Source organism: Anguilla anguilla, chromosome 6 (genome assembly GCF_013347855.1).
Source record: "Anguilla anguilla isolate fAngAng1 chromosome 6, fAngAng1.pri, whole genome shotgun sequence".
Lineage (NCBI taxonomy): Eukaryota > Metazoa > Chordata > Actinopteri > Anguilliformes > Anguillidae > Anguilla > Anguilla anguilla.
Window position 1 is genome coordinate 15,387,717 of NC_049206.1, and position 446,397 is coordinate 15,834,113.

General features: G+C 42.4%; 20 protein-coding genes and 3 long non-coding RNA genes across 47 annotated transcripts; 20 read left to right on the forward strand and 3 right to left on the reverse strand.

Annotated features, from left to right (window-relative positions):
* The first annotated feature begins 25,725 nt into the window (after positions 1–25,725).
* On the forward strand, positions 25,726–98,839 carry LOC118229504 (low-density lipoprotein receptor-related protein 8-like). Of its 2 annotated transcripts, none has more exons than XM_035421492.1 (18): positions 25,726–26,060; positions 26,911–27,030; positions 53,208–53,330; positions 64,725–64,853; positions 75,015–75,401; positions 77,603–77,725; positions 78,333–78,455; positions 79,901–80,020; positions 80,122–80,247; positions 86,888–87,059; positions 88,701–88,928; positions 89,769–89,887; positions 90,400–90,539; positions 92,569–92,710; positions 93,726–93,878; positions 93,979–94,203; positions 96,141–96,209; positions 97,849–98,839. In XM_035421492.1, the coding sequence occupies exons 1-18, from the start codon at positions 25,994–25,996 to the stop codon at positions 98,148–98,150; spliced, it is 2,868 nt and encodes a 955-aa protein (XP_035277383.1). In that variant the 5' UTR covers positions 25,726–25,993; the 3' UTR covers positions 98,151–98,839. The 2 variants fall into 2 exon arrangements, with proteins under 2 accessions (XP_035277383.1, XP_035277384.1); XM_035421493.1 differs by having other exon boundaries at positions 97,867–98,839.
* An 8,337-nt stretch (positions 98,840–107,176) lies between these two features.
* On the reverse strand, positions 107,177–132,796 carry LOC118229505 (KN motif and ankyrin repeat domain-containing protein 1-like). Its single transcript, XM_035421494.1, has 10 exons — positions 132,659–132,796; positions 117,640–117,705; positions 115,578–117,266; positions 114,365–114,458; positions 113,287–113,433; positions 112,640–112,724; positions 110,772–110,991; positions 110,337–110,479; positions 109,407–109,607; positions 107,177–108,920 (listed from the first exon to the last, which is right to left on the reverse strand). Exons 2-10 carry the CDS (start codon positions 117,656–117,658, stop codon positions 108,810–108,812), a joined length of 2,709 nt encoding a protein of 902 aa, XP_035277385.1. The 5' UTR covers positions 117,659–117,705; positions 132,659–132,796; the 3' UTR covers positions 107,177–108,809.
* Positions 132,797–140,317: 7,521 nt separating this feature from the next.
* Positions 140,318–142,540, forward strand: LOC118229173 (zona pellucida sperm-binding protein 4-like). Its single transcript, XM_035420892.1, has 9 exons — positions 140,318–140,579; positions 140,670–140,857; positions 140,932–141,029; positions 141,107–141,264; positions 141,413–141,602; positions 141,671–141,818; positions 142,018–142,093; positions 142,182–142,304; positions 142,387–142,540. Exons 1-9 carry the CDS (start codon positions 140,345–140,347, stop codon positions 142,509–142,511), a joined length of 1,341 nt encoding a protein of 446 aa, XP_035276783.1. The 5' UTR covers positions 140,318–140,344; the 3' UTR covers positions 142,512–142,540.
* Positions 142,541–145,218: 2,678 nt separating this feature from the next.
* Positions 145,219–147,456, forward strand: LOC118229182 (zona pellucida sperm-binding protein 4-like). The gene is made up of 9 exons (XM_035420908.1): positions 145,219–145,478; positions 145,569–145,756; positions 145,830–145,927; positions 146,005–146,162; positions 146,313–146,502; positions 146,571–146,718; positions 146,916–146,991; positions 147,097–147,219; positions 147,304–147,456. The coding sequence occupies exons 1-9, from the start codon at positions 145,244–145,246 to the stop codon at positions 147,426–147,428; spliced, it is 1,341 nt and encodes a 446-aa protein (XP_035276799.1). The 5' UTR covers positions 145,219–145,243; the 3' UTR covers positions 147,429–147,456.
* A 2,240-nt stretch (positions 147,457–149,696) lies between these two features.
* LOC118230744 (angiopoietin-related protein 3-like) lies at positions 149,697–154,933 on the forward strand. Its single transcript, XM_035424024.1, has 7 exons — positions 149,697–150,280; positions 150,663–150,773; positions 150,972–151,086; positions 151,731–151,844; positions 152,316–152,411; positions 153,085–153,348; positions 153,928–154,933. Exons 1-7 carry the CDS (start codon positions 149,771–149,773, stop codon positions 154,110–154,112), a joined length of 1,395 nt encoding a protein of 464 aa, XP_035279915.1. The 5' UTR covers positions 149,697–149,770; the 3' UTR covers positions 154,113–154,933.
* Positions 154,934–155,144: 211 nt separating this feature from the next.
* Positions 155,145–168,254, forward strand: LOC118230745 (androgen-induced gene 1 protein). Of its 3 annotated transcripts, none has more exons than XM_035424028.1 (7): positions 155,145–155,930; positions 164,188–164,259; positions 165,567–165,698; positions 166,313–166,414; positions 166,811–166,926; positions 167,431–167,582; positions 168,049–168,254. In XM_035424028.1, the coding sequence occupies exons 2-7, from the start codon at positions 164,218–164,220 to the stop codon at positions 168,108–168,110; spliced, it is 606 nt and encodes a 201-aa protein (XP_035279919.1). In that variant the 5' UTR covers positions 155,145–155,930; positions 164,188–164,217; the 3' UTR covers positions 168,111–168,254. The 3 variants fall into 3 exon arrangements, with proteins under 3 accessions (XP_035279919.1, XP_035279917.1, XP_035279916.1); XM_035424026.1 differs by lacking the exon at positions 155,145–155,930 and adding an exon at positions 156,506–156,731; XM_035424025.1 differs by lacking the exon at positions 155,145–155,930 and having other exon boundaries at positions 163,611–164,259.
* Positions 168,255–174,716: 6,462 nt separating this feature from the next.
* On the forward strand, positions 174,717–200,764 carry LOC118230357 (phosphoglucomutase-1-like). 4 transcript variants are annotated; one of them, XM_035423290.1, is made up of 12 exons: positions 174,717–174,741; positions 193,141–193,358; positions 194,335–194,497; positions 194,667–194,813; positions 195,049–195,174; positions 196,457–196,647; positions 197,053–197,207; positions 198,102–198,217; positions 198,858–198,993; positions 199,271–199,454; positions 200,080–200,214; positions 200,568–200,764. In XM_035423290.1, exons 1-12 carry the CDS (start codon positions 174,726–174,728, stop codon positions 200,655–200,657), a joined length of 1,677 nt encoding a protein of 558 aa, XP_035279181.1. In that variant the 5' UTR covers positions 174,717–174,725; the 3' UTR covers positions 200,658–200,764. The 4 variants fall into 4 exon arrangements, with proteins under 4 accessions (XP_035279181.1, XP_035279182.1, XP_035279180.1 ...); XM_035423291.1 differs by lacking the exons at positions 174,717–174,741; positions 193,141–193,358 and adding an exon at positions 191,658–192,937; XM_035423289.1 differs by lacking the exon at positions 174,717–174,741 and having other exon boundaries at positions 193,062–193,358.
* Positions 182,491–184,011, forward strand: LOC118230358 (forkhead box protein D3-like). The gene has a single exon (XM_035423294.1). The coding sequence runs from the start codon at positions 182,802–182,804 to the stop codon at positions 183,876–183,878; it is 1,077 nt and encodes a 358-aa protein (XP_035279185.1). The 5' UTR covers positions 182,491–182,801; the 3' UTR covers positions 183,879–184,011.
* Positions 200,765–200,881: 117 nt separating the features above from the next.
* On the forward strand, positions 200,882–291,919 carry LOC118230352 (inactive tyrosine-protein kinase transmembrane receptor ROR1-like). The gene is given in 16 exon segments (XM_035423283.1): positions 200,882–202,065; positions 233,864–233,929; positions 237,247–237,534; positions 237,777–237,813; positions 243,686–243,813; positions 244,203–244,520; positions 245,374–245,619; positions 245,998–246,209; positions 253,700–253,865; positions 261,842–262,087; positions 262,379–262,590; positions 274,562–274,727; positions 279,318–279,563; positions 280,490–280,701; positions 289,675–290,479; positions 290,482–291,919. Coding segments are annotated over 16 exon segments (4,050 nt in total). The 5' UTR covers positions 200,882–201,965; the 3' UTR covers positions 291,084–291,919.
* Positions 247,092–250,171, forward strand: LOC118230356 (toll-like receptor 13). The gene has a single exon (XM_035423288.1). It carries the CDS (start codon positions 247,142–247,144, stop codon positions 249,935–249,937), a length of 2,796 nt encoding a protein of 931 aa, XP_035279179.1. The 5' UTR covers positions 247,092–247,141; the 3' UTR covers positions 249,938–250,171.
* LOC118230353 (toll-like receptor 13) lies at positions 268,510–271,728 on the forward strand. The gene has a single exon (XM_035423285.1). The coding sequence runs from the start codon at positions 268,677–268,679 to the stop codon at positions 271,491–271,493; it is 2,817 nt and encodes a 938-aa protein (XP_035279176.1). The 5' UTR covers positions 268,510–268,676; the 3' UTR covers positions 271,494–271,728.
* On the forward strand, positions 282,700–285,922 carry LOC118230355 (toll-like receptor 12). The gene has a single exon (XM_035423287.1). The coding sequence runs from the start codon at positions 282,916–282,918 to the stop codon at positions 285,718–285,720; it is 2,805 nt and encodes a 934-aa protein (XP_035279178.1). The 5' UTR covers positions 282,700–282,915; the 3' UTR covers positions 285,721–285,922.
* Positions 291,920–293,431: 1,512 nt separating the features above from the next.
* LOC118230359 lies at positions 293,432–309,427 on the forward strand. Of its 8 annotated transcripts, XM_035423298.1 has the most exons (8): positions 306,171–306,423; positions 306,798–306,887; positions 307,057–307,153; positions 307,416–307,449; positions 308,003–308,091; positions 308,448–308,538; positions 308,746–308,864; positions 309,094–309,427. In XM_035423298.1, exons 3-8 carry the CDS (start codon positions 307,060–307,062, stop codon positions 309,258–309,260), a joined length of 594 nt encoding a protein of 197 aa, XP_035279189.1. In that variant the 5' UTR covers positions 306,171–306,423; positions 306,798–306,887; positions 307,057–307,059; the 3' UTR covers positions 309,261–309,427. The 8 variants fall into 8 exon arrangements, 6 of the variants coding, with proteins under 6 accessions (XP_035279186.1, XP_035279189.1, XP_035279188.1 ...); XR_004765834.1 differs by lacking the exon at positions 306,798–306,887 and having other exon boundaries at positions 306,166–306,423; positions 307,057–307,177; XM_035423297.1 differs by having other exon boundaries at positions 306,171–306,887.
* Positions 294,485–305,932, forward strand: LOC118230360 (inactive tyrosine-protein kinase transmembrane receptor ROR1-like). 2 transcript variants are annotated; one of them, XM_035423302.1, is made up of 3 exons: positions 294,485–294,666; positions 295,593–295,804; positions 304,710–305,932. In XM_035423302.1, the coding sequence occupies exons 2-3, from the start codon at positions 295,767–295,769 to the stop codon at positions 305,305–305,307; spliced, it is 636 nt and encodes a 211-aa protein (XP_035279193.1). In that variant the 5' UTR covers positions 294,485–294,666; positions 295,593–295,766; the 3' UTR covers positions 305,308–305,932. The 2 variants fall into 2 exon arrangements, with proteins under 2 accessions (XP_035279193.1, XP_035279194.1); XM_035423303.1 differs by having other exon boundaries at positions 304,715–305,932.
* Positions 297,689–301,020, forward strand: LOC118230354 (toll-like receptor 12). Its single transcript, XM_035423286.1, has one exon. It carries the CDS (start codon positions 298,015–298,017, stop codon positions 300,817–300,819), a length of 2,805 nt encoding a protein of 934 aa, XP_035279177.1. The 5' UTR covers positions 297,689–298,014; the 3' UTR covers positions 300,820–301,020.
* A 573-nt stretch (positions 309,428–310,000) lies between the features above and the next one.
* LOC118230401 (ribonucleoprotein PTB-binding 2-like) lies at positions 310,001–339,369 on the forward strand. 7 transcript variants are annotated; one of them, XR_004765838.1, is made up of 23 exons: positions 310,001–311,665; positions 311,885–312,177; positions 313,059–313,205; positions 313,324–313,417; positions 313,503–313,684; positions 314,760–314,826; positions 315,453–315,500; positions 316,806–317,065; positions 321,576–321,642; positions 326,375–326,844; positions 330,763–330,954; positions 332,572–332,692; positions 333,237–333,319; positions 333,838–333,936; positions 334,491–334,602; positions 334,778–335,055; positions 335,487–335,598; positions 336,048–336,166; positions 336,296–336,394; positions 336,652–336,771; positions 336,888–337,085; positions 337,787–337,980; positions 338,311–339,369. XR_004765838.1 is itself a non-coding variant. In XM_035423398.1 (22 exons), the coding sequence occupies exons 1-22, from the start codon at positions 311,569–311,571 to the stop codon at positions 337,913–337,915; spliced, it is 3,387 nt and encodes a 1,128-aa protein (XP_035279289.1). In that variant the 5' UTR covers positions 310,001–311,568; the 3' UTR covers positions 337,916–339,369. The 7 variants fall into 7 exon arrangements, 2 of the variants coding, with proteins under 2 accessions (XP_035279289.1, XP_035279290.1); XR_004765839.1 differs by having other exon boundaries at positions 333,838–333,927; XR_004765840.1 differs by having other exon boundaries at positions 332,572–332,680.
* A 1,158-nt stretch (positions 339,370–340,527) lies between these two features.
* LOC118229660 (tyrosine-protein kinase JAK1-like) lies at positions 340,528–365,663 on the reverse strand. 2 transcript variants are annotated; one of them, XM_035421821.1, is made up of 24 exons: positions 365,457–365,663; positions 357,447–357,652; positions 357,117–357,240; positions 355,629–355,776; positions 355,103–355,266; positions 354,493–354,832; positions 353,747–353,926; positions 351,558–351,715; positions 351,305–351,419; positions 350,372–350,570; positions 348,899–349,005; positions 348,617–348,763; positions 348,398–348,485; positions 347,858–347,985; positions 347,608–347,743; positions 347,105–347,256; positions 346,568–346,718; positions 346,112–346,206; positions 345,664–345,856; positions 345,383–345,507; positions 344,027–344,199; positions 343,228–343,345; positions 342,673–342,783; positions 340,528–342,074 (listed from the first exon to the last, which is right to left on the reverse strand). In XM_035421821.1, the coding sequence occupies exons 1-24, from the start codon at positions 365,474–365,476 to the stop codon at positions 341,970–341,972; spliced, it is 3,483 nt and encodes a 1,160-aa protein (XP_035277712.1). In that variant the 5' UTR covers positions 365,477–365,663; the 3' UTR covers positions 340,528–341,969. The 2 variants fall into 2 exon arrangements, with proteins under 2 accessions (XP_035277712.1, XP_035277713.1); XM_035421822.1 differs by having other exon boundaries at positions 365,453–365,663.
* A 1,447-nt stretch (positions 365,664–367,110) lies between these two features.
* Positions 367,111–369,915, forward strand: LOC118229132. The gene is made up of 2 exons (XR_004765615.1): positions 367,111–367,660; positions 368,987–369,915. It is a non-coding gene; the product is annotated as an uncharacterized LOC118229132 (long non-coding RNA).
* LOC118229130 lies at positions 369,660–371,969 on the reverse strand. The gene is made up of 3 exons (XR_004765613.1): positions 371,662–371,969; positions 370,847–371,053; positions 369,660–370,172 (listed from the first exon to the last, which is right to left on the reverse strand). It is a non-coding gene; the product is annotated as an uncharacterized LOC118229130 (long non-coding RNA).
* On the forward strand, positions 371,885–373,625 carry LOC118229131. Its single transcript, XR_004765614.1, has 2 exons — positions 371,885–371,976; positions 372,277–373,625. It is a non-coding gene; the product is annotated as an uncharacterized LOC118229131 (long non-coding RNA).
* A 3,347-nt stretch (positions 373,626–376,972) lies between these two features.
* Positions 376,973–402,856, forward strand: LOC118230651 (putative tyrosine-protein phosphatase auxilin). 2 transcript variants are annotated; one of them, XM_035423855.1, is made up of 19 exons: positions 376,973–377,462; positions 381,542–381,677; positions 385,153–385,288; positions 389,277–389,326; positions 389,490–389,638; positions 390,775–390,897; positions 391,167–391,303; positions 391,492–391,686; positions 392,253–392,370; positions 392,630–392,709; positions 393,382–393,575; positions 394,010–394,393; positions 394,506–394,568; positions 395,148–395,243; positions 395,718–395,837; positions 396,261–396,539; positions 396,816–396,964; positions 398,160–398,336; positions 398,977–402,856. In XM_035423855.1, the coding sequence occupies exons 2-19, from the start codon at positions 381,665–381,667 to the stop codon at positions 399,076–399,078; spliced, it is 2,565 nt and encodes an 854-aa protein (XP_035279746.1). In that variant the 5' UTR covers positions 376,973–377,462; positions 381,542–381,664; the 3' UTR covers positions 399,079–402,856. The 2 variants fall into 2 exon arrangements, with proteins under 2 accessions (XP_035279746.1, XP_035279745.1); XM_035423854.1 differs by lacking the exon at positions 376,973–377,462 and having other exon boundaries at positions 381,308–381,677.
* Positions 402,857–404,047: 1,191 nt separating this feature from the next.
* Positions 404,048–408,498, forward strand: LOC118230634 (leptin receptor gene-related protein). The gene is made up of 4 exons (XM_035423806.1): positions 404,048–404,189; positions 405,962–406,037; positions 406,118–406,304; positions 406,757–408,498. The coding sequence occupies exons 1-4, from the start codon at positions 404,174–404,176 to the stop codon at positions 406,871–406,873; spliced, it is 396 nt and encodes a 131-aa protein (XP_035279697.1). The 5' UTR covers positions 404,048–404,173; the 3' UTR covers positions 406,874–408,498.
* A 7,015-nt stretch (positions 408,499–415,513) lies between these two features.
* LOC118229135 (leptin receptor-like) lies at positions 415,514–437,786 on the forward strand. 3 transcript variants are annotated; one of them, XM_035420835.1, is made up of 19 exons: positions 415,514–415,751; positions 418,749–418,904; positions 420,217–420,471; positions 421,311–421,434; positions 421,888–422,093; positions 422,899–423,044; positions 424,054–424,198; positions 427,691–427,978; positions 428,323–428,416; positions 428,757–428,959; positions 429,162–429,307; positions 429,808–429,961; positions 431,325–431,407; positions 431,580–431,796; positions 432,752–432,955; positions 433,833–433,916; positions 434,055–434,157; positions 435,043–435,118; positions 436,281–437,786. In XM_035420835.1, the coding sequence occupies exons 2-19, from the start codon at positions 418,823–418,825 to the stop codon at positions 436,968–436,970; spliced, it is 3,300 nt and encodes a 1,099-aa protein (XP_035276726.1). In that variant the 5' UTR covers positions 415,514–415,751; positions 418,749–418,822; the 3' UTR covers positions 436,971–437,786. The 3 variants fall into 3 exon arrangements, with proteins under 3 accessions (XP_035276726.1, XP_035276725.1, XP_035276727.1); XM_035420834.1 differs by having other exon boundaries at positions 415,515–415,751; positions 434,052–434,157; XM_035420836.1 differs by having other exon boundaries at positions 415,517–415,751; positions 420,217–420,459; positions 434,052–434,157.
* The last annotated feature ends 8,611 nt before the right edge of the window (positions 437,787–446,397 follow it).

Below are 446,397 nucleotides of genomic sequence, written 5' to 3' on the forward strand. Positions count from 1 at the left end.
GTAGTCATGTACTAACAAGACACTGAGAAAAACAAACATACAAAAAAAGCAGTCAGCTACACATTCTGCATTTTTATGGAAACACTTCAGACCAATAAGTGGAGTCAATATCAAGGTTGTTTTGATAATCTGATGATTGGACTGGGGTATACACAGTGTGTGTGTTGACTCATGATATTGATTGGACATATGTTGGTAGTAGTGAGAAGGGTAAGTTCTTGTTATTTCCAGGCTTTATAAATGGATGTGAGGTAATTTCTTGCATATTGTTTTCACGTTCACGTTTAGCCATTTTTTCCTCAATTCTGTTTAAATACCTATTCGCAATGGTTGTTTTCTGGTATATAGTCTTTGTGCCATCTTCTGACTTTTTCAAACAGGGCCTTGCTAAACATATTTGGCATATCATGCTATATTTATGTGCCTTAATCTGTATTACACATTTGTCTCATATAGGTTTACAGTGAACAGATGCAACATTTCTGTGGCATCTTATTTTATTGGCGTGCACTTACTTATTTAGTTCTCTTTCTGCGGAAATTCCCGGATTAGCGAGTGCTCTGTGTGAAAGCCTCTGCTGAATGGGCATCCTTCAAAGAACTGGCCTCTGCTCTGAAGCGAATTTCTCCTCTGGAGCGGAGGCCAGTTCTTTGTGGGGTGCCCATTCTCTTGCCCTGCGCTGAAGGGCACCGTTGGAGAGTGAGAGAAATGTGATTTATGAATCTGTCACTCAGATCCCACCACTGTGTCAGTGCTCCACAGTGCCCTATTCCAACCCCGCTCCACAGCATTCACTTTAAATCTGTCAATCATTTTCTTTTTCTTTTTTACTTTTGAACAATACTGCTGCAGAGTTCTTTGTTCAAATCGGAGAAAACGTTATACAAATAAAAGATTACTGAACTCAGAAAATAACTATATAATCTAGACATAAAATACTTAAGACACTGCAAATTTCCCCAACCAGAATAGTTAAAAAGTGTGGTGATTAGTGAATTGTAATAACAGAATTATAGAAATAGAAAAAATACTGATTTAAGAATGGCAACATTCAGAAAACTGCTTATTTCAAATGAAGCAAAGCATATGAATAAAACCACATATTTATACAGAAATGTTTTCCCTATGATTTATCTAAATACATTTTTGCCAGTGGTAGACTCAGTTCTTTTCAGCTTCCAGTTAGAATATACAAAGTGGAGGTTAGGAGGTTAGGTCAGGTTAACCTCAACATCTTTACCTTGCCACCACATCACACACCGTTTCACCTTTGAAGGGAGGTCGAAAATGTATTCATAAAACATTTCCCTCGGTCGTCTTGATGTGTCAAAACTAATTTCCCTTACTGCAGCCCCGTAAAAGGAGGTTGAAGACTGTAGTGCTGACCCTTCCATTTTAATCTGTCGGAGGGAATTGATTTAGACAGTTTTGTGTCTTGCGCTCATTTGTCCTTTGTGTTCAGCTTTAGTCCTGCTTTTAAATGAACGCCACTCCTCCATTGCTGCGTAGAACTTCTGAGGTAGGTGGAAAGAGGATAGAGACGCTCAGAAATCACACACCAGGGGTGAAGCTGAGCTCTGCCTTTACACCTCTTCTACTTAAATCGTGATCATTTCCTACATTTCAATGGAATGCTCAGAACAGTACATTATTCCACGTGTACATTTTGGACAAAGTGAGCATCACCCTGACAAGTGTTATCATTAGGCCTGATCCCTTATTTAGGTCAATATCAGTAAAGTGCATATATCGCCCCCTTAACAATAGTGTACTTCTCACAATAGTGTACAGTGTAGAAGTATGATCTACAGAGTGCACTACTCATGCCCCCTCAATTAACTGTCAGGTTACTTCAGTCCTGTGGCATGGCAATATGTTGTTATGTAATCATTGAAATAAGAGTGAATAAGAGGTGAATTATCATATAAACCCAACACTGAATGAAGTGTATGTTGCAAGGTAGAAAAGTTAACACAATTTGCTGTTACTAGCTGGTCTACATGTACAGGTCATCTGACGAAAACATTTAAAGCCATTCATGATGAATGTGTAAACAAACTCCATTTCCTATAAATCAAATGTGTCAAATCATCAGCTATGTTTTATTATGGTTATTTTAGAAAGGCATCAGAAAGCCAGCGGGGGATTGTGAGTGATTAATATAATGTGGCTTTAAAGTTGGCGTATACGGTAACAGTTATATCTGTAGCGGCACTATATTTCACATTTTAAAAAGTAAAAACAGCACTGCTTCCATACATCAGCTGTGGACAAGCATGATCACAGGCTATGGAGGAGGCATTGAAATAGAGTCGACAGCTGGACAGAGAAGTCGCCGGAGGTGCAATGTATATGTTTGTCATGCTTCACGGTTTCTTCCATTAAATCTACTCATGAATTAAATTATGCTTCGCAACACAAACGTGCGTACCCAAATAAATCTATGTTGGATAGAACAGGATGAAAAAATGAATTGATTATGCAGTCTATACATAAATACATTAATAAATCAAGGTTGTGGTTGTGCCAGTTGTGTGGTGACAGGAAATGTACTTAAATAGAATGTGCATTTCCACTTTATTGGAATTCCTTTTTCTTACCACCCAGGCAGCCTTTATTATTAATACTACCAATCTCAACACGCCCCAAGAAATCTGCAGCAAGCAGCCAGAGTTCACTGTGATTCACCTGTGCTCAAATTATTCTCAGGATGAGCTGTCTACTGGTCTAGGATCAGTTTAGCCTTTTAGGCCATAATGGTCAAGGGTAGGATATGGACACAGGAAACCTGATCCTAGATTTGTACTTCTGCTCTGAGTTTCTCTCCGAATACAAATCTCCTTTAATAACACCTGGCTGCTCTTTATCACAACCACAGATTAATTACTTAGTGTTTCCTCTGGGCTGAGAACTGTTGAGACAGCTTCCCAAAAAAGACAGAATAATTCATTGCGGTTGATAGTTTATATCCACAGATTATATCCTTCACACTTCCCCGGTGAACAACACCTCTCATTCCAAAATAAATCTAATCAGCTCATTCATAATGGAAGGAAGTGGAAAAACACTGTCTGTGGCATCATTCCACAATATCAATTGCTGTGGTGGGTTCAGATTTGATGATGGAGAAAGCTATGACACATAGATAACACATGGATAATATTAATGTCATGCTTCTCGAACCACTGGGAAAATACTTGTGTTAGGGGGGACAGGGGCATTATCTTGAATGACACCCATCTCTACAGGAAAGAAACTGACATGGGGTGAAAATAATCATTCAGTAAGTACGCCATTCACTACTAATTGCCATTGACATTGTCTTCTGAGGGCATGTGTGCAGCAAATCTATTACATTAAAATGTGTTGTTATGGAACCACCAAAACCCTTCCCTACTGGAACACTGCTATGTTTCCCATTATTCATAGCATACAACTTCTGCTCAAAATGGCAGATTTTAGAAAGTGAGACATCGACACTACTTACAAGGGCCGGAGTGAGTATTAAACAGCTGGGTCAGGGAGTTATCTGTTAAAAATTCTCTCGGTTATCTGGACATTTTAAACATTCCTTTCTCTCATCGTGGCGCTCATGAATAATGAATGGGCAGTTCTGAGCTTCTGTGGGTGATATGGAACAGCTCTAAAGCAAAGATCATACAGGCTGTACTCACAGTAGTGAGTTTTTTTTCCCACAATAAAATGTCAAACTTTCAACGTTTTCATTAGGTTGGGCAGTGCAGAGGAGCCCCAAGTGACTGCGTTTCTAGCTGCTATTATCTTTCTGCCCCGCTGTTCCTACTTTTTTTGGCGCAGTAAAGGAGAAAACCTTGAGCTCTCATCTCACGTTTAGCTGTCGATTCTGCTCCCTTTCAATCGGACTTTCATCTTGCTGAGGACACCTTTCAAAAGAACTGCCTGGCTGTCTGTAACCTCGGACATCAGTGTGAGAAGACTGCTCAGGAACCACGATCAACCCTGCCGTACTCTCTCCTTGAGCAGAGAAGTTCATCATTAAAAAGAATTTGCTGTGGCCCGGTAGTAGGAAATGCTAAAGAACATTTGCATGTGCCTTCAGGGAATTAGGAAACAGTTTTTTTTCATGGCCTGGCATTACCTGGGAAATTAAGAGCAGATGTTTAACAGTGTCTTATCCTCAGATTTTATGCAGATCAGATACTTCTGGTGAGACTGTCCTTGGTTGCTCCTGCGTTCATTCGTCCTTGGGGAAGAAATTACCCCTTGTTTTGAAATGTTCTAAGCATCTCCCTCTGCTCAATGTCATATATAAACTAAGAGAACCAGTCCAGCTAGTGCTCTCACAGGATGCCCATTTTGACCAGGGCATACATCAAAGCAGAGTGTTTTTCACATTGTGGTCTGTGCAACCGACAACAACATAATGTTGTAAAGATGTAATGGGACTGAAACAGTCAAGGGAGGTGGCAGGGAAACAAGCTGTATGGTATCAGGCATGTGTCTATTTGCACTGCAAAACTGGTGGTGAAGTGGGGGTACCGGGGGAAAAATCGATCTAATCTCCCCAATTAGGCCCAATTAGAAATGCGGACATAGTTGATAAATACTATGGTACAACAAAAAATATTTTCACAGCTAGTACATCTTCATTAGAACAATTGTACTGTCCTGGGGGTTTCAGTAATATCTCCTTGGGGGAACAAAAATGTCTTGTAGACTGGTTAAATGAAGGGTTGCCCTTAGCCCCACAAATCAAACCACTATCCCACTATACACTCACAGGCATTGCTGGAGGCAATCCCACAGCTGCCATCGAATGCTTATTGTTTCACACAATGTAGTTTGGCTAGCCAGGATGCATTGTTTTTGATCAATTTGTTATGTTCACTTAACAGTTGTTAGTATGAGTGATTTCTTGTTTCGAAGACATTTCAATGCATTAAATGGCTGACTGGAAACTGCTGAACGATTATCACAGGGGTTCTCCTAAAGAGAGGCAAAGGCTGACAGGAACAACAAGCAAATTGGATTTCTTGGGCCGTGTTAGCACTTCGGATTTCCCCTATGTAAGCCGAATCTTTTGGCGGTGCTTGATTGGCCCAGGTCGGCCTAATTGAAAGCAGTCTAAGAAAATCATATTTGCAGATTTGCGCTGCTGATGAAATTCCACCTGAGATAATGACAAGATTCAGCAAAGCAGAACACTTCAGAAATGAGCTGTAGGTTCACAGGCGTGTCTGACTTTACAAAGATAGATTGAGTTGAACAGTATCATTTTGCTTAGAAAGCTGCAGCTTCTTAAAGGCAATTATTGATGATAATGATAAACGTTTGATTCTGCCACCCATGTCCCTCCTGTCTTTTTCTCATGTTTCAGATGGGAAGCGACACTGAATTGGATTTTTTTTTTAATTGGCTGAAATGGAAATCAAAAATGGGATCCTTTCTGGAGGAAGTATGCCGAATAACTGTGTGTGTGTGTGTGTTTTTTGCATGTGTCTGGGGTTTGTCAGATTGAGAGCCTGTGATTGTTGGGTAGGGGTGGAATGGAGTAATCCTCACAAACATATCCACACTGTTTATATGTATTTGAAAACTGTTTTTGTTGCTTGTTAGCTTTGATTTCACATTTTACATTGTGTGATTGCAGGAGTAGTCAGTTGTTTGTTTGCCAAGGCTGTTGAGATGGGATGGCAATAGCTTTTTTCTGGTGAGAAACAGTAGACTGTACAATTTGTGTCAGCGGAGATGACAATGTAAGACTTATAGAATAAAACCATGAAGGTTTGTATGGTATTATCCCAATCAGCTCCAAAATACCAGATTTCAAGATTACTGATGAAAATCATACTTGCCTCTCAACAGAACGGTAAGGCCTTTCTGTATGAAATGTGTCATATTGAAATGAACCGTACATATATCACCATGTGATGGAGTTCAGTGAACCCACATCTAGCTTTTGCATGCAGCTTGATTCCATTTTAGGGTGAATTGAACGTGTGAAATGAAAGTAACGCATACATAATGTATAAAGTTAATAGCTTTCAGGACAGCGCTTTCCGAACACACCATGTGGACAGTTGTAAATACACTTTTTGTGGGATTGCAGTAGGCAATATGCAATTCATTTTCATTAATTAGATGTTTCTAGGTCATGTTTGACATGTGGGTTAGTCTGTTTACAGTTAGAATTGACATTCCAGCTCATCTGCTGGCATGTTTAACATTCTCGTCACAACTTCTTGCGGGTAGTATGCGATCACTGGATTGTAGTGCTGAGTATGTGACATTAGCTAAACTTTGAGCAACCTGGAGAGAAAGCAGTTTTCATTCTGAATTGATTAAATGTACATTTTCTGTGATGTAGCATAGTAATTTAAGTCTTCTCACAAAGGTCAGGACTGTATACAACCTTCTTCGCAACCCATCAGATACCTGCCTCAGAGATTCTGCCTGTAGTGGATCCACATGCAGTACAGTACCAGTGAAACTGTGCATACTGACTTAGCTGGTAAAATTGGGTCTTGTAAAACTATCTTTTAAATATCATCTTTTCCTGCTTTTGTTGGCTCCTTTATGTTTGCATGAAGCATAATTATTTGTGTTTAATTTAACTGAGACAAGCAGAGGGGAGTTTGGAACAGTCCTTTAATGCTGAGCCCAGGGAACTGCTCTGATAAACAAACCACGTCTTATCAGTTCTCTCTATAGCGCTCCTGCTCTCTGTAGGATTCCTACAGAGTCCTGCACTTTCAGTACATCGATCAAAGTCAACCAAAATCCAGCTCTCCAACTTAAATAATGCTCCTCTTTAATAAAATGCACTTTTCTTGTAACCTCTATAGATTAAGCTAACTCATTAAGTGTTTTTTTGGATATGAGACGGTTGGGCGAAGATGAGCTACTGTGTGTTTTCATGTGCTGAGGTTCTTCAGTAGGCCTAGTGTAAGTTATTCTCACATTTTTGAAGGGGAACATTTATCACTCTTTCATCTTTCTGAAAGTTCCCTCGCGCTCTGTTCTCTTGGGTGCGCGCGCAGGCTTTTACTTCTCGCTCTCCAGTATTGCCCGTGAGCGCGGGTAATGGAGCCCGCCGATTGGGGGAAACACGCTACCCCTGCCGACGTGATGCGTGGAGGCATTTACCAGTCCCCCTCCCAATCCATTATTAAGCGCACTACAGCTGTAATACTGGTTACGGACGGAGCCATTCCACAGATATGGGAAGCAGAGCGGCTCGACTCTTACGAAATGGCTGGCTGATGTGATGCCTGCCACGCCGTGAGGTCGTGCGTGGTTTGACCCCGTTCATGTAGGCCAGAGAAGAGAGATTGGATGGGACCAGCTGTGACTGACTGAATGTCAAAGTGCCGTGGTCAACATGCAGCTGCAGTCCCGTCTAACCTTTTACTGTCCGTGTCTTTACAGACACCCGTGTACACAGCATTTACCCCTGCTATTGGCCTTTCAGAAGCCAGGGTACAGAGTGACGGAAAAAGAGATTATGTGTCATGGTTATTATTGTTGTTTTTAGTGTCCCTGTTTTATGTTATTGATTAAATATAAAAGTTCAAAATGGTAGAAATTCTGCAGAATCACATGGGGAGACATTTTGTTGAGTCACATGGGGAGACAGCATGTTCCTCTATTTAAAATGAAAATCCCCCGTTATCATTTATTCCCTGTGATTCATTGTGCTGCTGTCAGCTCTTGCGACACAGTGCCTAGTGTCACACCAGTAAAATGCATTTATGATTTGAGGGAGGGCAGGAAAGGGGAAGGAAGACAGTGCTTCATCTTTTTGTTTATGGCACAAAGGTTTGGCTCTGTTTATTAACACCCCACCAATACTGCTCTGGCTGGTTGATATTGTTTTTTTCAAGATTGGATTAAGCGGTTTCTTTGTGGCTTTATTCTCTCATTGATTGTATTTTTTCCTTTGGCAATATTTACCTGTGGTGTGCCAGGTTCAATAAAGCACTTTAATCGAAAGGGGGGGGGGGGGGGATGAGTGAGAAAGAGAGTGAGATGGGGGAGAAGGAGATTAAGAAACAGAGCAAGAGTGAGATTGGGGAAGAGAGAGTGAGGAGGAGAGAGGGAAGGAGGCAAGAAGGGAGGGAGGGAGAGAGAGTCAGTTGGGGGACAGTGAGAGAGTGCCTAATGTGTTGCTTCTGTGGGTGGCTCTGTAGGTGAAAAGGGCATTCCCTTTATACCGGACTTTCACACATTGTCAGGCACTTTAGATATTGCTGGCAGCAACTGACCCAGATGTGTCTGGAGCCCGCAGAGTTGTTGCCATCGCCCGATTGACAGCAAGAAAAAGAGGAGGGAGATCAAATTCACATTATGCCCACCCTCAGTTTTTTTTATTTTTTTATGTCAGCTTCAGCTGAAATTGAAACTGAAAAATACGTACTCCACATGAAGTGCTGCCCAGTGATTCAGCGGGGAGAAAGGGAGCAGAGGCCGAAGCTCGGCTGTTATTGTTGTCAGAAAGCGAAAGGACAGCACTGATGTCAGCGAGCCTTCGGCTCGGCTCGGTCCATGTCACGCAGACCCACACTGCCCCGCCAGCGACCTTCTGTGTCCCATCCTTTGTGAGTCATCCAGAATTTTGATATGACCTGCAGATATTGGAACCCCTGAAGCCCCTGTCACAAACTTGCGCTTTTTTTAAGCCACAGGGGAGGATTATAGCCTCCTCCGCACCGTATCTGCTACTACCACCAGCCCCAGCCCTGCCAGAAGCACAGAGCCTAGCCATGGCTCACTCCTTTTCTTGGAAAGGCCCCCCTATTGCCTGTTCTGCGCAGTCATATTTGCAGCCTAATTGCAACAGCGTCCTCCGTAAAAAGTCAGGGGAGCGCAGGCCACCCAGCCAGCGTGTTCAGCCAGCCGACATTTTTTTCCTGAGCGGTTCACCAGCTGAGCCGCTCGCCGCAGTCACGGTGGGCAAAGGCACACCACAGGCGCCCAATCGACCAGAGGAGTCGCTTTGCTCGATGAGGCGGGCAGAGCCTCGCCAGTTGAAACCCTCCTTCCTTGGGAGAGGTGATGGCCGGGTTTCTTTCATGCTTGTCAGAGCTGTCCCGAATTGACAGACGGACCACCTGACAGCCCCTTGACTTTTCAACACGTCTCCCCTGTCGCTGCCCAAAACCATTTCGCAATGCAGTGCAGTAGTCCCAGCCAAATATGGGCACGGCACACTGTCAAATAATTTTTTCCTTGAGCTTTTCTTGAGATACACCTGTCCACTTTCGTATATTAAATGTGGCCGTGCGCAGATTTAGCTCTTGGTTCATGATAAACTGCAGCCTCAATAGGATGGCTGTGTGCAGTAGACATCCCCCCCCCCCCCCCCCCCCCCCCCCCCCCCCCCCCCCCCCGCCCACCCACCCCCACTAGACCACACAAGAACAGGATGCAGCAGAAGTAAATAACAAGGCCCATAAGCCAGACTTCACCAGGTATTGACCACGCCGAGGCAGAACGTGACTTCATTTCACAGCGCTCACTGTAAGAAAACAATGAAATGAAAAAGAAATGGCCTCTGCAGAAGTTTAACACTAAACATTTTTTAAATTGTTTCTTTAAAGCAGCACGCCTGCTGGTTCTGCAGTTTGCTCCTACGGTGCAGTGAGGCTTGACATTTTCCTTGACGGGTGAATGATTGAGTTCTGCTCTGTGGGTAAACGCTGGGCAAAGACCTGGTCGCACGATGGCATTTGTTATATTGTAAAATACCACCTGTGTCATGGAGGGCTTCCCACACTTCTAAGTGGAGAGCAGAGGGTTCAACATAATCATTTTTATATTGTCCCTCTAATTAGCTGCCCATTTTTTCTCTTGGAAAGATGCACTGTCTGTTGTTAATACACTGGTAGCATCTGGTTTCCAACAGATAACCGTGTGAGCACCATACCGCTTATCCCAAATCCAGTTTTCCAGTTTGTTTTATAAGTTTTGCTATAATTTTTAAATAGATTAAAGAATTTATCTGTGACATTCAGAATATGAAGAGAGACACGGCAGTCTAACAGTTTGAAATTATTTGTTACCAAAAGGCTAGCCCATTAGCGATGAGTGTTTGATATACAAACTGTAATTGCACTATAAGCAGCTTCAGGGATGCATATATTTTCAATGCAAGTAAGACTGATATCTCCCAGAGGGATAGTACAGTTTTCAGGGGGGAAAGGGTAGGATGTTAGGCTGACAGTAACATTGTGAACAAGTAAATTGTCTCAAATGCCAAAGCACTCCTTTCCACGCACAGACAGTAGACTTGTAGTTTCCCCTAAAGCAGAACCAGTAGACCCGCAGTAATTTGCTGATGACTTTTAAAGATGAAACTGTATGGAGCCTCAGCTCCCCTGAGCCAGCACTGTGGACCTCTGGCTTCAACCAATTAAGAGCTACAGGCTGTTGTCCTGTGGGGCTCAAAGGAATACATTGCTATCTCAGGCAGCCTGTACATGTGAACTAACTTTATAATGTTAGCAGTTCAACGGCTATTTTGCACATATCATATGGGCCTTGTCATCGTCATAACCGGAGGGTATAATGAAACCTGTCCCTCACAAGTTCCATACAGGACCAGATATTTGTTCAAGTGTTTGAAAAATATTGAATCCATTACTCAGATTAGTATTAATGCACATGTTAATTAACCAAATAAATGAAGAGAAATCCCAAGTTGGACTCCTTCTCATCAATATTCATGGAGAGCCTAAGTGCGTAAAGTAATGTGCAGTAATTCAGTGATGATATTCATTTACATTGCCTGAGAGTATGAATGAATACAAGTCCCAATGCAGGGAGTCATCATTGCACTGAAAGCTCTGAAGTTTCATTACAGTGCACAGGGAAATAAACTAAGCGGGTGCCCCTTTTCAAATTTTAAACTTAAGGAATTGTACAATCCTCAAATATGATATTGCCGGAAATGTAAAGTAGGTCACTGTTATGACTTGCACACTATTAGCAGAAGCCTAAAATTTATTTTACTTGGTTCATGCCCTTTTATTATTATTATTATTATTATTATTATTATTATTATTATTATTATTATTATCATTATTGCAGATTAAAGCCTATTATGATAGAGGCTGTATAAGTCGATTGGATTCTGGCTAATCCTTTGAAACTCATTTTAAACTCACTGCTGCCATGTGAGGAAGGCTGAGGAGGGAGGTATGTGATGAGGACTGAATGACTCACTGAAGAGGCATTTGAGATGTTGATGTGTTCCTCTAGGCCAGATGAGCACAGCAGCTATGGCCCAAATGTGTTTTCACCAGCACAGAGTCCGTGATAAATCCGCAGACTCTGTGTGAGGACCAGTGTGTGATCATCACAACAGCAGGAACTGGTGCACACAGCACATTCATATTAATAAGCAGCCTTCTGGGGACGAAGCACAAGCATCTTGAATAATATGCTTGTATTCTGTCCTTGGTCTGATCGTAGGGGGCAATCACATACAAACTGCGGGGACCCTGAGCACTCACAATTTGTGCAAAGTTTTCCACTGCAGAAATATCTTCATGTTCATAATTTACAGCAAAAGTTGTGCAGAATAGTTTAGAGGTTTAATTTTTGAGAGGGTTTTTGCCACCTTATGCTGACAAGGACGAGGGAAATATGAAGTAACACATCTATGTAATATACTTTCATTGGCATGTCATAATATCATTATAAATCATTCATAAACAAATGCAGTATTTCATGAAAGATGTCACAGGATGTGCTATGTAATTCTTTGAACAGCACTAGTGTTTCAGGCAGTGCCACTGCGACCTTGTAAAAACACATTTAAAGCTTGTTAAGCGAATCATTTATATAATAAAGTATAACATGTGCCCCTGTTCCATCCACTTGGTATCATGTTAAGTGTAACTTTACTGCGGAGCAGAATGTCCATTTCATATCATATGACCTCAGTTGAGATGGAAGTGGGTTAACAGTCCTTTGGAAAAAGGAAGCAGCCAGACTGTCCACACAGATACAAGATTTGTGGAAGATCTGCCACAACATGCCAGAAATCAGGCGGAAGGTACCACAGGACTCTAAAATGAAAGTGAAATATGACAGTTTCTAGAAAGTCTACAAATCTTTCAAAGTCCAGGAAACTGTTCCTCAGTAAGGTGTTAATGCAGGTGGACGGTGCGTGTGCTTCAGCCTGTGTTTGAGCTGGTAGTCATGAGGCCGAGGAGTTGTCTGTGTGAGGAGTTGCTTTTCCATAGATGTTTAAGTGGGTTACAAACAGTCATGTACAGAATGCACCAGTGAGCTTTGATGCATAAGGTCAGATGTCACAATTAATTGTTCTTAATGTCTGAATCCAAAAACATGATTTTCAGCTGAAATATGCTGGACAAGTTTTAGAGCTGTTTCTTCCCATTAAAAATATGGAAAATTTAAACATTTGCACCTTCCAGTAATTGTAAAAGTACTGGCTTGCAGTGATCAGTGAGATTTTAGGATTGCACTCATATGTTTCTTCTATGGATAGCAGCCAATAAAAACTATTTTGTAGTTTTTAGAAAATCATTCCTAATTTTGTTGCTTGTGTTTGGTTCCTATAAAACTGCTGTGACAGCAGTCTTCAAATTCCTGCATAACACACCCTTCATGTTCCCCACAGCAGGTCGGTTCAAGCTGCATAACCCATCTGGGACAGTGTCCCCTAGTAGAACATAATCTTAACCTTGTTGCTTTTTTAAACAGGCTCAATGTTTATGTATGAGGATGGAGGAGCTGGATACTGGAATGCATTTCAGTCAGACAACGTCCCGCTTCTGAAGAGTATTTCAGTCAGACAAGGTCCAGCTTGTGAAGAGTATTTCAGTAAGAGCAGGTCCCGCTTCTGAAGAGTATTTCAGTCAGAGCAGATCCAGCTTGTGTAGAGTATTTCAGTCAGAACAGGTCCAGCTTGTGCAGAGTATTTCAGTCAGAGCAGGTCCAGCTTGTGAAGAGTATTTCAGTCAGAGCAGGTCCAGCTTATAAAGAGTATTTCAGTCAGATCAGGTCCATCTTGTGAAGAGTATTTCAGTCACAGCAGGTTCAGTCCACACAGTGCAAGCAATGCAGCAGGGTCATTCACCCTGACATTAAGTCCTACGGGCAAAGCAGCAGACTTGTCCTCATTCTCATGTTGGGGCCCAACAGCAGTCTGCACCCTGAAATGTAATGAGTTTATTGTTATGTCTTTTAAATAGACGGCCAGCCTGGGGGGGGGAGTCAATTACGCCCTGGTGCAGTCTGCTGCGTGATGTAAATTATGAATGGATTTATTATTGCAATTGAAAATTGATTTACTTACAATTGCTGCTGCTATAGAAAACTTTCCGTATTTCTCCTTCCAGTTGATAATTGGGTTTTTTAATATCTTTTTTTGTATATTTTATATTTTTGAGTTGGAAGACTTGTGGAATTTGATATACAGCACTGCATAGAATATCCTGAGGAAATTCCTGTTTAGGTGAAATTAGGATGCCACTCAGATATATTAGAGGCACACCAAAGTAGATAGACATGAATGCGGCAGTATTATGACATTAATTATTCAAAAGAAGAAACTGCATGAATGTTTATTTTATTTTAGTTTGGGGGGGCATGGTTTACTGAATAGCATGCTGAAACCTGGCATAGTTTATTGTATAGTTCCCCCTGAGATTTTTTTAAAGTATTTTCATTTTTTTGACATAATACAAGTGTCTCAGATGTTGCAGCGAAAATATTTTCATGTATATATATATATATATATATATATATATATATAATATTATTTTTGAGTGTCCCTTGTAGTGTAGGTTTCAGCATAGTAGAATATGGTTCTGTAGATTAAGGCCAGAGATTAATGTCCACTGCGGGGGACAAAATGAATTGACAGGTCCTAGGAGGATATCCAAACCTGACATTACTGCCATGCTATCTATGCCTTTCCTTGCATAAATAAATATGTACTCTCATATATACCAAATAATAACTGCAGTCTATGGATTGGAAACACCTAGGATATCATCTCTGGTGCAATATAAGGGCCGAGGGCAGAAACAGCAAACACACAGCCTGCTTCAGCTCAAACTAAATTTCATTTTAATGCTGCAACCATACATTGCATGTTTTCTTGGTGTGTTGTATCGGCAAATTTAAAAGCTGAAACTTTAAAGTTACAATCAAAATGGCACCACAGGCAGTGGGCCTTCAGTGTCCACACCATGGTATCCCATCATCCATTACTGCAGTGTGTGTTAGGCAGAACCAGTCTCTGGGAATACAAACAGACTTGAAAGTTGTGGAGCAGTTGGACTAGCTCTTTCCAAGGTTAACAGTTAGTGCCTATTCCTATTACGAATAGGTGAGCCTAAAAATAAGACAACACAACCTGAAGCCGTTACACTATCTGAAGCCAACTGAAGTATCAGCCCCAATATACTGGCCATGTTTACATGTGCGCTTAATTTTTCTGTGTAAAAATAAACCTGACCTTGGTTTTCTTCTACAGTGTTCGCTTTGGGTTTTTGCCTTCTACAACGTATGCTGTATTTTCTACTAAAGGTGCAGTATGTAAGTTTATTTTAGAACACTTCATATTTGGTTAAATTCCCGTAACATCCTGACACATGTCAATAAATTAAAAGGGTCTAAGAAACAAAATCCAGTCTATTTGACTGCCCCAGGCTCCGAAACCAGCCCCCCAAATTTCATAGGGCCGGAATCCCTGCCTGCTAAAGCTAGACCTCCAAACAACATGTACCTCCAAACCTTTAAAAGTATGTTTTTACTCTGAATTTGACACAAAGACATGCAGATCATGAAAGAAAATACATTTTTCGAGTAAAATCAGATGAAACCCATTAGCTTGTAAAAGCACCTGAGGTGATTGTGTGATTGGTGACAATAAGCTAGCTCTCTCTTTCTCCGAACTTACATATTGCATCTTTAAGACAGAAGCTATGATCTTGCTTTATTGTTTGTAAGCAATCTTTTATTCCCCATGTTCCCCCCAGTCTGTCATTTCCAGTCATAACTGAATGCCCATCGCCACCACAGCAAGCGTTCCCCAAAGTCAATTCAGGAGATGCGCTTCCATCAAAATGAGTGCAGCTGCACCTGGCTTCGTTCCTGCAGTTCTCCGGTGGAGCTGCCCAGCTTAGCTGGAGGTCTTCAGAATTGACGCAGGCAGACTGAAGGTGCCCTATGAAATCAGCAAAGAGACAGGGTCTCCTGACTGAGGTCCTCCATCCCCTGCTGACACTCAGTCCCGTTACCCTGCTAGACTCACTGGAACGGTCCACATTGTGGAGCAACGAGCTGTCTCTTCTGATTGTATCCAGGCCCCCTCATCCAGACCCTCTTTCCTAGCACTTCATTTTTCAATCTCTGTATTTAATGCTGGATTTTTGCCAGGTTAGAGAAATATATTTCACAGGATAAGTGACTATGCTAACAGTGCAGTTGATTCTAGCACGTCTTGGTAAACATATTGCCTCTAAGAGTATTTTCCTTTTCTGTAGTTACTGATTGCCTTATTTACCTCTCTGAGTGCACTTACAGTGTCCACTTTGTTTTGTAAGTAGGTCTGGATATTTTGTATGAGTTATGTAATGTAATGGATTTGAAAATGCAGGGATTATCACTGCATTATACACATTTACAGATACAGTGAATGTATTCATACTCATAAATGGGTTTTGTGCAAATGCAAAAAGGTAGCAGTAAACAGTTTATAGCCCATCTGCAGCTCCCAATTACTGTAGCATGTGAGGAGCTTGGTGAAATGCTAACGGCACTCAGAAGAGGCAATTTCTTGGGTTAATTGTTCCTCTGTACCTACCGGAGCCTTCTGCTGTGCCGTATGGGGCACACAGCCCTGCAAGATAGATTGGTTTTGAAGAGCCCTTCCATTGGACACAAAGATTTATCAACATTCTAAGGCCTTTACCCTACTTGACAATATGTCACTGTTACTTTTTTAAATTATTATTATCTTTTTAAAACCTTCCTCCAGTTTATACAGGGGAAACCTTTGCATTGAATCAGTATAATTCTCAGCCATCACAGTATCAAGTTGATTTTAGGCCACTCCTGACAACTCTAGGACCAGCTAGTTGGGGAAAGAACTCAAGGAAAGTGGGGATTTTCCACCCAAGTTCCCTAATTCTGGCCCTTATTCTGTTTTGAATGTATCGGGCAATGGCTTTCTAGTGTGAAATAATCATCTCCAAACTTGGCCATCTCCATTTTACAGATTCAGAACAGAAGTGCTGATTTGGTGTTTCTTTCACCGAGGTCATAAAACTGATTAATTACACAAACACCACATTTACATTTCAGCATTTAGCAGATGCTGTTATCCAGAGCGACTTACACACAATCCATTCATGCAGCTGGATATTTTACTGAAGCAATTCAGGTTAAGCACCTCACTCAGGGGTACAATAGCAGCACCCCAGATGAGAATTAAACCCACAGCCTTTGAGTTACAAGCCCAGTTCCTTCACCATAATGCTACACTACCGCCCCATGACCATAGCCATAAAACCGCACAAATTATTTCCCTGTTTCGTTATGTGCAAACCATTCCTTGTAGTCTTGAAAGCATGTTTTCCTTATTCTCTCTATTAAGACACAGCGCAGTCTGTCAGGGTGATGATTGTCCTCAAAGATGCAGCTGTCCTCATTCTTCGTCTTCAAAGGATGACACCAATTCTGGAGGATGTTGGTTTATTTGAGGATCATTAGTCTGCTGGCTTCTTTCACAGTACTCCTGCACTCAGTGTTCTCTTATTTATGACTGAGAGTGTTAATTATCCTTTTTCTGCAAATCCTGCTTCTCTTATTAACTTGTTTGGAAGCACTTATGAGCCTTCATTTGTAAGGAGCTCAGGATAAGAGTGTCTGATGAAACGAGGTAACGTAATTTAATTACAATTTGTTACATTCATTTTTGCTTTTTCATTTACTTTTTACTTTGGAGTGACCTATTATTAATAGTGCTAATGTTTTCTTTTTTATTTTTCTACCATGTTTTGACAACTGTACAAAAGCAGGAACTTACTAATGCCTCTGTTCTCTGAGGGGCAGATTTTTCTGGCACATTACTACCTGTACATGGGTAAGACCTAATAGTCTCTCTCACTGCAACTCAGTTGATGTGTTGTGATTGTTTTTGCGCAAAATGGCCACTGAAGGGCTGCTGCACATTGGTGGTGGTTGACTCTACCCCTTTGCCCCTTCACTGGCACGTGCACGTGCATGCACTGCTTCACAGATTTGTCTCATCTGAGCAAATTAGTCAATGTCAAATAGTAGCACTACCCTCTGGCAAGAGCCTCAACTCAGAAGTGAGGGAACTTAATTAACCACCCTGCTTTCTGGGCCAGAATGTACGAGCCATATGTTCTGAGAGTGTCTATATTTACTTTTTAATGAGATATTTTCAAGAATCGCAGCTAACAGATTAGCTGCCATTTGATGTGATTTGAGTATCGTATATGAAACACTTGAAGGTGCATCATTAAATGTTTTCTGATGCACGGAGGTATTTCTTGGTTGTTTTAGCTGAAGTAACACGGAGGTATTTCTTGGTTGTTTTAGCTGAAGTGGACATATCAATGGCTATTTTAGCCATAATGAAGACTTAATTCAGATCTGATGTCTTGAATGTCAAGTGTTCACCGGCTGGGGATCTAAATTGGCTTTCTATGGGGTTCTCAGAGAATATTTAACCCAGTTTCCGGGGTGTATTTTAGAATGATTATCAATAAGCAGCGTTGCTGGAAAAATATCAATACCCAATAAAATAAAATAAACAAATAAGCACCTTAAAGGCAGACATACATAAAAAACAAAAAAACAGGGTAAAGACAATGCAGCACTGAATGCATTTGTGAATGATGTCATTTCCTGAGAGTGATTCGTATGTGAAAGGGAAATGCGGAGACAAAATGTTGATTTGCGCTCAGTATGAGGCGGTGAGATGAGGTGGGGGAGATAAAGCACATCGTGGTGATGTGTTGTATTTATTAGCAGATAAGCCATTTGACGTTAACAGATGCAATTATGGGCAGGGGCATAATCTTGGCTCACAGACTCTCCACACTCTGATGGACGGAGTTCCCCCAACACCAAAAGGCTCTTTTCTGTGACTTCGACCAATGACACTAAATTCAGCCAGATTCATCACAATTTCAGTATACCCAGAAAAACAGAGGATGTCTCAAAGTAAACAACAGAAATAAATAGAAAATGTCCTTGGGGGAGGAAGCATTGGAGTGCTGCTTTGCTTCAGGCGTAACATGAGTTCAGCATTTTAAAAATTTTCTTTTTTGACAAAAGATGTATTTTGGACTAAAATAGAATGAAAATTTTTTTTATGATGCCAATTATGGTTTAAGACATTGGTTGAGGACTGCAAGCATGACAACAAAACAAAATAAAATGGATTTCAAACATGTACAGTTGCTCATGCGTAAATTGAACTTTGAATACATCATAAGAACACAGAAAGTCTTTTATATAGGCCTACAGAAAATAATATAAATGTTATTAAACATCAAATATATGCATCACCTGGTTCTGTCTTTAATTTGAATAGCTTGTAAATACCCATGAGTTCATCACATAAATCTGGACTTTTAGATGGCTCGAGGTGTGGCCATTGGCAACATACTGAGGCAGGAGATCATCTGACCTCTGAAGTAGGGAGACACATTCATAGAGAGGTCATTTCTGATGTACCTTCCTCTTTTTTCCCAGATGGAATTGCCAATTATACGATGCTCTCGTGTCACCGCCATCTTGCCAACATCCACTGAAGCATTTGCACTCGGCCTTTGATGCACTTGCCCAGGAGCCGGTAGCTGCTCTCAGCAGTACAAGCCACACAGACTGCTGCAGCTCAGGGCAAACAGTCTGTTGAAACAGGAGCCAAGAGCTGCTGTGGTGAAAAATATCGTAATGGTGCCAGCGTAGAAGGATCTCTGCAAGTAGCATATGGCAGCCATTCCAGGGGAAGCAATGTGGAATAAAACCCCCTACACTCAACTGCGTGTGAAGATGTTATCATGTTACTTTGAGAAATTGTTAAAAATGTACAATTAGAATGTTATCATAGTGTTAAAAATTATTATTATAATTTGAAGGGATACTAAAAGCTGCACATGGTTAAAATACATATTGAACACATTCAGTTTTCATATTCAGTTTTCAGTAAACACATCATACTCACATACATGGATCACTCAGGTCTTTGACTGTAATCCATGTATGATATGGTGAGAATGATATGTTTATTATTCGACAGTGCTAGACATGGCAAAACAACTGGACAATACCCATTCTATACAGGCAGACAGTAAAAAACAAAGATGGCTATCGCTACTTGCACTCGGTAGTTTGCAGCTATGTGTCTCCTAGATCTAGTCTTGTTTAGGTTGACGATGATTCAACCAGATCGATAGAAATGCGCTGTTACAAATTAGTGCAAGTAGTTATTGTTGTTTGTTCACTGTCCACCCGCATAGAGCACTTACCGTGTAGTCACTGCTTTATCACGGTTATACCTTTGTGCCGGTTCACAAAACATCCTATGACTACCATTTTTATTGTTTTTAGCTTTATAATAGACACCTGTGTATTGGACAGTGGCCCTCCATCCCCCAGGTCACACAGTCCCTGCCAATCTTTTCATGACCTACTTTATTTTGCACCGGTATCCCTGTGACCGGCTGTTAGGAGCAGTCAAGATCAGGATCTGCCCTTGTGACATGTTGCAATAGCCATCTGCTCCTCAACAAGTGATATCCCTGAGCCACTGCTGACCCCTAGTCCCACCCCCCCCACGCACACACACACACACACACACACACACACACACCGTTAGGAGTGATGACATAAAGTCATTCACACACAAGTGCAAAAGAAGTATTTGCAGTTCCCTTTTATAATGAATTGCTGAGCAAACAGCACGTAATTTTTATTTAGACATCCTTAAAAACTTTTACTTCTCCAGACGAGAAGACTAGAGGCTCTGTGTGTGAGTGTGTATGTTTCTGTGTGTGTGCAGTTTTCTTTTGGCAAGCTCAATATAGGCTTTATTTAAATTTAATATAATTGACGAACATTAATATGGATAAACAGAAAATCATATCTCAAACAATATTCTGTATAAACTCTACGGTACGCATCTAGAATGAGGCTTCACAACACTCCTTCTGTCTGTGACAAATAAACCGTCTTTGAAAGTCTCTGACAAACCTGTAATCAGCTGTGACCCATTTGAAGGTTCTTTTGTGAATGTGTTTTTCTGAATGCAGTTTTGATTCAAGGCAATTCTGAAATTCTAAAAATGGAATTTGTTTGATGTTACAGTTCCCATAGATTCCAAAAACATTGCCAGGTCTCATTTTCCTTTTTTTCCACCAAATCCTGCATCCATGACAACACGCACAATGTGCGTGAACATGACATTTTTTTCACCAGCCCTGTGTTCTGATTGGCTGTTTGGCTTGGCAGATTACTGTGCAACAGAGATTATGCTCCACCCAAGCTTAAAGCTATTAAACTGTCAGATTATGTTTGAAGAATGGCTATGTCCTGGATTTAACCAACAGCATAATAATAATTTGAGCTGAAAGTAAAATACATTTCATATGGGGATCCATTAGTTTGCGAAAAATCACATTAAACAGGAAAAGGTAAACATCACCATGGGTAATAAAGAATATTTTCATTCATCTGATCTGGTCCGTTTCAGGAAAAAAGTGTGAAGTAATTTAGGATTTACATTTAGATGAGTGTAATGCCATTTTTTGTGTTGTGGATGTGAGCGGCCTGCTAAGAGCGAGGCAGTGGGGAGAAGGTGACAGACTCGGCACGGTAATGTCACTCAGACTGGCAGCTCCGGTGAGACTCGGATCTGGGTTACGGTGGAGGTTGTGTTCGGGGGTCCTCTGAGAATCCTCCACTGCCGTTTGGCACGGATTCGGCTCCCGCCACGCCTGCCGAAAGGTCAAATGCGGCTTTGACCTTGACATCGCAGGCGGTGTGCACCCCCGAGCCGCACACACTTCATTATCATATCAATGAGCTGTTCTCCGGGGCGCCATGGTTAGGCGTGGGGGGTGGGACGTTTGGAAAGCATTCTCTGTGTTTCTCTGTCTCCTGCTTGTACCGCCTGGATGTGCCCTCTGACCAGCAGGGGTCCGTGATCACAGAGCGGGGGAGGGGGATTCTATTTAAATACCCCCTGCTTTCCCTCTCAACGAGTGCATAATATAGTAGATCCATATGACTAAGACAAATGCACAGCGAACACACACACACACACACACACACACAGATTCTGCCTTTCATCATTTCTGATGATGTTTCATAACAAATTATGTTTGTTTGTGTGGGGGTGGGTGGGGATTGAGTTTACTTAGACTGGAGTTGGTCTATGACTATATGCTGTTACCTCTTGAAAACCAAGTAATCAAATTCTGGAAGAAAAATAATGATATCCCAACTGCTTATTTTATGGTGAAATGCACCATTTGACAAGCAAACTAGTTAAATCTGTTCATTATTGTATTTTAAAGGCTATTGAATTTGGTAGCTGGAGATAAATCACAATAAACAATATTTCATTCTTTTTTATGAAGTCACCACTGCAGCATGCAAGCCAAAAAACATTCTGTGCTCAATTCAACAATTCACTTCTCGGGGAGTACTGAGATTAATTTTATAACAAGATGTCATTATTAGTTCATGTAAACTGCAGCTGCTGGTTGGTTTTTGCTGTAAGCATTTGTGCTTTAAATCACTATTAAATATTTTTGGACTTATGTAAAATCACCATATTTCAACGTCATAAATTGAACTTACCATCAGCTGCCAATAGAGCACATGTATAACCATGGTCCACCTACAATCCACATAAAATACAAATAACATGTAAACCAGCTCAAGTAGATCTCAGCAAATAAAAAACAAGTTGGATTAATATAGAGCTGATATACAGTGCATCAAATCTTCTGCTCATCCAACCTTTCAGCTATTATAGCTTTCTATCATTATACAACTCTAGTCATTGCTCTAAAAACATCTGCTCAGGTTTTTTTAAATATGTGTTTTCTGTTGGTACAAATGAATGTCAAAGTTGCTGACTGAAATCGCCCCTGAGGTCTGACTACAGTGGCATTTCCCTGTTTCTTTTGTTATTACACTGTTTAGTCATCTCTTCCAGTGACCCTAGTGTTATACCAAAATGTGAATGAAAATGAATTACAATGTTCCCATTTATCCTGGTTTATGTTCTTGTTCCATTCCATTTCCTTAGAGTGGGAAGAGAAGCGCCTTCCTTTTTGCCTTTTCATTGGTTATCCCTTTACTTTTATTGCACTGTATTTATTTTCATGACCCAATATGCATTTTGTAAACATGTAGGTGCATTTGGCTTGAAAATAGAAAGGCATCGGGGTGTAGTGGGTTTTGAATGGGGACTGATTGTCGATGTAATTGTTTTGTGCTGGTGATACCAGTGTATCCTTTTTAAGAAACAAGTACCCAAAGCCCAATAATACATGCCAGTCAATATCCACTATTAACAGTGAACTGTAAATCAATAATTACGTTCTATGCCATGTTATATGTTCTGCCCCTGGACAAGGAATTTAAGCATGAAGCATATTTGAAAATTAAACATGAAGACATTTATGAAGACATTATGTGTCCTGAATTGGGGGGGGGGGGGGTGTATAAATAGTGCTGTAATTTCTACATGGTTATATATTATTATGCTTTGATTTGAAAGATATTGTCTGTTATTATGAGAATACAAATATTGATAAGTCTATGTTATTTCTTACAAACCTGTTCATTTTGTTAGGCAAACAGTTCATTCATAAATGCGAATGGTTCAATATTAACCCAGTTCCCGCCCCCCCCACCCCACTTCTTTACAAAATTGTAAAAACGTTATCAAGACACTTCAATAAATATTTAAATATGTTTATCTGACTTAATAATGTAGCCTCAGTCTCAGATTTTAAATTGTACATAGCTGTGGAGGTTTTTGTGTAATTTTGTTTGATGAATTATTTTCACTCAAAAATGTGTGTTTAATGGCTGTTTTCACTGGAAAGTAAATAAAAGAAATGCTGGTCTCTGACGTCTGCAGAGTACTGTATCTGTAGGCATAAATATGTATGCAAAAGGATTTGAATATATTATATGTATAAAATTATTTGAGCTGTAATACAGCAAAGGCTTGATACAAATATTCAGTCTTAATCAGGCTGACTGGTCCTGTCCTTGTATTACACTGTGCATGTAGTTACAGACTGGCTCGTAGGTGATTCATCACCATGCATGACACAGCTTCCAGCCAAGGTGCTTCGGAAAACTCCCCAGCCAGTGCTGATGAGGATACAGTGGAATGGAGAATCTTCTGCTCTAGTTCATGCACCCCCCTCCCCTCCCCTCCCCTCCCCTCCCCTCCCCCAGTTCAGCACAGCACAAAAAACCCCTCAAACTCATATATATTTGTACTCCTGTAGTGTACTCTGAATATACTCAATTATATTACACTGTACTGACATTATCCCCTTAGGGCGGAATCCAGATCTGGAATCCAGTGTATTTTCTGTGTAAGTCTCACACACCAGGTCTGGATTTGGCCCTTATAATGTTATAATTAGGGTCACCACTTTGTCTCCACTATGTGGCCTGCAGGGATTTAAACTTGTATTTCAATGGTTATCCTCCACGGGTCCCCATAGGCACTCCAACTGCAGAGTCAAGTGACTAATCGTACAATTGAGTTTCTAATCAAAACATTTCTAAAAACAATTATTGATCTACTATGGACAGAGTCAGGAAGGAAAGTGAACACGGAGGGAAGTTTAAGTGCTACGAAAAACATGTCTTTAAGCCAGAGGTCCTCACTCCAGGTCCTGGAGAACCACAAGGTCTGCTGGCTTCCGTCGATACTCAGCACTGGAATGGCATAGTAATTGATCAGTTAAAGCAGGTGATTACATACTTAACTCAAGTCACCTGGTTTCTTGAGTCTGAAATGGTCATTGATCGTAAGGAAAAAATAAATACCAGCAGACTTTGTGGCTCTCCTGGACCATGATTGAGTATTGCTGCAGTAAAAAGAAAAATTGAACCACATAAAGCAGGGCTTGTCCAATATTATCTGAAAAGGGCTGATGTGGGTGCAGGTTTTTCACTTAGCTCAGGACTAAGACACCTGATTCTACTTGAAGCCTTGATTGACGGCCATGATTAGTAAATTTGTCGAATCATTAATTAATTTTTTATTTAACTTTTTTGTGCAAGCTAAATGTAACTATACATAACTGTTCTTATTTTTAATATGGGCGTTTCCCACTGCTTTTAAGAAAAGCTATCATGCCGCAGTACAACATTTAAAAACACTGCAGCATGTCCATGGTAGAAAGTCATCAAACTGAATTTAACACACAAGTGCCACTCGTGCACATTTTTGTCAATCATAATCAGTGCTTAATATGTGACAGTTACTTAATGTGGATTATTGAGGAGGAGCAAACAGAATAATTATTTGAGAAGGGGCTTGGCATGATAAAGAGGCTATTGTGACCTCTAGTTGACGGAGGACTGAAGTACCATGTTAGAAAACAAGGGGAAACAAACTGGTGTCCCTAGTTATAATAATTGTATAATAAAATATATTTAATAATATAATTGATGGATACACTCTATATTTTAAACACTTATTCACGTTAGCAATTCATGAAGAAATTTACATCCACTGAAAAATTGCACACAAGATTCCTCATTGGATTCCTATTCATTTTTATTATGATGTCTATCAAAACGCAATTCAGATTCAAAGGCGACCTTGGAAACTGCTTGTAGCAAACACGACAGGGGGGTTGATTAAATGAGGACCTGGGTGTATGCCCCTAGCAGTGAATCGTGTGCACTAGGTATACTATTTCAGTTCAGTTCAATTATTGCGTGCAGTATCCACGCAATAATTGAACTGAAATAGCTTATAACTAGTTACATTGAATAGTACACGTACTGGCGGCTGGTTTCGCATTCAGTTGCAAGTGCACTGAATTTAGATTGCAATGAATGTTATAAAGCCAAGGTCAAGGATGGACTCAAGTAGGACTGTCCTTTAACCTAGACCAAAAATGTCATGCATATGCAGGACCTAGAGTTCACATTAGAAATTGTAGCGCTCATATTTTTCAGGCTAATTGTCAGACATGTTTCATTATTTTATTGAACAACTGAAGCCGTACGCTATTTGCATTTTCATTGCATTTCTGAGACAAAACAACCTTTTGCTTTGTTTTCATTCTGACAACGGCACGCTGTGAACGAATATAAATTGTAGGTATGGTGTTGTAAACGAAATATCACCTAACTTGCTTGAATGATTGAAAGCCGTGTATTTGCTACAGTGCAGCGTTCAGACTGCTTGAAAACACGAGGTGGTAGTCTTTATTTATTTATTATTGCCTGTTTGGTTGGTTTGGCGCACTATGTGCGTACTTTGCACACAGACGAAATCAGGAATCTATTAGAGAGCAAGACCTGCGCGGCAGAGGCAATGCTCTTCTGCTCCACTCGCGTGTAAACACTGACCGCGTGGAACCTTAAGAAACGCCGCAGTTTGTTACGCTGCACCTTTATATTTCTAAACCGTTTTTTTTTTTTTTTTTTTTTTTTTTTTTTTTTTTAATTGTTTTTTTTTATAATCAATATTCATCAAATTATTACTACTCTCGTGGTCGCAAAAACGTGGGGGTGATGTCATCCTGCCCGCTGCGTGGGCGAATTTAAACTACTCCACTGCAGGCATGATCCCGCCCATAAACGTCGTCACTGATTCAAACTGCAAGTAGAGCAGAGGAGAGAGATAGCGGAGGTAGCCAACACAATCACATCGCACGGGGTGAGGACGCGAAGTGTGGATTTGGCTTTGTTTGTGCATGAACACGGATCGCCTCTTCGAGAGATGTGGGGAGAAATTGGGAAGCTAATGCTGGTACATTTGTTACTGATGGAGCTTCGTTCGTCAGAAGGTCAGTTGTATTTACATTTGAATTTCACATAATTGCCGTTGAACTGTGTGGATAAGGCATTGCATGGCATACAGTAGAAGATGCTCACTGCTGTGTCTTTGTAGTGATTAACCATTTGAAGAGTAGGTTTTATGGGATGTTCATTCAAAAGTCAGTGTTCTAGAACTCCATTGTTTATAATTACCAGTAGTGATTGTTACATCAGGTTTAGAATGTAAGTTAAGAACATTCTAATCACATATTTGTTATCTTACACCTTAAAGGGTTAATTTATCGCCGTCTGCATCGTCTGATTATAAAATACTTACAAATCGTTATTTTTACTTATAGCTATGCAAGTTGTTGGTCATATCAGTTATAGTTTTTTTTTTAATTATTTATTTATTTTATTTTTTTTAAGAAAGAAATATTATGTGTGTCTTAGCGTAGGCTACATGTGGGTACCTGACAGCTTCTATAGAAACAGAAGCCTGTGTGTAATTGCAGTGCAAGTGTGTACAGAGGGCAGTGTTTTGGCTGGTAGGCTATATGTTATAATGAAAATTATAACAAGTACGCGTAGACGCAAATGTTTCTTGCCGCCAGAGTTCGGAGTCCCTTGAAAAAGATACAAACATACTGTGTTAATATTGAAACATTACTCGTTTCTGTGTGTCTGCCCCTGAACACTGAAGAATAGCCCCATTAATTTACCTGGCTGTGTCATGAGTAGCCTATTCATGCATCCTCCAGATCAATGGAGTAATGCAAAATTACAATTAGGCGAAAATGGTCACATATAGATGTGGTTGCGCGTGAGTGGGTGGTTTAAGTATTTGTATTCATTTTAGTCTTTATTTCTCCAATCCAGGGACTAAAACGGAATGTGAGACCGGCCAGTTTCAATGCAGGAACGAAAGATGTATTCCTACCATCTGGCGGTGTGATGACGACGACGACTGCTCCGACAACAGCGACGAAGAAAACTGTCGTAAGTGGTTAACAAGTCAAACTTGTTGTTATCAAAGTTTAATTCAGCTGGGTTATTTGTATATAATAAACATTACTCGAGTCGAAGCTCTTTCATATTGTATTTCTGCTGGCTAACCGCTACAAAATAATTTTTATATCTTCCACTCTGATACAGACTATCGATAAGATTGTTAACGTCAGGAGATACACTTTCAGAAGCCGGAAAAGAGGTGTGGTCAGACACTCGCCTTCCCCCCCCCCCCCCCCCCCCCCCCCCCCCAAACACCTGTTGCTGCATGTTGGAACGAACGTGTTGTGCTTCAACTGGACCAGAGTACGGCTGAAAGAAAAGGGTTTAAATGCAAAGTTTATTCATGTTTATTGAACTCGGAATAGCTAAATCGCCTGAATTCTCACTGATTCTGCTGACTTGCTTGTTTGGAAAGCCAGTATATTTAATGCTTTCATTTTATCATCTGGAAAAAAACGTTTTAAAATAGAACAGGAAAATGGAATTGTTAAGCAAAAATATTCATTTTATATTTCCTTTGTGAATGTTTTGGTGTAAGAAGGAGTTGGCAGTGTGGTCTTTATGTTGTTGAAGACTCCTCATATTTAGGGTTTTATTTTGCTGTGTAGTGTCATTGTTTTAGCTTCTTTGGGTGAAAGGTGGTGATACTACATTAGCTTGGGATTCAGCAATCAACTTGGCAACCTCAAATATTGCATTTTAGTTACAGTGTTGTCTGCATGGGTTCACCACAATGTGACTATGTTTGCTCGGACTCTCGCTTTAAACTTAATACTGTAATTAAAATTGAATTTTGCATTTCTGAAACTGTCGCTGTAAAAGTGTTTTTTCAGAATACTAATTAGCAAAGTGTCATGAATGTGGTTCAGTGATTATGGTCTGAAGCCCAGAGGCTGCTGAAATGATTTGGAGGAGCTGGGTGCCTCTGTGTGACTTGGCAGGACTCAGCAGGCTAATCGAATGGCGAGGATTTAAGAACCTTTTCCTTTCCCTTATATGATTGAGCTGTCTTAAAAAATGAATACATCAAGTAGCCATGTTTTATTTAGAACTCCTTTGTTTGGCATCGGTCCTGCACAGAAAAATCATACTGCTGACAATGCTGTAGCGCGATTATACATCTCTGGATCTGTCTTTGTTTTATTACTCCCTCGTGGTAAAATCAGCTTGAGTGAGGCCACCTTCACACAAACAAGCCTTGAGTATATTTGTTTGCCAGCGCTCCTTAGTGAAAGATTGCTTGTTTTGTTGAAACAGTGCTGTATTGTTGGTGTGCTCTCGGACGCTCTGGCGGGTGGCCGCACGAGGGGCCGGCCATCTCATGGCCTGACCTTTTAATGTGGTCAGCAGCACAATAACACAGAAATGGCTGGAGGAGAGGATGCATTTTCCTGGGCGTCCGTCAGCGAGGTCTCGGATACATCGCTTCACACCACACTGGCTCGGGGCAGAGGAGTCTAAATGGCCCTCAGCTATTTTACTGTCCCAGGCACTAGACCAGGCACGTTCCTGAACGGAGCTCAAGGGTGTGAAAAAGGATCACGCTAGTCGTCTTACTCTCGCAAAGGGGTAATGACTTGGCGGGTGCTGGGCTGCCAGAGTCGCTGCCAGTCATGGGCCGTGCCCCTGCTGCTCCCTGGCTGGTGCCAAAGCTCCGAGTCGGCCTGGCCCCGCATTCGCCAGGAGGGAGAGAACACAAAGAGCCGGAGCGCGCCAGCCGCCGTGCCTCAGCGCATGCCGACTCGGCTGCTCGGTCGTCGGTCGCTTAGTGACGGTGCCCGTGCCTCCCTTCCCCCATGCTCCTGTGTCCTACAGCCACGCGAGCTGCCTTCCGACACGGATCTGGGTCAGCTCTGAAATGAGCAGCAGCATTCCCGGGGGGGCTGTTCCCCGTGCCGCTGTCTGCCATTCCCTCCCCACCCGCTGCCTGGAATGGCCTTGAATAACCCTGCCAAGACTGAACACCATTACAGATAGTCTGTTTAATGACCAGACGGTCAACTTCTCCTTCCTATGTCCTGTCAAAGCACATTTGGGTGGGGCCAGAAAACTTCTGATGAGAAACGGAATACTATTCTTTTAGGGGTTCAAAATATGGATTAAAGCAAAATACCACAGATGTTCAGTATGCTGACCAGATAAGACCTTTTCCAGTCCACAGCTGTTTGAATAAATTCACAAGACTCACTTTGAACTGTAAAGTGATTTATTGAATTTGATTGGCATAAGTAGCAAATTGACTGCAGACTGCTTTTACAATTATAAGCTGGCAGCTGTAAGATAACTGTCCTGATTATATTTTTATACTAAAGTCAACACATGCCCATTATCGAATCAAGCCAATGAACAGGAAAACAATAACATTTGCATCATTGTTTAGTACAACAAATCCTAAATTACCAACACAATAGACACAGAGCGATACTCATAATCTACCGAATTACCTCACCATTTATACCTGAGAAAAGGCAAGACTTCCTTCCAAAGATAATGTGTTTTTGTTATCCACCACAGGGAAGCCAGCATGTCTGGTATGATTATAACAATGACTGACCAAATTCAAAACAGTAAGGATTCCCAGGCATAAAAAGAATAACACCCACCTAGCGGTCCTTGAGATACCAGATACCTCATGAATTTTCTCAGAAAAACACTTATTTCAACCTTCAGTAAATAGTCAGCACAAGATCCATAAACACTGTAAACCAACCCCCCCTGAAAGTATAGCTTGTTTTATTGCCCAAATTCTTCCATTTTCAGCTGTGTATTTTTAACAGTTGTTGTTGTGTCCTTGCCATTGTCAAAGCTGAAAATGTGCTGTTATAATTCAATACTTGTCACCAACTGGACCCTCCTTAAATGACCAAATTCAGAGGATGGAGGATGTAAGGAGCACAGGACCTGCATATCTGGTTCATGCATAGAGTGTCTGTAGTACCATCTCTTGTTTCCCTATGGAGGCTGTAAGGCTGCCTGCACCATGTGCATAAAACCAGTGCATGGAGAACATATGTAGAGAGCGTACAGGCCAGGGATGTCCTCCTCTATAATGTGACTGAAAGACAGGGTCTGGAATTTGGCCATAAGGACAGAGTGTATGGAGACATGCCATCCCTAACATAGTCCTCCTTCTGAAATCACCAGATTATAACTCCAGGCATCTAGCAGAAAGCAGGTCTCTCAGGGCTTTGTCCCCCCTCAATTATTCATGTGTCACATCCTCATTCCCTTATCATGATATTGCTGAGAAAATTGTTAAAAATTCCCATGCACCAAAAAACAAAAGGCATTGTACTGACAATGACTTCACTCATCAACCACATATTAGTATGCATGCATGGTCAGGGCATTATTTGAGTCACTGGTTAGAGCACAGGCCCCAGGCCTCAGTGAATTGGGTATTAATGGTGGATGGAACTCTGTGGTTCAACCTCTGGGCTCAGTTCCGTATCGCACGTACATCAGTAAACCTATCTCCCTTTTATAATTGAGTCTGAGAACATTTTGCGCACAAGATGTCAAATTCTAAGCAGTTTTTGTCACTTTGCATAATTGTCTCTGGCACCTGTGTAACAAGTGTGTTATAAGGGTTCCTTGTGTAACAGCAGCATTCTGCTAGGTTTCTCAGTTGTCTTATATCCAAGTGTCAGCATTTAGTGGTTTTTCATGTGTTCGTAGTTTCTATAAATTAACCAGATTGTCAGCTTCTGCATTACTTCTAATGTCTGCACATTTTAACGACAGGAGCATCCAGTTTGGTGACTGGCGTTTCCAATGTGATATTAGAGGTTATTAATATTCCTTAAGAGGTGTGTCCAAGGAGAGATCATCAATATGCTACCATTTTATCATTGGGAATGTTGAGAGAAGGAATTTAAATTAGATTTCTGATATTCTCTAGAATCTGTGGTATGGCACTGTAGGACATGTTCTGCAATCTGACCTTTGGCGTTCCAAATGTGAGTTCTGACATATTCCAGTGACTTGAGGATTAGTTTTTTTTTTTTTTAATCATTAAAAATTATGTGCAGTGAGTTCTGCTAGGCAGGATCATTTATGATGGGAGTCCACTGTGATGTACAGACCAAGTGACTCCCTGACCTGAATATCATGTAGAGATACCGTGAGCTCCATAATGTTTGGGACAAAGTCAGTTTTTCTTAATTTGGCTCTGGACTTTGCAGTTTTAAATTTTGTTACATAGGCCTAATTCACACGTGGTTAAAGGGCAGATTCTCAACTTTTATTAAAGGGTATTTTTTTATACATTTTGGATTCACCATGGAGAAATTACAGCACTTTTACATAGTCCCCATATTTATCCTAGGCCCTTAGCGATTACTGAGCACACCATTGCTCTCTTTCCTCTTGATCATGTTCCAAACTGTTGATTTTAGCTAGCCTAAGTGTTTGACCTATGTTTTTTGTCCTTATTTCTCAGCCTCATAATGACTTCCTTGACTTTCATTGGCACAACTCTGGTCCTCATGTTGACAAATGCCAATAACAGACTCCGAAGGTAATCAAAAGCCTAAAATCAAGACCTGCACTAAAGAAGCAACAAAACATGCCTGATTAATCAGAAACATCTGTGAAGCCATTTGTCGCAAACATTATGGTGCCCTGAAATATGGGGAGTATGTATAAGCAGTGTCGTAGTTTCTACTTGGTGAAACCACAATGTTTAAACATACCCTTAAATAAAAGGTGAAAATGAGCACTTTAACCACATGAGCCCACCTCCCCTTCCCTTAAGTGGCTTTTGTCGCTTGCCAGGCCGCCATTGTAAATAAGAATTTGTTCTTAATGACTTGCCTGGTGAAATAAAGGTGAAATAAATAAAAAATTTTAAAAAAGTAAATAGTTTGATTACAAATCTAATATTGTGGAGTACAGAGCCGAATCAAGAAAGAAAGAAAAATGTCTTTGTCTCAAAAATTGTGCAGCTCACTGTAAGTAAATGTACTGACTCATTTCCTATGGCTCATAACTATCTACTGCAAAGCCATGGCTGTGGATAGACCAGTTTAATGTATGCACAGCATTGATCTTAGGATGGTCAGCATATGCTTTGTTCAGACATTTCAAATTCTGATAGCATTAGCTTTAGCACTGGCGTTCAAGTGTTGTGTGACGCATATTTGTATTCACTCCATGCTTTTTATCTGTTTTGCTTTGCTGTTCCTGCATGTTTTGCTGCTGGTGTGGTGCAACACAGTAAATGTGAAGATAGTTCCTTTAAATATTTTTGTTTACCTTGACTGCTTGTGCCAGAGACTTTAAATGGTTGTAGACAATGATTGAGTGAAAGGGGACAGGAGAGACTCTTCAGGAATTTTACACAGCTGAACGCTTCTCTCAGTAGAAAATGGCATATGTCTTTTTTCAGATAGAGAAAGAGCATGAATGAGGAAGAGAGAAATGTGTTTTCTACAGAACTGAGAGTGAGACACAGAGATAGCAATGGTCAAAGAGGAGGAGGAGAGTGAGTGAGTGAAAGTAAGGAGCAGGTGCAGTCTGCCATTAACGCAAGAGTTTTTGGCAGAAAGATGGAGTGGGTTAGGCAGGTGGAGGTGCAGGGAATTAGACAGGTGGAGGGGTGGTGACTTAGGCACTGATGGAGAGCAGATAAGAGGAAAGACAGCTCTCTGGAGAGGTGAGTGAGTGGATCTTCAGCTTCATACCACAGATTGCCCATGCAAAACCTAGATAATCAGCTTCATGTCCATAACATTGGGAAATTTTGTCTCAGCCATGGGCTTCCTCATTATGAATATTCATGAGCAGGGCATCATTGAAGAAAAACCAGCCAGTGGTAGCTTAGCAACACAGATGGCGCTTGAATCTCTTCTAAGCATCTGAAACCTCCTCGAATAAGGAAGTACAGTTGACCGTCTGGCTTGTGTATAGAATAGTACTCAACTGTAAATAACGGTGTCACAGGTTGTGGGGTAGAAATACAGGTTAATTGCAGAATTGTCACGGTTTGTCTAAGCCAAGGGCTGAAGTGTAGAGTTTATTAGCTGTGTTCCGTCAGTATTTTTGTAATGCTTACAATGAGCGTGTTTAGCTGGCTTCTTTATGGAGGCAATACTGCATGCTGTATGACTACAGCATGTTTGAGTTGGCAGTCTAACGCGCTGCTCTGCATTCATCTGAATAATAATCAGCCTTCAGTTGAGTTCCTGCAGCTGAGCTCAAGAATGACAGCTGAGGTGACCCACGTGGCCAGCCGCAATCAAACACGACCAGCCTGCATGCCCGACCACCGCTGATCACAGCTGGCCTTTGCAGGTTACATCTGATTACTGTAGAGAGTCTGTACTGACCCTGTTATAACAAGGGAGGACAGAGGCTAGAAGGAATGCAGGAGCAGAACATCTGGTTAATGTATCAAATATCTGTGCTGAAAGTGGTTGTGGGCTTTTATCTGTCAATAATGAGATGAGCTTCTCTGCTCAGTTCTGCAAAAATTGCGTCTAGTAACACAACCAGAAGTAGCCCCACAATGACAGTTGAACGTTTAGTCTTCATAGCCTTTACATGGACAAGTAGGTAATTCCTTCACAAATTAGAAACAACCTCTGTATCCAAGCTTAATTGCATTTTTGTGAAGCTTTTTTCTTTTAAATGTTAAATCTTCACTGTCATTCAGATAGATGACTCTCTAATAAGAACCTTCATGAATTCACAACATGTCTTTGCTACTTTAAGAGGGATTATTTCAGTTGCTTTTCAAATGTGCTAATTTCATTGTAAGTGAGGCGACCAGCTCAAATCGAGCGACGACATTTAATATCTTTCATTATCATTTTTAGATTCCTTTGCTTAGTAAATGCTCTTATCCAGAGTGACCTTTACTGTTTCAGTTTAACATGCTATTCCTTTATACAGCTGGCAATATAATGAAACAGTTCAAGTGAATGGATAAATCTGCTCTCATTAAATTTTGTACTACGTTGTGCTATATAGTTATTGTAGTATGAATGCAGCGGTCTTTCTCCCCACGGTTTTATCTTTATTTTCCCTGAACTGCATTAAAGATTTATAAGCAATGTTATGATCCTGTTCTGTATCCCTCCCCCTTGTCTGGGATCACTCCAGGTTCATGCTTATCCAGGTAACTGGGCCATTAAAGGCAGTAGAATGAGCACTGTAGAGTAAATGGCTGTAAATCTCTGCTGGAACCCTGCTGTGGTCAGGATTAGATTGAACACCGTGAAGCGCGTCACCGCTTTGAGACACAGGGCTTCAGCTGGACGCACGGGGCAAGGCACTACACTGAGACGCAGCACCACGAAGATGACTCTGATGCAGCTAATCAGTCTTTTGAGAGGGTTGCACAGCATCTAGTGGTAAGGATTTACCCATTGTTTGTGGCGATCAGTTATTCTATGGGTGGAAACTTCCTCTCCGTTTACTGTCTGCGGTCATATTACACTGTAGGATGTAGAAAAGGATCCTCGATAATTAAAATTCTCGGCAATTGCTGTGATTTCATCTTTTTTTCAAGGGATCACTGTCCAGAATATTAAATGTTGCATAATGGCACTGTGTAATGGAATTCGTTTTGTCATAAGCTACTTACTGTAATGAATTTACACAAATCTGTATTCGCGGTGCCGTCATTTTTTAAGTGAATCACAACACTTGAGCACATCTCCAGAGCTTTCAATGGGCTGTGCGTTCTCGTTTCAGTTTTTCATTAAACATCTCCCGCGCTTGCTGGGTTGTGAAATCAAACACGGCCGGGCGTGTCACATCTCGGCAATCAGAAATCCTCCCCGGAGGTAGGCGAGCGCGTGCGAGGCGGCTCGCGCTCCTTCCGGTCACCACGGAGAGGGAGCCGAGAGAGATCATCGGCTGCAGAGATGCACACTAACGCAAGGTAACACCAAAACTCCAGAGAGGCTCAGCCAGCGAATGAGCTCACAGCGAGCTTCCGCATGTACGAACCTCAGGCTCTGTCATCAGATGGGGAGTCTGCAGCAGCGGAACCACTGAACTGCAGAACACGCTGGCCTCCTCCCCACAGCGGGTGGGATGCGCAGAAACAAACAAGGAAACAATCCCAAAAATAAGAAAAGATGAAAGAGCTGCAAGCGAAGTGAAGGCAGCAGCCTAATAAACGCCCGTCCCCGTTCGACTGCCTCAAGACGGCAGAAACGTTTTCTTATCGCCGCCGTCCGTCTCCTTGGTGACTGCGGGTTACCGCCGGGTGGCTTATTAAATTACCTGACTGCGGGGGAAGCCGAAGCCGCGGCCGGCCGCCGCGCCGGCTGAGCTGGCTGCCCGCCTCTAATGGGATCGACGCATTCTCCCCTGACTCTCAGACTGCCCTGGGCTGCCGCACGCGGGGGAAAGGAGAGGCCGTCGCAGACATTTGTTCGCCCTTCATTTTTACACAACTGCGATTAACTACGCAGCACTGTGTCTCACATCGTGAGGCGGTGGAAGATTCCGGCGGAGTCTTGAAAAGCCCATATGATTACAGGCTGTTTAGCTAATTGGAGCCTCGCGGCGCAGTATGCGCTAGGATACAATTATTGCTTTACTTATGCCGTTCTGCCTTGATGCATGTAGAGCAGAGCACGCGCATGGGCTTAAGGGTGTGTGTAAATATCGATAACATAAAAAATGTAACCCTACCCATAAGGTCCTTTAACGACAACGAACATTGCGGTCTAGTTTCCTCAAGCAGTCTAGTTGATTCTGAATGACCCCTGAAACACAGCGCCTGTGTTAAAAGGTTATATTTTTACTTTGGGGTCTATGTATTACAGTGCATGGTTTTCTCTGATTGTTTGAGTAGGTTGTATGTGAGCACAGTCCTTTCTCCTGCTTACTGTGGATGAGGAAGTCCGAGGAGGCTCACTGTCCAAGGACAAAGGGACATTCTTCATTTTTTGTTGTGTAAGGCAGTCCATCTTGCTCCTGCTATTAGCTGTATATGAGGACAGTGAGATCTTCCTTCTGTTCACTGTTCACACGGACAGAAACAGCTTCCTCCTGTTTGCTGTGTGTGGGGTTGGAGAGACCTTCCTCTGTTCACTGTGTAAAAGCCTCTGCAAGGTTCATGCGAAATATAGAGGTGTTGTGAGCCACTGCTAGTCACGGAAGGAAAAAAAAAAAATGTTTATACCGCTGCCAGGTATCAGCATGGATTGTTCGCAAGGAGATTTTTCTGGGTGCGAATGAATTAAGGATCAGACTATCGGCAGTGCTGCCGAGCGGCATCCTCTCTGATCTTTCAGTCGAGTCTAATCTTCCTGACGCGCTCCCTCCTGCGTGACCGCAACATCTGCGTCGCTCGCAGCCTCTCCGCGCCGCGACTGCCAGCGCTTATCCTCTGGAATGATCTGGGCTTACCGGCAGGCTCTCCCCTTAACATTCATTTCTCTTAATGCAGGTCCCAGTACGCCGGTGTGCGCCTGGAACACCGAAACCCCCTTATCGACCGGCCGGCCGCATTGTACCCATAAGCATTTCACCACGAGGCGGCCCAGCGAGAGCGTGAGGTGGGGGGGGGGGGTGTTGAGCCGCCCCAGACTGAGCGCCGCGAGCGGATACCGCGTCCACTCTCCCTGAGGAGCGGCGGTGGGCAGCCTTCTCTGCTCCGCCTCCGCCGCGCTGCTTCCTGTAGCGCCGGGCTTTGGAGCGCGCCCGGTTTTAATGCAGAGAGAACCCAGAGGCCGGCCTACTGTTGGCCGCGGTGGCCGAGTCCTGCTTAAATGGATGTTGGCAGGGGGCTGCAGGCACCCCAGTCAGCCCCTATTGCGCCATAAGACTTGGGCAAATTAGCCGACTGCAGCCCTCCCTTCCTGAGTAATACCTTTCTCTAAAGCCGGAAAGTTCTGTCTATCTCTGCCGACCTCTCACAAAACGTGTTTTCCACAGTGCCTGGAAGTGAACAATGGGGACAAGTGAGGCTGGCACTCGGCTTTAAATGCGGAAGAGCCCCAGAGAGCAATTTTACCTCCAGTCTTTGTGTGACCATCTCCAGTGGGTCAGTCAGTTATTACATACCTTCTGATTGTTTCAGTAGAGAGGCTATATTTTACAGTTGCTCTTCTTCTCATAGACCTGATGGCTTCAGCTGCTGAAAGGTCACTAAAGGCTGGTCCATTTCTCCCACTGTTTTACACTCAGAGCTTTGTTAGCCATTACACAGTGGGGTCCACAGCTCATTATTTCCGTGGGATTACAACGTCTAACACTCTCGTAATTATATTTAAAAAGTGCCATTTAGCGCTCCATTGAAAACTAAATGGCGCGTTGCGTGAAAGCGACTGCGGGAACGCAAATTGGCCACCTATCTGTGCTTTAGTTCTGTGTTCTTTTTAAATGAACTCTTTTAAAGAAACTTTTTTTAAAGAAACTTAATTTTAAAAAAACAAGTCCTCGTAAGTTTCTTCAGTTTCTTTCTTCTTCATTTTGGTGTTGGGTTGCTGAAATTAGTGGGAAAGATTCTCCTGCTCCAGGCTTTTTTTTGAAAAGAAGACCCGAGATTAACCCCTCCTCCATGGTCAACCTCGGGTCCTCATTAGGTGGTGGAAACCGGCTAGCGATTCCTTTGCAGTCTGTATCATGCTGGACACCTGAATTAAAGGCTAACCTGGTCAGAGGGATAAAAAAAGTGAACTAAGCGCTTTAGTCATACTCACTGGACTGAGTCTCAAATGAGAAGCTGGACGGAGGCTTTTATTGACTCTTATTTTCTGCTTAGTCTGGATGTTTTGCTTTACGCTGTTTGTAAACAGTGCTGAGAACAGCTTTGTGTGAAAATGAAGTTGTTAAAAGTTCGGATTGGTAGGTTTGTCTGTACAAAGTGATTATACTTGAGCGTGCTTAATATGTTTGTATGAGCCCTTTACGCATTTGTACACTTGGTTTCTCTGTTTGGGTGTATGTGTGAGCAGTATAAAGTGTTCAGCTGCTCAGCATTTAAAGCCCCTTCGCTATTAGCAGCAAATCGAGCGGCTTGGGCCCTTGCTGGTCCCAGCTTTCTGTGGTTTGAGGTAACGGCGGTTGTGCATTTAGCAGTGCTAATGTCTGCTGCGGTCAGAGCACCAGCAAAATTGGGTGGAAAGCTGCAATTCCTGGCAGAGTAGGATAAGAAAATGTCCGGCCACTCTCGGAATTTCCGTAAATGCTTTGAATTCCCGGCTTCTGTCAGGGGGAAAAAAAACAGAATTTCACAAAATCATTAAATGGGAAAATCCGACTCGGATTAAAAAGGCAGTGTAGCCAGTGTGGGTCTGGTGTGGGGCTGGGATACTGGCTATGACTAACAGTATACAGCTGGTGTACTGAGTTATCACTGGCAGTATGGGGCTGGTGTACTGAGTTATCACTGGCAGTATGGGGCTGGTGTACTGAGTTATCACTGGCAGTATGGGGCTGGTGTACAGAGTTGTCACTGGCAGTATGGGGCTGGTGTACTGAGTTATCACTGGCAGTATGGGGCTGGTGTACAGAGTTGTCACTGGCAGTATGGGGCTGGTGTACTGAGTTGTTACTGGCAGGCTGGAATAGTTATCTGTAGCACTAGGAGGCTAGCATATGAAGGTACCACTGGCAGCACAAGGCTGACATTATCAGTGATAGGGTAAGACTGAGATGTACGTTGTCAGGGAGATTTTTATGTCACACTGCAACAGTGATCTGGTGCCATAAAGGAAAACAATGAGTCTTGGCTTAGATGGTCGTTTGAAACATCCCTGTTCTGTCCTCTGTTTTCACGTAGGGCTGTAGAAATCTCCCTACCCTCCCCCCCCCCGATTCTGCACTTACAGATCTGTGCCGATCTGACTTGACCTCACCCTCTCCATCTTCCGTCTCTCCTGAGCCACACTGACACGACACACAGCTGAGAATGCTTTAATATGGAAACAGAAGGGCGGGGCTTGTTTGACATACAGTACAGATCTCTGACCTCACAGTCTCAGACAATAACCTCGCAGGGGCAGTGTATTATACTCTGTGTGGTTTCACGGTAGGCTATGTAACACATTTTATATTGTGCTTTTCATCAGCAAAATCAGAGTGCCTCACATACTAAAAACTAAGTGACCGATGGATGTGAACGGGATTAAAATAATAATGGCCAAGGTGCACAGTTGTCAACTTTCACCACTCAACCAATATAAAAATGAAGTAATTTTCCCCACTGGAAATAAGTTGAAATGATTTGTGGCATGTCACCGAGGGGATTGCAACCAAAATTTAATAGAGGATAGAGCAGGAAAGTTAAGCAATGTCCCGTTCATGTCACGTCTTACACTTCCAAGCCAGCAGTGCTTTCCTAAATGATATCTTACCACACCTGACCTGGTTACAGGTGGCATGCTGGCATCGCTGTTCAGCAGGTCAGCGGGTGGGTTGCTAAAGTACCATTTGCAGGAGTGCATGCTGGGAAGTGTTATCACAACACGGGTCAAGCAGCGACCCTGCATGAGCTGACCTTCTTTCCCACGGAGCTCCCGTACCGTTTGTTTTGATCAAACTGCTGTTTGGAATGCTCCGTGTGACATATGAAGTATAAAGTCTGTATTGCCTTTCTCTGTGTAATCTGCTATAAGAGTGTTTATGCAAAAGAAATTAACACAAAGTTCAAAATTCAAGATTAATTTCTGCATTTCTGGTACATGAAACAGCTGTCTCAAAAAATATCATTTTTTTGTTTTTATATTCCCTTCGTTTTTATGCCCCCTTGCATTAAAGCCCATAATCGTGCAAGCTGCAATTGTGTTTATGAAGTGAATTATTTATTTTGTGCAAAGGTCCAAGTCAATATGAGCATCGTGGGATTAGCGAGAACCAGCATGGGAAGCACAGTTTCGTATTTCATATTCCAGCATATTACTGCAGTTCAAATGACTTCTTTTCTCAAGGAGGAGAGGGTACTAGACTAGCAAGTAAACATGGGAAGAACTAGTCAGTCGGTTCTGAGCTGATTAGGGTTGAACGAGCTGCAAGGTAACGGCGGGTACTTGCTACCTGATCTAAAATTCAGATCCATTAACAGCTCTATCAGGCCGCAGTAATTGAGATTGTCCTGGAAGAGGGAGGCAGAGATACAGCACATCCCCCGAGGTACCTGGCACCGGGAATCAATGATGTAGGTCATTAGGTTAAGTGTGTTGTGGTCTCTTACTAAAAATTTCTTTCTTGGATCTATCCACTTAAAAGCAACTGAAACTTGCAAACCTGCTTGCTTGAGAAAGAGCTTCACCTTGCGCCATGGCAGAAGAAACACGGAAAGATGGCACACAAGGAAGATGGTTTCTTTTTACCGTGTTTAAATATTTTTAGTTTTTTTTTTTTTTACCTGTGACTGGATGAGGCTAAGTTTATGAAAGTTGAAATTCTCACTGCAGTATTAAGACAGGCATTGTGGATTGTTTTCATTTCCCGCCACAGAGAAACTTTGGCCAGGTATCTCCGGAGTGGGACGGCAATGGCTGAAGCGGCACGTCTTGCCCGTGAGTCCCTGTGTGTTGTCTGCTTTTTCCCGTTGCTGTTTGCAGCTAGATTCTCCCTTGCAGCTGTTTCTCTGTGAAACCATTTCCTTTTTTTTTTTTTTTTTTCCTCCCAGAATCTAATATTTTGAAGCGGTTCTCAGAGCCGGCTTTTCATTAGCTCTGCCGGGTCTCCTGGGGGAGGGGCTTTGACAGCCATCCGCTGCACATCTCCTCATATTGGCGGTTAACCCTCTGAGGCCCGCCTCTAAGCCAGGCTGGGCGGCACCTGGCGGGGTGGGGTGGGGTGGGGGCTAACCGGTGATCCCTGCATCGACGTTTGCTGGCGTGCGGGCGGGCGGTCAGAGAGCCCCGCGGGCATTCCGGAATATAGGAAGCGGGCTCTTTTGAAATGTGGGCCAATAAAACCCTTTGTCAGGTGGACTTTTGTGTGTTAAAATGTGTCCCTTTAATAAAAGCGGGATTAGCCGGCGCGGCTGACGCTGGCCTGTAAAAGAGTCTCAGATGAGACGTGCTTGAGATTGGTGAGCTGACAGCGCAGGCAGGACAGTCGAGATTGGGGAGCGGCGTGGGATCATATTGAATCAGTGCTCTGCATGATATATGCTAATGCCATCTACAGATATAAACCTGACAGAACAAATCCTTAAACAGTTAATAATCTGTCTGCACTCCTGTGGAATTTATCTGACTCAAGATAAATATCACCAGATATGCAAGATAAATGTTTCCTTATATGCATTTCATTGAGAGAAGGCTGATTATTTATTTTAGCAAAACCGAAAGTCTGAAGGCTGCTTTTTGGTGTGTGTACTATGTATGTTTATTGTAAATATGAACATTTTGTTGGGATTAATGAACGCTACATGGTGAGGAGAGGAGTGGGCAAACAGGTGCACAAATTTAATACGCACAGGAAAGGCTTGATTCAATAAATAGGACAGACATTCTGAGTTATGGCTGATTTCATTTCCGATTCCATTTCTAAGTCAGTTCAGTTCAGCTCATTGTAAATTCCACACAGAACTTGCATGGGCATTTTCAATTCATGAATTGAATTTAAATCTATTTCCTGAATTGATTGAGTTGAAATGGACTTGACCCCAAACCTGCAGACATTTTAAGGCTAGCCAGTGGGTTTTGCGAAGGTCAGGCCCATGGTGGTGGGTTGCCGTTCCCACTCTCCTTATCTGAGGTTTACAGCCGTTTGCGGACACGTCTTGCTCTCTTTGTGTTTAAGCGAAGCGATGTGCCTGTGTTCTCACTTCATTGCACAAGAGCAACTTGTGTCCTCCAACAGGCGCCTGCAGCGCTGCCAGTGTCTCAGATGAAATCGGTCTGACTTGTCATACCTGGAAGGGGCCATTTTCCTTCAGTGAAAAGAATGGTCAGTGTGACCAGTGATGTCTCCTTTTATCTGAAGATTCTCTGGGTGTTGTGTTACCGCAGGGCTGACTGTCTGAGCTCCGGCTGAAAAGGAAGGGTTCAGATTAGTCCACACACATGCTTCACACGGGCATGCACGCACGGCCATACCACACAGACACGTGTACACTGAGGCGCGTGCACACGCAGGCCGGTGTGTACACATAAACACACATACAAACACACACGTGCATGCACACACACACACACACATGCATGCATGTACACACACACATACAGACACACGTGCATACACACACACACACACTCTCGCAGTGAGGATGGCTGGAGGCTAGCATGCCAAAAAGCCTCTGGTGCAGCTTGGTATCCTCTTACACACAGTACTGAAGCTGTGGAGCCCCTGACAGGCTTCTGAGGGGGAAAAACACCCATTATGTCTTGCTGTGGGCTCTGTGTCTCCTCTCACACGAGACCACATTACATGCAGGAGGGACGTAACACGCAGCGGATTTTCTGCCTGGCGTACGCACTATTCCCCAGCGAGGCTCCCACGAGTGTCCAATCAGATTTACTGGCCCCGGATCCTGTGAAGCAGAGAGAGCTGGTGCCGTCATCGGGCTTGCATTTTGGGATCACTGAGAATCCTGTTCCTCTAGCAGCACGCTGCATGTTCGTTTCAGTCGGAATGTCTTCTTTTCTCAGTATAAAATACATTTTTGCAGTATCGCTGCTCCCCAAAGATCCCCTGAGGCTTACAGATGCTTACGGCCTGTTCTCTTGGCTGCGTCCACTGGGTTTGGCAGGAGGTGTCTGTAGCCCATCAAGCGTTGTGTTTGGCAATTGGATTGGACAGGCAGGGCTGACTCTTGCACAGCATTGTCTGTCAGTTGGAGCTCACTGTTACAGAAGCACAATGATTAGCTTAATGGAAATGGAATCATATATAAATGCACTGCTGTTTTTGTAGCTACTGACCATTCCATACGCTATTAACATCTGTGAAGAGCTGGCTTTCTCCTGCTGTTGCGTATCCTCATGGATAATGTGTTTATAATAATGCTTTTTAAAAAGACTGCTTTTGTTTTTCTGCTTTTATCCTATTTGCTCTACTGAGTTTTGAATGCTTTATCATATGAGCAGTACCCCTGTATAACGGCAACATCCATCGATTTGGGACAGCGCTGACAAGCACGTCCTTTCCTACAAAGCGCGGGCTGCCAGATGCTACTTCTGTGCAGTGTTCTGTGCTCCAGCTAATTATGCGCTAGCCTGCAGGAGCCGCGTTCACTGCCTCGGCCCTTAATCTTAATCCTTTGACCTGCAGTGCGCCTGCACAGAAGCTAACTGAGTCCGCTAGCGCTGCGGCTGCGCAGCTTGTCGCGTGGGCTGTAGGGTGGAAAGAGGCGGGGCCTGGCCGAGGGAGCTTCTTTGGGCATGGGCGCCAGCGTGCGTCCCCCTCCCCCCTCTGAATAGGTGGAGGGTGTCGTAGCTTTGGGACGGGATTATATTTCCCACGGTGCATCCTGAACCGAGAAAAGAACATAGGGAATTTTTTAAAATATAATTTCACCTCTCCCTGTGGCCACGGGGCATTGCTGACATCAAAGGCTCGACTGTCAGTCTTGAAGTGAGAGTTACTGTGAAAGCCTTCCACATCTCCCTCAAAGATATTACCAGCAATTAAATGCAAAGAGTGGAGGCGTGCGTGCCTGCGTGTGTGTGTGCTTGTGTGTGTGCGCGCGTGTGTGTGTTTCCAGTGTTTTGTGCATTGACAGTGTTCTCTATGATGACTGGAAAAGCTTGTAGCTTACAGAAGCATTTTTAGGATTATGCTGATAGTTATTCATAGCTATGAAACTTATATGGGTTATGGGTATCCAGCATATGCAGGAAGAGATTTATAATGTGATGGACAGGAGAGTGATCAGGTGTGTGAGTGGCACATTGCCTGGATCCTTTTTAGTTTGCCAAGTTCGCTGTGGAAAGAAGTTTATTTTGCGTCTGTTTTGTTAACTCGTTGCAAACTTAAAGCATTGTTCTCTTTCTCAGTACATTTTTGTAAATTTGTAATTTTGTATAATTTGGAAATTATATAACTTTCATTTAGTGCTAAAATATTAGCTGGAGTATCTTCATTCATGTGAATAGCCTAACCTGCTTTGGGGTGAAATTTGCTGTTCGTTTAGTGAATGCTAGCCATAGGGACTAGGCTAACTGGATGTATCGGAACCATTCCCAACAGTTTGGTTCCGGTCGAAACATGAAGTGAGAATATAAGCAAAGCATCAGTCCAGTGTATACTGGCCCTGGCCCCTGCGTTTAGCATTTTATAATATTAACATTTTAGCAATTAACAATTCAGACCTACATTGCACCTGTTCACAGTTTGGAGTATAAATATGTTGAGTCGGTTAAATTTAAGCTTAGGCCTGCTTTTCCCGGCTGAAGCATTGATTGTGTAAATGAGAAACAGATGAAGACAATTTATTTCATTGATTAATTTATTTTCTATATAGATTTTGTATAAAAATTAATTATAATGTAATGAATGAATATTTCATGGACCTGGAGCTTGAAATGGTTTGCATGACCAGGAAGGGAATTACAACAACAGATACAAGGCTGCCGCTAATGAAGAAAAGCACTTAAAAACGTGTGCTGTGTTCACATTGAGCCCTCTGGGAAAGACCCCGCTGACTGTGTTTTCCCCTGAAGAAAGGGAACATGGGATACAGGTGACTCGTTTTTAGCTTCAGTCTGCGTTTTTTAAGATTTAATCACTCTGTCTGTCGGTTACGAGGCCTTCAATGATTTAATGACAAAAAACGTACCGTATTCCAGTTAAGATGAAAAATGGGAGATTCAAGACTATTTAAGCAGATGACATTGATAATAAACCTCTCGAGCTAAATCGTTTTTAGGAGTTACATTCCTCCAGAGAAAGCTTCCCTCTTCCTGTAGACTTCGATGAAATTCCTTGACATTCTGATTCTCTGTCTGCATTGTTTGCCTCTTCCCTTAGACCCTGCTCTTTGATATTCTTTGTTTTTTATTGTGTATCATCAATTTCTGCAATTGTATAATTATTTAATTATTAATGAATGGCACTACCCTCTTGATCATGTCTCCCTTGTGAACGAGATTTTATATCTCAATAAGATTTTTTCAGTTAAATGAAGTTTAAATAAAATAAAGAAAATGAAGCTCTGAGTCGGCATGGAGAGAGCGAGGAGGCCAACGCTCGTCCCCTCTGTGCTCAGTGAAAACGGCAGACGGGTGAGGCCGCGTCGCTGCGTCTCTTTGAGCGAATGTGTCGCGCAGTCACGCAGTCACGCTGTCATTGTCTCTGTAACATCTCTTGTGAAACGAACCCCGGTGTGGGATTGAGTTTTTGGAGCCCTGTGAAACCCTTCAGAGGGGTTTTGAAAATGCTACGATCCAGATAGGCTGCCCTGTTCAGCGTGTGGATTTTCACTGCAACTGCTGTCAAAATGAGTTTATTAATGAGGGGAAAACATTTCAGTGCAGCTGTGAGTTCGTCTCGCTCTGTAGCATTCTGGGAATTGAACCATTTAGTACTGTATGCACTCTCAGTAAAACTCAATTCACAAACACACATCCATCAATCTAAGAGGAGCTCCACTCTTGTCTTGTTTGTAAAACGGGTTGTATTATGTTCTGAGTGTAAACTGCACTGTTTCAATTTAAATGAAGAGTAATGAGATCATTTGTCTTCCTGTGCTAAAGAGACTCATGCTTATCTCTGTGTGGGCTCTTGACCTGCTTATTACATCTAATGGCATTCATTATCATTCATACCTTTCGCTGCAAAGTTTTCATCTAGCGGTTTAGCATTTTCTCATTTGCGATTCAGGGGAGAGTCCCCTGTACCTGTTCTAATGCCTTTCAGTAATATTAAAAATGTGGATGAACACATGCGAAACAGGAGCGACTCCATTTCAGCGCTGCAGTGGACACAAGCTGTTAGTCAGAGCGGTGTCAAACCTGGGGTCAAACCTGGTGCGATCCTGTGTGTCTGTGATTATGCTTTCCTGTAAAAGAATGATGAGGTTCTGAGACAGACAGGAAAGAGCGCTGGACCACGAGCGCCAGAGAAGCGCTATCTCTGATAGCTCCTCACAGCCCACAGACGAGTAGCCTTGCAGTAGCTGAAGCAGCAGCGTGAGGAAGACATGGAAACATTGCAAGTTGTTTTCCATTCTGTTAACTTATTTTCATGCCTTATCATCTGAGATGTCAAATTTTCGTCTGCCTGCATTTTTTCCCACAAACCCCCAATGCACAGGCTTTGAGCTCCCTGCTAAAAGCCCAGTGAGTGTAGATGACAATTGAAGTCATGCATATTAAAAAGCAGAGCCCAATTGGATTCAATTATTCGGCATGCCTCTCCCTACAGTATATGCTTCCTATATGATTTTCCCAATCGGGCTACTCCTGTTTATGCAGATTTGCACAAACTCCCCAGTCAATGTGTAATCTCATCAAATGTTCTGTTAATAACATGCACAAAAGAGATTTTCCAAATGGCAGATTATCCATTATAGTTATGGTACTAAATTGTTTATTCTGTGGGGTTTCTAGAGAATTCTGCTGTATGAATCTGCCATGTTTTCACTTCAAATGAATGATATATGAAAATAACAATGTAAAAATAGTTTATAAATACACACACGAGCGCGCACATACACACACACACACACACACGCTTGTATTGAAAATACATCTCCTGTTCTTTTATGCTTTTTCCCTCTTCTTTTTCTCCCCAGTTTGGAAAGCCGAATTGTGTGTATATACAGTATATCTGGGCTCATTGCTCCTACACTGTCGATTCGGGAGAGAGCAGACAAGCGTGAGGGCCTCTGGGAGGCACGCTACGTCGGTCATGCTTCTTATCACGCCGCCTTCCGTGTGCTGCCCAACAGGCAGACAGAGGAGTTAGCGGGTTCGTGATGAAATGCCGTCATCCCAGTCATCGGAACCCCTCCCATCCCTCTGTGATACCAGAGCCAGCTGTGCATTGCCCTGTGGCCACACTCATCGGTGGAACATTCTGGATTCATTACTAATCTGTGGAGCCCATCCATGCACTAGAGCAGGACTTTAGCAGATTGAGCCACCCAGAACTTTTTAATGTAGGCTATGTTTTGTCACTGCACAAGAAGTTACCTTGAGGAAGGAAATAATGTTTTATTTATTTATTTATTTATTTGTTTGTTTGTTTGTTTGTTTCATATTTTTTATTGGAATGTTTTACCAACAAACAAGTATTGTGAGCAGCATTTTAATAATGTTTTCAGCATTTGACTGAATTGAGACAGTTGGGTATGCAAATACCCAAACCAAGATCAGTTTTTCTAGAATTCTAACAATGCTAAGCCTGTTCAGCAAAGCTTTGTGGAAATGCGCCTAGCATGTTTAGTCCATCTCCTTTGGTGGGTGGTTAAATGTCTTCCACCTGACGCAAAAAAAGCTGGAAGTGTGCCAAAATGTAGACTAAGTTAGTCTGCCATTTCAATGTTAGTAGCTATATGTCATTATAATGTGGTAGTTGGCTGGACTGGAAGAACAAACCATAAATCTGCTCTTGAAGATCTAGGTTACATTAATGGTAGTCTATCACTAATTCTATGACACTGACTGCTGAACACCCTGACCAGTCTCCTTGATGAGCCTACCTACTGCCGGGAGCACACATTTGTTTTAACCAAAAAGTGTTATATGGAAATATACAAAGAAAATATGCCTAGTCAAAATGTGTAGGCTGAACTATATAGCATGATTGTGCTGTTAAGCACGTATAATGTACTGTTGAGTGTATGCTGTCAGGTACAGGATGCACCTTATTATGGTGAGGTATTAAAACAAGTGGAGAGAATGCAATCTAGCTCTTCCTATTAAAAAAATGCATCCAAGCAGAAGCGAGCTGACGGCGTGGGCATTTTGCGATAATTGTAATGATTGCGGTGTTGCCAATATCGGCGACGGCGATGATTGCTCCACAAACGGCCTTTCAGCGGAACTTCGCTTGGATACGGACGGAGGCAACGGGAGCGTGTCTGCTCATGAAACCCCTGCTAGCGGTACGGCAGAGCGGCGCAGCGGCGCAGCTGCGCTCCGTCCTGCGGGCCTGCTGCTGCGTGGACGTGCGCCCAGACGCGTTTCCCCTTTACGGAGCGCAGCGTGCGGGGTTGACGGGCAGCCCGGTTTAACTGCTCTTTCACGTCGGTCACCAGGCCTTTTGGCCTTTTAATATCTCCCTGGCTGCGTGTGAGGGGGACAGAGGGCTCCCCCGGGGGAGGGGTTAATGGGCCGGCATTAACAGTAACGGTATTCTCATTACTGTCCCGACCGCAGAGGGCTGGCCTCGTGAGAGGGGGGTATCGGAGCTGCTGGCTACGACGCAGTCTGTCAGCGGTGTCGCACACAAACAAGCGAACACTGACGGCATCCTTACCGCAGAATCGCTTAGACTTTTTTGATGTCCATTTTTTTTTTTTTAAACGTTACGATTCAAATCCAAATTCAAATCCATGATTTGTAAATCTGACAAATCATGGATTCCATAATAATTTCACATTTAATATTTTTCTATAGTGGTGAAAGCGATTTATGGTTCTATTATAGTTCAGAAACAGACCCACTGACTTGCTGAGTAGTGAGCACATTCTGCCTGAAATCATGCCACATATATTGCAGTACCGTTTTAAAAGGAATGATGACATAAGTCAAGGTAAGTATGCTTTGGCACTCTCATTTGAATTGCCACCATTTTTCAAAACGTGTCGGACATTTTAAGGAAAAAGCCGTTTTTTTCATTTGGGATTTAATAAGGCTGGCTCCTCTGAATTCACAGTGCTTTTCTGACGACGTGCCCGCTGCTGGCCTGGGCCGTGTTCAACCTTTCGTTTCCTGGCGAACAAAGGACGTCTCCCGTCCTCGAATACTCAGCGCTGATATTTCCTCTGTCAAAGGTTTTTGTGCTTAGTTTCAGATGGAAGCGAGAGGCAGTGCAAGCGAGGCGTTTTGAGAGGGCGAAGAAAGATATTCGGATGTTCCGCCGGGTCAGTGTGTATTGATTGGTTTCTGAGAGAAACTCTGCGCTCGTCGGAAAGGCCTGGCAGAGCGGGAGAGAAGACAGGAGGCCGTCGCTTCGGCGGCGATGCAATAATGGCCGATTGCGGCAGTCTGATGGAATTAGCGGAGCGCCGATAGCCGGAGGGTGATTTCTCCGGGAGCCGGGCCTCCTGCGCTCGAGAAGGAAGACGGCGAGGTTAAAAAAAAGAGGAAGGGTAAAAAAAAAAAGAAATGAAGCGCGTTAGCTCCGTCTTCTGTGTCTTGCGAGTCTCGCACTTTCCCTGTTCTGTTTTTTTTTTCCCTCCGCGTTTAATTGGCAGACGCTGTCGCCGAGAGAGGCTTACGGGGGCCGATTGCATCAGGCCAATTACCCGGCGTGATTGCGAGAAGGCCGTGTGACATTGATAAGGGCGAGATAGCATCGCGCCATTAAAGCGCTCCATCAGGGAACCTTTTTTTTAAGGAGAGCGGGACATCCCAGCGTCCTTCGGTAGTTTTTGCTTTATTTAGATCGATGGAAAGCAGCGAGGGTAACTAACAGAACGCGGATTGCGGCTGAGAAAGTTCCAATGGCGGGGATCGAACTCCCATCACCATCATTACGACTGAGGTTCGGCTGTCCTATGGAATTTTGCATTTCCGTCCAAAGCTCGTTATGGAGTTTTCAAACTGCGTGTTTTAGAATTGCGTCAGGAACATTTTTAGAACGGGGTTTCAGAAATTTCTTTTCCGCAGACTGCTCTCCTCCCCCACACAGAGCCTCCAACGCACGAGAGACAAACGAAAAAACCGAGGAAAGGAGCTTTTCTTACTCAACCGCATTCTGAAATGCGAGGTCATGAGATCAGCCTGTACGAGGCGCCAGATCTGCCTGGGCACAGCAGTGGATATTTATAGAGGAGTTTGGACGAGCGTGCGTTGCTGTGTGGGAGTGAATCTGCTGGGAGCTCCAAGATGAACTCTTACCGCCAGTGTGCGTTTCCAGGCCTGCTGTTGTGTTAAACCTGGGCTGTGTCTTCTGCCCGGATGACAGCCCTGCTCTGGGATAAGCGCGCAGCCAGACGGTGGGTGGAGTCAGTTGACGGACGATGCCAGCGTCTCTCCTTCGCTGTGTCACCCCAGATAGCTTGGCAAAAGGATCCAGCAGGTATGAGCGTGGCTTCCTGACAGCCGTTCCCTGCTGTTTCCTCTTGCCGTGAAGCGTTTCCCTGTGCCATCATGGTGTCATTTCTACTTTGTTCCTCAAGGTGACCCACTTTGTTCAGAGGCCAATTCAACAGCACTGGAAGTACAATCTTGTTCCTACTCCTGTTCTGCCTGGGAGGCCATGTGTGGCAATACTGTACAGATTAGGGCTAGATACCAGATGTATTATATATATATATACTGTAAAACAAACCTGCACTGCGATACAATTTACCTACAAAAAAAAATAAAAAACGGTATACTGAGGCACAGGAAAATGAGTGAGTCTTCTGGCAAGTAACTTCCCTACTATCTATCTGAAAAGGCGTTTAAAAAAAAACAAAGAAAAGAAACTGCCTGACCACTTGCAACTTACATCAAGGAAACATGCTGACAGGAAACTTAGACTACAGACAAACCAGCAGCAAACACTCTGGCAGAAATGCGGTACAGAAACACTGAGAAGAGCCGAAGGACAAACGAGATCTGCAGGCCCTTTGGGCTTTGGTTCTCTTGGCCGTTAGCTGGACACAGGTGCGCCTCATCAGCAATCAGGAGCTCAGCTTCACCTGCAGGACCCTCAAACAGGCATGCAGGCAGACTCTACACACATCTAACATCTATCTAAAATGCCAGTGCAGTCGTCCGTCGCGTGCCAGTCCTGCTGCGGGCCGGTGAGGCTGCTGTGGATGCATACCCGTGTATGGTCTTGCTGCCGAAGACTGGAGCGAGGCTACTTTCACATGCGGCTACAGGGAGCCGAAAGCTTTCCTGGCCTCTGTAACAACCTCCGAAGGGTCTGTGTTGCCTACGTAATAACCTCTGAGGCACCAGCCCACACAGTAGCGCTTTTGGATCCGTGTGACAGTCCTGCGTGCACACAGCTCACTGCTCTGATACAGAGTTAGGTTCTCCTGACGTTACCGTGGGTTGGCGGAAGTCTGAATGACCTCAGTCTGCGCATTCACACTCCACTGAGCACTTGTTTCGGCTGCGGCTTGACGGTGCCTCGGCGCGCAGTCGGAACGGGCCCCTGGACCGCCTTGCGCTCTAAATGTCACTGCCTCTCCTCTCCCAAAGCCTGTTCCCCCCCCCTCCTCCCCCCCCCCCCCCCCCGCGGAGCAGCCTCGCCGACGTGCCCCACGCGGCTCATTTGTATTCTCGTCGAAGCGGAGAGGGGCAGGTTGTAAGCGGAGAGGAATTCGGCGGCGTCCGCCGGGGCTGCAGCCGGGGCGCGCGCCAGGCGGCTGTCAGGGATCTTAACGCATTAAGGCTTCATCGGCGTCCGGCGGGGGGGGGGGGGGAATTAACAATGCATTTGCGTTAGCGTTTTACAACGCAACAAAAAGGCCGTTAACAAGAACAATGGCCGAGTCGCGAGAGCAAAAAAAAAAAACCCAAAACAAAAAAAACTGGCGAAGTCTAGTTTTAGAGTGCTTGGGATAATTAGAAGTATTTTATAGTTTGTTTGGCATTCCAACAACACCCCCGGTTCTAAGAGGAGGGGAAAACATCTCTCCAGTACTGCTGAACTCTGGCTCCATGCCCTTTGTTTCCTCGCTGTTCTGGAGGCAGAGACTGTAATGAAGCATTGTGGGTAATTGGTGGAGGATCTGGTGTGGAAGGTTTTTTTCGTTCTGTGGAAATGCCTCACGGCCATTTTCTCACCTTCATCTCCGCCTTAACACATCCTGCGCATGCCAGGGGAAGAGCTGTATTCTGTCCTCTGGGATTTAGATGGTAGTCCAGGGGATTTGTTATCCAGATGTTGGCCCTCATGTTATACAGAAGAGAGATTATATCGTGGTACCAAGATCAATGTGGGATCTTAGGCTTTGTCCGGTCTCTTATGAACTGTCAGCCTAGGTAGTAATCAGTAATCCTTTGCTCTGAGAATACTAGATCCTCATAAAAAATACCAGGCTGTAGGTAACTGGCTGTATACTATATATTGAAAAATATGCAAGATGTTGCAAGACTGCTGAATCAAAAGTTTAACGTAATCTGGGTCGTACTATCATTGATGTTGCACATTGCACAGTGAAGGATGGGTCTTTATTCTTCATGCTCTGTAAAGCATGAACATATAAAGGAGTTAATAGGCAAATCAGCTTCAGCTACCTTTATTCGTGCCTGTATATGAGTCTGCCGCTGTCCGTGGTGCTGAAGAGACCTACAGCTTTGTGAGTCAGTAGGAGGCTCTGGTAAATAGGAGGAGCAGCCATCTCCGCTCCTCCTCATCACCTCCAGGCAGCACATAGGAGTTGAAGGTTACCCTTTAGAAACAGGCATCCAACCATTCAGAGTATTCTGTTGTCCTGACTGTGTGACGTATGCAGTGAGTCAGCTCTCCTTTGATGTATGGGTGCGGAGAAAATGGGGAATTATTTCTGGTGCCGTTTTTTTCCCCCCAGTGTTTTTCCATGCCACCGACATCTAGACACAACTTCAGCTCAGTGGCTGTCAGTCTCAAGTGCTGCAGTTTTTTTTTGCATTGAATTTGCTGTCCCAGAGAACTACAGGAGGCCTTAAAGCCTTACGTCGGGTGGAACAGAGCGCACATCTGTCTCGCAGGAGAATATGAGGTGCCAGATCGAGCAGAATTATTGGCCCTCATATTTTCCCGGTCCGCACCGAGCACGGACTACAGTGCCTTGACATACTGCACCCCTCTGCGGCTCAGAGTACTGCTGACACTGACAAATCTGCCCATTGATCTGAGCACCCTGTAGCGAAAAACCCGCCATGTCTTCCCTCTCTTCTGTCTCTCCGTTCTCTCTCCCGCACTCTTTTGCTTTGTCTCTTTCCTCTTCCTGTTTGCTCTCACCGTGTCTCATTTCTCCAACCTCAGGGATATGCTTGTCAAAATATCAGGGATTTTATATCGCGGTACAGCCTATTTGAATCCAGCGTGTGAAATGGGGTGAAAGAGTCGCGTTAAAAAAATGGTAGACGTGCGAAATGAAGTGGTTTCTTAGCGCGCCCTCTCTCTCTGTCTCCCTGTCTGTGTGTGAGCAGCGAAGAAGACGTGCGCCACGACGGACTTTGCGTGTAAGAACGGCCAGTGCGTGCCGGCCCGGTGGCGCTGCGACGGAGAGCCCGAGTGTCCCGACGGCTCCGACGAGGCTGACTCCACCTGCAGTGAGTTACACCTGTAGCCTTACACTGTTTACACGCCTGACCGTACACACCGTAGCTTATGCACCTGACCTTGCACACCTGAGCTTACACACATTAGCTCACGCACCTGACCTTACACACCTGAGTTTATGCACCTGACCTTGCACACCTGAGCTTACACGCCCGACCTCACACGCCTGACCTTACACACCGTAGCTTACGCACCTGACCTTGCACACCTGAGCTTACACGCCCCACCTGACCTTACACACCTGAGCTTACACACATTAGCTTATGCACCTGACCTTACACACTTTAGCTTACGCACCTGACCTTACACACCTGACCTTACACACTTTAGCTTACGCACCTGACCTTACATACCTGAGCTTATGCATCTGACCTTACACACCTGACCTTACACACTTTAGCTTACACATCTGACCTTACACACCTGAGCTTACATTCCTGAGCTTACGCACCTGACCTTACACACCTTAGCTTACGCACTTAATGTAGCTTATGTTTATACGATCACAGTTTATAATGACCCCAGGGGTTTGGAGCTGTTATCGAGTAATGGAAGAGTCTAGGCTGGTTCTAATGCACTCATCATTCCTTCCATTTCCTTGTTAAGGGCTTGGCTGGGCCAGTACTTGGCCGGTCTTCTCTGTTGTGAGGGAGACCGTTATTAATAGAAAGCCGTATATCATTGTCAGGTGGGACTCCCTGACTAAAACCCCTTTTTTCAGACCACTAATAGCTCTCCTCAGTGTTGAGCCAAAATCTTCTTCGCAACCCAGCCCCCAGAGAGAGTCCCCTTGGAGAGTCCAGAGGGGGATTTACAGCACAGGGATCACCTTGTGTTCAAAGGTGGTTACAGAAGTGCGGTATCGACCACTCTGCAGTTATCAAATTAGTGTTGACAGCAGGAGAGTGTGTGGAGGCCTCCTTAAGAGAACCGTGCCTGCTTCAGACCGTGCCGCATGAGACATCCCACCAGCCTTTGGGGCCGGAAGGGGCTGAGCCAGGGTTGGGAGGGAACAGTGTTCTTTACTAGCCGAGAAACGGATTGCAGTCAGATTTGCAGTTGTAAGTATCAGTTAGTATGCTGCTGCTTTCATTGGCTTGTCCGTGGCTCTGTTTTAAACCTGTTTCGGTCCAAAAGGGCGTCCTGTCACTAGATTACGTTATAATTATAAATATAAAGATTCACCCAATATAAAGTTTTAGCTTCACTGCAAAACCCAAAAATAAGTCTATCTTAGCAAGTATTTTAGTCCTATACTTAGACTTTCAGAGAGAGAAGAAGAGAAAGGAGAAATATTGAGAATCATCAAACAAGTGTAAGGGAAACACAGACGCTTATCTCACAGTTCCGATGAGTCCAAAGACTAGAATTAGACGTAGGAGTGCATTTTCTATGAAACATGTCAAGGCAAATTTCAGCCATTGTATTTTTTCATTCCTGAAGAAAGATAAGACTAGTTAAATGGTAGGATAGAAATCATGGGACATGAGAAATTAATTAGGCAGTTAAGAGTGAGGATGTGCACTAGGATTATGCTCAATCAGCTACACTTCAGGTAGGCTATGTTTTAATTTAGATGAGCTTCCTTCAGCTGGGGAAGGACAGATTTTCTTTTCTGGTGCCCTTCCTCTGAGAATTCCTTGTTCATAAAGGGCTCTGTGCTTGGAGTCTAGCTTGAGATGGTCAGTGAACAGCTTCTTGACTTTGGACTCGGAATGACTTCATAACTTCGATTTGGTGTCAGGGATGGCATCAATCAAAATATTGTAACAATTGATTTTTCAGATTGTTTTTGATACTGCAGAGTCAATTGTGCCTTGCATTCTCGCCGAGTCGATGTCAATTTTGCCGAGATGTCCGTAGGGATGGCACTGCTAGTTTTCAGATCCTCTCTGTCCACCTGAGAGAAGCCCAGGCGCTGTTTAATTTCTTCCTGCTCACGCACCACAGTCAATTTATTTATTAGTGTTTTCAAGAATTATCGGCACAAGGTCTCTGTAGGATTTCTCCTGTTGTTTGAGTAAATCTTTGCATTATGGAAATAGAAATTAACTGCTCTGCAATTTGACTGGTGTAACACTTTTTTTGGACCCATAGTTTAAATGTCAATAGATCTTTGTAGAAAATTGTTAATTTGCACAACCCAAGTCCTAAGCCAAATCATCGAATGAATAGTCAAAAAAGTCAGTGTATTCTGGCCTTACGTATCTGAGTGAAATAATCCAGAAGCTCTGGGCTTGGTAATCCTTTCCTTCAACGTGTGCCTTTGGCGCATTGTTTCAAAAAGTTCAAAAGTAATCTCACTGTCCTGACTTAAAAGTATTTCAATTACTTTTTTGCTGAATACAGCAGAAAGATGAGGTGAGACAGTTACTCATTTCAAGATTTGCCAATGGAGCAAAACTATTTTCTTGTCTTGTTAAGACACTCTTTTTGCAGTGGTAGGGGATGGGGAGAGTGGTGGAGTTTAGGGTTTGGTGGAGTGTTGGGCCACAGGGAAGTTTGTTCCCGGTGATCCCTGCTACGGATCACAGGGAAGTTTATTCCAGGTGATCCCTGCTACGGATCACAGGGAAGTTTATTCCAGGTGATCCTTGTTACGGATCACAGGGAAGTACATTTCAGGTGATCCTTGTTACGGATCACAGGGAAGTTGTTCTAGATGATCACTGCTGCAGTACGAAAAGCTTCTGTTTTTCATTCTTTCTGCTCTGTGTTTCTTTTACCCATTTCCTCCATGGCCAAGCTTAAAATGGGCCCTTCACCCAAATTCAATGCTCCAAGGTAACCCACAACACACAATACTTTGCAGCTTCTCAAGCGGAAAAAAGTTCCTCCAGACTTTGTGCTGGGATTTTTCAGATTGTTCAGGACTTTTTTCCTTTGGTAAAGTTCCAACACAAACTAATATAACACAAGTCAAGGTGGGAAGATCTGAGAATGCTTTGCCGGTTCACCCGTGTCTGAGCTAGTGACAGGAAATGTGCCTCGTGAAGCAGCATCTAAGCATCTCTTTAGACAGGATTTTACTATCTCCAGCTTATTGCTGGATCTAGGGATGAGAGAAAAGCCAATATTATCCTGAACCATATGCAAGTTAATTAACTTGGATTTACGTACGGCAAATTTGAATGTGAATGAATGTTCCAGTCAGATGCACAGGATGCGTGTTTTGCTTGATGATGTCGGTCCTACTTTAATTTCCCATGAGGCTTTGAGGTATTCCACGCACACACACGCTCCCCCCCCCTCCATCTCCCCACCCACATACCCACACCGCTTCTCAGAGTGGAGCCCGGTTGTCACTGCTTCCTGTTCACTGCTTGGCCACGCTGGTGGAGTTGGCGCTTGAATTTAGCTCCTCCAAAAGCCGTTCCCACTCCTGTCCTGACACCCCAAGAGAGCCGCTCAGCTCCTCGTGACCGTGGGTGCTGCCGCAGGAACTCCAGCGCTCTCAGAAGGGAACTCTTCCGTGCCTGCTGCTCGTCTGCCCCTGGAAGAGACCCAGAATAATTGGAGGCCGTCTCGCTGATAGAATATCTCAGTGCTTAGGCAAAGTAGAAGGGCAGTGAGACAAACAGAGTAGGGGATTATGTACTCTGTTAAATCATTTTCGCCCAGAGCTTTGCACCACATATTTGGCATCGTCATTAATATTCCCCAGAATCAAATGTCTATGGTAATGTCACTCTGAAATGGTTTATTTACCTAAGGGTTTAAAGAAATTTTCCACCAGCCAGTGGTCAGTGTTCACGCATGCGGTGCTTAACACATTCATTCTGTGGTAAGTTGTGTTTTAAGCTTGGATTAGCCTTGTTGTTTTGCTTGCTCTGGCCTGGGTTTAAATGAGCTTTCGCTAGCAGCCGCTGGCCATGACGGAGCACAACCGAACGGTGAATTCCCTCCGGGGTGAAGGTAATCGATGGATCCCAACAATCGCAAACAAATGTTGCGCCTGTCTCGGCTGCGGCAGGCCTGGGGTTGGGCCCTGTGCCGTCCGACACCGCCGAGGAGGAGCCGCTGGGTCCACGCCGTGGCACCAAATCGATCCCGTGAATTACTTAACCGCTAAATCTTTAATGTCACCTCCAGATGTTCAGTTTAAAAAAGAGAAGAGAGTCGTGCCGTTGTTTGAATCGGGCTGTTTCTGGAAAGGATTTCAAGGATGGATGAGCCAATTCTCCTGGCCGCAAAAAGACATCGAAGACATGATATTTTATAAATGTGATTAAGCCTTAGCAGTGATTCACTTACACAGTGACATGGACACACAGTCACCTCCATGCCCTCACACCTTTGTCTCTCGCAGATACCTCCACTCTGGGTCTCGAAAGCAGAGGAGCCGGAGTCGTCCGCCTGCACTTTCCATATTTTTGAACGCTGTTCCGAGGCTTAATTGCTTTCTTATAGTCACTGTAGCTTTTTCCCTGCGACTCTTAATATCGTAATTGCAAGCCACCTGTCTACCCCTGGCATTCTGCTCCAGTTCCTGTGGAGAAAGACACACTGGCCCGCTTCTGCACAGTAATGACATTCACACGTCCAAGGCAAACACTGGTAAAATGGACTGGGGTGTGCTGCAATTAAACATTAAAGGCAATTTGGAGCCCCTTCATGAAATAATGATGCTCTCCGTTTCAGTTATGAGTATTTCCATAGTAATAACGAACGAGAGCGCCGTGGAATTTCTGCCCCGTTTGGATTCATAACTGCAATAATCCCAGAGCCTGCGCACTGCCAGCTACGTAAAGATCTGTGTGGTTTTTTTTTTTCAACCAGCCTTGGCAAGAAACGTCAAACAGATTAAGGAATTGCCGTCGTTCACAGCGGCGCGTTTGCTTGGACAGCCATTTGACGACCCGTGAAGGATCAAAATTCAAATGTGAAGAACGTCAGCCGTGTGTGATCTATGTCGAGTGTGGCTGTAAATTCTGCGAGCGGGCACGTGCCCTGAATATTGTGTTTTTATGAGCGCGTGCTTTCTAGCCTGTAGGCCCTTGACTCTGTCTCCTGCTCCTTTCATATAAATGATCCAGTGTCTGTGTCCTGGATATGTCTGGGCTCACTCATAGACTCGCTGACCCTAGAGTGGATCCTCCTTGCCAAGTGGGCCGAGGCACCGTGTTTCCTGGGGGCCGTGCTTGTAGGAGCGGGGCCTAACAAAGCAGAAAATATGCCACTGTTTTCCAAACCTTGTGTGCTGTAAAGATTTACAGTTGTCTCTTCTACTATTGCTTTCAGTGAAATTCGTTCATTTGATCTCAGCTTCAGCACAGGCTTAATTAATGCATGACTCTAGATGACCCTAGATTGTCATGCAGTTAGTTGTTGCTGCATTTGTAATATTAGGATATCAGTGAAGAGTAGCTGGTGTTTGATTTTTGGGATTGAGACCTGGGTCTCAGGAATTATTGCTCTTTACAACGACTTACAATTGACCTACAATAAATGTAAGTGAAACTTAATTTAAAAAAAATAGTCTTTTTTCAGTATGGTAATTAATGAACTCTTGTTTGAGAATGAAAAATAACACTGGCATTTAATTGTGACTCATATATAAGGGCTAAGATTAGCTGAATGCAGTTCTTGTCCTTGTCTCAAATTTCCCATTTGTGGCCTTTGTATTATTTGACTATTTGTCCAGGTTTGTTGTGTGGTCTCTTTATATTAAGTGCAGTCTGTGATTAAGTGCTACTTGAGTGCCATTTAATTGTTTTAAATTGCATAGCTGCTGGTGTGCACTTTAACCTTCATTCATCATGTTTAAAGTGCTAATAATAGTCTTTACATTACCACAAGCTATCATTTTTATTCAGAGTGCGTCTGAAACTTTCATTGATAGTGGTTATATGACTGTTGCACTTTGCATTCCAAAGTTACAGGAATTGCTTTCTCACACACACACACATTTATGATAATTATATTTTTATTATTAAAAATAAGTGCGTGTTAAATTATAATTTAATAAAAATCAGAAGGCTTACATATATACCTGTATATAAAATATATAGGAAAAATGTTTTCCTTTTTATGTAACCAGAATATGATTTCATAATGTAATTTAATGTCCTTTTATCAATTAAGACTCACTTTACAGTTTATGCTATGCAATGTTTATTGTATGATTTCTGGTCACACACAAAAGTCCAAATTTGAACTGAAATCTCTGCATGCTGAAACTGTATTTGAACCATTATATTTCATTAAAATATATCTTCCTAGTCTGAACAGTTTCCTCTGCTGTGCCAGTCTTGGCACTGGCATCGGAGAAGTCCTAACAAGGAGTTACTGTGTTTAATTACTGTCACGAAATGCAGACCACAATAACAGAATGATTTCCTTTTCATGCGGTAATGTTCATGAGGTAACGGACAAAGTTACATGCATAACTCTGCCATCGTCCATAGTAATGGCCACTTGCTGCCTGTGTGAATGGTAATTAAGAAGGCCGTCAGTCATAAGGACAGAATGACTAGCGATGTCTTTTCTTGCATAGTCCTGTAGTCCTTTCTTGCAGTAGCTGGCCTGTTGATGGACAGGGGTGGGTCCCCACGCTGACTCCTTAGTCTAGGTGGGTAGTGACTGGTCTGGCAAAGTGTGCATATATTTTGTTATCCCAAGTGTATTGAAATAAAACATTTGGATGTTTTACTTAACATTCTCATGCCATTCTGTGATTTTCATTTGCATGTTGTGCAAAGAAAGGTGTCTGGTAAAATTTCCAAGTGTCTGGTAAATATTTTAATATACTAGACAGTAGCTGGTTCAACATAAAGTTTGCTTCAGACCCTGTTTAGAATAAAACTGTGGAGCTTGGATTAAATTGAATTGGAACTCACATTCTTGAATAGGGTGAGTTACTGATCCAATTTCATTTCCCTTCTATTCAGATTGTCTTCACTGTTCTAAAATTCCACTCAATTCTTTCCACACGCTGTACAGCTAACCCTCTGAAAGATAAAGTGGGTGTAAACGAGCAGAAATGACCTTTGCCGTCATGTGTGCCCACTTCACGTCCCCACAAAGCATACACCATCACGTGCAGTCTTACAAGCTGGAACAAGCTGTGAACAAGTGTAATACAAGCAATGTTTCATCCTGGTCAAGCGTCATGTATAACATACTATTATGCGGGTGTAGGGAAGCACTTGATTCTTATACGCGCCTCCGTTAACAGACTAAATTGATTCAGTAAGCTCTTGATGGCCTGTATGGAGTGCCAGCTCTTTTCACCACCAGTTTATAGTGATCTTGTTTGTGTGCAGGTCTTGATCTGGTCAAAAAATTGACTAGTTTTAACCAAAAGAATATATATGTAGCCTAATAAACGATATTATGAGAATATTACGAGTTACTAAATAGTTTTTTTTTTCTTCTTCTTTGTATTTTTATGTATTGCTGTGTTTAACTGAATAGTTTTTTTTTAAAACTTGAGTGTTTACTGCTGCCTTTTTGGCCAGGTCTCTTTTGAAATAATAGATTTTGAACAAAGGATAAGTAAATAAATAAATAAATGCGTTTGTTCGCCAGAGATCCGATAAGAAAGTGTGGTCAGTAGTCAGAGGGAGAGAGTAAAGGGACACAAACAGAGATACGTGCGTTTTTCTCTCCATCTTCTTACCCTGCAGTGAAGCGCTTCACTCGAAACACTTATGTCCTCAGTTACCTGAGCTGGCTGCCTGCATTCCATTATAAGTAAAGAGTCATCCACTTCTCGCTTGTTTCTTGCCTCTGAAGCGTAAAGGTCTTATGTTTTATTCACTTTTAATTTTCCGAGAGAACAATATGTTGTGCCAGTCGCAAATGGCGAGGAACAGTGTGTACTACAGGACGTCTGGTTCACAAACAACAGCCAGGCAGTGTCTCCTATTTGTCATGCAAGTTTTATGTACTGTCTGACTGGTGTAGTCGGTCTTACAAGATGAAGGTGATGCGGGTGGTAGGCAGCTGATGAAAGGAAATAGCATTCTCACTATTTTTATTGATGTGGCATTCACAACACCACAGACAGGTCCCTCTGTTTTATTCTGTTCCTGAATCTGACACATCACACTTTGATATTAATGTTCCATTGATAACCAGTCATTGGCATCCAGTTGTGAACTGGATATGAAATCGTGGTTAACATACTTTAAATTCTGTTCAAGCATGGGTATTCAGTTGTGGTTACCAGTGCAACATGTGACTTTGGTTTGACATTGTATTGTTTAAATGAAGTTCTAAGCGCTGCCTGCAAGTTTTGCCCGTTTGTAGATGCCATATGCATACAGTGACTAGTGTTTTGTTGGCATATGTGCTGTTCACGGTCAAATAACAGTAAGGCTGTAAGACCTTACTGTAGGCCTACTCTCCGGGCTAACCACACAGCCAATCAGCTCTCCCATCCAAAGGAATGAATGCTTTTCGCCCTACTTGTAAACAGATTTAAAGGTTTTTTACAAGAGCATGACCAATGTAAGATAATGGTCGATACTTAAATGGTTAATTTTATTGACATTGTAGCATAGAGCTTGACTTGTTTACAGCTGCACCGATTTTGCCTGTAAGTGTAACCAAGCCAATTCTAGTCATCAGTTGACTAGATGTGTTGACATGACATGATGAGTGATATTAGATGTTTAAGACCAATCACTGTTGTTTATATGGGAATTACGGTTTAAAATCTTCTCCGAAAATGTACTATTTTGAATAGTGGGTATAAACCACATGAAATCCCTGGAATGTTTTCTCTAAGTAATCCAGAAGTCTTATTTCAATGTGCTGTTTTATGGTGAGATGTGTGGGGAAATCGAACATGGCAATTTGTAAATTGAATATGGGCACAAACCCATTTAAACCTATTTGTTTTCTCACAATCCATAATGTAATAAGCTAATGCACTCACTCAAATATCAACATAAAAATGGGTCTTTATTGCAACATTTATACCCAAGCCTGCAAACAGCTATGCTACTGATAGCCCAAAAAATGCATTTACTGAGTAAACAGAATTATTTTCTGTGTGTAATGATTTAGTGATAAACAAAATGCTAGACCTCAGCCCCTGTAGCCGGATTCAATAGCAAAAATTCTGGTTTCTTGTGCTTCTATTTTTTAGGAAACGAGTTTTTAAAATATGACATGACCTCCCAGGATCCCAGTTCCTTTCTTAAAACCTAATGGAGATACATGTAAAAGTGGAGTTTATGATGAACTACCATTTGCTGGTTCAGGGGAGGGTACCAGCTAGCAGATAGACGTGAAGGATATGGCCAAGGTTATTCTAAAATGCGTGTCATGGCCAAATATTTTTGGCAGATCGTGACAATCTTTTGCCCAGTGTGCTTTTTAATCTCAAATCCCAGTTGCATCTTTCAATCTCAGTATTTTTGTAGTTATCTGTAAGCTTATTGTGACGAACCGCTCATCTGTCGGCCTGTTCAAATCTTTGTCGGTTTGCTCTTAGCAGGTGCTGTTAATCAGAGATGAGTGGTTCATAAGTGCAAATTGGCTACACCTGTGGGTGTGGCAGACATGAGGTTAAAGATGGCTGGTTTTTTGGTCCCATTTTAATTCTTGCTTTTGGCCTGCTTTCCAAGCAGTCCATTTTGTTTTTGCTTTTTGCCCTTAGTGTCCCTACACCACACTTAACACTCATCCGTGCATGGCTTTACACCCCTGATATATCCTACTTACACACCCTGTGTTTATGTATTATACTTGTATTGTTTAGACTTAGTTTAATAAATTTCTTTTCCTCCTTTGATTTTGTGCATGGTCTCTCCTTCTTGTTATGAATGAGTTATTCTGTAACATTATGGTTGTGGTTTTAGTGCTGCATCGATCAGTCAGAAGGCTCTTCGCCCAGATTCTTCTGATACCTTCGGAAGGTTGTGTTTGTAAGTCTTCTCAGCCGTGTGAACTTATGCAATGATAGTGCAATTAAGCATACACGTTGGAGCCAGCTGTGCTTTAAGTGGAAATTAGGCTTCTGAGAAGGCAGGCTTGCAGAAAAGAGGACTACTCATTGAAGGAAAATGTCACTGATTACAGAACAGGAATGAGGAAGGAACGGGGAATTTCACATACTCTTGCCTACTATGCCTATCCTAAAATACAAAATGAAAAAATAAATTGTTTGCGTGTTTGTTGCAAATAAATAAAATACAGACATATTGAGGATCATACCAAGGTCTTCCATCGTAAGGGGATGTGTTTTCTAGGTTGTGTGTTAAAGCTTCCTGCCTGGATCCGCTGTGTTTCCTGTTATTTTCTGTTTCCTTCGGAGTGTTGTCCCAGTTCACTGTTTTTCTGGGAAATGGTAATCACAGAAGATGTAGCTGGACCGCCCTGAAATACAGACCTACATAAAGGTGCTGTTTGATACGGCGCTACTAGCTAAAAACAGGCAGCAGTGTGGTTTTGGCACATAGCCAGTTGCCAGTGCACTACTGGCTCTACTCCTGAGTGCCAAGCAGCTCATTTAAATGATACTTCATTTGCAGCTGTAAATAACTTCCAGTATGCATACATATTATATGGAACGGGCCAAAATAAGGCTGTCGTCTCCGCTAAGCATGTAAACACAATTATAATAATAACAATAATAATGATAATAGGATTATCATTAATACCATTGATGATGATGATAATAATAATACTACCAGTGTAATGTAATAACATTTTATTATTATTATTATTATTATCATTATTATTATTATTATTATTATGAGCTTAAAGGTAAAATTGCATCTCTCTGAAGGCCAGACAAAGGATCGAACAGCATTGCTGAGGCTGCAGCAGTATTTGTGTCCATTTTGAAAAGGCGTCTGAGTTTTTCTCCCCGCCGTGGGAGATGAATTTACGAGAATGAGGCTGACAGCGAGTCCTGAAACGAGACCCTAAGTGCTGACACAATCCAAGCCAAGAAGACCCGCCCGATTTCCAGACAGCTGAGAGGAACAGAGGCCGAGGCTGGCTTTGGCAGCTCCCTCCCATGGAAATGAGACAGTATTCATCAGGGTTACAACCCCTTATAATGCAGCTTCAAAGACACTTTCTATTTAGCGGCACCTTTCCTGGATGTTTAATTTGTATCATCAGTGTGCTGGCCACCAGAAGCAGTTTCATCTCACATAAAATTTCAGTGCCAGCTGCATCGGGTTTCCAATGTGTGTGGTGATGGAGTCTGATTTTTCACTGAGTGCTCCGGTGATTGACAGGAGTGTATTGCCTCTTCGCATAGGGAAATCAAGAGAGAGAGCCGCGGAGAGGCATTGTCAGGACATGCAGCCTTGTGTTTAATTGGGGTCATTGTGATGCGAGCTGATTGGTTCGTTGCTCTGTGACAGTGCTGTAGCACAAGACCCTCATCGTTTTATGTATTCCTCTCTTCTTCCCGACAGGCCGACAGACGTGTCCGCCAGAGAAGTTTGACTGCGGGGGCACCACTCACAAGTGCGTCTCATTGTCGTGGCGATGCGACGGGGAGCGGGACTGCGAGAACGGCGCGGACGAGGAGGAGTGCGCTGCAGGTAGATCTGCCCTTATTCAGGGCCCTTCATTAGGGAGCCTCGTAACTAGGTCCATAGACGCCGGCAGCACTGCAAGCTCCGCCTCCATGGAGCTCCTGAGTAGCTCAGCCGGTTAAGGCACTCGCTTCAAACGCAGGCTGAGTCTTATAGCAAAGACATTGCGAGTTAAAGCCCCTGCCTGGGCATTTTTCCTGTTAAACTGATTACGGCAAAGAGTCTGCAGCTGTGGGACTAATTTGGCTTCGTTCAACCAGGAGTGGGGCGTTTAAGGCGGCCAAGGTTCAACTGGTTTACGCTGCTCTAGATTATAATCGCGTACCAAGGGTACCAACAGGTTACCAGTCGTCATTAATAAGTGATATATCTCTTCTCCAGTCACGCAAGGTAACGCTCTCCTGTTATTCTTTGAACATTGTATGGCGTAAAATATTCACTGGATCGCAGCCAATCGGATCATTGGAGTGCACGTGCTGTCACTGCAGTGGCTCTTTCATGGTTGTAAGTGGCTCAGCAGTAGCTTGAGAGGTGATTCCGAATTGAGAACGAAAAGAAAACTTCCACACAACGCCCCCTGTGGTGACATCACAATAATCAATTCTCTAGTCTGTGGGAAAGAGGGAAAAGTTCTTAAGTGCGCAAGTAGGGGGAAATTGCCAGTAATTGGTCATGTGCAGTGATATTGTGTGGTCTTCCACTCAGGCGTGTGTGTTTCTGTCCCTCTCTTCAGTCACAGGCCTTATGAGGACACAATCTGCAGTCTGGAGCTAGTCTCCTCAATAAGTATATAAAAAATCATAAGCGCAATCACCTCTTTCCCTTAGATCTGTGACCTATATTGTTATTGATTTCACACATCCCTGGAGATGTTATGTCTCATGTTTGCCCTTTGTGGGGACTTCTCTGGCTTCGGTAAATAAAACGGAATGCCCATCATGCCTTGCAGAAAGCAATGCTTCCAATAACACTTCAGGATTATGATGTCATTAAGGTACTCTTTTCCATTCCAGTTCACATCATTGAGCGGCTACTGCCGGAATCACAGCCAGCTGTGTGGAACTGATGCTGCCCTATGTTATAAAACAATTACCATAACTGCAGGGTCCACCATCCCATCAAGCTCCCAGCCATTTCTGTCTTATTTATCATGCTTCCATTGTTTTCTGTAGCCGCCCTGGTCTATGGACAGATGATTTAGCCCGCGGGATCTTGCCATCGAGTGCATATTTCCTACGCCATTATCTCACAGGTCACAAGCTGATTTTTGCATTTTGGCGCATTACGGTATTGAATGGTTGTTTTTCATTGTCTCCTTCTTTGAATGTCCCTGTCTGCTCATGAAGTCTTAGACTGAACAGGAGTCAGGGTAAAATTCTGAACTGTTAAATGACCACTTGCAGCTTGTTAGGTGTTTGCAAGAGCAGTTCTAGATACAGAAACGTTGTGAGTATTGTGCTTGCTTTAATCGCACTGCTTCTCTGAATTAAATTTGACGAACATCAGTGTTCCCCATAGGGAGAGGGAAGGGCGGCAGGGATGTGGAAACAGCTGTGGAAGTTGATGTCACATACTGAGCCGGTAGCCCGTACAAGGGTATTATCTGTCCAATCAAACGCTTGCCCTAGGTTTTTATTTTCGTTTTCATTTTAACTTTGCAGTGCCTTGCTTGCTGTGCGGTGGATGGTTGTGTGCGTTTTGCTGTCACGGCGAATGTGCGGTTAGTCTGCAGGCCCTGAGCTACAGAGTCACTTTTCCCCCTGTGAAATTAAGCTGAACTGATAAGGCTTTCGCTCCGAAGTAGATCGGGCCTTTCAGAGCTAGATTAATCTCCTCTTGCAGCCTCTCCTCCTGCATTCGTATGCGCATACGTGACTTTCTGCAGAGAGCCCGACAAACGCTGTCCTGCTGTACACCCAGGGAAGGTTCTCAGCCGTCTCCCCTGGTGCTGGTGTCTGTGGACAAAAGGAAGACCTCCTACGCCTGGCGCATGTCTTAAGGGCAGAGTCCCTAACCTTGACCTCTCCTCTCCTCTCCTTCCCACTCGCTCACGTCCCCATAGCCCAGAGCACAGGCTGTCTGCAGTACCATTTCTCAATTTCACTATTTTTTTTTTTTTTTACATTTTGCAAATTTGACCTCAATATTTTGAGGGCCGTACATCTTAAAAGTATATGACACTCTCTCTTTTCATTTTGAAATATGAGCAGGCCGCAGGGCTTTAATAAGAAAAATGGAGTGATTTTGACAGGCTGCTATCCTTTGCAAACTGATGCCAATTTTTATTTGTCTCCAAGAAGACGAGTGATTATTTTCTGGAGAATTCAAGAACTGACATTCCTAACTAATTAAAATAAGGAAAGAAAAATAGAATTGTAATTTGATTCTCAGCTGAATTAAATAGGCGAGACTCGTTAGGGTTTTAGCTGAGTGTCAGCATACACACTCTTCCTTGTTGATTAGTTTGTGCTTAGGGAATGATGTGTGTATCAGAGACAAAGGAACTGAATGGGAGGTTTTCTCTGTGCAGTCTTCTAATAACTCAACTCATCTGCCTTTTTTCCGGTCATTACAGGACCGTTCAGCCTGGGCTTTATGGAAAGTGGAAAAATCTGTTTGGTTTTTTAAAATGTTTTTATTTTTGCATTAATACGACTCACCTTTTACCTAAACATTTGACCTTTTTTACATTTTATAATTGGATTTTTTTTAACAACATGTTATCTAATAGCTCTTTTCTCCAGTTGGTTAGGCCATCAAGCCACTGTGCTGTTGCAATAACCTAATTTACGGATTTTTTCCCCCCATGTTGACATAATAAATATTACATTTAATCCTCTGAACCCCAGCTGATGAAGCCGCACAGAAGTGGGAAATTGAGAGGTTAATATTATAGCAGCATTTCACTAGGGTCTGGAAGATGATAGATTTTTTGCCTCTTGGTACCAACGCTGGTATCCGTTATTCTCTGTGCTGTACTGCTTTAATTATCTCCAGACACAATACATTCTGCCTATAAAGTAACATCAGAAGGTCTGTGGAGTGAAATTAAAATTTCTTCTTTTGTCTTAACAAATCCAATATCGGGGTCTGCAGAAGAACTGTGCTTCGGAAGTATTTTCGAATGCTTTCATTTTTATTATTTTTTTCATCTGCCTTAGACAAATGTATTTCCATGAACTTCTGAACCCAATTTGTAAACATCGCAAAATGCGCTTTTACAAAACGCAAATGTTTGAGAGACGTGCGATGGCCTCCATTCGCAGTGAAGAGCTCTGGGTGCAGCAGAGACAGGAAACGGCTTATTCTCTGCTGAGAGAGGCCGGGAGGCACAACGCACACCTGAAGGTGATTACTGTGCAGTTGATTTGACCTTGCAGTGCGGCTCTATGGATTTCCCATAGTAGCCATGGTTAAATGTTTTTTTTTTTTCTAAAGATAGACCATTGTAAAGAAAAAAACATTGTTGGTTAGATACGTTGAATGGTGTGGAGCCATTTGTGCTTTTCTGTGAGGACAAGTGAATGTGTTGCCAGGCTGCCTGACAGCATGTGGGATGGAGAGGTTGGTTTTAGCAGGTTTTTCGGTCAGGAATGTGAGTTTGAGCCCTTCACAGCTCGCCTCCCTCACCCCCATCCCTCGCTTTCACGCATTCTTCAGTTCCTTATCCCTGCCTTAGACGCAGTGGCCTATGTTCCCCGGGTTCCTGAGCTGAAGACAGCAGGGTAAATTCTGCAGTTCCCCTCCTGAATGGAGCGGCAGCACTTCCTCTTTCCTGTCTGACCCAGAGGCGGCCCTGTGCCTGAGCGTGTAGCTATTAAATCCATTCCTGTTTTTTAACTGACTTATCCACACAATGAATAATGCATGCAGAATATAGCCACAGAGTGCATGATGAGCCTTAAATAGCCCCCTGCAGTAAGTTTACCTCTTCATTTGCAGTCAGGCCAAATTCGCTCTCCAATGTTCCACCCATTTTTCTGGTTTTATATTTCTTGTTATCCTTACAGTGACAGTCTGACTACTTAACTTAATGAACATGATCACAATACAGATTATCTCATTGTGTGCACGCGTGTGTGCGAGTGTGTGCGAGTGCGTGTGTGTGTGTGTGAGAGTGCACTAAACGGCAACATAGGACACATTTATGCATAACCATCTCTCTAGATCCATACTTGATTATTTCATCTTATTCAGCAGTTTATTTGTCTAGAGGAGGGAGGAGATGAGTGGATTCTGCTGACTGTTAGGCAAGACTCTGAATGAAAAATACTGAGCTGCCATTACAATAAGCTTCATAAAAGAAGTATTTTGGATTCAACTTGTGCTTCTGGGTCTATATTTATGAACTGTCTCGGGGAAAGAGAGCTGAGCTTGGATCAGGTTTCCTCCTGTCCATATCCTACCTTATCCATTATTAAAAATGTTAAAGGCAAAATGCAAAACTGATCCTAAGTCAGCACTCCTACTCTGAGATGCTGAATAAATGCAGGCCAGGGGATGCTTTGAGTGGGGACCTCATTAACATGCGCCGTAATTACTGTGTCATTCATTTTGTTAAAGGTTACTACGACAACACAGTATACATTGAGATCCTGATTGCTGGTCAGAACCCGGCCTTTCTGCACAATGGGTGATGGATAACGTTATAATTTACTGTAGTCCTTGTTTAAGCAATTCCTTTTAATGAATACCTCAGTGATTTGAGAACAAGAGCGCATGGAGCCTTTCACAAAACAAACAGTAGTTTGAGGGTTCCTCTGTTCATTTTTGTAAGTTAACTGACTTTCATTTACATTCTTCGATTTATCAGGCAGATGCCTTTGTCAGCTGCTCTCCATTTCCATCCCTTCTGTCCAATGATAGCAGAGATATTTATATTTTTTTACAGGCACTCACATTTGTTGCTTGCTTTTCTGGTTGGAGAAAGGATACACGAGTACATCCTCAGAAAGGATGGTGGAATTTAGAGCTTATTCAACAAATGAAATGAAATAATTTCCCCAGAAGACATTCTTTAATTACCCAAGAGGCAGTTCCACTCGCAGAGATTTGCTGCTTCATTGAGAGGCTGAGAAATGACCCCCTGATTGCTCATGATGTGAAGGCCCACAGCTAAATGCTAACTGTGATGTGAAGGTCCATGAAAAAAATCTAACTGCCTTTTTGCTGGTAATAAAGGGCTAGTGAGATGGATGGTAGATTTTTATTTGTGCATGTGAGTGTGTGTGTGTGTGTGTGTGTGTGTGTGGGTGGGTGGGTGGGTGTGTATGAGTGTGATTTATTTGACTTTTTCCTTTTTTTTAATGTGACGCAGTTGCTTTCTGCTCATGGAACGGCTGGTGAGCAGACTGGTCATTAATTCTGGGAGAAAACATTGTGGTCGATCCATTCGTCTTAATTTCTTCGTGAAAGCACCATGTGCCCAAAGTCAAACCTAACTCCCTTTCAAACACTAAACTTGCTTTCTTTGGCTTAATTAGGCCCCAGCACGCTTCTGTCTTGGCTGAGGGCTTGTTTATTGGTCTTCATCATTGGACTCCCCTCCTGCCCTTCCTCCCTACCACAGGTCACTGGGAGGGAATGGTCATGGCTGACGCATGTTCAGCCTACAGTGGGAGAAACACTCTTAATTATGCTGGACTCGCAAATAACAAATCAATTTTGCCGGATGACGCTCTGTTTAGTCCTTGTTGTTTAATTGCCTTGTATGCTGGCTCAGTCGGAACTGACACTCAAAATGTAAGGCCGAGCAGGATGATGTAAGGCCAAGTGAGTCTTCTTGACACAACGGCCTTCACTCTAATTGTTGCCTGTGATGGGCTCAAAACTCTCATCAATTTTCTGTTCAGAGACGAAAGGCTTAATATTTATCTCACTGCTTTGGTAGTCATTATTATGATGATGGAGACAGCTAAACCTGCTAAAAGAGATTCCAGTTGGCCCCAGCTGTACAGCAGACTCAGTTTAATCAGTTACTTTTCCGGTAGCACTGCTGTATGCGTCGGTGTAAGTGTAATTGGCAGTCATGCTGCTTGCTTCAAGGGCAAAGCAGCCAGAGAGGACTGTTTTCGTCACGTTCCGATTGGTGGAAGTTGCTGAGAAGCGTTAAGAAGGAGATCAAGTGCTTGTTGCCATGGGTGATACAGACAACAGAGCCTGCTACTGTCCTCTGCCCAACAAAGCCGAGTCTGATCCTGCAGTATTCTATGAAACAGGGATCATTTGTGCAATAGCTGTCTCTAGAGCATAAAAGGAAGATTTCTGCTAAAAGTCTTGCAATCTGATTGGTTCTAGCCATACACGTTTAAGCAAGCCAGAGTGAAGATGGATGAAATCTGAAAGCAAAATATATGTTTGTTTGCTGGTTTGTTTAATGTTTGCTTTGAAGGCCTTGCAAACTTCCGATGGTGAATGTTTCAATTGAACCATCTCGAGGATGTGGCACTTGATTTGTTTTTCAGTTAGCTTGGAACAGACACTTCTCAGCGATACTGAGAAACTAAAGGATGGGGTCGGTGAGATCACTGTTAAGGCAGGTGCTGTGAATCATCTGGAATTCTTGGACAAAACTACCTGAGAGAACGTTCCAGAATTTATCGACTGCCAGATTGGTACATCTCAGATTCCTGAGTACACAGTCATCCAGTTATCTTGAGAGCCAGTGAGCCAGTTAACCAGGGATCTTGTGATCCTGTGAGCCAGTTACTCAGTGATCTTGTGAGCCAGCGTGCCAGTTACTCTGTGATTTTGAGAGCCAATAAGCCAGTTACCCAATGATCTCGTGATCCAGTGAGCCAGTTACCCAGTGATCCTGTACTCAGTTACCCAGTGATCCTGTGATCTGATGAGCCAGTTACCCAGTGATCCTGTGATCCAGTGAGCCAGTTACCCAGTAATCCTGTGATCCAGTGTGCATGCTCTCAGATGACTGGTTCCTTTTATCTTCAGCGGGAGATGGAAACACTCTCAGTCAGCCAGTCCTGGGACCTAGACCCCTACACCCCACAGTGAGCAGGTTCTGTACTCCACCCCCATCCCACAATAAGCAGATGTCCCTGATCTCCTGACAGGGAGAAGAGAAGCCTCGCCATCTGCAAGCGTTTACTCTGACAGCTACTGTATAAATACTGAAAGAACCGGGCGTGTTTTAGATCTGTTACCTTGCGCAGAGGTCGTATATCATAAATAAAATGTATTGCCCACGAGCCATTTATCAGCATGACGCAAGGAAAGGACAGTGATGAATGGGGCGGTGGAGAAATGAAAGGAGGCGGCGTGGGGTTTTCACTGAGCCCAAGTGGGCGGGAGCCAGGGCTGTGGGCGGGGCACAGAACGGATCCCCTAAATCTCAGGCTGTCTGCCTCCCCCCTGGGTGAGAATGTCAGTAAGAGCCCTTACAGAGAGGCTCTGGTGCTGAGCTGGAGGAGGAGACCCAAGGCTGGTAGGCATATGATAAGCCTGTCCTTTGAGGTGCCAGTGCCATGGGGAGGGACTGCAAAACAGAGGGCGTGGCACCATTTATCAGAGTCACCTGTCACAGAGGACTGGAAGGTGGCGGGAATTGTTGTGACCTTTGACCTTTGGGATCACAGATGCCCGTGCTCAGCTCAAGACTGTTGTTCTCAGTCCTTCTCATTCTTCTTTTAGGGATGCTTTGTTGACCCCCAAAGTTGTAGGTCTTTTAGGGTCACCTTTCAAAGCACTGGATAGCTGGGTTCTTCCCCCCCAAATTAAGAGCTCTGCTTTTTCTGCTAGTGTAGCCTGTCAGACCCCAGTCACACAGGCTAATCTCGACTCCATTTTAAGAATCCAGCAGCCCTATTGCTCAGCAGCACATCTCTTAAAGTTCATCTCTAGCCCCAGTCACCCGTTTCTTTTAGGGTGTTTACACTCCCTATGGCTCCCCCCATTACTATGAAATCATGATCTGATGCCATGATTGTCCCTCTGCTGTTTGGGGCAGATTATATCATCCTGTGGGTAGCATGCAGGGGGAAAGCCCCTGGTCCTCAGCGCTTTAATGGCGTGAAGCGTAATTGTGTCTGTTAGACAGACAGCGGCTCACGCTACATTAGTTTTGATTTCCTGCACGGAGGGATGGGGGCATTGTTTGACTGCTTGCGTGTTCGTTTTGAGACATGATCTGATTTCTGCTGACATTTTGCCTTTAAAAGTATACAGCACGAGTAGTACTCTGTGTGTGTGTGTGTGTGTGAGAGTGTGTGTGTTTGTGCGTACGCAGAGGCGATTCTTGGGACTTGCGGGGGCCCTAGGCCCTTTCTGATTGACTTCTACTATCATCATGCCACCCAAAACTCATAAAACACGGCCCTTGGGCTACCCCGATTCTCGGGGCTCCAGGCAGTTTCCTGCCTCAGCGTGTGTGGGGGTGTGTGTGTATGATATGCAGTAACCTCCAAATGCACACTACATTATGGCCAGTAACCCAGTACTACTGACCTTCTTGATAATGGATATGACAGTGGAAACCAGAGGGTTCAGCATCTTCTGACATTTTAATGGCCAGTTTCTTTGTTGCCATCATGCTTTCTGCGCAGTTCTCTGACCATAACTGGAGAACTTAAATCTGTATATGGTTAGGTTCCTCTCGCTGAACCTCCTTATTTCTGTTGGTAATGCAGGTTTTTGAAGCTTTTGTGATGTTCAGAACCTTGTACTTAAATGCTATAAATATATATTCAATGTCTGTATCAAATAACAAGGTAAGTATAATTGATATTAAACTACTGCATATTTAGCTTGATATGGTGATAATTTGGTTGTACAAGTCCTTCACAGTATGTTATAAAGCACACCTAGCTGAGATTACTGTTGTCAGCCTCACTTCAAGGCCACCTCTTTATTGTCCTCTGATATCGATGAATGAGTATCCAATAAAAGATTTTAATGGGCTAGAACCTTCTCAGTGAATCGGAAGGGGATTCCTGTGATTAATGTATTTTTGGATTTGCTTTGACTTATTTCCCTGATAGTATATTTCGATTAACTTTATGTTAAAAAAGGAAATACAGTGAGGTTCTAAAGCTGGAGGTGTTCTATTCCCAATTCTCTTCCAGTTACTTAGACCTTTGATTATATATGTTATCATATGTACATATACTGTAGATTGATCTCTGGGACAGGTTGTGATTGTCTCTGGATTCATGTTGCCCTGGCTTAGTGTTTATCACTGGATTAGCTTGCTTGTTTTCATTGTTCATCATATGTGAGGTCATGCACAGTGTTTGACTTCCTAGCTAGCCATTGCTGTCACACTTTATTCTTCTCTCTTTCTGACCCACTGAAAGCAGCACCAGTTACAATATTCTCTGGTGCTTGTGCATAGCAATATTTTTCTTTTTAATATCAACTGCAGTTTGGACGTTAGTTATATCTTCCTTCCACTTTAAGGCTTCTGAGCATCGGGGAAGCCAGACAGTGGTAAAATGATTGTGTTTATAGCTCTTCTGGAAGTTAGCCCTTAGGTTAATATGACTCTATTAAAGCAGTGTCAGAGCATTACTGTGGTGTCTGAAAGGCTTTAGCATCTGGCACTCCTACAGCAAGGCTTGCAGGGCATCCTGGCTTCAATCCATAAGAAATTCTCCTCAACTTTTACTTTGACATTAAAAAATGCAAGGGCTTGTTTTTTTTAATGGCAGCTTTATGAAGGCCCCTATGTGGTGGAGGTAGTGTTGCAAATGTTGGCAGCATGGCAGGCGTAGGAGGTGATGCAGATGTAGGTCGTATAGAAGGTAGAGGTTGTAGGCAGTATGGCAGGTGGATGCTGTGAGGTAGAATTTGGTAGTATGGCAGGTGGAGATTGTGAGGTAGATGTAGGCAGTATGGCAGGTGGATGCTGTGAAGAAGAGGTAGGCAGTATGGCAGATGGATGCTGTGAGGTAGATGTAGGCAGAATGGCAGGTGGATGCTGTGAAGAAGAGGTAGGCAGTATGGCATGTGGAGTTTTGTGAGGTTAACTGTAGGCAGTATGGCAGGTGGATGCTGTGAGGTAGATGTAGGCAGTATGGCAGGTGGAGGTTGTGGGGTAGATGTAGGCAGTATGCCAGGTGGAGGTTGTGAGGTAGATGTATGTGGAGGCAGTATGGCAGGTGGAGGCAGTAGCTGGGGGCTGACTTCGGTTTTCCGTTCTCCCCGCTCCAGACAGCAAAGCCTGCGCCCACAATGAGTTCCAGTGCCGCAACCGCCAATGCCTGGCGCCCGTCTTCCTGTGCGACGGCGACGACGACTGTGGGGACGCCAGCGACGAGGACAAGTGCTCGGCGCCCACCTGCGGCCCGCACGAGTTCCGCTGCAACAGCTCCGAGTGCGTCCCCCAGCTGTGGAGCTGCGACGGGGACCCCGACTGCCCCGACCTGTCGGACGAGTCCCCCGAGCGCTGCGGCGGCCGCCGCGCCCCGCCCCTGCCCCGCCCGCGCCCCCGCTGCGACCCCGGCGAGTTCCAGTGCGGCAGCGGCGAGTGCCTGCGGCTCCACTGGAAGTGCGACGGGGACGCCGACTGCAAAGACAAGTCCGACGAAGCCAACTGCCGTGAGTCACCGCAGCCCGCAACTGTTTGAGAGGAATTCATTTTTGCCCCCTAATCTCAAGAACCATATATTCTACTATGCTGAAACCTACATTGCAAAAATGTCATTTTATTATATATATATTTATATATATATATATATATATATATATATATAACAGGTTTTTGTCATCCTAGAAACTTGTGTTATACTTTCTTCTGCTTGGTCTCAGGAGGTTTTGAGGGTTTTTAAAAATTATTATTATCATTATTTTTAACTTGACATAGTTTTTTTTATTTAATTGGCTGTCATTCTTGCATGTGTCCTATTTATCCATCTAGAACTTTAACAATGTTCCTTGAACACAAATGTTACAAATACAAGTCGTACATTCATGTTGCATGTGATACAAATACGTCCATCTTCGCTCTTGCTTTTTAACGTTTAGTTAAAGAAAAATAGCTGAAGAGTGTATGTCTCCTTTGTTGTGTAACTGTTATACACACATTGGGAGAGCACTCCACCACAAATACGTACGTGCAGCCCATTTTCATGTAAATCCAGACTTTTAATTAATTTCAATTAGACTATTGTCAAGAAGGATAATTAGCCGTGTGTGTCTGTGTTCCGCTAGCATTACCTGCAGAGCTGCACGACGTGTTGGCGTCTGCACAGATCGCGGTGACACTGGCAGAGGGCGGGCTCACAGGAGCGCACGACTGTCCCTGGGTTACTAAGCAACGGGCTGACATCCTCAAGCGTTATCCAAGTTCCCTGGGATAAGCGTGTGGCTCAGGATGAGGAGGAAAGCTAGCCCGCAGGGGCTCCAGTGGACGCATTCTAAATCTCATCTGCGCAGCTCGCCGATTAGCATCTGTAATATGCAAATATTTAGTGCACGCTCTCGGCTAAAAGGTGTGCTTTCATCCAATAAAGGAGATGACGCTAGTAATTAGATAGTGGAAATATGACACAGCAAGAGACCCCATGCATTTACACAGAAGGTAATGTTTCATTTTAATGCAGCATCGGTCCTGTGTGTTCAAACGTAGGTAATGTTGAATAAATCATCATAAATTTTGCCTGAAAATTAACTGATTTGTGCCAGATTGTAAATTCGAAAAGAATGCGCAAACAAGTTTAGTAATGTAGTCCGGGAGTGAAATGGGTTGCGTTTGAGAATGGACACATCTAATGAGTTTATCCCGTTCTAATCAGTGCTCTACAGTTCTCCCATTTTAGGAGCATTTGCACAAAAAATTGATGTGCGCTAAGTGGGAAAATATAATTTAGGAGCGCATCTACTAATTGGGATGCGTTAGTGTGCCCCTTGGAAAAAATGTTAGCGTAGAGCCCTGCTAATAACAGATATGGGAAACTTCATATTGTGGCTTTGGACGAGCTTCTCCTTTTCAGACTGCCTTGCCTCTGCAGGTGCTTTACGGACTATATCATTGCTTTTCTCCGTATTTTAGACAGTACCCCGTCCCCAACGGTTGCGCATTCCCTCGATTTGCATCGGAGTTGTTTTTCATTAGATTTTTTGCGTGAGCGTTCGCCGCGGGACGACAATGGCCAGCGTTTCTGCCGCGTCTTTAAGAAGAATAATCCCCTCCTTACCCCAGTACCGCGCAACAACAATCAAACGATAGTCGGAAAGATCCATAAATCACGCAAACAAACAAACGAAAAGAAAAAGAATACATTAAAGAGATAAATGAGTAAGAGCTTCATCTCTCGGGGAGCAGCAGGAACGGGCAGAGATGGCGTTGTTTACCCTCGCGCGTCAGCCTCAGGATGAGTAAACGCGTCAGTATACTTTACATCTCCACTCCTGTGGACTTGAGCTGCCCAATGGAGCCGCACTACAAATAAAATCCACGCTTACGCGCTCATGTCTGCTCTTCCCTCACTGAGGAGAGGGTGTCTGTGGAGTCTTGTGCTAAAAAGCTGGATTTTGTCCTCACAGTAAATACATTTTATTTCCCTTTCTAAGGAATGTGTGCTAGACATACTGCCCACACGTAGACAATGATGGCTGAAACCAAGATGGTTGACACTGAATTTTCTGTGTAACTAAATTCACAACTATAGGTACATGTATACACTGCTGTGCAATTTATACACAGTAAACACAAAAAAAAGAGTGGAAGAATGCCCAGCGTAGAGGTTTTAGTTTATTTGCATTGACTCCACCCATTCCTGTGACCTCGTTTCTTGCAGCCTTGCTGACGTGCCGACCAGATGAGTTCCAGTGCGGCGACGGCTCGTGTATCCACGGCACCAAGCAGTGCAACAAGGTGTACGACTGCCCGGACAACAGCGACGAGGCCGGCTGCGTCAACAGTGGGTGTAGCGCCTGGGCCCGCCGTCACGCTGATCCCTCCCAAAACTCCGCCCAGTGCTCCCTTTGAAAAGCACTCTGGGATTCAATGACACGCCCATAAAAGCATTAAATCCTTGTAGTCTTCCTGCCGGTGTCCTTCCTGTGAAGTCTATGAAACTGGAGAAGAGAAGCATTCCGCTGTCATGACAAATAGCTCATTACAGCCTGGTTGTTAGATGGCTCAGACTGAAAGCCTGGCTCTTAGCAGTCCAGAGGGATCAAACAGGCTGGATTCGGGCCTGCATGTGAAGCTCTGATCCAGGGGCTTTGTACCACTCACAGGGATGTTGATGTTTTTATCAGCCTCCCTGGTGGACTCGCTGAGCCAGGGCACTTAATACTGACTCACAGGAAACATATGCAAAGAAATACAGAAAATTTGAGGTATTTTATAGTGCGTATGCTTAACATCGAATAATTGTGAGGTCTTGTGTCATCTGCGTGCATTACATCAAAAGGTTTTGAGGTCTTGTATTGGCGTCCACAATCCCAAATTATTGTATTACATGACTTTGCATGTAAAGGTAAAGTCTCCATCTCCTTTTTGTTGTCCCGTGTCTCCTGTAGCAACCAGGTGCGAGGGGCCGCTGAGGTTCATGTGCAAAAACGGCGAGTGCATCGAGGCCAGCAAGCTGTGCGACTCCATCAAGGACTGCAAGGATTGGTCAGACGAGCCAATCAAAGAGTGCGGTGAGAGCGCTGTAGCCAATACGTCGTTAACGCGCTGTCCATCTCGCCCTCAGAGCCTAGCAGCCGGTCCTAAGATAACAAGTGATTACAATTGATCAAAAGCAGAAGAGAGCTTGACAAATCAGTTCACTCCATGTGATCAAATGGCGTAAAACCCTGAACTTCTCCATTCAGTGCGAGCTCCTACACCGAATTTGTGTACTGCCTTTGGGCGACCATGCCGTACGCAGTTAACAAACCACTCTTATTGCTGGTTTTGTATCATTTATCCTACTGACCCAGGCTACCTCGGTTCAGGTGCTTTTGTTTAGCTCTGATCCAGCTGCGGTGTCTTTTGTTAACTCTGTGAGAGATATATTGGGCACATGTGTATATAAAGTGAATCATTTAGATAGGACAAGGTTCTGGTACTCTAACTCGCTGACAAAAAAGGTCAGATTTTACCTGAAATGTTAATGGCGTTAAATCACTTATGCTGAATTATTGCTGTTGTACAGTATGGATTTCCCATATGAGCTCACGGTGGCATGCAGCCTGTTCCTGACAGGCTGGATCAGAGAGGAGGGTATGCAGCTCAGTCTAGGGCTGTCTGGCATCGGCCATGAATTCTCCAGACAACATGCTACCGAGGCAGGGGGAGTGGGGGAGGGGGTTAGGAGAACACACAGGTTTTTTACTGCAGCAATTACTGCCCTTCAACCTTCCCCTAACCACGTGACTCTCTCTCCTACATACAGAACACAAAGGCCTTTAGCTTGTACTGTAAGCTCAGCCTCTTCTCTGTCTCAGTAGTCCACATATTCAGGCTCCTGCTCTGTCCATGACTGGTACTCCCATCGCCACCAGCCTGTCCAACTGTGAATCCCAATAGCGCTGCTCTCCAGCCGAGACCGTATGCACTGTCACTTGGCAGAATGTTCCAGTGCTGTGGTATTGTATTAGCTAGCAGGCTAAATGCAAAACAAGGACACGCTAATCTAGCTAGCCAGTTGAGTTTCTGAATATTACTTCACCCTAGTCCATTTTCAGCAAGCTTCGACAGGCAAACAGATGGTATAATAAAGAACCCATTATAAAAAAATTTCCACAGCAGCACAAATAATTAATCAGATTTTTCTATCTTCATTTCATATTTGCTTAACACCAAACAGCTGCCAAACAGAGGGGTAGGACTATGAAATGGCTGAAACTGCAATGGTTCTGGATGAGTTTTGTAGAATAGTGTGACAAGTCTATGATTTATTCTCTCATTGGTTCCTAACTAGAAGCTAAGCAGTCAATTTGTTTCCGTTTGGTACAGAATAGCAGATAAGCCACAGTCTGTATTAATCTTTTTTTTTCCCCAGCCCTGGTTTTTGGTGGCTGTAAGGTCGGTAAGTTCATCACACCCCAAGCCCAGTGCTGTTGTGCATAAGTTATTTTTGACTCCTCCTCCCCTTACGCAGGCCTAAATGAGTGCAAGGACAACAACGGAGGCTGCTCGCACATATGCATCGATCGGCCCATCGGATATCAATGCCAGTGCCCCCCGGGATACAAGCTGCTGGACAAGAAGACCTGCGGAGGTAGCAGCCGCCGTGACCTTTGACCTCTCTCCACCAAACCCTGCACCCCTCCCCCACCCTTCCCCGGCTGTTGTTGATGCGTCTCCAACGTTCCTCCGCAGACATCGACGAGTGCGAGAATTCTGACGCCTGCAGCCAGATCTGCATCAACTACAAAGGCGACTACAAGTGCGAGTGTTACGAGGGTTACCAGATGGACCCGGTCACCAAGACCTGCAAGGCTGAGGGTAAGAGCGCACAGGCACCACAACGACCTGGTACTGGCACTGACAACATGACCACACCCCATGCACAAAGGGTCTTGATGATCATGGTCTAGGTACACTTTTCTAGAAGCCTTTCCCCTCTAAATCCATTGAAAGAAATAAGTTGAACATAGTATAAAAAAATCTAATTGCATTTTATTTTATTGTCTGACAGGCAAATGAGGTAACTGAGGGGGGAGGGTTTCATGTCTGTTGTGTAAATGCTCAATCCTCCAGTGCCAGCATAACTTTATTAAATTAGCTTGCTAATTTAAGGCCATGTAGCTAGCAGTGGAGATTAAGTGTGACTTCTGGTAAGCTGTTCTTTAAAATTTGGTGCTAATCATATTTTAACGTTGAATATTGTTTTACCTTATTCATATTCCATAACACTCCTTCAGTTAACCCTGCCTCCGAACTGCATAACTTACGCCTTTCCTGCTTATAGACAGAGGAAAATGGCATTTATTAACAACTGGGCCAGGTACTGTGTCTGTGACAGATACATGTCTGTGCTGTCAGTCCACAGCAACAGGAAAACATTCCCCATTATAACCGCCATCCCTCAAACCGCACTCCATTAAGGCCTGACACGAGCAAGCTTTCGGATCGTTATTCTCAGGTAAAATCATTAGCTGGAGATATACATAATGAGGGAGTTTTAGGGAAGATCTCTCCGCCTGCTGAAAAATTGTATTTGTTTAGCGGGAATAAATAAGACGGCATCGAGCTGGAAGGCTTTTAATGGCGCGCGGAGTGAGTCTCCAGCCCTGCGGGGTTTGATGGAAGATCATTGTCTGGAACGGCGGTATTGTGTTGCGCGAGCGACTCTCTGAGCGGTGTGATGAGATTATTATTTATTTAGCCTCCTGTTTAGTTTTGCGCCGCTCATGAATATCTCGGTGTTTGCACTGTTCTGTCGTCGAAATGTGGACTTAATGAAGCTCGGTGAGTTTGTCCCGCACATCATACATCTTTCCTGACTGCTGACAGAGCCCTTCCTCCGTGCTAAAAATAATAATTGACGGAAACCTGATTATCAAATACATCACACTAGGACTGGAAGCTTCAAACTCATTTGAAGATGAAGGCCCACTGGCAACTTGATATTCTGGGAAGGAGATTATTACTTATTCCTCTGTACTGCACCTCACCAGACGTTTCATTTTGTGAGCAGTAATTGGATATTGTATTATATAGAATTGCTTTTTTTTCAGTTCGCACAATCATGTTATTTTTAGGGTGTTCTCTACATTCATTTAGCCTGTTGTTCTTCAGGCACAGATGCATCTACCAGTCAGAAGGTTGGCTACAGTATTAAAAAACTTCTGCTCCTGGTAGACTCCTGGTCAATCATTAAACTGCACAGGGCCTGTGATTTTTCATCTAACTGACCATTTCTGACAGAGCCCCTCACGATCCCTCATTCCGCCTTTTTTAAGCCAATAAAAGCCAGGTGAGGTGAGCCAATTAGGACACAGCATATAACTTGCAAAAGTGCACACAGATTGCTGTTACATTGGGGTTTCTGTGTTTATATATCTGCTTTTGTGTGGTGTTCTGAATATTTGAGAAGACAAATGTTCTCCTTTAACATGTACATACGGCTAGCTTAGTTAACTGGGATTTCGGTAAATAAACAATGTACTGGTGATTGTTGTTTAAATTACTGAATTTCTGAAAAGTGCAGATGATAGAGGAATGAAAGATGAGGCTGTGGGTTGCCCGGAGCATCACCATGTGTGTGGAAAAGGAAAATGCAGGTGTGAGAAAGAAGTTCATTTATAGCCCACTGACCTTTCAGTCTGAGGTAATGTTATATTTTACAAATCTGAATGTGTCATTAATCGGTGGATTATGGTGCTAGACAGTCCATGAGAACTGCTGTAACGTCAGTGAATTATCCGGTGGAGTACCCTTAGTTATCTATTTGAACCACTGAGGAAAAATGAAATAACTGTAATGAATCTGGAATGCTCTCCCCCGAGAAAAGCCTTAAATAGCCACATATGACAGATATCCTTCGCCAGTTGTCAGTGATTACCCTCGGGCGGTGCGGGGAATCTTCCAGAACACTGAGTGAAGAGGTTCAGTATGTCTTCCACGCCCCAGCTGCACACATTGATGCTTGATGGGTCTGACAGCAAAGATTTGGGTTTAGTACAGAAAGCAGGGTGTTGTTTTCAAGGACGTTTTTAGCAGAACCTTGGTCTGCCACCGAGGTGTGAATGTCCTCATTTAAATATTTTTTTCTTCTTTTCTTGTGTACGGGCAATGATACATCTCAATGTGCAAAAGGGATTGTCAGCTCAGCTTGGGGGCTTCATCGCCTTCCTTTGTGTTTTCTCGTAACGCCGGTGTGTCTGCGCAGATAAGACATCCCTCTGGAAATGAAACCGAGTGCGCTGGCTTCAGCTTCTAAAAATAAATTACAGACGCGATTCTTATAGCTAACCAGTTCTGCTCTGTATTCAGGAAAATAATGATGTCAGGTGTGAATGTGGGCCTACACAGAGAGAGCCGATTGGAGAATTGTGAGGAAATGGCCACTCTGCGTGATGGGTTCTATCTGTAGTCGATCACCGGTTGTTACTGTTGTGTCAGTAGAAAGCACTTTCTCCATGTCAATGCATGGGGCGTGTTGTGGCACTTGATAACACGGCACCTCTTAAAGATGAAGAACGGGCATGAAATCCCATTTCCTCTGCGCTGGGTTCTGAAAGAGGTGGACGTAGCGAAACAGTCTCTTAATTACGGCCCTCGTCGTTAGTGTGCTGGAGAGATAAGGCAGCTAGAGAGACGGCTCGTTAAATGGTCGAATTAATCCCACTGCGACAGCCAGAGGGCAACACCTGCAACGGTGCACAGATAGCCGCAGGTGAGTATACTGAGAGATATACTCCCACTCATGTTTAAGCCCGCTGTAGGCAGCCAGCGATACACAACCGCTGGGCTTTAAAGCTTCCCTACTGAGACAGATAAGCTTCTTTATAGTATGACTTATCAGTCCGCTGTATTGCTGAATCAAGTATGTTTATGTGTGCCGTGAGAATGTGCCTGTACTGGAGAAGTGGAGCAGGGTAGTGTGGGGGAAAATGGACACCACCGGCCTTGTAATGTTAGACTACATAATCGTTCAAAATAAACAGAACTGATACTTTGAATCGGTTTTTATTTAGTGAGGCTTTTAGTGAGTAGAATATATTTACAGTATTTCTGGCTGCCGTGCCTCTCCAAATTCACTTGATTTGTTACTCCACAGGAGTACCAAAACATGGTTGTTTTGAGTGATGTGGCAGTTACATGGAATTCTGCTGGTTTGCAGTGACGGTGCTGGTAGAATTCTTTGTGTTTATCATAAAATATTCAGCCATATCTCAGCTAGGAAACAGATGAGCACAAAACACTTTCACGATCCACCAGCTAGCTACCCGTGGCATGTGTATACCTCAAGAACAACAGTCTAGTTGTAATTTTTTCTTGCATTATAAAATGCCTGGGGAGTCGCAGAAGGCAGTAGTATAACATGGTCGATGGAATGGCCCATTAGTTCTTATCGGGTGTAAGGTATGGCCGGATAAAGCAAAACCCTGCAATAGCTGTCTGAAACCAACAGCACAATATCATTTAAGGTGAAGAAAACCCTGCACCAAGCAGAAACTTTGGGTCTTGTGTTGGGTGAGCACGAGGGTTTTTCACTATACGTGTTCACCGGCTACCATTTAGTATTGCTGTCATTATGGTATATTCAGTAGTTATAACAATTATTGCAGTCTAAGAAATGTATTACGTGGAGTTAATAAGCCACTTTTGAAGAACTCTGTACAGACCTCATGCAGTTAGTGGTGACACAGATTTTTACGAGAATATTTTTAGAAGTTTTATTTTTTAATGCCACTATGGTAAGGACCTTTTAATTTAGCCTCAGCCCGGAACATTAGATACATTAAGAATTCCATTATTCTAACGTTTAAAACACAGAGGAGGCAGACTAGGGTAATTATAGATTAAAAGCCATCTGATCTTGGGAGAGATTTTTTTTTTCTCGAGCGATGCGTGTGATCTGAGGACAGTGGGAGCCCTGGGAGATGGGCTGGTGCCATTAAAGTTGCGGTGGTCTGGAGGAGTGATTGGACGAGCAGTGGGACACATTATTCGTCTCCGCCCCCTTCCCTGGGGCTCCGGGGCTGAAGCACAGCCCAGTGCGGCTCTGCTGACACAAGCGTACAACTCAACCTGGCTGGGCTGAAAAATAAGTTTTGCTTTACATGAAGGGTCTGTATGGGAAAGCAACAGCTAGAGGAAATAGTCCTCAGCTGTGTTTAGAGCAGTCGCCCTCAGTGGTATTCAGGTGGCTAAGACTACAGTGTTCCGGTTGTATTCCATGATGCATGCCCAATATCATATTTATGGTCTCACTGGGTGTTAAATTAGATTTTTCTACCAGAGTAGCGATGCAGGTTCATCTACAGTTAAATAAGACAGGTTTCACTGGATTGGAGTCAGGTTGTTTCTGAGTAAGGTAAGATACTCATCTGTAGCATTGAGCACAGCTAGATGTTTATACAGTTAAAATTCAGTGAAGGCTGAAAACAGGCTTAGCTTATGGAGAATAACAGAGGGTAACACAATAATGACTGGGTTTTATTGTCTATTTCTAGAACGGCAGGAGAGATGGGTCACTGCCTTTAATGTGGTTGTGTCAGGTGCGCAGTGAAGGCCAGTGACCTGGATGAAGGCAGTGGATCAGACAGAGCTTTTATGCAGAAAAATAACCGGCAGTGCTGTTAAAATCAAAGGACTGGATAAACAGTGCGGTTAAATTCAAAGACCCGAACAAACAGGGCGCTGTTAAAATCAGAGGCCACAGGGGACCGGAAAGAATACAACATCGCTGTGGAGGCGGAGGCAATGGTAAAGTTTCCCCTCCGCAAGTCAGTTTGCAGTGGAACTGTCCTCCCTCAGAGAAGGAGGAGGTAGTGTAGGTCTCAGTCAGGACAGATTGCATCATCACACAGGTGCAGAGAAGTGACCAGCCTGAGCCGTGTCACGCAGGGGATTGCTGTAGCCAGGCAAGCGGAGGAATTCATTGGGCTGGGTCACCTTCTCCTGCAGTCTCATTTACTCTAGTTGATGAGGGACATGTCAGCTACGTAAGGTCCTCAGTCCCACGGGGCAAGGCCTGCTCAGTTCAGCAGCTGGGCTGTAAAGTGAGAAGAAGCGCGATTGGTTGGCAGGCTTTTCATGGAGGCTCTCCTCCAATTGGATGGAGATGATGTATGCTGTAGGGATTGGAGAGGCCTGGGGCTATGATTGTACATTCCTAATGGTGGAATAATGCAAAACACCTATTTAAAGAAATGCAATTATTTTCACCCTTTGGCAGTGGATTGGGTGACAGTAACGGTCATTAGGTCATTGGTAATTTAGGTGCATGTAAGCGTGTGCTACATCGCTGTACCACCCGTCCCTCTCTGTCGCGTCTCCCCGAAAGCATCAAACACAGTCAGACACGAAGGCATCATGGCCTGTACGCAGAGAGAGCCACCACCTGAAACTGTTGTGGGAGAGAAGCTGAAAAAGGAAAAAGCTTCAAATAATTTCTCCATCTTGTGAGCTGTACCTGGAGACCACTGTCTCTGGGTCTTCCAATTTTCATTGTGTTTAAAGGGGAGATGTGAAAGGAGGTCATTTTTCTCGCCGTGGCAATAAGATTGGAATTGGAAGTAAAAATCTGCTAATCACAGACTATTTGCCGGAAATCAAAAGCCTGGTTTGCCTGACAGGTTAGGGTGACAAAAGAAATGCATAATTTTTACAGGAAAACATTCAGATATATTGTAGGTGGTGTTATGTTTGTGGATTTATTCTTAAGCAGGAGATGTTTTGCTAACAGTGAGTAATGTTGTCTCTTGTGAACTGCTTAAAAATTAGCACTGTAAACATGTGCAGTAGTGTAGCTGCAAGCATACTAATTAAAAGCAAAGTTTTTTGTGAGTATGCTAATCACCGGTTTTGCTTTCCTTTGACAAACGATCCAATGCAAAACTCTCTCTCTTTATCAACTACTGCAAGCACAAATATGATAATATGATTCTTTTTAATTATTTCAGGACTCCCTGGACTGTATTTGTGAAAAAATGAGCGCCTACATTTAATTAAATCTATTTAATATTGTCCCCAATTAAGATCAAATGCTGATTGAGTGCAGCATCCACTGTAAGCGTAATACCCATTGGAAACCGGGCGTGCGTTGTTAACAACACAGTAAAAAAAGATTTTTAATCTTGCAATACCTTTTAAACAGAGCTTGAAATACATTCAAGCAATGAAAGAAAAACTAATCGGTAAACACATTGAGATGTCAATAAATGTCTGACCTTCTTTGAGTAATTCTTAATAATTCTTGTTTGTTTTTAGAATTTCAGTGGGGATTTTAATACTGAAATTCAATAACTGCAAGTTCTACCTATTGCTATCCTGCCTGGGTTTTCCAAAGGACAAATGTGTTTATGGATGTTGGTCATTTTGCATGAGATCAAAAACGAACACTCATGAAATGTCCCTGAAGGAGACCCTGTTTATTGACCCCTCTCCTTTGCATCCATTGGTCCCCCTGCAGGTAAGAGCCCTTACCTGATGTTCACCAACCGCCATGAAATCCGCCGCATCGACCTGATGAAGAGGGACTACACGTTGGTCGTCCCCATGCTGAAGAATGCAGTGGCGCTGGATGTGGATGTCAGCACCAACAAGATTTACTGGACTGACCTCTTCCACCGCAAGATCTACAGGTGCCCGGCTACTGTCTGTAGTCATCACCCTTTCAGCTCCACACTGTTCTTCACTCTCTCAGTATTACTGTCAGCGCCATACTGTTCACTCTCTCTGTCAGCCCTGAATATATTCTAAATCCAAATAGAAATCTATTTTGACAGGAAAGTATCTGTCAGTTACAGTACTTGCCACCTGTAGGTTTGCTGAGGCATCCTTTCCTCCTGCTCGCCAATCTTAGGCGGTTTTGTCCATCAGCAGAATGGCGCCAGATTGATGGGTAATGCCTGTAAGGTGTGGCAGCTCTAAAGGCCGGGGTCAGGTCTGTTGTCGTGAAGAAGTGTAGCTCTCACATATAAAAAAATATGCTAATAAATAAATAAATAAGTGAATATGCTGAATCAATCGTGCGTCAGGGGTGAAATGTATTCGTTGACCTTTGAAGTGTCTGTTGTGTTTGTGTCCCTGAGAGGACCAGTCTCTTTTTCTTTGAATTATTCATCAGAATTAGAGTTTATATCCACCTCCAATGCACGCACACGCGCACGCGCACACACACAATCACGCACGCACACACAAACGCATGCGCGCACGCACGCACACACAAACACACACACACACGAACACACGCACAGGTCTCTGAAATTGTTCTCTCTACCCTCACAGATCCAGCCATATTAAACTTTGAAAGATGATGACAGTGACATTAGCATTTCCCTGCACTGGCTTCCCTCCTCAGCTCAGGATCCCAAGTCTGATTTTCTCACCATTAAATTTATTTGATTTACAGCGGGAAATCTTTAGTAAATTACGTGCTTTGCGGGCTCCCACTTTTCTGGTAATTAATGTGGATTACCACCACTCAAGTCGATGGGATTTTAAACTGTGTATGTAATTAAGACGTATAAGGGAAACAGTACCACAGGCAATCAGAGCCCGGTGTCCAATCCTTTGTTTATCCAGTCGGTCCGTCTAATCTCTGTCCGAGCACCTTTGCTTTCACGGGCACCGAAACCCCTTGTGGCTGAAACGGCAGTGCCCCCCTCCCGCTCCCCTACCTCGTGGCTCTTCTTGTTTGGACTCTTATCAGCGAGAGTAAACCGGAACAGCTGCCTCCTCTTCATTGCAGGGAGCTCAGCGGATCAGTATAACGCGAGGACGTTCCTTTCTCCTGTCTCAAGTGCTTTTCCAAAAAGTGCGATTCCCTTCACCCTGTGATAAGAGGTGATAATGGGTTGTGGAAGATAGAGATCAGCTCCTGTGAAAGAGAGTTGTGAGAATACCCATGCATTACCCACGGGGCTTCGGTGGAGCATAGCTGAGGACACGTCCGTTTATATTCCACGTAACTCAATCAGACCAAATATCAGCTGTCAACGGCACATCGTTCTGTCATATTATTCCAGTTTTCAGCACAACCGATATTTCTAAAATAAATATTGGACTTCTGTGTTGAGTACTGTAAGCTTACATCTGCACTGCTACATTTGTGTGTGTGTGTGTGTGTGTGTGTGTGAGAGAGAGAGAGAGAGCGAGCATGACATTGAGTAGATACAAAGTCGAAGAACATCTCTGACATCTAGAACATGGGATCCATGATTGTTATGTTCGACTGTGGTTTCAAATGAAGAATTAAAATGTGTACTCCGTTCTCTCCACAGTGCGTTCATTAGCAAGGCCAGTGACTCCTCCCAGCACACCACCCTGATTGGCTCCTCCCTGCAGTCCCCTCAGGGCCTGGCAGTGGACTGGGTCCATAAGAACCTGTACTGGACCGATTCTGCGCGCAAGTCCATTTCTGTGGCCTCGGCCGACGGCAAGAAGAGCCGAGTCCTGATCAGCACGGAGCCGAGCGAGCCGCGCGCCATCGCCGTCGACCCCGCGCAAGGGTGAGAGGGCAAGGGGCGGAGCCTGGAGGCCAGGGCGGAGCCAGCGCAAAGGGGCCGGGCAATTGCACATAACCAGGGCGAACAGAAAGCGGTAGGGGTAAGGAGTCTGGGTGGAGCCAGTGAAAAGGGGCGGAGCAAAGGAAGTCAGTGCTTGGATGGTGAGGACCGCAAGAGCGATGTGACAGAGTGACATCTGGGAGGATTGGAGCATTAGGAGCAGCATAGTGAGAGGATGTGTGATTGAGTTGGAAGGGGATGGAGCCAGTGGGAAGGGACATCTGGGAGGATGGGTGCATTAGGAGGGGCGTAGTGAGCGGATGTATGATGGAGTTGGAAGGGGGTAGAGCAGAGCTGCCGTAGTGAGTGATATTGTTCCGCCGATTTGTCTCACCCACAAGCCCACTGCACTGCATGTCACTGAGGGTTTAATGTGCGCCTCTGAATGTCTTCAGTCATCAGTGTACAGCAGCAGACTGGACTGAGCTCTCTGTCGCTCTCTCTTTCCCTGTCTCTCTCGCTCTGTCTCTGTCGCTCTCTCTCTATCACTCGCTCTAATGGCGCTTTCTGTCTCTCTTGCTCTTTTTCTTCTCCCTCCCTCCCCATCTCCCCAGCCCCCCCCCCCCCCCCCCACGGGCCTCATCTCCTCTCTACGAAGCGCAAAGTCATAAGAGCATGGGAAACAGGGAGAGCTACAGGAGCACAGTTTTCTGCAGTGACGGAGATACTGTCGCCCGAGGACTGTGCTCAACCACTTAATTAGCTCTGAACCGTTTAACCCGCTGCCTACTGCTGTCTGCTGTACAAAAGATGGCTCCTGCTACTGTTTCCTCTCTTCTCTAGGTTCATGTACTGGTCAGACTGGGGGGTGCAGGCCAAGATTGAGCGGGCAGGGATGAATGGGGTGGACCGGCAAGTTCTGGTGTCGGACAGCATTGAGTGGCCCAATGGGATCACGCTGGGTAAGGGTCTTTCTGAAGGTTGGGGGGGGGGGGGGGGGTGTTGATATTTATATTCTCACTCTTCTCTAAGGACATGAGCCTGTGATATTTTCTCTCCACTCAATACGACTCCAACAACAGCAACAGTATTTTTATGTACTGTAAATATTGTAATGACTAATAGGAGCAACACTGTGGCTGTATGCCAACATGTGACTTCCCTAACATGCTTATGCAGAGTGTGTGTGTTTTTGGGGTGTTGCAGACTGCCCTAATGTTGCTATGCTGGGTGTGTGTGTTTTGGGGTGGGGAAGACCTCTTTAGTATGTGGCTGTGCTGGTTGTGTGTGTTTTGGAGTGTTGAAGACCTCTTTAACATGTGGGTGTGCTGGGTGTGTGGGTTTTGGGGGTGTTGCAGACCTCTATAACATGTTTCTGTGCTGGGTGTGTGTTTGTGTTTTTGGGGTGTTGCAGACCTCTATAACATGTTTCTGTGCTGGTTGTGTGTGTGTGTGTGTTTTTGGGGCGTTGCAGACCTCCCTAACAGGCGGCTGTACTGGGTGGACTCTAAATTGCACCTCATCTCCAGTGTGGACTTCAGTGGAGCCCACAGGAGGGTGCTACTGTCTTCCCCCCTGCAGCTGGGACACCCCTTCGCCCTCTCCGTCTTTGAGGTAACATCCAGGGCCCAGTTAAATGATTCAGCCGAAATTCTTGAATAAGCCGTTTAATAATAAGTTATTCTGAAATATGCTAAACACGGGAGGCTAAAGGGAGACTAAATACGGGAGGATTTCCCGTAGGCTAAAAAGTTTTTTTGTTTGAAATAGGGTACGTTCCAAAAAAATGTTGGCACACCTAAGCATCACACTCACTGTGTTTAAGGTAGCACACACACGTGGGGGGGGGGGGGGATGCTGTGTCAGGTTTGAGCAGCCAGGCCACCCCAGGTGGAAGGTAATGCAGCTCACTTGATTAATGACCCCTAAGCCCACAGCGGCAGCCGCGACAGCAGCCAGATTGAAAGGCCCTCACGGCGGGATTAAACCGGCCGCCACCCCACTCCACGATACGGCGGCCGCGCCGCTAAATTGTCCCTGCGGGGGTAAAAAAAAAAATCATGTAATCGTAGCTACGGTTTAGTACGGTCTAATATAACGCAAATACGGAATAATATCACCTCCGGCGCTCTGCTGATGTGTGTTATGAGCTCGTGTGGGTTACAGCCGCGCGCCGCGGTTATCGCTGAGGGAGCCGGGGCTTTTCGCGGCGCGCGGCGACTGTAATTACCAGGGGAGGGAGCCTCCTTCCGCGGTTAGCCATCCGCGCTGACGCCGACACGCAGCTAATGCCATTTACGTTCTGTCCCCCTCAGCGCGTCGCGTTTAATAGGCTCACTCGCTGCGTTCGCTACTGTGTCTGTGCCGAGCATCGAGTACGGGTTAGGGAAGGTTTCGTTTTATTGAGGGTAAGTGCAGGACAGGTAAGTGTCTTAGTCCAGGTGCTGTCTGAAGAGACGCTGGAAAATGGCGTCCGACTCTGTTGCTGTTCTGGCTGCCACGGGGGAGGTCGTCCCACCGCTGAAACACCAGGACAGAAATCAGTCACGATCTTTCGAATCCCCTGGAGCGCTGCAGAGATGGAATCGTGTGTGTGACCTGTGTTGGCTGAACATGGGTTTAGAGCTTCACCAAAGCCGTACTCCCTCTGTCACTACCCCGTGTTCACTTCAAGCGGTTACTGTATCACTGCATTTTGCTTGTTGCTGGTCGTTAGCCATCACGGTGACTGGTGATTCAGCACAGACCGCCGTGATTTGTATTTCTTTTCTTTTTTTCATATAGACTGTGTCTGGGGCAATTCTGGCACGAGCCGGCTTTTCTGTTTCTACCGCGGGTTTGGCAGCGGCATGTAAATCTCTGGCTGCCAAGGCCCAGAGAGAAACGGTTCTGTCCGAATCGGCAGCGTTATCTGTGGAAGGCAATGAGGAGCCTTTTGTAAGTGCACTGTGTCCAGGCCTGACTCATCCAAAACCCCGGTGGCTGGCCTGTGAGAAACGCCATTAGCTGAAACACAGCAGTAATTGGGCCCTGCTACAGAGAGGATCCTTCCTGTGCTGTGATTTAGAAGATCCTGTTCCTCTGTACTGGGTCAGGAACAGGACCGCCACTGTGATTCAGTAGATCCTGTTCCTCTGTACATGGCCCGGAACATGGTCTCCACTCTGATTTAGAGTTCCCCTTCTTCTTTATGTGGAAAGTAACAGAGCTCTCTCTGTTTGATGGTTGAGGACCTGCGATTTAGGACGAGGGCTGCCAAACTTTTATGCCTGAAGGTACCTTAAAATGACCACCTAGCAGTTGAGGACCTGCACCTCAGTAAAATGGATAATCTTTGGCACGTTCTGCAGGCGGCAGCTCAGTTTTGCACACACTAGCACATGGAAGCATGTTTAAAACATGATGGCATTATTTTATGGATCTATATAAGATGTGGGCCTCCCAGGCAGTGATTTAAGAGATCTTCTTTCTTTGTAAATGTTCTGGAGCAGTCCTCCAGCTGTGTGATGGGAGAGGGCCGGTGATTTAAGAGACCCAGCTTGTGATTTAGAGGACCCAGCTGGTGATTTAGGGAACCCTTTCGGCTAGGAGCAGAGGCAGCGCTGGCAGAGCCATGTTTAAGGTGCCTGGCGTGTTTCGGCAGGACCGGCTGTACTGGACAGACCTGGAGAAGGAGGCAGTCTACAGCGCTAACCGGCTAACGGGGCAGGAGGTGACCGCGCTGGCCGAGCACCTCAACAACCCCCACGACATTCTGGTCTTCCACGAGCTCCGGCAGCCCAAAGGTGAGTCGCCCACGGCAACCGCCCCCCGTCACCTGAGAGAGGAACACGGGCAGCGTATGTGCGTGTGGCTGTGTAGCGTGTGTGTGTGTGAGAGAGTGAAATGTGCGGGCGCCTCTCTGTTTGAATGTCTGATCCTCCCCTGGCCGGCCAAGCAGAGAGTAATTATTCCCTCAGTCTGTGGTCTAGCCCCTGATTACACATTGTGCATTAATAAGTAAAGCGCGCTGCGCAAAGATGAATAGGCATTGAGTGAGCTGTCCTGAAAATGCCATGGCACATCCAGAGAGGAAGATAAGCAGCATACTGTACTGCATGAATGTTCTTTAACTGTGTACGGCTTTATGATGGCCAGAGCTTAAATATGTCACCACGCAAGGCTCTCGCCAGCTGAGCACCTCAGTAATGCAATCTAGTGATGAGATTGGGTTTTCCTCTGAAAGGTAAAAAAAAGAACAGAATAAATTACATTTTAATTAAGAACAGCCCGGGAACTGTGTGTGATTTAGATTTCCTTTCTCCACTCTTCCATCACACAGGAAGAATTAAAAGCCCTTCATTGCTTGTTTCAGCACATACTTCAGGGCAGAAATTTTCAGATTTTTTTTTCCCGTTATTGTGTTTGATCTTTGAAATCAATGATCCTTGGAGGAAGGACATTGGACTGTTCCAGGATTCTTCAGCATATCTGAGAAATTTGCAATGTTGTATACGTTTTAGCCTGCAGTAGTTCTACTCCGCCAATATTAATGGAGATTTAACCACCTCAACTCCAGATGTGAAGTGGTTCAAAGTATAAATTATTTGTAAAAATATGTGTATGTTGCAAGAATGTAGGAACAGCACTTCACTGTGCATGGAAATTGAAATGATTTATCATGACATTGATGGCTGGAAGAAAATTATCCTGTGGAAGGATGGTTTTCTGTCTGTTGTGCAGTAGCCATTTTGTTGAGCCGTGTTGCTTTTTTGTGCAGTCGTGATGTGTTTTTTTTGTTAATATGCTCCTGTCACTCAGCTCCAGACAGCTGCAACATGGGGGGTATGGTCAATGGGGGCTGCGAGTACCTGTGTCTGAAGGCCCCACAGATCACAGACAACTCCCCGAAGTACACCTGTGCCTGCCCTGACGGCCACCAGCTGGGCGATGACATGCGCCACTGCGTCATAGGTAAGGGGCGGAGCCGCGTCACCTGACCCATATCACAGCGTGCTACTTGTGCCTCCGCTAATGAGCATCTCCATATTATGTATGTTTTTCTCTTCTGCAGCTGTTACAGCAGCCAGTCCTAAAGAATCAATGGCCAGCAGCACCATTGTTACAGACGTAACCACAGCAACGGCCCGCACTACGATCGCTCCGACCAATCCTCTGTCAGCGTTTTCTAGCTCCTCTGTCGTGTCAAACCCATCTAACTCCACCCCCCAACCGGCCCTTGGGACCCTGCCCCCTGCTTCCAGCTCGATGGAAGAGAACAGCAGCCCCTCTCACAGGGGTAAGTGTGTGCGTCCGTGTGTGTGTGTGTGTGTGTGTGTGTGCATGTACGTCTGTGTGCGTGTGTGTGTGGTTTTCTGCATCAGAGTGTATAATTGAGAACATATACGAGGCACAGCTGGTAAATGACTCGTTATCTTTGTAGCAATTAGATAAGTGCGTGTTGATAAACGCTGCAGAACTACGTGAAGTGGTCAGTGTTTCTGAAGACTCCAGTAATCACATGGGGAACGCACAGCAGTGAGCAGTGGCAGTGAGACCACAGTAATCAGGAGGTGAATTAGCAGCCGTGTCTAATGAAGAGGAGAAAACAGGTCCCTTCAGCCCTGTGTGTGTCCTGCGTGTGAACTCTGTTTCCTTCTCCCTCTCTCCAGTCAGAGTATATGGGATGAGACTCTCAGCTCTGAAAGACGCAGACAGCTGTCGAGCTCTCAAAGTGAGACTCTGGGCCGTGCAATTAATGGCAAAGGGGATATAGGACAAAAAAAACAGGAAATATGGGTGGATTTCGAACCACGTCCCTGAAAATGCCCTCATCAGAGAAGGCACTGCAGTGGAAGCCGCAGAAAACGCTGATAGCGGGAAACCGAAACGAACATTGAACAGGCGAGCGGGCGGCTCTGATAACAGACTTCCCTAAATTGATAGCGAGCGTCGCGAGCCGAAATGGCTCCATGATAAATGGTGGCAGTTTCAAAATGAGAGCGAGATTATGGTTAAAATGAAAGGGCTGTAGAATTGAGATTTGTTTGACCTGCGCACAGAGCTTCGCTGGAGATTGGGGAAAGGGAAAGAGGATGTTTGAACGCACTGGCGCTCTGGAGCTAAGCGGGACTGGGCTGCGCGCGAGTGAGCGACGAGCTTTAGCGGACGCTAACGGTGTGGCGCTCGGGGCGCCCGGTCCTGTGATTTCACCCACGCCGAACATGAGCTCTCCGGCGCACCAGAATTTTAATTCTCTCTCCGTCCGCTGCGGAACCCTCCGAGCTCCAGAAGCGAAGCCATTAATTCCTGCAAAACTGTCATAAAATAATGATATAATAAGAAAGGAATGGAGCGACGGCCCAGAGGCACAAATGGAACGAGAAACTACGGCACCTCCAGGGCCTTGTTTTGAACCTTAATGTCCATCATTGAATCGCATGTCACTGCAGTACTGAGACCAGTTAGCGATGTTCTAAGAGCACAGTCAACAGATGAGCGGTCCCACTCTGTCACAGACCCAGAGTCACGTGACTGGGTCAAGCCAGTGTATGTAAGGGGAATTCCTTAACACCGTTATGCCCTTCTGAGATTATTTTGTTAATTTATTTATTTATTTGTTTAGGATCCCCATTAGCAATACGCAGTGTGCAGCTAATCTTCCTGGGGTCCGAACATAAAATACATACCATACATACAAGATTATAGTGAGTCATAAAATCAAACAAACAGACAGAATAATATGAAACAGTAACATTAGAAAAAATAAAATAACAATAGTAATAATGTTAATGAAGCTAAGCTTGCTTTTAAAAACACTGGTCATTGGTTTCATTAATCTTAGTTCGTGACTTACATAGCAGACTATATTGTCGCACTGTCTGGTGTTGAAATCCTGGCCATGTCAGTGTCAACTGTGGCTAGTATTCCAAAATGGTTGAAAAAAATAAAAAAATTAACATAAACTGGGACTTGAAACTTTCACTCCAAAACCCCTGCAATGTGTGGTCGAAGCGTTTGATTGGACTCCTTATGGGAAAGAGGAAGGGGGATGTAAACCCCTCCCATAGAGAACATGGCAGAGGCGTGAAGGTGTTGGTGCTTCTATGGAGAAATGATTTCTCTTGTAGTGCCAAGTTGAGGGGGCTAGTCAAAGCAGCAATGGACCCTCCACTGGAGAGGATCACATGAACGAATAGGGTCCTTCTGTCCTTACACTTCCTGTCTGTCTTCCAGCGGGACATGGGCTCCAGCTCCTGGGGAGCAACATCACAGTGGCGGTGCTGGGCGTCGTCATCCCCATAGGTAGGTACCCCACCTGAGCCATACCCACCCCCATCATGCCTGCTCACCCCTGAAATGTGAATTATGAATTATGTTTTCTACTGCGTAAAACCATGGTTCCCAAAATTTCTGAGCTCCCATTCCGCTTAATAAGCAAATACATTTCCTGTATCCACCCCTTATTAAAACTATATAGTTCAGATATGATATGTTTTTTTTATACATATCAGCTCAACTGCATGTATGTTCTCTTTATTATGCAAAAAATGCCATGTTTGAATTGATTGGTGTGCGCATCAGTGGCAAGCGCGTATTGCGTATCCCCTTTGTGAACCAATGGCATGAAAGACAACCACGTAACAGTACTGCTGGGCATTACCAGTCTTAACTCCGGTTCACTCCAGTCCCAGCCAGCTGAACTGGGACCAGTTCAGTTCAGCTGGCATGTGCCTGCAATTAAGCAAACGGAGCCTGTAATGAGATCAGAGGATCCAGTGCAATATTTTAGTAATGGAGTGGCAGACGTCCAACGTGTTCAGAGTCTATGCTATGCGTTGAGCAGGAAGTGCAGCGCTGGCTTGCCGTCCCTTTGGCGTTGAGCTCCTTCCCAGTCTGGGCACATCAAACGAAATGGCGGAAGAGCGTTCAGCACGTCCTCTGCTTTGAGATCCTGAAGATTTGAGTCGGCTTTACGTCTGTTTCTCAGCATAGGCTTGTGTACCGGCACAGTCGCTGTAGAGCTTAAGAGAAGCATTTCAGTGAACAAAGAGGATCTCCTTTCAAAGCCCTGGAATCAAAGCTTTCGCCCTTACTGAGGGCTGGGGCTCTCTTCCACTTGTGTCAGATAGTTGCTCAATTAGCTGACATTGTTTGCTAGCTCAATTTAAAGCATTGTAGGATGAGATGTTTAAGTATAAATTTAAATTGTGAAAACAGGTCCATCGCTTAACCTTGTTAATGTGAATAGAAATTGACATTTAGACAAACTGAATGGCAAATTGAATGCTTTGCACCATACAGTGATTTTATTATCTTTTTAACTTCTAGATTATAGGAGATCTGTTATTCTTTTTTAATAATATGAGAACCAGCATGTCCAATTCCTACTAATGCATTTTGAAATATGAGCCTGGTTTAAAAATATGGCATGGTTTAAAAACCCTTGTGTACAATCGGCGTTCACTGCTGTCCTCCCTGCTAAACAGAATCAGGCGTAAGCCTCGATTTTCGTATGTGCTAGTAAGCATATCAACACGGATGGTAGATCGAGATGTTAAATAGTACAGTTTTGGAAACAGTGTGAGCGCCACCACCTCACCATCGTCTGTGTTGGGGAGCTCCATTGCATGTGCTTGGCTTAGCTTGTTTGCTTTGCACTGTGTTAGCCCGCTTAGCTGTCTGTGTAACTGTGCATCTGGGCTACGCTGATTGTGTTGACATTTTTGGCTGTGTTCAATCTGAGCAGCTAAATCTGAGCAGCTGTGCTGTGCTGCTTTGTCTGTTGACAAGCTTGGCTGCGTCTACGTCTTTAGCTGGTACGCACTGCGCTGCTCTGGTTATTAATGCTCTTGGCTGTGTCTGTGTAACTGAAGCTGTGCTGGCTTGCTCTGACTGTGTTAACGCACCGCTGTGTCTGCGGCTGTGTGTTAAACGCATGCAGTTCCTGTCGTTGCCACAGTGATGGTGGGCCTGCTGTGCACCACCGCCTACCTGGTTTGGCGCAACTGGCGAAGGAAGAACACCAAGAGCATGAACTTCGACAACCCCGTCTACCGCAAGACCACCGGCGAGGAGGAGGACGAGATCCACATCGGCCGGACGTCCGAGCCCCTGGGCCACGCCTACCCGGCTGTGGGTGGTGGCGCCTGCCCCGCCTTTATCGCCCTGCCACTGGGGGGCAGTGTGCCGGATACGGCGACCCACTGGTACTCAGGCCAGCCCATGCTGTCTGGCGCAAAATGAGGACGGGCTATAGGGGCCGGGCCAGGCCCCTGTGGAGGACAGAAGAGCCACATGGATGACGCACAGAGCCCCTCCCCCTCCCCGCCAGGCTCCGCCCACTGGCCAGGATGGGCATCCTGTTCAGCCTCAGTCCCTCATGTTACCGCTCCTCCCTTTATAGACAGTGCAGCTGCTGCCACCGTGTGTTTAGAGGAAGGGCCAAAGGACCGTGCTCCAGTGCTGTGTGTCCTTTTTTTATCTTAAAAATGTCATCCATGTTTTGGAGGAACTGAAGAGGAGAGCTGTTCCTTTGCTTGAGGCTACCTCTCTTTGGAGGGAAGAGCAGGGCTGCTTCGGCAAGCAGGCTTTAGGAAGGAACACCGCAATAGCAGCACCTTAATTGACGGGACAATCCAGTGCTTTATTTTGTCCTATGATTTATCAGGCGGTTTATTTGACCACATTATCTTTAGTGTTTCTGATGCGTTTTACATGTTGTTTTAATCATTGTTTTTCTGCCAACCTTTCTGCCTCGTACGATGTGCCCTTCAGCAGAATGAGAGACAGCCAGGGATGCCGCTGTGGATAAGTCCATCAGTCAGTCTGTCAGTCACTAGTCACTGACTCGCTCACTCACTCACTCGCTCAGTCATTCTGTCTCAAACACCCTCAATCAGTCGGTCAGTAAATTTGTTTTATTTCTTTATATTTTCCATGTCAGTGAGTCTGGTCTATAGAGAAAATTTGATTTACCGTTTCACTTTTGTTCTATTAATTGTGCTCTTTTGAGCACTGCTCATTGGGGACTAATTGCACTGCTCATCAGTGTGTTTTTGAGCTTTTACCCTTGCATGACCTGATACAACTGCCATCAAGGAGCATCTTTATGGAGTTCTTTGTTGAGTTCATTTTTCGTTTTGTAGCTTAATTACAGCAGTGCTCACAGTCCTAATGAGGCATTGTGTGTGACATAGAGGGAGCATTTGCAGGGGGCTAGGGGTGTGTTGCTCGATACTCACATTTTGCCATGGCGTCCACCTTTTAAAATCCCTGATGTTTTACTGCCTCGTGGCTTGCTTCAAATCATGTGATCACAGAAACCAACGCTTTGTTACATCGCAGCGCACCTGCCATGTTGGGTTATGTCTGGAACCATGCCTGCTCAACCAATACCTGTTGAGGTATCAGCTATGACAGATCTGAGATCAGTGGTTCTTCCACTCACATATTCCTCGATTCGGGTGTGTATGGAAAAACACAGGATTCCTGTGTATTTGTGCTAAACCTCTGATTTCAGATCAGTTCCTTTCCTTCCCACCCACAAACTTTCAAAATGTGTGAAAATGCTTTGGGCACCCTACAATTTGTGGATTTTCATCAGAAGAGAGAGACATTTGAGAGTGCATTTGAGATTTTCTATAGAGATATTCTTAATAATGGAAGATTCTCATAGGAAGTCTTTGGTATCGGATCATTTCTCACAAGAGACCCCATTGAAGGTGTCTTTCAATATTTGCACCTGGCACCTGTCAAATTCAAATAACACTTCTGCAATACTTTGCTACTTGCAGTCAGCGCATCCCGATGTTACAGTAGCTCCATTGATTCCTGCTGTAACTCAAGCTCAGCCATTTAAATGAGGTATAATACAGTGCCAAAAATGTATCTCAATGTTTATAAGTGTAAGATGAAAACATTTATGAAGTTAGAAGCTCCCCACATGCTTAAGTGCATAATGCTATTTCTATTAAGTCAAGGCACTAAATCTCTTATGCCAGATAGCCCTGAAAACATAAAAACTCTATAATTATACTCATAGTATGAGTACTAATAATATGGACAGCATAAATAAAAATGTGACTACCTATCTGTGTGCTATTGAATAGATATTTCCTTTCCACAATACTACAATGTGCTGGGGGAAAGGATGAATGATACTCTTTGCAAGTAGATGAAGTATTGGTAAATATGATAGCATTATGCTCATGGTACACACATTTTCAGTTCACTTCAGTAATGATAGTAATCATAATCTCATCATCATTTTGACAATATGTTTACTTTTATGAATAGACTGAGTTGAAGAGGCCTTTGAGAATACATTGCAATAGCATTAATATTCAGAAACTGAATTTTACAGTCAAGAGGTAGTGTTCTACTAATTCAAATTCATTACTGCCGTAATGACTGGCATACTGATTGACCAGGAGATATCACTAGAGAGGCAGGTGTCAAATGCTTCATGACACAGATTTTTCAGCCTACACAGTTGCTTAATCTGTGTCATTGCTTCAGAAAGCTTTGCTTTGCCCTTCGCTCCCTGGAGCTGAAAGCAGAGAGAATGGGGTCTATTGAGAGCTGGGCTGCTTGTCTGCAGCTGGAACTCCAGCAGGGGGCAGCAGACTCACTGCTTGGTCCAGTAAGGACAATTTAATAAATATAGTATAATGCTATTTAGAGTTAATTGGATCAGTGTCATTTTGGCCAAGTTTCAATATTCTGCAACTAAACATAACTTTTTTTCATATTCTTTGATAGGTCAGATTCTTTGTTGGTCAGATGCACTTTTTTTGTCTTTGGATAGTTTACCTATTCCCTATTACCAATTACCTGTTCTCTGTTACCAATTTCTGAGATAAGGTCTTCACTTAAAATGGAGATAAAGGAAATAATTCAATTCATACTCATTACAAGCAGTCTGTTGAGTGTGTCTGAGGTACCCGGTTATTTGAATATTTCACAGTGAGATCACTAATAAGGTCAGAATTTAAATACATGTTAGATTAATTCACATTTTTTAAACAAAGATCCAGTCTTAGTCTTCATTATTACTGATCATGGAAAGCAATCAGATAAGCAAGTAATTTATGTTAATCTTTTCTCTGCCTGAAAATGTGAGTGAAAGCCATTTTGTAACACTTTCATACTGAAATACAGCCATGATTACTTTTTGCAGTTGTACAGTTTTTCCTCCTTGTCTTATTTTCTGCTGGAAACAGGCAAGTACAGGGAGCGTATCTTACTGCATGTGAACCTCTGCAGTCAGGCTGGAGTGATTTAGAGCCCAGGGCGTGTGCGTGTGTGAGTGCGAGTGCGTGTGCAGTCTACGTGTTTGCTCAGTGTAGATGTATTTATCACTTTAATGAGCCGCTCATAATTCTTTAGTTCAGCTGTCATTTCTGCATGCCGAATGCAGAGTCGGTGTTCTGTCACGGCTTCTTAAGAACGAGGGCTCTGTCTGGGCTTCTTGGGAGTGAACACTCCGGCAGGACCACAACAGAGTTAGGGCCTCTTAAGAGTGAGGGCTCTGTCAGGGCCTGTTGAGAGCCAGGGGCTCCTAAGAGTGAGCGCTCTATCAGGACCTCTAAAGTCAGGGCCTCACGCTCTTTCAGAGCCACTTACGTTTAAGGGTCTCATCAGGGGGAACTGTCTGTCAAAGCCTCTTCAGAGTAGTCTGTCACCTCTTCAGAGTGAACGCCCCGATTCTCCTCTGACGCCCTTTAGGGATCAGGACACCGCATGCTGCCATGCTTTCCGATGCCATTATCCATTTTTTTATTTTTCTTGTGGAGAGGGTTCCTTCCTGTTACACTGACAGCTACTCATCTCTCAGTCACAGGTTCTTCAGTGGCCCTAGCAATGCACAGTCAAACCCGTGACTCAGAGAAATCTCATTACAAGTTGTAACATCCAGAAAAGGTTTATATATCTCACCCAAGCAATATAAAGCCTGTAATATGATGTGAATATGATTACAATGTGAAGAGCAGTGGCAGGGCAGTCTATTGAGTAGTGTTCCACCATCAGAAAAATATCTGGAAGTTTTTGGCACAGCAGTTAGAGCATGGGGCTCTCTATCAGAAGGCCCGTACAAAGTCCATTTGTGGCTCTTCTTTGCTGTGGTCTTAGGCTAAGTACTTATCCTGAATCAGCTATATTAACAGGTCTGTTAACTACTAAGTACATACAGCTTTGTAATAGTAAGAATGAAGGAATTTCGCACATTTCATATTATAATAGGTGCTGTGCCTGCCGGCGGCGCTGGTTGTGCTTTTCAGTTTTTATTCTATGCATTTATAAATGGCTGCCCCTACTCATGTCCTGCAGGAATGCAGCTGACCTCCTCTCTCAGTGCCCGTCCTGTCACTCCCATGCCCTCGTTCTTGTATCGCTCGGAAAGGGCTGTCTTCTCAGAGAGCAGTGACTGAACGTGTTCAGGCAGACTGCGCCACTGGTCCGTGCTTTTCCAGTCCCGCCATTCGCTCACAGGGTCTCTCTCCGCAGAGCCCGAGTTCATTGTTTTTGCTTTAAAGAACCCTGGTGATCGTGCACGACTGCGCCAACATCAGTGCGTTTGGTGAGTGCGGGCAACCCTTCGCCCTCCTAACAGTTTCCTGTTTAGTTGCTGTGTATTACTTGAAAAACCGAGATCAGGTTCCGACTTTGCTCTTGTCAGTATTGGGGTGTATGAGGGTAAAGGTGTGCTTGTGTGTGCGTGTGTGTGTGTGTGTGTGTGTGTGTGTGTATGCATGTACAGTGGGATTTTTACACAGGTCTATCAAGTCTTCTGGATTTTTTTCATCCCACAGTTAAACTGGAAAGGTTTTTGTACACTGTTTGTTGCACAAAGTTGTCAAAATGCCTTCTGCACTGTGTAAATTGGAACTAAGGAGAGAAGGTTGACAATTCTCTTTTCGAATTTGTTTTGAATCATAATTTGTAAATACATTTTCATACTGCAGACTTTTGATAAGCTTTTCTGTAAACAAAGTAAAAAAAGAATGAATATAAAGATTCTAGATAAGAGTTGGCCATATATGAATTTATTTGTATTCAAGACCACTGGATTTCTGTACTACTTGATTGTAACAAAGTTAATAATCTGCCAAAGTGTTTATATTTAATTTCATTTTGTGTTTATGTTGCATTTTTGAACAGTCAAGCATTGCAGAAAGTGGAGGGGCCTACTGTATTTTGTTCTCTTACATTGTTTAGGTTACATGTTTAGATGGTCTACCATATAATTTATTGGTGCCTTGTCTGAGTTATGCATTTTTTAGAATATTTTATTTAGGAACCTATATATTTATGTTATGTCTCTCCTGTATGCCAAAATGGTCTCACTTATGTTTCTATGAAAATAAACTGTTCATAAATATCTATATTGATACATAAACTGTATTTTAGAATTTATTCATTCTTTTTTCCCCTCTCAAGTTAATAATCATAAACTGAAAGAAATCCATGGTTATTTTGAAAATAAAATAGGTCTCCCTTTTTCTTTAAAGAAGAGTCTATGCATCTTCAATTTGGAATACCTTTAATGATCTCTCTCTATCTATCTATCTCTCTTTCTTTCTCATTCTCTCTCATATAGGAAAGCACCTACTCACAGGCAGAGCAGCTGCTGTATATTACGTTACATTACAGTTATTTGGCAGACGCTTGTATCCAAAGTGGTTAATAAGTGCATACTGAAGGTCACTGGAACAATTACAAAACACCGGTCTGATAAGGAACAATACTCATTATGTAACAGTTATTCATAGCCATGAACATGTTACAGTAAGTCCAGTTCGTACAGTAAGCATAGGCTAGGTCAGAGAGCAATGTTATGTCAAACTAGGAGGCATGAAAACAAGCTACAACATCAAGATAACGATACAAGTTCAATGTAAGTGCTGGATGGAGGTACATGTAATATGAAAGTGGTACAGGAGATACATATGTAACATGAAAGTGCTACAGGAATAAAGTGGACGCATAGAAGTGATAAGAGTGATCCTAGATTGGGAGTGTCCTGCAGAGTGGTGATAGTCCAGGTGTAGTCTGAAGAGATGCATCTTCAGATGACGGAGGAAGATGGTGAATGACTGAGTGGTAGCAGAGGAATGACGTAGAGGAACAGGGAAATAGCTGTAGCCTATTTAAATTATCACAGCTGCTCCCCATTGTTTTCAGTACCTGGATTAATAAAGTTGGTAATACTAATCATTTCTGAATTGATTCTGCCTGTTCACCATGTGATGCAGCGGCCACCTCCAGCACTGCGTCACAACTGGTGGACGATAGACACAACATGTCTATCCACACCCTGGTGGATAGAAATATTTTCAGAATCTCTTGCAATCAAATTCTCTTGTTTATTTCAGTGGAATGTGTGGTGCATCAATGGTCTGAAGGTGCAGTACATAGTGGTATATTGATTAAGTGGTTTAAATTACAGGTGTGTGCGCTCATTGCTAGGACTGAAGGTTATTCATGATACATGAGAAAACAAGTTATATGAACAAGATGGTGTGAGAGTGAGAACATAAGTGTGACAGTTAGAGGACTGAGAAAACTCTCTCCTGGTTTTTGCAGTAATTTTAGTCTGGGCTTTTACCTTCTCAAGAGGAAGGTGTTGAGACTCCGCAGGTGAATGTCAGCTTTTTCTACTTGCAGATTAAAATAAATTAAACCGTCACTAAACCGATTAATGAAGTAGTGGAGAAAATCTGTCAATATCAGGGCTGAGGGGCTGATTTAAAAATCTTTAGACAGCATGAAATCATCCCTGTACCTGAGGGAGACCACAAACCAGACACGGCCAGGGTGCCAGCAGCACATTATGCACATAATTTCAGCGCTCATAAACACAGAAATAATCCTAAATAAGGTCCTGTGTGGTGATCAAAACACTGATCAGATGCCATTGTCACAGGTCAGGAAATATTTAACTTAAACACACTTTTTGTAATATTTATGGTAACCATTCACAACAAAACTAGACACTTTTTGTTGTTGTGAAGAAAAAATATATATATTGAAGTGGCGTTTCAGTAGGCCTGTTTATACAGTTATTGATATTCGTTTATGCAGGTATTTATATTCGAAAGGCAGTACAGGCAACTTCGGCTGAGGTTAGAAACAGTTTCAATGTTTTAGGCACACACTGATATGTGAAATTAGATGGTCTCTTAGTGTATTGAATAGTGGCTTTATATTTCCCATGCAATTTATGTTTATATGTTAATGACTAAGCAAATTGTAAAATGTTTTTTTCAAGCTGTGTATCCTTATTAATTCCATGTTTCTTCCTGGCTAATTGCAAGTTGGAGCCATACAGAGATGGTCAAACTGATCTGGGATAACAGTGCCACCTGCTGCCCATTTGTATTAAATACAAATACAGTACAATACAGTACAGATCACAAAGCCAAGCAGAATCAAGAAAAGTAGGTCCACTGTCAAGTGAGCTGATAATAGGGGTTATTACCTTACTTTTACACCAATCATTAATCCTGATTCTTTTTACTTTCTGATGTTGACAATCAAAGGTTCTTACATTGTTCACTAATAATAGGAACAGTGATTAGGCCTACTTATTTTATTTTGTCATACCTGCAGCATTTTTGTTTTACTTCAGTAGCATACGCAGCAATTTCTTACATCCACAGATTATGTGAATGCATGTAAAATAATGAATTAAGAATGGGAATTATGAAGAGCTACAATATGACATTGTTTGTTTACAATATGACATTGTTAGCAAAGATGGCTGTTCTATGGGTAATCAATCACGCCTAGCAAACAAGCACCAGAAAATCTGTTGGCTCTCATCCATTCAGTACTCCATGTAATATACCATTCAGTACTTAGTGACTGAAAATAATCAAAATAGAAATCCCTAGCTGTCACCACAGTGCAAAATAGAAAAATAAATGCAATGAACAATTGTCTTTATACTTTCCCTAACTTTACTTATGTTGGTCACTTCAGATGAGCAACATCCACTGTACATGCTGCCACCATTCAGGACCCACTATCCAGGTTTTGCAGAGGTTCATTAAAATGTATAAAAAAAGGGCTTCCCAACCTTACTTCAATCAGACTGAAAACACCACTCAGCTCCTCCATGTTTAAAAAAAGTCTCCCTCTCAAATCTTGTCAATGAATTCCTTTCAACGCGTTTCATTTTCAGGAAATCCATTCAAAGAAATGAGAGATTATAATAGGCTTTTCTCTCGCTTGAAGAGCACTCAGTCCATGCCTCATTTGAATGAGGTCACACTGCTATTGTAATACTCAGACATGAGGGACAACATTACGTTGACATTTAGCTCCGCCCCCCTCGGTTAAGAGGCACACAAGGTCTGTACACTCAGAGAGAGTGGGAATTCTGGGAAGGCAGGAGATGCTGACAGGTGATAGAGACAGGTGATTTCATTTTCACTGCAGGAGGTCAGAAGAGGGCAAATGTTCTGACATATCTCATTATGCGTGGTGTGTGGTGTGACTAGGAAATATAGTGATAATGCACTTGATTTCCAGCAGTCAGGTTGTACATTAGGAAGCAATCTTCCTTTCAAGAAAATAATTTTAAAAAATCTGTTATTTACACAGCAATTGCATTTCTGAATAATGAACTCGTGGATATGCAGCATTATTATGACTATCCCTGAGTTCCTATTGTTTTTTTGTAGCTGCTTCTCTGAATGCTGGCAGCCATTCCATGAATGGAGTACTTGAATTCATTTGTTTGTAAATCTATTTAAAGTGTAAGTGAGGATAATTTTGAAGTAGAAAATTTTGAAATAGAGAATATGACATTTCTTTGATTACTAAACATGACTACTTTTATTTACATAACATTAATATGTCCCAAATATCATGGTGCTCCATAATGGGGTCAGTGTATAGTAAGTGCTCTAACTTATCGATGATGAAGCTGAAATATAAAAATACTCTAACAAATAATCTGGGAATGTGCACTTTAACTATGTATGAATTGTTTGATCAAAAATCTAAAATTGCACAGAAAAAAAACACTAAAAAAGGTGCAGAAATTGTCAAGTCAATAAAAAATATGTTTTTGTCCCAAACATTATGAAGCTAATTCTATATTCTATGTAAAGCCTTCATGAGGTACACTTCATGTGAACCTGACCTGACCTGACTTTTGTTTTCAGTCACAAATCTGAGAACTGTTTGAAGCTTTGTTAATATATAAATTCACAGAGAGACACACATACTCCAAGTTATATAAATACATACAGACATTCATAAAAAGTCTATCATGTTTTTATTTAGTAGTGGTTTTGCATTGTGTTAAAAAAGGACTGTTTGACAATATAAGGGTAATATTTCCTATCAAGTTGCACTGATGTGGTAGAAGGTCATAGATACTCTTTGCAGGAAATGCATGAGTTCAGTCCTGCACGCGCTCAGTTCTGAGAGTGCGACAGACACACCGCAGGAAAAGGGGCTGGAAATCGATAAGAATGTCAGGAAATACCCAATTCAGGCCAGCACTCTGCTGTCCTCGGAAACAGTAACCGGGGAACTGTGCCTGAACAATGCAGGCACGGTTTCCAAGTGTCAAGCAGTGTCAAATACCATGGAAACACAAACGGATTTGGATTAAATCCCACTCATCAAATGGCCTGCGTTTTGAGGTCATGTGTCAAGATGAGACGGACAAGGAAAATATACTAGTTTTTTAAAAAGGGTGTCATTTTAAATTTTTGTACAATCTTTACAATATTCTGTGTGTATTGCACAGATACATTTAAATATATGAATTAAATGCCAATATAATTTAAGACGTAAAATAATACTTGGTTTTCAGTGTACATGATTGTATAATGGAGTACATGGTTTGTCTGTATATCATAGTGATATAATCAGGACACTGAAACAAAGCAGATAGTGTAAATATGTATCAATGATAAATCAGAATAACATTAGTCTATATAACTATCCAACAGAACAACCATTATATTCAACATAACCATCAATCAGGGTAACATTCATCTGAATAACCAACATTCTAGGCAACCATTCATTTGTATTATAACTCACTCAGGAAAGCCAATAATCTGTATCACATCTGTCTTTTACGATAGGCATCAATCTATCTCATAACCATCATCAGAATGACCACAACCTGTTACAGGAGGCCTCAAGTAAAACTTTAAATTTATGCTGTAGTTATAAAAGCTTAATAAATTCTGACTGACTCACTTATTGTACGTTGCTTTGGATAAACGTGTCTGCCAAATAAATGCAATGCATACGTAATGCATAAATAATACACTGGTGTTGAGATGGAGTGAACTGGAGAGGCACAATTGGTTCTTTGATTGGTTTTAAATATTTTGGAGAAGTGTATGAAATTCAGCTTCCTTGATGGACACTGTTTAGATGCACAGTTTCCTGCTGGAGGGTCAGATTAAACAGCCTGACCAGGAGCAGTGGGTACGAGGAAAACAATTGCACATTAAAAAGAAGCACGCATCTAAACCCTCCAGTCCGTATCCATACAAAAGGACATTCTGTAAAACAGTGGCAAAGTCGAGAAAGCTAGTGCTTATGGCTAAATCTGATTTGTGTGATGTCATCAGGTAAAAAAAAAAAAAAAGAATACTGAACGGTGCCCATTGCAATGATAGCAGATCCATGTTAACCGTGTCACTCCCACACAGCGCCCTCACACCCTCCTCCTTTCCCTTCCCACTGATGTAAAGCAGTTGTTGTTTCATTACTGGGCCATAGCCAGATGCTAATTAGTCTGACTGTAGATCTGGAAATATTTGAAATATGTATTCTGTGGGAGAAAGAGAAAGCTGGCCGCGAGCATGTGAGGGAATGGCCATCCAGTGAAAGAAGGCCTTGTGTTTGGGACGGGGGCCGAGGGGCTCACTGAGGGCTTGTGCTGCCGGAGGGCCCGGAGTCACTGTAGGCACGCAGAAGGTCAGCTATCTCTGAGTGGGAGGAGCTTAGGGCCACTGAGAGAGCGGTGCGACCTTCCTGGGGGACAGAACGAGAGAGAGAGAGAGTCAGAGATGACACAGGGGGCACATTTTAGGATGTACAGTAAATGAGGATTTGCATTGCCATGTTATCTTTTTTGCTGGTGATGCCAGGAGACTAGCTACAGACTACAGAGTGGTATTAGCTAATGTACATCTCTATTCTAATTTGGTCAGCGTAAATTAGTCAGAGTGAATAAGAATAGTTGATTTTTCATGCAGTACATTTTCAGTCCTAATGTTTCCATTTACCTTAATTTGAATTTGGTCCAGTTACCACTTCCCTAACAGTAATAAAAACACTTAGGGACTATTATTTTTATAAAGCCAGCTAATGTTTATGCACACAATGTTCACAAAATCTTATCTTTCTGAAATCCTGTTTTGCATATGAACTTTGTAATCCAGAAGGGGGTGCCTTGGAGTACTTGGGAAAATGTGCACACTGTAGACCTGTGTGAGTGTTTTTTTGTGTGTGACTCACTTTGTCAGCGAGGCTGATGTCACAGCCTCCGTGTTCCAGCAGCAGGCGGGCGATCTGGGCGTGGCCGTGTTCGCAGGCGCACATCAGCGGCGTGGAGCCGTGCCGGTCCTGCACGTTAACGTCAGCCCTCGCCGCCAACAGGAGGCCCACCATCGGCGTACGACCGTGACTCACCGCCAGCATCAACGCCGTCTGCCCTGCCTGGAGGGGGAAGAAGACGAGAGTGAAAAGGTACGAGGGTGAAAAGGAGGAAGAATGGTAGGATAAGGAGGACGTGAGGGAGATGAGGCAGAGTGTGATAGGAAAGAAAGGTGGAAAGGAGATTATAATCTCCCTCATGTCCCTTGAGATGTGAGGTTCATTGGGTGCACACGACTTCAGCAGCTGCCCATCACTGCATTCAAGCCTGTTTTCTCCACAGATGCTGTACGTTCTCAAATATCTTACAGCAGAGTATATAAATAGAACATACATATTTATATTGTCCTGCTTTGGAAAAGCCATAAATGTTTTTTCTGATGCACAAGGGAACTACATCTAAACTACTACTACATCTTTGTATTAAACACAAGTGGTTACAGAAAAAAATATACTGTTCAAATAACCAAATCAATGCTCAGAATACTGTACATCATGCATCATCCCTTTCCCTTGGAAAGCACTGAAATTCTACTAAAGATCCTTTCAAATAATTCTGAAGTAAATTGTTTTGCAATGGTGTGCCACACTTTTTCCAGAACCTTCCAAAGACAATGTTTCTGGAACTTTTAATGCATTCAAAAAGTTACAATAACTTCAGTGTCATGTAAATTTGAAAGTAACATCAATACTGACTGGATTTAGCATTAGCGTTAGCCGTAGAGTATCCAGTTGGCTATAGCATTATTGTTACCTGACTAATTTTAGCATTAGCATTAGCTAATAGAATACCTGGCTTGCTTGGGCGTTGATGTCCGCCTGCTCCATAAGTTGCCGGGCAACTACCATGTCCTCTGGGGCATCGGCCGCAGTGAGGGAGGCCAGCATGACGGCAGTGTAGCCGGCTTTGTTGCGGTGGTTCACGTCACACAGGCCTGCCCATAGCAAACACACCGTCCATAAAAATACTGTCTCAAATGCACAGGAACATCCAGCTCAACTGTCCCCACAAACACACAGGAACATCCAGTATGACAGTGTCCCCCCCAAAGAAATAAGAATATTTGAGAAAACACATCTTCCCTCCAAAAAAACATGTGGTTTCTAAAAACACAGGAGTATTTAGCTCAACATGACCCTCAGATGTAGCCATATTAAGCAGGGCATTTCCATAGCACTAGGCTGCAGTGTTGAGGTATGGCGGGTTGCGTAGGGCAGTAGGGGTACCTGTGTCTAAGAGCAGCTTGACGATGGCAAAGTTGGAGTGAGACACGCTGTAGTGCAGCGCCATGTTGTCGTTGCCATCTGCCAGGTTGACCAGGAAGCGGAGAATTGCGGGGCCGGATAACTGGGCCTGCTTCAGGCACAGGGCCACCGCTTCAGCCGAAGAGTCCTTCTGACTGGACACGTGGAACCACACGTGGTACAGCACTGTCAGCACCTGCCTCTGGATGGGGTGACAGAGAAGAACTGAGCATGTTCACAGGGGTGTGTATAACACATTCCCTTTAACTGAGCAGGGCAGTCAGTGGCAGAGCTTCCATGAGGAATGTTTTTTTGGCAACTGCATCAACACAGAAAGCTGCCTCCATCAATCTGCGGCATTACTTTCAGCTCAGTTCCATTCGAGCAGAGTTCCTTAATGCGCAAATTTATGTGCTTTTTGTATTTGTGCTTTTCTTTGCACAGAAAGTATGCGCAGACGACGTGGTGGTTGACTGTAAATCGCCTGAGGAGCTGAACCCTGTTAAAATATAGAGTAAACAGGCCTGATCTGTACCAGCTGAGGTATTTGGAGCCCCTAACTCACGGGGGTCATTTGAGCTGGATTCACTTTGGCCTGGCGTTTTTTGAGCAAAAATATTCCCTTTTGAAACTAGAAAGCACCTCAGTCAACTCTGCCTCCAGCCAAAAAATACAAAACTGCAAGTAGTCATGCCATTTTGCAGGCCAGCTTAATTGCAGTCTTATGTACACCCTATTTAAGGTAGTTTATTGTATTGGGATTTATGTCAAATGAAATGATTACATTGAACCCTGGTAATTACCCTCTATCATGGAGAGCTGCATTGGCAAGATTAACTTGCAACTTTGGTACATGGCTCCTAGTAGTATAGCCCTGAGGAGAGCAGTCTCAAAGAGCAAGGCCTTTTATTTTAAACTGACATGATTCAGTTATAGTGCTTTAAAATGTAAGCGAGTAGGCCTTGCAGTTATTTTTCTGTATTTTTGAATGCTGTTACTGTCTTACTTTATTTGATTTTAACAGATGATATTGTAGGATAGTGCTGTATTATCCATGTTGATTTACTGAGATGTTTTCAGCAGGCAACCTTTTACCCTTTCCTGTTGTCAGTGGAAGTCTCCGCAGCTTTACAGCACTATATTTCATATGCCTGACGGATCTGTATAGTTCTTTCTGTAATCATCAATACCGAAATAGAGCAGAAAATGTTATGACTCGCACTTTATGCGAAATGTGAAAGAATTATGATATTTTGGCGAGAATTTGGAACTTTTACCATTTATATTCTACAGTCAGTAAGCTCAGATTTATGATTTTAAAAACTTGCGGCATAATTCATATATGTAGCTGGTTACACATAATGGATTTTTTAAATGTGTGTTTCTGTATTTGTTATCTTAATTACCACCTATTTAGGCTCCATTTCATGATGTACAAGTTGACAGAGGAATAGGCTACTTGCATAGTAGTTTTCATACATGTACATCCACTCTTATCAGAGATGATATTGATATTACACAAACAAAAGCGACACCATTCAACATTGCATCCTCTTCATCCTGGAAACTGCACCCTGCAAAACTATATAATTCAAATCCATATCCTACAAATTTATACTCTAGTTTTTACCTACAAAGGGGACTCAGCAGTGAATCCTTCAATAGTGAGATCAGTTTAATTTCTATTCTTATTATCATTGGTTTTTAAAAATCAGACTAATAATTCAAATTTAACATATTGAAATTAGATCATTTTTTGATAATGTTGCATTATTCTGTTTCATATTTGTAAAAATGCACACATGCTCTCACACACTGTCTCTACATTTATATATTCATGCAGTATTTACCATTTTGTTGTCGGGGCAGGCCACCTCTTCCAGGCGGTCTTTAAGGTAACAGCAGGCTGCTGTGAAGTCCTCATCTACCAGCTCCCTGAGGGAAAACGCCATGAACATCAACATGCATTATATTTCCCACACATCACAAACATAATGTCACCATGCTACAAAAACAACACACACACACACATCTTTCAGACTTCCGTCTGCTATACTGACCTAAAAACTGCTAACCACTGTACCCTGTGCCTTGTCCAACTACAGTACATTTATATTAAATTCATGCCAGAATGTAGGAATGTACGACAAAATTATCCAGTGTGATGTGAGTTTTGATGACAGATGTTTAGGCGTTACGTGTGCAAATCATGCATAGTTACATGAGATAAGGCAAGACACACTGAGTCTGGCTCTGATCTCCTATATTAACATGTCAGTCACTCTTTCTATCATACAGGCTTTGAGGAAACAGCTGGTGTAGTCGGAGAATAGAAGTACATTCACCATGTTCTATACTTTAGATGAAAGGGACATTCCATGCCGTGGTGCTGAAATAGTGTGCTTGTTTTAGGAGTATACTCTAAACGGCCTGGCAGTGAAGTCTTTGTTTCAGGCTCATACTTGTGTCTTTCTGGAAATTTGACGTGTGAGCTCACCTGCCCGGCTGCTCCTCCTCGGGTCCAGCGTCAGACTCCTCCACATCCCCTCCTCTCTCCTCCACAGCATCCTTCTCTCTGCCCTCACACCTCTGTTCCTCCATACTTTCCTCGCTGCTTGAGTCCTCGCTAGATGTGGTCTCATAGCTGGACACAGAGGGCGCTATTAGAGCTCACCTCATGGGCTTCTGTTTACCTTCTGTTACTGAAACAGCCCATGAATTGCATCACAAATACAAAAAGTAAAGCTTGTCTAAAAGCATATGACGGCTGCCAGTGCAAACTTATGCAGCTTTAGAATAACAAAATAACAGAATTGCATGATGGACATGTCCACTCCGTGTATAAAAATAAAGGCTGTCTTCATTAAAAACAGGAGAGCTTAGCATGTAAATGCACAAGAAAATCACATGATATCTTATCAGTGGTGTGCATGTGTCCATTTGTGAGAGATGTGGATGCATCGGTGTAACATGGAGCAGGTATGTGTCAGGGTGTATTTGAGCATGCCTGCATGTTCCTGTGTGTGATAATGATGTGATAAATAACGTTGGTGCTTAGAACACAGGCCACTGCAAATCTCCACGCTTTCCAGTGTTCAGTCATCCCATGGTCAAAGATCATACATTGTTGTGAATGCTATCCCACCAAACACTACAGAATGAGATAATGAGACTGGCAACAGGAAACAGCAGTCTCAATATTCATATCTCTGTTCATCATGATATCGACCATTTCACCTGACGGCCTGTTACTTATGATAAGGGCAGATAGAATTTCTATCTCCAGGATAGCAATCTCCATGGTAGCGCAGTAATACCAGGAATAGTTTGACCTTCAAGCTTGACAAAACATGGGGCGTAACACCTGGGGACATCACGCGTGATATTTGCCTCACTCACAAACAGCAAGAGCTCTGCTTCCAGCCTTGTTTGGCCAACTGTGATAACACTCATAATGTCTTTTGCCCTTCACCTTTCAACAAGCATTTGACTAACGCCTCTTTGGGTAACAGGCCTGAACTGGAGTTGGAGGTAGAACACACCGCTGGTGGTCACATGACCATATATGCTCTTACCCGCCATTTACGCCCACGAACTTGAGGTTCTTCTTGGTTGCGCCGACCCCCAGCCCCTCAGTACTGGCACTTTTCTTCATTATGGACTTCAGTGCTAAAGAAGGAGAGGTAAGTCGCAGCCGGTAATTGACACATGATATTAAAGACACCCCGCCTAGCACACACAACTGCACCACCAAATATGACCTGCCTGCTCCTGACATGAGGCTAGCCCCAGATCTTCACCGATCCTGAGAGCAGACCTTGCAGTAAACATGAAAAAACCCAGTAATAAGCACTCATATTTCCTTGCTATTTTAGGTAGGAGAGATAAGGTGAGGTTGTCCTTGTGGTTGTTGCTCGCCCTGTCAAATGCATTTGTGAATCACATTGGCTGAACGCATTTATATATTGTAATGCTGTGACACGAGGGACAACTGGTCAGGTGTTGTTTTCTTTGTCATCAACAATCTTTTTGAGGTTTAGTAGGGCTGTTTTAATTTGAGTCCTTGCTTCTTTATTGTTGTTGGTCTTATTGTCATTTCTGTTTGAAAAAATTGCAAGCCACTACATAATTGCTTCTAAATGGAAGCAAGAATGAATTTTTTTAAATTGTGTTTACAGCTAATTTCCTTTTCGTATCCCTGTTTCTCTCTCCACTAAATTTTCTTATTTTATCCTGCTGAGATGAATATACCCTGTGATTTTTGGACAGCAATGCTGAAGTTTGGTATTTGTGGAGCCCCTGGATGTAATTACAGCAGCAGAACTATAATCATCAAGCTGTTTGGAACAAAAACCTTCCACTAGACCAGTCAGCCTCTTGGAGAGCAATTCAGCTTGAAGGACATAATGGAAAAAACAGAAAACAGAAAAATAGTGGATGTACACTACATTAGTTCTTTTATTGAGTACATAACCACTAAATGTAAAATCACTGGTAAATGTAAAACTGTTGATAAATCCTCAGTGACCTGACAACAATAAAACAAAGTGGACTTGTTAAACTATTTTTACATTGACCAGAAATATCTGACATTTACCGACAAGTATGTTTTTATGGTATTGTGCATTCTGAGGCATAGTAGGGTTGTCATATAAGCCCAAATCAAAACCTTGTTATTTGAATTTTTTTTCCTTGTTTTTAGTATTCCTCTCAGAATGTAATTTTGATGTATGTGAATGTGTCTGCTCTTTTTCTAAAGAAGTCTGGATAAAGACTGTTGCGTGCTACCTGCTTGGTGTGCTGCCCCTGCGGTCTGTGCAGGGGATGTACACAGGGTGGAGAGGGTGTGGATGGAGCTGAGCAGCTCGGCTTGGATGGAGCTGATTTTGGAGCCTGGCTGCTGGAGGGTGTTATCGGGGTCCCCTCTGCTCATGCACTCCCACTGCTCCTGCAGTAGCACCTGTATCCTAGCAATACAGAGCCCTACAGCAGCGGTTGTAGCAGGTCTGTTTGGCTCTGCAGGTGAACCGGCTTCTGGGGAACCATCTGCAGGGTTCTCTTCAGCGGCGCCACTCCTTGATAGTTCCAGGGGATTTCCCTCAACGATTTGGTTGCATGTGGTGAGAGAAGCTTCCGGAAGCTTTGCGGCTATAAGAGAGCTCGCCTTCACTGCGGCATAAAGTGCTATCGCAGCATCCGTCTGGGTGCTCGAGGTTGCCTGGTCTCTTCGCTGTGCGTCTAACCCAGATGGCACTGCTTCCCGATTGGCTCCTGGTTCCACACTTCTCCTTCTTGTCAGCTGTTTGATCCTGTCCTCCTTCAGCTTGTTCTCCTGAGTCAATGCTTTCAGGAGAGAGCTGGATTCCTCCCGCTCTATGTTGCATCTGCAGAGCTTCTGCTCGAGGTCTGCGATCCTCTCCTGCAGGGCAATGCTGGAGAGAGGAATGATGTCACCGCTGGTTGGTCTTGAGCCCTGGTCTCCTCTGTCTGTTTCTCTCACAACCAATACTGCCTGTCCTCCCGGTAACAGTGAAGTCTCCACTGTTCTGTCTGGAAGCCTTGATTTCCGATGCTCACATTCTGTCTCCTGGTCAGGTACAGGTGAGGGTAACCTTTGACGATCCACGTTTGAATGTGTCTCTGAGTTCCTGGGCGCACCTGAACTTCCCGGAGTCTGTAGTCGAGGATTCGAGCCTTGGCCTTCTGTGCACACATCCCCCTGTCCAGCAGCATTTGTGGGGGAGGGGCGGAGCCTGAGAAGGAGGCGCTCCTTGTCCTCCCGCAGGGTGGAGATCTGTGCTTTCATCTCTCTGACGGTCCGGGCCTGCTCCTCCAGCTCCCCAATCCTCCGCAGGGCAGAGGCCAGCTGCAGGCGTAGGCTGGGGTCGCTGGAGGGTGAACCGCCCCTCCTCTCCCCAAACACGTCCTCAGCGGAGCCGTTCTCAGACAGACCCCCGAAGGCAGGAGCGGTCCGATCATCCGAGGCCTCTGAGCTGGTCCTCTGCAGGGTGGTGACTGGCATGCTGGTGGCCCTCAGCAGGTACGGCCGCACGTGGACGCCAGGTGGCTGCTCATCAAACGCCCTGATGCTGGCATCCTCCATTGCCCTCAGAGTCATGTAGCTCACCCGAGGTGACCCAGAGGCACCCGAAGGCCCATCCTCACAGGCCCCAAACTCCAAGACCTGCTGGGCATCCGTGAGGCGGGATTTGGCATTGGGCCCGAGGGCGGGGGTGGAGGCCCAGGGTGGCCTGTAGCTGTAGCCGGGGAGGCTGAAGTTTCGGTGCAGCACGCTGAGCTTGGGGCCTCTGCTTCTCCGCTGGATGTGGACCCTCTTGATGGTGTTGCCCTTCTCAATATCATCTACATACTTGAGGAAGTCCAGATCCAAGCGGAAGCCATAGGGGGTCTCCACTGAATATGGCACCTGCCTTCTCTGGTGTCCGTTCACCGAGACCTTGGGATGGAAGCCATTCACTGCAACACAAAATGCTAATTTAGGCGCTGGGGAATTTTGGTCATTTTAAATTCATCACACTTGTTGAAAAACATATTTTCCATGTGGAACTCTCTGATCAGTTAAATATGTAGAATCACATAGAAAATCTTTACTTGTCAAAATAAATGTGGGTTTAAACATGATGATTTAATTTGTTCAGAAATTTAATAAAACTTTTAACACAAGTCATACTCTAGTGAAAGGATTTCAGAGGTTTCAATTTAATGAATCGTTCTGTCTGGTTAGTAAGAGTGGCTAGGCGCGTCAGATTCTAGACTTACAGTCCAGTGTAAACATATCTTTATGAGTCCCAACTGAAAATATGAACTTGATGACAAAACCTTACAGTACCGTTTTGTTTGTCCATCATTGATGTTTTTCAGAGTCATGGACGTTGTCTGTGATGGTCTCTGCAACCTGACAGTAAAGATAGGACACACAAGATGGTTATCTATCCATTCACAATGATTTCACTTGCCATCAGTTAGCGGCTCTTCATGGTTCAAATTTTCTTTTCTTTCTTAATTTCATTTCACGTGGAAATTTGTAATGGAGCAGCAATTCAAGTGATGGATGCCTTAATTAATCTCTCGACCCTTAATCAATCTTTCAGCCTGTACAGCTGTTCCACTGTGTTTCAACAAAAATTTGGCAAGATCTTAAAAACTGAGAAGCAACTCGGTTACACCCACTCTTAAAAAAACACTCATAGTACTGGCTGAATTGCAGTAACATCCCAGAACTTTCCATTCTGGTGTTCCAGCAAAAGAAGTTCCTGCCAGGGATGCAAAGCCTGTAGTTAACTAGTGGTGAAAATGGGAAACAATCCTGTTGTTGTAGTCATTTTAATTAATACAAACAGCAGAGTCAATTAGTGCATGGTTCATGCAAGATTCAGTGTAAACAATTTCTGGAAAAATAATGTGCTGTGAAGGGGAGAGCTCAAGGCACATGTCTTCATGCCAGAAACAATTTTTATGCAAACAAAATAGGACTTTCATAATTATGGAACAGTTGGGACATTTCTGTTAATATGCAAAATCTCTTTTTTAGCAGTTCTCTTATTGTAAGCACTTCATTTGGTACTGGATATGCAAAGTTAGTTGAATATCATTTTTTAGATGGTCTGTGCTAATAGTACAGTTGGCAGCACAACTAATATTAGTATGTTGTGTTCAAAGTAGATTCTATAACAGAAATAAGGCGTTGTGCTTGACTTCTGAAAGGGGGCTTAAAACATGATCTTTTTAAATACATCATCTTTTTTCAGTACTCACAGACATATGTGTAACTGAGCACCTTTTGACTGGAGACACCCTTGCAATACTGAGAAATCCCTGACTTGTCCCCTCCAGTAGTCAATGAAGACCTGAACATACAAACTTCAGAGGCCACGTGAAACGTTTCCGGGAGAAAACATGACCACTGATTTATGTTTGGTGTTGATAAGACAGCCAATCAGCAGCAAGGCCTTGCAGCTTCCGTGTGATTGCCAGAAACAAGTCGTATGATCATTGGATGCTGTAGGACCTTGCTGTTGATCAACTGTCTCATCACTGTCTAATAGATATAAATGGTGATGTTTTTTTTCCTGAAAGCATTTGACATGGCTCTGAAGTTTTGATGTTTACTACCTCAGAAGGTATGATTGAAAAAAAGACGAAAGAAAGCCAATATACCACCTGGCAGCAATGATTGTTATTACGCTTAAGAAATAATTTGATAACCATCAATATAGTTTATTACTCAGCCCTACATTCAGTTAATATCCCCCTGGGAGCAAACAGCAGTCTCCTTAGTGAGGCAATTTCCTGTGAAACGGGATTGGATTGGAGAGGTGATGTACTGAATTACAACACAAAGAGAACCAAATCTGACTGCTCAGTCTCTGTGCCCTTGAAATGTCCATGGCCTCTGTTGGATGTTTGTCACACACAGTGGCATATTGTGCTATGATTACAACTGTCAATAAACATGCACATGCATCAGGCACATGAACCAGTTTACATCACACATGTACAAGACAATGCACAATGCGTGTTGAGGGTGATTTAATACATTGTCATAATACCGCATAGTTCTCAAATGCAGCCTGACTGAGTTGAACTGGCCTCCTCTGATCTCTCCATGCTATTTGATTTAACCCAGAAAGTCAGCCATGTTGGTGTGAGTTATGGCTGTTTGAAGTACAGAAATTGGATTAATTTGGACTGCGAGAGACAAGTGATGCCGAGAATATGTGATTATGAGAGGGGAAGGCTGGGGGCAGCAGGCATGTGAGAGTGAGAATGAGTATGAATTCAGAGGGGACTTATTTCTATTTGTCTGGAAGATCCAGTGTTGAGTTTGCACATTCCTTTACAGGTTCTCAGTCACTTCGAGTCCTCAGAGTTATTTGATGACTGGGGGTGATAGCGAAAATGCTGATTAGATCTTGGAGGTATTTTCAGTTGCTACAGATTTAATTTGAAACACTGCATTTGAACATCGGCACACTTCCATATTGAAAGTTGTGCAATGGTGCAACCGTGGTGATTTGGGGTTTGATGCAGAACTGAATTAAGCATAATGACTGTTGCATGATAATAAATCAACTTCTGCACTATTAGTATGCCTGGCCCTAAAGCTCCCCCAAATGAAGTCATTTCAGGATAATGGCAATAAAATTAAAAACTGTTTGCTTTTGCCACTGAATTGCAGTGTGTAAGCAGAAGTAATCTACCTCAATAGTGCAACATACCAATGCTTATTTCACTGCTGACTATACTCATTGTGAATAAAACCAGCACTGAAGTCCACAGAACCAAAGGGTAATTCCAGCCAAGCCGTCCTCAGTTGTTCCATCCACGATGCCAAGATTGTGTTTTTTGTCTGAATCAGGGTTTCATTTCATAGTGTATTCACCATGGTGCTGGTAGTTAGCTCAGTTCCTCTGATAACCTTTGTATATCTCAGTCATTTGCCACACAAGCAGGCTTTTTCACAGCTACAGCCAGCTGATTAAATGCACAGCAATGAATATTACTAAATCAATATGTTTTTGTTGAAGTTATGGTTGAATACACTACTAAGAGATGCCAATGCTCTAGTAATCGATGTTGGTCATGGAATCAGTTTTCTTAAATGACTGCCAAATTTAAAGAAGATGGATGTACAGTCTGTAATGAGAAGGCTTGAAATGACATTCTCCCAAGCTTCCTTGTGCATATGCTTCTCATTGACATATTGCATTGACTAGGAACTAAAATAAAAAGTCACTTCCTGGGTAATACATGTTAATTACATGAAAATAGACAACTGATGCCTATGGAGCTGGCTTGCAAGTGGAGCTGGCCTTCATTTAAGGCTGCAATGTACAGGATATGATGGCTATCAGCAGCTTGCAGCCAAATAGTCTGTTTGTAGATTGTGAAGTGTAGAAGTGTGAAACTTGTTTATGGAGAAAACCTACAATCTTTCTTGAGACCTAGTAAAAACCGGACACCCACACTTTTCTCTAACTTTGCAAACAAGTATAACTGCACCATGTATTGAATGAACTTTTCAGAACCACAGCATAGATTGTTACTGGTGAAGCCACATTAATCCTGAAGGTGATAAACAGTGACTGTGGCTAAAAGGTTGAATGAGGTGAGGGAAAAGTTTTAGCTGGGCAAAGGAATTATAGCAGCCTGGTACTTCTACTGAGGCAATAGTTTCTCAGCTGCCTCTCTGTGAGACTGAAGGAAACATACAACTGGGCAGGCACATTTTATTCCCTTACATCTAAAAAATATTTCACAGCATTTCTGATAGGTAACAGCAAACATGAGTTTCCATATCTGAGCATTTCAGACTAAGGAAGGAAGCATTCATAGCCCCTCCCTGCTGTTTGTACAGTAACTCAGTTCAAACCATACAAAGCTAGGTGGGAGGAAAGCACGACTATCCTGAGGAGTCTCTGTCTCAAAGAGGAAACGAGTGAGATGGGACTTCCCTGCACATTTGTCAAAACATAGTAATACAAAGGTGGCGCTAGCAACATAAGGTTCAGAGAGCGTGGATAAGCACAATGTCCCTTCTGAGACATACTTTCAGCTGCTGTCGAGTTAGCATAGACCAGTGGTCTCCAACCCTGGTCCTGAAGAGCTACAGGGTCTGCTGGTTTTTGTTTTCACCTTAAAATCAGCACCCAATTGAGATCCAAGACACCAGGTGAGTTGAGTTAACTGTGTAATCAACTGCTCTAATTGATTCATGAAGTGCAGAGTCACTATGAAAACCAGCAGACCCTGTAGCTCTCCAGGACCAGGGTTGGAGACCACTGGCATAGACATTGAGTCAGTGGAGGACATTTTATGTGTAGCTTGTGCAGGGAGACTGTGAGCTCATGATTGACCTGAAAAAGTTGTTGGCACATCACGAGACAGTCATCCCACCTATTCTCTCCCTGGGTGGCACTACAGCCAATAATGCCCTACCCTGTGATCTACTGCTCACATTAACCACTTGCATAAACTGATACTGGATACCTGGAGTCCATTCATCCACTTGTGATACCAGTACATTTTCAACAGAATGACCTGCCTAAATATTCAATATATACCTAAATATTTACCTCATACGTTAGTAATTTACTTCACAGGGGCTCTGAGCCAGTGGGAAAGTAATTAAGGATGGCAGAGAACTAGTAAATCTGGGACAGTAAGCCAAGGATGTGTCTCAGTGTTCTGGGAACATAGTCACAAGCTTCCCCAAATCTATTCCACAGGATAAGCTTCGGAAAATGTTTTTTGTCCTCATTCAGTCATATGGAACGCAACAAGAAAGTTCATAAACCTCCACACTAGAACGGATGATAGTCAGATTGTTCAGTTTAGTATACGATTTACAGGAGCACAGAGAAAATGTAATCAATTTGTGATTGCTGTCTTTTAAAATAAATCGTTATTATATGTACTGTACTTTCTGACTCTCCAAAATCAGTGTCTGGACTGTTTCATTCAATTGCTGAACAATATTTTTTAAAATATATCAAAAATTATTGAGATTTTTCTTCATCAACTTAGTGATTTAATGACCTCTTTAGACAACTGTTTAAATGAGCTGACTTCTTACATTTCCTGTAGAGTGTGCCTAAGTTGTTCTGTAATTATAACATACTATGCTTCAAATAATCTGGATGTGTGGTTGGATTTTTGGGATGGCTGCAATCAGTGAAACAAACAGCTCCTGGCTTAGTGGGAGCACAAACTGCAAAAAAGACTGCCTTTAAGTCTTGTAATGAGACTTAAAATCTTTATTTTTTCTCTCAAGTAGAAAATATTATCTTGCTTTAAGTCACATTTTACTTAACAAGTAAAATTGTCTCATTCCACTGGCAAATCTTGAAGTGAGTCAATCTGTCTTACTTCATTGGCCGTCTTGTCTTATTTAGCAAAAAACTAATAGAAATAAGATTTTGAGTCCAAATATAAAACTAAAATACTTGTTAAGATTGATTTATCTTTTAGTTTTTGTAGTGCAGGGCTTATTCTGTTGTAATGTAGTCAAAGAGCTTAATTTCTGCTAGAGGCTAAATTTCTCAATTGGAAATTGCTATGCTGAATAATGTAGCCATTTAATGTTAATGTATTTTGAATCTGAAAGCATGCAGATTCTGTTGCTATAATGGCCTCAATTTTATGGCCAACTCTGGTGCTGTAAAACATGACAACAAATGTTATGTCTATTCAATCCGTTTGTGGAATACAAAGGTACTGATTTTGACCGCAGTTGTTCACATTGCAAAATGATATAAAATTAAAATAAAATAATAAAAGAAATAAAATAATGTGTAAATATAATTGTTTGTCAAAGCTATTGACAAATTTTGATTCAGTCCCAGTCTATGTGCACTGTATGTTAAAACATCTCGGCTGGACAGCTATAATTATTGTGTCAAAGTGCATGACAAATAAATGTTAACTTTCAAATGAAAAAGGAGATGAGCAAAATGGAGGATTACTCATCTATAGACCAAACATAATCTGCAGTTAGGTTAGGCTGTTCCACTGTTTTAACGCCAGCCAAGGAAGCACATTAGCGATTCTGTTTACAGTGATGAATGGCATAAGCCGTTTTGCAACTCAGACTTGCAGCTTACACTTGCAACCTAAACATCTGTCACAGATCCAGGAGCGCACAGTTACTTTAAACACCAGTCTGACTCCATGCCCTGCCGTGTGCTGAGCTGTTAAATGCGCACATTAATATAACTGGGAAAGAGGCAAGAATTTGCTCTGACAGCCTGTTTAAGTTGATCCTCGCAGAGGCCTGTATATGGTTCCAAAGTAAATACCGCACAGAGACTCCGGGATAAGCCTGGACTGTGAGTCCAAGATTGTTTCTATCATTACTCTCTTTCTAAATGCCGCTGTATGGGCGTAGAAGGTATTGTGCCAGAGTTAGTGAAACGCTGAACGGTCAGCCTGCAACATGAAGCTCCGCGCACGTGTACGACAGCATGAGCACACACACGCACGCGCACATAAACACACACACTTGCACGCCTGTGGCAAATCACCTGTGTCAACCACGTGCACATCCCAGAGAAGGAAGTATGAAGTCCGCTGGCCCTTTTGCAGCCAGATGTGGACAATGAGTTGAGAAAGGGTCATGGAACAGGCTTGCCATAGAGGGCGTGTGCAGCTAACACACAACAGAAAGACTCATTCCATCAGCTGGATAAAGAAAAGCTGTGTAATTCGTATAACTGTAGAACATGAGTTAAAGTATTTTTGATTATAAATGCGAAAGTCTGCCCCCTCCCCTCTTCACACCTTCCAGGAGATCCCTGGATGCCTCTGAAATGTGAGCTGGAATGGATTGGTTGCTTTGGGCTTAACTCGTAAAGAGCCTGAGTGATTGCTCATGCCTCATCCATGTATGGTCAGAAATATTCTCCCCCAGCTCAATTTGCACAATCTGCTCAAATCTTGTGGATATTGCAAAGGATGTTTCTGTGTGACATATGGAGAGCAAGTAGTAACATTGAAACGCAATTTAACCTCCAACATGTTTGAATGAACGACTTCATTTAGTGGCATCCTTAGTATTTAGAGTTTGTCTGCTTCAGATTTTGGTGGAAAGATATATTTTTTCATTTTACAGGTTGTGTTTTGTCAGCTGGGTTGAGCTATGGGGGTCCCCCTCTTTTGGTCCAGCAGTAATTGTACTGACTATAAAGCTCTCCCTGGTTGATTTGCTCCAGTCTGACTGGGGGTCTGCACTGTGCTGATCCACATCATCAGTTGCTGTCCTCTGGTGGTAATCTCTCCTAGACATTAAGGATGGTTGCAACAGTTGACTCTGATTAACCCACTAATGAATGTTGTTAATTAAAAGCCAAAGGTCTATCTCATGAAGCCTATATTATGTTGGAGGTAAATAAAGAATTGTGTTATGTTACCTCTGGATTCTGGTTCCCAGAATATCAAGCCACTTAAAGGGGAAAGGGTTCCTCTTGTTTTCAAATAAGATTTGGGCTCTTTGTGTGAATTTATGGAATAAACATTTGGTACAGCTAAGTGGAACTGCAGGATAATTATAGCCCATCTGTCCTGTCCTCAGCCTCTAATTTCACCAACCTAGGTATACCACATTATGGTTATGATTAACACTCAGAAAATATTTTATTCTTGTCATACAGCATGGTTTGTCTTTGTTTGTATGGTAAACGCAAGTGTATTTTTAACACGAACAATTTAGTGTGTGCATACAAAATAATTCAGACAACATGGTCATACCTGTGTATTGATAGCTGACAAAAATACATAACATATAGCCTATTTTATTCTAAGGGATGTCTGCCTTTTAAAATGCAGTATGAGTACATGAAATGTCATCTTTAGGGTTATCAAAAATCCATACCTGTTCTACTGGGCTGTGAACCTGACATGTAAAGTAGCTTCCAGCAGAGGGCAGCAGTGAGGCACACAAAGTGCCTGTTCTCTGACCAGTTCACTCCGCTGGAGTTTTGATCTTTGTTTTCAACCTCCTCCCTCCTCCTCTGTCTCCTTTCGTCCGCCTGCAGCATCGCTCTGCTCAAAAAACCCATGTCAGCAAAACTCTTTTTAAATCTCCGAACAACAGATGGTCTGACTTATTAAGTAGGAAGCTAGGAAGTTAGCGTGTCGTGCAATAAGGTGCCATGATCCAGAATGAAAGGTGTTTTGCTCGAGATAGAAATGAGTAAAGCAAACCAATGAGACAAAGTCACAATAATTCTCCACCCACTTCTGTTTTTTCTCTCTGTAGTTTTGATTCTGGTACCCAGATATGCCAGGGACTGCTGTGGTTTGGCTGGTCTGTCTGTGTGCGGTGAGGTACAGACTGCTGACTCCTTTTCTATATAAATACAAATGCACCCTTTGTTGTAAGCTTCCCAGTGACGGCAAAGAAAAGTGGCAACAGTCCAACATCAGGAGGCAGAGCCAGCCGCAGACCCAAACAATGTCAGCTATGCAGTAAACAGACAAACACTAACCTGCCATGGAAACAAATGCTTTCACACAGGCACATACATGCTCACACACACTCACACATGCAAGCACACATAATTCATACACATCAACACATTCTTCCAACAACACGTCTCCGCAGTTATTATGTTGTTCTATTAATTAATGACAACCAGCGTATTTGGCTGTAGGAACATACAGGGATACTTCCTTCTTATGTAGGTAAGGTTGCTTATGAGGACCCATTTTCTTTAGTATTTAGATTCACGGCTTGTGGTTTGCAGCCAACCACAGCCAAAATGTATTTGTGGCATCCATATTAGACCAGTTACACTAGAATACACGGCAGTTATAAAGGTTATATAACACATTAATAGGGCCTCTCAAGTAGCTGTGTCCAGTAATGTGCTACACAGTCCAGAACTGAATCCTGATCTTGCCAGTGCCAACTATGACCTAAGTCCCACACTGCAAAGCATAATTGATCATAGTTTTCCACAATGTTGAAAAAGACTAAAAGCTGTTTATTTCCATAAAATAGTGTTCTTATTATTTTATCAATAATAAACATAAGTAAATATATTTAGAAGAAGAATTGGGTTTTCAAGTCAGAGAAATTCCACATAAAGTGAGTATATGCACTGTTGCTGTGCTACACTGCATATACTCCCACCTCTCAGCAGAGCATATTGTAACCTTTTAAGGAGGTTTCTCAGCTTGTCCACTTTGGCCCCCATACTGTAATAACACTGGATTTACTTTCCAACAGTTTTTACTGTGTGCTGCCTATCAAGATCTAAAGGACAGATATAACTTGCACATTTTTCTCCTGAAGATGACTTAGATTTTCACCTGTCTGCAGTCACCCTAATAATACTGCAGTGGAGTGTCTGGAGTGTTGGGGGGTACCACAGGGGAACATCTCTTCAGATTTGGAAGGATCTCCACGAGGACTCAGGAAGGAAGACTAATACAAATCAAGAAAAGAGCACATGCTGTTCTGGAAAGCAGATACCCAAACACACCCTGGTCTGGCTCACAGTTCGGTGGAATCACACACGCACGCATGCACACACACACAGCTCCTAAAAGTCATGCTTTAAGGTTTTCCACTGGACTCGGCTCTGACCCAAGCTACATTTTCAATTCACATGTTTGACTCTCCAACTCCTTTTTTACTTGGACATCTCCTGTTTTGCTTTCTCTTGCAAACATATGTCCCTGCACACATGCACACGGACACGCTTGCAAACGCATTCTTGCACAAGTGCCGTGCACACACATAAGCGTGAACACATGAATCAAACACACATTAGCTCACATTTACACACAAACACACGCAAACATAAAGACAGAGAAATCCTTTGTGAAATAGAGGTCAGCAAATCAACAGAACATTGCATAAGACGGCGAGCGCGATCCGTAATGGTTTTTCCAGCTGTTTTCCACACAGGACTGTGGCTTTTGTAACGGTGGCCATTAGAGACATTTTTTTCGTTGCTCATGTCAGTCCGTTCCTTCCCTGTCACAGTTCTAATGCAGCTCTCAATATTCTGCATAACTTCTCCCTCTCACTGTGCCCCTCCCCAAAGTCTTCCCTTTTTACCTGTGCCCCTCCCGCTCCCACATTCCATATATCTACTCATATTTTGCTTGTTTTTGTATTCCAGGAGCTCCTTCTGAGTGTCTTCTCCTGGGGTCAAGGGGAAAAAATCTAGTTTTTTTCCCTCCAGGGAAAGTATTCAGTCATGTACTGTTATGCAATCATATAATGCATTCTTTAAAATGGACCATATCAGCTACATTTTGTCTGATTGCACAACACTTAAAAAAGAGAAGGTACTAGTAACACTGACATATATCAGGGAGGCTGGACGAAGAAGAGACCAACATCAGTCTGAAGAGGTGCCCAGAGAAAGGGTTGAACAGGAAGCTGAGCAGTCTTATACAGTAACATCACAGGTAAACAACGCACTGATAGCCATTGTCCTCTCCAGGAAGCTAGGATGCAGGCCTACAATGGGTAACAGTGTTGAGCGGTGTCTTATGCAGGAGGCAAGCAAGGCCAAACTTAAAGAGCTCTCTGTGCCGTGGCCAAAGGCCAAACAACAGGAAGTGCGGGGGGCCTGGGAGTCTGCGTGGCGGCGGGGCCTCTTCCCCTCCACAAAGAGCCAAAGAGAGGGTGCCCCACCCCTGCTCGTCTCAATCCACGTTTCCTCCTCTTCCTCTCGTCCCACCGCTGCCATTTCACAGGGAAACTTTCTGCTCTGCACGTCCCTTTAAAGTCCTTTCTCCCCTAACTCTTAAAATGTGTTTGCATAAAAACCCGCTCTGCATTTGAAAAAAAAAAACTTCATGTGTTCCCTGAAAAAAAACTGTCCTTGCATTCTTTAACTTGTTTCCTGTTCAAACAGCATACTCTGGGAACACCATTTGGGGGTTTTAGCTTCGTAGCATACAGACAGAAATACCCGTGGCTAGTCAAACACGAACAACGCCAAACATTCTGAAGCGTTTCCTGGACAAAAGTTTTGATCGAGCATATACAGGTTTAGGAATGAGAGCCAACATGGCTACAGCATTCCATTCTAAGTCCTTTTGTGTGTGTGTGTGTGTGTGTGTGTGTGTAGGAGTGCAGTGCATGCTTGTATGCCACTTAGGTAGCTGTGACAGGTGGGGGAACATTTGTATTGAAAGACTTTGTCAGAAAAGGTGTGATCAGATCATTCTTCCAAAGGTCAACTCTCATGATAATTAATTCCACACAGAGCCTCATTTTCTGCTCATACACAGGGTGAGACGCATGGAGACGGCAAAGAGACTTTTCAGAGGGTTTATTTTGTTAATTGGTAGAACTTGATAAACTTTGTGTGACCCAAATTATTTCATTGCTGAGATTTTGTCCGAAGATTTTTTCCTGAGAAACGATCGACCTGGAGGACTGTAACTCTCTTCCAACTTGACCAATTCCATAGAGGAAGAGTTGGGACTCAGCCCCTTTCCTGAATGCCAGTCAGAAGCCCAGGGAACTCAGGGGGACTGGAGAAGTGCTAGCCAATAGCATCTGAGCTGCACTAATTGAAGAAACACAATGCCACACTCTGCTCTGTTTTCTGTACTTTTGTGTTTAATGCTTCTGAGGAGCAACACAGTACAGGTGTTACCACCCAAATTCCACTGTTATTAACTGTGTTCACACTGCAATATTTAAGAGTTATTAAAAGTTGAATTAACTATGTCAGAGATGATTTAGCAATTAACCTTTGACAGAGGAGATGGGTGCATGATGGGAACAGTTGGAAAGAGGAAAGTGGACTGAGCTGCTGCAAGAAGATGTATCAATATGTGTAGTATGTGTACACATATGGCTTTTTTGCTAAAATATTCTTTGACATTATTGGAAAGGTAGAGTACAGTTTCAGAACTCTTTTCTGGTATGTACCCCCACATACACACACTCCTGACTGCACACTTCCCTCTCTTACTCCAGGGATATGGTGTTGACTTTGGAACCACGGTTAAATCTATTGGGCAGAACTGCTCCATCACTGGATGCAGGCAAAGCAGGAGAAATGGCTGATTTTGGCAATGAATGACAAGAATTAAGGCAGGTAGGAAATCTCTGTGCGCCAAAGAATAAACAAAATTTAAGGAAGAAAGAAAGAAAGAAAGAAATACCCTTGGGGGAGTGCTCTTCAGACCAGATACAGGCATTTGTGGATTGATTCAACTGTTCAATAAACATTTTTGACTCGCTACTAGAGCCTGTATTTAGTGGACAGAAGAAGTATAGGGACTGTTTCTATAAAGATGGCTTTAGCAGACTGGAGATATATAAAGTAATAAGAATCCCAGTGACTCAGACCTTCAGACTCTGACCTGGTTAAGCAGCTGTGGTGGGAGAAAATTACAAAGGCCATCCTGGAACAGGGGCAGAACCACTGAATTAGTGGTGTGCAGCTCATGAACGACGCATACTTTTTAAACACATCATTTCAAGAAGCCCAGGGCACTGACTCAGTGTTCTAGAAAAGTCTGCTCATCTGAGTCATTGACAGTACTTGGAGTGGCGAATATACCAGCCTATAGAAACCGACAAATTGTGGCCATCCTGCCAGCCAATCAAAACTGCAAAGGTTATAGAATACATAGCTTGTACACTTGGCTCTCTGAACTCTTCTGTACGCTTTGCTTTCTGAACACTCAGCTGTAGTACCCAGCCCTTTTTACAATTGAGCATATTTTCATTTTGACACACCTATAGAGTAGTCCTGTCCTAAATTGTTCTTTTCCACATGTAGACTTATACTGCAGTGTGAATGAACCAAGGCAAATGAACCAATCAGCACACCAGGTAAGTGAACTGAATGAAACTGCAACAGCTCAGTGAATAGAGCCAGGCTGCCCACCGCTATACTGTAGCTTCCATTTGTAAACACATAAAACAGCTACAGCCACTGTAAAGCTCTGGGTCACTGTAAAAGCGCTGGTCATATCAGTCTGCATCAGCCGACAGGGGCATGAGACGCACCAGCTGCCGTGACCAGCCCCCTCAGATTCCGGGCTTTGATGAAAGTGTGCGATTTGAACAGGGCAGCAGATGGGGGGGAGGGGGCAAACAGGCCAGGAATGTGCCCAGACACCATCTATCACACCTTATCTCTCTCTGCTTTTCCACAAAACTGTGCCTTCGAATAATTGCAACACAAATGGGAACACAGTACAATAGTACAGTATGTGTGCATGACTAAGTTTATAGCCCAGTGCATGTGCATGACTTAGTTTGTAGCCCAATGTGATGGAATGTTTTAAGTTTACAGCCAAGTGCATGTCCATGACTAAGTTTACAGCCAAGTTCATGTGCATAACTAAATTTACAGCACAGTTAAATCTACTGCACAGTGTGGGCCTGGCTAAATCTAAAACATTGTGGGCCTGACTAAATGCTGCTGTGTGTGCATATAAACAGTGAATGCAAAAGGCTTTGAAATGACACATTTAGATAAAACACTGACGATCTTCAAAAGCCCTCAAAAGAGCTTCAGTGGCCCAAAAGATGAGTTGAGTCAGAAATCTGGGCCCATTAAAAACCCATAGCCTGTGGAATTTTAGAGAAAACTGAGACACACTAACACACGTGCACACATACACACACACACACTCACTCACTCACACACGCATATACAGATATGATCGTTCCCACCTCCACAGACTGGTTTACCTGCATGCTGGTATTTTCCTCTAGGATATACAGAAAAGCAGAAAAGCACATGCGCATGTTCTGGACGGGAGCCAATGTTGTTCTCACAGCTGGAAACACCATGTGATGTGGGGAGACAGTGTTTTCCACCACTGTCAATGCTGGACTCATGCCTGCATGTTAAGGGCTCCAGCAAACACATCTGGGAGGCATTATAGAACAGAACAGGCATCTGCCAGACGCCAATGTATCTATGTATCACAGTTATTACCTTGGTACTCTGTATGGCACAGCTGATATGTTGATGTATCTTTTCCATGTACTACTGAGCCCTTTTCTGACCCATTTCTCTTTAAAACTGAAATATGACGGTCAGAACTGATTCCAGTGAAACTCAACACATCCTCTCCAGTCCTATCTGTGTCATCCCACCACATCACACACAATTAGCAGACCACAGTCCTGAATCATTGTAGCTGTGTGGTCTGAGAATTGTGTGTGCCTGTTCCCTTTCAAACTGCCCCATCGTACACCACTGTCACCTGCCAAACTACCCCCATCATGCACCACTGTGCCCTCTCAAATTTCTTCAATCATGTACTACTGTCTCATTTCAATCTGTTCCCATCATGCACTGTTGTCTACTGTCTAACAGTTCCATTTATGCAGGCAATGGTATCTTACAGTGCAGTGGCCATTTGTGCAGTTGCCCTTACCTCTGCAGATCAATTAGTAGTATCTTGTACCACTGGCTGCTGATGAGGTTCTAGTTGCCTAAGAAATGTCCTAATATGTGCCATCATATGTACCACACAGGGCTGATTCCCGGGAATTCAAACCATCTTGATCAAACTGGCCCTCGCAACACAAACTTGTCACAGCTCTACCATGGGGCCCTTACAACACAAACCTATCACACATGGGGCCCTCACAACACACTAGCTCCTGTCTTGTAGGTTAATATTCGGCAATGTGTAAAAAAAAAATGTTGATACTATGCATACATTGTGCATGTGCACATCTAAGAGTGGGCATTAATGACCAAGTGTTTGAGATACTGAGCCATTAGTTTGCCTCACCCCCTACAGGACATTCTGTGTAGAGAGAGCTGAATTGGACAGAATGCAGCTTGCTCCAACCATACCATTTACCAAACCATTCTTTTTTCATCACAACACTGGCTGGACAAGGCAAGCACAGAAAATAACTAAATGCTGCTTTTATTTACACTGTACACAATGGCTACCCAGAGCAATGCGAGAAAGCACTTATTCAGAGAGTACAGAGAGAAAGCTGCAAATATTCATGCAACCCTCCCTGTCCAACTCTCAGCAGAGCAACAAGGCACACCCAGCTGAGTGACACGTACAAGTTCAGTTCTGTGGCTGCAATGCCCTTGTACACCAGTGTAACAGATGTTCAGTTTCTCTCACACAGACCAACCTGAGCCCCAGCAGCAGAATGTTCAGGCCCGTGTTCGTTATCGCCTACCTTTGTCAGGTTTCCAGCAAAACTGCAGCAGTTAAAAACAACAGGACCAGAACTAAGGCAGTAAGCAAGATCTAAGATGGGGTTCCTCACCCTCAGCAGGGGTACAGAGGAGAGAAGACCCGCACCTGGAGTACGGGGTCCACCCAGCTGTGACTCCCTCACGGGGCCCATAAATCCCCCAGGCTCCTGGGTCTCTTACCTCCGCCCCCGTCCTGAGTGAGCCTGTGCTGGAAATCCTCCCCCTCTGCTCCTGCGCTCCTGAGGCAGAGTCTGGAAGCAGGACCCGCTCGGTGTGCAAGAGCAGTGCTGAGCGCAGGCAGAGCTGTGCAGCTGCCACAGCGGACACGCCCCCCGCCCCCAGCGCCCGGCAAATCACAGCCTGGGCGGGCGGAGTCTCCAGAAGAGCCCCCACAAGCGGAACTTTTTCAAAATAAACCTTCCCATGTGAGGGGGGGACAAGAGGGGGCGTTACAGCAGTGCACTGGATTTCCTGTACAAGAACGGACTGTAACAGGATCTGGGATTGTGTGGAGCTTCCCTGCCTGTAATGTGGAGCAGAGAAGATACTCTGAAACACCAGAGAGGGGTAAAAAAAATCTCAGGAGGTGCTTCTTATTTCTCTAATCTAATTCCTCACATTTTTCTGTCTGTGAACTTCTAACACAGACAGCTTGCTGCTTCAAGCCAATCACTGCAGGTGGTAAACTGCCCCTCCGACATACACACACACACACAAAAGAGTAAATAGTGTCAGCCCGGTTAGATTCATACAAGAGATTAACAAGTGTCTTTTCAGGCCGTGCAGAACCAAGGAGCAAAGGCTGAAATTCGTTTCGGAAAAGGCACATTCCATACCGATATCGGGCATTGCTGTTATTTACATAGAGAGCTGTCAATGCAAGGAACAACTTGCCAAGTCATGTAGCCGAAACAGAGACCCTTCAAGTCCTGGCCTGACACGGTGCTCGATACTCTGCAGACCGCAGGTAAGTGGGAAGCCTAGATGGGCTGTTACTGTGACCATGCATTGTTTGTATGTTCCTTATGTTTTAATTGGATCGCTGCAACACACAACCAGAACCTATAGCACCAGAGAGGACGTTTAAATTTCCCATTCAAATGCCACTTTTCACCATTAAGTGAACCAGGGAGGGAAAAGGAACAAAGCTTCAAACCTGCAGGATGTGGTACAAGGCAAAGCCTGGCTCTGGGTCACATCCCTCAAAGCCTCAGAGTATCATTAATATGCCCATAAAGCATATTCATTCTGATGGACTCCCGTGCACATCTGAAAGTGCTTTACCTCTCTATTAATACTATGAAGGTAGCATCAATGCTTCTTGTGTATGGCTGTCAAAATGCATAGAGCTAGCCTAAAAGTTACATATCATAGCAGTGCTAGGGGCATGTCCTTTATGTACTTACCACACAACTACACAATTGATTCTTTTGTATTATTTTGCTTAATGTGTTTTCTAGAGTTAAATATAATTATATGACCATCACTGCAATGAGCACTGTAGACCTACATTGGCATACTGTATTCACTTTCTGTGTGCAGGTATGACCAGACAAATTGCGAACTAGTTATTGTATGGATTTCCTTTTACTGTTTTACACTGATCCATATTTTGCTTGAGTTTGCATAAGAAATCGATGCAGGCCTCTGATGGCTATTCAAGGTTATACTTGTTTAAAATTAATTAAAAAACAATATGACAATGTTCATTATATTCATATCACAGAATCAGTACTTCTCTGGGATAAAACAATAGTGTAAGTTTCTTCTATCCCACCCCTCAGGCCTTTAGTCAACATTGCCATCTGGTGGTCAAAAGTACACATTGTAGATCAATTAGTCGATGTTTTGTACCATATATGGGCCCCCACAGAAAATAAAATAAGCCTTTCTTTTGTTAATTTTTCCCTTTTAAAAAAAAGGTACAGATAAAAACTAATTATATATTAGCATAGCAGCAATAGCATGCTGTGTAACAATGGCTTGCATTTACTGCCTGAAGATGCACTACACCGTAAACTAGCCAGTCAAATTTAATTTACTTGCTAGCCAAACAGATGTTGCTGAGCAGATTGAATGCTGACGCAGTAGTACAACTTCCTCAGTAGGCCAAGGTATGTCACAAGTCAACTGCAGAACTTTCTTGAGGTTTTAGATTATATTAAAGTAAAAATGTATTTTGCTTTCAAGAAACTAGCAGTGTGAATAAATCATTTTCAGTGCTTCCAAAGTTCGCTGATTTGTGAATGTGTTAGCATTACCAACTTTCGTCCATGAAGGAAAATAAATGTGGCCAACAGCCCTATAGGGTAGTTTGTCTCCTCAGTCAGGTGGCTGTGCTTAGTGCAGTCCTCCAGGGCACTGGTTGCGCAGTTTGGCTCATGCACTGCACAGTTAAAAGAAGGGAATGAGCGCTTAAAGTCATTAAGTCATTAGCGGGCATTAGACATTGGAATGGGTAATAAAAAGAATGTTGAAGACGTGGCTTTGTTGTGGCAAAGTAATTAAGGCCCTGCTCCCCTGGCACACTTCAACCCATTAATACACCTCCAGAATGGAGTGGAGGATGCAGAAATGAGAAATGTATTGCTCTGCTGAAAAGGACTGTGGGAGATGATAAGTACTTCTGTGAGCCTTGTCAGCACTACACTGAGGAGGAAAGGAATCTTTCATTCCACAAAACCCCACAAGTATCCGACCCCAGAACCCCCCCCCCCCCCCCCCCCCCCCCCCCCTTACCCGGTAGGCTCTCGCTGAAAAGAGTGTCCCATTGACTTCCGAGTTACACAAATCCTGCTTTGAGATTTCTATGCCATTTATCCAGACGTATCAAAGCAGCCTTTGCTTGCACAAAAAGGTACAATAAAAGGGCAAACCAATAAATCAACATATTACAGCTCAATGTCGTTTTCCCAAATGGCCAGCTCTGGTTGCATATACAATTAGAAATTTTTATTTATTAGTATAAATTTATACAGTAGCACTCTTTAAGCATTCTCTTAAATAAATCTGGGCAGAAGTATGTATATATGCAAAATGTCAGCCAGTTGAATGATTTAAAAAATGTTTTTATCAATAAGCTAGATTTTTAAAATTATCCTAAGATTCAGGTGGATGGGTCAGACAAAAGAAAAAAGCACAAACAGGAAAGTGGGTCATGTTTGAACAAGCTGATGTAAATGATTACACAGATTGATCAAGCAAAACATATAGGTTAGTGGATGGACAGGAAAAGTGTTGCAGGATGATTACATAATATGCTTGACCACCTCAAAGTACGAAGGATTTCACAATTTGTGACTTGTAAGTAGAAGAGTAATTACATTAATCATTAATCAATTTCAATGAAATCATTTAATGACAAATAACACCAACATACAGAGCAAGTTCTAGGCATGGGTACCATAGGCAATCGCCTAGAGCCCCATCAGAGCCTCCTAGTCCACAATCCTAACACCTCCTATGTCTGGGTAACAACTGTTTTTTTACATAATGTTTCTAATAGTTTATCCGGAACTGCAGCTTTTAAGACTGCATCTACACAGCTTTCAAATAGCTTTAAAATAACCATTAGCACTCAAGGTCATGTCAGCTATTGTCTGTATCACTGATGTCTTATGTAACAGGGGACTACTGGAGGTCAGCAGCTGTGAGTTTGATCGCTGGTTTGGGGCCTTTACACCCTCATGTGTGTCTCACGGTAGCTGAGGGGATGATATGCAATTTAAGAAGTAAGGATTTGGTATAGTATTTCACAAAAAATTTTAGAAAAACAAAACAGGAGTGACTGCTGAGCAGAATTAATCTGAGTGTGATCTGAAGACACCACTTAATTGCTCATGCAATTAATGTAAACATAAATTAAAATGTAATTGAATTTACAGCCAGCAAATTTCAAAGTTGTGAAACTGTTGTCACACTCAAAGAATAACCTCTGTCTGAAATTAAATGTTTTTTGTCGTTCAAGATTTTTATTTTTTTTGCAGGAGAAGTAGCCAACCATTTACCTAATGCATGGGTGCCACAGTGTTGTTATTTAACTACTCCTGTGTGTGTGTGTGTGTGTGGGTGTGTGTGTGTGTTTGTGTATGTGGTAACATGTAGGACATTGGCCAATGTGTCCCCGCTAATGTTAATATCAAACCTATGACCTTGACACATCCCCTCTTTGTGCAGTTATCTAAGAGTTATGGAGGAAGTCCAGGAGGGATTTCTGGGAACTCTGTGTTCAGAGTTGTGAGGGACCCATTATCAGTGTTTCAGGGACTCCTCCAGGTGGCGTATGGTCACCTGCATCATCACCTGTAGTTTATAGCACTTTCTAATAGGGCAGGCTACAGCAGCTTGAACAGCAAGGACAGAAAGCCTTTGCTGAAACTCACAAATTGTCATCGTTGAACTTGATGAACAGTAGCATCATTAATGTTTAAAACATCCTGTTGGCTGAAAGCTCAATTAATAATTTAAAAGGTGAGATTAACACTTGTATGTATTGGCCACTTCAGAAAGTGCTTCCCAAAAAAAATGACAAAAGCTTTAATTGTGTGTTAAAGAGGGAGGGGCTGGAGTGCTGGCATGGCCATATGTGTGGGCAGTGCCAGTGTTGCAATGCCCACACTGCAGGAAAAACAGCCATTGGTTGACACACTCCTCTATCTCAATCCTCAATCCACTACACACACTACACTTTACTCTTCCATTGGCTTGGCGGACCAGAAACAGCATAACTCAAAATTGATAGAGGATTGATTTATTTCCCAAGATTATTCAATGATGGAACAGGCCAGCAAATACAATTTGGACATATTCCAAATTGTAAGAAAGAAAGTGTAATTCTGGATGAAAAGATTTGAAGAAAAAATGTAAATGAGTAAATTATCTCTCTAGACTCTGGTACAGATTGAGAACTCTATTTAGTTGCCCAACTCCCTCTCATCCTAGATCTTAACTTATTCCATAGGCATTATTCTTTCAGATTCTATTTATGAATCTAGACTTGGTTGACCCTGAGAGTGGTGTGGCTGTGCCCTCACTGAAGTGCCTACACCTGCTAAGTGCTACAGGTAGAGGGCGCTGTAGCCGAATAATCATGTTGAACTAATCTGCAATGTTCTATTTTAACTGTAGGCTCCCTTTTTGGATCAGTGCTGTACATTCTTGGATGGTCTGTGCAATTCATGGAACCAAATATATCAGCCGATTAATCAGTTTGTGAAAAATGTATTTGTTCTGCATATGTGAGAAATAAGCAATACTTCACAGTGTTAATCACCTTTGAATTATGTACAAATTTAAAATCACAATGTACATATGCACCAACATCACATAACAATGGTTTATCTATTCCACATCAAAGGCTTTCATTTTAAGGCTACAAAATTCATGAATTCATCTGAGTCAGTTCAATCAATTTTTTTAACTAGGAAAGTCTTAGATTGTTAAATGTGAGACATAAAAAAATCACCCTGGGAAGAAAGAATGCACTGCAGGGCAAAATACTAAATTAATATGATCTAGCTAGCACTACCCAGAAAATGTAAACTGTTCAGTTGTTCAAATTAATCCTGCTTTAAAACTGGGAACTATCTGAATGGTAGAAAATCCATTATGTATTGAAATATAATGCATAATATTAAGTTTGAAAATCATCAACTTTATGTTACTGGATTTGATTTTAGTCCACCCAAAAACTTTTATTTCAGCCTTGAAAAAATAATTTTAATCTTTCATTATTAGCCTTCATGTGATAAAGTATCAATGCTAAACCACATGTAAAATCTTCCATTTTTTATTTTTTATTTTTGTGTAATTGGAAATCAATTTCCATAATGTCAGCCTAATGTCTGCTAATGGTAGGTTATTACGTCTGTCAAACCAACACAACCAGCAGGGAACCATAAACGGGTATAAATATTATCTATAAATAATGATGATACCATTAGGACAACCATTAGCTGAAACTAGAACTAGGAATTTACAACATAGATGCTCAAAATTGGCCCTGGAGACCAGAGGTGCATTCCTTCCCTCTATTCAGGGACAAACTTAAAGGAGGAATACCAGGTGAGTGGGATCTGTGGCCAATCAGTGACATTAATCACTCAATTAATATTCATTATCCAGTGTAAAAAAAGAAGAAGTACTGCTTGCTTCAAGAGTCAATTTCAGTATTTAGGCTTTACAAGAACTTATATACCGAGAGTGTCAACTCCCAGTGTGTCCCAGTTTTTTATGGTTTCCTTTCAATCAGCTGACAAGCAAGGCCTTGAGAACGAGGTTTGCTGATTCTTCAGCCAATTAATGACGTAAATGAACCACTAGTGCCAAGACACTCCAAAACCAGTGGACACTATGGCCCTCCATGGAGTCTGACACCTCTGTTCTATACCAGCAGTTCCCAGAATCAATCCTGGGTAACACCTGTGTATGCTGGTTTTCATTCCAACCACAGTTGTGATTTTAATAAACTGTTCATTTTTTTTTAATTATGTGCTTTTCGTGTCTAGAGGGATTATTTTCCCTCTTAAGCCACATTATGTCAGAAAAAGCTGAGCATTCAATATAGAATAACAGTCTGATGTTGATGTTGTGCTTATTATGCTATGTTGCACAAAATTAATCAAATTAAATTAAAGACTGATGTGAGTCAATAGATTCCTAATTGGTGAAAGGTGATAGATAATAAAGGTTTCAAAGGCAAAGCAAATGATAATGAGCCAAGCCTGGCTTTTCTTCCAAGCATTATTATAATAACTTTAAGGGGAAATGGACAAACTGAAAGACGTGTTAAACAACATAAGGAGGGGCCTTTTTACTTAATTTTATCAGTTGAAACATTTTGTTTCCTTTTAATGCAATTGTTTGAAATAGAGCACAATAAGCACAATATGAACACAAAATCTTTATTCTTTGTGCCATGTATAGCTATTTACAATGTAATATAGCTTAGGACGGTAAATAATTTATTTAAATATGAAAGCCACCTAATTAAGAAAAAATATCAGCTTGTTAAAATTGTGGGATTGCAACTCTGGTTGTAACAAAAACCAGCATACACAGGGGGTCCCCAGGACCAAGGTTGTGAACTACTGGCCCAAATAATTCGTTCTGAAGGTTGTTACATTTAACTGATTCAATTATAGATTGTCAGGGGAAATTAGATGGGTCTTAACCATTGAAAGGGTGGACACCTGGTCATGGGACCTAAACCATTTCTGGAATATTACTGTAAGAGTTAAAAGACCATTAAAGCCAAAGAAAACATACCAAATATGCATTGTCTTAAATTAAAGAAAAACAATTAGCGGAAGAGCTTATACATGTTTCCCACAACCTTAACTGATCCATTAAAAACAGAATACATAGTGCACCTCAAGGACCAAGTTTGGAAATCACTAGCAAATAGCACCTTTAGTAATTTAGGTTCAGTTTTTGGTTTAGATTTTGAATATGGCGACTTTGAGAAAAGTTAAACTTCAAATGTCACTATATTTGAACGTCCTATGTGATGAGAATAACATATACAACATAATGTAGCACAGTAAACAACTTTATCAATATTACCTGTTTGAAATAGATATAACAAATAATACTGAATATGCTAAAAATGTTACATTTTATTTACATGTCAGAACCTGTATACAATGAACAAATCACTACAGCACTACCTCAAGAGCACTGATTGAAAACTATTTAAATAATTCGAAGAAAACCTAATAAAATTGAGCAAGCACTAATCATTGCACATAACTGCTGAAACTGATCCCCATGTGGAATTCTCATTATCCAATTACCCAGCTGAAAAAATCAAGGCTTGTCATATATAAGCTTTCAAGGTAAACTTTCTCCACATTGTGTTGTTTCACCATGGACCATCTTCAGTGTAGTGTGCAGGTTTTGGTTTGGCTTGGCATGTTGGTTGCTGCTTTGGCACAGCACCAAGATGATCATTTTAAAGGCCAAACCAAAGATATTCCTTTTCATAGATGCCAGGTCAGTGACTTTGACAGGGTGCCATGTGGAGACCCTGATATTGATAGCACTGGCTGTGAAGCCATCAACTGCTGCTTTGACCAAGCACAATGCTTCTATGCCAGGGAAGGTGGGTGGTTAATACTGAAGTAACTGATTTATGGTTCTAGCTACAAATTATTAGCATGCTTTGCTCACTATTTTTATATTTTCGTCGCAGTGACTGTCCAGTGTCTTCGAGATGGTCAGTTCAGGGTAGTAGTGTCTCGGGACACCACAGTACCTCGGCTGATCCTGGAGTCCGTGAGTCTGCTGGAAGGAAACGAGGCACACTGTGGCCCTGTTGCAACCTCGGTGTCCTTTGTCGTTTTCCAGTTCCCAGTCAGCACCTGTGGCACAACTGTGACGGTGGGTTATTTGTGCTGGAGGACTAGCTTTTTAGTGTGGCTGCTCCTAAATGCTGGATTTTTTTTTTTTTGCAGGAGGAAAATGGTTATGTGGTCTATGAGAACAAGCTGTCCTCTTCGTATGAAGTGGCGACTGGACCCCTTGGCTCCATAACCAGGGACAGTGTCCATGAGTAAGCGAAGGCATGGTCGTCCTCGTCATCCATGTCCTGTGTATTCCTAGCTGCACTGATGTCCCCTCTATTTGCAGGTTGTCCTTCCTGTGTAGATATTTTGGCAGTGAGGTGGTCGCCCTGGTGGCTGAGGTGAACACTGTTCCACCTCCCCTTCCAGTGGCTGCCCAAGGCCCTTTGCGTGTGGAGCTCAGACTAGCCAATGGCCAGTGTGAAGAAAAAGGATGCTCAGATGGTAAAGCGTTGCATTTAATTCCCTTGAGGGTAGTCCTTAAGGTGTGGTGGTTCAATCCAGTGTAGTTTTGATTTCCCTGGTTTCAACAGCAGCCCTGCAAGTCTGCTAGCCATGCGATTTATATTAACCTGGTCTCTCTGGTCTACAGCTAATGTGTACAGCTCCTACTATGGAGACTCGGACTACCCCGTCACTAAGGTGCTGCGAGATCCTGTGTATGTGGAAGTTCGGATCCTGGACCGGACCGATCCCAACATTGTCTTGACATTGGAGCACTGCTGGGCCACTTCCACCTCCAGCCCCCTCAGCATGCCCCAGTGGAATCTGCTGGTTGATGGGTATGTCCTGGTATTAGTTGGCCCCCAGGGTTTCTTTCCCTCCCTTTCCTAACTTTGGGTCTCTGCAGGTGCCCCTTCCATGATGACCGGTACCTTACCACCTTGGTTCCTGTGGATCATGCTTCTGGGCTCCCAAACCCCACCCACTACAAGCGATTTGTGGTCAAGATGTTCACCTTCGTTGATTCTGCCACTCTGGTGCCCCTGAAGGAAACGGTATGTTTGGTGTGTAGATTGGAACGTTCTCTATCAATGCAGTAAATTGTTTTCCATTCAGTGCAAATGCTCCCCGTTGGACTTCCATTTGCTCTAAGTTAAATTGACTTGATATTAGGACCTTGTGTCTAGGACTTGGTGTTTATGCATAGAATTTGGTCTTGATGTTTACAGTGCATTTGGGTCTTTGTTCTTGCAGGTGTTCATCCACTGTAGTACTGCGGTGTGCTATCCCTCTGCTGGTAATACCTGTGAACATGGATGTGGCAGGCAGAGTGAGTGGGGGAAACATGGTTTAGTTGAGGGGGGTGCAGGATTGAATTCCTTGCCTGGGTATATAGGTACTGACATTCCTCTCTTCAGGGAGACATGCTGCTAAAATGGTCCAGTCCAGGGAAGAGGCTGGCATTGTTTCCAGTGAAGCTGTGATCTTTGAGCCACAGTTCGCAAATCTGGCCAGGACGACATCAGATGGTGATCATGAAGGTGAGGAACAATCCTTTTTGGTTTCTCTGCAGTGCAACCATTCAAAGAACTTTGCTAATGTTTCTTCTCTTCCTTACCCTAGTGCCCCAGTCCCTTGCCTTTGGTCTGCTGGGAGTGGCTGCTGCAGTTGTGCTTGCTGTCTTTGCCCTGGTGCTCTCAGTGGTGTGGAGATCCAGACAATGTCAAGTGGCAGCTATAAAGCTGTGAGCTAAATAAAGCTGCTTGTGGAAATTCAATGTGCATTGGTCTCTTTGTGCTAGACATTAAGTTTTGTTGCAAAACTACAAAAAGTAGCTTCCCCATTTTTAAAAGCAATTTCTCTGTTCAGGAAATTCAGGCTGGCAACAACTTTGTTAGGCTTGTATGAGCTATAACTGTATTTGGGTGCTATGAAATGCTTTTCTCTACCAGGCCTTTATTTAAAAGCTTGAACCAAGGTACCACATGTGACTCCTATGGAGTTCCATATTGATTCTGCTTTTTGGCTGGAGTTTGAGGAACTGTCTTCATATGGGCAACTGACAACAACTTGCAGAATTAAGAATTGACTGCATGCTCCATAGCCTGGATAAATTCTGTTGCTTCAGCAAAATTCAGAGCTATATGAATAGAATAGCTTTTTTTTTTTTGTGCATTCAACTGGGACACTTCAGAGCGGGAGTGTTTAAATCCCATATGGGAGGGCTGCAATCTCTGCAGGCCTAGATGCTTTCCTTACTCTAGCCAATTTGGGCTTTCAGAATATGCTTTGAGGACACTAGCCAATCAATGACTTCGATCTTTCATGAGCTGTTGCAAAATCCAGAAATTAGCCCTCCAGGACTAGCATTTGACATGCCTGTCTTGGGTCAGGGATAGTCTTCTTTGCTCCTGTCCAAAAAGTCCAGAAGAGGCAGTCCTCTTACAGCATGCCTGAGTTTACATCCCTCAGTTACTTAATTTAGCATTCAAAACTTACTTGCAATGTGGTTTTCCACTTAACAAACCATTTCAGCAGAAGCATGTTAAACTGTACAGCAATTTTTTTCAAATTTGGGTCCAGGTGATCCACTGTATACTGCTTTTCATCCCAACCATTATTTTACTTGTAAGACATTTTTCTTAATTTGGCACTTCATGTCTTCTGAGGGATGATTTACCCTCTTGCAGCCATATTGTGTCCACAATGTTCAATATACCAACCCAGTAGTTGGGCGAATGAATGATGGGTACATTAAAATCTGGTTCTCAGCATCAGCAGTGCTGCTGCTGTTCTCTACTCCCTGATAGTCCAATGTCACTGATTGGCCAGAGGTTACACTTGTGCTTCAGGTATAAATCATGGCAGGAAATAAAACCAGCAGTAATACTCAAGCTGATGGCCAGGTTAGAATATCTCTGATGCATGATTTTATTTAATGTGCTATATGCACTATAATTTAGTACCTGAATGATTCATTTTAAAGGTTGTTACATGTAATTGATTCAATTATAGATTGTCCATGAAATTAGTTTTGTCTTAACAGCTGAAAGGGTGGACACCTGGTCAAGGAACCTAAACCAGTGGTTCTCAACCTCGATCCTGGGGGCCCACTGTGTATGCTGGTTTTCGGTCCAACCACAATTGCAATCCTAGAATTGTAACAAGCTATTATTTTTCCTTAATTAGGTGCTTCTCATGTCAGAGGGATTATTTGCCCACTTAAGTGACCTTGTGTAAGAAATAGCTATACAGGCCATAAAGAATAAAAGTCCCATATTCATATTGTGCTATATTGTAGATGATTACGTAAAGAGGTTAAAAAAACTTTAATCAAAATGAAGACTGAAGCAAATCAACAGGTTCCTAATTTGGGAATGTGTGGACACCTGGCCACTAAATCTAATCATTTGATAGATAAAGAATTCAAAAACCAGAAAATGATGTCATACCTGTATTGTGCTAATTAGTTTAAGGGAAATATTATGCACTTAAAGCACTTAAACACGTGCTCAGCAACCTAATTGGGAGCCTAGTAATTCCCCTCCTTAATTTGACCTGTTAAAAATGTTACCTCTTTTTAAGTGATTGTTTGCAATCACTTAAAAAGCAACAAAACACAATGGGATTTAATTTTTCATGCCATGCATAGCAATTTCTGACATAATGTGGCTTAAGAGGGTAAATAATTCCTCTTAACATGAAAAACACCTAATTAAGAAAAATGAACAGCTTGTTAAAATTTTGAGATTGCAATTGTGGTTGGAACGAAAACTAGCATACACAGTGGGCCCCCAGGACCGAGGTTGAGAACCACTGACCTAAACCATTTCTAGAATATTAAGAGTACAAAAACTGTTAATTCCAAATGAATCAAACTAAACCTGCATTGTGTTAAACTAAAGGGGGAAAAACAGATTAAGAGCGTAAACATAATTTCAACGACCTTAATTGATCAAAATATTGGTTGTGACTCAAAACCAGCTCGGACATTGGGTCCCAAGTACCAAGTTTGGGAACCACTAGCAAATAGCATCAAAAGTAATTTAGGTTCAGTTTTTGGTTTAGATTTTGAATGTGGTGAGCAAGGTAACCTTGAGGAAAATTTAACCTCAGATGTCACTTTATTTGTACCTGCCACATAATGGTTGCAATATAAATAACATTACCATTATTACCCGTTTAACATGGGTATAACAAATAATACTGAATATGCAGAAAATGTTGAATTTTATTTACATGTCAGAGCCTGTTCTCAATGAACAGGTTACTAGTGCACTACCTCAAGAACCCTGACTGAAAACTATTTAAATAATTTTTTAAAAACCTAATTAAATTGAGCAAGCACTAATCATTGCACACAACTGCTGAAACTGATCCCCATGTGGAATTCTCATTATCCAATTACCCAGCTAAGATAATCAAAGCATGTCCTATATAAGCTTCGAGGAAACCTTTCTCCACATTGTGTTGTTTCACCATGGACCATCTTCAGTGTAGTGTGCAGGTTTTGGTTTGGCTTGGCATGTTGGTTGCTGCTTTGGCACAGCACCAAGATGATCATTTTAAAGGCCAAACCAAAGATATTCCTTTTCATAGATGCCAGGTCAGTGACTTTGACAGGGTGCCATGTGGAGACCCTGATATTGATAGCACTGGCTGTGAAGCCATCAACTGCTGCTTTGACCAAGCACAATGCTTCTATGCCAGGGAAGGTGGGTGGTTAATACTGAAGTAACTGATTTATGGTTCTAGCTACAAAAATTATTAGCATGCTTTGCTCACTATTTATATTTTCATCGCAGTGACTGTCCAGTGTCTTCGAGATGGTCAGTTCAGGGTAGTAGTGTCACGGGACACCACAGTACCTCGGCTGATCCTGGAGTCCGTGAGTCTGCTGGAAGGAAACGAGGCACACTGTGGCCCTGTTGCAACCTCGGTGTCCTTTGTCGTTTTCCAGTTCCCAGTCAGCACCTGTGGCACAACTGTGACGGTGGGTTATTTGTGCTGGAGGACTAGCTTTTTAGTGTGGCTGCTTCTAAATGCTGGATTTTTTTTTTTTGCAGGAGGAAAATGGTTATGTGGTCTATGAGAACAAGCTGTCCTCTTCGTATGAAGTGGCGACTGGACCCCTTGGCTCCATAACCAGGGACAGTGTCCATGAGTAAGCGAAGGCATGGTCGTCCTCGTCATCCATGTCCTGTGTATTCCTAGCTGCACTGATGTCCCCTCTATTTGCAGGTTGTCCTTCCTGTGTAGATATTTTGGCAGTGAGGTGGTCGCCCTGGTGGCTGAGGTGAACACTGTTCCACCTCCCCTTCCAGTGGCTGCCCAAGGCCCTTTGCGTGTGGAGCTCAGACTAGCCAATGGCCAGTGTGAAGAAAAAGGATGCTCAGATGGTAAAGCGTTGCATTTAATTCCCTTGAGGGTAGTCCTTAAGGTGTGGTGGTTCAATCCAGTGTAGTTTTGATTTCCCTGGTTTCAACAGCAGCCCTGCAAGTCTGTGCTAGCCATGCGATTTATATTAACCTGGTCTCTCTGGTCTACAGCTAATGTGTACAGCTCCTACTATGGAGACTCGGACTACCCCGTCACTAAGGTGCTGCGAGATCCTGTGTATGTGGAAGTTCGGATCCTGGACCGGACCGATCCCAACATTGTCTTGACATTGGAGCACTGCTGGGCCACTTCCACCTCCAGCCCCCTCAGCATGCCCCAGTGGAATCTGCTGGTTGATGGGTATGTCCTGGTATTAGTTGGCCCCCAGGGTTTCTTTCCCTCCCTTTCCTAACTTTGGGTCTCTGCAGGTGCCCCTTCCATGATGACCGGTACCTTACCACCTTGGTTCCTGTGGATCATGCTTCTGGGCTCCCAAACCCCACCCACTACAAGCGATTTGTGGTCAAGATGTTCACCTTCGTTGATTCTGCCACTCTGGTGCCCCTGAAGGAAACGGTATGTTTGGTGTATAGATTGGAGCTTTCTCTATCAATGCAGTAAATTGTTCATTCGGCATGCAAAGACTCGGTTTGGCTTTGATCTGCTTTAGGTCAAAATGACTGCCTATTTCTGAGACCTTGTGTCTAGAATTGTTTATGCATAGATTTGTCTATGGTTCTACTCCCAGTGCATTTGGGTCTTTGTTCTTGCAGGTGTTCATCCACTGTAGTACTGCGGTGTGCTATCCCTCTGCTGGTAATACCTGTGAACATGGATGTGGCAGGCAGAGTGAGTGGGGAAATGTGGTTTAGTTTAGGGAAGGGGGGGGGGGGGGGGGGGTGCAGGATTGAATTCCTTGCCTGGGTATATAGGTACTGACATTCCTCTCTTCAGGGAGACATGCTGCTAAAATGGTCCGGTCCAGGGAAGAGGCTGGCATTGTTTCCAGTGAAGCTGTGATCTTTGAGCCACAGTTCGCAAATCTGGCCAGGACGACATCAGATGGTGATCATGAAGGTGAGGAACTAAATCCTTTTTGGTTTCTCTGCAGTGCAACCATTCAAAGGACTTTGCTAATGTGTCTTCTCTTCCTTACCCTAGTGCCCCAGTCCCTTGCCTTTGGTCTGCTGGGAGTGGCTGCTGCAGTTGTGCTTGCTGTCTTTGCCCTGGTGCTCTCAGTGGTGTGGAGATCCAGACAATGTCAAGTGGCAGCTATAAAGCTGTGAGCTAAATAAAGCTGCTTGTGGAAATTCAGTGTGCTGATTGATTTTTGCCAATCTGCATCGTGCAGCAGAACTGTAGGATTAATAGTTTTCTGAACAATCTTTTTTTTAAAAAAATAAACTGCACATTATCTAAATTTAAACTTGCTGCAGCTTAGTTGATCTTGCTTGACGCAATCACACTTCTTGACTTCATGAATGAACTTATTTGAACACAAATCTCCCTCCCCTCCTATCAGAACTTCTCCTCAGACAGCAGACTGAAATTGTCAGTCTACAATCAACCCAGACTGGGTGATCTGTGCAGTACAGGTTACCATGGTAATATACCCTGATGCCTGCTTTGGGGGGGAAGAAAGAAACCCAGGGTTAAAGCTGAACTTTGCTTGCTAACCTAACAATCTCTCTGTTGTACTACAACAGTATGTCCATACATATAGTAAAACCAGGAAAGTGTTTTGAATGTTCCAAGTATACAAGGGGCAGCAAATGGTTTTTATACAGGGTTGGTCAATTGCAGCCTGCTTATTTGGAGCTTAAACCTCTACACCACACGTGCATTACAACTAGAAGTGACTCCATATTTCACAAATTTAGATTTTGTAGTTTAAACAGCAGCTAAGCACACCATATTTGACCCAGTGCTTTCAGCCAAGCACTTCAGATGTTGCTTCCTCTGGAACAACCTTTTGTTTATCAGACACTCTTGCAGGAAAAGGTGTGTGCATCAACAGGAAGTGAGTTCTGGCAAAGGGGGTAGGTGAAAAGGTCAGAGTGATCCTGTGCACTGCAGGCAAGTTGCTCTACCCTCCTATGACCACTCCTAGGCTCACACAAGGGGGATTAGTCCATGGCTTTTCTTCAGTCAACATTTGTTTTTAACCCAAATCTATAACTCTGAATTTCACAAGCCAGCTATTGAGTCCATTAAAACATTATGGAAACCATGAGCCTAGCAGTCAAGTAGCCTGGATATGTGTGATATAAGCTATTACAATGGAAGTTTGCGACTTGTCTGCATGCTATTTAAGTTTGGAATGCCTGAGTAATTTTTATATTTTTGAAAAATTGATACTTTCTCCAAGGTAGCATTAAATTGACTTTTTTTTTTAATACAGTGAAGACATTGACAATATTACAAATCAATTACTGTTTGAAATAACATTTTAAATTTTAGCTTTACATATTAGTTGCATTTTCAGCAGCCAGTACTTCAGTGTACTGACGGCACACTGTTCCCTCATCACTTTTAAAGCTAATGTGCTAATTTGGTACTAGAAAAAGCACTCCCATTACAGTAAGCACAGCTGAAAACAATTGTGCTGTTTAAGCTAAAACATCTTTCTACAAGGTGCTACATTATCTAGTACAGTGGCATTTCTGAAGTTCAATTTTAGTTTAAAAAATGGAACTACTTTTGAAAAGAGAAGTAATCCATCATCCATCCATTATCTATATTCCTGGTCAGGCTCGGGGGGGCGGGTGCAGGAGCCTATCCCAGCGTGCATTGGGCAAGAGGCAGGAATACTCCTTGGACAGGTCGCCAATCCATCGCAGGGCACACACACCATTCACTTACACACTCAAACCTATGGGCAATTTAGTCTCCAATTAGCATGCCTGCATGCCTTTAGACTGTGGGAGAAAACCGGAGTATCTGGAGGAAACCCACGTGGACATGGGGAGAACATGCAAATTCCACACACAAAGGCCCAGGCCCAGGACCTCCTTGCTGTGAGGCAAAAGTACTACCCATTGCACCACCATTGCAGCACCACCCATTGTAAAATGATTTTTTTTTTTTTAAGTCATTTTCAGTACAGCTGAATTTAAGATTTATCTTGTGAAAAGCTTTATTTCCTTAGACAAACTTAAAAAGAAAAATACATATTTTCTTTGCACAGGCCTGCTTGACAGAACAGGCCAGTGAATCAAAGTTAGACGCCTAAATTGCTTGCTGTATTATTAATAGCTGTGAAGACTCAGGAGGGTGGTGACCTCACTCACACATTTTAAAGCATTACTTAGCTGCCCCCATGGGCCATCTAAGAGCAGTAAAGGGGACTCGGGGGGGAGTGGTATGTGTACACTTCTGTGATTTGTTTGTTCTGCCAGTGACTCCCAGGAGACGTAAGGGGGTTACGTAGGATCGGACAAAGCCGGCTTAATGATCAACCCCTGGGCGGTGGGTGTGTGGGGGGGGCAGCAGTGCAGGGGGCGGAATAAGGGGGGAGGGATTAGGGAGACGGTATATATAGGAGGCTTTGTTGCTGCTTCGCTGTCCTTTCTACAGACACAGGCAAAGGATCCTGCAGACGGTCGCTGCCCTTGCCCTGCAGAAAAAGATGAAACTCGCTCTCCTCTTTGTCCTCCTGGCGCTGGCTTCAGCATTCCCCGCCAAGGATGGTACGCCAGAGGACCTGGATGCCCAGACGGTGACGGAGCTGCCCGCCCAAAACAGGTCTCGCTTCGCCATGCTGGATGACGTGCGGCTTCTGGCAAACGGGCTGCTGCAGCTGGGGCACAGCCTGCGGGACTTTGTGCACAAGACCAAGGGCCAGATCAAGGACATCTTCCAGAAGCTCAGCATCTTTGACAGGTCCTTCAGCCAGCTGTCCGAGGTCACCAGTGAGATCCGGGAAAAGGAGGAGGAGCTGAAGAAAACCACCACCTTTCTGAAGGCCAACAACCAGGAGATCAAGAGCCTGTCTCTGGAGATCAGCTCTAAGATGAACAACATCCTGCAGGAGCGCACCCAGCTGCAGAGCAAGGTGGGCAGTCTGGAGGAGAAGCTCAGTGGCCTGACAGAGAGTCTCCCCAATGCCCAGCAGCTGGGAGACATTGCACAGCTTAAGGTAAAGCCTGTGGCATACTTACCACATTCCTACAGCACACCTTCTGCACAGCTACAATAGCTCTACTGGACACCTGTAGCACACTCAAAGCCACAAGCCTGCATTTCTGGCACCTACTGTATGACTGCTACACAGTTGTGGTTTTGTGGAGGGATGGTGAAGGGTGGGGTTGGTTGCATTAGTGTAAAAAATGCTCATATTAATATTTCACCAAAAAGCTCAGGCCATCAGATTTGTTTCAATAATTTCCGTCGTATATGCCTATTTCTCTGGGATTTGTAAATTGGTGCTGCTTTATATTGTCATAACTTCAGTTTTGCTGAGTCAAATGTACAGCAGTACTGGATGAGGAGTATGCTTAAAAGAAGATTGTGTGTTTTAGGAAGTGATTTCTACCCAAGAAAAGAGTATAACAGCTTTGGTGAAGGAGGTGAAGGGCCAGCATGAGCAGCTCAACTTCCAAAGGAACAAGATCAAACTTCTGGAAGAGCGGGTATGGCATCTGATTCTCACTACAGTCTGGGCCGGGAGGTGGGGGGGGCAGGTTTAAGTACCTCCAAAGCATAATTGGAGATGGAAAACAAGGCTTTTTTCAACTGAATAATTCACTAATTAAATGTTTATATACCAGTACATTTGACTGAGAATTGTCCTGTCGCCCAATGCATGATGGCATTTTTTACATTTTCAGCTCAACTCAGAAACTTTCCAAGAGACAGTGGATAAAATATCTAACTCTACTCCTGAGGCTCCAGGCCTTGAATATATAGCAAATAACTCAACCAACAGCAGCATAGACATAAACGGTGAGTGCATTCAGATGTATAAAAAAGCCATGGCACCTCACGAATGATGTATTGCTGCTGACATAAGACGAGAACAGGCCATTCAGCCCAACACTGCTTGTCTATTCCACACCACTAAACTGTACTTAATGCTTAGTTTCCCTAAAAGCTAGATAGTATCTAACACTGTATCAAGCCGGGCCTTGAATACCCCCAGTGTTTCTGCCTCCACTACATGTCCTACTGACAAATCATATCATCGCTGCGGACAGGGGAGGACCTACATGGAGGGACCTTTTCTGGTCTCTCTAATCCCATCAGGGGACCTGAATGACCTGTGAATGAGTGGTGCTAATGGGCAGCTAACAATGTTGAAAAGGAACTGTGTTGGTCGGAGAGGAAGTGGTGCCCTGTGGCTCGTGCTTTGCTCCACTTCTAGTATTTATCTTAACAATGCACGGCTTGACATCATTTGCTTTAAAATAATCCCTTTTCAGTGCATTCCTGTTACACATTGCATCAGGGAAAATGTGAGGGAGCTATCCATTGACCCTTGGTATTCTGATGCTGCTTTGGCCAAGCTGGCAATAGAGTAACCTGACAGATTACGCCCATAGTCAGTATTACAGATCAACTGATCATAACCATGCCTGACTGCATTACAGATCTTCCTGTGGATTGTAGCCATGCTTTCAACAGGGGAGAGAGGAACAGTGGCATATACCCTATCAAGCCCAATCAGTCAGAGCCTTTCTATGTGTACTGCCAGATGACTGCAGGTGAGAAGTACCGATACACTCACTAACTCACTTAAGATTAAATTAAAAGCCCATATATATATATCCCATATATATATATATATATATATATATATATATAAATTGTATGATAAAGATGTCAAATTATAAAACGCAACCTTAAACAGAAATTTGGCTTTTGCTTAGATATTTTAATATGAATTACGAGATCCACGCATTACAATAACTATTATAATAAATGGAAACAGAAAAGGCAACAGATGTCAGTGAACACATAATCATGTAATCAGAATGTATCAGCTAACTGAAACAGTGGCAATCAAGGAGCCTGTGTTATTATTTTTTGAACGAGCACTGAAAGCAAGCTAAATGATATCACACACAGGAGCCAATCCTTCTTTATTTGCCATCGGAAGCAATGGCAGCTTTCATGAAGACTGAGTTTGCAGTCATAACCCGGTCAATCAATTTCCTAACTACTCCCCACTGCAGATGGAGGATCCACCGTTATCCAGAGCAGACAGGATGGCTCTGTGGATTTTGACCAAATGTGGGCAAAGTATGAAAACGGATTTGGCAACCTTGAGAGTAAGTATTCAGGCAACAGGAAAGGATGGCAATGCACAATTTGACAAAATCTGAATATGCTGAATAGTTGAATTTGTTAAATATGCTGAACCAGTTTGAGAGTCACCAGGCAGCAAGTGAAGTGCCAGAAGTTCAAGGGATGCTTTAAGATGGGCTTCTTCTCTGTGTTCCACTGTGATCAGTGTAAACACACGAGCAATCTGGCTCACCCAGCCACAGGGAGGAAGCTCCTATGATTGAACCTGCAGGCTTTCCCTGTTTTAAAAGTTAAATCTGTATTGACAGCCACTCTGAGCACTGGTGCATTTTTTTATCCAACTACACCTAGCCTAAAAATACTACTACGCCCAACCCAAATCTCATAGTGGACAATCGAACCTTTGTGATCTTCATCACTTCTGCATGTGTGACTATAAGGTCTTGGTGACTACATTGCTGCTAGAATGGATTGTCCCCAACAACTAGAACAGTGGTAACACATGAGCCCAAAGTGTTGCAATCAGCTGCAAGGTAATTAATTCTACACACAAGACAATTTCTTCAATGCAGCCACTTTGTAAAGTTTTTCCATTTTAAATTAATATGCATTTAGACTATATAAACATTTTAAAATTTCTGGTGTAATTCAGTGTTTTTTCATAAGAATTCTGGCTGTGTGTGTGTGTGTTTGTAGAAGAGTTCTGGCTTGGCCTGAAGAAGATATACGCCATTGCCAGGCAAGGCAGCTCCATTCTGCAGATTGAGCTGGAGGACTGGAAGCAGGGAAGGCATTCATTTGAGTACAATTTCACCCTGGAGGGACCCGGCTCCCACTATGTCCTCCACCTAACTCAGGTGTCAGGAGACCTGCCCGATGCCATGGCCAACTACACTGCCAGCTTCTCCACCAAGGACCGCAATAACAAGGAGGACTCCAGCTGTGCCCACAATTACACAGGTACAGCTGCTTGCCAACAAATTTGCAATCCCATGGGAACTAGTCACAAAGCAGAAACATACTGCTCAAAATTGGTTGAACTACAAAACTGTTCCAAGCTCAGAGTAAGTTATAATTTAACAAAAATAAAGGTTAGGTAAGAATTACAATCTAACCATTGTTGTCCACTTCAGGCATAATGTCTCCTTCATTGGCAGGCTGGGTTTCTTCTAAAAAGTATAATCATGAAGTTCTGGGTAGAACCTGCTGTTCTTCTCAAATCAGCTTGAGTTCTTTATTTTCATGATATATTCATTTTGGAGAGGTCAACTGCTATGTTTGCCAAGCACAATGCTCTTTGCAAGTCACTTTGGATGGTGCATCTGCCAAATGATTAAATGTCAGAGGTGATGGTTTAAATAGCTGGCCAGACACTGTGCGCTTCCTTCTCTACCTTATTTGTAAAGTTTCATTTAAGATTTATTTCTTAGTGCCCCATGGTTCTTGGTCCCCAATAAGGCAGACTTCATCTGAAGATGAAGTAGAACTGTAACTTAAATTCTCGTATGTTGTGTAACCATGTTGTGCGCTCACCTGCAGGTGGCTGGTGGTTCAATGCCTGCGAAGGCACAAATCTGAATGGGAGGTACTCCCACATCCGGCCGAGGGGGCGCACCGAGCGGAGAAGGGGGATTTACTGGAGGCCCGGTGGAGGGAACGCCTTCTCCCTCAAATCTTCCAAGATCTTGATTCGTTCTCTGTCCAACGATGGCAGCTTCCTCTAACTGCCTCACTCATATTTGCCCAGATCAATAACACAGTGACCTCTACAGAAAGGGAAATAGGCTTAGAAAAATAACAATTATTGCATACTTTAAAATTAAGAGCCAAATATGAAATATCACCAGAATTGATAGTCATGCTGAACTATACTAGCTATGCTGCATGCATGTTTGTGTTATGCTTGTACACTATCATTTTTTATAGTACTTGTGCAAAAGGCCCTTTTGATATGGCTTATGGTTTTTCTGGTGCATTGATAACCTGAGGTTGTACATGTTTTTATATAGTTACATGCTGTGGAAAAGGGAAGTTTGATGAGGACATTCAAACAACATTGAAGGTTCTCTCTATGGTTGTTGGGGTTCTCTATTTGGGCATTAACATACAGTGTTCTCTGTATGGGCATTAGCACATAAAGTTCTCTTTATTGACATTAGCATACAGCCTGGGTTTTCAACAGGTAGTTAGTAGGGGTCTGCGATCATTCTCTCTAAACCACCCCCTCTGCAATCAGTATGAAACCTCTTGTATTAAATACAGTCCTTTTTACATTATGATGGGGGCCATCGGGATGCTTTTGAGCCTGAGATAAGGGTCCCTGAATTAAACTGATTGAAAACCCATGGTATATAGAGTTCTCTGTATGGTCATTAACATGTAGAGGTTTCGATATGATCATTACCACATTTCCTGCTTTACTGAGTCACATTGACTCTCTGCACCAGTATCTGGCTACACATCTGTACTGTACATATTTTGTTCCAAAACTGTTACATCCATGTTTACAAATCCCAAGAATAAATCCTATTGTTTTTGAAACCCCTCCCTTCTCCAGCCATTTAGACATTGTTTGTTCATTCAGAGTACACCTTTATTCCTGAGGCGAATGGATGCATAGACAGATACCTCCATGTGCAGTTCAAGTTTAGCACATTACCTGCTTATATGTGAAATATTGTCTCCAGTTTCCAGATCAACTGACTCCTGGATGCCATTTTGTGACACAGGGGAGGTAATTAATGATTAATGGGAAAGTGGATAAATATAGATATATTAGAGCTGTATCAGGGCTGAGGCACAGGAAAGTCCTTTCAATGTCAACAAACATGGCCTGAGAGGAGGAGTTATGTCAATATGTCCATCGGGTAACAGCTGCTGTTTAAACTTGACCAAAAAACTTCAGGGCAAACTGTCGGATTGGGTCACTGCAGGCTGTGTGCTGCCAATGATAACAGCCGGCCATTCAGTCACGGTCCAAACTTTACCACTCCAGAGTACTCCGAAAAAACTACTATGTGCTTAATTTGTATAGTTTTCGCAAGGTTCTCCTAACTATAACCCCACTTAAACCAGCCTCTCAGTATTTTAGTTATTTAATTTCATGCTTAAAAAGTGATGAAATCTCATATAAAATAATGTTAGGCCCTGTAGTATTTGTAGTGTGTGTCTTTAGCCAGTGGTGTTATCACATACTGCATTCTATAGTTTCATACCATATAACAGGGTCATGGTAAGTTCACATTAGCAAGTGTTGACTGTGACTAATTTTCAGTGGAGTGCATGCATCATTTCACATGTGGTAGTTATACCAGTCATGCTAGGGGGTGGTTGTAATGGAGTATACTTCTATTATGTAATCATCACAGACATATCTGGGAATATGGCTCTGGTGATTATGTAAACTACTATGGCTGTTGCTGCATATATATAGGTTGGAGACATAGAAATATCTGCCACTCTCTCTTTTGTTTGTGCAGGTGCAGTGCAGTGCAGTATAAAGTGCAGGAAAGTGGAAAGCAGATTATGAAGGTGCTCTGAAGGTACATTCCCATAAATGTGCACATAAGTGGTGTATACAGTTCCAGAGGCTCCCATGCAGCAGTGCGTGCAGGCACACTAATGGTTTTTCCATCTTGAAAATACAGTAATGAGGTTTGTATCTATAAGTGCCTTAACAATGTGCTATTCACTGCCATGACTGCTACTAAGCCAGTGGTCTGATGCTTGGTCCTGGAAGCTTAGAAGGTATGCAGGTTTTTGTTTTAAGGTGAAACCCAGCAATCAATCAAAACCAGATTGAACTGCTTCAATCAATTAAGGGCTAATAGGAAGATTTCCCCACATTTCAAAGTGAATGAAAAATATGTGTGGGGGATTTCACAACCTATTTATTGCTTGCAACATCCATAGTAGTTTACATAATCTCGGAGACCTGTGCCCTGATAGGTCTGTGGCGTTTATGTAATGAAGCAGACCCCCCCCCCCCCCCCCCCCCCACCCCCCCCCCGCAACTGACTGGTTTCAGAATAGCAACTGCTCCCTCCCACTGCTTGGTCAAAATGAAAAAAGATCCCATTGTTGCTCACTGCTTCCTCTGCACAGTCAGAATGGAAAAAGCTCCCATTGTTACTTAATGCAGCTGCATTGGGGAGGGGGTTTCTGTGAAGTGGCATGCGCTACCCATTTTAAATAGTTCCAGCCATTTGTTTATGAAGCACTTGCGGAAACTTGCAGTTTCAGAATAGTCATCACACCTTCCCACCTTACTGCACACTCATCTATCTGCTGTTACGCATTCGGCCTTGTGCATTGTAGTCTGACGTGTAGCAGTGGCTGTGCTGGTGTGTCGTGTTTGCTGTTGTAATATTCCGGTTTCAGTGCTCTCCATAGATGTGTGCTGCTAGAGACATAATAATGAAGCATATCCATTTTTCTAACCTAACATAATGTGCAGCACTGTTCGTTTAAATATAATGTTCGTTATTGCAGTACAGTTATTACTAATGGAGACAGTGTAATCTTCTGCGAACTACTGACCTTATATCCATAAACTTTAAAGGTCCCGGCAACTGGATTCAAATTGTGGTTATATTCCCCAGAAGTGACAACTGATTCTCTTCTTAATAGTTCTTTCAAGTTTTTAACCCACTTAGAATTAAATTGTAAAAACACTATTAGATTATTGTGACCTGTTCAGCAGACGAGGACAGGGTAGGCGTGAATCGTACGCTCATTAACATTCGTAAGGCACGTCATATGTAATTAATTCCTCATCGCTAGCTTGATTAGAGCCGGTTAGAGCACTAACATTACACGACCAGACATAACGAAAGAAAACAGCATGAACTAGGCTTTACCGAGTTAGTTAAACCAGAAGATCATTCAGTATGGAATAGCGTTGTAACACTGAGCATCTGTACACTAAAATTTGACTCTATAGCAGTCTCAAACTCATTGATTCCACATGTCTACGCTTCACAGCTATTTAATTACTGATAGCCAACGGTAGCCCTACTTACCGATCCACAGTGTTCTGCGAAAATGGGCACTGTAAATAATAACCGTACGGATTATTTGAATATGACAGTGCCCGTGGCCTGGCGAAATAAACACCATTTATTGTAGGTCTCTTCATATTTGTGAAAAGAAAAAAGCGTATGGCTTTCTACACATCCAAAGAAGGCATTAGACATTTCAATTTAGCTTGTCTTATGACCCCAACAAAAGTGGCAAAAGCTTCATTTACATATTACATGTAGAAAAGATTTCAGCGGATTTAAGGCTTTTTTACGTTACTAAAACCCAGTTAACCCCGCCCGTTTGTCCAGTTTCGGCACAGGCTTTCATATTTTTTTTCTTGGCCGTTTGTGAATGCAAAAAAATATTAATACATTAGCAAAGATTTCACAGATTCCTGGACCTTTAACGACAGTATTGTGGCGTTTTCGCGAGGAAGCAGAGACGGAGACTGGCTTGGCTGTTTTCGAATCGCTCCCGGGGAGCTTCGCTTTATTTGTGACATCTCCTCAAAACAGTAATTCGTAGACTGACCATCATAGCTGGGCGAAGCCTGCTTTTGTCAAACCCCGTTTGCCGTGATTGGCTGCCCCGGCGCAACGGAACTAACCAATCACACAGCCTTAACGGCACATCACTCAAAGGTCGGATTTACATACAGCGGGAAACAGCAGCACGAGACACGCAAAACAGAGACAGGCAGGGAATACAACAACAGTATTGGCTAATTGACTAATGACAGAAACATGACGGTGAAAATCATAAACCCGAGGGCTGCTAGCGCTACGGAAGCGATTCCTAGCAGGCTACACACATTCAAAATAACGAGTATTTACACGATCGCGGAGCGGGACAAGTTAACCGCTAACAAGCTAACAATTATTTAATTACACACAGGCAAGATCGCCACACAGCCCCCACCTAAAGGGTCGCTAGTCCCCGACGACCCACAATTTCTAGGCGATTTACCTCGTAGTCGATTAAATAATTCGGTAGCCGTCGCTTCCGAGTAGGTCGGCCCGCGGTGGGCTGTGCCATTTCCTCTGCTGCCGGTGGTGTAGAGGGGACAGGGCTGCTACCTTGTCCGCCAGCTGCGTCTTCGGTGGCGAGTGGTTGGTAAGGTGCGAGTCGGTCTTGGTGGAGCACCACCAGGCGCCCTCGATTTGGCATGCGCAGGCGATACGTCACCTCACTCAGCCGCTCCAAGATCTCGCCAGGCCCACGCCAATGTGACTGCAGCTTAGGAGACAGGCCCTTCTTGCGCACTGGGCAGTGGACCCACACTTTATCACCTGGCTTGAAGGCCTGCCCCTTGCAGTGCTGATCGTAGGCGCGCTTCTGCCGCAGTCCCGCAGTGTCCTGGGCCTGGCGAGAGAAGTCGTGTGCCACCCGCAGTCGTTCCAGCAGCTGGCGGAAGTAGCAGGCCTCTGTACGGGCTGGTTCCCTGCTTTCAGGCGGGGCCCCGAACACCAAATCCACGGGCGTCCGGAGCTCCCGTCCGAACATCAGGGCGGCGGGCGTGCAGAGGCTGGACTCCTGTACGGCAGTTCGGTAGGACCACAGGACCAGGGGCAGGTGGCGGTCCCAGTCTCGTTGGTGCTGGCTGGCGAGGATAGCGAGTTGTGCAGTCAGGGTCTTGTTGAACCGTTCAACCAGTCCGTCGCTCTGGGGATGGAGTGGAGTTGTGCGGGTCTTCGCTACCCCGAGCCGACTGCAGACCTCAGCCAGCACCCGCGATTCAAAATTTCGCCCCTGGTCGCTGTGGAGTTGGGCGGGGACCCCGAAACGGGCAAACATCTCCTCGACTAGCTTCCCTGCTGTTGTTGCAGCACTTTGGTCCGGCACCGCGTACGCCTCGGGCCACTTCGTAAAGTAGTCCATAGCCACAAGCACATAGCGGTTACCGGCCTCAGTGACAGGGAAGGGGCCGAGGACGTCCACCCCCACTCGCTCCATCGGGGCCCCCACCACGTAGCGTTGTAGAGGGGCGCGGGAGCGCCTGGTAGGCCCCTTGCATGCCGTACAGGAGTCGCAGCAGTGGACGTGCAGCTCCACGTCCCGGCGGCACCCAGGCCAGTAGAAGCGCCCCCTCAATCGTCGCAGGGTCTTGCTGTTCCCGAAATGGCCCGCCCCCACCGAGCCATGCACCAACCCGAGGACTTGGGGCCGGAGCGCTCGGGGAACGAGGAGTTGGAGGAGGTCGCTTCCAAGCCCGGGTGCCTGCCACCGCCGATACAGCAGCCCGTCCCGCAGCTCAAGGCTCCTCCTTTGCCCGTAGTAGGTCTTGAGCTCGGGCCCCTCAGCCGAGACCTCAGCCCACTGCGGCGGTGTTTCTGCCTCCAGCCAGCCCCTCACCTTTCTTAGCGTGCTGTCAGCCTCCTGGCCTTCCCGCAGCTGCTCCTGCGACACTGGCAGCCACCCCGCCTCGCTGATGTTAGCGGTAGCCACCGCTAGCTCCACCTGGCTCTTATCTTCCTGTCGCTGGCAGTGTTGACAATCCAGCTCAGCACAGGGACGGCGGGACAAAGCGTCGGCGTTGGTGTGGTGCCGCCCCGCCCTGTGCTCGATCTGGAAATCGCACTCCTGTAGCTCTTCTAACCACCGTGCGACTTGGCCCTCCGGGTGCTTGAAGTTTAGGAGCCAGGTGAGCGAAGCGTGGTCAGTGCGGAGGCGGAAGTGGCTACCTTGGAGATAGGGTCGGAAGTGCCTCAGTGCCTTGACTACGGCCAGCAGCTCTCGGCGGGTCACGCAGTAGTTCCGCTCTGCCCGGCTCAGGGCACCGCTGTAGTAGGCGACAGCTCTCTCTCCGTCGCTGTCCTCCTGAGAGAGGACGGCTCCCACCCCCACGTTACTGGCGTCGGTGTCGACAATGAATGGGCGGTTCACATCGGGATACGCCAGTACGGGGGCCTCCGTGAGAGCCGTTCTGAGCCGGGCAAAGGCTTCTGCGCATGCAGTGGTCCAGATGAACGGCTGGTACTTGTCAGTGAGGCGATGGAGGGGACTGGCAATGGAGGCGAAACCCCGCACGAACCGCCGATAGTAGCTCGCCAACCCCAGGAAGCTGCGCAGCTCGCCTACATTTGCTGGGGTCGGCCAATCCCGCACAGCAGTCACCTTAGCTGGGTCGGTGGCTACCCCTCGCTCACTCACAACGTGCCCCAGGAAGGCCGTCTCCCTCCGGAGCAGCTGGCACTTCCGGGGATTCAACCGTAGCCCAGCCCGGCGAATCGCCGCAAGCACGTTGTGGAGGTTAGCGAGGGCGTGCTCGAAGCTACTGGCATGTACTAGGAGGTCGTCCAGGTACACTACGCAGCAGCTTCGGGGGACGGCCGACAGCACCCTTTCCATCAGCCGCTCGAACGTGGCAGGGGCATTGCACAGTCCGAACGGCATCACGCGGAACTGCCACAACCCTTGCCCGATGGTGAAGGCGGTCTTAGGCTTCGCATCCTCGGCCATTTTGACCTGCCAGTAGCCACTCCGGAGGTCCAGCGAGCAGAACCAGCTGGACCCCGCGATGTGGTCTAGCGCCTCGTCGATGCGGGGGAGAGGGTAGGCATCTTTGCGCGTTACGGCGTTGAGGCGCCGATAATCCACGCAAAAACGCCACTCTCCGTTCTTCTTCCGCACTAGGACAGCAGGGGCCGCCCACGGGCTGTTGGAGGGCTCAATGACGCCTGCAGCGGCCATCTCTCTAACCTTCTCCTCTGCCCCCAGCCGCTTTGCTAGTGACAACCGGTGAGGGCGCAGACGAACCGGTGCAGCGTCACCAGTGTCAATGGCGTGCTGCACTAGCTCGGTCTGCGTGCATTCCTCATCGCGGGCAGCGAAGAGGTCTGCATTGTCCTTCAGCAAGCGTTCAAGCTGTTGGCATTGGTGAGGGTTGAGGCCGCTGCAGCTGCGTCGCCACAGCTCGCGGACAGCACTCACCGTCTCGACAGAGGGGGGCGCAGGTTGTGACAGTGGGGCAGGCGAGCCACGCTCTGTGTTGGTTAGCTGGGGCGGCGGCTGGTGAGGGTGGGCTGAGGCTGGCGGCGGCTGGTGAGGGTGGGCTGAGGCTGCTCGGCGACGGGTCCTCCTGGACCTGCGTTTCCTCTTGGGGGTGGCGTGGAGGGCGAGGGTGGTGGCACCGATGGAGAGCCTGGCGTTGGCGATGTCCACCGTAGCACCCCAGTGGACCAGCAGATCCAGGCCGATTATGCACGTGTCGCTGATGTCGGCCAGCCAGAACTCGTGCGTCACCACCTCTCTGTTTCCGACCTCCACGCTCACCATCTTCTTGCCCCGCATGGTGAGCCTCTGTCCCGTCACTGACTGTAGCTGAGTGGTTGTTGAGGACCAGGCAGTGTTGGGGAGCGTTCCCGGTCGCACCAGGGAGATGGTGGCCCCCGTGTCGACCAGTGCCCAGCAGGCTTGCCCATCCAGCCTACAATGCAGGTATAGCCCGCCCGCCTCTCCCAGTCGGCCCACTCGCTGTTGGATGGATTGCTCTTCCGCCCTCAAAAGGGCAGGCTGCTCTCCTGCCCTGAAAAGGGCGGGCTGGAATTTGCTTTCAGCTCTCATAATAGGACTTTGCTCAGTTCCCGCCTTCACAAAGGCAGATGAAACATTTGCTTCTGCGAGTGGGACCGAACTGGTTTCAGGCGCAGCAGGCTGCTCCTGGTTGAGGATGGGTTCTTGGGGCAGCGGTTTCCTCACAGCGCCGCCCCCGCGTCGTTTCCCGCCGGCCGTGGCGATCGGGGCTTGGGCGCTGGTGCTGGGCAGTCGCGGGCCAGGTGCCCTGGCTCGTCGCAGCGATAGCAGCGACCGCGTCGTGCTGGTGGTGGGCGCTGTCGCCGCTGTTGTGGGGGTGAGCGTGCCCAACGGACTTCCTCCTCCTCCTCGTAGCAGTCGATTTCGCGGACGTGGGGCCGGGTTGTCTGCCCTGGAACCAAGCAGAGAACGTCTTCCGCCCTCTCTACTTCCTTCAGAGCGTCGTCTAGGGAGCAGGGCGTGGTCAGGATGACGTGCTGGCGCAACCGTTCCGGGGAGAGAGTCTGGAGGAAGGCGTGCAACGCGAGCTCGTCCTGCCCTGCCGAGTCGAGGGACGGGTAGCCCTGCCGAGCGTGGAGCCGCACGTCTGCAGCCACGGTCCCCCAGCTCTCTTTTCCTTCGCGGCGGCGGCTGTTGAGCTTCTCCCGACTGCTCTGCATTGACCGCCTCTGGCCGAAACGCCTTGCCAAGGCCGTCGTCAGTGCCTTCAGATCGCCCTGTTCGGCAGCATCGAGGTCTAGCAGGACCTGCAGCGCTGGACCCTCCAGAGCGAGTGCTAGATGCGTCGCCGTCTGGCTCTCGCTCCAGCCGCAGTGACGGGCAGCCAGCTGCAGCTGGGCTAGGTACGTCTCCCACTGTGCTGCTCCACTGAACCGGGCTAGCTTCGGCTGTGCGCTAGCTGCCGTGGTGGTTGTCATGCTGGCGCTGGCTGGCGTGCTAACGTTAGCTTCCCTCTGGTGCGTTGGTCGAACAGCACTGGCTCCGTCTGGTTGTCTGGGGGCCCTCTGTCGTTGCGCCACCGAGCTCTGCAGATCGGCGCCCGTCGCCGTCTCTGCTGCCTCGGTCTTCCGCCGCCTCGGTACCCCCAGTCTGTCTTCCAGCTCTCGGATCGCCTTCTCCACTTCAGCTAGCTGAATCCCACTTCCGGACACCAATGTGGCGTTTTCGCGAGGAAGCAGAGACGGAGACTGGCTTGGCTGTTTTCGAATCGCTCCCGGGGAGCTTCGCTTTATTTGTGACATCTCCTCAAAACAGTAATTCGTAGACTGACCATCATAGCTGGGCGAAGCCTGCTTTTGTCAAACCCCGTTTGCCGTGATTGGCTGCCCCGGCGCAACGGAACTAACCAATCACACAGCCTTAACGGCACATCACTCAAAGGTCGGATTTACATACAGCGGGAAACAGCAGCACGAGACACGCAAAACAGAGACAGGCAGGGAATACAACAACAGTATTGGCTAATTGACTAATGACAGAAACATGACGGTGAAAATCATAAACCCGAGGGCTGCTAGCGCTACGGAAGCGATTCCTAGCAGGCTACACACATTCAAAATAACGAGTATTTACACGATCGCGGAGCGGGACAAGTTAACCGCTAACAAGCTAACAATTATTTAATTACACACAGGCAAGATCGCCACAGTATGGTCCATGCTGTGTCAGTTTCTAACAGACCGAAGTTATCGATACCTACCTGTAAAGTGTAAATAACTAAAATAAGATCAGCAGTAAGTTTGTTACTGCTGCAGTCTCTTTACAGGTGGTTGTATCCTTGAGTCACTTAAGTCAAAATATTTTGTTCCAAAATGATATTGGTGCTTACAATATCTACTCTCTGGAACAAATTAATACACACCAGATGAAGAGGTTTACCCTGCCTTTTCCTTGTCTCATTCCGATAAAGCAGATTATGGAAGAAAAATACCTCACTTACGTCATCATAAACCCTTGTGTGAGTGAGCTTTCATAACTTGAGATTAGATTTGTCAGTTTGCTTGCTTAATGTTTAAAGTCCTTTCTTTTCAGTTCTAGGGCTCAGTCTGTAGTATGTACACCTATTGTATAGTATCCATACATGCATAGTGCTTTGTCAAAATTGTATTTGTGTTCAGGGGCTCTATTCTGTCACAAAACCAACTGGGAGTTCATGGAAGAAGTATGACTGACACTCAAATGAAAATCTTTCACATTTTGGCTTTTGTTTGGTATGCCTTTGTCATCCTTTCAATGGCTGCTAAGGATGGTGAGCCACTACCGCCTGGGATCTTTATGTACGGCGGACCCTGGAAATACCTCACTTTCCTGAATCTGGTAAGGTTATTTCCTACGCATTCCTTATATCACTAAGGAGTAACGCATACGGACAGGGATCCTGTTTCTAAAAGGATTTAAAGGCAGCCTTTGGTAATAGTTTTTTAATTTTTATCAAACACAGGATTTGATTGGCAGCATAGAAAATCATCATATTGGCAAGACAAATTGTCAATTCTTATTCCATAAATGGGTCACACGTATAGAATTGATTATATTCGACCTAGACTCACTGTCACTTGCAGTTTCAGAAGTTCCCATACTTCTCAAGGTTTAAGTTTGATCTGGAACATTACATTACCAAGCTCCTTATCAGCAGTAATTAAGGGACAAAAACAGGTCTATCTTTGAACTAGATGCAAAATTCAGCATTTTGAATTGTTGTTGCCTTTTTTGGAGTACAGATAATACAATAGGATTCTAAATTTGTATGAATGAAAATATTTGAAAATGTTTATGAAATATGAAAACATTTCTATCTTAATTCAAGCCATTAAGTGAGTTCATTGTTTCCAGCATTGAAAGGTCAAATATGCTATTAAGCTCCTTAAGTGTGTGTGTGTGTGTGTGTGTGTGTGTGCGTGTGTGCGTGCGTGTGTGCGTGCGTGCGTGCGTGTGTGTGCGTGTTTGGGGGCCTGAGGGTGGTTGTGTGAGTACTTTCGTACTTGTAACTGAATGTAACGCTTATGTGACCCATACCACTGTTACATGATTCCTGGACAACAATAAGCACAAAGGTACCATTGAATGTTAGAAATCATTACTTGAGCAGTACACTGAGAAGTCCTAATATAAATCCTAGCATTCTTCTAAAACAGTGGGGCTCTGAGTGCTTATTTATGTGCAAAAATTACCTCGAAAGTTCATTTCATGATATGCTTGTATAATGTACAATAGAGTTATCCTTTTAGGAGCCTAGTGGTCTAGATACCAGCACCTTGTTTGCTGAGAAACAAACAAAATTATACATCTCGCATGCATAAAAACTGTGTCCAGGTCTGAATCTAGATGTCCGCAAAATGCATTGGTGCATTTTGGTGAATAAATATAACCATATTTTGGACATGTTGTCATTGTTTAGGTAATTGTAACTGATTTTGAACATAGAATATAAGCACTTTTCTATATTGGTTTATTTTTTATTATTGTTTTAGAAGCACCTACATGTTCTAAAAGGATAATGAAAATGCATGATATTCAAATAAAGGGTAATAATGACTCCTCCACAATGCATGTAGGTATTTGAGCTGATTTGGTTCATGTTATCGGAACAGACAGCATGGTCTTTTTGACCAATGATATTTCAGGTGCTGCAGATGGTGTTTTTCGGGCTGGCAGCAGCGTGTGACTTTCAGTCCTCTTTGGGGAAAGGCATGGCCAAACAGCGGAACCTGTGCAAGGACCTGCTCTTCTCAGTCTTTGCTTTCCCAGTGGGAATGGTAAGGACCTGCTCTACCCTGTAGCCACAGTGAGCATGTGCCTAAACTCTATTGATGTTAACTGGAGGAAAGCATGGTAAAAATAAATAAATAAATAAATAATATTTTCTCTTCTATGGTCTAAGGCAGATAGGATAGAGCCACATTTTCATGGAAATGTCAAATAGTGTTGTTGCACAATTGGGTTAAAGAATTTATAGTTGCAGTTCTTAGTGTATTGAAGTGTGCAAGCTTAGGACAGATCATTTATTTTTCAGGATAGACATTATGACATTGTGCTTGCTAATTGTATATTTCAATAATGTCACTGCAATGAACCTGTGTTAAAATGCAGAGGATATACAGTTTCTGCTTCTACAATACAGTAAGTTATGTGGAAGATAATTTCAACTTCCTTTGAGTTTCAGAAGTTATGATTCTCACAATTCATTGGCAGTCATTGTGGTATAGGCTACATTTCGTACCTCTCAAAAAGGCTTGGAATATTGAAACTGTCTTTTTCAGTTTCTAATACACAAACTGCTTTTAAAACATGGTCATTGTAATTGGAAGTTACTATGTTTAGTTTGATATCAGCTCCAGGAAATATGCTTCATTTTATTTTTCATTTGCAGTTCGTGGTGCTACTTTTCTGGGTGATCTTTACTTATGACCGGGAGCTGGTCTACCCTGTCTCAATGGATGACTTCTTTCCTCCTTGGATGAACCATGCAATGGTCAGTATATGAATCTGTTACCCTTCTCTGTTGGATTGCCTTTGCTAAAGTAAGGTTTTCATATATAATAAGGACAAATATGGTGAAAGAAGTCACATTCGCAGAGCTCTCACATTGGAACGGGAAGTGAAACCATGATTATAACTGCCATGTCTTAATATTGCACTTGAACTGAGCTTAGCTTGCTGCCTGCATTGTTGCTTTAGTGTTGACTGGATAGTGCTTCCTGGGAGGCACAATTCACATTATTTTACCTGTTAAATTCTGTTGCATTTATAAATACATTTCCTCATCATCACATATCCTCTAGCACCTGTGGTAGGCTTGTCTTTCAGTCCATCTATCCTGCCTTTCATCTTAGGGAATGTGTCTATCCTGCATTTGTGTCTGTTCTAGCACACCTTGGTCCTGCCTTTCTTATTGGGTGAGATTCTGATTCAGCCACACAAGTATCCCAAAACCAAGAATGGCCTGGCTGCTCTGGGCATTGTGGGAATTGCTTATTTGAGCTGGTGAGAGCTGGTTGGGTCATGTTCTAAAAGGGGCTTATCTGTTAATGAAAATTATACTAGGGATTATGAACACCTGTCAACTGAACTTGGGAAGAAAAACACTTCACAGTGAAAGGTGAAATGTTAATTTAACCATTTAACTCCAACAGAGTGCATATGGTCTTACTCTGTAAGATCAGCATTTTAGATGTAACATTTTACTGTGCTCTCTTCAAGAAAAGGACACAGAAATTTCCTTTTTTTTAAATTAAATAATATTTACCATTTTACTATTGTCCACACTATTTGAGTGAAACTGTGGTCTGCTATATCATCATCTGAACCTGAACAACAGAACATAATTTATTTTTTGTTAAACATGTAGCCATCTATGACTGTCTTTCACACAAATGTGAATTCTGTTTCAACAATTTTCCTTAGTAGCGTGTCATTACAAATTCAAGGCTTCCCCAAATCACTTACAGTAAAGTACCTAAGGTCAGGTTTCTGGATGCACCCCTGCAGGGTAGTTTGGATTTACCTGGCTGTTGGAATCTGGGTGTACCCTCTGCTTGGCCTCTTCAGCACCCCAGGAATTGCGGGGCTCTTCTTCTGCAACATGACCATTGTCACCCTCCTCTACCTGCTGGGACAGACTCTGAACGAGCAGGTCTGGGGTGAGTCACCTCTTTGAGTCAATCCTATTTAAATTATGTACAGCCATACATTCTACATTTTGACATTCTGAGTATGTATAGGATATAGCTTGCAGTATGTCTGCAGTGTGTACAGCATGTTTGGAGCAAGTGTAATATGTTTAGAGTGTAAATAGTGCGTTTGGAGTTTATACAGTGATACAGTGATAATTCTTTATATTTTCATCCTGGCATTCCATGACCCATGGAATTATCCATGGCACAAATGTTGATCCTAAATTTGAGAGGAAAAAAGAATGATATTCTGAAATATTTTTAAGGGAAGAGGCCTACATAAGAGAAATGTTTCACAATCTTTTATTTTTAACTTGATTATATTATCCAGGTCAGCCATTTCACTTTGACTGCAAGAGAGTGATCTGCATAAGTCCTTCCCAAATATTGAGCCTTGTGTGAAATGTACGGAATACCCTTGTCTTTTCTGTAGGATATAGGGCAGTGAATTCTACCTCATCCAGTGGAAAAAGGAAAACCAGAGTGGCAGACTGATAATGGACCCATCAGTCTGAACACATAAGACGGGACTGGTCTATCAGGCTTCAATATGCTCGGACACAACACAGTGTCAATTGGAAAAAGTTTTAAACTGCTAAAAATAAAGTTTCAACTGTTTTGAGGCTTGTACTTCCTTTAGACCTGTGGCTGATTTCTTAACTTTTATGTCAATAATATGTTGACCATCATCACCACTAATTAATTTACTTAAGGTAAAGTATCTTGGTATATTTAGCATCATCCATGAACTGTAACGTATTTAATGATCTGTAAATAAATCAATAATGCAGGTTAATTCCATTGACCATCAATTTGCATACTCATTGTGCTGTATCACATTAAAAAAATCTAAGCATAAGCCTGATAATTTCAGATAATATCAAATGTAAAAGTTCCATCCAATCCATGGTATATATCCCCATACAAAAATAATAATGATAATAATACCTGTAGGAATTGCATCAAATGTTGCGAAGTATTCTTGAAAACAGAACTTGTTTACCTAATCTAGCCAGTTTAATTGTAACCTTAATGACATCAAATAACTTTACATTTTAAACTCATTATCACTTTTCAAAAAGTACATTATGGATCAATTTCCACCCCTTATCTTTGTATAAATGATACTCTAGCACGTGTAAACCATCATCTTACATAACATTTTTACATAATATGGTTTATTCCTTCAGGTGTATTGTTTGGGGACCTGATTGCCAAGTCATTTTGAAGGAAACTGGTCCGATTAGTAATGATCATGACTAATTATGATCATACATGCATAACAGACATCTTCTTTGAATTTATGTTTGCATGAATGTGGAAAGTACATGAGAGGAAGAGAGGTCCCTACAGGAAGGGGGTCCAGATGTGCTGGGGCAGAGCAGAGATGTGAAATGAAGGCTGATAAAAGGCCAACTGTAAATGCACCAGGCCAAAAATGTGGACCAACCACACGAGGGTGCTCTTGCCCACATTTCCACAGTAGGGCCGTGCACTTTGTCTAATGTAGTTCCTTGATACGTGTACCAGAGCATTGTGGCACCAGGAGAAATCAGGTAAAACTGTTATCACCCAGTCCTGTGGGACAAATCTCACATTCCATCACCCCTGTCAAGTCAATGAATGGTTTGCAACCCACCTACATGTGATGGAGCAATTTCTTCCTCCCATACTTTCCATTTCACAATCCTATTGAGGAATTCTTCTCTTCGTGGACATATGAGATATATGACCACTGTCCACATGACCAGATGTCCCACCTTGATTAAATGAATGCTGGGTGTCTGTGAGTCAGGGCTGATGATTGTCAAGGGTGTATGCACCACTGCAGGAGATTTATTCCTGATTGCAGTGCTGGGGAAAATATCCCATGTCGATGAGAACATGTGGCCTGATAAACTAAAAAGTATTGACTGAAAGAGTGGTGTACAGTAATCTTTTTTTTTTTTAATTAATTTTTCTGATTTAATCTTTCATTGTTTTCACAGAAATGTGGACTTTTCCCATAATCAGCTTGGTATATTTTATCTTGTTCTGTGTATTTACAGCATTATTTTCCATTGCAACAACTCACCTCTAGGGGGCGCTATATGACAGCATGGGATCAGCGGACTCGTATGGAGAGAGTAAAGCACATACACATGAGTTCAAATTAAAGTTAATTTGAGATTTATAAATAACAGGTGCATTAGACGCAGACACGCTACTTTAATCCAATTTAAGAAACTTCTTCAGACTCTTTTTTTATTTTTATAAATTAAGCATAACCACAACTTTGGAAATTATTTTAAGATTACATTTAAGTTTAAATCAAGAACATTTTTTGTCAGTGTTAATGGTTTGAACCGGACCTACCTCTCTTTCAGAAAATTCAGTTCTTTTTTACAGTGATGACCTGGGGAATCAGTGAGGGAAGGGAATGCAAAGCACTATGTAATCTATCAGATGTAGAGAATGATGAAGTGGCCAGATGTAGAGAGCCTGTTTTTGTGGGAATTTGGCCAGGATACTGGGGTTAACACCCCTACTCTTTCTTAAAAGGCTCATGGGCTCATGTTATTGATCACGGTGAGTCAGGACCTTCATTTAGCATCTCATCCAAAGGACAGAGGAGATCTGTCTGATTTGAATAATAAATACAATGTTATTGTATAATCACAAAGCTTAGCACCACTTTTTTCAGTGATGTGAGAATTTTCTGTTTTCATGATTGATTGGGACTCTTTTTGCTCAGCTGGGTCACGTCAGTTGGTGACTGATATGGCTTCCACGAGGACTCTCACCCATCAGCTCCTGGTCAGATGTTCAATGCACTCTTAACACACCAAGCACACTGTCCATATTGTGCTGTGTTTGAGCTCCAGGGGGATCTGCCCTCAAGGCCCAACATACACCAGGAATCAGTGGCTTTCTCTTCGTCCATAGCTGCCATGCCCATTGACCTTTCATCTGAGAGAGACCAAGCAACCTCTTTCTCTGTTAATATACTATTAGCATTATGAAAAGCAGCTAGATTTATTCAAGTCTCTTGTGTTTAAATCCTTTTGTTTCTCTTATTTGTAAACTACATTTACTTTATGTGTTTCTGTGTGTTCAAATAAGACAACATCGGTAGAATTAAATGAAAATGTTACGCATTCTAAATTTGAGTTGTGAACATATTGTTCTCTTATTGTAGTGTGAATGCAATGTATACATTTTAGCAGATGTAAGAACTGTGGGATGCAACTTGAAAATGGGTAGTGGTGACATTTATTATCGAGAAATGTTGCATGGTTTAATGATGTTTCACTGACACGCGTGCAGACGGGCATCCTTATGTATATATTTTCCCCCAACCTCTTTTATTGCATGTTGGTCTCACTGAATGGTTTCAGATTTTTAGACAAAATGTAATATTAGACAAAGGGAATTTGATTTGTTTTAAAAGTTCAAAGTGATTTGTTCAAACACCCACATCAGCCATGCAGAAATGTAATAGAAGCCACATTGTTAAAGCCAAGTGCATAACATGTGATAGAACATAGTTTGAGAAATCAGGTTTGGTAGTCAGATGTGTCACCCTGGTGTGATTCCACTATGAAGCATGCTGTTGTTTAACCTTGTTGAGGCTCAGAGGTAAATGGTTTGGCTAACGTGTTTGCGGCCCTGCACACAGAATGAAAACAGCCAAAGAGAATATGTAATGTATTTTCCAGTTGTTATATGCAATAAGCACTGTTGCTACAAATATAAACAAGACTGCTGTGTGCTGTTAATCTTTAATTGAGAAATTCCTGGGTAAACTAAAGGATTGTCTAAAACATGAGAGTCCTAACAAAGCCTTTTTTGAGTCCCTGGGCATATTGCGTACACTGTTTTCATCAGGAGTCACCAGCTGTTCTGTCCTATTCCCTTTGATCCCTGTCGGTAAGAAGCGAGTTGACACTGCCTGCATTGTGTATAGGCTGATACACACACAGACACAAATTGAAGGCCTCAAGTGCTTCCTCAGGGTAAATCATGCTGGTCCCCCTAAAAGGAAATAGAGAGCTCAGACCTTCCGGTCAGAGAGGCCAAAGGTCACAGCTTTCCATTTGCAAGACTCAAGTTTTCACAGAGGCGCTTCTGCTGTGGGACCAGAGGGTACAGGCAAGACTAAACTCAGCAGCGCTGGACAACCACGTGACAGACCGGAACATTGCACACCTTCAGATATCTCTTTTGTTCTCATCCTAACTATGGTCAGACATCAGTCAGGCAATGCAAAAGACAGACCAGGTTGATACTGTTGACCATTAAATTTAGAACTTTGCATGCCACTGGATGTGTTCTTTTAAGTAATGCAAGGTCTCATTTCAAGAAACACTACAAGATGAGGATTCCATCTATAAACAATGCACTTTTTCCTTCTGTTTCCTTGTATTGCTTCTAATATATTGCTTTTAGAATCAGTTCAGAATCTTTTTTAAAAAAAAAGATTCTTTTTAAAAAAATATATGCCCAGTGTGGGACTGGGAATTCCCAGCCCAATTTGGAATGCTCAAACCCCACTGCCGATTTGGTGTAGACATCGATGGTTATCTGAAACACAGAACCTCTCTTTTTTTGGTTTGCATTTGAACCCTCCTACAGGATTTTTTTGGGAAATATGAATGTGAAACTATGTGCAGGAAGGCATACAACAATATTGAAATTCATTGTTCACAGATTGTAATTATTTTCAGTTTCCATAGATTTTGTGACTATCCCTACTTCACTGTACATGCCTTAAATAAGCAGGATGTTCAACATATTCCTGATTCATAACCATGTATGTCACCAACCTTATTACAGAACCCTAAATCTCTTTCTATGGATACTGGAAAGTATGGTAAGAAATGTTTGAAAAAATGATTTCCATCTAGAGAGGGTTCCACATTCCCATACTGAGCACAGCTGTCTAGCACACACTGGGCCTATTGTGGCATTCCCAAAAACTGAGTAGGCGTGCATACATTAACCCCTCCAAAACAGAAGTGTCCCTTTCTTTGTGCTTTTGACATATACTCTGTCTTATTTGGCCAGTTTTGGGCTCGTTTGGGTCACATCCGGCTTGAACCGCAATGACAAAGAATGAACATCATTGATCCAGTAATTATATTAGACTTGCAAGCGGGAGGGATAGAGCCATTGGAAAATGGTGCTAAAATGTGTTTTTGGGGGGCCTTGACAAAGAGCTTTTTGAAAATACTAATGGGAATTTCTAATATCTGAGTCATGTCTGAAGGTTCTCCCTGAGGCCTGTAAATCATCAGCTTTGTTGTTTATCCATTTTAATTCAATCTAACGGCAAACTTTTGGTTTGAGGTCATCGAAGAATGAATGGCTTTTGCGCTGAAAGAACTATGGAATGGGGTTTTTCCCTTTTCCCCAGCACAGACAGCGCTGTGATATCACGGACCTATTCTACTGTATGCCATTATTAAAAGGCCATCTTTTAAAGATTCTGGCTGTGTGATTTGAAAGACAGAGCCCATTTCACATAAAGACCAACAGATGAATTAAAACCACAGTGCATGTCTTGTTGAAAGACCCAAACTTGTTCCTGTTGCATGTTTACATATCCTGCCTACAAGAGACCAAACCATCTACAAGCCTGCAGAACCTTTGAAATGCAAAGCCTTTTGTGTGAGACATAATATAATGGGATAAAGGGTGGTTTTATAGGAAAATCATGCTCTTGGTTTTCATATAAATTTCTCGGATTGACTGCAGTCCACCACTTGGTTTGGTGCAAACACAGGGACCAGTAAGATTCAATAGCAGTGACATCTTCTGCCATGGCTCCACCTCTTAGTTTTAATTATATTTCACATTTATTTTTAAAGTGAAATGACTAGAGGAATGCATAGTGCATTCAAAGGCCTAAAAACCACAGTCAGGCTGTAATCAACACTACTGATGGTGTAATCAGTGTCCAAGAAAGTGTTGGGCTAAAGCAAAAACATGCACCCACATCAGCCCTTTTCAGATAACATTGGGCATCCGGACAGTACCTCTAGAACAATGGTTCCCAAACAGGGTCCCCCTGTGTCCACCCATTATCTACACCTGCTTATTCCTCATTAGGGTTGCGAGAGGTGCTGAAGCCTATCCCAGCATGCATTGGGCTAGAGGCAGGAATACACCCTGGAAAGGTCGCCAGTCCATTGCAGGGCACACACACCATTCACTCTCATACTCATACCTAGGTCAATTTAGACTCTTAACCTAATTTTCATGTCTTTGGACTGTGGAAGGAAACCAGAGTACCCAGAGGAAACCCACACAGGCATAGAGAGAAGATGCAAACTCCACTCAGAAAGGAGTTTGAGCCAAGGACCTTCTTGCTGTGAGGCAACAGTGCTACCCACTGCACCACTGTCACCCATCCCCCCGTGCATGTTGGTTTTTGTTCCAACAACAATTGTAATCCCATAATTTTAAAAAAGATGTTCGCTTTTCTTAATTCCATGTTTTCAGCAATTATTTACCCTCTTAAACCACATCATGTCAAAATAGATATGCATGCCATGAAGAATAAAAATGGTATATTCATTGTACTATACTCCAAAGATGACATAAAAAGAGGTATTTTATTTAACTGATCAAATTTAAGATGAGGTGAATCAGTAGGCCCCTAATTGGTGAAAGCATGGACACCTGGCCACTACTCAAAGACATAGCAAATGATAACGAGCCAAATCTGCATTATGTTAATCAGTTTAAGGGGGGAAATTATGAAAAAACTTAAACACATGTTCCACAAGCTAATTAAGAGGCAATTGATTTTGTCTTAACTGGATCAGTTAAAAAGTTGTTACTTCTTTTTATGTAATTGTTTTCGATAAAGCAGAATAAGCACAATGTGAACATTCCCACACCTCTCCTTGGGTAACTCCTGCCAGATCCAGGTATTTGATATATCCCACCTCAAGCACACCTGATACAACTAATTACTCCCTTGACTAGCATCAGAGGTGATTAAGAATGACCACATGCCAGGATCTAGCTAAGGGATATGTTCTGTAAGGAGTAGTTTGGGATTCGTTGCTCTAGAAGAACCTGAATACTCTTTCATTGCAGTGGTAATCGTGTTCAAGTCCAGGTATGGGAATGGATATGGGTAAGTGCTTTCGTCTTTCTATGCTGGTTAGGAACCATCAACATCTGCACTAATTGGGAAATGTCTGCACATGTGCACCCTCACTTGGCTGTTGAGAGTCTATATATTCGTCCCATCTCACCTGAAGTTAGCTGTTGAGAGTCTATATATTCATCTCATCTCACCTTAAGTTAGCTGTTGTCCACATCACATTGATGATGTAGTTGTAAAGTGTGGTAGGGTCCCCAGCATTTTTTTTGCATGTTTGCTTTAGTTTGTTGTTTGCAGGCAGATGGGGGACATTTCTGCCTTCCGATTGAGGAGAGATTGCAGAGCCATTTCAGTCCCTTTACTTTGGGTAGGAAAGTATTATATGTGACAGGTTAAGTCTTCACAGCATTGATATTACTTGACTTTGAAACCTGGCTCTTGTATGTCCCTATGTCAGGTCTGTTATTCAGAGACTGAGAAATGTGCTTGACTTCAGAGCCACATATGATCTAAGCTGTGGCTGGCATTTAATTTGAAGATTTTGAGTGTCTTATAGAACATGTCATGTTGCACAGGTCATGTGACTGGATGGAGTATGTAGCTTGACTGCTTTGATTTTTAGATGAATTTGAGGTGTGATGTGCAGCCTAAGTTAAGAATTTAAATGACTGTTCCAAAAATGCCACAAAATCAGCACACTCCCTGTCCTATGTTGGTTCCCATGAAACCTTTCTCAAACATTCCAGAATGATCAATCCTGATTTGGTTGTTAGTGTTGGAGCCTTTTGAAAATGCTGAAAATGGCAATTCTGTTGGTTTGATTTCCTGTTCATATTTGATTGTCCCTGAAATCTGAGCATGGTAATATTGTTCAATATTCAGTAGGGTATTTTGAGAATCAAGTCTGCACTTCTTGGATGAATAAAATGCATTGTTTAAAAAGTTTAGTCAAACATTCAACAGGTCATACATTTGCTGGTCACATTAGAATTATTTTTCCTGTTAAAATTGAAAGACCATGCATTCTTTAATAATGACATAATTATTTTGAACTGAAATAATTAACATTTGAAATGAGACCTTCCCCTCAGTCTTCTGTGACTTAAAATTATATCTGAGGGAAATGTGGGACAGCAAACAAATTTAGTCTTTTGGAAAGTTTGGCCTAAAGTACAGAACCAAAATAGGCTGGACTGTTATCAGCTCCACAAGGCTGATATTGGGTCCTTAATACAGCCCTTTGATGTCAGAAGCCCCTTGCCAAACTGCTTTCCTCCCAAATTGTTCACTGACTGGCACAGTTACTCTGCTGTGTCTCCACAATCACTCCTTATCTATTCTGTTTCTGGAGCATGCTACATCACCACTGTTACCATGGGCAGCAGGCCTGCGAGGTTATGAACTTCCTATTTGACCACACTGAGTTTGTGCAAATTAGTCTTCTTCATCCACCAATTTAGCTGCCGGTGGTGGGTGGAGGGGTCAAGGGTCAAACAGGACAGCATTTGATGTCCCCTCTGTCTCAACGACCTCTATGCAGCACCCCGTTGAGGGAGGAACTGGCCACCATAGTGGTTCCTCTGCCAAATGCTTGCTCATTTCTAAAAGAATGGTGCCATTGATGTTGTTCTTATAGCCAGCACTGTACATGTTTTGCCAGGAGGGGCAAACTTTTCATTTGAAGAGAACCTTCATGCTCCTTTCCCTTTTTTATTAAAGGGGTGGGCAGTATCCTGGAGTGAGCCAGCGAGAATATCAAAGGAGGAGTGATAGAGTCATGTGATGCGGTGCCAGTTTTATTGTCGAGTTGTCTTTTGAAAATACATTTTCTCTTCTGAGTGCCACCCACAGTGCTGAGCCTGGAAGTGTTCTATATTTGAGGAGGAAATAAAAATAAATGATCAAGAGCCAGTTGTATAATGTTAAAAATTAGTCACCTGTTTGCTGGGAAGAACTCATACCCATATAAATCTCCCCCTTCACTTTTAGGCAGTCTATAAAACCACACTGTACACTTCCTACTTTCCCCTGCCCACTTTAGCACTGAGGTCACATCACAATTACTCTTGCTTTCAGGCCTTTAAGTAATGTATCACTTTTAAAAATCAGGCTTCAATTCATTCAAGAATTCATTAAGTCATTGGATCAGGAATACATGCAAATAAAATCAGTTTGTTAAACTTTTAAACTTGATTTTATGGATTTTTTTTTGTGATGAACAATCATGAACAGTTAAATATTTTAGTGTCACAAATATTACATAAGCCAACAAAGAGCTTGTCTTCTAACATTACAGCTTTCAGCCCCATGTTTTCATCTCTGTTCATTTGCGTCTTCCTCGGTTTCTCTGTCCATCAAAACAAAACCCCAAAAAGGTCAGCTGCCACAGTGGTACTATGTATCACTGCAACTATATCAACTTTTGTCCTTAACTTTGATTTATAATCAAAAGGTTTCATTCCCAAATATATGTTTTTACTTCTTTTTTTTACATTTTCATGCTCTAGCAAAAATGAACAAAGTAAGAACATTGTCAGTGTGGAAATGTTAATAGCATGCAGGTCTAGCATAACAATACATATAAAATATCATTTGCCTTCTACTAAGGAAGGTATTTGAAAAGCAAAGTAATGGTGGTCACTATGTGTGAGGTTGAAAATCATATGGGTCTCAAGAATAGGCACAGGAAGAGAAAAAGCAAAACAAATTCACAATGGCTTTACATTCTTGTTTCTGAAATGGATATGAAATATGCTTTGCAGCAGGGTGGCTGACTGTCATCAAGCACATGGGTGAATTGGAGTGGAATTGAATTGCTAAATCAGTTGTATAACCTGTATAATCTTGGATGTAAATGTTTACAGCAAGAGCCTGCAGTGTATATACAGGAACTAGTTGTGCCTTTTCACAATACCATTTTATAATTAGAAACAGTTTGGGGAGGGGGAGAAACACATACCCAGCATATTTGATTTGTAAATTAAAATGCCACCAGCATAAATATTATTTCATTCTTTCGATTTCAGAGTCACATGACATTTGAGTTGCAAGGGAAGCCCAAAGAATATCAGAAGTTCAGCCTTGGTTGTGCAATATGAATGATTTATGTCTACATTTCAAATTGTTTCTTTATCTTCAGCTCTGAGAACAGAGGAAAAACATACAAGGAACAAAAGAAAGTTTTATCAAAGCTGAAAGCATTTAAACTGCTGTTTCAGAACATAATGTTCACCCCCCAGTGATTCAATATTTTGGTTAGTCAGAGTATTTTTGAAAAAGCAGTTGGTGATTGCAGCGCAAATATTGAACAAGAGGTTTTGCTGACAGTTCATATATTCTGCTACCATATAACAGGAACTGAACTGAGTGGCTCGTGAACCTCTGGAATATTGGAGTACCCTCATGTAGAGTTCACGTAAACACCTAAACGTGCTACACAGAACAAAATGTTGTCCTAGATAGTAAATTCTGTGTGTGCATGCATGCAAGCTGTCCATCTACATTATGTAATTACACATTTGGCAGATGCTGTTATCCAGGGGGACTTTCTAAAGTGCATGCACACAGGGTTATGCAAGAAGCCAAACTGGTGCCTAGTCATCAGTGTCAAAACAAATCATAGTAAAAAATATATAAACCTACAAAATAAAGTTGAGTACCATAGTCCTCAACTATTCCCATTCAAGAGAATTCTGTGTTTCAAAATATATATATTCACATTTTTCAGCAAATACTTTATTTTTGCCTCTGCTGAATTATCCTCCTGAGTCCTGCCAGAACACATAACCATGCTGTTTATAGATTGTGCATTCTGTGACTGTTTCATGTTTTGTCTGAGCAGAAAGTCCAGAAGCCCTGTTTTGCTTGTATATGTGACTTGGCACTGCTGGGCACGTGTGTTTTATATGTGATCACAGTACCCACTGATGGCTAAAATACTTAACTTACCATCTTCTGCATTAAATTACATTACTGGCATTTAGCAGAGTCATTACAAAAAGTTGATCCAGCAACCGCTAACGTATAAGACCACTCCTCTATCTGTTATGCTACACTGTTATGCATTTGCACACTGCCACATTTCTCAACATATAATGATGCATAGGTGTAAAAAGTTACAGATGCCACTGCTGTGATGGTGACAAGCAGCACTCAGCAACTGAGGTACTCGAGGCTTGCATACAGTTCCCTGGTATTCAGATCCTTTGGTTGACCCTCAGTAAAATGAGCCTGCAGAATGAACGTCTGTGTCACCTGGGTCCTGATGCCAGCAATGGCACACAATCACCAGCAGAATTGTTAATTACATTTGGCACATTAAACACTTTCAAAATATTTACAAACTTTCAAAGAAGGACTTAAGGACTTTAAATGATATTATTGTAATGCGAGTCAACTGACAGGAATAATCTTAATCTTTGGTGTAGATTGTTTTCGCGCAGGATATCTAATATGTTAATTTAATTTGTCTGTGAGCTTTCAAGTTGGGTCACATGGCCCAAATATCTATCTGCTTAGAGTTTTTTGGTTTGCCTTTAGGTGAATTACATGAGGTAGTTTGTGCTGTTAATTCTGCAGCAAGATGATGTTACGTGTTCAAACACGACAAACGGGCTTGTTCTCAGTGAGGTCTATGCCTTAGTGGTAAAGAACACAGAATGCAAGTATATGTCTTTTCATGAGTAATCTATGAAAATCAGCAATTCATTCCAGAGAGTGATCAGTTATTATACCATGATTTTTAAAGCAACCATTATCGTGGCCTCTTTTTACCAGCAGGTGGCAGATATAAATGACGTCGTGCAAACCGACCTCTGTCTCTGCTGCGATCAGCACTGCCTCTCGTACCGCATTGCTTAAATAGGATTACCATTAGAATTCTTAACTTGGCTATCCTTCAGATTTTCTGGAGCCAGCAGTAGTTTACAGCCTACCGTTTTCTAATGACCTGAGCTGAATTGAATAATTACTTTATAAGATGCTATTTTGCAAACTACCAGACATTTTCTTTTATTTAATTTTAAAGTAATATGAATAACAAAAATGTTTCCCATATTATTATAAATATGATATGTATATAATTATAAAGTAACACTGTTTGTTATGGAAACGCGCAGCCAAAGCTCTGTTTGAATTGGCTAATTGAAATGACTGATTTTCACTGTACATCGTGTAGAGAGATATCAGCTAGTACTATTCATCCAAAAACATTGTACGTACTGTATGTATCAGACTGCATAAAAGGTATGTATGTACTGTACCCCATTTCCGTAAGGACTTATAATCCTTCGATTGGTTTGCCTCGTGGGAAATGTCAGACACCATGAATGAGTGTACCAGCAAAACCTAATTAAGTGGCGAGATGTCATTAGTAGGCTATTTACAGCCAGGCGCCATTTGTAAAAGAAGAGGACGCTGAAATAGTCTGAAATGGACTGGGGAGAAGTTTTCGTCAATGGCATAGACCAAACCAAAGACATACTGTATATGCCTACAAGTGATCTAAGAGTAAAACACATCCATTCCCTCTTTACAAGGGTATCTCAAGGTTTATTGGTTTGTTAATTCCTCATGACGCTTTGGGGTTTTCCCCCTCCCCCTTTAAAGAATCTGTAAAATAATATTTTTGGTGCTACCATCGGATATTTTAGACAACTTCAAAGAACTGATCATGCAAAAAATGGGAGAAAAAAACTAAAACTAAAAAAATAGGCTAACAGCAGTCAGCTTGCGTTCCTGGTTAATTTCTATTTTATGGATACCTTTTCTACTGTATGTTCCTCCAGTTTTCCTTCTGTTTAATGTGTGAATATTTGTAATATGCCTAGTTAATTTCGGCAAATAAAAAAACTGACTATGCGTACTTGCGCATAAGAACGATGCTTAATTGACCAAGGTGTCGCCTTTTTAGCAGCTATTTCAAAATTAGTCACATGGAAATATTGTTACCAAATTGAATCAAGATGTTATGTACAACTTGATATTGGAGTCATAATCTTATAGGCCATTTAAAGCAACTGAAAGCGAGCATGTGTTACATATATTTTTCGTACCAGTCCACAGTCTGACCAAACAAACAATTTCGTTTCCCCTAGCATAATTAATTGATGGAATATGGTAGGCTACATTATATCCTATGGTATTTTATTCCGCCTTACGCTATTTTATTGATATTAATAGGCTAAACTTATTTCTTGATTTTTATATCGTGATTTGATAATTAAGCATCTTCTGAGACAGACTGTATTGTAACAAAAATAAAAAAATAAAAAATGTACTTCATAAAATTTGAATTAGAATGACACATTTTTATAATTATTTTAGTTGCTTTGAGTGAGAGCTGGACGTAAACTTAAAAAAAACAGTGCTTAAAGTAAAACGATTTAATTGTGAATCATAACATTCTAATTAAATCTAGTTTATGCTGACGTTTAATTTATTTGTCAACGTTCAGTAGCCTACAAACAGTGCACGGGATTTGTGATATTTGTGAGAGGGGAAACGAACAGGGAAAGCTTTTTCTTTTTATTGCATATTCTGTCTGTTTCCCAAAAACACAAAGGAATTGCGTTCTCTTGAAAAGTTAGAGACATTTCGGACGAAGCGAATACCTGGATGCTATTGTTAAATTAAAAGTGAATTATACTAATAGGAATAATAGGCGACTTTAACTACTACACATAAATAATAATCACATTAATGTTTCATGAATAAATAGTATTATCATTCTTATTTGAATTAGAGGTTCAAAAGAATGATGCTACATTCGCGGTTTTTTAAATGATCCTACCGGAGTATCTCAAGAGGTTTATTGGTTTGTTAATTCCTCAGGATGTGCTGGCGTCCCCCCTTACAGAATCTGCAAAATCAACGAATGATGCGATATTTGGGTTTTTAAATGATCACTGAATTCTGTTATGAATGCAGACCCATTTCAATGTGTAAAAAATCGCCTGCCTGTATTATTACTGATAATTTATTATTTATCATCAGGGGTTCCAGAGGTCTTCAATAGTATTGATGAATTGAATTCGGAAATTGTATTCCAAATAATAATCACAAAAAATACACAATACAGAACCATATATTTTTGTTTTGTGCTGCCCTTCATAACTCTTAGGTGATTTAATAGATTTTTAGATAATCTGTTTTCAAATTGGGAGATCATTTATTTCGTTGATTATTTATGTGTGTGTGTGTGTGTGTGTGTATTCTTCCTCCAAGAACTGGTAAAACAGACTACAACCAAGACATTTTCATTGTGCATATAATTTATCTTAATAAACAAAATTATATTACCCCTTTACCTTCAAAGTTGTCAATACTTTCCCGTACACGTTATAGTGCCTGCAATTTCAGATACCGTGTGAAAATTGTTTCATAAATTGCATTTGCAACTGCCCTCGCTTTTTATTTATCCACAAGTATACAATTTAAGCAGAAGAGTTAAAACACACCTGAAGATGAGACATGTGCACGCGACTGGGTGATTGTACATTTCTGTTTTATGTAGGCTCAATGTTTGTTTTTCCCTACCCACCCTTTATTGTGGAGCGCTTTAGATTATACGATCTTCATTTTGCGCTCTATAAAATTAAGATTAGTAGTAGTAGTAATAGTTGTTGTTGTTGTAGTTGCTGTTGTGGTAGTAGCAAGCAGAAGGCTAGCCCAATACCGCAATTAGCACTGTAGACCAGAGGACGTCATTGCGCCACGTGACTGTACTGATAGTATATTTTGAGCCGAAAATAAAGCAGCGCTTAAACTGGGCGTGCGGCACGTTATCTTGACTATCCAGCTGTGCTTTGAGGGAACTGTGACGAATAGACGTGAGGCATAGCAGACAGGTTAAAATGTTTACTAACTTATAAAGAGGCTAAAGTTTAACAGGTTTATAGACCTAAATTAAAACTTATATAGTCTAAAGTTGAACAAATATACTCCCTAAGTTTAACATACAGATTTGACCTACCTAAACACTTCCATATAGCCTATATTATAGGCATATTGTCATTATTTGCAGCAAATCGAGGGTCAACGCAGTGGTCAACGCAACCTACATTTGGTTTATTCTATAGAATAAAGTGGTGATGACCCTGTCTGGGGCCAGTAGTGATAACGACATGTATGGGCAGACTGTCCTCGCAGCTGAAGACATTGACATCGACGTGGTTGGAGAAAGTGATGACGAGGAGCTGGAACGGGACAGCGACTGCGATAGACAGGCACCCCGCCAGGAGACGGGTGCGACCAGGACTAGGGAACAGGCAGGGATTCCCTTGGAAAATTCGGCTATCCAATGCAGCGGAGTGACCAGGGGGGACGGGGAAGATAATTCGTCGAAGAGCAGCCAAATAAAGCCACCGTACTCATACATAGCACTCATCACGATGTCTATTCTCCAGAGTCCACAGAAGAAATTAACCCTTAGCGGCATCTGCGAGTTCATCAGCAGCCGCTTCCCGTACTACAGAGAGAAGTTCCCCGCTTGGCAAAACTCTATCAGACACAATCTTTCTCTGAACGACTGCTTCGTCAAAATCCCACGTGAACCTGGAAATCCTGGAAAGGGAAACTACTGGACGCTGGACCCGCAATCGGAGGGCATGTTTGACAACGGAAGCTTTCTCCGGAGACGGAAAAGATTCAAGAGGCACCAGCCAGACATTCTCAGGGACCAGACCGCCCTCATTATGCAGACTTTTGGAACATTTGGCATTGGGAATCCTTACAGCCGTCACTTTGGAATTCACCCCTCAGCGTACCCCCATCCGGCGGTTTTGCACCCTTACGGCCCTCCACTGGGTCCGGTGCTTCCCGCAGCCGTGCCACTCCTGGCTACGGCTGAACTGAACAGGAAGTCTTTCAATTCCCAACTTTGCCCTAATCTTCAAATGCAGCTCAGCAGTCGATACCCCGCATCCGCGGTAAAGTCTGAAGCTGCAAACAAACCTTCTTTTAGTATAGAAAATATTATTGGGTTAACCAGCACGTCACCCAGCATACAGACATTTCGACAGTCACCTGTGACAGTCCGGTCAGCTGTACAGACCGTGCAGCCTCGGGCACATACCGCAATGTTGCCTATCCTCAGCGCGTCAACGCATGTCATCTCCGCACAGTTTCTTCCCGCTATGACTATGTCAAAATATTCTTCTGCTTCTTAAAACCAATCTTGTACAGCATGATAGGCTACCCAGCACTGGACTTTTAAATCTGTATGCACTGCCAATAGCAATAGGAACCAACTACTGTACAGGTAAAATATGTAACCTAAATATATTTGTATGATGAAACCGATTCACTTTGTGTTTTTCATTCATGCACTTATTCTACGTCGCTTTGGTAAAAGCGTCTGCCAAATACATGTAATGTGTGTAATGTTTTTAAATTAGCTTTCGTTTAGTTTTTTATTAAAATCATATCAGTAGATTACATTGTTCTAAACATACATACAAGTAGATTCGATTATTTGAAACATACTTTTAAATATATGTTTCTATCGTACATATTTCGTACATATTTCTGTTTTTATTTGAACGTTTAGGACTGTCGAGATTTTGGTTGACTATGTCTCATTGGTTGACCAAGACAGGCCATAGACATACATACATTTTAATTTTATCTTAACACCAGTGAAAATACAGTGGTCAGGCTGAAAGAGCAAACTAAGTTTCATGAGGGAAGATGAATTCTTCTCTATACTTATGCGCTTGTTGTCTAAGGGTGACAACTTCCAGAAGCAATAATTACAACACAGCACAGATAAGTAATCAAAAGCCTACCCGACAAAATAAGTTTAATGGCTTCATTGCTGATCTGCTTCCGCAGTTGTGCTTAAATTATAATTAATAATTATGTCCGCCTGGTTTCACTTAACTTAAGTATGCCGCTGAGAATCAACGTGTTCTCTGGCAAAACATAGCACATTTATTTTTGCGAACACAGTACAATAGGTTGTATAAGGTAATGAACCAATTGCACATCGAATAGAACAGTTTGTAGTCTTATAAGTTGCCAGCGTTAAGCCGAAGTAATTTATTTTCTACGGTTTCACTGTGACATGCAGCATATTTTAGTTTCTTGCTTCTAACAAGTCAGTTACACGTGCAAATATGCCCACCCACACATAAACGACAATTGGTATCCCTAGAGACAGTGTGTGACAGACAGGGGTCACGGACTATATGTGATACTCTTCGGAAAAGGGAGAGGACACGTCTTTTAAATTCACTTTCAGTGTATTGAAACTGCTGTGCTTCAAAGTGACGGTGGGCCCAAATGTTTCACTGGGAAGCCTACAAGTAAGGGCACTGATGTTGTGTCTTCGTTTAACGTCACCGGCAGGTATACGGGTTGAAATTAAACAAACAAAAAAAAAAAGTTTAAAACCTTTCCATACGCGTAATTGACTCTTCGTAATCCTAATAGACATATACATGCGATTATTCAAATGAAAGCAGGGGAGACGGGGTTGGGTAGCAGAGGGGCCAGGTGCACAACATATGACTTTTTAATCATCAATCACTTAATCGTGGAAAACATTTGTGGACATTAAAATATATTTATTTATAGCTGAGACCTTAAGATTTCATTTGTTACTGGTTAGAATATTCTGACATAAATTATGCCAGAGAAATACAGAAAAGAGAGAAAAGTGTGCCAACCATCCCCGGTCTCCCCTACTTATAATCTCTCTTAATCGATAAACTAATCATTAACTACTTCATATAAACAGTCTATGTGTCTGAACCATTTGGTAATAGTCAAGCCAATATAAACAGTCAAGAAAGGTCTTAACTGGTGGCCCTGCTGCACTACAAGTGTGTTGCACCAGGCGGTGACCTTTACTATGCCACCTGTTCTATGGCAGGGCACAGGTGGGGTGGGACTGAGAGAGCTGCCTGTTCCCACGGTCTCTAGGAAGATACTTTATTGCAGACAGTAGCCTGCTCCCTCAGACCATAAATGGGGTTCATTTAAACATTTAAAAATACATAGCCCCTGTTCAATGTGATATGAAGTGTCTTCGTTGCACTAATTTACCCAACGTCAGCATTTTAACAAACTGAGGCCTGGGGACCAGTATGGCATTTTCTCCCCAGCTTTGTTCTCAGCTCCTTTTTTTTTTTTTAGGTCTGACACAGTTGAAATGAATACTGGTTTGGATCTCATGCAATGCAATGCAATATTATACATTACAGCCATTATTATCCAGTCATGGTTGGAAAATTATTTCCCCTTGAGGCTAAAATAACATGGCAAAGTGAAGAGAATCGTGTTTTGCTGGCAATGAACGCTGCACATGTTGCTTCTAAATAGTCGTGGTAATGCTGTGTTTATGGTGCATTTTCTCCATGCTTTCAGCATAGTTACTGTAAAATTGATGTGGCACTTGATGGGACATGATTTGAAAGGTCACAGAGAACATAAACCTTAACCATCTACTAACCATCAACTTTTGGTTGAAGAGACCAAAAATGTTCCTTTTAAAAAATTCCACTGACATTAAAAAAAACCTAGTCCTAAAACAATGTACTGTACATGTGAAATACTGTAGTATATGCTATTATGGCCTAGATTCAATCAAACATATGTCCTTAATTTTGACTTCCAAGTAAGTGCAAGTGTTAGTTTGTCTCTTCAAAAACACAGTTTGGTGCTCAGATAGTGTCTAAATTAATGAGGAGCGTGGGATAGCATGGCACCAGCCATTTCAAAGGATGCTGTCTGTTGCCCTCCCACATGCTGCCTGTGAGAGTCATACCTGAGCTTGTGATAACCTTTCTTAACCAGAAAACCAAAAAGAGCTTTGTTGGAAAAATATGTGCTCACTATGTAGTTATATCAACTGAAAAACTTTAAATAAGAAAAGGCCTGAACCACCAAAAAATGTGAAGAACAAATTATGCATGCATGTGATTTGTTTTGTGTGACTGACCACATCACATTTTTTTCTATGTACATTTAGAGAAAGTACAGCCAGATGGAGCTGGTTAAATCAATAGAAATGTACAGTCATATATACAATAACTTAACACAGGGCCAAAAGTGATCACAGCTTCATTAAGCCATGAGGTATTGCTAAGAATTCTACTGCACTTACAGTTTTCAAGTGGCTAGTGACAACTCACTACTGTGAAGGTAATCAATCCAGGCCAAAACAACTCGCCTCAGTAGTGGATTAGCTGTCCAGTCCAATCTAGTCTGAATGAAAAACAGAATCATATTGGAAGTATCATTTGTAGAGTATGTTTGTTTGACCATTGGAATCCGCAGCAAAATCAGTTATATTATTATTAGAGTTGGGAGCACATTTCAGATCTACAGTTTTGCCCTTGGAACTACCAATGTGTGCCATCTTGATTTACAAGCATTTTGCTTTATATGCAGGACTGTTTTTTCTCTTAGGTTTTTAAAAATTATTATTATTGGTCCCATTTGCATCAAAGTTGGTTTACAACTTCAGGAGGCTGAGATACACAAACATACTATAAACCAATCAAATTTGCTTGATTTATTATATAAACTCGCATTATAATGGACTTTTTTCTTGAAAAGATTTCAATAAAATGTGCTGCTTCTATGCAGAATCGAAGGAGCCAGTGACAACTCATGACTAAATGTTTCAAAGAACATAAAGTGTTCAAGTGAAAAGCATAACTGTTTCAATTATTTATGTTATGCTCCTTAGAAAATACGCGAGGAAGCTCAATGTTTAGATACCTTGACTTTAGAATGAGTACTCACAAAAAATTACTGGTTAAGATTAAATGACCAACCTCCTTCATGAAAAACGACAAGCCTGTTGATTGTTGTTTTCATAATTCTTATACTTCTCATTGATTTAACAAATGAGGTTCCTGCTTCCAGTATGGTTGCAATCAACCGTTTTTGCTGTGTGAGCAAATCTGTGTCTAACATGACCGATCTGGATTTAGATTACATGTCCAATTTCATGACTTTAACCACAAATTGACTGTCTTGGAACACTTACATGGCCTTAAATAACAGCTTGTTTACTTTAAATCATATTCACAAAGCAGTGATTACCACATTCTGCCTCCATGTACTATGAAAAAATGATAAACAGATCTGTTAATAATCCAAACTATGTACTTGAAAATGTTCTGGACTTTTTGAAGAAACTGATTCATGTGAAATAAATTTAACATGCTGCCATGTGAGAGCAATGTGATATGCTGTCTGGGGCAAGCCACAAATGTATATTTTACAGTTGCTTACTGTGACAAATGAAGACACTTTTTGGTGACCTAAAGACAACCTTACCTGACCTTATGAAAAAATGTTTTCAGCTGAACAATTGGTCTATTCACCTCATACACATCTCAAGACTTCAGCTGAATCACATGAATAGTTTTGCTAAAGGCAGAATGTGTGCATGCAATGATTATAGTAATTCATTTTCCCCAGCAAGTAGTACAGAGGGTCTCTAATACAGAGAAAACTAAATGTTGTTTTTTCTTAAGGGGATGATTTGTTTGCAGAAACACAAATCCAAAACATATGCTCACACGCTGCACACACAAAAGTATCACTGTCTCCAGAATCCCTGTGGCCACTGCATGTACTGTAACACTCTGTCAACCAATGTGACTAAAACTTTAACTAAATGTTTTCTTTCTTTCGCTTTAAGGAAGTAAACCAAAAACACAATAAAACAAGTCTTCTCTTTATTACAAATTAACCCCATTTCACTGCTTATGAGTTCATAGAGGTGACATGCCATGAGTGAACTGTATACAAAAATAACCTGGCCGAAGGTTAGATCCAAAGCACAGAATAAGCACATAGCATAATTAAATTTAACAATATTTATAATGACTTGTAGGTGTAAGAGCACAATTCCTTTTGCTGCCTCATAGGCTACGTCTAGCAATTTGTATCTTTTTCTACAGAGGTCTTTGTGGCAAACACGCCTGCCACAGGCCACCGAAGTGGCTTTCCTTGGGGCCCTCCAGCACAGAGACACAGGGAGAAGATGTTAAAACCGTCCACGTTTATTTGCAAGGGTCGGCAAGATGTTATAGCCGAGGAGCAGATGTTAACACACTGTCATGACAGAGAGGCTCCCCTGTGTGGGTGGGGATGGCAGATTTAACCTGTGCGCAGTGATTACCTCACTACGCACAGGTGCAGCCACTCCTGTTCCTGGGTCCAATTAGCCTGGCCAATTATCTAATTATTAACCAATTATCCAATTGGCCAGGTCTAATTAGCTTGACCCAGGCAGGTGTGGCTGCTTAAACCAGCCATCCCCACACCACATACCCCCAACGCCAAACTGAGGCCAGGGAGAATCCCTGGCCGAAGCCTACTCCCCCCCCCAGCACTCCAACCAAGCGAGAAAAAAAAAACCAAGCGCCCTTAACACTTTAAGGGCCCCAGAACAGTCCAGTGCACAGCCGTGACCCTCCCCCGGATGATGAGGCAGCCCTCCCCCCTCCTCCCTCTCGGAGCGCGGGGATTCCTGGGCTGCTCAGCTGGTTGGTGGGGATGTCACCGGCTTGGGCTGTTCCAGGGGCTGTGGTGGGGTGGCTGGGCTGGTGGGCTGGCTGGGCTGGCTTCCTTGTGGCGCTGGGGACCAGGAACCCTTGCAGGTGTGGTGGCCGCCAGTCGGCTCTGCTGGAAGGCTGGTGCAGGCTTTCCCCTTCACGGGCTCCGGGCAACCCAACCAGGCCAAAACGACGAACTAAAACAACCAACAGACAAGAAAGGAAGCAATACGGCGCGGCCACTGCTTGTGCGCCGCCCGTAGCTGACCCGCCTTCCCGGCCAAGTCCAGCTCACGGCGCGACCACCTCTCGTGCACCGCCCGTAGCTGACCTGCCTTCACGGCCAGGTCCAGCTCCCCAGCGTCCCAGCTGAGGATCGCTTCCTTCCCCTCCGTGGTCATCTCCCGCTCGCCGCTCTTGGCCTGGAGGATCCGCCCAAAGCCCTGTCAGGAACACCGCAGCTGTTCCTCCTCCAGTGTGCTTCCTGGCTGGCCCTCCTGTGCCTCTTTCTTGTGCCGGAGAAGCCCCACGTTGGGCGCCACTGTGGCAAACACGCCTGCCACAGGCCACCGAAGTGGCTTTCCTTGGGGCCCTCCAGCACAGAGACACAGGGAGAAGATGTTAAAACCGTCCACGTTTATTTGCAAGGGTCGGCAAGATGTTATAGCCGAGGAGCAGATGTTAACACACTGTCATGACAGAGAGGCTCCCCTGTGTGGGTGGGGATGGCAGATTTAACCTGTGCGCAGTGATTACCTCACTACGCACAGGTGCAGCCACTCCTGTTCCTGGGTCCAATTAGCCTGGCCAATTATCTAATTATTAACCAATTATCCAATTGGCCAGGTCTAATTAGCTTGACCCAGGCAGGTGTGGCTGCTTAAACCAGCCATCCCCACACCACAGTCTTATTTAAGGCACAGTGTTTGTATGATTTCCCATGACAGACAATAAAGCACAAATGTAGGTTTCAGGGACCAAAGTATGTTGTGGTCTGGTGACTTCATCCTCGTGCTGTGAGCTAACCTGTGCACCAAAAGAAACAGTGAATTCAACAATATTCATTAGAAAACATCCACAAGCATCATTAATATCTTAATTTTAGTTCAGGTTGTATGTTTCCTCTCATTTAAGTATCTCATTTAAGTAATTTTATCATTTTCCCTTTTAAAAAGGTTTGATTATATAAGCATCTGAAATGCATTTACTTATCTTGTGATTGTTATTGTGCCGTTTTGAAAATGTTTCCTAGTATGGGACATTAACTTAGTCTCAAGTTCACTCCCTCCCCTAAAACCTGCAACTCCCTGGTTTCATGTTTCAAATTCTGTGGGGAAAAGGTAGCCATAGACCAACATTCAGACACTGATTATTGAGCATACCGTGAACAGATGAGTCCTCTCAATGTGAAATAATATGTTCAGAAATATTGCTATTACACAGCACTGACGCTGCTGTACAAAAGCACTCTTATAGGAACCAGTCACCCACATTATATTTGAACACTATGTGTATTGATAGGACTGCCACTCCAACAAGACTTAGCAGCATTACAGACCCTGGAACTAGCTACTGGCTAGAAAGCCAGCACTAATAACCAAGTATTTGGAGCATAGCCAGCTTCCCGGTAATAATAATTTACAGATATAAAAAATTCGAAGGACTTAAGCCAAGAATCCTACTTTTCCCTACGGACCCGTCTCTCTTTATTATTTAGCTAGGTATCACTGATCTACTTCATACAGATCGCACTTGACGCATTATAACTCATTAAGTCACACATCGGCAGTGCTGTCACCCAACTTGCAACAGTGTGCTACCCCCTCGTGGAACACCAAGTGTATTTCAATTCTCTGAAATGCGGCAAATTTAGCATAGTAGCCCGCGGTTGCAAAACACAATCACGCAATGACGACGAGTAAAACAAAAAAATCGGTTTCCTATTTTTGATTAGCTATTTGGTGCTTGCATTTTTCATAATTTCATTTTAGTTTCCATTGGTTTTTGATTGCTGCTTCAAATTGGCTGTGTGTACCACCTCAGAAAGCAACCACTACACGGACATTCTAGTCTACATAAAACCAACTTTTATATCAAATCAATATAACTAAAATTATAATACCCAAGTATACTAACTTAAATATGTTTGGTATAGGTTGCAGCGATCTGTTTTTTTTTTTCTTTCTTTTAGCTATGGATATGAAAAGGTGAGTCAGGGACATACCACATCAGATGATGTGCAGCCTGTGCAATTCATATAGAATAATACGAACCTTATCTGACAATGGGCTATAGGTATTTACAAAGCAAAACAGCGAGTAATTCTGATAACAAGAATTCCTTTACGTTGAAGGAACCAACTCCTCTGCGCCTTTAAATGTTGAAGTGGGAGTCACCGTCTGGAAAATCAGTCGACTTGGTTAGCGTCAGATGCTGTTGTGTGACTGAAGATGACGAAAATAATAACTGTCAAAACAAACAGTACTACGTTGAAAATTTCATCCAAAGCATACTTGCAACTAACTATAAAAGACAGGACGGCACGATTGTAGCTGGTGGCGACTGAAGATATTTCATTAAGGATGCAATACAGTTGATCATTCAAATTACTCCTGCAAATGGGGTAAACGTAGGCTATTCATTTTACTCTAACGTAGCCTACAAGATAGGCTACATACCTGGACCTCCTGCAGCGGCCAGACCACGACAAGTACCGTAGTTTTCCTGATGATTCACTGTTCATGTCTGCCACTGTGTCAAACAACGCCTTAATTTATTGAATAAATCAAGCATTTTAATGCTGGACTTGATCAATGCCTGCATCTGCTCGGACCTTTTTTTGAAAAAATTGGACACCTCTGTCCTAAACGCTATATGAATCTCTGGTTGCCTCTGTGTAGCTAGTGACTTGATTTACAAGAAAGTCATTATTGTAGTAATTGTGTTTTGTATATCTTTGTTGTAATATGTTAATTGCTTCATTCCATACTGTTAATGTTCAGGGTTCCTTTTCACCAGTAATGAGAATTGTAAAAATAATGTTATTTTATCTGGTCTTTCTTTATTGACTAGACTAAAGAATGCTAGAGCTAGCCTCACTTCTAAACAGCATTTAAGTGAATTTTTTGTTTCCTTTATTCATTTATTTATTTTTGAATGTTACTAGTGTAACTGTTTCAATCTACAGGGGATTTTAAAAACTCCCAACTGGATAATTCACCAGCCCAGAAAAGTCAGGTTCATTGCTACAGCCAGACCTTCTTTCTGTCAGTGTGAACTGTGTAGGCAGTAGATGGTCTCCACTAAGTGGCAGGTTGTTGTTGGCAACTGATTGTGAGGCAGTGTTGGCAACTGGTTGCTAGGCAGTTTTGGCAGGCAGGGGGTTGTGCCTGGTGTAGTGTGCTACAGATAGTGTTGCCGTCCTACCATTTGTCTGGAAGTCAGTGTCAGCCTGTGCTGTGAGGGTAGGGCTGGGCTATTCTTGGGCAGGGTATTCCTTATGTCAGAGATCAGACGAGGGGAAACTCCGGAAACCTCCGAAGGTTTTCAAAAAAGTATCCACACTGATAGGACAGGGTGATTGCAGGGGTGTAGAGGAGCAAGGGCAACCCCCGCCCACCCTTCAGCTTCTGGAGGGCGCCTCAGCCCTGACAGTGATCACCCCAGACATGTGCAGGAGAGCGTCTTCAGTTACAGCCTGCCTCTGTGAGGTGAGATCCTGGGGTTATTTCTGGGGCTGTCACCCCCCCCCCCCCCACCCACCCACCCCAAACACACACACACACACACACTGTCCTCTTCTCCATCCCCCCCACCCTCCCCCCAAACTGGAGGCTTTCAAACACTCCCGTCATTTGGGATTCTTGTACCACAATGGACGACAGTCCCCTCCAGCTTGTTACCCTGCCGACAGTTCCCTACCCTGACCAGAAACCAGGAACCAGTGGCCTGAGGAAGAGGGTGTCTGTTTTTGAGACCAGTCGGGACTACCTCCAGAACTTTGTCCAGAGCATATTTTTCTCCATCGACCTGCGAGACCGTCAGGGATCCACCCTGGTTGTAGGAGGAGATGGCCGCTATTTTAATAAAAGTGCCATTGGAGTCATAGTGAAAATGGCTGCAGCCAACGGGGTCAGTGCTGACTGTGCAAATCTTGTTACTGGTCTGAGTGAATGTCTAACCCATGTGAGTGTCTACTAGTCTGAATGTGTGTACAGTACTTTGCGGTTCCTATGTTTTATGTCTGAAGGCCTGCCTTGTGTAGCTTTTCTGTTGCTTTATTGAAGGCGTGTGTTCTTCAACTAACAATTCATGGAAGCAAAAGCTACTTAAAAGATAATTTCTAATAACCTTGTTTGTGATGTTGAAAAGTAAATACCTTATTTTTTTCAATGTTATTCTAAATGCATGAAATATTTGTGTTTTTCCTCATTAGGAATGCAATAATTAAGCCTTTCTGTGACTATCTGTGTGTTTACTTTTACATTTTTTTAAATTTGAAATGGATTTTTGAAGGTTTTTATTGGATATCGGAGGCTGCAAAGACACAGCAAAGGCTCAATATTGTTATTGGCGGGCTCTTAATTATGTGCTTAGGGAATAAAAGCAACCAGGTAATTCAAATGAGCGGTTGACACACTTCAGAGGAGTCCTGGAGAAGTTAGTCAATACAGCAACTGTCAGTATAATGTGCATTATTCTCAGCATTCACCCTTGCCCAGCTTATATTTTGTACATATTATCCATTAATACCACTGAATATTTTCTACTGAATTAAGGCAGGTTAAATACGATGGCAGTTTCCCACCTGGGATTTTATCCAGCAACTTCTCCCCACAGGACTGTACTATACTTCCCTGAATACCAGCATTGTTCTGCGTTCCAATGTGAATGGGGTGTAAATGTTTATTCAGTAGAACAACAGTAGACACGTTTAATTGTGGTAGCTGTAAATATGCCAATACCAGCGGTATTCCATCAACAGAGCTGGCTGGATGTTTGTCCCACTAAATACTCTTCAGTGCTTTGTTTGAATATGGTTGAATAAAAATGCATTTCTGACACAGAAGCATTTGATTGACCTGCCTCCCTGTGTGTTTTGCTGTAGTTCGGGCGGTTGGTGATTGGCCAGAATGGGATCATGTCCACACCGGCGGTGTCTTGCATGATCCGGAAGATCAAAGCCATCGGGGGCATCATCCTTACCGCAAGCCACAATCCTGGAGGACCTAACGGGGACTTTGGCATCAAGTTCAATACTTCCAATGGAGGTGAGCTGGGGGCAACAGCAGGGAAGGTTTAATAATCACAGCAGCTACTCTATGCCAAATCTCCCATTCCCAGTCCTCGTTAAGGCCTGTTTTTCCCCAAGCTGAAATGAGCCGTTGTTGTGTGATGAGTCTCTGACACGTGAGCCCTCTGTCATGTGACCTGCTGCAGGCCCAGCACCTGAAGCCGTCACAGACAAAATCTTCCAGATCAGTAAGACCATCGAAGAGTACGCCATCTGCCCAGACCTCCAAGTTGACCTGTCAACCATCGGCAAGCAGACCTTCGACCTGGAGAACAAGTTTAAGCCATTCAAAGGTCAGCTAGAAGCCTGGGGGTGGGGCGAAGTGGGGGGTTCAGTCTGTCAATGACTATTTCCACCAGAGAATATTCTGTATTTTCGAAGATTTTGAACAAGTGCATTAAATATTGATATTCTGAAGTTGAGTTAAGAAGGATCTATACCTAGACTACACAGAAACACCTGTAATTAAATAGGGTGAACGTCCATCCTTTATTAATAATAACCAAGGCCCATTATTATTGCTCACAGTGGAGATTGTGGACTCAGTGGAGTCTTATGCCAACATGCTGAGGAACATCTTTGACTTTGCTGCCCTGAAGGAGCTGCTGTCTGGAGAGAACCACCTCCGCATACGGCTGGATGCCATGCATGGGGGTAAGGGGTGGGAATACATTCTCCTTTGACCTTTACTCATCCCAAATTTCGGTTTCTACCCCCTCAGAACACTTGAATTGTCACTGTCTCACTGCAATGCAATTTTGTGAAAACCTATTCAATATAAATCTAAGTCATCTTCTCAAGGATCTCTAAAGGTGCAGTAACTTTATATGTTTTAAAATGTAATATTTTTCAATAGCTCCAGTTTATGACATGAATAATAAATAATGTATTAATTCATTTAAAAAGTAAATAGTACCATTATCCCCAGAAAACTGCCATAGGAATAATATATTGAGTCACTGTTAAGATATTGTATGGTGAAGTAGCTCTTCCGTGTTTACTGCTGCCATAGCTTTAGGGACTTATTCAAGTTTTGTTTGGTTGCATTTAGTTCTATTAATATTAGTGTGCTGTTAGCCAGAAGGAAGCAACTGTAATTCATTAAAGTATACTTCATGCTTCAAGTCATTTCAAATTCATATTACCAAACAGCAGGTACACCGTACATTGTTTCAAGGTTTGTCTGGAATCTTAGAATTGAAAGAAAAGTCAGTGTAGTAATGCTGAAGAGCTGTATGTTCACCGCACTGTTTCTTTGAGAGCCCCATGGCACTGAATGTGCGCATTATGTGCTTTCTGTGGAGATTTCCATGCAGTCAAACCAGCAGCCGGTAGCTGTGGTGATCACATGGTGCTGTCGTTCAGGGATTGGGAGGCCTGCTGTAATGATGCACCTGCTTGGGGTTGGGTTTCCTTCAGGGGCTACTGGCCTGGCTGCTAAGAGGACCACCTTGGGACAACACTGAAACCAAAAACCAAAACCAAACGCAGGGTTTGTTTGGAGGAGGAACGGGCTGTCCCCACATTGCTGGCAATCTGTGACTGTTGGGCGTGTTTACTAGGCTCTCATCCCCCCTCCATTCGAAAGCCTCCAAATGCTTTGAATGCTTTGAGTTTTGTTGGTGTCATGTGAGAAATTAAAATCTGACATTTTATCTTTAGAGAAAGTCCTGACAACTGCACTCTTGTCATTGCACTTTGTGTGCAATCATTTAATCAGTAAACAATTTTTCAACAAACAAATGAATTATGCTTGCTTCTATATAAAGATGGTGTATTTTGGTAGTTGAGTGCATGGGACTGACAGACGTTGGATTAGATAGAGTTCTTTAAAGATGCTCCATTATGTAGGGTTTGGATGCGTTGCAGATTGGCATTTCCTGAGTCACTCTTCCTCTCTCCGTCTCTTTCCGTGTCCCTCTGTGTGTCCTGACAGTGGTAGGACCATATGTGAAGAGGATCATCTGTGAGGAGCTGGGCTCTCCTGCCAACTCTGCCATCAACTGCACCCCCAAGGAGGACTTTGGGGGCCACCACCCTGATCCCAACCTCACCTATGCTGCAGACCTGGTGGAGACCATGAAGGGCGGGGAGTATGATTTTGGAGCCGCCTTTGATGGTGATGGTGTATGTTTGGCGTCACTAAATTCCTAATTCAGTAGTTTAGAGTTATCATCTATTAAACAGAATTACATAATGCAGTGGTGGCTTTGCACACGTAATCAAAAAAGCTTTCATTATGAACAAAGGTGACCAGAGAAAATCAGGGCAAGGCATTCTGGGTTGGGAATTTATTCCTGCATTTCTATGTCAGCTCTATTTATTCGGTTCCATTTAGAAGTTTTTTTTTTTAAATTGCAGTTTTGAATGCAGATTTCTTTCTTCCAGTGAAAAGTCCATTTTAAGTTTGCACATCTTAGCCTTGTAATGTACTATATTCATGGAATTCAGTTTGGTGTAAAAGTCCTAAATCAGGTGAAGCTTGTGTGTTTTTCATGCACACAAGCCTTATTCCTGCCCTCATGTCCTTAGGATCGCAACATGGTGCTGGGGAGGCAGGGTTTCTTCGTGAACCCCTCAGACTCAGTGGCGGTCATAGCCGCCAACCTCTTCAGCATCCCTTACTTCCAGCACACGGGGATCAGAGGTCTGGCCCGGAGCATGCCCACCAGCGCCGCTCTCGACAAGTAAGTCCACCGAGCTGGTTGTTCCCGGTCCACCCTGCCAGACTGCCTGATCTGCCTGACTTGCCTGATTCATTTGATCTCATATTGCTATTGGGTCATGAAACATTATGCATTTGATCTTGAAAGGCTTCTGTGAACAATAGCTGAGACTCAGGTCAGAAATGTTCAATTTTAACATTGTGTGTGTGTGTGTTTGCGTGCCCTCTTGACAAAATATACAAATTGACAAGCCTCGATGGACTGAGTGGATTGTTCTCATCCAATCATGTGTTCTGTTCTTGTTTTTTTCTTTTTAACATTTTTAATATGTGTCATGCGATCTCGAACAAATGTCAGCCACAACATGCTTCGGTGCAGCAGATCTGCTCATGACACATGCGCACAGTTCAGCTATCTTGGAATGCCCAAAGTCTCTGTGGATTAGAGCATCTGCTCAGTGAATGTAAAGTGATATAATGTGTGCATACTTGAGCATGTGGCATTTTACAAGTGAACTTTCTCAGCATGGGGTGCCCATTGGGAAAAGTGGTTGACAAGGGGGTAAGTGTCCAGACCGAGAGTGCCTCCACCCCTACCCCCACCCTACCTCCCATCCCCCGCAGAGGGCTAAAATGTGCCATGTGCCATCACTGACCTCTATATAAGAGTGTGAAGTATAACTGAGATACAAAATGTATAATAATGCTAAACTGATTAGCACAGGTATGCATGAATTTAGTTATGAAAGACAAAGTTGAAAAAGGAATGATGTTGAACCCTTTCTACTGCACATCAGAGGAAATTCAGAGGATAAAGATGATGATGATGATTATTATTATTACTATTATTATTATATTTTTTATAGGGTTCTGTAACAATTATGGTTCATGAACTGCTTTCTTTATTTTGGCTCAGTGTAGCTAAAGCCACCCAGATCCAGCTGTTTGAGACACCCACAGGATGGAAGTTCTTTGGGAACCTGATGGATGCAGGGAAGCTGTCCCTGTGTGGGGAGGAGAGCTTTGGCACAGGTGAGAGAAAAAAAGTTAGTAAGAGGGAATAAAAGAACTGCATGATTAGAGAGACATAGAGTGAGCTTCATATTGTTTGGGAGAAAGAATTTCTTTCTTTTTTAAATTTAGTTCTGTACTCCACTCTGCATTCTAAATTGAGAGAAAAATGAGGGAGGAGGTCTGTGTATAAAACCTGCTGTAATTTCTACATGGTAAAAACCCAAGGGTATAGATATCCTTTAATCTTTTAATAAAAGGTGAGAATCTGCATTTTGACCACTTGTGAATTGTTTGATTACAAATGTAAAATTGTGGTTTGCAGAGCCAAATCAAGAAAGAAAATGTGTCTTTGTCCCTAGCATTATAAAACTCATACATATATCTATAATAATAATAATAATAATAATGAATATATTAAATATATTTATATAATATAAAATATATTATTACTGTCACAGAGAGCGAGTGAAATTATGTAGGGGTGCTTATGTTTTCTAACCGACCACTGTTGTATGTTAAATTCTTTCGTATACTTGTCAGCTGCGTTTTTGCATACTGAGACCTAAATCCAAGAGGAGTACTACTTTCCAAGGCACATGTTGGTTGATGTTCTTATTAGACGTGTCAGGTACCTCACCACATTGCCTTCTTCTGACAGGCTCTGACCACATTCGTGAGAAAGATGGGTTGTGGGCGGTGCTGGCCTGGCTGTCAATCATTGCTGTGAGGAAGCAGAGTGTGGAGGACATCATGAAGGACCACTGGCAGAAGTTTGGCAGAAATTTCTTCACAAGGTGACTACTACTGTCCTCTAGTGGTTGAACTAAAACAATTCTGAAATAAGCTTGGTGTTTATTTTTCACATCTCTCTACTATGCAAATGAACTTGGCACCTAATAGCTTACTGTCAGCACTGACTTTGATGTTTTCAAGAATTATTTTGTTATATGGCTTACTGAACTTAGAAACCTGGACATTTAGTTGGGAATTGTGCTTTTCCATGACAGGGACAGACAGACATTGTTCTGGTATAGGACTGCCCAGCACAATTCGTCTGTGCACCTTTGACAGGTACGACTATGAGGAAGTGGACTCAGATGCTGCCAATGAGATGATCAAGGACCTGGAGGCACTGATTCTCGACAAGGTATTCATTGGGCAGAAGTTCTCAGCTGGAGACAAGATTTATGAAGTGGAGAAAGTTGACAACTTTGAGTATAGTGACCCTGTGGATGGAAGTATCTCAAGGAATCAGGTTAGTGTCTACACTAAAGTATGTGATATAGTGTTTGAGTGAGTTCATTTTGTTTCAAACTTTAAATATGGTTCTCCCACTATACTTCCCCTCTTTGACCACCAGCAATTTCTCAGGTACAAATATCCACCCTTAGAAACACATTGCATTTCTACCCATAAACATAAAAATTCTCTGTAGTATCTCACAGTACCAAAACCTGTCAACAAGACATTCTGTGGATGAGAGATAAGTAACTTAACTTAAATTCAGTCTACCAGCTAAGTCACTTAGATAAGGGAAGCAGTCGTTTAAAGTGGCAAAAATGTGGAACAATTATAATCTTTTCATGTTTTATAAAGATATAGTATGCAGTTTGTGAACAATATAAACAGTAAACAGTTTAATTGCATCATATGTACACATGCAAGTTTTTTCCACTCTCGATGCTTTCTCATATTGTCTACATCGGTTTTTAAACTTGTGTTGTAACATTGGGGCACCATACTAGAATGAATAGTGATTATATGCAAATTTGGTTGTTTGAACACTTGAATAAATGTTGATTAACTGGAACTGGTAATATTTATTTTATCACTGACAGCATTTTAAATCATGGGTCTCACTTTTGTGTCTTTGTTTTCAGGGTCTTAGGATCATTTTCTCAGATGGTTCTCGCATCATTTTCCGCCTCAGTGGGACAGGCAGTGCTGGGGCCACAATCAGGCTCTACATAGACAGCTATGAGAAAGACCCTCAGATGATATATGAAGACCCACAGGTCAGTAGAGGCAAATCATTATTAAATCACTTGACTTGTGCCCTTCTGAATTAAAACCCAATATTGCTTCTGACTGAGCAGTTGATAATGAATGGAGCTTTTCTGACCAGCATGGTTTAAAAATCTGTAGAACATTCAGAGAAGTTCTAAGTTAGATTGGTTTTCAACATAGCAAGGCAAGTATTGTGCAAAACCATGACAAAGTTCAGTTTAAAATTTTAAAAAATATATTTATTCATACATACTTCATGACATCATGCATGTTCAGAAATCATCTTGGCTTTAGTGTTGGCAAAGATGGAAACGTTCTCTAAAAAACTAACGGGTTCTTTCCTGTACTATGTCTGGAGCAGGCCATGCTGGCTCCCCTGGTGACTATCGCTCTGAAGATCTCGCAGATTCACGAGAGGACTGGTCTAAACGGCCCCACAGTGATCACGTGATGCCCCCATTCTGTTGCACAGCCCCACTAAAACTCACCAAATTACACTACTCAAATCTGTACAGTAATGTTCAACCCAAGACATGATCCATTAAACCCTACATTCATAAGTCTTTTCCCCCACTGTTGTTTGTGAAGTGTATACATGTGATTGAATATTATGGGGGTGGTCAATGAGAAAATGTTATCCACTTTGTGGTAAAACAATCCCATATTGTGGTACAAATTGCCTATTGGTTGTTTTGTAGAGTATTTCATAACTGGTGGCCGGTAGCACACACTTCATGGTCGAGTGTGTGCTTGTCTGTGAGTGAGTTGTGCACTCCTGCTGTAATGACAAGAATGTGAAAGAAGGCAACGAAGAGATGTAAGCCTATGTCTTTTTAGGGTTTCTATTTTTGGTAAACTTTTTGTGCAGTTTATCAGCCAGCTTTAATATACATGGTCGGATCAATGCCTCAAGTCATATTTGGTATTTATTTTTGCCACAAAGAAGAAACAAATTGGAAGACTACAGCGAACATCTCCGAAATGACCGCAGCTGTGGTGGATTTGGAAAATTGGGAAAGGTAATTCTGGGAAATGGACGCGCGTGCGAGTGCGAGTGCGCGCGCCAGTGTTGCCAAATTTCACAAAATAAATGAACTACTCGTAGTCAGAGCGATTGAGAGGCAAGTCGGGGGGATAGCAAATAAGCGGCTATTAAAAATAACTCCAAAAACAGCAACCAGCGACTTGATGGTTTTTTAAATCGACTTCAGAAAAAATAAGCCCGAAGTCGTTTTACAAGGCAGCTATGGCGCGCGCGAGAGAGTGAGGGGAAACAATTGCAGAACATCTCTCTTCCGTATCTGTGCCGTTAGTTAATTGTTATTGCACTAGAAAGGTCGTCGCCATTCCTTTGCTCCCAATGAGATTGTCTTTATTTAAACTTCGGAATGAACAGGGAAAGAAATAATTCGCACTCGTTTATTCTAACAGAAACTGGAATATTTGACCACCAAGTGGCGCCACGTGAACACAATCTTGTACGAATGCTTGCCTGGTTGATGGTTTTTCGAAGAGTATCCTAAAGGGTGGAAAGCACAGCAGCACCACTTCGAGGAGGGATACACGGGAAGAGGACACCGTAGCTTACACGCCAGTCAGTGGAGCGCGCTCTTTCGAAAGGAACAGACAGCAAAGTGGTTAGGGGGAACAGAAGCAAACCCGCGAGCGTGTGCAGTTCTCTACTAATGCACGTGAGCAAACGGCATAGTGGATGAAGAAATAGGCTACTTTCTTACGCTTGCTTCACAGCTACGGAGGAATGTATCAAATGCGACGGACTGCAAATTGGAGGTATCAGCTCGATTTTCTTCGTGGTATCCTGGTTCTGCACGTTGGCTTCGGGATGTGTGTTACGACTGGTAAGAAAGTTGTTTATCTCATTAGTATTCGGCCAACATGTTTTGACCTGTTAAGTTTTTAAAGAAACTTAAAGCGTAAAGATGGTCGAATCAACCTTGATTGAATATTAATGATTAGAATAATTTATGTTTAAACTTTCCATTGTAAGTACACTTAGTAGGAAAGTTTTTGCATATGCTACTATATTTATTAAATTGCCTAATGCTGGAACTGTGTGGAAAGTGATCCCTACGATGAATCTTGGTTTAGTTAGATTAACGTTGGCTACTATAACCTGTGCAAACTGGTTCTTTATATTGTTATGGCCCTTCGAAATCTATTCTAATTACAGAAAGATTTTGGTTTGCCCCATTAAGTACATTGGGTCGTACCTTAAGCATATAGAGTTTAAGTGGCCTAGTACGGAACTAGAGTCACTTAACTGACAGCGCGACACCTTGAAATAAACGATGTAGATGCTTGCTGCGTCACCTCTTGGAAACCGCTGAGGATGGGGTTGGTTGTTGCAGAACTCATGACTGCCACAAGAGGGCGATATCATGCGATAAGCCTTCAAATGCAATATTTTACATATTTTTGAGTTCTAAGAATTGGCCTTTCACATGAATGTTAATTGGCAGATTTCACTCCATACCAAAGGTGCTTGAGTGTGTATGCAGGAATCAGATTTCACTTTATCTTTGTGTTTCAAGTTATTGCATCCTACTTCACAAACCCAGGTATGAAATGTGCATGAATATAAAATGTGAGCGAACAAAATGATCACAAGGAAAAGAACCAAAAAATGCAACAAATTCCTAAAAATGGGTAATGAAATGAAAAGTTTTTCTAACATTCAAATATCATAATGAGTCCATTTGTCAAGAAGTGGTCGTACCAGTAAAATCTGCATAATTTCACTGAATGTCTGCCCCCAATTAGTTTGCCATATCTTTTCTTTAACAATGATCACATCAGATTAATGTCATCTGTTTCAGGGGGTTTAAGCTATAACAACATTCACCTGATATATTAAAATAATTTCACAAATTGAAATCATCATGGAAATTTAAACTTTAAGAGCACCCTTTCTCTTGCACCAATTTCAGGTTTAAATAAATTATGTCTTGTGAGTTTTACCTCTTGGAGGACTTTACAGAACTTCCGTTGGTAAAGGACTAGGGTTAAGTAAAGATAAAAAGCCATACACATCCCAGTTAAGCCTTGCTTCACAAAGGTTTTGCAAATGTTCTCCATTACTAGAAGCCTTGCATCACGGCTCTTCCTGTAATTACCTCAATCAAGAGAAGCCAGTACGGGAATCAATAGCAGGGAGATACTGTACGAAAGTAGTATTTTACAGAAATAGTTTTCACATATTCCCACCATTTACTTCTGATTAATTTAATTTGTGCTATAAAATACACTACACCCCGATGTAGATTATCTGCGTAGTTAGACAACTGGATGTAAATATGATGTTAATTATTGAATTAAATTTCAGTATGAAGTAGTTTCATGTGTACAGTTGAGTTTTTTCTCTTTCTGAGACAAGTTTCATTACACTGAATAAACTTGTTAACAGTGTGGTTTTTTCCACTGAATAATGAGTTGTGGGGTGTAATAGGCAGCTATACTAAGCACGCATTGTTACAGACTCTAGGTTGTTTTGAGTTCATTTAAGAAAGTGATGTTCATTTGTGATTTATTGGAACTGACATTTTAAAACACCCCATCAACTACATCAAAAAGATATTTTAAGATGCTTAATTAAATCATTTCTACATCTACACTTTCCACATTACAAAGAAACATTCCTCAATAAACATGTCATTCCAAATCTTTAAAGGGGGTTTGGATTTATATTAGACATAAAAAATAAAAACCTTATTGCAAATCCTTCACAGGATGCAATTACGTAGCCTTTTCATTTTTATTGAATGCCACGCTTCATGGGAGTTAATAAATACCAGGCATCAAGAGTGTTCAGCCAAGATGAATCATGTTTTTTGTTCATGGTGATAAGGCAACTTGAAAGTACATTTATGTAGACTTTAAGGTATTTGTGCATGAGTGTGCGTTTCTGCTTGCTGTTGCATGTGTGTGCGCGCGCGCATGTGTGTGTTTGCACATACAGTATTATACACATGCATGTATCTGTTTTGGCATGCTTGTGCTCATGAGTTTGAATGAGTGCATGTGCTTGCACATGTTTGTTGTGTCTCGTGTAGGCACTGATCTGGTGAAAGTACTGAATAATTTGATCCAGGTTCTCTGGGTTTAACCTGTTCACACTTATTACACATTACGCATACCTTTTCTGATGTCATTTAGAATGTTGATTTAGCTGTGTGCAGTTTATGTATGCAGCCACAGCCAGCTAAGGTAATGGTTCTATGACAAGGTACAGCTTCATGAACAATAAGAGAATACTTTGGATCGCCTTCCTTGATAATTTGAAGAATCATTGTGATTGTCTTCATATTTCTCTTAAGTCTTAGCAATCTTACTCTGATTGGCTGGTGATTGTGAGTGCATGCACTACTTGACCAAAAGTATCTGGACACACCTTGGTCTGGGGCTGTTTTTCATGGTTTGGGCTTAGGCCCCTTGGCTCCAGTGAGGGTGAATCTTAATGTTACAGTATTCAATCCCATTCTAGACAATTCTGCATTTCATCAGTTTGGGGAAAGCCCTTTCCTGTTTCAGCATGACAAAGTCCCCAGGCGCACAGCAAGGTCCATATAGAAAAGGTCAAGAATAACGTGGAAGAACTTGACTGGCCTGCACAGAGCCCTCTCCTCAACCCCATCCAACACCTTTTGGATGAATTGGAAGGCCAACTGCGAGCCAGGCCTGATTGCCCAATTGGTGGCTGACCTCACTAATGCTCTTCTGGCTGAATGGAAGCAAATCCCTGCAGCAATGCCCCAACATTTATTATAAAAACCTTTCTAGACGCGTGAAGGTTGTTATAGTAGCAATGGGTGGACCAACTCCATTAATCCCAATTACATAAACCAATTAATCCCCATAATTTTGGATGAGATGTTGGATGTCAGGTGTCCACATACTTTTGTCCATATTGTGTGGCTATACATATGGTACTGTATGTCCTTATAATTTCTCAGAAGGTCTATATTTAACCGTAAAAGCATAAGCCTACATGACAGAGCCTTGGCTTTGGCCTTGGGTGAAATAGCCACTCCCCTGCATGCATGTAGAGAGAATATAAAGTTTGTGGAAGTACATTAGGAGGAGGGTTTGGGGGTAGCAATTACAGATGGGGGTTTTGCCTAGTTTGGTTCCTCTCAGCCTGTGGATGCCATCTCTGCTTGGAAAAATGAGTGCTTTGGCTGAACCGGCTGCAGCATTGGGAATTGCACATATTTTTTCATGCCGGGAAATGGAGTTTGGGAAGTGTGAGGGGTGTTGACCATTAAAAATGCAATAAACTAGCCTATATCACAGCACACTTTTGATTATACTCTGTGGGAAGGTTAAGTTGCTGTGGATGCATACATGTACAAGCTCTTCTCCAGATGAAATCATAAACATTCTCCATTCATTGTCCCTAATTTCTCATTAACCTGGCACAAAAGCAAAGTCATTTAAATTGCAGGTATTTTTTATGTTGTCTAATGATTTGTTTATAGTACAGCTAAATATTGGATTGGCTTATTGTTGGGACAGGGAAAGCGGAATTGGGAGAATGGGACAATATTGGTTGCAGCTTTGGGCGGGAGTGTGGTGTTTTCCTATTATTTTGGTAGATTTAAGATAAATGGAGACCAGAGTGGGGAATCCAAACCCTAAACATTAGCATGCAGATGTTGTATGTGTGTGATTAGTCCAGGGGTTCCCAAACCTTAATCTCAAAACCCAAAAAGCTGGCCACCCCCTGGCTGAGGACCACCACCACTACTATGAAGCACTGTTCTCCAACATCAACTACAGGCTACAAGTCAGTGGGTAACACATTGACATGTGGAAGAAGTTTAAGTCATGATGTCATTACATCATGGATCAATCTAAGGCAGGTATTCATTTGTTTAAATATAAATATTTAATAATTGCAGTAGAAATAGTGCCTGATTCAGGATGTGTAATCCAGAGGTTTATTTTACCACAGGTCTACAATGTGTGTTATGAGAAATGTGAAAATAAAGATATCTGAGAGGAAAAATATATTTTGCCTTCTGCTTTGGACCCCTCACAAACCCTAGATTGGGCAGCCCCATTTCACTCTCCTGTCTGACATGGGTGCCTCCTGTAGTTTGTGCTGAAGTTCAGATTTTTTCTAAATCAAAGCGTGCTGGTCTCTTCTTGGAGCTTGAATGTGTTAGAGTGCGCACAAAGTTATGACATTTGCACCAACTCTTTCAGGGTTCAATTATTAATGAGGTAAACTGCTCTTACATTAACGTTTGGTTTATGAACTATCCTAAGCACTTTTAGATGGCAGGACGATTGAACTGGACACTAATGAATTGCTAAATTGAGCTGAGTGAGTTTCATTTAGAAAAAACTTTGAATGTTATACCCCAAAGTAGATTGCAAATAAAGTGGACTTTATTTTATGGTTTTGTTTTTAAGGGCTGACTTTTAATGGATCAGTGTTTTAAAAACACAAACGCCAGTAGTCAGGCTTTATTCTGTATTATAGGGCACTTGGGAGATGTGCTCGGAGAATCCCCATTAGTTTATAAGTTCCAGCCGACTTAATTTAGACAAATCTTTGTGTGCAGTTATAAACCGTCTGTGGCTTATATACTGACTCACTAAACTTGGTAAAAATTAATAACTCAATTGCTAGCTCAGCCTGGCTCTGTGGTCTGTTCGGGCCACACTGACCTTGGAATTCCAGATTTGCATTGGAGTTCAAGTGGCATTTCCCCAATGCTTTTTGTGACTGTTGGCCAAACACCAGCAAGCAGCAGCCAGTACTAGGGGGGGGGAAGCATGCTGAAACCACTCTGTGCCAGACCCACAATTTCCTCTCTGAAAACTGCAGCGTGGGCAAGGGAGAAAGGGCAGAAGGGAGGGTGAGACAGGGAAGGAGAGGGAGTGGTTGAGGGAGTAATGGATGAGGAATAAAGAATGTAAAGAAAAGAGGGATTTACAGAGGGAGAAATGGTGAGAGAGGCACCTCTGTAACTTTGGCGGCATCTTTTGGCAAAACTAATTTTAAACCTCTGTCCTGTACGAATGTTCAAACAACACATGCTACTGCAGCACAGCCTTGATTTATGAGTCTTTACTATGTATCATAAGTTTGGTTCCTCTCAGCCTGTGGATACCATCTCTGCTTGGAAAAATGAGTGCATTTTCTAGTGATATGCCATTGCCCTTTGGGGGAACCTTCTGTTTTTGAAGTACCTATGTACATCAGAAACATAATTTTCTGCTTCACTAGTTTATTATAAAGGTTTTTGAAAGCATGGCCTCACACATCAAATCTGGAGTTTGAGGTGCATATGTGAACTACCAAAACTTGCCTATTTGTGTTCTTTTAGATAAGTGAGGCCAGCCAGTTTTGATCACATGAGGTAGCTGCATGCATGATTTATTTTGGTTTTTGGTTATTCATCATTGGTAGGACCGCAACCTTGCCTCAAGCCCACAATCCCCTCTCCATATCCCACACTTCCCACATTCTGTCTATACCCCTCACCTCCCTTGTCATCCCTCTGCTGCCCCTCAGTCTTCATCTGTCTATACTCTAACCTACACCTTCTATACCGCACTGCATCTATACAACACTCATCTATACCGCACACCATCTCTCATTGCCCTACCACAGCCCTTCAACTGACCTCCCTGTGGCTAAGGACCCCCACCTAAATAAAAAGTTAACATTTGCACCTGTATAGAATACTTGTTACAGTGGCTATTTAAGATTTGTATCATGCTACATGGAAACATGTCTGAATAATGTCATAAATCATAAATCTATACAAGATGTGTAGATATTACTGCACCATACATGTGCAATAAACAATGATCTTAATATTAGCAAGGATATGTAAACCAGGCACATTTATTTGTATGAACATCTAAAATATTGAAAAAATTCTGCTCCACCATATGTTACAACAGACCTCCCACCCCATCTATCCATACTTTACAATTCATAAGCTGATTTTAATTATATGCTCTTTCACTGGGTTTGGGGGTTTAGGTTACTAAAAGAAACCTAAAGAAAGCATGGAACATGAACCCCATCATACTGGACTCTGCACAGCTTACAGCCATACATAAACATATGGATGACAATTGAGCACAGTTGTAGGATTTTGTTTTCCACATGGCAAAAAGATAAAGTATGAAAAAAGTGTCACCCTGTTTTTACTGGTTTATAATGGCTAAAATAGACTTGGTGTGACTGAGACCCACAGATATTACAGAATCTAATAATGTGTAATATAGGCAATGCACTGCATGCAGTGTAAATATGTTCTGATACACAGACCAGTATGTTATCTATATATTTTGGCCTGAAGCACAGCTGTATTGCCAGAGAATTATGCCTATTATGGTCATTTTGCATGATTTTTCCCACCATGCACCGTTTCACAGAGATTTGAAATTGTTGCCCTCATAAGGAACATGTCAATATGATTCATTGCTGTTTTAAGGCAAGCTTAAAAGTTGACCCTAATGTAGGAAACCATTTTTTCTTTCCTCTTATTGCGTGCCATGTGTAATCTGCACATTCCAATAATGTGTAGAGCCAGCTGTTTATTTTATACTTACTGCTACCTTTCTTTGCCTGGATTCCAACTTTTTTACAGATTGTATCAGGATTATTTTTGCTTGCATATGGTTGTAAGAAAAATGTTGCTTTTTAAAAGGTTTCCTCTCTGTTTTTGTATCCTGTTTAGTTCTTTTAGTTTTTTTTAGGTGGGTGTATTACACTGTTGAAGAGTTTCTGGGCAGCATTCTCATAAATGTGTGATATACTGTATGTGCAGTAGCATTCCGTTATTACAGATAAAACTAATAGTTATAAATGCTATAAAAGTTATGTGTTCAAGTTAACACAGAAGGGCATATACATAAGTGTTGCACATTATTGTATGCTGCTTTTTGCTGCTATAAATGCTAAAATTGCTTCTGATACTGAGAAGATTTATGTAACCTGGCCACACTAGTGTGATGAGGCTAGTTGTGTCCTGCAGGTGAGGTCTCCTGGTCAGAGATGACTGATGACATGGCAGGGGTTGGGGCTTGTCCAATCAGGAGCTCTGTCAGGGACACAGAAGAGAGCTTAAAAACTCTACATGACTGCCCCCTGCTGTGCTGAAAAATGTATAACACCCCCTAAAGTTGATTTCCTCCTCAAACTAATTACAAGGCAATTGGGGGAAACGGCTTGTTGTTAAAACATCTCTTCAGCGGCGTTAAAAGGGTAATTCCTGCTTTCACGGCAGAACGTTGACCCTGAGCGTCGGTGCTGGGATCAGGAGCTGGATTGCCGGCCTTTGACATGAAAGAGGGGAAGCTTGCTGATAGGGATCACATCCAGACTACAGCTGTCATCCAGACAGTATAGCTTAGTATTGGCAGGACAGAGGGATTATGGGCCTTTAGAGCTTTAAAGCCGTGATCATTATCGTGTCTCAGTTTGATTTCAAGGGTCATGGTGAGGCCTTGGCTCATTTTCTTGTCAATTGTGAAGACTGGGTGTCTCCTAGGGGTGTGCAGAGACGTCATTATCTGTATCTGTTCCTGTTCAACCAACAAAAGCACTTTTAGATGGCAGGACAATTGAACTGGATGAATTGCTAAATTGAGCTGAGTGAGTTTCATTTAGAAAAAACTTTGAATGTTATACCCCAAAGTAGATTGCAAATAAAGTGACTTTATTTTATGGTTTTGTTTTTAAGGGCTGACTTTTAATGGATCAGTGTTTTAAAAACACAAACGCCAGTAGTCAGGCTTTATTCTGTATTATAGGGAACTTGGGAGATGTGCTTGGAGAGTCCCCATTAGTTTATAAGTTCCAGCCGACTTAATTTAGACTAATCTTTGTGTGCAGTTATAAACCATCTGTGGCTTATATACTGACTCACTAAACTTGGTAAAATTAAGGACTGGAAGAAGAAAAAAACCTGAACTGGAAGAAAAAAAAAACTGGATTGAAAAAAAAAAAACCTAGACTGGATGAAAAAAATACGAAGCCCCCTAAGGGTCATGGTGGGGATTTTTTATTTTTTATTTATTTATTTATTTATTTATTTATTTATTTTGAGCTACTTTTGCTTTCCCTCGCAGTGCTTTTGCATTACCTCGCAACGTTTGACATTCACAACAGTTACACGCAGGCTACCTTTTCGTGCAACTCTGGTAATTCATCTTACCCTGGCTCTACATTTTGGACGGTGCAGTGGCATGCGCCCTTTTGTAATGTCTAATGTTGATAAAAACGGAATGTCATTGCTTGCATTGATTTGTTAACGTCGTTTTGTTACCGGTGTTATGTAAGGAATAAACACAACGGGCTGTCCTATTATTGGAAATTATACAACGGCTTGGCTGAATACTCGATTCTGATTGGTACAAGGGTGGGCATTATTTCTCAGTAAAGGGACACCTCGGCCTTTTAACAGTTCTAAAATCAATGTGCTACAAAATCCAGCATTCTAAAGCAGTTTAAACGGCAACATTATTCTTTCGCTTTTGAATTGTTGTTACATCCCCTCCCCTTTTCAATATCCAATATCACAATTGATGGCAACGTTGAATCACATTCTCGTTTTATACCATGCAATTAGTTTATACCATGTACCATACATTTTTTGTCATTCCATTATTTAATAAAACTGCATGAAACCATAAGTCAATCATATTAGTCTCCCTAGCACTGTCTTGCTTTTTAAATGGTGTGGTCGCGCGGTATAGACATAACGTCTTTCTAAGACCCTCTGAAACGGGTTATGAATGCCAGCTAGCTTTATGATAGGTTCGCCATCACGAGGCATCTGCTGTGTGCCGGAGTTCCAGATAGCTACTCTTTCTCTCTGCCCGTGTAACGTTAGATAGAGGCTATGAGAACTCGACATGGAGCTGACTTTTTTTCCCCCGAATCCCAATAATAACGAGCAACTTCGGGTAGAAGAAATATGTTTCCATCGCATTATTTGTGCTTTCCTGAATACAGTATTCGGATTCGGATACATTCCTAGTGTCTCCCACTCAGGTTTTTCTTTTTTTCATATTTTTCCTCGTATAATAATATAATTTTGTTAACAACCAATTAAAACTGAGTAGTACTTTTCAAATGAGAAATACTGGCCTTGTACATGCAGTTTAACAGTACTGTTGAGAAATTCCAGACATGTATTAGTGTATGTATGCAAAAATAAGCAGCTGTCCAATCAGACTTTATTAATGAATGAATGGAAGGTGATCAGTGTCCTACACTACATGTATGTGTAGGACAATCCATGAGAAAATGGCTTCTCATTAGCTTCACTCACTCCACAGCTGAATGGTTCCTGCTGTTTGAATGTGCAATGATTTAACGACTCTGTGTTCTATGGCTTCCCTTATGTGCATAATATGAAAAGAAGTAAAAATCCTATTTTTAAAAAGGAGGGAATGGCATTCGTGGCCACCAAATCAGAAAATCTTGTCTTGAAGGTGGTCTTGGCGATCGACCAAGATGAGAGCCTGCCTCAGTGCTTTGTAATGTGAAAGTAATTAGCTGTGGTTTCACAGAGCGTGGCAGCATGTGAAATAACACTGAGGATGCCGTGCAGTGGGGGCCCGACGCCGGCGTGGGTATAACTCCCCTCACCTTCTTCAAACATAGGTAAACAGCAGTGCCTTCAATTTAGCAAATGTGCAGAGGGCCTTTAGAGGGGCCCTCACAACCTCTCTAACGGCAATGTTTTTTCATGTGAAAAACAGCCGGACTGCTTTTCCTTTGGTAACTTCCAACACGTTTTTGTGCTCAGCACAATGGGAAAAATGTGTGGTTCTCCGTGTAGAGTGGGCAGTGTCTCCAGGTGCGGATGTGTCCTTTTCCCCGTCTGAGCTCCTGCTTCATAAGACACTCATTCAGATGTGCAGATAAGACAGCCTGCTCTGAAGAATGAAAAAAACTTTGATTACCCCTCTGGCAGTAATATGCTAGATTGAGGCTCCCCTGTGTACTGTTTGGATGCATCTGTAGTTCTGTGAAACACAGGAGACCAGGGTGTACAATTTTTATCACTGACTTCATTTTTTTCCTCCCAGTATATGCACAATCATGCATGTACATAAGTTTATTGCTCTCTGTCCCAGCTACCCCTCTTCAGCGCACACGTAAGCTGGTATCACAAGGTTTAAATAACACCCAGTGAAAAAAAACCCAGACCCAGTGCACATGCTACTGGTCACACATGGTTAAATGATGGTGCGCCTTCCCATCTCCTCACTCAGCATTTTTCTGGCCTTCCCATCTCCACACTCTGCATGTTTGCATATTGTGTAGCAGTGTCCATTTTGTTCTCTGGCTTCAGTCAGTATCAACTCAAAGGTCTTCTTTTTTTTTTTTTTTTTGAAAAGACAGAGAGCCTGACTAATGGCACTTACCATCCGAGTGAATGGTTCTCACTCGTCCCATCCTTGGAGCTTCTCCAACCTAGCTTCCCAGTGGTATAACAAACTTCCTCTACAAACAACTCAGTCACTGCCCATTTTCCGCTGTGGTCTGAAGATGCATCTCTACAGACTGTACCTTGACTAACCCTACACGACTACTCCACAGAGTTACTTTCAATCTAGTATCACTCTCTTGTATCACTTGTACCTGGATCTTATAGAGCTTTCATGTTACACTTGTATCTTCATCTAGTACTTCATCATATCTCCTGTAATCATGCCTCACTTCTAGTTTGACTTCCCATAACTGTACTAGGCTTACTGTGTGAACTAGACTTGATGTTTATGGGGATGGATAACTGATACTTAAAGAGAATTTGTACCTTATCGGACCTGTGTTCTGTAGCTGTTCCAATGACCTTCAGTATGCAGTTATTGTACATCACTTAGGATGAAAGCATCTGCCAGACAAAATGGAACGTGATTTAATGAATTCTGTTTGTTACACAACAGCATGTACTATTATTCTGTACTTGTGTGCAGCCATGAGTGTAGGGGGAGCATTGGGAGGAGACAATTGATGTGTCCATCTGAAATGTATGTCAGCCTCTGCCTGAGAGCTTTTCGTATACAGCAGAAAATGACCCATTTGAAACACATGAATGAAAGCAGGAATGAAAATAAAAGCAAAAAAGACCGGCACCAAGCCAATTGGGCACTGAAAGAACTATTAGATGAAAAAGATTAAATTTAAGATTGAATGAATGAATGAATGAATTAATTATTGCATTTAGCACTTTTCCGAACGCTCAAAGTGCTTTACAGTGATGAGTGGGAATTCACCTCACCCATTACTGAGCTACTTCTAAAATTATGAAGTTAAGTTTGTGCTCTAACAGTAAACTAGTTGCTTAAAATGTGAATATTTTCACATTTTAAGGGTTGGCCATTAACCCCATCCCAGCACCAGAGCCCATTGATTGATCCCACAGATACAGTTCTAAATGTCTTCCATGTGTAATGTGCTAGCCAGTTCTGTTAGCCAAATTTTATTTTTAAAATAAAATTAACTAGATCATCATAATTCAGACCATATATTTTTTAGGAAATTTTTTTTTTTAATGAAAAAAATAAAAATGGAAAAACACCAAGCAACACCCATTAATATTTTGGTACAGGGTTACTTTTACATCTAAGCATTTAGCAGAACCTCTCATCCAGTACAGCTCACATAAGTGCATACATACAGGTCTAGCCAGCATACCACGTTAATGCCAAGTCGTCAGGATCACAACCGATAGTAGTAGTCAATACATAATCTTACAACATTAACCTAGGTGCCAGAGAAAAATGGAGGAACTAATATTGGGAAGAAATTGGGTTGGGAGGATATGCTTTTAAATTTAGCATAAGCATGACTTATAAACACTACAAAATGTTCTGCATGAACCTAAATTTGGGCTATGGAATAGATGACACAAATTCTGCAAAAATAATTGGAAAATATTGTGAAAAATTTGGGGAAATGGAAATTAGCCTCCTGTTTAAATCTGAAATGATTTAGGTCTGAAAGGATTTTGGAAATCTGAAAAACAGCCTTGTAAACACCTCGACCTTGTGCTGGACCATATACTTGGATGAAATATGTTTCCATTCCATCGTATTTCAGGCTGACTAAAAGAGTCGGAGCATTCTCCCACAGGTAGCAGTAAAATTCTGCCCTGACAATGGCCATAAATAGCCTTAGCTGAGTATTTTCATAAATCCTGTATTAATTTAAATTTATCTGCATTAAGCTGCAGAACAAAGTGTCATTGATTGACAGTGTTTTCATTGATGTCCATTGCCCAAAGCTTTAGAAAGAGGTGTTTATAAGAGAAAGTCAGACTTAACAATACTGAAAGCTTTTCTTGTATGTATTCTTTACTGTCAATGACCTTTTGCTCACATAAACATTAAAATGGCAGTCAAAACAAAAACCCAGTAAACTGTAAACAAAACAAGATTCAATTTGAAAATTTTTTGCTCCTGCAGCTTGTTTGCCCAGATAAGAGTCAACTCATTCAAATCCCTGCTGATGTGTTGTTAATGTTGTGAAACCACTTAATTTGGTTAAATATGATACCATGATACTGTTTTTCCAAAGTGTTCAGGAGCACAGGAAATCATCTAGCCCCGTGTTCAATTCTTCAAATGTGGAATATTTAATTTTGCTGTCATAGATTTTACTACATAACCTTTACGTGCCCAGTGTGTGCTGTTGGGTGATTTTATGATGGAAAAATAGTTGTTTTTAAAGGTTTCCCAAAAGTGCATGCTACCATATGGTGGTCATGGAATCATATACCAAAGAAAAATGGGGGAAGGGGGTGGAGGGACTGTGAGCTAGAATTGCTCTGGTTCAAATGCTTTGGCTTTTACTGTACTTGCAATGATTTAGGCTAGGCTATGTTTTGCATGATCGCTAGTTCATTTACCATAAATCCCATATTTCACTAATTTGCAGTTCTTATTTCATATGTAAATGTTAATATTTATGCTGGCAGGAAAAAGAGTTGATTTTCTGAGATATATTATTATTATTAATTTAGTAAGATAAGAATAATCTGGCTGATCCAGACTGAAACCTGTGAACCATGTGGGGTAACAAGTGTAGTAAAAATTACATGTAAAATAATTGTATGTTTTCTTTTTAAGTAAGAAATGTAAAACTGTTTAGAATAAATATTTCCTTGACCATGGTGCTTTTTAGACTAAAGCTATTCATAGAATTCATTTGCAGCCCCCCCCCCCCCCCCCCCCATCCACAACTTGCAAGCTGCATCCAAAAACTAGTAATGTGTTTCTTGGCAAGGTATAGATGTTTCACTGAGGTAAAGTGAAGTGTTCCATAGCATTTCGACTGCATCTGTAATAAGCCAAGTTTTATATTTGTGTGAACAGGGTTAGTGAGGACAGGAAAAGACAGAAGGTAAAGAGTTCAGAGTTTGCTCTCAATTACCATGGCCATGACTGTGGGCATTGGAAAGCCTGTAATCCAAGTTTGTACTCTGTTTACATTGAAGCTGAAACCTGCAGCTTAGGGCACCTAGATTTCCCATGATTAAAACGGCCCTTTGTGCAAACTGCAGTCTCCATAGAAGGCTCCTAATAAACCCTGCAGGGGAGATCGTTTGGTTTCATTATGTGAATAAACGCATGAACTTAAGTCAGTTGGCATTGGTGTGGTTAGTATTCCATTCCACACTATGGGACAGATCAATGCTTGAAGGACTTAGGCTTTAGCAGGATGTGCCACCCTGGAGATCCATGGCAAGGCACTTTCATTGGTTATAGTATACCTTTTTGGTGCTGCATAGTATTTCAAACTTATGCTTTTGTGTACCCAATCTTGCATGACATTATCGGTGTTAATTACCAGGGACTGATGCATGTTAAGCTTTCGTCTCTTTGACCCCCCTCCCCCCATCCACATCCTTTCTTCTTGTCTGCCCTGCTTCCTTTCTTGTCTCTGGTACTGCCATAGTGCTAGAAAGCAGTGAGTGAACTGCCAGGGTATATTTGATATGGTATAACTCCAGTGAGCTTTCATTCGTCATTCGATCCAGCGCAGTCCAGGAAATGTCCCGTCTGCATTTATTACTGTGTATACAACATTTTGCAGGCTTGTGCCTTTTAAATGGATGACCTAATTTATAATTGAATTTTATTCAAAAAGACAAAACTTTCCTCACACCCTTATTTTCTCATTCCTGTGTTTGCTGTGCAGTGTCAAAATTTACCTCCTCAGTCTAACACTTCTGTCTTCTAAATCTTTCTTCAAGTCAAAGACATTGCAGAGTCAAATTAGCCTATTTTAAATGTATCAGAGAAAAGCTGTTTGCAGAAAGTTTGAAGGTTTACCCAGATTTTGAGTGGCCTTCTGGCCAGGACAATACCTGGAAAAGATTCATCAGTCTGCATCAGTCCAAGCAGTAATAAAGGTATGGAGACAGGAGAGAGCTTTACAGCCCTGGTCTTCCAAGAGATTAATTTTGAAGCACTCGTTGAATTGATTTGTTATTGTATTGTTTCCGTGTTGTGCCTAGAAACAGGAGATTCTAAGGCTAAATGGAATTTTGGTGTCCTCATCGGGTGTCTATATACAAACCAGATGGCCAGCTCTGTATTTTCAGGATTGAAACTTGTTTCTGCTATTGCTGAAGCTCCATAGAATGTCTGTACAGTTGCTAACATAGCAATGTGGAGAGAATGAAAACCTGTGGATGTTGGGAAAATTAGCAGTGACTAATCCTTTGTGAATTGTCAACAATCCCTGTAAATTTGGCTTGGGGCCTAAAGAGTGTTCATGGATGTGTGAGAATTGGAGTGCACCCTCAGCAGAGTAATGGGGTGTGGAAACTGACTGAGAGTAAACTCTGCTGGTGTACGGAGTCGATTAGTTCACTGAAAAAAATAATAGCGAATAAGAACCAATGGCAGTGAGCTAATGTAATATAAAACGAATGACCTTTCAAGCTGCATAAGGGCGTTTACTTGGGAAGTACACATTTTAGTAATAATGATGAATTGGTGTTACTGAGTAGTTAGAGATGCTGGAGTTAAACAATAGTATAGCTCTAAATCCTAACTTAACATAATACAATCAATGCATTCCTCTTTTTTTAAACTTGAGTGAAGACCGAAAGGTACATTATATGGTGATGAACTGGGCCCAGCGTCTGTGTCTGAAATCACGTAATAATTGAATTCAGTCTCTCGTATTTTGGGAAAAGTGATTTGCATTAGTCAGGCCATCAGGCTCAGAGATGTTGAACCCAAATTGTTTGGGGGTGGAATCATCTTATTAAAACATATTAAAACATTAGGACATACACTCTTAAATAACTGATTAATACAAGTCAATTTAGATGTAGTTTAGAGATGCTGTGATGCCATTTGGACCAGTGGGATACCGGATGCATGGGCACTTATCCAACCCAAAGCTAGCTGCATCATCTCTGTCAGCATCAGAGATTTATGGGGGTTGGGACTCCAGAAGGAGAGTCTTCTCTGTGAGGGAAAGATGAGAAGGGGGACACTAAAGCCCACGGAAGTGTTGTTGGTGGATAGCAGCTCAAACTGACAAGGGTCCTGACCTCTGACCCATAGGAAGCATAAAAATTATGCAAAACATCAGGCTTGAATCTATAAATAAATAAACCCTTTAATAAATGACTGAATTATGCACTAGTGTACATACTCTTTGAGTGTAGAACATACAGCACAAAACTACAAGTGCAAAACACACAAGGCCCCATGTGAAGATGATGTAAGCTGTCATGCCTTCACTTTCCTGTCTTTGTCTTTGTCTTTAAGCACAATTAAAACCACTGGAAACAGGCCAGGCTGAGCAGAGTGGTTTTTAGTTGAACTCATCTATGCTGTCTTTTCCCTTCATGGCGAGATTCTCTAAGCACAGCCTGCTTTTACATGCTCTGGCTCTGGCCCAAAGTCAATAATCTTGCCCTGAGAGGGAGATGTAGGCTATGCTACATCGTGCATTACGTGTTAACAGACTACGTGTAGATGGGGCTGATGAGAACAGCACAGGAAACTTCTGTCCCCTGAGCCAAAACCATAACAGGTTGATTCTAATTTGAACAGGACCCAACCTCTGAGAACTGTGATTATAAATGAAGGCAGAACTCAATCCTGACATTTGTATTATGTACAAACTATTATGGCCCAGTTACCATAAATCCAGCCTCTATGATAAGGAATATCTCTCACACGCGCGCACACATGCACATGCGCGCGCACACACACACACACACACACACAGATATGTTCCAGCAGTACACAGGCCATGTATACGCAGTCCAATTCAGACCCTCTCACATGTACAAACATTCAGGGTGGAGGTATTGCAGGAAATGAGACAACCTGCTCTGTGCAGTGAGGGGAATTGTAAGTTGCTCTGCTTTTTCTCAGCCTCACCCTGCACACTCCGTAGCACTGCCTGAGTAAGTGGTATTTTTATGACAATCCAATCTCCTGCCATTCAAAGTGTAATGGTCCTCATGCTTAAGTCTTCACAATTTTGTCTTACCCTTGACCATAAACTATCATGTTGCCTTACTGTTGTGTCAGTTTATTTGTAGGGAGATAAGAGGTTACGTAATGTTTTAAAATACAGGGTCAAACTGGGGGACAAAAACTTCTTTATTTCTTCTTTCTTGTCCTTCATCTGATTATCTGAATAGGGTACCAAAGGTTTGTAGATATATTGTAAGTTTGTATTCTTTAAATGTTTAAGCATGTTTTAATTACACATGCATTTGCTGCTTCAGAGATGTGTTGTTGTCCAACAGACATATAGTGACGCTATTAGGTCACCACTATGATCATGTTCATGTATCAAGATGGTAGGTGTGGCATCTGCCAAATTACAGGTTGACTGGGGTACACCATATCTATACAGTGATGAAGAGACTCTTCTAAATGTTGAGTTTTGGAGGTTAAGAAATTAGTTACTGCTATGCGTTACCAAACATCTCCGCATGACTCCTGAAAATCCAGTATCTGCAGCTGGTCAGTACATGAGGTATTCAGACAAGTATATTCTGACCAGATATGTCTGCTCACCAGATGCCTTACCTACAGTGTAGTTTCTCAGGAGTCTGTGTTTTATAAATTTTAGAGTCAACCTGTAAATCAGTTTGCTTTCCTAAATAGCATGAGCGTTGTTCTTAAAAAAAGGATAACTAAAGAAGATGATAAAGAAGAGGTCAGGTCATACTGACAGCAGTCTACCAGAAGCTACACCTGTATGAGTCTGCTTGCTTTCTTTCTCCATCTTAAATTGCTGTTTCTTTTTTCCTGTTTGTTTAGATCCCACGTCATTACATGCTGTCCATTTTTGATTCGCTTTTCTTGCTATTTTTCAGGAGTTCAGCTCAACTCAACAGTTAAATGATCAGGAACATGTTGTCAGTTTTATCCACATTGGCTTGGATCCAAAGTTTTTTTTGTTCCATCAAAAAGTATCAAAAGGTATGATGATATAATGGTACGTGACACTGAATGCTGGTTGATAGGTCAGTTTGTTTATAGCTTGATGCATTGATTGATCTAAATTCATACAATGGAGGTCAAGTGCTGTTGTTCAAGGTCAGTCTCCCACCTGCAACTCAAACTCAGAATCTCTAGTTCCTCAGTTCAGTGCTGTGAGCAGTTCAAAGCTGTTTGACACAGTATGAGAGTAGGTGAGGTAGGCATTGGGGAAAATAATGTATAAATTGCTGTTGGTCAGTCAAAAACCTTTTTCTGTTTGTTGAATTAATTGATATGTTGGTTTTTAGCATTACATGGTCTGGTATCCATTTCTTCTAAATACTTAAATTTAACATGGAATCATGCGATTTTGTTGCTTAGCGCATGGCACCATTTTGTTGGATATAAATTTTTTCAGGTAGTCCACTAGCAATGGCTTGTGATTACATGATTGTTTAGCTAGCTTAGAATTGTAAAAATAATTAAGTTACATTTATGCAAGAGACATAAAACATATCTGTCAGCATTTTAGCCTGAACTGAAGAGGAAGACAGCCTTTTACAGAAAAATGGGATGGTTTCTTTGCTGGTTGAGATACTGTGGGGCTTGAGGTTCTGCTTTAACTATGGAAAAAGTGCTGGTCAGAAAATGTGAAGTGCTGATTACTGGTTTAATGAGTCATGAAGTCTAGTAATAGGCTAACCTATTGTTGCTAAACTTCATGATTCATTACGCCAGTAAGGTGTCTGATATAGTCAGGCATAACTCTTTTCTTTCACTTCATGATACAGGGAGTATAGACCATTGTGTTAACAGATGGTTTATAAAATCACCTGCGTTTCACTTCATAAGACACCCACGTAAAAATGAGTTCTTTATTGGCTTCAAGCATGTAACTACCTGGGCGGTTCAGTTGTAAAACATGCACGGATTTGTTTGTTCTTTTGAGGCTGCTGTCAGGGGTTAAGCTGAGGAATTGGAGCAGATCTGAGGCTGTAGAGGTGGTAGATGGAGACGGCTGAGCTCTCACAGAGAGGACAAAGGGGGGAGGGTACTGAAATGGGGTTTAGTTGGAGTCAAAGGGGACCGACGATTGTTGTCATTAGGATGGCATTGTCAGAGTAGATCACAAAGGTAAAGGACAGAGACAGATAAAATAGTATTCATTTTGAGCGCTGGCTTTACAGGTTTGCAACCCTCTATTTTGTAGTGTACTACGAACTGCTATTGGAGGGTTTTCATATTACTGGGGCTTAGAGCATTATTTACAGATTCTGAATGTTGAGTAAGCTGTCAGTCTTAAATCTTCTTCCAAATTTGGAACTGAAAACCATGTTTTTGTAGTATTGTACCCATAGAATGTAGTAAAATGTTTAAAATATTTTCAAGAACATCTGAATTAACAACCGATGGGCAATATAAAGGCTATAAACTTTAGAATGTGCAGGGAGCGTGATTGTGTTTTCTGTATGTATGGTGCTAATTTCCGTGATTTCTTATCCTATCTCATTTAAAGGAACCCGAATCCCTTTTGCTTATGGTGACACTGTTCAGGTACACTTTACTGGGCACACTTCAGTGCTGCAACCCAATACCTGGCAGCCAGTTCTTATTAGCAGGTTGGTTTGTGTGGTGGATGTGGTGTGTCAAATCAGTTACTGAGCATGTCTGGAAAGATCTCAGACTCAGTCTTGAAAAATGATGCTGTCCTCCCCCCAACCTTCCTCTTCCACTCCTGGTCTGGCATGAAGTTCTCCATCATGTTTTCAGCAGATTTGCAAGCTTTTACTTTGCCCCTGAAATATTAGCACAATTTTACTGTGTCCCACAACAAGCCTCCATTGCACTGTGCTCTTCAAAGAATTTCACATTTTCACTCTGCCTTTAATGAACCACACAGGTTTTACTGTGCACCTCAAAGAACGCCACAGTCAGTCGGTACACCATGTGCACACTGACACATTCCCTGAAGCACAGAAAAAGAGAATGCAATTATCATGTGTTTAGTGTCCCAGCAGAGTAGGGTACAGTATATGGCTATGAGTGGTTTAGGGACCTCTGCAGGACCCATTATGCGAAATCCGGGGGTGGTCAGTGCTGTGATGGGATTAGTCCGGCAACTTGGGTTGAGTTGGCTTTTCGTCTACTTGTGCGCACTCGGCCCGCAACAGCCAGGGCTTAAAGTGTGGACAGATTTAAGAGGAGGTGACACCCGGTGCAATCATCAGCAAGGTTTGGTGACTATCATTTATAGTCCCTGCTGGGGTTTTTTGTGTTTGTGTGTGTGTGCGTCAGGGGGGTGGGGAGGTGTGTTTTATTGCATAACAACCTGTGTTCACATTCCACAGTCATGGCTGCTGGCTGGTCTGAAGATTCAATTAAGCACTTCTGAGATATTAGAGAATTTGCTGCAGATGGAATAAAATTAACCTTTGTGGCATGTTGATTTCGCTGTTTTGCACATGGAAAGAGCACCATGCCCTTTAGTGAAAGGCTGTAGGTGAGAGCTGTGTTCTCATTACAAGCGATTCTGGTTATACTCTCTGCTCTCTGCATGGAGGGTTCCAGTTTTTATTTTCTTGCAGGATGCCAGGCAAAGGCTCCGAACTGTATCTCAGACCTTCCTGTTATCTCTACAACCAGCAAAATTTGCACTGCAAGATGACTCTCCCATGCTGTAATGAAGGCTAGCTACAGTCTTCTCCAGTGTCTTTGTCTGGTGTCCTAACAGAAGACTCCACCCACATAACTGAGAAACTCACCTGACCTTTATTCTTCTAGCATGGGCACAATATTCAGCATTACTTTTGCATTCCTTGACCGTGAAGGTAAGAAATGTGATGGTATTGTTTCTATTAGATTTACGGCATATTCAAGTCATACTAGAATCTGTTCTGCATGCAATTATGTGCGTTTGGATTTCCACTCCTGCAATCCCCTTGATCATACTAAACTTTAACCATCCGCTTACTTTGTTTTCAGACTCATCCACAGCCTTCCCACTAGGCCTGCTGGCATTCTGCCATGCTGTCGTTCTGGTTATTTCACTCCATGCTGTTAGTTTATGTCCCCCCCCCCCCCCCCCCCCCCGAGGTAGCGAAGGGAAAAATAAACTGTTCTGCCGAGCCGTGCTACGTTTGATCAAAGGTTTTGTAAATAATCTGGGCATTTGCAGAGGAGTCACCTGCATCACAGACATGAGAAATCCAGACAGTCTTGGCTGAGCGTCAGGAAGAGAATGGATTTGAATGGCTTTAATAGCACAGTGCTCTTTATGGACAATTGTTTTATGTGCCTTTATGGCACAGACACTGGCTGCGCAGCATGACCACGGTGAGAGTTCCTGTGCAGCCCATAAGACTGTGGCTGGGCTGTCTGCTTAGCCGGCCCCTCCAGGTCGTTAGCTTTTCCTGCAGTGCTGACATCTCTGCCCTGATTGATCAAACTCTGAACAAACTCCAGGCATGGAGCCCGGGGGCCAGCTTGGATCATTTTACCCATGCCAGCCAGCACTCCATTCTTCCTGGACATCCCCGTCGCTCCCCCTCTCGCGGGTATTTTTTGGAGGAGGGCATCTACACTTTCCAGCCCCGGGACCTGGGCTCTGTCACCACCAAGCTATTTTGGATGAAGGCGACAGTGAATGAGCAATGTTAAGAGAACGGTGTGATTAAAGACGTCTACCCTGATGGGAAAACAGAAAAGCCTGGCTGCATGAGGTCTGCCACATGTCTGCATGTCAACCAGATGGTCAGATCCAAATTCCTAAGCATCGTCATTCCAAAAGTTCAGTCTCTGCTGTTGTTGAAACTAGAAGTGCTCTGTTCTTCTAGGCTTCATGAATTTTCATGAAGGGGTGTGGTTGAAGACTGAATTTATAATGTTTCAATATAGAAATTCCTTGAACCTCCTGTCTCCAACCAAAATTAGGAATACCCAAGCTGGATGGACACAATGAGGTAGTGACAACCAAGCATTCTATATGCAGAGCTTAAAATGTGCATAGAGAGGACAGCTTAAATGCAGAATAAATAAACATATGGATTCCAGAACTGGTCAGACACCTGGTAAATTAAAACTGGCATTGCCAAATTTAAAGTTTTGCATGTGGAGAATAACAACGTAAGGCAGGAATATTTTATGAGCTGTGCTAAATTAGACTGTGTGTGTGTGTGTCATATGAAAAGACCCGGGTTTAGCTGTTGACCTAAGTATTTTTTTAATCTAGACATTGTTCCAAAGCAGTAAAAAGGCAGGATGCCTTGGAGCCAGACCACATGTTACATTACATATCTAAGTACCTTCGAGGTCTGGTATTACTTTTTTGTTCTTTTTGAAACAGATTGTAACTGCCAATATTACAAGTGGTCAGGCATGCTGATTTTTTTTCCTGCAAAGAACATACAAGTTCAAAGGACATTCTGTAGCAGTATTCATGAGAGTCTGGGTGCTGGGGTATTATGCCAGGGACGTAAAGCAAAAATGTAATGTAGAGTATGTATCAATGGCATAGTTGTAGTGCAATGCCGTTGTCACACTACAAACAAGATAAAGGGTGGTGTGATTTGGAAAGGAAGGAGGAGGGAAGACATGACTGGGCAGGAGAGGGAGGAATGTTTAATTGAGAAATACAGGTGTCATTGGACAGGAGAGAAGGGAGAGTTCCATGTGATTGGACAAGAGAAAGGAGTGACTGCCACCTTCAAGATGTTTGCAGGTACTGTAGTCATAACTGCAGTGCTGAATGTGAGGACACAGAATTAAATTTATTACACTTCAGCAAAGTTATGGGCCCAGTGTGTGCGCTGTGTGAAGCTACAGAGCAACAGCATTCTGCCAAAGACATTGGATTTGTATTTGCTTCTAGTGAAGCTGGTCTGGGCTTAAGAGCAGGCACTAAACAATCCATACTAAGTGCTGAATGTTTATGGTATAGCTCTATGTCAGTATTATCTTTCTGTTGTTTTAAAGCTTGCTCAAAGTTCTGATTTTGGTTATGAACATTTGAAAATATATTGCTGAAGGTCCATCTGTTAGCAAAGATCACTGAAGATCATTAATTGTCAGAAATACATAATGCATGTTAAGCAATGAAGGCTGAACACATTGAGTGTGCTCTTAACAGTAATGTTGTGTACACTGGAATGTGGAGGAAAAACTGAGAAAGTCAGTTATATTTTTGTTATTGCCCTGGCACAATCCCGATCCAAAAACATAAGTCAAATAAAATAAATATGACCTGAGTACTAATGTAGTTGCTAAAGAAGTACGGTGGGTAAACTCAGGTTAATTGACTGTACTGGTGCAGTTTAATACAGTTAGAGTAATACCATACGTCTTCCTTTTCAGGGGTTCCCAAACTTTTGTGTGGAAGGGTCTCCAAAATATCCACCCCCCATATCAGTAAAATGGTTAATATTAAGCAGCTTTATATAGGCTACAGCATGGCTTGCTACTGGCTTAAATGCAATGATCGTTAAACACTAGGGGATGCGCACATATCTATATAAGATATGTTGCAATTTACAATAATTTACAATGGTGACAGTACTAGGATGTCCAAACACTATTTAGAATCGTAATCCTCTGATGCCCCCTTCTCCCTCTCCCTCCGTTCTGGGCCATGAGAGGGTAAATGTGCACCCACAACATCTGTCCCTAATTACCCAGATGTCATAGCGGGGCAGCCCAGTGAAACGGCGCAGGTTTAGGGGCGCGCTGCCGGCCCATGGACGGGGCTGTGCCCCTTAATCAGCCCCAGATTTCCAGCCCAGTCTGTTTCCTCTCACCAAACTCAAGCACTGGTTACCTGCATGTCACAAACCAATCAAAACGCCGCCACCTAGAATTACCCAAGCCTCGATGTACTGGTGAAGACTTCAGAATGGGAACGGCATGTGTGTTGCTGCTCGCCTGCGTAATATTGCGTGTGGAATGGTGTTTGATATCACGAGCTGAGAGATTTTGCTTGGAGCCCTAATGGGAAATTCAATAATACAGCGGAAGAACTATGCATGCTCTCTCTCTCTCTCTCTCTCTCTGTCTCCACTCTCTTGTTCTCTGTCTTTGGTTCTCCTTCTTGTCTGGGAAGGACGCGAGATGCAGTGCATTTAAAGAGTATTGGTGTCATTCAGTGAGAGCATGCTAACGTAGCCCATGATCATGTATAAAGAATCCTCCCATCTGGCAGATGATGATGGGCATGCAGTGATGCTGAAACATTTAGGGTGTAGTCAGGATCTGTCACTGAGCAATGTGGGAGAAGCGCGGCCTGCCGTCTTTCTTCATAAAAAATTTTTCCATCCCAAACCGTGAAATCCAAGACATTGTGGTCCTGCACTCATTTCACTCTCAGTGTATGCAAAGCTTTGGCTGAATATCCTTTACTGAAGATATGCACAAGCTTGGCCAAATATCTGAGACCAAAAATATGCATAGCCTTGGGTTATTATCCATTACCGAAGATATGCATGGACTTGGCTGAGTATCCATTACCAAAGAACCCCCACGCCCTCCATTCCTTTAGTGTGTTATACTTCTGCCTTCTACTCGATCAGTAATGAGGCCGTCAGCTAATTGGCTGCACTCACAGCACGTGACTCACAGCATTTTATTGATATGGCGTAAAAGGCATACATTTCAAGAGCTTTAGTGTGAATAAGGATATGTGTCATGATATTACTATTTAATTATATTCAATTTTGTTTAGTGTGTGCCAATGTGAGTCATTCAGACCCTATTGGTGCTGTCTTTACTGTGAGCTGCACAACAGCACACCAATTGTAAGAACAGCTGAGCCAAGCAAAATGGATCAAATACATGGGTAATAGTGGACATTATTAATGTGCTGCCCACATTTTAGATATGATCTGACTATGTGACAATATGTGCAGGAACCTTAAATTATGTGATGGATAAAGACTGAACTGACCTATTGAGTAAAGGCCATATAGCATCCCCTTGCAGGCCTCTACATCTTTAATGCAGACTATAAACCAGACAGCTCCCACCCTCAGTTGAAGCCCACTGGTGAGCCATTTTGAGACCCTCCCTGTAATGTGACTCACCTGCTTTTCACGGTCTCCTGTACTGCGGTACAATGTAAACTCTGTGAACACTCAGTACCTGTGTATCATTTTCCTGGAAAGGCTAAAAAAGGCCACTGTGCTAAATGATTGCTTCCCAGGTAATTAGGCCTGTCAGGCCAGATGGTTTTCATAAATTTGAAGCTGATTTGCAACTTGGTCTAGCTGCACAATGTTCTGTTCTTGCAGCACAAGTAACTGAGGGGTTGCAGGTTCAATTCCCAGATGAGGCAGGGCCATTTTGCCCAAGAAAATTAACTGAGTTTGTGCCACTAAATATTCAGCTGTATAATCAAAAAAATCTTACTCTGTAAGTCACTCTGGGTGAGGGTATCTTCTGGACAAGACACCCTTACTTAAATTACATTTACCATTTAGGCATTTACCAGCCTCTCACATCTCATATGAGTTCAGAAATGTATAATATTTCACAGTGAAAAAGAATAATTGAAGGAGATGTTTCTTAGCGTATGGTATTCCAAGGCTCAGTATGAATACAATGTAAATGTGTTCACTCGTATCCAATGTAAAATTCATGTATGAATTGTTCCCATTACTCAAGGAAACCAAGTTCTTGATCAAAGTAATGTTTTTATCTTCCTTTTTTTGTTGTTTTGTTTTACAAACACATGGTTTTCATGTTTACTGCAGCTAATGTTGTGCAAGAGCAATTTTCTCTAAATTTTCTACCCTACTGTGTTCGCCATTTTAAAGACCTGCATTGATGTGGCAATCTTGTAGTTTTTGAGAAGAATAGTGCGCTGTTGTCCAAGTTTATGTAATATTGTCATTTTCAATACAGTACATAAATCAAACTGCTGTGTCATGCATCTCCAAAATATTTCTTTTAGATTAGTTATTTTGAGTTATTTTTACTGGGCCTGGTCCTTCCCATGGTTTCTGTAGAACCTTCTACCATCTAATTCATTATGGCCCAGAAATGACCTCGGCCCAGATGTTGTTCTTCTACCCAGCAGTCAGTTCAAAAGACAGAAATTAATCTGTGTGATGGACAGGGGAGAGTTTAGCAAGTTCCCAAGGAGAATGGTAGTCTGCCATATGGACAAATAAAGTGTACGAAAAAATATCAGCAGGATTAAAAATATGCTGTCTTTATTTTTATGTTGAAGATTCCTGGTTTCTGACGTACCCCTCCCCATCTCCCTTACCCCCCATATAGATTAAACAAATTCCACTGAAGCAATTTTTAATCTAATGCCTTCGAAAGGAACTTCAGTGGAAAAATAAACTTTTTTTTTTTAGCTGAAAACTTGTATTCAGAGTTTGGTTATTGGACAGTACATCAGTGCTAGTTCTAAAAGGCACTTACGTAAAACCCACTGATATTACAGTGCATTAATTTTGGCTTAATAACAAAAATTCCAGTCCTTAGCTGAATCCAAACTTCCCACCCTTCTGGAACACAGCGACATCCTAAGATTCTCAGAGTACGGGTTGACTTGGCTTGCCTGGCAATAATAATGCACCACCATATAAATGATTAATCTTTGTCACAAAATTAAAATATAGCCTTCAAACATGGTTAGCCGTCAAACTCAAGTACCCATTTGGACCCGTTTGAAAACGCAATTCTGCAACAATTAAAAAATGCATTATGGGCCGTCTGGGTAGTGTAGAGGTATAAGCACTCGCCTACCTCATCTGCTGCCGGGTTCAATCCCCGGCAGCGGTACTTCCTGCTTGGTCAGACGTTCCTACGAACACAATTGGCAGTGATCGCGGGTGGGAAGCCGGTGAGGGTATGGTCCTGATTGTTACATTAGCGACTCCTACTGGTTGGTCGAGGTGCCTGTCCAGAGGGGAGGGGATCCGGGGGAGATAGCATGAACCTCTGCGCACGTTATGCTCTCCCAGTGTAACTCCTCGCTGTCAGGTGAAAAGAAGCGGCTGGCGACTCCACATGTATCGGAGGAGGCATGTCGTAGTCTACACCCTCCCCAGATCAACAGAAGGATAGCACATCGACCAGGACTGTGTGATACACACTGGGAATTGGTATAATGACTAAATTGGGGAGAAAATGGCGCAAAAAAAAAAAAATGCATTGTGAAGCCAAACTGAAGAATCTCAGTTTTTCTCCGGTCATTCTTTTTTCTCCTCAGAAACGAGATGAGGTGGCTGTTGATGAAATTAGGGCCCGCGCTGCTTTTCCCAGCCTACAATGCTCCGATGCCCGCCTGTGCTCTCTTCATGAGAGGGAAGTGAGGGACTCTGTGATGTTTTCAACAGCCATCTCGCCAAAACTTTGCTGTGAAGAGAGAAACTGTTTCCAATATGGTGAGGGGGGGGGGGGGGTGCACAAGCAACAGTTGGGGTCCCTGTGAGAAGCAGATGTGCAGCTCTGTTGCTAAAGCAGGAGCCCCCCCCCCCCCCCCAGAGTGGGACTGCAGAGGCTATAATTAGACCCAATCACAGAGCTGGAGCTCCCAGTTCAGATCTAGGATGATTCCCATGTGCTTCTTGTGTGGACGTGGAGGTTGGTATGCTTCTTCCATTGAAAGCTTAAATAGCAAGCTTTGTTTTATGTAGCTCATTTTTTGCATTTGGAAATATAATTGGGAACAATTGTAGACAGCTGAACAGATTTGGAACCAATCTTGTATCTTGAGTGAATAAAGCTGAACAAGTGAATCTGGATTCACGTCTAATAATTATTTGTCACCAGTGGAATCTTTGATCCAGCTCTGTAGACTTGGATCAGCTTCACTGCTTCCTCTCTTACCTACTACTCGTCCCCAGATCAGCAATGTACAAGACATGCTGCATGAGCACTGGCCCAAGATCAGTGAGATCTGGTCTGTTTTATATTTGATTGCTGATCTTCGTCCAGCATTTTCCAATCAGCTGTTTGTTCATGTATGTGACATACTGACGGGCTGATCCCAAGCCAGCAATGAGAGAGGTGCTGTAACCAGACTTGGGTGAATACATTGGATTGGGTGAGTGAGGTACATACCAGAAACTGAGAATGTGGACCATCTGAGACTCAATGGAACATAAGCTCTCCCTCTGTCACTGCTTTCAAATGTGTTAACTGTAATAGCCATGGGGGACATCAGGTCTCAGTGAGATTCTGCTTCACCTAATGAGAAGTTTAAATCAAACCCATAGCTCAGAGAAAAGATTTTGTATCTACTTATGTTAATGTTCACAAATGTCAGTATAGTTCTAGAATTTGCTTTCCCATTCACATACTGCACTTTCAATACAGTCATCCTACCTGTATGCTTATTGACAGAGCAGAATACCTGCTGATAGCCCCTTTCACACCAGGTTGTAGGAACTAAAAGCAGGCAGAAATTATCCCCAACAGGGACTAAAATGGTTCCCGGAGCATGTTTGTGTTTCTCTCACACCCCTCACCCCATGTAGTACAGCCTGGAAAATGGCCGATTCCTCTTGCAGTAATAGCCTTTGTCCATTTTTCCACATTACATTTTCATTATTTTTATGACCAAAATCTGACAGTTTAAAAGTGATCTTGAAGTGAGATCCCTCAGTGAGACCGCTCTGTTTCTGAAAAATACTGTAATCCTTTTTTCTGTGATGTCACTCCCAGGATACGTCCAAAAAGTGCTGTTTTGCTGGGCTACAGGCTTTTTCCTGTGCATAAGCTATAACTTATCTTGTTGATGTCCTGGAAAACAAATTTATAATATCCAGAAAACATTGCGAGAATTTTCCATACGTGTATTTTTTGGTAGGCTATCTAGGGCAGAGGGAGAGAGAGAGCAAGAGTGAGCAAAAGAAAAAGATACTGAAATGGAGAGAGGTGCTTTAAGATCAACTTCATCAGAAAATGCTTTACTCTGAAAAAACACTTTCCCTTGTTTGAGAGCTCATTTTCCACTTGCATCCAAGGGTACAGTGTTGTTACACTAATTCATGAAGGCAGCTCCTATAGTAAGCTGGAAGCTGCTGAATGCAATTTCCCTTTCCTGGAGCAGGAGGCTTTTTTGATCAAGAACACCAAACCCTCATTTGTGTCTCCTGTTAACCCCAAGCACTTAAAAAGACTATTTTTGCTCTGCCCTCGCTTTAAGCCTCATCATTTTCTGGCAACACACAGCAGAGACATGGTTGATGTTCCAGTCCTGGGCAGATAAGTAGATATTCTTGGTAATTTAAATTAATTTAGACTGTGTTATGAACCCCTACTGCAAGTTATTAGAAAAGGCTAATGAGCTGGATTCTCTCAGCACTGGTCCTTGTCATTCATAAGTAAATGTAATTTTTTCTGTAGCAGTGATCACAAAATGTATCTCCTCCCTCAAGCCCAAATCAGTGACTTCCTTTTGCCCCATCCCTGGAAGTCCATGGGCTGCCACCTTAGATGTCCTGTTTCTCATGCCGTCATTAACTATTCAGATTCGTAAAGCAGACCTTTGTAGCTGGGAAACATTAGAATGCTGATCTCTAAATTGGCCCGCAATTTCCCAGATATTTCTTGATTGTGTAATAGCAGGTTGGGTTGCACATGTACGATAGATGAGGGGAAGAATTTTTCCTTTTTTTTTTCTCTGCAATTTGAGGCGTGTTTCCATCCCATCCCACTGCCTCTTGTGTGTGGAATGATTATCTGAATTCGCCAAGCCATTGTAGTGTAAGGAAGGCCAAGCTCGTGCCAGGGTACCAAAATTCATTATGTTAAACAAAAGGAGACACAAATCCAGTCCTACAGCATTCTAAACCAGTATGAGCTAAACTGTGTAAATTATTGCATATTTCCCAGTAAACAGGGATAATCCTCTAAATGGGATAATCCCTCCATTAGAATGGGGAAAAAGTCCTTTCTCTGGGAATCATAGTTAGTTATGGATATTAACAGTCATTGATTTGTATAAAGAGAGCATGTGCTATTCATTTCAAGACCTTAGGGAGCACTTTAATTTAGCAGATAAGTCAGTCTTCTGGAAATATTTGCGGTTGAAGTGCTGTACAGATGCCCTGGGAGTCCCAACGAAGGGGGATGAGAATAAGGTACTAGCCTATCTTAGCCTGTCAGCCTCAGTCCTTTATAAAATGATGGCAAATAATTTGTATGGCAAATGTAATAATCTAAGGCGAACATGGGGAAAAAATCTGGACTCGGACATTGGGGAGGATAGATGGGAAAGTATTGTGGCTAATGCTGGGTGGTCAGCGAGGGATGCATTAAGTAAACTTACGCACTAAAAAAAATTCACAGTTATTATTACACCCCAGTTAAGCTCCACAAAATGGGGCTAGTGGATAATGATAAATGCTGGAAGTGTAAGGATGAGGTAGGCACCTTCCTTCATGTAATATGGGAATGTCCCTATGCCTTTCCTTTTTGGAAGCACATCATTAAATCTATTGAGGAATGGTTGGAAACGTCTTTTCCAGAATCTCAACAACTCTGTCTACTGGGAGATAGGTCTCTTCTACACCACGTATATCCAAAACAGAATATGGACTAGCATTGGCTGCATTTATCATTACTGCTAGGATTACCCTCCACCACTGTAAAAGTCAGGTCAAACCTGAATTCTCTGAATGGTTAAAGCTAATGACATATACTGCCTCTTTTGAATGGCTGGTTGCAAGAAGGAATTATTATCAAGGGAAATTCCATCAGGTCTGGCTCCACTTCCTAAACTGTGTGAAAGATGAGAGTAATATCCCGTAGGGAAGGGGTAAAGCCTAGTGATCCTTGTAACATTTGATTATCCCCACCAGACACGGTCATGCACAGTAGTGCTTCCATGTCCCATGTCCTAATGTTTGTTATTATTATTATTATCATCATATAATATGGGTCCTGATTTGTTGTGTTGTTATGATGATGATGTCATTGTCATGTTGCGTGATTTGGTAATGTAAAATATGTTTGAAATCTGGATGACAAAATGCATTACATTATTAATTAAATTGAAAATAAGTACACTTGTTATATTCATCATCTGGCTATGTCTACCGTTCCATTTGTGCGCAACTATCATAGCAGCCCTGGAACATTTAGTTTGGTGTATAATGTTTTACTTACAGCCACTATTAAAAAATCAGATAATCATATTAAAACGTATTTGTTTTTTGAAAGCTCTCTGATATTTTAATATTTCATTATTTTGTGCGAAGTGACGTTGGAGCAATTTACGATGGAGAGATAAAACACCCAGGAATTAACATTTTTGACAACGTCTGCCACTAGGTAACTTCGATTCCCCGGTGGAACAATTCCATTGTAGCCTTCTTTTCAGCAAGGACTTGACTATAATTGATTCAGTAAATATCCAGCTGTGTAAGTGTATAGTATGTAAAAGAATGTATGCTGAGCTAAGTTGGTCTGGATAATGGCATCTGTTAAAATGCCTAAATTTGTGATTTTCTTTTAATTATTCCTAAAAAGCCCATTTGTCTGATTTGGCGGCCTTTAGCAACAGGCATTAATGTTAGTCAAATCACTGGCGCACGCGATTGCTCCTGGGATTGCACGCGACTCGTTCCTTCACAGATGTGTAAAGCTGGCGGCAGCAGCTAGCAGGCGAGCAGCCGCGCGCGCACACCCCGTGCCAGAAAAACTGTAGGCGCCCTCAGCTCAGCCACAATTTGTACTCTCAGCGAGGTGATCCTGCCGTGAATCAGGGTGATGAATCGCTGCTGGAACTTCTGCACGCGGATTGCAAGGGAGAGGGAGAGAGAGCAGGGAACAGATTAAAAAGGCAGGCTTTGTGTCAGCCAAAGTTTAAACATCACATTGTGTCAGCTGTGATGTCACTATCAACAACATCCCCATGTTCTCAGCACAGACCCGCTGCCAGGTACAGTCTGACAAATATTTAACTCACTTTGAAACCGAAGGCTTCCAGGAGCCTGCTCACTATTTACCATCTATTGATGTGATATTGCTTTTGGCTTAAGGTTCAAGACACCATTTTAAGTGATTTTCCTCTGGTGTCATTCCATTGGGGAGGTTGCTCTAAATGTGAACAGATGGTAATAAAAGATCCTGAACATATTTTCAATGATTATATCTCATAATCTAATAGGTTTCTGAACATTTATTTGCTGAGCAGAATGAAAAGATGCACTGATTTCCTCTGTGTCTTTGTCTTTGGGCCAGAACCCCACTCTGATCCTAGTGCAGTGACCACTGCTTTGTGGAATGTCTCCAGAGGAACAGAAGAAGGTGAGAGTTTACACTCCTCTCTTGTTTTGTTTATTTCCATGTAGTTAAACAGTGGTCCTTATACTCTGCAATGTAATCTATTGGATGCATTTGCATTTTTATCAGGTATGGTGCCAAATTAAGTGTCCAGCTAAAGAAGTGTTCCTCAGTGTATGGTTTATTTTATTTCAATATGGTTTAGAGTGGGAGGGAGAGGGAGAGTTAGACAGATTGTCAGCAGATTGTCTCCATTTTGCACTGGCACACCTGGATCAACCTCCTCTGACTGGACAAGGTGCCTGCAATCTACCTGTGCCAGCTGCATTTGGAGTTCATTCCTCCATGGCCAAAACTGCACAGCTCAGCTGGAATTAAACAAACCAACGACTGTCACGTTGCCATTTGGAGGAGAATACATACTTGTCTGCACTCTCCTGAATTGGCAGATGGCTCTTCTGTGATTGAATTGGATCCAAATAATATTGGACATCCAAAAAAATAGCTACAGAAAGATACAAGCAGTGTATTAAGTGGCATAAATAATTGAGAGATTCAGACTGTCAATATAAAACTACAGAGGGAGAAGAGGGACCTATTTTTTATTATAGTGTATTTCTACAATATGAGTACAAATGCACACACACACTCGTGCACACACACGTGCACACATCATGTACTTTTTTGAGGGTTGTTAAGAGTTGAAATCCACAGTTTTAGCTTTTCCTGTGCAGACTCCAGCAAGGCACCAGGAGTGTTCTCCTTTTCTTTTATTGACTGTGAAAGTGATATCGGTTTCCCTTGCCTTGTCATGAGGTTTTGAAGGCCGCATAATTTATTAGGTGACTTCTTATCCCAGCTGTTTCACATATAATACAGGTGTGAATTCTGAAGCACATACATTTGTTTAGGTTTGATGGATTACATCAACACATGAAGTGTTTGTCAGCCAGAATATTATGTGTGTTTATATCCTCTTGTCTGTCTGGCATACCTTGTCCAGTGGTTAAAAAAAAATTGTAAGGGATGAAACAAGTAATTTACTGAATAGTAAATTATAGCTAGATAATATTATATTCATTCACTATGCATGTTGGTAAAATGTAAATACAGTATGTTGCTCAACAAGCAAGTGGTATGAACTGTGCATGCATCAATGCAGTTACTGTTGTATTCTTATTGCAACACTTTTTTTGGCTTCAAGCTGAAGAATATAGGGACTGCGGGAGACCATATCTGCCTCATATGGAGTGTGAAGGAAGTTGCTGTTAAAAGCAAATCTGGCTTCCACAAGAGTGCACTCTTGTTTAATTTATGCCTTTGGCCCTACATCAGTAAATTTAACATTTTTTTTGTGGCAATAAAATTTTTTTATAAAAGGAAGAATAATTAATTTCTCAGTATTTATGTTTTTAACTCTGCTCTCTCTTAGGCTCTGTACACTCTCACTCCAAATCTTTCTTGCCTACCTTTGTTGTCAGAAAATACACAAAGGTAGGACGAATATTTTTTATTTTTTGGTGTTAAATTTCACCACCCTATAAATCAATACTATACAAAAACAATATAGCCATGCGCTCAGTTAAATCCACCATGGACTCATTCCTGAGCAGAAATATCCATATTTGTCTTTCCCCTTTCCTTTTTGTAGTCTATGTAATGCTATAGTTTTGCCTTTTTTGCTGACAGATGATTTTTACTTCAGCTTTGATTTTTCAATCCGGCTTTCAACCAAAAGAGCAGCCACAACACAGGTTCTCAAGGCTCTGTTTAAGTTGCTAATGTCAGTGACCAGAAAACGCTTGAGTACAATTGTATAAATCCATTAGAAATCTTCCATTATTTATTTTCACAGCAAAGTGCATTTAAGTATCATCATTTTTACTAAGGCCATAAAGCATAATTGAATTAAAAAGCATCACATTGCTACTAGAATATTGCTATCTAAAATTGTACAAAAAATGCTAGCTGTAAGCCGATGCAAATAAAACTGTTGCATTAAACTGTTTCTGACAGCTGTTGCATGTGTTAATAGCCCCATTTAATGAACCAGAAAAGTTTAGTTTTTTTAAGCTTGCCATGTGTGTATATAGTTTTGGGCTTAAAGGACATTTTTAAATGTATTTTTTAAATCCTTTCACTGAATGTAACTACCGGAACAACTGCATTGATAATTGTGTATTTTATTGTGTGTGAGGAAAGCAGTTGTACTGTATTTGTTAAAGAAAATGACCTATTTGTGACCTGACATAAATCAAGTTCATATTTGGAGATGAAGGCAGAGTTTGTTTATGAGAGACTTGCCTTGCCCTCCAACCCAGCTTAAGGGAGTCTAGACGCGGAGGTCAATTCCACACATTTTTGTAGCCCGGTTGGGAATTATAAGAGCGGGACCAACAGTGCCTTCCAGCAGTGATTTATGCTTCTGACACCTGGACCTCACCAAAAAGTGGTTGAAAAAGTTACAGTTCATTTTTATGTCGCTATGACATCCATCATGGATAGTCCATTGTAGTTTCACAGCCTTTCCCTTTTATGAGACAGCAGTGGTTTCATGAAGCATTCCTCTTTACACCCCAGTAATCCAACTTGACTGTCATATGCAATGGTGGTTTATCATGTGACTTTGCGAGGGAAAAATGGAATCAGGTTATTGTTACACATCATCCCATTCCACCCAGCCCTTAAATAAACATTTGGAAGGCAAGGTGAAAGGTCACCATTTCCTTATTTTGAGAGGGAAATCCAGTTTATTATCTGTCTAACGGCTTGAATGTTCGGCAAATTAAAATTTCCGCTCTTCCTCCTTTCTAATTTGAATAGCTTTTTTGTTTGTTGTTTTAATGTTGTGGGTCAATGTTTTGGGAGGATTGAAGTCTCAGAGATGAGCAGCTTAATTGGACGAGCAGGGGGGTCCCCTTTCCCAGAATCTATTTTAATAGTCTCAATATCAGTGAATGCAAAATATATAATTTATGTAATATCAAAAGACCTGCATGGAATTAGCCTTGTTCCATGGCAACCTCGCAGCTTTGCCATTCAACACCTGAGTTATTTATTAGGACCCGTCTCAAAATTCAGCCACAAGCACTTCAGAGTTCAGTGGGACACAGTCTATACTGCAGCTGGCTCATTCAGCCCTTAGGACAGGACCACTTCTTCACATTGTACAGCTGTGATTGGATAAACAGATTTAACGCTTATTACTTGCAGTACATTACTGAATGAGAGAAAGTGGGAGGTAGGAGAAAATTAATGCGTTACACAGTTGCACAGATCACTAGTTGTACACTGATTATACGCTAGTTAGTCCTATCAGCCATGTCTGTTGTCTCGCCTAGGCTACTTCCTGAAGCTGGAGGCACCAATGAATAACATCACCACATCCCTGGGCCAGGTGGCGGAGCTGCACTGCCGGGTGTCGGGGAACCCGGCCCCCACCGTGCGCTGGCTGAAGAACGACGCGCCCGTGGTGCAGGAGCCTCGCCGCGTGTCCTACCGGCCCACCGTCTACGGCTCGCGGCTGCGCATCCGTGACCTGGACACCACAGACACCGGGTACTTCCAGTGCGTGGCCACCAATGGCTTCAGCACTGTGTCCACCACCGGCATCCTTTTCGTCAAGTTCGGTGAGCCCCGCTTGAGTTATCTAGCACCCCTTCCATATGAGATCATCACACCTCCCCTTTGCTTCTTACATATTGTGCATAATGGCAATAGCGACTTTCATATGCTAGTTTTTGCATAGTCCCACCTTAGTGCAGTGTTTTGTCATGTTAAACAACAGCTAAACTCTGGATTCAATCTAACCAAAATGTGCTCAGATTGTGAGTGGTCAGCCCCTGCCTTTAAACTGCTTTTCTTTTTTTAGATCCTCAGCCCACCCCCATGGCAGGAAGGCCTTCACCGTAAGTTCCCCTTTTTTAGTTCATGAATTTATTTACTTATTTACTTAAAAAAATAACCCTATGAGTAAATCGGGGTTGTGTTATCTGGTTGCATTAAGTTGTCTAGGTAGTCTAGTGATATGTGGAATTAGTTTGTGAAACTTTCCAAAAATAGAGGGACAAAATAATGGAATCTGACAGTACTTTGGTACTTATATTTAGTCTCAATTTTTATGCTACCGACTGTTAGTCTAGCCAGATGCACGATGAACATCAAGTCCAATCAGATCTAGGGCCTGTGTGGTTTATTGTGCCAAGAAGACCTGGGACATCTGCCCAGCTAGAGTGATTGAGAAGCAAAAAGCGTGAGGGAAGGAGAAGGAGGGAAAATATTTGGAAGTGAAAGAAGAGAGAATTAAGACTGATCAATTCAAAAAAGGTCTCTTGGGATCTTCTGGGTTTTATTTCTACAATGACTGCTTTGTATGTAAACATTTTCACCACGTTATGATTCATTTTCTTTTGGATATTTGGTAACCGTAGTGGCCGAGCTGTGTGTTTAGTTAAACTTTATTTTAGGAGAGCTGAGTGTAGAAGCAGTTGTAGTACGTCAAGTGGAACAGTGCTGCTCATCAGAGCAAGATGTCAGTCTGTTATTCCCAAGGATGGAGCACTTTGGCTAACACTTCTTTCTGCGTCGAACATACACCCCTGTTACTTACACTGTGGGGTAAAGGAGTTTCACTTGCCAGAACAAACTTTCACATGGTTAAAATGTTTCAAAAATAGCACTTTGAACTGCCAGAAAGAAAAGCCAGAAGTAATTGAATAAATCTGCTGAAGGGGAGGATACCATTACAGGACCATATCCTTTTGCTGTAAATTAGGGATTCTCAGAGTGTGAGGCATGTACAGCAGAGGGCGATTTGAAGGCTGTGATATTATTGCCAACGTGTTACCTTGCTCTGTGTGTGTATTCATCTCTATATGTTTGTGTTCTGACCCTGGTTTGTGTTTGCAACAGAAGGGCCTTGATTTGCAGAACAGCCCTGGGCCAGAAGCACCATAAAAACAATATGTATTAAATCACTTCAGCATTCAGATATGTCAAATGATCTCAAGTCATAATTAACTTAGTAATTAAGTGTGAAATGTCAGGTATTTCCTACCTAGGGATTGTCCACATATTTCCACAAACAAAAACTTGATATAATGTACTATGAATGCAAAAGTTTGGCAGAGAAAATCTAACAGTGCAGTTAGTCCTAATTGAGAGAATCAACACTATTTTTTCCAGTAGTGTGATTTTTTTTTTTTTTTTTTTTTTTTTTCCATTTGGAGAAAAGATTAATATTATTGTAGTTGCCCTGTCAAAGCTGTTTAATTTTCCCATGACTTTCTTGAAAAACAAACTTCGTTCAGCGGACAAAGGGCAATTACAAAAATATTTGTACTCGTTCCACATCCCTGCTCTAAGCATTCCAGCAGGACACTTGTGGTTAAAGAAGACCAGGCTCTAGCTATGGAATCACTGATGACAGCTGTCCCCATGCACCATACACCCGAGTCACCAAGTATATCTGTGAGCTCTGATGGCCTTTGTAGAAGACTGAGAAAGACCAAACCCATGTATAGAAAATATAAGATAATTAAAGAAAATAATAAAAGAATCTGTCACAAAACAGTTACTAATTGTTACAAAATTCTCATGAACGTGTAAAAATATCACGGTTTATATATTCTGAAAGTCTAAAATGAGTCATCCATGAATTATGGAAGTAATCATATGCTCAAAAGGGAAGAATATTTTTTTGCCTTTTAATCCAGGGCTAGCAGTGAGTGCAGTGTTTGTAACCCGATAGTTGTCAGTTCCTACTCATATGGGGATCCCATGAGGAAAAATAGTACACTTGAGCACACAAAGTATAATTATAAACTTATTATACTTAATGTGTGATAAAGTAAAAAATAGTATGGCTCAAGTATACTTTTTATACGTGGGACAATGCTGGCATATCCTTAATAAATGCACATGAATTCCTTCAGTAAATACCCAGCTGTCTGAGATTTACATCTGTATCCAGCTGTGTAAGACTCTGGGAAAACGCATCTGGAAAGCAAATAATGTCTGTTATTTTATACATTCGCAGTGGCAGCTTGCCTAACTTTTGAGTGATGAGGAGATGATTCTATCAGCCATCGGGTGGTAGATCACATTGTAGTTTTCAGGTGTTATTTTTCATGCTGACACTATTTTAATACTTTGGTTGCACCCACAGTGTCCACGAAAGCGGTTCTGTTCTCACCAAAAACACAACAGTGTTTGCTCATATTCACACCGAAATGCCCTCTGCAGATGAAGTGCATTTCCAAGAGATTATGGTGGCCCATTCTTACTGCAGATGTAACTTCAACCTTTTATGTTTCACTTCCTGATTCCCCAACCAAACCCCCCCCACTCCCCTTCCTGAAACATGGCAGGAAATTAGATACGAGAAAGCAGGAAGTGAAATGGCACAGCAGTGCCCAAAAGGGACACAGTTCTGCAGTGCATCTAACGTACTTTGTCCTGCACAGACCAGTAATTTACACAGGTGACACATTATGTAGAAACCAGAGAACTGACAGAGGCTGAGCTTGAGGCTTTTATATGTGTGTGGGCTCAGAGGCCATAAACACATCACCACAAATCAGCAGTTTTACTGAGAAGTTTGGCCATGTGATCATCCGTGCCTGTTGGTGAGCTTTTAGTGAGAGTCTAGGTCAAAAGTTTGTTCTGGCGTTTGTGTGAAGGAGAGTGCTGGTGTAGAAAGCAGGCAGGGTGACTCGCCACATGTCGGTCCTATAAGAAATGGCAGAGACATTAAGAGCCGAGCGGGCGAAGAGGTAGAACGCCAGGGCAATGTCACTCCCAGCGTTCTGCAGTGAGTCAGTTGTTCGTGTTTATCACTCGAAGCAGAGAATGGAGAGCATCCCTTCCTCTCACAGAACGCACATGCTCCTGCTATTGTTTGCTTCTCTATCCTAAGGGTTTTTTCCATGAGCGGACTGCTTCCCAAAACTTTAAACAAGATGATGAATGTAGAAATGCGGGGTGAGGATCAGCCGCCCAGCAGACCGTTTTTTGTTATGTTTTGTTTTTTGATTTTTAAAGGAGATTGGGACAGCTGACCCTCTCATATATATTTTGTACTTTATTCAAGCAGGCATAATACACATGAATGAAAACTTCCAAAAAAAAATGAATGGCTAATAAATTACCAAAGTCCATAAATATCCTCAGTACATTAAAGCCTGCTGGGTTTTAAGTGCTCACAGCTGCTTCATAGAAACCTCCCAAGCCAGAGTCCACCAGGAGACGATGTCAGGGTCAGGGGAGGTCAGGCTGGTTAAGAAGGGGTCGATGCCTCCTCATCCACCATGAAAAATGGGGAGCCTTTAAGGCCTCTACACCTAATTCTTTTGGTGGAAGAACATCGTGGTCTGTTCAGGAGTTTCAGGTTGATGGGGATCACCTCACACATTGAAAGGCTTGTTTACCCCCACCACATTAAAATGAGTTCAACTAGAAAATTGTATTGAGTATTACATTTTAATTATTTGCACAACATAAATGTGTATGTTACTCCATAAGAAAAGTTTTAAAATGTGTTTCAAATAATTAAAATTGCAATTTCCTAATTCCACAGGTCATACAATATACTGCAGTTGACCTTCGTGTAAATAGCATGGCCAGTCTGAGGTGAAAGGAAAGTAATGCAAACATGTTGAGCTCTGGACTAATATAAGCATGATGTTCATGATCTGCAATGATGAACAGAATTAGACATTTTTGCCTATGCTTATGTACAGTTTTAGGAAATTTTGTTTTTTATTTCTAAACAGCAAGAAAGCTGAAAACATATTCTGGTCATGCCTACTTCATCATGCATCAATGTGTGTGTGTGTGTGTGTGTGTGTTCAGTGTCAGTGCCCAAGCTTCATGTTTCATTGAAAATGGAAACAGTTAAATGATGACTGCCATCTGAACAGTTAGCAGTGCAACAGCAGGTTATGTCTTCCGTAATGGCCTTAGTATGGCAGCAATCAAAGATTCAAACCTCACAAACGCTCTAATAAGTATCTGCGGACAGTTGTGTGGCAGACACTGTTACATCGATTCAACATTGCTGGAAACCACTGGTTTATATGATGGTTATTTTCGATGGCTGTGGTATGTATGATTTGCAGAAATAATCACAAGTTTACCCCCAATACACATTTACACACGCACACATGTACACGCACGTGCACACAAACACACTGCATGGCCAAAAGTATGGTGACACCTGACATCCAACATCTCATCCAAAATTATGGGCACTAATATGGAGTTGTTCCAGCCGTTGCTGTTATAACAACCTTTGCTCTTCTGGGAAGGCTTTATACTAGTTGTTGGGGCATTGCTGCATGAATTTGTTTCCATTCAGCTAGAAGAGCTTTACTGAGGTCGGGCACCAATTGGGCGATTAGGCCTGTCTCACAGTTTGGCTTTTCTATTGATCCCAAAGGTATTGGAGTATAAGTTCTTCCACACCAATCCCAGCAAAACCATTTCTGTATGGACCTCGCTATGTGGCTGGGTGCATTGTCATGCTGAAACAGGAAACGGCCTTCCCTTGCCACAACTGTTGCCACAAAGTTGGAAGCACAGAATTGTCTAGAATGTCATTGAATTAAGATTTTCCTACACTGGAACTAAGAGGCCTAGCCCAAACCATGAAAAATAGCCCCAGACCACAGGATGTGTATACTGGATGTGTTATGTGTATGTGTGTGTGTATAATCTATGCATCTGTGTTTGTACTGTGTGTATGTGTGTGTGTGTGTGTGTGCGCATGTGTGCACTGTATGTATGTATTATACATGTCTTATTCCAGTTCCAGAACATTCCGTACTTTTCCCTCTAAAATCCTTCACAGAAGGTGGTTATGATTATTAAGCATTTAACATAATTCTCAGCAGAGCACTAGCCAAATGTAAAAAATGTGATGCAGCTAAATTAAGCTTCTAAATTTAAAAAATGATCCTGTAATTGGTGACTACGGTGAAATAATTACACAATTCCTGGCTGGGGTCTGTGGCACTGTTTTGTGAGATGAAGGCTTGAAGCGATGGTGCTATTTTCCTACAGAGAGACCGCAGGCTGTCTAACCGACAGGAATTCCTCCAGCGGGTGAGCTTTCCTGCTGGTCTTCACTCTCTCTAACTTATTATCACTTGTCCTCCTCTTTCTGCAGTCTTGAGTTCAGTGCTAACGTCTGTGCTCTTGAAATGTACATGTCATTGGCGCTCTACAGAAACATTGACTAACCATAGATATACATATTTTTACAGGTAAATATTTTTCTTAGTGGTAGCCTACCTCAACTCTTGTCTAAACAAGACTGAAAGATGTCCACTTAATGACTATGGGAGTAGAGTTGGTGCTCCTTAATGAGGTCATGGGCTTACGGCATAATGTGAGCGTGTGTGTGTACCTGAATAAAATGGACTGGGTGCTTATGTCTGTGTGCAGGAGAAGTGTCAGAGTGAGGGTGGCTCAGTTTGTGTGCAGTGCCCTTCATTCAGGGTCAATACCCCAAAGGAAGGGTGTTTTTCGGTATGGGGTGTAGATAATGCTTATGTTAAAGTGAGATCATTGTTCTTGTACTACATTGTGGTTATTTTGTCTGCAAATCGGGCCTCACGGTTGTGCACACTGGGCCACAGAGGGAGAACCGCTGGTATGAAATGACTCGTAACCAGACGTCTGTGCAGGGAAGGGAGTTCATGTGCACCTGACACAGCTCCCCACGCTGCCCCGCAGTGAACACCCTGAGAACTACCGTGCATGCGCTCTCCCCTGTCTCAGGGATGTGTACGAGGAGGAGGGCTTCTGCCAGCCTTACAGAGGCATCGCCTGCGCCCGCTTCATTGGCAACCGGAGCATCTTTGTGGACTCCCTGCAGATGCAGGGCGAGATAGAGACCCAGATTACAGGTATTTTCACACCGGCTTTCTCTTAAGACCCAGGTCACAGGTACATTCACACCAGGGGGGTATTTCACAAAGCAGCATTACTGAGTTAGCTGGATAACTGCTCTGAGTAAAACTCAGAACTCTCCCAAATCTGGAACATGGACTGGAGTAAAAAGATCTGTTCTGGCTTTTATTCATGCAGTTATCCAGCTAACTCGGTAATCCTGCTCTGGACCCACATTACAGGTATTGACACCTCCAGCTTTCTGCAAAGACCCAGATAACAGGTGTTATTGTTTATCAGAAATGATATTTCTGACCTGCAGCGTTGAGTCTTCTGTAGATATTATGTTAAGCTTGTGTTGAGTCTGTGTCAGGTTTGTGCTTGAGGTGTAACTGCCTTCTTTCAGCGGCCTTCACCATGATCGGCACGTCGGCCCAGCTGTCAGACCGATGCTCACAGTTTGCCATCCCGTCACTCTGTCACTTTGCCTTCCCGGGGTGTGACCAGAGCTCGGGCAGCGAGCGGCCGCGGGACCTGTGCCGGGACGAGTGCGAGGTTCTGGAGAACGACCTGTGCCGGACCGAGTACATCATTGCCCGCTCGAACCCCGCCATCCTAAAACGCCTAAAACTGCCCAACTGCCACCAGCTGGCAGCAGCCCACACTCCTGAAGCCTCCACCTGCATGAGGATTGGCATCCCCCTGGCCACACACATTGACAAGGGTAAGGGTGCGTCTTCCTTGGCATGCTCATCAACTAGAGTACTTTCACCTGGCCATGCCCATTGAGGACTAAAATAAAATTGAGAACAGGAATTTTTCGACTTTCCCTAAACAAGCTGAGACTTTTTTTTCCCACGAGTGAAAATCCCACGTAAGTACCTGCTTTAGAAATACCCATATTCAGGGACCAAATTGTTTCCCAGTTTTTCTCCTCACTCTACTGTTCAGTGATGCCACATGCAAACATTGCCTGAACTGTTTGTCTGTAAAGCTAGTTCTGTCCCTGAAATGTCTTTCCATGGATTCATAATTGCTAATGATCTATGTTCAAGCTCAGTTAAGAGTACAACTCTCCAGTCTTTCTGTCTTAACGTGTCTCATATTAATATCCTTTGGCTAAACCCCTTAACAAGAACTAGAACACCCTGCAATACTGACCAGCTGTCTATTTCTCTATCTAGCCTAACATCCAGTTGGTGGACCTATCAACATTACCAGGTGCTTCCTGCATGTCTGTCTCTGTCTTATCTTCAACTGTATTATTAGGAGTCATTAGTAGGCCAATAACAAGTCCTAGAGCCCACTGTTCTGTCTGTCTGCAGTCATTAAATGGTCTGGATTTAATATATATATAAGTTCTTTGTTCTTAATTTTACTTACATTTTTTTTTTTTCTTCAAACATTGTCACTAATTTGCTAAACTTTTTTTGAATGAAATAATATTGGCATTTCAGGCAATTTGATTGAAGCTAAGCAGGTGGCTGATTATGTCACTCACGTGCCTGTAGGGTAATGGCTATCTTGCAAGTTTAGCTTATAATAATCAGTTCTTCTCTTGTTCTCTCTGTTCACAGATCATCACTGTTACAACGGCAGTGGGGTGGACTACCGAGGCACAGTCAGCATGACCAGGTCAGGATTACAGTGCCAGCCCTGGAACTCACAGTACCCCCACAGTCACGACTACCTGGCACTGCGGTACCCAGAACTCAGTGGAGGCCACTCCTACTGCCGTAACCCAGGGAACCAGCAGCAGGCGCCCTGGTGCCTGACCCTGAATGAGGCTGTACGCATGGAGCTGTGTCACATTGCTCTGTGTGGTGAGAAAACGTCGCAGATGCTCTACTTCCTATTCACATCCACGACTATCTACTGACACAGCATTACTGACACTAGTCTAGTCTGCTGATGTATACTACTGATACGCACTACTGACAGAGTATATATACTGCTGACTACTGTCTACTGATACGCATTACTGACACAGTATGTATACTACTGACTACTGTCTACTGATACACACTACTGACACAGTACATACATTACTCCGTCCTGTTGCGCAGTACCATGTGGTTTGTGTGATGAACAGACACAGTGTGCTGTGACTTGTGTGATGAACATATAGAGCCTATGTGCCGTGTGTGTGCGTACAGTATGTGTGGTGACCAGACAGAGTGCGGTGTCTTCCTGTTGCACAGACACCCAGAAGCAGCCCGGTCGCAGCGGTGTGGAGACGCTGTCCATTCTGGTCCCCTGCGTGATCCTTCCCCTGGCCATCGCCCTGCTGTTCTTCTTCATCTGCACCTGCCGCAACGCCCAGAAGGCCCAACGGTCGCCTGTCCCACGCCAGCCCAAACCTGTCAGGGGCCAGAATGTGGAGATGTCCATGCTCAGTGCTTGCAAGCCCAAGGTAACGGCAGCAGACAGACACACATGCCTAATGTTTCAGAATTGGATGCGATGAGATGAGAACAGTCTGTCTATTTAGTATGTGAACCTGGACCCACATGGAGCGCATTCAACACAAAACACAGTTATGTTGTAAAGATGTGAAAATCAGGATCGGGTATTATTGCAAACACATTTCCTACAGCAGGGACAGTTGTGTTCTGGAGATGTGTTCTAAAGCAGCAGCAAGTGAATTCTAAAGAAGTGCTCTTTAGTTCAGAGTAAAAAAAGGGGGATGGTGTTTGTTGGGCTCAAGGGGGTGGAGAGAGAAAGAAACTCTAGAGGGTTTGGGGGAATGGTCCCCCAGGAGAGACATTTTTCAAAAATATGATATGGTTTGTTCTGATAACTTCTGAGAGTAGAAAATTACTCTATTCAACAATTTCAAAACCAAGGATGGATGCATTTTGCCAGCCTTGAAATAAAACGTGTCAGTGATTGAAAATATGTACACTAATATGTTTTTAAAAATGAACAAAGACAGGACTGGAATTATACATCTAACATCTAATTATACATTTAACACAGAATTATACATTTAACAGCCATCTTTTTAATGATAACTTAAAATTATTCTCTGATGCTCATGATTTCAATTCAGAGGGAAGTCTATTGAAAGCATCAGAGAATAATTTTAATGAAACTGCTGGATACAGAAAATTAAACACATTTTACTTCATCCTCACTTCCCCAACAGGACACTGGTGGTTTAGGGAGCCAGGTAGTCTCTCACAGCTGCCACGGTTCACCCTGTACGGCATCCTCACTGGCTTTCTGTTATTTATTTTAAGAATAAACCACATCCTTTGAAAGCACAGCAATTTCCTGACTCAATGACATTCTGCACAAACCAGTGATAACATCTAAACGTATGCGGAAGTTCACTCAGGAAAGATGGGGTTCATCAGCTCTTGGTTTGAAGTCGTGCTTCTGTGGAGCCTTTGTTCCAGCGTTTGGAGTACTGAGAAATGTGCTATCATAGAAAGAATTCCTAATATAACAAGGAACGAGGCAAAATGTGATGGTGTCACAGATTTGAAGAAGGATTTGGCTGGGCTTCCAACGGATCTATGGTCTCTCCGCATTACGTACGGAACAACAGGTGTCAGTCTGCTCTTACCCAACACATTTTCTGCATTTCACAATTTGGAGCGTCTCTCTATTTCTGGATGCCTCACTCAGATTCTTCCAGCAGCATTTCAAGGGCTCAGGAACCTGCAGATTCTGACCTTAAAGTCATGTACAGGCCAAGATTGTTTCAAAACATCTATCAAGTCAGGTACATTTTCTGACCTGCCCAAACTGGAATCATTGCAACTAACTGGATATAGAATTTCTGAAATAATGCCTGAAGTCTTCAGTGAAATTCCACAACTGAAATCTCTTGGAATAGATCATTGTTGTATCCAGGAAATAACAGATGTAATCTGTAGAGTAATCAATGTCACATCACTGAGGAAGCTTTATATTGCAGAGAAGAACATACAAACCCTAAAATACCAAAACTGTTCATCAATGAACATGACAGTTGGTAAGCTACCTACTTTTGACGGTGTTTCTTTAGATTTTCGTAATATAAGCTATATAGAGAAAGATGCACTTAAATACTTCAGAGATGTATCATCCCTTGTTTTAACTGAAAGCAAATTGTTAAGTCAGCTTCCGTTGTCTGGTATGAAGAATGTCGACGACTTTTCTTACAACTTTCCTGCAGAAGTTGATTTTGAAAGCATTTGTAAAACAGTGTCTATGTTCTCAGTTAAAAGTCTGTATTTGACGTATTACAATATCAGTAACTACACAGACTCTACAGTTAAACCCTGTCAAGGACTGAAAGGAATGTCATTAATTGGTACTCCAGGATCAGGTGTCAGTTTGGCTTTAAACTTTATTCACGAATTGAAAAATCTCACCAAATTAGTGGTTACATATAATGCCTTCAATGCTTCAAAATTCTGTTTACTTTGTAAACTGCCGGGCCAAGTCACATGGTTAACTTCCCTAGTATTAACAAGTAGTAAAATAAACTTTATTCCTGCAAGACAGTTCTTTTGCTTGGTGAGTTTAGAATATTTTGATTTGTCAAGTAACTTAATTGACAGTATTGAAAATTATGCTTTTCAAGGATTGGTTCAGTTGCAATTTTTAAGACTTACACAAAATAAGATTTCCTTTATTGCAACACACGTTTTTTCTGATTTGCACAACTTAACATCCCTCATAATTGATCAGAATCCTTTGAAACACATTGAGGAGAACACTTTCAGAAATCTAGCCTCTCTTCAGTTGCTTTCTATAGGATACCTTCAACCTCAAGATTCTGGTTCAACAGTAAAACTGAACATGACTTATATATTTAACAACATTCCAACGGGATTAACAAATTTAAACATTAGTTCTGGGAGATGGCCTATACATGTAATTATTGGCAGTAACAGCAAACCTAAAGCAAGGCTTGGATTCCATATAACTGGGAAGGTAGTTTCCTTTGATGACTGCAAGAGACCATTTTTTGAATCCATCATAAATGTTTATGCCGAGACAGACCAGTTACTCTGTGGTTCTCAATTCATGGGGAAGTACTTTCCATTTGTTGAAGACTTTGAATATGTTTCCAGCTTAACAGCTAATTTTCTTGATTTAACTGAACTGAATAGCCTAGTCCATTTAAGGAGATTGGTCATTTATAACGTTGACTTTAATCTTCAGCATAACCTTGATGTCATGTTTCACAACCTAAGTAAGCTAGAAAAATTAACTTTGTTTGACTGTCGAATTGATTCCTTGGAGGGCAGCCTGACCAGAGACCTCAGATCGTTGACAGTGGTATTTTTAAAAATTAGTAATACTTTCAGTATAATGGAAAGCTTTACTGAACACTCAAAGCATCTAAAGTATCTATACATTTATCTATCCAAACTTTACTGCCATTGTGACAATGCTTGGCTCATTCTATGGGCAAAACAACAGAGGCAAACTGAAGTCATAATGGGTCCTTCAAAGGAGACCATGAGTTGTGAAGGAGAACATAGCAACTTGAACTTTGTGAAATATGTGGAGGATAACTGCACTACAGAGGTGGGGTTTGTGCTGTTTGTGTCAACGGCCTTAGGGTTGGTCTTTTTCATTCTGGTTGTCATGGTTCACAGCCTGGCTAGTGCATACCTCATTGCTCTCTTCCACATTGCTCATGGTTGGCTGGATGAGGCTCTCCATCCTAGAGCTGGGAGACACTATCGCTTTGATGCTTTTGTGTCTTACTGTGGGAAGGATGAGCGTTGGGTATTTGAGGAGCTGCTGCCCAACCTTGAGGAGCGAGGCCCCCCTTTCCTGCGCCTCTGCCTGCACAATCGAGACTTTCAGCTGGGGAAAGACATCGTGGACAATATCACAGACAGCCTGTACAGCAGCCGCAGGACCCTCTGCCTGGTCAGCCAAAACTATCTCCACAGCAACTGGTGCTCCCTGGAGCTGAAACTGGCCACACATCGCCTGCTGGTTGAACGCAAGGATGTTCTGATCCTCATCTTCCTGGAAAAAATATCCCCTTTCCAGCTGTCAGCCCACCACAGGCTGGCCAGACTGGTGAAGACCAGGACCTACCTTGACTGGCCACAGGACCCAAATCAGCAAGCAGTTTTCTGGGACAGGCTAAGGGCTAAACTTGTACCTACTAGTGGAGGAGCATGAGATTTCAATTTACAGGAGTGGAAAAGTGAGGTCAAATTGCAGTCTTATCCTGGAACTATTTTTATTATTATTCATCAGCATTGTACATAACATTTACTACTTTCACTCAGGTATTTTTTTCTATGAACATAGGATGTACTCCTGTTAATTTCTCAACATAATAAAGAGAAAAAGAAAATAAATGGCTTAATACACTCATAATTTTGTAAATTTGTTCTTTTCTGGGAATAAATACATATGTATAAAAAGGGTTGTCTCGATCCTGAATGCTGATTGGCTGAGATCGTGTTATACAGTAAGTGGAAATTTGGAACAGTAATAGTTTATTCAAACAGGCTGTTTAAGAAATCTTTTTTCTTACTTATTGGTGCTTTCTAAATTTATTATCAGTCAAATTTACGTTCATAAATGGTTATTCATTTATCTTTGTGGGTAGACTACAAAACTTAGAAAATAACTATTTTCAGGTTTTTTGTTTTTTTTAAACTTCATTTTTTTTAATTTTCCATAAAGAGTTATAAGTACAGTGAACATAAACAAGTTGTCACGAAGAGTAATACAGTGTATATAATACATTTCACAATACATTATATTATAGATTCATATTTAATGTTTACCGGTCCAAACTATGTCAGGGGTTACCATAAAGTTCTCAAAACAGACATACGGTATATTAAAGTTTCTGTTGTATATGTCTGCTATCACATAAACATTCCATAATGTGCGAGCCAGGTCACTTTCGCCATCACAAGTTCATTCAACAAAATATGTATTGATACCACTGATCATTTAGTATGTCCCAGTAACTATTTTCAGGTTTGACCACAGTCTGTAATATCATCCCATGTTAGTTTCACTTAGGATATTTGTCTGAAATAATTTCACAGTAAAATTTTCAATTAATTCAAGAGAAATTGCCCATGAGTGTCATTAAATATAAATCACAGCCTCATACTCATTCATGGAGAGTATGGAGAGTAATTGGAGAGTAATTGATTCAGTGTAAAAATATTTTAGTTTAGAAGTTTAAAAGTACTGTCCAAAATCATTTCATTTTACCAGGGTAAATTCATAGTTTAGAATGGACAGGAAAATAGCTTTTTGGCACCAGAGGCTTACTAAACTTCAATACCTCGAGTAACAGGTCCCCTGCTGTAATCATTCTCTTGTCGGACGAATGCGCATCATCGTCTGTGCTACTTATAGGGTGGGGTTAACTTTTTCTCCCCAAGAGTATGAACCAATATTTAGTGGTATTATTACAGCAAAATGAAAATGCTGTGCGCATTTACTCCTATATTCAGTATTGTTATGGAATGTGACATTTCGTGAAATATGTCCTGCCACTGCTGCAATAAACCACTGACTAAAATTTGCTCTACTAGGGGGACTTTGAGGTAGACATATGGGCTTTGTAGTTTTGTGGAGTGTCTTTTGTAGTCCATGGTACCGACATCCTCGCTTGAAAGAACATTTTAAATCAAGATTATGTATTAAGCCTGTCTTAACTTAAATGGTCTTAGGACAGAAGTGAAGTTATTAAACTGAAATGACTGGAGATTCATATCTTGATTTGTGTTTTTTAATAGCTGCAATGCTAAAATGCTCTTTTCAGTTCATAGCAAGAAGACATTGAATGGCACTGAAAGAAAAAAAATTTCCACACTTTTTTTGTATCTATGCTGCAGGATCAGCTTTGTCTACATATATATATTAACTTGAGTCTTTTGGCTAACTGCATGAATACAGAGAGCCCATCACTTCTTAAAAGGGGGACTTCAGGAGGAGGAAGTGAAAGATGCCCCATGTTTAAAATTTGCATACCTTTTCACATGGGTGATTGAGGAACTGAAACCATCCATGCTATACATACACGTGTTAATGTATTTCTCTTACCGCTATTAAGACGCAGACAGAGCTGCAATGTGATTCTAAACTGGAGTAGTGCAATGACCCCATATAATGTAGTCTGAAGCCATGTAAGGATTTACCTTTTGTTACGTCCCCATTGTGGTCTAGGAGTACAGGAGAGTAACAAAATGAATGATCATTAAAGATTAAATTTTATTTGCACAATTAATTTACTATACAATGAACAAACAGGAGGGGAAACACGGGGCTGTACCAAACAAAAGAAGATAACCAAAACAGAAATATATAAGCTACTAACAATTCTAGAAATGAAAGAAACTAACTAACTGAAACCCGAAAATCTTCCGAACCTGACTATTCTAAACTGAACAAAAACATACAAGGGTGGTACACGCCCGTATCTATATATATATATATACACAAGTGAAACTAACAGTGACAGTTAAGAAAACAAACACCTACCTAAATCCCACTCCTTATATACACAAGTGAAACTAACAGTGACAGTTAAGAAAACAAACACCTACTTAAATCCCACTCCTAACACAACACAAAACCAGCAACCAAACCAGAGACGCAAACCCAAACTAGAACCCTTTTCAGAAATTACGATCGATACACAGAAGTCAAAATAGCACAAAGTCACAATAGCAATGCAGGAGTGAACTAACATTCAAATCCAAGTCACTGGGGTGCAACTGACAATATTCGCTATATATAGGTGTGGGTCTGTTCCTCATTGGCCGCCAGGCAGGTCCGCAGAAGAGGATTGGGGGGAAAACAACGCACTCTTCCTCTTCTTCACCAATTGCGGAGTGACCCGTAGCAGACTTGACGGAATAATGAGACCAGAAGAAAAAAACAAACCTGGCACGTAACACCTTTGCAGTCAGTTTAACATATGTGCCAGGTATATACCGTCAACAGATTTGCAATAATCTAGCCTATATAGTGCTGAAAGTATGGTGGTCTAACGATCTTGGATGATGTTCTGGCCATCGCAGTGCACAGTAGTGGTGCTCCCTCGATACCAAATGTGACAAAATTAAATACGTTGATAATGAAATGAATAAATAAGCAATTCAATAATGAGCAATGTAATTAATATATATTAATTTTGTCTCTTCGTGAACAGCTACGCTGCACAAATTCATCTGCAAAGAGAATACGTCTTGCAAATGAGTTGGACACACCAACTTCACCCATCCAGGAAGCATTTTTTTAAATTGCGTAGTAGGTGGAGAACAGGCTCACACACTGTTACTGTATAACTGTAGTTCGTATTTTATCTCCAGTGCCTTTTAGCTACCTTCCTAGTCAGCTAGTTTAGTTAGCCTGTAGCTACTGCTCTCTATGGCTCTTGTACTCAATGCCTGGATGGGCTGCCAAAAATGAGGGTGACTGATGTCCATCTTTATGCCAAAGCGAGCAGTAAATATCTACCAGTAATATATGTTCAGAGACTGCTCAGTTATGTTGGATTTATACATTATTTTACCTTTCTGAGAGGCACTAGTTGTGAAAGGGGCGTGGAAGTTCACATGGGAAGTGATGTGAAGGTGCTCAGTCATAACCCTGCCCTCAAATCGCCAGCTGAAGCCGGTCAGCAGGATATGCTCCGCATCAGCACTCAACAGCAACTCTTCTGATTGATCAAGCACCTACAGTCTGCCTGTGTCAGTCCAGACAACATCAAAGGAAGAAACTGCACAGTTCAGCTGCAGCATTGCAGAGTGAAGATGAGCTGAGGCTGGCTAACCTTAGTGTGTGCCCTGCCAAAACTGAATGGTGGAATGAAAAAATGTATCATTTAAAAATGTGTTAATTTTATCATGTTAAAATACATGTTGACTTTTTTAAATCCCTGGTTGATTGCTCTCTTTCTCCCAGAGCAAAGCTAAGGAGCTTCCGCTGTCGGCTGTGCGCTTCATGGAGGAGCTGGGTGAGTGCACCTTTGGCAGGGTGTACAGAGGCCACCTGTACCTGCCAGGGATGGAGCAGGCCCAGCTGGTAGCCATCAAGACCCTGAAGAACCCCTCCAGCCCGCAAATGTGGGGTGAGTTCCAGCAGGAAGTGTCGCTGCTGGCTGAGCTGCACCACCACAATGTGGCGTCCCTGCTGGGCGTGGTCACGCAGGACATGCCCGTCTGCATGCTGCTGGAGTTCCTGAGCCAAGGCGACCTGCGGCAGTTCCTCATCTCGCGCTCGCCGCACTCGGACGTGGGCGGGGCCAGCAGCAGCGAGGAGGACGGCACGGCGCACTCCGGCCTGGACCACGGCGACCTCCTGCGCCTGTCCGCGCAGGTGGCGGCCGGCATGGAGTACCTGTCCGGCCGCTCGTTCGTGCACAAGGACCTGGCCGCCCGCAACGTCCTGGTGGGCGAGCGCATGCACCTCAAGATCTCAGACCTGGGCCTGTCCCGGGACGCCTACACCTCCGACTACCTCTACGCCCCCAACAGGCGCCCGCTGCCGGTCCGCTGGATGTCCCCGGAAGCCATTGCCTGCGGCACCTTCACCACCGACTCTGACATCTGGGCGTTCGGCGTGGTGCTGTGGGAGATCTTCAGCTTCGGCCTGCAGCCCTACTGCGGCTTCAGCAGCCAGGAGGTGGTGGACGTGGTACACCAGCGGCAGCTGCTGGCCTGCCCGCCGTCCTGCCCAGCCTGCCTGTACGGCCTGATGGTGGAGTGCTGGCGGGAGGGCCCAGCCCAGCGGCCTCGCTTCAGGGACATCCACTCGCGCCTGAGGGCCTGGGGAGCACTCTCGTCCCACACCAGCTCGACCACGCCCTCAGGGGGCAACGCCACCACCCAAACCACCTCCCTGAGCGCCAGTCCCATCAGCAGCACTGGGAGCCCCCGCTACGCCGGCTACACCTACCCGGCGCACGGCCAAGCCCTGCCCCCACCCCATATCGCAGGCTTCGTGGCGGCTCCTTTGCCCCTAAGCCAGAGATTTATCCCCGTCAATGGCTATGTGGTATCCCCCGGCTACGCCCCTTTCCCTACGGCCGACCTCCTGCCGCCGGGTCCCACCCGCTCCCCTGCGCACTGCCCGCCCCCCAAAAGCCGCTCCCCCAGCTCCGCCAGCAGCTCTGCCAGCACGGGCCCAACTGGGACCAGTGCGCCCTCCATCTGCTCCAGCCATGACACTGCCGTGCCGCTGGTGCCCCATTGCTTTCCCCGACCCGCAGTCACACACCAAAAGGCTCTGCAGAGTCAAAAGGCCCTACAGGCCAGCCCCACACACGCCACTCTGCACCTCACTGACCCTAGCCGGCACAGCTTTGATGAATCCAGCATAACTGCCCACTTGTAGCCCAGTATTTTTGTACATTTCCTTAATTATTTGTAAAAAATAAAATAAAAAATAATTTAACTTTTTTAGGAGGGGTGGGGGGTTATTGGGGCTGTACATATGAAAGCCTTGAATGGCATTCACAGATTTATAAGTTTTTTTATAATTAAAATGTACAAAAAAATGTATTTAAAAACAACTATTAGACTGCATTGTACTGCAACTGTACTAGTTTGCTTCCGATGCTATCGTGTGTCAGTTTCCTATTTTGCCACAGAAACTGTTGCTAGCCAGCCAATTAGAGGCAGCACATTTCTACTCACTATAAGTTTTATTTTTTGTAGAAAGGAGCAAAGACCACGGAGTGTAGCACAGTGGGTAAGGAACTGGGCTTGTAACCGAAAGGTCGCAGGTTCGATTCCCGGGTAAGGACACAGCCGTTGTACCCTTGAGCAATGTACTTAACCGTAATTGCTTCAGTATATATCCAGCTGTATAAATGGATACAATGTAAAATGCTATGCAAAAGTTGTGTAAGTCGCTCTGGATAAGAGCGTCTGCTAAATGCCTGTAATGTAATATTTAAAAGCATTAGATCCAATTTGTAGATGTGGAAGCTGTTAAAAAAAATACTGTGAGGAACTTTGAGAGCTTGTACTTTTGTTGCCAACGGCAAAGATCAAACCACATTACTTGCTGGTGAAGTATAATCTTCAGCCAGACCAGTCAGTTCCTTCACTTTATATTGAGTAGAAGCAGCCTGTTAATGTGTATTATCTTTTAGCGAATTCTTTAAGTCATGCAAAGCAGGATGAGCAGGCTATGATATACTGTACAGTTTATGTAATATGTTGGCATTTGTTGCTGCCTAGTGACTTTGCTACAGATTTTCTTATTTCAGAATGGTCTCTTATGTTCTTTTCTTTATGGTAGTTCCCTGTAAAGACCAGAGAAACTTTATACCGAAGGGTCAATCTTAGTTTGATTCGTTTTCTATTTTTAGCGAATGTACTCACCTCTTGTTTAATTAAAAATGAGTTGGAACATTTTCATGTGTTTACAAATGAAATGTCAAGTGGTCCTGTTTTTGCTTTGTACAAAAATAGATAATTGAGTCGTGTATTTTTGCTGCTTCAGATCACTCTGCTTCATATAAATTGACAGAGATTGGTAGGGAGTTTTAAATCAAAGTTATAGTTTCAACCAAGCTTTTTGTCAAATGACAGGAGCCATACATTTCAGACTCGTTTTTGCATTGTATTTTCATATATTTCTGAATTATACAATCGGTGGTGTCCTATTATTATGCCTTTTCAATGATTTCTTAATAATGACATCTTTGTCTGTGCAGTGAATTTAATTAATCCAAAAACCTGCCTGAGGCACACTTTTTAATGTACTATTTACAGATACTCCCCTTTATTTCATTATGGGGTGGTGCTGGGGTGGCTTTCACGATATATGATAGGCCTACTACTTGAATAACCAGTTTTAGGCAGAAGGGAACTTTGACAAAAGTGTACTTAGCTCAAAAGTGAACCGTCATAGTAGTAAGCCACTAGTGTACAATGGATGTTTGTTACATTTGAGTTTTATGAACTACAAGTAAGCCAGTTTCTCAATGGCAGACTAGTGGATCTATATTTAAACTAAATGTGTAAGGCTTTTTTTTCTTTCTTTTTTTGATGCATGGTAGGTTTTATCTAAATGCAGTGACGGCATATAGCCTTATTTCCATTTTGGAATTTTTCGATACAATTGTGTCGCCATAGTAACACATTACCTACTCCTGCAGGTCAGGCACTTTTCACAGTAAGAAAAAATATTATGACAGTGCTTCTGATATTGCTTGCGTCGAAAGCGCTGCGATGAAAACAGATTTTTTTACAGACAGATTTTTTACACACCTGTCCAGAATGTAAACAAGTCATGGATTCTTCGTGATGACAAGAAATTTGACAACACTAAGCCTATTGTTTCTCTTCTTCTTTTTTAAGATTGGCACTTTGCATTCACTGTACCTAATCTTTTATTCTTGGAAAATTATTTGTTTTTGGCTGTAGGCTAGTAATGATAGATACGCTCCACAAGATGGCAGTAAATGTTTAAACTTGTTGCTGCTGAATTTTCATCAAAAGGTAAGTGACTTTAATTAAATCCAGTTCATAACTACAATCTCATTAGCGCTCCAAAAGGCTTCCCTGAGTCTCCATAGAGGAACCCTATCTAGTTCAGTGGTTCATTTTTGGGCAAAATGGTTAAATATTGGAGTTTTCACACTTTTCAAACCAACCATAGAGTTCTAGTAAGAAAAAGGTTTCCCATATGAAGTCTTTTTTTTCCTGAGTGTATAGGTTTACAATCAAAGTTGAGGTTGATGTAAACTTGGATCCTGTGCAAGAGTTCTGTTTTGTAGTAAATATTGTGGCATATTATTAAACCTTTATTTAACCAGGAAAACCTCATTGAGATTAAAAAATCTTTTTTTCACGACTGTCCCGGCCAAGGCAGGCAGCAGCACATGGTTGCGGACTGACAATAAGGATTACAGAAGACGAGGTTCAAAAAAACCTGAAAAAGACAATCACAGAATGGATTGTCTCCACTATATTTGTATTATCCAATGCTGCAGAATACACAAGGCAGTTTACTGTTGCACAGCTCTTGTTCTGAAAATAGCCTAATGATAATCTGAGAAACGGATGTTTTTCTCTTATATTTTTGTGTGCCGTGTCCCTCTCTTTTGCATTCTCAGACCATGTCAAACCCGGTCGTGGAGGGTGCAGGTGAACTGCTGGGTGAGAACCTGTCTGCCCTTCCACAAGCGACGCCGAATGGTGGCCTTGACGAAAGTGAGAATCTGTGATACCAGGCCGGTGAGGTAGAGGGCGAAGAGAGAGATTCATACATTACTGCTTGAATACTGGCATGTCCGCAGGGGGTTTCCCTTGCTGTCCACACAGGACCGTTAAAAACCTATGATTACCTTGTGCGGTTAAAGGCTAAGGTCCCAAGGACAAAGTACAGTTTGAACATAATTTAATTTATTAAATGCACTTTGTGCTTTGTTTTGTAAATCACTCAGTACAATTCAATAGAATTTATTGTATAGCACTTTAAAACAAAAAACAATTCTATAAGAGTATAAGCCCCTCTTCCTCAAATCACGGTCCTCGTGGGCCGGGAACTGCCGGTTTTCCACCCTCCCTTTACCTAGGAGTCAGGTGTGATGCAGTTCGGCCAATCGGTATCACCAATTGTCCAGTTAATTACCTGGCAGGAAAGAAATCCTGGGCCGGATTTGGATTCAAGGGCCAGATTTGAGTATCCCTGGTAAGCTATTCATATCTCTGAACTCCACTGCATTGGGCTTTTGTTAGCAATGGCTGTGGGAGCTGATATGCTGGCCTTCAGTCAGTGTATTATTGTCCGCTGTGAAGTAAACACGCCACCTGGGACCTGGACCTGTCCTTGAATCTAGATTTAGGACATAAGTTCACCCTTTTTCCCCCTGTAGGAGCAAGGCCAGGAGAGAAAGTGCAGTGTGACAGGTCAGTACAGCATTATCTGAAGTCCCTGGATTCTGTGTTAAGATTTACCTTTCACCAATTGCCCCTCTCCTCAAAGGTACTAGATGCATTGGCTGATCCGATAAAACTATTTCACATAACTGTAAAGTTTCAACAGTGTGCCAGACTGTGCAGGGGGCAGCCTGATCTGAAATATGTTGAGGTTAATGAAAACAAGTGAGATCAATCTAGAAAGAGTAAAACTGCAACAAACGAACCTGATAAAATTAATGTTGGTAACAGTGAAAGTTCAAAGAAAGTGCATTTCAAACTAGGTTTACAATGAAAAAAAAACCCAAAACTAACTCAAATCTTGCAGTCGTGCTGTAATGTCAGAGAAGTCTTCAAGCACATATTTCAGTTTTTACCATTTTATAGTGCATTTGAGCTACATTCTCCATGTTGAAATGCCTTGCAGGGCCAGTTTTTTTATTTGTAAAAACAAGGCAAGCATAAAGATATTTCTTTGCCATTGGTTTCAGGGCTGTCAGGAGAATATGCTTTGAGGAATACTTGGAAGCATGGATGAAGCTGGCTACAACAGGGACAAGAATTCACATGAGGAATCTGAGTGCGTCTGAGCATTAGAACTGCCCAATGATTACAGATGTTTTTATAGCATCATTTGTCCTAATAGCATCTCTAAATACAGCTGCAATGTATGTGTTTAATAAACTAAATGCAATTCACATTGAGGAGTTTTATTACTCAGTTTATTAAACATTGAAGACATTAGCTGGGAGATTGCTTACTTTCATACACCCAACCCCCACTGGACATTTTAAAATAACTAACAAAGCAATGGTCACAAAAAATCCATATTAAAGAACTGCAACTTGTGGTATAGTGTACAGCCAATGTTCGTCAAATTTACTAAACTTTTTACTAAAGCAGCACTAGTGACTTCTGTTCTCCTCTTGTTTCAGCTTTGGAGGAGCTAATCAAGTATGAGGAGGCATTTGCCATGCATAGTGGGACACAAAACTTGTCTTTAGAGAGGACTCTGCACCAATCCAGGTTCCATTTTACAGTATTCTGATATTACTATATTGTGTGTTGTTGTATTGTATCTATAAAGTTGAAATGCACTTGTACGTGAGGGAACGATCCATAACATGCCTTACCTTCAGTTGGCCATCTTGTGGCCGGCATAAAAGGGCATGACTAATAATTATACTGCAGCGCATAGGAGTACAAAATTGACAATGTTTGATTCATATGAGTCCTGAGTCCTGCTTTTGTCAGCACTGAAGGCAGCTTGCACAAGCAGCCAGACAAACTGAAGAAAGCCTGCACCAAAAAAGACCATAAACTTGAGAGACTTAGCCAAATGAAAAGAATTTACCTGCTGTATAGAGCTCCAGGTGAGCATCACTGTGACACTCCAAAACTGAACATGTATTAGATCCCCAAAAACAATGGGCAAATATCAAAGGGTTAAAATTGTTTAGAACGTACCTATCGCCTGTAAACATGGATTTAGATGTGTTTTCTGTCTTGGATGCTGTGTGTGTGTGCATCTGTGTGTGCATCTGTGTGTGTGTGTGTGTGTGTCTGCAGACCAACAAGCATCAGCGTGGAGGGAACTCCCAGCCAGTAGGGATTGCCCTGCTGGCCCTGACACACAGGAGCACTGGGAGACTGAGGTCAACACCCTTGTAGCCTGGACACACACCCTGTCAGTCAAGAAAATGGAGGAGGAATTACTTCAAGAAGCAGTTGGTTAAATGAGTTGTGCACTTTCTGGAGAGTTTTGATGTTCTTTGAATTTTCGCAAGTCTTCAAATGGCTCAGACATTTTTTTACAAGAATATGTTTTGATATTTAGAGTGCCCCCTTCCTGATTTCCTCTGGTAATGCACATTTATCACACTGAATGTTTTCAGATCCTTAGACAAAATATAGTATTAGACAAAGGGAACCAGAGTAAACATAAAACACATTTAAAAAAAAGAAAAAAAATTTCATTTAATGAAAAAAGTTAACATACACCCATATCACCCATTGCCCCTTCAACTTGTTGCACCACCTTTTGCAGCACCACTATAATTTGATATCAGTCTTTCGCATTGCTGGGGAGGAAATTCAGCCCACTCCTTTTTGTTTCTTTTTTACCATTCAGATGTGGACTTGCTTTTGTGTTGTGGATCATTGTCTTGCTGCGTAACCTAATTGCGCTTCAGCACACGGACGGATGACCTGATATTCTCCTTAAGAATTTTCTAGTACAGAGCAGAATGGTTTGCAGTGGTTTCCGCCTTGCTACTCTCCCATGAATCCAGTTTTTGCCCAGTCTCTTTTCTTATTGTGGAGTCATGAACACTGAACCTAGCTCTTTTGTGATTCCTTGGATGAGTTGTCGCTGCGCCCATGGAGAAATTTTGGCGGGCCGGGCACTCCTGGGTAGATTCACCAGTGCTCCAAGTGTTCTCCATTTGGAGGTATGGCTCTCACTGGTTTGAGTCCCAGAGCCTTAGAAATGGCTTTGTAGCCTGTTACTGATCTCTTTCAACAATTTTTCGATTAAAAAAAATTCGAAATAATTCGAAAAATTCGATAATGGCATAGTGTGCTTGTAGAAACTTTGTGGTGTATAGTTCACTCTGATGGTAAGGTTCAGCATCGGTGAGGTTTACATTACATTACAGGCATTTAGCAGACGCTCTTATCCAGAGCGAATGACACAACATTCTACATAGCTTTTACATTGCATCCATTTATACAGCTGGATCTGAAGCAATGCAGGTTAAGTACCTTGATCAAGGGTACAACGGCAGTATCTATTTGACAGACCCCGCCTACTTAGTACTGCCCCTAAAATGGACAGTTAGGGGGTCCTGGTATCCCACACATCTTCGCCAGACATAAAAAAAATTTTTTTTTTTTTTTTTTTTGACTGACAATAGTGCATATGCATTGGGAATTTCTCATTAAGGGGGCAAATTTTATAAGGGCGCCTTTTTTGTTTCATTGTATATTGTAAATAAACCAGATGAACCACACAAACTGCTATGCTTTTAAAATAATAATATTGGCATTTGAGTCAATTTGATTGAAGCTAAGCAGGTGGCTGATTATGTCACTCACGTGCCTGTAGGGTAATGGCTATCTTGCAAGTTTAGCTTATAATAATCAGTTCTTCTCTTGTTCTCTCTGTTCACAGATCGTCACTGTTACAACGGCAGTGGGGTGGACTACCGAGGCACAGTCAGCGTGACCAGGTCAGGATTACAGTGCCAGCCCTGGAACTCACAGTACCCCCACAGTCACGACTACCTGGCACTGCGGTACCCAGAACTCAGTGGAGGCCACTCCTACTGCCGTAACCCAGGGAACCAGCAGCAGGCGCCCTGGTGCCTGACACTGAATGAGGCTGTACGCATGGAGCTGTGTCACATTGCTCTGTGTGGTGAGAAAACGTCGCAGATGCTCTACTTCCTATTCACATCCACGACTATCTACTGACACAGCATTACTGACACTAGTCTAGTCTGCTGATGTATACTACTGACTACTGATACACACTACTGACACAGTACATACATTACTCCGTCCTGTTGCGCAGTACCATGTGGTTTGTGTGATGAACAGACACAGTGTGCTGTGACTTGTGTGATGAACATATAGAGCCTATGTGCCGTGTGTGTGCGTACAGTATGTGTGATAACCAGACAGAGTGCGGTGTCTTCCTGTTGCACAGACACACAGGAGCAGCCCAGTCGCAGCGGTGTGGAGACACTGTCCATTCTGGTCCCCTGCGTGATCCTTCCCCTGGCCATCGCCCTGCTGTTCTTCTTCATCTGCACCTGCCACAACGCCCAGAAGGCCCAACGGTCGCCTGTCCCACGCCAGCCCAAACCTGTCAGGGGCCAGAATGTGGAGATGTCCATGCTCAGTGCTTGCAAGCCCAAGGTAACGGCAGCAGACAGACACACGTGCCTAACGTTTCAGAATTGGATGAGATGAGAACAGTCTGTCTATTTAGTATGTGAACCTGGACCCACATGGAGCGCATTCAACACAAAACACAGTTATATTGTATAGATGTGAAAATCAGGATCGGGTATTATTCCAAACACATTTCCTACAGCAGGGACAGTTGTGTTCTGGAGATGTGTTCTAAAGCAGCAGCATTTTTCACAAATACGATATGGTTCGTTCTGATAACTTCTGAGAGTAGAAAATTTCTTTATTCAACAATTACAAAACCAAGGATGGATGCATTTTGCCAGCCTTGAAATAAAACGTGTCAGTGATTGAAGATATATACACTAATATGTTAATATGTTAAAAAATGAACAGACAGGCCTGGAATTATGCATCTAACATCTAATTATACATTTAACAGCTGTCTTTTTAATGATAACTTAAAATTATTCTCTGATGCTCATGATTTCAATTCACAGAGAAGTCTGTTGAAATCATGTGCACCAGAGAATCATTTTAACCCATTTAGACCTGAGGTGCCCTCTAAAAAAACATTCTAAAACCCAAGGCATTGTTGTAAACAACCTCCTAAATCCTGAGGGTTTTTTGAAAAACAGAATTGTCAACGTTCACTAAAACCTTTATTTCTCAGCCTCTTTGGCTTTAATTGGAAATTATTGTGTCACGGTACGGGTAGGGGGGACCCAAACGCAGAGGGGAAAAAAAACACAAACTCAAAAGGGAAAATTAACAAAGATTTTACTAACAAAAAGGGCAAACAACCAGGGAACAGACAAGGGCACGAAGGCCAAAACAAACTCAAAAAATCTAAATAAAACAGAAAACAAGAGGAACTCACAAACACAAGCAGGGCAGAACACGGGAAGGCAGAGCACAAGGGAAGGTCAAACAAAACACAAGTCAGGAACAAGGTACAGGCAGGTACATACGGTTTTCAACAGACAGAACTCGGGAACAAACACAGGCAGGTACATACGGTTTGCAAACAGACATCGGAAACAAACACAAGTCAGAACAAACGTAAAGAACCAGCACCCGAGTCAAGGGAACAGATAACTTAAATAGACAGGGGTAACAAGACACAGGTGAACTCAAAAAACAATCAAACCAGAAGGAGGGGATAAGACACAGGTGGGAACAATGATGGGATAACGAGACAATTGAAACAATCATACAATTAACGGGGGGGAGCAGGAAACAAAACAGAAGTGCCGCCATCTGGCGGCCCAACAAGGGAAACACAGACAGGAAAACAGGACCATGACAGTACCCTCCCCCCCAAGGGACGGCTCCTGACGTCCCAGGAGGCCGACTCGGGGAGGGAGTCAACAGAGGGTGGGGGCTGGAGACAGGACTCAGACAGGAACAGGGACTGGACACAGAGCAGGAACAGGACTGACTGGACAGGACAGGAACAAGACTCAGGGCTGGACTGGGCAGGACAGGAACAAAACAAGAACAAGACTCGGGGCTGGGCAGGACAGGAACAAGACAACAAGACTCGGGGCTGGGCTGGGCAGGACAGGAACAAGACAACAAGACTCGGGGCTGGGCTGGGCAGGACAGGAACAAGACAACAACAAGACTCGGGGCTGGACTGAGCAGGACAGGAACAAGACAACAACAAGACTCGGGGCTGGACTGGGCAGGACAGGAACAAGACAACAACAAGACTCGGGGCTGGACTGGGCAGGACAGGAACAAGACAACAACAAGACTCGGGGCTGGACTGGGCAGGACAGGAACAAGACAACAACAAGACTCGGGGCTGGACTGGGCAGGACAGGAACAAGACAACAACAAGACTCGGGGCTGGACTGGGCAGGACAGGAACAAGACAACAACAAGACTCGGGGCTGGACTGGGCAGGACAGGAACAAGACAACAAGACTCGGGGCTGGACTGGGCAGGACAGGAACAAGACAACAACAAGACTCGGGGCTGGACTGGGCAGGACAGGAACAAGACAACAAGGCTCGGGGCTGGACTGGGCAGGACAGGAACAAAACAAGAACAAGACTCGGGGCTGGAATGGACAGGAACGGAACTCGGGGCTGGAGAGGAACTCGGGGCTGGAGAGGGACTCAGGGCTGGACAGGGACTCGGGGCTGGACAGGGACTCGGGGCTGGACAGGGACTCGGGGCTGGACAGGGACTCAGACTGGGGCGAGGCAGACGCACAGGACTGGACTGGGGCGAGGCAGACGCACAGGACTGGACTGGGGCGTGACTAGACAGAAACAACGCGACAAACACCGGACTAGTACATGACGAGACCAGACAGAACACTGGACTAGGTAAAAGACAAACACGGAGCGGAACAAAACACTACAAGGACTAGACGGGCAAGGACACTACACAGGGGTGGACCAGGACTGACAAAACGGACTGACAGACACAGGAACAACACCAGGAGATCTACACGGACAGACAAAGGGACAAGCAGGCGGGGAGACACATGGCAAGACCAACAGACACACTAAGGGACAGACAGAGAGGGAAGGAGAGGGGTGAACTATGACACACAGACTGACAAATGGGCAGACATGACAAAAAACATGTAGACTGACACGCAGATAGACAGGCAGACAGGCGGGAGAACACATTGGCCGTCGAGCTGACGGCCTGGGGAGCAGACAGACAGGCCAACATACTGGCTGACAAACAGGTGGGTAGACAGGCAGACAAACAGGCGGGCAGACAAATAGACACGGTTGGGAACACTGGGTGGCGTGGGAACATTAGGTGGAGTGCGGACTCTGGGGGGAGGACGGACACTGGGGGGAGGGCGAACACTAGGGGGAAAACGGACACTGGGGGGCGTGAGAACACTAGGGGAAGCACGAACGCCAGGGGAAGCACGAACGCCAGGGGGTGCACGAACGCCAGGGGGAGCACGAACGCCAGGGGGAGCACGAACGCCAGGGGAAGCACGAACGCTAGGGGGAGCGTGAACACCAGGGGGAGCGCGAGCGCCAGGGGGAGCGCGAACACTAGGGGGCAAGGCAGGTGGCTTAGCCTGCGGGGCGGACAGAGCAGTCCGCGGCGGCCCCTGCGGGACAACAGATGGAACAGTTGTCCTCTCCGGGGCTCTGGACGGCTCTGGAGGCCTCTCCGGGGCTCGAGGCGGCGCTGGAGGCCTCTCCGGGGCTCGAGGCGGCGCTGGAGGCCTCTCCGGGGCTCGAGGCGGCGCTGGAGGCCTCTCCGGGGCTCGAGGCGGCGCTGGAGGCCTCTCCGGGGCTCGAGGCGGCTCTGGGACTCGGGGCGGAGTAGGCCGTGAAGGCCTCTCCGGGGCTCGAGGCTGCTCTGGGACTCGGGGCGTAGCAGGCCGTGAAGGCCCCTCCTGGACCTGGGGCGTAGCAGGCCGTGAAGGCCCCTCCGGAACTCGGGGCAGGGCAGGCCGTGAAGGCCCCTCCGGGACTTGGGGCAGAGCAGGCCGTGAAGGCCCCTCCGGGACTTGGGGCAGAGCAGGCCGTGAAGGCCCCTCCGGGAATTGGGGCAGAGCAGGCCGTGAAGGCCCTTCCTGGACTTGGGGTGGAGCAGGCCGAGGGCCCTGCCGTCTGGGCTGGGCAGGGGACAGGAACACAGACCACAGCTGTAGGGAACCCGGCTGGGCAGCCGGACGGGACCGGCGGGACCCCCGCGGGCCGGACCCTGGAAAGATCGCCAGTCGAGACCCTTCAAATGACGCAGGGCCGGGAACCGCTGGCTGGGCAGCTGGAGGTCTGGCCGACCGGGAGGCAGCCCGACCACGGCGCCTCCGTGACCGCCCGCCCCGGGCGCTGGGAAGCTCAAGGGTGAGGGACTCCCGGTCACTCCACCACCCCGGTGGCATGATAAACAAAAAACAAACAACAACCAACCAAAAAAAAAAAAAAAAAAAAAAACAACCTCTGCTGGGTCCCGCACTGGCTGGTTCCTTCTGTCACGGTACGGGTAGGGGGGACCCAAACGCAGAGGGGAAAAAAAACACAAACTCAAAAGGGAAAATTAACAAAGATTTTACCAACAAAAAGGGCAAACAACCAGGGAACACAAGGGCACGAAGGCCAAAACAAACTCAAAAAATCTAAATCAAACGGAAAACAAGAGGAACTCACAAACACAAGCAGGGCAGAACACGGGAAGGCAGAGCACAAGGGAAGGTCAAACAAAACACAAGTCAGGAACAAGATACAGGCAGGTACATACGGTTTGCAACAGACAGAACTCGGGAACAAACACAGGCAGGTACATACAGTTTGCAAACAGACATCGGAAACAAACACAAGTCAGAACAAACGTAAGGAACCAGCACCCGAGTCAAGGGAACAGAGAACTTAAATAGACAGGGGTAACAAGACACAGGTGAACTCAAAAAACAATCAAACCAGAAGGAGGGGATAAGACACAGGTGGGAACAATGATGGGATAACGAGACAATTGAAACAATCATACAATTAACGGGGGGGAGCAGGACACAAAACAGAAGTGCCGCCATCTGGCGGCCCAACAAGGGAAACACAGACAGGAAAACAGGACCATGACATATTGCCTTTGCCCTAATGTTCATTATCATTTTTTTTTAAATCAATAAAACTGAAAATGTTGACATGTGCTTGTTGTTTGCAGCCATATTTTCAATAAAACAAACATACTGGCGTTGGTAGGGCAATAACTATATCACAGTTTGTTCACACTCTTCACGGGCTCTCTGTAGTGTTCACTTAACTTCAGGCACTGCGTTTCTGTCTGTAGTGTCTGTACTTGGATGATTCCATTCTTCACCACCAGAGGGTGTAAGCTTTTAAAAAATACTCTGCGCTCTCGCTGCATTGATGTATAATCGCCTGCCGAACGTGTATTTCAGCAATTCACGATGCATTTAATCGGTCACGTGTCTTGAAAACGATGACAGCATCTAAAACGCGCTCACTTAGCATACGGCTCTAAAGGGAGAAGCATGCAAACGTCGCACCCATCTTAAACGGATATACACGCAAATGTTGTATCCGGTCTTAACAGGTTAATGAAACTGCTGGATATAGAAAATTAAACACATTTTACTTCATCCTCACTTCCCCAACAGGACACTGGTGGAGTAGGGAGCCAGGTAGTCTCTCACAGCTGCCACGGTTCACCCTGTCCAGCACCCTCACTGTCCCCTTGGACCCCGATTTGGCCCAGCATGGTTTGAATGTGCAGGAGGGGATGCTTCTCTTGGGGTTTAGCTCCAGAGGTGGGCTGCTTTATCCTGCTCCAGGACAGCAGGTTGGTGAGGGCAGCAAGTCCCAAAACGCTCCATTGCACATTCATACCAACCCTGACATATATGTCACATTTCATTCTGTTTCGGAGAAGTGATGATATGACGATAAACACAGTTATAATAATTTAAAAATACCACCAATACTAACCGGCTTTGTCATGGTTCTGTGTTTTCCTGTCTGTGTTTCCCTTGTTGGGCCGCCAGATGGCGGCACTTCTGTTTTGTGTCCTGCTCCCCCCTGTTAATTGTATTATTGTTGTCTCGTTATTCTATCATTGTTCCCACCTGTGTCTTGTTATCCCCTCCTTTTCTGGGTTGATTGTTTTTTGAGTTCACCTGTGTCTTGTTACCCCCTGTCTATTTAAGTTCTTTGTTCCCTTGACTCGGGTGCTGGTTCCTTGTGTTTGTTTCCGACTTGTGTTTCAGATCGTACGTACCTGCCTGTGTTTTTGACCTGTTTGTGTTTCTGACTTTGTTTCTGCCGTTTGTTTTCTGTACTGGTGTAGTTCTGTTTTCTTGTATTTTTTTTTAGTTTTCGTTTTATGCCCCTCGTGGCTCTTTGTTTGTTCTGCTTTTTTTTTTTTTTATAAAGTCTTGTTTGTATCAACTTTTTTGAGTTCCGTGTTTTTTCCCATTCTGCGCCTGGGTCCCACCCCCCGTGACAGGCTTTCTGTTATTTATTTTAAGAATAAACCACATCCTTTGAAAGCACAGCAATTTCCTGTCTTAAAAGCAAGCTCAAAGACATTCTGCACAAACCAGTGATAACATCTAAACGTACGCGGCAGTTTACTCAGTGGAGATGGGGTTCATCAGCTCTTGGTTTGAGGTACTGCTTCTGTGGAGCCTTTGTTCCAGTACTGAGTACTGGAGTACTGAGAAATGCTATGTCAAAGAAAAAAATGATATTACAAGGAATTCCACACAAAGGCAACCAGAGGCACTATGTTATGGTGTCACAGATATGAAGAAGGATTTGGCTGGGCTTCCAACGGATCTATGGTCTCTCCAAATTACATACGAAACAACAGTTGTCAGTCTGCTCTTACCCAACACATTTTCTGCATTTCACAATTTGGAGCGTCTCTCTATTTCTGGATGCCTCACTCAGATTCTTCCAGCAGCATTTCAAGGGCTCAGGAACCTGCAGATGCTGACCTTAAAGTCATGTACAGGCCAAGATTGTTTCAAAACATCTATCAAGTCAGGTACATTTTCTGACCTGCCCAAACTGGAATCATTGCAACTAACTGGATATAGAATTTCTGAAATAATGCCTGAAGTCTTCAGTGAAATTCCACAACTGAAATCTCTTGGAATAGATCATTGTTGTATCCAGGAAATAACAGATGTAATCTGTAGAGTAATCAATGTCACATCACTGAGGAAGCTTTATATTGCAGAAAAGAACATACAAACCCTAAAATACCAAAACTGTTCATCAATGAACATGACAGTTGGTAAGCTACCTACTTTTCACAGTGTTTATTTAAATTTTCGTAATATAAGCTATATAGAGAAAGATGCACTTAAATACTTCAGAGATGTATCATCCCTTGCTTTAACTGAAAGCAAATTGTTAAGTCAGCTTCCATTGTCTGGTATGAAGAATGTCGATGACTTTTCTTACAACTTTCCTGCAGAAGTTGATTTTGAAAGCATTTGTAAAACAGTGTCTATGTTCTCAGTTAAAAGTCTGTTTTTGACGTATTACAATATCAGTAACTACACAGACTCTACATTTAAACCCTGTCAAGGACTGAAAGAAATGTCAGTAATTGGTAATCCAGAATCAGGTTTCAGTTTGGATATAAACTTTATTCACGAATTGAAAAATCTCACCAAATTAGTGGTTTCATATAATGCCTTCAATGCTTCAAAATTCTGTTTACTTTGTAAACTGCCGGGCCAAGTCACATGGTTAACTTCCCTAGTATTAACAATTAGTAAAATAAACTTTATTCCTGCAAGACAGTTCTTTTGCTTGGTGAGTTTAGAATATTTTGATTTGTCAAGTAACTTAATTGACAGGATTGCAAATTATGCTTTTCAAGGATTGGTTCAATTGCAATTTTTAAGACTTACACAAAATAAGATTTCCTTTATTGCAACACACGTTTTTTCTGATTTGCACAACTTAAAATCCCTCATAATTGATCTGAATCCTTTGAAACACATTGAGGAGAACGCTTTCAGAAATCTAGCCTCTCTTCAGTTGCTTTCTATAGGATACCTTCAACCTCAAGATTCTGGGTCAACAGTAAAACTGAACATGACTTATATATTTAACAACATTCCAACGGGATTAACAAATTTAAACATTAGTTCTGGGAGATGGCCTATACATGTAATTATTGGCAGTAACAGCAAACCTAAAGCAAGGCTTGGATTCCATATAACTGGGAAGGTAGTTTCCTTTGATGACTGCAAGAGACCATTTTTTGAATCCATCATAAATGTTTATGCCGAGACAGACCAGTTACTCTGTGGTTCTCAATTCATGGGGAAGTACTTTCCATTTGTTGAAGACTTTGAATATGTTTCCAGCTTAACAGCTAATTTTCTTGATTTAACTGAACTGAATAGCCTAGTCCATTTAAGGAGATTGGTCATTTATAACGTAGACTTTAATCTTCAGCATAACCTTGATGTCATGTTTCACAACCTAAGTAAGCTAGAAAAATTAGCTTTGTTTGACTGTCGAATTGATTCCTTGGAGGGCAGCCTGACCAGAGACCTCAGATCATTGACAGTGGTATTTTTAAAAATTAGTAATACTTTCAGTATAATGGAAAGCTTTACTGAACACTCAAAGCATCTAAAGTATCTATACATTTATCTATCCAAACTTTACTGCCATTGTGACAATGCTTGGCTCATTCTATGGGCAAAACAACAGAGGCAAACTGAAGTCATAATGGATCCTTCAAAGGAGACCATGAGTTGTGAAGGAGAACATAGCAACTTGAACTTTGTGAAATATGTGGAGGATAACTGCACTACAGAGGTGGAGTTTGTGCTGTTTGTGTCAACGGCCTTAGGGTTGGTCTTTTTCATTCTGGTTGTCATGGTTCACAGCCTGGCTAGTGCATACCTCATTGCTCTCTTCCACATTGCCCATGGTTGGCTGGATGAGGCTCTCCATCCTAGAGCTGGGAGACACTATCGCTTTGATGCTTTTGTGTCTTACTGTGGGAAGGATGAGCGTTGGGTATTTGAGGAGCTGCTGCCCAACCTTGAGGAGCGAGGCCCCCCTTTCCTGCGCCTCTGCCTGCACAATCGAGACTTTCAGCTGGGGAAAGACATCGTGGACAATATCACAGACAGCCTGTACAGCAGCCGCAGGACCCTCTGCCTGGTCAGCCAAAACTATCTCCACAGCAACTGGTGCTCCCTGGAGCTGAAACTGGCCACACATCGCCTGCTGGTTGAACGCAAGGATGTTCTGATCCTCATCTTCCTGGAAAAAATATCCCCTTTCCAGCTGTCAGCCCACCACAGGCTGGCCAGACTGGTGAAGACCAGGACCTACCTAGACTGGCCACAGGACCCAAATCAGCGAGCAGTTTTCTGGGACAGGCTAAGGGCTAAACTTGTACCTACTAGTGGAGGAGCATGAGATTTCAATTTACATGAGCTGGAAAAGTGAGGTCAAATTGCAGTCTTATCCTGGAACTATTTTTATTATTATTCATCAGCATTGTACATAACATTTACTACTTTCACTCAGGTATTTTTTTCTATGAACATAGGATGTACTCCTGTTAATTTCTCAACATAATAAAGAGAAAAAGAAAATAAATGGCTTAATACACTCATAATTTTGTAAATTTGTTCTTTTCTGGGAATAAATACATATGTATAAAAGGGGTTGTCTCGATCCTGAATGCTGATTGGCTGAGATCGTGTTATACAGTAAGTGGAAATTTGGAACAATAATAGTTTATTCAAACAGGCTGTTTAAGAATTGCGGCCTTAGTACTATGCGGTAAACTAGTCTTTTTGTGGTCCAAAGATTTCTTTTTTCTTACTTATTGGTGCTTTCTAAATTTATTATCAGTCAAATTTACGTTCATAAATGGTTATTCATTTATCTTTGTGGGTAGACTACAAAACTTAGAAAATAACTATTTTCAGGTTTTTTTTTTTTTAAACTTTTCCATACAGAGTTATAAGTACAGTGAACATAAACAAGTTGTCACCAAGAGTAATACAGTGTATATAATACATTTCACAATACATTATATTATAGATTCATATTTAATGTTTACCGGTCCAAACTATGTCAGGGGTTACCATAAAGTTCTCAAAACAGACATACGGTATATTAAAGTTTCTGTTGTATAAGTCTGCTATTACATAAACATTCCACAATGTGCGAGCCAGGTCACTTTTGCCATCACAAGTTCATTCTTCAAAATATGTATTGATACCACTGATCATTTAGTATGTCCCAGTAACTATTTTCAGGTTTGACCACAGTCTGTAATATCATCCCATGTTAGTTTCACTTAGGATATTTGTCTGAAATAATTTCACAGTAAAATTTTCAATTAATTCAAGAGAAATTGCCCACGAGTGTCATTAAATATAAATCACAGCCTCATACTCATTCATGGAGAGTATGGAGAGTAATTGGAGAGTAATTGATTCAGTGTTAAAATATTTTAGTTTAGAAGTTTAAAAGTACTGTCCAAAATCATTTCATTTTACCAGGGTAAATTCATAGTTTAGAATGGACAGGAAAATAGCTTTTTGGCACCAGAGGCTTACTAAACTTCAATACCTCGAGTAACAGGTCCCCTGCTGTAATCATTCTCTTGTCGGACGAATGCGCATCATCGTCTGTGCTACTTATAGGGTGGGGTTAACTTTTTCTCCCCAAGAGTATGAACCAATATTTAGTGGTATTATTACAGCAAAATGAAAATGCTGTGCGCATTTACTCCTATATTCAGTATTGTTATGGAATGTGACATTTCATGAAATATGTCCTGCCACTGCTGCAATAAACCACTGACTAAAATTTGCTCTACTAGGGGGACTTTGAGGTAGACATATGGGCTTTGTAGTTTTGTGGAGTGTCTTTTGTAGTCCATGGTACCGACATCCTCGCTTGAAAGAACATTTTAAATCAAGATTATGTATTAAGCCTGTCTTAACTTAAATGGTCTTAGGACAGAAGTGAAGTTATTAAACTGAAATGACTGGAAAGTTCATCTCAAGCCTGAGAATGTGATTCATATCTTGATTTGTGTTTTTTAATAGCTGCAATGCTCTTTTCAATTCATAGCAAGACGACATTGAATGGCACTGAAAGAAAAAAAATTTCCACACTTTTTTGTATCTGTGCTGCAGGATCAGCTTTGTCTACATATATATATTAACTTGAGTCTATTGGCTAACTGCATGAATACAAAGAGCCCTTCACTTCTTAAAAGGGGGACTTCAGGAGGAGGAAGTGAAATTTGCCCCATGTTTAAAATCTGCATACACAACACTATGTTGTTTTCACACCTTTTCACATGGGTGATTGAGGAACTGAAACCACCCATGCTATACATACATGTGTTAATGTATTTCTCTTACCGCTATTAAGACGCAGACAGAGCTGCAATGTGATTCTAAACTGGAGTAGTGCAATGACCCCATATAATGTAGTCTGAAGCCATGTAAGGATTTACCTTTGCAGTCAGTTTAACAGATGTGCCAGGTATATACCGTCAACAGATTTGCAATAATCTAGCCTATATAGTGCTGAAAGTATGGTGGTCTAACGATCTTGGATGATGTTCTGGCCCTCGCAGTGAACAGTACTGGTGCTCCCTCAATACCAAATGTGACAAAATTAAATACGTTGATAATGAAATGAATAAATAAGCAATTAAATAATGAGCAGTGTAATTAATATATATTAATTTTTTGTCTCTTCGTGAACAGCTACGCTGCACAAATTCATCTGCAAAGAGAATACATCTTGCAAATGAGTTGGACACACCAACTTCACCCATCCAGGAAGCATTTTTTTAAAATTGCGTAGTAGGTGGAGACAGGCTCAAACACTGTTACTGTATAACTGTAGTTCGTATTTTATCGGTGCGTTTTAGCTACCTTCCTAGTCAGCTAGTTTAGTTAGCCTGTAGCTACTGCTCTCTATGGCTCTTGTACTCAATGCCTGGATGGGCTGCCAAAAATGAGGGTGACTGATGTCCATCTTTATGCTAAAGCGAGCAGTAAATATCTACCAGTAATATATGTTCAGAGACTGCTCAGTTATGTTGGTATGGATTTATACATTATTTTAGCTTTCTGAGAGGCACTAGTTGTGAAAGGGGCGTGGAAGTTCACATGGGAAGTGATGTGAAGGTGCTCAGTCATAACCCTGCCCTCAAATCGCCAGCTGAAGCCGGTCAGCAGGATATGCTCCGCAACAGCAGCTCTTCTGATTGATCAAGCACCTACAGTCTGCCTGTGTCAGTCCAGACAACATCAAAGGAAGAAACTGCACAGTTCAGCTGCAACACTGCAGAGTGCAGATGAGCTGAGGCTGGCTAACCTTAGTGTGTGCCCTGCCAAAACTGAATGGTGGAATGAAAAAATGTATCATTTAAAAATGTGTTAATTTTATCATGTTAAAATACATGTTGACTTTTTTAAATCCCTGGTTGATTGCTCTCTTTCTCCCAGAGCAAAGCTAAGGAGCTTCCGCTGTCGGCTGTACGCTTCATGGAGGAGCTGGGTGAGTGCACCTTTGGCAGGGTGTACAGAGGCCACCTGTACCTGCCAGGGATGGAGCAGGCCCAGCTGGTAGCCATCAAGACCCTGAAGAACCCCTCCAGCCCGCAAATGTGGGGTGAGTTCCAGCAGGAAGTGTCGCTGCTGGCTGAGCTGCACCACCACAATGTGGTGTCCCTGCTGGGCGTGGTCACGCAGGACATGCCCGTCTGCATGCTGCTGGAGTTCCTGAGCCAAGGCGACCTGCGGCAGTTCCTCATCTCGCGCTCGCCGCACTCGGACGTGGGCGGGGCCAGCAGCAGCGAGGAGGACGGCACGGCGCACTCCGGCCTGGACCACGGCGACCTCCTGCGCCTGTCCGCGCAGGTGGCGGCCGGCATGGAGTACCTGTCCGGCCGCTCGTTCGTGCACAAGGACCTGGCCGCCCGCAACGTCCTGGTGGGCGAGCGCATGCACCTCAAGATCTCGGACCTGGGCCTGTCCTGGGACGCCTACACCTCCGACTACCTCTACGCCCCCAACAGGCGCCCGCTGCCGGTCCGCTGGATGTCCCCGGAAGCCATCGCCTGCGGCACCTTCACCACCGACTCTGACATCTGGGCGTTCGGCGTGGTGCTGTGGGAGATCTTCAGCTTCGGCCTGCAGCCCTACTGCGGCTTCAGCAGCCAGGAGGTGGTGGACGTGGTACACCAGCGGCAGCTGCTGGCCTGCCCGCCGTCCTGCCCGGCCTGCCTGTACGGCCTGATGGTGGAGTGCTGGCGGGAGGGCCCCGCCCAGCGGCCTCGCTTCAGGGACATCCACTCGCGCCTGAGGGCCTGGGGAGCACTCTCGTCCCACACCAGCTCGACCACGCCCTCAGGGGGCAACGCCACCACCCAAACCACCTCCCTGAGCGCCAGTCCCATCAGCAGCACTGGGAGCCCCCGCTACGCCGGCTACACCTACCCGGCGCACGGCCAAGCCCTGCCCCCACCCCATATCGCAGGCTTCGTGGCGGCTCCTTTGCCCCTAAGCCAGAGATTTATCCCCGTCAATGGCTATGTGGTATCCCCCGGCTACGCCCCTTTCCCTACGGCCGACCTCCTGCCGCCGGGTCCCACCCGCTCCCCTGCGCACTGCCCGCCCCCCAAAAGCCGCTCCCCCAGCTCCGCCAGCAGCTCTGCCAGCACGGGCCCAACTGGGACCAGTGCGCCCTCCATCTGCTCCAGCCATGACACTGCCGTGCCGCTGGTGCCCCATTGCTTTCCCCGACCCGCAGTCACACACCAAAAGGCTCTGCAGAGTCAAAAGGCCCTACAGGCCAGCCCCACACACGCCACTCTGCACCTCACTGACCCTAGCCGGCACAGCTTTGATGAATCCAGCATAACTGCCCACTTGTAGCCCAGTATTTTTGTACATTTCCTTTTTTTTAATTTTATTTTTTACAAATAATTATTTAACTTTTTTAGGAGGGGTGGGGGGTTATTGGGGCTGTACATATGAAAGCCTTGAATGGCATTCACAGATTTATAAGTTTTTTTATAATTAAAATGTACAAAAAAATGTATTTAAAAACAACTATTAGACTGCGTTGTACTGCAACTGTACTAGTTTGCTTCCGATGCTATTGTGTGTCAGTTTCCTATTTTGCCACAGAAACTGTTGCTAGCCAGCCAATTAGAGGCAGCACATTTCTACTCACTATAAGTTTTATTTTTTGTAGAAAGGAGCAAAGACCATCATATTTAAAAGCATTAGATCCCATTTGTAGATGTGGAAGCTGTTAAAAAAAATACTGCGAGGAACTTTGAGAGCTTGTACTTTTGTTGCCAACGGCAAAGATCAAACCACATTACTTGCTGGTGAAGTATAATCTTCAGCCAGACCAGTCAGTTCCTTCACTTTATATTGAGTAGAAGCAGCCTGTTAATGTGTGTTATCTTTTAGCGAATTCTTTAAGTCATGCAAAGCAGGATGAGCAGGCTATGATATACTGTACAGTTTATGTAATATGTTGGCAGTTGTTGCTGCCTTGTGACTTTGCTACAGATTTTCTTATTTCAGAATGGTCTCTTATGTTCTTTTCTTTATGGTAGTTCCCTGTAAAGACCAGAGAAACTTTATACCGAAGGGTCAATCTTAGTTTGATTCGTTTTCTATTTTTAGCGAATGTACTCACCTCTTGTTTAATTAAAAATGAGTTGGAACATTTTCATGTGTTTACAAATGAAATGTCAAGTGGTCCTGTTTTTGCTTTGTACAAAAATAGATAATTGAGTCGTGTATTTTTGTTGCTTCAGATCACTCTGCTTCATATAAATTGACAGAGATTGGTAGGGAGTTTTAAATCATAGTTATAGTTTCAACCAAGGTTTTTGTCAAATGACAGGAGCCATACATTTCAGACTCGTTTTTGCATTGTATTTTCATATATTTCAGAAATATACAATCGGTGGTGTCCTATTATTGTGCCTTTTCAATGATTTCTTAATAATGACATCTTTGTCTGTGCAGTGAATTTAATTAATCCAAAAACCTGCCTGAGGCGCACTTTTTTATGTACTATTTACAGATACTCCCCTGAATTTCATTATGAGGTGGTGCTGGGGTGTCTTTCACGATATATGATAGGCCTACTACTTGAATAACCAGATTTAGGCAGAAGGGAACTTTGACAAAAGTGTACTTGGTTCACTTTTGAGCTGTCATAGTAGTAAGCCACTAGTGCACAATGGATGTTTGTTACATTTGAGTTTTATGAACTACAAGTAAGCCAGTTTCTCAATGGCAGACTAGTGGATCTATATTTAAACTAAATGTGTAAGGCTTTTTTTTCTTTCTTTTTTTGGTAGGTTTTATCTAAATGCAGTGACAGCATATAGCCTTATTTCCATTTTGGAATTTTTCGATACAATTGTGTCGCCATAGTAACACATTACCTACTCCTGCAGGTCAGGCACTTTTCACAGTAAGAAAAAATATTATGACAGTGCTTCTGATATTGCTTGCGTCGAAAGCGCTGCGATGAAAACAGATTTTTTTACAGACAGATTTTTTACAAACCTGGCCAGAATGTAAACAAGTCATGGATTCTTCGTGATGACAAGAAATTTGACAACACTAAGCCTATTGTTTCTCTTCTTTTTTTTAGATTGGCACTTTGCATTCACTGTACCTAATCTTTTATTCTTGGAAAATTATTTGTTTTTGGCTGTAGGCTAGTAATGATAGATACGCTCCACAAGATGGCAGTAAATGTTTAAACTTGTTGCTGCTGAATTTTCATCAAAAGGTAAGTGACTTATAAATACTTTAATTAAATCCAGTTCATAACTACAATCTCATTAGCGCTCCAAAAGGCTTCCCTGAGTCTCCATAGAGGAACCCTATCTAGTTCAGTGGTTCATTTTTGGGCAAAATGGTTAAATATTGGAGTTTTCACACTTTTCAAACCAACCATAGAGTTCTAGTAAGAAAAAGGTTTCCCATATGAAGTCTTTTTTTTCCTGAGTGTATAGGTTTACAATCAAAGTTGAGGTTGATGTAAACTTGGATCCTGTGCAAGAGTTCTGTTTTGTAGTAAATATTGTGGCATATTATTAAACCTTTATTTAACCAGGAAAACCTCATTGAGATTAAAAATCTTTTTTTCACGACTGTCCCGGCCAAGGCAGGCAGCAGCACATGGTTGCGGACTGACAATAAGGATTACAGAAGACGAGGTTAAAAAAACCTGAAAAAGACAATCACAGAATGGATTGTCTCCACTATATTTGTATTATCCAATGCTGCAGAATACACAAGGCAGTTTACTGTTGCACAGCTCTTGTTCTGAAAATAGCCTAATGATAATCTGAGAAACGGATGTTTTTCTCTTATATTTTTGTGTGCCGTGTCCCTCTCTTTTGCATTCTCAGACCATGTCAAACCCGGTCGTGGAGGGTGCAGGTGAACTGCTGGGTGAGAACCTGTCTGCCCTTCCACAAGCGACGCCGAATGGTGGCCTTGACGAAAGTGAGAATCTGTGATACCAGGCCGGTGAGGTAGAGGGCGAAGAGAGAGATTCATACATTACTGCTTGAATACTGGCATGTCCGCAGGGGGTTTCCCTGGATAATGGCATAGTGTGCTTGTAGAAACTTTGTGGTGTATAGTTCACTCTGATGGTAAGGTTCAGCATCGGTGAGGTTTACATTACATTACAGGCATTTAGCAGACGCTCTTATCCAGAGCGAATGACACAACATTCTACATAGCTTTTACATTGCATCCATTTATACAGCTGGATCTGAAGCAATGCAGGTTAAGTACCTTGATCAAGGGTACAACGGCAGTATCTATTTGACAGACCCCGCCTACTTAGTACTGCCCCTAAAATGGACAGTTAGGGGGTCCTGGTATCCCACACATCTTCGCCAGACATAAAATTTTTTTTTTTTTTTTTTTTTTTTTTTTTTGACTGACAATAGTGCATATGCATTGGGAATTTCTCATTAAGGGGGCAAATTTTATAAGGGCGCCTTTTTTGTTTCATTGTATATTGTAAATAAACCAGATGAACCACACAAACTGCTATGCTTTTAAAATAATAATATTGGCATTTGAGTCAATTTGATTGAAGCTAAGCAGGTGGCTGATTATGTCACTCACGTGCCTGTAGGGTAATGGCTATCTTGCAAGTTTAGCATATAATAATCAGTTCCTCTCTTGTTCTCTCTGTTCACAGATCGTCACTGTTACAACGGCAGTGGGGTGGACTACCGAGGCACAGTCAGCGTGACCAGGTCAGGATTACAGTGCCAGCCCTCGAACTCACAGTACCCCCACAGTCACGACTACCTGGCACTGCGGTACCCAGAACTCAGTGGAGGCCACTCCTACTGCCGTAACCCAGGGAACCAGCAGCAGGCGCCCTGGTGCCTGACACTGAATGAGGCTGTACGCATGGAGCTGTGTCACATTGCTCTGTGTGGTGAGAAAACGTCGCAGATGCTCTACTTCCTATTCACATCCACGACTATCTACTGACACAGCATTACTGACACTAGTCTAGTCTGCTGATGTATACTACTGACTACTGATACACACTACTGACACAGCATGTATACTACTGACTACTGATACGCACTGCTGACACAGTATATACACTCATCGGCCACTTCATTAGGTACTTGCTAGTACCGGGTGCAGTCTTCTGCTGCTGTAGCCCATTTGCTTGAAGGTTTGACGTGTTGTGCATTCAGAGATGCTCTTCTGCACACCTCGGTTGTAACGAGTGGTTATTTGAGTTACTGTTGCCTTTCTATCAGCTCAAACCAGTCTGGCCATTCTCCTCTGACCTCTGCCACCAACAAGGCATTTTCGCCCAGAGAACTGCTGCTCACTGGATATTTTCTCTCTTTCGGACCATTCTCTGTAAACCCTAGAGATGGTTGTGCGTGACAATCCCAGTAGATCAGCAGTTTCTGAAATACTCAAACCAGCCCGTCTGGCACCAACAAACATGCCACGTTCAAAGTCACTAAAATCACTTTTCTTCCCCATTCTGATGCTTGGGTTGAACTTCAGCAGATCGTCTTGACCACATCTACATGCCTAAATGCATTGAGTTGCTGCCTCGTGATTGGCTGATTAGATATTTGTGTTAATAAGCAGTTGAACAGTTGTACCTAATGAAGTGGCCGGTGAGTGTATACTACTGACTACTGTCTATTGATACACACTACTGACACAGTACATACATTACTTCGTCCTGTTGCGCAGTACCATGTGGTTTGTGTGATGAACAGACACAGTGTGCTGTGACTTGTGTGATGAACATATAGAGCCTATGTGCCGTGTGTGTGCGTACAGTGTGTGTGGTGACCAGACAGAGTGCGGTGTCTTCCTGTTGCACAGACACACAGGAGCAGCCCAGTCGCAGCGGTGTGGAGACACTGTCCATTCTGGTCCCCTGCGTGATCCTTCCCCTGGCCATCGCCCTGCTGTTCTTCTTCATCTGCACCTGCCACAACGCCCAGAAGGCCCAACGGTCGCCTGTCCCACGCCAGCCCAAACCTGTCAGGGGCCAGAATGTGGAGATGTCCATGCTCAGTGCTTGCAAGCCCAAGGTAACGGCAGCAGACAGACACACGTGCCTAACGTTTCAGAATTGGATGCAATGAGATGAGAACAGTCTGTCTATTTAGTATGTGAACCTGGACCCACATGGAGCGCATTCAACACAAAACACAGTTATATTGTATAGATGTGAAAATCAGGATCGGGTATTATTCCAAACACATTTCCTACCGCAGGGACAGTTGTGTTCTGGAGATGTGTTCTAAAGCAGCAGCATTTTTCACAAATATGATATGGTTCGTTCTGATAACTTCTGAGAGTAGAAAATTTCTTTATTCAACAATTACAAAACCAAGGATGGATGCATTTTGCCAGCCTTGAAATAAAACGTGTCAGTGATTGAAGATATATACACTAATATGTTAATATGTTAAAAAATGAACAGACAGGCCTGGAATTATGCATCTAACATCTAATTATACATTTAACAGCTAGCTGTCTTTTTAATGATAACTTAAAATTATTCTCTGATGCTCATGATTTCAATTCAGAGAGAAGTCTGTTGAAATCATGTGCATCAGAGAATCATTTTAACCCATTTAGACCTGAGGTGCCCTCTAAAAAAACATTCTAAAACCCAAGGCATTGTTGTAAACAACCTCCTAAATCCTGAGGGTTTTCTGAAAAACTTAACAGAATTGTCAACGTTCACTAAAACATTTATTTCTCAGCCTCTTTGGCTTTAATTGGAAATTATTGCCTTTGCCCTAATGTTCATTAACATTTTTTTTAAAAATCAATAAAACTGAAAATGTTGACACATGTGCTTGTTGTTTCCAGCCATATTTTCAATAAAACACAGTTTGTTCACACTCTTGTGACAGAAACGGGCTCTCTGTTCACTGTTAACTTCAGGCACTGCGTTTCTGTCTGTAGTGTCTGTACTTGGATGATTCCATTCTTCACCACCAGAGGGTGTAAGCTTTTAAAAAATACTCTGCGCTCTCGCTGCATTGATGTATAATCGCCTGCCGAACGTGTATTTCAGCAATTCACGATGCATTTAATCGGTCACGTGTCTTGAAAACGATGACAGCATCTAAAACGCGCTCACTTAGCATACGGCTCTAAAGGGAGAAGCATGCAAACGTCGCACCCATCTTAAACGGATATACACGCAAATGTATCCGGTCTTAACAGGTTAATGAAACTGCTGGATATAGAAAATTAAACACATTTTACTTCATCCTCACTTCCCCAACAGGACACTGGTGGAGTAGGGAGCTAGGTAGTCTCTCACAGCTGCCACGGTTCACCCTGTCCAGCACCCTCACTGTCCCCTTGGAGCCCGATTTGGCCCAGCATGGTTTGAATGTGCAGGAGGGGATGCTTCTCTTGGGGTTTAGCTCCAGAGGTGGGCTGCTTTATCCTGCTCCAGGACAGCAGGTTGGTGAGGGCAGCAAGTCCCAAAACGCTCCATTGCACATTCATACCAACCCTGACATATATGTCACATTTCATTCTGTTTCGGAGAAGTGATGATATGACGATAAACACAGTTATAATAATTTAAAAATACCACCAATACTAACCGGCTTTGTCATGGTTCTGTGTTTTCCTGTCTGTGTTTCCCTTGTTGGGCCGCCAGATGGCGGCACTTCTGTTTTGTGTCCTGCTCCCCCCTGTTAATTGTATTATTGTTGTCTCGTTATTCTATCATTGTTCCCACCTGTGTCTTGTTATCCCCTCCTTTTCTGGGTTGATTTTTTTTTTAGTTCACCTGTGTCTTGTTACCCCCTGTCTATTTAAGTTCTTTGTTCCCTTGACTCGGGTGCTGGTTCCTTTTGTTTATTTCCGACTTGTGTTTCAGACCGTACGTACCTGCCTGTGTTTTTGACCTGTTTGTGTTTCTGACTTTGTTTCCGCCTGTGTGTTTCTGCCGTTTGTTTTCTGTACTGGTGTAGTCCTGTTTTCTTGTATTTTTTTTTTGTTTTCGTTTTATGCCCCTCGTGGCTCTTTGTTTGTTCTGCTTTTTTTTTTTTTATAAAGTCTTGTTTGTATCAACTTTTTTGAGTTCCGTGTTTTTTCCCATTCTGCGCCTGGGTCCCACCCCCCGTACCGTGACAGGCTTTCTGTTATTTATTTTAAGAATAAACCACATCCTTTGAAAGCACAGCAATTTCCTGTCTTAAAAGCAAGCTCAAAGACATTCTGCACAAACCAGTGATAACATCTAAACGTATGCGGCAGTTTACTCAGTGGAGATGGGGTTCATCAGCTCTTGGTTTGAGGTACTGCTTCTGTGGAGCCTTTGTTCCAGCGTTTGGAGTACTGAGAAATGCGATGTCAAAGAAAGAAATTCTATTACAAGGAATTCCGCACAAAGGCAACCAGAGGCACAATGTGATGGTGTCACAGATTTGAAGAAGGATTTGGCTGGGCTTCCAACGGATCTATGGTCTCTCCAAATTACATACGGAACAGGTGTCAGTCTGCTCTTACCCAACACATTTTCTGCATTTCACAATTTGGAGCGTCTCTCTATTTCTGGATGCCTCACTCAGATTCTTCCAGCAGCATTTCAAGGGCTCAGGAACCTGCAGATGCTGACCTTAAAGTCATGTACAGGCCAAGATTGTTTCAAAACATCTATCAAGTCAGGTACATTTTCTGACCTGCCCAAACTGGAATCATTGCAACTAACTGGGTATAGAATTTCTGAAATAATGCCTGAAGTCTTCAGTGAAATTCCACAACTGAAATCTCTTGGAATAGATTATTGTTGTATCCAGGAAGTAACAGATGTAATCTGTAGAGTAATCAATGTCACATCACTGAGGAAGCTTCATATTGCAGAGAAGAACATACAAACCCTAAAATACCAAAACTGTTCATCACTGAACATGACAGTTGGTAAGATACCTACTTTTGACAGTGTTTCTTTAGATTTTTGGAATATAAGCTATATAGAGAAAGATGCCCTTAAATACTTCAGAGATGTATCATCCCTTGTTTTAACTGATAGCAAATTGTTAAGTCAGCTTCCATTGTCTGGTATGAAGAATGTCGACGACTTTTCTTACCACTTTGCAGAAGTTGATTTTGAAAGCATTTGTAAAACAGTGTCTATGTTCTCAGTTAAAAGTCTGTTTTTGACGTATTACAGTATCAGTAACTACACAGACTCTACAGTTAAACCCTGTCAAGGACTGAATGCAATGTCAGTAATTGCTAGTCCAGGATCAGGTTTCAGTTTGGATATAAACTTTATTCACGAATTGAAAAATCTCACCAAATTAGTGGTTTCAGGTAATGCCGTCAATGCTTCAAAATTCTGTTTACTTTGTAAACTGCCGGGCCAAGTCACATGGTTAACTTCCCTAGTATTAACAAGTAGTAAAATTTACTTTATTCCTGCAAGACAGTTCTTTTGTTTGGTGAGTTTAGAATATTTTGCTTTGTCAAATAACTTAATTGACAGGATTGCAAATTATGCTTTTCAAGGATTGGTTCAGTTGCAATTTTTAATACTTACACAAAATAAGATTTCCTTTATTGCAACACACGTTTTTTCTGATTTGCACAACTTAAAATCCCTCATAATTGATCAGAATCCTTTGAAACACATTGAGGAGAACACTTTCAGAAATCTAGCCTCTCTTCAGTTGCTTTCTATAGGACACCTTCAACCTCAAGATTCTGAGTCAACAGTAAAACTGAACATGACTTATATATTTAACAACATTCCAAGGGGATTAACAAATTTAACTATTAGTTCTGGGAGATGGCCTATACATGTAATTATTGGCAGTAACAGCAAACCTAAAGCAAGGCTTGGATTCCATATAACTGGGAAGGTAGTTTCCTTTGATGACTGCAAAAGACCATTTTTTGAATCCATCATAAATGTTTATGCCGAGACAGACCAGTTACTCTGTGGTTCTCAATTCATGGGAAAGTACTTTCCATTTGTTGAAGACTTTGAATATGTTTCCAGCTTAACAGCTAATTTTCTTGATTTAACTGAACTGAATAGCCTAGTCCATTTAAGGAGATTGGTCATTTGCAAGGTAGACTTTAATCTTCAACATAACCTTGATGTCATGTTTCACAACCTAAGTAAGCTAGAAATATTAACTTTGTTTGACTGCCGAATTGATTCCTTGGAGGGAGGCCTGACCAGAGACCTCAGATCGTTGACAGTGGTATTTTTAAAAATTAGTAATACTTTCAGTATAATGGAAAGTTTTACTGAACACTCAAAGCATCTAAAGTATCTATACATTTATCAATCCAAACTTTACTGCCATTGTGACAATGCTTGGCTCATTCTATGGGCAAAACAACAGAGGCAAACTGAAGTCATAATGGGTCCTTCAAAGGAGAACATGAGTTGTGAAGGAGAACATAGCAACTTGAACTTTGTGAAATATGTGGAGGATAACTGCACTACAGAGGTGGAGTTTGTGCTGTTTCTGTCAACGGCCTTAGGGTTGGTCTTTTTCATTCTGGTTGTCATGGTTCACAGCCTGGCTAGTGCATACCTCATTGCTCTCTTCCACATTGCCCGTGGTTGGCTGGATGAGGCTCTCCATCCTAGAGCTGGGAGACACTATCGCTTTGATGCTTTTGTGTCTTACTGTGGGAAGGATGAGCGTTGGGTATTTGAGGAGCTGCTGCCCAACCTTGAGGAGCGAGGCCCCCCTTTCCTGCGCCTCTGCCTGCACAATCGAGACTTTCAGCTGGGGAAAGACATCGTGGACAATATTACAGACAGCCTGTACAGCAGCCGCAGGACCCTCTGCCTGGTCAGCCAAAACTATCTCCACAGCAACTGGTGCTCCCTGGAGCTGAAACTGGCCACACATCGCCTGCTGGTTGAACGCAAGGATGTTCTGATCCTCATCTTCCTGGAAAAAATATCCCCTTTCCAGCTGTCAGCCCACCACAGGCTGGCCAGACTGGTGAAGACCAGGACCTACCTAGACTGGCCACAGGACCCAAATCAGCGAGCAGTTTTCTGGGACAGGCTAAGGGCTAAACTTGTACCTACTAGTGGAGGAGCATGAGATTTCAATTTACATAAGCTGGAAAAGTGAGGTCAAATTGCGGTTTTATCCTGGAACTATTTTTATTATTATTCATCAGCGTTGTACATAACATTTATTACTTTCACTCAGGTATTTTTTTCTATGAACATAGGATGTACTCCTGTTAATTTCTCAACATAATAAAGAGAAAAAGAAAATAAATGGCTTAATACACTCATAATTTTGTAATTTTTTTATTTTCTGGGAGTAAATACATATGTATAAAAAGGTTGTCTCAATCCTGAATGCTGATTGTGAGGCTGATCGTGTTATTGTAAATTTGAAACAGTAACAGTTATTCAAACAGGCTGTTTAAGAATTGCAGCCTCAGCACTTTGTGGTAAACTAGTCTTTTTGTGGTCCAAAGATTTCTTTTTTCTTCATAAATTTAGAAAGTGCCAATAAGTATAATTCAAATTTACGTTCATAAAGGGTTATTCATTTAACATCGTGGGTAGACTGCAAAACTTTTTTTTTTTTAAACTTTTTTTAAAAATTTTCCATACGGAGTTATAAGTACAGTGAACATAAACAAGTTGTCACCAATAGTAATACAGTGTATATAATACATTTCACAGTACATTATATTATAGATTCATATATAATGTTTACCAGTCCAAAGTCCAAACTATGTCAGGGGTTACCATAAAGTTCTCAAAACAGACATACGGTATATTAAAGTTTCTGTTGTATATGTCTGCTATTACATAAACATTCCATAATGTGCGAGCCAGGTCACTTTCGCCATCACAAGTTCATTCAACAAAATATGTATTGATACCACTGATCATTTAGTATGTCCCAGTAACTATTTTCAGGTTTGACCACAGTCTGTAATATCATCCCATGTTAGTGTTGCACACTCATAAAGATGACTCTTCAAGCGCGCATGTTGTTGAGGGTTCTTTATCAAAACTCTGCAATATACAATACAATGCACAAAAGAATGATCACTTCGTAGTAGCATGTTTCATTTTCACTGCTTTGGCGGACATAGAACTCTGCGCACCAAAATAATAACGCAGTTATTATATTATCATCACATTAACATTACTAACTTCGCTTGATAATTTGCCCCCTTCATCGCAAACAGAAGAAAAAATTAAAACTTTGGCAGCTGCTATTACCATAGCCCTGCAACACATAACCTACTAGCTAACGTTAGTACCATTTACTGTATACGTTATAAGGGCTAGTACTCGGTCGGTAGCTAACGCCACGGATTGTCTGCGATTCAGGTTAACTTTCGTGGTCGGACACGCTAACGTTAACTAAAATAATTACCTCAATAACCCATTTACACTGCTCTTATCCCATACATTCATCACTGACATCAGGTAGGCGAACGATATTCCCGCGAAGTAGCTAGCTACATCCCTGCTATGGCTAATCATATTGCTAGGCTCCACTCCACATGTGCCACGTTAGCTAACTTAGTCAAAAAGTACCGCGAACTACAGTATAACACTCCAAATATACACTCTAGTTCCTCAAAACACATTATACACATTTCCCTCCTAATACAGTAGCGCTGCATCACTTATAAACCATTATCTCACCTGCAATATACAATACAATGCACAAAAGAATGATCACTTCGTAGTAGCATGTTTCATTTTCACTGCTTTGGCGAACATAGAGCTCTGCGCACCAAGACATCCCATTTCCTTCCCAAGCAGCTCCGCTACTGCCCTCTGCTGTGCATTGCGAGTACTGCATACTCAGCCATATATACCTGACCCAGATGACAAATATACATGAATACTAACAGTAAAATAAAAGAATACCTCCCACAGCCGCTATACTTAAATCTAAACAATGTAAACTAAAACAAGAAAATAGGGAATAGGGGGGTCACCCGTCATTGGCTCTATATTGCCACATTAGTTTCACTTAGGATATTTGTCTGAAATAATTTCACAGTAAAATTTTCAATTCATTCAAAAGAAATTGCCCATGAGTGTCATTAAATATAAATCACAGCCTCATACTCATTCGTGGAGAGTATGGAGAGTAATTGGAGAGTAATTGATTCAGTGTTAAAATATTTTAGTTTAGAAGTTTAAAAGTACTGTCCAAAATCATTTCATTTTACCAGGGTAAATTCATAGTTTTGAATGGACGTCAATCAGGAAAATAGCTTTTTGGCACCAGAGGCTTCCTAAACTACAATACCTCGAGTAACAGGTCCCCTGCGATAATCATTCTCTTGTCGGACGAATGCGCATCATCGTCTGTGCTACTTATAGGGTGGGGTTAACTTTTTCTCCCCAAGAGTATGAACCAATATTTAGTGGTATTATTACAGCAAAATGAAAATGCTGTGCGCATTTACTCATATATTCAGTATTGTTATGGAATGTGACATTTCATGAAATATGTCCTGCCACTGCTGCAATAAACCACTGACTAAAATTTGCTCTACTAGGGGGACTTTGAGGTAGACATATGGGCTTTGTAGTTTTGTGGAGTGTATTTTTGTAGTCCATGGTACCGACATCCTCGCTTGAAAGAACATTTTAAATCAAGATTATGTATTAAGCCTGTCTTAACTTAAATGGTCTTAGGACAGAAGTGAAGTTATTAAACTGAAATGACTGGAAAGTTCATCTCAAGCCTGAGAATGTGATTCATATCTTGATTTGTGTTTTTTAATAGCTGCAATGCTCTTTTCAATTCATAGCAAGAAGACATTGAATGGCACTGAAAGAAAAAAAATTTACACACTTTTTTGTATCTGTGCTGCAGGATCAGCTTTGTCTACATATATATATTAACTTGAGTCTTTTGGCTAACTGCATGAATACAAAGAGCCCTTCACTTCTTAAAAGGGGGACTTCAGGAGGAGGAAGTGAAAGATGCCCCATGTTTAAAATCATATTACCCATATAATGTAGTCTGAAGCCATGTAAGGATTTACCTTTGCAGTCAGTTTAACAGATGTGCCAGGTATATACCGTCAACAGATTTGCAATAATCTAGCCTATATAGTGCTGAAAGTATGGTGGTCTAACGATCTTGGATGATGTTCTGGCCCTCGCAGTGAACAGTACTGGTGCTCCCTCAATACCAATTGTGACAAAATTAAATACATTGATAATGAAATGAATAAATAAGCAATTAAGTAATGAGCAGTGTAATTAATATATATTAATTTTTTGTCTCTTCGTGAACAGCTACGCTGCACAAATTCATCTGCAAAGAGAATACATCTTGCAAATGAGTTGGACACACCAACTTCACCCATCCAGGAAGCATTTTTTTAAAATTGCGTAGTAGGTGGAGACAGGCTCAAACACTGTTACTGTATAACTGTAGTTCGTATTTTATCGGTGCGTTTTAGCTACCTTCCTAGTCAGCTAGTTTAGTTAGCCTGTAGCTACTGCTCTCTATGGCTCTTGTACTCAATGCCTGGATGGGCTGCCAAAAATGAGGGTGACTGATGTCCATCTTTATGCTAAAGCGAGCAGTAAATATCTACCAGTAATATATGTTCAGAGACTGCTCAGTTATGTTGGTATGGATTTATACATTATTTTAGCTTTCTGAGAGGCACTAGTTGTGAAAGGGGCGTGGAAGTTCACATGGGAAGTGATGTGAAGGTGCTCAGTCATAACCCTGCCCTCAAATCGCCAGCTGAAGCCGGTCAGCAGGATATGCTCCGCATCAGCACTCAACAGCAACTCTTCTGATTGATCAAGCACCTACAGTCTGCCTGTGTCAGTCCAGACAACATCAAAGGAAGAAGCTGCACAGTTCAGCTGCAGCATTGCAGAGTGAAGATGAGCTGAGGCTGGCTAACCTTAGTGTGTGCCCTGCCAAAACTGAATGGTGGAATGAAAAAATGTATCATTTAAAAATGTGTTAATTTTATCATGTTAAAATACATGTTGACTTTTTAAAATCCCTGGTTGATTGTTCTCTTTCTCCCAGAGCAAAGCTAAGGAGCTTCCGCTGTCGGCTGTGCGCTTCATGGAGGAGCTGGGTGAGTGCACCTTTGGCAGGGTGTACAGAGGCCACCTGTACCTGCCGGGGATGGAGCAGGCCCAGCTGGTAGCCATCAAGACCCTGAAGAACCCCTCCAGCCCGCAAATGTGGGGTGAGTTCCAGCAGGAGGTGTCGCTGCTGGCTGAGCTGCACCACCACAATGTGGCGTCCCTGCTGGGCGTGGTCACGCAGGACATGCCCGTCTGCATGCTGCTGGAGTTCCTGAGCCAAGGCGACCTGCGGCAGTTCCTCATCTCGCGCTCGCCGCACTCGGACGTGGGCGGGGCCAGCAGCAGCGAGGAGGACGGCACGGCGCACTCCGGCCTGGACCACGGCGACCTCCTGCGCCTGTCCGCGCAGGTGGCGGCCGGCATGGAGTACCTGTCCGGCCGCTCGTTCGTGCACAAGGACCTGGCCACCCGCAACGTCCTGGTGGGCGAGCGCATGCACCTCAAGATCTCGGACCTGGGCCTGTCCCGGGACGCCTACACCTCCGACTACCTCTACGCCCCCAACAGGCGCCCGCTGCCGGTCCGCTGGATGTCCCCGGAAGCCATCGCCTGCGGCACCTTCACCACCGACTCTGACATCTGGGCGTTCGGCGTGGTGCTGTGGGAGATCTTCAGCTTCGGCCTGCAGCCCTACTGCGGCTTCAGCAGCCAGGAGGTGGTGGACGTGGTACACCAGCGGCAGCTGCTGGCCTGCCCGCCGTCCTGCCCGGCCTGCCTGTACGGCCTGATGGTGGAGTGCTGGCGGGCCCCGCCCAGCGGCCTCGCTTCAGGGACATCCACTCGCGCCTGAGGGCCTGGGGAGCACTCCCGTCCCACACCAGCTCGACCACGCCCTCAGGGGGCAACGCCACCACCCAAACCACCTCCCTGAGCGCCAGTCCCATCAGCAGCACTGGGAGCCCCCGCTACGCCGGCTACACCTACCCGGCGCACGGCCAAGCCCTGCCCCCACCCCATATCGCAGGCTTCGTGGCGGCTCCTTTGCCCCTAAGCCAGAGATTTATCCCCGTCAATGGCTATGTGGTATCCCCCTGCTACGCCCCTTTCCCTACGGCCGACCTCCTGCCGCCGGGTCCCACCCGCTCCCCTGCGCACTGCCCGCCCCCCAAAAGCCGCTCCCCCAGCTCCGCCAGCAGCTCTGCCAGCACGGGCCCAACCGGGACCAGTGCGCCCTCCATCTGCTCCAGCCATGACACTGCCGTGCCGCTGGTGCCCCATTGCTTTCCCCGACCCGCAGTCACACACCAAAAGGCTCTGCAGAGTCAAAAGGCCCTACAGGCCAGCCCCACACACGCCACTCTGCACCTCACTGACCCTAGCCGGCACAGCTTGAATCCAGCATAACTGCCCACTTGTAGCCCAGTATTTTTGTACATTTCCTTTTTTTTTATTTTTTTTTTTACAAATAATTATTTAACTTTTTTGGGAGGGGTGGGGGGTTATTGGGGCTGTACATATGAAAGCCTTGAATGGAATTCACAGATTTATAAGTTTTTTTATAATTAAAATGTACAAAAAAATGTATTCAAAAACAACTATTAGACTGCGTTGTACTGCAACTGTACTTGTTTGCTTCTGATGCTATCGTGTGTCAGTTTTCCATTTTGTCACAGAAACTGTTGCTAGCCAGCCAATTAGAGGAAGTACATTTCTACTCAATATAAGTTGCATTTTTGGTAGAAAGGAGCAAAGACCATCATATCTAAAAGCATTAGATCCAATTTGTAGATGTGGAAGCTGTTAAAAAAAATACTGCAAGGAACTTTGAGAGCTTGTACTTTTGTTGCCAACAGCAAAGATCAAACCACATTACTTGCTGGTGAAGTATAATCTTCAGCCAGACCAGTCAGTTCCTTCACTTTATATTGAGTAGAAGCAGCCTGTTAATGTGTATTATCTTTTAGCGAATTCTTTAAGTCATGCAAAGCAGGATGAGCAGGCTATTATATACTGTACAGTTTATGTAATATGTTGGCAGTTGTTGCTGCCTAGTGACTTTGCTACAGATTTTCTTATTTCAGAATGGCCTCTTATGTTCTTTTCTTTATGGTAGTTCCCTGTAAAGACCAGAGAAACTTTATACCGAAGGGTCAATCTTAGTTTGATTCGTTTTCTATGTTTAGCGAATGTACTCACCTCTTGTTTAATTAAAAATGAGTTGGAACATTTTCATGTGTTTACAAATGAAATGTCAAGTGGTCCTGTTTTTGCTTTGTACAAAAATAGATAATTGAGTCGTGTATTTTTGTTGCTTCAGATCACTCTGCTTCATATAAATTGACAGAGATTGGTAGGGAGTTTTAAATCAAAGTTATAGTTTCAACCAAGCTTTTTGTCAAATGACAGGAGCCATACATTTCAGACTCGTTTTTGCATTGTATTTTCATATATTTCTGAATTATACAATCGGTGGTGTCCTATTATTATGCCTTTTCAATGATTTCTTAATAATGACATCTTTGTCTGTGCAGTGAATTTAATTAATCCAAAAACCTGCCTGAGGCACACTTTTTAATGTACTATTTACAGATACTCCCCTTTATTTCATTATGGGGTGGTGCTGGGGTGGCTTTCACAATATATGATAGGCCTACTACTTGAATAACCAGATTTAGGCAGAAGGGAACTTTGACAAAAGTGTACTTGGTTCACTTTTGAGCTGTCATAGTAGTAAGCCACTAGTGCACAATGGATGTTTGTTACATTTGAGTTTTATGAACTACAAGTAAGCCAGTTTCTCAATGGCAGACTAGTGGATCTATATTTAAACTAAATGTGTAAGGCTTTTTTTTCTTTCTTTTTTTGATGCATGGTAGGTTTTATCTAAATGCAGTGACAGCATATAGCCTTATTTCCATTTTGGAATTTTTTTCGATACAATTGTGTCGCCATAGTAACACATTACCTACTCCTGCAGGTCAGGCACTTTTCACAGTAAGAAAAAATATTATGACAGTGCTTCTGATATTGCTTGCGTCGAAAGCGCTGCGACGAAAACAGATTTTTTTACAGACAGATTTTTTACAAACCTGGCCAGAATGTAAACAAGTCATGGATTCTTCGTGATGACAAGAAATTTGACAACACTAAGCCTATTGTTTCTCTTCTTCTTTTTTAAGATTGGCACTTTGCATTCACTGTACCTAATCTTTTATTCTTGGAAAATGATTTGTTTTTGGCTGTAGGCTAGTAATGATAGATACGCTCCACAAGATGGCAGTAAATGTTTAAACTTGTTGCTGCTGAATTTTCATCAAAAGGTAAGTGACTTATAAATATTTTAATTAAATCCAGTTCATAACTACAATCTCATTAGCGCTCCAAAAGGCTTCCCTGAGTCTCCATAGAGGAACCCTATCTAGTTCAGTGGTTCATTTTTGGGCAAAATGGTTAAATATTGTAGTTTTCACACTTTTCAAACCAACCATAGAGTTCTAGTAAGAAAAAAGTTTCCCATATGAAGTCTTTTTTTTTCCTGAGTGTATAGGTTTACAATCAAAGTTGAGGTTGATGTAAACTTGGATCCTGTGCAAGAGTTCTGTTTTGTAGTAAATATTGTGGCATATTATTAAACCTTTATTTAACCAGGAAAACCTCATTGATCTTTTTTTCACGACTGTCCCGCCAAGGCAGGCAGCAGCACATGGTTGCGGACTGACAATAATGATTACAGAAGACGAGGTTAAAAAAACCTGAAAAAGACAATCACAGAATGGATTGTCTCCACTATATTTGTATTATCCAATGCTGCAGAATACACAAGGCAGTTTACTGTTGCACAGCTCTTGTTCTGAAAATAGCCTAATGATAATCTGAGAAACGGATGTTTTTCTCTTTTTTTTGTGTGTGTGTGCCGTGTCCCTCTCTTTTGCGTTCTCAGACCATGTCAAACCCGGTCGTGGAGGGTGCAGGTGAACTGTTGGGTGAGAACCTGTCTGCCCTTCCACAAGCGACGCCGAATGGTGGCCTTGACGAAAGTGAGAATCTGTGATACCAGGCCGGTGAGGTAGAGGGCGAAGAGAGAGATTCATACATTACTGCTTGAATACTGGCATGTCCGCAGGGGGTTTCCCTGGATAATGGCATAGTGTGCTTGTAGAAACTTTGTGGTGTATAGTTCACTCTGATGGTAAGGTTCAGCATCGGTGAGGTTTACATTACATTACAGGCATTTAGCAGACGCTCTTATCCAGAGCGAATGACACAACATTCTACATAGCTTTTACATTGCATCCATTTATACAGCTGGATCTGAAGCAATGCAGGTTAAGTACCTTGATCAAGGGTACAACGGCAGTATCTATTTGATGGACCCCGCCTACATAGTACTGCCCCTAAAATGGACAGTTAGGGGGTCCTGGTATCCCACACATCTTCGCCAGACATAAAATATATATATTTTTTTTTTTTTTGACTGACAATAGTGCATATGCATTGGGAATTTCTCATTAAGGGGGCAAATTTTATAAGGGCGCCTTTTTTGTTTCATTGTATATTGTAAATAAACCAGATGAACCACACAAACTGCTATGCTTTTAAAATAATAATATTGGCATTTGAGTCAATTTGATTGAAGCTAAGCAGGTGGCTGATTATGTCACTCACGTGCCTGTAGGGTAATGGCTATCTTGCAAGTTTAGCATATAATAATCAGTTCCTCTCTTGTTCTCTCTGTTCACAGATCGTCACTGTTACAACGGCAGTGGGGTGGACTACCGAGGCACAGTCAGCATGACCAGGTCAGGATTACAGTGCCAGCCCTGGAACTCACAGTACCCCCACAGTCACGACTACCTGGCACTGCGGTACCCAGAACTCAGTGGAGGCCACTCCTACTGCCGTAACCCAGGGAACCAGCAGCAGGCGCCCTGGTGCCTGACACTGAATGAGGCTGTACGCATGGAGCTGTGTCACATTGCTCTGTGTGGTGAGAAAACGTCGCAGATGCTCTACTTCCTATTCACATCCACGACTATCTACTGACACAGCATTACTGACACTAGTCTAGTCTGCTGATGTATACTACTGACTACTGATACACACTACTGACACAGCATGTATACTACTGACTACTGATACGCACTGCTGACACAGTATATACACTCATCGGCCACTTCATTAGGTACTTGCTAGTACCGGGTGCAGTCTTCTGCTGCTGTAGCCCATTTGCTTGAAGGTTTGACGTGTTGTGCATTCAGAGATGCTCTTCTGCACACCTCGGTTGTAACGAGTGGTTATTTGAGTTACTGTTGCCTTTCTATCAGCTCAAACCAGTCTGGCCATTCTCCTCTGACCTCTGCCACCAACAAGGCATTTTCGCCCAGAGAACTGCTGCTCACTGGATATTTTCTCTCTTTCGGACCATTCTCTGTAAACCCTAGAGATGGTTGTGCGTGACAATCCCAGTAGATCAGCAGTTTCTGAAATACTCAAACCAGCCCGTCTGGCACCAACAACCATGCCACGTTCAAAGTCACTAAAATCACTTTTCTTCCCCATTCTGATGCTTGGGTTGAACTTCAGCAGATCGTCTTGACCACATCTACATGCCTAAATGCATTGAGTTGCTGCCTCGTGATTGGCTGATTAGATATTTGTGTTAATAAGCAGTTGAACAGTTGTACCTAATGAAGTGGCCGGTGAGTGTATACTACTGACTACTGTCTATTGATACACACTACTGACACAGTACATACATTACTTCGTCCTGTTGCGCAGTACCATGTGGTTTGTGTGATGAACAGACACAGTGTGCTGTGACTTGTGTGATGAACAGATAGAGCCTATGTGCCGTGTGTGTGCGTACAGTGTGTGTGGTGACCAGACAGAGTGCAGTGTCTTCCTGTTGCACAGACACACAGGAGCAGCCCAGTCGCAGCGGTGTGGAGACACTGTCCATTCTGGTCCCCTGCGTGATCCTTCCCCTGGCCATCGCCCTGCTGTTCTTCTTCATCTGCACCTGCCACAACGCCCAGAAGGCCCAACGGTCGCCTGTCCCACGCCAGCCCAAACCTGTCAGGGGCCAGAATGTGGAGATGTCCATGCTCAGTGCTTGCAAGCCCAAGGTAACGGCAGCAGACAGACACACGTGCCTAACGTTTCAGAATTGGATGCAATGAGATGAGAACAGTCTGTCTATTTAGTATGTGAACCTGGACCCACATGGAGCGCATTCAACACAAAACACAGTTATGTTGTAAAGATGTGAAAATCAGGATCGGGTATTATTCCAAACACATTTCCTACCGCAGGGACAGTTGTGTTCTGGAGATGTGTTCTAAAGCAGCAGCATTTTTCACAAATATGATATGGTTCGTTCTGATAACTTCTGAGAGTAGAAAATTTCTTTATTCAACAATTACAAAACCAAGGATGGATGCATTTTGCCAGCCTTGAAATAAAACGTGTCAGTGATTGAAGATATATACACTAATATGTTAATATGTTAAAAAATGAACAGACAGGCCTGGAATTATGTATCTAACATCTAATTATACATTTAACAGCTGTCTTTTTAATGATAACTTAAAATTATTCTCTGATGCTCATGATTTCAATTCACAGAGAAGTCTGTTGAAATCATGTGCATCAGAGAATCATTTTAACCCATTTAGACCTGAGGTGCCCTCTAAAAAAAACATTCTAAAACCCAAGGCATTGTTGTAAACAACCTCCTAAATCCTGAGGGTTTTCTGAAAAACTTAACAGAATTGTCAACGTTCACTAAAACCTTTATTTCTCAGCCTCTTTGGCTTTAATTGGAAATTATTGCCTTTGCCCTAATGTTTATTAACATTTTTTTTTTAAATCAATAAAACTGAAAATGTTGACAAATGTGCTTGTTGTTTCCAGCCATATTTTCAATAAAACACAGTTTGTTCACACTCTTGTGACAGAAACGGGCTCTCTGTAGTGTTCACTGTTAACTGGCACTGCGTTTCTGTCTGTAGTGTCTGTACTTGGATGATTCCATTCTTCACCACCTGAGGGTGTAAGCTTTTAAAAAATACTCTGCGCTCTCGCTGCATTGATGTATAATCGCCTGCCGAACGTGTATTTCAGCAATTCACGATGCATTTAATCGGTCACGTGTCTTGAAAACGATGACAGCATCTAAAACGCGCTCACTTAGCATACGGCTCTAAAGGGAGAAGCATGCAAACGTCGCACCCATCTTAAACGGATATACACGCAAATGTTGTATCCGGTCTTAACAGGTTAATGAAACTGCTGGATATAGAAAATTAAACACATTTTACTTCATCCTCACTTCCCCAACAGGACACTGGTGGAGTAGGGAGCCAGGTAGTCTCTCACAGCTGCCACGGTTCACCCTGTCCAGCACCCTCACTGTCCCCTTGGAGCCCGATTTGGCCCAGCATGGTTTGAATGTGCAGGAGGGGATGCTTCTCTTGGGGTTTAGCTCCAGAGGTGGGCTGCTTTATCCTGCTCCAGGACAGCAGGTTGGTGAGGGCAGCAAGTCCCAAAACGCTCCATTGCACATTCATACCAACCCTGACATATATGTCACATTTCATTCTGTTTCGGAGAAGTGATGATATGACGATAAACACAGTTATAATAATTTAAAAATACCACCAATACTAACCGGCTTTGTCATGGTTCTGTGTTTTCCTGTCTGTGTTTCCCTTGTTGGGCCGCCAGATGGCGGCACTTCTGTTTTGTGTCCTGCTCCCCCCTGTTAATTGTATTATTGTTGTCTCGTTATTCTATCATTGTTCCCACCTGTGTCTTGTTATCCCCTCCTTTTCTGGGTTGATTGTTTTTTGAGTTCACCTGTGTCTTGTTACCCCCTGTCTATTTAAGTTCTTTGTTCCCTTGACTCGGGTGCTGGTTCCTTGTGTTTGTTTCCGACTTGTGTTTCAGACCGTACGTACCTGCCTGTGTTTTTGACCTGTTTGTGTTTCTGACTTTGTTTCCGCCTGTGTGTTTCTGCCGTTTGTTTTCTGTACTGGTGTAGTTCTGTTTTCTTGTATTTTTTTTTAGTTTTCGTTTTATGCCCCTCGTGGCTCTTTGTTTGTTCTGCTTTTTTTTTTTTATAAAGTCTTGTTTGTATCAACTTTTTTGAGTTCCGTGTTTTTTCCCATTCTGCGCCTGGGTCCCACCCCCCGTGACAGGCTTTCTGTTATTTATTTTAAGAATAAACCACATCCTTTGAAAGCACAGCAATTTCCTGTCTTAAAAGCAAGCTCAAAGACATTCTGCACAAACCAGTGATAACATCTAAACGTACGCAGCAGTTTACTCAGTGGAGATGGGGTTCATCAGCTCTTGGTTTGAGGTACTGCTTCTGTGGAGCCTTTGTTCCAGCGTTTGGAGTACTGAGAAATGCGATGTCAAAGAAATTACAAGGAATTCCACACAAAGGCAACCAGAGGCACAATGTGATGGTGTCACAGATTTGAAGAAGGATTTGGCTGGGCTTCCAACGGATCTATGGTCTCTCCAAATTACATACGAAACAACAGTTGTCAGTCTGCTCTTACCCAACACATTTTCTGCATTTCACAATTTGGAGCGTCTCTCTATTTCTGGATGCCTCACTCAGATTCTTCCAGCAGCATTTCAAGGGCTCGGGAACCTGCAGATGCTGACCTTAGAGTCATGTATATTCCGAAATTGTTTCAAAACATCTATCAAGTCAGGTACATTTTCTGACCTGCCCAAACTGGAATCATTGCAACTAACTGGGTATAGAATTTCTGAAATAATGCCTGAAGTCTTCAGTGAAATTCCACAACTGAAATCTCTTGGAATAGATTATTGTTGTATCCAGGAAGTAACAGATGTAATCTGTAGAGTAATCAATGTCACATCACTGAGGAAGCTTCATATTGCAGAGCAGAACATACAAACCCTAAAATACCAAAACTGTTCATCACTGAACATGACAGTTGGTAAGCTGCCTACTTTTCACAGTGTTTCTTTAGATTTTCATAATATAAGCTATATAGAGAAAGATGCACTTAAATACTTCAGAGATGTATCATCCCTTGTTTTATCTAAAAGCAAATTGTTAAGTCAGCTTCCATTGTCTGGTATGAAGAATGTCAATGACTTTTTTTACAGTATTGCAGAAATTGATTTTGAAAGGATTTGTAAAACAGTGTCTATGTTCTCAGTTAAAAGTCTGTCTTTGACATATTACATTATCAGTAACTACACAGTCTCTGCAGTTAAATCCTGTCAAGGACTGAAAGGAATGTCATTATTTGGTTTATCAGACCATACATCAGTTGTCAGTTTGGATTTAAACTTTATTCACGAATGGAAAAATCTCACCAAATTAGCAGTTTCAAATAATGCCTTCAATACTTCAAAATTATGGTTAATTTGTAAACTGCCGGGCCAAGTCACATGGTTAACTACCCTATTATTAACAAATAGTAAAATAAACTTTATTCCTGCAAGACAGTTCTTTTGCTTGGTGAGTTTAGAATATTTTGATTTGTCAAGTAACTTAATTGACAGGATTGCAAATTATGCTTTTCAAGGATTGGTTCAATTGCAATTTTTAATGCTTAAAAAAAATAAGATTTCATATATTGCAACACGCGTTTTTTCTGATTTGCACAATTTAAAATCCCTCATACTCGAACAAAATCCTTTGAAACACATTGAGGAGAACACTTTCAGAAATCTAGCCTCTCTTCAGTTGCTTTCTATAGGAAACCTTCAACCTCAAGATTCTGAGTCAACAGTAAAACTGAACATGACTTATATATTTAACAACATTCCAAGGGGATTAACAAATTTAACCATTAGTTCTGGGAGATGGCCTATACATGTAATTATTGGCAGTAACAGCAAACCTAAAGCAAGGCTTGGATTCCATATAACTGGGAAGATAGTTTCCTTTGATGACTGCAAGAGACCATTTTTTGAATCCATCATAAGTGTTTATGCCGAGACAGACCAGTTACTCTGTGGTTCTCAATTCATGGGAAAGTACTTTCCATTTGTTGAAGACTTTGAATATGTTTCCAGCTTAACAGCTAATTTTCTTGATTTAACTGAACTGAATAGCCTAGTCCATTTAAGGAGATTGGTCATTTGCAACGTAGACTTTAATCTTCAACATAACCTTGATGTCATGTTTCACAACCTAAGTAAGCTAGAAATATTAACTTTGTTTGACTGCCGAATTGATTCCTTGGAGGGAGGCCTGACCAGAGACCTCAGATCGTTGACAGTGGTATTTTTAAAAATTAGTAATACTTTCAGTATAATGGAAAGTTTTACTGAACACTCAAAGCATCTAAAGTATCTATACATTTATCAATCCAAACTTTACTGCCATTGTGACAATGCTTGGCTCATTCTATGGGCAAAACAACAGAGGCAAACTGAAGTCATAATGGGTCCTTCAAAGGAGAACATGAGTTGTGAAGGAGAACATAGCAACTTGAACTTTGTGAAATATGTGGAGGATAACTGCACTACAGAGGTGGAGTTTGTGCTGTTTGTGTCAACGGCCTTAGGGTTGGTCTTTTTCATTCTGGTTGTCATGGTTCACAGCCTGGCTAGTGCATACCTCATTGCTCTCTTCCACATTGCCCATGGTTGGCTGGATGAGGCTCTCCATCCTAGAGCTGGGAGACACTATCGCTTTGATGCTTTTGTGTCTTACTGTGGGAAGGATGAGCGTTGGGTATTTGAGGAGCTGCTGCCCAACCTTGAGGAGCGAGGCCCCCCTTTCCTGCGCCTCTGCCTGCACAATCGAGACTTTCAGCTGGGGAAAGACATCGTGGACAATATCACAGACAGCCTGTACAGCAGCCGCAGGACCCTCTGCCTGGTCAGCCAAAACTATCTCCACAGCAACTGGTGCTCCCTGGAGCTGAAACTGGCCACACATCGCCTGCTGGTTGAACGCAAGGATGTTCTGATCCTCATCTTCCTGGAAAAAATATCCCCTTTCCAGCTGTCAGCCCACCACAGGCTGGCCAGACTGGTGAAGACCAGGACCTACCTAGACTGGCCACAGGACCCAAATCAGCGAGCAGTTTTCTGGGACAGGCTAAGGGCTAAACTTGTACCTACTAGTGGAGGAGCATGAGATTTCAATTTACATAATCTGGAAAAGTGAGGTCAAATTGCAGTTTTATCCTGGAACTATTTTTATTATTATTCATCAGCATTGTACATAACATTTACTACTTTCACTCTGGTATTTTTTCTACGAACATAGGATGTACTCCTGTTAATTTCTCAACATAATCAAGAGAAAAAGAAAATAAATGGCTTAATACACTCATAATTTTGTAAATTTATTATTTTCTGGGAATAAATACATATGTATAAAAAGGGTTGTCTCGATCCTGAATGCTGATTGGCTGAGATCGTGTTATACAGTAAGTGGAAATTTGGAACAGTAATAGTTTATTCAAACAGGCTGTTTAAGAATTGCGGCCTTAGTACTATGCGGTAAACTAGTCTTTTTGTGGTCCAAAGATTTCTTTTTTCTTACTTATTGGTGCTTTCTAAATTTATTATCAGTCAAATTTACGTTCATAAATGGTTATTCATTTATCTTTGTGGGTAGACTACAGAACTTATGATTTTCAGGTTTTTAAAAAAATCTTTATTTCTTTTAATTTTCCATACAGAGTTATAAGTACAGTGAACATAAACAAGTTGTCACCAAGAGTAATACAGTGTATATAATACATTTCAAATTACATTATATTATAGATTCATATTTAATGTTTACCGGTCCAAACTATGTCAGGGGTTACCATGAAGTTCTCAAAACAGACATACGGTATATTAAAGTTTCTGTTGTATATGTCTGCTATTACATAAACATTCCACAATGTGCGAGCCAGGTCACTTTCGCCATCACAAGTTCATTCTTCAAAATATGTATTGATACCACTGATCATTTAGTATGTCCCAGTAACTATTTTCAGGTTTGGCTACAGTCTGTAATATCATCCCATGTTAGTTTCACTTAGGACATTTGTCTGAAATAATTTCACAGTAAAATTTTCAATTCATTCAAGAGAAATTGCCCATGAGTGTCATTAAATATAAATCACAGCCTCATACTCATTCATGGAGAGTATGGAGAGTAATTGGAGAGTAATTGATTCAGTGTTAAAATATTTTTTAAATATTTAATATTAGAAGTTTAAAAGTTTAGAAGTAATGTCCAAAATCATTTCATTTTACCAGGGTAAATTCATAGTTTAGAATGGACGTCAATCAGGAAAATAGCTTTTTGGCACCAGAGGCTTACTAAACTTCAATACCTCGAGTAACAGGTCCCCTGCGGTAATCATTCTCTTGTCGGACGAATGTGCATCATCGTCTGTGCTACTTATAGGGTAGGGTTAACTTTTTCTCCCCAAGAGTATGAACCAATATTTAGTGGTATTATTACAGCAAAACGAAAATGCTGTGCGCATTTACTCCTATATTCAGTATTGTTATGGAATGCGACATTTCATGAAATATGTCCTGCCACTGCTGCAATAAACCACTGACTAAAATTTGCTCTACTAGGGGGACTTTGAGGTAGACATATGGGCTTTGTAGTTTTGTGGAGTGTCTTTTGTAGTCCATGGTACCGACATCCTCGCTTGAAAGAACATTTTAAATCAAGATTATGTATTAAGCCTGTCTTAACTTAAATGGTCTTAGGACAGAAGTGAAGTTATTAAACTGAAATGACTGGAAAGTTCATCTCAAGCCTGAGACGGTGATTCATATCTTGATTTGTGTTTTTTAATAGCTGCAATGCTAAAATGCTCTTTTCAGTTCATAGCAAGAAGACATTGAATGGCACTGAAAGAAAAAAAATTTCCACACTTTTTTGTATCTATGCTGCAGGATCAGCCTTGTCTACATATATATATTAACTTGAATCTTTTGGCTAACTGCATGAATACAAAGAGCCCATCACTTCTTAAAAGGGGGACTTCAGGAGGAGGAAGTGAAAGATGCCCTATGTTTAAAATCTGCATACACAGGTTGTTTTCACACCTTTTCACATGGGTGATTGAGGAACTGAAACCACCCATGCTATACATACATGTGTTAATGTATTTCTCTTACCGCTATTAAGACGCAGACAGAGCTGCAATGTGATTCTAAACTGGAGTAGTGCAATGACCCCATATAATGTAGTCTGAAGCCATGTAAGGATTTACCTTTTGTTACGTCCCCATTGTGGTCTAGGAGTACAGGAGAGTAACAAAATGAATGATCATTAAAGATTAAATTTTACTTACACAATTAATTTACTATACAATGAATAAACAGGAGGGGAAACACGGGGCTGTACCAAACAAAAGAAGATAACCAAAACAGAAATATATAAGCTACTAACAATTCTAGAAATGAAAGAAACTAACTAACTGAAACCCGAAAATCTTCCGAACCTGACTATTCTAAACTGAACAAAAACATACAAGGGTGGTACACGCCCGTATCTATATATATATATATACACACAAGTGAAACTAACAGTGACAGTTAAGAAAACAAACACCTACCTAAATCCCACTCCTTATATATATACACAAGTGAAACTAACAGTGACAGTTAAGAAAACAAACACCTACTTAAATCCCACTCCTAACCCAACACAAAACCAGCAACCAAACCCGAGACGCAAACCCAAACTAGAACCCTTTTCAGAAATTACGATCGATACACAGAAGTCAAAATAGCACGAAGTCACAATAGCAATGCAGGAGTGAACTAACATTCAAATCCAAGTCACTGGGATGCAACTGACAATATTCGCTATATATAGGTGTGGGTCTGTTCCTCATTGGCCGCCAGGCAGGTCCGCAGAAGAGGATTGTGGGGAAAACAACGCACTCTTCCTCTTCTTCACCAATTGCGAAGTGACCCGTAGCAGACTTGACGGAATAATGAGACCAGAAGAAAAAAACAAACCTGGCACGTAACACCTTTGCAGTCAGTTTAACATATGTGCCAGGTATATACCGTCAACAGATTTGCAATAATCTAGCCTATATAGTGCTGAAAGTATGGTGGTCTAACGATCTTGGATGATGTTCTGGCCATCGCAGTGCACAGTAGTGGTGCTCCCTCGAAACCAAATGTGACAAAATTAAATACGTTGATAATGAAATGAATAAATAAGCAATTCAATAATGACTAATGTAATTAATATATATTAATTTTATGTCTCTTCGTGAACAGCTACGCTGCACAAATTCATCTGCAAAGAGAATACGTCTTGCAAATGAGTTGGACACACCAACTTCACCCATCCAGGAAGCATTTTTTTAAATTGCGTAGTAGGTGGAGAACAGGCTCACACACTGTTACTGTATAACTGTAGTTCGTATTTTATCTCCAGTGCCTTTTAGCTACCTTCCTAGTCAGCTAGTTTAGTTAGCCTGTAGCTACTGCTCTCTATGGCTCTTGTACTCAATGCCTGGATGGGCTGCCAAAAATGAGGGTGACTGATGTCCATCTTTATGCCAAAGCGAGCAGTAAATATCTACCAGTAATATATGTTCAGAGACTGCTCAGTTATGTTGGATTTATACATTATTTTAGCTTTCTGAGAGGCACTAGTTGTGAAAGGGGCGTGGAAGTTCACATGGGAAGTGATGTGAAGGTGCTCAGTCATAACCCTGCCCTCAAATCGCCAGCTGAAGCCGGTCAGCTGGATATGCTCTACATCATCACTCAACAGCAGCTCTTCTGATTGATCAAGCACCTACAGTCTGCCTGTGTCAGTCCAGACGACATCTAAGGAAGAAACTGCACAGCTCAGCTGCAGCATTTCAGAGTGAAGATGAGCTGAGGCTGGCTAGCCTTAGTGTGTGCCCTGCCAAATCTGAATGGTGGAATGAAAAAATGTATCATTTAAAAATGTGTTAATTCACATCATGTTGTTTTTACATGTTAAAATACATGTTGAATTTTTTAAATCCCTGGTTGATTGTTCTCTTTCTCCCCGAGCAAAGCTAAGGAGCTTCCGCTGTCGGCTGTGCGCTTCATGGAGGAGCTGGGTGAGTGCGCCTTTGGCAGGGTGTACAGAGGCCACCTGTATCTGCCGGGGATGGAGCAGGCCCAGCTGGTAGCCATCAAGACCCTGAAGAACCCCTCCAGCCCGCAAATGTGGGGTGAGTTCCAGCAGGAGGTGTCGCTGCTGGCTGAGCTGCACCACCACAATGTGGCGTCCCTGCTGGGCGTAGTCACGCAGGACATGCCCGTCTGCATGCTGCTGGAGTTCCTGAGCCAAGGCGACCTGCGGCAGTTCCTCATCTCGCGCTCGCCGCACTCGGACGTGGGCGGGTGCGGGCGACTACCTCTACGCCCCCAACAGGCGCCCGCTGCCGGTCCGCTCTATGTCCCTGGAACCCATCGCCTGCGGCACCTTCACCACCGACTCCGACATCTGGGCGTTCGGCGTGGTGCTGTGGGAGATCTTCAGCTTCGACCTGTGGCTTCAGCAGCCAGGAGGTGGTGGACGTGGTACGGCCTGATGGTGGAGTGCTGGCAGGAGGGCCTCGCCCAGCGGCCTCGCTTCAGGGACTTCCACTCACATCTGACTTGACCACGAAGGCTGGTTTCGATTGGTGATGCTGCCACAGCCGCCATCTTGAATTTGGTTTCCGCTCATTTAACAGAAAACGCCTTTGTCGATCAGGCAGATTGCTTCATATAAACTGACAGAGATTGGTAGGGAGTTTTAAATCAAGGTTATAGCTTCGACCAAGATTTACGTCAAATGATAGGAGCCATACATTTCAGACTCGTTTTTGCATTGTATTTTCATATATTTCTGAAATATATAATCGATGGATTATTATGCATTTTTAGTGATTTCTTAATGACATCTTTGTCTGTGCAGTGAGTTTCATTAATCCAAAAACATGGCTGAGGCGCACTTTTTTATGTACTATTTTCAGATACTCCCCTGAATTTCATTATGGGGTGGTGCTGGGGTGTCTTTCATGATATATGATAGGCCTACTACTTGAATAACCAGGTTTAGGCAGAAGGGAACTTTGACAAAAGTGTACTTGGTTCACTTTTGAGCTGTCATAGTAGTAAGCCACTAGTGCACAATGGATGTTTGTTACATTTGAATTTTTCTGAACTACAAGTAAGCCAGTTTCTCGAAGGCAGACTAGTGGATCTATATTTAAACTAAATGTGTAAGGCTTTTTTTCGTTTTTTTTTTTTTTTTTTGATGCACGGTAGGTTTTGTCTAAATGCAGTGACAGCCTTATTTCCAAATTTTTCGATACAATTGTGTCACTGTAGCAACACATTACCTACTCCTGCAAGTCAGGCACTTTTCACTGTAAGAAAAATATTATGACAGTGCTTCTGATATTGCTTGTGTCAAAAGTTTTGCGACGAAAACAGAGATTTTTTACAGGCAGATTTTTTACACACCTGGCCAGAATAACCCTAACCCTAACAAGTCATGGATTCTTCATGGTAACAAGAAATTTGACAACACTAAGCCTATTGTTTCTCTTCTTCTTTTTTAAGATTGGCACTTTGCATTCACCGTACCTAATCTTTTATTCTTGGAAAATAGTTTGTTTTTGGCTGTAGTCTAGTAATGATAGCTATGCTCCACAAGATGGCAGTAAATGTTTAAACTTGTTGCTTAACAACCAGTCCAAACAACACTGCTGAAACTGATTTTCATCAAAAGGTAAGTGACTTATAAATAATTTAAATAAATCTGGCTCATAACTACACTCTCATTAGGACTCCAAACAGCTTCCCTGTGTCTCCATAGAGGAACCTTATCTAGTTCAGTGGTTCTTTTTTGGGCAAAATGGTTAAATATTGGAGTTTTCACACTTTTCAAACCTGCCATAGAGTTCTAGAAAGAAAAATGCTTCCCATATGGAGACGAGTCTTTTTTTTCCTGAGTGTATAGGTTTACAATCAAAGTTGAGGTTGATGTAAACTTGGCTCCTATGCAAGAGTTCTGTTTTGTAGTAAATATTGTGGTATATTATTAAATATTTAACCAGGAAAACCTCATTGAGATTAAAAATCTCTTTTTCATGACTGTCCCAGGCAAGACAGGCAGCAGCCCATGGTTGCGGACTGACAATAAAGATTACAGAAGACGAGGCTAAAAAAATAAACTGGAAAAAGACAATTGCAGTATGGACTGTCTACACATTATTTGTATTGTCTAATGCTACAGACTAGACAAGGCAGTTTACTGTTGCACAGCTGTTGTTCTGAAAATACCATAATGATAATCTGAGAAACGGATGTTTTTCTCTTTTTTTGTGTGTGTGTGCCGTGTCCCTCTCTTTTCCGTTCTCAGACCATGTCAAACCCGGTCGTGGAGGGAGCAGGTGAACTGCTGGGTGAGAACCTGTCTGCCCTTCCACAAGCGATGCCGAATGGTGGCCTTGACAAAAGTGAGAATCTGTGATACCAGGCCGGTGAGGTAGAGGGCGAAGAGAGAGATTCATACATTACTGCTTGAATTCTTACACATAATTCACATCTCTTGAACTCCACCGCATTGGGCTTTTGTTAGCAATGGCTGTGGGAGCTGATATACTGGCCTTCAGTCAGGGTATTATTGCCCGCTGTGAAGTAAACACGCCACCTGGGACCTGGACTCCTTGTCCCTGAATCTAGATTTAGGACCTAAGTTTACCCCTTTTCCCACTGTAGGAGCTAGACCAGGAGAGAACTTGCGGTGTGACAGGTCAGTGCAGCATTATCTGAACTGCCTGGATTTTGTGTCAAGATTTACCTTTCACCAATTGCCCCTCTCCTCAGAGGTACTCGATGCATTGGCTATTTCACATAACGTTTTAAGTGTGCCAGCCTCTGCAGGGGGCTGCCTGATCTGAAAGATCTACCTTTGCCTGAATGCAAACTGTTGAGGTTGATAAAAATCTAAAAATACCAATCTAAAAAGAGTAAAAGTACAACAAAAGAACATGATAAAATGCATGTGGGTAACAATGGAAGTTCAAAAAGAATGCATTTCGAACTAGGCTTACAATGAACTTGTTTTCTTACATTCTTGAAATGTCTTTCACAATTTTTTCAAAAATAACCAAAACTAACTCAAATCGTGCAGTCAAGCTTTAATGTCAGCAAGCACATATTTCAGTTTTTACCATTTTATAGTGCATTTGAGCTACATTCTCCATGTTGAAATTCCTTGCAGGGCCAGTTTTTTTTTTATTTGTTAAAAAAGAAAGAAAAAAAACAAGGGAAGCATAACGATAGTTCTTTGCCATTGGTTTCAGGGCTGTCAGGAGAATATGCTTTGAGGAATACTTGGAAGCATGGATGAAGCTGGCTACAACAGGGACAAGAATTCACATGAGGAATCTGAGTACGTCTGAGCATTAGAACTGCCCAATGATTACAGATGTTTTTATAGCATTATTTTTCCTAATAGCATCTCTAAATACAGCTGCAATGTATGTGTTTAATAAACTAAATGCAATTCACATTGAGGAGTTTTATTACTCAGTTTATTAAACATTGAAGACATTAGCTGAGAGATTGCTTACTTTCATACACCCAACCCCCACTGGACATTGTTAAAATAACTAACAAAGCAATGGTCACAAAAAATCCATATTAAAGAACTGCAACTTGTGGTATAGTGTACAGCCAATGTTCGTCAAATTTACTAAACTTTTTACTAAAGCAGCACTAGTGACTTCTGTTCTCCTCTTGTTTCAGCTTTGGAGGAGCTAATCAAGTATGAGGAGGCATTTGCCATGCATAGTGGGACACAAAACATGTCTTTAGAGAGGACTCTGCACCAATCCAGGTTCCATTTTACAGTATTCTGATATTACTGTATTGTATCTATAAATTTGAAATGCACTTGTACGTGAGGGAACGATCCATAACATGCCTTACCTTCAGTTGGCCATCTTGTGGCCGGCATAAAAGAGCATGAGTAATAATTATACTGCAGTGCATACAGAGAGTACAGTGTTTGATTCCTATGAGTCGTGAGTTCTGCTTTTCTCAGCACTGAAGGCAGCTTGCACAAGCAGCCAGACAAACTGAAGAAAACCTGCACCAAAAAAGACCGTAAACTTGAGAGACTTAACCGAATGAAAAGAATTTACCTGCTGTATAGAGCTCCAGGTGAGCATCACTGTGACTCTCCTACAGATAAAAATGACACTGCTCTCCAACAATAGTTTTTCATAAAAAAATAATTGTACATGTATTAGATGCCCAAAAACAATGGGCAAATATAGAGTTTAGATATCAAAGGGTTAATCTTGGTAAGAACATACCCTTGACATATTGCCTATAAACATGGATTTAGATCTGTGTGTCTATGTGTCTGTGTGTGTGTGTGTGTCTGCAGACCAACAAGCATCAGCGTGGAGGGAACTCCCAGCCAGTAGGGATTGCCCTGCTGGCCCTGACACACAGGAGCACTGGGAGACTGAAGTCGACACCCTTGTAGCCTGGACACACACCCTGTCAGTCAAGGAAATGGAGGAGGAATTACCTCAAGAAGCAGTTGCTTAAATGAATTGTGCGTTTTCTGGGGAGTTTTGATATTCTTTGAATTTTCGCAAGTCTTGAAATGGCTCAGACATTTTAAGTGCAGAATATGTTTTGATATTTAATTATCAAAATTAAATAGTGCCCCCTTCCTGATTTCCTCTAGTATCACACTGAATGGTTTCAGATCCTTTAGACAAAATATAGTATTAGACCAGTGGTTCTTAACCTTGTTGGAGGCACCGAACCCCACCAGTTTCATATGCTCATTCACCGAACCCTTCTTTAGTAAAAAATAGTGTAATAATGCAGACTAGACTGAGGGGTGGACCTCTGCGGCGGAGGCTCCACCGAACCCCTGAGACCGACTCACCGAACCCCTAGGGTTCGACCGAACCCAGGTTAAGAACCACTGTATTAGACGAAGGGACACTGAGTAAACACAAACACATTTAATTTTTTTTTTTTTTTTTCATTTATTTAATGAAAAAAGTTAACAAAAAAAATGAATTTTCAATAAAAAAAACTATTGAAAATGATTAGTCCTATTGCATTCATTTTCACTTCACAATCCATTCCATGGTGCTAGGTTTTGATTTTAAAATAACGGAAACCACAATCATTAAATATCTGGTATGCTATTCATAAATCTACGCTATAAGTAGGCCTACAGATAATGTCACGCCGTGTAACAAATTCAAGCGACCTCCTTTTTAAATTTAATGTACCACCTTGTAAATGTAGCCATAAACTATTCCCCTGGTTCTCATCGCTCGCTGCTAATCGCACTGCCGTTTAGTCTGCGCAATATAAGAATTTAACAACTGCGACTTCATCATCTGCAGGATAACTATACAACTGAACATGAGGACTCTTTTGTACGTCGCTTTGGATAAAAGCGTCTGCCAAATGAATGTAATGACTCGTGGAAGTAACCTAGATGAAATCAGCCATGTTTACAGAAATCGGAGAGGGTCGTCCAACACATCCGAGGAAGCATTTGGAATCAGTCTCCTGATACTTTCAGCACTTGGAAGACCAACCTCATCCACCCAACAAAAGCCAGACCTATACTCCCTCTTGATAAGTCTAAAAAGAATAATAGTTTGGTTGCTCGCGTGTTGGCTATGAGGCTCAGCGATTGATCGTGTGGATTTAGGCTAACGGTTTTTGGGACTATAACAACTGTAAACGGAGGATCTCTCTGATATATTTGATTGCTCAAATAACTACACGAAACGTAGGCTACATGTTCTCTTGCAACGTCAGAACAAGTATAAGATGGTTAAGTGCGTCAAGGCTTTTACATAGTTTATAAGTACAGGGCACATAAACTGTGCGGACCGACAGTCCGCGGTCGTTTGCTCTTCATCGTCCACTCGTACCACCGCATATCCAAGCCCTACATTTCCCACAATCTTTGCGCGTCGTTTTCTCTTTCTGCCGGAAGTTACAGACTCTAAACAACATGGCATCGTCCTTCCCCATCGTTGTGCTTATTTCTCTTCATGAATTGTTGTTCTTCTGAAAATCTTTATAATCCCGTTGGGATGAATCACACAGGTGCCTGTACCTTCTCACCGCTTCAGCCAGTCTTTCTTCAAATGTCGACTCCATGTCTGTTTTGTGTACTCCGCATTACCACGTGTTTCCGGTGCCACATGAAATGCATGTCGATGTGAAACAGTTTCATACCGAGCCATGATTTGTGTGACACCGGTACGCGTACGCTAGGTACGCGCGGTGACAAAAATTGAGCTTCGCGCCAATGCGGACGTACGCTGAGGTCCGCTATTTCGTCATTTTGTCCGCGCGGACCCCAGCGGAGTCCGGTCGGTGTATGCTACGTCTGGACCATGAATTGGCCTTAAGTGTGGGCTAATATTGTTCTCTGAGATCGGTCCTCAGAAACGCTAAAGAAGACTGATCTTTTCACTGATGACATTTGATACGTTTAAGCCTGTTTGTTAATAAGTAAAGCCCAATAACGAGAATTGCTCATTTTCAAAGCACGCGTTCAAATATAATCCATCAGATAGGACACACCTAGGCTAAATGTGAATGAAGGGAATGCCTGCTGCCACAGGTGCAATGTGGGGCTTCTATGACGTCATAACAACACAGAGGTGTCGATAAATTCAATTTGTCGGCCAGGAAACGATGGCTTTGTTACGTCATATCGCTGAGATCGCTATAAAATGCACTTCTTTCAGATGATATACATTATTATGAATACTGGAACCCCGTTTGTTCTGCGAAATGTACTGTTTCAGTGCGTAACTGCATTTGACTCGACCTGTTTTGAGGTGGCCAGTCAGTAGATTTCAGAAAAATGCCAAGGCAGAGGAGCAACAAGAAGGGCATATGGAAATGCCTGTCATGTCTGTGTTCCATTCAGTGCAACAATTATGATGATGTGTCTTCCACAGGTAAGAAATCCACATGGCATTTCCTGCTGCCTGTGCTGGTTCACATTTTATTTCTATATTGGTTGTCAAAGAATGTTTATGAGTCAAATATTTTTTGTATGTTTACCCCATTGGATGAGGATAGCATATTATTAAATATTGTGGCAATATAATTACTACATGTAGGGTAAAAACTGGTCATTAATTTTTGGTTCATTTTGGTGCCATCTTCCATTTCAGTCGCCACTCAGGTGGACAGTACCCTCGGGGTTCCAGCTACAGACAATTCCAACCAGGTGGACGAGACCCTCATTCCAATAAAGGACAGTTCCACACAGGTGGATGAGAACCTTATCCCCACTAAGAACAATTCAACCCAGGTGGACACAGACCTTGTTCCCACTCGGTATTGTTCCACCCAGGTGGATAACGCCCTCATTCCGACTAGGGATAATTTTACCCAGGTGGATGGGACCCTCATCTCCTTCATGGATACTGCCACTCAAATGGAGGAAACTTGTTGCACGGCTATGGTAAAAATAGTAAAATGTTATTTCATTTTTAAAATTATGCATAGAACTGAAACCTGTGTTAATACTGATTAAATGTCAGTTCTAATATTATTGTTAGGCTCTCAACATACGAGACAATGGTTTTAATTTGGTATAAAAAGTGTAATATGTTTACATTACCAGAAGGTGGTTATTATTTGCATTTATACTGTATGATGTTCATTTAGGGTAGTAAACTGCTTTTTCATGATATTTCTGATTTGCCTGATTATAACTTTATTATCTGAAGTGCTTCTACATTACATTACAGGCATTTGGCAGACGCTCTTATCCAGAGCGACGTACAACAAAGTTTATAACCATAACCAGGAACAAGTATGACGAAACCCCTAGAGAGAAGTACCGGTCCAAGTACAGGGAACAACCGCATAGTTCAACTTGGACCCTGATGGTTAAACTGATTAACACTAACAACGAGAACGGCAACAACGCAATCTATGGAAAAATAAAAAAATAAAAAAATACAAGTAGTCGTTAAGACAGGCGCATCAACTAAGTAACCTATGAAACAGCTGCCTAGTTACAACCCTAAGTTTAGTCATTTACAGGGGGGAAGGGAGGGATGGGGAGAGGTGCAGTCTGAAGAGGTGGGTCTTCAGTCGTCGTTTGAAATTGTTCACAGTCTCAGCTGTTCTGACCTCCACAGGGAGGTCATTCCACCATCGTGGGGCCAGAACAGACAGGAGACGTGTTCTGGAAGTGCAGGTGCGAAGAGGGGGAGGTGCTAGGCGTCCTGAGGTAGCAGAACGGAGGGATCTGGCTGGCATGTAGGGTTTGAATATCTTGTGAAGGTATGCTGGGGCTGCAAGTGCGTTTCTCAAAATTACTGCCAAATTTTCCAGTGTAAAACCATCTTAGAGCTGAGTGAGAGGATAGAGGACCTCATTGCAGAAAGGGATCAACAGGTTCAGCTTGAATGTGAGCAGAAACTCCAAGAGCAGCAGGAGGAATTTGATAAGGAGTTGGCTTTCCTGGCAAGAGAGAACCAGGTGAAATAAAACTGTTTAACCAGATGACCACATTTATCCCAGATTCGGTATATGAACCATGTTTACAAACGGCATGTATACCTTGTGACTTAGTCGACAATCTTGTCTTGCCATGCAGGTTCTTGCTGCAGAGAAGGAGAAGCTGCAGCTGGAGAACAAGAAATCTGTGTCAGAGCTGAAGGAGAAGCATGCCCAAGAAAAAGGCAAATTAAGTATGAGCTGCATGGGTCAAATATGGTCAATCATCTCATCAGGTGAACAGAGGGCACTCAATACAGAGGTCTCTTCTGTTCTCAGCCGAGGTCATCAGGATGGAGAGGCTGAAGGTGGTGTTTGAGAGGTCCCATGCTCTGGAGAAGATGAAGGAAAGCTATAGACAGCAGTTGCTTGCTTTTGAAGAAAGCAGAAGGCAAGAAGTCCAGGATGTCACTAGCAGATATGAGGAACGCCTACAGGAGACTCTACACCAGCTTGCAGAGGTAATGGGCACAAGAAGTAAGTTTCATGTAACAGGAAGTGAGAGGATCTCAGTATGGTCTTTCAAAAGCTAAAAATCTTTGGCTGAACTTCCAGTTTATGGATGTGCCTCGCAGTCTTGGTATCAAAACCAGATCTGTAGCTGGCAGCGCATAATTGGCTGTAGCAATCACCAAGAGGGAAGGAGCCATTCAGTATAACTACTGTGCACTAACTGCTCGGTGACTCCCATCTGGTCTACTGGCTAATTGCACCTTGCCTGTGCCAGCTTGGACATAAAGCGTGCTCTTCTGACACAATGAGCAGCACAGCTTTCAGCACAGGAATTAAGTGCTTGTTGATAGACATACAAGTATCTAAAGAGAAGCAGATTTGTCTGCATTCTCCCAAATTGGAAGGAGGAGAGGCGTGAGGCTAGTTTGCAAATACATGTTGGCTTACAAATATAGCCAGGCATTTCAGGAGAAAAAAGAATCTTGTAATATAAGAGAATGGCTGCAGTGTTTTCAAGGATATATTTTCTATAACGTTGTAGCTCAAATTGAAAAATATTTTTGGTCATGTCATTATATTAATGTACAATATTTTTGCCTGCAAGCACCTTTTTGGGGGGCAAGTGCAGGTATGGCTACATCACAGATAAGAACGCTGTAAGGAGTTAAGCATAACCAGAGCACTCGTTGTGTCCTGTTCTGTGTCAGTGCGTGAACATACGCAAGAAGCAATCTCTTCAGTACGACAGCAGGACAGAACTACTGAAAGAAATGTTGCAGGCAGTGAGCAGGGAAAATGTAGACATTAAAATGTACTACGAGATACGGCTGACTGAAGAGACAGACACCTACCTATTCCTGGAGGAAGAGAACAACGTTTTGAGGAATGAGGTAGATGGTTGCAGTCCTGTTATGTGTATTGTCTGCTATGTGGTTTCCCTCCACAAAACTAGCTTCATAAATCAAGGGATCTGGAAACCTTTTCTACCAACAGAAATTGCTCAGACTGCTACAGTAACATTATACAATAATATTATACAACACTAAAAACTGCCATATTTCTGCTGGTTGTTTGTCCCTACAGGTACACAAACTGGAGGAAACTGCTAAGACCCTGAGCATCCAGGTGGACACTCTGCAGCAGTTAACAGGTGAGATCCAGTCACTGCAGGAGGAGAACGCGTGTCTGCGGAGGGAGGCACTGCCGGCAGAATGCACCGGGATGGTCCGACAAAACACGCCCAGGAACCGATTCAGGAACCGGTCTATAGCCAGGCATCGGACCAGGATCAAACACCGTGCCACGTCCCAAGATCAGACAGCCCCAACTGGTCAAGAATAGTAAGAACTGATAGATAAGCATGGAACTATGAGCAAACAATAAGAGTGTTTCCCAATTTTTCCCAGGAGAAAAATCTAAATTGCCTGGAAACTGGAAAATCATCAGTTGACTATTGAGGGGTCGGGGGTGATTGTCCACTTTATCCCATCTTTGCTTAAATAGGGTTTTCATTCCCTCTGAAAAATGGATGTTCATAAGGCATAATCATCCAATCTCCAATTTGGAAAATACTGTAAGATGTTCATAGGTACAGGTTAGGGTTGTTAACCAGTTGATGTGTAAACAGCATTAATTTACTAAACATTTTCATTAATGGTTTCTGAATTCTTCTCATATAAACAATAAACATCTCTTGTCTTCTGCTAATAAAAGATAAATGCAATTACTTGCAACCGCTACCCTGTTCATGAATATGTGTTTCATTGTGTCTTCCAGCCTCAGCCTGCAGCATCTACAGACATGACAGGTATTTCCATGGTAGTGGTGAGTCCTCATTTCCTTCACTTTCTAACCCTTCCTTGAATTCTGTTTTCAGGATGGATTGTCCCTCATTGCCATAAATGTTCATAATTTCATGCTGACTTTCCCCTGGATCAGGTCTTTCTCTTTCAGGTGTGCATCCTTCCTAAAGTGTTGTGGATTCCTGTGTGATGAGCTTCCCATCGGGGCTATGGTTGGTTCCTGCGATGTGTGTTGCTGTGATCTGTGCCTTCTCAGTGTCGTAGTCCAGCGTTGCGCGTCTGCATCTGCCAGTTTCGAAGGAGCTTAGCTTGACCGCCTTGCTGGGGTCAGGGAATAATTTAACAGTTTTTCCCAAATTGGCCCTGGGTTTTTCAGGTTTTTTGATTCCCTCTGGAAAACAGGTGTTGTTTTATTAGGATATAGTGCAGGTATTATTCGTGTATCCTGTAGTTCTCAGGAAAATCAAAATTCATCCAAATCCAAAAAATATGTTTGTCTGCTATCTGTAAACAGCCAGAACATGTGTGCATTCAGGCTGTATGTGAATTGGTATTATCTTTGAAATTATAAAATGAATAATGTATACACTGCCTTGCCTGATTTTATTTTATTCACGTTCCGCTTATGGGCCACTCTTTAGCCTTGGCAAGTTTTATTGTTAAATGAGCACAGTTCACTGGTGGAAAGATATTGTTCAACGCTATGAACTCACTCAAAAATGAGCTAGCTAGTACATTAACTTACTGAACTGATCAGGAAATTGGCCGGATTTAGCAACTAGTAAATGTTGCCATTTTTTTCCAAATAAAGCACTTAAATACTTATGTCCGGTGACAACAGAATAATCAAATTACTGTGGTTGTAAGATGGTCACATAGTTTATTGAAGGTCCAAAAAACCTAGTCCCAAAACAAGATGGAACTGCTTGCTCACTTTTTCTATATCAATACATTGCCTCATGAAAATGGTAAAAATAAATAATAATAAAAATATTTTAAAAAACATAAGTAAAATATGCAAACTTTCTTTTCTATGATAACCAGTCAAAAAAAGCTATAACTCGTCATTAAAACGCACATCTGCCCAGAACAAGATATTTTTTTGGTGGCCGCTAGATGACGATAAAACCATTCAAACTGCATTTTCACCTGGCGTGTCATCCCTGCTCAAAACGCGGGGGGTCGCCAAATGTCCAGCCAACTAAATTTTGGCCAATTTCGCCGCTTAATGTTCAACCCGCTGGTAGCCTACCTTCTCGTCTGTGAGCGCAAGTGGAGGGATGCGAAATGAGATGACAGCCTACAAGTCCTGCTCTTACTTTCACAGAGCGTTTCAAAATGGCTGCTGCGTTCTCGGTACAAGCACCTACCGTGGTCTCAGGAATCCAGGAGAATTCACATTTACCGGGCTCTGACAGCTCAGAAGTGCGACAGGACGAGGAGTCTGCGGGTGAGAGACTCTGCATGCGAGATTTACCAGATTTGGAACCAGGTGAAATCAAGAGAAGGCTCGAAGAAACTCGCAGGGAGCTGAGCAACAGGAGGAAAATCATCATTAAGCACCTGCCTCAGGATATTACCAGCCAGGTAAAATAGTTGCAGAAGTGTCGCTGGAAGTTTTTATTGTAGAAAATTGCAAACGCGTGTTATCAAACCGTTATCAAGGTCTTAAAACATAAAACTTTGGGAGCATATCATCTAGTATGAGATACTATTTTAAAGTTCTAATGTAAAGCTAATTTTGAATCAAAACGCTGAACATTAATAAAATAAATTGCCCGTGAACTCCCAGAATCGGCGACTATTTTCTGTCACTTTTGTTATTGCTAATTAGCCAACATATCAAGGGTGCAGCTGCGATGCTGATCGTGTGTAGGCAAAATAAGAATCCTGTAACTATAATTGCTAAGTAGCCTAGTTTATTCTTTTGATGCCGTATAATTAATTCATATTTTCTTTAAAGTAATGCGGTGATTAAAGGCACGGCGTCGTGCTGCTTACGTGTTTGGCTAGTTAATGTTACCTATGTCAAGATTTGTAATGCTTTTTTTCAACCATTGGACCAACTTTCCCTTTGGCCGACCTCGGCTACTTACAAATTCTCGTCTTTGGCCTCTGTAGTTCCTTAGTTTGACGTTGTGATGTGAACTCTTCCTCCAGCATGTTTTAGGTAGGAGGATATCGGGATTTTGGGGTTTTCGTAATTTTATAAACCTTGTGTATTTGCCCAGCGTTCTGTTATAAGCCTATTCGTGTTTTAATCACATTACTCCTGTGACGAAATGTTGCGTAACATCATTTATTTAAATTTAGAATGATAAATTCGCTGCCTCAGATTAATATTAAAACAAGCCTTAGTCTCGCCTAATATGCATTTATTAGGCTGACTACCTTAAAACTGTTCGTGCAACTATCGTCATTAGTTATGTATTACAAAACTGACGAATGTCAAACTTCTTCTTAGATTTAAATTTTGAATGAAATGTATTGGTTATTGTATAGTTTTCTTTCCAGGTTAGACAGTGTTTTTGTTTTGGTTGAGGTCGATTGTGTGTGATATTGTCTCATAAATCGTTAAATAAATATGGCCTACACAAATAAAATATTTTTAGTATTTTACAAGAAAGAAAATTATTTCTGAAATATGTTTTTGCACTCTCAAACAAATGCAATTATTATTTAAATTTCTTGACACGCTTTTTTTTTTTTTGGGGGGGGGGGGAGTGGTGTTACCAATATATGGACATTCATTTGATGGTGACTCAACATGCATGTACGCATCACTTGACACGTCGTTTGCATTTCTTTGTGGCTTTTTGAGACATTCCTCATAACAAGATATGCAAATGTATCAAGAAATAGGTTTTTTTTAGTCTTCTCCAGCCAATCAGATTTTAAGACATCCTTTCACTAACGCCTACATTCTTCCGAACAAACACTGCGCAACAATAACTCCGTAATTGTGAGCTCACGTGGTAGCTGAATGGATTAGTGTCGTTCCTAAACTCACAAGTCGTGTCCAAATAAACACTATACCAGCATGCAGGGGACCAGGGATTGACATTCCCCCTGAAGCGCACAAACTCCAGTGGTTACTGGAGGTTATGCAATGTAGTAAGCCCTTGGTGCCAAATAGCAAATGTCCTCATTTAAGTCAATTCATAACTATTAATTTACCTTGCTTGCACATCTGGTACCAAAATCCCCATAGTCTAGCATGGCAGCCTCCCAGAACAGACTTCATGCACCATTGTGCTGTTCCCATAGGAATCCAGGAAATGAATATCACTTCTTTAATAGTTAAAGCAATGATCCTTGCAGGAATGCCAACATGTACTTTAGTAATAGCAGTAATACACTGTAAATGCAGTTTTACTAGATTGAGTCATCTCGCCTTCAAAAAGGAAAACATAAGTATAATTCAAATGGTTTGTGGCAATTGGTTTCCTGAAATAAACCTTTTTTGTTTTACAGTGTAATAGTAAAGCAATAACAAATGATTGTTCAAGATATTTTATGGTTCCTGTACAAAGAGGAAACTCCAGAGCTGTGCTGTTAAATACACTCCATAAATGGTATGCAGAATGATGACTCGATGAAGACTTGAATTCATGTGTTGGCACATCTTCACTGATTCCTTTCACATTTTCAATGAGATCCCCCGATTCATCTAGACCCCTGTTACAAAGTTTTCTTTTGTGCAAACATTCTGTGATGCACTATGAAATTATATAAATTTGTGGATTATCAAAAAAATACTGGGGGCTTATGTAAATGGACATTTTGTATAACATGTAGCCTACATTTAACAAAATGGAGTCATTTGTTTCCCTATAATACTAGTAAAAAATAAATTATATTTATTTCCTGGAGTTCAGGAAAGCTATTGCGGTGGATATTTTGTGTGCCATGATGTGCCTTGCAGCTTGTGTCTCATTAAAACCCATGTCTGAGACCTCTGTCCCTCTTATGACCTATCTACTATACCTCTCTGTCTCCGCAGTTACCAAATGCATAAATTGTTGCTCTTTCACAACAGACTGACTAATAGCTAGTGGCCACCCTGTATTTTCCTGGTGAAGGGGGGAATGGCTGAAGAACCTGGTTCTATCGGTGATTAATGCTTTAGCAGAGTAAGCATGAAGGCCCCCCAGCCCGGCTATCCATTTTGGATGTTCAGTTACGGAGGGCTCCCTGGACAGCAGGTCACTTTCATTACAGGCCAGTGAAGAGGAGATAAGGGTGGCGTTTGTGGCCCCCGGTATTGCCAAGCTTATCTGGTGGGACTGTCCCAGCCCCCCAGCCTGTGTGTGGACAGTAACCAATGTTATATCTCCCACAAACAGGTGGCAGTTGCTGTTGCTGAAATAGCATTTGTACGAGTCAGTGTTTTGCCATGGAAGTGAACATGAGCGTGGGTGTAGTTTACACCAGTATTGCCAACGATATTTCGAAAAAAGCCCTGGTTCATACGATTGTAAATTTTGTTTCATAACCTGTTTTGTTGAAAACTGTCAGAGACCTGGAAAAGTGTTTTCAAATATTACCAGCATCTGAACCAGGTCTGACCTGAGCTATCCCTCCTAACCATATTTAAACCATATTTAAAAATTTAAAAATTAAATATTTAAAAATTAAACTTTTGTCACCTTATCCTGCAAGGTGTTTGACTGCTTGCTCCATCTGCATCTGTTTGCGATGGGCTGGTTCACATGGAACAGCAGCAGGGCTACATACATGAAATGCAAACGCTCTTTCTTGAGTGGTCACCTGCCCAAGATCCTGGTTATTGACCAATCACAGTGCTGAGCTCTCCTTAGTCCTATTAGTGTGTAGAGTGGAAGAAGGAGCAGTCACTGTAACAATAGGGCTTTTGTAATGGATGAATGTGATAGAGTACTTTTGTGAAAATGCAGAATTGACTTTTCCTTGTGGCCCTGAGTAGTTCCAGCTGTTGTCTTCTGAAGATTTAGTTTTTTCCCTCTTGGGCTGATTAAAAATGGACAACAGGATGCTCATAAACCAATGGAATGAATGTGACATTTTAATCTGTATGCTGTTTTAGTGTCCGCATGGCTTTCCCATCATTTAAACCCCATTATTGTTCCCGAAAGATGCTGCACAAGAAAGATGGTAAGATTATATAAAATCTTCTTTAATGCCACCATCTTGTTTACAGATGTGGCCTAGTCAAGATGAAGCTAACTGAAAGTATTGTGCATTCCTCTTGAACAAGAATTAGAAAGCTATGTGTGGGTTGTATAAGATACCATACAGGACAATAATAGCTTGGCACGGGTGTGCAGATTAAAGAAACGGCCTTCCACCCAGCACTGTGGCTTTTCTGCTGCTGGTGCTGAGAGATGGGGACAGAGAAAACGAACAGGAGAAGGAGAACTGGTGCCAGCTGCTCTCTTTCTCCTGTGCTACCAGGTCTGGATTGCGTTCACTTAAAACATAAACACGTTCCAATCTCTGTCCTGCCCTGCAGGGGCTGGGGGACGCACAGGTTCTTCCTGAAATTATTTCTTCCTCTTTTAAGAAAAATGGGGGGGGGGGGGGGGGGGGGTGGATGCTATTTTTGCACTCTGATATTCAGATCTATATAAATGCAGGTAATATAAGTCATGCGCAGTAAATGCTGTGGTTAATTTAATTAGGCTGCTCAGCACCCGATTGTAGTGCCCAAGGATGCTAACTATATTCTTTCTCCCCCTTCTTTGCTGTGTGGAATCAGAAGTTTGATGTTCCGTGCAGATAATGTATTCCTCAAAATGTTTTTTTAAATGAAAATTATGTTGATATTATTAACCGTAATATTTGATTCCATTATTAACCTGACTTTTGCTATCTCATTATCCAAACAGGCATCAGAGAAGAATTATGCCTATAATAATACAATCTAAGCAGGGGACCTCAGTTCAGAATTTGAGTAGATTTTATGTATTTATTGTATTTAAATTTTGAAAAGCAGTATTACATGTATGGTCAATTAGTTTCTTCCTTATGAATGTCCCTGCATGAAGACAGTGTGAATGTCCCCATTTGTTTATAGGACGGAAGTTTCTGCTCTAAACAAGTTTTTTCTTAATGGCAGGAGGTCCGCAGCATTTTGTGCAAGTATGAGCTGAAGTACTGTTATGTGGACAGGAACAAAGGAACAGGTAATTATATATTTAGTTATTCACGTAGTGCTTTTAGAGGCTACTTAATACTACATTTCCCCAACATGTGTTGAGTACCTAGAGCTGAATCCTACAGTATACCTCAGTGCAGCTGCTGTCAAATATTAAACCATTATCCAGAAGTTATTAACTTCTGAATGGTGGGATACAGATAGAAATTGCATATTTAGATTCCAAACAGAAATGTAAAGGGAAAACTGGACAGTACTTTTAAGGGTGACAGTAATAACCGGTTTTACATTCCTTTTACAAGAATAGTATTTCTGGCTAACTTGATTACCCAAGAAGAACATTCTGCACATTAGTAATCAATGCACTTTTAATGAATGCCTGTTAAAATCTACCATTGTAAAGTCAATAATATAAAATGTCCACCATTCTTCTGTAGTTTTGGGGAAAATTGTTTTTTCAGCCGAGCAGAAAACAAGTAGTAACTATTTCTGTTCGCTGTGATTGTCGAAAGCAGACAAACTTTGAAATTGACTTTTTTTTAAAACGGACACTGGTTTGAAAATTAATACAACTGATTGTGCAGAAGTTTCATCTGCTGAAGGAGTCTTGCAGGAAATATTTTTTTGGTTACTGAGATAATATGTAGAAAAGCTGAAATTCACAGTTAACAATCAGTTGCATCAAAGTTACTGCAGAATTCAAGTGTTGGATGAACTTGCTGGAATTGCTTGTTCCTGTACTGTGTGAATTAGTCCAGGGCTGCTGTATGCTGGAGCCATTACACTCTCCTCGACACACGACAGCCTCCTGCTGATGCTCTCCTGTTGTCTGGGAAACTGGAGAAGAACCAAGATTAAAGCTGTCAAGGAGTGGAGCAGGATAGTGTAGACTCAGCTGCCATAGTTTGAGCTGGAAGTCTAGGCTCCTGCATTAGAAAAGGAGTCACATTTTCATTTGTTGTTTTTTTGACACTGAAAGACCATGGTGTCTCTTACCCACATGACGATGATGGCAAAATATAACTCCAGAAGCTTTAAAAGGATCTTCTGTTAATTTAAGAACCAGCCTTGTCATATCAACTTGAAAGGAGGGAGGGAGCAATAGTGTGGGACCAATTGTGTGTCTCCTTGTATTGTAAAAAGTCTGTTGATGTAAGTATTGACATCTGGGGAGAGCCACATAACCATTAATGGTGTGTGTCAAGTCCACAGTGCAAGGACTAACTTTGGCAGGGGCTCAGGCTGTAATTAGGTCCATCTCCTGGCTGTAGGCTTTGCGCTAGACTTATGCTGTCATCGAAAACAAGGGTGTGATGTCAGGACAAAAGTTTTATATATTTCTGTTTTTATTTTTTTATTTTCATTTTTTGTTCCTGAAGTGCAAACCTTACAGTGTTGCAGCACTGCAGTCAGCCATTTAGGCCATCTGCACTCACATAGACCATGGATTTCCGGTGGGGTAGTGGAAGTGGCTTGCATGGGATAGGTTTGAACTGCAGTTGTTAAAACTAGCCATAAGGGAGCCATTTTTGGCAGCATGCAAGCCGTTTAACAACATTTATGGCCTAACGTGATTTTATTTTGAGGTTATTTTATTTATTTTCTTCGCCTGTGTGGTCCTGAATGAGGTTATAGCCTTTAGGTTACAGCCTGGGAAATAAATTACGATTCATAGTTGACCTGCATTTTCATGGGAGTGGTAACGCAGGATTCTGCGTTGTTTTATGCTGAAAAAAATACAAAATGCAGGTGGATAAATACACTGTGTTCTATAAATGCAGATATTCCAAGGTTGGAATATCTGCAAAAGATTGCAACAGGTGATGACCCATACTTGAACAACAAAAAAATGATTACTTCTGTTAAAAGTGTCATGATAGTTATGAATGAGATACATTTATTGTGTTGTTATTGTGAGTTGGTATATACTGTAATCCAAATTTTAATAGTTTTTTTTTTTTTTTTTTATCAGAACGCAGGTGAATTTGTGTAAAACAGATTTAGAAATATCCTGCATTCCAAAGATCCAGCATTCCATAATTTGGCATGACCAATAATTTTTGGTTTATTACTTTATTTCCACCCAAGGCCAAATCAGATTTTGGATATCACTTCTGGCTCAGAGTTTTTAATTAAGTTAATATATAAAAAATATAAACAGTAGACCTATTTCTCCACCTGATCCGTTGGAATTTATTGATGATTCTGGGAGGAAATACTTCCCTGTGGGGTCACTGTGCATGTGACAATTAAATGAGTGACTCATGAATATTTCTGGAAGATGGTCACATTAGTACTTACCCATAATGTACACACAATGGTAATGGATCCAGAATCACATTGCAGGTTTGAAGGAAGCATTGTATGTGCTGGTATCTTTGATGATATATGTGTGAAAATGAAATACAGAATGTGGAGGTTTGGAAGAGGAAGATGCATTTTTCCACTCCCTCTTGGTTTCCATGGAAATAGCGTCATCCCATAACATCTGGAAAATATGTGTATTTTCGTGTAGTCTGATTGAATAAAAAATGTGACTGTTATAATTAGTATTACGGATTGTGCACCATGGTGGACCACCTCAAAACTGTTTGTTTTGACAACTTTAGTCATTACCTCAATGTTTTGTTAACGATTAATCGGTGACTGTTCATTAATGTTTCCTTAAAAATTTCATCCCTAATTTCCTTTTACATTTAGCCAGGCCAGACGGTGCAACGGGTTTTGTCGCCTCTGTCCTGGAAGGCTAGAGTTTGTCCTCCAGGAATAAATTCACCTGTGATGGCATTGGAACGGTGGAGAGGGGGGCTGAGTAGATGGAGATGGGCTCCTCATCTACTCAGCATCCAGAGTGTGCTGCTTGCGTGGGTGGTCTTGTGTTTGCATGCCTGCCTCTCACGGTGGATGACTGATGCTTGAAAGCATGCAGTCACCACCAATGTGTCCGTGGGCAGCAGCCAAGAAGAGGCATGCACACAAAAACATGGGCCAGGCCGGGTGGAAGGGGTTGGGGGGGTGTGTATTACTTGTTTCATATTTGGCAAGCTTTCGGGTTTTACTCAGTGCAGTTATCCAGCATCCTCGGTAATCCTGCTTTGGGAAACCAGGCGCTAGGTGGCCAGTTAGCTTGCGTGTATGTATGTCTCCTCTTGTGAATAGTCATGCATGTGTATGCATTCATCAGTGTGCATTTGTGTGCGTGCTGGCTTCGCATTTGTACATGTGTGTGTACACGCACCTTGAGTGCCTTGAGTCCTCCAGTCAGGGCTCACATCTTCTATCCCTGCTGCATGAAGTATTCATGACTGCTGAGGGGATTGTTATTTTTGCATTTTAGTTTTTGACTTTTTTTTGTTTTGTTTTGGAGAACAGAAGGAGTATTTCTTTTCTTTTGTTTTGTGGTGGTTCTATGGTTGTGTTTGTTCCATCATAGCTTTCTACCTCATTTTCTTTTGGGTCCTTTGGACTCAAGCTGTCTTGCAAGGTTTGGCTTACTAGTCTGTCCACCTTTGCTTGTAATTTCAAGTTAGTATCTTCTTTTTTGTTCATTGTAAGTACTCAGCCCCATTCAATAGTGAGTGTGTAATATATGTTTTTGTTTCTCATATATTTTAAATTTGATAAAGAGTAGGTTTTGAACTGGTTGATTACAACTGTTTGCAGTAAATTTCCAAATGGGATTAGTGAGCACTCTAGGGAGCTCTCATTGTCCACTGCAGCTACAATACAATACCCACTCAGTGTTTTGCAACTGCTGCATATGTTCCAAATAGTTTTATCAGCTGGGATATTTATTTATATCTATTTCAGAAGGAGAATATTTTGAGGAGCTTTAAAATTAGTCTTTCTCTTTTCTTTTACTTGATGTAAATTAATATCAACATCTTATTTTACTGCTTACAATTGCATAAATGCTATAACCTCCTCCTTCCACGACTTTCCTAAATATCTGGGCTTAAACTAACTCCATTTTTAAAATTGATTTGGTGACCTATGTTAATAATATTAAATATACAGAATTATTTAAATGCACATAAGCACAGTTTAAGCTGTGTACATTAGTACACTGTTTAGTCTTTACTGTTGCTCTTGATGATGTGCTGTACTCAGCTTCCACTGCAATAGTGCTTTCTGCTTCATCATGACCGCAGTTTAGCTCACAGACCGTGGGGTGCAATTTGCTGGCGGTTCTCCCGAATTTACGAAGGATGTTGCAGCCTTGAGACAGGCTTACAAGTACAATTGGGCATTCCAAATTGGAAGAAAAATGTAAAGAATTAAAAACTGGCTGAAATAGGAAAATGGCCTGTGTAATATCTTGTCTAAATGAACTGATCCTCGATTAAGAGAATTCCTTCCATTTTCCAGTTTGTTCCCCGTAAATTATTTAAAGCAAGCACTTAAGTTGCTTAGTGCTCACTTTTTAATACGCTTTCATTAAATATTCATGCAGTAAGATGTGGTATGACCTGGACGTTGTTTTGAAGGAATTCTTGTAACTCAGACCAGCTGATTCATGGCTATATTGTTCGGTTGAACGTATTAAACCTGTCAAACCACTTTCAGCTCAGTTCCATTTATGAGATTATTATTAGCAGATTATTGATATTACGCTGTTTGATCATCGAGTGGAACGGTGACCTCTTAACCACATACCCTATGAAGTTGTCAATGTCTATTATTGTAGCTAATATATTGTAAGAAATAAGTGTTATTGTAATTATTATTGTTATAATTATCATTGATCAATTTCTTCCCAGCCTTTGTGACCCTGCTGAATGGAGACCAGGCCCAGGATGCAATGCGGTCCCTCCATCAGACCCCCGTCCGCGGCAGGGAGATAACGGTGCAGCTGCAGTCCGCCGACGCGCTGCTCTGCGTCACCAACCTGCCCCACACCCTCACCGCCGCCCAGTTCCAGGAGCTGGCGCGTCTCCACGGCAACCTGGAGCGCTGTTTCCTAGTGTACAGCCACCGGACGGGCCACTCCAAGGGCTACGGTTTCGCGGAGTACATGAAGAAGGACTCCGCCTCCCGGGCGCGCTGCGAGCTGTCGGGCCTTCGGCGCGGAGGCCGCGCCCTCGCGGCGCAGTGGGTGGACGCCAGCCGGCTGACCGCCGACCTCCTCCACTCCAGGTGCCTCCGCGTGGACGGGCTGCCCGGTGACCTCGGCGCCAGCGAGGAGCTGTCCCGGGCTTTTGGCAGCCGGCACAAGCCGATATTCTGCCAGGTCAGAATTGCCCCCCCCCCCCCCCCACCCCTTTTCCTGTGGTTTTTTTTATCCTTTAATTTTTTTGTACAGTGTCTTGTTTTTACTCTAATTGCTTTTACGTATGTGTTTTTTTGTTCCATCACACCTGGATCAAATGAGTATTTGCAATACTTTAACCCTTTAGATGCTGGTAAATTCTGAAAATGTTTGTACAGATGCCTGAAAATTATTTAGTCAAACATGGAGAAAAAAAAGTAAAATCATGAAAAGTTGATGTAAAAATTGATGAAAATTAATATTGATTTTATACATGTCAGTGTTGTACAGAAATTTTACTAGTGTATGAAGAGTCAAAGCACTTCAAATCATTGCAAATCGCTGGCCTGTTTTTTAAATACATCTACACACACACACATGCTCGTGCACATAATCAAACACACACTCTCTCACAAACATACAGAACACACACACACGCACACACACGCACTTTCATATCTAGCTGACCGTAAAACCCATGTACTTCCTTAAGTGCTGGAGTGTCCCTAGGGGTAAGTTATTAGCTTTTGGTGCATTATCTCTTCTCCCTTCCCGCATGTGTAGGGTGTATGCATCCCCTCCTCTGCTGGCCACGAGCGCGTAGTGTGTGGGTCAATAGCAGCAGCGCCAGACAGTGGCGATGTCAGCGACCCGACGTGCCGCAGAGCTGTTTTCAGGTCTCTCTTTTCCACGCGGTGTTGTTTGGGGTGATATCATCACCGATTGGCTCTTTGGTATGTACAGTAGATCTGTGTTGTGTGACTCCAGACTCCAGAATGTTCTTGGTTTGAGTGAAAAGGTCGTGAAAGAGCTGCGAAGGTGGAGAGTACTTGATTAAAGGTGCTTGGTTCTGTGCTGGGTTGTGCATTTTATGAAAAAAATCCTTTTTCTATGGCTATCCATATACTAAACAACAAGACTTCAAGCTGTTCAGAATCAAAGTACTTCCCAGTTTGGCCCTCTCATTCTAATGTTTCACATATTGATGTCAGATTTGTCATTGTTTTTTTTAAGTTTAGCATAACCTATGAACACCAGTACTTGTGTTAATCACTCAACACCAGCACTTGTCATTGCAGAAACCCAGTACTCATAATTGCAGAACACCTGTTCTTGAGTAGATTCAGAATAATTTTCCTCAAGGAGCCTCTTATTTATACCCCTCTTTATTTTGTGTTTGAGACTCCTTTTGTTATCCATTGTATAGCCTTGTTACCTCTGTCCTTCATATAGCTACAACTTGTAGGCCCAGTGTTCAGGTCAATAGCTTTGATTGTTTTTTTTGGTTTGTTTGTTTGTTTTGCAGACAGTAAGAAATGCATATGTATTAGATTCCCTTACTCCCATCTGTAATGCTTGAGAAAATATAATGCAAAGTATTCTAAATATAACTCTTGCTGAAGCATGAGCAGCCTAAATCTCTGTATCAGAATATTAGACTCAACGGGCTGGAAAATTGAAACATAAAACTATTTTGTTTGAGCAGCCAGGTAACCAGTGGCTGCTGAATAACATCTTCAGTCATACATTGCTGATTTGTGCAAATTGTGAGGTTTGTGACCAAATACCTCCCCTCCTCCACCCCACCACTATTCAGTCATCTAAGAATTATTCACATGGCGGTATTTCTATTACTTTTATGTTTCTTCATCTGTCTTACTATTAGGCCATTAGTTTTTTTTTTAGGGACAGATTTTTCTTTCAAGGCTGATAACATTCTTACAAATTAGTCACATGCTTCGTGACAGATGCCATTCTTGATTGAAAAGACGTGCAATTCACTATTATAATTTACTCTCGAGTCCTATGTACATTATGAAAGGCTAGAGGACGCTTTCTCAATTTCCTTTCATAAATGATGGCAAACCAGTAACTGTTTAGGTGCATTGGTCCATGGTGGTATTTGCAGCCTACTTCAAAAGGGGCCATGGCATGTGTTCAGATGAATAGCGTTCTTGTGAATTCATGCTTATTTTATTGAGAAATAAACATGTTTTTTTGCCGTTTGATTAAAGGTGAGGCGGGAAAGATGTTTTTTTTTACAGCCCTTGGAAAGTAGAACTTAAGTGGGAAGTTGCCTTTTCTGTCAGGCAGAGAGTAAATGCAGGAGAAAAGCATCTCGCTGGAGAATACAAGGGAGGAAGAGCTGGAACCGGGACAAAGCCTTTCCTGGACTAGGCACTCAGCCCTCGCAGAAACGTTTTGAGCTTTTCCGGGAGGTTTTAGCGGTCAGAAATGAAATGGAGACGTAAAACTAGAGCTCCAAATGACCGGAAACCAGGGTCTGCAGCCAGCGCCGCGCAAACGCTAATTCCGCTGTGTGTTATCGATACGCTGTTTGAAAGCATATCTGTGGTCACAGAGGCTCCTTTGGAGGGCCTGTGTGTCTTCTGCCCATTGGTGATTTAGGACCCCAGACAGCCAGAGGGCTTGTGATTCTGAAGGTATAACTGTCAGGCACATCACCAGTGGATTTGTTGACCGTTACGCTACTGAGCGGGCTTTCCAAAAAGAGCTTTTAAACCCTTTCGGTCAAGGCTTTTTCTGTCCCGTTTCCTCAGACACGTCTTGAGTCATAACATCTTGTAATTATCTTTTGAGTGTTGAGTGAAAGCACATCCCTTTTTGGTTTCTGTCTGATGTCTCTGGCCTATGCTTTAAACAGACTCTGAAGAACATTCTGCAGAGGTTTGTGTCTAATTCTGGCAGACTTGGGCTTGTGTTCTCCTTGCTACCTCTTTAGCTACTTAGTGCTGATCGCGTGGGAATCCCTAGCCTCTGCTAGGTAGAGGGTCTTAATTATGAGAAGGTTTCGTGAGCAGTTTTCAGCAGAAATAGGGAACTTAATGTAGGTGTTTTCACTTTTTGTTCGTTACATGCCCATGCAAGCATGTGCCTACAATTACATACCCCACCACCCCTACTGCAACTACTACACTACCATATGGCTTTTCAGGATTACATACAAGAATTAATTTCACTCTGTAACTTGATGTGTGAATGTAGCCTGAGCACATAGAAGAGGTGAATGGTTGTGCATAGAAGTCAATGGAGTATGGCTAATGGTTCTCAGGATAATACCCTAGTATTAGGAATTGGGACATTTTGAGTTGGTTCATCTGTATTTCTGCCGAGAATTATTGTTTTTTTTCTGGCAGCCATAACTTCTGAATGATCCCATTTTTCTTCACTCCCTGGAACCCAGTTTAATGATGAATCACTTTTTCTGTGCTATGTATAGATCAGAGGTATCCGAGATGAAGAAATTGGGTTATGTACAGTATATTGTGTGTCTCCCAGAAGAGACTGACAGTAACTGAATATGTCTGCTGTTGTGCTAGGATGTTTTTTGGTTTAAGAAGCTCGCTAGCTTTTTCAGTTACCGTGGACACATACAGTAGTAGTCCAGCTTTGCTTTCCGGTACTTTCTCTGCTTTACTAATGCGCTTATCTAATATCCCTCTCTGCTTTTGCTGTAATGTGACGGCTGTGTGTGGTCGTGCATCTTCTTGGGGGCTCATGCAGGTGGAGTTTGCATGTGAGCCATGCTAGTGCTCATTCATTTAGCCAGCCACCCCTGAGTGGTGATTTTCACTCAGGAAACTGCTGAATTGAACTCATTTTAGTAGGTCCGCCAATGGTCAGTATCTGAGCCTATGAGAAGCCAGTGTGCATGTGTTTGTGTGTGTGTGTGTGTGTGTGTGTGTGTGTGTGTGCCTGTCTGTCTGTCTGTGTGTGTGGTTGTTTGTGGTTGTGTGTGTGTGTGTGTGTGTGTCTGTCGGTGTGTGGTTGTTTGTGGTTGTGTGTGTGTGTGTGTGTCTATCTGTCTGTTTGTGTGTTTGTGTGTGTACAGAGTGGATCACTGTGCCATAACCCACCATGCCCCCCTGCCCCCCACAGTTGGCGCAGGACGAGGACAGCCACACCCGGGGCTTTGCAGTGCTGGAGTACGAGATGGCCGAGCAGGCGGAGGCTGTACTGACGGACATGGACAGACAGACGGTCAGGGGCCAGGAGGTCCACGTGTCCCTCTGCACCCCAGGAGCCTCTGGAAGGAGCACACTGGCGGCCCTGATCGCTGCGCAGGGGATGGTGAGTTTCCCTCTGCAGACATGCTGTTTGCACAGGCACGCACGCTCACACACATACATACACTCAAATGCATACATACACACACACATGCCTGCTTGCATACACACACGCTTACACACAGACACTGGGACAGACGGGCAGACAGACAGGGACACACAAATACCCGTACACAGACGTACACACACCATGAGATGGAGCTGGACCGAGAGCTATGCCTCCTTAATTACAGTTTTCACGCTGATGCTTGCCTGCAGAAAAACGGCACTGCCATTCCTCACAGGGACACCAGCTAAAAGCAGCTATCGGCACTCTCCTAATGTATCCCCCCAGGACCGGCTGTACCGCAGCCAGTTTGAGCTGAGATGCCAGGAAGTGGGAACGTCGGTCCGTCAGCTCACCGTAGGAAATTTCTCAAATTGGACAACAACTTTAGAGGCAGGTCGGGAGGGAAGCATTAAAATTTCAAAGGCAAACAAGTGGGAGAAACTCATTTGACTTCCTCTGCCAGTGCGCACGGGGGCTCTTATGCGCTTAATCAGCTGCTGCTGTCGAGCTCATTTGGCCTTTTCAGTAAGCCTCAGCAAGGAGCAGCTTCTTATGCGCCGGAGTATTCCACGTTGTTTTGGCTTTGATTGCTGCTACAACAGCAGCGCCAGATATCAAAGGTATCTTGCCTTTTATAGGGTGGAAGAGGGCCACATCTGCAGGAAATGAACTTGCTACAAATCACCACCAAACTGAGCAAAATGTTTCTCACAAGACCAATCAGATATAAACGCGTGCGCACATACATGCAAGCACGCACACCCACACACAGACACACACACACACACTCGCGCACACACACTCGCGCACACACACACAGATGAAACAGAAGAGAGTCCTCATTTCTCCCCAGTCTCGTGCTTTCAGGACAGAATGAGGTCTCCATATCCGTGGTAGATCCCATATCATCAGCCGCTGGGGTGGTCTGTGCACATCCTCTCCTCCAATCCTCCATCCCTAAGCGCTGCACCATTCCTGGCACAGTGATTGATTGACTGTGACTGGCTGCCCACGAGCAGCTGCTGTCTGTCAGTTAAGAGGAAATCAAACAGGCGTCCTTTCATCTAATGTTGTCAGCTGACAGATCAGTGAGCGATTATCCTGGATTCTTTATACTGAAATTGCTATGAAATTCTGCTCTTAAAGGGACGGTACCGAACATAATTTCTGAACAGTGAACAGTGTTACGAAAGTCACTTGAATGCGCTCGTTCTGTCGGCATCAGGTATTAAAATCTGGTTTGTGTTCAGATTGATACATAAATTCACTGAAACGATGTGTGTGTGTGCATGTGTGTACTGTGTTTAATGTGTATTATGATCGAGTTTGTCCATGGTAATGTGCGTGATTGATTTTGTCTGTATATGATTGTGTATATCCATGATTGTGTGTGTGTGTGTGTGTACAGGATGTGCCTCGTGTTCATGGTTGATGGTGTGTGTGCTTCCTGCAGGCGTGGAGCAGTAGGTGATTGATTTTGTCTGTATATGATTGTGTATATCCATGATTGTGTGTGTGTGTGTACAGGATGTGCCTCGTGTTCATGGTTGATGGTGTGTGTGCTTCCTGCAGGCGTGGAGCAGTAGGAAAGGTCTGCTTCCAGAGCCCAGTCTGGCCCAGCTGCTGAGCAGCATGAGTAACCCAGCCACCCTGCAGGTGCTGGGGATGCCCTATCAGAACAGTAAGTACAGAGGTGAGTCTCACGCTCGCACTCACGCACACACGTCTGAAGTTTTAATAAGCAAATGCAGAAATGCTCTAAAAAAAACTCTCCACAGTGGATGAATGAACCTTTATGGGGCAGTTTGAAGAAAAGGAAAAGATGATAACTGTATATAAAAAGACAATGCAGGGAGAAAAAAAGTTAGGATACGGTAATATTCCTGCTAAAGTTTAAAAAAATAAATAAGTGCAACAAAAATCTATTTGGGGAAAATGCAAATGGATCAGGATATGGCAGTTGAAAATGGAAACTTGAGTGTTCAGAGTAATATTAAGTATATTGCTGATACGCTGAACAGTTTTATTGAGAGCTCTGCCAGAGATCAGGTTACTAATAGCCCTGCAAGCGCTTCCAGTACACAGAATTCTTTATGGGATAAGATAAAGGACGATGTAGTAGAAAAATTCCAGAAACATTAGGCAAATAAGGCAGCAGGCACCCCCATGGTAAACCTGTATGGTCTGAATGGGCTCTACTCCTCAGCATGTATTCTGTATATTCTTTCCTGCCCCAGGGAAATTTGGCCAGCACCAGGGGGCACCATTTCTGTGCCACCCTCTGTCCACAGCCTTCTTCCGTCTTGGCAAGTTACAGCAGGTAAGGGGGCACTCAAGCAAGCTGGGGAAGTGTTGGGCGGTAGGGATGTGAGAGGGGAGTGATAAGCTGTGGCACCTGTGGCCTACGTCAGGCCTACACACATCTGGGCCTCAAGGCCAGTAGTGCTGCTGGACACTGGGACACCAGGTGAGAGGAACATCTGACCAATCAGTGAAATGAACACTCATCAACGAATCGTCTGGTACGCATCTGGTACAAACGAAAACTGGTACGCATCTAGTACAAACGAAAACCGGCAGTACTGCTTGCCTCAAGGGCCAGATTTGAGTATCCACTGCCCTGAGCAGTGCATTGCACTGCTTTGTCAGTCGTCTTTAAGGCAGTCCTAAACTTAAGCACACTACAGTGCAAGTGAGCGGTTAATTCCAAGCTCTATTAAGTTTAGGGAGCCAGTATGTAGGTGTGTAAGGCTAGGGGCGGGTGGAGGGTTGTAATGCAGGGGCCGGAATTTGGGGAGGCTGTCAGTGTGACCCTGCCTGTGAACGCTCTCCTTGCAGAACGCCTTATTAGGAAACGGCCTGGTTCTGCAGACTCTCCTGCGGATGCAGCTGGCACAGCAACAGCTCCTTTGCATAAAAGACAAACAGGTCTGTGCTGTGAGTATCCTATTAGTACCCTGCTCTTACTGAGAGAGTCCTGTCAGTGCACTGCTCACTTTGAGTACTCTGAGTATTCCGCTCTCACCTTGAGTACCGTACTGTGAGAGTCCTGTTAGTACTCTGCTCTTAATGTGAGTAGCCAGTGAGTATCCTGCTCTCACCTTGAGTACCATGCTGTAGTGTGGGTGTACTGTGAGTACCCTGCTCTCAGTATGAGTACCCTGTGAGTACCCTGCTTTGTGTGAGTTTCCTTTGAATCCCATTCCCCTTGTATGGCTCTCTGGCTGTTTCATTTCAGAGGAAAGTCTTATGGTTAGCTGCCAAGAATGTCAGCATTACAGGCTGTCAGGTCCATGGGCTGCTGTATTTAACATGCACACCTGTCCTTTTAAGTGTGTAAAATGGATTCACAGATTTCATTTAAATAAGCGTTAACAGCCTTGCATGACGACTGTTTTATTATGCTGGTTTAGCAGTTATTTCCAGACTACTACTGTTTGTATTAAAATAATGGTAAATACAAATGTATTTACCCCCCCCTCCCCCTCCAGACGCCCAGTCTGCTTGGTGACCCCTCCAGACTGCTGCTTCAGAAGGCTTTGGGCCTGCAGGCCCCAGCTCCCCCAGTCATGGGCCAGGCCTTGCCTGGAGGCACCCCCAGTGGTGAGTGAAGAGCTTCAGGCGGCGAGATGATTCAGTCTGCTTGTCTCAAAGGCCCTCATCCAGCACGATTTACCTGGCTAGGCCGTCCAAATCACAGAAACTGGTGAATCGGATCATCTACGGCGCGACTGAGAAAATTATGATTCGACGCTGCCGTGTGTTCTCTCTCTGACAGAAATGTCCCATGATGCAATGCGGGTGTGTGGCCTAGGCCCAGTGGCGGCGGCGGTGGGGGCTGTGCCGTGCCCCTCAGTCAGCCAACCCCTGGTCCCACCGAGCAGTGAGCAGAGTGGGGCCTCCGTGACTGAAATTCGCCCCACGCCACCTGGGCCATCGCCAGTCAACCGCTTCCCCACACAGAGCCTCACGCAGGGCATCAGCAGGCCCCTCACATGCACCCCAAATCTGCAGCGAGGCCTGCACAGTGCCAGGGAGAACAGCACCTGCACGGCGGTAAAGACAGCCCCCTTATTGTCCTCCCAGCCTCTCCCCACTAACAGTGGATAAAGATTTAACTTCACTTGAGCATGAGCACCATTGGAGTGTAAACTGTGGATTTTAATTGAGGTATTCCATAGCCATCCTGCAAAAAATAAAAAATCTGTTTACAAAAATGTTCAAGCTGTGCCTCCACAGCCTCTACTTAAGGGACTCCAGACTTCTACATGTTATTTCAGTACTTACACATGCTGCCTGTGAGAATTTATTGTTGATGCAATCAGCCTAATTAAAATGGAGCTTCTTGATTCAGACCCCAGAAAGCTGAATATGCCAGATTCTTCATCCCATAAGGGCTTGTTCGGTTGAAGGGGAGAATTTCCTGTACGTTCATTTACGTTACATAATTAGTAGGAAATGGGACTGAAGATTTTCCCTCTCTGCAGAGTCCGACTGGTGGACAGACATCCTTGCTGGGGGAGCCTCCCAAGGATTTGAAGCTTCCCTCGAACCCGTATCTGAACATGGCCAGCGTGCTTCCTGGTGCAGTTCTACAAGGTGCCCTACCCTGCACACCAGTGTGCTGTGTCCCATTTATCACCCCAGCTCATCTACACCATGCACACCAATGCCTTTATTTATTTACTTATTTACTTATTTATTACAAGAGAGCAGCTCTGTGATTGGGTGAAACCCTGGTGATGCTTTGCCCTGGTACGCTCTGCCCCATGCGGCACGGTTTGGACTGATACCACTGAAAGAGGTGAGCCACCCAGCAGCCCAGCCGATCGTCTTTTAATCAAAATCGAAACAAGAAACGGTTTTTTTAACCCCGGGGATGTGGGCAGAATCCGCTCGGTGGGCAAGGCAGCCAGCCGGCTCCCCCCTGTGTGACACCACGCAGAGTTTCCACACTTAATAACGGCTCCCTCCAGGGTGTAGCTTCTGTTCTCTCGCTGTGCGTGTTCAGTTGGAGCTGAGTGACGTGAGGCTCTGTGTTCTCTCAGGCGCTGGCTGCGGTAAAGCACAGAGCATGCGGCCGCGGGCCGGCGTCCACGACGCTAGCCAGTACAGCGCCGACATCACCGCAGAGTACACCCAGCAGTACAGCCCGCAGTACTCACCGGTAAGCCACTCCTCCAACGCTGAACGTAGCAGCATCACTCTGGAGATGACATGCAGCTTGTTTTCCTTCCAGGGTGAAGACGGTAGCCTATTAGTTTAGTGTTAGTTTCTCTTTCTCTGACTGCTGTAGGAAGCCATGCAGTCGTGGTACCAGCACTACCAAGCGCAGGGCTATGCCAGGACTGCACTGGAGGGCGGGGCCAGCGAATATGGCAAAGAGCGTAATCAGGCGAGTTCCACAAGTCCACACACACACCACAGCTTGCATAGGGCAGCACTGTCTCTTAAAAGGGTAACACCACATCTTACAGGGCAACATTACACTTTACATGACAACACAGCGCTTAGCAGAGCAACGCCATACCTTAATATCATACTTATTTGCATATGTTTGCTAATAAAATGATATGTGGCATGTGGCCATTTTTGATGAGTGAATTATGCACTGAAATGTCTCGATTTAAAGGGTTTCTTCTACGTTAACAGGCAGCAGGCGGCATGTCCTGTGTGGATTACGGTACCTACGCGCAGACTGCCAGTCAATACTACTCTCAGCCACAGCTCACACCTGCTGAAGCTCACGCCTACCGCAGGGATGCAAGCAAGGTACATCTCTCACTCTGTGTGTGTGTGTGTGTGTGTGTGTGTGTGACTGAGTGTGATTGAGTTAGTGAGTGACTGAGTGACTGATTGGAGCCTTACCACTGCACTCTGCTTGGCAGGAAGGCGACTTGTTAAAGATGGCCCAAAGTGGAGTACCTCACTCTGTCGGTAATGGCAGCCACCCTGGCGACTCGCTGCACACGTATGGCTGTTTACCTGCCACGCCAGCGTACGTCACGCCGCATAACTCCGCCCCTGCTTCTGCAGTGCACCCCGAGACTGGACAGACCCCTCCAGACTGGAGCCAGTTTTTTTGTGTAAGCACTCAGTCTTGAGTTCTTTCAGCGGAACATGGGAGTAGGTGGAAACCAGTAGGTGGGAATTTGCTAAGAGTGGATTCCAAATTTATATCCAATAATATGATGCAGAAAGTTGTCAATATGTGGAATCAGGTCATGCTACATAGAGATAGAGAGTTGGTATGTTCAAGATCAGGTTCGATGCACTATATGGCCAAAAGTATCTGGACATTCCTTGGTTTGGGGCTGTATGTCATGGTTTAGGCTAGGCCCCTTAGTGGCAATGAAGGCAAATTTTAATGCTGCAGCATACAATCACATTCTGACTGAATGGAAGCAAATCTCTGCAGAAACTCTGCAGTATCTAGTATAAAGCCTTCCCAGAAGAGTGGAGGTTGTTATAGCAGCAATGGGTGGACCAACTCCATGTTAATATAATAATTTTGAATGAGATGTTGGATGTCAGGTGTCCACATACTTTTGGCCATGTAGTGTATATTGCTGGATAGTCTCTGGGCTGTAGGGAAACTGACAAACCAAAGTCAGCAGAATGGTTTGATCTTACCAGATCCACATACACTCTGCAAACGTATCTGCATGAAGAAACCTTGGAAGTGTCCGAGGTTTTTTTTAACCTCTCTTTGTTGTTTTACCTCTCTTCGCCATCCCCCACTCCCTCTTTCTCCTCTCCTCCTCTCTCTACCTCCCCCCACCTCCAGAACCAGACACGCGGACAGAAACGCGATTACTCTCAGCTGCCAGTACCAGACTTGGTGTCGGATCGAGCCTACGTGGGCCAGCACTCCCAGAACCAGCACCAAGACTACTCCAAAAAGAGGAGGCTGTAGAGAAAGCCATGCCAGTCGCAATGTTTATTTCAGTACAGTACTTCCTGGTTACCCTCCTCCCATAGGTGATGATGTTGCCTTAACTTCTCAAATTTCCTCACACCTCAGCATGATTTTGCTGATTGATAACATCAATTTCTACAATATGAAGTACGATTTTGTATCTATCAGAACTTCAGCTCTTGGTTTCAATTTGTTTAAAATGAAAAAAAATTATTGTAAAAATGAAAAATGTTGTCTTTCTTTTCATTGTATTGAAGGAGAGAATTTACAACATTTCCTACTTTTTCCCTTTTTCCTACACCTTTATTTTTTACTTCTGCTTCCTGGTTTAAAACATTAATACCCCCAATACTTCTTTTGGAACTTAAATTTCACTCATTCTGTCTACACAGGACAGTGGAGCCAATACAGTGACAACGTAGGAAGGTGAAGCCATTAAGTGACATTTTTTGAGGTTGGATGCACAAGGAACCTTGTAGGGGTTTCTCCCAAAACGAAGCCTCCAGCGACCCCAAAGACTCCCATCTGCACTGTGGCCAAATCTAATAAAGTACGGCAGCATAGTCTCCTGTGAGTCTCCTGTACCCCCTACTGTAACGGCAACCGGGCCTTTTGGCTGCGAGTGCCACCTTGCCTACACCAGCTGGATGTGAGCTCTGGAACGCTGACTTCAGCCAAGCCCTGGTAAAAAGCACAATTAAGTAACGGGTGGAAGATAATGTTTATATGTAAATGGTGATTTTTGTTGAATGTTTTTTGATGGTTTGTGATTTCTTCTATAATTTGGCTCACGAGTTATAAAGCTGATGCAGTATTCCATCATCGCAATGACTCACTGCTCGATATTAATATTCCCTACAACCAGGGAGCATCAGTCACAAAGCAACGCCGGCAGTGCGTGATGTCTCTGCTCTGACACGACACTCAGTCTCTTGGGCCTGCGGAGAAATGGCTGGGTGACCTTCTGTCACTAGCGTGAGAGATCAGAGACCTATGACATCACTTCTATCAGGTAACCGAGAAAGAGCAAAAACATTGGACACATTGGACTCGGTGGTCAAATGAAACCTTGGCCTCTTCAAATGGCTCATCTTTTGAGAGATTATCCTATTTACGTATAAATAGCTTTAAAATGGGAATATTCTATTGGCTGTCTATACTATGACCAAGAGGCAATACAGTCTTGGCCTTCTATGCCCAAAAGGCCATGCAGTATAGATCAGCTATGACCACGAGTCTGCAGCAGTGGCCCACCTATGCTTTTATCCCATGGGCTTTTGGGTAAGCTGATGCTCCTTAGGTTACTGATGCATATACACCCCCTAACTACTAACTAGACTTTACAAGCTGCAAGTTGTTGATAAGAAATCCTGCATGGATACAGGTGGTATAGCAATGACTCATAGTGGAATTGGCCTTTCCAAAAACAGGAAAAAAAGGGGGGGGGGGGGGGGGGCAGAGAGGCATTTAAACATCTGGATTACCCATGACTCTTCACAGATGAGAGAGGAATGCACTATAGAGGGTATGCATTGACGTCACTTTCCCACCGGAATACGCCCCCTCAATCTCGACTGAGTGGGAAAACATGCTGCGACATGGCTGCCTTTAGTAGAGGAAACTGCAAGACCGGGAGTAAAACAAACGATTATCTGCTTAAATTAAAGGCAGTTGGACTCGGCAGTGATCCGTACAACTTACCAAAGTACCAGTGGTCCATGGACATTCAACAAGAAATCGGAGCTATCTTTTACAGACTGCCGAAAGCTAAAGAAAAGAGAAGCAAATGGATCGCTGCAATTCACAGAAACAACTGGAATCCAGGCACCGAAACATGGATTTGCAGTTGTTATTTTGTCAGGTATGTTGGATTGGATTTTTGGGTAAAATCATACCATAATTGATATGCTTGGCTAGCTAACACTATTTAACCATTCCTTCTTTGTTTGTAGAACACAAGGATCATCATCATGGATGGTTTTAAATGCTGACAAAAACTTTACAGTTACACAGAATATAAATGAACGATGCTAAATATTTAATTGATGAGTAGTCAATACAGTACATAACTTAAGGCATGATTTTACCCAAAAATCCAACATACCTGACACAAAATGACAACAGAAAATCCACGTTTCGGTGCCTGGATTCCAGTTGTTTCTGCGAATTGCAGCGATCCATTTGCTTCTCTTTTCTTTAGCTTCCCGCAGTCTGTAAAAAGATCCAATTTCTTGTTGAATCTATTTGTACAGTCAATCGCACAACAGCTCTTTCCCATTTTAGATGTGTTTTTTGTGTTTTCACGGCATTCAAGCTGAACGCTAACGCTGCCACTCAGCAGTCTTTCTGCCACTCAGTGAGTGTAACCGTACTGACTTCCACTTACTGTGACGTCATGTGCATACCCTCTATATCTGTTTTAATTGCTCATGGAGACAACTTCACAGGCTTTGCTGAATCTCCTTCACATGGCAAGTGTCCATGTCTCGTTTACTGATTCCATTAGCAAGCTTTTCAAAATGGTCATCTTTGATTCTTGGGCCTAATTTTTTTGTAATCCGGTGCATTTATAGCTTTAGATATTTCAGAAGAAATTGACTGATTACACATTTTTTGATTTAAAAAAAAAAGTTTATTTGAATTTATATATTTATGAACATTTACTTTCCTAGACATTCCTGCTTTCCTTCTCCCAAGTTACAATGACAGTGCTTCATGTACCAATGAAAATGTGTGTCTGTAATGCATTCGGGAATAAACTCACAAGCACATTTACCCCACTCTGTTATCTCTTCCATCTTCTGTCACTATGTGGCTCAAAGTCTATTGGTAATGGTAAGCCTTCTGCAACAGGCCAAATGTTTGCAATACATTCGGGAATAAACCCGGAAGCACATTCACCTCCTCTTGCCATCTCCATTACCCATTACTGAGTAGGTCATGATCGAGGAGTAAAGGCATGAAGTTCTGCCCCAGATTTTTGTCTGTTCTTAAGCCCACAGCATGAAGTCTTTCTTATGAATCCTCTCTCCATTCAGATTACTTCTGCCCTATATCTCCTAGGCTTCCATGTAATACAAGTAATAACATTTAATAACTCACTTAAAATAGTTTCATTTGGAAGGCAAGCATTGAAAGAATTCTGCATAACACGGTGCATTATTTTCTAGGCTAACAGGTGGATACTGGCAGGAAACGCTGTCCTCTAGTGTCTGAAGTGGGAAACAACCATTTTCCACCTCCTACATTTTGAGCTGGAGATTTGCGTGCGTGTTAGGAGCAAACAGTTTATTTCAGTTTTACGAGCCAGGCCTCTGGCGCGTTCTCTCTTTACAGCGATTATGGGAGATGTGCGACTGATGTCTTGTGGGGCCCCTTTTATTGAGGCCCAGAAATCGTGATTACACTGCAACGTCACCACAAGTGTGCGTTTAGGCAGTGCTGTGGACGTGTGACGGAACGGGGATCATCCGTAGACACGTTTTCATGTATTTGTAACAAGTGGGCGCAGTTCAATAGAACCTCGTCAATCCATACGTAATAATCCTACAAGTGCTTCGGGATTCTGAAAGGAGCTATGTCTTTTTGAATTTTTTCATTCCCCTGCTTTTATTGAGAATAATAACCATGCAAAGGAGCGCTAATTCATGGAAGCAAAATGAAAACTTAATGCCAATGGTTACAGATTGCACAAGAAATGAAATCACAAACTTGTGTGGAAAAAAAAAAGCTTTTAAAAAAATGGAATACTGAAAGCTAAAATAAGTTTAAAAGGTTCCTTGGACCTATTTACACTACACTTCTGGTACTTCTAAATATTCGCTATGATACGATTTTAACATAATCGAAACTGCGGTGTCGGGTAAAGTATACTGGCAGAGTACTAGTGGCGAAGGGGAGAAAAAAGTGTCCCAGAAGTAGGCCAAGTAATATATAGATCTGTTTTTTTTTTCTTCTTCCCTGGCCAGCATGCCCTCTGCTCAAAGTCTCTCTGAAAGGGCGGGGCTCTCGTATGGTCTGTCGTGGTCGTGGCTGTCTCTCTCCCTCAGGGTCACGGTTTCTCGGCCATCAGCTGCTGGAATATCCTGATCAGGCTTTTGAAGTCGATCCTCTTCTCCGGAGCATTCTCCCAGCATTTCTGCATCTGGGTGTAAACCTGCAGCCGGCAAGACAATATCTGATGCGTAAGTTTATGTATAACAATTTACACATTACAGACTTTGAGATTTGATGAGCCTGAGCCTCTTTTACAACAAAAAAGTCTATGATGCAATTTACAACATGCTTTTAGTCACAAATGTTACTAATCTGTATACGTCTGATTGTGTACGATGCCCTATATTAGATATGCCCCCCTGCACTCGTGTATGAAATACTCTGTATTTGCAGCCTGTAGTGGTTCATTCGATAAAGGTCTCAAATGATAGAAATATAAATAACTCTCCAGAGGAAGGTTATTTTAAGGGACTTTAGATGAAAAGGTTTTAGGTTGTGCGATCTTGTCTCAATGCACTCTCGCTTTGGTTCTACAAGCTTCTATAAAAAGTAATCATTTAAAGAACAGACCCACTTGGCTGACTACCATTTATTTTCCTTATGCAATTTGTTGCAATTAGCTGTGACACATTTTAAGTTAGTGCTCCTGTTAAGTAAACATGTTACAGAAGTCTTTCAAAGATGGCCATACAGGGGAAAAAGCTTTAACACATTTTAAAATGGTTGCATTTGAGCAAAGCAAAAGGACAGGTCCATACCATTTCTGGGCAGTTGGCTGGACGGGGCAGCCTCTGCCCCTCCTCCAGCACTTTCACCAATCTGGTCACTGTCATCTGCCCGTGGGTTCGACCAATCATCTTCAAGAACACCTAAAGGAGCATACCAAGGTAGGTCCAAATCAAATGCATTGAAGAGGGATTTGAATGACAGGAATTGTAAAGGGTAAGGAGAGTGACAGCAGATGGGTAAATAGAGGGTAAGGGGAATGGTCGGAGTAGGGCGAATAGTATGAATAGAGGTAAGGGTAATGGTAAAAGCAGGGTTAATGGTATGAATAGTAGATGGTAAGGGGAATGGTAGGAGCTGGGCAAAGAGTAGATGGTAAGGGAAATGGTAGGAGTAGGGCGAATAGTATGAACAGAGGTAAGGGTAATGGTAAAAGCAGCGTTAATGGTATGAATAGTAGATGGTAAGGGGAATGGCAGGAGCTGGGCAAACAGTAGATGGTAAGGGGAATGGCAGGAGCTGGGTAAATGGTAGAGAGTAAGAGGAGTGGCAGGAGCTAGTAAAATGATTGACAGGAAGGGGCTTACCGCCATTGGGCTGCACTCTGTCTCACAGTAGGTCAGCAGCTCGTACATGGTGACACCGAAGGACCACACGTCAGATGCACGGTAGAACTTGCAGTGGACGAGGCACTCTGGGGCATACCTGGACAGGAGCAGAGAAGGTCAGTCCACATGTAGGGGGCGTCCTACAATTTAGTCTCTTTTAGCTAACTGCTAGATTTCCACAGGAGTTTTGTGCTGTTTACATTTACAGTGGACATTCAGGCCTGTTCCTCTGCCATATATTTACTCATACACTCATATCTCATTTCCATGAAGTTGACCATCTTTCATTTTCATGCACGCAATCCTTGTTTCTGTTCGCATATCGCATAAAATTGTGAACAGGTATTCAAAAGTGACAAAACTCAAGCTGATGGTAATGTCAATAAAACTGGCCCTTGCGTTTCATGCAGCTTTCTGGAGAGCTGTTCTACGTACTGGGTTCAACAGCAATCAAAGGAGATCGGTACAGAAAACCGTGATCATATTTACTCACTGTAGAGAATATTATGACATATTTTATTACACTAAATACAACATAATTTTGCTATTGTAATATTCTATTATTATTGTTACACTGATAGAACACAGACCTGTCAGTTGTGTTGTCCAAGAGGATCACATACAGTAGATACCAAACACTTTAGTTCACAAGGCAGGAGGATGCATGCTTTTCTTCTGTGAACCCTCATATTCTGATCAGTCTCCCCATAAAATAATTAAATTTGATCCTTTTAGCCGTTTGAAACAGGCCAGTAAAGACTGGTGATCAAACCCTCACCAGAAGACAGGGCTGTCCAGGTCATCTTTCACGGTGTAATAGCCCTCGTTGTCCTTGATGCTCTTGGTCAGCCCAAAGTCACCGATCTTTACCGTGTTCTCGTTCTCCACAAGCACGTTCCGGGCTGCCAAGTCCCGGTGGATATAGTTCTGCGACCCAAGGTAATCCATACCCTGGTTGGGAGCAAAGCATTCACACACACACACCATTTCATTTCCCTCGTGTGGCCATTCATGCACATCAAAACAACAAAAAATTTCCAATGTCCTTTTTTAGTTCAGGAGAGCCCGTACACTAGCATGCACATAAAAATGTGTCTGGCTAGCCAAGCGTTTCTTTTCTGCTTCTCCTTTCACCAGAATTCTGCGACCTGAAAAGTGCAGGCTGATCACAGATGCCAGGCTGATCAGAAGAGATGCTGTTGAGCAGCGAGGTGGGGAAAATCCTTCTGAAAAAGGCCCTTCCTAATGTAAACTTCATGTAGTGCAAGCTAGAAATATACTGTCAATATGCATTTTTTTTAAAATATAATGAGTAAATAAGTAGTAAAAAATAATTATGGCTGGGTATTTGTCATGGAAAATATTGGTCACAGAAAAGTTGTTGAAAATCACAAAAACTGAGAAAGTGGCAGAAATCATGGAGGGCATTAAAAACATTAATAAATCTCATTCTAAGCAGTGGGAAATGACTGAAGTAACAAGCGCAACTGGCACCAGAAATACGTGCTTTTTTAGCAGTTTCCGCTAGGAACAAATACGAGTGAAATGTATTGATAGGTTGGTGCATTTAATCGCTTCGATCCATCACTGAAACAAAAGAGCATGCTTTTTGCCTTTAATTTAACAGAACATTGTTAGAAACAGAGCATGTTCAACTGTGTTAGTAAAATAATAAAACAGGGCTACCGTGTGTCTGTTTTTATTTCTTTAAAGTTTGTTTTAGTACAACATATTGTGGGCTATGTTTCGAAGTGCGAAGAAAATGAAAAAATCACGGAATCCATGACGACCGCGACCTCCATTACGAACACACAGCCATAAATATAATTTCCAAAATGTATTATTTATTAATTTTCTATAATTTATAACTTCACAGCAATCTATTTTAAAAAACTATTGCTATATCTGCAAGCTACACTGCGTATCTTTTGCCCATAAAGTGTTGCAATAATTAGATGATATATTTAATTTCAATATATAATTTTTGTATTTCATTTCCATAAGGGCTTCCTCTCGGGACAGTGTGTCGCCCCAGTCAACTCTCAGTGCAGATATGACTTGTACATCCTCTGCGTCTCAGAGACAGACAGGCCTGAGGTTCAGTAACGGACTGCAGTGAACCTGCGAGGCTTACCTGGCATATCTGGACTCCGTAACTCAGGAGCCTCTTCAGGTCCGTCTGGGCCTTGTACCGGGGCAGGTACTCCTTCAGACTACCAGCAGGTAGGTACTCCATGATCAGCTTAATCGAGGTTCCACCTAAACGCAAAATGACATGTTCCAAATACTGTTCCAACAGGAAATTACACACAAAAACACAGATGCGTGGGGCTGTTCGGCTGTCTCTTCATCGTGTGGGGCAGGAGATGGGAGAGGCACGGGGGGTGTAGTGGGGGATCGGTGGAGGCAGCTCACCCTCCTCGCTGCAGATGCCCATGTACTTGACGATGTTGTCATGGTACAGCCCCCTCAGGATGTCGATCTCGCGCCACAGGTTGCTGCTCTGGTCCTCCTTGTTCTCCGGCTTCAGGGACTTGACGGCCACGAACTCGCCGGTACGGTCGCCCCGCGGGTCATACCGGCACAACTCCACCTTGCCAAAGTGACCCTGCACAGGGCGCACCCAGAACACGTTCTGAATGACCACTCTCACAACCACATATTCAACCTCCCTCATTAAGACGCATGCATATTTGAATATGATGCTGTACATAGTAGATTTATAATATGTAAACACTGCCAGCCACACATACATTAATTGAACATCAAAATAATATAACCCGTTTGATTATAAAAATGCGACAGTACTAAAATTATAATGAATTGAAATGAAAATCTAACATCTCATGCGAGTGGCCTGTACCTCTCCCAGATCTCGAATCTTCTTCAGGAACCTTTTCTCAAACACGGTGGGGTCCACTTCCTGAGGTGGCATCATGCCAGAGACGATGGAGGGGTCTGTATATGGAAAACATCCATGCGGTTACTCTACAGTCGGTGAAATGAACCTTTCCAGGTGGTACGGCGTATGATGTTTGACTGTCTTACAAGACTCTTTGCAGTCACTCATTTGACTGCAAACAGACTGTCTACCTCAAAGGGATAGGCAGTAGTACAGTACAGAGAATGCAGTAGTCATTCTCTAATTACCCTATAGGCTGATGCATAAGGAACCTGTTTTTTTTTACCAGCTATCTTCCTCTAATTAAGCCCAACACTAGGACTGGGGCCAGTATTTTCCAGTAGTTTCACTGTAAATAAACCCAACACCCACAGCTCATTATAAGCGAAAGTTAGCAATGCGCCGCAGCAGTCTTACTCTGTTCCTCCAGCTTGTTGAGGTCCCTCACTATGGCTCTGAAGAAGGGCCTCTTTCGGCAGTCATAGTTCATGCACTGGCTCATGAGATCTGCCAGCTCTTTGCAGTCTGGGGTGGCCAGCTCACACTCTTTCGTGTAGAACATCTCCTTCTGCTCAGAGAGAAACGGCACAGAACAGAGAGTACCTGATCAGAACCGTTAGCATCACCAACAGCAGCACAGCCCTTCCACAGCAGCAGGACAGTTGTTTGCCATCTCGTTAAACTAGACTGCACATGTTTGTCCATCCTCAAAGACTCCAAACCCCGAGCAACTTTTTTTTTTTTTTAGAAAACTCATTTGAATTAATCTGGCTTCAATGCAAGTCGTTTGGCTGGCCAACATTACTGGCTCTTTCAGCTTCCAGTAGTCACTTGGAATTGACTAAACAGGTGAGAAGAGTGTGACTCTTTACTGGGATGTCCTCAGTGAGATCACTGCAGGATTGTCCCTGTGGGGCATGTGGACAGCGAGTGCTAGCGGGGACTGGCGGCTACCTCGGCGAGCTTCTTGTCCTTGAGGGGGACCTCCCCGTCGTAGCAGATCTCCCACAGCGTGGTTCCGAAGCTCCACTTGTCGGCCGCCACGCTCAGGTCCTTGGTGTTCCTGACGCACTCCGGGGCGATCCACGGGATCCTCGAAACGCACTCTGCGGAACGCACACGGCCGTCAGCGAGCGAGCCAATCGCATCGTCATGTAACGCCAGCAATATCTTCCATTTACTCCCCTATGGCAGACTGGGCACTTGAAATATTGTTGGGAGAAACTAATGTTTTCAGCCTCGAACCTGCGACTATAAGGCGTGGCATGTTCTTGTGATGAGTGGCTTTACCAGTTGAGCCCCTCCTGAGTACTTAAATCAGATATTGGTAAGCCTATGAAATGTGTAGTCAGTTTGTCTGGTAACAGAACATTAATGAGCGATACAGTGAGCCTAAAGTGTGTCCCCAAGGCTACAGCGTTTGAAACGGGACCGCAGGCGTGCGAGTGCGTACGTACCCTCGCGGGTCAGTACGGTGATGGGGATGCCCGGGTCGCTCAGCTTGATGAAGGGGCCGCTGTCGTCGTCCAGGCCGGCCCGAGCCAGCAGGATGTTCTTGGTGCACACGTACCCGTGGACCAGCTTCTTATCCTCCTGAGGGGCGGGGGGAGCGTAAAAAAAAAAAGCAGACGGGGGTGAGACGCACGTTTGACAGGACCGCGCTGCCCCCCGCTGGTCGGCGCGAGCGAGCACGAGCGCACGTCTTACCAGGTAGCTCAGGGCGCCGGCCAGCTGCTTGGCCACCTGGAACTTCCAGGCCGTGGTGAGGAAGTAGCGCTGCCCGCGCATGAAGATGTCCAGCGGGCCCAGCTGCACGAACTCCTCCACCATGATGTCTGAGCGGAACAAAGCAGACAGCAGGCTCGTTACCAACACGCGTCACCCCACCCCCACGTTAACATTTAACTTAGGCCGCACGCTAGCAGTACTAGCTTCAGGATTCTCATAATTGGCCACGTGCCCCACAAAACCTCTTTCCTACATCGTCAGTCAGTTGGTTACATAGAAACAGCAGTAGCTGACTTCTGAAGCAACACTTATCACATTTCCCTGTGTTCACAGCATAATGAAATGGTGCAATGTAGCATAATTCAATACTGACTGTATGTAATCTAATTCGGTGTATAACGGAATAATCCATCGAAACGTTAACGGTGAGCGTAGGTGTCAAGCAATGCAGCGTGGGTTGTGTAGTGTAACTAGAGTACTGCGGTTGGAATACGGCTCGGCCCTGAGGCTCGGACTCACTCTCCAGCTCGCGGACGCAGACTCCATACAGCAAGGCGATGTGCTTGTGGGAGATCTGCCGCATCATGCTGGCCGTCTCAAAGAATGCCTGCGGAGAGAGAGAGAGAGAAAGGGGGGGGGGGGGAAGGGGCGTGGTCAGCGCAGGAGTGTGGTCAGAGGAGAGGGGGTCAGAGGGGTTTGCCCTGACTCTGTTCAGGGGGAGGGGAGGGAGGGTCTCACCAGGGAGATGTCTCTGTGACTGGAACCCAGCACCTTCAGGACCACCTTCACGTCCTGGCAGGCGCTGTACCCGTCGTCCTCCTCACTCTTCACCTTCAGCACGCCTGCGTAGATGTTGGTCCTGGTTCCACGGCCGAGGTGCTCCGCCTGAGAGACGGGGGCGGTCACAGGTTGGTTAACAGCATGGCGGAGGCACGCTCTCTCACACATGCACTCAAACACGCGCAACCACGCGTACACAAAGTCTGGCACACGCTCACACAAACACGCACGGGGCGGTACCTCGACTATGTCTTCTTTGAGAATCCTGTGGAAGCTCAGCTGACCGATATCTGCAGGGGGTGATTCCACCACTCTGTTATTGGTCACTACCAGGAGGTTGGAGATTTCTGAAATAAAAAGCAGTCTTGTGATTGGCTGAAAGCCATCCCAGAGTAACACCATGTATGAATGCAGACTTACTTCTTCCAGATTAAACCACCCTCATATTATGATGTTGCGGTGTGCGTGTACGTCAGTGCTTCTCAAAATAACCCAGAAACATGTCTTTCTCAAACAACAGTGTATCACAGCATGTGGGCATTTTGCTTTGCCCATGTCCTGTGCTCTGTTCTGTGTAGGTGTAGGGGGTGGGGGATCGGAACAATGCGGTTGCTTTCATAAATATCGTTGGGGCTTCTGGGGCCAAACACACTGGGTCAGAGAAAAAGCGTGCGCGTCAACCCCTGGCTGCCAGACAAGCAGCACGTTTCATCACGTGCCTCACAAGCCCCCACGCACACACACTGTCTCGAGGAGAAAAACAGGCTGACCTAAACAAAAAAAAGTGGCAAGAGTGCGCAACATATTTTTTAAAAAGCGTTGTTTCAATTTCCTGGCTCAGAGCTCAAAAGCGGGTGAAATATTTCACAACCTTTCGCAGTGACTTCTGAAGCAAACACGCGAGGCGCTCGTCTCAGGAAAACCGCATTTACAACTCTCTTCCTTCCTGACACGAACAGCACGATTTGGAGCAGAATGTAAACAACACAGGAGCTGAGGCTCGTAGCACGGGCTAGCAAGCTACTGCACGACCCGTAGAAAGAGGAACCTGCCTTGAGCAAATCTGTGGTGAATAAACACTCCCTATGGTGAATAATCATGGGTCACAAACTGTGGACGGCCACAGTATCTAATGCCTTCCAGGGTGTAATTTCAAAGATCAAACACACATTGTTTCCAAGGCCTAAATTGGCTGATGATAAAAAAATCACAAACTCATGCAGATGATGTGGCCCTTCAGGACTGGAGTTTGAGACCCCTGATTTTAATGATGAAGCCAGTCTTGTTTGTGTTACGCCCATCCGACACCCTTTTGATCTAACAGAAGGCATTCTGGGAAACCAGTAAACCATGCTGTGATAAATCTGAGTATATAAGCGGTAATGCTGTAATAAGTACCATTCTACTTATTTAGATAAGTCGTTTAAGTGTTCTTAGAAATTCCCTGAAGATTTTTATCTATGGTTTAATACTATTCTTCTGAATACTACTGAGATCCATCTTATGTACCGAATGAATAATTCTTTGAAGGAATGCAGTCAACAAGATGTTTACAGTTTACTTACTCAGTATTATGTCAAACAATCACTTGATATCGTTTTGAAATACTAGAAACTGAGAGACAGCAAGAAAGTAATTAAGGTCACATGGTCATGACTCGTGAATTGGTGTTGATAGTGGCTGGGTCACTAGGGCGTGGCCTGGGGCCCATACCTCGCGGTTCAGGTGGGCAGCACCTCTTGAGGTAGAAGCTGACGTTGTCCGTGCGCAGGCATTGTCCGGACAGGTGCTCCATCAGATCCTTTAGAGACAGCCAGTAGGACTCTGTCCCGCAGAGCTTGTAGCCCCGTGCATCCACCTCAATCTGGAAGTTCTTGTACTGCCGGCTCTGCTTGGACTCGCTCAGGTCCAGCTGGAAGAGGAAATAAAAAATAAAAATATAGCCGCAAGTGGGTGGTTCAAGCCCTGTCATTTAAAATGTTATCATACATTAGGTTATCGTTATGAGGTCGGCCACAGTGTGCATAGCGTGCCATTCTGGTTTTTTTAATAGTTTAAGAGAGATTACGCTATAGGCTATAGTCTGCCTGAATGAGTTTCAGAACCACAGACTTAGATACTTCCTACTTCTGCCTGTGCATTCCAAGCAGCCAAAACCTGGGGTGCATTCCAGTCGCTTTTTTTTTACCTCATTGCATTGGAAAGGAAAGGACATGAGGACAGGAATCAAGGAAATGTGTATTAGGCAAATGGAAAGTCCTTGCTCTTTCAAGCGTCAGTTTGAAGCCACGTCAATTACAGACATGGCAGATGCGGAGAGGTGGATCAAAACCCTTCCGGCCTCAGGCTCAGTTACCCAATCCTAATTGCAACTCCAAGCATTAGGTTCGGAAGAATAGGCTGATCCAGCATCAGACTCTCCATCCATTTCAAAAACATTTGATAAAGTGCTAAATAAAGTAATTAGTGAGTAATTCAGTCCGTTTCGCTCCAAGGCATTACTATGCTCATGCTGTACTGCAGGGGGTCTGCAACCCTGCTCTCGTAAGTAGAATCTGTTGGCTTTCATTGTTACCCAACATGTAATTGATTAAGCAGTGAGCCAATGTGCCGACAGTTGCTGGAAAGTGCAGCAGGCCCTCGTACCTCGTTACAGGCCACAGTCATGAGGATGTGGTTGTAGTCGGTGCAGCTCCAGCGCAGCACATACATGCCCTCCTCGTTACCCCCCTGACGCAGTTTGTGGATGGCGTAATCCGTGCTGGGGAGAGAGAAAGGGGACAGTGAGCTACCTGGTTGAGGGATGTGGGAGGAGGGGTAGCTGAGGGGGGGTAGGCTGGGGGCAGGGCGGGGTGGGGTGGGGTGGGGTGCGGTGGGGCGGGGCAGGGCGGGTACATACCATATGGGACCATGGCAGCCGTTCTGCAGGTTCTGCACCACTGAGGATGGTGCCACCTCGCTGCACAGGTAGTGGTGGGCGTCCACTGTCAGCCGGAAGTACCCGTCCACCAGAGAGGCAAAGGACAGCGCCTCGGCCGGGAAGTCCAGCTGCAGCTCCTGGGGGAAGAATGGCAGAGAGCCACATATGGTTACCACACAGAGCAGGAGGTGAGACACGCCTGTGACACGTTAACCTACGGAGAGACCATATCACGCGTAGGCCCTGACACACTAACACAGAGAGACCACAGCACAGACCCTGGCACATTAACGCAGACAGACCACAGCACAGACCCTGGCACACTAACACAGAGAGAGCATAGCACCAACCCTGGCACACTAACACAAAGAGACTATATCACAGACCCTATTAACGCAGAGAGACCATATCACAGACCCTGACACATTAACGCAGATAGACCACAGCACAGACCCTGGCACACTAACACAGAGAGACCATATCACAGACCCTGACACATTAACGCAGACAGATAGTATGATCAGTCCTTCTGACAGTAGGGCACTTTTCAAACTTTGGACTGGAGCTCCACTGATAAGCAGACTCTACCGCATGCAGTCTGGCATGCGGTAGAGAGCCAAAAGCCATCCTGTAAGGAGCAATTTATTTACTGAGGCCATTGCTATCCAGTGCCACGTGAAAACAGTTCCGTTCTGCACTAAAAATATAAATTCAAGATGCACTTAAATCCTAGTTTTTAAACAGAAAGAGTACATTTATTGCAGGCTATGTTGTAAGCTATGCTGTTAAAAGTATGCTAATTTTTCTTTAGGTTACCATGTTGAAAAAAAGTACTCAATGTTTGGGAAAGGTAGAGTTTTAACTGATAAGCCTGTAAATGTTTCAAACTGTATGGCTGGTGCACAGTAACTTCTCTTAATTAACTGTGTGTTGAATCTTCCTTATCTTATTCTTGCCCTCGATTTAACCTCTGATCTGTCTGCCCCTTAGTGTTTTGTCTTGTTCAGGTTGTCTGAACTACTGTTTATTTTCCATGATTCATTGTTTACCATCAGGTTATCACTGAGTACTTGTTCTAAACTGACCTAACTGATTAAACAGAAGTTGTTTGTGTTTAGCTAAAGTGTAAACCTTGACAAACCACGGCACTCTTCATCCTGCTGTAACAGAACAGCAAGCATTCCGACTTAGAGGTACACTGCTGACATACTCTTAATTTTTGTTTTACTAGACAATATTACCTGTTTCTGTTAACAGACATGACATAATGCATAGTTTCTTCATTTTAAATGTACAAATGACAGATGAGCACTCGTGAGTGGCAGGTTTTCCCTCCAGTGCGGGTAAATATTACATGCAGAGAATAGATGTGCACCCCTTTAATCGTATCCATGCACAACTTTAGGGAGAATAAATTGTGTTAGGCCCAGAGTATGTTAATTGTACAATAACACTCAGAAAACAAGAAAAAGATGCAGCAAATGGCAAATTGAGAGTATCTCATTTGGGTCCTGTTTCAAAACTGCTTGCTTTTTGGGCATTTCTTTCAATATAATGAAGCAATACACTTTGGGTTGCACCACAGGAAATAAAAACAGCCAACATCCCTTCAAACAGGGAGATTTTTGAGTCCAGAAAGGCAGAACTCCCATGGTGCACTGCTCTGTTGTGTTTAAGCAACAGAAACTGCCTTTTAAAAAAGGGAACAACAAAAAAAGTTGAAACTGGAGCCAAATGAGATTACCATTCTCTGCATTTTAACTTGTTTGCATGTTTTTTTCTCCCCCTGTGGATGTTCCCCTTAATATGCATTGTGCAAAAAACTGTTGTGTATCCTTGTCGCATTGTTGAACTATGTGAACATTTCACTTCAGATTCAAACCTGATGCTCAGCTTTGATGTCATATGCAGCAATTTGTGGGTGTCCTTAATGGTCAGAGAAGGAGAACCCCTTTTTCCCACCTTTAGGAGGGTAACTGGCATCACATTCAAAATACCAGGAACAAGCAATGAAACCAACACAGAAGATGCAATGGTAAGACTGTTCTTTTCCTTGGTATATGGGGAAAGCGACACTAAAAACTAGAAAAGGTTCAAATTTAGCTCAACAGTCATGCAACAAGCCTGTGATGCAAACATCCTAACCACAGAGCAAATCTCATACGTACCATCTTCTTGTTGTCTTGTTTGTAAATGGTGACTGTGGACTCCTTGATGACAACGTGGGTGATTTCATGGAAATCGGAAAATCGCGTCCAGCTGTCCGTGACTTCCTTTTTCTCATTCTTTCTCTTTCCATCCACCTTGTTCTTTCTGGATTTGGTCTTCTCTTTGGGCAGCAATACATTCTGTTAAAATTTTAAAAAGAAACAAAAAAAGACACCAAATGAAACGGCGTGCTAAGGCGATTTAGAAAAATGCTTGTGTGAAGGGCTGATGCAATTTGTTGATTAGCACAAAAAATACCAAGTAATCCCGTTCAAATTAAGTTAAAATGCCTTTAAAAATTTCCAATGTTTCTGCCTTTTGAAAAACCAGCCTTCCATATGTAAGAGCACAATAACAAACCTAGTGGAATCTTCTCATTATGTGCAGTCCATTTTTAATAAATAAAGGAAAATCTGATTAAAATTGACATATACAATAGCTGGTTAGAACACAGTAAACAAATAAAATAATACTTGAAGTGAAAATTTCCAACACGTCTCACTTTCCAATTATTAGCTTCATCCTCTGGATCCATTGTAGTCCAATGAGATATCTTAGCTTGCAACTCACCCTCTGATTGACTATCATCCAATAAGAGATCAAGGTTTATCTTGGCACACTTCCTGGCACAATGCAGTCCTACTACTTGACCTACCCTATTAGTAACCCCACTCACTATGTGCTCAAATATGACATCTCGACTTACATTGGGTGGCTTCTTCCGCCATTTGATACCGCCAGTCCCCGAGGCCTGCACCTCGTAAACGCAGGGGTCGACACAGTCGAAGACCGATGGCCTCTCGCTCTCCTGAGAGATCTTCAGCATGTTTGTCTCGTACACCTCACTGCCAAAGTTCCTGGTTAGGGTCTCCAGCGTGGACAGGTACTTCACCTTCAGATCATGCGTGGATACGTTGCTATCACGGATGGTTTTGCTGTCAAATTCATTGACAAAGTTCCTGAAGACGTTGTTGATGCGGATGCGGGTGAGGAAGTTGCGCTGCTTGATGGTTCTGTTCAGACTCTCTGGAATAAATTTTTTGTAGCTGGGGGGGGGGGGGGGGGGGGGCAATGGTATGGAAGAAAAGCAAATTGTCATCAATTTGTACAAAAAATAGTACTCACCTCAGATAAATGTCATCATATCAAAGTATGTAAATTAAACTTTTGGAGATAATCATTCTAAATGTTCACTGTACACTTTAAGCACAACAATTTTAACCAAATGCAGCAAAATTACTATTATTGCTATTACTATTATTTTTACCGTTAACTCTCTTTGGGGGGGAAAAAGTGGATCATGTGAACAGGGTTACCTGATCTCCCTAGCAACAGCGGGCAGGGACAGTTTTCTGCTGATAGCGTAGTGGGAAATAGCGAGCACGGCCATGCCCAGGCACTCGTTCTCAATGTCGTGGATCTCTGACTCGCTTACTGCATTCCGCACGGGAGCCAGGCCCCTCAGGAAATCGTACTGCCCCTGGGACGCACAGGGAAAAGCACATAAACCAGTCTCTCTCTCCGGCACCACCCGTCACCTCTGCCCTCCATGGGTTTCCTCAGCCTCGCCCACTTCAACAGGCCCCGCCTACTTCAAAAAAACCTAAATATCTACAGTATTTTGGCAGTAGCTGAAGATAAGCTATTATGAATTTTGTGTTGTTGTGTTGCTGTGCGACTGATGCATTCGACTTGCAGTCAACCAGCCCTTTAAAGGAAAGAAAGACTTGTTCCATAGTGATTCACCAAATCAAGATGGTCCTCACTTGATCTGAGCCATGTGTCTCAGAACTGTGCCCGGCTGTTGTCCTGATGGGTAAGTGTCGTCCCCAGCGTACATACCTGTGCAAATAGGTACTCGAGCGAGGCAGCGTCCAGGAGTGGGGTACCCTCTGGGGCCTTTGTGGGGCAGGTCTTCTGCTTGTTCAGGCAGTGCCGCCACACTGGGGACTCATCTGCGTTCGTACCATGCCAGTTGGTGAAGTAATACCTGTCCAAAAGATGCGTGTGCTGGGTGAGAACAAGGATAGGCACTGAAGGGTGAACTACAAGGGGAGCCATGAGTTCCAGCACCAACTACAAAGACGACTGACTGTGCCTTATCCATTTCATTTGGCAATCAAGCACTATGACTCAGTAATAATAAAAAATATATATCATGTTGCTTATAATGGAAAATATATATATACATTTTTTTTTTTCCATTATAAGCAACATGATATATATGTACACACAAACACACACACATATACTTGCATGCATGCATACATACTATGTACATACATACATACAAACCGACACACACACACTCTCTCACGCAAACACACATACATGCATGGGCGAGGCAGTGTGAACCGAACTGGTTTTCCCCTCTCTGTCCCTCTCTCTATCACTGCTGTTGCTACAGCGCAGAGCGACGGTAAACAGGAAGTTCCGAATTCAAGAACAAGCTTCCTTCGCAACACCAGAAAGTGTGTGAGCGCTGGCTTAACAGAGGCTTGTTCGCTGACACAACGATTTCATATGCAAATACGGGGCAGAACAATTTTTTCGGTTTCAGCTTCCTGAAAGCAGGAATAGCTCTGGCATGCATTTAAAAGCCTCGAACGTTCCTCCTGTTGCTTCTTCAGCAGTAGTTTATAACTAATGCCAGTGAATCTGTATTTGTTAAACATGCACTTCTCGTCTGTACTTCTACAGCAGTAGTTCCTAAATTGGGTCGCGCTGGGGGTCGGGGGTGGATCACAAGACAATGCACGGTAAACATTTTCTTTCTGTTTACACTTTGTGTTAACATTCCTTTTAAGCTTAAAGTTAGATGCTTACAGGTGACTGCAATACACTACTGGTGTATTGTCAGTCTGGTGCCTGTCTAGCATGGAAAAGTGAATCCGTTCTGCCCATGGAGGTGCACCCCAGACAATACAGCTCGATTTTCGTGTTGTTGCTCATATTCAGAACCGTGCAAATATATCCCTGGTTAGCTGAACACATGGATCCTACTCATAATAATAGTTCATTATTATTTCAATAATTAATTCATCATAAAACATTACCTCTTATTACTCTATATTAGTAGTCTAACTAGAGGCATTGGTGAAAAGCTTTTTTTTTTATTAAAAAAAAAAAAAAAAAAAAAAAAACTAGATTCTCGTTTCTTCGTGGCCAGTTCCAAACCAATAACTAATCGCAGCGTGCAAATACTGCTGTCCTGCTCTGTGAAACCTGGGCAGCCCAGGGTAGCATTACACACTTCCTGAGTCGTGACCCAACATCCTTTCTATAAAAAGTGAAGGGCTGCATTCAGCCACACCTGGCGCTCGGACTTGCCTCATGCGGTAGTACAGCTTGATGCTGGTGCTGTCGTCGATTTTGAAAGCGTGATTGGGCGGGTACCAGATGCACCTGCTCTCGTCGTAGAGAGCAAATAAATTGTGACAGAGAGGAGAAATACCTAAGAGAAAGAAAGAGACCATAGGGGAGATGGCTGTTATATTTTCTGTATTTTTAAAATCCTAGTTAGCAAATTAGACAGAAAACAAATAATGCAAATAAATAAATAAATGCAAAGGTAGCTATAACATAAATAGCGATAACATAATAAAATAACTGTGAAAAGTTATTTTGTTTAAAGAGTAAAAATGAAATGGGTGCGCTTACCGCACTTCTTGGCAGCCTCGCTGCACAGGTCCTCAGCCGAGTAGCAGCCCATCAGGTACTCCAGAGGGTTGGCCACAGGCAGATAGAAGTGGATCTCCAGGCCCCATCTGGCAACAGGCAGGGCGGTCTCACTCCTCTTCGGCTTCCGCATCTTAATGCACAGCTGCCGGCTCAGTTCCATCGCAGTTAGTCGTGGCATGAAGGCTCTTGAGGGCGAGCGAAGGAGAACAGGACAATTAGTATGTGTGCACCAAATTTATTAAAACTTCTACGTTGCTGAAACAGAAATGCTTCCACAGTAGGGATGTGTCCTGTGTGCCCGGTGCAACATTTGCCACAGGCACAGTGAGGAAGATAAGTTCCCAGCTTTTTAAGCCTGCTCCCTGACAATGAACTCTGGACTTCACCCCCCAAAATTCCCTTTGTAGATATTTTTTCAATGTGGTCAAGTGCTTAAGAGCTCAGAAATATGTTTTTTGTAATAGTCCAGCACAAAAACAAGTTAGTCATTCAACAAATCAAGGTCCTGATACTTTGTTGAATTTGGTGATGTTGTGCTGGGCTAGAACAAAAAGTTCCATCCATGTTGGCCCTACTTGGGAAAGACTGAATACCTTTATGGTAACTTAGTGATTCACTGAGATCATTAAGATACCGCAATTTGTTGATTTCTTATTAAATTACCTCTTGTTTTTGAATGACAGAACTACAGGTTAAAAAGTCAGTAGACATTAGGTATATTCATAATATACCTCATAGTAGGCGATTTGCTGAAGAAATATGTAGCTCATTGGTTCAACAAACGTCCTTCTCATTTTATCCCTCCCAATGACAAAAATCTCACAGCAATCAGGACATTTAGAGTAGCAAATGATGGTGTGTCTGCAAGTGACATAGGCAACACAAACTGCTCAAATTACATGTTGTGGGCCTGGAATAAAACATTAATTTCTAACAAGATAGAAATTACAGATAATAGTTTAAACATAGCAACAAAATACTTTTTGCCAGAACTGCCACTTTTTTTTCAAACAACTGAATTTTCACATTCTCAATTTCAATAGCTAAAAAAGGCCTGGAATTGGAAGAGCTACTTATAGTATGTTGCTTAGGCCTACTTTTTTCTTTTTTTTTGGCAGGGTTAGGTCTGGCAGCCAGTTGATTTACTGAATTTTTCATGTGAAAATACGGCCATTGGACGTGGATCACACCATAATACTATTTTATAAGGAGTGCTCACTGTCACGTTTTGCCAGGGACTTCCCATAAAGTGTACCATGGGCCTTGAACTGTTATGCCTGTGACAACCATAAAAGGCACTACGTTACACATACTTAGTGCTCATGCAAAGGAACTTAAGCAAAACCAGGCAAGCCTAGTAGAGCCAGACCCTTGGTAATATCAGGGGGAACCATCTATCCCAGAAAACGAATCGTACAATCTTCTGGCCATAAATGGTACGATACCCTTGTCTTCCCACAGGCCTGGACCTAAACTGTGCAACCGATTCTGTCAAATATGATTTTTTTTTAAAGTCGTCATGGCCTCAAATCTAGCTTCTATTATGCCAAATGTCTGCGCTTGTGCTGATTTAAACAATGCAGCTTGTGTTGGCCCAAACACCCGTGTCCAGCAGATGGAATGTCCTTTTTTTAACCTAGTCCAGCATTTTCAATGAGCAGATAGCTAGTCTAGTTTTCAACTAGCCCATAATGACATCCTTTTGGATGAATGAATACCCAAATTACCCTTTTTGATGTGCAGTGTCACCGTAATAGCCGAATGAACACCATACAAGAGATATCAGAACTCGGGACAACTGGTAGACTAAATGTGTCATGGCAGCACTGCAACTTGTTACCATAATTTGGTTTGTAATTGCAATAGTGTTGCCAACATTAGCTAGCTAGATAAAAACACATGTAATGAAATAAGCCTTTAAAAGATGTGATGTTCAAGGATGTTAACTTCGTTCACAGCTTAAAGATGTTGTAGCTAATATCCAGAAATTTTAGCTATCAAATCTCTGCCTATTGAACATTAACTTGCCCACAGCTTTATTGGAGAAATCTGTCATCCAAATTTTCCATTTTGATCTCCTGTGCCTTTGAACACGCTGAAATACTCTTGAACACAATAACTACACTTCTTGCGTTTAATAGTGGCTCACACAGAAGCACAGGTGCATTCTGCCTCCCATTGGACCAGAGTGTGCTAGCCATGTTTTGACAATGGGGCTGAGGTCAGAAAGTGAGTTGGTGAGTCGCTCACTCAGTTACAGACAAGTATTGTCTCGAAAAAATGGTCTCATAATGGTCATATAAATACAAAAGTGCAATACCAACAAGAAGGCACAGAAAGCCCATTTCTAATCACTAAGTGTGAAATTTGTTCATCCTGATTTGCTCAAGGGTTAAATGGCAGTCCCTCACCTAGGAATCACACATGACAACAGGGGTAGGACATGTTATGCTTCAACATTTTTTTGAGGTAAAAAATTAATTAATCTTCATCTACAGCACACGGAACTTATGTTGGGATCCTGTAAAGAGAGAAGACCAACGCTTCAGCACATTCCTTTGGCAAAAGGAGCAGTTGGTTTTCAAATGTGCTGGGCCCTCCGCTTCAAAAAAAAAAAGAATTTGTACATAATTTAAAAATCTTTAACCATTTTACCTATTCTCAACAATACTCAACTTCCCATTTTCTTAGATAACACTGACAAACACGAACCCATTCTCTAGTCGCAAAATCCAATCTTTGTCCCGGTTTGTCTATCTATTCATCCAAAGGCATCAGTTGCTTATGATCAAAGATCTATAAATGGGGGCTGAGACCTGGTTTTACAAAGCAGTTGTAAAATGTATGACTCAACATTGTTAGCAGCTGAGTTCAGAAGTTTCTCATCAATATTGCAAACATGAGCCTAGCTCCTACATGCAGTCAGAACCATCTCCCAGGCTAAAGCAAAGAAAGGGGGATGGGGAGAAAGGGGGGAAGAGATACTGAGAGAAAGCAAGACAGAGCGATAAATAATAGGATAGAATTATTCAGGCTTTTACTTCCTTAATACCAGAGATTTCATGTAGAGGATATATTGTTCTCAATTCACTGCTACTTCCTGTGCAAAGCATTTCAGTGCAAGCAGTTCCCCAAGCGCCAGCTGTCCACCAAATGGCCGACTACAGACCTCGGTTTGGCCGGCTACTTTTAGAAATGCATTGAAGTAATTAATTTAGTAAAAATGATGCCATTGGAACAACTTACTGGTCTCCCTGCCATCAACACCACTAGCTGGCTATTGCTCTCACCCGGCTCACCACTCAAAAATTTGGGAAACCCCCTGTCAGTGCTCGTCAGCTGTGTACCTGCCAGGCAGTCACCTTTACTCAGGCCGACATTTTCCTGGTGTGGTTTGGTTGAACACATTCCCTTAAACGGCAAGATCAGAGTCATTCATAATAGCAATGAATTATCAGTATCTGCTAGGGGTGGGATATGTGACCATTTTATGTCATCACCAGTACAATTTCAGCCATGATACGCCTTTTCAAGCAAATCGCAAACCTTTATGAAAAGCTACTGCAGGTTTGATTGCTAATCAGCTTACTTGCTAACCAGTGTTGCTTTATTTGAAAAACCTTGATTAACTGTAGGCTAATGCTATTTTATCCAATGGTAAGGGATTTAATCACTATGTTGCAGTAAAACTGCATAATGATTTTTCCCATATTTTTATGATGGTACAAAAGTGGTCCTGAAACATTTGCTGTTACTAGTTTCACAGTATCAACAAGTTACATTAAAGCTAAGATATTGTCAATACATTCTGAGAAACTTAAAATATGGTATCAAATATGTGTCAAATAGTAAAGGCCTTCGCTTATTAATCATGTTATCTTGCTTTGCATATTAACAATATGGTAACAAAAAATAAATGTGATATGATTTTTTAGGGCATATTGCCCATTTCTAGTATCAGTTACCTTCACCCCGTGTTACAGCATTTCTTTCCTGCAGATCATTAACCTAAACATGACAAAGAGAATGGTGACATTTCAGGTCCCTCATTTTGTGTGGATCCGCTTCCATTTGCTTTAGACCAGCTGTGCTGGGGTTCCCTCAGCACCATCTCCTGGGCTAAAGCAAACCAAAAATAAAAATGACAAAGATAAGGGGGCTCCCGAAAGGGGAATCCCAATGAGCTACTACACTTACTCTTTGGGTGTCTTTACACACTATCATTGAAATTCATCATTGGATCTGCATTTTATTTTCAGTTTGGACCTGCTTCCACGTCTTCTGATTCCCCAACAATAACTGCTAGTACAGGTCTTTTTCTTCTGTAACTCAAGTCATTTCCATTCTCCTTGTCTGTTTTGAGCTCCACATCTGGCAGCTATCATCAATAGCCATTTTGACCAAATTCATTAAGTTACTGTTCAAGATATAAATATCCACAAGTTCAGTGACAGATTGCAGACTATTAAGTTCAGAAAAACTATTGACCTCTAAACCTCTCCCTACCATCCGGGGGTTGAATGGTTCTCGCTCATCCCTACCACAGAGCTTCCCCAACCTAGTTCCCAAGCGGTGGAATGAACTCCCTGTTCCTCTACAAACCACTCAGTCACTTCCGCTGTAGTCTGAATACACATCTCTTCAGATTGTCCCTGGACTAACTATCACTACTCTGCAGGGCACTCCCAATCTAGGATCACTTATCACTTGTACCCTTCTACTTTGCTCCTGTAGCACATTCATGTATCACATGTACCTCCACCCACCACTTACATTGCACTTCTATCATTATCATGATGTTGTATCTCATTGTCATGCCTCCTAGTTTGACTTAACATTACGTTTTGACCTAGCCTATTCTTACTGTGTGAACTGGACTTACTGTTTTCATGCTGTGAATAATTGTTACATAATGAGTATTGTACCTTATCAGACCTGTGTTTTGTAGTTGTTCCAATGACCTTCGGTATGCATTTATTAACACTTTGGATAAAAGTAAATGAAATGTAATGCAACCAATTACTCATGACATGACTAGAAGACATATTCCAGGCAAGCTGCATTTTTACACTTTGATCAGAGTATCCAGATCCATGATATGCCACCTGAAAACCTGGTGTGAAGAGGTATTCAGATGCTCATTCACAGTCTCTTCACACTATACTGTAAACGATTCATTGTGGCATGTTCCGCGAGATCTGAATTCCACAATGGATTTTTCTGCATTGCGTAGAAAAACCTTTAGTGCAGTAATGCACATTAATGCACGAGTTTGAATCCTGACAATGTCACTGCTGACTGTACCCAGAAGTCCTGCAGGGTGCAGGGTGACATATGAATGGCCATCGTACTGCCCAGGGAGGGAGGGGGGGAGGAACTCTGCCAGGAGGCACACATTTTTGAGAATACACATACAAGTGTGCATCCTCCAGAACTGATGAAGGACATCACTGGTGTACAGTTGCAATTGGACTTTTCAAAAATGGGGAAAAAACTGGGGGCAACTGATCATGATTATGATGATCAACCTCAACTGACTGAAGGAGGTTGCTGATACTTATTGATTTAATTACATTTACTTCCATATTTTATTCATTAATCTTCCATTTCATTTATGGTTTTTCCTTTAACAAGTATCCAGCTAATATTTGCCTGCAGCACAGCTTTCTGTAGTTTGTAGCTTTGTAGTTCATTTGTCGTCAAAACAATAACAAAAACAACAGTAATAACCCATGCGCAATCTCAAAATCACAATTCAACTTCCCTAACTACAATACTACTCGGACCTGCTCATACGTTTTCTTCAATTGAAGCCACTACAGTATTGTCTATGAGACATAATGGCACAAGAGCAACAAATATGATGGTAATATGGTAATACATGCAATTCAGAGAGCCTCTTTGCTAAATGCATAGGTTTTCTCATGTATGCACGTAGGAAACAGTTGTTTATAATCAGTGTTCCCAGCAGTGAATCACTTTGCTGCGTTGATTTTTCAAGAATAGATCCTAATCACAATTTGAATGAGTCTGCATTGATCACTTCAACATTTAGAACTACAATGTGAGCATTTTGTCACAGATGCAGAATTAGATATCAACTGAGAGCACAACTGCACTAATTTCACGTTAATATGGCATTGGTTAATTTCATGTTAACAGTAAAACACATAGTCCCTACTTCAAGAGTTTCTAATTTTTCAGCCACTTTACCCAATTGTGGTCTATTGACAATGACAATATAAAAATGAATTCATTTAAATAATTTATGCTAAATGTGACTATTTATTATTGTGTTCCTAATTTCCTGGACTGTTCCTCAGGTTGTAGGCAGTCTGGTCTGGTACTTTTGGTGAGCCACTCTCATTCTTATGTTTTAATTTCCTAACAGAGGTTTGTGTAGCGTTCTGATAATTTGCACAATCCCACATTTCAGTTAGGTTATCTGTGTTTTATTTACTGCTTTCCTGTCCTATATGAGTACCTAGAACCTCCTCCAGATTTATTTTTGACAGCATACTTCTCACTCACACCCTTAAAATGCTCAGCACTATAGTGGAGGTTCACTGGATAAAAACTCATGTCCTTCTATATAAACAGTGGGGATCATTTTACATCTATTGCCTAAAACCTTACCACATCCTCAGAAAATGCTTTTTTTCTCTCTTGCAAGCAATGACTTTGGGCCCTTTCCAAAACATTAAACACTTGCACACATCCACATTATGCAGTGCACAGAGATAAAGCACTTAATGCAATTCGCTCCACTTAATGGCTACTAGGCTATAACAGGGCACTCTATAAAACATTCATACTTCAAATTAATCATCTTACAATAACAAAAATGAGACAAGGAAGTATACCAACAACATGTAGAACTGTAATTCTGTGCAGGGAGGGCACCAAGTGCATGTCCTTTTTGACAACAGCTCAGACAGACAAAATAGGATAAAACAAAAGAGATTTCTGTGTGAATTTGCCTATTTGATACACTCTAAGAGGTATTTTCAATTTTACTCAAGTAGCCTAATTAAGTGAAATATGGTATTATAATTCAATTATGAAACTGGAATGGTAGTAGCTAATGGCACTGTAATTATTGAGTTCAACAGCAAGCAGTCATTGAAGAAACTAATAATAATACTAATAATAATACGTGTTATTACTACTATTGTTCTTTATTATTATTATTATTATTATTATTATTATTATTATTATTATTAATAATCCACATGAACATTTTGTTACTTCTTCATCCTGCATTCTAATACGCTAAAGTTTTTTTTTTTTTAAACATACAGCCAGCTTCAGCTGCATACAGGGTGACTGTTGGAAGTAGGATTTTCCTTGATCACTTCATTGTTGTTGTAATTTATTATTATTATTATTATTATTATTATTATAGGGAATCCACCAAAAGTGTAATCATGAACCACAGGAACCGAATTGTTAAGGACAAACTTCAATAATATACCTACTGTAAGCGACTACGAAGTCTTGCTGATACATTTACTTAGCCTACTTCCTCGTTAACCAACATAACATTAACCATTACGTACACACTGAAATTTTAAAAGTGTTAATTAAACATATTCATTTGACTTCCAATTGAATTGAAGGCTAACTGCTTTAAAAATTGAAGCAGCATACAATATACACTCCCTTTACCTAACGTTAGATAGCTAGCTAATAGAATTTTTACAGTGTACGCACCACTTCCTATTACAGCCTGAAGAGCTGGCATTTTCTGCTGCGTTGAACGAGACTATAACTGAATATAACGTTACATGTTTTTCCTTTACTGGCTTATTTAAATACACTTTCTTTGGCTGTTTTCCCGTCGAATCAGACTAAATATCGCGGGTATTGGCTGTAGCATATTACATGACACTATCAATCATAAAGACAGTAAAAAAAAATTATGCTAACGTTGGATAGCTAGCTGGCTAATTAATAGCTGTAGCTAAGTAATGTAGCTAACTTACCTACTTCCGTATCTTTACATCCATAAAAACTTTTCATAAATCCCGCAGAACCGTTCGGTGTTTTCAGTGGCGAGCAGATATGATCAAGATCGCATAACTTTTTATCCCAGGGAGAAAAAACGAATGTGTTATCGCGTCTCTTTTCAGCTACAGCACAAGGTTCTCACTGCATACCCCGTAGTCCGCCGACCCTTCCTGTCAATGCACGTCTCGATTCCCGAAAACTGTGTCTGCAAGGCGGCGTTCGGGCGACGCTGATTGGTCATTGGATCTTTCAGTCTAAGTACCAGATTCTATTAACCCTTAAAAATATTTTCACAAGCCTTTGATGGCAACGTAGTACATCTCCCTCATGACAGAATACCACAGAATCTCTGGTGTGTTTACAACGTATTTACGTTTCGGAACGCAGAGGTATGGGCTACCCTTTGTGCCACTTTAAGAATTAAGGTTTCAAAGTTGCAATTGCCCTTTGCGATGAAGTGTGCGGCAGTACATAATGACATTCATAAATAGCCTGTATGAAGTCTCTTACTTTGTTTAATCTTATTTTTATGAATATGTATATGCTAATAGTAGGCTAGTACTGTATAGCCTACAGTTATCCAGATTTGTAACAGTATATGCTGTTATACATTATTTTACTAAACGAATACATTAGAAAATTGTGTTAAGAACAAAAAAGCAAAAATTAAATAAAAATAAACAAGATGGCTAGAGAGCCTAAATTTTAAATGTGTCATACAGATATGACGTATTCAATATAGTCTTCAATATATGTCAAATATCATATTTTCTTATTATTATAGGCTATTAGTAGTAGTAGTATTAGTACTGAGGTTCCACTCTCCAGTGTTAAATCACGTTACAAGTAGGCCTAGACAAAAAATCTGCCACTATAAAGGAAGGCCTATTAGGCCATAATAGTCATTATAATAGTCTTTACTAAAGACTCGCCTGGAAACACACAAATATAGCCTACATTGTCGGAATTACAACATGTCTACTAAAAATTAAGACAACAATAATGATAATCATTTAGCTAGTCCAGTGATTCTCATGCTTCTTCAAATCATCAGGGGTCACTATAAGGGGCAGACTCGATTGCACTTTGTTGATGTAGGCTTTGCCAATGACCATTGTATTTGCTAAATCTAGTTCTCCGTTTTAGAACAATTCGTGCGATGCTTGTTTTAATCAGAAAATAATTCATTCTATGCAACGAGCGCACGTCATCACGGCCACGTTTAAAAAAATGTTTTTGTTTTGTTGTTTTTTTTAGGTCTATATTTGAACAGTAACTCACAGTAGGCTGTCATTACCTTACACTACCGGTTTTATTAATTGTAGCGGGCTACCTTCGGGCTCTTGAGCAACGATCTATAGGCTAGCTACTGATGATGTTTAGGCTTATAATTAGACGTTGTCTAATTTTAAATAATAACTGTCGACGCTGTAGGACTTAATAATATAAAAGCAATGCCTTGGGCAATGTACGTATATGCTTTGTGAAAAGGTGTCCTACATGTAGCCTAGTAGGCTATTGCATGTCCTTAAAGGGTGTGTTCAATCCAGAGACTGTAAAAAATCAGTAGCCTATCAATTAGGCTACTCGAAATTTCACCCACTCCCGAGTTAATCCATTTGAAGAGTTTTCTTTAATTACATTAGGCTGCACCAGTGATCTCCAACAATATAACTACTGTGTCAGTTTTCGAAATTTTTCAAAAACGCATGTGATGCATTGCCATCTTACTTCAACGATGAATATCTACGTGATTGTTGTCACAAAACCAAGCGCCATTTGGATGACTGGACCCGCCGTTCCTGCTGTATGCAGTCGGGAGATAGGAGGGACTTCCCGTGCTGTACATTTGATACGTCACCAATACGACACTGCCAGAAACAGTGGGCTGTAATTTCCCGTGAAAACTGCGGTGTGGGTGGTGCTAAATTGTACGTGTGTAAGTAAAGCTCACTCAGGCAAGCCTATCCATACTTCAATTGATCCGAACTAAATTATTCTTGATCTCGACATTTTGGTATTCACTCAGCCTACTGTAAATGGTAGTTTCAGTCACGAGTAAACGGACCGAAAGTAATCTATTTGTAACTTGCCCAATGGTTTACCATAGCATTTTTCTAAGCAGTAATTACAGGACAGTTTCATTTCTCAGGTCATTAATTTCCTACGTTCATCCATCTGGAGTGAGTACAAGATTTACTGTACATTTCTGATCGTTCAATTTTTATAGACGTCTAACTGGATCATAAACTACTGTTCAGCTATAGGCTACCGTGAACAAACATTTGACATGTTTCATTGCAAATGATAAACCTGTAAATTAATACAAATTAATACACATCTTTAATTGTAAATTATAAACCTGTAAATTAATATATAAAATGGTTTGACTGAAGACAGCAGAATATGATCTTGCAGATGTGCTGTGCTGGTTAATTTGAATTTGAGGCAACATATGTATTTTGGTTTTTCCAAAGGCTGCCATCCTCTTTCAAATCCTTTAAAGGGGATTCTCTGCTTTCTGTGCATGAGCCTGAAGCTATTAACATTGCAATCTTCTTTAAATACTGTACATTTGTGGCATAGCTACCATTTAGCTCTTTCCTCTAATTGCACAACATTGCCTGCTTCTTTTGTATAGTAAATTGCTTTCTCTTTCTCTTTGTGGTGTTAGCATTTTACTTATCCAGTCCACATGAACTGAATGATTTCATTTGTCTGTGGTTAAAATGCAAAGGTTTCCATCATTAACTAGTTTCAGACACACAAAACTTTCAGTCATTCAAACTTTGTTCAATCATCCTCTTGAAATGGGTTGAGTGTGTTATTGGTGTTACAATGAAAAATCAACTGTAAAGAGAAACATAAGAATGTTCTGTCTCTTCAAGGTCATACTGTATTGATTATATTCCACAAAAACATGCTAGTTAATTGTATGCACAAGGAAAATATACTTACTGCATTGTCACTGAGGACATTCCACAAGCCAATTCTCTTTCCCTCTATATGTTTACATTATTAGATGTTCACACAAAGACGGTGTGACAAATCTGAGACTGTGATCTGTGATGTGTGAATTGTATGTTCAGTCACAGTATAAAATCTGACAATCAAGCAACTTCACCACGCCCTCTTTCAGCAAGTAGTGCAGTTCTGTTACGTTCTAACCAGTCATTTTTAGCATTTTTGTTTAAAATTTTACTTCAATTGCAATTATTTTAAATAGTATTATTTAAATGAACAATGGGTTTTAATAAACTGTTCCTTATAATAAAATGTATGTTCCTTGGCAGTGTTCCTTTAATCTGAGAAGTAGTCTAGTATATACAATAGGCCTATATAGTGTTTTAACTGATAACCGTCAATTTGGAATCAGGATGGCAGTCCTTTTTCTTTCCTGTATAGATCATGGCTAGACCTGAACATCTTAAGTAGAATTCCCCCTCCTCACTTCATCATTTCACTGATATTTCTGCTATTTCTTCCATATTGTCACCTCTGTGGATCAGATGAAGGAAGGAAGGATGGAGCTAAGAAGTTTTCAGATGCAGCCTATGTACTTCATGGTAAAAATGATAGTGTATGGGGACCTTTTTTCATTTTTTTGGGAAAGGTTATGTTGTGTCTATATGAAAAAGTATTCCACATTTATAACACTCTTTTCACTACAATTTAGTTAAATTTTTAGGCTATTTTGACAGAACAGTTCAAATCCCAAACCCAGCTCAAACTGAACATTCTATACAGTACCATCTTTATAAACAGTGCATTGAAAAGTGCTGCTGTGGTATAGTAGGTAAGAGTGAGAGTGCTGTGGTGCTCCTTTGAATTTCCCTGTTTTTTTTTCTTCTGTTATTGACATTATAGTAGTTTTCAGAATGGAATTTCCATTGCCGGTTTCTACTCTTAAAGTCAAAATTGTATATAAACTAGAAAAATGAGTGACCTGTCATAAAGTTATTGGTATACAGGGAGGTCTAATATAAACCACAACTGCCTTAATTGCATACATGTGGATTCTGAAATGGATACATGGTGAAATACATAGTTGTGTATTTCAGATACATAAAGGCAGTGAATAATCGCAGTCGAAACATCCATTCCACACCATGTGCATGCAGAATTCCAGTACTGGACTTAAATGGCCCCAACCACACTTATTTTATAGAAAACAATTAACAGTTTCAAAGCAATGATCTTTATTAAGCACATAATCTAACATGCATTTGTTTCAAAATACTGAACACAAAAATAGCCCATGATCATTAGTACAAGTGGCAAAAGATTATATATTTTTTTGTCTTGTCCATTTTTCTTTTGTTAAATTAGAAGTTAAAAACAGCCAGTGGATCTTCATCAAAAAAAGTGTCCATGAAACACACCGTAGACAGAAATTACATAATTTCATGACATTTGATCCACGAATGGCTAATAAGCATACCTCAGAATTGGCTTTAACAGGAAAACTATGTACACTGCTATAATGGGGTTAGTGTCGCTAGCGTTGCACACTGGGCAAGTGGAGCCAAGATGGCTGCCATCCTTCAGTTATCACAGTACTGTACCTTTGAAATGGACAGCATCAGCACTGTGAGAACTGAACCAGGGCAGCCCGTCACATCTAGCAGTGCTGTTGCTGTGGAAGTTCCTTGTGTCAGCCAGCCACCTTCATAACTGGGGAGAGTCATCACAGGGCTGTAAGAAGAACCAACATCCACAGTTTCACACAAGCACCAAGGTATTAAATTAGTTGGTGTAAGATGATATCCTAATGCATGTATGTTTATTTATTAGCAGCATTTGCAGTTCTGCATTTCTTAGCATTCTGCAACAAAATAAAACTTAAATAATATATTTCAATATCATTTTGTATTTAGTGAAAAGGTAAAGTCAAAGAAGACACAGAAGGCAACTACTACATGTTTGGGAACTGTTACCACTCACGGAAACTAGCATGTTTAATGCTGCCTGCAAAATAGCATATTCAAAAATTAGGTAAAATAACATTGTAGTTTACTTTGACGCCACTAAGTGGAAGCATGCTTGTCTTTCATTTTCGTTTTGGTTTTAATATTGTCATTTCACATGATGTTAGTAATTTAATCATGTTATTTTCATGCATTTTTATTTGTTTAAAATATCGTATAACCATATTTTCCCCTTAAACGATAAAATCAAAGTAATTATGATAAATATTCTTACGGAAAGGTGTTTCGGATATGTGAATATGGTTCCCATAGTAAAATATACCACAATTTTAAAAAATTGTCTACAAAAATACTATGTCATGCAAGAATCTCGCAAAAACGTACTTTTGCACAAATCAACACGTACCGCCGCAGCACAGCGCATGCCTAATTTCTACATACCACACCACACAATGCTGACGTCAGACTTGTTATGGTTTGCTGGTGACTCCGCCCTCCTCTCTTGGTTACTCTCCAGTAGTCCAGTCGCGTCGCCTGTTGAAACAGCCTCCTCCTCCTGGCGCCCCGCCCTCCGTGCTGACCCCTTCATGTAAACAACTCAGTTTGTCGCGTTTGGCATCAGTGTCGTAGAGGCAGCGTTGTCCCAGCCTAAATATTGAAATATAACATGCGTACACAGTAAGAGCAGAGGAAATATCACAAACGCCCATCCCCGTTTATCAGTCACATGTTAAACGAGTCATGGAATCGTCTGAGTAGCCTATGAAAAAAAATCCAAAGCCTTGAAATATAAATAACAACGAACGCATATCGAAAAATAAATATTTTAAACACTGGAAAATGTTAAATTATATAAGTTGTGGCTGGAAAACACTTGAAACGAGAAATTAAATCTGTATTCGTTATGTCCTCACGTACCTGGGGAAAAATAAATTCACATAAAATCACGTGCATTCAACGATCAGCTAACTTGCTATTAAGTATACTGAACTGGGGATTGTTTGTGACTACCATGACGAACGAACTAGCTATATTATATCTGTCTATGGTCTATACAGCCAGCTATATTGCAATGGATTTGTAAGCGACGTTTTATTTTTATGCTGCGAGCAGCTAACGCCCAGCACAGTACACACCCCTTTGAAAGCAAAAACAAACCTCCTTTACAGCACTAGGGTTTATGAAGCAATATTCTTAAGCAGCACATATTTATATTTTATCAGCTGTTTTATTTGATATATCAGAGTGACACTTACCCGCAAATTTCCTTTTTCTTCCCCGTGTTTACATAAATATCTTTAATGACGCAGCAAGACCACATTGAACAACGTGATTGTCGCCATTTTTTGTTATTGAAATCTCTTGCTAGCCATGTGACAAAATAAAAATCAAGCTTCCGGGTGCAGAGACTGAAGACTCTTCTTGTAATGTATGTTTTCAGATATTATGTTCTAGCCTTTAAAAGTTATGACTGGTTGAGTTGACTCTGCACCGCAGTTTAAGAAACTGCCGCTGTCGCATCGTAGAAGACTGCTACTTCGCAAAGAGTCTGGTGGACTCAGTGTCTAATGGTAATGTTCGAGAATGTTTCAGATAGCAAGCTACAGTATGTGAGCCGCGTGCGTGGCCATTGCGTTGTCAAGTCTGATGATACCATTGGATACAGTGCAGCCACTAATTAAACAGAGCGCTGTCTTTTTGTAGCCTGCTCATAAACATGTTTAGATTTCTACAGGTTATGGGTAATAGCAATTTAGTTTTAAATCTATTTTGATTACAATAAAAATGCACAGTTGCGTTTTAAATTGGTTATGGGATTATTCTCAAGTTTGCAGAAATGTCTTTATAAATATAAATTCCCTTTCCTTTAGGTGTGGTATTTCAGATCATTTGCTTTTCAGCCTAACTTCAGAACATTATATCTTCTCAACCCACACATCCTGGAGATGAAAATACCCTGAATGGCAGTTCTTCAACAAATATAAAAATATGTATTATGGGCTTCAAATTAAAGAAACTGTGCATCCAGTGTGTATACAGGTCAAATTGTTGTTGACCACATGTGCGACTATAAAAGTTACTCACCCAGCTCTGTACCCCAGATTTTGGATCAAAGTCTGTGGGTAGTGTCTTAAATAGTGATCAAATCCTAGGGTTAATTGGTTTGTTCATAAATCACTTTTTAAAATAATGACCACTCAGCAATGTCACAGCTAAATGATTAAATTAAACCTTTGTTTTTTCCATTAATTTGTTTTGCACAATAACCTGACTGTCAACAAGAGAAACATTAAACAAACTTTAGCTTACAATAAGATACATATTCTATAATCAATCAATAATAATGTTTAGAATAATCAACTATTCATCAATCAATATATCTATTGTTGAGTTGGAAGCCCAGGTATAAAAGAGGTAAGTGTTCTCTTTGCGCTTGTTTGGCACATTTGATATCTGCATCCAGATGGTTGTGGTTTGTACTCCAAGAATAATGGATGGGAAGGGTCAGCACCTTGCAAGTGAAACCCAAACTCATGAGAGGCTTGTCAGCTGTAAACAACTACAGATTATATTTGGCAAAGGGAACTCTCCAATGAGTATGTCATAAGGACTTCCAGTCCACAATGTTAACCTTAATATTTACTACCATATGACCTATCAGTATATAGCAATAAATGAGAAAAACAGATTATTTAATATTATTTCTTCTATATGAAACATTAATGTTTCAAGGCCCTCAGCAAGTCACAAAAATAAGTATGTTTTTGCCTGATTTGGTCACTAAGATAAGAAATGGCCATTTTATTTCTCACAATAAACACCTATACTTTCCCACCTCTCATGAATTATAGGAATTTTACCCTGGAGTCATATGTATTGTAATATCCAAAAACACTTGTTTAATATTACCACAATGTAAAACAATGATCTTTATTGTTTATAATCTAGATTTCCAGATTGTGTGTATGTGTATATAGTGCAGTTCATAAGTATTTGGACAGTAACTCAATCTTTGTTATTTTGGCTCTGTATTCCAGCACATTTGGATTAGAAATGAAATGGTGAATATGAGGTGCATGTGAAAATGCAGTCTGTCAAATTTAATTTGAGTGTGTTTACATCCATATTGGGTGAACCTTGTAGGAATTACTGCCAGACCATGCATAATTCCACCCTAAAATGGGTACCTTAAAACCTACATTAAATTCCTCAAAAAGTGTGTGTGACAAGTTTGTAATGTAATACACAATATAATACCTCATCTGCAACTGCAAGTCCTTTTTCTCCTTTGACTTTTATATCTTCAAACAATAGGCTCTAAAATGGGGGAACTATGCATGAAAGGGTGCATATGGATATAAAAAAATGCTTAAATTGATGTATTTATACAGTAACAGGTGGAGAAGGGTTTCTTAAAACAGGGAAACTACTAGGGACTGATTCTGTGGCCAGATTATGAGAGCTATTTTGAGAATTTTAGCTAGGGCACTATGGGGAACCCCTCTGCTTTTTGTGAGACGCACCACTGGAATTTCAGTGACCACAGTGAGTCAAGACCTCATTGCCAATGGCTTCATTCATCATTAGTCAGGGTGGAATTTTTTTGTAAATTTCCCAACATTGATCCCTACATTATTGGGATGCTACTGTGTATTAGTGCTGTGAGAAATCAAAATGTATCCCCATGCTCTAAGTAGCAACATTATATTTTAAAGTTTGGATAGAATTTCCATTCAAAACTAAAATAGTGATCGTATCAAATTTTAACTCTTGAATATATGGCTTCTGTGCTACAACAGATTACAATGATCATGAAAATAAACAAAATGGCAAGCAACATTCATAACTGAAAATCCCTCGATACCAGGGGTTCTCTATCGTGGGGGTGTGGGGGGGGGGGGTGTATAGTGGGTGCCACTTTATTAGGTACACCTGTTCAACTGCACGTTAATTCAAATATCTAATCAGCCAATCACGTGGCAGTAACTCAATGCATTTAGGCATGTAGACAAGGTCAAGACGATCTGCTGAAGTTCAAACCAAGCATCAGAATGGGGAAGAAAGGTGATTTAAGTGACTTTGAACGTGGCATGGTTGTTGGTGCCAGACGGGCTGGTTTGAGTATTTCATAAACTGCTGATCTACTGGGATTTTCACGCACAATCATCTCTAGAGTTTACAGAGAGTGGTCTGAAAAAGAGACACGGTCTGCTTCAAGTTGATAGAAAGGCAACAGTAACTCAAATAACCACTCATTACAACCGAGGTATGCAGAAGAGCATCTCTGAATGCACAACATGTCGAACCTTGAAGCAGATGGGCTACAGCAGCAGAAGCCAACCTGGTACTAGCAAGGTGTACATAATAAAGTGGCCGGTGAGTGTATATACTTGCCTATTCCTGGTCAGGGTCATGGGAGGTACTGGAGCCAATCCTAGCATGCATTGGGCAAAAGGCAGAAATACACCCTGGACAGTTCGTCAGTCCATCACAGAGCATGATCAAGCCCATAATTCCATAAATTTTAACTCCTAATTTTCCACAAATGGTTTAGCTTCAGTGACCAAGTTTTCACACTTCCAGCAATTGGGACCCTACAAATTTGACCCATCAGCTAATAATGAATTAAAATATAACATCTTTCCAAAGTAATGTTTTACATAATAACAGAAAAAGAAAGCATTCGTTGATCTGACTGTCCTGGGAGGTGAATCTGGGAAGCATATTCTGCATGGCATGCGGTTTTATCTGACATAAAGTGGTGCATTGTGGTCAAGTTACTGGTAAACCATCTTTTAACAGACAGTAAAATTGTCGAATTCAGAACAGTTTCAATTCAAGGGTTGCAGTTGTATTTGGAACAAAAACCAGCATACACAGGATGCTCCAGCATCAGACCTGAGAAAAACTGTGCTGCATGATTTAGAAATTGGTTTGTTCTGTGAAATTGAGTGCTCAGGGTAATAACACTGGAAATTGTGATGATAGAAATAATTCTAATTATCTAGAAATATTTAGTATTATTAATGAGACAGTACAGGCTATCACTTAAACTATGAATAATGTAGGTACTGTGGAAGTACTCTGTAGCGGGAGTCATGGGTTGTTTGATGCCACCTTGAGGATTCTTGAGATATTGCCTGAATTCCCTGACACCATAGTGGCGTACCCTCCTTGCTTTTTTAATGACAACCAAACCTACTGAATTAAAATGTATAAATACTTGGCTATGTTAATAGATCTTAGACACATCACTGTGACCTATACTATTTTATTAAGGGTGGGATGGTCATCCCTGACTGCTGGGAGAATTCAGCATTGGCTTCTATTAATTAATAAAGCCCTTTTTCAAAAGCTACCTGTCTATTTCTCATCCCTCCTCATTTGTACTAACTAAATACCACATTAACATTTGTACTAACTAAATACCATATTCACACTCAGACAAGGCTAGTCCAATACATTCCTTAAATCTCTTCTGACCTAGGCAAAACTGATTTCACTGTGCTGCAAACCGTTTCTTCTGCTGCAGAAATGCAATGAACTCCAAGTCACCTACATGCTCTTTTAGGTTCTTGATAAAAGACCTGGGCCTAGAGGATTGACCATATTTCCTTTAATTATACAATTCAATTATGTTTACTTTTTTATGTGTATTCTGATGTTCCTTGCTGTGATTACTTATTTTCTAATAATTGCTTTACTGCTGTATGTATTACATGGTTGCCTAGAAAAGAAGATCTTGGTACCAAAATGAATTCCCAGTTAAAATAAAGTTTAATTAAAATTAAAAATTAATATAAATAAACAATGTAAAATATAAAAAAATAAGGAATGGTGTCCATTCGTGCATTTTAACGAGCTACAGTGAGATCATATTTCATCTCAAGTCATGCATTGCAGTATTCAGGACTATTGCACTTTCATAATTTGCAATTTGCCTGCTCAGTTGATTGGCCATGCTTTTGCTTTTATTCTTTACTCTTTATTGAACTGGTGGATGTTGCAACTTGCAATGGACAACTACAATCACTGGGCATTCAAAATGCAAGACAACTGTTTAACCTAAGAGGTCCAACACCATATTTTGCTGTAAGTTTGTGCATGGCCAACAAGATCCATTTTGGAATCATATAGCCTGAACACCCAGTTCTAGTCAAAACTCAAAGCTTCTATTTCCATAAAGGAAATAAAGACAAATGACATTGAGTTAAAAAAAAAAAAAAGTAAAAAGTTTTATTAGTTCATTCAGTTTATCAGACATGGAAACTAAACTGAACAAAAATAATCATAAATATTCTCATTGTGGAATGGTACTCAACAAAATATATTACACAGTTTCACACAGGATCACAGATATTACATTTTAAATAACAAGTTTTAACAGTCCAATACATAGCCTAGGTTACTCTTAATTGTGATAAATTTGGCGGTTACTGTATAGAATACAACGTATAATAAACGCTTGAAAACATATAACTAATTACGTGCAATCCCCAGGTGGACAGGTATGACGTCATTTCCCCAGTTATGTCGGTCGCACATGGTGTTGTCAGAAGCATGCACTAGCATGACAATCGAATGGGATGCAGATGGTGAAGTCTGCATTTCGAGGATTGCAGAAGCATCATCTGTCCCACCCTCTGAGATGTTGCTAAAGTCAACCGCGACCAGAAGAAGCTCCCCCCTGCCATTAAAAAAATTAAAATAAAATAGAAACATTTTCTTTGCTGAACATGATGTAGCCTTGGGACCCAGTTTAAAATTTCAGTCCGCTTTTTTCATAATATTTTTGCCAGTCGTGATTTTATTTATTTATTTATTTTATAGTGTGACGCTATACAGGAGTCCGTCATTCAGCAGTGCCGTACACGACGGTTCACGTTTTATGTCCTTGCTCACGGGACCGATGGAAGACGGGGGACTACCTATTTGACCTTTGACTAGCTGCAAACGGCAAATCAAAGATCACTGTTTCAGAAATCAGTGGGACTCGCTGCTGTCACGCAACTGAAGACCTCGGGCTCAAGGATAATGAAAGAAAGCGTCCAAAGAGGTATGTATAGAAGGAAATCCCTTATAGGAAACGTTTCATTTGAGTGAATGCGAAAGCTATTGGTGAAATTCAACATCGCACTTTTGTACGCTCAGGATGATTACTAAGCGCATCTCGACGACCTATTACATAACGTAGCCTACAACGTTTGTTCGTCATCATTTGCTATGCACATAGGCTACGGAAGAAACTAAAATAAAAAGCAAAAAATTAACATACCGACCACCCTCACGAGGGTTTACGTTGCTGGAGGCGTCCTGGGTGTTCTCGCTCTGCGACCCACGGCTTGATTTGATTAGGGGGAATCACGGTGTAGCCGATCTGTAGCCTCGGCGAATGATTTGTCATAGGCTATTTACCTACGACCGGGATGCTGGTACTTGATGACAAACAGGCCTGTTTTGTGCTTCTATGTGTATGCGTTAATGCTTTGGGTTTCCGTTCATCTGCGTAATCTGGTATTCTGGACAGTTTCCTGTTTTAGGCTACCTACGAGTCGATGAAAGATAATATTTTATAACTCTGAAAACACTAGGCTTATTCCGCGTAAAAATTAGCGTTGGAATATAAACGAACTACATGCCCTAGCTTACTTGACAGGACTATGTGATGAATTTCTATGAGATTTACTTAAATGCATACATAGGCTATGCATAATGTGACAGCAGTAGCAAATTTTGACAATATAACGATCCGTGTAACTAAATATTTTAAAGAAAGCAATAAATATGACAAATGATCTGCTGGGTTATAACAGCGGTGCCAAACACCAGCACTGGCTAGCGTTGCTGTTTCAACGGCAATAGAGCTGTCTGTTGCGCTGTGACGGACACTGATGTTTTAAGATTTGCCTACACAGGCTACCGGCCAAGCAGTGTTTGAACTGTCGTTTAACACGAGGAAAGGCCATTACGTCTTCCAGCCTTATGCCATATTACATAAAGTGGATGAGTAGGCCTACTCGGCAAATAATTCGTTCTTTCTAATGATCAGATCCGCCGTTTTGATATTGTGTGTATCAGCCCAATAAACATTTTGTTTTGGAAAAATATTGGTTCTTTTAATCGATGCCATGTGACGATTGATACATGTACATCAGTTGGATAAATAGCCTATTTGTTCTCACAGGTTTTCAAAACAAAAACTCGACATCCTTAGATTCATTTATATCTTCAAACTGATTTAGCCTATATGTTCTTGTATTTTTGTTGGCCTAACGATGGAAATCAGCCACCGCTGGTTGTAAAAAAAAAAATCATTTGATTAGTTAATAAGATCCGTAGGTTGACATGCATACCGAAAATGTTAAAAGAAAAAACTTGAGCCTTGGCTCTGTAGGTTTGCCGTTACAGTGAATAAGAGTTTACAACAGCTTCAAAGTACAGCATGAGTGCTACTGTTACACCCAGATCAGCATGTTTAAATGACCCTTCTCTAACTGAGACCTCTAGTTAAAGCTTTATTGAGCATTCTGGTGAGTGATTAATCCATTTGCATCCTCAGATTTTCAAGAACATACTTATGGCTGTTTGAAAGGGCATTTAAAGAATAGCATAACTCTTGTACCACTGCGGATAGAATGTTATTTCACATTTGCTTGAACAGTTCTCCACTATCCTCACGTTGTTCTCCTAAATGGAAATCTTGGTCGTCCAACTGTACACTGCAAATTTAGCATTTTAGTGTGTCAAACCCTGGTGAAACCCTCAGCAATCTGTTTCTGTTGTCTTTAAACACATACTACCGAACACGTTTTATAATTTCAAAGAATGGCAGTTCCTCCATTACTGGAATGTACTGTATGTTATTGGTTTCAGTGAATGTGCCATGTCCTTTCCACTAGTAGAACTAACTACTTTGCTTAATTGGCATCCGGAGTATATCCTCAATCTAAACTTCACAGTTAAATTTTAGGATATTTTTTCCAATTTCTTAGATATTACTCTTGATATTTCTGCAACAGCTGAACTCAAATTTGAGCAATGAGCAAGTCTTGCCCAAAACAAAATAACAACAATAAATGAAAAAATAGCAGGACTGGATGTTTTGCTACAGGCTAAAGAGAATCGTTTGTTGTACTTTAAAAAGGACTTCGGTTAAAAAAGTGTCAATATGTGTTTCTCACCTTAAATTAATTTGTCTGTCTAATTACATTACATGTACAGATCGAACTTGTACAGATTACAGTACTTATCCAGACTGACTTGCAGTATAGGAGAAACAGTAGTTCTCTTGGCTTAAATGCAATAGAGTCAGTAGTATCTTTGCCAATGAGTTAAGATATACCATTACTAAAGTCCTATTGCTAGTTAGCTATGCTAACCGAGAATCAAAGTACACATTCTAAATACATACAGATTGGATCCATAACAAGCCCTGAGATGAGAAACATAAAACCATAAACAATATAACCAACCAAGACCATAAAAGAACCATAACCTCAATTAGCACAAAAGGAGAGAGCATGTGTTTAATGTGTCACTTGTATACTTTAGCCCACGATAAATGCAATGTGCTGAGCCCCACCCAAAATAATGATGTCACTCTTGTGTAACACCTCTCCTTACCACCATTGTAGAGAATGGATTAATAAAAATTAAGGCTACAGTTCAGATGAGACTAAAATAAGACTCCAAACATTCACTTTTGTTTTAAATATAATGATTATGACTTCTGAAATACAGGTAAAACTATATTTGCCAGCATTAGACAGTATTCTCCAATTTGAAAGACAACTGAATTCACATAAATAATAAGAAGAGGAGTTGTATCCTAAAGACATCATCACTCAAATGGTATTTTGCAGATACAGGTGAAATATTTCGCGTTGACACATGGTCACTCTAATTGTTCGGTGGGTAAGACAGACCATACAAAACAGATTTTTGGCATTCCTTGTTAATTTTGATTTTATATCCAATTTCCTTCTCCATTCAAAAGAAGCAAATAACTAATTGGGGCTGGCTATAGTGTTTGGAAGGAATTTGCCCAACTAATTTGTTCATTAGCAGATGCTCTGTTGGCAGGAAATTAAATCATAGAAGAAGATGGGGTGCAGATGGAGTGAGTCTTATGCCGTAAATATTCTTTATTCATAGGGCTGATTACCAGACCTGGGTGCTTTCTCTTTTCAGAAAGTACAGGGACTGTAATTTAAATTCTGAGATACAGGCATGGGCACAAAGCGAGCATATACATGAATTCATGAATGGATTGATCTGCTCCCATTTTTCTCCTCAATTGAATGCCTAGTCGGAATCCTAGGCCTGTCCTCTTGTCCAGACTTCGGGAGGGGTGCACACCAGACGCTGCTTCGTCAAAAATGTATGCCTTTAGTTTGGTGTTTCTTTTTACCCACTGTATAATTCAGGGGTATCTTGAGGGGAATAACCTGATTATCAGATTTTTAAGGAAATCTCATTTTTAAATTGTTCTTGGGGTGTGCTTTATCTGTGAGGTAGGCTACCCTAACTGCGTTTAAAATCATGTAGCAGGAGGTCTGACTCGCCCTGTCAGATGTAATTCTACTGAACAGCTAATGCGGAATGTCATTTACTAAGTTGCCTATTCCAATAAACTGTTGGTTTTGAAATAATAGTTGTTATTGTATTTAGTTCAAAAGATAGATCGTACAAATGAGCGAAAGTACATAACGGCATAACAATTGCGCTCATTGTTCATTTATAAAATGAAAAATAAAATATATCGCAAATAAGCATGAATGAGCTGAATCCCCCAAAGCCACTGTGTGCTGTGCATAAGCAGTTGCTTGGATTTGTCTGTAGCCAGCGGCGAGCTGGGAAAGGACCCATTAATTCTGCAGGGATACTGGCTCGCCTTGTGTAGTTAAATGCGGCTGTGAGGACAGCCGTGCGCGGGCAGACGGAAGCCGAGCTGCTCAGCGTAGCCAGAACGGACGCAATATCGGAGGAAAAAACCCGAGCGGAACTTTATCGCCATACCATTGCCTCAAGGATATATTTTTGTACATGTAATTCATAAATATCTGCGGTGTGCTCATGAGCCTGCTTGGTGGATGCAAGAAAAAGACCGCTTACGATGGATATGAATCCTTGCAGCTGGTCGACAGTAGCGGTGACTTCAATAACGGGGGGAGAGGCGGCAACACGCACGGAGCCAGCGCAACAGCGGCAGACCTAGCGGCGGAGGCAGGCCCGGGGAGACCGGAGGACTACAGAACCATGGACAGCTCAGGTAAAGCCGGGCTATGACAAGAGAACCACGATTACAGTGTGGTCCATGTACGCATGTAGACTTCTGACCTGTGTATTGAATACACGACTGCTATTGGATTACTGCTGAATAGGCTAACGGTTTAATATAACACATCAATGCGTTTATTTTTGCTTTGGAAACAATCACGCTGATTAGCTACGTTGCGCAGGCCTACTTGGCTTACCTTTTTGTCTGGACCGTGTTTAAAATTATTCTCGTGAAAGCACCGTGCTTATAAGTATATGTAGTGATTCATTCAGATGTCTTGATATCATTTTATGATCTATGATATTAGTAAATCAATGGGGTATATGGCATGTCGTTGCCATATTATGCACACAGATTGCTGAAGCATATTGGCTTAAAGGTGTTTCAGTTACTCTGGTTATTAAATACATATGGTGCATACAGATACATACAGATCGCAAAAAAAAAACCAAAACATCATATGCCTTATCTGTGCACAAAAGTATCTTGGAGCACAAGTGAACTCAATTTTGTATTTCATAATGGACAGAATGAAGTCATTTACTAATGGTGCCACCTATAAGACGCTTCAACATACCAGTACCCTAGGACTGCATAATTCATGGTTTATAAGGATACTATTCAATAAAGCAGTACCATTCAGTGTTGTAGTGGAGAGGTATTGTGTTCAGAACAAACCTGAATTTCTGTGCTATGACAAAAAGGTAAACTGTGGGTACACAGTGCGGAATGGACATCCCATTGACTGAAATCCATGCCTCCCAGGATGTGCTGCCCTGTGTGGCTCTGGATTTAAAACTGTGGGCCTCATATACGCATTCCGGTAGCATCATAACAGGGCGAGTGTCCCAGCAGCTCTGAATTCTCAAAATCTTACTTTGTACTTTGTTTAATGTACTAACCACTGGCAGCGGTGCGCTGTCCGGGGTGTTCTAGGCACTCCCAGTTTTTGATTGGTACACCCAAAAATTGAAGGTTCCCCTGTCTTCGTCTGCAATCGCAATCAAAATTCATACAGTATGGTTGTGAGGACAGTTGCTTGTGCTAACAGTATGATTGTCTTTTTATGTACTACTTGGCTGATTACTGCTGCTCTTGTAATCCTATTGAATTTACTTATGTACTTCACTACGAACGTTTCTCAGGATAAAAGCATCTGCTAAATTAATGTAGGGCAGTGTAGTCAATCAGGGGTCGTGAAAATGCACTTAGATGATTTCCAGATGTCAGCCAGAGACATGGATGGGAAATATATTGTCCATGTCCACTACACTAGTTGATATTACTTAAGATAAGGTTTTGAGGGTATATTGTTAAATATCTCGTATATTGTGATATTCTGTGGTCAGGTATCTCAAAATCATTGCTGTCCTTCCACATGCTGGTATGATACAACACACAGAAGAGGTCTTTCTATAAATGCTTGTAATATAATGTTATATTTTATGTCTGTCATCTCTTTCTGTCATCACACATGATCACAGCTTAAAAGATAAAAATATCTTATGTATTATCATTAGTCTGCTTGGGGTCTACAATTATATGACAGTTTTATCCATAAAGCCCAGTAGCCCACCCATGCAGTGCTCGGATGAAATATACTGTCATTATTGCTTTAGGGTCAAGGAATATAATGATACGAGCCCACAAAGCCAAACCATGTACTGCTCGGATGATGTGAAATGCCAGCTGAGCTGCTCTGATGTGGAGTGCTGCCACAGTGTAAACACTGTAATGTGTGTCTGCCATGAGGATGAAAAGGGCTCTCAGACAACGGGACAGAGAAATGAGGACACACCAGGTGCACATGCTGGAGGCTTTGAAGCTCTCTGCTCAGGGGTCTCATACTGCTGTCTGAGCATACTGATCTCTCCCTGTCCATACTTCTCTCCCCCTGTGCATACTGCTCTCCCTCAGTGTACAGCTCTCCCCCATGCATACTGCTCTCCCTCAGTGTACAGCTGTCCCCCATGCATACTGCTCTCTCTCTCTCTCTCTCTCTCTGTGCACACTGCTGTCTCTCCCTGAGCATACAACTCTCCCTGAGTGGACTGCTGTCTCCTTGTGTATACTGTTCTCTTATTCCTGTGCTTACAACTCTATTTCTGTGTGTGCGACCTATGCATGTGGCTCTTTTTCTCTGTGGGAGTTTGCCTGTGTCTGCATCCAGCTCTGTTTCTCTGTGAATGCATCTCTCTGTCTCTCTCACTCTCTCTCTGTATGTGTCTTTCCTTCTCTCTGTAGTCTTAGTTACATTTAATCAGACCTTATCTGAGACTGTGGAGAACCATCTCAGCCAAAAAGACCACCATGCAAGCTTTGATTTCCTGTGTTCCTGAGCAGTGGGCGTCTCTTAATGGCAATGTTAGTCAGCAGAGAGCTGTGATCTTCCCCTTTCAGATCATAGTCAGATGCTTCTAAACAGGAACAAACCTTGGGTTCCGGCCTCCTCTTATCCGCCCCGCCATTTGATGGTGAACTTAAAGTTATTTTCTGTTACGGAAATGAGGGACACCCTGTCATAATGTCATCAAAACGCAGGCATTCAACAGACTTATTTTTGTACTATCACAGGTTTACTACTCTGTCAGGTTTACTGAAGGGTGCTGGTATCTTGTTTTTTTCCTGATTAATTGCAGTATAGAGCTGACAACAATTTTAAGAGACTACTTGGGCCTCTCTACCTGGACCTCAAATAATTTAACCTATCACTCTGACAAAGAAGCCAAGAAACATGTTGTGACATATATGGCTATATCTGGTTGGGAATGAGTCAATCTATTGTAGCACTTATTTTCATTAATATCATTTTGGGCAGAAAAATGCCAGTTGTATTTTCAACCCCATAGTTAATGTGAAGTTATTGACAGTTGAGGCAGTTTGTATGTTAAGAGCAGAGAGGTGGTGTGAGGAAGAGAGAGATACAGGCTGATGAGGGGCAGTCAAGCCAATGGACTGGCAAGGTGCATATTTTGGGGAGAGAAGTCCTTTTGTCTCAAGGTGGAGTGAAATGAGTTGAGCTGAGCGTGAGAGTGGTGAGTCAGTGTTCTAGGCATGCCACACTCTTCCCAAAAACTCTGGAGCCCCTGGACCAAGTCCAGTAGCTGGGCTCTGCCCCTATGGGAATGAAAGCAGTCTCTCTGTAGAAATGAGTGGGGACTGGCGAGCTACACTTACGCACACTAACCCATCTGTGCATGCTGTACTGCAGCAACATGAGTCATTAGCAGCCTGTGTCTGGCCTCCACTGCCAGATTTGGGTTTTTCAGCTACATGGGCTCAGTTGTCACTTATTTTGCACTCACTTGCAGGACTGACAACCCAACTTCTCACTTTATGAAGCATTTAGGAGTGTTGAACCAATATGTGTTCCATAATTGTGTGTGTGTGTGTGTGTGTGTGTGTGTGTGTGTGTCTGTGTGTTTTAATAAGAAATATAAAATCTGACCACCCACTTCATCTCTAGATATGGATGCCAACTACGGCGGGGGTCTCCTGGATATGGTGAAGGGTGGAGCTGGAAAGCTGTTCACCAGCTTCAAAGACAATCTCAAAGACACACTGAAGGACACCTCCACTAAAGTCATGAACCAAGTCGCAACGTGAGTCCTCTTCAGCTTTATGTCTGTCGTTGCATTGTGTATGGTAATGTACAGAGCCGTCTTCAGCCTGTCCTGAGGAAGAATGGGGAGTGTGGTGAGAGTTTGAATAGTGTTACAAAGTAATGTGAATTCCATGCAAATGATAAAAAATACATGAAAAAAAGTTTAAACAGTCACAAAGATTTTACTCTGTGACAACAATTACATGTGTTTCCAAAACTTGAAGGTGTGAGGAGGGCTACCAAGAAACAACAACCAGAGGCCTTAGAAGGCCTTATATATCGAGGACTTACATATTGAGGGGAATAATACAACTAGTAGTACAAACTCAAAAGCAAAAATTCTTTAAATACCAACAAAAATGCTAACAGGCATCTGCTTAGGCCACTCAGAGAGGTCCTGTCTCCATCACAGCATTCTGGGTGGGAGAAATTGAGTGGGGGCCTGGGGGCTCAGCATGTTCCACAGGGCCAGAGAAGGACAGCTTCAGCGTGTCACCACATGGAGACACGCGGAGGAGAGACCCGCTGTCGCCACACCCCTCAATTATTCATGCCGCCCATCTCTCCGGTGACACTGCTGAATACCTACCCGACTCCGTACAAAGGGCTCATTTCATTACCCATAAGGCTGAGCAAACAGAGGCCTTATAAGGCCTTACATGTTGAGCTTATCAGATGTAATGCAGTGTGGTGCCATGCCGGTGTGGTGTAACTTCTTTGTGGCAAAAAATGTAAGATATGCAGACCCGAATTGCAGACCAGCGACTGTAGGCGTATTGGTCAATCTCGGAGAGGACGACTGTGTGGCAGTTTGCTGTGAACCATTTCTGCTCTGAACTGTGACTAGTTTTATTTTGTTTAGGCAACTGCCTCTCCCCACTGCTCTGCAGAAGCACGAAATCTAGCACTGAAACCAGCAGCCAACTACAGTCATATGAGGGTCCCCCACTGAGGTGTGAAAACACCCTGTGAATCACAGGCTTCCTGAAACACACAGGCCTGTTTGCTGGAATGCATGCATCGTAGCTCAGGCCTACTCAAGCATTTCCTCCAGGACACAAAGGGTAATTCATACCGTAACAATTACAACACAGAAAATATAATATCAAACTATCTTGAACCGAAAAACCATTCCAGCTAGTAGATCAGTAGCACATAACATGTATTACAGAAAGGAATGAAATGAAAATGAGAAGCAAGGACTGTAATGAATGCAATTCTATAAGGCATGGAAGTGGATAAACTGTTGGGCAGTATCCATCGGGGGGACATAAGTAATAACTTATGATTTATTGCAGAAAAACTGTTTTTCGACAGACAGCCAATTGAAGGAAATTAGAGGCATTAAAATAAGGTGTGAATAACAGAAAAAGGATGGTGTGGTGGCAAGGTAGAACCATAATAGAACAAACAGGAGGAGTAAGAAGGGGGACAGGCAGACACATTGTTTAAAGCCATCTGTGGGAAACAATGAAAGGTAATAGGAGATGGCACCAAATTCTGTTCTACCTGAAGGTGAGCTGAAGAGAGGAAACAGTATTTATTAGCATACACAGGGAAGAGTGTAAGACTGGCTTTACGGCAGAAGATTATGCCTTGTGAGAAAATAGGTAGATAGATTGACAGGAGGTGGGCAGGCAGACAGATTATAAACGGGAGGGAGACACAGTGCTGTACCACTGTGGTGTATATGAGTTTGATAAGACATGAATTATTGATGTTAATTTGCAACCCACTGCTTCACTTGTCTGCTGTCACCTGGCAGGCAGATGCAAGATAGACTGTGTGGATGCGTGTGTCCATGAGAATGTGTGTCCATGCAAACAAGTGTGTGTGTGCGTGTGTGTGAATACATGTCTGTGGATGCGTGTGTGTTGCTGGACAGATGAGCTTTACTAGCAAAGAGCTTCTGTAGGCATGCCCTTGGTAAATGAATAAGGAAAATATGCTGAATTTAGTCACTGACAGAAGGGAACTGGGATTAGTAAGAACCCCTGATGCAATACCAGTCTCCTTTCAGGGCAGTTTGGAAATGGTGGTCAGTATTTCTCAAACAGAGCTATATTTCCAGTATTTCCTGTTGTCAGCTGCCAACCATAAGCCGCGTTTCCACCGAAATTACCCGGAACTTTCAGTCCCAGGAACTACTTTACCAGGAACTAAAAGGTTCCTTCAGCCAATGGTTGTCTGCGTTTCCACCGGGGTCTAAAGTACCGCGAAGATTAGGCAAATTAGCCCACTGACGTATGAAAAAGCAACGTTGTCGTCGGTCCGTCTGTCATATGATTTCTTCCGTAACCCCATACTACCACCGAAGTAGCCTACATTATTTTCTAATAACCGGGACAGCCCGGAGGGGTTTATTCCACTTATACAACGGGTTACCAACAATGAATATGGTTACTTTTGTATCTATTGATTTTCATATATCCTCTCAAACACATTCATTATGTTTTTATGCGAACATTCGCTTTCATGTCTTGACATCCGAAGCGACAGAATGCATTCACATTTATATGTATAACTGGCAACAACAGCAGAAAACATGCACACGTTGTAAACAATTTGCTGTTTGATTACTTTCTCGTCGTCAATTCCATATAGGCTAATGGCAAAATGACAAGAATAGAACGAAAACTCGGACTTGCGTGAAAATGTAAATTAGTAGTGGTACAGCCACCGTTTGCTTTCCTTCGAAGTTACTGCTAGCCGAGCAGCGAAGTGTGCCCTCCAGATGTGAACCATGCACCATAAATTAGTCCATAGTCTTCCTGGTCTTTTCGTGGAATTGAAAAATGTCAGTAAAATTACGGCAGTCTGAAAAAGCTAAAGGGAAGATTACTAGAATTAACCTGTTAGTTTACGCGGATAAAAAGTGCGGATGGTGATTTCCAGTTTGCTTGTACTGTATCATCAATGTTAATTATGCAGAACGACCGCATACCTCACATAACTGTATCAAACGTTTTGAGTCAATTACAACGGGCTAACAAAGAAAATCCGGAAGAAAATATTCAGCAACCGAATTAATCCGTTTGAATGTTTTGGTAGCCTACGTAATATGCTGTCCCAGCACGAATGCTTAGCATTTTATAAAACGAATACTAAAGCAAGAAAAGAACAGAAGAGCACACGTTATAATTCCAAGACGTTGACAGGCTATAACCAAAACTAGGCTACTGCGCCGCATAACGTACAAGTTTGATTTGAAGTTATTATGAAAATAAATTGGTTTGCCGCTGCATATTTTCAAACATGGCGGGTAATGACGGAAAATAAATACAACACAAATGCTGCGAGTACTCGACCAATCAGAAATGTTCAGCGCTGCAAGCTCCACCCAAAAGGTTCCTGTACTTTCGGAAAGTACTACCCCCCGAGCAGGAACGTTTTGGGGGGTAAAACAAAGCCCCCAGAACTAAATTTAGACCCTAGTTCCTGCGGTGGAAACGCACTGAGTTCCTAAAAAGGTTCCTAGTTCCGGGGTATAGTTCCTGCGGTGGAAACGCGGCTATGGTTTGCAAACATTTGGGCATCCCTGGTAACATTGCATGTTTTGTTGATTTTCTAAGTGAGAAGGAGTTAACACAACCTCTGCAGGAGACAAACTTAAACATGACATATTTCTCAAAAAAATGCACACTTTTTTAAAATTGTCCAGGGTGTATTCCTGCCTCTTGCCCAATGCATGCTGGGATAGGCTCCATCACCTTCTGTGACTCTGCCCAGGAATAAGCGGGTATAAATAAGGGATGGATGGATGGAATTACTTTTTATGTGCTGAATTTAACAGATTTCATAGATGAAAATACCATCAAAAATGAGGAAGTGAGAGGCTACCATCTACTTGTGGGTACTGCATTGTAAAGAGACGGATAGATGATTTATTATCATCTAAATGTCACACATTCAATAAATCCACAACAGTAGCCCAACCTTAACATGTTCACATTTATTGGCTAATATGGACTGCTTTTATGTTACAGTTACACAAAAGGAGAGCTGGACATTTCCTACATCACCTCACGAATTATAGGTAAGTAAAAATTATGGATAAAGACAAGTGAAAGGCAGGGCATTGTTTTTGGGATTTGTAGTCCAGAGCCTGAGGTTTTTGAAATTTGTTTGGCAAACTCATTTTGAACTATGTTTGGCAAACTCCACCTTCCATCAGCCCCCTGTTCTCTTTCCCTTGTCAGTGATGTCATACCCCGCCGAGGCCATTGAACTGGGCTACAGGAATCACGTGGAGGACGTGCGCTCCTTTCTGGACTCCCGCCACATGGACCACTACACCGTCTTCAATTTGTCCCAGAGGAACTATCGCGGCGCCAAATTCTCCAACAGGGTGAGACCTGCTCGGAGTCTCTCAAAAAATCTACAAATGTTTCACAGGAGCGAGTACAAGCACAAAAAACATCTCCCACAATAACGGTTGGCACCCCACTGAGTCAAACAGTGTACCACGGTCTAATCTGTGGATATAACTTTAAATTCATTGTTTTCATGGGTAAAAAGGATAGGAGCAACCAGCCTTTTGTTAAGTCTATGTTTGCAGATTCCGTTTATGTAATCTGCAAACTGTAAAAAAAACACCGTAAAAATGTTTTTGCTGCTAACCCCAGGTACCCCTGAACCAAATCTTGTAAATACCTGGCCAAGGAAATATCAGCACTTATCATTACTGCAAATGATAATTATTTGAGTCCTATGATATAAATATTAATTTATTAACCATGTTTAGTGCCACGCTTGAGTCTTAGGCTCTAGGAGGGAGCATATTGTTGAGGCTGGGTTTCCCCTCTCTGCTGTTCCAGTCTGCCACTGCCTTTTGAATTACACTTCTGATTTCTGTTCTTCTAATCTTTACCATATTGTTTGTGCTGTGTTCTACTCTGTCTTACACATTACGTGTTATGATAAATACATGTTTCAATGGAGAAGTTTTGTCCTCCAGTATTTTCAGTAAATCAGCCATTACGCCTTGGGAGTACTTCAGGATAAAGTTGCTTTTGTAGCTGTCATAGAGGCTGGCTGTAGTGGTCACACTCTGGTAATGTTGTGGTCACACTGGTCATTCAGTTATTAGGAGAAAGTAAGAGCAAGACAGAAGCACTGCCCCACAACCGTTTCCAGCCCCACAGATGCATTAGAGTTAGATATTGAATATCTGCTTTTGAAGTCTTACATCTTTAAGTGATTTGCCTCATAGTAAACTTCCAGGAGATTCAACTAACTTTTCAGTTTAATTTTATGATGTTCAGATTAAACTGCATTATTTCAGATGGGGGTACCACCTCTTGCTCAGACTTATTGTATACTCTACCTTATTATTAGATGATCCAGTGAATCCATGCAGAGACATGACTCCTCATGGACCTATTAGTAACACAGCAGTTTGGGTATGGTTCCCGTATAGTTTATGCACAATGATTTTCTGATCACGTTTTGATTGTCATTCACACCCATGACCCCACCCCCCAGGTGTCAGAGTGCAACTGGCCAGCCCGACAAGCCCCCAGCCTCCACAACCTGTTTGCTGTCTGCAAGAACATGCACAACTGGCTTCAACAGAACCCCAAGAATGTCTGTGTGATCACTTGCATGGTAAGAGTTCTATATAACTCAGGTGTGCCTGTGGTGTCAAAGTTGATGGACAGTCTGAGCAAAGGTTACAACTGGGGGCCACACATTACAGAAGAAATAAGCATTATATATAATATAATTACATATATTGTATCATTGCCAATACGGTATTTTGACTCTGTCTCTCTCTCTCTGTATCTCACTTTGTCTTACATCCTGTCTCTCTCTCTGTCTCTCATTTTGTCTTTCTCACTTTCTCTTTCATTCTCTCCTTGGTTTTGTTTTTGCAGCAAGATGGCAGAGCCCCTGCAGGTGTCCTGGTTTGTGCCATGTTCTGCTTCTGTCACCTGTTCTGTAATCCAGTCCCAGCCATCCAACTGCTCAGCGCCAAGAGGCCCGGGTTAGGCTTGTGGCCCTCACACAGGAGGTAGACCAGCTAGTGCCCTGCGACCAGCCTTCCACTGAGACACTGTCTTGGTCCTGAAGTATTGTGCAATTATATTTGGAAATAAAGATTCAAAACCAGCTGAAGAGCGATATAATGTTGGCAGTGTGAATGTCAGTGTACTTCCAGGCCTGGAGGCTGTGTTTGAGAATGCTATTTCCCGTACTCAGGTACGTTGGCTACATGTGCAGCATGGTGTCAGAGAAGCCCACCCTGCCCCACACCAAGCCCCTGGTCATCAAGGCGGTCACTGTGAGCCCTGTGCCCATCTTCAACAAGCAGCGCACTGGCTGTCGACCCTTCTGCGATGTCCTCATTGGAGAGACGAAGATCTTCTCTACAGCGCAGGAGTATGAGAGGATGAGGTAGCCTACGCTGCAGGAACAGACCGCCACAGGCAAACTGTCCCAATAAGCCTCCATTCAGTTCCCTCATCACCAGAATGTTATAGGGAAACCAAGGAGGAATAAAATCAATAAAGCCCAAACCATTTATATGCATGGTCAATTTGCTGTCAGCCAACCTGCACAGAGAGTAGACAGCAAGTGCCTAAGGTTTCAAGAGAAAACTGATTTTGAACTTTTTTTGGAAAGTATTTAAATAGTATCCAGTATTACAAAAATTTCTTATTGTTTGATTGATTTTTGTCAAATTTTTTGTCATTAGGATTATAGTTGGGGCATGTTAAGAGCACATACTGTAGGAAAATATTGAAATAAAAAATAAAAGCCAATGAAATTTCAAGGTATTCACCAACATACTGCCAAGAGCCTCCAGAAGTAAGTTTACCACCTGCTTTCAGCACACAAGTCTTTGCTTACAAACCTTTGATCCAGTTCCTTGAGACACTCAGTAATACCGCAGTTGATGGTGACTCACTGATGCAGTAAATAGTTTGTTTTGGGGCGGGCTCTCATGTCTCTTCCTCTAGGGAGCATCGGGTCCAGGAGGGGAAGGTGGTGTTCCCTCTGGGTGTGAGCGCTCACGGGGATGTGGTGGTCTCTGTCTACCACATGAGGTCAACCATCGGAGGCCGGCTGCAGGCAAAGGTAGGGGAACAAAATAACCCTCTAACCAATGCTGTCTCCAGAGAATGAGTTTGATTATTCATATTTTATCTGGCATACACTGTCATGCATAACAACTTGCTAGGCCATGACACTGAGATGCATTCAACAAATTTCAAAGATGCGTCAGTGTTGTGATTATGTCACAGGCTGCTGGACTACATAATTTATGGACTGAATACTGAAAGTGATGTAATGCACAACATTATATAATGCAGAAGTTTTTTTTTTCTGATTGCAGACCTCCAACATGCAAATATTCCAGATTCAGTTTCACACTGGGTTCATTTCTCCCGGGACCACAGTCTTAAAGTTCGTGAAGTAAGTCCCTCCTTTCTTTTGTTCATTAAAAGTCAAGTTTAGGGCTCTGACAGGCTCAGCCTGTAAAGGAACGCACTATGAATGTTGGCTAGGTGCTTTTGTGACTGGCTTGAGCCTCAACTTCAACTATGCCTTCAGGTAGGCTTAATTTGTCCCAAGCTCCTCGAGTTACTGCTAAACTTCCAGCTTCATGCCAGGCTCACAAAAGCTACCAGTTGTTAATAGTATAGGATATGCTGTACCTCTGCTACAATCAGTTCCAGATTCCTTCTGTCGTGTATGTAGTAATAGTAGGGTGTAAAATAGTCACTGGCTTGCAGTGCAGTACATCACTGGAGTGAATGTGCTTTGGCTGCAGTGCTCCTTGCACAGGCGACAGTGCCTAAACTCAAATTGGGGAAAAAGGGTAGTAAAATAATATTTCTAGATAATTGGTTTTTGAAATACAGCACTTTGCTTCCTCTGATTGGCTGTGTTATAAAGTGAATGACATTGTTCTTATCCAGTGTGCTGGGTTAGGAGTTTGCTAGTTGAAATCAAAATAGGAGAACAATGTTTGTCCCTGTGATGTAAATTAATTCATTCGTCTATTCATTCGACAATTGCCCGTTCTTATCAGTTGAATAGTGATTGTGTATATGTGTGCATCTGTGTGTGTGTTTGTATGTGTAGGCCGGAGTTGGATGCCTGTGACTCCCCAGAGAAATACCCTCAGCTATTCCATGTGCAGCTGGACATTGAGGTGGAGGCAGCAGACAGACAGAAGGACTTAACCCCACCCTGGGAGCAGTTCCCCAGCAAGGACATCAATCCCAGCATCCTCTTTTCCTGCCACGAAGAACACCAGAGTGCACTTGCCATTGCCGGTGAGGAAGAGGGGGGCTGGTGATGATGCCTCAGGCACACTTCAAAACTATAAGAAGCTGTTGGGTTGAAGAGTCTAAAGATGATCCATTTATTCATTGTTCCTCATCCCGATTAGGCATCCAAATGTTGAGATTGGTTTGGAGTAGGCAGGTACACAAGTATACAGTATTTTACTGTGTTTTATAGGAACTGCTAGGTATTAAAAATTCCCAAAATATATTTTGTTGTGATGGAGATGTTCGTAGGTGGATAAGATATGTAGGATAACTGTCAGAAAAAATTAATCTGGGTTTACCTAGCAATAATGGTCCGATTTAACACACAAAAAACAGCAACAAGCATAGCAGACTGGCCAGATCTGTCACAAATTCCTCTCTGTGGGTCGCCAGCTTGTTTTTAAAGTTGAGGTCACCTGGCCTGTCTTGTTCCTCAGATTCTGGCAGGACCCCTGGTGGGCCAGAACAACAGCCAACCCCAGGCCCCCATGAGGGCGAGTCTTTGGATGACGGGCAGCAGGGTGGCAGCAGTGCTGAGAAGCCTGGTGGGCCCCAGGCCACGCCCCCTGATGACAAGAAGTCAGAGGCCCCACCCACTGTGGAACCACCCCCAGCTGAAGACGTGGACCTCCTGGGCTTGGATGGGGAGGCTGGTCGCCAGACCTCCTCCGTGCCCCAGCCCCCCCCCTTCAACACCGACCTGCTGGGAGACCTGTTTGGCTCCACCCCCCACCCTGGCAGCAGCCCTGCTTCTGCTCAGTCTACCCCCCAAAAATTTGCCCCACCCCACTCTCCCTGTGTCTCCACTCTCCCTGCAGATGGTGAGTTTCCTGCATATTTCCAGCCCGTTTAGTTGGGGAATACACTTCCTTATGAATACTGAACAATGCGAACAAGCTGTGAGGTGATACTGGCTAATTCATTCATCAACAGATTTTGATCCCTTTGGCTCTGGTCCCAAACAGCAGGAGTCAGCAGGCTTGTTCTTGGGGCCAGGTATGTGGCGAGGGCATGACCAGGTAACATTGGGCTGACAGACCCGCTCCAGCATGCAGTGCGGTCTTAGTCCCTGACTTTGTGCACATGGGTAAGGCATGTAATTTCTTGGCCACCCCTCTCTTGCTATCATCCAATTAGCGGGGACTGTGGGTAAGGCTATGCCCCTCACTAACACCCTGTTAGTGTGGAGGTGTGGCTAAGGACAAGTAAGCTCACTATTGGTGCGTGCTATGGGTAAAGTGTGTGCATGCTCTGCTGATGACTGGCAAATGGGTATGTTCCGATGTAGAGTCTGGGAATGCCTACCTGGGTTTTGGTGTATGTAGTAGTATGTAGTCAATTGTCAGTGGCCTCATGTTTGATAATACAAAAAAATTTCCCCATCTACCACTACAACATTATGGTCTAGTTACGCTGAATGAACTTTTTTTGTTGGTCAGGCATTAGACATTTACATGACATATAGTCCATGGGATTATTTTAAATCTGTACATACCCCCCCCCCTACCATATTACAAATAATGTACCTATAAGGTTTTCCAGTGAGGCCTGTATCTGACTTGGATTTTCCGACAGGTGGGGCTTCTCCGGTGCCCCCCGCCACCCCCACCGTCACCATTCAGCAGCAGAACCTGATGGGAGGGTGGGAATCCAATAATCCGCCAGCTGCAGGTAACCCCCCACAACACCACCCTCTCCTGTCTCTTAGAGACCACCAACTGCCATCTCAATGTCCCTCTGTTAGGGGGGACCTACTGTATGTCTAATGTTGGAAGAGAGAGGTCTCATTAACCCCATAATGGGTGGAGCTACAGTGAGCTATCAATAATTGACATGTTCAAATGAATCACGTTTCTCCTCACAGCAAAACAGGGATTGGTTCATATCAGTGAGCATGTGATTGCTACACCCATTTTAGGTATCTTGCGTCAGTCTCTCATTACTGACTGTTGACATTAATGCCAGTATTCGTAAGGAACAATACTTTTGTATTATAAAAAAACAAAACCAATTTGTTTTGGGCCTGTTAAATTTTTCCTTTAATTTTAGTTGGTTTTACTGTAATGAATGAGTGCCATCTGTATCCCTTTTGGTTTTAAAGGCAGCAACATAATGAGATGTGTGTGTGTGTGTGTGTGTGTACAGGTGGATGGGGAGGGAGTAGATCGGCCGCCACCAGCCCCACGGGATCGGCCCATAACACTCCCACGCACCAGGCCAAACCGAGCACCCTGGACCCCTTTGCGGACCTCGGGAATTTGGGAGGTCTGCCTCATTCATTCATTTCATTGTTGTTGTCCAAAGTGAATTACAGGGCCATGGTGTGGAAGAGCATATCACAAGATGGAGTATCTTCACTGACTTTCCAGGAATTTGTTAAACATTAAAAGAGGGTCAAGTTCACAAGGCCACATGGAACTGAAAAATGTCCTGTTGACATGGAACATCACAGTATACTATACAGACACACAAACCTATTTTTACTACTGGAAAAAATTTGCGTAGTTGAGTGCTAAATTATACAATGCAGTTAGTTTTCAGTATTTTATTGTCCATAATAGTTTACATCAAGCCGCAAAGCCTACCCTAGCTGTCCTAGGGGTGTCCTAAGTTTTGTTTGTGATTCTACTCTAAAACTACTTCTTTCTTTTAATTTTTGATTTGCTTCTGTGTATTTTTCTTTCGTAGGAGGCTCGGGGTTCTCCAGCAAGCCAACCACCCCCACGGGTTCTGGGGGCGCCATCCCTCCCTCTCCACAGAGGTCCCCCCAGCATATGGGGGGAGGGGCATGGCAGACAGGCGGGGGCTTCCCCTCCTGGCAGCAGGGTGGGGGGGTGCAGTGGCAGCCCCAGCAGCAGCAGGGTAAAGGGGGCCCCCCACCCTCCTCCCCACAACATCGCCCCAACTACAACATCGGCTTCTCCAGCATAGGGGGGGCTGCCAACGCCAGCACTAAACCTGGTGGGGGTAAGTCTGAAAAACTTGCAGCAAACACCATCTCATCTCATACAAACATCACCTACAAACACCTCCATCACCGGCAAACATCCACCTTCTACTGTGTCTGCTATATACACCTTCTACAATTGTCTCTAACTAATGCCTTATACTACTTTTATCTCTTCCAAACACATTGTGAAATACTTCAAGAAATAACTGCCAACAGTTATGGAACCTTTTCTTCTGACTTCTCTGGTGAGCTGTTATAATGTACATAATGTGGTTCTTCGGGTTCTCCTGTAGGGACCAAACCTAAGGTGGCAGAGGCCAACTTTGATGACCTGCTGTCTGGACAAGGCTTCTCTGGTGGCAAAGAGAAGAAGGGACCGCGGACAATAGCAGAGATGAGGAAGGAGGAGATGGCAAAGGAGATGGACCCTGAGAAGATAAAGGTGAGTCATAGGGGGTTAATGGGGAGGTAGTGGGGGGCTTGTGTATTTGACGCCACACTCACGCCACCCAAACCACATTGTCCACTCAGCCTGAGTCAGTTGATCTACTTTCTCACCATTTACAGTTTTTACACATTTCACTCTGGACATTTTCCAGAGGGAAGCAGAAAAAAAGCCCTCTTGGGCCAATGAGGGAAAACCTGTAAAATTACTCCCTACAGACAGGCAATTGAGCTGAATAGTAGGTTACAGAGAAGGAGGATAGTGCATTCAGGGCTATATTTGCTAAGCATGCTGAAAATTACCCTCTGTGCCGCAACATTTTGTTTTCAGTTTAGTGGGGTATTTACTAAGACTGGTTATGTAAAGATCACAGCCGCTGCTAGTTCATTTAAATGCACTGCCAGTATTTAAGATGCGTCTTGCGCATTGTTGTATCAGTCCATCTCTGGTCAGGTTTTGGACAGGTGTCAGGATCCATGAGTGCAATGGATAGGCGCTGTCACCTTTAAATGTTAACACGTCTCATGAATAAAAAAAACTTGATAATGGTGCCGTTGTGTTTCCATGATTAAATTTAGTATGTGCAGAAACATACCTAAGCATGCAAATTATTGGGCATTTTCATTTACTGTTCCAAACCTCTGATACCGACTCGATTTAAGTTATAAATGCAATTGAAACGGCTAATGACTAGACTACTGACATGTCAAAGCTGTTCAAGCTAAAATTTCAGAGTTCTAGGCTAAATATTTTTGGAATAAATTAGCAATATCCGAAACTGTTACATACATGACGAATCTCCTCTACTCTAACAAGTTGACGATGTCTTCTCTTATGAATGGCCATGTTGATCTTGTGCTGAAAAGAAGTTAACACCTGCTTTTCAATGTTAATAAAAAGAGACGCAATTACCTTTGCCACAGCGGCCACCAGCCATGATAAATCAGCTGTAGCAGATCATATGTAGATTTCCATTTTCACCTCCAGTATTTATGCAGTCTAACATCAAAAAGCTCTACATATGCATTAACCCAAAAACTCAAATTTGAGGGATGCTGCATTTCTCTTATTTTACCAGCGCAAACCCCCGTGTGGCACCTTAGTAAATATGGGAAAATGCTATTCGTCTTGTTAGCATGTATAAAACGCCTGCAAATATGGCCCTTAGACGTTATGATGCCTGTTCCTGCAGATCCTGGACTGGATCGAGGGGAAAGAGAGGAACATCCGCGCCCTGCTGTCCACCATGCACACGGTGCTGTGGGAGGGGGAGACCCGGTGGAAGCCTGTGGGAATGGCCGACCTGGTCACGCCGGAGCAGGTCAAGAAGGTCTATCGCAAGGCTGTGCTGGTGGTCCACCCAGACAAGGTGAGTCTCAGGGACTTTATAAAGCAGTCTTCTAAACTACATTTACTTGGCATTTGCTGTGTGCTTGGATTGTCCAATTAGACATTTTCCCTATGGTCATTTTCGAAGTGTGTTGGTTTTCTGCAAACATTCAACTGAAATTCATGATCTCTGACATATGAGGATAAAGAAATGCAGGGCCTAGAAACATGAATGATAAATGAATTATTTGATAAGCAGACCATTTTTTTGCAAAAAAAAAATTTTTTGCTGAGGAATATTTCAGAAAAAAAAACGGAACAAGCAAGGAACTTCACTGAAAAAAGTTGCTAGGCAACGGGGGTTTTAACTAGAGGGTTGTTGGATTAATTCCTGATTGTTGTATCCCTTGAGCATGTAGTAGTTAATATGACTTTCCTTGGTAAATTTACAGTATAAATTGATAATATACATATGAATTGATAATGTTGCAAATGTACTTTAATGTTTTAATATTTTATATGTTTTTAGGTTCTGTGTCTATATTTTGTAGTTTTTATGTTGTGATTTATGGCTAAGCCCATGAGTGATAATAATTATTGAGCTGAAAATATAAACTATATTTTCTTTCATAAAGGTAGCTGCATATGTAATAAGGTATTTTCTCTTTTCTTGGTTCTAGGCCACAGGACAACCCTATGAACAGTATGCCAAGATGATTTTCATGGAACTAAATGACGCCTGGTCAGAGTTTGACAGTCAAGGACAAAAGCCATTGTACTGAAATTTGGGGAAGTTCCTACCAACAGGGGGTCTCTCTCCGTAACCCGCAGTCCCCCCGTCCCCCGCCCTGTGTGTACAAACCTCCCATCTGTGCTGTGACTCCCTCTCCTTTACAAAAAAAGAACAGTTGCTGTGAAAAGCACTTTCCCTTTCCATAGTTACCATAGAAATACCATAGAAATGTGCTGATTTAACTATGTAGATGTGTAAACCTAAGACTCAGCTGCTGAACTGAGGCTTGTGGCCTGACTCGGAGAGTCTGTGTTGAATGCTCTCTTGGGATCTGAAAGGACATAAAGTGAATCAGGGTGTTTTTTCAGACATTGGTCTTGTGGTGAATGTTCCTATGGTTTTGATTGAATTGACCCAATGTTTTAGATTTGTATAGAACAGCTGTGCTTCCAGGTAAAAATGTTGACAAATATCGTTGGTTTTTTGCCTTTGAGGTTTGAGGTTGGTAGGGAAGGACAAGTATCAAGTGATACGATAGATATTGTAAAATTAATCTTCATCTAGGTCTACAAGAATCTGAGTTCTTAGAGAAAGGTTTGGCAAGGCTTTAAAAAAAAAAAAAAAAAACATTCTCATCAGTTTGCCCTACCAGCATTTTTGTGTAAGTAAGCATTTCAAAATAATATAGCTTTCCGTATGGTTTACGGACAAGTGATCACATGATCATGTGATAGCATGACTCAACAATCAACACATGAACCATAGCTGGTCCTCTCATATAAGGCAATGAAGCTCAGATACTTTTCTTTTATTCATTTAAAGGATAGCCTCTCTTCTCTCTCCCTGATAGGATTATCCTTCCCGTTTTAGTATAGTTTTTTGTCGCCTGCTCACTGAAAAAGCACAGTCTCTCGAGAGCACAGGAGGCAGGACGTGAGCTTGACTGCAAGCGCTTTCCAAGTTTATATATTCCATAAAAGAATACTCAGCTATTCTTATTGTAGACATATTGATGCTGTACATGCACTGTAGTATGAATGAATGAAACTGTTTACACAAGTGGCAAAAAAGTCTTTTTTATCAGTCCTTACAGAAACTGATTCCAAAAATAATTAATTGATAAATGAAACCCACCATTGGTTTTATTGCATTATGCTGTCTATATCAGGCCAGTGAAAGTACAAATTTTGCATATTATCTACCTGAGAAATGCTGACTGAATATTCACTTCTGAAATGTCTTAAGTTTTCAATTGTATAATTTACACCTCTTCTCTGACATCATTGTTAATTTCTCATCAGAATGTGAGAATATGGAGTGCATGTGAGAATGGAGAAGTTCCATAACTGTTCTTAGCCCATTGACCATTAATGAAAGAACCACACCAGTGGGGAGTTGCCAGCTGAGAAGGCTTTTAAAAATGATTGGCTCAATGATGTCAGAAGTGGAATCATCATTTACTTCTTTACTAAAAATCCTAATCCGAAACTGTCAGAACAGAAATCCTTGAACAATGTGGTAAGAGTCTTTCTGAATGTTTTGAACAATTGGATCAAAACCATGAAAATGTTCTTTGGGGATTCAGAGTTGGTGCTTCTGTTTGTTGCTGCTCCAAATCTTTGGGGTTTGCAATTTTGTCGTTTGTGATATATGTATTGATTTGAACAAATAACATAGTTTGCTGTCGCATGAAATGTAAACATTTTTAAAACATTTTTTTAGGTAAATTCAAAATTGGTACTTACCAACTAACCTGAATAGAGTACATTACTGCTGATATCTAACACTTGAGAGTGCTGAGCTCATGTCATGTACCTTATGAAGATTTGATTGGCTACTGTCACCGACCATATAGTGGTGTCCCTCTCTTTCTTTGCTGCCTGGGCAATGCATCAGTCACAATGTAAGAACTGTGATTATAATGTAGCCTCAAAGGGCTTTCCATGACAGAAATGTTTATTTTTTACATAAAATGAAACTATACAAGTACCATTCTGTGTACCATTCTAGGACTGAATAGATATTGATAAATGAGAAATGATAGATATGTATGTTTTATACTTAAGTCATAAATAACAGTGTGGTCAATCCATTTTCAGCTGAATTGGCTAATTGCAAGTTAACATTTTCCATGGATATTAAAATGTAAAAGTATTTGACATGTTCAGCTCTTAGATACATCAAACCATGACATCAGGAGGAGGAGTATATTGGTTAATCACTCCATATTTACTGTTTGTAATGCAGGCACCCCTTGATATGTTTGTGTTGGTATTATGGATTTGTGCTTGGGAGCACTGACTTTACATATTATATTATAACCTGTGACTGCATTCAATTAATTTTTATCCATTTGCTTATTATCGGTGAAATAGTTCATGGACAAAAGTCCATGGAAAATAGGACACAGTTCAGTATTGTGGTGCATCAGTAATCTTATTCTGCTTTGCATACAGTGTACAATACAGTGTACAGTGTGCTTTTACGCTACACACATCAGCTTACTCTGACAAGTATTTCTCATCTCAAGACTAGAGTAGAATATTTCAAGATTCATTTTCTTTGAATTTATTTTATCTCAAAAAGAAAATTTGTCTAGCATGGGTGTTTAAATTACATAATGTGCCTTTTTCTCATTAAAAGATATGTCTTCTTAAAATAACGAAAACATATCTGGTGAGAGCACAAAAAAGGAAGGCACTTAAGAAACTTTTCCTTAAAATAAAAATGACGTAAATTTTTATGTGATTTGAAACTTGAATTTATGCAGATCATTCACACTATTGTTTCTAGTGACCAATACATTTGCAACTATGAAGAACATCCCCCATCCCCTCCAGTCCAAATATTCCATTTTAAAACTTGGATTTCGAGGCAATGTTCAGATTAACCTCAACACAGTGGCGTGTGGCATTGAAATGTTTGGAAGAAGGTGGAAAGTTTTTGATCCACTTACTGTATGTAATTTGCTTGCCTGCTATATTACTGAAATGTGAATTATGTTTGTGTGTGGCTCGTTGACTCCTTACCCCAGTCCAGTCTGTACAGTGCATATAGTGTGTGACATGCTAAGGTGTGGAAAAGAGAGACAAAGAGAGAAAAACAGTAAACATCCATGACTCATGTCTGGGCTTTTTCTTCTGCCTGTGTTCCATTTCCTCTTATTATTTGAGAAGAATGTTTGTACAAAGCTTTATTAGCATTAAGGCAGAATACATCAAAGCAGGTACATCAAATGCATATACATGTTGTCATTTTTGTGTATATGCACCTGTATAAAACTATATATATATATATATATATATATATATATATATATATATATATATCAGTGTGTGTGTGTATGTGACCAAAAATATGTGGATACCCCTTGGTCTGGGGATGTGTTTCCTGGTTTGGGCATTGCCCCTTAGTTCCAGTGAAGGCAAATTTAAATAATATATAAAATAATCAGTTTTACACAGGTGCATATACACAAAAACAATAACATGTATATGCATTTGATATATTAGGACAGTTGTGGCAAATTGGCATGTTTTCCTCCGTGCTCATAATATTTGTATTTCAAATCAAACAATGACTATGAGGCAAAATTCAGAATGTCTACATTTATTTCATGACATTCTGATTCTGGTTCATGATGCAATCCTTTGAGATGCTCTGCCAAGCTTTTACCCCTGTCTCTTTCAGTTGCTAGGTGTTTGCAGGGGTTTCAAACCTGTGTCACGTCAAAAGCTTCCACCTTTTCTTCCTGATAAGCTCCTTGATTAAGTTTGCTGTATGTTTTGAGTCGTTGTCTTGCTGCATGATAAACTTCCGTCCAATGAGTTTGGTGTCATTTCTCTGAATTCTGGTATACAATATGTATCTCTGTCATTCTGTTGCTGCCATTACTGTTTACTTTATCAATAAAGACCACTCAACCGGTTCCAGATGCAGCTATACAGGCCCAATGCCATCCCACTGCTTCCACCATGCTTGACGGATGAAGTAGTATATTGAGGGTCCAGAGCCGCCCCTCTCTTCATTCACACCCAATATAATGAGGTCATTAGCATTTACTGAAGCTGACTATTTTTTTCACTGCACTTATAATCATCCTGTTATGACTTTCTGATGTCTTCCCTGGATGGCCTGGTCACTGGTGTTTCTTAAGTCCTCAAGTAGTTAGTTTCTTCTTTTGGGGGCCATAGTGTTAACTTTGGAATACACAAACATTCTGCAATAGCTCTAATTGATTGTTTCTTTCCTTTCATCCTCACAATTGCTTTCTTGGTTGTCATACTCATTTAGCTAGCCTTCATCTGCAGTTGTCTTGTCTTGTATCTTTTAGTTTAAAAGGTAGACCAGGGCTGCCCAACCCTGTTCCTGGAAATCTAGCATTCTGTAAAAAAGCACACCGGGGTCGAAAAAAAAAAACCAACCAGGATGGTATATCTCCAGTAACAGGGCTGGACAGCCCTGGTCTTTACAATCCAGTCATTACTTTTCAAGATGTGTTTGGCCTGATGGAGGCACTAGAGGAAAGGTCATAGGGTTACCAAAATAAGTAGGGTTCTTCCTCTTCGGACCATGAATGTGTAAGGCAAATTTAATGGCAATCTGGCCATAACTTGTGGAGATATGTCAATCACAATTTGAAAGTTTGGCCTGATGGTGATGCTGGAGTAATGCTTGTACTTTTCCAGATATGCCTCATGGACGGACTGACGTGGACTGGCGTCAATACATAAGCTCCTTGGCGAGGTAATAAACTTTGTTCTAATTGGCACATGGGATTTTATTTTTCAGACAGCTTCTATTATATCCTACATTATAAAAATATATTGAAAATGCAATGTTCTGATTAACCTGTTTTATGCACAATTTTTTTATTTATTATTATTTGAAACCAATATATGTTTCAATGCATCCAGACTATGGAGTGACATTCAGGAGAAACAAATTACTCGTGTGCGGTTGTAGATCGGGGCTCTGCTATGGTGATCTAGGCCAATGAGTTCGAGTGAGCCAGGGCGTCGGTTCCTTTAAGAACGTCACTGATCAAGCAACAGGGAAGTAGGAAGCAACTGAGTCAAAAAAAAAAAAAAAAAAGTCTCAAAACAAAAGGGAGAAAAACTGCAAGCAACTGAAATCTCAAGAAGATGGCGGGGATTAAAGGTAGTTACTTTCACTTCACTGTCTGTAACTGTCGATGTTAGAAGTGTTTAAGTCTAGAAGTGTGTACAGTAAAATGAGCGATTGGAAAATATTTGCTATTGATAGCTACAGTGGTAGCTAGGCTACAAAGCACGGGATGTATTCGCTTTGTTTTTGTTTTTTACAAGCAAGCCAATCTCTTCGTTTACTGAGATAAATATGAAATTTATTGTGTCGTAATTTTCAGTTTAAGTCTCAAGATTTCCCACTGATCACATATCAGCAGTATAAACAGACAATGTATATTTCACGTAACATTAATGGTTTAAATCGAAAAGTTTACTCAAGTAGATTTTATCAAACGTTTACCACTTTTCTTGGTGTTGGCAAAGATGGAAACCTTCACTGAAACTCGTAAAAATGGATCTACCACATCAATGGCAATGCTCATATGTGAAATCAATCCCAGGGTGAAAGCCTCGGTTTAGTATTACGTCGGTCTTCAGACGGTTGCAAAGTGCCAACTCGCATGAAAATCATTTCACATGAAAACATATCTTGACTGGGTTGTTTGGCTAGCTAGGTCTGAGCACAGCAGCAGATGTAAAGTCAACATGCGAAAGAACGAAGAATTAAAAACGTGACTGTACAGTAAAACGGAAATCTCAGGCCTGTAAGTTACTTACTTCATTATCAGTGTTGAAACGAGGGCATTGTCTGTCGGTCAAAGTTTTTGTACAGTTACGTAATCCACCAGGTGAGAAGATCCTCCCAGGAGGGCTTTTTAACATAGACTAGTCAAACTGGATTGACTTAACTGTTAGGGAATCACCCAACCAAACTGTATAATTAGTGCTGGAAAGTCGTAACTTCATTAATGACGGTTTGCCCCGTGTGCTCAGGCTGTACGTCACTACGGGCACTAGGCTTCGAAGTTGATTTGATGTCTGAGGCAAAACCATCATTATTGTAATGATCATTGTAATAATTTTTGCTGAAATTTAATAACCCCAGCACTGAAACTGGTGTATGTGAACCTTTTAAATTCCTTAAATACTACTACTACTACTACTACTACTAATAATAATAATAATGCAATAAATAAAATCCTCAAAATAGAATCTAAATGTGAGAAAATTAAATTGAATTTAAATTTTTAAAGTTTTGTGATGTGCACCATATGCTACTTTAAAGTAACGTAACTTTTTATGATTTATGAAACTTAAACACCTTGAAGGCAGATTGTAAAATCCTCTGATCTGTGAAGTTTATTGTGATGTTTATTGTTTTTCTCCAAATTATTTGCATCCTTAAACCTCAGGCATTCCTTGTAGCATTGTGTTAAATAAGTTATCTCCACTAGGGGGCAGCAACTGTTCAGCACGTGTAAACTGTCTAACACTGTGGTAACCCACCCTGTTCCTAGAGATTTGTAGATCTTCATATCAAAGGTTTTCATATCAAACCTACTTTTTCACACTTGACTCGAATAATTAGCAGTCTACTCAAACAATATCTCTAGCTCTTGTATGAGCTGTCCTTTGTTAGGGTCAGAGTGAAAACCCATCGGACGGTCGATCTCCAGGAACAGGGTTGGTTACCACTGGTATAACAAGTGGGGCTAATGTTTCTGCTACTGGGATACTTTTCCCTTTTCTTTTCTGGTTCAGAACTCCAAAGCATGTTATTGCCGATTTTAGTACTGTTATTAATTTATTGGGTGTTATTGGTTTTTTGTCGAATTGATTATCTGCTTGCCATTGGGGTATTCATGATGGCGCTCTTTGTTCCAGCTCTGGTTGGTCTGTCCTTCAGCGGAGCCATTGGCCTGACCTTCCTTTTACTTGGCTGTGCACTGGAACAGTATGGGTATGTACACCTGCTTCCTGTCTAATCCCAAGGCTCGCCAAAATCCCAGATGATAATCTCTGTCCGTCCCCTCTTTGCAGGATTTACTGGCCGCTTTTTGTCCTGATGTTCTACATCGTGTCCCCCATCCCCCACTTCATTGCCAAACGGTTGAGCGATGACACGGACGCGGCCAGCAACGCCTGTCGGGAGCTGGCGTACTTCTTCACCACGGGCATCGTGGTGTCCACGTTCGGGCTGCCGATCGTCCTTGCCCGCGCTTCTGTGGTGAGTGACGCCTCCCCAATTACGTCTTTGCCAAACGGGGGCCTGTGCAGCCTTACATTGAGATACCTTTAGGCCTTCTGCAGATGTAAATGCAACCCACAGGAAATGGTTTGGGGAGAATGTTTTCGGTCTTTTGAGAAATGACATATTGGTAAGCAAATGCAAATAGTTCTTAACCACACTGCGCAACGTAACATTAGAGGTTAATGTGTACCATGCCGCTAAATCAACCAAAATGCTCATTTCTTGTTGTGCGTTATACAGTCGTTTAGAATGTTACAGAGCACCAAAAGACATGTGTTTTTCTGGAGGAGTAGAAAAGCCTTCGTCTCAGAGATGGTGCGGGCAGACTAGCTAGATTCAGAGGGGGTGGGGGGAGTCTCAGGTGGGGAGGGACGGGTGAGTTTTGAGCCCTGGATCTGGCCCTGACTTGGCTTTGTTCGTTCTGGCAGATCAAGTGGGGGGCCTGTGGCCTGGTGATGGCGGGAAACACCGTCATCTACCTCACCATCCTCGGCTTCTTCCTGGTGTTCGGCGGCGGAGACGACTTCAGCTGGGAACAGTGGTAGCGGGGTGGGGGGTGGGGGGGTGGGGACCCCCCCGGAGGGCTGTGGGAGGAAGCGCGGCTCCACGGAAACACAAAGCCATTCAACGCGATTTCACTACTAACCAAAGCATGGCCACGTCAATATTGATCAGTGAGGAGCTAGGTAGGCGGGTGGAGGTGTGTCTGAAAAGGGAAAGAGAAAGGACAGGAACAGACTGTCCACGCTTATTCTGTTCCCCACTTATTTAACCCTGCCCCACTGCGCGACATTACCGAACACGACGCGGAATCACCAAAAGTAGTCACACTTTGTCTCTTATTCTCCCACTCCCACCATTTCCTGTTTCTGCCATGCAGATTGAAAATTGCAGTTTTGACTATATGAGGGACAGTCAGACGTACTGACTTTTTAATATATTATCCATGCCACTGCTTTAAAAAACTATTCTTTATTTTGTAGTCCAGTTTTTCTGCTGGAAGATACAGAGGTTCCCTGTGAAGGTACATAGAATTTTAGCGGTGTGCTTTATGGTTGAGTATGGCAGTCGTTATTAAGAAATAAGTTGGAAGTAGTGCCCGTTAAAACTATAGAAGTACCAAACATTGGAAACAACATGAAGGAATTTAAGAGTTCAACACGATGGAACATGTAGTCTCCAACTCCCTATGAAAAAGTATGTGTCTATAAGAAGTAATATATCAAATCTAAAATACAAAGGTAGATATATTTTGTATGTATGTAAAAGCATAGTAAAAACACCAGTAACTTTAAGAAAATAGAATTCTACGTCAGTGTAATATACAGTTCATTTGTGCATGGTGTATTATTTTATATTACTGAATCTAATTTGGCTACATATTTTACATATATGTGTATTTATGTAGATTATTTCACATACATACTTGCAAGAGACAATAATAGGTCCACGCATATATAGTATCTTTTACAGTAAGATATACATTTCTTATATTTTAGACTTTATTATAGCATATTACTTTTTCATAAAATCTTACCAACCTACATACTCATATTCATTAGTTACTGGTTGTATTTATTTGACGGCTTGGGGAATTTAAATTTATAAACAAGGTATGGTGTTGTTTTCGGTCCTCTAAACTTAGGTTTTATTTTATAAGTTTACATTTGGATTATCAACCCCGATATAGATGGAATGTTTGGTGGAATGGCGTTTTACATAAAAGGAATGTATATTCTGTGTTTCTGTTTTTTTTGTTGTTTTTTTTTCTTTTTTGTCTTTGTAAAGTACAGTGACACATTGGTGATAATGAAGTGCTTTTTGTATTTAGCCATTAATCTCTGATCCTGTTGTGCGTATTCAGACACTGAGGGAAAGCTTTCTTTGGAAAACAACTGATGTTAATTTGTTTTTACAGTCGGTACTTTTGAATATAGTACTGAACTTTTGATATACCATTTCTCTGTGCACCTTTCCTCATCCATCTGTATGATCCTGCTAGGGAAAGCTTTGCACCTGACATGCCATACTGACCAAAGTTTTACTTTGTCTTTGTAGTTGACGCAAGTCAACATTTTATAGAAAGACACAATTTATTGGTGAATTTAACACTAAACATTGATCTGTTGCACTCTGTATCCTTCATTGATTAAAGCACTGTTACAAAATGCTGAAGCGAAGTCTTGTTTAAAATGTTCTGGAGGCAGTTATGACATCAAATCTGACGATCACTGCTCACATTTTGAATCGAGGGCAGCTCTTTCTATCGCATTATGTGTGGCTTGGTGAGACATGTGACAGTGCATAGTGCATAGTGCCAGTCCTCAAGTCATTTGCGAATCCCCCCCCCTTCCCTGGCATGGGCAGGTGTTCGATTCACCATTGCACCTTCTCAGCAGTGGTCTCTTCTCTATCTGCTACTCTCTCTATCTGTTTTCTCCCTGTCTGAATAAAGCAAAAAATATGAAAGTAGGGGGAATTGTCCTGCGCTCCTTTCGAAAACATGTGAATGAACTTGAAATTGTTTTTTTTTGAAGATGAATGAAGATGAAGAAGAATCACAGTTTTCACTCGATGAAGATAAGATACGTTTGAAGATTTGCTTTGGAGGTTGTAACTTGGAAAGGTTGTTTTAGTGGAAAATAACACAGGAACTCAGTTTACATCTTTTACTTCTTTTCTCGTCTGTATTTATGGCTCAGTTTATTTCTTTCAAAGTACATTTTAATATGATTTAGTTTGATATAAGTTGCATCCTGGATAGAGTATGTGCTATAACTAGATGCTTTTGTCTTTTTACTGCCAATTTATGTCTGAAAACGTCTAAATCATCAAATTTCCCTAATTCTCACACAGAAGATTTATAATTTGGGGAGAAAGTGTCTGAATATGTTGTGAAATATAAATTAGTCTAATTTCAGTACCTGAAAAACACTGAGTGGACTAGTAGGGTGCCCAGTACAGTGCATCATACTTTCCTGTTTATTTAGGTGCAGGAAGAGGGTTATGTACAGAGGCTCTTAAGAAAGAAATGGGTATTTTTGGGACTGGAACTTCCTCCATTTGTCATCACCATTGGCGGTGTTTTCAGGGGTTGTTTCTTCTGTGCTGTAAAGGAATCCCAGGTGGGGCAGCTGCTGTTGTTCTTTCAGAAACATCAGCTCATCACATATCCGCTTTATTGTTTAATATTACAGCGTGTTATCTCAATAGGTGCCTTACTGCTTTAGGATTTCTCATTTTTAAAAATCAGGAGTAGGAATCGTGTGGTTTTGGGCCTAATTTCTGTTGGGATTGGAGATTGTGGCCTTTCCTGCTGTATGTGAAGGAGCAGTTTTGTTCACTCACAACCTTGGAACCAACACAAGAATGTCATAAATCTCACCTGACTGTTTCAATGGAAGATTATAGCCTTGCTAATGTCACAATGCTTTGCTCTGACATCTAAAGCATTTCAAGATCTCCTGTATAACAGTTTGTTCCTATTGCTACAGAAATGAAAAAAATTGGAGATATTAATATAAAGATGTATAGGAGGTATTGGTGGTATATATTTGTAATTTTTTAGATGCATATTGGAGGTATTAAAAACTCCCTAGAATAAACTGTCCCTCACGCTCCACCTTGGCTGTGTGCAGTGGAATACTTATGAAAGCCCATTGCTGCTGTGGCAGACCTCTGTTTTTGTTAGGAACAAGTATAGTGAGACTATTCAAGATGAAGAACAGACGCACAGGCGTCATTTCCAGTTTGTGCCATTATCTCAGAATTTTATTCTTTTTTCCAGTTAATGGCACTCACTTTCTGAGTCCATATCAATGTTTCATTTTTTTTTTAGCAGAATTATATTTTAAAAGTTCCAGTCTGGCTTCATGCAAGGAAGCATATTTAAAAGCACTCAGAAGGCCCAGGAACATTCAGAAGAGGACTATTCATCTACTGCTGTAAACAGCCACCACACAGATTTGGCCTACTATAAAAACAATGCATTGTGTATGTATGTGCAGGCCTAAGAAATACAAGTAAATGAACAGCCTCAGGTTTAGAATTACCTTTACCTAACCCAGGACATGGACCACTGCATCTCACTTTCTGGCCTGTAGTAGGTGCTCTGAAATAGTGATATTTCGGCTGAGCTTCCCTACTGTGAAGCACCTTTAGATTAGGTGCTTTATACATTCCGTCCAAAATTACATTTTATTGTTATTTGAAAATACAACCGCACGGTGCAGGCATTCACACGAAATACACCAGCAAGAACAGAAAGGGTTCCAGGCCAAAGGAAAGGAAAAAAATTGTTTCTGTCCATTTTTAGTATAATTTTAAATGAATTATTCTTAAGTGTCATGTTGAATGGCTTGTGTTTCATTGCTATAATTTAAAACTGCCTACACAGTACTTCCAAACCATATTTTTCAAGCTAGGTGGGAATTTTTGTCCTTAACACACTGTGAAGAAAATGTTCTGCCTAAACCCACACAATACCATAGCAATGAAAAAACGTCAGGAATCATTGTATGTATATGAGCAATATGACGGAACATAGATTGAGTACAGAGCTGTTTCTCTGTGTAGGGATTTCCTTTATTACTCTATCTCTTTCTTGTTCATTTATTTATTAATTCTCCCGATTTGGAATGCTCAATTAAATGTGTTCACAGTCATTCCTGCAAGCTCCTTGCAGCGGCATGCACACATAGCCAGGTCGCAGAGGCCATCGCCGGTCGCTGTACAAACCCTGCCTGTCTTTTTTTATGCGTGTGTGTGTTGGCTCACACACACACACACACACACACACACATACACATACTCACACGCACAAGGAAAAAATGTGATCTTGATACCTGGAGAAAAAGGTATCGCCTGTGCAAATTCAGTGGCCTTTTATCTGATCAATCCAGAGCAGTGCACAAGGAATCCTGTTCCAGGAGGAAATTGATCTTAAAGTCATCATGTCCCTCTCTGACGTTGCAGTTTTCTGGTGTTTTCACATGCAGTGTTTCTTTTGGTTGTGAGTAAATGTTGCAGTATCCAGCAATCTTTCACTCCACAGTCCACCAGCTCAGCTGCACAGCCACAGTGCTGGAGGATGATACGCAGCTGGGACTGGCAGGCCACAGGCGCTGGATCGACCAGAGGATTCAGTAAAGGGTAGTTCACTTTCTGGAGTGATTTTATTTCGGTTTCAGTGTGTATGTTTTCGATTGGCCCCATCACTTTTTATGTGCAGTCTTTTAAAAATTATATGTACTGTATATACTTTACATACTTGGATAAGTTTCTGACTAACTGCTTGGTAGCAGCTTTAGGGGCATCGTTGGATTTGTGGTTTAAAGCAAGAGAATGGGCTTCAGGTAATTTAAAAGCAGCTTCTGCTGCAATGCTATGAGTCAGTATCCAAAATATATTTCATTACGGAGGCAAACTGTCTTACATGTGCTCTAAAACTGAAATAATGTCCTGAAACCCCAGAAAGAAAACTGTCCCTTTAAGCAATGAGGCAGGGGGCTGCCCTGCCAAATGTATCTCTCCGTCCTTGCATGGTGTTGTCAGCCATTTACGTAATGGCCTGCAGGATTCCCAGCCCCAGTCACCACTGGCAGCCAGGAACTGATTCGGACCCCAGGATACATCACTGCATTAAGTGCCTCAGCTTGGTACACTACACTGTTAAAGTACTTGTTCTACGTAAGAGAAATTAACTACCATTGTAGTCATGTGGGTCGACCAAATAACATCGGTCTCAAAATTTCCTGTTCTCCCAACTGCCAGTTATAAAGCGAAGATTTTACATACTGATCATGCAATACAGCCTCAGCAACAATAAATACATAATTTTGAATACAAAGCTTTTATAGAACAGATATGCTTTGCATGGGAGGGGATGGGCCAGTGTTTCACAGTGAAGCTCGATTTAATCATGCACACTAATTAAAATTTGGTGCCAGGCAGACTTAAAATGCCAGTAAGTGGGTTTTTTCCCCGTTGCAAACAGCTTTTTCCCCTGCCTGAAACTTCCTTGTGCAGCTTGGTTTTCATTTTTTCCATTATGCAGATTGGCCTTTGTGTTTGGAGGTGTGGTGTCTTCAGTAATTATGCCATGACATAGGAATTTCTTGGCATGCTCTGTTTCATCACCTTGTAATTAATGAAATACGAAAAAATTTATATTTTTGGAGATTGTGCTACTTTTTTCTACTTTATAGTTTCAGCAGGTCTGCATCTCATGACAAGTGTGCTTATTGTCTATTGGAGGAAAAAAAGTAATCTTTGATACACAACATTTAATGCCTTTATTGTTACTTTTATTAGGTGAGCCAAACGGTTCTGTCTAAAGATTGGACAGTCTCCTAGAATTATATGCCAAAATGCAGATATGTTATGTAACGCGATTTGTGGTCAACATGGGGTATTTTCTTGAGAAAAACAATAGAAAACCCTCAAGTTGTGTTTGCTACCTCCAGTCTGAGAAACAAAAAAATAGGAATGAACATGTGCCCCTTTATGACCGTTGTGCTAGTACACCGGTCCACCAATAGCTGTGCGTGCTCAGCTTCTTTCTGCCTCATCATTTAGAAGCATGTCAATTTCCTCACCTAATGTGTCTGTGGGACCAACCAGGGAAGTCTGGGTTGGGGAGATGTAGGAACATAATGGCTGAATAACCTGCTGGATGACACCCCTTAATTTTGTTAATTTAAGTTAAATGTGCAATTTGACCTTTTCACTGCTTTGTGAGATGCATCGGAAGGAGAAGAGGGAGAAAAGGATAGAAGAGGATATTTTCTTTTTCAGCAAGCTCCCTCTCTGCAAGGAGAGCTCAGTTCCAGAGGAGATGGCTGGTATTCGTGACAACTATTTGTTGTCACTTCACTGGCCTTGTCATGGTGTGGTAGATCTCTTTAAACCTCAGTTGGATCTTTCATTGGGGGGAGTGGTGAAATTTTAATAATCTTGAAATTATTGTTCAAAAGATGATATTTTGATACAGGCAAGAACTGGGACTCAAATACAGAACAGCAACAGCAGAAATTTCTTAGCTGGCAATATAAAATATTTCTGGAATGCAGTGCATTTTGCTTGAATGTAGAGTTATTTAGACCATAAACCCAGCAAAATGGTAAATGGACTGCATTTATATAGCGCTTTTATCCAAAGCACTTTACAATTGATGCCTCTCATTCGCCAGAGCAGTTAGGGGTTTTGCTCAAGGACACTTCGACATGCCCAGGGCAGGGTTTGAACCAGCAACCCTCCGACTGCCAGACAATCGGTCTTACCTCCTGAGCTATATTGCCCCAGCAAGACAAGGGTTACTAAATGATGTCAAAGCTTCGAGCAATACTTTGTCTGTATTGCCGGGGTGCCAACCACTAACATGTAACCTGTTTCCTAGCTCCCTAAAACTACACAGTTAAGTTCACAATTTAAACTACAACGCAACATGACATTTTGTAGTAGAGATGGTTGAAGGATTGCAGCTGTCCTTTCAGTCCTTGTAGAGGATCTGTAAGTTTAGTTCATCTCAGCCCCTGATGTATAACCCCAGAGAACCAAAGCGTATCTTAGCCTTGTATAGGTTATCATAGGGGTCTCAGAAGTGCTGCTTTGCATGTGAATCATGGCTTCCCTCATCAATACAAATATACCGGTGACGTGATGCAGGGAGAAGGAAAAGCCCTCATGAATATTTCATAAGCATGTCACGGGACCTGTCCCTTGAGTACCAGGCTGCTGTGGCTGAGGGTGATGTCATCGCTGTGCTCCAGTGTGGTGATGGTTTTGTGTAAGGATGATGTCATCCTTGAGCTGAGCGCATCGTTGAGCGCATCGCTGAACACACCCACTCCCCCCAGCTGATTGTGTTATCCACCATCCTCATGTCTCCACTGCTCCCACTCTCCCAAGTGAAGGACTGCTTTGTTTAGCCCTTGATCGCAGCTGATACATTTATATGGGCTGCCCTGCTGGAGTGGGTAGATGGGGGGGAGGCTGTGGGGGAGACAGGGGGGGCAATTGGGCGGGGAATGACACAAAGGGGGACCCCGAGCCAGGTCTCCTGGTTTCAAACCATAGGACCAAAACAAAAAGCAGTAGAGCTGGACATTCTAGATTGGTTGTGCACATATGTGATATCTATGAAGCTGTCCCTTTCAGACACTGTATAACTTGCTAATGTTGGTTTTTTTGTGCTTGGTTCATTACAACCCCTACTTTATTTCACCACTGCTTCCTTTTATCCAAAGACTTGCGCTGTGTTTTAACTGCCTGCATTTACACAGCTGGATATTTACTGAAGCATCTGAACATTAATTACTTTGCTCATGGGACTGATTGTTCCCACCTGTCTCTTTAACTTCAGCCCACAGTCCTTTGGCAGTCCTGTAGAGGTCATGCATGATATTTGTCTCATGAAAGACCCTGTGAAGACTGATAAATGTCTCCTCCCAGGGTGACGGTTTCACCAATTATGCATTGGTCCACAGGACTGGCAGCCACTGGCACACTTTGATCAATTTGTACATTTTACACTGTTTGACCGTGGCCGGGTGCATTAAATAATTAATTTATACCTTTCATTGATTTAATGATAGGGACAAATACATATTGCAGAGGTCAAACGGTGGTCCTTCCAGTTTTGTCATTGCATACAACAAACAGAAATCTTGTACCAAACAGTATACAGACATTTTTGTGATTTATACAATTATACAACATAGACAGGAACAGGAACAGACCTAACTTATAAAAGCCATTTTCTACCAATGGTGACATTCTATGAAATTCTTTAAAGTATTCTCATATTGACTGTGTCCATGTCATATGTACCTGTGCATAGGGGATGGGCCAATTAAACATCTGTTACAAACGTGTGGCTGACCATCTCTGGAGACGAGAGAAAACTTGTTGGGATTTGATAGTAAAAGCGAGCAAACAATATCACAATATAATACAGGAAAACACTTTACAAAAATTGAATTGCCAAATCACGTTATTGTACATGTATTAATTGCCCTTAGCCAAAAAAATTAAAAAGCCCTTCACGTCATAATAAAATGCTGGTGTTCATCTCCAACATTTTTTTTTTTACAAAAAAAAGAGAAAGATGTTCCAGTCTGTGTGTCCTAGGAGGCGTGCATTTTATTTCTCTTATATAAGAAAATGCCTATTACCTTTTGTCTAAGCTTGAAAACCGATACACCCCAAGTGACCACCGCGCTACAAAGCAACCCGCTCCACGTGACGGACGGCGGCACTGTTGTGATGATGACTCACAAATTGGGCTCTAGGATACTGGTTCAGATCCCTCCCCCCGGAGCGAAAATGCACACAGTGGAGATGTCTGCGTTTCTCCCGCCCCACTCAGAAACGCTGGAGGTAGAACAGAGAAAGGAACTGTGCCCGTGGACGAGGACTTCCCAGGTAAGAATAACATTTTGTAAATTGTTATTGTGCTTCTCCAGCCCTGACTAACGAAACTTAAAACAGGAGGGAATACAATGTATTGTGAATTAAACTGAGGGACTTCGCCGTACTTTAGCTGTACGAGATTCCAAGCGATATGTTTAAGAGGCCAAAAGTTTTAAAGGAGTTCTTTGTTTTGTGGGTTTTCGTGTTTGACTAAAGAATGTGCATAATTATTAATGAGCGGTTCAAAATATCGGGGATAAACTGGGGGGACCGATCAAAGTATTGATGAAGAAAGTACACAAAAAAATCAGCCTAATTCAGAGAAGTTTTGTGACGAATAACTTAATTAACGTTATTATTCATTGTAGCCTACCGACACCGAATTCCTGTTGCCAACATGTAGGAGGATAGGCTATATCAGACATTTATTTTCAAACAGTCTGCGTTTAACAACACACGAATTCTCTGGGTTAGGCGCCTAGAGATTTGCGTATGGGTTGTGAACTTGTATACACTGTAGCGCCCCCTCCCAAGATTGCCCACCCACAAACACAGTCCCTGACAATGGTTACAGTCGGGCTGTAGCCTAATTTCATTTCTGACGTGTCGATAAATGCTATAGAGTTAAGGCGATAACCACGCTGTAGCCTTTATATGAATATATAGCCTCTTAATGCTAATATTGTTGTCTTTACGTTTATCTTTTGTACGTAGCCTAAGTGCTCTGAGCCAATAATGACAGATTTACGAAAGATGACGAGGTAGTTTGCTAACTTACCCATGCAATTACCTTATCAAATGTTTGATTTCTGTGCTATTACCTTTCATTATAACATTGGGTAGCATACAGTCATATTGTTGTTTAGCAGTATTTTATGTCAGGGATATCTAGCTAACACGAGCATCCAGATCTAGTGCCATTTCGTGTTCTTTTTAATTAATGTTGCATACATACTACTAATGTTTAATACACCGACGGGTTGCATTGTGCACCAAGGCTCGAGGGCTGGCGGCTGTCCATGGTACTACGGTGTATGATGGGACTTGTAGTGTCTTTTTTAAACTGGGATTTAAAGAACCGTGCGTTCATCAAAAACTTTATATTTACAGAAAAAAAAACGTGTTTACGTGTTTATCCAACACCCACCACTGCCTGCAATGGAGCACATACTCAATGCATTGCAACATTAAAACATAAATAGTGATGTCATAATTTCGTGCTTTTATACTAGACATGTAGAAATGTAATGTAGTATATTTAGTAATTATGATGCTCACATGATTACCACAGATGTGTAAACCAGAAAAGGTTTATGAAATAAAAGCAAAATATAATAAATAAATAAAAAAGTGACCTACTGTGAGAACACAATTCAAGTCATCTGCATCATTAAACATAAATGTCTGTAACCCTGTACAGTGTATTGCAGCAGGAAAGTAGCAAGGCAATATTCAAAAAGTAAAAATAATAAAAACCCCACACCAACTCACGAAAGTCCAACACATTATTTTTATTCTTAAAAGCTACATGACAAGCTGAACACAACCAGTTTTTAAACGGTGTTCTTGATTGTCTTTAATCATTTGCAGGTGTGTGTAATTTGGCTTCCCACAAGCAGGGTGTCATGACTCCACCTGCTGGAGTCATCTTGTCCTCACATACTAGTTGGTCTGCACTCTTCCCAATGTTTCACTGCAATGCATACATGAGAGATTATAAAGCAATTTCAAATTTCAGCTTCTTGATTGGTTAACGGTGGCACATTTTTTCATTCATTCATATTGTTTTATGAAGAAATTTTAGAGGATATGGTTCAAAATTTAAATTAGTGGTGGTGTCATAGTAATAGTGGAGATTCCATTTGAATATGTGACTTTCAAATCTGTCTTACCATATGACCCAAGGGCAATGGGAACAGTTATAGTGATTAACAATAAATAATGATGCAGTTAAAATCCAATTCTGTCGAAGTACCATGTAATGTAACGGGATCAGTGTTTCAGTTACTAAAACAGAAAGCTGGGTAGACATTTATCATATATGTACCTTGAAAATTTCATAGTCCATGGCTCTCTTTAAATGCTGACAAAATGGAAGATATAAGACTCATGGTTTAGTTTTAGTGAGTTTGTGCCTGCATGATTAAAGGTTCTTTATATAACCGCGGCTCTGCTAGTCGCAGTCCTATGATGTTTTCTTTTTCACGAAACAGCCATTAAGAACAAAACAGAGCCAAGAAGAAGTTGAGTCAGAAAATATATATAATTTTCCAATTGATTGTTATTTCCTGCGCAGGAAATTACTCATTGGCCAGTTTAGAGGTGCATGTTTAAAGCTTACCTGAACACTGTTTTGTAGCTCAGTGAAATTAGTTTGGTTTCCTGCTCATCAGGAGGGGGGGGGGGGGTAGATTCCACTGGCACAAGATGTGCACTGTGTTGTAAATTGTTGTGGATAAGAGTGTCTCCTAAATATGTAAGTGTATGTCCGGCAGATACTCTAGTCTGTGCATTTGCATTTCTCTCTACAAGGTGAGCTCTGCTTCACACAGTAACATGTAACCTGACATCCAAATAAAATGCTTTCCTTATATGGGTCCTGATTGGTTTGCTGGGTAGTTCTTGCTTAGACACTGTTCTGGTGCATGATTTGCCCCTCTCCGCAGTGTCATATGGAACCCCCACTGTGTCAGTGGCTGTGGCCTGGCTAGTAGCACCACTGGGCATGGCTCCAACATAATAACAGCACAGCTCTCAAATGTCCTAAATAGCATAGCAAAGAGGGTTCTCAAGTTATGCTTGGGCATATATGAAAAGCACACACTAAAGTACTGACTTTTTCCTTTTACATAGGTATAATAAATATGTTGAAGTATAATATTTTATATATTTATGTCTGGCATATATTATAAAAGTCATAGGCCTAAATTACTGCTGCTTTTGAGTATTCTTGTGCATGTGGACAAGGCATGTTTTTTTGCAATGAATATTTTCTTTCTGTTTCTACAGATGTGATGGAACTGCAGTTTAATCCTGTCACACTGTAAAACCTGCTTCGGTTCTCCCACTGGCTGAAGCTGTATATGCACTGGCTTAACTCCTTCTATTCTGGATCCTTTTCTGCAAAAGGAATGTTTGCAGTCTCATTTCTCCTCACTTTGCATGGTAGGCTATCTTCATGCATCAGTGACTAAACTCTGAACACTGTACCTGATTTCAGTGGGGATGTTACTGGTGTGTTTTAATTTCCGTATAACTCATTTGAATGCTAGCATTCAGATGTTGCTTCTGATTACCTGTAATCATGAGGATCTGCTTGTAATTTTCAGTGCCCCTTTTTAATTGGCTGCAGACAATTTCGAGGAACACTTGTCCCTTTTAATATATAAAAGCCCACCTGAAATGAAGCTGTCTGGTTATGAAAACAAGTGCTCTAAATTTAAAAATGCACTGTTTCAACATTAGGATCAATAAGTACTTGTGTTTTTTCATTTTTTCCACAAATGTGTCTTCTGAATCTATTTATCAAAGCTGAATAGCTGTTATTGTAGGAAACTCCACTCACACCTAATCCTTTGTCAAGAGGTCTTTAAGTCCCATTTGATAGGGTCTTTTTAACTACATAAGTCTCCTTGTCTTACAGTGTTCTTTTCAGAATACACGGATCAGCACTTTACTATTGTAACACCACTCTAAGCTCTCAGTCAAGAAATGAGATGTCTGAGTCCCATTTGACTGTGAATTAAAGCCAGCATTGAGGATGGGGCAATATTATAACCATTCAGTGCCCTGTCCAATAATGACTGGACCAGGCAAATAACTTTTTATTACTATTACTTTTTATATGAATGATATTAATACAATTCTGACTTGAATACTTTTAATGGAATATAAAATTGACTTGACTATGGTGGCCAGTATGAACCAAGTCCCTCCCAAATTTTTTTCCTCTATGCCAACTAGGGAGATTTTCTTTGTTGCTGTCATCCTAGGTTTGCTTTTGTGTTGGGTTAGGCCCGGGATATGTTGTGAAGTGGAATCTCTCATTTATGATTTATTTATTTATTTTTTATTTTCCTTTTTTGATTTTGCTATTTCCATCCTTGGTGAGTTTAAGGTGCATTCTTATGTAATCTACAAATGTTTAACCTTTGCCCTGTGGCCAAATTAAACAACTGCAGCAATTTTACAGGAAATGTACTCGCTTTGTTTCTCCTCCTCTCCAATAAAAGCATGTGTGGTTAAGCCCGTACCTGCCAGGCTGCACAGCAAACACGGCAGCCTTCGGACCTGCTGCTGTGAACAAATACCTTTGCCTGGAATGCAGTGGGAATATGATTTTTGGTGTAAATCCACTGCTGGCCCGTTAGATGCACTGTACGGTGCCCAATAACAGCATATGATTACACAGGACATTACATGATTGTGATTGGTTGGTTTGCTGACCCTCCCCTCCACCCTGGCTGTCTGTTTTCAGGTGTGGTGGCTGTGCACTCTGCCGTTGCTCCTCCCCCTGAGTTTGAATACCCAGGAAAGCTGGGGCTGTGCTGTTACCTAGGCGATGGATGGGCAGAGGAGACCGGAGGGGGCAACGGTGAGGGAGACAACAGCCGGGATGGTATGGGGGGTGGGTCCCTTGGGCACACACCCCCAGGCCGGTGCAGCGTCTCCTCCCCCGCCCGCTTCCGCCAGTCAGCCCTGACCTCCCAAAACCACAGCGGTAAGCTTAGAGGTGCGATTTCTTAAAAACTATCATCAAGCAATTAACTGTGATCTGCCGTATGTGCCTAAAATGATGTACCTTATTGAATAAATTCTTCTTAATCATAAAAGCGCAATTCCGTGCACGGTAGGTGAAAAAATGTAATTTGAAATAAATGTGAATGAAAAATGGAGCCACCACCTTCTAATTCGGCCGCACAGTCTGCTGAATTATTCCTTGTATTGTACACACCCCCTGCTGTGGGTCAGGCGGTGCTGATTGCTGGTGGCGGGGCTGCATCCCCCCCGATTGATTAGGAGACGATGCTGTACATGCTAATCAATAGCACCTTCTGTCCTCGCCACCTTCTCGGCTCTCTCTTGGAAAGGGGATGTGATCTCGGTTAGAAATGATGTTTCACGTGGGCAAATGAACAGAACTAGTAGAACAATCGCCCGCACATCCGACAGCTGCTCAGGTGCAACCAAAGACAGAACCGTACAATGCAATAAAAGGCTGAGGGCACACTGAGGGTATTGCAAAAAATGTGTTTTTTAATGACCAAGCTTTCGGTACAAGACCTTCGTCAGGGCATATCGAGAACACAAAAAAGAAGCACATTGCTATCAGGCAATTAGGTCATCACATTTTATTGCAAATGAACAGAACTAAAATTCCGGAAGGAAAAAAATGGTTTTGTAATTCTGACAGATAATAGTGCTCGTATTCACACAGGACAGACTATTGCACTGCAAGTAGTATCCAGACTCTTTGCTTTATTTCATGTTAATGCCTTTTTGTCTTTTACCTGCCACGACTTGGTACATGTATGTAATTATCCTTTTTTCCCCAAATCAATCTCTCCCCAGTTGTGTGTCTGGATGTCTTATGCTGGGTTACCGGGGACAGGCGGCACCTAGTTTGCGAGCGAAATCCGCGCGGCGGGAATGTGGCCGTGGGCGGGGTCGTGACCCTGACCTTGCTGCGTTTACAGTGAGTATTCGGCTGCTCCAGGGGTCAGTGATTCTCCAGATGGCTTTGCATCCCCTCCTGTCTGCGCCTTACGCAATGAGAACAGCACACCGTACTTCATGGATGCCCATTTTGTATTTTCTGTCCACTGTTGATGGTGAAGGTAGAGAGGGCTATTCTGTGATCCCATGGATGATAGCAGATGTCATCAATACAGCATTTCAGCAACTTTTGCAGCATGAAATACTTTGAGCTGAGCAGGTCATGAGGGTGAAGGACCAATGGGGAAAGTGGGGTAACGTATGGCCAATAGGTTGAGGAGGTCAATGTTTAAACCAGCAAGTGGATTGCTAGATCAAACAAAGATAGATGGATAGTTAGATTGATGGCCTGAGAGAATTCCTTGTCAGTTGCTCACATGACCAATCCCCACGTTTTGAGAGCTGATTTCTTCTTTCATTCTGTCTGCTGTAGATCAGATCAGCAAATGCAGGCCACACCTTCTGCACTGCCAGACGGGGTCACACACAGTTGCCAGGAAGAGGGTGAGGGTGTGGGTGTATTTTGGTGTGCTCTTCCTCCTGGCTCGATGCGTGACGCAGTGACCCTGAGGGTGAATGTCGCCCGTGGTAACCGCTCAGCGCTCTCTCCAGAGATTTCCTTTGTCCCGCAGAAGCTTGGTAAGTCCCCATATTTCACATCTAAAAAGATCAATGCAAATCAAATGAAGTAGAAAAAACACAAAATTAATACAGTTCAAAACATTTAATGTAGGGTGGTAATTGGAGATTCCATCCGCATAATTGGTGGGTCCCCCACTTGTTTGTCCATCATGGATAGACAATTACAGTTTTTTCCTTATAAGAAAAAAGTGTGATTGGTTTCTTATATATAAAAATAGTGTCATTGGTTCAGATCAGTGGGTCATTGCCTACAAATGATAGCTCCACCCATTTTGTGGCTTATAAGCTTATGTTACTGGACAAATAAACCAAAGGGAAACATTTGTTACAAAGATTTTGAATTCACTCCAAAAGCCTACCAGCTGCACATTTCTATATAATTTGTTTTCTTGATGGATAACTCCACATCATTAGAATTTTACTGGCATATCGCTTCATGAATCGGTAGTCTTGTACTCTCCTGGGTCTGAATAGAATATTGTCTGTGGTCTGAATAGAGGTCATTGTGAGACAATTAAAGCGCACACACGTCATTTTATTCATCCCAAATTTGGTGTTCTTGTAAATCGAGCTAAATTGATGACATTCCGCTAACACGTTAACTAACATGCATTGATGACTTTAGGCTGTGTCCTTTAATCATAGCCCACCACATGCATCAGACAGCTCCAGTGGGCAGTGAGTTACGGAGTTTGTTTACCATGTGAAATGCACTCTTGTGAGTCCTCAGCCTAAAAGTGTCTGCTAAATGACCAAATGCTGAAAGCCTGTCCATCAATGGCTTGTGTGTTATGTTGTGCAGTGAGACCAGACCCCCCGGTAAAGCTGTGGTACAACATGACCACTGAGGGAGAGCTGAGGCTGCACTGGACTCCCCCGCAACCCGCCACCGGCCCTCTGACCTACGATGTTCGTTACTCCTCCAACACCTCCCTCAACAGCTGGGTGGTAAATATCTGCTCCTCCGATGACCCACAGCAGAACGGATGAACTGAGAGAATGTTTGGAAACAGTTGGGCAGCCGTGTAATTTAGTGATTACAGGAAAACTCCAGACTAAAACATATCATTAGTAACGTGTAGCAGCGATGTGAAATTCATTCCAGGGTCTATTTATCTGATATTTGTAATATATTTTACTTTTTTTGCTATTTCTAATTTACACCTTGCTATCCTGTCAGACGTCTTCCGGATCTGCTCCAGTGTGTTATTTTCCAATGTGACTCAGAACTACTTTTGCACCCCCTCCTTTGTGAGAGTATTAGCTATAAAGCTGAAAGCATAGTCGGAGATCGTGGCCATGCCTCCAATCCCCCGCAAGGCCAAGCTGTTGTATTCTGGACTATTGAGGCTGCTAGCACTCCAGAAATTGGTATGTCCTCTTGACAAATGATTGATTTCTCTCAGCAGGTGTATTGCAGAGAGCCGATTTAATGGAATTTCAAGGAAAAACCACAGCCTTGTTGTCCCCGTGGACCAAAATGAATATCTGATAGTTGGTGCTATAGCAAGTTGAAGACGCTCTCCTCTTAAACTCCATTGTGCCTGCTGTGGCAATATCACCTTGCCTTGTGACGTGACATCGTAGAACTCATGTTTAACTTGTATAAAACTGATGTGCTACACGAAATAGGACCTGGGTTGCGTTTCACATCTCCAGTATAAAAATTATAACAACATCAAAGTCTTTTAGGTTGGCGTTTTCCTTTAAGGAACTGGGCTTAATGTTACGAGATACTGGTTCAAATCCCAGATGTAGCATTCATGAGGAAAGGTACTCTAAACACCACACATGGTCGTTCTAAATATTCTAAATATCACGACCGACACATGCATTTGTCAAGAGGAGCGTATTATGCATGTTCTTGATTTGCCAAATCATGATAAGCAGCCATTGTACCTGCCTCATTTTGTACTGTGTGCTTGCTAAGTAAAGCCATGTCTTTTTACTCCCCCAGCATGTGAATAAGGTGATAACTCAGCCCGTGACTCTGACGGGCATGAATGCAGGCGTGACCTACACCGTTCAGGTGCGCTGTAAGATCCTGGGCAAGCCAGGCCTGTGGAGCGAGTGGAGCCAGTCCCTCTTCATATACCTGCATGGTGAGGAACCTTCTTATGGGCTTACGGGGTTACTGAACCCAGTCGCACTATACATGAATGAGACCTCTTAAATGCTGTCAGGGTGGCATTTTTGCCAATTTGCCATTTTCCAATTTTCCTTGTTTTCTTGTTATTGTTAAGCAAAGAAGTTGTATGGTGGGGTCATTTTGAATAGGCTTTTATTTCATTAAGGATTCCATTAGCATAGCACTGTTTATTTCCAATAAGAAAAGCAAATGGGCCACTTAGTTATTTTAATACTGAGTTCAATTACTAAGTCAAATGAAGTGGGGCAGGCTTTATCCCTGAAGAGCCGAGAGGAAAGACTGAGCACGTAAAGGACTCTGCAGTCTTTCTCTGGCTGTTGTTCATTTGTAGATGATGCTGCTGAGACTATACGGAAGGTTAGTTGTTCTTGTCGGGACATTGTTTTTCATAGATAGCTAATTTTTGTCCTACAATATATGAAAAAGAGAGGTTGCTTCAATGCTTGTTGAATTTTTATGGTTTGGATGTTAACAAACTGGTGAAAGCCTCTCTTCTCAATTGTGAGCTGAAAGGGAAGCCCTATTCTATTCTTCTCATCCCAATTTGCTAATTTTTCCAGTCATGTCACATCTCATTGACCCCCCTCATTTGTATAATTAAGCAAACCCAAAAAGCCAAGACTGTGTGTCTGTAGGGAGGCTGAATGCAAGCCTACATCTGAATATCTCATCTCTGTGGGCAGGGGTTTGATTCCTCGCTATGACTGTACCTGTATTATGATCTCATCTCTGTCTGCATCGCTCTGCTTTTCCCCCGGTCTGAACAAAGTAGAAAAAGAATACATCTGTTATATAAAAAAGAAAACGTAAAAGAGTTAGCATCTCATGGATTAAGGGTCATGTACTTCTTAATAACGTGCAACAAGGCGTCTAGGGTCCTCCCCTCCCTCAAACAGGGCCATGGAGAATACTGCAGCCTATTGCTCACACCCTGAGTCATGCCATTTGATGGCATATCCTTGTAAAGGAATGAAAGGGAATGAATACCATGGGTCTGTGGCGCCTACAGTGAGGAGTGCTGACAAACCACTGCTGTTTCCCGCTAAGGCAGCTAATAATGTTGTGGTGTAGCGGTTGGCTTTGGCACTGAGAGGCTCAGCGGGTCTCCATGGTTACAGTATACCTGTGAAATGGTTCCTGGCCTGTTCTCTGAGAGGAGCGATGAGTCAGTAGGCTGTTTGTGAGTCTCAGTGTGCTCATTGTGAGTCCCACACTGCTCCGTGGGCATGGAGAACTGCTACAGTTTCATTAAAACTCTTGTTCTCTTTAGTCTCGTTGATCTGTTCATTTAGCAGGTCCTTTAGAAGGCCTCAGTCTGTAATGGTGGTTGCCTCAAACATAGACTGATACCAGTAAGCTAGCTATCTCTAGTTAGAGGCCTACTATGTCTGGGGGCTCATTCCAATTGCTTAGTTTAACCGTCCTTGTCTCCTCAGTCCTCGTCTGACCTGGAAATTGATCAATGTCCACCATCTTTTATGACATTCCAACCCGTTAAATGCTCATTGAAGGAGCTAGAAGCGAGAAGCCATGAGGCTCCTGAAGGATGCTTGGGCAAGGAAACACAAGCGCATCCTTTGCAGAAGTATTATTTTCGGAACGCATGATGTATAAATGATTGACCTGTGGATCCGCCTTTCCCCATCTGCCACATATGTAATTGTCGTGTCTTCAAACTGATGCTTGAAAGGGCACGGACGGTCCATTCACCTAATATTAGTTTGCTCTATCGCTGCACCTTCTCCTCACGTCATTTCCTTGTATCCTCCCTTGGGAGGAGCTAAGGAGGGAGGAAAGGATGCAAGGAGTGAAAATAAGCCATTGGAATGAGTCCTGGGAGTCCACAGCAGGGGATATACAATAAGCCTAATCCTGCAGGGGGTGGCATGGGATTAATTTGGCCAAGGTTCCTCAAGTTAATGGCTACCAACATTATGCTACCCATCCACATGCAGTTGTTGTCATTGAGTTACATGCCTCTGGTCTGATTGATGTAATCTCTGCTGTAGTACTGTTTGGCCTGTAGGGTTTAAGGTAGTCACTTGTGGGTGAGCAGTGTGCACAAGATTCAGCTGCAATGTTCACTGCACAGATACAATGTAAAATTCTTATGCCTAACACAGGTACAATTCTTATGTCTTATGAACTTATCTGGTGTCTTTATCATGATGGACTGTTTTGAGTGGTCAGTCGTAGCATGTTTTGAATAATAATTGTGCTTGTTGGTCAATATAGTCTGTTTGGTGCAGTAACTAACTTGTATGGCTGAGAACCTACTTGGCCAGACCTGAAACTTGAAAATCAAATTTCAATCTTCACATGACCTTTTCTCATAAAAGGTTAAATGAGTTGTTCCTTTTTGTAATAGTCTTTATTTTGTTCTCTGTGCTACGAGGCAGAAGGCTTTGCTGTACCGGCTGAAAGTAATTGTTATTTCCTAAGGTTTGCCCTTGTGTGCAGCCCCAACAAGCTCTATTGAAATGTCAGAAGCAGTATGATTTCCTTGGCTGCAATAGTATTACATCTTATTTGATGTTCAAATTCAGTGTTGAGGACCTCTGGAAATTGGCCGACTCTCCTGAATGGGGGGGGGGGGGATCTTATGAATTGGACAATTTTTTCCCCCTCTTGGATGCTGCTGTGTCTTGAAGTTCTTATTTCTAGTTGTCATAGCAACTAATTGTAAAGCTTCTGGGCAGTGGGTGCGCTGTTGAGATAAATCAATATGATCCTCTGCCGAACATGTCAGTGAAATCTCATGCTATCTGACAAAAGCAGACGAAAAAACATGATTGTCGCTGCTTTGATTGTCGCTCGTGACCACCATGCTGCGTTTCTGATTTGTCAGTTTGGCTCACGTTCTGGTTCTCAAAACCTAATGTGACTGCATGATAAGGATTCTCTCCTTTGTGTCATATTCCCTCCCTAATTACAGAGAGCAGTGAGGGAAGCCAGTGGTTGGTTCTTTCCGGAAGATTCCAGCGGTTTGAGGGCTTTCATGTTTCGTGAGGAAAGTGTGGAAACAGTTTTTCACCTCCACCCAGAGAAACCAAACTAAGGACACAGCAGTTCATACACTCCTACTGGTAGTTAGTTTTCGGTCTTAAACGCTACCATTGGCTGTGAGATTGGTAAGATAATTGGCACATAAAGAGAGCTGAAACCTGGAAGCAAAAAAGATCAGGCATCAGTACAGCAGGGGACAGCTGTGCTCATGTTAGAATACTATATGTATTCCATAAGTTCTCTGACCAATCATGTAAAATCAGGTTTCTGTGCTTATACAAAGACCTTGTTACTCTTTTGAAGGCTTCACAATTTTAATGACTTTCTTTTATTTCATATGAATTATTGTACACAAGGGTGTAGAAAAACGTTTGAAAACTGTCACGCCTGTCCACGGACTCACACTAAAGCCTCTTCTTTGTGCTTGTTTTAATTACAGAAGTCACATATCTCCCCAAATCAGTATTCACCAGCGAGGGAGCCAATGTGACCGTATACTGCATATTCAATAACCAGAGCCTCAGTGCCAGGAATGTGGTTTGGTGGCTGAATATCCAAGAGAAGGTTCCAGAAAGTCTGTACACCATCGTCAATGACCGCGTGAGCCGCGTCACCGTGCCGAACGTGAGGCCGCTCAAACGGCAGCAGTACAACGTCCTCCAGTGCTGCCAGCGGAGCGGAGAGACGTCCCTCTGCAGCTACCGCTATGCTTCTCTCTACACTGACGGTGAGGATTGGGATGCCTCTTCACCAGAGCATGACTAGCATTTACACCGCTGTGTGGGTTCTCTTACACCCCATTTTGAGTTGAGGGTCACTACAAGTTCAAACATGAATATCTGAACATTCAGCTGGGCTCTAGATTAAGTTATGAATGCCTTGCCATTTGATTAAGACAGGTTGCAGAGGGCTTCACTGCAATGGCGTTGAACCTGTCTCAAGGGGCTGTTGTGTGAAGAGAAAATTATTCTGAAGAGGAAATTATTCCCCGCAAAGCCATGAGCTGGGCTTTGGCCACCCGTCTTCGTGTTGTGAACTGGCCTGGTGTCACAGTGTGCATTTGCTTTGCAGGTGTCAGTGTCGCCATATCCTGTGAGACCAATGGGGACCTCAGTGCCATGACCTGCAGGTGGAACATTAGCCTGGGGGTCAGGTTCTATTACAGGTATTGAAGACTGTATTAAACACAGGCCACTGTTTCAAATCGAGCAGCAGGAATGACAAATTCCATAGAACTCTGGTGACAAGTCAATGTCATGTGCATGTTTCTGTCAATTTTCAGTTGAAAGTTTTACATATAATGTATCTTATGTAAGGCCATGACCAAAGACAACACCAGTATCAATACATGTTCTGTTCGTGAATATTTGTAAACTAGTGATAATTGTAAACCTCCTGTGAACCTTTCGGTTCCTGAATGTGTGATACGAGCCCACTGTTTTTATTGCCATCATTTGTTTTCCAAGAGCAGCAGAATTTGATTAGTTATCTTTGTGTCTTCCTAGAACCAGTGATGTGCCTTTTGACATTGCAGAGGAGCAAATGGCTGTGTCTAAAGAAGAGGAGTGTCCTTCTGAGGGGCGGGGCTTAAAGAGTTGCACCTTCCAGCCCTTTCTCCCATTCTCTTACTACATGATGTGGCTGGAGTTTGGGACTGAAGAGGGGACAGTTAAGTCCCAGCCTGTGTATGCCTTGCCCATGGATTTGGGTGAGTCTGAAAATCTTATTCACAATGTACTTCACTTTTATCTTCACTTTAAATCACAGCAGTCGTTCGCAAGGTACTGCTGGTGATTCAAAACTGAGGACAATATAGGGGGAAAATTGTTCGACTGATACACGTACCTCAGCCGACAACAACAACATATGTACAGTAGTGAGTGACTTGTTCCACTCTGCTCTTCCCTCAGTTAAGCCATACCCCCCATTTGACCTGGAGGCTGTCACTGTGCCTGAGGGGTACCTGAGAGCCACATGGAAGCGGCCTGAACTGCCCACCTATGATCTCCTGTTTGAAGTGCGCTATGCGGTGGACGGGCCCGACCCACTGTGGAGGGTAGGAGAATCGGGGGGGGGGGGGGCGGGGGTTTGGGGTTTTCCTCTGTGTATTTCGCTATAAGAAGATGGATGAGGGATGCACTGATACCCTATGGAATATACCAATTTTGTCATTCGGTGAAGATGAGAAAGCTTTTAGAAAACGGCTCAAGACAATTGCTGAAGTAAAAATATGTAGCTCTGAACAAGGGACAGCAGTGTAGTATAATCACTGAGGAAACGGCGTGGACTTCTAATGCAGAGGTTGCAGATTCAAATTCCAGGTCGGCACAGTTTTTTAAGCTTGAAAAAAGGCACTTGACTGAAGTTGCCTCAATAAATATCAAGCTGTATAAATGGCATGTAATAAATGCAAGCTGTGTAAGTAACACTGGATAAGACTGCTGACGAAGCAGATTATGAATAAAATTAATAAACTGTGCCAGTGATGCTTTTGGGCTTTTTAATAGTGTGTAGCTGTAAAGTTGTGCACTTATTTTTTATTTTCTTTTTTTACAGGTTTACAAATCTGAAGTAAATCTGACGGTTGTTTTTCCTGTGTCGGACCCTTGTGCAGTTTACACTATTATGGTGCGTTGCAAACGCCTCCATGGGTCAGGGTTCTGGAGTGAATGGAGTGATCCACATTACTCTGCTGTCCAGATCTCCAGAGGTAAATCCTGTAGGTCTGCAATGGTAAAACACTAGAACTTCAAAGGAGCAGTGCACCCAAAAATGAAATTGGTGACGTGACGTTGGTGGAATGCAGCCATTGGTTGTAGTTTCAATATGGCACCTTGTTAGCAACGTACTTTATTAGAGCACATAAACAGCTCTGAAATGCATGGCTCAGATGTTAATGGGTGTCATTTATGTTGTAGAACAAAACATGAAACTCGCTTAGGCTTATGCTAAATACAGACCTTATTTTCTGCATTAATTGAAAACCCTGTGGGGAGGAAAAAAAGCATTGAAAAATGGCGCAAATGCTAACTCCTCTCTGGGTATTAGGACTACAAACTAACCCTCAAATGGTCGCATTCTGCCTATGTCATGTCATCACGCATGTTTCATACTAGTTCACCTGCACGACACTTGGTGAGATATATACAGTTGACATACTTTGGTAGACGTAGTTCTTGATGAAACCACGCACAAATTAAGCTGTGTGGATTTTTGTGAGTAAACGTGGCATTATATTTGGAAAGAGACTTTTCTGTTGAATTTTTCAAATGTAAATTTTTGGTGCATTGAGCGCCATAAAGATGTGGGTCTCTTGAGGTCTATTGTAGGTGAGTGAGGGGGTTGTTAGAGTTGTTCGTTACAGTAACGTCTTTTTGTGCTTTCGCTAAAAAAAAGCTGTCAACTGAAACACCAAATGCCTGGTAATGGACTGATGGAAAATTACATAAATGAATGTCCTCTTCGGGCTATGTGGTTATAATTTTGAGGGAGGTTATTTTATGAGCATTTCAAGGCTAATTTGCACAGCCTCATTAGACTGCATTGCAAAGCAGAGTGGAGTGGTTCTCAGGGTGACCAAAGCTCCACAAAGAAAGATGGGACAAAATGATTATCATTACCGATTGGAATTATCGCAATGGATCCATGCCGGAAAAAACCCAAAGTTATCCCAAGTACTGCAAACCCAGGTGCTGCATAGACTGGTATAGTTCCAAGAATGTTGATGGCCAGGTCTGGCTTTATTCCTGGGATTATTCAGGTTAATGCACTCTGGATATGGGTGTCTTCTAAATGAATGTAATGTACAAAGTGAGGTGCTTACTTTCGGTAAGTGATATAGCACCCTATCTAATGCAAATTTGTAAAATGTGTTGAATGGGCATGCATTGCCATGTGATACAGTGATAGGAATCTCTTATTTTGATACTTGTTTGATGTCAGTATCAGATCATGAAAGAGTGGTGAACTGATATTTGAAATTCATTTCACATGTAAATGAATTCCAACTGTGGTGTGTGCTTTTCTGAGGTGAACAAGGTTTTTCTGAGGAAAGTCATGGGCTTTGGTTGCAGCTCCTGAACGGGGACCCGATTTCTGGAGGGTTCTAAAAGATGACCGAGAACGGAATCAGTCCAATGTCACCCTCCTCTTTGCGGTAGGAACCTCGAATGATGATCCCTCTTTAGTGTGGGGTGGAGTGGGATTATGACAATATGACATCACCCCATGTGCTGCTGTATTCTGGAGCCCTGGGTTTTTATGAATGAATGAGTGTATGAATGAATGAATGAATGAATGAATGAATGAATTTTCTCTATCCACTCCAGCCACTGACTGGAGAAGGGACTCTCTGCTGTGTCACGGGCATTGTAGTTCAGCACCAGACCACAGGAGGCGCTGTGTGGATAGAACAGCTTGGCCTCGTATCCACATACACCTTTCCCTGGAGAGAGGAGGTCCACACCGTCACCGTCATGGCCATCAACTCCCTGGGGCCCTCAACGAGGAACACCCACATGACGCTAATGAGAAAAGCCAGCAAACGTGAGCAAGCCGCACCTGCATACCATAATAGGTTTCCTCTGGAAATACACATAGGATTTATTTCACAGGATTCAGTGAGCTCTTGAGCCAAGTGTTTCATAGCCAGGAAGTTGCAGGTCGTTCAAATTCCTTTGACATCTGCTAGGGCAGATGTTTTCAAAGGATAGGTCAAAGTGTAATGGAGCATAGTTGGGACCAATGTAAGGAATCATAGATTATAACATATTTGATTAGGTAGACAATAACTCCAGAATGAGGTCAAAAACCTGGGTACAATAGGTTTCACAGTAAGTTTCAATGACTAGAGGATTTGCTGGCCCCAGTACATGTAATTGTGCTGTCTCGGGTTGCACAGGGGTACTGAGCTAAACAGCCGGGTGATATAACGGTATACTCAATGAAGAAATTGGCATCTGAGCATGCCCTGAAATCGCCTGAAATGGGGATCTATGGTCAAGTGATTACGGTTACCGTAGAAATACGATTTCAGGTACACGGTAAGTGCTGAAGATGAGATAATATCCACGCAGACATTACAGAACAGAACTCATCTCTTTTGCTAATGCACTCCTGAGTGTTAATCAACAGAATATGACCTTCTTCCCTGATGGAAAAGCGTAATTATTGCTCTGGTAAAATGGGCTGATTTTCCGAGTAGTGTTTGTTCCCCCCTTCTGCGTCTCTGTGCAGACGTGCTACGGTGGAGGCTTTTCAGTTTCCGTCCCCCATTATCCGGCCTTTCGTTAATTACTAATAGATCAGATTGAAGGTGTTCTAATGCAGGGCCAACCTTTTAGTGCTCTGAGGGGAAAAAAATAACCCATTGTTGAGCTTAATAGAGTCCCATTTTGGTCATGGACTCTTTAGTCACATGCTGAATTTTTTTCCCCATTCCACCGACCTCTACTTGACTTTTTCCCTCTTTCTTTCCCCCGCCTCCTCCTCCTGTCGGCAGCGAGGTCCGTCTCCTCGTTCAGCTCGGTGATGATTAACGACAGCTGCGTGGCGCTGGTGTGGAGCCTGTTCCCCAACTCCTCTGCCCCGGCGTCGTTCGTGGTGGAGTGGAGCAGCCGGAGCCGGGGGAGGGGCCGGGGCGACGCGTGGCTCAGAGTGAAATGGGTTCGAGTCTCTGCCCCCAGCCGCTCTCTTTATCTCCATGGTACTTTAAAAAAAAAAAAAAAAAAACTTTATTAAGTTTTTCTTGATGGATTCGTTTATGTACGGTCAAAGCATGTGTCTTCAGGGACATGTGTGATTCTATTATTGTTTGTTTGTTTGTTTGTTTTGCTTATCCGCCTTTGCTCCCAATTTATGCCCAATGCCAAATAATGCTGTTAAAAGCAAAAGTATTGGGACAGTGACACAATTTTTTTTTTTTGCTTTGGCTCTGTAATCCTGCGTATTGAATTTGAGATAAAACAATGCAGAGCATCACCGGGGAAGATGCCCAGCATCTTGTGATGTCTATGGGTCACAAACTTCAGGCAGTCATCAAATGCAACCGAGTACTAAATGTAATGACTTTATTTCACATTATGCTATTTGATCATTTGTCAATTTTTGTCCCCTGAAATGAAAAGACTATGTATAATTCGGGCTAAATGTGAGCAGTGCCTTACTGTACACATGAAATGATGATAAATAATAAAATGCTAAAACTATGGTAAGCTGTGAAGCAAACAAGAAGTAGTGAAAGTGTCATGATCACCTCACCTCAGCAATTTAATATTTGATATGAAGATCTGATGAAAGCGAGTTTTTATTTGTAGGTGGTGAAGCTTGCCTGATGTAGGTGTTGCCTTTGTAACCCTTCTAATTGAGATGAGTAAGTCAGAAAAAATGCCTGTGCATTCCTGTAAATTGAAAATTGAAAAAGGCATCCAGGGTGTACGTTCTGGAAAATGTGCCTTAGATACAGTCTGTAGTCAAGGGTCATAACTGTGAATAAGAAATAGTTAGATGACCAGTACAGAACCTATAAATATTCCTTTTTTACTCTTCATGATTAACTCGTCATTTTCTTGACTTGTTTACAGATAGATTCTATGTGTCTGAAGAATATCAGTTTGCTTTGCACCCAATCTTTGCTAATGGAGAAGGAGAGCCATTCTACAATAAAGGCAAGAACTTGGTTTGATTTATATATCAAATATATAACCCCCATATCTGTGGTTTTATGCTCTGGGTATACTTTTTTTCTTGGTAAAAGGCAGCACTGGGATTTATTGCTGCTTTTGTGTTTATTTCTCCTCCAGAAGACAGGGGGCGCCCCAGTGCCCAGCATGCTGCCTATGCCCTCCTGCTGATTATCGCCTTCATGTCGGTGGTGCTGTTTCTGACTCTGGCTGCATCCCAGCGACAGTATGTAATCCACCCTTTTCTACATTGACCTTTATGTGCATTTGTCTACTTCACCCTCAGTTACCACTTAGACACTTAGGCACAGTGTCACCACAAATTGATGACTGACAAATGTCTTTCAGGTAATGGCAGAAATATTTCAAGGAGAACCTCTATTAGGGTGGTTTACAAGAGGGAAAATTCCTAGGTCTACCTTCACTGGAAAACATCACAACAACAGCATACAATGTTATAAAATGCATTGTGTCTCTGAGTGTATATTTACATTGTAAGAAGAAGAATTTTTACATATATTTGTGGTGCATGTATATCATTCCTAATCTTATATAGTGAATTGTAAATAAAAATGTCATTGTTGTTTTTTTGTGGCTGCCATCTGTGTGCAGAGAAAACAGTCTCACCACGAACAGCTTTCTGGTGGGCGTGTAGGACCTGGGGACAGGGCTGAGGCCCGTGCTCTCTTTTCATGTGGATTCCAGTAAACCTGTGGCACATGCTGCTTATCCACTCAGCCTGGTTTAAATAAGGGCTGTGTTTACCTGGAGGTGGGCACCAGGGACCTTGAACATTTCTGAAGCCGTATTGCTGCTTTTTGAATGATCGGATGGGAATGAGTCCTGCCTCCCCACAGTAACTCAAAGACAGAAGCTGCGGAGAGAATAAGTCATTCATTGTGGTTTCTGTCATGCCTTGCAAGACACCCACCCAGTTGAGTTTTATGGTGGAGAGAAAAATGATTTTGATTGGTTTGTACAAGATAATAATTGACCGCCCATTATAGGGGATCACAAAATCACACTCAGTTGTGAATTGTGCTGTTACATTCAGCAGCAGTGAGGGGGAAGCCTTATCCTCTTATGTTATTGCATTCCTCCCATTTCACAGGATGATGAAGCTTGTTTGGAAGGATGTTCCTAATCCCAACAACTGCTCTTGGGCCCAAGGTGTGGACTTTAGGAAGGTGAGCACTTATTAATGCCAGGAGTTCCCAAACTTTTTAATCTTGCTACCACTAAAAAGACTACTCTGTGACTTCTGCCTCATTATGATGGTAAACTTCTGACACCTTTACACCTTGGTCACTACAAGCTGCAAACCAATGGCTATTTAACACACAATGATGTTGGTCTGATGTTGTTATGATTGATCTGTGTTACGTCATCAATTTATGCATCATGTTGCGATTTATTACAGTAAATATATTTCCAAACTTCAATTTATCTGAATCTTCTGAATGTGTAGTTTGTGAACATAAACAGAATACTTTTGAAAGGGGAAAAGGAGCACTTCAAAGCCCTCCCACTCCCCCCGGGGTCCCTGGTTCCTGCTTTGGGAACCCTGTTGTACGCTATGTATGAAGAACACTGATATTGAAAATAGTGCCCTCATACTGAAAAAAATATACCACCAATGATTAAATATTCATGAATACAATGATATATGAATTTACACATATAATTGTGTGGCAATACATTCATATGTGAATTACTATTTTGATTACATTTACCATTCCACAAGTGAGCCTGCAAAGGTGGTAATAGATCCGAAAGATAATTTTGAAGTGAAACTTTGTAAATCACATTAAATTGGTACATTAACAAACCCATGGGATATGTGGGATGTCAGATAATGATCTTCAGTTTTCATAAGTCAATTTTCAGCTTGCTCTCCACGAGCCTGACTAGACTAAAGATGTGCAAATTGCTGTAATACGTGGACCGTTCCAGATAATATGTTAATCCAAGAAGGTGACCGTACATGTTCAGAAATCTCCAGGGGTCCCTGTTAGCGGTACAATCACACAGGGCTCTAATGCTAGCAGGTGTCATCCAGGATGAAAACAAATCTATTAAAATGAAATGGCAGTGATGTATGAGAAACCGTGTGCCAGAGGAAAGACAGAGAGCACTGAACGCAAATAAAAATGTCATAATTCTAAGATGGTATTTTTCGCTTCCTGGCACTAAGCGACTTTATACAGCGGTGACGTTCCCATCCTTTCTCAGTGGCTTCGCTAAACAGTCATAATCTTTGTTTGGTGCATAGACTGAGAGTTGGAGAAGTGTTCGGAAAGAGTGTGTAGAATATTGAAGCAGTCCTTTGTCTACTCTGGCCGTCTTTAGGCAGAGGCCGTTGAGAACCTGTTCAGACACCCCGAGCGCTCCTGTCCCCTCCTTCTGGAAATGGAGACCATCTCGGAGGCGGTGATTGTGGAGAAGGCCCACCCGAAAGCTGCGTCGGAGAAGGACCGGGCGGCGTGGGCAGAGAAGGCTCTGCGCGCCGCGGTCACCCCCTTCTCCTCGGCAGGCAGCTCGGCGCAGTCCAGCGTCGCCTACGCCACGGTCCTGCCCGCCGCGGAGGGGGGCCGCGCCCGCCGGAGGCCCCAGGAGAGCCTCAGTAGCTGCTCCGACGAGGGCAACTTCTCTGCCGACACCTCGGACATGTCCGGGTCCTACCCGGGGGCGCTGTGGGAGCCGGAGGGCATGCCGTCGAACCCGCGCCACCCGTGCCACTCCTGCGCCTCAACCGAGGAGTTCTCGGAGAACTCCGACCAGGAGGACCAGTCTCTGGACGGGACGGGCTCGAGGCAGGACTTGTACTATCTGGGGACGATCTCGCAGAGCGAAGAGGGGGAGGAAGGGAAACCATTTCACAGAGAGTCAACCCTGGGGCGCTGTCTGGAGTCCAGCCCCCTTCTCGGTCAACAGGAGCCCTGGTCCCATGGGGAGGAGAGGTCGGGGAAGGGTGTCCCACTCTACATGCCTCAGTTCCAAACAGTGGTCACAGAAAGTCAAAGCACGAAAGGGCTGTGAACTTGCTTACGTGAAGCCGAAATGTGCTTTTGAATGAATGTTTACCAGTGGATAGAACTTGGTTCTGAATCATAACTGGTGGCAAAAGATGATTGCAGGACTCCTGGGTCCTGGGCAACACACTAGTGTTGTACTCAGGAGGATGGTAAATATCCGTCTGTTTAAATGAATTGCTTGTAAAACCTGAGCTGTTAATCGCCCTCTTTAAAGGTGTCTGCTCATTTCAACAAACAACACAGGCTACCGGGGCTTGGATCAATTCTGAAATTGCCTTAATATCTTTTTGGAACTGGCACACGCACATTAATTCTTAATGTTTCCTTATATTTTGTACACCTACAATGCTAGAAAATAAAATCCCAATTCTACTACATCATTCAGAACTGAATTGGAATTGATAAAAACACCACTTGGAACTGAGCCTAATCCCCATATGTTACAATACCTCAGTAAGCACTATAGGCTTAAAGCTGTGCTTGCATTTCTTTATCTTACCAATGACTTAATTTGTCTGTATAGCAAACTCTTGTTGAACATCAACTGACTGGTGTGAACAAGTTAACTGTCATTTCTGAACTGTGAAGTTCATTGTTACAGGGATATAGATGTTGCCTCTGAAATTTTGTATTTAAAAATGTACCATCTGTTTTTCATGCCTGCCATTTTGTAATGATCGTAGTGGCTAATCGAACAGAATTGTAATTCTAACTATCAGATAAACATCAAATGTATTTTGTGTTGGGTGCTTGTGCCCATTCTCCAGTGAATCCATTGTAAGAGTATATTTTTGTGGTTAAAATAAAATATTTATTGCCATTTTTGTGGATTGATTAATACAAGTCCATTAAGGTTTGAATGTGTTGTTAAACAAGAGTTTTGAAACCCATTGAATCCAGAGATGTGACTCTTCAGTGTTTATAGACAGCAACCGCTCAAGAGGAGAGATGAGACAGAGGTGGCACTACAATTCTTTAGGCCAGGGGTTCCCATGCCCATGGGCAAATACATTTTCTGTGGACCTCCCTTTACTAAAATGTAATTAACTTAACATTTTACAGCCATCCCGTTTCACTTGAATGCAGGAAATTTCTTCCACAAGTGTACCTCCTCTTAAAGAACAAATTTGTTCATAGACATGGTATAATCCACCATACTGTATTTTCCACATTTAGAATTTTTTTAAAACAACCTTTCACACTTGTCCTACAATTAATGTCCAAGTGTCACCAAATTTGGCATGCATGATCTACAGAATGTCCCTGTGTAAAATTTTGATATGTGCAAAGATTTCACCAAATTGGCTGACCATGCCCAAATTATGGGTATGGCCCCAAATTTAGGTTGATGGCAGTGATACATCAAGGAATGATAGAAACCCATTTTGTGGATCAGCAGGCACAGACATGAAATTTGTATTGCTCTATGAAAAATCCTCAGATAGCATCCCTACAGTAGTCCTGAGAATCATGTCCCCCTCAGTCCAAGGTTCTTAAATAAAATCAAATATGAATATGCATAAATTGTGCAAAAGATGTTTGATCACACCTCCTTTAAATATCTCTATTCAAATTTGAAATTGAAGAGGGACCCATGTAGGTCATGTAAATCAAATTTCAGGCTGCTACAACCGTAGGTGGTGCTACAGGAACACATCAAAATGACAATATTCAAAATAATTCTTGCAGATGTACCCTTGCATTCAATTCACAGCAATATTGATATGGATGGTATTTGGATTAGGTTTGTACCCCCAGGTACCACCAGCATACACAGGGTTCCCCAGGACCTATATCCAGAACCATTGCTTTGAAGGTTGTATTTTTGTAGTTTCTTGGATTGCGTGAAAACAATTAAGGTTTGTAAAGTGAACTGATATTTTTGAGCACTTCATATGTTGTAGGTGTACTCCAGCAACAGCATAGTTCATTTTAAGAAATTTGGAGATTGAAACTCTGTAGGAGAACCAGAACAAATACTGCACTGTTCTGACCCATTAGGCAAAGGCCACTATTCTGTCTGAAAATGAAGTTATCAGAAGGATTAATAGTTTAGAAAGGACTTTGAAATGATTTATTTATTTAAAGAAAATCACCACCGGTGCATGACCCCATTTTCGACATCAAAGGTAAATCTTGTCGTACAACCATGATGGATCTTTCAGACTTGTACAGACTTGAGCTAGGTAGCTACAAATGAATGTGTCACAACATTATGTGTCACAACATTATGACTATAAAAGCGTATCCTTGAGAGAGCACAAAGGCTTGAGGCCTGTACCTCCTGTGTAGGAGAAACAAACAAAGACATTCCAACAACACAGGAAATAAAAAAATATTTTGAGTGGTGCTGAAAGAACTGCATATAACTGGTTATAAATCTCAATGTCATTGCATATCAAGTTGTTCTTGCCATTACTGGGAGAAACTAGGAAAATATATTAATTTATATATATATATATATATATATTTTTTTTAAAAATTATTATTATTTTTTTTGCCGGTGGGAGTATGGCTACCTGGATGGCAACACTAGAGGGTGCTGTGTGCCTTGTTTATTTTTTGAGAGGTTTCCCGCTGCCTGGTGGATATCTGTGAATGTGTTCAATTTGACACAGGTTTTAAATATTTTTCCCATATATATATATATATATATATATATATATATATATATATATATAGTTTTTATTTTATCTGCATGTTTTTGAATTCAGCATATGATGTGGTACTTCAGTTGTATTTTTTTTTACAGTTGACAGTGTTTGAATACGTGCCAAATTAACTTGATAACAGTCATAACACGCTGTTGTATTTTGCAGCACATTTTAACTCTTTTTAACCTCATCCTCTCTACCATAAAATAATATTAACATAAAGTATCTCCCTCAGTATCAGCATCTCTTTCCTAATGATCATTGTAACAAAAGTAAACCAGAGGTTGCTTGGATTCAGGAAACTTTGAAGTTGAATGGCTAGTGACTTTCAGTTGTAGTCTAGAGTACATATTTACCCAGTTAGGTCAGACAGTGCTGTGCAATGTTCGGGAAAAAAAAAAAAAAAGGTTTAATTTTTAATGGCATGGGTGGGCATGAGTAGGGGGGACTATGACAAGCAATTTGCACATGTGCAGTTTGTGTCTTCTGGGCAAACTCAGGACCACAGCAGTCATAAACTGTACAACAGTGGCCTCTGTTGGTGACAGCTGCATGGCACAGACTGCATGGTCGTCACAAGTACAGGGAAAAACTGTTTTCGTGCAGAGGCTGTCTGGTGTTCATTTGGAGGGAGCCATGGGAACGTGCTGACTGGGACTAGAACACATTTCTGACTGAACTGGTTTATTTCTTGGAAATTGGGCCATTCTTCTGTGCACTTCTCCTGTCAGAAGCACAGCAGGGAATTGTTCCCTTATTCCAAAATCAGGGAATGTCTGCAGGGGAGGTCAATGGGATGTAGCTTTGTCATCAGCAGCAATGCGCGTAACACATGCCATCTATTTATTAAAAAATGTATCTTCAGTACAGCTGATGGATGATGAAGTACATGCCAGTTTAAGTTTATTAATCAGCCTCATGGGCCATTGACTTAGCATGCGCTCATTAAAATCACCTGTTCCTGGGAAACATTTCATATACCTACTGATGTTCTTTTCTAACCACAATTTGGAATACCCACTTAAATTCTTAGGCCTGTCCCACCACTGCAACATCCTGCTTCAATTCAGGTGGGAACTCAAGTTTATACTGTTTGGCTCACAAAATGATATCACTGTACATGAGACTTGCTTCTTTTTAAACAGAAATCCTATGGTGCATACCCTCTAAAGTGATAGATGGAAAGCTAAATGTGTCACAAAGTGGACAACTTGATTCTTGTTGGTTCATTCTTGTTCATTCTGTCACAAAAGAGCATCAGGAATTATTATTGGAACAGTGCCCCTTGCCTGCACTGTGATCTCATATCATCTCACCTAGACACAAAATGTCCTGTTTTGTTTTTAATCTCCTGATGGCATTGCCTAAATTACAGTAAACGTTGAGTCACAACTTGAATCATGAAATGCACACTTTATGTGCCAATCGGGGCTGACAAACAACATCAGAACCAGTTAAATTAACTCCTCAGCAGGGGGCGCCATCACTCACTCAGGGCAAATCTCATTCATTCCCTTCAAATGCACCCGTTTATTTAATATTATCAATTCTTTGTGGATTTGATATAAGAAGGGTTAGTGTTGTGACCTGGGAGGCTTGAAAGCGTTTTCATTTGTACAAAACATGTTTCACCACCATGGGATGAGGGTATAACCCATTGTAGTAACTGAAGGAGTTTGAATCATTGAAACACAGGGGGACAAGGTGGCCAATCCAGGTAAATCAATAGTTTGGCGTATATTTTTATACAGTTGCATTTGAAAACCTGTAATTGAACTTACATGAGAGGTGAAGGTCAGCTACTATGCTGAGTGAAAGCTTCATGTTTATTTCAAATGATTTATCAATTAAACAAATTCAAGAGTAATGATTAGTCATACTTTGTACAAAGCATATATTCTTAAAGCTTTGAAGCATGTTGAATACCTTCATTAAAATTAGGTATTGTCTTTATAAATCATTCATAACCAAATGCAATGTTTTATGAAGGATGGCATATCTCATTTTGAGAAATGATATTCTCATATGTGACATAAAATATGACGTACAGTATGATTCATAAAGCTGTCACAGTGTAAGGCAATTCAAATAATAAAAAATGAATGCTTTATGTATAATTATTTAAGCCCATTTGATTATTTACTGTATGACAGAAGGTAAGTTATTTTGTAATATCTGATTCTGTTGTGGAAAAGAAATTAAAATCTCACAAGTTGTGAGTGATGAAAATCAAAGTGTCTGTGTGGGGCACAAGGGTGTGAGATGTACAAAAAAGGAATTGAGTCTAAGATAGGTGTGACCAGCCCTGGTCCTGGAGAGTCTAATGGTTTTGATTTTCACTTTTAAACCACCAATTTATACTTGTGAAACCAAGTATACTGTAGGTGAGTTGCTGGGTAACACCAAAAAACCACCACACCTTGTGACTCTTCAGGACAATGGTTTTCCAGTCCTTGTTTGAACTGAGCTCTGATTATGTAGATTACTTCTGTATCTATGTAGCTGGAGAGGTCACTATGAAAGGGCCCATTCCTGTTTATTAAACACGCCGACTAGAAAATGTCCCCTCAAAGGTCACTTGCTGTATTCCTCAGTAATTCAAATCGCATTCACACGCAGTCTTGGATGCAGAGACCTTTAGTCTGTAGGCAGTTCGAGGGTCATTGTATTATTCAAGCAAACTCTACACGTTATTGTAAACTCTGCATTATCACCTATTCATTTGGGAGACGCTCTTATGCAGAGTGACCGATTACTGCACATGATAAGCATGGGGAGCAGCAGAGGAACAGAAACGATGACTCACAACTGAAACAGAATGTGATTGTAAGAAACAATGCACTAATAACCATGCTGTCAGCCCACACAAGGGGCAAATTTTAGGGGACAGCCACCTGGTGGGCTGTTTCTCTACTTCATTCTTGGCTCAACTCCTGCATGCAGCTTGTTTATACTTTATTATTCAGTCAGGGTATAAATGGCCTTTTTTTTGCTATTGCTCTTTTGCAATGTGCTCTCAGGCATTTCATCTGTGATAGATGGTCATGCAAAATTAAATTTGATAAGGTGGACATTTACCACCCATGAGCTAGTTTTCCTACTCTATTTTCTTTTCCAATTCAATATTAACAGACGGAAAGGCCAGATTTATTGTTCATACAAATAATTCCATTCCTTGTTGGGCAAAAACCCTTGTCCCAATTAACATCATAACTTACTCTTGACACCTCATCTGTTTATACAACTGAATATTTATGCCAAAGAGTTTTAAGCTCTGAACTTGCTCCAAGGAGAAATGTTTCGAGCAGTTCGTTTGGCAGAGGAACTCGCTGTGTGTGCAGGCTTGGTCAGTATGAGTTTGCATGAGTCATAAGCCAACTGTGACTGAGACACCATGGCAGGTAGGCTGGGGCAGTCTGTTGAGATTACCAGTACATCGACACCCCCATGCTACTAACCAAATGCTGTCAGATCACCAGTGTGTTTTTACCGTATGTGCTTCACTTGCCCTACTGTAGTGTGTTGTGTGGTATTTGTAGTAAAACTTTAGTGACAGCATCAGTGATGTGCATGCACTCTGGTCATAATTCTTCCTGTTTGTAGTAAGGGGCATCATGGTGGCAAGAGAGCAAATTTATTCAGTGAAGTGGGTTAAAAAAAAAAATCAAATATGAGTGGTAGTTTTTCTGCCACACGTTTGCACTTCTACTATACCTTGCTGTTACTCCAAATTACAAAATTGTGTTAAGTCATTTTAAATGAACAGTTTTTTTAAAGAAAAAATTACCTCTGCCCATAGGGGTCCTCTCTCAGGAATACATTTGCCAGCTATCCAAGGTCCCTAATGCCAGTGAAGAGCTGATCTAAGCAAATGTGCAATAGGCTCTGGCCTGATTCCATCAACATTTGTTCTTTACTTTCATTTACAATTAAATCAGAGTTTTTTCTTCACAGTTCAGCAATCAGCCAAACCATGCTTGTAAAGTCAAAAGCTGAAGTCAAATGTTGATTTCATTCATGACTTTTAAACCCCCTCTTTATTACCTAAAGAGTCCAGGGAGCATTGACTCTATATCATCCTACATGCAGCCAGTTTGCAGCTACCAGTATGAGAAAATATGTATCATTATATGTCCTTCACACTCAGAGCACAATCTATCATGCATACACCACCTTGCTATGTTGCCTGAACATGTTATGGAAGAAGAGAGATTACATTAGCATGGATACAGAGTTGGTATGGCCCTTTATAAATGTTTTTTTTTTTTGTTTTTTTTTTAGACAGAGCTTGAAACGGAATGTCCCCTGAGGTACAGGACACGCCAGAGTGAGAGATCGACTACAGAAGCCTTCCTGTCCTCACTCTATCCCATCAAAAAAGGTAAACCCACTTATCCAATTTACTATCAGATTTTTGGAAGCCAGTGGAAACTGTTGAACCATATTGAACCTCAATTTCATTAGTTACCTCAGAGCTTTTATGTTGAATGTGTTTGATTGGAGGTGTAAAGCACACATTGGGTAAATGGCTTTACAGATCCCATTTCTGAATGCTTCCATCTGAAGCCTCATCCCAGCTTTTATTTTAGTAAGACCACTCTAGGAGCCTTTCAAATGGCCCATCGATCTGCTCTCATTTTCACTGCCACTCCACCATACTTTAAAATCTGAGCAGACTGCCTGGCTCTCATTGTTGTTAAGCTGTCAAAAAAAAAAGACTCTTCAGCAAACAAAGAGGAGAGAGGAGACTGAGCTGAGAATGCACGCGGACACACACTCACACACAGGTATACACCCACATGCAAACAAACACAAGCTTGTTCATAAATGTACGTACATATGCACATGCAAACATGCATTCATACACACATATGCACATGTACACACAAACCATTCACTGTAAATGTAACTGCAATATTTGTTCACACATGCTAAATCAGGAAAACAATTAAGACTCGGATCTCCAATGCAAGGTCCTACACATCCCTGCCCCAGCCACTTTAGAGGTGCCAGTCATGTGACCCCAGCACAGACAGCGCTGAGCCTTTTTGTGTACATTGCATTATCACCCACCCCCTCCGTCCTGTTTAAATAACACAGAGGTCACAGGTGGCATCCACATGACAGGCACAATCCTATTAATCCGGCCGCAATTGTGCAACAACAAGCCGGTTGATTGATTGTATCTAAGTGCGGGACAAGCCTTCTCAGAAATTCCATTACACCCGGCCACAGTTTAGTAAAGCTGGCTGCGATGATGGATTATACACATTTAGCAGACGTCAACATATGAATGCCCAATTTATGATGGTAAAATGGTTCGGTAATGACACCCCGGGAGATGGCAATTAGTGGAATAAGAAATTAGATCAGTGGGAGAGAGGTTAAAGAGGGAATAAAAATGATAAAAATATCAGGCTGGCATGGGATGAACTTATAATAATAAGAAATATAGAGATACCGCTCAAGTTCACGCCGGTTGTAGGGGACAGTATTAATGGCCTATGGGTCAAAAAGGCTGATGGTCACTGAGAGTGATGGAGACTGAAAGCAATTCATTCATTCATTCATTCATTCATTCATTCATTCGTATGGCTGAATGATGCCTTTGAATAAGTTGTTTTAGAATTTACCTTATATTGAACATATATAGATAAGTGGTACCACAGGTAGATGCTGACTTGTACTTGTGTATTTTAATTATTTTAGGTGCATTCATTGTTGCTAGTTCAACCAATTGAATTAAAATTCAACTGCACCCAGTTACAGTCTTCAACTCAAACAAGGTACAGTAAGCTAACAAGTACAGTTTTAGAAAGTTCTCCCTCTTTAGGAATCACCAATTGCGCATTCCATTTCAAGTCACCATTGTGCCAACTGCAGACCATGTATGCAGAGCTGACTGAATCGAGCACATCCCCCAATGTGCTCAACTGCAGACCAGTGACTGCTACCCCCTACAGCCCACACAGTCCAATAGGAGTGAATGAGGGCCAATCAGAGAGGTCTCTTTTATTCTTTGTTGCCTCCTGGCACCTGGCACACGGTATGCGGAGCTAATGCAGTTACCTGAGTAACACTAGCTCACTTAAACCCACCCTGTCCCTGATGGGATGGAGCCACCTGTGTTCTGCCAATTACTGACTTGTCTGAAATGATAAAATGTTCCCATGCAAAACATTTCACATTACACAGTAACTGACAACATTGCTCATTTTTGCCGTCTGTTTGAGGAAATTCCATTCAAACCATCATTTAAAATCAATAATTAAATTGAAAGTATTCATCTTTGAATATTGCTTTTAAGAGATGGGTTGGTAAGCTCCACCAAAGTCTGCTGGTATATTGATCAATCAATCAACCAACCAAACAAACCATCAATCAATGTGTCTTCAGTGTTGCGGAAGGTAATTTGTTATGCATAAAGATCAGCACAATAATTCCAGCCCAGAATTAAAGATGCTCTCAGCCAATGTACAAGGCCCCCACATGTACATAATAAAGAGCAGCCAGAATCTTTATAAATGAACCCATACACCCTATTTCCGAATCAATTTAAACTCAGCTGTTCCATATACCTACACACTGGCGAACAACATATTCACAAAATTGTAGTATATTCAGAATATGGTAATTCAATGTGATTTAAAGATGGGAGTTAAAATCCAATGTCCAGCATTTGTATTAGCCTGATATGTCATTGCTTTGCTATTAAGCAAGAAAACCTGTATATCTATTTAACTCCAGTAAATCAGTTGCTTGTCCATGTTTGCAGAC

Coding starts and splice junctions, on each gene's coding strand:
- LOC118229135 (XM_035420834.1), top strand. CDS start 418,823: ATGCACTGGCTTAACTCCTTCTATTCTGGATCCTTTTCTGCAAAAGGA. Junction 418,905..420,216: donor ATTTCTCCTCACTTTGCATG/GTAGGCTATCTT, acceptor GTCTGTTTTCAG/GTGTGGTGGCTGTGCACTCT. Junction 427,979..428,322: donor TGCTTCTCTCTACACTGACG/GTGAGGATTGGG, acceptor TTTGCTTTGCAG/GTGTCAGTGTCGCCATATCC.
- LOC118230651 (XM_035423854.1), top strand. CDS start 381,482: ATGAGCCTGCTTGGTGGATGCAAGAAAAAGACCGCTTACGATGGATAT. Junction 389,639..390,774: donor GCGCCAAATTCTCCAACAGG/GTGAGACCTGCT, acceptor CCCACCCCCCAG/GTGTCAGAGTGCAACTGGCC. Junction 393,576..394,009: donor GAGTGCACTTGCCATTGCCG/GTGAGGAAGAGG, acceptor CTTGTTCCTCAG/ATTCTGGCAGGACCCCTGGT.
- LOC118230357 (XM_035423289.1), top strand. CDS start 193,101: ATGGACGACAGTCCCCTCCAGCTTGTTACCCTGCCGACAGTTCCCTAC. Junction 193,359..194,334: donor AAATGGCTGCAGCCAACGGG/GTCAGTGCTGAC, acceptor GTTTTGCTGTAG/TTCGGGCGGTTGGTGATTGG. Junction 198,994..199,270: donor GGCAGAAATTTCTTCACAAG/GTGACTACTACT, acceptor CACCTTTGACAG/GTACGACTATGAGGAAGTGG.
- LOC118229660 (XM_035421821.1), bottom strand. CDS start 365,476: ATGGATGTAAAGATACGGAA. Junction 353,927..354,492: donor GGCGGAAGAAGCCACCCAAT/GTAAGTCGAGAT, acceptor AAATTTTAACAG/AATGTATTGCTGCCCAAAGA. Junction 342,075..342,672: donor CAGCCAACTGCCCAGAAATG/GTATGGACCTGT, acceptor TGCCGGCTGCAG/GTTTACACCCAGATGCAGAA.
- LOC118230356 (XM_035423288.1), top strand. CDS start 247,142: ATGGGGTTCATCAGCTCTTGGTTTGAAGTCGTGCTTCTGTGGAGCCTT.
- LOC118229505 (XM_035421494.1), bottom strand. Junction 114,459..115,577: donor AGGGGCAGCACACCAAGCAG/GTAGCACGCAAC, acceptor CTCCTTCTTTAG/CACTGAAGTCCATAATGAAG. Junction 110,480..110,771: donor CAAGCTGCTCTTAGACACAG/GTACCCCTACTG, acceptor TGCTATGGGCAG/GCCTGTGTGACGTGAACCAC.
- LOC118230359 (XM_035423295.1), top strand. CDS start 293,563: ATGTTTTTCTCTTTTTTTTGTGTGTGTGTGCCGTGTCCCTCTCTTTTG. Junction 308,092..308,447: donor AATTCACATGAGGAATCTGA/GTACGTCTGAGC, acceptor CTCTTGTTTCAG/CTTTGGAGGAGCTAATCAAG. Junction 308,539..308,745: donor AGGACTCTGCACCAATCCAG/GTTCCATTTTAC, acceptor TGCTTTTCTCAG/CACTGAAGGCAGCTTGCACA.
- LOC118229173 (XM_035420892.1), top strand. CDS start 140,345: ATGGACCATCTTCAGTGTAGTGTGCAGGTTTTGGTTTGGCTTGGCATG. Junction 141,265..141,412: donor AGAAAAAGGATGCTCAGATG/GTAAAGCGTTGC, acceptor TCTGGTCTACAG/CTAATGTGTACAGCTCCTAC. Junction 141,819..142,017: donor TGGTGCCCCTGAAGGAAACG/GTATGTTTGGTG, acceptor TTGTTCTTGCAG/GTGTTCATCCACTGTAGTAC.
- LOC118230358 (XM_035423294.1), top strand. CDS start 182,802: ATGACCCTGTCTGGGGCCAGTAGTGATAACGACATGTATGGGCAGACT.
- LOC118230354 (XM_035423286.1), top strand. CDS start 298,015: ATGGGGTTCATCAGCTCTTGGTTTGAGGTACTGCTTCTGTGGAGCCTT.
- LOC118230634 (XM_035423806.1), top strand. Junction 406,038..406,117: donor TGTGCACTGGAACAGTATGG/GTATGTACACCT, acceptor CCCTCTTTGCAG/GATTTACTGGCCGCTTTTTG. Junction 406,305..406,756: donor TCCTTGCCCGCGCTTCTGTG/GTGAGTGACGCC, acceptor TCGTTCTGGCAG/ATCAAGTGGGGGGCCTGTGG.
- LOC118229504 (XM_035421492.1), top strand. CDS start 25,994: ATGTGGGGAGAAATTGGGAAGCTAATGCTGGTACATTTGTTACTGATG. Junction 80,021..80,121: donor GGACAAGAAGACCTGCGGAG/GTAGCAGCCGCC, acceptor GTTCCTCCGCAG/ACATCGACGAGTGCGAGAAT. Junction 80,248..86,887: donor CAAGACCTGCAAGGCTGAGG/GTAAGAGCGCAC, acceptor GTCCCCCTGCAG/GTAAGAGCCCTTACCTGATG.
- LOC118230401 (XM_035423398.1), top strand. CDS start 311,569: ATGCCAAGGCAGAGGAGCAACAAGAAGGGCATATGGAAATGCCTGTCA. Junction 311,666..311,884: donor TGATGATGTGTCTTCCACAG/GTAAGAAATCCA, acceptor CTTCCATTTCAG/TCGCCACTCAGGTGGACAGT. Junction 313,685..314,759: donor CTCTACACCAGCTTGCAGAG/GTAATGGGCACA, acceptor TTGTCCCTACAG/GTACACAAACTGGAGGAAAC.
- LOC118230360 (XM_035423302.1), top strand. CDS start 295,767: ATGTGGAGATGTCCATGCTCAGTGCTTGCAAGCCCAAG. Junction 295,805..304,709: donor TCAGTGCTTGCAAGCCCAAG/GTAACGGCAGCA, acceptor TTTCTCCCCGAG/CAAAGCTAAGGAGCTTCCGC.
- LOC118230353 (XM_035423285.1), top strand. CDS start 268,677: ATGGGGTTCATCAGCTCTTGGTTTGAGGTACTGCTTCTGTGGAGCCTT.
- LOC118230745 (XM_035424025.1), top strand. CDS start 164,107: ATGACTGACACTCAAATGAAAATCTTTCACATTTTGGCTTTTGTTTGG. Junction 166,415..166,810: donor CTTGGATGAACCATGCAATG/GTCAGTATATGA, acceptor TGTCTGTTCTAG/CACACCTTGGTCCTGCCTTT. Junction 167,583..168,048: donor TCTGAACGAGCAGGTCTGGG/GTGAGTCACCTC, acceptor TCTTTTCTGTAG/GATATAGGGCAGTGAATTCT.
- LOC118230744 (XM_035424024.1), top strand. CDS start 149,771: ATGAAACTCGCTCTCCTCTTTGTCCTCCTGGCGCTGGCTTCAGCATTC. Junction 150,281..150,662: donor GAGACATTGCACAGCTTAAG/GTAAAGCCTGTG, acceptor TGTGTGTTTTAG/GAAGTGATTTCTACCCAAGA. Junction 151,845..152,315: donor GTACTGCCAGATGACTGCAG/GTGAGAAGTACC, acceptor TCCCCACTGCAG/ATGGAGGATCCACCGTTATC.
- LOC118229182 (XM_035420908.1), top strand. CDS start 145,244: ATGGACCATCTTCAGTGTAGTGTGCAGGTTTTGGTTTGGCTTGGCATG. Junction 145,479..145,568: donor ATGCTTCTATGCCAGGGAAG/GTGGGTGGTTAA, acceptor TTTTCATCGCAG/TGACTGTCCAGTGTCTTCGA. Junction 145,928..146,004: donor ACCAGGGACAGTGTCCATGA/GTAAGCGAAGGC, acceptor CTCTATTTGCAG/GTTGTCCTTCCTGTGTAGAT.
- LOC118230355 (XM_035423287.1), top strand. CDS start 282,916: ATGGGGTTCATCAGCTCTTGGTTTGAGGTACTGCTTCTGTGGAGCCTT.